We start from the raw sequence: 576,716 nt of genomic DNA, 5'->3' as shown, positions 1-576,716 counted from the left end.
TAGAGTTTTCAGCATATACTTACAGCTAATCCAATGTCACTTTCAAATAACACTGTAACACTTCACAGATAGAGTGAGTACCTTATAATAACAAAATAATGCTAATTACTTCCTCTCATGTTTTGTATCATTGCTGTCATTCATCTCACTTATATATAAGCATATATATAAGTATATATATATACAAGCATAAGGATAGCTAGAGTGGGCTGGAGTTGGGTATTTCCCACCCCCTAGGTCATTTAGGCTCTGATAATACACTAGCAGGTTAGGTTCTTTTTAACTAGCTTCCCCTGAGAGCAGGCCTTGTTAAGAACAGAGTGCCCTGGAATATTTAAAAATATTTCCTTTTCCACTTCCCTCTCACCTCCCAGGGGAAGTATGAGGAGATTTTTCTCCAATATTTACTGTGGGAAACTAGTTGAGCTCCTGGAGGTGAATCTCACAATATTTTGGTGAGTTCCTTTATGTCTGGGTCCCCTGCAGTTTTCAACTCTCAGAGTGTCCACACTGAGACTCCAGCAATTCAGCAATTATTGTTCAAGTTTTCCTACCCAGACACTGGTTCCTATGGCTGTTTCTGCTAGTGAGTCTGTGCTGTGATAGGCTATGATTCCCTATATTTGCCTGTTTGTCTCTTGAATCTTGGAGCCAATATTTTGCTCTGTGTCATCCCTTCTCTTACAGATTAAAAAGGAGTTGTTAATTTTTCAGTTTGTTCATCTTTTAACTTGTTAAGATGAAATGGCAACTTCCAAGCTCCTTACATGTGGAACTAGAAACAGGAAGTTCATTATAAATTTTTAGAAATATTTGATGGGATTTGAATAACTAGTGCTGGATAATAATGAACTCCTATTTTTAGATTCTCTTCCTCTTCTCCTCCGTCCACTATAGTTTATCTTCCATCTTTCTGCTCAGTGGGATGGTAGTAAACATTGACGTATGTAATAATTATAAGGCATAATTGTAATAATGGTAACTAACTTTTTGAATACCTTACTATGTGCTTTATGTTATCATTTTGCTTACATTTTTAGGGTTTAGTCTTTACAGCAACTGTATGAGATGAGTCTTTTAATTCTCATTTTAGAGATGTGAAAACTGAGGCTTAGATAGTTAATTATTTTGCCTAAATATACACTGCTAGTAAATGGTCAACCTCCTAACCTAACTCTCCTACATTTTTCTTGCCTCTCCCATTACATCTCTCAGTTTCACCAAATAATTTTCTCCTTTGCTTAATAAGTTTACTTCTTCAAATTCTCATCTTAATAGGCCATGTTGGAATAGAACATTTCCCAGACTCTAAGAGACTCTAGATTTTTCAAGTGGTTTTAATTTTTCACCAGTTACATTTCACTCTTCTCCAACACCAAAATAATTTCCTCAAAATTATTTGAAATTTAGATTTTGCTTGAAATATTCTAACTCTATTTTAACAGTGGTAACTCTATTTTAAATCACACAATTTTATTATCATAGCAAGAATTCAAATTGGATTTAATTGTTATGGATGTGCTATTAAAAAGAGTATTGAAAATCTTCATAGACAAATGATAACATTTCAGGAGACATACCTACACCCTTCTTCTTAATGTCTCACTGTTTACTTGTCTTCCTATTTATTCTCAGTTTTGGCAGGTATTGTTCCCTTGTTATTTATTCTCTCCTTCTTCCATAGGAATAGAGTCCTTCAATTTTTATCTTGAAGATCACATTCCCCCAACTCCCTTGTAGCTAGACATGCCATGTACTATGGTCTGGACAATGAGTCATAAAGAAAGCAAAATGTTATGCAATGACATCCAGAAAGCATTCTCAAGAGACAGCAAGTGCACACTCATATTCTTGCCTTATCTGTTTCTTCTACTCTGCTGCTGAAAATGCAGCTGCTATTGTCTTTGATCTGAGGTTAAGGTCATACAATGGAACAATAAGGATGCCGGAGTCCTGACGCTGTAGTGCAACCGGCAAGCCCTAAGTGTGCTTATTTGACTTTTAATGGAGAGGAAAAGAATGTCTTTGTTTATGTTTCTCTTATGTTAGATTTTTAAAATTTATTTTATTTTGTCACATAAGGTGTAGCTTAAAATAAAAGTAATTTAAAACAAAAAAACAAAAACGCTTCCTCTGCTCTCACCATTTCCCTCACCCTTATTAACACTATTGTTTCTAATTAAGGACCCTATGTATTCTCTCATTACACTGTGGAAGAACTCTAGAAAAGGTACCATCAAACTACATTTTTATTTTTAAGTAGAGTGACCCTAGGGAAGTTCATTCCTTTATAAATTTTAATTTTTGTGTACTCATGAGGTAGATGATACCTGTCCTTTTCTTGCCTGCTGGCTTTCTTCCTGAGGCATCTAACATTTACCACTCTTGATAAAGAACTTTCCAAACACCGTCAGGAAACTCTGAGACAAATGTCAAATAACTGTGGAATCACTCATGTTGTAGGACACTCTCCCTCAAGCCAAAACTACTTTAGATTTTAAGGGCTTGCTGTAAAATGATGACCAAGTGACCTCTGGACAGGTAGATTGTTGGATTTTTATGGGGCTGTTTTAAAGAGTTGAATGAGTCTCTATCTGCTTTGGGCTAGAGTACACTAGGTTCCTTTAGAATCCACAGGGTATTAATTAGGCTCTGAGACTTTCTACATTAAAAAAATATAATAAAGTGCTAAAAAAATGATATCTTGATTATTAGCTTGGAGATATTATATAGAAGGTGAAAATTAAATTTAAAATCAACTCTTCCTTATATGTATGCAATGCTAACTGGCAAGTGTAGAAGCAAGTGCCTTCACTGCAAGGAGACTGTTTCGTGTGCCTTTAAATTCAAAACTCCCTGTGAATCAAAGGGAAATGTCAGGAGAATGCATCTGTTTAGCAACTTGCAGTTTGGGGAGTATTCTTTCGCAATACTTCATTAGCATCAAAATGGCAATGCACAGATTGAAAGGATATTACAATGGTGTGCAAAGTCTCACCCTTCTTCACTTAAGAACACGAAGGCAGCACCAGAAGCCATCTGGGTTGGGAGCTGTTGGTTGTCTATGTTCTTACGTCACTGCTGCTGGTTGCAAAGTTGAAAAAAGAAAAAGAAAAAAAAAAGAGGTTCCCTGTATAGGTCCTCCAGCTGAAGGAAACACCAAACTTGACAAGTCAAAAGAGATAACATTGAATTATAAGCATTCAAAGCCCACTTAATAAGTAACTGGGATTAGTCTTGTCTCTTAAAAGTGCTGCCTTGAGTTCAGGGCTCTATTTGTGGAAGAGAAGCGAAGAATAACAGAAGCTGTTCAGTAAATGATAAAGAAATAGAAAATAAGAAAAGAGCCAGAGCCCAAGGCAGGGAAATTGGCTTAAGGCTAAAGCATAACTTCCCTTTTATAACCAATGAAATGTGTAAAAGCCATTTCTCAATGTCTCTATGTATAAAATGTACCAATGTTATGCCAAGCTATACATTTATAATCAAAGGTAAATGCAATGATATCATGATGGTCTTGAAGTCAATTGCATTTTGCACAGCAGAAAAAACACCTTTCATTTGGCGCACTGTTTAATGAATTAGATTTGTCTGAAATATTAGGCATCCACAAATGCACTGTTCTCTCTCCAAGTCCTTCATTTACTCAGTTGGGAGCAAAGACTCTTTGTCTTGCTACTTATACCGTGAAAATAATGGAATCTTGGGAACGCCTTCCTAAAAATCTGACTTTTCCTTAACCTTTTTGTTTTTCTAGCTTTATTGAGATATAATTGACATACATCACAGCATAATGGTTTGATTTACACATATTGTGAAATGATCACCACAATAAGTTTAGTTAGCACCCATCACTGTTAACCTTTTGACCCAGCTGCCAGTATGCCTGGTTTTAACCATAATATACTTCAAGCCAGATAATTCTGGGTCACTCCCAACAGAATAGATAGAAAGCACTGTCTTGCCACTTGGGGGTCAGCCTGCAAAATAGTATAAATAATAATTTATATTATTTGAAATAATCATAACTTACATTGTAATAGAGATTTACAGTTTACACCGTGCTATCATTTGCATCATCGCATTTGATTAGAGGCTGGTTTGCCGCTGTGTATCTTGCATTTAATAAGAACTCAGGAAGTATTTGTGGATTGATTAACTATATGATCTTCTTGCTAACGCAAGCAGTGAGATGTTCAGTAACCCTGGTTACATCATTACCTCAGCTGTCTGGCCCATCGTGATAATTTCCACAGGGAAACTGCCTCTGAATACAAACACTGCAGCTTTACAGGAAAGCGGGGAAGATTTAGCCCAGCAATGAGACAAGGGTGTGGCTTTCTGTGCTGCACAAAGGCAAAAGCTGCTGTTTTGTTTACCTGGTGTACCAATTTCTACCCCAGCAGCCACTTTGAAGCCATGCGGTATGTCCCATTAATATCCTAGTCACAGTGATTTGTTCTTACAACATTTTTCATCATGCTAAGCAATACTTAAGTGTGCTTTGGCATCAGATTGCTTTTGGGTTTTGTTCCATAATGTTTTCATTAAATGTGTATGCGAAAAGAGGAACGAGTCAGGGAATAGAAATTACCATTGGAAAATTGTAGCCAGACAGACTTCATAAATAATGCTTTGTTTTTGCTACTGATGTCAATCCAGCCAAGCCTTTCAATGCCTATCTTTGTTATTCTGAATGCTGCAGTTGCTAGCACTCGAGCTTGCTCTCTCTCACTCTCTCTTTTTGTAAGAAAACACAGATAGAAGGATTGTAGATGAAACCATTACTGAAGATCAGAAATATGTTTTGCTACAAAAAGAAGACTTCTGGATATGAATAAATGCAAAAATGGCACAAATTATAAGTTTATTTACTGTTCTCATTATAATAAAAAAAGAGGAAAAGAAAAAATAGAATCGTAAGCTAAGTGGAATGTTATTTTTACAAAATACGGTAAATGAGGTAGTAGTACTTGTATTCAAATAGTTAAAAAATATTATGGAGAACAAAAGCCCTTTAATCTGTCTTGAACCATTTGGGGATGCATACTTTCACACAAAAGAAGAGAAAAATCTCACAAGCAATGTGGGGAAATACATTATAAGTAGTGAGTGCTTAGTTTTCAGGCGCTTGCACTGTGTCATTTAATCATGAGGTCTGGAAGATGTTCATTAGGCCTGTATGACAGACACACCTAAAGTGACACTCACCCCACCCCCCATGAGTCATACGCTTGTATGATCCCTTCAACTAGAGTGCAGGCTTCTAGACAATAGGATGGCAAAATGGCAAAAATGATATATATTTTTTATGTAAGACATCGTCTTAGCAGAGTGGAGCCAGAGGTTCTCCTACCACCCTTGAAGAAGCAAACAGCCATGTGGAGAGCTGCTTTGAAAAAAACTCCCTGACAGGGGACTGTGGACAGCCTCTAGGACCTGAGGGGGCCAAAGCCAGCAGCCAGCAAGAAACGGGAGCCCTCAGTCATATAGCTGCAAGGAATTTAATTCTGCAGCAACCTGGAAGAGCTTGAAAACAGATTATCCTTAGTTTATCCTCTAGATGAGAATACAGTCTGGTCAAAATCTTGACTGTAGCCATCTGAGACAGAGCAGAGGACCCAGAGAACCCATGTCTGATTCAATCACAGAAACTGGGAGATAATAAATGTGTGCATTTTAAAGCCCCTGTGTGGCCATCTGCTAAGTGGCACTAGAAAATTAATACACCCAGTGTCACCGAATTTAACAGAATTATAATATTTTTTAAATCTTTTTTTCTTTTTCTTTTTTTTTGGCAAGAACATTTAAGTTCTAATCTCTTAGCAAATTTCAATTATATAATATAATGTTATCAACTGTAGTCACCAAAGTTGACTATATGTCATACAAAACTATAGTCATATAGTTTTACATTAGATCCTCAGAACTTATTCATCTTATAGCTGAAAGTTTATACCCTTTTACCAACCTTTTTCTATTTCCCCCACCTCTCAGCCCCTTGCAACCACTTTTCTACTCTGTTTCTATGAGTTTGGCTTTTTATTATACTCCACATATAAGCGATACGATGCAGTATTTGTCTTTCTCTGTCTAGCTCAATTAACTTAGCATAATGCCTTCAAGGTTCATCTATCTTGGCTCAAATGGCAGGACTTCCTTCTTTCTCATGGCTGAATAATATCCCATTTTATAAATACACTATATCTTCTTTACCCAATTATCCTTCAGTGGACACTTAGGTTGTTTCCATATCTTGGCTCTTGTAAATAATGCTGCAATGAACATGGGAGTGCAGATATCTCTTCAATATCCTGTTTTTATTTCCTTTGGATATGTACCCAGAAGTAGAATTGCTGAATCATATCATAGTTTTATTTTTAATTTTTTATGGAACCTCCATACTGTTTTCCATAGTGGTTGTACCAAATTACATTCCCACCAATAAGACACAAGGGTTCCCTTTTCTCCATATCATCACCAATACTTTCATCTCTTGTTTTTTGATAGCCATTCTAACAAGTGTGAGGTGATATCTCATTGTGGTTGTGATTTGCATTTCCCTGATGATTAGTGATGTTGAGCCCCTCTTCATGTACCTGTTGTCCATTTGTATGTCTTCTTTGGAAAAATGTGTTTCAGTTCCTCTGTCCATTTTTTAATTGGATTGTTTATTTTTCTTTGCTATTGACTTGTATGAGTTCTTCATATATTTTGGTTATTAACTTGTTATCAGATATATGATTTGCAAATATTTTCTTCCATTCCGTAGGTTGCCTTTTCATTTTGTTGATGGTTTCCTCTGCTGTGCAGAAGCTTTTTAGTTTGATATAGTCCCACTTGTTTATTTTTGCTTTTGTTGCCTTTGTTTTTGGCGTCAAATCTAAAAATCCATTGCCAAGACCAATGTCAAGGGGCTTACTACCTATGTTTCCTTCTAGGGGTTTTATGGTTTCAGGTCTTACATTCAAGTCTTTAATCCATTTTCAGTTGATTTTTATGTATGGCATAAGATAGGGGTCCAGCTTCACTCCCTTGCATGTGGCTGTCTAGTTTTCTGAACATCATTTATTGAAGAGACTGTCCTTTCCCCATTATATATCCTTGGGTCCTTTGTTGTAAATTAATTGATCATATATGCGTGTGATCTATGTGTCTGTTTTTATGCCGATACCATACTGTTTTGATTGCTGTAGCTTTGTAATATAGTTTGAAATCAAGAAGTTTGATGCCTCCAGCTTTGTTATTCCTTCTCAAGATTGCTTTGACTATTCGGGGTCTTGCATGGTTCCACAAAGTTCAACATTTATAGCACCTTTGTAGCCCTCCTAATGCAGAACAGTAGAATTTGGTGAATCATTTTTCCAGAGCAGGTTATCTTTCTGTAGAGTAAAATAAATGGTAGTACTCTTTGGGAATTAAAGACGATAAATTTAAAGAAGTGGAATTACTTATTAGTTTCCAGCAAAACGAGACTAAAGTATTGGGTGTTATAAATTATGTATTAAATGATAATAATATATTACCATTTGAAAGCTAAATCAATATATTTTCTATCTATATTATCAGAAAGAAGAAAATAATGTGAACTCCTGGATGTTTGAAAACCTTAATTGACTAAAATTAAAAGCTACAGAATCTTAAGACTAAACACAGATACATAACAACAAAGAAAAAACTGAATTTTCTTCAGTATGCATTGTATATGAAAGGACTGAAAAACTCACTTAGCAAATACTCTCAGTTTTTATAAAAGATAGATATTAAGGATTTTGCTTTAAATTTTCATAAAATAGAATTTGGTTGGATATGGGAGGAAAGCCTACTGACAGCAATATTTGCTAAAAATTGTAGAGCTGCTGAAGAGAGTGAAGAATTGCTGTCTGTTGAATGAAGAAAGGAATCAGCTACCGTATGTCTTAGGTGATAATAAATCCCTTTCAACTGCTCCAGAGACCTGGAAGCCTGTGGCTGTTCCACTGGAAGTGCTGCTGACAGAAGCGGGAGCAGCAGTGGAGGCTGGTTAAGTAGCATGTGTTCCGGTGTTCAGGTCTTGGTTGTCTGGAGGTCTTTGTTGCTCCCACCAATGCAGTGCTCATGCAGTGCTCACAGCCACCCCTGCTGAACTACGAAAGGCTGGAGTTGGACAGGTTCTCTTATGGTTGGAGACCAGCCCCAGCTGGGAGCTTAAAGAGAGCAGATGGGAGTGAGATGCTTACCCTGGAAACAGGATTCTCCTTGGTGGCATCTACCTTAGATGACCTGGTACAGTAGGACATGGGCTATGGTGCCACTGCCTCAGGACATTGGCCTCCTGCGTACCTTGTGTCTGCTGGAGATAATATACATGGGCTGATGTCTTACTGCTATTGCCTCTTGCAATGAAAAAAAAATCCAATTTTTACCTTCAAAACTTTTTGGTGACAAATTTCAAAACATGCTTAGAGAAAATGGTCTACCTTAAAGACGAAATTTTCAATTGCCTTTTTAATAAAAATGTTTCTTTTGTGGAAGTTTTGTGGTTATCTGTTGAGAATATTCATGGCTTTGAACGACCTTGATGAGCTTCTCTTTCATAGCCTCCTTCTCCTCCTCTCTGTCTTGATTTCAGACTCTGTTCTATGTTTTCTTAGATCTGTTATCTTGGATAAATTACCTACCCCATTTCTCTTTCCTCAAGTACCTCGTCTGAAAATGGGGATAACACCCTACAGAAATGTCAGGATAAAACAAGATCATAAATATATAGTACTCAACTTTTTCATCCTTTTTTCTCCCATAAATGTATAGTTTTAAATTATGGTTATGTTCTCCTCAAAAGCTCCAAATTTTAATTCCTAAAACTTATTGTGAGAAGGACACCAACTTTCTTTCAGGGATCTCCAGGAATAAAAGTTCTACTGCATCACAATAAATTCAATAAAATAGGAACTCTCACATATTTTCTACACTGACATCTTTTGAACTTTTCAAGAATTACCTGTAAGCCTAAAGAAACTGGATGACCTTTGCTTGTACCTCAAATTTACAGTGAAATGTTTGTAAGGTCAATGGTCTTTTATTTTTCTACTTTTTACATGTAGAGGCCTAAAAGTGGTAAAATAACAGAGCATGTTCAAGTGTCTGATATTGCTGTGATGTGCTGGCTTTCGCAAAGTCAACATGTGAAGGACCGTGTTTAGTTGAAAGGCCAACTACATCCTGTCTTCAAAGCACCCACTGTCCTCCCCACCACCTTGAATTTTCTTAAACAGGTGTTTACATAAGTGTATCATTTAGTAATATTTGAGTTTATTATATTTTATGTTTTAATCTTCTCCACTTTAATCGTAATGCTGGGAATGAGATGTTTAGACAATAAAAAGTTTTTCTCCAAAATGTATAAAGATAAGTAGACTGTCATCAACCAACTAAGTTATAATGAACACAGAATAAGTTAACATCCTCTATCAGTGTTAAGCTTTATATTATGGCTTCAGATGATGAAGATTAGCAAAGTACTTTTCTAAGATGTAATTCTGATTAAATAAGATGAGTAAAAATTAGTGTCCTAAGCTCACTGGAGTTTCCTGAGAACAGTCGTCCCAAAATTCTAATAAAATTCAGCTAGCACGGTTGTTCTGGAACTTTTCCATGACCTCACCCCATGAAGTTTGATTGACTTCCTGTGGCTTTTATCTGGCTGGGAAGATATGCCAACATAACTTCTGTAATATAGTAGAAAGATGCAATTTGGAAACATCTTTTCATCACATAATTTGGAAATAATTTGTTTGTTTCTTACTCATAAATATAGTCTGTCTAATGTTGAAGCTAGCCATGGACCAGCAGCACAGACAGAGAATGACAGACTGAGAAGAAATTGCTCTCCACACTGGACGTGGCTATGATTTGGATAAAGAGGAAATGAAACACCATGGAAGTAGTTTAAGACTGGAATGACTGGGCCGGCCCATGGCTTAGCGGTTAAGTGCGCGTGCTCTGCTGCTGGTGGCCCAGGTTCGGATCCCGGGCGCGCACTGACGCACCGCTTGTCTGGCCATGCTGAGGCGGCATCCCACATACAGCAACTAGAAGGATGTGCAGCTATGACATACAGCTATCTACTGGGGCTTTGGGGGAAAAAAATAAATAAATAAAATTTAAAAAAAAAAAAAAAAAAAGACTGGAATGACAAAGGTTAAAATGACAAGGAAAATTCTGATTGGTGATACCATGTCCCCCAAATCAAAGCTTTCTTCATTATCAGAACCTTCAATCCAGGAATTCATTTTTTATGTTTAGCCCATCTGTTTTCTTGGCATTGGTTTGGCCATTTTTTCCTGCAATATAAGCATGTTAAATTTGAAGACAGTTCTCAAGCTCCTTAAATCTTTCGTTCAATAAATCTTTCAATCCTTTATTCATTTTCTGATATGATTGTATATTCTTTGCTATCTTCATTAGTTTTAAATCTGTCCCTTCATATATTGATCTTGTTTCCTAATTAAAGGGAGTGTAAAAGAGGAAGGAGGAGGGGAAGAGAGAGAAAGAGAGACAGACAGAGACCTTGTGATTAGGTAGATGGGCAAATTAATAGAAGATTAGGTCTCTTTTTTAGTTTTGTATCTTATTTGTAGTAAATATTTAACTTCAAATTCTATTTGGAGGGGGGTGGCAATGAATAACAGGATCGCTACCAAACCCAAGGAAGTAGAAAGAAAACATGAAAAAAGTAAGAATAAAAGAAAATAAAAAGCAGAATTGACAAAGTAGAAGGGAGGAGAAAAAAGTCGAAAGCTAGGCAGTCAAGTAATAACAGCATCCAGCATTCAGTGAGAGTTGTTTATATTGTGATCACCTAATGTTAACAATAGTCCTGCAGGCGCCGCGTCTTTAATTTTGCAGATCAAGATACTGTGTCTCAGAGGGCTTATTAACCTAACTACTATGTGGTGAAACCAATTTCTGCAAATACGGCTCTCTGATCCCGATGTGCCAGAATGCCATCATCCATTACAATATATTGGCTCTTCTTGGTCTATTACAGTTTCTGATTTTTCTCAAGAATCTTTTCTTGGCTTTCCTGATAAGTGCAATTCATGATAAATAAAAGTTCCTCAGGGGTAAGGAATTGCATAGCTTCCAAGATTACCTGCCAGGACATAGTTGACCTTTCGTGTAACTCTGGCTACAAATTTACATAGAGTAACAGCCTAGTTTTAAACTCTCAGACTTTTAATTTGATAAACACGATTATCCTTTCACACCTGAGCATATGTCAGTCATTTCAGGGAAGAGAATTAAACTGTAATCAGCTGATAGACCTTAAAATTATATTATCTAAAATTTAAAGATTTTTATTATAATTAATATTAAGACAATTTAAGTGTGATGAACATTTTCTAGGCATTCTGAAAATGTATTTGTTAGTTCTTTAAGTAAACAACAGGGCAAAATTAAAGCATGCAATTGGAAATAGGCATTCCAGGAGTGCGTAATAAATTCAGCTTTTGAGATTTACACAACTATCTCTATGGATATTCAGCAATGAAGACCAGATTGGGCAAGATTTTAGATTTATCAATTAGGAGATAAGTGAATCTCTACAGATTTCATGGAGTTTTGATAAGCATCCAGGGTTTCTGGAAGTTATTAGAATTTTATCTCAAACCAAATAAATTCTTAGTCAAAAAATAAATCAGACAGAATGCCTTACGAGACTAAGCTCTTACATATAAATTGGGGTAAGTCTTACTCATAGTTGGGACTACAAATGCTTTTTTATGTCAGTAATCATTCATTTATTCATTAACTACTAAGTACCTATAATGTGACCAGGATAAGGCTCAGTCAATGAGGACAGACATATAGATAAGAAAGGGCTATTTCCTCTCAAATACAACATAATCTTGTAAAAGATATAGCCATGTAAAACCTAATTACACTTCTGAGAAGTGAGTGCTAATAGAAGATATGAAGAAGATTGAATTTAGAGGATGAAAGATTCTGCCAGGAGTTGTGGTTGAGGAAAGAGCATTAGCCAGGAGAGATCCTTCAGAAGGAATGGCATTTTAGCAGAGTTTTGAGTATATTAATTAGATAATATAAGTTTTATCCGAATTCCTCACTTAAAAACCCTTGATTGTTTGGTGACATTCTCAAAATAGACGCTTACAAGTCCTGGATCCTATTTCCCCCAAGTACTGCAGCTTGGCAATCTGGGAAATGTTTTAAAAGCTGTTTTATTTTTTGTTTGCCTTTTTTTTTTTTAAAGATGATCTCAAGCTTATATTACTTTCCATGGAGAAGTCATTGTTTTCCTCAAATATGAAAATTTCTTTTTGTTAATAATCAAAAAGCTTAACTGATGGGATTATTCATCCAGTATAAATTGAACTTCTGGAACAAGAGACACTCAAAAGCCTTCAGAAGAACGCTCAAGAGATTTCTGACCCTAGATTTGCCTCCTAAGGCGCCTATAAGCAGTTTCTCACCTTCCCCTGAAAGAAGCAGCGTGACCTGTCCTGGTATCTGTTCAGCCTTACTTAGCTTATGGAATATCCCTAAACCACTCTTTCCACTGAAAACTCATCTTCACTCCCTCAATCTCAATGCCTCCCTGGTCCACACCAGGGAGCTTGAAGCTTGTTTCAGCTGAAAGACTAACAGAATTTCCTCTGTAATGGCTCTCATAACTTTATGCAGTTTCTGCTTCAAATATATTCAGCCATATTGTCTGAGCTTGTAGGTGTGATTCTGGAGCCTTGAACTTCCAGAGATTTGTTTCGGTTTTATTGGTTGTAAGTACATTCAAAACAGTCTCTAGCACAGCTACAAACGCATTCTAGATTTTATTCTTCTGCAGAAGTATGTCTTTTAGCTTCATTTTTGTTTATTTTTAATTCATTTTTATTATTACAGGGACACTATAACAAAGACAAATTAAAGAATTTCTTCAAGCTGTAACGAATGAGTTAAAGGGGGCTGGCCTGGTGGCATAGCAGTTAAGTTCGCACGCTCCACTTCAGCAACCGGGGGGTTCACAGGTTCGGAGCCCGACCTGGACCAATGCACCACTTGTCAAGCCATGCTATGGCAGCGTCCCACATAGAGTAGAGGAAGATGGGCACGGATGTTAGCCCACGGCCAGTCTTCCTCAGCAACAAGAGGAGGATTGGCATCGGATGTTAGCTCAGGGCTAATCTTCCTTACGGAAAAAAAAAAAAGAATGAGTTAAAGAAGTTCACTTTTTCAGCATATTAAATGGACAGAAGAATAAACTGATTACCACAGTCATGGAATTTCGGAATGTGACAAAACAATATCATACTTTCCAACCCCCTTTATTTTACAAATAGAGAAACTGAGGCTCAAAGAGTCTCACTACTCAAATTTTTATTCAGTAACTTCTTTTTTTTAACTTGGTAATTCTGTTTATAGCATGATTTTCACACTTTCTTTGAATGTGTTTAATTTTTATAATCCAAATTTTTATAATGGAGTTGGTATTGTTTCCCTCTAAAATCTTTTAAGGTTTTTCAGTTGTTGGCCAGAAACAAAAGCAAAAACACAGAAAAAGTACCCCCCAAACACCTGATTGATTTTAAAGAGCAAATAGAATTTTTTCCCTTTTATAATAGCTTGAGTATTTTTAATCTATCTTACAGATGAATAGCTCACCAACAGCAACCCCATGGAGAAAAAAATACACCAGCTAAATGTTTAAAATTTGTAAATATGTCTAGCCCGGTAATGAAGGGGTCTCCTCATTCATTTCCCTTGCTTGCCCAGGAAGGGTTAAGACTGTGTTGTTTCCTTTCCTATTCCAAAAGCATCTGAGGTCGTTTACTAAAACATATGGAGAAAGAACAGGTAAGAAGAGAGAAAAGCAGGATTCCAGGGAAAACGAAGGAGGGAAAAATACAGTGAAGTCAGGAATAAAGCATATCTTAACATTACTTATTGTTCTAGTTGAGAGCAAGGCCTCTCATGTTTTTTTCCGCTCTTTGTAACATTTACCCCCCCACACACGGGTAAAATCACATCAGCTTATAGTGAATCGAGCACACAATATTCTTTGAATTGAGCCTTCTGCTGCTTTTATTTTTAATCAACACTCAGGAAAAAAAATTGCTGGCTCCTTCTAGTTGCACGTTCTGCAGTTTTACTACTTTTTTAATGTGAAAAAGGAGAAATTTTTCCACCCAGGAATAATAGTTATCCGGAGAAAAACATTTACATTGTTCTCACAGGCAGTCAACCAAGAGAACTACAGACTACAGACAACGGTTTATCAGAAATATTAACTGAATAAAAGAGTAGTATCAATTTATTTAAGAAACACAATCCACACTGCCTCTGTCTCAGCATGGCATCCCTAGCATGAATCTTTTTATTCTTTAAATTACTAGTATCATTATATTTTTTTCTGCAAACAAATGACAGCCAGAGGAACAACTGAACAAGTGACAATATATTTTTCACTCTCTGGAAGATGATGAAAAGAAATTCAGTTACCTCCTCTCACATTTTATCTTGGCTTTTTCATATCATGTGAACATTTAAGTCTATTCTCTAATTGATCTTTATATTTAGCTGTTAACATGAAACATTTCTAAGATGGGATAATAAGCTGAAAGTTACTTGTAGATTTTGTGAAAATTGAAAAAATTATCAAAGAATGATGGCTTTCAAATCAAATTAACATCAAACAGTAAGATATCACTTAGTCCTTATGACAAGATATGCAGATGGGAAGAAGACCTAATTTATTTTTCAACAGAAAAGGAAAAAGCTTGTGTCAGAAAGTGTGATTAAAATGTAACACTTGCCTGTTAGTGAGACTCTGCAGAATAGATAGGAATTTGGGAAGTAGGTGCTAGGTGAAAACCTATTATGCATATGCTCTCTAATTTGCCATACTCAATCATTTTCAAATTGTGATCAGCTAAACTAAAAATGGAACAGCTGTCATTAGTATCCAGTGGTGTGAAGAAAAAAAAAAAGAATATATTCGACCTTAGAATCGTGAAAAAGGCTAAAATCTAAGCCCATTTTTGTAAGTTAAGTTTCAAGACTCAAATACATGATTGACTAACAAAAACTTTGATGAAACTGTAAACATCATTTAATTCTAAGAAACAAGAAATATAGAATTGAATGGATCTCTAATATTATCAAATAATTATTTTTTAATGCTGTGAAATTGAAAAATAATACTACACATTTGATCAGAAACAAAAAAAACATGCTTCAGGAAATAGAGAAATTATCTTTTATTTAATATAAAATCAGCATTCATGATACAATAAAAGTATCAATTATTTTGGAAGGATTGTAGTGATAAAATATAATGTTATTAATTCGACACATATTTATTGAGTGCTGTATTCGTTTTCTGTGGCTATTCAACAAACGACCACAGACATAGTGGCTTAAAATAACACACATTTATTAGTTCGCAGTTCTCCAAGTCAGAAATTCAGGCATGATGTGCCTGGGTTCTCTGCTTAGGGTCTTGAAAGGCTGAAATTAAGATGTGAATTAGGCAGAGTTCTCCAGAGGAACAGAACCAATACGATGGATAGATGCATAGATATATAGATAGGGGTGGGGGAGAGAAACATCTCTCTATATATCTATTCTACTATACACACACACACACACACACACACACACGTACATGTGAGAAGATTTACTACAAGACTTGGCTCACACAATAAAAGAGGCCAAGAAGTCCCACACTCTGTCCTTTGGAAGCTGGAAAACCAGGAAAGCCAGTGGCATAACTTAGTCCAAACCTTGAGAATCCGGGGAGCCAATGTATAAGTTCAGTCTGAATCTGAAGGCCAAAGAAGCAGAAACACTGATGTCTCAGGGCAGGAAAAGATGGATGTTCTAGCTCAAATAGAGAGAGTGAATTTGCCTTTCCTCTGCCTTTTGTTCTATTTGGACCCTCAATGGATTGAATGATTCTTGCCCACATTGGGGGGGGCCATCTGCTTTACTCAGTTCACCAACTTTACCAGTTATCCAGTTCTAATGCTAATCTCTTTCAGAAACACCCACACAGGCACACCCAGAAATGTTTACCAGCTATCTAGTCATCCCTTAGCCCAATGAAGTTGACACGTAAAATTAGCCATCACAAGGTATCAACTTAGCTGAAGTCTCGAATTTGCTTGCAAGCTTGTTAAGATCATTGGCAGAACTTGGTTTCTTGATATTGTAGGATTGAAATCCTCGTTTCCTTGCTGGCTGTCAGTCAGGGACCATTCTCAGCTCCTAGAGGCTGCTCTTGTTCCTTGACATGTGGCCCCCTCGACCTCCAGGCCCTGGAACACCAATAATCAGAGTTTAGAAATATAAGCAGAAGACAGCAAAGGATTCTGAGAAGCAGTGGCCAAAGAGGTAGGAAGAAAACCGTGAGAATATGATGTCATAGGTGCAAGTGAAACAGGAGTTTCAAAGAAGAGCAAGTATTATACTCTGTCGCATACTGTTGATAGGTCAGGTAAGATAAGAACTGAAAACTGGCCGTTGGAGTTCACGATGTGGAGCACAATGTTTACCTTAGCAATAGTTTCAGCTTGGTTGGAGTAAATTTTAAAGAGCAAACAAGAGAAATTGAAGCCAAAGTAGAGTGTAGAGACAACTCTTTTTAGGAAATTTTTCTGCAAAGGGAATCAGAGAGATAGAATATTAGGGGGCAGGGAAAGTGGGGTCAAAATCAGTTGTTTGTTCTCACATGAGAAAAATAACAGCACATTTGTATGCTAAAAGGAATGATCCTCCACAATGTGAAAAATTGATGATGCTTTTGAAGAGAGGAGAAAAACTGAAATGATGTCCTTGAGCAGGCCAGAGGGGATGGGATCTTGTGCACAAGTGGAGGAGCTGACCTTAGCAGAGCAGGGAGAGTCCATCCATAGTAATAGGATGAAGGCAGGACACGGATTAGCCAGGTACAGATGCTGGCAGCTGCGTGGATGGGGTAGGTTCTTGTGGATGCTTATTTCCAGATGCTTCTATTTTCTTGGTGAAATCCTATCATCAATTAGCATTCTGAAGATAGAAAAGCCTATTGTAGTAGAAAGAGCACCCCTGAGAGAATTAGGAGGACTGAATTCTCATACTTTGCTGCCCTGAAATAAGCCCTTGGTTACTTTGGACAGCCGTGGACAGCCTCTGAGCCTCTGCTCTTGTATCTGTGAAAGGCAAGGATTTAAGTAATTACCTTTATGTCTCTCCCAGTGCTGAAACATTAATATTTTATAATAATAATATTTTCCTGGCATATTTAGTTTTAATTCATAACTACAAAAAGAATCCTGTACGTTTGTTGAACAGACAAAAGAAAAATGTGCAAAACTCCATCATTCCAGATGAAAAATTCTTCTCTAATTAGGACACTTAGAGTATTTCTATAACAAATTATCAGGGCCAGGTTTATCTTTAGCACAGGAGCTATATAGGTCAATTGTCCTCACTTATATCTACATGAAAAATGCCATGGAATCTTAGATTACCTAGATGAGATTGCTTGTCTAAAATTTAAAGAATTTAGACATAGAAGAGACTTTAGAGATGATAATCTAAGACCTTCACTTCTCAAAGGAAGAAACAGACCTAGAGAAAACGAGATAATTGGTCCCAAGGGCATAGCTATGTAGCCACTCATAGAGATAGGAGCCAGGTCCCCTGGATGCCAAACAGGTGTTTTCACATTATGTCGGGTAATAGATATCTAGTCCCCAAGACAGCTATGTGTCTTTCTTTCTGCTTTTGGATTACACTTGCTTACTGTTTAGAGCCAGAGTGAAATTTTCTGATAAATACCTTTCCATTTTTGTTAATTTAAATGAAGCAGTTCTTTTACCCATTCAACAATCAACTAGTATTCATTGAGCATTCACTATATGTCAACCTCTATTGTAAAATTGGGGAGGCAGTGATAAACTCAATAGATGATGTCAGTACTGTCATGGAGCTTAATTCTAGTAACATACGTTTATCCTCATTCCAGGGATAAATAGCTACTATCAAGAAACATTCTTTCATCTTTTCACTTATTCCAAGAACACGGAGCACTGGGCTAGGCGCTGGTGATAGACAAAAGCATAAGATATGGTCCCTGCTCTCTAAGAGCTGATAGCATATTGAAATAGACAGGAATGGAGAATGACAACGGCAGCTGATGTTGATAAATGCTGGGACAGGAGTGTGCACAGAGGAGAAATTCTAATTAAGATTAAAAAGTCAAACTTAACTTCCCTGTATGGCTGATACCTGTCTCCAATAGGATTAAAGATGTGTGAAGAAATTAACCCACAAAAGGCGGGGAGTTAAACAGTTTTTTAAGTCAAGTACAAAAGCCAGGAAGGAAGAGAGTAGATAGTATGATGTAGGAAATCAAGACATTCTGCTGAAGAAGAACATCAGTGGAGAAAGACAAGATTGCCACCAGATAAGGTTGGAGAAGTACCTGGAGAGGTAGCAGATGGGAATTCTGTATATTAGGCTTTCGCTATGTGCCTGGAATTGCGCTGAGCCATGATTCTTTGTAACAATCCTATAATTCTACTTAGCCAATTATTTTAGCCCCATTTAACAAGTGAGAAAAATGAGATTCAGAGAGTAAGTAACCAGTTATACTGCAGAGTGCTTAAGAAGTGATGTTGAATGAAGGTCTTTCTAAATTCAAAGGCTGAATTTAATTGTTGTCCTAAAACATACTTAAAATACTATTTTTTACTTTCTGTTTTTTGTTTTATTTGCTTTTGCTTTATTATGTTTCTTACAGATGGTAAAGGGAAGCCTCGAATGTTTTTTAGTTGGAGATTGATGTGATTCAAGTAAAGTGGATTTTTTTTTTTTTAATAGTCTGGCTGTAGAATGGATGTAGAAAGAATGGATGGATGGGAAAGGACAATATTGGAGGCAGAGAGACATTTTGGAAGGCCCTATTAGAAGGTTCTAAAAATAATGAGGATCTACATTAAAGTAATATAACAAGGTATGGACAGAATTGAATACATTCAGGAAATGCTAAAGATGCTCAGTTGGCCATACTCGGCAACTGAATGTGGAGAATGATGGACTAGCATAGGAGTTCCGTCACTATCATTGGGAATACAGGATGGCAAATGTGGTGGGTTGAATTGTGTTGCCCAAAAAGATATGTTCAAGTCCTAACCACAGGAATCTGTGAAGGTGACCTTATTTTTGAAACAAAGTCTTTGCAGGTGTAATCAAGTTAAGATGAGGTCAGACTGCATTAGAGTGGGCCCTAAATCCAGTGACTGGTGTCCTTAAACAAAAGGACAGGACAGGTAAGAAAGACGGCCATGCAAAGATGGGGGCAGAGACTGGGGTGATGTAGCTACAAGCCAAGGAATACCAAGATTTGCTGGCAAGCACCAGAAACAGAGAATGGAACACATTCTCTCTCAGAGCCTCCAGAAGGAACCAACTCTGACAACAACTTGACTTCTGACTTCTAGCCTCCATAACTATGACAGAATAAATTTATGTTGTTTTAAGCCACCTAGTTAGTGGTAGTTTGCCATGGCAGACCTAGGAAACTAATATAGCAAGCAAGATTATGGATAGGGAGAGGAGGTGTTATTGATTCAGATTTTCATTGGTTATATTTGAGGTCATTGTGGAGAAATCCAGAAGGAATTGGAAATATGAAATTTGAAGATTAAGAAAGAAATATGAGCTGAATATATAGATTAAGAAATTTCTTCTTCTTAAAACTCTTTCTACTATTAACTTTGAATGATTGCTTCCTTTACTTCATTAAGTTCTCAGATTAAATGCCATTTCATCAGAAAGACCTTACCTGATCATCCAATCTAAAGTAGCTATTCTTTACATCTGTAAGTTACATATATCTATTCACTTTATAGTTCTTATTACTCTGTATTTTTCTCCTTCCTTTCTTACATCCTTTTTTCCTTCCTCATCAGAAGGCTCTGGGATGTGGAAATGTTAGAATGAAATTGTATATGGCCTGAGAAACCATTGCTTCACTATGTTCCTTAGGAGTTGCTAGAGGACACCATCTTCACTAAGGAAGTGAGAAATGCACTAGTGATAGGGTACCAGCATTGTAAGATGCTCAGTAGAAGCTGTCCTCTGGAGGATGGCAGTGATGGCAGGGCTGCTGCTACCAAATTTCAGAATGTAATGGTAAAGCAGAATGGGAGAGGCTAGGTGGGAAGTTATAACTTGAAGCCACAAGGTAGACGTAATTCCATAAACAAGCAGCAAGATTAAAGTGACAATTAGTTTGTATTAACCCACAAGCATCTACTGCAACGGGGCAAGTTGTTTCTAAGGGTAAAATAGATGGATAGCCACTCCGTGTGTTACTGTATTTATATAATCAGAAGAAATCATGAGTAAGCAAACAGAAGGCTGATGCCAGCCACTGCAGTAGACTACTGCAGCCTCTCACCCAGTTGCTGTATCTAAACCATTTCTCAATCTCGAATGGGTTCCCCTCACCAGGACACACACACATTGAGGACGTGGGTGGTCTGGAATAAAACTGGGAAAAGAATTCAGAAAATGGATGTAGTGTGGAGCATTCAAAAACTAAGAAAAAAGAAAAAGGAAAAGGTTAATGGAAGAGTATGGACACGAACTATGTCCTATGATTTAGATGGGAATTTGGCAGAAGTGAAGGACTGAAGACTATGTTTTAAGCTTGGGAGGAGCATTTTAGCACAGTGCTTGTGTGGGAAAAATCAAGGAGCCACATTCCTGGAACAGGTTGTATGGTGTAGAATATTATAAAAGAAAATTTGCTAGATTCAAATGTTGGGAATTACTCTGTATTGTTTAAAAAATTAGGAAGTGTAACCTGGTGTGGTGGATTAAAGCTGGCCACAAACACTGTGTTTCTTCTCCATGGAGAGGTGGAGACTAATTCACTTATCTTTGATTTGGGACTGCTATTCATTTTCCTGGCCAATAGAATACAAGAGAAATGATGTCTGGGACTACTGAGGCTAGCTCATAGGGAGCATCGCAGCTTCAGCTCAGGCCTCTCAGAAGGCTCACTCTTGGGATGCTCTTGGGACACTCCGTCCTGGAATTCAGCTGCCATGCTGTGAGAAACCCAAACCCACGGAGAGGCTCCAGCCAGTATCGCTAGATGAGCTCCCAGCGCAGAGCCAGCATCAATGACCAGCCATGTTAGGGAGCCATCCTGGAGTCCAGCCCAGTCAAACGTTAGTTCAGTACAGCGCCAGCCAATCTGACTGTAAACTCATGAAAGACCCCAAGCAAGAATTGCCAAACTGAGCCCATTCAATCCATGGACTCATGAAAGAATATTTTTTAAGGCGTTGTATCAGTTTCCTGGGGCTGCTGTAACAAATTAACGCAAACTGAGTGGCTTTTTTGACTTTCATAGTTACTTTTTGTAACACGTAGCAGAGACACATGTAGCACTTGCTGGGTGACTAACTGGGGAGATTCTGGCCTCTGATGACGTGAGTGCTCTCCTGCCGCTTCTAGGAGAAGAACAGGTGTAGCTTGTATGGACCAGAAAATGCGCTTCATCCACATGAAGGCTAGACAGGGTAGCCATGAGAGTGGCCATGTAGCTGAATTATATGGCCACTGTAGTGCTAATTTCATTCCTGTTCCACTGCTGAGCCTTCAAACAATGCTCCTCATGGTCATCTTTTGAAGATTCACCACTAGGCGTTTGTTTACAAAGGGACACTCTTTCTCTCTCTCTTTTCCCAATGGAATATTTGTCTGTTGTTCTTTCAAAATAGATTTTGATGGCTCTTGGTTCCACAGCCTAAACCAAACCAAAAATTTGCTACCATCTTTTTTAAGGGCAGGCAGTATTTAATGTTACATTTTTCTAATGCATCTAAGATAGGAAAAAAATGAGTTTCTACATTAAAATATTCTAAGCATTTATATCCTACTACAAAAATCTTAAGATAAGTGATCATAAATAACTTATTTTTGTATTCTTTGTTATAAAGAAATGAGATAGATAAAACTGCCTAGCAACATTATAGGACCATGAAATCCACACACGTCTTACTCTGTGAAGTAAACAGAGAAATTAGCCGACACTTAAATCAATAGCCTATCTCCTTAGCCTATAAAATCCTCAAATAAATGGAAGACAACTAGAAAGAAAAGTGTAAAAATTAGAGTTTTCCAGTTCTAGGTGCTTAGGTGAAGTTAGAAAAGCCAAGAGTTTTTAGGTAGAAATAGGTTTGCCTTCTCATTTATAATGAAAAAGGACCAGCCCCGTGGCTTAGCGGTTAGGTGCTCGCACTCCGCTGCTGGTGTCCTGGGTTCGGATCCCGGGCGCGCACCGACACACCGCTTCTCTGGCCATGCCGAGGCCACGTCCCACATACAGCAACTAGAAGGATGTGCAGCTATGACATACAACTATCTACTGGGGCTTTGGGGGGAAAATAAATAAAGAGAGAAAGAAAAGGAGAACTTTAACCTGGGAAAGCAAGAAAAATGGCTGGTGTCTGCCTGTCCCATTACGGGCCAAGCTCAATTTCCTTCCTCTTTGTTTGTCTGATCTTTCTGAGTTTAATTCATGGATAAAACGTGCTGTTGTATTTTTTTGAGAGGGATAGTTCCGTAACTAAAAAATAAATATTTCTTTCATCGCTTTTTGTTGATATCTTGAATGGTTTTGTTGTCTGGTAAAATACTTAGTGAATGAAAAAGGGCTCAATTGAGAGCATCTGAACTTTTCTTTCGGGCATGAGAAAAGCAACCTTCTAACCACTTATGCCAGTAAACAGCACTAGAATAACATACTCAAAAGTCAAGTGCATTACATAGTGGAGTATGGTTTAAATTTGTGCAATACTTTGCTGAAAGATCAAGGTAACCAAGCCAGTCTTACATAGGAATTTGTCTACTCGCTATTTGTTAAGTACATTCAGGTCCAGGTCAAATGATGGCAAAATTGACTGCAAGCTAGAATGGAATCAATTTCAATATAACTTTCTGTAAGAATAAAATCTTTTCAATCTTCAAGATAATTTGATGTTAAGTGGAGGAAACTTTAGATGAAGACTATAAATTAATTCCGGGAAGAATGATTGTCAGAAACTAAAGGTAAGGACAGACAGCCATATAACTACTTATTAGAATTCACTGCCACAACAACTTTAAACCTTACATTTATGCTCTTGTTAAATATACGACATGATAAAAGTTTGTAAGAACAACTTACCTTTAGATATTATGGTGGAAGATTGAGTAAGTGTCAGGTTAAATCATAAGACACTCTGGCATTTTCCTCTGTTGAAAATTGAAGGCACAGTTAAAGCTGTCTTTCCTTCTGCATTAATCTGGACTAGAAATGTATTGGTTTCACAATTTGGATATGATTTTTAGAGGAAAAAAATGGAATATAGCAAAAATATTATAAATGCAGTGTTAGCCGTTTTCTCCAGCATGATGTCCTGGAGGTGCCTTGCATTTAGGGCTGGGTATTTCTAACTGGCTATCAAATCCTATATGTATAGGGTCCCTGCAAGAAACCCTACAAGGCAGTAGAAATTAATAGTATTCTAGCAACAAAACCCTACCCCACATTCCTAGCATACAGGCACCTAAATTATACCACCGTTTTGGAATCAATGAACATTTCGTGAAGGCGAGAGGCGTTACTGCATCTGGGGTTTCTTCATTTACATGTCTCCTACTGCCAAAAGACTGGAACATAGTTGTTGGTATAAACACACATCCCTAACAAAATGTTTTAAACCTGAATCTACTACTAATTAGTTATGTGATTTTAGTCCAGTTACTTATGCCCACTATGCTCCAACTTCCTCATCTGTAACATGAGAGAGGGATTTTAGATATCATCAAAAAAATTATCAGTAAGTGTTCGCTGTTCAGCAACATCATGAAAGCACTGTATAAAAAATACTGTATTAATGCTCTTTAGCGTGGGCTTGTTTCAACAACATATTCATCGCCCAAAATTTCCTTGTACCTAGTTGTAATCTCTCCCTCCTATCCTCTTCCTTCACTTCCAGGAAACTACTGGTCTGCTTCATGTCACTAAGGACTAGTTTGCATTTTCTAGAAGTTTATACAAAGTGTTACTCTTTTTTTGGTCTGGCTTCTTTCATTCACTCAGCAAGATATTTTGACTTTATTCATATTTTTGCATGCACAGTCTATTTATAAGTGATTTCTTACTTGTGAATTGTCAAGTTGGCTCCGTGTATCTGATCACCCTGGATGAGTGACCCAGCATAAAAGCTCTGAGAATGGTGACTAATCTATCTGAACACTCATCTTTGGGGCATTTGAATTTGAGATACAGAAAGAGATGCACAATTAATAGCAGGAGCAGAATCTACAAAATACACAAGAAAGGAGACAGGTTTTCCCTGTTTCTTCATAGTGGCAGACAGATAAGACAAGACCAATGATCTTGCCCATAACTCAAAACCTTGGCATTTAAGTCCTCATAGATTCCCAGGGATGATGCATAGAACACATTTTGAAAACTGGTCTTTTAGCTGAAAGTAAATGTATGTGTGTGTATACAAATTTAAATACAAAGGTACAGATTTAATTCTTTTCTAGGGTGCATATGAAACCAAAGACTTTTTTATCAATCAAATTAGTAACCAAATGAGGTCATCTACACATTTGTCTCTTTACCCATTTGGCTTTTTAGGCAAAGAATCAAGCCTTTATTTATTCTACCTTCCTAGAAGTACTTTATTTCAAATTAATAAATTAGCTTACAAAGTAAAGTATAAGAATTATACAGAAGAACTCCAGGTACTAAAGACAAAAGGAATGAAAAAATTAGAAAAATCTCCATTTTTAACCCTTACTGAAATTATCAGTCTATACAATGATTATTAGTGAAAACTAAACCCAATAAGTAAAAGGTTGATGGGGGAACTTCATAATGGATGAGTAAGGCTGTCACTGTCTGAATCCACTGATTAGCATTTGCATCCCTAAAAGTGGGGCAACTACATGATGTACCTCATGATATGATGCAAGAGATAATACATAGATTCACCTATAAATATTCATCCTTAAAAACTAGCCTTGAATGAAATCAAGCTTCAAGATCATACAAGCGCAACAGCATAAAGGACATAGAATGAAAAGTTAACACCAGGAGGGCATAAAAAAAACAAATCCAGAATGTGGGACATTCTCTAGAATTGCACAAAAAATGGTTGAGTTTCTTTAATGAATCAATGGCATTGAAGAGGCTGGGGGAGAATATTCTAGAATAGAGAGATGAGCCATAACAATCAAATGAGCAGAACTTTTTGAATCTTGGTTTCAACAAACCAACAGTAAAAAGACAACTTGATGAAATTTGAATATGGATTGGGTATGAGAACAAAGAGGTCAATAAACTGTTGTTAATTGTGTTCGTTGTAACAATGGCATGGTGGTACGTACATAGGGTTTTTTTCCTTCATCAGTTAGAGATGCACACTGAAACAGTTGAGAGAAATGATGCCATGTCTGACTTTGCTTCTAAATTCCCCTGAAACAAACAAACAAGCCCTTAAAATAAAGATTAGCAAAATGGTAATAAATATTGAAGTTGGGTGGTAGGAATATATGTCTTTATTATATTCACTATGTTCTCACTTATTCTGTGTATGTTTGAAATTTTCTATAAGAAAAAGTAAAAACAAAAGACTGTGTTCTTTTTCTGTTTCTGTCTTTCTTTTAACCCCTGGACTGAGCCAGGTACTCAGTGAACGCTCCTGATCCCCTGAGGAGTCCAGCATTCGCCTTCTTTCCTCTGTCTTTCTCCTATTGGGATATATGATTCCTTGACTACCTAAGCTACAGTTTTTCTCTGATGCCTATTTCTAATAAATTCAAGAATGCCCATTTATTTTCTTCCTTGGTCATAGATTCTACTATACATGTGATCCACCGTTTTCTGTGACTCCAAGTCTATCTTTTTTCTTAGTGGAACAAAAGCAACAGCTCCTATTTATAAGTTAATAGTAATTAACTTTACATTTACCTTAGTTTTTTGATTTGTGTTGCATGTATTAAGACTTTAATGAAATATGTATAGGTTAATTTATTATGGATTATTGGCATATTACACGTCAGAATGAATAAATTGATTAATGATGAAATAATTAACGAAAAATGATTAAATGTCAGAAAGAATACAGAATACAACTATAGAATGCAATAAACATCTTACTTTAAGTGAACATAAAAGTCAAACACCAGATTCTATTTTGTGATGCCACAAGAAGAAATTGCTGACAAACATCTGGTCATCCAAGTCATCCAACAGAAATGTGTGACTATCATTATCCAAATAGGATACAATATACTAACTGTAAAGTATATGAATTCTTATACCTCTCTGTGCCCACCTAATTGAAGTTTTCTACTTAAATTTTCATAAGCCAAGGTGTTTAAAGATCCTTTGAAATATTGTTTCAAATTGGGTTGAAGAACAGTTATGCAACTGAATCGCTTATTATTTTGTTTTAGGTATAGTCATTTTCATCCAGAACAGCTTCGTCTATTTGGATTGTCCATAAGATATATACCTTTGTCCAGTGTAGAAAGTCAGGATGGATATTTGTGTATTCCTTGATTAAAAATGATGTTAAATCTTTAGAAGACGCCTTGCTAAATCAGTAGCTATTTTGTTACTCTAAATCACAGTGTATGTGAATACATCTCTCTAATGTATTTGAAAATCGTTCTTAAAATGACTTTCATTTGCACAAAGCTGCTTATTTCATTAGCAAAAGTAAAGGCAAATCAAATGAATTAAAGAAATATCAAGTTCTTGATGTCAGTACACTGACGATATTGAATAACATTCAAAGGCTCTTGTTTAGTGACAAGGGAAATATCCTTTTCAAGGTTATAAATAACCTTGGAAAGTACAATAATGTTTTTCTTCTCTCTATTAAGAAGAAGTATACTGGATAAGGCTTTTGAGAGGAATAAATATTTCAATAAATAGAATAAAACAGAGAGTATTGTCAGGAGTACTTCAGGAGTTACAACAAACCTGGTTGTGTTAGGGAAGTCCAATGATGTTTGTTCTATAGGCATAAAATATTATAACTTGTCCAAGTACCAACACATAACCAATTCATAATAAATTCAAATCATGGAGGAACTTTAAGTAGTCTTCCAGGAAGAGCTATTAGAAATAACTCTGCTTTGAAAACTTAATGATTCCATGAGAAGTCAAAAATATTGATATAATAGTAGGTTTAAATCATATACTGCATTAGTATTCAGGCATGTTCAAATCATCAAATATTTTAAAACAAAATTTTATTCACAGGTGTCCAAAATCCATGCCTTAGCTTTGTTGTGATATTTGTAGTTTGCCAAAAAAGAATATGTTGGATTTACTATAAAAAATTCAAACCACATACAATTAGTCTAGTCTGGCAAAATCTATCTGAAACATAATTTTAGTTAGTTCAATATCAAATATGTTTCCATTAATTTATAGTCTTTCCTGAGCTTTTAGAGAAATCATAAATTGTGTATTTCCAAGCACACTGCTTTATTGAAAATCACTTTTGATATGATTAGTAGTCTCTAAAATGTATTTTTATTTTCTCCAAAAATTTATGATTACACATACACACAATGTTCCAACTTTGCATATATTTATTATTAGAAATAATTGAAATAAAAAACAAACAAGAAAAAGTTTTCCTGAAGTATACAAAATAATTCTAAAAGCAAATCGGCAATAAAGTTAGTAAATAACTTTAGTTAGTCAGTTAACATAAAGGTTAATCTAACAAACTATTTCTAAGATTATAGCCTAAAGATAATAAAAATTCAATGAAGTTGTAAATAATAGAGAAGTACAGCTATGGTCTGAGTACCAATGTCTTAATTCATACCAATTTAAAAGACATATTAGAGAAGCAAAAATAGTAACATACAGACATTTCAAAAAACTCCAAGAGAGAACGCAGTACATAGAAAATGAAGAAATGACCCTTGAAACAATTTTCTCCACTATGTCTTATTTCTTATTATTTATCTCCCCTTCATACATTCATATGAATCTTCATATAAGCCTTTTTCCCTCCAATCTCAATCTTACATAAGTGGAAACTAAAATTTAGAAAAATTAAATAATTTACCCAAGATCTCAAAATCTGTATGTGATGTATACCACATACCAATACCAATGATTTTAATTACTCTATAGGCGTACCGTTGTCTACGGACAGGAGATTTACTCTCTCATTCTAACTACATAATAATCCTTAGCAAGTTGTTGCTTCATATATCTTAGCCTTGGTTTCCTTATCTGTTAAATGAGAGAATTGGATTGGATAAGCTTTAAAATTTCTTAGTGTTAAAAATATGGTAATATTGTGACTCTTTCTCCATTAATAGTGTATAAGATGATTTAAATAATTGCATAGCCTCGGTAGTGATTAAAACTATGTATTCAATAGTTTGTAGATAATCTGATCATTGTTCATAACAGACTATAAGTGTTGGAAAGGACGTTCAATGACATTACAACTTTTTCCTATGTCTACTCTCTTTTCCCTCACAAATCTGGTGATTGAATTCTCAAAGAGACTCATTTCATCTTTAGATAAACTGGACAACTCTGATTTCTAAGAATATATTTTCTTATGTGAAATTGATTCTGTTTCTAAGTGGTATGCATTGATTTATTCTATATTTTATTTAATGGCACCATAAGGAAGGGATATAATTCCTGTTCTATACAGTAGCCCTTAACATTTCTTTTCCATGCTAAGCAGTCCTGTTTATGATTCTTAGTATAACTAGATTCTAGACTTTCATCCTCCCAATTTTTTTCCCATGTTGAGGTGTTTTAGATTACCTAGAATCCTTTTGATGTATGGCTTTAAACACAGTATACTTAGCCACAGTCAATAGTCTGTTTTCGTTAAGTAATATAAATGGAATTTGACAGAGTGCATTACATTAAAGGAAAAAACATCAGACATTACTTTGAGGAGTTTAATATAATGGCACTCACCTGCATTACAATTTAAAAATTAGAACATGGTCTAAAGTACAATATGCACAATAAATGAGTCATAACCTCAATATTAGGATGTTAAGATATTCAAAGATTTATGTTCCGCTTCATAAAAGAAAAAGTTTAGTATTAGCATGCTCTCATTTATCCTCTTAATTATTAAAATGCTGATGGTAGGTAGCATAGACTTTCTAATGAGAAATTAAAACATTTAGACAAGATAATTAATTTGCCTATCACTGTCTCATATTTTTGCTTGAAAAATATTTTTGAAAGAAATTGCAGTCATTAAACATATTGAATTTCACTTTGTTCAATGTCAGAAATGCTTAAAAGATATACTTAGGAAACAGAATCAAGGGGAGTTTAGACAAATCTGTATAAATTGAATTTATTAATATAATTTGCCAATGGCAAATTGTGAACCAAGTGAGGGTTTAAAGTAAGATTTATATACAAACAATTAAATTCTTTCTGTATCATCTCAAGCATATATTTGAGGCTTCAAGTATATGCTTGCTTATAACTCAATAAATTTTCTGGTGCTGCTCCATTTGTCAGCATTTTTACTCACTGAAGAATATATTAAATACTATTATTTTAGTTGACTCTTATAACTGAACCACTACCTAAGAAATAAAAACATTAAGTCAAAAGATTATTAATCTAGTTTTTTCAATCGTCTTCATACTGTAACTCAATTTACTATAAAACGGATTACATCACGTTTAAATATCAGCTTTTAAAATTGACAAAACTATCTGAAAAGAATCTGAAAACTATCTGAGGAAAACATTCTATATAATATGCCCAATTAAGAAATAACATGATATGATCAAGAATATTCATGTATTATTTTAGCTACTTTGTTTTTCTGTAATACTGAAAAGTGTTATTATAAATTTTAAAAACTGAAGGAAATGTAATAATTGAGACCCTAAACTGCATACATGTAAATAATCCTGGGAAATTCTATCAGAAAGAATGTCACTTCTCTAGTTTTTCTTTTTCTAATGCTCAATATTATCATAAAACCAATTCTTTTCTTACCTGTATCTCCCTGCAATCATCCATTCAATTTTCAAACATGTTGAACATTCAGTAACTTTTCCATTCCTTTGATATATGATACAACCGTGCTTCACGGTTATACATTATTAATAATTATTAATTGTATTATTGTATTGTAATATTGTATTATTAATAATACAATATTAATAATACATTATTGCTCTTGATTATTTTTCAAGATAATTTCCTGCAAAGCCTTTAGAGTTTTGCACTTAGAGCCTGTATTTTCAAAAGTAAATTAATATCTATTGTCTACTGAGCCTGCTTGAATGACCCACAGAGGCAGAGATTTCCAGGTGGCACTCTTATCCTTTTCATACCTGGGGGAACTTAATTGTCAGGAAATAGATACAGATTAGGAAAGGACAATATGCCAGACACCAGATCAGGTTACATCCCTCCATAAACAGACACAGAAGCTGTGCCCTCACATACAGCTTTGAAGGGTGCATGCGAGAGTGGCATTGGGATAAATAATTAGAAAAGGAATAAATAATTATAACCATTGAACAGTGAATGGCAGTTTATTAGATATAAATCATAAAGTTCAATGAGATAATTTGTAAAAGGAAGTTGAGGCCATGGATGAAATTGGATGAAAACATGATTTTTTTCACTTTTAGCTATGGCGAATTAGCTTAAATCAGACTAATCCTTCTGCAGAAAAGATTTCAAGAAGCTATGAAAAATAGAAGAAACATCTATGGAAAACACTGGAGGAATAGTGGCAAACAAATTTGAGGGGTCAAGATCCAAGAGAAAACTACAGTGATGTAAACCCAACATTCATTCCAAGTACTTGTCTCTTACTCCACCATGGCTGCCGTGGCCCCCCTGCTATGTTTGCCAATTTGCCGTCTCTAGCAAAGAAGTAAAGATGTTGAGCATAGTTTTTGAGAGTTGAATGGGCCCAGGGGACAAAAATTAGAATTCAGGACCTGACCAGGTGGAAGGGCTTTGGAAAGTACTACAGATTCTTTGTCAGGAACCCCAAAGATCTATATCCTAGAAATAAGAGAATACTATAGAAAACAGTCAGCCCTAGGTATCCACAGGTTCCATGCCAAGGACCAACTAAGGAACTTAAGCACATGCAGATTTTGGTATCCACAATGAGGGTTCTGGAAATAATCCCCTGTAGATACTGCAGCATGGCTGTACATCAGTCCACACAAAAACTGAAACTTCTCAATCGGAATAAGAACTAGGAATAGGAAAAATTGGATTATAGATCTGTCTTCACAAAGACTTTAACCCTGCCCTAAATTAGCTCAAACACTATTTAGGTTAGGATGATCTTCCTTCAGTGTAACTGCCTGCAAGAAACAAAAGAATTCCCCTCTGGGGGAAGTAACCACCACCAGAGTCTCAAATTATCTCTACAGATTTTCAGACGCTGCATTCAAACAAATATGACCAGACATACTACAGATGAGACTAAATGACAAGACCAAGAGAACAAAAATAGACAATAGAAACAAGCCCATTGAAGATATCAGACAGGAAGTTTAAAATAACTGTGATTAATATATTTAAGATAAAAGAGATAATTGCAGCAGAGAACTAGAATCTAGATTTTAAAAAACCAATTGAGAATTTTAGAACTGAAAACCACAATTGAGAACTAGATAAATGAGCTTAATAGCAGTTTACATGGAGCAAAAGATATTAGTAAGCATAAAATATGTTAGCAGAAAATATCCAAAATGAAACCTGGAGAGGAAATATGATGGTAAAGAAAACTAGAAAAATAGAATAAGAGATATATGGGACACATTGACAAAGTCTAACATATGTTAGAAGAAAACAAAGGAAAAAAGTAGGTAAAAGCAATATTTAAAGAGATAATGGCAAAAATGTCTCCAAAACCTGTCAAAAGATAAAAGATTTTGTTACAAGTCAAAGACTAAAGAATCTCTACAAGCAGAATTTTTTTAAAAAGCAAAACAAATAAAACCTAAGTGCATCATAGTAAAACTGGAAGAAAAGAAAAAAAACCAAAGACAAAGAGAATATCTTAAAAGCAGCCAGACACTGATTTCAAAAAAATTAACTTGAAAACAATAAGACTGGCTGTAAACTTCTCAAAAGGAATGAAAGAAATCAGAACACAATGGAATGACACCTTTGAAGTTGTACAAATTGTAACTTAAACTTGAATTTAACACTCAGTAAAAATATTCTTCAAAAATGAAGGAAAAATAAATATATTTCGTCAAAGCAAAAACAGAGAATTACTAAAGAAATTTCTTAAAGCAGAAAGAAAAGGCCAGATACAAACAATGAAATAAAGGTAAGAACAAAGAACAATGAAAAGTGTTAATGTGTGGATAAATATAAATGAATATTGACTGTATAAAACAAAAACAAGGCTATTATGCAGTTTTTAACATACATGTTTAATCAAAACAAAAATATATTTCCAAAGGATTAAGGGGTAGGGCTCTTGCCATATTTGGGAAGTAGAAAGCAATAATTTGTATATGCACATTGTAGTTTCTGGGGTAATCACTAAAAGATTAGTAATAGGATAAATAATTTACGAGCTAATAGAAAAAAAATTATTGAATAATACAGAGGAAGACAAGAAAATAAAGAAAAGTAATATACTACAGGTGGGACAAAAAAAGTAAAAAAGCAAATTTTAACACAAATGTATTAGTAAATGAATTAAATGTAAGTAGAATAAATATTCTAAAAATGTATGTTATTGTTAGGATTACAAAAGAAAAACAAGTATATGCTGCTTGCAAGAGTCATACATAAACAGAAGGATACAGAGAACATGAAACTAAAAGAATGGACAATGATTGCCCAAGATAACAAAAACCAAAAGGGAGCAGATATACTAAAATCAGACAAAATGGACTTTAAAAGAAAAAGCATTCCTAGAGTTAAAGAAGGATATTTCAGAATGATAAAATGTTCAATCCCTGGGAAGATATTATAATTCTAAATGTGTTAGCACCAAATATATATATTCAAAATATATAAAGCAAAACTGACATTAATAAAAGGAAAACTAGGCAAATACACAAGTATAGTGGGAATTTTTTTTTTTTTTTTTTTGGTGAGGAAGATTAGCCCTGAGCTAACAACCATGCCAATCCTCCTTCACTTTGTAGATGGGACGCCGCCACAGCATGTCCCGATGAGTGGTACATAGGTCCACGCCCAGGATCCAAACCCGAAAACCCCGGGCCACCTAAGCAGAGTGTGCGAACCCAACCACTCCATTACTGGGCTGGCCTCTATAGTGGGAAATTTTAACAACATCTCTGTCTGACAAAAAAACAGACAAATCAGTAAAAATTCAGAGTATTTAAATAACACAATTAAGAAACATACTCTAATTTACATATGCTTATATATAAATTTCCACCCATTTAATTGTAGAGTGACTGTCCAGTTGTCTAATTTTTTTTTTTTTTGTGAGGGAGATCAGCCCTGAGCTAACATCCATGCTAATCCTTCTCTTTTCGCTGAGGAAGATTGGCTCTGAGCTAACATCTATTGTCAATCCTCCTCCCTTTTTTCTTCCCCAACGCCCCAGTAGATAGTTGTATGTCATAGCTGCACATCCTTCTAGTTGCTGTATGTGGGACGCGGCCTCAGCATGGCCGGAGAAGCGGTGCGGCGGTGCGCTCCCGGGATCTGAACCCAGGCCGCCAGTAGCAGAGCGTGCGCACTTAATGGCTAAGCCACCCGACCGGCCCCAGTTGTCTAATTTTTAAAACTTTATAATTAAGAAGCAGAAGTGGGAAAGAAAATTTCTTTTTTCTATTTTCTACTGGACCACAATTTGTGTTTTCAGTCTGGTTCTCTTGGCCTCATAGTCAGTCACCTCCTTAGATCTGGTCAAGAGAAAGTCTTGTCCTGAGCTCTATGATTTAGAATTTTCTTCTTATGAGATAGAGGGTCTGCAAGGGCAAAGTGCAATGCCCATCTGGAGCTGTGTTGTCCCCCCCTCTAGATCATGCTTAGGGTACCCAAGCCGCTTGTAGAGCCTGTAAGACCTCTTCCCTGAGTCTCTCCTTCCAATGATTGACCACATCTGCATGTGCATACTCCTGCAGAGCAGGGCCCTGGTTATACATAAGGGTGGGAGCTTGCATTTGTGAGCTGAAGTATCCACATATGTGTGCAGTAGATTGCTCATGAAGAAAAAGAGCTGAATGTAGTAAGAGAAGGTGGGGGCAGGCCACTAGTTGGGGAGAGGGCCGGGAGGCAGTCTCTCCCATTGCCTCTAAATTATGCCCAGGAACAACAAAAAGTTTGAGAATTCTAAACTTGTTAAATCTGGCCCTCCAAAAAATTATTATTATAATGGTAAGAAGATAAAACATTAACAGCTAGCTTGATTTATGATTTTTAAGTATTTAGATATGGTTTATATATTAGTTGCTTGTCAGTGTAACAAATTTCCCCAAACTTAGTGGCTTAAATAATGACATTTTATTACTTCTCCAAAGTCTATTGGGTTCATTAGGCAATTCTTTTGACATGAGCCAGGTTTGGCTGATGTGTAGGCGGTCAGCTAGCTGATTGGCTGAGAACTGGCTAGCTTAGAACAGTCTCCACTGACATGATTCAACTCTATTCCGTGAGGCTAACTCCTGCCGGCTTCAGTTTGAGGAGAAAAAGCAGTTGTATGCAAGGTCTCCTGCAGCATAACCTCAGAACTATCTCTATATTATTTCCACTCTGTCTATTGGCAAAAACAAGTCACACGTTTCGCCCAAGGGCAAGTGGTAGGGAAAGAGACTCTCCTTCTTGATGAGAGGAGCTACGAGTTCAGATTGCAGGCGTGAGGACATAGGGAGGAGTGGGAAATTGGGACCATTTTTGCAATCCATCTACTGCAGTCTGTGAATCTCCACTTACACTCTTGCCCCAGGCCCAAATGTTAGAGTCAGCCTGCTTGGAATTACTGGAAAATCCTCCAGAATCTGCCAATAGGTTGACTGTCAGTTCTAGCTTTTGCTTTTTCTACTAGGATTCCTCTGTTTTGTGTCTTTATGGTTATTTTAATAAAACTCAAGTGTCTTTATCTCAGGTAACTAGTAAGAGCTTATTTAAATAGATAGCTTCATCTATTTGATTAATATGAAAATGCAAGTTCAATAAATAGAAGAGCAACTTATTTTACTTTATGGTAATAATTTTTAACATCTCCCCATTACTACAGTGATCCAGTGACTGCTATTTTATAGTTTAAATGTATTTTTACTTTAGGGCATGCATAAATTTACCTTGGAATGTTTGCCATTCTTCCTGTGTTCTTACTGAACAAGTCTTTGATGTTGTGCTTTGAGCAACTGTTTTTTGTATTATCCATAAAGCATATAATAAAGGTCAACACAGATGCTTTGCTCAAAGGGGATGTAGCCCAGGGGATGAGAGAGATAATTGAGTCTGAGAGCTCAAATCAGTGTCACAGCAGAAATGATTCCGAAGTCGTTGGGGTTGTTACAAAGGCACGACCATTTAATAATCCTTTATTTTCTAATGTCAGTCAAGTCTGAAAGTTGATAAATAATAAAAAAGGATACAATAAATACTGTGAGCTGCAATGAGGAAACAACAGTTCCTGCAACCCAGGAAAATAAATCTTCAGGAAATACTTAGAGTTCATTTAAACAATTCCACTTTTAAAAAAAAATCTTGCAAGCTATTATTTGAAAGTATTTTATTTACATCAAAAAGTTATTATCTGTTAACTGTGAAAAAGTCTCCTAAATAATGTAGATAATTTCCTTTTCGAATAATAGTTTTATTTGATTGTCAATTCTGGAGAGAAATTTCTCCAAAAGTAGACTTGTAGTTACAGTTTTTTCCTTCAATTTGCCTAACTATGAAATTAATCTTACTTTTCTCTTCTTCATTAGACTATTTTGCCAGATATATATTTTTCATGGTAAGTTGTTTTGGTGTTCAGGTACAATAAAAAGACCATTGTGTTTAGTTTTAAAAGTCCATACTAGATTTACTATCATTGGGAATTCATAAATCTGGTTTATGAATCTAGTCACTTTTAATTTTAAATCTGATATTTTAATCTATAATTCTAATAAACTTTATTATATTTAAGGTAGCCTTAAATATAGCATGGTTAATTGTATTTCTCTAATTTTTTCGCTGCATTTCTAAAGGAAATATATACAAATTTCTCTTTAAGTAATTTTATATTCTAGATAAAAAACAAAATCGTCTCAAGTTTTCCAAAAATTTTTAGGTATCTAATAAATACTTATATATTGTACATTTCAAGATTCCTAAATGTTTCTGTACTAGCAACAAAATTTTCTTTAATTTTTCAAAAAAAATAACAAATCTCTATTAATTACTCAATTATACATTTTAAATTAAGATTAAAAGAGTAAGTTGTTAAATACTTGAATATGCCAAATTCTCTCAAGCACTGCAAAGATACTCCAATTTAGTTATTTCTGTGCTTAATTCTAAACCTTTTTGTTTTAAAAGACTCACTAAGAAATAGTAAGACCATCCCGAGTAAACTGGACTCTCAGTCACAGCTGTCTGGGGTTATGCAGCAAGGAGCTCCTGGCAGGAAATCAGTATCTGCTGTATCCTCCATTCCCCCCACCCCCCAGCTCACCCCCACCCCCCGCCCTGCCTCAGGCTAAGTCCTGTGTATTTTTACTGTAACAAGGATTCCATATGATACCAAAGGGTTGATCTCTCATCTCTTGTCCCTTAGAGTTAATTTACATATAACCTCATTTTCATTTGAATCTTCAACCTCATTTCTAGATTATAGCTATCATTTTTTGCTGACTGTTTAGACATCGTTTTTCATTTAATTGGCTTTGCAACTTTTTAATACCTTCTCTCCATTTAAAGACTCCTTACTATTGTACACTTCACATGCTTATATCATTCTTTCATGTCATTTTGAACTCTGCCTCATTTGGCTAGTGAGAACTTTGTATTCCTTTCCAAATATATTTTCCTGTCTTGCACGTCCACAATTTTTACACTTATTAAGATGACCTTCCATTGGATTTCACATACATCTTGTGATTTCTTCTGACTCTGTAGTCGAACTGTAAAGCTATAATGATAACAGTAATAAATATTTAGTCAGGGTTGAGACTGAGCCCCAACTGGCATTCAGAGCATACTTGTGTAACAGGTACCCTAGCAGAGAGGACCCTGCCAGATTAAAGTTGTTTTTTTTCCTCTTTTCTAGTGAAAGAATTGCCAGAAAACTATTTTGGAATTATTAAAGCTAGCCTCTCTTAGACAGTTTAAGAAAGGGACATAATTAAACCCTGCGCATTTTGAGAGTTGAGCATGAAAATCTTCAAAGCCACTAGGTTGGCGGGGAATGGAGGGCCAAAGGAAGGGTAAGAAGGCAGGGAAGAGGTGGAGTAACATAGGCAGTAAATTCACGTTCTGGATCTTTTTGTAGAGGATGCTTCTAGAACCAGTTGATGACCTTATAGGTGACTGTGGAAACTCAAAAATTCTGAGTACTGAGAACTACAATTTTGGTTGGGGTGGAGGAGGCCCCTAGGCCAGTGGAGAATCACAATATGGTGTTTAAGGACCTCATTATGCTCGACCCCAAGCTCAACAGCAACACATTTTGGCATTGAAATAATAGCAAGGGTGGACTGATGGGACTTCAAGTCTTTGTTTATCTGTAGAAGTTGGAATGACCTCTTTTGAATTGTTTAAGTGATTAGGATTCTTGGGCCATTCAAGGGGTTCTTAAGCAATGAATTGGAAAAATAAAAGGGAGGCAATCCTCTCTGCCTCAAATTTAACAACCCATTAATAGGCATTAGAATTTAATCTGAGAAACTGCTATGTTCTAAACATCTATATCTATTCTCTTGGGATGACATGGATGTTGAGAATAAATCTTCCAAAATTTTGCGATGTGGATAACATGTCACAGGAGAAGGAAAATAGTAAATAACAAAATGCCTTCCCTCAGCCAGACCCCAGAGACTAGGCTTGGCCCACCACAGGGAGAAAGAACCAAGGCAGAAGGTTAAGAAACTTTTCAGAAGGGATATTTTGAAATTTTGACATAAGCAGTGCTGATTCAGAGCCCTTGTGCTGACATACAATCCAGAGTTGGAAAGTGACCCTTTTCCCCCTGTATTGTATATATTTTTTATTTTCTGTATATTATGATGTTTTAATGTCTTTACAAAACCTTTCCGGCTGAGGAGAGACTATTCTTTCCAGGCACAGCCAATGCTTAGAATAGCAAAGGGCCCAGCCCAGGAGCATGACTTTGACAATGCAAACTAACCATATCTCCTCTATCTGGCTCAATATACACCCCAGGAGACAATATTTCTCTGCCTAAATCATTCCAGGGCCAAGTGCTAGGCAACTAGAGCCCATCCCTACAGCCCAAGCCTGCTGAAATTATTCTAGCTAGCCAATCCTAAACTGTTTAACCTACCTTGCCTTGTGTTTCCCGTGGAAACCCCAATAAAGGCCGTGGCCTAAGCTTTCCTTCTGCTCCTACCCTTTCTGCTTCCTGAGCTTTGCTAGTGTCATCCCCCAAGGCCCTGAGTAGTATATGCTGACCTCCTTCTCTGGAGTGTATAATAAACTTTTTCCTTCCAAGCCTCATTCTCATTTCTTCCTGCGGCTGTACCCACTTTAGCATACCGTATCCAACTGTATATGTTTAAAATAACCCCATTCTCTGCCCCAGACATGTGCACAGCTGTGGCAACTCAGGGGTCAGCGTTGAGAGAAGAGGAGTTGCCACTGGAGGAAGGACAGTGACCTACACCAGTCACTGATGTGCCCAGCAGAACCGTTCTGCAAAGGAATGCAGAACCAGAGCAGACTTCTTTCTGATTTCCCTCAGACACATTCTAGAGACTCGCAGAAACAACTGGGAGAGATTTTGAAGTAGACATTGATTTCCTCAAATTATGGAAAAAACAAGCCAGCAATATTTGGGAATTTATATTGGTGTGACCTGATTGGACCTATCGGCTGGGGAGACGTAAGGACATTCTGGTTTCAAATCAATTATTGAATATGTATGTGCGGTTCAAAGTGTACTTGGTTCCCGCACTTTTCAAGGGTGAATAAATGTTTTGTTTTGTTTTGACTTTTGAAACATAATTATTAAAAATTTATTTAAGGGAGGTCATGTGAGTGTGAACAGTTCCCTGTCTGCTCTACTCAGTGTCATCAACTCTATAACTGAGTATTCCCAATGCTGTTCAATAAATGTTTATTAAATTGAGTTGGAATAAATAGGAAAATCTGAGATACCATAGGGAAAGTGCCCGTGGAAGGACTTAGGGAACTTAGCAGAGTTTTTCAAAAACAACGATTATGGGAAAAGAAGGGAGTTTTCCTTTTTGTTTTGATAGGAAGAGATTGTTGTCAATTACATAGCCCTAATTATATTAAAGCATTATTGGTCCATGATGTATAAGTGCTAGGTAATACTAGCTAATCTTTATTGTTACTGTACGGTAGGCACTAGATCAGGTCATTTAAATTTATCATCTCATTTAATTCTCTCAACAATCTTAAGTGGGAGTATTTCTACATTCCTTTTGATTTTACAAATTAAGATATTGAGGAATAGAGTGGTTTAATCATTTTGGTGAGGAACCTGTGAATAAGTGTGAGGGATCTGAGATTTTACCCTGCTTGCAAGCTCACAAGTTAGCCTGCCACAGTTTCACGGATGCTGGCAGAAGACAGGAGACTCCTGGGTCAGAGACAAAGGACTTTATTATTTATCGCACAGTAAGCAGCATGAGCAGCATGTTTGTGTCAGTTCCTTTGCCCTCAAGTTCCACACAGGCAATACAGAGGGATCCAGTTGGATGCTGTGCACACAGTGGTCTGTGTTACCACTAAGGAAACTCTAACCTGGAGAACCTGATGTTTTATAAGGGACAATAAGGTAACCTGCCTGACCTTTGCTCTGGAGAGGGAATTTGTTTTTATTTTACTTTACTCCAGAGGGAGACTCTCTCTAGGTATTCCAAGGCTGTTCACTACACAAGCATCATTGAGAAGATACTCTGGAATATAAAGGCAATTAGTCTCTGGTTGCAAGATGTGCAGAAATGGGAAAGAGCCATTGAAATTTGTCTCCCAAAAATATCTACTTCTCATATATATATCATCTTGCCTTCAAGTGAATTTTTCCATGAGTATGCCACTCTGTCACCAGTCTGATTAATACCCAGTTGTCAACAGTGGAGCTAGGATTTAAACTCCGGCATTCTGGTCTGATGTCTCTAAAAGGATATCTAAAGGTACTGAGTGAGTAAGGATCTAGGATAGTTTGTGTGCTTGGCACTAACTAACCAATAGAGAAAGAACCCAGACTTGTAGGTTAAAGGGTTGAGATGAATTAATTAAGTAGAAAAAGAGAACTGAATGAGCAAGAGGTAAGAAAGTTAGAGCTGCATTTTTTACTATCTTAATTTTGCTAAAAGTTCTTCAGTAGCTGTGTAAAAAATCAAAACTATATCTTAGTGTTAAAGATAAGTTTGCTTGACAGCTATAAATTGTGGTATATTTCTTTTTAAAAGAAATTATTCATGTAACAAATATGTATTTATTACTAATATGTGCCAGGAATTCCTCTAGATGCTATTGTTCAGCCATATTATACTATCTGTTCAAATATGCACTGAAGGGATTAAAAATACTGATTAGTTGGTGTCAATCCCACTAATTATTCTAGATTTTCACTCAGTATTTTCACACACCGTTTTAGAGAGACATCAGAGCACAGTTGATTATGAATGTGGATTATGGAGTGGGACTGCCTTGGTTTAAATCTCAGGTCTACCACTTAGTAACTGGAGTGAGTGCTGTAATAGCCCATACTGTGCTATAAAAGATCGAGGAGACTCAGGAAGATTGCTTCAGGAGAACCAGAGAAATAGAGGATAGAGTTGACTATGCCTGTGATGGTGCTTCATTCTCCAGGCTCTGCGTACCTCCACAAGTCTCAATTCTCACCCTTCCCTGACTCCTATGCTATCACAGGGCAACCTCCTATTCATCTGAGCAGATCTATTCAGATAGTTCTCTGTACCCTGATCCCCCATCCCAGCTCACTCCTCACTGCCTGCCTCCCCATCACCAATATAATGCTTATCACACTGCATTGGAATTACCTGTTCATTACCTAGCCCCCTACCAAAATGCGTACCCAAGGGAGCAGCTTCCTTTCCTGGCTAGTCCATCATATCAAACACAGCACTAGGTTGGCATCATCTTCCCTTGGCAGGGGTATCACTTGTGTGTTGGTCTGCACTTTCCTCTTTAGTGACTCTCCTGACAATAGCTCTGATTTTCCTTCCTCTCACTCGTTTTAGACTTGTTGCATTTGACTTAAGATAAATATAGAACAAACAAGCAAAACTTATCAGTCCCAGGAGTTAAATCTAAATATATAATAATATATTTTTAAAAATATCTTCTCTACATCTCTTGCTGCATTTGCTTTGGCATTCTTAATTTTATGTTACTGTTTTTGGTTTCTTAATGTATTTTCAAGTAATTTGACCATTTTATAAGTTTTCCTAGAAGAACCAACTCATGACTTTTCAGTTCTGGTTTTCTTTTCTTTTTTTTTTTTTTTCCTGAACCATAGGAATTTTTTTTTGCATTTTTTTCACCGAATTGCTTTATTTTTAATCTAACCATTCTAGAGAAGACTTCTGGTAGTTGTTCCAAGATGTAGCATGTTTCTCAGGACATGTCAAAAGACAACAACTTAAATATATACAGTTTCTAAGCACTACTAAAGAGAAAGATTTTAATGCCCCTAATGTGTTAATCCTATCATTCCTTTGAGGGCTAGGGCAAGTAGTTGCACATGAGCAAACATCTTCTTAAAGTAGCTAAGGGCGCCAAAATTATGGAAGTTGAAGGAAAAAAATGAGAACAAAAGTTGAGAAGGTGAGTCAGAAGAGAAGCATTTCCTCTACTTCAAGGAGACTGTTACCACCTTCAGAAGCCTTGCCTCTCTGGAGTCGACTCGCAGGAGCTCTCTTCCGGGACAGATGTCTGGGGCTTTGGGTGTAGAGAAGACTTTGCTCCCCACAGAACAACCATTTCAATAGGATCAAACAATTTTCATCTTTGTTTCTTGGCCTTTTATAAATCCTTTTATTAAGAGAGGAAAAGTACTCTGAACACAGCAGTTGTTCCTTAATTCTATGGGGGTTAAAATAAGAAGAGAAACACTATGGTTTTTTCATCTTTTGGGGTATCTTGACTTGTTCTGAAGTTTGGATTTAGATGTGTTTTGTGGTTTGATATATGTTTTAAATCAGTGAATACATGCATTGTATTTGTATTTTCTGAAATTTTTCTTATCATTATACATAGATACATACTCATATGTATGTATATGCATATGTACATGTATGTATGTATGTGTATATGTATGTATATAGAAAGCATGTGGGGTATGTAATCTTATGTATTAAGATACAGGTGAGAATAAAATCTAAAACATAGGATTGTAACATAGGAGGGGATGAGATCAGTATTTCAGTATTTCAAAACACAAACAGAAGGAGCAGATCAGTCTCTGACATGATGTTCATCCGGTGATATAGATCAATATATTTTACAACACGGCTCCATATGGCAGGGATGAAGTCTGAATACCATCATTTAAGTTTAGTAAAGTAGTTCTAACTGAAACAAACTCTCCTTCAACATACAATATATAACAACTTCCTATCAGTCCAGAAGGACAATTTGCTAAGATCCCAAGCAAGAAACACACGGAAATGACTTACAACTATGAAGCTTATCGTCAGCACACAGAAACATTACAGGGAAGAGGAACATATCTCATCAGCCTCACAGAAAAGAAACCCATCTTTCCTAAACATTGTGCAAAATGGGCTTAATTAAAGCAACTGAAAATTTTGCTCAGCAGTCCTCAAGACAGCAACCTTAGTGGTGTAACCTCTACAAATATTTTGAGTGCTCTGATTTGATGCTGAATAAGCTCTTTGCTTAGAAAGAATTCAAGTCACCTTCAGTTTAATGCAGCACTCTCTAGCCTACTTTCCCTGGACTAGGGAAGAGGGCTGTGCTTCCTTAAAGGGAACACCACAAGAGCAGTTTAAAGGGGGAGCGGGGGGTAGTGTGATGGATGGTGAAGTGGGATATAGAACTCCTTTCCTCAAAAAATTAGCTATAAAGGTGGCAGACGTCAATAATTCCTGGACTTGTCTTTCAAACCATTCTGTACAGACATATTGGGAGAGAGTGGGAGACCTCTACTTCTCTCTTTCTATACCTGTATTTCTATCCATTTTTTCCTCCTGGAGCCTTGGAAAACCAGACTATTCAAAAGCAATGTGGTATACATAGCTTCCCAAAAGTTTTAAGAAAATATTTTAACGTATTCAGAGTTTTGTAAGCTTCTGAAAGACTACTTCTGGTAAATTTGGATTTCCAAACCCGAAGTTTGAATCTACTCAGTCATATATACTCTTTGCAAGAGAACTTCATGACCTAAAGGAGTATTATTAACATTAATGTGACAGTTAACCAAGTTCTCAAGACTTTAACAAAACAGGGAAAATAGTTTACAATCTCTGATAGATACAGAATCCTAGAGTATACAAGGTATCCCGAAATTTTAAGAAATCTAATTTGCAATGTTTAAAAGCATATGAGAAATACTTCTTTCTGACTTAGAAAAGGAAAATAGATTTTATTTATAAGGAATGAACTCTTCTTTAGGGAAATCTTTCATGTTTCAGCAAGGCAGGAGCTTGAATTTTCACACTCCTTTCAGTCATTAGGGAATACATGATCTCTCAGGTAAGAATAGCAGCTTCCGTTATGACATTTTTAATGAGTGAAGATATCACATTTTTAGAAAAATATTCCAATTATCTTTCATTCTTTTGTTTTATTTTTTTCCTACAGTTGTTTCTTGTCAACTACATCTCAGATATCGTCCAACATGCTACTCCCCCTTGTAATTTGCATAGTTGAACTCAAGGTCCCTTCTAGTTGATTAGAATCTGTCAAATGATACTGACATTTAAACTTGTGTGTCTGTAATCTATTTGCTCCTACTAAGTCTTACCTCTATATGCAACCCACGCTCCATAATTCCTAGTGAGAAAACAGAGCAGATTTAATGACATCATGGACCCCTAGGGATGGCACCTCTGTGGGTATCACGACCCTTTATTGCACACTGTCATAAAAATTGCTACCTCTGTAGTTATTCAACGTATGTTTTTGAGTGCCTGGTGTATTGCAAACACTGTACTAATGTTACATGAGTTCAAAAATGACCACAATAGAACCTTTACTCTCTCGTGACAGAGAGTGTCTTGAGAAGGAGACTGGAGTCAGCCTCATGTATTTCCATACCTCCGTGCTACAACCACCCCACCAATGCCCCAACGTGTACACATCCTAAGAAAGCCTCATGTATTTCCATACCTCCACACTGCAACCAGCCCACCAATGACCCCAAAGTGTACACATCCTAGGAAATTCAGAATTCCAAAGAATGAAAAGAAATAGCAAAATATTTGCAAATCAGGTGGATGAGAAACGAGTCCTACGTGTAGTTTCTCTTGGATGAGGTTGAGCATCTATAACACACTTTAGAGCTCTTGGGGTTTCTTTGCCAGTGAATTCTCAGCTTATATCTTTTGCCCAATTTTATTGAATAGTCTGTCTCTTTCTTATTAATTTGTAAATTTATATTGAGAAATCCAAACTTACCTAAATACATATTAGAGAAATTAGCCCTTCTTATATAATATGAATTGCAAATTTTTACCAGTTTGTTTTTGTTTTTGACTTTGCTTATGGTATGATCTTTGACATTTGTATGTTTGGTATATGTGTCTGCTAAAATGCAAATTTATTAATCACTTGGTAAAATGCTCATCTTGGATTCTTCACGTAATGTCATTTTTAGAAAGGCCTTCCATATTCTGGGTTTATAAAGTACTTATCAGTGCTTTCTTTACATTTAAATTACGTTTAAGTCATTGAAATGTATCCATAAGATGGGAGATACATTTGTATCCACCGTCATTGTTTCCAGATGGCTACTCGGTTCCATGACAGTGATGGGAAAAGCCATGTTTCCAAACTCAGTTCTTGTCTGTATTTGTGTCCGTTGTGTCCACTTCTGGATTTAACAATAGGTGAAAATTGTAGTGAGTGGTTACAACCAAAGGTGTCTCTGATTCAGAATAATTGAGGGACTGTTCAATCAGCATTAATAATATATTAGAATAATCAAATATGTATTATGTGAAAGTATGTATTATTATAATAATGGACATAATGATATATTTGGAGCATATAGAGATATACTATCAGTAACTGCTATGTGTAGATGTGTAGGGTTTTCTAAAATTGTATTTACAACCTGTATATAGGTAAAAATAAATGTATTAATTATTTTATATATATATACCGCTAAATGGCTCTTAAAATAAATTTTGAATATAGTTTTTAAGGACATATAGTTTTAAAACATGAGTTTATAATGTTTTAAGACAGGGAACATTTATTTTGTTTCCCAATTTCCTTCAGAATTTCTGTAAACAGAGTAGGCTCTCACTGAAAACATTTGACTGACTACATGAATCAGTCAGCTTATTCTCCTAGTGCTATCTCAATAACATATTCGTTTCTTTGGGTGAGACACAGGCAGTCTCAAGGCATGAAGAAACGGTATTTAAAAAAAATTGTTTCACTGAGTAAACATAGAATAGTTCGCCATGGTGGTGACCAGAACCCAGTATATTGATTTCAGAAGCTCTAGTTGTGAGTGTTTTTGCATAAAGGAAATCTTGGCACAGAATTGACAGTGATCATTGACTTCTGTGTGAACGTCAAGTGGTTGGCAGAAGACATGCAAAGCGGGAGCGGCACTTAATGCAGAAGGTCGGGCAGACATCTGTCTTTGCTAAAGATATACCATGTTTTGATGAACTGTAGCAGACTGAGAACGTTAACAGCATCCCCCGGAGTTAAAAATCTGGCAAAACTTAGATACTCTCTGTCCTGGATAGAGGGATTGTTTTTTTTTAATTTGAAGTGATGATTTCTAAATTGTCTCAAATCCTCGACTACATGTACCATTTTTTTTTTCAAGCTTAAGAGAAAAATACAAATACTACCAAAATAAAATGATCACAAATTGGGAGTGGGTCATGTTGATATAATGTAATTTTCCTTCCAGCTCTTAACATGAAGCATTGAAATGATGCCCAGTTTCTCAAATCACAGAAACAATGTAGAATATCATCACTATGAGACTGATACGCAGATAGTCAAACGAGCAGGGACCTTTCATTTGTTTAACCAATAGCATATTATGCAAGAACATGAGCTCTTGTGCTGTTTTGCTTCAACTGTTGTTACATTCTCTTCCAATGCTTCATAAAGCAAAAGCAAAATTGGAGCGAAAAAGTCACTTTTGATTCTCAGAAAATAGAGGAGGCCTGTATTCTAACAACAATATTGACTATTGTTCAGATCATAATTTGTGTCAGACATCACATTAATCATTTTTCATTTATCATTTCTGTATTATCTGACTTTAGAGATGAAGAAATTGGCCTTCTGAGGGGCTGGCCCCGTGGCATAGTGGTTGAGTTCTGCACATTCTGCTTTGGTGGCCCAGGTTTGCAGGTTCGGAGCCCCAGCACGGACCTACCACACTTCAGCCATGCTGAGGCAGTGACCCACAAAAGTAGAGGAAGTACAAAGTAAAGGAAGACTGGCACAGATGTTAGCTCAGGACTAATCTTCCTCAAGCAAAAAAAAAAAAAAACAGAGGAAGGTTGGCAATGGATGTTAGCTCAGGGCGAATCTTCCTCAGCAAAAAAAGAAAAAGAAATTGGCCTTCAGAGAGATTAAATAACAGGCCGAGATCACTGGCTGAGAAGTGCCTGAGCCACAATGATCAGCTTTAAATTCTGTCTGACTTCAATGCCTGTGCTCAGACAAGTGTCATGGTCTTCAATAAATTCATATGCATTTCAATAAATACTATCACTAAGGGGTCATGGGCCTGTGGAGGACCTGGCAAAATAGTACTCACTGATCTGGTACAGCACAAAAAGAGCTTCTTACTGCCAGGCTTTCTGCGTTCAACTCCACAGGGGATGTTAGGAGTCAGTCCTAAAACATAAATAAGTTAATGTAAAAGTAAATGAATAGAATAGATGCCGGGAATATCTTTCTTCTAAAATTACTATTAGTATACTTAAGACTAAATTTGTTTTTATACTTTGCTTATTATTCGATCTTTAAGAAATAAGCAGCTAGGAAGTTGTATGCTATGTATAATATTGTTTATAATTTTATTCCAAAAATGTAAAATGCACAAAGTTTCAATGTGTTTTGAACCATTTTTAATTAAATAAAGATGGGTTAATTTAATTTATATTTCTATAGTTATAATGTTTCCTAAATATTTTATCTCTTTTTCTATTAATTTTTTGGAGACATGCCATTTGCTGTGTAATTGATATGAAACTGTATCCTTCTCTCCTGGTGGTATTCTTTCTATATGTTATAAGCTGAAAATGATCCAGGTTGCACTAGTCCTAAGGAAGCCTCTTGTCGGCAGAATCTCTACCAGCCTCCCGACTGGGCTCTCTGCTGTCCATGCCCTGTGCAATCCACTCCCCTTAAGTGTGGGTGGGCCCAGTGATATCCCAATGGATGGGATGTCAGTTCCCTGAAAGGTTATATGGAGAAGGTGAAGGGATTTTGCGGATATAATTAAGGTTCTTAAACAGCTGACTTTAAGTTAACCAAAAGGGAGATTATCCTGGTGGTCCTCGCCTAATCAGAGAGTCCACTACAAGAGGCTCTAGAGGTCAGAGACAAAAGATTCCAAACAGCAGAGTTCTTTTCCTGCTGATCTTGAAGAAGTAAACTGCCAAGTTGTGGAGAGGGCACAAGATCAGGAACAGTGGGCGGCCTCTAGGAGCTGAGGGCCTCAGTCCTACAGCTTCAAGGATCTCAATTATGGCAGCAGCCAGTGAGCTTGAAAGAGAATCTAAAGCTTTAGACGAAATCACAGCCCCAGCTGACAGCTAGATTTCAGCCTGGGGAGACTGTAAGCAGAGAACTCAGCCAGCTTGTGCCCAGACTCCTAAACCATCGAAACTGTAAGATGATACATTTGTGTCTATTTTAACCTGTAGGTTCCTGGTGATTTGTTACACAGGAATAGAAAACTAATAGACCTAGCTACAACTATTTTCTCCAGTACTAAACCATAAAAATTCATTTGTTTGCAAAAATCACAGGTGAACTTGCATACTCCTTGTATTGTCATTGAATAGCCATCCTTTTCACCTTCAACATTATTTACTCTTCCCTAGTTTAAACAGTAAAATTAAATAATTGAAATTTTGTTAATTCCCAATAAAGCTTCAATGCAAAAAACAGAAATACTTTAAAAATTAAAAAAAAAAAATGACCATAAAACCGGTGGTAGGAAGACAATAGAATATCTTAGTTCTCTCTCCAGTAGGTTCAAGTCACATCCCAATTTTCTCCTAAGAGATAGAACTTGAGTTTTCTTTCATTTCTAAATTCCTCAAACTATAAAATGTCTTCAAATACATTCATTTCAAACAAGTCCATTTCAACTGGACAACCAAATCAAATGCCCCATGGGATTGATTACATAGAGATGATATCTAAGTATTCGATGAAAATATGACTTACTTGCTGTGCTGAGAAAATTCCCTTGTCCTTCAGTTTTTCCAATCATGATAATATCTATGAATCACTCAATAACATAATGAGGATTATTTTATGTATAATGGTTTTGATGTTCCAAGCCAACTTCTAAAGTATTTTTGAATTATGCAACAGGGTATATTTCAAAAGAGATTCCTTTTGTAAAAGCTTGATTTTGTAAATCAAGTATCATTTTCTCATCGATATTTTAAGTGCATTTCTGGAGGGGAAAAATGAATATAAAATAATCATACTTTCTGAAAAGTACAGTTAGTGTTGTTTTTAAAAAAAATCTTAATTTTCATATAAATCAGTAATTTGAATATATATCTTAAAATAACCCTATGTAAGTCTAAAGTTCTGCAGAAATGACTATTTCAAAGTTATATTAAATTATCTAATATGAAAATTTAATCTCAGGCAGAATCAATAAAATTAATTTAGCTGCATATGATTATATCTCTATGTGTTAAATCACTTTGACCTGAGGAAAAGATTTTTCTGAACATTGGTCTAGGTCAGGTCCTCTGTTAGAAATTCCTAAACACCTTCCTCTATTTTAATAATTGGCCAAGTGTATTTTAATTACTTTCTAATGCTTACCTTTATTCCCCACCACAAGCCTGTGAGCTCCATGAGGATAGGGACTATATCTGTCTTGCTCACATAGGATCTTCATGGCCAAAAACAGTGTGTAGCACCAACGAAACACTTAATGGGAAGACTGTCTCACTAGGGAAGGGATAGGAGAGAGAGGGAGAAAAGGAGGGAGCAAAAGAGGAGAAAGGGATGGACAGAGAGAGGAAGGAAGGGAGAGAGGGATGGGAAGATGGAGGGAGGAAGGAAAGAAGAAAGACTGAGAAGGAAAGGAGAGAAGAAAAGAAGGAAGGAAGGCAAACTATTATCACGAATTTAAAGAATAACCCATTTATCAACAGTAATAAAAATCATAACCTTTATTAAATTACTAATAGATTTGTTAGCTTTGTTATCTCTTCAAGATAAGTATTATCTCCATTTTACGTATTTATGTATTTTGTAATTCAAAAGTGTATTCATGAAATTCTAATATACAGCATAGAACTCAGGCCAATTTTCAGAAGGTTTCCCCTTCTCCACATCTTTGCCAACACTTACTTCTTGTCTTTTTGATAATAGTCACCCTAACAGGTGTGAAGTGACATCTTGTTCTGGTTTTGACTTGCATTTCCCTGATGATAGTGATGTTGAGCATCTTTTCAGGTACCTGTTGGCCATTTGTATACCTTCTTTGGAAAAATGTCCGTTCAGTTCCTCTGCCCATTTTTAATCAGATTGTTTGGTTCTTATCTATTGAGTTGTAAGAGTTTTTTATGTATTTTGGATATTAACCCTTTATCAGATGATTTGCAAATATTTTCTCCCATTCCATTGGTTCCCTTTTCATTTTGTTGATGGTTTCCTTTGCCGCGCCGAAGCTTTTTACTTTGATGTAGTCCCACTTGTTTATTTTGCTTTTGTTGCCATTGCTTTTGGTGTCAAATCCAAAAAATCATTGCCAAGACCAATGTCAAGGAGGTTACCCCACTATGTTTTCTTCTAGGAAGTTTATGGTTTCAGCTCTTATGTTAAAGTCTTTAACCCATTTTCATCTGATTTCTGTGAATGGTGTAAGATAGTGGTCCAGTTTTATTGTTTTCCGTGTGGCTGTGCAGTTTTACCAACACCATTTATTAAAGAAACTATCCTTTCCCTCATTATATATCCTTGGATGTTTTATCATAAATTAATTGGTCATATATACATGGGTTTGTTTCTGGTCTCTCTTTTCTGTTACTTTGATCTATATGTTTGTTTTTATGCCAATACTATACTATTTTGATTACTATAGCTTTGTAATATAGTTTGAAATCAAGAAGTGTGATGCCTCCAGCTTTGTTCTTCTTTCTCAAGATTGCTTTGGCTGTTCAAGGTCTTTTGTGGTTCTATACAAATTTTAGGGTTGTTTGTTCTATTTCTGCGAAAAACGCCACTGGAATTTTGATAAGGATTGCATTGAATCTGTAGATTGCTTTGAGTAATATGGACATTTTAATGATATTAATTCTTTCAGTACATGAACGTGGAATATCTTTTCATTTACTTGTGTCTTTTTCAATTTCTTTCATCAATATCTATAGTTTTCAATGTACAGATCTTTTATCTCCTTGGTTATATTTATTCCTAGGTATTTTATTCTTTTTGATGCAATTGTAAATGAGATTGTTTTCTTAGTTTTTCTTTCTAATAGTTTATTATTAGTATACAGAAAAGGAATTGATTTTTTTATACTGATTTTGTATCCTGCAATTTTACTGAGCTCGTGTATTAGTTCCAACAATTTTTTGGTGGAGTCTCTAAGGTTTTCTATATATAATATCGTGTCATCTGCAAATAGGGACTATATTACTTCTTCCTTTCTGATCTGGATGGCTTTTATTTCTTTTTCTTGCCTAACTGCACTGGCCAGGACTTCCAGTACTATGCTGAATAAAAGTGGCAAGAGTTGCCATTCTTGTCTTGTTCCTGATCCTAGAGGAAAAGCTTTCAGCTTTTCACCATCGAGTATGAAGTTAACTATGGGCTTGTCCTATATGGTCTTTATTCTGTTGAGGTACTTTTGAGGTATGTTCACTCTATACCCAGTTTATTGAGAGATTTTATCATGAGTGGATGTTAAATTTTGTCAAATGCTTTTTCTTCATTTATTGAGATTATTGTACGATTTTTATCCTTCACTTTGTTAATGTGGTGTATCATATTGATTGATTTTCGTATGTTGAACCATCCTTGCATCCCTGGGATAAATCCCACTTGATCATGGTGTATGACCCTTTTAACGTATTGTTGAATTCAGTTTGTTAATAGTTCGTTGAGTATTTTTGCATATACGTTCATTAGGGATATTGGCCTGTAATTTTCTTTTCTTCTAGCGTCCTTGTCTTATCTTGGTATCAGGGTAATGCTGGTCTCATAAAATGAGTTTGTAACTGGTCCCTTCTCTTCTATTTCTTGGAAAGGTATGACAAGAATTGTTCTTAATTCTTCTTTAAATGTTTGGTAGAATTCATCAGTGAAGCCATCTGGTCCTGGACTTTGTTGGGAGGTTTTTGATTACTGATTCAATCTCCTTACTAGTAATTGGTTGGTTCAGATTTTCTATTGCTTCATGATGCAATCTTGGTAGGTTGTGTGCTTTTAGGAATTTACCCATGTTTCCTAGGTTTTCCAATTTGTTGGGGTATAACTGTTCATAGTTTTCTCTTACGATCCTTTGTATTTCTGTGCTATCAGTTGCAATGTCTCCTCTTTCATTTCTAATTTTATTTGTGTCTCTATTTTTGTCTTAGCTTTTCTCTTTTGTAAAATGAAGACAAAAATGGTACTTATCCCCTTGAGTTTTTTTCAGAATTAAATAAATACACGAAAAGAACTGCCTAACTCCGAGTGCCAGCACTTGGGTTTGAAAAGAGGCAGATCTGCTCCAAAGCCCACATTCTTTCTATTACAATAAAATGTGTTCCCTCCAACACTGGAATGCTTCAAATTATGATATGCTCTGTCCTTAATATGATTACTATAATTCAAATGTATATTCAAGACATTCAACTCTCAAATTTATACTGTTGGGAGACTGTCTCTGCTCCTGGCCATTCTGCGGATATTGTCATTTCTTAAAGGTGAGGAAGCCAAATGACTTGCAGTCGAGATACGACTATAAAGGGAAAATGACAAGTCCTGTTACCAACTTCTTCATATTGAAATATCTCTTATGTTTTTATCTGCATAAATATTTCAAAAGCAGCAAAGGAATTGGAGAGGAAATTCCTTCTTGCTGAAGATCTATTTGTTCAAAATTTAGAAGGGCAGAGAGAATCTAAGCTTTTTCCTTTTTCATAACTTTTTCCAAATCGATCAGAACTTAAAGCCGTATAGCTATTTTCCCCAGTGACTGTTGACTAGAGCTAATATTATTTGCAATTTTGCATGTTAGCTTTTTCTGCTTCAGCCCTTAGATCTGATTCCGATGCCCTAGTTTGGTTTTGCATTATCCAAAGTTAGTCTGCCCTAAGGTAATGCTGACCGCTTCTCTAACATCATTGAATTAAAGGTCCTCCCAGAGAGGTCATAAGCTTCTCCAGGATTCTGATGCCCACAATTGCTGAAAGTTCCACATGTAGTCAGAGAGCCTGCTTTATGAAAGTGAAAAAAAATAAGTTCTCACTTCAGCACTGAGACTAAAAGGTTTAGGTACTTACCACAACCCATTGTTTTTATTTCATTTCTTTGTTTCTTGGATAATACTTGGAATCCAATGTCCTGTTATAAACAGCATTTGTACCCTATTAGACCATGCCTAGAACTGCTCCTGACACTAAGTATTTTATATATCTACATCTGTATCTATGTATCTATCAAATGAATGAATGGAACTTTTTTATATACACAAAGGTAGGTATACCTGTTTTTTGCTTAATATCTTTAATTTGTTCCTGAAAACCATGCCTCTGTAGTAGAAAAAGCCCTTAAGTTAGGAAAAAAATATTAATTTTAGTGAGAAATATTATGATGTTCTCCGACCCAATTTAAAACACCCCAATATCTTCACAACATCAATTAAACAATGAAGATGCATTTCTATATACAATTAACAATAATTTAAACATAAAAAATGTGTACCGAAAAAATAGCATAAATAAAGTTTTTATTTTAAAATAAGGCCTTGTCATTATTCAGGTATAGTGGCACCAACAGAACAGGAGGCAACCACCACTGAGAAAATAGTGTGTTAATGAGTTCCCAAGAGGAGGGACACCCCACACCTTGGGGGCCACACAGGGAAGCACCAGGGTCAATCGGGAGGTAGAGGAAGCAAGGGGAGAATGTGAGCAAGAGCCTTTACTGTGGTTTCCATGGGTGAGAAGGAGCAAGGCAGGGTAAGTACTTTTAGGATTAGCTAGTTTGAATAATATTGGTGGGCTCTGGGGCAAAGGCATCCCTAGTTGTCTGGTACCCAGCCCTGGGGTGATTTGGGTGGAGGGGTAGTGGTCTTGAGTGTGAGAGCCCCATAAAGGAGGTGGTTGGGGGCTTGGGCTCTGAGTTGGTGTGCATGTGAAAGGTGTGCTTTACCGTCTCTAGCAGTTGACTAACCTTGGGAAGAGCAGTCTCTTCATGGTCAACAAAGTCCCAAGAGGTCCAAGCAGCAAATACGAAAACTAGAAAATGTGGTTATGATGTGTACTCAGTCCAAGAGAAAGATAAGATGCGACCCTAGGTGATAAAGGAGAAGCACAGAATCATTCCTTAAGAGCTGCAGTCCTCTTTCTGTACACTTTTTAAACCAGTTGGGGCTCCTGGTTACTATACTTTCAAACTACATTTAAAACAAAATCGTCGCACAGAAAAAAAAAAAACCTGTATGGCAAAAGAGCACTTCAAAACATGGGGAAGTAATAGAAGTTACTACCTCCTAGTTACTGTGCTTATTGTAAGTGAGCAAAGTAAGCCATTTTGGGTTCATCCAAACATGGGGCACAACTTAAGTTTTGTTCCTCATGATATATTCTGATTAGAAAAGTAGTATAAAGTTAATTGCCACATACTGTTTGTGCCTAAAAGCATAATGTTGAATTATTAATTTTTATAGCATATTTATTTGATATGTTTTGGGGTGAAAACAAGTTACACTAAAAAAATGAGTTATTGTCCAAAAAATAGTATAACTTTTTAAGAATTGTTATAGCAAATCATAATTAACTGAACCCTGGTTTGAGACAAGTTTACTTAAGCTACAATAATAGCAAAATCTACAACATTAATAATATTTTAATGAAGTCTGCCTAGAAAGTAAAGATTATCAATATTTACCTTACTCTGGCTTTTCTCACCTCATATGACAGTACTTCCTTACGACTCAGGCGTGGATTGGCGTCCTTCTAGCTCCTTCTTCTCAGTGCCTGAAAGCTTTCTCACAGTTCTCTAAGATGCCAGTTTCTAAATGCTGATTCTTTTCTGAGACAGAGGGTGTCAAAATGTGGTGTGAAGTAGGCTGTTTTGGTGTCAAAACCTTTTTATCACTCTAATTGCTGCACTTAATACCTTCTCAACGTTTCAAAAACTTCTCCTCCAGCCCCTGAGAGCCTGCACAGCACTGCACACCGTGCGCTCACGAGGAGCCACATGTCAGGATTCTCTCCAGAAGTCCCCACTCCGCCGCTGCTTCATCTCCATGTGGCTCGGGGTCACTCTCTGCCATCTAGTACTTTCCCTTGAATAGTAACGTTTATATTTTTTTACCTTATTTACTGGCATTCTATCAAACATCTGAAATTTTCAGTTTCATTCTTTTTTTTTCCTTCATACCTTTCCTTAGAGTGCTCAAACCCTTTTTCTTTAATTTTCTGAACGCATAAACGGTTCCAAAATGAGTCAACTATCTTCAGATAATCACAATAGGCCAATGATTTCTTGACACTGTCACTGATATTTCCCAGAATTCTGCAGTGGACCTTCTATCCTGCTCGCATTTTCTCTTTTAAGCCTTCCATCTATTTAGCAATAACGTAGTTTGGTTGCCAAGGCTATCAGATCATATTCACCTTATTAGTTCTTCTTCACTTCTTAGTGTTTCCATAAAAATCTTGAAGAAACATATGCGTGTATCCACAGTCACGCATCCACAGACGTGAAAGCTGTAATTCATTGGAGTTTTTTCCTATCTGCTCAGCAAAATGATCAACCATATTTTATCAAATATAAACTTAAGAGCTTTTTTAAAAATGTTTTTAATGGTTATAATTATCAGCTCCTGTCAACCCCCTCCACCCTCCCTAACCCTGAGCCTGGTTCGGTCCTCTTGGGGACGGATAAGGGTGCTGGTTCCAGGTGAGTGTGGATGATTTGTTTAGGTTAACACGTGTGCTTATGAGTTATCTCCCTGGTAAGCTGTTTGGAGATAATGAACACATTGTTTTGGGCTCATTTATTCTGTGCAAGGCACTGTGAGGAGGGGATATACTCTTGGTTGACTTAGTGTTCCATGTAGCTGCCCCAGGTTTGCTATAGTGGACAGAAGAGTGGGGTTTGGGAGAGCAGCTTTAGGATCAGCGCGGTTCTGAAACCTTCTACTTATGAAAAAAAAGACATTTAATTCATACATTACCGTGTATACAATGTCTTAACTGGATCATGTACTCTTGTCTGACCTCATGATTAAATCCCGTTTTACTTCCTCTGATTCTGCTTTGTGCATCTGGGAAAGATAAACAACAGAGAAGGAAAACAATCCTTAAAGCTCGGCTTTGCATTCATTTCTCCATCAGCACAGACTCTTACAGAGAGGCAATCGTTCCCTCAGCAACCTGCACTGTCACACAGGAAAGGCATTCTTCAAACTACTTCTCGGAGATGCAGACAGCAGCCTCACTGGATCTCCACCGCATGTTAACGCACTATCTGGGTATTACACTCTTACTCTACTCCTGATAGGAAGCGCACAGTTCTGGCCTTCCACATAAAACACAAAATTCATTAATTCATTCATTAATTAACTCATTTACGAATTCATTCAAAAATTACAATTTGAATGCCCTGGGATCACCAAGCAAGCAAGACAAGCAAGGTTACAATTTTTATTAAATTTTTGTTCTTGAGAGTGAGGAGCAATGATTTTTTAAAAAATGAATGAATGTTGGGGGGTGGACACAAAGGGTGAAGGGGCGCACTTATATGGTGACTGACAAATAATAATGTACAACTGGAATCTCACAATGTTATAAATTATTATGACATCAATAAAAAAATATTAACATACATCCATGTTTGACATTAAAATGATTTTAAACTGGTGGAAAAAAATAAATGAATGAATGGACAAATAAAAAATTTGCAAATAAATATATCAGATGAGGGTGAATGATTTGTAGAGAATTTAAACAAAGTGATGTGAGGGTGTGACAGGTTGGTTACTTCCAGTTGGGTGGGAAGAGAAACCTTTCTGAGGGAGTGACATTTTATCTGGGATCTGAATGACGAGAAGTAGCAAGACTTTAAATTTCTGTGAAATACCATTCTAAGCAGAAGGTAGGGCTAGTGCAAAGGTCCTGAGGTAGTGAGCATATTATTTCCTAAGAGTGGAAGTAAAGCCAATGTGTCTGGAACCTGATGGTGGAGAAGCTTAAATGTACAATACGAGTTTGGAGAGTGTAGTGAGTTGAATGCTGGCCCCCCAAAAGATATGTCCATGTCCAAAGCCTATAACCTGTGAATGTTAACTTATTTGAAAAAAATGTCTTTGCAGATACAAAGAATGAATTTTGAGATGAGATCATCATGTATTACCTGGGTAGACTCTGAATCCAATGAGAAGTGTCCTTATAAAAGACAAGAGACAGAGGCAGAGGCTCCAACGGGAGTGCAGACATGCTGACATCTTGATTTGGGTCTTCAGGTCTCTAAATCTGCTAGAGAATAAATTCTGTTGTTTTAAGTTATCCAGTTTGGGGTAATTTGTTATGGTAGCCTTAGGAAATTAATACAGAGAAATAAGCAGTGGGCAGATCATTTAGAACAATGAAAGCAAATATAAGGAGTTCAGAATTCTATCTAACTTTAAAAGAAAAAATTGAGGACTTGAGTGAAGGATGGATGATGAGGGGCTGGCTTTTAGAGGCCTGAGATGGTCTGATTTTCATGACGGCAGATAAATATTGGTTATCAGCTCATGCTCAGGTGCTAGATGTCTTTGGGTTGAATCGTAGCCTCTATCAGCTATGTATTAGCCATCTCTTAGCCATGTGATGTGGGGCAATGTATTTTAAACATCAGGGTCTTAAGTTTCCTCATCTAGTTGATGGTAATAATGATACCTTAACTCAAAAGTTCGCTGTGAGATTCAATAAGTTTAAATTTTAAAGTACTTTGGAACAGTATCTGGCACCTAATAAGTACTTAATAAACATATATTGTTGCATTTTTTAAATTTTGGAAAATAGATTTTAGAAGGACAAGAGATGAGGCAGGGAGAAAAGAGAGATGCATAAGTCCCAAGCAAGAGATTGGATAAAGGTGGTAATATGAGGAAAAAGGAATGGAGTTCGGGAACGTTATGAAAATAGAATCTACTCTGCTTAGATCTGGGAGGTGAGGGAAAGTGAAATGAAGGAAGATGCCTAGATTTTCAGTTTGAGCAACTCAGAACATTGTAATAACACGAATTAAGAAGGGTAAGATATAGGGCCCTTAAAGGAGCAGAATTTTTTATAGGACAATAAGAGTTTTGTCTTGAAAATATGAAGTTTCAGATGCCTAGTTAAACCTACAAGTCAAGAAGACAGCTGTGCACATGATTGTGGAGTGTGAAGAGATTTTGAGTTTGAAAATTAAGGCTAGCGATACAGATTTGAGACTCAGAAATCTACAGATGGTCTTTAAACTGTGGACCTCAGTGAAGCAACCTATGGAGAATGTATAGTTATCTCAATGAAGCCATTATTAAAAAAGAAGGAAAAAAAAGGTAATAAACTTCATCACTTCCTAATAATGTATAATAGTTTACTATTATCTATTCTGTCTTAATCAGCTTGGGCTGCTATAACAAAACACCAGGAGGCTTGAACAATAGACATTTAATAATGCTGTATTGTATATTTGAAAGTTGCTGAGAGAGTAGATCTTAAAAGTTCTCATCACAAGAAAAAAAATTATAACTATTTGTGGTGATAGATGTTACCTAGACTTATTTTGCTGCTTATTTCACAATATATACATATACCAAATCATCATGTTGTACATCTGAAACTAATATAATGTTATATGTGAATTATATCTCAATGAAAAAAAGAAAGAAAAAAAAATAGATGACAACAGCAGAATATACGTTTCTCAAGTACACACGGAACATTCTCCAGGATAAACCATACGTTAGTCCATAAAATGAATCTTAATAAATTTAAAAAGACTGAAATCATACAAAGTATCTTTTCCAATCATAATCAGGTGAAACAAACAAACAAAATAGACGTTTACTTTTCACAGTTCTGGAGGCTGGGAAGTCCAAAATTGAGGTGCTAGCAAATTTGGTTCCTAGTGTGACCCCTCTTCTTAGCTTGCCTTCTTACGTGTCCTCACATGGCCGAGAGAGCTCTGATCTTTCTTCTTCTCCCTATAAGAACACTAATCCCATCACGCAGGTCCCACCCTCATGATCTCATCTAAACCTAATTACCTCCCAAAGGTAATGCCATCACATTGAGAGTTAAGATTTCAATTTATAAATTTGGGGTGGGAGTGGGGGGGACACAACTATTCATTCCACAACATATGCCCATATTTACATCTACTATGTCTGTATGCTGGAAAGACTACTTATAATGGTGTGCTACTGTGCATTTCTTTGCAACTCCAAGTTCAATGACATTACAGCCATGCATTGCTTAATAATGGGGATACATTCTGATAAATGGATTGCTAGGCAATTTTATCATTGTGCGAACATCATAGAGTGTACTTACACAAACACAGGTGGTATAGCCTACTACACCCCTAGGCTGTATAGTACTAATCTTATGGGACCATCGTCATACATGTGGTCCGCCCTTGACCGAAATGTCATAATGTGGCACTTGACTGTCACTGGTAATTTGAAATCAGCCAGGGTGAGAGTATTTATACCATAGACTTTGGAAAATGCTACAAGACAGCCTCCTCCCCTTGCCCGCCCCCAGTCCCCTGGGAAACTGTTTGCTCAACATTTGCTAGCATGTATTGTATATACTAGGCCAAGAGAGGTTTTATTTGTTTGTTTTTAGAATGGAAGATACTGCTGGTTATTTATATGCTGATACTTGTAAGATAAGTCTTTGTACATCTGTAGAATAATTCCAAGTCTTACTGGTTTAATTCTGTTAAGATAAAACTTAATTCTCTGAAGATAGGGTTTTTGAGAGGAGAAATTCATAGAGGAGAATATTATTGCAAAAGCAATGTTTTTAAGAAGGCAAGAGTGGATTGGATCCAAAACCCACGTGAAAAAATTGACCTGAGATAGGTAAGAGGTATCTATAGGACATCAGAGAAGACCAATGCAAGTAGTTTGTTGTACTCGTACAAGAGATGATGAGGACATGGCTTCTTTTCCTGCCAGAAGGAGAAGATATCCCTACCAAGCCCATATTTAAGAAAGAAGTCTCATTTCACCCTGTTACAGCTGCCATATCTGCCCCTAACTGGAATCAACATGTCTAACAACTTGCCTACCACTTACTTCGCCGTTACACCAGGTCTCCAGAGATAAAACTGTTCAATCAAAAGCATTCTTTTCAATTATTTATAAAACATTTATAAGTCTTAGAAATGAAAATACTAACCCAACTTTATTTACATACACTACCTGTTTATAAAAATTAATCTCTGAAATTATATGCAAGTCACAGGTCTCATACATCTGCCAAACGTCCATAAGAAATAATCTCACGGCAAATTTCCCTAAAGTTTATATGAATCCAAAAATACCTTCAGTGTTTACGAGTGGAATGTTGAGCCCTCAGTATAGTCGATGCTAAGAAGTTCCATTAGAATGTAGAGCACGTGAAAAGATACTCTGTTTCTAGTACCTAAATATAAAAATTAGAGCCTGTTATCTCTAAAATGGAGTAATTTTCACTTGCTGTGTGGACACTGAGAAGGTAAGTAATCTCTAAAAAAATAAACCTCAAAATTCCTTAGAGTTTAAGCCTCGTAACTGGAACTTGCTGTCAGATTAGAATAACTCAGATGAGCTCAAGGTAACCAAAAACTTTTCATATTTCATTAAATTGCTTCCTCTTCTGATGACTGGGACCCAACTTGGATATTGTGCTTTTATGAGTGTGATATAAACTATATAAACTGCCATCGGGAAATATTCTGATGTCTCCAGATCACACTCAAGATAATCAACATAGTCTGAATTGACTTTGAACTACTAGACTAGAGTAAGCCTTTTCACATAACTAGAATAGTTTCATTTCTTACTAGCTTCATATTGTTAAGAAAAATATGTCCATTCTCTGAGGAGAGGATTTTTAAAGTTATCCTATATCACAGATTCTGTGACGCAAGTACCTCAGGGAACAACTCATGAACCAAATAAGGTATTTCCAGTAGCTTGGTTACATTATTTGACCCAGAGAGAGACTCATCCGGGTTAGCTAAAGAGATAAAGATTATTATAGAGATACTTATGGAGCAAGAAAGGAGGCAGAATCTTACAGAAATTAAGTATAGGATAAATAATAGGTTACATTTTATGCAGAAACAGTGTTCTGGGTTCAAAATATTTTTCTGTTAAGGGCAAGAGATTATAATCTCCCTTTCAAATTCATTAGCCTTAACCTGACTCACATGTTCTCTGTACGCCAGCTAAGTTGTCCTCTCCGTACCTACAGGCTTCTTCATCCTCTATTTTGTATGTCTCTTAAACGTTTCATAGCTTGCTTCGTTCATTGTTTACTGAGATTCTTTAATATGCCAGGAACTGTGCTTGGCAACAGTGAACAAGACAGATAAGGACCGTGCCTTTGAGAGTTTGCCTTCTCTTGGGGAAGATGGAGATGAACCAGAAATTTGAGACAAAATAAGTACAGATTGTGAAAAATTCTAGGAAGGAAACAAACAAGGGCTTGCAATTAAAAAGGCACCTGTGTGGGGCAAGGCAGGGATAAGTGGTGGGGATGAGCAGCACTACTTTATTTTTTTTTTAATTTTATTGAGGTCACATTGGTTTATAGCATCATATAAATTTCAGGTGTATATCATTATATTTCAACTTCTGTATGGACATCATCGTGTTCACCACCAAAAGTCTAGTTTCCATCCGTCACCACACACATGTGCCCCTTTACTCCTTTCACCCTCCCCCCACTCCCTTCTCCTCTGGTAACCGTCAATCTCTCCTCTGTGTCTATGTGTTTGTTTATCTTCTACATATGAATAAAGTCATAGAGTAATTGTCTTTCTCTGTCTCACTTATTTTGCTTAGCATAATACCCTCATGATCCATCCATGTTGTAGCAAATGGCATGATTTTGTCTTTTTTGTGGCTGAGTAGTGTCCCACTGTATAGACATACCACATCTTCTTTATCCTTTCATTTGTTGATGAGCACTTAGGTTGCTTCTAAGACTTGGCTATTGTGAATAATGTTGTAATGAATATTGGGGTGTAGATATCTTTTTGAATTAGTGTTTTCATGTTGTTTGGATAAAACCCAGAAGTGGGCTAGCTGGATCGTATGGTATTCCTATTTTTAATTTTTTGAGAAATCTCCATACTGTTTTCCATAGTGGCTGTACCAATTTACATTCCCACCAGCAGCATAAGAGGGTTCCTTTTTCTCCACACTCTCTCAAACACTTGTTATTTCTTGTCTTTTTAATAATAGCCCCTTCTGATGGATGGATTTCTCTTTCCCTAGAAGAAAGAGAAATCAAGAATACAATCCCTTTTACAATTGCAACAAAAAGAATAAAATATCTAGAAATTAATTTAACCAAGGGAGTGAAAGACATATACACTGAAAATTATAAGACATTATTGAAAGAAATTGAAGAATACATAAAGAAATGGAAAGATATTCCATGCTCTTGGATTAGAAGAATAAACATAGTTAAAATGTTCATACTACCTAAAGCAATTTACAGATTCAATGTAATCCCAATCAGAATCCCACTGACATTTTTCACAAAAATAGAACAAAGAATCCTAAAATTTATATGGAATAACAAAAGACCCCAAATAGCCAAAGGAATCCTGAGAAAGAAGAACAAAGCTAGAGGTATCACAGTCCCTCATTTCAAAATATACTACAAAGGTATAGTAATCAAAACGGCATGGTACTGGCAGAAAAACAGACACATGGATCAACAGAACAGAATTGAGAGCCCAGAAATAAACTCATACATCTATGGACAGCTAATTTTCACAAGGGAGCCAAGAACATACAGTGGAGAAAGGAAAGTCTCTTCAATAAATAGTGTTGGGAAAACTAGATGGCCATGTGTAAAAGAAGGAGAGTAGACCGTTACTTACACCATACACAAAAGTTAACTCAAAATGGATTAAAGACTTGAATGTAAGATCTGAAACCATAAAAATCCTAGAAGAAAACATAGGCAGTACACTCTTTGACATCAGTGTTAGCAGTATCTTTTTGAATATCATATTTCTCAGGCAAGGGAAACAAAAGAAAAAATAAACATATGGGACTACATCAGACTAAAAAGCTTCTGCCTGGCAAAGGAAACCAAACAAAATGAAAAAGCAACCCACCAACTGGGAGAAAATATTTGCAAATCATATATGCAATAAGGGGTTAATATCCAAAATATATAAAGAACTCATACAACTTTACAACAAAAAAAAATGAACAACTCAATCAAAAACTGGGCAGAGTACATAACCAGACATTTTTCCAAAGAAGATATACAGATGACCAACATGCACAAGAAAAGATGTTCAAGATGTTCAAAAGATGTTCACTAATTATGAGGGAAGTACTGCTTTAGATACAGTAATTGAAAGGAGTCAGCCATTTAGAGAGTTGGAGAACGAGTGATGCAGTAAGTGTGTGAATTGGGAAGTGTTTTGGTTTAATAATCAGAGGAATGGCTTAATCAGAACCACTTGCTTACTGATAGCCCATATTGGCAAAGCACATTGGCCATTCGTTCATCCTCCCCTTAGTGCTGGGTAATGTGCAAGCTGACTCAGCTGGGGAATCTTGACTGATTCTGTGCTTTGCGGCTCCGTAGCAGACTAGATTACATGAAGATGGCGACTTGTGTCTGTTTTGTTCACTTCTATATCTCCAATGCCTAGAACAGTTCTTAGAGCACAATAGAGACTCAAGAAATGTGTATTGAATAAAAGATTTAATGAAAGAGCTTCTGGAAAATGGTGCATTAGGGAGTAGATTAGAATTTTATCAATTGAGGTAAGAATAATGCACTAGTGTGTCACTCAAGAGCTTTTCCCCCAAGTGAGGTTTGCCTGAACTATCTTGGATATGCACTTCAGATTTGCATGATTTAAAAAAAAGGTTTAAACTATTGCTTCTATTCATTTAGATACATATACATGAAGCCATCAGGACTCAAGAAAAATTAATGTATAATCCATATTTTAAAATCCCAAGCACTGAATACGGTACCTGTGCTTAAGTGAAAGTAGCTGTTGAATAAATGAAAGAATGTGCATATATGTTTCTGTTTCTTCTATTTTAAGTTTGGCTTGAGAAAATTTATAATATGGATTTCTTCTCTACTAAAATATATAGAAAACCTGAGATGGTTTAAGATCAAATATACGAAATTTTTTCAACCGTAGAGTTAATGATATTGTTCAATTTTGGGTTATTTCCTCCTCAAATCATAACTTTTGAATGTAACTTTCAGAACTTTGTGCAAAGTTATGTGTCCTAGGAAATGAAAAACTAATTATCATCACAAATGTCACCCACAGAAAAGCAGTCACAGAGCCGATGAACATTTAATTAGTTTGTTTGATATATTTCTTGAAATATATTTTTTATTCATTAACCAGTTAAAAATAGTTTTTAATGTAACTCACACCTCCACACGTCAAACTATGGTACAGATATATTTCCTCGGATTGAACAGAAACAGACATCTATTATAAATATCTAAAGCAACGATTTCCAACTCTAACAAACAAATCAGATTTTCTTTTGACAAATTGGTGTAGGTTTTCTCTACAGAATTTGAAAATTTCAGGTTGTAAATTGTAACAATATGAAACAACTTGTCCTTCATTCTCTGGAGATAAGGATGCTAATTGGACCAATAATGTCTAGCATCTAATCACAAATAAGTTCCGGGACTAAATACGTACTGCTGCCGCCACTGAGGGAGAGGAGACAGACATACAAATACCAGCTTCTGTCTGAATGAGAAGCTTACTTTCCACACTCTTCAAACAGGGTAAGCACTTGGATGCATGCCGAAGCTCTAACCAGAGCACAATTGCATATTAACAGCTTAACCGGCGTTAAACTCTGCCTAAAATGTCAGACTCCTGGCAAATTGTTCCAACAATGACTGAGACAATTTCCATTCAGTCATTGCCTCTACAAACCTCTGTTTGGTATCCAGTTGATGTCAGGCACTGTTCTGGGTGCTGTCTGGTTTACCTAATAGCAAAATGAAACAAAAAGTTGCGTTACATGGAACTGAAAACTGCAGTTGTCATGTTTTAATATAAATTACAATAAACATGAATTGTAAGTGTTATGAGACAAAATGTTTTTGAACCTCAGATGAGTAAATCGAGGCCCATACAGTGGCCATGTCATTTGACTAAAGTTAAGTGATACGACAATCTGCAGAGCAGTACTCAGGTGACAATTTTCCAGGACAGTCACAGTTTTTATATATGATATATAGTCATTTCATAAGTGATATATAATTTTATCATTTTTAGTGAAAGTTGTTTATTTTTGTATCTTATTAACTTCTGACTTAGTAACGTAGACATACGGTACAAAAACAATAGTAGGAAAAGGTTTATACTGAAAAGTGTGCTGCTTTCATCTTCAGTCCACATGTGACCATTTTTTCCCTCAGAGGTAACCAATCTTACCAGTTTTTTAAAAATTATTTTGAAGATCTCATACAAATAAGAAACACATGCACGTGAATATGTGTATGTGCAATATATGTATATGTGCATATATGTATGCATATTTGTCTTGCATACCTGTATATGTGCATGTGAAAGTGTATTTTTCTTAACAAAATAGTGGCTAACTCTGCATAATGTTCTGCACCTTGCTCTTCTCTCTTAAAAATATTTCTTGAAAACTATTCTATATCAAGATATAATTAACTTCTTCAGTCATTTTTATCTTAGAAAATATATTTGTTCTATCTTTTTTTGAGTAGGAAATAGATGCATGTGGTACAAAATTCAAAGAAACAGATAAGTAAACAGTAATTAAGTTTCTGTCTAATATCCAACTACGCAGGCTCCCTATCCAGAGGCAAGCAGTCCTCTCTGCTTCCCAAGTATCCTTCCAGGGACAAGTTTATGCATATACACGCATGCATGAATATATAGGGTAATTCCTTTTATTTGGCAAATTTGTGTTCTCTTATGCACTGTAGCCTAGAGGCCAAAGAAGCCTCTTGCACGTATATTAATTAATAGGAAGACACTAAGACTTCATGTAACCATCAGGTTAGGAACATGCCTGTTTACTGTCTTGTAGTTCATTTAACATATACATCATTATTCATAAGAGCGATAATTCCATTGACTTTCATTAGGTTGATGGTTAATGAGTCCTTCACTTTATTTGTCTACAAATTATTTAACCCGCTCCTAACTGAACTAGTTTACCTCTACACATCTGGTGCGCAGCAGTGATCCTGGAATGCCCCTTCTCCATCATCCTTCTGGGGTTTCCTCCACCTCTCTTCAGTGCGAGATCTTCTTTTCCAGTGTATAATGCCTGCCTGCCTTTTGTCTTCCTTCCTTCCTTCTTTCCATCCCTCCTTCCTTCCTTCTCTCCTTCCTTCTTTCCTTCCTTCTGTCTCTCTACCTGTCTTTCTTCCTCTCTCTCTCTCTCTTTCTTTCTTTCATCTTTTCTTTCCTTTGGTGGATCATGTCCTTGGATAATTTCCTAAGAAAGTACATGTGAGAAGCAAATCTTTAAAGTTCCTGCTTTAAAGAACTTCAACCCTCTTATTTGATTGGTAGTTTTGAGTGTAGATTTCTAGGTTGTGAATATTTCCCTTCAAAATTTTGAAGACATTGCTTTAATATCTTCTAGTTTCCACTGTGGTGATTGAAAAATCTTATGTTATGCAGATTATAATCTTTCTTTGGAGCCCTGTTTATTTTTCCTCTCTGAAAACTTCTTCGACTCCAGCAATCCACATGTGATTAACGTCTGGTGAGGGTCTATTATTAACTATTATGCTGTGCATGATGTTTTGCATTTGCCATTTCTAATGCCCAGGATATAAATTATGCCCTGTGTTCCTTGCCCCAAGGAAATGATGCTGGTTTTTAGACTAACCAAGATAATGGAGAGATATCTTAACAGGTAGTAGGAAAGAGACTTTGCTTCATCCAACTGTTACCAAACCAAGTGGGCTTGCCTCCTGGTGAGTTAAATGAGACTCTACACCAGTGGAAGTTGTCTCACAAAGTAAAGTGTATTTGCAGCATATAGGAGGCCACGAGGAATCATTTCCAAAATCATGGTGTCCCCAAACAAAGGGAAGGAGGAACTTTTATTTGGTTGGGGAAGGAATATTCAAAAGGGAGAGGCAGGTACACTGCAGATTATGGTAATGAGGTTTAATCTCCTCTTGAAGAGATCTTGGCATTAAAAATAAGGCAAGGTCATGGGCGCGACTTTTGTAGGGAGGCTTGGTTAGCTTCAGGGTGGTTGCTGGTTGTGTCTCCTTAACGTAAAAAAAAAAACTTGGAAAAACAGTTAAATGCTTCCAAACCCACCATTAAGTTCCTTGGGGCACTGGTTGGTGACACAACCACGGTTTATTTCTACTTCTCATGGCTTATGGGATCTTCACAGAGAACACAAAATTGTAGCAGTCAATCCCAGGTTGCATGATGCTACATAAAGTCCATCCAACAGTTCATGTTATCATTCTTACGGCAGATTACAAAAATGTCCCCCATTCTTTACTCCTTCCATAAAGAGGCAGAGTCTGTTTCCCCGTGCATCTGAGCTGGCCATCAAAATGTGGTGGAAGTGACCATGCACCAGTTCTGAAGCCTGGCTCCTTTCCATTCCCTTTTAGAACAATGACATTGACGTGTGAACAAGACTAGGGTTGGCCTGCTAGAGAATGAGATCCTCATGGCCCATTGCCCCTTTTGCTCCAGTCAACAGCTAGCCAAACCCCAGAAACAGTGCTGCCTAACTTGCCAGAAGCTGAGTTGGAAAATAAAACTGTTTTTCATATCTAGTTTCTCCAACTGATTCTCAAAATAAACAAGATCTGGGACAATGACTAGATCAAGGATGTGGCTGTAAAACATCTGAAAGAATTCAGATAGTGTCTAGCAGACCCTCTGAACTAGAAAAAAGGGTTTCTAAGAGTCTTAAGTGTCTTCCACAGTAACTTAACAGGCTTAATCAAAGTGGAGAGAATTGTGGGTGTGGCTTTGCTTAATAGAATTCATACAACAAAATTCATTGTAAATCACAGGTTTTAAATTAGAGAGAATTATACTAACAAAAGCACTGCCTTCATGGATGAAAGGAGACGGAGACAGTTGAAAAACTAAAAGACCTCCGGATCCCTGTCTTTCTTTGAGCAGGAACTAGACTAGGAAAAATCCTCAAAAGATATGTTTTCCGTACCATCTTCAGAAGTGGCCAAGGAGACTACAAGTGAGAGACATCAAAAGTTTGCGCTGAAAGCCATGGAAAACAATGGAATGGGGGAGTGATTTCCAGGGAGCAGAATCAGGCCCTAATCAAAAACATTCCCTGTTCCTAGAATAGGTAGGCCTGGTAACATTTGTCTCACTGAATTTCTGAATTAGCATGGACCAGTGACTGCAATATTCTTCTCCACCCACCACCGAAATGGGAGTGCTCACGTAGGTTTTCTGTTCTTTTCTCTCAGTTATCTTTTGGGGTCTAGGAGAAAGATAGTTCATCTTTCATAGGTCTCTGGAGCAAAAGGAGGTATATCCAAATAGCTGCATCTAGAACCGGTATAGATTGCAAATTCCAGGGCTTTGAGCCTGGTGCTATAATTGGATAAGATTTTCTGGGATTCTGGAGAGGCAGTAGCACATATTTCTCTTGGAAAGTATGTGATTAAGTGCAGACTAACTGTAAGTGAGCACAAGTGAGGCCATCTTGTTACACTAAATGGCCCCAGCCCCTCCTCCATGTGACTACTTGCTACTCTGCACATACTCCAAAAAATTCACATGCTCTCCTGATTTATAGACTCTGCTTACGTATGTACTCCCCAATAGCTTGATAAATTAGAACTTTGTTCAATGAGTTTCTCTCCAGGAACAGGTTGATCACAGGCAGGAAACACACCTACATGGTATCCATCACAGCTGACAGAAGAATAGAAAAATGTACTGCATGGAGCCCGTCATGCCTGGAGACCAACAGCCCTGGACCCCCTCCTTACTGCCCATTTTCCCTATTTAACTGCCTCAAGATTCTGTAACCTTGGAAGATGGGTCTTTGAGACATTAGACACCTGTCTTCCTATTTGCTGGCTAACCTAATTAAACTTCCTTTCTCGATCTCTAACTCGTTGTGATTAATTGGCTCAGATCGCTACGAGCAGAGCGAGCCCATTGCTTGGTATCATAACCTTTTTGGAGATGAGAAGTACACGACTCAGTTGCTCCTGTCACCCCAGAAGAAGAGTCTCCTTGCTGACCTGTAGAGCATGGGTGCACGAGGGAGTCAAGCTGTACCCAGAACTTCCCAGCAAAGCGCAGCCTAGATTGCTGACCCACAGCTTCATCCATTATGCTAGGCACAATCTTTTGCATTGCCTAGTGTAATGCCCAGGTTGACACATAAAACCTTCCCTGTGCTTTAATATGTGGGCCTTTTAACCCTGGAAATCATTCTGGTTATTAGTCTTATAAGATAAAAACGAGGAATCTTTTCAGATAACAGGGAACAGGGACTTATCATTTATCCCAAACCAATGTTCCTTTTTTGCTCTTATGACACTTGGGATACCCCCTAAGATTGGAAAACCACAGCAAACGATCCTGGACTTTCTGATGCTTCATAAAGTCCGGTCAATAGCAAATGTCACCCCTCCCTTAGTACTTAGGAGTTGGAGTTAAAATATTCCCCACCATTATCAGCCACTATGTGTGAGGCGGGAGTCATTTTGAGTGTTAGCTCCTAATTGTATTGTAACTCTAGAGCTGCTTTAATGTATGGGACCCTGTAATCAGGAAATGACCCTGATTCTGTGTCTCAATGAGACAGTAGGGAAGAATCTAGCATACAATAAGGAATTGCTTATCATTTATCTAAACACCGTTTTCTGGATCATAGATTGAAACCTCAATTTAAGGTGGGAATGAGGAGGAGACAGTATTTGAAATTCATCTTCTAACACATTAACGGTGCCCAGAAGGGAAGAGGGGTAAAGCTAAGAGGGCAGGACTTCAGTTACTCCAACCTCCCCTTCACCTGAGCTACTCATCGATTTCATCTGTAATTATTGCTGTTCCTTTCTGAGTGGTAAAGGCTGTGCTTACAGCTACAGAAGCATTGCCTCATTTCATCTTCACGGCTACTCCGTGACCTAAGCTATTGTTTGCATCATTTTACAAAGAAGAATCTGAGTCTTGGGAACTGAATTGCCCAGTCTTGCATTTAGTAACTGGCAGGGCCTTTTCTCAAACACATACACATATAATGGAATAAAAGACAATTTAGAAAAAACATTAGAAGTAATTATTTACCCACCTGTTATATTCTAACTTAACATTTTTACTTTACTAGTATGGCAGATTTTAACATGTAGCACATACCACTAGATACTAACTTATAGCAGGGTAAATATACGTATTTCCTGCCTCCATTATGATAAATTAAGCTAAAAATTAAGTTTGATAGGTATGTTATAAAGACATAAATGTGTCAAAAGGAAATTTCCCCAAATAAAATTTTAAAGCACAGATCCCTCAAGCTTTCTTTTACTGAAATACCTTGAAACAACAATTCTTCAGAACACCCTAATGTGCTGATAAGGGAGAAATAAATAGTGATACTGATTGTATGCCAGTGTAATACAGTGCTAGGTTAACAGACAAAGTTACTGGATATGGAAAGACATTTTATTCTTGACTTAAATCTGGCGTTTCTGAAGGATAATATTACCTAGCTAGGTTTAACATTAATGGAAATTTCATTTTCTGAAAATGTTTTAGGAAAAACCCTTAATGGTTGGTGAAATAAATGAAAAAGCATATATTCTCACTTGGCGGCTGTCCATCTCAGTTATATCATATTACTCAATCAAGGCTTTGCAACTACGTTCTTAAACAATCTGGAATTAATCACTCACATTTTGTCATAGTTTTCAAATCTTTGCAATGTAATTTACAAGTTAAATTATAATTACAAACGTGTTACATTAAAATGTAAATAATGAATTATTAAATTTATAAAGAAAAAGTCTAATATATAGTAAAAACATTATGTTGCTGTGGGAAATATATTCTCATATACTTTTCATTCACTGTAGTCTGTTTTTTTTTTTTTTTTTTTCCTGTGTCATGCCTCAGTGAGAAAAAAATTTATCACAATCAAAAATCATCATCCATATAGTCCCTGGATTTCTTCCTAGCCTTCTGATAGAACAGTCCTAGGGCCTTTAAATTCTTAAAGCTTTTAGTAAAAAATAATAATAATGATAATGGAAATAGTGGTAATGGTAATAATAATAAAAGCATTATATGTAAGAGATATTTAGAGTATAAATAGACATTAAAAGTATCTTTTCTAACTCTTTCTTGGCAAGTATTGAAACAGACTAAGGAGATTAATTTACTCTCATGTTGACATAGAGTTTGAGGTTGACACTTTATTTCTAAATTCCATGTTACTGTTACTTACAGTTATGTTAAAGATTGTGTAATCTATTGTCCTCACCTTGAGTGGCTACATTTCAATATGTTAGTTACAATGACCATGTTTTATGAGAAACAAAACCCCATGGGGAATTTAATAGTAATGAGATGGTCAAAACACTAAATGTAATATACTCTCTTACTAAAATGCTGATAAACATAAATCAAGCGTGATGATACTTCAGTTTATATCACGCATGATTTTTAATGAATTTCACTTTATATTTGTTTTGAGGATTTCTTATCATGAGGAATGAGTTGTAGAAACCCTAAATCCATCTAAGAGTATATTTTTCATTACTATGTTACCAAAAGAGCACCTAGCCTATTTAGGGATTATTGTGGTTGATAGAAAATAATGCCCATCTTTGGGAAAATGAGTCATTAACATAAATTAATATCTCCTGATGTATATGTGGGGAACACAACATGGCTGTCAAAACCTCTGGTTAGCTGTACTTGGCAGGGATACAGCATGTCATTATGCTTTGTAAAATTTTATGTTATCTAAATTATAAATCCAAAAAAATGACCAAATGTATTATGTAAAAGAACTTTCAAATTTTGGGTTTTTATCAAATGCATAATGTGCCAAAGCACTTTGCACAGCTAATGAGATAATGTACACAAGTTATAAATTGTGACTTCTTCAGGACACTTGTAAGTGAATTCATCCATTCATTTGGTAAGCTTTATTTTTTTTTTGCTGAAGAAGATTCACCCTGAACTAACATCTGTTGCCAATTTTCCTCTTTTTTCGCTGGAGGAAGATTAGCCCTGAGCTAACATCTGTGCCAGTCTTCCACCATTTTGTATGTGGGTCACTGCCACAGCATGGCTGATGAGTGATGTATGTCTGCACCTGGGATCCAAACCTACGAACCCAGGACACCGAAGTGGATCACACTAATCTTAACCACTACTCCATGGAGCCAGCCCTGGTAAGTGTTTATAGGGATCCTACTATGTGACAGACACAAGAGATGAGGGGATAGTCCTCTGAGGCATTAACAATCCTATTTAACATAAGACATTCATTTCAATTTATGGATACCTGAATAGCCAATTGAATAGCCACATACAGGGTTTTTAAGCATTTTATTTGGTGTGAACTTCCAGACGCCATCTGAGACTATTTGTGTCTCTAGTAAAATCAAGCTTGTGGCCATAGGATGCATATGACAAAAAATACCTAATGGTATTTTTTTCTAATTATATAGCTATATTAAAAATTCAGTTTGATGAGATATGTTTTCATATTTTATTTCTGTCCTAATAATAAATTATAACAAGTTATATTTCTATCACAAGGAGCTTGTCCTTTCACTGTCTATTTGTATATTCTAAGCAAGTTTTGAAGACTCATATATAAAACCCTAGATTATGAGCCATAATACATTTTTGGCTTTAAAGGTGTTAAAATTCCAAGACTCAATTGCATTGATTATTAAAGTGGAGATATACTTCTAAAAAGAAATAATAAACTGGAATTCCACAACCCACTATATTTCAAATCCAGTAATTTAGTTTCTAGTAAAATCAAACATTAGTCATAAAGCAAAAAATGTTTTTGATCCAAATTTATTCCACTCTAATTTTTAAAACAACCACATTCAATGATTTAAACACATAAAAAGCAATAAGCATTCACTCTAATCATAAGAGTTTCACATTTTCTGAATTCTTACTGTAAACAAGACCAAATAAGTCCGTATACTTATTTCACCATTTCCTGGCACTGTTTATGACTGCATGCCCATAAAGGTAAAAACAGTATACAGCAAAATGCCTAGAGCAGCAGAAACTAACCACAGTACAGTGTCAAGGACATCCAGGTACTTTCCAGGGACCCACTACTGAATGTAAAAATGAAAGTTACTGAAATTTTTTTCAGTCTTGCGCATCTCATGGTTTGATGTTTGATGAGCGATATCATAACCTTGAAAAATCCCTCAACTATAGCAAATCTTTTTAATGTGGCCCTTTGGTGACTGGAAATTAACAAGTGTATGTTATTTCTCATGCTAAAAATGCTTTAGAGTGATTCTTCCAGATTTTCCCATAAGATACTCATTCAAATGAACTCTCTTGTGGAAGGTTTACAGGGATGCTGAACTTGCTGGTTAGTGCCCTGAATCATTATTTCTTCTCATGGTAGTTTTAAAATGATTAAAATGATTATTTCCCATTCCCTGGGGAAAATGTCTTAGTTCAATTGCTCTCAAACAGTTGTGGAGTAACGTGTTAAAACCAGCTCAGAAAAAAAATAATGTTGAGGATAATTATTACAAAGACAATTGTTACAAAATAAAGTCTGGCAAAAAAAAATAATGATTATGACCTGCCTTACAAAGAAAGGTGGAAATAATTACAACTGTGTCTAGACCAAAATTCAAATATCAATCTGATATTTGCGACCCATCTGCCTAACCTGAAGAATACCAAGAAGTTAAACGAACCAGTCTTGCCTTTCACTGAACTCTCTTGATGAGGTGCAGTTGTATATAAGTAGACCATGTCTCTAATTACTCATTGGCTAAGTTATTTTAGATTAAGTAGTGTAATGATTTCCATTGGATGGCATTCATTCCTTTGAGATCTAAGTATTATTCTAAGAATATTTAACAAAATAAGCAACAAATACATGGACCACTCTGTTGTAATTGATTAAACATAAAATGTCGGATTTTCTCCAGTGCCAAAGTGTAGTATTCTTATGTGCTTAGGGAAGAACATCACCTCTTCTAAGTCACTTGGGTATCATCTAGTGCATTGTAGCCATAATAATTTAGGAAAAATTAAAAGCCATAACCTGGAAGTTTAAAAGGCCTTTGTTCCTATGGACCACTTTTGTGCCAGCCCTATAGATAACTCCCTTTAGTTAAAATAAACTATATCATAACAAAGATAAATCATTGGCATCATATACATAACAAATCACGGCATAAATGACTTCCTGATATTTGCACTGCAGTATAATTCTACAGGGTATACTATCATAAAGGCATATGAAGAAATTTTTAGTGTTTGGAGGCACAAAAATGTGAGAAATTTAAAAGTACTTTATTTTAGTGTTGTTGGAAATTTTGAGTCATCGGATCTTTCTAGCATGGTGTGATATAATATGTCTAGCTTTTTAAATTTTATTTTTTATTTATTTATTTTTTTTTTGTGAGGAGATCAGCCCTGAGCTAACATCCGCCAACCCTCCTCTTCTTTTGCTGAGGAAGACGGCCCTGGGCTAACATCTGTGCCCATCCTCCTCCACTTTATATGGGACGCCGCCACAGCATGGCTTACCAAGCAGTGCGTCGGTGCGCGCCCGGGATCCGAACCAGCGAACCCCGGGCCGCCGCAGCGGAGCGCGCGCACTCAACCGCTTGCGCCACCGGGCCGGCCCCTTTTTAAATTTTATTTTAACCAAGGAAAAATGCACAACAGTGTATGTATTTCCAGGGTCAGTTAATAGAACACAGATCTGTCTTATTTCCATATAGTCAGGTTTTGAAATTCTTTTCATAGTCTAACACACCATAAAGTTATTGCTACTTGGAGATGAAATGGAGGTCATTATCTTATGAAGTAACATTTTTGGTTAGACGATTCTTTTTGTTTGGTTTTATTTGGTTTGGGTTTTACCAACTGACCTTAGTGATGAGGTAATGACCAAATCTGAGAAGCATAAACATGAATCTCAGATGGATTGTTTGAGCTATCTATTTATTTTAGCCATAATTCCATGGATTAAATGAATTAATCCTGATAAATGATGAGTTAAGGCTGATAAATCCTTAACTCATTAATAAATCTAGAGATGCTTGATGAATTTCCTTAAACTTTTTAAATTAAATCTTAAAGGGTAACCCTGGGACAGAAGGATGGAGCACCTTAAAAATCAATGTGATGCACTATCACTTTTCTCTATAAATGACAAAGCTCAACCTATTTTCATAATACAAAGAATATTTGAAAAATAGAAAGAATTCTAATAAAATGCTGTAGTATTTCAAAGTGAAAATCAGAATAATAAATATACTAATGTAGCTGAGAATACACCTTCTATCTTAAAGGTCTTCAAAGATAATGAACACCTTCTGATGTCACTATTATCATTCAGCATCCTCTAGAGTAAAACGAGCCAGTCTGCCCGCAAATGTAATGAAGAGTACAATTCCCCTCCTCCCTGCCCTCGTCTCTCTCATCCTCCTCCTCTTCCATGTCATTGTTCTTACTCTCTCATCAAGCTGATGCCACACCACCTATCCAGTCACTCAAATGAAAAACCCAGGAAGAATCATCCTTGATTCCTGTGTCTCTCTCGTCCCAAAGCCAGTCAGTGTCAGCAATTGCCCCCATCTTGGCAATTTTGTCTCCTAAATATTCCTTTAATCTTTTCCCACCTCTTTGTCACCACTATCACTGTCCTCGTTTAGGTTCAAAACATCCCTCTCCTGGGCAACAACATTCTCTTAACGACCAGCTCTCCTTCTTCTCATCTTATGCTCTCAGATCTTTTTCTCCACACCACTGTTAGCGTGTCCTATTTAAAACAGGAAACATCTCTTAAAACTATTCAGTGGCTCCCTATTTTCTATAGAATGAAGTTTAAACTAGTATGCTACAACTATCTTACCTTGACCTGGACCCTTTCTGTCTCTGCAGATGTATCGTCACTCTTCTCCAGTGGGACTTTATCATCTAGCTACACTGAGCTACCCATTCTTCACCTGGGTAATTCCTATAAGGTTTTTGTTTTTAAGACTCAGGTTATATATGTCTATCACTAAGTTTTCCATTATTTAATAATTACTGGTGTATATGTTTTCTACCCCATAACATCTTGGCTATTTTTAGCTTTCTGGAACTTAGCATGGTGACTAGAATAAAGATAGTCAATACGTTGTTATGAATGAATGGTAGAGTTCAAATGAGTATATCAATTTCAAAATGTTTATCCATGTTAACAGAACATGTGAATAACTCAACTTAATCTTCATAATTTGACCAGACCTTAGCCATCTGTTGAAATGCCAAAGTGGAGCAAAGTGGAATTATCATAACTCATTTAAAGCAGTTTAAAATGTGGTCAGTCTATGATGGATGAACGAAATGTACTCCAAGAATGTGTTGCAAGTTTATCTACTTACATGTAGGAGCATGCTATTCTGTGCACTAAAATGCAGCCCTTAAAAACTACTATGGGTCCCTTCAAGGTGAAAGCAAAGACCCTCACCTCTTCTCACTGGACAAATGGTACATTGATAGGGTCCTTCCAAACTCAATAGCAGGTTATACATGAGTTTCATGTTTAAAAAGTGCGGCAACTTGAATCATCCTTATGAGCAAAGAAAATTATCATATTCATTGAATTGTAGCTAAAATATTGGCCATTTTCTTTCAATCTTATATTCATTTTTTAAATTATTGAAGTCATATTGGCTTAAAACATTGTATAAATTTCAGGTATATATTATTATATTTCAGTTTCTGTATAGACTGCATCATATTCACCACAATAGTCTTGTTTCCATCCATCATCATACATATCTGTCCCTTTATCCCTTTTGCCCTCCCCCCACCCCCTCCTCTTCTGGTAACCATTAATCTGTTCTCTTTATCCATTTGTTTATCTTCCACATATGAGTGAAATCATACGGTACTTGTCTCTCTCTGTCTGACTTATTTTGCAATCTTATATTCTTTATTGAAATTTAAACTCTTTCCAAGATAAGCTTTAACATGTAAAAGTATTTACATATATTTTAAGTCTAATTATACGTTCATTTAATAGTAATATTATTTTCAACTTATATAGTCCATCAATTCTCTGATCATCACTGCTCCTCTCCTGTGGCCTTGTGATGTGTAAAAGCCAATGCAATATTTGTTAACTGCTTGTGAATATGTCTTCCGGATAACTGTGAATTTTTTTTAATGGCAGAGGTCTTGCCTTTTCAGTAGTAGAGCTTTTATTAATAAAAATCTTCCTACCATTGTAACTGCTCAGGTTCTATTCAAGTTAGAGAGCTCTCCAAGAAGAAGTTAATATGCCAGCTGAAGTGTTAACATGACACAGCTTCAGCATAGAGCCTTTCTTTTCAGTTCACAGAACATCCTGTGGTGAAGGTGTTGATGTTGGAAAGAAAAACTTATTTCGATTCAAAGAAGAATGTTTAATTCATATGGGGTTTCTTTCCTTGTTGTTGAGTTATGCTTTGTAGGAAATATGAATCGAAAGTTGAAGAACTAAACTCTATTATCAGCTATGTCACTATCTTGTTGCTTTAGGTTGTGCGAAGTCACCAAAGCAATTATCTCTCTGTTTTTCCACCTGTGCACGTAGAGACATTAATTTTTCCCACAAATAACTGCAGAGGATCAGATTCAGTGGGTTGAAGAAAGAAATTGTTAGTAATGAGAAGTAATATAAATAGAGTTTGATGACTGACTGGATGATGGTTTAGGAGGACCTTCTGAAAGTAGGTAAATTTTCTGAAAGATGTAGCTTAATAGATGGCCTGAAATTGAGTCTTGAGAAATACCTATATTTAGGAGGTACAGTAGAAGCATGTGAGCATAGTTAAAATGATAGAGAAAATTCAGAAGGCTAGAAGGAGAGCCAGAATGGCAAATGTGGCATAGACCAAGGAAACTGTCTTCTGGACAACTCTCTCATTCCCTGATAAGCTTCTCTCCATCTATACAACCATTTCAAGAATCATTTCCTTTGAGCCAGAATAATATACCACTCAAAGATTTTCCTCCTGAGCCCCAGAACCTGTAAATATGTTTGGTTGTGTAACAAAGGGGAATTAATTTTGCAGATGGAATCAAGGTTACTAATCAGCTGACCTTAAAATACAGAGATTTCCCTGGATTATCTGGGTGGGCTCAATGTAATCACAACAGGCTTTAAAAGTGGAAGAGGATGAGAGGGAGATGTGAGGATAGAAGCAGAGAACGGACTGTTTTAATATGGAAGGACTCGATCCACCATTGCTGGCTTTGAAGATAGAAGGGGCCATTAGACAGTTTGTGGGCAGTCTTTAGAAACTGGAAAAGGCAAGGAAATGGATTCTCCTCTAGTGCCTCCATAAAGGATCACAACCTTGCCAACATCTTAATTTTAGCCCAGTGAGACCCACATCAGACTTCTGACCCACAAAACTGTAAGATAAATTTGTTTTGAGCCACAACATTTGTTGTAATTTGTTATAGTAGTAATAGAAAACTAATACAGACACTTCCAATACAATAAAATTATAATTTTCTTGGTACACTGGCCAAATTGAATTGCTGAAAAGGAAACATTTCAATACAGTAGAAATAGTACTGAACTTGGAGTTAATAAAACTGAACTCTAGCCTTGACCTTTACAAAATAACTAACACGTGGACTTGGGTAATCCCTTAAATCTCTGCAACTTCCTTCCTTCCCCTATAAAAGAAAAAGGGAGACTAGATGATGTCGAAGATTCTGTGCAGTTATAATTTATTATAAGCAGATGACCGAGTTCATTTAAACTAACATGTATTTTTCAGTTCTGTCTTATCATATGTAATCTTCACCTAAGGTTTTTGAATTTCTGAGAAATGTGCTTTTCCCAGAAAAGGAATTAATTTCTGAATAGGAATTCTTGGGAGTTCTACAGGCAACTGTGGAGGGGTACATGGGATAAGGGACTTTTTAGAACTTTCCAAAATAGCAAATAGATGGGAATTTTAACCAACCAGCTCTATCACTGGCAGTGGGCCATTCTGAGAGAGTGTGCTCCTAGAGTGACCTCCCTAAGTTGCCCCTTGTCTGTTCACCACTCTCCGTGTCACAGTTCACTGGTTCTGGGGTGCTCACCTGATGCAAGTTGCTGAGTTTGCTACTCAAAGTATCAAAGTTTGACTTTGTTGGGACCTTGAACAAGAGGCTGTGTAAAAGCCTCCGCTAGGGCAGCCATATGTGGGCCATTTGTAAGTAAAGCTAAACAGGTTGGTCTAGGAAGAGAAGAAGCAGATGTATAATGGTGAGCAGGGATGAGAGACCATTTAGCCTGAGATAGGGCTGCAGAGGTGTGCATAACAGAGAGAGAGGATGCGAATGAATGGCAATGACTGGCAACCCTAGGCCCCAGGGAGACTCAGCTTCCTCCTGCGCATATGGGTACTACAGTATGCACCTGCCAAGTATCTTCCCTTTTTGGTTTGAGCTCCCTTGTGTTGCTTTTTTTTTCTTTCCATCAAATAATCTCTGCCTACAGCAATAGACCCTCATCTATTCAGCACTGATTTTCCAGGCAAAACCCAAACCCTTTAAAAGATCAATTTAAAATGATCTCATGTCATTCAATGATCAGAACACCTAATTTATGAACTAATAGCTATTCAAGTATATAAATTAATAAAAATTTCAATTCACAGCGTTGGAGTTAAAAATTGAAATATGTGCTTCAAGATTTTCTTTCTCCTCTCTGCTTATTTCCTGTTTATCATTTCTCATTGAGAAACCTAAGTAGATATGGGAGAAATATATTAGTATTATTTACTAGAGATTTAACCTTGTTCAGAAAAAAAAATAATGCCTTGCCAACTGAAATCCTCTTGGCTTTGCAAGTACTTTTTATTAAAAAAACTTCGTTATAGACCTCTGAAGGTTATTTTGTTTATACCCAAAAAATGATAAATGAGGATTTTTACCCTAAGATACAGTTAAATGTTCTTTATTTAACAGAAGTATACAGTCCTGCATTTTGCATTATGTTCAAATACATGAATGTTTTAAGCATTAATATTCTCTCTTGATTCTCTAAGAGATTGTGTCAATTTCTATTCTACCCAAGGACTTTTTCTATTGCTTTAGGTATAAATATACAAAAACCCAGAAAAGGTGGAATTTATTGATGTATTACTAGAGTTATGGCAGTGACAGCCTGTCATATGCTTTGCAAAGAAAGTCATTAGCCAAATGGAAATTTAGGTCAGCTAACATTTCTGAATGATATTTAAGAGATCACTGAAATTATTGAAAATGTGCTTCATATTTCATCATGCAAATGTCTCACTCGATTCCTTATTCATTTATTTACAGTCATGTTCCCAAACCTACCTGAACATGTAACCAGTGAAGATCTATCATTTAATAAAGCTTTCCTTCCCACAGTTCTGATTCTCAACAATTGAGGTAAATCACTACATCTCATGTCTTTGAATAAACTCTTTCTCACTCTTTGACACATACACATAATTATTTATGCATACTATGTATACATAAACCCATGAGACAGGGACTAAATATATGAAAGTATAAGTACTTATAACTGTTTTCCTCTCATGCTTTTTAAACAAAATGTATGATCTGCACTGTATAATGGGGGAAGATCAAATGGCAGAAATACCAGGGGCACCACATTGCCTGACAGCTTCCTCAGGGTGACCAGACAGCAAATGGTGTGAGGCAATAAAAAAGGAGAAGTGAACTAGCATAGAAGGGAAAAGAAGTTAGGAAAAATTGAATGGACCAAAAGCAATTAAGAGAAGTTTTAAGAAATTTTGATGAGGGATGTGTGCTCTACTTTCTTCTATATAATATTCTTCAAGAAAATCTGGATGAAAGAGTTACTATTATCTTCAAGGTTTTCAGAGTCAGAATTATTTTTCCTTTGCATGTGTTTCCATGCTGATATTGGCTCAAGAAAAAGACCTCCTAGTATTATTTGGGATACACACATATATATGCACACATTAATACATTTGAATGCCTAGTATGTTAGAATGGTTTTATGGGCTTTAATTTTAAGGAGAAGAATAATGAGTAAAATTATGTGAATATTAAAATTTACATTTTATCAATTCTCTCAAAGTATGGCTTAGGATCAGTGCAAATGCTTTCTGATTATTTCAATCTCTCTGTAACTGATCTTTGCAAAATCCTGCATTTGGGTTACTTTGCTTCCTCATTTCCGGTGATCATGTTCTCCTTTCCTCAATCAACTTATTCCCATCATCAGGCTCTAGACTTTTTACTAATAATTGCACCCCCTCTATGCTCTCAATTTTAAGCATCCAATTCATTTATAACCTTTTTTCTTTCAGCCCCCTCTCTCTAGTATCTTGATTCCAATAATTCTTTGACTCCATCGAAACGTCCAATTTATTCATCCTACCATCTTTTCATTCTCCTTCAACCCCATCTTTTCCTCAACCCCCTCTTTCTCTGACTTAGATTCCGTACCAATCATTATTGTTACTTCTGTGCAGACTCTCCCCATCTTTCTTTTTCTCCCTCCATTATATTTGCTGAGGAAAATCCCAACTATGGTTTAATCTAACTTTGTATTCCACATCTGCTTGGAGAAATACATACAAGCACACTCAAAGGCAATTTATGATCACAAACCTTAAATAGGTCTTGAGTGCTTCCAGTCAATCCTACTGCCCCCTCCTAGATGAGTACTTCACCCTTTCCTCTCTGTCCTCAGACTACCAACAGTCTTCTACCAAACTCTTGACTGCTTATCTTCATTCCTATTCCACTGAGAAAATGGAAGGGGCTAGAAGAGACATTTTTTATCTTCTCACTATCAAATTAAGTTCTTTACATGTAATGCCCTCTGACTCTTCTCTCAGCAATAAGTTTTATGAAGGTAGTTTGTTCTGTTTCTTTTATGCATATTGTTTTTTACTGTGGCCCCAGCAGCCAGAATGAATGAGGGGTATACAGCAGCCCATAATAATTATTGAATGAATTCAGTCTAATCTCTGATGCCCTCTACAACTATAGTACTAGCCTTCAATATCTGCTATTCTATTCTTTGTCTCATATTTTTAGTACCTAGAACAGTACCAATATATGGTATCTCTTTGCCAAAATTTTATGGAATAAAAACATGTTTGAATATTAAGGATATTTAATCATAGTTACTCCAATAACATCAACTAACAGCAAATATAATTATGCTTTTCCCATTTTACTAGGGTATTTTTTAATCATAGTTTAAGAGATTTACCAAACATAAAAGTTGATTTTCAATTAATCAGAAAATTCAAAGCACTGCATTCTATTAGAATTCCCACATATTCAAGTTCAATAATTATGTTTATTTATAATTGATTTTGAAGGAAGCACTCCCTTCTCAAAGAGCTATATTATTTCATTTTACATTTCCTACACTATGGACTGTTAAGTCTTTGTGGCAATAGACAAATAAATAAAAACGCATACTGAGTAAGTTCCGTTTAAATTAAGCACGTTGTTCCTAAGGGGTCAGCTTCCTCTTTGTGGATTCTTCTTACTTCCATGGAGACTCTGTTTTTTTCAGATTTAATATGCACAAATGGAAGCCCACAAATCACAAAAATTACCCAGATTCCTGAATTCAAGCTTCAGTCCATAACTCAGGCCTTAAAGATATTTAATAGTCTTTCAACTTTTATCTATTTGTGAACATCATAATACAAGATTAAACTTTTGTAGTTAATTTCTCACTGTAGTAAACTTTCTCGTCTCTACACTTGACAGTTTCTGACTCTGATTTCATTCTCTGTTAAGTTCATGGATGAAAAGAGCAGGAAAAGAACGATCTGTGGGACTACCTTTACATTTATTGACATAAATTGTTCAGTAGATTTTACTCAATAACAATTTCCAATTTTCTTGTTTTCCTCATCCATTTACAGTCCATAACGTTACAGACAATTGACAGCATGTTGCTTTGCACATAAAACTAAGAGCAAAGATGCACATTCTTAATAAACATTTTAAACCGAAGTGGCTTAGTTTAATTTATACGTATATGTAAAAGCATCCTCTATTTTGAAGGCAAAATGAATTCCTGGAAACCATGTCAAAAAGTGATATTCATAAATTGGCTCATATTTTCTTCATTAACAATATTGTATTCAAAAGTTTTGTATCTTAGCAAGACATTGATATAAGTCACAGACATAACCAACATGGATGATAAAAACAAAGATATACCTTAGTCTTGCTGGCTAAAGGAACATAGAATGCATCTATATCCTCTTCCACGTAATGGTCATTTTCCTATTTGAAAGGCACTAAAATGTACTGTCATCTGAATATTCTTTTCTCCAAATTAAAGATCCTCACAACCTTTCTATGCTATTTTCTTCTTTTATATGCTAAGATTTTACTCATCCTTAAAGATTCCAAACAATATAGCTATCTTGTTAAAATCCTCAACTCCAAAAAGTAATAATAGCCTCTTCTGTGCTTTAATTGGTACACCCCTAGAGTGGACTTCATTCCCCTCTGACTTTGTACTGCAATTCGTGATATCTTTGTGGCTGCCTTCAAGGTAGAGATTGTGTCTCCTCATCCTTGTTCAGGGCTTAGCAGGGGACGTAGGGCACATGATAGATACTCAGCAGTGTGTTCTAAACTGAATCAAGTTCAAGTATATTCTAAAATCAATGAAACAGAAATGTTGACTTTAATAGGAAGAGACAGCTCAGGTCTAGTTTTGACTTGTTTGCATATATATACAATTGTGATAAGATTTTCTTTCTTGTTTTTTTTTTGTGTGAGGAAGACCAGCCCTGAGCTAACATTCAATGCCAATCCTCTTCATTTTGCTGAGGAAGATTGGCCCTGGGCTAACATCCGTGCCCATCTTCCTCTACTTTATATGGGATGCTGCCACAGCATGGCTTGACAAGCAGTGTGTTGGTGCACGCCCGAGATCTGAACCTGCGAACCCCTGGCCACCACAGAGGAGTGCGCCCACTTAACCACTGCTGCCACTGGGCCGCCCCGATGAGATATTCTTAAAAGTAGCATTTTCGGTTTTGGATTATTTCTTTTTTTAATTTACAAGGAACATATATTCATTGTAGATAAAAATTAGAAATACAAATGATCAAAAGGGAAAATAATACAACCATCTGGAATCCTACTGCCCAAGAGTAACTGCTATTAACATTCAGTGTGAATCTTTCCAGGTATTGTTCCTAAGCTACTTTCCTCATGGGGTTCTCAAAGGAGAGAACAAGAGAAATGAGACCAGGTCAAAATAGTTAAAGGCAAACTTGTCAATTAGTCTCAAACTATTACCTTGGTGATACTGACAAGAAGACTTTAAAAATTTAATTAGTCTATTTTATCTTATCTCCTACCAACATTTTCAATTGACCATATATATGCAGTAAAAACAGAGTCAGCTCAAGATTCTAATTTACTTTTATATTATTTTCGCTGTTATTCCAAATGCCCAATTAGAAATGAAGAATAATTTGGCTAAATGTCTTTAAATTTAAGTTATGTAATTAGTTTAGTCATAATATACAATACCATCAAATAATATGTCATAAAATTAATCACAAGCAGATGTTTTATATTTTTCATTTTGGTAATTAGTGTGTTATATTATTTAATAAGAAAATTCAATAGAATTTAAAAATGAAATAGAATTAAAACCAATGAAACTCATTTATGTAGTGTTATCTAGAATATTTAACTATTTTACATTTTTCAGGTACTGTATGTATATAATTTACCTACAATTTTAAATCTTGTCAGGGCTCTAGGTAAATATTACTTCATAGTAATAAGATTGAACGATATATTTTTTAATAATGTCACTAATTTCTCCATTGATTCATCTAGGTAATCTATGGTATAGCAATGTGCTAATTCTTAAAAAATATGCTCTCATAGAATATATGAAAATGGCATCCGATTCAAGTCTGTTAGTGTGAAAACTTTAAATTGTTTCAAATCACTTGACCATGTTGCCTTGCTTTCCTGTGATAAATAATAAATAGTCTTAATCTTCCACTGAACTTGTACCATAAACGTAAGACCTGGTCCAAGGCTTTCATCCACATCCTCTCTCACAGATGTTCTCCTAATGAGCACCATTTCTCTAAAGGGAAGAGTGCTTGGATTGGATGATCTTTAGAAATCTATCTGTCTTCATTGTGAAGTAGTAATAAATGACTTTCCCAAAAAGGAGAGAAAAGAAGGTAATCCAGATTGCAAAGAGTTAAGGAAGGAATATATGGTAAGAATATGGGTGGAGTAGGTTCCCATCAGGATTTAGAACAGTTTATTTATAAAAGGAATAATTACAATGGTGGACACAGGTTTGGGGTGCCACAGCTCAGCTGTCACCACTTGTAGGCCCTAAGGAGTAGGAGGGTAGAATAGTCACAGGAGCACAGATGTCTTGAAAGGAGCAGGGACTTTCAGCCCAGGGACGTCAGCACAAACTGACCTCTCAGGGAGGGAGTTGGAAGAATGAATACTCCACTTTCGTTCTCACTTTTCCCTCTAGTTTCCTCTTGGTCAGACCTAAGGGACACCTGAAGCCTTGGGAACCCACTGATGTAATACATTCATAGTGGAGAAGGATGAAGACTAGATCTGGAAGGCAAACAAAAAATAATAGAAGAGTTAGTAAACATAAGATAAAAAAAAACACGTGGCTAAAGAGCAAATCAAGATCAAGAGAAAAGGATTTCTTATTTTACTATAAGAGAGCATAGTACATATTTATCAACAAAGGAGAGGTTGTAAATTGAAGCAGATTGAAGAAAATGTGGAGAAAGAGAATAGTTAAGGAAACAGATTTAAAGTCAGGAACTGCCCTATCAATGACAAATGTAAGTCCAAAATGATTAAGGAATTAGGGAATATACATATTTAGTGTCAACTTTTAATAAAAGCCACGGAAATAACTTCCACTGCACTTTATATGGACCTCTGTCAGGCCATTCCCAATTTCTTCCTTTTATTATGTTATTTGTGAAGGCAGGTGGTCTCCCTTACTAAACTCTAGCCTTATTTAAAGTGAGATCTATATGTTTAATTCATCAAATATATTGATTAACTATTATATACGAGGCACTGATATGTGACACAAAAAAATAGAACAGATCCTTGATCTCTAAGAGTTAAAAATATCCTGAGGGGATACAATATGTAAAACTATTATAATTCGAATTACTCTGCATAAGCACAGTATGGGAAGAAGAAAATCTTTAAGAGACTAGAAGAGAGAATAGTGAATTTTGAAGAAGAAGATGAAAAAGATTTCATAGAAAGGAGCTATCTTAGATGTGCTTTTAATAACAGTGAGGATTTCAACTAGTAGTGAACAGGGTAGGCACATTTCAGTCAGAGAGAGTGGCAGAGGACAATGAAAAGTATGAACACAGATGATTAGTGTGGGAATGGTGACAAAGTCCAGTGCAATGAATGTGGGGCGCACGTGCAGAGGATGTGGTAAGGACATCGTTGTTATCTAATATCCATTCTTGTTTGCTTCCTTACTAACAGGACTCTGATTTGTTTGGGCGGAAAATATTTTCAAGTTAGTAATGATATTTCCCAGCCACCTTGCAGTGGTATGGGTGGCCACGTGATTAAGTTCTGGCCAAATTTGTTGGGTAGGCTATAGGCAAAGATTCTTTAAAAGAAGGCTGACGTTGGGGCTGGCCCCGTGGCGTAGAGGTTAAGTGCGCACGCTCCACTGCTGGTGGCCCGGGTTCGGATCCCGCGCATGCACTGATGCACCGCTTGTCAGGCCATGCTGTGGCAGTGTCCCACATTAAGTGGAGGAAGATGGGCATGGATGTTAGCCCAGGACCAGTCTTCCTCAGCAAAAAGAGGAGGATTGGCATGGATGTTAGCTCAGGGCTGATCTTCCTGACAAAAAAAAAAAAAAAAGACTGACGTCTGGCAGACAGTTTTTGCCCTTTGCCTTTTCCCTTTCTCCTTCCTGGAACACAGATGTGAAGGGTGGAGCTCAGCTGCTCTCTTATGACCATGAGACAGTAAATACATCCTACAGAAAGCTAAGTGGAAGAATGGAAGAGTCCTGAGTCCTAATGATACCATGGACCTGCTGTGCCAGTCTAGAGTGTCCATTCCCAGACTTCACTGTATATTTTTGTATATTCTGTTTTTTGGAACTATACCATCTGTTTATGCCCTCAGAATTATTTTTTTTATTGCAGTAACATTGGTTTATAACATTATATAAATTTTAGGTGTACGTCATTGTATTTCATTTTCTGTATAGGTTACATCATGTGCACCACCCAAAGACTAATTGCAACCCATCACCACACACATGTGCCTAATCATCTCTTTTGCCCTCCTCCCTCCCCCCTTCCCCTCTGGTAACCACCAATCCAATCTCTGTCTCTATGTGTTTGTTTGTTGTTGTTTTTATCTTCTACTTATGAGTGAGATCATACAGTATTTGACCTTCTCCCTCTGACTTACTTCACTTTGCATAATACCCTCAAGGTCCATCCGTGTTGTCACAAACGGCTGGATTTCATCGTTTCTTATTTTCTTTTGAAAAAACAAATTCTTGTCTTGTTAAGCTACTGGTCTGTGAGTCTCTGTTCTCACAACTGAATACAATTCCTAACTGATAAATACGGAGATCAGACTGACAAGGTGCCATTTGTATTGAGTTCATACAGTGCCTAACTCAGTTTCTTCCATGTTGTAAACTCTAAGTAACGATATTTTAACTTATATTTATCAGATGAATGAATGAATGCATTAATTAATTAATGGTGGACCTTCCCACAAAGCCTGAACAGCATACGTAGAAAAAAGCGTGAGGAAAATTCTTCTCTGATATTCCAAAAGAGGTTGTACTGGATAAAGAGATGAGTATGTTTAAGGTAGACTAAATTCACTCCTAAAACTGAAACTGAGAATACTTGAGTTACATTTCTTAAGGTGAATATTGGGGAGGGAAACTACGACATTCTAGGTATTTATATAGTAGCAGCTGGATAGATACTGGTCTGATCGTGAATGACATTTCTTATGAGCTTTTATGCTATGTTATTAAGATGATGATTCATCTCATTTTGAAGTCCTCTAACCTTCCCTCGTTATAACTTATTCCGACATTGAACAGATCACACTGTCAGGAACATTTTCTTCATATCTAACTCACAGCCTTTGTACTGGTCTTGGAGGACATAGAGAAAAATATGTACCTATTTTCTGAACACAAATCCTAACAGAGGCCAAAGTTCTATTTCTTAGAAAAACAGCCAAAAATTATGGTGGAACATTCAGCTTGATATGACTAAGAAAAATCATTTCTTCTAAATACTTTAAAAGAACATAGAAAATGATTGGAAGCAAAGCATCAATCACCTTAATGATCACTTGATACAGTGTCACTCTACCCTCTTTTGTCACTGTCATTATTGAATTCTTCTTATGTGAAAAGTACTGTTACATACTAATATAATGCAATTAAGCATCTATTAACTGTCTAAAAGAAATATGTAGACTATTTCATAAAAATTGGCTGATCTTTACTAACTCAATATTGTGGCTTTCTACTGTTGACACCTTTTAAAAATTTAATACATTGAAATAGATATATTTCTTCATTCTGTTTATATACCTGTATATGCATACATATAAATATATACATACATAATGTAAACTAAATGATTTATGCAGGAAACATATATTAAATGCCTTCAAATATAGGGCATTTTAGCGGGGAATATGGTTGATATAAAACAAACAGGCATAATTTAGTATAGTTATCAGTACAGTTGGAGTAATTTCATAAAACACTAAAATATATTTGAGAAATCAAGAGACCATATCTACAAATCTAGTATGTTATGAAATGAGTCCTAATTTTACTTGTAAGAGTGGGAGGCTAATGTGTTTTGCACAAAACATATCACTCTATTGCACTACTACTTTTTGTTAAATTAAATAAAATATGTAAAGCACTCAGGACAGAGGCTGGCATGAAGTAGCTACTAAAAATTATTTATTAATTGTACTTTCCATTAGTACCCCACACATCTCAAGTTACAAATTGCAAGTGATGTTAATGCTTAATGTTTCTAAAACATGTCTTTTATCACTCCACTTCACCGATGGAGGGCTTATTTGCCATTTGTTTTTTGTTCTAAAATCACGGTGTTTTGGTCAGACCCCATAGCTCTCCATATTCTACTCCTCCCCAGCTAGCTAACACTGTCTCTACTTTGTCTAACATTTGCCCCCTAGTCCTGTCTCCTTGCTGCCTTCATGAATGCCACGCTCATTTCCACTTCTCCACATTTCTCCACTTCTCCATATTTACTTATGCTGTTTCTGATACCTGAAGTGCTGTCCCTCTGCAGAACCCACTCATCAGTCTTACTCTTCATCCTGCCAATCACAGTTTCCACCACTGTGGGAGAACCTTTATCGACTATCACATTCTAAACAAACCCTTCCCTCTTGGACTCAATGTTTTACTTATAATCACCATAGTAAGAATTTAATATTTTATTGATATTTAAATATATTAAAAAGATTTGAGAAGAGAAAGATTAAATAGTAGCATATGATCAAGCATGATTTTAAAAGTTTTCATAAATAGCAGGAAACAGATGAGCTACTGGGCCAGCCACTCACTCATCAAATATTAATTGAGTAGCAATTTGTGCCAGTCACTATTCTAGATACTTGGGATTAAAATACCTGCTGGGGGGTGTGGGGGGAGGGCGAGGAGAAGATCCCTGTCTGTGTAAAACTTACATCTAATCAGAGGAGACTGATACTAAGTAATAAATATGAAAATGAGTGGATTATCTAGTAGATTGCAATTGAGGAGTATTATGGGGAATAGGATAGAGTAAAGTAGGGTATTGGGAATGTGGAGTCATATCCTGACTGGGAAGTATCCGCAGTGAATGGGAGTTATTTAAAAAGTGGAGCTAGAATAAACAACTCTTTTAAGGAGTTGGACTGTAAAAGCAAAGAGAGAAATAGGACACCAATCAGACAGGAGAGCAAACCCAGAAAGAATCTATTAATTAATTAGCTGGGTTGTTAAAGTTGGGAAATAACTGAAAAAATGGACTACTCTTAATTGTCAATTGGAAGTAGAGACAGAAAAATATGCTGATTAGTTGGACAATGGAAGCAGAGACCATAATGGGAGCTGACCACACTGGAGCAGAGGACTATTTGAGACTGCTTTGAAATAAGCAAAGCATGAGCTTCCCACCTTGATTTGATCTTGTCAATGTGTATTTGTCCATGCATCTGGAAATCCTAGTTTTTCCTTCTTTGTTATGTTATAAAAGGTTAATACAAGATAAATGAAGGAAATGAGTCTATACACCATTAATGTGGTCTGTTGGCTTCAAAGAAGTTGTTACAGGTAATGGGGAGCTACGAGGACACATGAATATTTCTCTCAAAGAAGGGATTTTGAACACTTAAAAACCTAGAAAGTGTGAGATGAATTGGGAGGCAAAACCATCTCCACTGATTGTGCTGAACAATGTGAACAAAAGTTTGCCTAGAATGAAAGTGAGATGCTCGCATCGCTGTGGCAATTGGGAATCATGACTACTGGGAGGGTCCCAGACTAATAGCTGGATGCGTTAGCAGGTTAGCAAAAAGGCTCTTATGACCCTAAGTCCCAGTGTTAAAAATCTAAGTATAAAAATATTTCTTCAAAAATATTTTAATAAATTCTTCAACTGTGGCTGAAAAGCTGAGGCCCACTGAAACCTTAATGAGGGACTAGATGAGCAATTACATATACTGTTAAAAGTTCAATCAGCAATGAATATTTCTGCAATTTGGTAAAAAAAAATTCAAATTGAATTTAATGAACATGTTCTTTTCTTTCTGAAAGCTGAAAGGAGGCTTACATCTGTATAATTTTAAGAAAGCCTACATGGGGGAAAATGGAGAATACACTGTTCTTGAAAGATTCAGAACTAGTATGAAAAAGACTACAGTGTGTTATATTTGTTGCAATCAGGCAGACTTAACCATTTCTGACTCTGCCACTTTGCTAACTCTAAAACATTGAGTGAGTTACTTGGCTTCTCTGAGGCTCAGTTTCCTCATCTTAAAATACGGATACTAATAATAATTGCAATGTATATTTGTTGTGAGAATTTAATGCAGATAGAACACATTAGCATTGCCCTTGACATGAAATAAACTAGAGACATTGGTATTATAACTGTATTGATACTCTTGTTGGCGTTGGTATTCATGTTTATAGTGGTGTTAGTGCTTATATTGGAGTTGGTGTTGTGTTGGTATTGCTGTTGGCATTGCTGCTGGTGTTGATGTTGATATTAGTATTGATGTTGGCATTGGTGCCAGTGTTGGTGTTGGTTTGTGTACTCACGTTGGTGTTGATGCTGGTGTTGTACAGGTGTTGGTATTGGCATTGATGTTGACATTGATATCACTACAAGATGCAGTCTGAAGGCAACTATTAGGGTAACAGGGAAAGAATTAGGCCCAAATTTTAGTCATCTATTAAGAAACAATATAAGAACAATCCATCTTCAATAACCTAGATGATGAAGACCTTTGCATTGAAAGACAAATGGAAGCTCCCAAAGTCTGATAATAAAACTATGTCAGGTTCTTATGTGGATAAAACGTTGCCTTCACTGAGAGCTGAGAAATAAATGCATCTGTTAATTTTAAAGTACCTAAAACAAATTTGAAAGATTTGGGGGAAAAATGCAGCTGCTCAAAGATAATTTCTAATTTTTATAACAACATGGACTAAATGTTTGATATTTTTAGAAATTGGGAAAACAAGCTCATGGATTAGAAATTTAATGGATGTGTTAATTTCCTCCTTAAAGCTGAAAAAAGGATTATGACTGTGCAGTCTTCACAAGAGAGCCAAAAAAAAAAAAAGACTGAGGTCATCTATTTGGCTAATATAGAATGACTGACAATTTTAGCAGCAGTACTGCATAATTGATGTAAAAATTCTGGCTACCCAGGTCATCAGGATTATTCTTCATTGTCTGATTTCATTGTACCCCTTTATCTTTATGCTTTTAATAGTTTACAACTGTTAATATGTTTTTATTTTTGTATACATATATTCTATAATATGTTTACATCTATATTGTCATCCAGATAACAAGCTTGCGCAGGGACCACATATTCATCTTTTATTCTCTCAAGTGCTTATAAAATAGCTGTTATCAGTATATATTTTTAAATGAACCGAATTGTGCAGATTCACTATGAAATAGGCTTGGGTGAATCAACGTTTTCATTTATTGTAATTTAAGCATAAAGCCTATAACTTCTATTTTAAGTTTTCATTGATTGTTTTAAAAAATATCATATAATAAGAAACGTACCTTTTTTCCTTCCGTCACGAACTAGGGAAAAAATGGGTAACTTGTGGAGTGAGTTTTGTGCAAGATTTTAAAGAAAAACAGATCAATTTTTTTAGAGGAAAAGAAGCAGGTTTTTATTTGTTTTGTTTTGCTTTCATAAGTGGTAGGGTGGAATAATGTTTGGAAATACAACAAAGATAATAAGAAATAGAGGCTGTAGAGAATGTCTGTGTTAATAAAAAGGAAGATATGTCTCAGGAAACGATTGAATGGTTTCATTAGGGAATGTGGGGCTAGCTCAGAATATCAGGACAACGAAACAAATGTTCTATGATTGCTATAGACTGCCCTCGCTCCTGAGAAGAGTACGAGATTAAAAGGTGTGTGGGAATGTGAACAGATCATGTTAACAGGACCCTTATATCTGCACAACTTAGTCAGTTGTAGAGATGTAGTCATAAAGGATAAAGAGATTTTGAAGCACACTGTGAAATCTTGAGTTCATGAACTACTTTCCTTGGTGCTAAGAGTAAGTGAGTATCATTGATATTCAGACACTGAAGTTTGGAAAAACTTTGTTAATAAGCTTCATGAGATTTATGGGGAATGTCATAGGTAAGTTGATTTTCAAGGAAAACAATTGTGAAATATTATTCATAATTAATAGTTAAAACTCTCTCTCTCTATATATATATATATATATGTTCTGTTTCTCAGGAAACCCTAATACAGGTCCGGCGATACATTTTTTTAAAGGATAATATATAGAGGGCCAGTTTATTTCAGAAAAGCAAGGTTTGTTTAAAATTCAAAACTTAAAAAGTATGAAATTTTAACTATAATTCACAATATTATATTAATAAAATAAAATAGAAAATCATATATTAATCTTGATAGATGCAGAAAAAGCATTTGAAAAAATTCAGCAACTATTCCTGATTATATGTTTTTTAAAGCAAATTAGGAATAGGTATAAAATTGAAAGCTTTCTCCCTGAGACTGGGAATGAAAAAGGATTACTATTATTCTTACTTTTATTTAACATTTTACCACAAGAAAAAAATTATTAGTATTGAAAGAATGAATAAATTTAGATTTATTTGCAGATTGTATGCATAGAAAATCTAATAAATTCCAGATAGATTTTAACTCTAAATGTGAATGGTAAAAATTAAACTTCTAGAAGAAAAATATTGAGTGTCTTAAGGATGTTGGGGTAAGTAACCATATTTTAAATAGGACACAATAAGTACTAAACATAACAGATTGAGAAATTGGACTTCATTAAAATTAATAACTTTCTGCTCACCAAAAGACGTCAATAAGAGAATGAAAATGCAACCATACATTGGGAAAAGATATTCATATTACAAATACCCAATGAAGGACTCATATACAGAGTACATATACAGAATACATTTTTTAAAAACTCCTATAAATCAATGACAAAAAGACATACAATAGGAAATAAAAATAGTCAGTAGAAAATGGGCAATCTAAAAGCAAAATATGACTTAAAGATATGCTTCAAAAAAGAAGATATCCAGGGCCAACCCCGGTCGCCTAGTGGTTAAGCTCGGTGCACTCAGCAGCATTCGACGGCTGGCATTCGGTTCGGAGGCACAGACCTACACCACTCGTCTCTCAGTGGCCATGCTGTGGTGGCAACTCACACACAAAAAAAGAGGAAGATTGGCAACAGATGTTAGTTCAGGGTGAATCTTCTTCAGCAAAAAGATAAAAAAAAAGAAAGACATCCAAAAGTCCAACAAACAAATTAAAGGTATTTCATCTGTTTATTTGACAGGGAATTGCAAAGTAAAACCACAATTACATTCAACTACCTGTGTATCAGAATGGGTAAAATTAATTAATGGCTAACATAAAAGCTGACAGTATCAGTGTTTGAGAGTATCTGGAGCAACAAGAATCTCATAATTGCTGGGGGAAGTGAAAATAAGTACAAACCCTCTGAAAAACTATTTGATGTTATCTACTAAAGGTGAACATAATATTCTTGTACTTTCCTAGTACCCCTACATGTGTATCCTAGGTATATCTCCCAAGTCTCTTAGGTATGTACTGGTAGGCATAAACCCAGTACTCCTAAGTATATAGTTATAGGTATATAACCATTTGAAATGTGCACATTGATGTACTAAAAGGTAGGTCAAGGGGCTGGCCCGGTGGTGCAGCAGTTAAGTGTGCGCACTCCACTTCGGCAGTGTGGGGTTTGCAGGTTTGGATCCCCGGTGCAGACTGATGCACCACTTGTCAAGCCATGCTGTGGCGGCATTCCATATAAAGTAGAGGAAGATGGGCACGGATGTTAGCTCAGAGCCAGTCTTCCTCAGCAAAAAGAGGAGGATTGGCACGGATGTTAGCTCAGGGCTGATCTTCCTCACAAAAAAAAAAAGGAAAAGGAAAAGAAAAGGTATGTCAAGATTACCAGTTAAGCACTATTTTATCGTAGCCACAAAACTAGAAATAACCAATGTTCATCAATAATGGAATATGTAAATTGTAGGGCATTCATGTGTAGGATTCTATCTAGCAATTCAAATCAACATAATACTGCTACATGCAACATGAATTAAGCTCACAAACACAAAGTTGACCAAGATAAATCAGACTATATAATTTTACTTACATAAAGTTCAAAAAGCAAAAGTCATTAATGGCGACTGAAATCAGAATACAGGTTGTGGTTGGGGAGGGAGAGGTAGCATTGGGAAGAGAATGGTGAGTGGTGTCCGAAGTGCTGGTTGTTTTCTGTTTCTTGATCTAGGTGTTCCTACACAGTTATGTCAGTTTGTGAAGTAAACTGTCTACATGTGTTTTGTGCACTTTTCTGCATCTATATCATCCTTTAAAAATTTCCTAAATCAGACTAAAGTAAACATTGTAAAGGTTAAGAATCAAAAGAAATATTAAATTGGGATAACACAGGCTTTAGGAAAATTAAAAGAAGAATAAGCCATGTCAAAGTCGTATTTTACCTTAAACACAAAAATGTAAAACAGATACAATTGAATTCTCTTAAACAAAAATGCAAATCAACTTTTGCACTGAAGTGAATAGGGAAATTATTTTCCACTTAAAAAAATCAAAGAATCAGGAAGAAAAGTATATTTAAATATATGTTAAATTGTAGAATTATAGTGGCTTTAAGTATTAGAATAATTTTTGTTTCATTAAAAGTATTACTTAAATTTCAGTGTTGCTTTTGGAAAATTACATCCCAAAGGAACTAATTTTGGTTTCTCTGTAAATTTGTCACTTAATTATTCCTAAAGGAAAGTTTATCGTTCATTTTGTACATTTACTTATTCAGAAAAAACAATCTTATTGAATTCAGAAGTCAGGCCGTCCACAGGGTCAGGTTCTCCTGCTCCTGCTGCCGCCTGGGGCCTCGGATCTCTGCACCCCAGCAACACTCACCCTCGGGTTTCTCTGTCAGGCTCTGAAGTCTCCAAACGCAGAGCGTTCCTATTCTGCTGATACCACACTTGTGTTCCAGAGGATTGCTTGAATCAACGGCCCCAATTTTTCATCCGTCTCTTCACCCATGCCTTTGTTAGTGCCCTTCCACACTGACTCTGGTCCTGGCCATATAACTTGCTTTGGCCAATGGGAAAGCAAATTTGCAGAAAGTGGAGGCTTGAAAAAGCACCTGTGCATTGTCACTTCCTCTCTTGCTCTTCTGCCAACTCTGCTGGAAGATAAGGCAACTGGTGCAGAGCTGAGTCCCCCCCCGTGGTCCCAGCGGACACTACTCCACACCAGCCAATAGACATGGAAAAGAGCCCAGTCAAGATCATAAGAGGTTTCTAGCAGATAGAGGGCTCACCAAGAACCCACCAGGAAGCCCAGCTGAGGCCAGAAGAAGCACCTGGCCTACCTGCATGTTTGTGAGCTGAATGTGTGTGGCTATTCTAAGCCATTAAATATTGGGGATAGTTTATTATGCAGCATTGGTTTCACAATAAACATCACCATACATCACCATATACTTCAAGGATTCTCTTTGCCATACACAGCCAGAATCAGAGAAATGCCTCGGAGAAACGAACCAAGCAGTCTTGTGACTTGAGGTAATAGCCGTGCTGTGTAATTCTGACTTTGTAGAAAGATATCAGCTGTAGCTCACAACTCTAGTGTAGCAACAAATTATAACCTGAAATTATCACCAAAATGAGTGCCCGTTTTTATGGTTGAAAATGTTATTCTCATTGGCTCTACACACATGCACACAAAAGTAGTAGCTACTCATCCCTTCCACAATGTACATCCCAGCCATTTCTTCTGCCTAGGAGCACTTCACATAGGTTTCCTATGCTCATAGTACATCCTCTCCTCTTGTGACTTATTAACACCTACTTTTTCCTTAGACCTCAGCTCACTTATCACCTGGTAGAAGGCTTCCTTGACTTTCCTAATTAAGTCAAGGGGTTCTCATTTCATCATGTACTTCTCCTTTGTGACACTCAGCTCAAGGCACAATTTTTCATTCATTTGTGTAATTTTTAGGGTAATTATTTGTCCTTACCTAGATTTTAAGTTCTGTGAAAGCAAAAATGTTACATATTTTTGCTCACTGTTGTGTTCTACTGCCTAATACAATGCCTAAGTCATCAAAGGCTGTCAATAACTATTTGGTGAATGAGTAAATAAATTTAAATTACAGCTATCACAAAATCAATAAAAAATTACAATTGAATAATATATTTGTGCATTTAATTTAATTAAGATAATTTTAGTTGTTAATCTGTCAGTCTTCTACAGAAAGAAAATTGAATGTATTTGAAATTTTACCAAAAAAGCAAAATGAATGATAAACAGAAAAATCTTAAAAAGTTAGAGAAAAGCCTGCAAATGAAGTAAAGACATGAAAATTTGAGGACTCGAACTGCACTATGATTATTTAAGTTTGTTGAAATGTAAGATACACACCTCAATAAGTGTTGAAAATAAAAAGATTGCAAAGAATCCCTATATATCAAACAAATAAATCCCATCCAGGATCATTTAAGTGATAATTTCATAATGGAATAATGCAATATTTTTATTAAATTTTAATATCATACATAATCATTTGAGTTCTTAAGATGATATCAAAACAGAATTTTCAAAGCAGATTTTTACCATTTAGTATCAATATGTATCCTCTTCCATTTGCAGTTTAATCAAATTTTTAATAGAAAATTGAAGTGGAAAGTTAAAATAATTATGTGGATTATGTGAACAACTAAGTCAGCATCAACATTGTTAAGACTCACGGGTAGATATGTAGAGGAATGAAAAGATATAAGTTTCAATATAATTTTTTATACTTTGATGTTATAAGGTATTAGAATATATAATATAATAGATTTAGATATAGTTTTAGATTATGTGACAGTTTTAGATTATGTGATAACGTTTTTCCACAACTGCTTGGAATTCAACTACTTACTAGATGATATCATAATATGTATTCTGATATATCAATATGAACTTTTCTGAGCCCATAATATCAAGTTGCAAAAAGCATTTAGCACAGTGACATCAGCAAGCTGGACAAATAAGACATGCCTTGCGTGTATCCTCTCCTCAACAGCAATAATTTGGCATTCGTACGTGGACAAAAGCCCAATTTTTTGCCTACTGAGTTCTTAGAAATAGGTATAACTTTCACAAAGTGAAGTAGTCTGGTATGAGTGTTTAAAACAAACAAAATGAAAATTTTAATGAGATTTTCACTTTTATTATAATAATGTATGTGTTTACTGGTTTTTACTCAAATAAATGCTGAGATAGAAGTACAGTGCTTGTATCTCCATGATACCTCAAAGTCAAGACAAGATTATCCATGCTAAATGCTTATTTCTGAAGTAGTTCATTTCATTGAAGACCATCAACTCATACTACAATGGTCTAGTTTAACCCATTTCTTAAGTCCTTTATCATTCTCACAGTCTTACTTCTACATACAAAATACAAAGTAACAGAGAAAATTAGACTGTCTAAAAGGAATAGATTTCTAAGCCTAGCATTGTGATTAGATTTTTTTCCAAAAGATTGTGCCATAACTGGATTTCTGAGTCGTGTTACTTGATTTCATTACATATTGAAAGTTAATAGTTTATGATTTTCAGTCAGTCAGTATTCATTGAGTTGTTTACCTATCTTATTGCTCAACGATACATAAAAATCCAGGATAAATAATGGTTTCTGCCATTTTCAAAGAATCTAAACAAGTATTTGAAAACATAGTAAGGCTTCTTTGGGAAAAAAAAGAAACCACTTTGATTAGAAGTTTTATTGGGGATATCCAATCTACAGTTTAGATAATTATTGGAAACTTTTAAATCTGATGGATTTTTATCTGATTGCCATTAAGCGAGCACAAATTGTTGTAATTATATTTCTTAGCATTATTTTCTTTTAAATAATCTCAAACTTACAGAAGAGTTGCAAGTACAGTGCGAAGAACGTTTCCTCTTTTTGAAACATGTCAGTGTCAGCATGCAGTCCCCAAGCAAGACACTCTTTATACCTGGGTTCACTCTGACTCCCCGTGCCATCCTTCCCCTCCACATGAAAGCCGACCTTACTTTATCCACCCAATTGCTTTAGAAGGGAATTACTCAAAAAATGAAGGGGAAGGAATAGATGTAATTATACTTCCGGGTTTCTTTTTATCATTTTGGTTAAGGAGTACATACAGTGTGATCAGTTAGAGCGTCATACTGAGGAACGTTGGAAAGTATTACTCCAGAAAATGGCAATTCAAAATACATTTGCTTGTTGTATGTATTTGAATACCCAACTCGCAGATTTCTTCTTCTTCTTTTTTTTTTTTTGTGAGGAAGATCAGCCCTGAGCTAACATCCACACCGATCCTCCTCTTTTTGCTGAGGAAGACCATCCCTGAGCTAACATCTATTGCCAATCCTCCTCCTTTTTTTTCCCTTTTTCTGCCCAAAGCCCCGGTAGATAGTTGTATGTCATAGCTGCACATCATTCTAGTTGCTGTATGTGGGACACTGCCTCAGCATGGCTGGACAAGTGGTGCATCAGTGTGCACCCCGGATCCGAACCCGGGCCACCAGTAGCAGAGTGCGTGCACTTAACTGCTAAGCCACGGGGCCGGCCCCGAAGATTTCTTATATAAAAATGCTACATCTCGGGCTGGCCCCATGGCTTAGCGGTTAAGTGTGTGTGCTCTGCTGCTGGCAGCCCCGGTTCGGATCCCAGGCGGGCACCGACGCACTGCTTCTCCAGCCATGCTGAGGCCGCGTCCCACATACAGCAACTAGAAGGATGTGCAGCTGTGACATATAACCATCTACTGGGGCTTTGGGGGAAAAAAAATAAATAAAAATCAAAAAAAAAAAATGCTACATCTCATAAATAGCAAAATTTATCTTATAACAGCATAACTCATTCATATCTAACGTTTGACTGCTATATATTTTTATATTTTTATATTATTATATTTAGCAGTACTCTAAAGTGATAAAGTTTGTACAACATTGAGGACATTTTGAATGCATATTTAATCAGCCTATGTCCAAACATCTGAAGATAGTTTTCATATATTTTGTTACAACTGTGATTTATACTTAGTCATGTTCATTGGTATGACCATTGTTCTTTTTGTTTATTTATTTTTAGTTGTTAATTTTGCAGAGTACTTTATTTTAAATAACAAATCTTAAAAGATGTTAAGTAGGTCTCAAACCAAATATAAATACACAGGAGCAAAAAATCTATTCCAAAAAGGAAATATTTCTGTCTTTATTTCTGGAAAAACAATCTATTTCTGTAACGGGCAAGGAATAAGCATGCTGTTAGTACTAAGTGCATTTCCTACAAATAAATCACAAAGTGCTTTTGTGAATCAATATGTCCTGAAAAAAAAATTTTTTAAACCTATCCAGAGGGGAAATCATTTTCAAAGTCAAAGGACATGGAAGATAATGGGCTCTGGAAGGTTTCTGTCTCTCTATTCGGGATTCTGCTCCTGGAGAAAAAGGAGTTAGATACACGAACCATACAATGGAGGAATAACAGCGCAGTAATCCTGAGACAGAGAGATGGCCTTGGAAACTGCTACAGGGGTGGAGTAATATTTGGTTCTCCTTTAATCTGTTCCAGGCTTTTTGCAGAGATTTTCCCACTCTGGTGTAAGTGTTATAATTTAGAAGTACTTTTCTCCCATTTTCTACTCTGATTCTCCAATAACATATTCGTATGTCACAATTTTGATAAACAAAATCAGCACATATGTTTTGAAAATAATTTTTCCCTCACTGGCTTTTATTCAAAGGCAATCATATAATATATTTCACTTCGCCTGGGCAAACTGTGCATGTCAGTACTTTTCTTGTGATGTTATGGGAAAGACATAAGGAGGAGGCAGGTCACTTTAGTTCAGAATCATACAGCTAGCAAGAAATCTGGATTACAGGTATTTGGATTTAACCATTATCCTCTGATCATTCATTCAACAGGCCAACATTCATTAAATAACCGCCTTCTGCCACAGAACTGCAAAATGTTAGCCCCAGGAACACAGTGAGAAATGAGATTGCATGGAGGCCTTAGAGATAGTCAGAATCTAAATGGTGCCTCCATGGAACAGCCTTCAAAATGTTTGGAAAATTAAAGGTGAAAGTCATTCTATCATGTTCTGTTAATATCCATAAGAAGAGAACATTCACTTTAGAAGGAAGTAAACTGTGAGAGTAAATGTACCTAGAAAACACTGATTAAATATTAATAGGTTTGTATGATACATTGAAAACAACTATAAGTAGGAATCAACATTTGCTGGATTAAATCGTAAAGGATCTAGAATCTTCAAAAAGGGGGATTATAGGGGCCGGCCCCGTGGCTTAGCAGCTAAGTGCATGCACTCCGCTGCTGGTGGCCTGGGTTCATATCCCGGGCACGCACCGACACACCGCTTGTTGGGCCATGCTGAGACAGCGTCCCACATACAGCAACTAGAAAGATGTGCAACTATGACATACAACTATCTACTGGGGCTTTGGGGAGAAAGAGGGAAAAAAAAAAGGAGGGGGGATTATAAATTCTATCAATATAGGCTCCTCTGCCTTCACATAAGTAGTTATATTCCAGCTGTCAAAGAATCAGACAATTAATGCAATATATGATGATTGAAATCTTAACTCATTCTAAGTCTATTCTGTTTCCTAAATTGAGGAAGTTTTGAAATATCTGCTTTAACAGGATAATTGCCTTCACCTTTCACTTTACTTTTCCTTTGTAGACATTCTACATAATTGTCTGAGATAATGGTATACCTCATTATATATGTTTTGTTCATTCAAAAATACTGACTAAATATATATCTTCTACAAGTAATAAAACTGCTCGTATTCCATTTGGCTGATGGATAGCTTCTCTTTCACTTTTGTTATTGTGCATCTCAGTAGAGTTACATGTTTAAAGTGTCATTGTAAAAATCAATAAATTTTGGATTGTTTTTCAGCTACTATAACTTCTTGTGTCCTATTATATGATATAGTAAGACTAAGGAAATGTATCAGTTATCTATTGCTGTGTAACAAACCACCCCACATCTTAGCAGCTTGAAACAAGAACAATTTACTATTTCTCACAATTCTGTGAGTTGATTGGGCAGTTCTTCTGCTGGATTTGCCTAGGCTTACTCATGTGGCTGCATTCAGCTGAAGGGTGGCTGGGCTGAATGGTCCAAATGGCTTCAACAACATGTCTGAACATCAGAATGGTCCAAATGGCTTCAACAACATGTCTGAACATCGGGGCCACCTCTCAGCTGTGGTGCTTAGGTTTTCCTCCAATTGGCCTCTCATCCTCAAGTAGGTTTGACTACACTTCTTCCCAATATAGTGATCTCAGGGTTTCAGATGGGGAGAGCAAATTCTCCAAGGCATCTTATGGCCTAGACTCCAGAACTCACACAGCATTACATCTGGCACATTTTATTGACCAAAGAAAGAATCAAAACCATCTCAGGTACAACAAGGTAAAGAAATGGACTCCACTTCATGATTGGTGTACCAGCAATGTCACATTACAAAGAAACATCAACCCAGGAAAGTGTTATTCATTGGAAAATATCATTAAAACTTTCTATTACAACATGGAATAATCCAGTAATTACAGGTGTGAGAATGACTTTTGTAAAAATTAAAAGCCATAATTTCATATAATTTGAATACACATTTGGAACAAGCTATCCTACAGATTTAATGTGCATGTTTCAAACTAGGTTTATTTGTCAGTGACAGAGATGGTATGTATCAGTTAAAACGCTGGTACACAGCAAATGATCTTTCTGAAAAAGTCAACATAAAATAAAGTCAAAGGAGTGATGTCAGCAAGATGGCCAAATAAGACATCCTTCACTCATATTCCCCCTCAACAACAGCAATTTTACATGCATCCATGGACAAAAGTGCCTTTGTCTAAGGTTTGAGATCCAGGTAGGAGATTATAAAATCCCAGTACAGTCAAAGAAGACAAGCCCATGCCCAAGTGGTTGACTCACCAACTATGGTTCTGGCTGTAGACCTGGAAACAGTTCCATTGCCCTGAAGACTTGGCTACAGTCTCCTTTGACTTCAGTTCTGTCACCAGCACCATACACCAAGTGACCAAGGAGGAGTCTTGCCCATCTATTCATTGCATAGTAGGCATACAGACCTCTGTCCCAGCGCTGGACTAAAGTGGTGCATGAAATGGCTCCAACCCCTCTTGGTCATGGTTTGGGAGCCCCTGGAGAACAATGATTTAGACAGTCACCCACAAATGAGAAAGCCTTTTGTTGAAGTCCAGGAGTACAGCAGAGAAGTTCCAGCACACCATTGGAACAAAAAAATCTGAGATTGGACACACCAGAGAGGGTAAGAGGAATAGATTGACTTTACCCACATCCCTCCTCCCTTAAAGCAGCACAGCTCCGTTCGAAGAGAGCCCTTCTCAGCCCATAATTTCTATCATGGGGGAAAGTGAGAGCATGTGAGTGAGCACCAGGGCTTTCTCAGCTGTGCAGGATGCTACCAAAGAGGCCCACTTCTCTTTTTCCGCATCCAGAGTACTGAGTCCTGTGCTGCATGACCAGACATGCTCACTGGGCGGCAGTGAGCAGCTGGGAGAACAGCAGCCAGGGCTAGGAACAGAATGTTTCAAAGGGACATGGATCCTACTAAATGAGGTCACAGACTCCATTGGGAGACCTGCCCATGAGCCACTGGGGACGCCTGGCCTGTGGATCCCCACAACTGGCCCATAAGCACCCCCAGCACTCCACTCACCTGACCCACATACTCCACCGCCCTGTGGCTGGCTCCCTGTGGGTGTCCCTGAGGCAGGGAGGGTGAGCTTTCTCAGATGGGTAGTGAGCATGTGCAGAAAGCCAGCCTAAATCTGTGTGCTTGGGAGAGACCACAAACTGAGCTTTAGCACTGTCCTTGAGAAAGCAAAAGGGAAGCTGTCAGCATCTGGGTTGGCTTGATAGAATTGAAGCAAGGCATACATGCTTATGAATTCTGCCACGAGGGAGCAAGAAGTGTGGAGTAGGCATATCTAGAGGTCTGAGAAAGCCTCAGAATCTCTAGCAGGGCTGATGGAGGGTATTCGTCTCCTGAAGTCAGTAAAAACTGGAGGAGGTGACTACTACAGGCATACCTTGGAGATGTTGTGGGTTCAGTTCCAGACCACTGCAATAAAGTGAATATCACAATGAAACTAGTTACACGAATTTTTTGGTTTCCCAGTGCATATAAAAGTTATGTTTACACTATACTGCAGTCTGTTATGTGTGCAATAGCATTATGTCTTGAAGAACAATGTACATACCTTAATTAAAAAATCCTTTTTTGCTAAAAAGTGCTAACCATCATCTGAGCCTTCAGCCAGTTGTCATCTTTTTGCTGATGGAGAGTCTTGTAAAAAACACAATATCTGTGAAGTGCAATAAAGCCAAGCACAATAAAATGAGGTATGCTGGTACTTCAAATGCAGAGACAGAAATATAGGATTTCAAGGAACATGAAAAATTAAGGAAATGTGACATCACCAAGGGCACACAATAAGTTTTCAACCACAGAACATGGAGATCTGCAATTTACCTGATAAAAAATTCAAAATAGCTGTTTCAAGGAAGGTCAATGAGCAAACAAAAAGGAAAATTCAATGAAATTAGGAAAAAAAATACACAAACAAAAAGAGAAATTTAACAGAGATAGAAATTATAAAAAAGAACTAAACAGAAATTCTGGAGCTGAGGAATACAACGAATGAAATAAAAAAATGAAATAGAGAGCATCAACATCAGAATGGATCAAGCAGAAGAAAGAATTTGTGCTTTAGAAGACAAGATCTTTGAAATTATCTAGTCACAGGAGAACAAAGAAGAAAGAATGAAAAAGAGTGAAGAAAGCCTATGTGAACTATGGGTACCATAAAAAGAAACAAGATTTCTATGTGAACTATGGGTACCATAAAAAGAAACAATCTGCAAATTATTGCAGTCTCAGAAGTTGAAGAGAGAGAGAACAGGGTAGAATGCTTATTTAAAGAAATTACGACTGAAAACTTCTCAAATCTGGGGAGATATTTGGACATCCAAACTCATGAAGCTCATAGGTCCCCAAACAAATCCAACCCAAAAGGATTTTCTTCAAGATACCTTATAACAAAACTGCCAAAAATCAAAGACAAACAGAGAATTTTAACAGCAGCAAGAGAAAAGAAGCTTGTCACACACAAGAGAACCCCCATCAGAATATCAGAAGATTTCTCAGCGGAACCATACATATGAGAAAAGAGTGGGTTGATGTATTCAAATGCTCAAAGGAAAAACCTTTGAGCATACCTTATCTGGCAAAATTGTCCTTCAGAAATTAAGGAGAGATAAGGACTTTCCCAAACAAAAGCTGAGGGAGTTCATCACCGTTAGACTTGTCTTACAAGAAACACTGAAAGGAGTTCTTCAAGCTAAAATGAAAGAAAGCTAATTAGTAACATGAAAATATACAACACACTGGTAAATGTAGGTATATAGTCACATTCAGACTACTCTAATACTGTAATATGGTGGTGTGTTAACCACTTAACTCTAGTATAAGATTAAAGGACAGTAGTATTAAAAATATTTATAGCTATAATAATTTATTAATGAATGCACAATATAAAAAGAGGTAAATTGTGACACCAAAAACATAAAAGTGAGGGAGTAAAATTGTATGCAATTGAAGTTGTTATCAGCACAATATAGACTGTTATATCTATGAGATGTGTTATGTAAGCCTCATGGTAATCACAAAGCAAAAACATATAGTAGATACACAAAAAGATAAAGAGAAGGAAATAAAAACATACCATGTCCGAAAATCATCAATTCACAAAGGGCATCAAGAGCGGAAGAAAGGAACAGAGGAACTGAAGTAAACAATAAACAAGATGGCAATAGAAAGTCCTTAACTATCAATAATTACTCTAAATGTAAGAGGACTAAATTCTCCAATCAAAAGTCATGGAATGGTTGAATGGATAAAAAAAGAAGACCCAACCATATGCTTCCAACAAGAGACTCACTTCAGCTTTAAGCATACATATAGGCTCAAAAAGAAGGAATGGAAAAAGATATTCCATGAAAACGGAAAAGAAAAGAGAATAGAGGTAGCTATTTTTATATTTAAAAAAATAGACATTAGCTCAACAGCTGTAACAAGAGACAAAGAAGGTCGTTATATAATAATAAAGATGTCAATTCATAAAGAGGGTCTAGTAGTAAATATACATGCAACCAACATCAGAGCACCCAAATATACTAAGCAAATACTAACAGACATGAAGGGAGAATAGACAACAATACAATAACAGTAGGAGACTTCAATACTCTAGTTTCAACAATGGATAGATCATCCAGACAGAAAATCAATAAGGAGAAGTTGGACTTTAACTATACTTAAGACCAAATGGACCTAACAGACATGAACAGAGCATTCCATCCAATGGCACCAGTCTACACATTCTTCTCAAGCACCCACGGAACATTCCTCAGGAGAGATCATATGCTAGGTCACAAAACATTCTTAGCAAATTTAAGAAGATTGAGATCATACCAAGTATCATTTCTGACCACAGTGGTATGAAAGTAGAAATCAATAACAAGGGGAAAACTGAAAAATTCACAAACATGTGGAAATTAAATACCACACTCCTGAACAACCAGTGGGGCAAAGAACAAATCAAAAGGGAAACCAAAAAATATCTTGAAACAGATAAAAAGGAGACACAACGTATCAAAACTTATGGGAGGGCCGACCCCGTGGCTTAGTGGTTAAGTGCGCGCGCTCCGCTGCCGGCGGCCCGGGTTCGGATCCCGGGCGCGCACCGACACACCGCTTCTCTGGCGATGCTGAGGCCGCGTCCCACATACAGCAACTAGAAGGATGTGCAACTATGACATACAACTATCTACTGGGGCTTTGGGGGAAAAAAATAAATAAATAAAAATTATAAAAAAAAAATTATGGGATACACAAAAACAGTTCTGAGAGGGAAGTTTATAGCAAAAAAAAAAAAAAATGTTTACATTAAGGAAAAAAAAAAGAACCGAAATAAACAACCTAACTTTGAGCCTCAAGGAACTAGAAAAAGAACAGCAAACTAAGCCCAAAGTTAGCAGAAGGAAACAAATAACAAGGATCAGAGCAGAAAGAAATGAAAGAGACCAGCAAACAATAGAAAACATCGATGAAACTGGGTTAGTTTTTGTTTTGTTTTGTTTTGTTTTGGAGGAAGATCAGTTCTGAGCTAACATCTAATGCCTATCCTCGTTTTTTTTTGCTCAGGAAGATTGGCCCTGGGCTAACATTCATGCCCATTTCCTCTACTTCATATGGGACGCCGCCACTGCATGGCTTGACAAGCAGTGCGTTGGTGCACGCCCGGGATCCAAACCTGCAGACCCTGGGCCGCCGAAGTGCAGCGTGTGCACTTAACTGCTGTTCCACCAGGCCATCCCCCTGAGTTAGTTTTTTGAAAATATAAACAAAATTAATAAATCTTCAGCTAGACAACTAAGAAAACAAAGAGGACTCAAAATCAGAAATGGAAGAGGAGACATTACAACTGATACCACAGAAATGCAAAGGATTATGAGAGACCAGTATGAACAATTATACACCAACAAATAGGATAATCTAGAAGAAATGGATAAATTCCTAGAAACATACATCTTACCAAGACTGAATCATAGAAAAATAGAAAATCTGAACAGACCAATGTTGAGTAAGGAGTTTTAAGCAGTAATCAAAATTTCTCAAGAAAGAAAAACCCAGAAACAGGTGGTTACCCTGGTGAATTCTACTAAATATTAAAAAAATTAACAGCAATCTTCAAGCCCTTCAAAAAAAAATAAAGAGGAGGGAACACTTTCAAACGTATTTCTTTTCTTTTATTGGTGAGGAAGATTGGCCCTGACCTAAAATCTATTGCCAATCTTCTTCTTTTTGCTTGAGGAAGATCGTCCCTGAGCTAATATCTGTGCCAATTTTCTTCTTCTTTGTACGTGGGATGCCACCACAGTATGGCTTGATGAGCAGTGTGTAGGTCTGTGACTAGGATCCAAACCCGTGAACCCTGGGCTGCCGAAGCAGAGTGCGTGGACTTAACCACTACACCACTGGACCGGCCCCTCAAACTCATTTTACAAGGCAAGCATCACCTTGATACCAAAGCAAGATAAAGACACTAAAGAAAAGAAAACTATAGGCCAATATCCCTGATGTTTATAAATTTAGAAATTCTAACAAAATATTAACAAACCAAATTCAACAGCATATTAAAAGGATCATACACCATGATCAGATGGCATTTATCTCTAGGTTGTAAGGTTTGTTCAACTTATGAAAATCAATAAAAGCGATACACCACGTTAATAGAATGAAAGATAAAATTATATGATTCTTTCAACAGATGCAGAAAAAGCATTTGATAAAAATACAGTATCCTTTCATGAGAAAAACTCTCAACAAATTGGGTATAGAAGAAATATACCTCAACATAACAAAGGCCATATATGACAAGCCCACAGCTAACATCATACTTAATGAGGAAACGTTGAAAATTTTTCCTCTTAAGATTTTATGCCAGTAACATACTGTTTAGACTATGATAGCTTTGTAATATATTTGAAATCCAGAATTGTGATGCCTCCAGCTTTGTTCTTCTTTCTCAGGATTTCTTTGGCTGTTCAGGATCTTTTGTGGTTCCATATGAATTTTAGCACTGTTTTATCTATTTCTGTGAAAAAAATGCCATTGAAATTTCGATAGGGATTACACTAAATCTATACATGGCTTTACAGTATGAACATTTTAATAATATTAATTATTCTAATCCATGAACATAGGCTTTCTTTCCATTTTTTTGTGTCTCCTTCAATTTCTTTCATCAATGTCTTATAGTTCTCAGTGTAGAGATCTTTCACCTCCTTGACTAAAATTATTTCTAAGTATTTTAACATTTTTGATGCTATTGTAAATGAGATTGTTTTCTTTATTTCTTGTTCAATATTTCACTGTTAGTGTACAGAAACACACCCGATTTCTGTATCCTGCAACTTTACTGAATTGGTTTATTAGTTCTAACAGTTTTTAGGTGGGATCTCCAGGATTTTCTATATGAAAGATCGTGTCATCTGCAAATAGAGACAATTTTACCTCCTCCTTTCTGATCTGGATGTCTTTCATTTCTTTTTGTTTGCCTTATTTCTCTGGCTAAGACTTCCAGTACTATGTTGAACAGAAGCAGTGAGAGATATCTCTCATAAGAAATATATGCAAAGATTTTAACAAAGGGCATATATGAAATATCAATTTACTTATTCTCATATTTACTATTGTTACTGTTTTAAACTACTATTTTTATGGACAGATATACTTTCCCTAGAAAGAATACAATTAATTAAATAAGCATGCATTGCAATTCTGATTCATTATATATCTCTTCTCTAAATCCAGTTACATCTATGTAGAATTTCTCATAATTATTCAATAACTCAACTTCAAAATGCATCTGTGTGCGTGTATATACGTGCTCAACTCAGGCACATATACATAAAGACTTGCATTTGGTTTAATATTGGCATTGCCACTGCAGTAGAATGACCTAAGAAACTAATTAAAATCTTGTAATTGCTTTAATTGATTCAATTTTAGGACATAAATGTTATTTTAATTTTAATGCAATATCTGGATAAATGTCTACAAGGATCATAATTTTAAAGATCATTGCACAGGTAAACATAAAGCTATTTAATTACTTTCAAATTCTAAATCAATAGTTGATTTTTAAAATACAAGTTAAGCAGCTTTATATTTTAATGTTGGAAATTACTTTTAATCTCATAGTAAAAATGATTTCAAACTTCTCATCTAAGTATCATTTTCAAAAACTTTGTCATGTTTGCCTTGGTATAATCTGAGTAAGGGGATTTTTCATATTTTAGGGAACTAATGGGTCATGTTTAAATATGTCAATCCTTTCATGAAGAGCAGTGTGACAGAGAACTCACCATCTCGTTGGCAGCTTTGGGCAGCTCCAAATGTTGAAATATTCTTCCTCTTACAGGGCTGAAATCTGTTTCCTGGTGACTTCTTTTCAGTATTTCCCTTCTAAGCACTTCCTGGAATAATTTATCCACAGTAGAGCCCCGGCACCCTCCATCCAATCAGGAGCTTCTTTCCTTTTCACAGGGAAAGGGAAGTCTTAGTACCAGTGATTGTTCTGATGATTTTGCAAACCCTGATGACGGAAGCTTATTGCTGTTTGCCAAACTGCTGGATCTGCCCTTTGCTTTGGGCATCATGCTTTTAAGATCGCTCTGAAGTTTTGGCCTATTTCCTTGATTCTAATGGGATATATACACTCCTGAGGTGATGGTTAGGGCCTGAGAGAGATTATCACAGTTATTTGCTAACCTTTTACTGCTCAAGTGGTCATCTTAAAATAGCTTCTTCTCAAGGAATAGTCTATCAGTAGGTAATATGAGATATTAATTAATAAAAATATCTCCTCTGAAGGTAAAGTGTTATTATTTGATGTGTATTTTTAAATGATAGTGAAATATACATTTTAGGTAAACCATCTGGAATTAATTAAAAGTAAGAAATTAAGCTTCTTTAAATGATTATGAAACCTAATGAAATAAATGCTCACCTAAGCACACCTTCTAGAGTGAAAAAGATCAGACATTCACTCTGGAAATTCATTCAAAAACATGGTTGACAGAAGTCCTTTGTCATATCATTTCTTATATCGTCCAATAAAATTTCCCTTCCCATTGTAATAAAAAATCAGATTCTCTTACTTAAAATAAAGGAGATGACTAGATACAGTAAATGGAGAAATAAGAATCAGCATCCTGCATCCTGGACTAAATTTCTTAAAAGTTTATCTAAATTAGAATACTGAAGGCAACCACTTTTGTCAGTATTCCTCAGAATGTGAGAGATTGATCGGTTTTAATCCTGAGCAAGATAGCATGATAAGATTGGAAGACAATCAATAGGACAGTTTGATCAAAGCCTAGAATATACTAGGCTTTTCAATTACCTCCAAAACTTATAAACCTCACAATACTTTCATGTAGGTATTATTCATCCCATTCAACAGATGAGGAAGGAGAGGGTCAGAGAACCTAACTAACATGCCCAAGGTTACAGAGTTAATAAACTGAGAAAGAGCAGCTTGTTTGACTCAAAGTCTACACCCTTTCCTTGACACCACAAGCCAAGTCACTGTTTTTCCAGACCCACACTGAGGTAAATCCATTGAGTACTGGGCTCATTTTCCGTTGCTTTAGCAATGTAACATAATAGCAAAAGCAAACGACTGTGAGTCAGGTGACCTGGTGTTGAATTTTCCCTCAATGAGCTGTAGCACTTCAATGAGTCATTCTGCATCATGGTATCTAGTTTTTCACATTTATAAAATGCAAATTTTAAACTGGATGTTCTCTAAGACATATTCCAGATTTCAAGTTCTATAATTCTCTTATACACCTCTTTAAATTATATTTTCCTTTTAAAACAAGAGTTATCCTGATTGAGATAGTTGTATTTATTTTTTATGTCAGTTATTAACAAATATTTGCAAACATGATAGGTTTTACTCTGCAAGACATTGGCACCGCCCTGCAATAAACCTTTCAAAGTCTTTTTAAGCTGATATCAAGCGACAGATTTCAAAATGAGCGATGTGTGACTGACGGTCTTTTGATGCCAGTAATTTTCTTCTTGTTTTGAAATTACAAGGTCTTTTGGTTCAGATATACAGTTAAATTTCTGAAGCACAATGGCAGTGCCCATCCTATACATTTTCTGTAATTCAGTAATTTGGTTATTGGGGAAAAAAGGCTGACATTTAGTCAAAGCACACAATATAACATAAAAGCTGAAAATAAAAAAAATGGGGGGGTTGTCCACATATATGTGTAAACACGTACACACACAAGTACACACACATAGGACAAATCATTTTTCTTTTTGAGACTGAAATACCATATTTCTCATATATTTTTAAATAAACAAAGCGAAATTACTCAAACCATTCTAACACCAATTTTTTCGTCATTGAAATTGTCTTTTACTTTGTAAATAAAAAGTGAGGAAATTTCCCAGTCCCTCTTCCTATCATTACTTATCTTAAAATTATAAATTTTTTACTTTACAAAATAGAAAACACAGCAAAGCAAAAAGAAAAATTGCCCTCAACCCAGTAATATAGATATAACCAATTTTTTAATATTTTGGCACATATACTTCCAATACTAAGCATTTACATATGTAAATATAACGATACTACAGATGCTTTTTTTAACTTGATTTATTTTGTGTGACATTTCATATAAACAAATACAAATTATAGTAGTCAATACCTACAAAGTATTTGACTATATGGATCTGAGAAAATTTACTTAATTCTTTATTATTAATCATTTAATGGTTTCTCATTTTTTTATATTATTAACAATGTGAAATAAACATGTATATATCCATCTGTGCTTGACCAATTTTTCTCTTAAGATAAATTTCAAGACATGAATTTTTTAGATGAAATGGTGAAGCAGTTTTTAAAGTTTTGATATTTACCATTAAATTTCCCTACAGATTTTTTTAATCATTTTACATTTGTGCTGATTTCCCAACACTCTTCCTAACACTGAAATCTTCTTCTTTAAATGACATTTAAATACTTTGACCACCTTGTTAACTTTTTTCCATGTGTTCACACAAAACACACAGCTATGTGAATTAGAAAAGTATTAACGACAAAGTTTCACAATGCCCCAACTGATATATATCTTGCTCCATGAAATGGAAGCCTACTGTTTTTTAATCCTCTAAAAACCATTTCTCCTTTGATTTTCCTTTTGGGCAGCGGCTCACTCCCACTTTCAGTCCATGTGTCTTGGTGGAGCTCATTCCATCCCCTATTTCAAGGGTGTGTATGTGACTCAGGCCTCAGCCACATGGTGCGTTTCATTTTCCCTTCAATAGAAATTGGTTCAGGCATGGACATGCTCCTTGATTTGGGCATTGACCATGAGGATTGGAATTTTGTTCAAATTGATGAGAGAAGAGATGTTGTTTGCATATACTGCAACCCGGGAAGACATGAGGCTGAAACTTCTGTAGCCACCTTTCCACCATGGGGGACATGCCTGTCCAACTGGAGCCAACACAGTGGCAGGCAGAACCAAGAGGTGGGGAAAAGTCAATGCTTGTAACAATCTTTGATCCCCTGAATCCAGCCATGCCTGGGTTGTGCAAGATCCCTGGATTTTAATCACATAAAAAAGAAATTCCTATTTGGGTTGAGTTTTTGGTGATCTGCAAATCAAAGATACCACTGCTAACTGATACACATTCAAATAAATTTTTGAAGCTTCAATAGCTCAGTCTTCACCAAACATTTTCAGTAACTGATTCATTTCTGAGTCTTCCAGAATTTGGTGACTCCTTGTTTCTTTCTGTATACAGTCTATACCTCCAACCATATTGTAGACACATATGTAATGTTACTTACTGCCTGATTTCCTTTCTCATCTCTGGACACTAAAGCAGTTATATTTTACTCTTAGTAAAAACACATAAACAGGGCCGGCCGGGTGGCGCAAGCAGTTGGGTGCCCGTGCTTCGCTGCGGCAGCCCAGGGATCACCGGTTCAGATCCCGGGCACGCATCGACACATGACTTGTCAAGGCACGCTGTGGCGGCTTCCTATATAAAGTGGAGGAAGATGGGCACGGATGTTAGCCCAGGGCCAGTCTTCCTCAGCAAAAGAAAAAAAAAAGAGGAGGAGGATTGGCAGATGTTAGCACAGGGCTGATCTTCCTCACAAAAAAAAAACACATAAACAAACAAACAACAAAATGACAGCAACAAAATCCTCACTATTGATTGTTGACTATGTGTTGGTAAATTCTCCTAATTATCTTCAAATGTTATAACTCTTCCACTCGCGCGCAGACCATCAGTTTTTAAAGGGCAGGTTGTCTGCTGGTGGGAGTGCAAACTGGTGCAGTCACTATGGAAAACAGTATGGAGATTCCTCAAAAAATCAAGGCTAGAACTACCATATGATCCAGCTATTCCACTGCTGGGTATTTATCCAAAGAACTTGAAAACACCAATGCGTAAAGATACATGCACCCCTGTGTTCATTGCAGCGTTATTCACAATAGCCAAGACTTGGAAGCAATCTAAGTGCCCGTCAAGGGACGAATGGATAAAGAAGATGTGGTATATATACACAATGGAATACAACTCAGCCATAAGAAACGATGAAATCGAGCCATTTGTGACAACATGGATGGACATTGAGGGTATTATGCAAAGTGAAATAAGTCAGAGGGAGAAGGTCAAATACCATATGATTTCCCTCATTAAGTAGTAGATAATAACAACAATAAACAAACACATAGAGACAGAGATTGGATTGGTGGTTACCAGAGGGGAAGGGGGGAGGGAGGAGGGTGAAAGGGATAATTAGGCACATGTGTGTGGTGATGGGTTGTAACTAGTATTTGGGTGGTGAACATGATGTATCTATGCAGAAATACAAGTATAATGATGTACACCTGAAATTTATACAATGTTATAAACCAATGTTACTGCAATAAACAAAAAATTAAATAAATAAATAAATAAAGGGCAGGTTGTGATTTTTATATTTCTTTGCCTTTTCCTCAGAGTCTTGCGTTTAACAAAATAGGAACTCAATAAGAATGTGCTGATGGATTGGAAACGAGAATTTAGTGATACAGGGAAGTAGCAAAAGGGGGCCTTTTCATAGGATAGCTGATAGCACTAAGAGCCCACAAATCCATATTAAAGATAAGATCAATTGAACTGCCAAACTCTGCAGGCCACCCTGGCTACAATACCTCAAAGATTAGAAAGATCTTGTTCCTAAACAATCACACATAACGCATACTGTTACATAATCAGAGAATGATACTAGCCCAATTCTATTTGGGATAGGTTATTTTATTCACTTGTCTTTTAATTTCAAAGTCTATTACTTTTCATTATCTTTTAAAATAGAGCAAATTTTACCAGCAGCCTTGGTGTATTCTTCACATTAAAATAAGTGAGTAATTGATATGAATAGTCATGTTATCATGTAACACATTACTTGTAATCATATATATAATTAGTAATTCATATAAGTAATTAGTTAATAAATACTTTATTCTGTGCTTAAACAGAGTTTCATTTATCCACTCGACACGTACTTTGGGTCGAGTAGAGAAGAAGCCTTTATTACAAGCACAGAGGGATTTTCACAGTACAGCAGGCAAGCCTCAGATTATCATCTGCTTCAAGATTTAGCTCAAAAAAAGTAGGAAACCCATGGGCTTATCAAGACATACAGAAATGCTGTCTAACTGATGCTAGAGTCAAACAACCAGTATAAAAATAAGCTCTGAACAACAGGAGGTTTATATGAACCAAAATGGATTCCTATTATATGAAACTTTCGTATTATTGTGCAGCTTACATACGGAGAATCATATATTTTATTGCTTTTTAAATAAAAATAGTTTTATGATTTTACAACACATTTCAAAAAGCAATATGTGTAATGTTTAAAATTTTGAAATTAAAATATTTTTAAATTAGATTTCAAAATATCCATAATGACTTGCCTTAGAGAAAACCTTTGCTAACACTTTAATGGAAACATTCCAAAGTGTTTTCTAGGCAACTACAAACATATTTTTATAAAAATTGCATAGTTCTGTATATAATTTTGAAAACTGCTTTTTTAGTCACTGAATCATGATTATTTTGCTATATTAATGAATATTTTTCTATAATACAATATTAAGGGTCACATATATCCCACTTTTGGAAGTACCATTATTTAATCAATCAAATATTTACACGTAATTAGCCTGTTAACATTCATTAACTGTTAGAAACAAAACTTTGATAAATAAAAGGATTAATTTTCCATCTCTCTTGAGCAGACTTGCATTTGTTTACCTCTGTTAAGTAGTTTGGTTGGTTTATATGATACCCCTGTGAACCAGAATTTCTAGAATCAGTTTGTCACTTATTCTACCTTTCCTTTCCAAAATGATAATAGAAAATGCAGGTTATTCCACAAATCACTGAGCAATTGACTGAATTATTCTGGTGAAGGACAGAGCAATTTCACAGGTCGATCACAGTTCTCACTAGAGACAGATTTACCTTGATACTAGTGGAGCTTAAGTTTCAGCAACTCTGCTTCCCTGGGAGGCACCTGGCACTATGTTCATCTGGTCATTTGCTTGTGAAACATTAGAAAAAGGAAGGTTTTACACCGCTGTCTCTCTCCAGTCCAACTCTCCCTTTGTTAGCACCTTCCTTTACGAGAGTAGCCTTGGAGGGGCCATGAGAATTTGGAGGATGTGATTATGAAAAGGTTGAATTGAGGATCATTTATTTCAGGTTTAGTCGCACATATTTGTATGGTTTGCAGTCACTTTTACCTGTAGTAAGTAACTTCTCGCTGTTGTAGTGTAGCAACGACTCTACGAATATTACCACTACTTACTAGCCTAACTACTCCAAGGCTGTGACAGCAAGATATAGAGCTAGATCATATGGAGGTAACCAACACCAAGTGTATGTGGGTACTGTAAGAGAAACAGGATTTGACAAATACAGATCCAGAGATCCAGTCTGTGGAACATTCCTTGAAATCTTCACCTTGTCTGTAAAAGAAACTTGACAGAGTTTTATGAACTTTAATAACAATTCCAAAAGTTTATGACATTACTGCCTAGGAGTGGTGACATATAGAGAAACTTAACTAAATTATTAATTTAAATTTTTTGATTAATCATGCTAAAGAAAAGATCAAATTATTTTTCTATTCTCTCTGTAGAAATTCATAATTAAAATTTCTTCTTAAATAAAAAAGTGATCAAAAAGTTTACATCCAAAAAAGTGACAGAATATAAAACATGTGCCAGGCTATTAATAAACTAAAATATTTTATTTTGTGATGTTTGAACCCTTGAGGCATATCTCAGCTTTTTAAGATTTAAAAATAATCTTGGTCGCTCTAAATGCATATTCATTTATACATCTAATTTTTCATTTATAGCTTTGTATTATGTTTTGTAAAGCTACATCATATGAGCCTCAAATTCTGCAAAATCTGGATCTACTCCTGGCACTCATGATCAATGCAAGCAAAAGAAAAAAGTGACTGAAAATAATAGCATAGTTCTCTTGCCCTTCTTCATTCCTTGCTTATTTCATGTATGAAGGAAGTATTATTAAGCGCTAAAATGCACAGCCAGAGAGCGTAGCTAAGAATTACAGTATTTTTCAGATAAACAGGCATTGTCGGTCTCCTACGGAAGGTAAGAGGCTTTCAGAAGATTTGTTAGGCTTGGAAAGGTGTAAGGGCATATATGACAAAAAGATAAAGTCTGGACAACTGTCAATTTACTTCTATCTAAAGATTAAAATATTTTTCAGTGTTTCTTCTAAATATAAAAATAATATAGGCTCTTTTCAATGGTTTTAAATACTGAATGTGTGCTATACATTCTCTGTTTTACTTTTAATACTTTTTTACTCTGTTTCCTTTTAATATATACATATTTGATAATCTAAATTTATATACATAGGATAATATAATATATAAAAATATAGATATAATATATATAATACATACACGAAGATCAGGATTAAAATTCGATAGTCTGAATTTTTTCACTTAATTATATGTCCATAATGGTATAATATTAACATAAATGAAAAGGCTGATAAACTACATAAAATAATTAAAACTTATGTCCAACAAAGTTAAAAGAAAAAAACTTAGAGAATGTTGAGAAATACTTAAGAAAACATTGTATCTCCATTATATTAAATTAAAATTTCTATGAAGTTATGTGAAAAAAATAAATCTCACAATAAGAAATGGGCATAGAATATAAATAGCTAATTCGTATAAGATGAAAGTTATGGGTAAAAAACAAATGGAGATGTTTAACCTCACTTGTAGTCAGGGTGAAACAAATTAAAATAATGAGGTTTTTTTGACTATCAGATTTGCTTAACTTAAAAAGTCTGCTAATATCTAGTATTGTTGAGGAAAATGGGTACTCTGGTACACAACTGGTGTAAGATTAACTGGGTACAAACTTTCCAGAAAATATAAGGAGTACCTATTAGAATTTAAAACATGCATGCTTTTCACCTAGAAACCTCTCAACTAAGAATCTTTTCTAAAGAAATGATTGCTGGAGTTTATAAAGATATACTCACCAGCCTGATACAGCATTGTCTATAATAGCAAGATAATCCACAACAACAAAAACTGTAGACAATCTAAAACCCAATCAATAAGAGATTGGATGATGGTGTTGTATTTGTCATACAACAAATGTTACATAACCATTTAAAAGTTACATTTAAATATGTAATGAACCATAAATCTATCTATGATACATTATTTAATGTATAATGAGAGAGAAAGAGAAGAGGATGAAGATCCAAAGGAGGGTAGGAGGGAAAGAAATGTAATATATACATATTCATACACTCTGTTCGTATGCATTTGGGACCAATTCTACAAAGGCATATTCTAAAATGTTATCAGTCATTATGAAGTAGTGGTGGATTATGGGTGAATTTTTTTCTAGCATTTAAAAAATATCTAGACTAAACATCAGCATTTACCTTAATGTCTTGAAAATTAATTAAAAACTATTGTGCTATGAAGAGCATAAACCTATTTTTATTGCATTGGTTAAGATTACTTAACCTTGGGGCCAGCCCAGTGGTGTAGGGGTTAAGTGCGTGCACTCCACTGCTGGCGGCCCGGTTTGGATCCTGGCGCACCCACGCATCGTTTGTCAGGCCATGCTACGGCGCTACGGCGACGTCCCATATAAAGTGGAGGAAGATGGGCACGCATGTTGGCCCAGGGTCAGTATTCCTCAGCAAAGAGAGGAGGATTGGCACAGATGTTAGCTCAGGGCTGATCTTCCTCATAAAAATAAAAAAAAAAAAAAGATTACTTAACCTTTAGTTAATACTGGACATTTAAGTTGTTTTGAATATTTGACATGATAAATAATGTGATACATATTATACTTGATATAATAATTTTAAAATAACCATTCTTGTAACTAAATTATAATTACATATAAAACTATATTAAATGAACTTCTTAGGACAAATTCTTAGAAATTATTTTACTAGATCAAAGCCTATATTTATTCTTGAGGTCCCTCATCTATATGGCTGAATTATTTCTTAGAAGGTGGAAGCAATTAACATTCTCATTAGTGGTATAGGAGAGTTAGTCATCACTGGCAAGTACTCTTCCTGCTTTGATATTTACCTTTTAATTATTTTTATGATTGTTTTTGATGTACAGAATTTTTTTTAAATTTTTATGTAGGTAAGGAGATTTGTCTCTAACTTCTTTCATTATTTTTATTTAAATTTTTTTTTACTTATCAAAAATTAGGTTAAAATATTGACAAAGTTTTCCATTTTATGTGGTTTGATAGTAAATCTAACTAGTTGGTTAATCAATTTTTAATTTATTTTAGTCAACTATTCAAATGGAAGATTTTCTTTATTTTTGAAAAATATCCAGTCACTAGAAGTATGCTACTTTATTTGATTTGCAGAAATGTTGAGTTATACCTGTATGTTAAAAATTGGGAAATTTCACGTTAAATTTCAGGGTTTTTTTTTTTTTTTTTGGTGAGGAAGATCAGCTCTGAGCTAACATCCATGCCAATCCTCCTCTTTTTCCTGAGGAAGACTGGCCCTGGTCTAACATCTGTGCCCATCCTCCTCCACTTTATATGGGACGCTGCCACAGCATGGCCTGACAAGTGGTGCATGAGTGCGCGCCCGGGATCCGAACCCGAGCAACCAGCATGGGAGCGCGTGCACTTAACCGCTATGCCGTGGGGCCGGCCCCTTAAATTTCAGGTTTTAAAAAACTGGGGTCTGGCCATGCTGGGGCCATAATCCCACGAGGCAACAATTGACTGTAGTTGGGTAGCTGCTGTATCCTTATTGGGCATGCATTTTCCAATTTGCCACCACCCCTTAATGTATTCTGTTAGGTCCACTTACTCCTGTCTATGCCTTGCCTCAGCACAGTAGGCATTTACTATGAATATTCATCCTAAATAATAGGTTAGATAGATGTTCACAGAGAATATGTAGCAGGATTGACCTGGGCTCTGGTTTCCTTATGAAATTGTATCGTCCACGGTGTCTGAAGCTAAATGGGTTCCAATATCTGTTGCGTTCAAGTGGATGTGTAGTCTTGGCAGACCAGTGTTATGGGTGTATATGTGGAGAATGGGGGGTGTATGCTGGTGAATTTAGTTAAGACTTAGAAGATACGGGACTTTTGGGGCTGCACAATAACACTAGTAAAGAAAAGTATATCTTAGCATTTCACAGGCCTTAAATTCAGTGGTTTAAAGGGAAGTGCTTAGTATAATATCTGAGACATAGCATATGATAAATTAATATTTTTTGGAATGCGTGAAAGAGTAAATGAATGATTGAATGTCCCATGATTAGATTTCATTACTGCTGAGAGGGAGATTAACGGAGGATGCGAATCAATGCAAATTGCCTGAGAAAACTTAAACAGAGCTCAGAGTAAGTGAGGAGGAAATTAGTAGAAAGTGACAGAGGAGTCGGTGACTCTTATTGTGAATTTAACTCTGCAGAGTGACTAAAGAAACAAACTGATCAGAAAATTTAATTGATAAAAATGTTATTAGTTGATATTCCCAAGAAGGAGAATAGGATATAATATTTAGACTCCTTATGTTAGTCTGATTTTGTGAGGTGGCTTGTCAATGCAAAAACAGCTCCCCATTGGTGCCGAGAGATATATCCATAGTACATTTGACCATTGTTTTTTCAAGAGAATAAAACTTCCCTTGATATAGTGACAATAATGAAGTAAAGTTGAGGAAAACAAATTATACTAGACAACCAACACTCCTGCTTGCAAAAATTCCCAATAGAGATTTATTCTATAGAATAAAGTTTAATAAACAAAATAATTCATAAAATCTTAAATTTTCAGAATGTAAGTGAAAAGCAGACAACACTCACTTCTGATTGTTAAAGTTCTCCCATGGTTTTCAGAAGTGCCGTGGAGACTGAGGCCTCTGCTTCCTGTAACATGCTATCCAGGTGTTTGGCTTCCCAACTTCCACTGAGTGTTCCACTTCCAGCCCGTCTAAGACCATGCCATCCCTCCTCCCCAGCTCGCCAACCTCTCCCATTCCAGTGTGTACCCTGAGCTCCAGTTGTCTGGGTATCAGCAGCTATCCATCAGGACATCCTTAACTTTGGAAAGGAATACTTCTCACTGTCTTTGCGGGGAGGACATTGATTCATTCTCCCCTCTCCCCCACCAACCCCACCTTCTTTTTCCACTTTACCTACTCTTAAAGAAGAGACAAAAATCAACCTAGAAATTACCTTCCATTGTTAGACTTCTTCACTGCAAAATTGTTTAAGTAGATTTAGGGACAGATTCACTATTATTTTTAAAGATTTATACAAAGAGGTATAACATATCTTCCCTCTCAGCTTCAGGTACCTGGGAGATTCCTGCAGGAGACAGAGATAGGCAACTTACATTTAGGTTGCTCACATCTGCACACCTCTGGCTTTGTGCTGGGGCTAGAATGCCACCAGAAGTTCATACAACTGAGAGTTACGTAGATTTGTTTTGGAAGTGCTAAACAGTGCAACTAGGAAAGTAAATACAATAAAAGAAATTACGGTGATTTCCAATTTCCTTTTCACCCCATAGTATGGGCTGAATAAAAGGCTTGGTCACTTATCAGAAAGTTATCTTTAATTCATGGATTCATTTACTAAGGACTGAATGATCTTGGAAATTAGAAAGCAACAATACTCAAGTCATTACCCTGAGCTGTCTATGAGTTGGTGCTTATTACTCCCTTGGGAAGAAATCCTCAGCCAGCAGTCCCAGAGACTACGAGGAGCAGTGATTTAAGCTCCATGCTATCCACTTCCTCCTCAAGACTGCCTTTTAGGGCAAAGGTGCCATCTGGGCCTAAAAAAGGAGATCTGTTTTATAGCATTAAAAGGGATTTTATGGAAGGAGTAGAAGTAAAAAGCCTGTCTCTCTCCCTTGTTAGGAATGAAAGCTATTCAGAGAATTCATAAGATGATTCTTCTGCATTTGAAAAAAGTAAAAATTAAAAATTAAAAAAGTGGGGCCAGCCCGGTGGCGCAAGCGGTTAAGTGCGCGCGCTCCGCTGCGGCGGCCCGGGGTTCGCTGGTTCGGATCCCGGGCGCGCACCGACGCACTGCTTGGTAAGCCATGCTGTGGCGGCGTCCCATATAAAGTGGAGGAAGATAGGCACAGATGTTAGCCCAGGGCCGTCTTCCTCAGCAAAAAAAGAGGAGGATTGGCGGATGTTAGCTCAGGGCTGATCTCCTCACACACAAAAAAAAAAACAAAAAAAAAAAAATTAAAAAAGCTAAAAGAAATACAATAATAATAAAAATATAAGTACGGTAGAATACAAAGCAGATAGCACAATAAAAGATTTTGCTGTGGTTAAAAAATATAAAAGGTAAAGGGCTTAGCAACTCCCATTATTTAAAGTAAACTGGCTACAAGTTGTGGATGGGTTGTCTATACACTTAAGTTGTCAAAACCAAGGCTCTTCTAAGGGAAAGACTTCCTGGTATTTTCAGTCATTGCTCAAGGGCCCCAGGCAGAGTCTTGGACCGAACTGAGTCACCAGCTTGAGCTATAGCTCAGAGTGACACATTATTTAATAGAGGAAAGGAAAATGTTAAAATAATAGCAGGGTGTTTTCAGCTGATGCTGAGTCAGATCATCGTAGGCAACACTAGAAACATTTCCACCCCTCACCCCACACACTATTATGATGTCTCCTACTCATAAACAGGAAGGCTAGAAAATAGTTTACATATCCATATTACTGTTAATTTTATTTTAAAAAGTAGACAAATGTGATTTTAAAAATTTTTGGCAAGAGAACCTATCTTCCATTTGGATGCACTTTTAATTTACTCATCTCCAATTTGACAGTCTCAGGGAGCCTCTAAATTCACCATTTACAAAAAAACCTGATTTTAGACTGATTTATAATCTCTGCTTTCAAATTCTTGTAAATTTTTTCTATTACATTATTTTATAGAAAACTTTTAGGAATATATTCTTTATAATAAAATTGTAAATAATAATTTAGCTGAATAAAAAATTAATTCTTTTGAATTTTATTTGTTGATGATTGAATGAGTGAAGGCCTACATTGCAATGGGCTTTTACTATATAAGCTGCAACTTTTCAAAGTTCAAAATGTCCATTTCATTATATTTCGGATCAGTAATTGCATTACAAATCAATTGCATCCTTATATATGCTTAAGAAAAAAAATAATTATTGGAATAGAACTAGAAATCTCTGAATTCTCTAAGGATTTAATGAGAAAATGGTGTAACTTTGCTTCACACTTTCTTTTATATATGCTTTATAATTTTGTTCCTGAAAATGAAAACTTTCCTATGAATTCAAGTCCCTAGGATCATCAAATAAAGAAAGAAAGGCATGCTGTCATTGTGTTTTCAGAATCTTATTAAAAATCTTCTGGTATAAATTCTTATTTTTGCTTTGGTCGCTCTCAAAAGCATAAGATCAAGATATTATAATTTTCTTCAGAGAACCATGATCTTTCTTTCATCCTCCTAAGTTTAATATAGGCATTGTGGCTTGGTATCAGTTGGGATGGGAAATGTATGGGTTTAAAACATTTAATAAAATATTTTATATTATGCTAATACAGTAATAATTTAAGACAAATTACAACTGTGATATGAGACGCATGAAATTTTAGTTTATTTTAGTAAAATATTTAAAATTACTATGCATGTTAGGGAAAATATGCTAGGAGTATTTTATCTACAGACAGGAATAATAGAATCAATTTCAATATTAAATGTATGAAATTAAATGTTATTTTCCACATGGCTCCAGAAACAAACCATATTTTAAATTGTATTTGCCAAAATACCGTATATTAAAATATATTCTATTTGCATTTTCAAGGTTTTTTAATGCCACAGTGATTGTGAAAACAAACAATTTTTTATTGACAGAGTTTTCTCTTTAAGGTGCAGCCCATTTTGGAATGAGGAAAATCAAAGAGGATTTTATGTATTCATAATCTTTTCCATTTGTTCATGGAGAGCAGAAACACTTTCCTCTAAGTTTCATTTAGCTTTGGTCCAATAACTATGCTTGATGTGTGTAACCAGGTCTTGCATATTTTGAATAAATAAATTTCTGACTCAATATTCAGCAATACTATAAATAGAGAAAAAAGAGAGAGAAATGCCAATGAAAACTAGATAAAAGGGGAAATAGTCCAAGATTGTCCTTTGGACTTACTATAGTGTCATTTTTTCACCCAGTTAACCAAACATTTAAATAGCTAGGGCTATGGTGGGCATGAAAGAAGTGTTTATCATTTTGTTTTCAATCAGAAGACACCGAGTTCCACTTTTCTGTCAAATGCAACCTCAAAGTTTATGGCATCCTATCCTACCGAAACTTCACAAGCCTCTCTTTCTGTCCTGCCTAAGAAAACATTATTTTTTATTTTATCCTTTCCTGTACATTCATGAACACTTATTTCCTTTCTACATTGACAGTAATGTCTTAACCCCTTAAAGTTATTTTTCAAGCAAAGGCAGGTATACAGAAAATTACTGTAACGCCTCCACTGGACCCAGGAGAGCAGAGGACGTGTTATTGCACCCACAAAAGGTCACTGGAATGGTCTCATTAGAGTCAGGAACAATACAAGCGTCTCCATTTATATAGCATTTATTTGGCAACAGTTATAAAAATGTGATGGGGAAAAGAAGTAGGTATGAAAATCTGAAAAGAAGAAGTAAAACTAATATTATTTTCAGATGACATAATTGTATATTTAGAAAACCCAAAAGAATCAACTGAAAAACTAATATAAACAGTAAAAGACTTTGATAAAGTGACTGAGTATAACATTAGTACACACACATAGATGCACACACACACAAATAGCCGTGTTATAAACATAAAACAGCCAGTCACAAAATATAATGGGAAAAAATTGCATTTAGATAGGCACATAAAAAGACAAAATACTCAAGTAGAAACCTAACAAGAAGAACATAAAAGAAAACTTGGATATATAGATAGGAATACTAATATTATAAATATGTTTATTCTACCATTTCAACTAGACAAGCTCATTGCAAAGCTCACGTCGCGAAAAATAAAGGTACAACATTAGGGAATATTTTTTAAAAAGAAGTAGATGAGGGTGTTTTACCCAGTAGTTATTAAAAACATTTTTAAACAACAATAATTAAGAGTGTGGTGCTGGTACATGAATAGATAATCCAATGGAACAGTCTATGAAAGCAATCAGTAGAGCCAAATCTATAGTGATCCAGTGCCTGAGTTGGCATGCCAGATCAGTAAAAGATATGGGTTTATTCAACAAATGATTTTTATATAACTGGTAGTTTTCTAGAAAACAAGTAAGATCTATATTACCCCCTCACACGAAAATAAATTTCAGTTGGATAAGAATTGTAAATATACACATGAAAACATAATACTCATAAAAGTACTATATGAAAATATAAGATAATATGTTTATAAACTCAGAATAGTAAGAGCCTATCTTAGCAAAAAATAAAACCTAGAAATCATAAAGCAAAGATGGATAAATTTCATCACTTCAAATATAAAACATTTTAGCACAGTAAAATCAAACAAAACAGCTGTAAACTAGCTAGATAAACTTTTTGACATAAATATGACACACAATGGGCTAATTTCTTTAATATATACAGAGCTCCTACCAATCAAGAAAAAGGTCAGCAATCCAGTAGAAGAAAGAGCAAAAGATATGAAATGTCAGGTAACATAAAGAAAATATAAAGTGTTTTTTAAATACGTGAAAAGTTGCAAAAGATATTCAAAACCATGTGATACCGTTTTTCATCTACAAGATTGACAAGACCAAAAATTGCAAACACATTGTATTGGCCAGGATGTAGGGAGACGAGCTCTTTGATGCATTATAAGTGGAAGGATGAATTCATATATCTTTTATGAATGGCAATACGGCAATATCTACCACAATTTTAAATGCACATTCCCTCAACCAACAATGCTACTTCAAGCAATCTATTCTAATTTGTTTATCTTGCACACGTGTGCAAAATGTGTGTTCATTGCAGCATTGCCTGCAATAGCAAAAGGTTGGAAGCAACTTAGATGACTAAGGGATTTACTGAGCCAGCCCTGAGGTTCTCGTGGTTAAAGTTCGGCGCTCTCATTGCTTTGGCGGCCCGGGGTTTGGTTCCCAGTCGTGGAACCACACCACTCATCTGTCAGTAGCTATGCTGTGGTGACAGCTCACATAGAAGAGCTAGAAGGACATACAACTAAAATACACAACTATGTACTGGGGGGCTTTGGGGAGGAAAAAAAAATTTAAAAAAGAGGAAGATTGGCAATAGATGTTAGCTCAGGGCGAATCTTTCCCAGCAAAAAAAATGGGGGGATTTATGTTACACAAATACTATACAGTCCGTATGCAATTTCAGAAATATACAATTTTTTGTGAAAAAGAAAGATGCATGATGTTTATATAATTTAGTAATTTTTGTGAAAAACATGTGTTTGTGTATGTCTATATACACACGTCTTTAGAAGGATACACAGCAATAGCTACTAGCTACCAGCAATTGGCCCTGGGGAGGCGACCCTGTGTGAGGAGCGAATGTCGTTAAGATGGAAACTTTTATTTCCCTATACATCCACTTGTACCTTTGAACTTTTATTATGTGCATGTATTAACTATTGAAAAATATTTTAGGGAGCTAAAAACTAGTCACTGAGATGGGTTGAGCAGGAAACTGGAGGGAAGGAATTAGAGGCACCAGAAATTTCTCTTACCAGGGTCAGACACTGAAGACAAAGGCTCACTCTTGCCTAATGACCCTGCATATTTTCTGGAAGCAGCATCCACCAGGGAATCAAGTAGGGAAATACTGGGAACTAGGAATTTGGTATAAAATGCATGGTCTTAAAAATTAATTTCCCTTAGTGTTCACAGTGGGAAGACTGAAGAAATTTAAAACACAACACTCAGCTACGTCTAAGACATGTAGGTATCTTTATGGCAAAAACCATTTATAACTATTTGGAAAGATAAGGCTAACACCAATAAAACAACTAGAGAAAAATAAAAAGTGTTAATTCTAAGATATCATGTTCTATGGTGGTGGAGTTACTTGGGGAGGTCTTACAGAGAGAGGCATTCAGCTAGTAGAATTTGTAAGAGGTCATTTCAGATGGGGAAACAGCATGAGCGGAGAGTGGGAGGAAAGAATTAGCTTCGTGTTTTTGGAGAGCAATGAAAAACAAGTGTTATGAGTTATGTAAATATTTTAGAGAATTTTAAAATGTGCTTGGAACTCTACATTCAAGCAAAGAACACTCTAAAATGATAAATCAAGAGGGTCAGAGAGAATGCAGACTGTACTAAAAAATGACAATTACAGTTATAGCTACTTAAATTGAAAATATAAACAAATAAAATAAGTTAGACCACTGTCTAAATGGATGCTACAACATAATGGTTATGAAAATCGCTCCTGGAATCAAACCAGGGCTCAGATCCTGGCTCCTGGCTCCATCCCTCACTGCTGACTTAATCTTGGGCAAATTACTTAAATGTCTTGATCCTCGGTTTCCTCAACTGTTAAATGGAAAATAATAATAATAATAATAATAACAACCTCATGAAGTTTGTTGGGATGCTTTAGTGAAGCAATATATGTAAACATGCACCAGTGCCTAGGACACAGCGGACCCTCCACAATTGTTGCCGGCAGAGTGCAGTGGGCTCTGGAATCAGGCTGTGTAGGTTCAATTACTGGCTCCAACACTTACTAACTTGAGACCATCGGCAATTTACCTAACCAATCTGAGCCTTCTTCCTTCTCTCTATTAGTTTCTCTTGCTGCTTAACAAGTTACCACAAATTTAGCAGTTCAAAACCTCAATTTATCAGCTTACAGTTTTGTGGGTCAGAAGTCCAGGTGGGCTTGGCTGAGTTTTCTGCTTTGGATCTCACAAAGCTGAAATCCAAATTTTAATCCAGGGGCATTTTGGATATTAAAGAAAATAAAGTTTTTGAAATACAAAACAAAGTTTTTAGATGCAAAATGATAAAAAAAATTAATAGTAGTACTGATTATAATTTGATCAAATAACCTAAGACTCTTCCTGTATCTAGTTTATTTATAAATATCACTCATTAACTATAGAAATAATAAGAAATACTGCATTTAGTGTTATTTGTTTCTTGACAAATTAAAGGATGAGTTAAAAAATTTCCAGATAATTTAATGGGGATGGGTAGTGGGGAATGGAGGTAATCAGCTATTAAGGAAAATTCTTTTGGAATTCCATATGTGATGACTGTCTTCTTATTCATCATCATCATCATCACCGTGTACCCACTGATGGGCTAGGTCCTTTTGTGCACCATGATAATCTACCCCTATGAATATGGCACTCTTTCTAACTCCATTTTACAGCTGAGAATACTGAGACTTGTCCATTAACTGACTTGCCTAGGTAAAAAGAGTTACAGTAGTAGAGACAGTATTCCAGACAGTATTTCAATTCAGATATGTCCTGGTCCAGAAGCCAAACTCTGAGCCAATGAGAATAATTCTTGAAAACCAGTGCACTTTCCACAGTCCCATTTTTGTTTGTTTGTTTTGATGATTGTTTGTTCTGCTTAATTTTTAAGCAATGTTTCCCAAGTTGTTTTCCTTGTAGCAATAATCTACAATATGTTAACAGGTGTTCTGAGAAAAAGCTTGTCACAGTGAAAAAAGAAAAGTGCAAAATGCTGGATTAAACACTTTTGGAAAAGTTTCTTAACCACAGGACCTTTCAAAGTTTTAGTCTGCTAATGTTCACCATGAATCTTTAAGAGGCTGCTTTGATATGTGATGTTTCCCAAAATTATTTGACCATGGAACTTTTTTTTTTTCCAGAAACCTATTAACATCTTGCGGAAAGTAAGCCTGCAGAAAATATTTTGGGAAGTGCTGTCTTCAAGTGATGTACAGATTCATTTTCGGCACTTTAGGCACATATTTGGAGGAGCTATAAAACTGTAGGCTGGATCATATGTGATTAGTAAAGGTCCCTTAGCACTTTATGTGAGGGAAAAGATTCATAACAGAATTTTGTCCTTTTACTTTTTTAAATAAATCTATTTCTTGTGGTCTTTAATACTTCTTATATTCCACATCTGAAGAGGCTATATATGAATTTAGTAAGAGTGAAATGAGTCCTATAGATGTAAATTAGGTAAAGTGCTTGGAATTTTCAAAATGAAAGGCTTATTGGTACATGATCATTAATCAATAAGTAGGAAAAAAAGAAAGGGTAATTATGCACAGGGAGCTATGGATCTAAGACTATGTATCAAATTTAGATTTGAAATGGAACTTAAGGAAGTAGAGGTATTAAACTGGTAACATATTTTACAAGTGGTCTACCAGGTAATACAGAATGGCCTTTATAGTCACAATTCCAGGTATTTGGTCATAGAATATGCATTTTAATGTAGTTTTATGCTCTCCTGGAGTTTTCTTTTTTTAAAAAAAGAATTTAAACTAAAAGAAAGATAAAATTTTAGTAACATACACTGTTGCCAAAAAAATTATTTAACTTTCTAAAATGCTTATTAAGGTCATATATTATCAGAAAAATGGAAATAAACAGGGAATAAAATAGGAAAATAAACAAAATTATTGCACACTCTTTTTTCTTTAATATCACACAGACACTGGTTTCTGATTTTACATTTTCGAGATTTAGTACTATCCTTTAGAAATAATACTGTAAAACTCATATTAAACATCTCATTTCAAAAAGTTAAAGAGATGCTTTATGATGGACACACCACAGCATGACCCAAAGCATGCTTTCAAAATTAAGTAATAATGATGTGCCAAAAAGCTGGAATTTGATTGTTTAAAACTTCTTTCCTGCAGCTCTGGACAGCAGTGTCTTGTTCTAACATCTGTGGCTTTAAGCATGAAACTAGACAGTAAATAAATGACTCTCCTTCTTTCCCTAGCAAAGTCATTTAAACAAATGTTCTTTTGCCCTCCCACCAAACATGAGATCTGAACAAACCTTGTTCTGAAATAATTTTTGCTGTTGCTGTTGTTTTCTGTCTGTCTCCCTGTTGTACAATACCTTAACTCCTTGATAGCAGTATGCAGGATGACTTTTCCATCAGCCTTGCATCCTTGATCTCACTTTAAATTCCAAAAGAAGGTAAAAACTGAAGTTTAAAGGACTCAAGAGGCAAAAGGAGATGAAGTTGCATAGCCAATTGTCCTCTGTCACCCCTTTCTTAGTACGTTCTCCTTTCAAATCCCTGCCTTCAAGAATGTTTCCTTAAAATTTTCTATGTCTGTGTTTCTGTCTCTCTCCCTACCTCTCTAGAACAAGGAAAAAGAAAAAAAGAAAAAAAAATCTGTGTTTCATTTTGGTACCTGCAACTGCCGGAATTGAATCCATGTACACTAAAGCAACCATTCTGACTGGAAAAACAGAAGAGAAAGCACTATTGTTAGCCATGGGCTGTATTTTGGTTTAGCCACTTTCACTGCAAAAACCAGTCCATTGATACTGTTTTCGGTGGATAGCAGGGAAATTTGATCCTCCTTAGTGATGCTTCAAGAATCTGCCCTTGTCTTTTACTTTCTTGCAAGTTTCCCAAACTCGTCCCATTATTTCTCATCTGACACAGATGTCCTGCTTAAGGAGACACGTCTCCTACTAGTTTGCCCTACGTCTTCACGTTTTTGTCCCTCTGAACAGGTGAGCCTCAACCCTCTCTCCCCAGCCCTAGAGCTATAACTAAAGTGCAGACAGAACAGCAGAGCAGCCCTGTCTGAGCTGATTAGAGTCTGGTTGCTGACTAAGTCGCATTTCCTGAGAATCCGGGACAATTCACTTTGCAGGGTTCTGTCTCTCACGCAGATTCGTGTCCCAAGAGCCACTTTTCAAAATCTCTTAACTTCTTCTCCTGGCTATCCTGAAAACGGGATTACAGGGGAATCCTTAACGTGCTTCATTATAAAGTCAGTGCTGGACACCAAAAGCATCTCAGACACCAAGGGTACTTTCCTTAACCCCCGAGTGTCTGGCGTGGGTGGAGACGGTACAGGCAATGTAGGAACTTCAGAGGCGGTGGCAGGTGCCAGGGTGTGGCTGCAGTTGTCTCCCTTTTCTCTTCCAGCAGAAGGAGCCACCTCTGAGAGAGAGAGCGAGCGCGAGAGGGAGAGCGAGCGAGAAAGGAGGGGGAGACAGAGGGGGAGACTGGGGGAGGGAATAGCAGGGAGAGTGCGGGGCGGGCGGGCGCCGGGGGAGCGCGCCTGCGAGACTCGGGCTCGCACGCACGCCGCCTCTGTTTGTACACAGTGCGCTCCCGGCCGCCGCTCGCTCCCCGCCGCCTCACGCTTCATTGTTCTCCAAGTCGGAAGCCCCGCAGCCGCGGCGGCGAGAGCGGCGCGAGCCCAGCGCACCGTCTGCCGGGCCGCCCGCGCGGGGGACCCGGAGCCGCCGCGGGAGCCCGCGCCCCGCCCAGCCCGCCGCGCCTCTGCCGGGACCCACCCGCCGCCGAGGCTGAGCCCGCCCGCGGCTCCCGGGGCTCGCCCGCCTCCCGGCGCCGGAGAGCAGGCAAAGGGGGAAGAAGGATCCCTCTCCTTGGTCACCACTCTTCTCGCCCTCTCCAAGAATTTGTTCAAGGAAGCGCTGCGGGAAGAAGACATCTTCCTGAATTCTCCGTCAGGGGCGGGGTCTGCCCCTGCCCTGCGGTGCCATCTCAGCGACACTGCCCTCCGCTACGACCCGGGACCAGCGGGGTCACGTCCGGGAGACGGGATCATGAAGCGCTCGGTGGCCGCTTGGCTCTTGGTCGGGCTCAGTCTCAGTGTCCCCCAGTTCTGCAAAGGTGAGGCAGCGGGACCCGGGCCGCTGGGTGCGGGACAGGCGGGGAGTCCCGTGGGAAGCGACGCGCAGGGGGCTGGAGGCGGTCCCCCGGGCGCACCAGGGGCGGCGGGCGCCGTGGGCGGCGCGGAGGAGGCGGCGCGCCTTGGGTTCCCTGGAAAAGTGCTCGCAAAGTCAGAGCGGAGTGCGCGGGGCTGAGCGGGGAGGAGGGTGCGGGGTACCGGGTGGGATCGAGGAGAGACGGGGCCCGAGGGGAGGCAGGAGGGAACGGAGCTCTTGGGAACCCGCGATTCCGTGGCTCACTCGGTCACCGGGTCGCCGCGCGAACCATCCCTGGGCAGTGCCGGCGTTGCGGGCTACTGGCGCCAGGCGGGGCTTTCGTGGGGACTCGAGAGGGGGAAGCGAGTGTGCCCAGGGCGTCATCTAGTTGAAACGGGAAGAGGCTAGAGAGCCACCAGGCTGTCCTTCCCCGGGGTGCGGTGCTCTGGCGCGGGGCCCGGGCTGAGCGGTTTGCAAATCCGAACCCGGCGTTGGGAGTTCTGGCCGAGGTGGAAACGGCTCTAAGTCTGTTTGGCTTTTTCCTGCCTCCCCATCCGGGGCGCGCAGCATCGATTACAGAAAAACCCCAGAACCGCCTCTCCTCTGACCGCAGGGGTCTCGAGCTTTGCTCAGCACTCCCCCCGGTTACGAGCGTAACACTTGGTAATAGAGAATCGGTGCGGGGCAGCCCTAGCGCCCCCACCCAAGAGCGGAAAAGTTGTAGGACCTGGTCTGGTCGTGCTTTCCATGACTTGCATGAAATAAACCAGTCTGTAAAAAAATAAAAAATAATAAAATAATACAGGACTTCGACGAGTTTCCTGCTGACTTGTATAGACGACTTGCAGGTCCTTTGCAGGGATGGCTGGTCAATACAAGCCCTGTCCTGGCCGCGTCTCTGCGTGGGTCAGGGCCGAAGTTGGCGCCGGGAAAGGGCAAGAGGAGCGGCGGGGACTCTGGGGAGGCCGCGCGAGGGGGACTTGCGCCCCTTCTGCGCTAACCGATGCAGGCGGCCCCTTCTAAGGGGCCCGCGGGTAATAAAACCCTCCACAGGCTGCTTCAAGTGGAGAGCTGAGTGCACTACAGGGTTTAAAATTCTGTGCCTCTGAAAAAGGGTAGTTGGGTTTTAAAAATGCGTTGACTCGAATCCATTTGAGATTAGACACTGCATGAGTATTCGACACCATCCATCCATGCACCCATCCGTCTATTTGTTTCACAGGCTAACTGTGGATGACTCTTGGGCTACTGTTTGCCCAAGAAGCTGGGTATTCCTGGCCAGATGCCCTCGCTGCCCTGCCAGTAGCGAGCCACAGCCGCGCCTTTCCTCGGTCTCCCTCCCTCCCTCCCCCAGAATGAGATTTTTTTCCCCCAGCGTGTAGGCATGTGTGTAGGTGTGCGCCTCGCCAGCGTTTACAAAGTGCCCTTCCAGTTATCAGGCAGAGACACCACTCCACTGAAGGTTAAGGAATGATAATGGCTCTGTAGTTGCTCGGTCGAGGCCCCCAGCGACATGAAAAAACGTTCCCACCATCGATATTTTTCCTTTTTCTTATTTCCCGTCTGGATTTCGTCTGCACTTTGATCCCTTAGCAGAAAGGGGAAGCGGAGAATTGCAGGCACTCCCCTCTCCTCCTCCCTTCCCCGCCTCTGTTCCCACCCCAAACGCGAAAACACACACACTCACCCACTCACACGCACCTACGCCGTGCCACCGCCGCCACCCTGTGTCCCCGCGGAGGTGGAGGGCGGCGGCGCTGGAGGAGGAGATCGGGAGTCTAGCATGTGTGGTCGCGCTAGCCTCGCTCGGTCTGGGTGCAGGAGTCCTGGGGCGCGGTGAGTCCCTGCTCGCTGCAGCCGGGAGCTCTGCCTCCTGGATACCCACATCTAGGACGTAGCTCACTCGGCCAGACAAACCAACCGTGGTGATGTCGCCTGGGCTCTCCATTCCGGCTCCTAGACAATGCTATGGCACCAGTGTACTCCAGATTCTTAGTAGATTTCTCCTTTTTTTCACCCAGGCTGTGGGGAGAGGGAAAGAGGGCTTCGGAAAGAAACGGACCGTTTTCCATGAGCTCTTTTTGTTCAACCTGAGCCTTTCCAATTTATTGTCCTTCAGCCCTGCGGAAGCTGGAGTGCAGCGTGCATGACAGCTCCAAACAATTAAACTTTGAGCAAACTTATTGAAGCCAGTGTTTACGCTGAGAATTTCCCTTGCAACCCCCCTCCCCAGATATCATTTATCTAATGTATGCCTTTTAGAAATTGGTGTTTCCCCTGTGTGGGTTGCAATTTACGTGCATTAGTGCCTGGGATTTGATGACACGTAATTCCTTTCATTAGTCGTTTTTATTTTAAAATTAAACCAATGGATCAGTCAGATTGAATATTTTATTAACTCTTAAATTATTCATCGTTATGTGTTGCTGTAAAATCCAATAACATGCGTACAGTTGCAGTAAACACGTGACATCTTATGCAGTCTGTCCCTGTGCCTGCAGTTTGTGTCTGAAGTCTTTAAGCAAATGGCACTGTCTAAAAATGTCTAGACGTGTCCTAAATACTATGACTCATTGGTATTTGCATTTTTTTAAATCCATGGCGATTCTTAGTTAACTCTATGTGAGAATAAATTTGTACCTGAACATCTCACTCGAGATAAAAATACTAAGCTTCTGTGATTAGTAGAGCAATATTTATGCTGAAATAGCAGGTTTTTGTATTTTTTAAAAAAATATTACACATTAGTGTCTTCATTACCTAATTTACATGACCATTAATTTTATACTTTAAAAATAAGTGCTAACTTCAGATTCCAGGTGAAATATTTAAAAAATAATTTTGAAATATTGAATTAAAATAATAATTAAGTGAAAATAAAGTATCTTGCTGTGACAGTTTGACACTAATGTAAAATCTTGGCGGTGCCATACACTGTCGTGATACAACACACTCTCTTTTCTTCTGGTCCTAAAAAAGTTTTTCTGATTATTCTTGACATGTTTCCTTAGAGTTGGAATGTATTTTGTTTTAAATTTATATGGTTTTGGGAAAACATTTATAATAAAAATTAATGGTTAAAAAAATTAAAATGGTCTATTCTTCCTTCTATGGTCTTGAAGTTACAAACCCAGGCAAATGGACTTCATTTCTGATCTCTTCCTACATTAAAACTTTCTTGTATTTTTCTCAAATATCGTAAGATCATTGTTCGTATAAAACATGTATTCAGGATCTAGGATATTTTTAATAAATATTTTAATGAAGTTTGCTTTTATTGCTAGATACATATGATTTTTCCTTCTCACAAAATTATAGCAATATAAAGTAAAAGGATAAAATATACATGACTAAAATAAAATAGCTTGATTACTTAAAATCATTACAAAATATGTTTGACAGTTTTTAATGTCCAAATTAGTAATCAAAACTCTTAATTTCACTGATATTAATTAAGATAATATTTTAATTAGATTATTTTCTAAACTTCTCTTCTTTTGAAGAGTTCTGAATAATGGGATGGACTGTATATGTTATCGTTTGTGTACAATTTTAAAAACCTGCCTGATTCGAGAGATTCCTAAAGCCTAAGAAAGTAATTCTGATATTTGTTGTTTACTGAACACACTTGCAGGTGCAATAGTTTCAAGTGTGATTTATGATGTATTAGATTCATTATATCCTTGCCAAAACAAACAAACAAAAAAATGGTGCAGGCTTCAGAACTCAGTTCAAGCCAAAGTAAAGCTGAACGAGTAGGTAGTGAGAAACAAATAGCCAATTTTGCAAATATGTGATCAACGGTATGGCTTCTACCATGGCTAATCAAATTATTCTTCATACGGTTGAGTTTATTTCCTATGTAGTTTGCAAACTGACATTATTATGAAAAAAAAAAAAATAGAAAACCAAAGCCCCGCCATTCCTATTATTCAATTCTTGTCTTTCTTTTTAAGGCAGATGCCTAGCATGTTCTTGTTTTTGTTTTTTAAATCATAGACCATGTAATGATTGTAATATCTTTTGGTTAATAAAAGTAAACATGTATTTGTATACAAAGAGTCAAATGGTTGCCCAAGTGAAGTTCAGTAAGTATTGAAATTTTTCTCATGGTTATGTGATAATGCTAGAAATTAAGTAACATGAGTACTTACATTGAGTGAATTATCACTTAATTGTCACTGAGAATACCTCTAAAAAGTCTTTGATGTGAGGGAGTTGTTGAGGGGAAAAGTAGACTGAAATCAACTGTGCCCTTGCCGGTAGATCTCAGGATAATCAGTGGAGATCTTTTAAAGGAAAGATGGAAAAGGTAAAAAAAGTCCACTGGTAAATGCTAATCTGCAAATCCACACAAGGTGACTTTCTACTCTGTTTGAAACTGATGTTATCAGTTCCTTTTCCATGCTCCCCTGAGAAGGAGAGGCAGGGTGAGTTGTAAGGACCTACTGCTTGTACCACAGGATTTTGACTTGGAAAGAGAGTTGCTCTAACTACCACAGACAAACAAATGCACGTCTAAGTTGAACCATCATTTTTCAGGGGTCTCCTGAGTACCTTCCAAGGAAATGCACAGAGCTATGAGGTGCTTGCAATAAAACAATTATTACCGAGATGTTTGGCCTACTTTTAAGCTTACTCTCTATACCAATTGTAAGTTTGATAAATAGAAAGTCCATTATGTTGATTTACATGGATATACATTCAACTGCATATTTATACACATTTACAGTACTGGTGAGAGGTGAGTGCTTATGTTTCCTGGAGCTTGCAAGTTTCTAAGTAACATAAGTCATGTGGCCAAAAGATACTAAATGTTATGCTACATAAAGTTTTGTCATTACCCAATTCAGCCAGTTATTAATCTCTATATATGTGCCTATTGTGTATTAATAGCTGTCAGTGACTTAACATTGTTTATTTGTTTCTAATTGATCCTTAACCCATAACCTTTCCTTGCAAATTGGTTCTAGCATCTGCTGATATAGCCCTTCAAACTGTGCTCCAGATTCACCGTTACGCCATTTCTGCAAGTTCTCTCAGTTCTTTATACAGCCGCTGACATCATGCCAAACTGTCTGTCTCCAGCGGCATCCTTTCTGTGTCAGAGTCCTCCTAAGATAAAAATTCTCTCTCTTTCTCTCCCTCGCCATCTTTCTCCCCTTCTCCCTCGCCCCCAACATTTCCTTGCTGGATGGCTAGTAGGGCACAGCATCCGCTATAAAATTCTGTTGTCTTTATTAAAAGGTTGCAAATCTCCAAAACACTGTGGAATTTACAATTTATTTTCTTGTGAGAAAAAAAAAAGATGATGATAATGTGAAGACTCTACTACTAAATCCTGAGATTTAAAAGATAAACTGGGATAAAATAGGATGTGAGGTATGGAGCAACTCAGGATTTTACACCTTGCTTTGATCACAGTGTCCTGCCTGAAACTATCACCTGGGCAATAATTTATATCCACCCTACTTGTAGAGAAGTTTCTTGCTTCGCCTGTAGCACATAGCTGAGAATCTAGGAGAAAACAACAAAAGTCCTGACCACCTAAAATAGATATTATATTTAGGCCTTAGGTCATATAGAAAAGTCTATTTCTCTTGGTTTTTAAGTTCCTGGGCTCTCTATAAACTGGAAGATGAAAGAAAATGAAAGACATGTGAGGTAATAGGCCAGGCTTAATCAGAGCAATAAAATATGGCAGCAATTAGGCAAAGAGGAGACTGAAAAAGTATATGCAAAAGTAGTGATACTTCTCAGTGTGAAAAACTGGGGACATTGGGGGAGCTAAGTTTAAAGGTCAATAGGCATTACTGTGTGAGAGAATATTGTAATAATTGATGCCAGTATTGGTCTTGCATCCTCCACAAAGACATCTCTGTGATATGTTCAACATTTGGGGTTACAAAGGCAGTGAAATGTATGCATCATTGAAGAGATTTTGTCAAGAATGTTTAAGCTTGAAAACCTCCTTAATGGTGAAGGAGACAGATATCTGAAGAATTGGCTTGTTTGGGAACTTTATTTTCCCACCGTTCCAGAGAAAATGTTATCATATATTTTTAATTGATTTTTTTTCCTCCTGAAGTAGTGAATGAAGGTATTAAAAAACACAGGACTCGATTTGGTAGACAAGAAGTAGACTTCAGAATGCAGATAAAATGTCCTGTGATTGTTTGATGATACTTTAGAAGAAAATGTACTGCTATTTTGTCTTAAAATATGCATTATTATAGCGATAGTAACTGTGTAGGATTTGTTCAACAGAAGATTTAATAGAGTATAAAGTAGAATGGAGGATTTAAGTACAAGAATTTAAGCGAAGACTTTTTGAGTACTAAAGCACTTTTGAATGTGATTGTTGCTATGGAGAAAGAAGATTGACTCTGTATCTTTACTTTTTCTATTTTCTAAAACAAGTCTGTATCAAACTGATTGATCTCTTTTAAAAGTAATCTAGTATAACTCATAAATGCGAAGGCCGAGGTTTTCATGTCTTGTTAGATGATATTGTGCTTGATTTGAAGGTAATCTCTAAATGGAGTTAGGCCACCGGGCATTCTTTAAGGTTTATGCTTGGTATTTGATGAAGTTGTTTGTTTTGGGAATGCAAAAATAATCCTCTTCAGTTTCTTCCTGTACTGAGGTCAGGATGACCATTTTCGTTTTACTGATACTGGAGATTATATGAAGACAGCCAAGGTAAAATGGGCTCATGACTCTTGAGCAGAAAAGACTAGAACAGTTAAGTGGGAACATTGGAGAATATTTTTATTTGAATAAGTTGATGATTCCCTCCTGGTAATGTAGAGCAGTCTCCCAGCTACAGGCATGAGTCCTCTCTCTGTGCTCTGTCTTTGATGCCCTTCTCTGCTCACATTTTTCTCTCCAAATGCTAATTGAACTCTAATTTTATCCACATTATTTTTCCTGTTTATTCTATAGTTTAACTTTTATGTTGTAAACACTAACTTTTCGGAAATGTTTATAGACAAACAAAAAGCAAATTGCCATTCAAAATGCTTTAATACTTATATGCCAAGTTCTTGTTTCATAGTTTGTGCTTTCTACAGAACCAGGGCTTAGAACAGTGCTAAGCAAAACAAACCACACAACTAGACAACAACAAAACCCGAAACAGACACTCATTATTTATTGAAATGAATGGAGCTACCCACACCGTCCCCAAAACCCCACCCCGCCACCCCACATCCATGTTCCTTAAGAAATACCCACATACTTTAGCAGCAGTATGTCTTTTATTTAAAAAAAACAAGTCAAAAGTAGTTTCAGGAAGTTTAAAAGCTTTGTTTCTCCCTTTCTTATATAACCTGTTTTTTACAATCTGTGTTGTAGAATGAGCCTACTTTGAAAATACTTCTCAATGCTCCCATAAGAGCATTGTTAAAAGTATAATGTTAGTGTACAGGAATGATAAAAAGTGCTTTCTCTGTTTGTTATGCATCTTCAGTGAAAAGGATAGCTACCTCTAAGTGATAGGTTCCTTTGTTAGATACAAGGTTCTGACATTTCCAGCTAACTTTAATTTTGACCTAGAAATAATAATTTTTCAGGCATCAGTTTGTTTTCTCCTTTCTTCTCTTTACTTGGAGACTGCCACCATGTCAGTTTAAGCATCTTGCTAGACAAGTTAACAAGGGGCATTCATTCTGATATCTTTCTTTTTTTTGAAGAGAAATTATATATTTGAGATATCCTTTGCAAGTAAATTTGATAGGATTGATATCTTTCTTAAATACTGTTAATAAATCTAGTATTTATTGAGTGGATGCTATGTGTTTCATTGTTCTAAAGGTCATCTTTGATTCTCACAACAATTCTATGAGGCAGGTACCATTATTATTTACAAAGGAATGAGAAAACAGAGATACAGAGGTTAAATAATAAAAATAATAATAAAAGCTTGTTAGAATTAGAATCCAGTTTAAGTCTAAAGGCTGCTCTCTTAACTACTAAACCTTGCTGTGTTTCACTGAGTGACATGTCCTGTATGTTGTGGAGATACTTTGTTAAGTGATTTTCTTATTTGGAAAACACACACACATTGTTATCTAATTACTATTTAACTGGTAGATATTTTGGAAGGGATAAATTATGTTTATTCTCTTGAGATAATATTTTTTTAAGTTTTCAAATTTCAGTTGGTAAAGTGTCATACCTCATTTCTTTTCACATTCAGAAATCAAGGATGGAGTATGCTCTCTTTGGTTGGATAGAGTTAATGTGTCTTTCAGAGTAAAGCATCGCTAGTAAGAATAGTGAAGATGGGAAAAAGAAGAAGAGCACTTGAGAAGTGATTCGAAGTACATTTTCTTCAAAACTTTGCCATTTGATTTTATTTCAATATGATGTTTATAATTTCTTTTGGTTTTCTAGGATTCCACTACTCTCTACATTGTTCCCTTATTATTCAATACAGTGTATAAGCGCATTCTTTCTCTGTAATTTTCAGATACATAATGTAGAACAAAGTGATTTTAAAGGTTAACAAGGTTTTTCTTTCTGCTAGTTTAATGAAGATATTTAATTTGCCTTACATCCCATCCTCATTTAATTTTATTTCTATGTAACCCCAATAAGAAATTTTAGCCAAACAAAAGCACCAAATGGTCTCAAAGCACATCAGCTAGAAAATTATATTTTCTGATTTACAAATTATTTAACCAAAATATGGCTTATTTTTTTAAAACTAGAATGGGATTAACTTTAAGTATTTTACAAAATAATGAAAATTATACCATCTAGTATGAGATTACCTTATTAATACCTTCTATACATCTGTATAGTATTTAACAGTTGAAATGGACCTCCACATGCTTTATTATATTTATTCCCCTAAAATAATAATAATAAAACAATAGGTAAAATTTCATAAGCGTTTCCCCTCTCTATTCTAGGGAACATAAGCAGAGAAGGCATTCTTAATCTCATTTAACAGATAAGGAACCTGAGGTTCAGAAAAGTCGCGTGACCTGTAATTCAAGCAACCAATGAGAGGGTTTGGACTTGACTCTACATGTTCTGCTTCCAACTTACTTTTTACTCTTTTCTGCTATACCACTTTGCTTGAGGTAATTATAGCTGTGCTTTTTTCTCAGTTCTTGGACTCATGAGATGAGAAGGAGGAGTTTGTGTACTACTTGCTTTTTTGAAAACTATTCCACACTGCTTCTCAGTCCAGCGTTAACACTTTCTTGCCATCAGCTTATAACACCTCCTTTCCTCTTTGGTGCCCATTACTAAACCAAGAGGACACTGAACTTCCTCAGTGGCTTCAGAACTTTGTTTCTTCTCTAACATTTGTCCCCTTAAAAACTTGAACGCATGAGCTTGTAACCCTTTTAACGTTTAGGTATTAAACTTCCCGGAAGTTCCCAACACAAATGATTCCCATCTCCATTTTTAGGTACCTGCTGGCAATGCTGCTCTTTAGACTTTCTCATCTTGTGATTTGCTCAGCAACCAGGACTTTAAATTTCTCAGACTTTCCATCTCTTACAGAATTTTCTGAATTTCTACCTCACCTCACCCTTCATTCCCACTGAATCCACTCTTGTCACTGCTGTAATATTTAGTCCTTCTTATCACTCTTCTTTCCCAACCTGGTCTCTGTGATTACCCACTTCAAGAGGTATTCAACCATTTATGAATTTCTCAGCTCAGATGCCTTCACCAGTTTGCTTCATTAAATCCCAAACTAAGCTAGTTTCCAAAGTCCCTTTCCTATCCTGGCACTAAGAAAACTGGAGTGCTGTCAAATGGCAATAGAATCCATTGGAAATCCTGGTGGAGCTGAAAGGTTGAGGGGGTTCCTAAAGGGAATGAGCAAGAAAGATAGAAAGTGATGTTGTGAGGAGTAAGGTTATGGGGACATTGCACTGATTATACTGTAATTACAGTTATTGATAATTACAAATTTAGGAGTATGACCATAAGAGTTATGGTTGAGGGAGGGTAGAAGACAAGATAATTGGAAGTAAAGAGTCAAGGCATGAATGGCCAGGTCTTGGAAAAATCATCTGTGGGGGTATTGAAATTCCAAAAAATTGTACCAGGAGAAATGTTAGAGAGAATGACGGTGATCCAGGAACAGAAATCTTCAAGGAATGAGGGGATGTGGTACAGAGATCAGGAGATAATTACAATAAGGGAGTAATATTGGGAAATAGAGATCTGTGAAGTCGCATGGAGGAGTAAGAGAGACTCGTGCCACATCTCAGGTCTAGAAGCTATGGGAGAGAAAACAGTATCTAATTAAGAGGGCTGCAGGGTAAACAGTGACTCAGAGGAGAACTGATTTCCTCTAGAGCAGGAAGACAATATAATAACCTGCTCCCAGGAATAATTCTCTTTGACAGTCCTCATCCTACAGCTTTTGACACATTAAGCTCATTATAATAATTGATATACTTCACTAAGAGCAATGCTTTTAAGCACAATAAAATACGTTGTCATGTGCAACAGCTCTTTTAAACCTCTTAACAACCCAGGGGGTTATTATTATCCCCATTGACAGAAGAGGATATAGACTGAGAATAGAATAAGTGATCAGCACTCAAAACTAGGTCTTATAGACCCAAGTCCAGTACTCTTTTCACTATAGCAAACTACAGAGAAAAGGCCCAAATCTGAGGAAGAATCTCTTTAAATTTGAAACACAGCTGGGGGATCGGAAGATTTCTGCATCTGTGCCTTGACCTAGTTTGCCCTACTCAGATGGCCCTCTATGTATTTTGAGGTCTGCATAGTTTAGGTTACTGGGAATGTCTAATATGTCTGCTTGGTGCCCTTAATCCTTGCCCATCTTTGGATCATTTGTCCTAATGGTTCTTACTGGAAAATAACATTATTACTAGGAAAACATTGCTTTTTCCTTTTCAACATACTCATAATTGTGCAACCTTCAACACAACGAATTCTTTTTCCTCAAAGTTACGTGTTTCAAATATTTGTAAACCATAATGTTTCTTCTTTAGTTTCTGACATAGTAATGTCGTACATATTTTCTCCTTTAATCTGTCCTTGTAAGTCATTCCTTTCATCATTTTAGTTGTTTCATTTGGAATCTGTCCAAGTAGCCTACATATTTATTCAACAGTCTTGCCAAAAACTCAGCAGAAAATTCCAGGGATGTGCTTCCCTAAAATAATGCCACACATATTAGTCTGTACTTTTTAAGTTTGCAAAGACATTCTTAATTTTTAATCTATTGTTTTGCTAGTGCTTTTTCTCTATCAGACCACCTTTTTCCAAATAATATTTATCTATATCATTTTTTTTTCATAATTTTGTTTTGCATTTGCCTTCACTGGAATTTTACTTTATTTTTTTCATTCTGTATTTAGCATGATGATTGTTACTACTATATGGTATATTCTTTGTCCACAGAGTCTCAGAATAGCCTAACTTCATTTCCCACAAATTATATTTTTAGGCTACTTATTGCTGTTTTAATATCATGTACATATCTGCTAAATAATAATGCTATGTACAAATTCCTATCCTTAGCTTTTTTTTTGCATATTTATTTCTTTTTGGGGCTTTAAAGTATTCATTATCTTCTTGAAACTATCATCTATTTCTATTCATGTATTTTTTTCTATTTCTATATTTATTTCTAGCTATCTCCTTCTTTTATATGTTGTCATTTTCTGCTCCCAGCTCATTCTTCAGCTTAAATTGCACAACCTTAGAGAATCTCTGATCACCTTCTTCAAGTAACTGACGCTCCAACACACACGCATACACACACCATATACCCCTGTCATTATTCACTATCACAACATCCTTTTTTAAAATTATGGCATTTTTCAAAAATCATAGTTATATAATCACTTGTTTATTAGCTTATTTTCTATCTTGTTTCCAATGTAATGTAAGCTCCATGTGGGTAGGAGGAACATCTGTTTTGTTCCCTGATATGTATATCCAGCTGCAAACATGGTGCCTTACACACAGTAGGCACTCAGTTAGTATACGTTGGCTGAATTTATGAATGGGATGAATGAGTGAAAAACATGAATGAAAAACAAGTCTGCTGGTGTATAAATCTTTCTCTGGTTAAAAAAAAATGTGTTCCTTTGATAGACCGATTAACTCATTTAATAAATTCTTATCTACTTGAAGCACTGCTGCATTGACGTGTGATTTATGGCGCAAGAGATACACTTTTAGAAAGCAATAAATACTTTAGTAGTGGCAAATTCTAAGAGCTGACTAAATAAATGACGTACTTGTTTCCATGGCTGTCTAGTTTATAAACAATTCGAAAGCAAGATTCGGGTTTTACCTTAAATTATCAAATCACAATAAGATAGTTGTAATTGTATATAGATAGTAAGCGTTAGACTGTCATTTTATTATCGGGTTGACAATAAAAGTATGCGCAACAAAATCAAAGCACTTGGTGGTGTTTTTCACTGTCAGGTGAAGGAGCTGCAGGTAACCCTTTGATTTGCTAATTGCCCCAGTGCCCTGGCGATCACTCCCATAAGCGCCACCAGCAATAACTTTCCTCCAACCTTGACGTCTTTCCCTCCTCGCAGCACGCAGGCACGCCTGCTGAACCCAGGTGGATTTGGCAGAGGGGAGAAGACAGCACCTGGGAGCTGTGTCTGCTCAGGAGCCAAGAGCCTCCGAAACAGCTCTGTTTAGGGTTGTTTGTGTAATAGCAATCTTTATGTCACTACAAACTGTTGTTTACTCCCCTGTGGGCAGCTAAACTTCTACCTTTCTCAAATGCCTCAGTGGTTCTAAAACAAGTTGTGGGCTTGTGACCCCAGTAATTGTGCGATTTCCACTCCTAATCTGAAAGCTCTGAAAACAACGTGTCTTTCTAACAAAGGTACACAACATGCACAGGATTGTGTAGAGGAAAATTGTAAAATCTAATGCTTTGCTCCTTTCTGTGTGATGAGAAAAAAACTGTGCAAGTTTTTTTAAGGGGCAGTTAGTTCCTCATCCTTGTTTTAAAGTTTTAATTATTTTTGAACCTGTTAAGTATGCACTTATGAAAGAAAAATTACAATGGTGACATTTTGGTGTCTATATTTAGAGACTTGTTTCAGTAAATAGATATTTTGAAGTAATATTTTTAACCATAAAATGGATTATACCACATGGTTTTATAATTTATTTATTCAACAACTTTTTATTGGGCAGAAATAGATGCCAAGAACTATTCTGTGTTGGAATTACAATAATGAATAAAACTGACAAAAATCCTTGCTCACCTAGAGCTTACGTTCTAATGAAGGGAACGGAGAACAAGAAAAGGAAATTGTCTAGTAGGTTAAAAGGAGGGGGGAGGCATTTCAGGAGTGGATTTCATTTTTGTTTAGGATGCTCACATCAAGCCTCACCATTCAAAAACGTTAAAGTAGTGGGGTATACGTTTCAAGTACGTTGCCTCAATTTCATTTGTCTTTATATTGTATTTATTATGTTTGTTATGCAAAAATTGAAACAAATTTAGTTTGTAAAATATATCCATATTTTTCTTTATGATTTCTGCTTTTGGCATCATATTGAAGTGCATGAGAATTGCTCTTTTTTTCCCCACCAAATGGTTAGCTCTATGTCTCAACACAACTTACAACAACTGTTAGAAAGTGAAACATGTCGTTTACTGAATTCTGTATATTTGCCTCAGTTCAGAGACTGACTTACTGGGCTGCTTCTCTATTAGTGTGATGGTAAAACATGGTTTTAATTAATCTAACTTTGTCATATATTTGTGCCATTGTGTGTAATTACTTAAAAATATATCTGAAAATGATTTGCTAATATTTTAGTTGGGATGTTTGCATCTATTTTCATGAATGATATTTTTAGCTATCTTTCTCAAGCTTGGTATTGGGGAAATGCTACATTAGTAGAATTAATTGGGAAGCTTCTCTTCCCTGGAGCACTTTAAATACTTTAAGAGTTTTCTGTTTCCTGAAGTTGTGAAATAACTCACCTACTGAGCAGTCTGATCTGTTTGTTGGGTACTCTTGTGAATACTATTTCTAGAGTCTTCCATAATCAATAGAGGACTTGCTTGTTATTCCTTTTCCATTTCTGATAATTTATTATTCTGATACATTTTAAGAATATTTTATAATTTACTAGCATACATTATATATAGCAAACCCTCAATAAACATTAGGCATTATTATTTTCTTAATTGTGGTTGTGGCTATAACTGTAAAGGGCACAGTTATCCTGGGGCACGTTCTAGAGGACAGGAACCTGGATCCATCTGACAAACTGACCGATCACCAAAGCTTAGCAATCCTTGGATTTATGTTAAATATATTTTAGTTACGTTTCTAGCTTTAAATTATTGTATTTTGGGGGATATTTGACAGTCTTAGTTTGTTAGGGCTGCTATAACAAAAATACCATAGACTGGGTGGATTATAAAAAACAGAAATTTGTTTATCGCAGTACTGGAGGCTGGGAAGTCAGAGATCAGTGCGCTGGCAGATTCAGTGTCTGGTGAGAGCCTACCTCCTGGGTCACAGATGGCCATCTTTTCGCTGTGTCCTCACATAGTTGACGGGGTGAGGGAGCTCTCTGAAACTTCTTTCATAAGGGCGCTAATCTCATTTATGAGGCCTCCACCCTCATGACCTAATCACCTTCCAAAGGCCTCACCTCCAAACACCATCACATTGGGGATTAGGTTTCAACGTATGGATTTTTCGGGGACTCAAATAGTCTGTAGTATTGTCTGTAATAGAATACCCTTCAATGACACCTAGCTCACCAGGAGGTCTTTGCTTCCTTTATATTCTTCCCACTTATTTGCACTTACCCTCTCTGAATATAAACTGTAAGTTGTGTCCTGATTTATAACCTGTAATAGAAACTTTTAAAATATTTTAGGTTATCTTTATTTCACATTTTGCATTAGAGATCTCAATTGTAAATATGGTATATAAGGAAGTTGATGGCATGAAAGTTTTTGTAATCTACCTATTCATGACTGGTGGTCTCTGTAGTCAGTACTTTGTATTCAGAAAACTCTTTACTATTTCTTGCCTTCCGGCAGTTCAAATTTATTTAAATATTTTATCTCAAAAAATGGATAAAAGTTATGTTGGGCTAAAAGTTTTAAAATAAAAGAATTCTGTTTACATTTTAAAGAATCAACTTTTATTACTGTCTCCTGCTTCAGGAAAAAAAAAAAACTTTCATGAAGAGAAGACCATTTAGGTTAAGTACAAGGTACAGATATACATACATGTTTTAAGGATTAGTGTAGAACTATATTGTTTCCTACCGAGTGAATCAAATGGTTCAGATGAGTTAAGAAATAAACAGTAGTGATTCAGAGGAGAAGACTGCTAGGTCACTTTGTACCTATTTCCAAAGTAACAACATTTATGACTAAAATCAGCAGATTGCCAACGCAAGCAGGATTCCACATGAGATTTACATGGTTAAAACTGTTGAGATTTATCAAGCAAATACATTATGTACAGATTATTTCCAAATCAAGTCACAATTTAAAACGTTCTTTTGAGTATTATATGAGTGTCTCCAGAAAGGAACAATTATAATGTGCAGACTCCAGGATTATCTCTCTATTTTAAGGTGAGCTGATTAGCAATCTTAATTATATCTACCAAATCCCTTTTGCCGTATAACACAACATATTTAATGGGCATAACACCTATGGGTGAAGATCATGGGACCAGAATCCTACCATTGTTTATATATACAATCTCATGTAGATATAGGTTTGTATAACTCTCCATCTGTAGTGGCAATGTGGACTAGTTTAGGTATCAAAAAACTTAATCCTGGTGCTACCAAGTACTTGCCTGGTGACTTTGAGCAAACTCCAGGCTCTGAGCCTTAGTTTCCTTATTTGTCTTTTTGGCTTATTGAAATGATCAAAATGAAAATGAAGCAATATACAGGGAATCATTCTGGAACCAGAAAACTGGCATATAAATTGTCTGTTTTGGTGGTAGCTTCAACTTCTTTTGTTTTCTCTACCTTTATAGAATCAGCTACTATTGGAAGTCATGATGATTCTCAATTTTTTATATGATATTTCCTTTGTTTGTCTTTTTATGTTTTACTGAACATATCCGGATGCCATGACAACTCTTGATTACAATTGTTTGGAAAAGGAACATAGACACACTAAGAAATGATGACAAATCTGTTATGTAGGTAGTGACTACATTGTGAGAACTTAACTGGTGATGATCAGACTATGGACAGCTCTTACATGTGAAAATGGACATATTCATATCTGATCTCCCCAAATGTCCATGATTTCACCTGCCCTTTTCAACCCTAAGTTGAGATCTAAAGTGGCTGGCTTAGAAAATTCTTTTTTGTTCGTGCAAATGTGGAAAGTTAAGAAGTTAAATCATTCTCTCACCCTGCTGACAAAATTGCCACCTCTAAAGGAATCAGGGTCTTCTCTCCTGCAACCTAAAACTTCAACTTCTGGTCCCCATGCCAGTCCACAAAAATGAGATTAATTCAAATTTCCTTAAGTATAGTAGCAGTGACCATATTTAAAGTATTTTAACTAATATTATAGAATTGTTTCTAGAGAAACATGCTTTATTTTGTTTCTAAAAAGCTCAATGTCAAAATTATATATAGACAGTAACTTATTTTTGCATTAGCAGTTTCTTGATGATACCGCTCAAGACAAGAATTAGCTTAGATTCCAACACCAAAATGCACTTACACTATTGAGATTTTCCCCTTGGTAACTGTAAACGCATATGTGTATGTAAATTTCTAATACTTTGTTATAAAGGAAAGTATTTAAATAAATTAGAGGAATAAATACCTTAATTAAATGACCTTGTTACTTAGGAATAGAATTCATATGGTGATTGCCTTAAAAATCAAATGTATTTGGAAGTCAATTTTACAAATAAGAAAACAAAAATATAAGCAAAATTGTTGCTAAAAATAATTTCTGTATGTTCTTTGGGAAGTGGCATAGATCAATTTGAAGTAACATTTCTTGATTATTTCTAAAGGGGTTATTTATTTTGCTTTGTGTTCCCCATAATTCAAGAGTACCTTGAAATATTTAAAATATTATTACTGGTAACAGCTGCATGGTAAACCAAACTAGGGTTAAGGGTTTCAGGTTGCTGATTTAACTTTAATTGGGAATATATTATAAATTAAGTCAATTGACTTTGGGATAACACGAGGCATGAAGAACTCTTCCACATTTAATTGTTCGTGAAAGCAATTACTATGAGCAAAGCCTACGATCTGAGCCCAGGCAACTGGAGCGTGCAAACCTCAATGATGACTTCTTGGGCTTATTTACGTTGGTATATCAATCTGAAAGTATGCATTTTAATATGTAACCACATTATAAAAAACTTAATATTTAGGTCATTTGGCAATGTATACCATCAAGAATGTAAGCTATCACTTCATAACATTTAATAGAACGAAATCATACTTAGGCAGTATAGCTTGGATCAACCATTTATTTTCGATTTAAGAAATCATGAGAAGACACTGACAATGAGGAAGATACAATTTAGCAATTTAGAGCTTATTCAGATGGTTCAATGGTTTCCTGACTCCTGCAAAAGGAAATTAAAGCAAAATGAATTGATGAAAAATTTGGTTGCACTCCAGGAACTTAAACACTGTTGTTTCTTTTGTTGGAGTAATAGCAAAGGTGTGTAATAAAGCAAAAAGATATTATTGTTATGTGCTTTTAAAGCTGATAATCCAGAAATTAAAGTGGAAACCACTTCTAGAGACCTATTAATACATGTTTATAATTAAAACTTGGTTCCTTTGGCGTTACTGCTCATTTGGGAAGTTAGTTTATGTGTGTTCTACATTAAGTTCATTTTGTTATGTATCTATACAAGTTTGATATTGTAGGTGTTGTTAGTCAGACTGCAGCTGTGAAACAACATACGGAAAACTTTTGTGTAACCAGAATATTTATGACTTCCAATTTAGGTTATTAGACTGTTATGTTGGGATGGTCAACGTTGGTTCTTTGGTTTGTGAAAATCACTGAAACAAGATATAGAACATTTCTGTAATCCTAGAAAATTCTTCCATGCTATTTCCAGTCAAATCCCATCCTCACCCCTCCTCTCTCCAACATCTGCTTTTTTTTTTTAAATGATTTTTTTTTTTTTTGTGAGGGAGATCAGCCCTGAGCTAACATCCATGCCAATCCTCCTCTTTTTTTGCTGAGGAAGACTGGCTCTGAGCTAACATCTATTGACAATCCTCCTCCTTTTTTTCTTTTCCAAAGCCCCAGTAGAGAGTTGTATGTCATAGTTGCCCATCCTTCTAGTTGCTGTATCCAACATCTGTTTTTTGATTTCTATCACTGTAGATTAATTTTGTCTATTTTTGAACTTCATACCATTGTTATGATAGTATGTGTGTATGAGTGTGTATGTGTGTGTGTATTTTGGTCTGGCCTCATTCACTCAACATAACAGGTTTGGTATTTATCCTTGTTATTGCACAAATCGTGAGTGTATTCCTTTTTATTCCTGAATAGTATCTCATATAAATATACCACAGTTTATCTGTTCTCTAGTTGATGGACAATTGGGTTATTTCCAGTATTTAGCTATTATAAATAAGGATAATTTGAAAAATCTTATAGAAGTTTTTTTTTTTTCTAAATAGGCATATGATTTCAATTCTCTTGGGTAAATATCTAGGAATGGGATTGCTGAGTCATAGGTAGATATATGTTAACTTGATGAAAAACCACTCAACAGATCTCCAAAGTGATAATTTTGTGCATCCAATAGCTATGTATGAGGGGTCCAGTTGTTCTGTATCTTCACTAAAATTTGTCACTATTAGTCTTTTGATTGTAGCTATTCTAGTTGATATGAAATAGTATCTCACTGTATTTTTAATTCATCTTTCCTAATGACTGAGGATCTTCAGGACATTATCATGAGTTTATTGATCATTCATATATCTTCTTTTGTGAAGTGTCCAGTCTTTTGCAAATATTACTTTTTTGTGTTGTTTGGGTATTTTAGAGTTGATTTGTATGGGTTCTGTATATATCCTGGATATAAGTACTTTACCGGATATATATTGCAAATATTTTTCCTAATCTGTGGCTTGATGTTAAGTCTCTTCATGGTGTCTTTTAATGTAGAATTTTGATAAAGTGCATTTATAGATATTTTTCTTTCAGAGTACGTGCTTTTGATGTCTGAAAAGTATTTTCCTAGCCCAGCATCACCAATATATTGTCTTATTTTTTCTTTTAGAAATCTTTTATTTATAGTTTTTACATTTAGGTTTATGATCTTCCTTGAATTAACTTTTGTATGTCTCATGAGGTACTGGTTGAGGTTTGTTTTTTCCATGTGGAGATTCAGTTATTTCAGCACCGTTTGTTGGAAAGATTCTCTCCATTGAATTGATGTGGTGCCTTGGTTGTATTTATTCTGTCTTTAATCTGTTTCTCTATCATTACACCAATTTTAGGATGTCTTGATTACTTTAGCTTTATAGGAAAAGTAATGTAGTTCTTCTAAATTTATTCTATTCTATATATTTTGTATTTTCATATAAATTTTAGAATTAACTTGTCAATTTCTTCAAAAAAGCCTGCTGAGATTTTGATTAAAATGGTCTTAAATTTATAAATCACTTTGAAGGGAATGGCCACTTCACAATATTATATCTCCCAATCGATTAAGATCTTATATCTGTTAATTTATATATCTGTATAGATCCATATTTAGCAATAAGTACCAATTCCTTTTACTTTTGTAAAGTTTTGTGAAATATAAAGCATTTCACATTTGATTATCTCATTACTCATACTTTACCTTATTTTAAATCAGGAATTAAGTAGAAAGAGTGGAGATTGTTTCACATTTTGGTATGCTTCCCAGTGCTCACAAAAGCACTTCGCACATGGGATGTACTTGATAGACAAATTGAATTCCTAGAAAGCCATTTTATTAATGTTTTTTATAACATGACAGTGGCGTGCGAAAAAAAAAATCAACATTTCAAATAATGAAGTTTTTTAAACTAAAATAAATACACAAATATGCAAGTTTCCAGAAAAATAAATTGAGGTTCATAGTATCAGGGCCTATTAAAAGCTGAAATAACAAAACTTTTAAAACATTGGGAAGTAGTTAATGGAATCAGAGAAGTTTAGAATACCTATGATCACTTTATTCTGCTAGAAATAAACATTGTACTTCAGCCACCTTGGATAGGTAAGTGCCTCTTCTATTTATGAAGATATTTGTAGGTATAGTTGTTCTTAGCTTTTTACAGAATAGTCAGGCTCCAAGGCAGGAAGATATTATGCACAGGCTTCACCGTTCTTTAGAAGCTTAAAGAATGTGTGTGTGTGTGTGTGTGGGGGGGGTGATGACCTTATCCCAGAAGGGTGTTATCACCAGAAAGCTTTGTTTTGACTGAATGTCTTTTCGTTCATACCTGAACCAAGTCCAAACTAATGAGATTTTCTTTTAAACCGGTTAAGCAAAAACCATTGATTGCCTATCTTTCTATTACTACTTGTTTTGCAAAACTGACTTAGGAAAGTAGACCAAAGGCATATTGAGAGGCAGGATATATGCTTTTGAGTTACTCATTGCTGGCAGCTTTCCGGCACATTCAAACATATTTAATATGTTAACACAGCACCTAGAATATTTTAGGAAAAAAATATTTCTAGAAGAATGTTGCTATATAACTGTAAGCCACTCCCCAAGTAAATTATTTTTGCTGTTTTATAAGGTAATTAAACACTAGATTGGGTTATTGGAAAAAAGATTGCATTCTTCTTGCTCGAGACACCATTATTAGCAGTATATTTATATTCACTGTCTCCTCCCATGATTTAGATATACCTCATGTAGTTATGTGAAATGAAATAAAAATCTTTCAAAGAACCACTTTTTGCCATGCCAATGTGTGATAAAATTTCTCAGATCCGTACCATGTTCTACTCTGAAATTTGCCTAAGTCTCTTTTCCTTTCAGTGCTTACTGAGGTTTTTGTTTAGATAATTACCATTCTGGAGGTTGTAACCTACACAAGTGATGGCATTACTTATTCCTTCTTTACTAATCTAATAGGAAATGACTGATAAAAGGCATTCAATTCATCTACTCACTTTATATTAAGAGATGTTTTTGGGGCAGTGAATTTATTGCCAGGCTTCAAGCACCTTGGCCTTTAATTTGCCAAACTTCAGTCTTTAAGTAAATTAGGTGGGTTCTGACTGAATTAATTGAATTCAGGGAGGGTTGTACAAAGAGCTGTTCCTATATTTTGTCACACATTTCTGTAAGGTCCAAACTGTTGGAAAGCAATTAGATTCTGAATTACTCAGTTACCCTTGCAACACCTGTTCTTTGACCTCATGGCATCTTGCCTTTTCCCTCTATTAACTGTCCTCTTCCTTTCCCTTACTTTTCTCTTCAGTTTGCCCCTTATACTAACTGCTGTCTTGGGAATCTTCAACTCCCCCGATCGATTGGCCTCGAGCTGCTCCCTCTTGGTAGCCGTTCAGGCTCAGATGGTAGTAGTAGTTTAGTCCTTCAGTCCTAGAAGCCATTCAGTGCACTGAGAACAGATTCATCTCCTAGGTATGAACTCCCAGAGATGTATAATTTAGAAAAGTGTTATATCAGAATATGAATTTTTAATTCCATAATGGTAATTATAGTCACTGAGGATATAAAAAGACACATGAGACTTCTGGTCAGTTCATTCCTTCCTTATTGATCATGGACTTAGAAGAGAGGAGTTAGTTGAACCACTTGAATGTTTAATGGTCAGAGGCCAAAATGATCTGATCACAACAGGGACCCCCCTGTCCCACAGTCTGTGGTGTAGCCCCTGTTTTCCCGGCCAGTGGTCAGTGCTTGGTGGGCAATGCCAAGGTGAGCTACCTCTCAGGTTTGGGTGCTCAACGTGCTAAATAACCTCTCTTCCCCTATCCTGTTCATCCACCAGAGCACTTCTGACTGACATATTCTTTCTTTGGATATAATAATACATTCCCTTAGTTCCAAGTTAACTCTTGCTGTCTTGAAAAGTAAATCTTTTCTGTTTGTTGGGATTTTATAATTTAACCATCAGCTGGCAATTTTATTTTTCAGATTTCCAAGTTCTTAAGGGATTCCTAACCTGTTTAAAATTGCAACCTCAGTATGCATGAGCCATATAACTAGAGGGCCATAATGTTGGAATTTAAGTCTTGGGTTTGTTATTTATTTCAGAAATAAAATTGCATATTTTAGAAATGCAATTTGTGCTTTTACGTTTAATGATTAGCAATGTATTATAATAAATCATTTATCTAATTAAATGCTTATCTGACAAATTTGGGGCAAAAATTGGGCACTAGAGAGGACATTTATTCAAATTCTTGCTGTGTTGGGTGTAGCTGCCTTGCACATTTTATAGTAATGCTATAAAGGCACACATGCCTGGTAATGTTTTAATCAGTCAAATGGTTGATTTAAAAATTTTTAATTTTCATATTTAAGTCATCTTAGACTGAAACCACAAGCTATAAAATGTAAATGTTAATTTGTATGGGGCAGGACAGCAATAACATTAAAATGGCTGTTTTTAATAAACAAACTCAAATCCCCATAGCTACATGAGTGTTCTCCTTCAAAGTAATTACCCAGGGAGGTTTATTCCTTTTTTCCAAATGATACCACGATTGTTCAAATGGTATCTTAAGCTCCTTTTGGAACTGCCTTTAAAGCCATAGAGAAAAAATGAGTACCATCTTTTTCACAGCACAGTTAACTTCTATCCCAAAACTGTTTACTCAGCTTCAACTTTAACTAGTCTACTAGGCTTGATCCTGAGAGATATTTTTCTTCTTCTAAAAGTCATATGTAACCTCAAATGACCAAAAATGCCACCATTTAGGTTCTTTAATATAGCACAATATGTGAAAGCAATTTCACAACAGAACTTTTTGCTCTTTCAGAGCAACTTCTGTGTCACCTACTCATATCACACTGCTGTAGATAATTCGCAATTATGAACAACACTTTTCTGTGGACTTATGGCTTACATATGATTAGAGAAAACTGCCTCTTTTAGGGTCTAAGGAGGTGAGAAGATGCATAAAATAGAGCAGACGAGGTGTATTTCCAGAGCGCAATATCCATTTGTAGTGCATTCACTGGAACTAGCCTCTAAACCCCAAATTATGAGGTTCCAGGGTATTCCAGAGCTAATTATTGCTTGTGCAGAGTGTTCCTTGGCTGCGTGGAGGATTCTTGTGGTTAGGCTTGCTTTTCTGTGTCAGTCCTGCTTCCTTGTGGCTACCACCACTGATTCAGCAGCCCTGGAGAGAAATAAATGGGTGAACACCCTGCCAGTGTTCCTAGTGATTCTATACTTCCATTTTATTCACAGAAAGATAAGAACCTCATGGGAGTCCTGGTGTGGGGGGGCTACAACTAAAAGTGGGAACAGACATCAGAAAGCTTGTTCTCTGAAGGCCCCAAAAAGCCAAATAAATGATATTTGAAGAATCAATCCCTAAATCATTGATACAATGAGCATTAGAAGAAAATGCATATGATTATTAGATCTAAGATTATAGGGGAGAGGAGATAGCATCACTGTATTTATCTGATGTAGTAGGCAGAATAATGGTCCCCCAAAGATATTCAAGTCCTAATCCTTTGATGCTGTGAAAAAGAAATTTTGCAGATGTGAGTAAATTAAGGATCTTGAGATGGAGAGATCACCCTGGATTATCCAGTGGGCCCAATATGATTCCAAGGGTCCTTAAAGCGAAAGAAAGTGGCAGGCGATTCAGAGAAGGAGATGTGATGACTGAGGCAGAGTCAGAGTGATAACTGTGAAAAAAACTCAACTGGCCATTGCTGTCTTTGAAGATGGCGTGGGGTCACGCAAGTAAAGGAATGCAGGTAGCCTCTAGCAGCTGGAAAAGGCAAAATAACAGATTCTCTCCCAGAACCTCCAGAAAGGAGTGCAGTCCTGCTGACACTTTGATTTTTAGTCCAGGGAGGCCCATTTGTATTTCTGTTTTCCAGACTGTAAGATAATAAATTTATGTTGTCTTAAGCCATTAAATTTGTGGTAATTTGTTATAGCAGCAATAGGAAACTGGTACACTGATGTATGAGCCTCCCTCCTGTGGACACAATCCTAGCCATGCCCTCCTTATCACCATTCTTGCTTTGGCATCCTGAATCCTGGGAATAAGGTTATTTTCCCATGACTTTTTATGTATTGGCTTAGGATTTTTAAAACATTCATAGAGTGAATTCATCTGAATTAAAACTAATTTAGAGAACAGTGTGTTTAAAAATATGTGTATCAATTCATTTAAAAGATTTAATTGTGGTGGTGGACTGGATTACAATTTTATCCCAAGAGTTTGATCCTTTTTGTAATTTTGATGTGAAATTATACTTTCTAACACTTGTGTAACTTTGTTAAAAATTATCCTTAAAAGTTGTCTATATAATTTCACAGTACTAAAACAGTGTTACGTTTAATATTACCAGATATAAATGGGCCATCTGCTCAGATTTGGAAGCATTTTTTTTTTTCATACAGAGATCTATATATCTAGAGTATCATTTTAACAGAATTTGATGGGTGATTTTTAATGAGGTACTTAAAAAATATGAGGCAAATATGAAGCTAGAGGTAGTAAGTACAATGATATAAAAATTCTCATAAAGAAATGAAGAAAATTGTTAAGATATAAAAATTATATAAGATATAAAATGAAATTCTACACTAAATTATGTCTTGAATGCATTTCAGTTACACATATTTGGGGAATTGTAACACACGTAAGCCTCAGAAAATATAAAATTAGTTTCATTTTTAAAAATTCCTTTCTATATGAGTTAGCGATCATTGATGGGCTGGACATTTTAAAATAATTTTTAGCTAAGTCACTGGCAATTAGAGACATACTTCGCTCCTTTCTTGGTCTCCAAGCATTGTCACCATGGAAGGGGCAATAAGAGGCCCCAAATGGCTTGCTCCCTGGTGTCACTGGGCACTATTCCTGTTCAAAGATTGCCACCTGCCCTTCCTGCCCAGTGAGGTCACATGGAAGACTAGGCGAGGCTTTGGCTTTTTATTATGCACCTACTATGTTCTAGTAGTAGATATTATTTCATTTGGCCCTCGCTAGAGCCACAAGTGATTCATCTACAAAGTCCTTATTACACAAGTATTTATTATGCACAAGCCCAGAGTTATAAAGTTTTGCAGGGAAGCAAACATTTTTAAGAGAAGAAAATAGTGACTAGCAAAGAGATGACTAATAAAACTACTAATTCATTTTAACAACACTCTCTGATTACTACATCAGCCTGAACTTGTATGTTGTTGATTGTTTACTAACCAGTTATCAGATATAGGAAATATTGAAAAATACAAAATAAATACGATACTAACCCACAGCAACAGGGCTTCAGATGAAAATGATACGAATGGAAAGAATTAACAGAAATCCTTGGGATAACTGATGATTACCTAAAAAGTTGTTTTTCAAAATGACCCTCTTTATACTTGTGCTGTCAGAGTCATCACTGAAGTGAAAAATATATTATCATACAATTTGGGGGGAAAAATAAACCAAAATCTCCTCCACTCCCATCAATTCTTGGTTAATTCTTTTTTCTGAGCACTAGAGCGATTCTAACTTAGTTTTGCTAAGTATAAGATGAAATAAACTTACTTTCATAGTCTTTAGTTCAAGATAAGTCTCAGTCAAACCTATTTTTTACTATAATATTAAGATATTATTGGTACTATTTAAGTAGATTTATTTACAACTCCTTTATCCTCGAATTAATTATCCTTGGATAAGAGGCCTCTTGTAAACACACCTCATTTTACAGATGAAAAAGCTGCAGCTTGATGAGTTTAAGTTACTTACCCAAGATCATACATTAAATGAGTCTTAAAGGCTCAAGCTCTTCCCTGCAACCTGCCTCCCTCCAGGGCCCATTCCATCTGGGAGACACCAGTGCGGCTGTGCAGTTGGTTTATATGGAACTGCCCTTCCTTTTGATTAGTTGCAACGACTGTCCTTATTGGTTGGTGGCCATGATGTACCAGTTGTTAAACATGTTGACTACCGCCCCTGACTCTACTGCCTCTGGGAAGTACTCTACCCAAGCAGGCCTGATGCAAACACTCCTGGTCCTGCCGTCTACCCAAGCTGTCTTTGTATAGCCATGAGGGAAACAAAACTAACCTACCCTCCCCTGTGGTGGGCGGTGAGGGGGTGAATTCTCTTTAGATTTACCTCTATCATCCACATATTATGGTTTTATAAATTTCATTGAATTATTGAATATTTTAATTGGAAGGAATCTTGGAGAGTATTCTAGTTCAAACCAATCCTCCTTTTATAGATCGGGAAATTTACATTTAATAATTGTTAAATGTAACTGAGTGTTCAATATAGAGTGAATAGTGTATTCTTTACTCCTAACCACACCTCTGTTAGGTGAGTATTATCTCCATTTGATAGATGGGGAAAATGAGAGCTCCAGTGACTTTTCTAGGATCACTCAGCTCAGGATCAGCAAAACAGGATGTGACCCTGACAGGGTTTTAGGACTGAAAGCCTAGTTCATTGAGGCCTGCACTATATATTTCCTACAGAGATGAACACAGGCAGCTTGGGTTGCTCCCATTCACATGCTGATTAGCAACCTATGTAGGGCCAGAACACAGTGTTACTCATGAAGAGGTCTTAAAATACTAATGCCAAAGACTGTAGATAGATTTGAGATCAGATAATATTGCAAAACAAGAATGATGCTGCATATTTATTGTCTCAACAATCCTGAGAGGAGTCAAAATGGATAAAAATGTGCAAATAGCACTAATAAGGTCATACAGTTTCGCAGAATGACCTGTCCTTGCTGACCTATGAACATCTTTTTAATACCCCAAAGAGCTAGTAAAAAGGGTAAAAGTGGAGAGAATGCTCTTGTTGTGCTGTCCAGTACGGTATTACGGTATTGTTTGGTCACACTGACTATTGATTATTTGAAATGTGCCTAGTCTGAACTGATATGTGCTGTGAGTGTAAAACACGTTGGATTTCAAGGACTTGGTACAAAAAACCCAGTAAAATATCTCATTAATTTTTATATTGATTACTTGTTTAAATGATGACTAAATGATAGTTTAATGATATTTAAATGATAATTAAAGAAATAGTTTCATTAAAATTAATTTTACCTCTGTCTTTCCTCTTTTCAACATGACTATCAGAAAATTTAAAATTGCATATGTAGCTCGCTTTATATTTCTGTTGAACAGTGCTGGACTGCAATAACAGGTCCAGTCAGAAGCGGAACATCTGCCCATGGAGTACTTTTGTTTGTGAGTTTAAAGGATACATTGTATGGTTGCCCTTTAAAGACAATTCTGGTTCACTATTATTTTAAAAGCTTTTTAATAACATACTATTATTTTAGTAATATTATTTCAAGACTAAGTCTTGTTAATCTCTTGTGGATTGTCAGATAAATGGTTGGCTTGTGGTTTAAGGATATACCAGTCTGAGAACTTTAAATGTACATATGATTGTCTTAAATCTTTTAAGTGGATGCAAATCCAAACTATAGGTGCTCATTTACCTCAATAGGGCATCCATCTAACGTGACTAATAGATATATCAAAGAATACTCAACTTCATTAATAAGTAAATAAGTAGAAATTAAAATATGTGATATAGCCTTTGCTACTTTTGTCAGAAAGGCAAAATTAAAAGTTTAATGTTTAATGTTATTCTGGTCATGGATTGCTGGAGAGAGTGTAAATAGGTTCAAATTTTCTGTTCGGAAAGTTGACAGTAGACCTAAGAGTTTAAGGAATTTAACGTAATAACTAAAGATGAGGCATACTATTGAGAGAGAAATAACCACTAATCACTAATCATATAATATTGAGAGATAAATACACTATGATAACTTACTACAGTGGGTAATCCTTACTACAGTAAGATTTGAACACAAATCCTAGAGCTAGCCTGCCTGGGTTAGACACCAGGATCTTCTACTTATTACCTGTGTGACATTAAATGAGGTACATAGCCTCTCTGTGCCTCAGTTCCCTCACCTGTAAAATTGAAGCAAGAATAATAGCTACCTCATAGAGCTGTCATGAGGATTGGATAAGTTAATATTGCTAGGGTTTTTGGAACAGTGCCTGGCACACAGTAAATTACATGTGTATTTTTTAAGTTAATCAAAGTATTTGCTAAGATATATGTACACAGAAAAATGTGTAATATTGCATGTAATATAAAAATTGAAAATGAGAATTTAAATGAATGGTATATCCATACTATAAAATAATATGCAGTCATTAAAATGATGTGAGCTGTATTCATTGACATGGCAGAGTGTTGGTGGTGTATAAGAGACAAACGGAGGTCGTTTAACGTAATGTGTCGTGTTACTCTGTTTTATGTATATTCATAGAAAATGACTGGAAACATGTGAACATGATTTCCGTAACATTTCATTTTGCTTTATAAAATTTTGCTTGTTTTTCATTTTCAAAAGGATCCTGAATTATGCTTATTACCAAAAATATATTTTAAAATGTAAATCGTAAAACATTAATTCTTTTCTTCTCTTTACCACTTTTTGAGTCAGCTGATGGTTAAGTGCATTACTACCTTTTAGGGTAACAGAGTTGGCTGCTTAATCTATTAACTAGATCTCTTGATGACAGTCTTCCCTCACCTGTACCTCTAGGAAGAAGAACAAGTGGCTGCAGGTCGAGCAGGGTGGGGGAACACAGGTGGAAGGGCTGTTGCTAATTAGACTCCTCTGGACCAAGAATTTTCCAAAACACAAGGTTGCAGAAATGTCTGGTGCACTGTTGCCTCGAGACCCATTCTTGGGAAAGTAGGCTGTCATTCTTTATAAATAACAATAGTAGAACATGTCTCTAAACTTGGCCGTGGAAGTTAACAAGAATATTATTCAGCTCCTAAAAAGGCTGGTATATTACGTAGTACAGAGAAGAGAAAAAGGAGGTATATTTTGATGAAATTTTGAGGTATAATGTGCAAGCGTCATTAGGATTATGGACAGGGCTGTGACATATAAGTAGGAATCATTTTATTTTTATTTGTTAAAATAATGATTGAATAAAATGTTTTAATTTCCATAATCTAAGAGGTAATGAAATGATTTTTATTTAATGAAATATGAAAGATGTTTCAAGTGTAACGTTGCTAAACAAGCACTAGCTAGAAATATGAATTTTGTAAGAGTTCAGGTGGTACTTTAAATATTTTAAAAACATTAGAATATTTATACCTTTAGTAGATATTGAGGACCTTCTGTGTGTTGAATGAGTTTTCCGGGTACCAGGGCCAAAGGGAAAACTTAACACATTGGAAAATCATTAACATGTTTCAATTTATGCATCTTTAATCCAACTAGCCATGCGTCTCAAATTCACAATTATATTTTGTGTGGATAGCTTTTGTTTTCTTTTGTTTTGCTTTTTGGTTTTGTTTTGTTTTGCCACAGAGGCACGTAACAAAAACTGAGAAGGAAAATCAGGTGAGAGATTTTAGATTTGGTAAAACCAAAGAAAGAGAATCATTGAAGGTTTTTTGAATAAGGAAGTTTGATAAAATAGGTATTTTTTAGAATATTGCACAGGAAAAGTGGAAAGGAGATAGACAAGAAGGGTACAGCAGACACTATCGGTTCCCCAACTACTTCCCTCAGGCCCTGCATTTTGGGATGCTCGGGATGATGTCCAGCTGCCATACCATTTCTATTCCTAAAGGCTTTTTCTGGAACAGGTAGGGTGGAGAAGACAGGAATTAACACCCTTGTGGATCAACCCTCAAGCAATGACTGCAGGAAGTTGGTGTGTAAATACTCCAGCTCCCATGCTCCCAGTGCTATAAATCTCTGAAGTGTGTTTTCCACCTTTTGTAGAGTTTTCCGCTATGGAATTAAGCCCAAGTAACCCTCTGCAGTAGCTTAGTAATCACTCTTTACTGGCTGCCTTTCCTTCCATGAATCATCTCCCCCCTCCTTCTCCGTTGCTTCCTGTACCTGGGCTTGAACCCATTATCAGGGTCTATCTCTGGGGAGCCCGAAGGGGACAACATCATACTGGCAGGAGATGAGGAGAGTCTTTATCTCATTCATTCAAAATGGTAGTGCCTGCCTTCCAAGTCTTTATAATAGAGATGTGGGCAAACAATCTGAATGTATCTTATAAAGAAAAGTAATTCAATTAAGTAGATATTGACCATTTTCTACATGGAAGAAGCTATGGGAGCCCTGCAAGGGCTAAAACTAGTGAGACACATATCGAACTTCAAGAAAACTGCAGTTTAATATTGGGAGAAAAGCTGAATATAAAGATGATTGTAAGATAGACTAGTACAATGTGTGAAATCAAATTAAATAATTACTCCTGTTAGGTTGTAGACCTTAATGTGACTAAAATTTTTCTCCAGAATTAATCTTTATCCAACCTTGTCTTAGAAGCTAATAGATTGTATCTGAGATTATAGGGGAAAAGCCAAAATATAGTTATGTATATTTAGGTAAAGAAGATCAATAGAAAAGTCACCTGCATTTAATTTCAGTTACTATAATTAATGATGTAGGCACAATGCATTGTAATAAAGCTAAAAGCAATTATTACTGGAAATGTCAATTAGCTATTCCCAAATGGAGTATAACATTTCTTTCCTCTTATATATATTCAGTTTTTGTCCACTGCTTTATGATACAAGATTTGTAAATTATTTAGAGGAGTGCGAGATGAGTAATTAATAACAGATGAAAATAGAGCTTTGTATTTGATGATATCTGAATGGATTCACAGTTTTACTATTTTCCTTCCTTTCAGATAAGTAATGCTGCCTAGGACACAACATGTGGACTAAGGGACACTATGTTACAATCCCTGGCCTCCTAGATATGTATAGATGAAGAAGCCAAGGCTCATCTGTGCAGCTTAAGTCTCAGGCTAGGACTTAGAAGCCTTAAGATATTATAGTAATTTCTCAATGTATTTTTGTTAGTACTTTTTGCATGCAAAAGACAGAAAACAAACTAGTTCAAACAAAGAAGGAAATGCATTATATTATGTAATAGAAATGTTTCTGGCTTCAGACATAGCTGGATCCAGGATTAAATAACATCCTCAGGTCGCAGTCTCGCTTCATCCCTTGGTTCTGTGTTGGTTTCATTCTCAGGCAGGCTTTCTCCATAAAGAAGCATGATGGTTATGAGTGGCTCATAGATACAAATCTTATTAGTTTCCAGCCAAGTAGAAAGGGAATGAGCTTTGCCTCTGAAGAGTTTCACAAAGTCCTATAAAAAGTATCAATGGCTGTGATGTCCTGGTTGCTTCATCTCATCATCCTTGAGTTAGCTGAATAGCCACATAAAACATGGAGACCAGTGGAGAGGGGATTTCCCAAGGAACATCAGGGAGCTGTTAAGACAAGGATTGAAAATCAAGCAGGCAAAACCAAAAATGTACACCACACTCATCTACTTAAGGAGAATACTCACAAAAATACCATGATAAGCAAAATTCAATTGTCGAGATCAGTAGGTCAAAGACATAGAGCAGGGATCAGTCAACTGTTTTTGTAAATAAAGTTTTATTGGAACACAGCCAAGCCCATTGGTTTATGTGGTGTCTCTGGCTGCTTTTGCCCTATGACAGCAGGGTTGAGTACTATCGACAGAGACCCTCAAGCCTAAAATATTCATTATCTGCCCTTTTAAACAAAAAGTTTTATGACCCTGAAATAAAGATTTAAGAGAAAAATAATAGAATTAAGTGGGTGCACTTAATAGAGTAAATAAAATTTGTAAAGCATCAGTTTTTAAGACAACAACAAAATAGACATTATGCTTTTTGAACTTATTCCAGTACGTGATTTTCTTGAATCATCTGCTTCAGTACGTAGTTTAGAAAACATTGCTGTGGTTGCATAGGGATCTGCTGAGTGAGATTCTCCCATACATTTTAGGTTACTGAGTCTGTACCCATTTATAGAGGTTTTGAACCAGCCTTTACTGGCTTGAAATTTATCTTTTTCTTTGTACTTGCGTTTGACTACATTTCATCTTTTGAAAGTTTTGCAAAATGCTTGGTTAATTACATATATAAATTATCACTAAGCATAAAGATACATTTTTTTCTGGCCTCTATTCATCTATCCACATAAATTAAAAATGGAACATGAACACATTATCTCTTTCTGTACCACCCTGAGTTCCACCTAATTAGGGAGCAATTTATAATGTTATGATGGTTTTTTAAAGTGGACCATCTGTATGAGATGCTCAGACTGTAAATATTTGGTTACACAATAACTCAAAGTCAGCATTTGGCAACATTGTAATCGGAGAGCCATAGCTCTACTTTCATTCAGTTCCTAAACTCAACTTAGGTGACAGCTTTTAGATTGGAAGAGTATCTGGCTTTACCTTATTTTTTGTTATTGCTGTTTATCTTTTCCCACTAAAAATTACTCCAAGAATAATACATATTTTGAAAAGAATATTTGAGTAATTCTTCTTTCTTTTTTGAAGTAGGTAAACTCAGACGACATTTCCTTGGCCAAATATGTGTTTCAGATGTCTCTAATCAGTAGGGTTCTAACTTTCTATAGCAAGAGAATTAGTGGCATGTGTTACCGAATAATATAATTACAGAAGGATTGAAGTGATTAGGTATTTCCTCTGTGGTGAAATGGGAGATGTTACAAAATAGATTTATACTGCAGAGCCTGTAGAATTTTATCTGTGTGGACCAAGAAAATGAGTCACAGGAAAAGATGAGAGAATAACAACTTGGTCATTCAAATGTTTATGTGAAAATACATGATCTTCTTAAAATGCTTTGTAAGGAATTACAAAAGTTTTATTTTTAATTTTTATTTTATTTTTTTAACAAGAGTTTTTAGAATGGCACCACCAGTCTGCTTTAAGTGTAAATGATATGACTAATTGGATGAAAATGATATTATAATTTTGAAGCAACATAAAATGTTTAAATCAAGAGCCCTACCATTTGACACAGTAAGTGATTTATTATTGTCTACAGCTCTATTTAATAGCAATGTAATGCGAACCACATGTAATTCCAAAATTTCTAGTAGCTATGTTAAAAAACATAAAAAGAAGTAGATTAAATTAATTTTAGTAACATATTTCAAGGATGACTATAGTTGATAACACTGTATTGTATAATTGAAATTTGCTAGCAGAGTAGAACTGAAATGTTCTCACCAAAACAAAACAAAATGTAAATATATGAGGTGATAGATGTGTTAATTAACTTGAATGGGGGGGTCCTTTCAAATGTATCAAATCACCGTGTTCTACACTTAAAATATTTTACAATTTTTATCAATCATACCTCAATAAAGCTGAGAAAACGATATATTTTAACACAATATGTCAAAAATATTCTCATTTAAAAATTTAACAGTGTAAAATTATTAATGATATATATTACATTCTGTTTTCTTCTAAGTATTTGTAATCTGGTGTATTTTACATTAATAGTACTTCTCAATCTAGATGCTAAATTTTCATCAGAGATACTCTATCTGTATTTAGATTTCATAAAATTTACATTTGAAAAAGGAGAATCACATACCCAAGTTTTATCTAACATATTTAAATTTTCTCTAATAGCTACATTAAATATTAGATTTTTATTTAAATTAAAATTCGTAAAATTATCAAAAAGTAAAGATCTAGTTCTTCAGTCACACTAGCCACATTTCAGGTGCTCAGTAGCCACATGCAGCTGGTGGCTGCCATTGGACAGGGCAGGGGTAGGACATTACTCAGTCATACAGGTCAAGGTTTTCAAATACTTCCAATTTATTTGGTTATAATAACAAAACATATGAACAGGAATATCTACAGTGTACCAATTGTAACAAAATATGTAAAAATGAATCTCCATACTAAGAATTACCTTGCACATGTTCTGTAGGCATTTTGGATTTTTCCTAACTCTCGATCTGCACTAGGTCACCTTTTTCACAAATGGTAGCTCCTCATCCACAGTTAGAGAGCCTCAGCCACCACAAGTAGCAGCTCTCAGAGACAGACGGGTTACCATTTTCTTTAATAGAATTATTTTATTGGAGGAGCATTTCTCTGAAGTGTATTGTTCTCTTTTTCCAAATATAAAGATATAACAGTTTCATGTCAGAATCCTGTGGGGTCTCAGTCTGAAACTCTTCCTGAGCCTTGGCTGCAGAGTGACTCTTCAGTCGTGAGGCCCTGGGCCTTTAGGACCAACTCTAGAGGATTTCTCACATGTTTTGTTTTAGGAGAGCAAAATTATGCTCAGAGACTGAGACTGTCTTTGCCAGTAGTTTATTTAACACCGGTTCACTGCGGGAATTTCATAAGCCAGTAGCATACAGGATAACGTCTCTTAATAAGCTAATAAAGAAATAACATACTCTAAATCTATGATAGATTAATCACACTATTGTTCCAGGCAAGGGGAGATAAAAGAAAGAAAGAAACTAATGATGAAAGAAAGAAAGAAACTAAAGATCAAATTTAGTTTGAAGTGTACGTTTTGTAGGAGTTTGTTCTCAGGAGAGATGGTTTGGCCAACTGAGAGCTGATGTCCAGCTCTCAGCCCAAAATAAGAGTCCCCTGTTGCTAGAGCACATTGCTAGGGATCTATGGCCCTGGTGTTGATGGGCAGGCTGATCTCTTTCTCAGGTCCACTGCAAGGTTTTCACCACTTCCGCCCAGGAGTGCCTGGCCGTGGCGGAAGCTAGTGCCCCAAGGGTCTTCAGAGGGTTATTTAGGTCAGCAAAGAGTTGCCTCGCCCAGACCACAACTCTTGAACAATTCTCACAAACTCTCAGTATTTGTGGTCTAAATGTCCCCTTGCCATAGTTGCTTCTCCATACGTTCTTGTCCATAAGCCTCCAGCAGCCTCCTCAGCAGCTGAGCTTCTGAGTGCTTATCAAGGACAACAGATGAGATGATGACACAGCTTACTTCATTCTTATATCCAAACAACTTTACTTCTGAAAACAACCCTTTTTTGTCTTTGCCATAAACAAGTGGATTCAAACAACTTCACTTAAGTCATAAACAAGTGTATTTGAAATCATATCAAAGCACTATACAACACTGTAGGAGAGAAGACGCCCCTCTTTCTTTCCGAGGTTCTATTCTGAACCAAAAGATCCTTCTAGAGAATATGAGTTAGAGTGAAACTAGAGTCCACAGAGAGCAGTCTTGATTCTCCATCTCCCATGGACATATAAGTATATGTAAATTCATAGCTACTCATGCAGTGTGTGTGAAATATACCTTAATGGTTATTTGGTTTGGGTTGGCTTTCTGAAGTCCTAAAGTAGGAAGAAGTTCCTATGGAAATATTACATCACTTGTTAATTCTCACGGTTTTCTAAAAACTAAAGTAAATCCAAGTATACTTGCTGCCCCAGTACAGATGAGCTTGCCCATCTTAAAGGAGATAAACTAGACAATTTTATTTCTCTTCTTAAAAAAAGAAAAGCATTGCATTAACAACATAACAGGAATGTCAAGAAACTATTTTTCCTTCAGATTAAAAGGACTAAAGACCTGACCCATTGTTAAGTAGGTCAGGAACAAGGCCAAGATAGAAGTTATGCCAAGCACATATATATATATATTTTTAACTTGAAATGTACTGAAAACTCAGCTAGTGTTAAATAAAAGAAAAACAAGTAATTTCCAAGTGCTGAATGTCATCAGATGAAAGTGTCCTACTTAAAAAGAAAGTATTAGCAGGCAAAGACAATGCACATCTCAAATTGTAACTGGGCAAAATGTAAAGAAGTTCTCAGTACCTCTTTCAATTTCTATCTAAAGAAAAGAGAGGACAGGCAAATATTTGGTTCTTCCTAGCGTTTTAGCCATTGAAAGTTTCAAGATATACGTTTACCATGAGTTCAAGTCTTGAAAATGCGGAAAAATATGATGAGGTGTCATGAAGATTTTAAGTGACTTATGAGAAAGTAGAAAGGAATTTGGACAGGCAATTAGGAGAAGGATTGCAGTCCTGACTTGACGGGCGTTATCAACACCTTGGTTTAGAACAGTGAGGTTCTTTGAATAGGTAAGGTGTGTTAAAAAGAACCCATGGCTACTTAACAGCTGAGACATTCAAAGAAAATACTCTTTTTTTATAAAAAGTACTATCAAAATTTGAAAGTTAAATTGATTACATGAATGGATAGATGATTTCTAAGTTTGCTTTCAGCTCTAGAAGTTTGAAAGCCTCTGAAATAAGGGGGAAACATTGAAAAATGAGGAATAACATTCAGGCAAACAGTATGGTTCTAAGTCAGTATTCAAAGGTAAAACTGAAATATAATACTAATGGACAATCATGAAAGATGCATAATTCATCCTACAAAGATTGACTTGCTATTTGGTGTTCAAAGAATAAATGAAAAAAAAATGCTTATTTAGTTCCATGAAACTGAGTAATGGTGGTATATAAATTTTATTGATAAAATTTCTTTCAAAGGAAAGAGATCAATTCACCCCTCAGGGCCAAAAGAGTTCACATAGTGATCCTCTCTCATTTAAAAATGGGGAGTAAGGCTGTTATTTTTATTAAATACTCAAGGATGGTGTAAAGAAAAAAAGTATGCATTGATAATGCATTTAATGCATTTTGGGCTTCTAGGTAAAAAAGCTGTATTAAAATAAGCAATAATATTTGAATTAAACTTCTCATTCCGACAAAGGGTCATTTGGATACACAGAAGGGATGTTACACTTAGATGCTCAGTTGGGTTTTTCATCGGAAATGTGCCTGTTTGCCAGTGGCAAAAAGAAGGACACTTTCAAAAGTCCTTCATCCATTAGAAAGTTAAAAGGGTTTTAAAAAATAATTAATTGAAACAAGATGAAATTTTCTGGTTGACTCCATTTCAGGTTATATTAGTTTGCTCTAATCATCAGATTTTTTTTTTAGGGTCTAGTCTCAAAAGGATTTGAGGTGATCATGTAAGACTTCTACCTTGTACAATAACATGACAATAGAAGCAGTTCAACCTTATTTTGTAAAACCATACAGACATTCAACAAAACCTTATAGGAATATTAGGAACACTTGTCTTTTCTGTTAATCTAAAAAAATTTTTGTCTTTTCCTTGATTTCTATGAGGCTTAGCTCTATTTTGATTATTGTAAATCCTTTTTTTATAGTCAGACACAGTTGTCAAACAGCTGTTCATTCAACTAGAATATAAAGCCCATCAATGCAAGAATTTTTGTATCCTTTCTTGACTGCTCTATCCCCAGCCTAGAATATTGTGCACAGTAGGAGCTCATTCAATGATTGTTGAAATAGGTTGAGCACATGCTATGTGTAAAATATTGAGCTACATGGAAAATAAAAGATCAACGTGTATATTCCATAAATATTTGTGAGAATCTATTTTAGCAAAAAAGATGTGATCTGCTGCCAAGCCTGATAGATCTGTCAGACAATGAAAGTAAACTGAAAAGGAAATGTAATGGGTGCTGTAGGGGAGGAGGAATTAATTTTTCCTTTACCTTTCTAGGATCTTGGCTGAGAATACCCTGCTGTAATAAAAGACAAATTAACAGGAGAAAAACAAACATAAGTTTAATAACATGTATACCTCCTGTATACATGGGAGATACCCCAGAAAACTGAGTTACTCTCTGAAATGGCCCAAGCCACTACCTTACATACCATCTTCAGCTAAAGACAAAAGATGTTGGTAGGGAGGGGAAGGCCAGTTAGGGGAGGTTAGCAGGAAAAGCACAGTAGACAAGGTTATGGTTGTGATGCAGATTTAAGTCCCTGCCTTCTCCATTGATAAGAGTTTCTGATTTAGTCATCCTTCTTTTCCTGGTACAGAGAGAGAGACACCCTTACAAATGGAGATTTCTTTTCTGTAAATATGAATTTCGCTCACAAAAGAGTAACTTATATTTGGTTTTCAGAGCTTCTCCTGTATCTGCCACTTCTCAAACATAATCAGCCTCAAATAATCCTTATGCCAAAAAGGCCTATTTTGGGATGGCAAATTCTGCTCCCCTTCAGTCCTTTGAGGAGAGTACTGTGTGGGGGTGATACAGAACCTCTTAATCTGAAGTTCGTGTACCTGATGCACAGTAAACCAATCATTGAGACACTAGTGCTTGGAGGTAGAGAAAGGTTTATTTGACCAAGATGAGAAAGCAGAAGTATAGGTTCTCTCAAATCCACTGTACGGAAAGAAGAAAGCAGGGCCTCTTCCTAGAGCTAAGGGGCTTGGCAGGAGGAGTTTTGGAGAAACAGAGGGGAAATCTGTGTTCCTTTCACTCCAGATAAGCCTCTGGTCCTCAATGGCAGCAGGGGGCTGGTTATCTGGTGGTCATAACTTCCTTAAAGGCATTCTTTTTCTTCTGCAAAACAGGCTCATAAATCCTTGTCACCCTTGAGTCAGCCTTCAGGTTAAACAAGAAAACAGAAAATTAACAAGCTTATAATGATGCATGGATTAACTTCCTTTCATCTGTGTCTGCGTTGGGAACAAGGTTGAAGGGTAACCATGTTCTTATTGAATATTTACAGTAACCCTCAGGTACCTGGCTTCAGGGGCAGGGATGAGGACAGCTTTCAAGTAGTGTTCCTTGAGTTGACTTTTGAGCTGAGCCATGACGAATGGAGGAGTTCACTTAACTGGGGTGATACAGTGGTGGCAGGGGAAGGGTTTGAATGGTGAATTGAGGAGCACATCAGGCAAAGCTCTATGGCAGGAAGAAATAAGGTGCCTTTGAGAAGCTGAAAGAAAATTTGTGAGGTTGAGGAACAGACCTGAATAGTAAAGAGAACTTTGAAAGTTGATGGAGAATAGCACAGGGTCCAAATCATCCCCTCTAGGCTATTTGATCTATAGCTTAATGGCAATGAAAGACTAGAATGGTTTCTATATTTAGGTAACAATTAGAAGGCATGTGCAGATGTGGGGGACCAAGCATAGGTCTTCCTAATGTTAGATTCACAATGGGCATACCATTAAAATTGAAATACTGTAGGGATTCTCATTCTAGATGAATCTGAAAACCAGAGACATGCATTTTATTTGGAGTAATAGAGTTCCATTATATAAATATAAATAATAATGTTCCCTTTGTGAAATTCCATATGAGTAATAATACTTTCTATTAATTCAAATTGCCAGACTTTGTTCTAATTACTTTACACGCATCAACTCACTTAAGCCTCACATGATTCAAATAAGAAAAGGACTATCATTATCCCCATTTTAGAGATAAGGGAACTGAGCTACTGCAAGTCTAAGTAATTTTCCTTGGGTGCAGAGCTTATAAGTGGCAGAGCTGCCTAATTCCTGAGCCAGTGCTATGAACCACTGATTTTATTTTTATTGATAATGTAAAAGTTTAATTTACATTTATGGAGACCATGAAATTATAAGTTTAGCAAAATGTATTGTTCATAATTTACTTGGGATCGGGACTAGGTTTTCTTTCTTCATAGGCAGTAACAGACCCTATGATGTGATATTTGAACAACAAATAAAAGGAAATAACAGCAAAGCAACAAAAAAATCCTTCAATAGTCTAGAATGTTATGAAATGTTATATTTATATCCTTCAGAAAATTAGTAAAGATGTGTTTATTCTTCTATACTAAAATATGTTTTTTGTTTTAATGTATTTTAAAATTTTCTTCTATACTTACAGAAATTGAAATCACTGTGATTATTTTTTTTGCTAAGGAAGATTGCCCTGAGCTAACATCTGTACCAGTCTTCCTCTATTTTATATGTGGGTCACTGCCATAGCATGGCTGATGAGTGGTATAGGTCTGCACCCGGGATCCGAATGCATGAACCTGGGCCACTGCAGCAGAGTGCACCAAACTTAACCATTATGCCACGGGGCTGGCCCCGAAATCATTATTTTAAACAATTAGAACAAAAGTGGAATTCAACCATTACATATATTTTAACAGATTAAAACTTAAAAAAAATTCTAGGCTAGCCTGCCCCTCATTCCTTATCTTTCCTAGATCTTTAATTTTACCTTCTAGCATCAGAGTTAGAATTCACTCCAACTGCAAGTGTCTTTAAAATGTACTTTATTGAGCATTCTAAGTTCATGCTAGAGTTAAGATTAAATAACATGTATATCAGACATTAATATGTAGGATCAGCCTATAGGCAGAGGGGAGGCACCCAGTTAAGAGGAAGATTAAATATAAAAAATACAGGATGACAATAGAGTGCCTGAGAAGAAGTTAAAGGAGACAAAAGTTAGTGTATTCCCTGAAGACATAAAATAATTACAATGATGCTAATACCAATATAATCTATATGATGCTTACTGTGTATCAAGCTCTGTTCTATATGTATTAACTCATTTAACACTCACAGCAACCCTATGAAGTAGAGGCTATCATTACATTATCCCTATTATACAAAGAGTGAATTGGAACACAGAGCAGTTAAGTACATGTCCCAATATCACTCAGGTAAAGAGTGGCAGAGTGAGATTTAATCCCAGACAGCATAGCTCGAGAGTTTTTGCATTTAACCATGATGATACATTGATAAATGGTCTCTTGTACAGTATGGATCTTTGTCAGTCATTTTTACTGTCTCCCCAGCACCTACTCCAGTTCCTAGCACATAGGAGAGCGAGGGAGAAAAGGGAGGGGAAGGCAGAAGAGGAGAGCTGCAGGTCCAGCTACGTAATTGCGGGGCCATGTGCAAAATGAAAATGTGGGACTCCTTGTTAAAAATGATTAAGACTTTTAAGACAGCAATAGAACTACATTAGACCAAGTGAGGGACACTTCAAAGTGTGGGGCCTTGTGTGACTTCATAGGTCACGTGGCCATGTAGGCAGACCTGGGCAGCTGCCTTAACCTTGGAAAAGACCCAATAATCTCTTTTCCTAGAGAAAGCTTTTGGGGGATTGGATTATTGTTCTCAATTCTTCACTCCCTCGTGTCACGTGACCTTACAGTGCATGAAAGTGAGAGGCGTTTTTACTTCCCCACTCCAATGATGCTGGATTTTGTCATGAGACTTATTTAAGCAAAGGGATAAAATTAGTGTTTAATAGTGTCAACACGGAGCAGAGCCAGAGCCAACCTGCCTGTTAAACTGCTCACGTGGGAAGAAAAATAGTAAGAAAATAAGATAGTAAGAGACTTAAGGCACTATGCTAGTGATTTTACATATTTTATCTCATTTGATTTTCACAACAACATCGAAATTAGATATTATCATGTGGCAACCATTTTTCTTTCGTACAAATGAGGAAAGTGAGATCCAGAGAAATTAAATATGTTTTTCAAGGTCATCTGGCTGCTGTATCAGTCAGTTATCGCCAAACTCATGCTGCATAACAAACACTGACAAGTTCAGCAGCTTAAAACAAGAAGTGTTAGTATTTTGCTCACATGTCTGCAGGTCGACTGGTGTCTAGATCTAGACTGGGCCCAGCTGAGTGGCTTCTCTTTCTGCTGTAGGGTGTCTAGGCTTGACCACAGGCTACAACTCCAATTCATATTTACTTCATGTGTTCTTATCATTTGTGAAATGGTCTCACAGCAAATGACGGGAGTGCGAGAAGCCAACTGAACCACACAAGCACAGTTCAAAATTTCAGCTTACATCGTACTTGCTTGTATTCTGTTGGCCAAAGCTCAGCCATATTCAGTCAGAAATAGGTTTCTTAAGGAATAGTCTCCTTAGTCCTTCTCATCCTCCCCAGAATTGGTATAACTTCCAGCGGTGGTTGGTTATGGAGATTTTAGCCTGAATAGTATGATTAGGAAGGAAAATAAGAAGAATCTTAATTAACATAAATCTAGAGTTAGCTTTCTAAATATGTTTCTGTATCCAGTTATTTGACCCTTATATGTATATATCCAAGTATGTAGATCAGTATTTAATAGTTATGAAACTTCAGAGAGGCATAGAAGCATGTCGCAAACAGAAAAGAAAATGCACATTCTTGTCAAGTTGATGACTAATAGCCTCATATTTTATTATGGTTCAAAAAAGGACACGCTCATAGCTTTTGCATAGTGTTGCATATGATTATGATTTCTCATTCAGCATGGAATTGAAGATTATCCTTCTATAGTAAAAATGAAATATTTGCATCATTATAGAAGAAATCACTTTTCTGATTATGATTCATCATTTACCATGACCAAAAATAGTCATGGAAAATATTGAAGGTCAGCCTGAATATAGTGATGTAGTCATAAATTTGTAGGTAATGTAAAATAAAACCTATGTGGTGCCAGAAAAAAGGTTTTTATTCTTTGTTATATCTGAATCATATCCTATGTATATGCTCTAGAGCCATGCCCTCGGTGTGGGCTTTTTTGCTCTAGTTTCAAAACAGTTGTGCCCTGAAGGAGCTATGCATGTATACATATGATATATATATCTTATATACATTTGTAGTTTATATTTGTAATTAATTTTATATTTATATTTAATTTAATTTATTTTTGTAATCAATTTTAGTCACACTAGAATACTTATTATTAATTGCTTATGTTCTCTAATTTGGGAGTGTAGCTGCCATTTGGAATTGAGTGCAGGAAATGTCCAACTCTTACATATGAAGCGGGAGTTACTCCCACCCCTTCCCTTCTTGCTTCCAGCTTTGGGATAGTTTCCCTTTACCCGTCACCAAAGCAGGTCAACACATACCTAGATGGAGAAAGTTCTTAAAATACAGCGGATAAAGAGGGCCACCTCAAGACCATAGGAGGCTTTGGTACCTTTGTGAAAATTGGAACAATTCAGCCCTCTAAGCAGACAAAGCTCTGAGGGTGCACAGCTTGGTTATGAGAAGCACCTTCCTATGCGTTAGGAAAAGGCATCTCTTCCAAGTTTTATATGCAGGTTTGGGTCAGTGTGCCGGGCTAAGCTGATGGGACATAGGCTGGAATTCAGCCCCCACTTAGTCACTTGTTCTGACATCCTTGTGCAGTGACCAACCTGTGCAACTGTATGGAGTCTCTGTGATTAAAAGAACTATGCCAGCCTAGGCAAGAACTGGGTTGGATTTCCAGCTCTGCTACTTACTAGGTAAATGACACTGAGCAAGTCTCTTAAACTTCAAAGACTTTTTTTTGGTAATTTGTCTTAGGGTTGTGAGATAAGATCTCATTTCAAGGGAGGACAGGGAAGATATGTCCTTGGCATCTTGTTTTGGAACTATATTTGCATTATATAAGAGAAATAAAGTTACAGAACGTTGTTATTTTTATAGTGATATTTAGCATTCTCTCAACCAGATTATGGATTAAATATATCTAAATTAAAGATACCACCATCCAGCCTGTGGACCAAGCCTGAAGCCAAGGCTTCTCTATGAACCACCTTACTCACCCTCTCTCCCCTCCCAGTCATAGTTACTGAGCCTTATTTATGCCCTTTCTTTAAAAACTGTTTATATTTTACCTTTTTTCTATCACCACTCTCACTGCCTTGGTCCAGACTCTCATTATTTCTTCCCTGGATTATTGTAATTACTGTGCATTAATTCTGAATCATATTTCAACCTCCTCTAATCCATTCTTCCTACTGTCCCAGTAATTACCTTTGTGCTGCAGACGTCCCCTCTGCCTGAAATCCTTCAGTGACAGACTTTGTGCCCAGGAAGAAATCGCAGTCAGAAGCATCACATGTGAGGCTTTTCATGGGCTGCTCCCCCTTTACTTTTCTAGTCTCATCTTCCACCCTCCTGTTCTTCAGCTACATGTAGACCTGAACACATGGAGCTTTTTCACACTTCTGTACCTTTGAACATTCTAGTCCCACTGTCTCAAATGCTGCACTCCTAGTTCCTATGATTTCTTACCCATTCATTAAGTTTTTATTTGTATGTCAAGAGTCAATTCAAATATTCCCTAGCCCCTCCCCCTTTTCTGCACTTCCTTCCCAAGGCACACACCCGTTTCTTGTTTATAACAATTAATGCCACTTGTATTGTAATTATTTATTCACAAGTTGTGGGCTCCATTTGATTGGGCATACTTTGAGTTAGAGGATGGGGCCATTGTTTTTTTTGGCTTTTTTTTTAAATATATCTTCAGATTCTTATTTAAGGCATGACTCAACATAGTTGTTCTACAAATGTTTTCCAATGACTGGCACTACTTAACACGTTCAGTGCCAAGGTTAGGGCTTGCCTTCCTGGACAAACAAATAACGTGCAATAAAAGGAGAAATAACCAGAGTAAAATCGAGGATGTAATAATGCTGGTCAAAGCAGAATGAAAAGAAGAAAGGAGATTCCAGTGGCAAGAGGTCAGGAAGAGGAATGAAGAGAAGGTCTGGAGAGCAGGGACGAATTGAGCAGATAGTATGGCTGCAAAGCCCTTACCAGAGAAAGAGAAGGGGCAAACTTGTGACTTTTGAAAAATTTTTGATGCAGCCAAAGAGATGTAGAATGGACAGCAAATTCAGACTAAACACTTTGAGTATATGATGGCTATACCAGAGAAAGGTATAAACAAAATCACTAACCAAGAGCATAAGATTACAAGTGACTTAAGAAGTGATGAGGAGAGGTCACTGTGGAAACCAAGAGCTGTAATGGAAACCACTGTAAAGGGCTTAGTGAAATACTCTTATTAAATTTGGAATTATAAAGAAAATGGGATTCCTTTTTTATGTAATATCTGGCTTTTGATTAGAATCGCATAATTACTAACAAAATGGAATAAGAAAACTGTAAATTGTACACTTGGTTTGCTCTCAAATACGCTGTTCTTGTCAGTCTTAAGGACAAAAGATCGAGTTCATGCATCCTGGGCATGGATGATAACATGAAAGAAGATAGTGAGGGGGAATATGTGAAAGGTGAACTGGTGCAAGGAAGCACACCGTGAGGACGCCCTTCACTGTAGCAGCGCTTTAAAGATGCCAGACTTTAGCCAGTACTTGTGAGGAGGGAAGACGTGAGGCAGGCAGCCTGTCTGAAAGGAACAGCACCCCTGAGCCCAGGGTTAGGATTCCTCACAGAACTCAGCCGGATTAATCTGGAAGGAGCCCAGGGCCCAGATGGCTGGGCTGAGTGGATGGTTCACTTAGGCATAAATAGGTTCAGGTCCTACGAGGCAGATAAGACCAGTGTGATTCCTCCACTTTCACCTACTATGACTTTTTGTAAAACATAGCTTGATTCCCTACCCTCACTCCTGTTCTGTTTTCTCCCACTCAGGAGAATTTTTCTCATGGGTTCGACTTTTTAATTTATTAACCCATAACCCAGGTAATTTACTTTTTAAATTGACCTATTTTGCTCATAAAGTGTGAATCATTTTCTAGTACTGTTTAAATATAAATCTTACTGTGGGTCAACCAGTTAGGACTGGCAGGCAATTCAACATCCGAGTGCCAGTTACCGTTACTATTCTTGCGATGAAGTAAGTTTGCACATGCTAGATAGTTTGTATACTGCAAAATAGTTACTATTTGTTATATAAATGTATCTGAAAATGTCCATTGTAACAGATTCTGGAGGAAAAATGTCCCCAAACAAGTCATCTCCCGATAAAGTCACTGGAAGTGACTCATGTCACAATGATAAGAGGCTGACTTACCAGTTAGGTATTTATGTGCATCTTCTCATTAATCCACACAGCATCTCTCCAGGGTAGATAGCATTATTATTCCCATGTGTCGGAAGAAGAAGGTGAAGCTTAGAGAAGATAAACCATTTTGTTCCCAACCATATAGTAAATGGAAAAACAAGATTCAAACCTTCATGGTGAGCCCAAACCACGAACCCACATGCTGTACTGGAAAACCACATGTGAGTGAATGAAATGATTACTTGATTTTACGTTAGGCCAGAAAGATGCTTATTGTGTGGAAAGCCCTTTTACACTGAGGCTCTGAGTGGTGGACGGCTTTGTGCTTGTAGAGTCAGTAACTGCTAAAGGCCAGGCTGTGATTATAAAATGGACTTTTCCTCAAGGCACTCTTCACCTACAGGGCCTCACTCAGTCACAGCTCCTTACCCAGCCACCTCAGGACTTGTATCCTGCTGGTGTTCACAGTTAGGAAGGACCAGGTGTGGACTCCATTTACTAGGAAATTGTAAGACCTGTCCTCAATTTTGGTATAACTGAGAGAAACATGAGTGAGAATTACAATGAAAAGTAATGAGAATTACTTTGTATAAAATTCTTATTTATCTTATCTCCCAGTTATTTTATGTTCTCTGACCTGGAGAATAGAGCTGGAAAGGATTTAAGCATCTTCTGATCCAAATTTAGTTTAAAATTTTATTGCACAAAAAGGCATATGAACCAAATGTTCATCAGTGGTTAGAGTGTTTTTTTAAAAAAAGAGTATCTATTGAGGGAAGATTTAAAAGAAGAGATGATTTTAGAAAGATGTATAGAAGATGATACTTGAGGCAAAAGAAAAATTTTAAAAATATATAAAATAAAATAAATTTTAAAAAAAATTGTTTTTTTTTTTTTATGAGGAAGATCAGCACTGAGCTAACATCCATGCCAATCCTCCTCTTTTTGCTGAGGAAGATTGGCCCTGGGCTAACATTCGTGCCCATCTTCCTCTACTTTGTATGGGACGCCGCCACAGCAGGGCTTGACAAGTAGTGCGTCGGTGAAGACCGGGGATCCGAACCAGTGAACCCTGGGCCGAGGAAGCGGAGCGCGTGCACTTAACTGCTATACCACTGGGCCGGCCCCTAAAAAAACTTTTAAAGGTGTCATTAAAAAATAATGGGATTTTGTGATGAAGAGACTTTAAGCTCAATGAATGCAGGAACCAGGTTTGTTTTCACCATTTTTGCCCAGCACAGAAAATGCATTCAATACGTACCTGCCAAATTGATCGATAGGTATGTACCTCTGAAAAGGCAGGGAGGAAATTGAAAACCAAGACTGAAAAGGCACTACGAATTGGGACACACTGGCCCCAAATTCTGAATGGGCATGCTCAGATTAAGTTTAAAATGAAGAAGGTAGTAGAACTTGTTTTCTCGTACTGTAAGAAAAATCTTTCCTCTTTTTTTTTGTTGCAGTATTTGAAGGATAAAATATTTCATTCATCTCACATAGGTCTTGTGCAAGGGCATCACTCTTACATGAAAAGATTCAGGATGAAAGAAATTCAGTGTCTAGCGATACCTACTTCCGTTCTTCTGGGCGGGAAGAAACGTATTGTACAATTATTGCACTTTTCAAGTCGTGGTTCTTGCCCCATTTCCCCAAGCACTCAAATGGTTACATCCTTGGTATCTTTGGTTTCTTTATCTTCCATCAGGCAGCATTCGGAAATTCTTCCAAATGTGAACTCTGAATCTAATGTTACTGATTTTTATATATTTCTGTTTTATTTTTATTTATTTATTTTTTCCCCCAAAGCCCCAGTAGATAGTTGTATGTCATAGCTGCACATCTTTCCAGTTGCTGTATGTGGGACGTGGCCTCAGCATGGCCGGAGAAGCAGCGCGTCGGTGCACGACCGGGATCCGAACCCGGGCCGCCAGCAGCGGAGAGCGCGCACTTAACCACCAAGCCACAGGGCCGGCCCATAAGTTACTAATTTTTGCTGATTATTTTTTGAGAGAGAAATTTGTGTCAATATCTTTTCCTATTGAGTATGTTCTAGTATGAAATAGAATATATTGGTATAATATTTATGGATATTAATATTGTTCTTGATTATTCATTTAACTTAAGGCCTTGTGGTCCTATTGATTGATGAAGAATGTATGCTTCAAAGATTAAAAAACAAAAAAGTGAAAAACAAAATTTTAGCATGAGAGAATTTTATGCTCTAAAAAAATCTAGTCTCCAATTATTTATTTTTTGATGCAGAAATTTATCTTTCAATATGAAGTAATTCTTCCATTAAGTTTGTGCTTTTTATCTTTGTTAGTTTGTTGTTTGTTAAGAAAATTATAACTAATCACTTTATTGTGAACATTTCAGTTTCTCAGGACTGTTTTTCTAAAATATTTCTCAGTGAAATGTTAATTTTATACCCATAAAAACCTTCCTTTTGTTCTTCCTGAGGAAGCTATGCATTTTCTTTTTATTATCTAATTTATTATACATAAATTTCAATTTGCATACACAAGTAATATTATTTAGTGATATTCTAGTGTTTACAATTATTTCACTATTGAATTTTAATGGTTTCTGAATGCGTATAATAATTTATCTTCAAAAATCCCAATAGAAATAGTAGTTAGTGGTCTGACTAAAAAATATATTTATCTCATGATTGCTTTATAAAAAGATGAGGATGTAAGAGTATGGCACAGATTTTCTCTTATTGTATCTACTTAGTTACGTTATTAGCTTGTTCCTTTGAAATTAAACAAATAGAATATGCATTAATGCATGTATATGTTATTTGAGATCTTGATTAATTTTTTCACTCAAATCAGTTTTTATTCTTAATTTTCTCCTCTACCAAAAACTGAACTCCTCTCAACCCCAATTTCAAAAGGCAAATTATGTTAATTTTCAAGAGGGGATAAATTACGGTGTTGAAGCAAGTGAAATGCATAGCATTAGTTGCTGTTAAGCTCTTATTATAGCTTCAGCTCTTGGTGATCAGCCATATTGTTTGCAACTTAACTATAAGAAATCGATTATAATTTACTAATTCACAACCTGAAGTAAGGATAAGCACCAAACTACATGATCATATGTCAGCGGGAGGTTCATCCTGAGCTGTAGTACAATTTTATGTCCTCCCTTCATAAGTGTATATATATATATATATTTTTTTTTTAATTTAAGCACATTGTCTGTTTTCTTTTTGGCCACCCTCCTTTCTCTCTGTACTTCTCAACTCTTTTTATTGTCATTCACCTATATCTATGCTTAGGTCTAGGTCTAGATCTATGTCCATGTCTGTCTGTCTGTCTGTCTGTCTATCTGTCTATCACCTACCTACCTGTACCATCTATCTTTGAATATGTAAACATATTTAAAATAGCTTGACTATCTCTCTCCTCAGTGCAACAAGAAAGATGTAGACTCTCAGGTTCTGCCCCCGTTGTGCAACAGGCTGATGGGATTTTCAAGGTGATCTTTACTATAAGACGCTCTTTGTGTTCATCATAGCCTTTTGAGGAACTGTGGAGTTACTTATTGAGTCTATACTTCTGCCATTAAATTTTTGACTGAATCAGCGACGAACACCAGTAATGGTAAGACAACCACACTTGCCCTGGGCCCTCCTTTCTCAGGACCTCATGTCTCTGCTATTGAGATCCTGGCATGTCTTATGTGTGTGGAAGGAGAGGGGTCCTCTTAAGTTCAGGAAGGAAAACAGCCGCTTGAGCTCATTGCAGTCTTGCACTGAAAGCTAAAATTCTAGAATCAGAGCTTTCCCTCGAAGCCTCTGTAATGGCTTTCAGCTTTAAGCTGAGTTAGGAAGTCAACCATTGCAGGACTCTCTTCGCTATTTTCCTGGAATGAGTCTGATTCGAGATTTCCTCTTCTATCCATCAGACAGTATCCCTCCCCAGACTGGCTGGAGAGGCTTTCAGTGAGTTTTCTAATGGGCGGATGTATTGAGCCTCATAACATATTTGCCAATTTGCCCCTCACTCTAGAGGTGAATAATTCAATAATTCTTTGGGCTTATAATAAAGTTTACTTCTTTTTTCATCAAGTATTGACTGAGAATCCATTGTTCCAGTTCTGAATATGTGTGGGAGGAGTTAAAAAAGTATACATGAATAGCCCCTGTACCCAAGTGGGTCCTCCTGTTAAAGAAAAAAATACTTTACAAAGAAACATTTATGTAACTGTTCTTATAAAAAATTTTTGAACCCAAATATCAGTGAGGGAACAAAATGAAATAAAACAACAGAGACGTTGCTGTAAGAGTTGGAATGCCAACCCCTTCCTCATCCATTTTTCATGGCCTCACAATATTCTAGGAACGTGGAACCAACCGTGCTCTTGACTGCTTTTAGCTGAAGGCAGCTCTGCTACTCAGGGAGGGCGAGCTTGACCGCAGGCGTGTATGCAGCCCTGCGGGAGCCTCCTTACTGGCCCGAACTGAGAGGCTGGGTCATAAATTAAACAAAAATAACCGGGGAATTTTATTGATAATTGATCTCTCTGTTGTAAATGTTGACCTCATTTTTTATAAGTCTGGACTTTCATCTACATGATATTTTTATTGACTCTGCTTATTAAAGACAGATAAAGGAAGATAGCTGAATGTGAGGAATCATTCTAAAAGGATAATATTTTAAATATTTGTTCTTTTCAGTTTGTCCTGCTGGGAATGGACACAACTATATATAAAATGCATGTTATTAATTTATTTTTAAAAATAAGATGCTGAGTATAAATTGGAGAGCTATACTTATACTATTTCTATCATAACAATTGCATGTATGAACTTAATTCCATCTGTGTTTTCACAAAGAATTTTCTGACTTTAAGGAAACGAAAATGTGCACATATAGAAAATATAGATTCTACTAGTTTAAATGTTGAGATTAACCATCCTAAGACTTTATTGTGTAAATTATTTGAGTACTTTAACATAAGTGAGACAGGTTACAGCTCTCAGGAAGCGTGTTTGGCAGTTCAGTGTGGTGTGCAGCCTCCTGTACCTGTCTGTCTACCTCACTCTTGCTCGTTTACTGTCATCTGAACAGAAGCAGGATGTGCTCTTCTGCATTCTGAGTCCCGAGTATTACAGATCGGCTTTAGAACTAAACCTTTTCTTCTCGCACTGAAAACAAAAAGCAACTAGTTGCTCCACAAGGAACTGGTAGTTTTTCTGGACCTCTAAGTCTCTTGGCTTATTGTACTGGTATTTCACATTTATTTGGGATGAATTAGTTATTTGCAGGTTAATATTGGAACTTAATAATTGTCTTTAATATATGTCTCTGGAAAATTATTTACTCACTTTAACAACTTTAGGTAAGTAGATATTTAGATATTTTAATTTCATATTTGGAAATCAATCTAATGCTAATATGGCACTCTCTGAAATGGAATTTCTTCTAAAAATCTATAAGTAAAGTGTATAAAACATTACAAATTGTGTAATTTTGGACAGGTCATCTGATAATTCCAAGTCTCTGTTTTTTCTTTTGTGCAAAGGAGATAATATGACCTGTCTTCTTATTTGACAATATTGTTGTGAATAGTATATGTGAAAATGCTTTGAAAAATGCTAATTGTTATGTTTATCATTGTATTTATTATTTTAAAAGTTGTTTTTACCATTATTATAAAAATGGTGATAAGTGGTGATTATTAAGAGTAATTGCAAAATAATTTATACAGTAGAATGAAGAAGCAAAATTATACCAATCATAATTTAGTAATTTTGAGGTAGCAACAGAATATCAAATGCAGAAACAGAGACAAGAAGTATACATGATAGGTGGTATAATCAGAGTGCTAACCTCCAAGAAAATTACATAAATGACTACTGTGGTGCAATGTCACAGAATGCTCTACAACTCCGGGAGCCTTTCAGAGCAAGCACAGGAGCAGGTGTGTTCGTCATAGTCCGGTATCTAAAGAGCATATATCCTACAATGACACAATTAGAAAATAGAGTTCAAGTGTTTATCTTGAATATTCAGGAGAAACCTTAGTATTACAGAAAAACATCAGTACACATTTAATGGAAATTGCCCAACTTTTACTTCACTTTTCCTGTCTTCCTTGTGGTATGGGATGTTGATAACATTCAGCTAGTAGATATGGCATTTAAGCTTTCCAACAAAGTAGTTGCCATGGGAGAGAAAAACAATGGTCATTTTCATTTTCATGCCTTTCTTTCTCTTGTTATTGAGAAAAAAAGAAAATAAGAAGAAATTGAATCACAATTTTCCTGTTCTTGAAACAGATATACACTTGCATTTACTATAAGAAGGAAATGTGCAGAACAGGGATACTTAGCATAAAGTCATTTAGTGTGCAGATAGTGAAGTTTCATCAGCGGTGAGAGAGGTTCGTGCTGACTGCTTTTCGGCACTGGTACGGCTAAAGGTTCTGTGACAAAGGACTGTGGTTCTTTTAGAAGACGGTCTCTCTCTGAAGGGTCAAACAGATAGCAAGGTTGAAAGTTCCCTGAGGAAAATTTCAAGTATTTGTAAGAAACTTTACAAGTATCTGCCTCTTCTCCTTTTCCCAACTGCAATAATCTTACAGATGCAGTGGAAGACAATATGAACCACTGACAATTCATTGAATTTTACTTCGTTCAGGATACTGCACTTTTTTCACTGATGGAATGATATGAGGCATTTTGCCTCAGCTAAATTCTAGTGTTCTTTGAGCTGAAGAAATTTTCCATTGTCTGCACTGAAGCAGAGGCATGGTAAGGAGATAGCAGGGTGAACTTTGTATTTCTGTAGGGCCATTTATAATATACATGAAGAGACCTTAGGCATATAGGAATCATCTCTCCATTTTAGAAATATTTGGTTCAAGTTTCAGAGATCAAAAGTTACCTGAAGCATTTATTAGATGAATTACCTCAGTCAGTGTGGATACGAAAAGGTTTATTCCCTTGAGGGTATTAAAGCTCATTCTGTTATGGTAATAACCACATCTTTCTAGAGAGCATCGCAGCATTGAGATGGAGGGGAGGTGGTTAGTAGTTGGGGGAAGAATTTTCTGTGTGGCCAATGTCACCGTGGCATAAATGTTCACAAAGTCTTCTATGCTTGGATTGATGCCATCTGAAGACACAGCTTTAAGCAACAAGTTCTATATGTAGAACTTCTAGTTCTAAAGAAGAGGATTACTGCAAAAGGCTGAAATGTTTAATTGCACATGACATGTTTTTACAGTTATGTTTCAGAAGATTTTCCATGTTCTCCCTCCTTTTTAAAAAATTTTGTCCATTGTTAGCTCCTTTCTCACTCTAATGAAGCAAAAGGAAGTGGTACTTGTAACATTAATAAATGTTGTTGTGTGGTAAATTTAATATGGAAATAAACTCTGTTTCAGCAGCATTCATTCATTCATTTAGCAAATAGATACAACTACCTTCAAGTATTCTCAGAGTGCTCCTGTCCTGGCAAGACTGCCACACAGTATCCCGGTATAAAACTGAGACGAGTTAGGGCTATACCCTCAATAGGAAAAGTAGAAAGAAACCCAGCTTTCTTAATCTTGCAAGTCAGTGGAAAGAGGTAACATAATAAAAATAAAGTGTCTCCCTGTGAATTCCTAATCAGGAGCCCTCCTTCATAGGGCATTGGGTGCGACTGCCGTTCCCAGTAACCATATGGCCCCCCAAAATCCAAACCTAAAGTCTTGGGAAATCGGTGTCTGAAGCATGTAACTGAAGTAAATGCAAAACCTCTCTGTAGGAAAAAGAATATGAAATACACAACTCTAAGTGTTCTCACAGAAAAAGCTCCAAAGAACATGAATTAAAAAAGAAACAAACAAAATAACACTAAATATATAGAGAAATAAGCTACTATGAAGAAAGTTTAAAACATGCAGAATCAAGTTTGCACAGACTGTACATATTAAAATTATTATATACGGAATATAAAACAAATATATTTACTTTAATCTCTTTAAACAAACAAACAAACCAAAAAAGGTGGAGCTGGAAGAATGACAAAGGCACAAGTGACTATAAAAATTGGCCAGTTATGGGGCCGGCCCGGTGGCGCAAGCGGTTAAGTGCGCGCGCTCCGCTGCGGCGGCCCGAGGTTCGCTGGTTCGGATCCCGGGCGCACACCGACGCACTGCTTGGTAAGCCATGCTGTGGCGGCGTCCCATATAAAGTGGAGGAAGATGGGCACCGATGTTAGCCCAGGGCCGTCTTCCTCAGCAAAAAAGGAGGAGGATTGGCGGATGTTAGCTCAGGGCTGATCTCCTCACAAAAAAAAAAAAAAAAAAAAAAATTGGCCAGTTATATTTGAAACAGAACTAAATTGAACTTACGGAAATGAAAACCACAATAATTGAAATTTTTTAAATAAATGGATTCATTAAACTGAAAAACTGAAGAGTAGACACATTAAAAAAACATTTGGGGTACAGGAAGATATATCTAAAGAAATTATCTAGATTGCAGAACAGAGAGAAAATGAGATGAAAAAAATTAAAAGAGAAGTCAAGAATGAAGGATAAATAAGTTCCAACATATGTCTAATTGAACTTTCAGAAGGAGAAAATACAGAAAATGACGAAGAAACAATATTGAAGGTAAAAGTAGCTGGAATGCTTTCTAGAAATTATGAAAGATTTGAGATGCACAGGAAACAAAAGCAAAAAGAAGAATAAGAAGAATTCGCATTTAAATACAGCATAGTGAAGCTACAAAATGCTCGAGACAGAGATCTTACAGGTAGCCAGAGAGAAAATACAGATGACCAAGAGAAGAATAAAGATTAGATTTACTTCTAACTTTTTAATGGCAACAATTGAAGACAGAAGATATTGAATCATATTTTCTCAAAGCTAAGAGTACTTGCAACCTAGGAGTATATCCTGTGAACTTAACATTCAAAAATGAGGGAAAAATAAAGATATTTTCAGAAAAACAGAAACTGAGAGAATTCAACACCAACAGATAGACCCCAGAGGAACTTCTAAACTACGCACTTCCAGAAGAAGGAACATAATCATGTTAGGAAAGTCTGCACAAAGGAGCAGTGAGCAAATAAAAAGGTAAACATGGAGGAAATCCAATCAAATGTTGATTGTAGAAAATCATGACAAAAATATACAGTCTCCATCAGGTTAGAGAAATCAAGTTACAAGCAGAGCCCTGGAAAGCGATTGTCCTTAAGTCTAGAGGTAGATGATCATGAGTGAAGATTTAAAGATCACTGTATTATTCTGGAAAAGGACAAAGATATTGAGTAACCCAACACTTTGAGTAAAATATGGATTTTCAAATTTCTAGTCAAGTAAACTAGAGCAACAACTAAAGAGTAACACCTAAAAGGAAAGAAATAGAAAGAAATCTATATCCCAAACAGGGCAATGACTAGAATGAAGGTGAGGGTGAGGAGAATCTTGGTTAGCAAGAGAGAGAGGAAAAAACGCTCCTCAGCAAAAGCATGACAAATTTAAAACACAAGGTAAGGTGGTGGAACTGAGTCCGAACATGTGGGTGATCTCAATCAGTAAGAATGGACTGTCTAGATCAAAGACAAACAGTCAGATGTAATAAAGCAAAACTTTGGGGATCCCTCCAAAATATAAGGATACAGAAATGTTAAAAGTAGAAGAATGGAAAAAATATATTGTAGGCAAATACCAAAATGAAGCAATTTATTAATTACACAAAATAAACTTAAAGGAAACAAGCATTATTAGAGATTAAGAGGGTTATCACACATTGATAAATGTTAAATCTCCAGTAACATATATCAGTTTTGATCTTGTCTCAACTAATAATTCTTCAAAATAGGTAAAGCCAAGGGGCCGGCCCCGTGGCGTAGCGATTAAGTGCGCGCACTCTGCTGCTGGCGACCCAGGTTCGGATCCCAGGTGCGCACCGACGCACCGCTTGTCAGGCCATGCTGAGGCCGCGTCCCATATAAAGTGGAGGAAGATGGGCACAGATGTTAGCCCAGGGTCAGTCTTCCTCAGCAAAAAGAGGAGGATTGGCATGGATGTTAGCTCAGGGCTGATCTTCCTACACAAAAAAAACCAAAAAATAGGTAAAGCCAAAATTAAACAAGGACAAATGGACAAATTAACCAATTATATAAAAAAATTAACTATTAACAAATTAGCTATATATTAACAAAAATTAACTATATAACAAATTAACTATTATATATAAATGGACAAATTAAAAAATTAAATCAAGGCAAATTTTAAACTTCATATTCTAGTAATTGATAGAACAAGTAGATAAAAAAGAGTAAGTATATAGCAAATATATAAACATAAACTTCATCTAAGGACACATATAGAGCCCTGCCACCAACAAATGGAGAATACATATAATTTTCAAGAATACACGAAAACATTATCCAAAATTGTCAGCATAAGCAAGTTTCAGCATATTTCAGAGAATCAGTATTATGAGATTGTAGTCTCAGAATATAACTAGCTAAAAATCAATAGTATGAGATAGCTACAAAACTCCATATGTTTGGGAATTTTTTAAAACATAAGAAAAAACCTCACAAGTCAAAGAATTAATAGTGGAAATTATAAAATACTTTGAAATGAATAATCAAAATATTACGTATCCACTTGGGGGATGCATTAAAGAAAGAATCAGAGGGAAATAGGTAGCCATTAGAGTTATTAAGAAAGAAGAAACTAGAAATATTAGGAAAGAAGAAAAAGGTGAAAGTGTTGTAGACATTATAGTTAAGAAATTAAGTTTAAACAAAGAATAAATCCAAGGAAATTAGAATTAAGGAGATAATAACAATAAGAGCACAAATTAATAAAATAAAAAAAAATATATGTAATAGGATCAAAAAGGTCAATAGTTGGTCTTTGAAATTCCTAAGATGAGATGTTAAAACCTCTTTCAAGGTTCATTGAGATAAAAGAGGCAAGGCCCTAATAAACAATATTAGGAGGAGAAATATGGACATAATTGCAGAATCCACAGAGAATAAAAAGATAATTAGAGAAATAAAATGAACTTGTATTTTTCTGGGAATTTGTCCATGTAAAACATTTTGGCACCTGTAAAAATACAGGTGCCAAAATCCACTGAAAGAGAAATAGAAAATCTGAATAGTTCTTAAACTGTTAAAAATAATGAAAAGAAAATGTATAGCTTTTAGAGAAATCATCCTAAAAGAGAAATAGAGAGAAAATGCTTCATCTTATTTTGTGAGGCTTTATAGTTTTCATCCCCAAACCTGACAAGAACAATTGGAGGAGAAAAAATTACAGGTCAGTCTCACTCATTAAAATAAATGCAAAAATCCTGAACAAAATTTTAGCAAAAATTAAAGCAATGTGAGAAAAAAGATAATACATAATAACCAAACTGAGTTCATCCCATGAATATAATCTGGCTCAAACTTTTAAAATCTGTTCACCATATTAACATGTTAAAAAAAATCATCTAAATAGTTTCAGAAAATAATTTAGTAACATTCAATAATCATTGGTGACAAAAATTCTCAGCAAAGTAGAATAGAAGGGAATTCCTGTCTTAACTTGGTAAGGATTCTCCACCAAAACTTCTGCAAACCTCACACGCATGAGAAATGGTGCAAGTTGGGTGTATATACACCTGGTCTGAGATGGTTCCAAATCAGAGCATTTGCAGCAGTCTGCAGCTTACATTGCTTTCCCTGCTTCTGCCATCAGTAAGGAGGGCTGTGTCTGCTCAGAGGTGGGCGGTATTGCATAGGACGTATACAATGATATTGTCGCAAGAGACCTGGAATACCTTGATTCTAATTCAGCCTCAAATTAGCTATGAGAGCTTCATAAAGTCTACAGGTCTCAACTTCCATCTCTGATTCCTCAAAATTCCTGATGTTGACTAGAATGTATTTATTGTCTCTTTTCCTGGATTGGGTCAGAACTGGCTGATTTCCCTTTCAGTGGATATCTAAGTTCCCAGGGCTCTGGTAAAATGCAGATACTGAGTAATTGGGTTGGGGGTGGGGCCTGAGTTTCTGCCTTCCTAACAAGCCTTTGCTGCTACTCCACATTTTTTTTGTGAGGAAGATCAGCCCTGAGCTAACATCCATGCCAATCCTTCTGTCTTTTTTGCTGAGGAAGATTGGTCCTGGGCTAACATCTGTGCCCATCTTCCTCCACTTTATATGGGACGCCGCCACAGCGTGGCCTGACAAGTGGTGTACATCGGTGTGAGCCTGGGATCCAAACCCGGGCCGCCAGCAGCGGAGCATGCGCACTTAACCGCTGCACCAGGGGGCCGGCCCCTGCTCCACATTTTTAAGTAATGCATTTCAGGTAGCAAGGTATTTTTTTTAAAAGAGAATTCTTAGAACAATTCAATCAGCATACTTTATTTACTAAACTTTAACAGAGATTTGATTACAAGAAAAAAGATGTACAAGCAACTGTTTCAGAAGTATTAGTTACATTAAATTTCTTTAATTAGCTGCTTGATATAGTTCGTTTCACGGATACACTGAAATCAGTGAAGTGTTTTATATTTTTTTTAAAATTCTAGCATGAAAGGAGATATCATGGTATAACAGAAAATAAACCAATGGAAAACTCTGGATTTGGTAATCATGAGAGCTAGGTGCCAATCTCAGCTCTACAACGAATCGGTTATGATTTAAGTTATCTAAATCTCAGTTTCTTAATCTGAAGAACTGGAGTTGAATGAGCTGCATGATTTCTCTGGATTGCTGCAACTCTAAACCAATATAATTATAAGACCTTCATAACCACAGGAGTTTTGAGGTAGCTCACATAGGAAATTTCAAATCATTTATACAGAAGCTAAGCAGCAAAGTGCAGAGTTGAGTCCAGGCACTTATCTCAATCATTGAGAAACAGAATGAGTATTTTCAGTTGGGTCATTGGTATTAGATGATCAAATTCGCTGGAAATAGATCTGTTCACCTTTTATCTTTGTAGTCATAGCCATAAATTCTGTTAAACCAGAGGTAAATAAAATGAAAAATTGCAATAGAAAAACATTCATGTATTGTGAACATTTAGTAACATCATATCATGTTCTTCATTATCCGGTTTCTACAACTACCGTAAAAAGAATAAAATTCAAAAGATATTTACATTTTAAATCAAGTTATTTGAACTACTTGAAATAATGAGGTTAACATAATAATTTTCTTGAGATTCTTTGATTCCTGAGACTTATTCATTCAGAAAATTGTATAAGCATGCATATTCGTTAAATTAGCAATAAATTTTAAAGTTTATTGTCTTGAAGACTTTTCAAAAATTTATATTCTATAATGTCTTATTTGGGACATTATAGAAAAATTATATTTTGTATATTTTAAATATTTCACCTTATAGAACAGGAGAGATACAGTGGAAAAGATTAAATGTTGACATTTTATCTTCAAAGTGTTTTGGAAAGAAGATTGATGTTCTTTCCTGCAAAAGTAAATTGGTCTAATAATTTTAGCATGGTAAAATTTATGAAATCTGAGAAATGACTTTTAACATATTTCTGCACATCTGTATTAGTAAAAGAGTATCCATAGCCTAAAATAGACTTTCCTTGGCATGCATCTATTATATGAAAGTCACACGCTAAATTAAAAAGGAAAAGGAGAAAAGCAAATTGGGCATGAAGATAAAGCAGATGTTTCTGACACTGTAAAGACCTAGCAGAGTGAGTCAGTTATGATGGCAGAGATTTGTCATTGGAGTCACTGTCCTCCCCCGTTCCCCATAATCTCTGTATCACAAATTGCTTTGTCCTGATGCGGACTCCCTTCTGGTTCCTGTTCGTGGTCTTCCATTCCTTTCTCAACTACCAGCCCCACTAAGTGTTCTGTCTTTAGTATATGGATCTTTTCTAAGTATCTACAATTTGGTTACAACTTTGGAATCACCTGGGAGCTTAAAAAATACTGGTGCTTAGGTCCCACCCCCAGAGATTCTGATTTAGTTGGTCTGAAGTGTGGCCTGGGCATTGGGATTTTTAAAAGCTTTCTAAGTGACTAATGTGTAATTTGAGAACCACTGAAATGTAGCAGGAAGTCTACTTGTCTGTTTGGAATCACCATCTCCTTAATGCTCAAAATACCCTTCTAGAAAATTCTATACATTGTAGAAAAAAGGAAATGGAATATCAGAAAGGTGAAATGACTAGTGTAGGGGAGGAAAAATAATTTTCCATCTATTCTTAGTTCTTAGCTGAGACCCCGGTAATAAAAAACAGATTAGCAAGAGAAAAACAGAAGTTTACTAATATGTATACCTCATGTATACATGAGAGATACTCAGAGGAAAAAGAGTAACTCAAAGAAGTGGCTTCCAATTCAGGCTTAAATACCATTTTAATAGGAAAAGGGGAAGAGGGACATAGGCCTCTTAGGGGCGAGTAAGTGGTGTTTAGGAAAGATGAATGGGCCCTCAGAAGAATAGATGGGAGGTGTGACAGTTTGTGAGTTTGTGGTGTGGACCTCTAGCCTCCTCTCCTGTGATAAGGGTCAATTCTCCCTGGTTGATGAAACTCCCAGGGAAAGGATCTACTACAATTGAGTTCCTTTTGGAGGATCTGTCTTTAGGCAGATAATGGGAGTTCAGAGAAAGCCTCTTTCTGCGTTTGCTGTTTTTCAAGTGCCTACAGCTCAAAATAACCAGTATACCGAAGGACCATATTTTGGGGTGGCATGTCCTGAACTCCTATGGTCATATTTTGTGGAGCATATTTTGCTACACCTCACTTGCCTAAGGTTAATGTCAGTAGTACATGGTAGCCTGGGGTTCTATCCATGTTTTCCTTGATTGCAGGCTTGCTCCTTCCCTTTACTCTACAAGGAAGCCTAATTTTGTGGTGTGTGACCCAGATTCTTAGCAAAGCCGTGGTCTCCTTTCTTTCTGTTTTGAAATATTGTTAAATGAGTAGTCTTCATAAAAAGTTAAAGAAACAGTATTTACTTATATATTAAACTAACTCTCTGCATCTATAATAGTAGAATGGTTTAAGTTCTTTTTTTTTTGCGTTGATATAATGTGGAGCTGCAATGTCCATTTGAATTTAAATTGGCTATTGTGTCTTTTAACCGTGTCTTTACTGGCAGTGCCAAGATAGCTATTTGATATTTGCTATATTTCATTTAGTGACAAGAAATTCTGATCTTCTCTTATTTAATTTTAGTTGTGCTTTTAAATATATGCATGTATTTTCAATCTTGTGGGCCCTGTCATAAAAACCAGAGCTTTACTATCAGTTAATTGACATAATTTTATGGCAGGAGCAGAATGCCACTCAAAACATTTCTGAGACTTGTTAAAATTATAATTTTCTATCAAAATACATTTATTCAAGGGGCCGGCCCGGTGGCGCAAGCGGTTAAGTACACGTTCTCCACTGCGGCGGCCCAGGGTTCGCCAGTTCGGATCCCGGGCGCGCACCAATGCACCACTTGGCAAGCCGTGCTGTGGCGGCGTCCCCTATAAAGTGGAGGAAGATGGGCACGGATGTTAGCCCAGAGCCAGTCTTCCTCAGCAAAAAAAAGAGGAGGATTAGCAGATGTTAGCACAGCGCTAATCTTCTTCACAAAACAAACAAACAAAATATTTATTCAAGATAGTCTAATGTTATATTTGATAATTACTTCAAGTTATGGATTTCCTTCTCCTCATCTTATGTGCTAAAATTGCTTTTTATATTTAAATCATCCATTTGTTGAGGAAAGAGGCACCTTAACTTAAAAGAAGAGCACTTTGATAGGTTATCTTGTACAGGTGACAAAAAGTGTAACCTAGTGACAAAAAAAGATCCATCCTATCAAGAGGGTTAAAATGTTCAATAGAAAGGATTATACATTGAATAGTGGGAGGGCACATTGGTACCATCTCTTGGAAGCTGTTTGTCATTATCTACTGAAGCTAATATATGTTTAACTAACTAAATAATTGACTAAACATAACCTAAGACCAAGAAATTAAAAAATATGGCTTGTAAAAGAATGTTTATAGTGGCATTATTTATGAATTAAGAAAACTAGAAAAAAACCCAAATGTCCACAACAGTGGAAAGGATAAATAAATTGGTATATTCATCCGGGGAATACTCTACAGCAATGAAGAAAAACTGCAACAATGCAAAAAACTGCATGAACAAAAACTGCTCATGCAACAATATGGATGAATCTCACAGGTATAATGTTGCATGAAAGAAACCAGACTCAAAAGAATGCATTCCATTGATATGAAGTCCAGGGGCAGGTGGAACTTATCTATGATGATGGTGGTCAAAGGACTGGTTGCTTTTGGGAGATGGTTGTTGCCTGAGTAAGAGCACAAGGGAGCAGCTGGAGAGTGGAAAAGGTCTTATATTTTTGGGTGGGAGGCATAAGGGAGCATACCTGCGTAATCACGGTGCTGCCGCTCACGACTGGTGCACTTTGCAGGGTGCAAGTTATAACCCCAAAGTACATTCAGTATACGTATGCACGTATGTGTGTGTGTGTGCATCTGTTTTTTTTTACGTTTTGATCTAAAAGGACAGAGGCCCTGAGTGAGCAAAACCTTAGGACACAGCAAATATTTGTATAAGCATAAAGAAAAATTGATTGTGGTCTGAAGGTTTAGAATTAGCACCTTAGATGGCTGTGTCATTCGCCTTAGTGCTTAGATAACTAATCTATTTTCAGCATTTGCCTGTCTTCTGGGGTGCAATAGAATTAATTTTTTCTGTAAATTCTTCAAATAATTTAAAATTGCAGTCTTAACATGAAGGAAGATGAGCTCACTATTCTTAGAATACACGGTTTTTAGATAATGACAGCAGGGCCTGAAACTTCACATTGCCCTAATGTAATCTCCGCCACATTGAATAATATATTTGTTTTCTCTCAGACTTACTTTGGGTAAATTTCTCAGCACCATTAATTTGAAGATTTCTAACATGACCTCATCATCATCGTTAGAATCCTGTGCAGCAGTAACTATTAAGTGCTAATTTGAGTTAAGAAGTTGTTTTCTGAAAGAATGTCTAGATTCTGAGGTTCAGCTATTTCTCAAGAGAATGATTTTAGGGTATTGCTTTAAAGCGTGTGGTCTCAGTGTCAGAATTCAGCTATTTGTTTTTCATGAAAATCTTTCTCTCTTAACGGAGGTTTCCTATTTCACATTTGTAAGACGTCTCTGGAATTGAGGAGGATCAATGCCAGCATGGAGTGACAGTGTGGGCTTGAAGGACTGAGGAAAAGCATTGATCATTATGACATAAGTACCAAATTGTTGGCTTGAGAAACAAACAAATGAGCAACAATTAAAAAAAAAATAAAAGTTTCATATAAATGGACAGGAGAGAGTAAATGGGGAAAATCTGTTACATACTCATCTTCAACATGTGCATTTGAGCTGAGGTAGAAATTGTGTTCTCGATATGTATCACCAGCTGCATAGCTCAGGAAAGGAAATATAGAGATGTTATATTAAGTCCTATATCTTTATATAAACTATGAAAAGAAAATGTGAATATAATATCTCCTTTTGTATGTCCTATGAAAATCACTCACCCTACATAAATGACTGTTAACTAATTCTCAGGGTCCAAAATGAAGCAACTGAATGATTGATGGTAGAATTTTGCCCACTTGCTTGATCAAAAGGTTGTATTGAATCTCCTGAGGAATCTTTATTTGAAAAATATGATCTACTACCAGAAAAAGGACTATCAATTTAATTTTTAAAAATGACTATCAAATATACATCAGACCAATAGATTGATCTCTTTATACAAACGATAGTATTTTTAAATTTTTTTTATTTTTTATTTTTTTTATTTATTTATTTTTCCCCTAAAGCCCCAGGCGATGGTTGTATGTCATAGTTGCACATTCTTCTAGCTGCTGTATGTGGGACGCGGCCTCAGCATGGCCGGAGAAGCAGTGCGTCTGTGCGCGCCCGGGATCCGAACCCAGGCAGCCTGCATCGGAGCACACGCACTTAACCGCCAAGCCACGGGGCCGGCCCAAACGATAGTATTTTTAAAAGATGTTTTTAGTCTTGCATCTAATACTCAGAATGTTATTTTGATAGAGTATCAAATATTTCTGTTTTATGAAATTTGAACCCTAAATTAATAATTTACTTTTCATCTTTTTTCAATATTTCTAAAAATTGCCAGCTGGAAATGAGTACTAAATTTATCTTTATACACGGCCAAGGAAATAATTTTTCTCAGTGAAATTGAATTAACTTAAAATACAGTAGAGGGCATGTACCAGTCATATAAAAACCAATCGCAGTCAAGGTGTCACTAGTTTAGACTGCTCTGCAGATGATTAGAAGACTTCATTTGGGGAGCTAGTGCCAGAAACATGAGGAATGTTCATATGTACGAGTCATCCTAAGCTTTACAGTCCTGTATACAGCCACTGCTGCTATCTTCCAAATTCCAGATACATGATCATTCCTGCCTACCGGACATCCTTCAGGCCCTTCACACTCAGCATTTCCCAAACATACTTTGTAATCTCTCCTGTCTGCCCAAATTGGATCATTTATTGTAAATACAGGCCAGAAAGCTACGAGGCCGCTAGGTCGTATTGATTCTGCATCCCAATTTTCTCTTAAATTCCTCTCCGCTTCATTCCTCTGTCCACTCCTCTCACGTTTGAGTATTCTAGGTGACCCTTAAATTGTCTCCCTGCCTGCAACTTCCTCTGCCCTCTAGTATTTCCTTTACACTGTCGGCCAGAATTATTATTCTAAAATATAGATCTAATCATGATTGTTTCAAATCTTTTGGTGGGGAAAAGGATAATGCAAGAATCCCGCAAAATTCTGGCCTCAAACTGCCTTTCAGTTTTCACTTTCTACCCTAGCCACTCCTTCCAAACCCAAGTTTGTCTCTTTTTCTCCCCGTCCTAATTCATATTCTCCTCCGCGTCCTCACTGCATTGTGACTAGAGACCAAACTTTTTCATATACTTCACCTTCTCATTTCTCCTCCTATATTTTTTATCTCTCTCTCTGTACAGGCTCCAGCTAATTGTGGACTTTCTCAAGTTCGGCCTCGCCCTCTGCTTTTTTCCCTCTAATAACTCCCTCAGAGAGAGTTCATTTGCTCTCAAAGCTTCAACTGCTACTTCGACGCTTCCAGTATTGCCTCAGCCCAGAGCATGCATCCTACAGCTGCTGGCATAACCTTTCTAACGTATAATTTTTGACAAGTTATTTTCCTCTTCAAGAACCTATAGTGATTTTTTTTTTTGTTGCTCATGTGTATAAATGGATAAAGCTAGTCTAAACACCTTTTTTATAACTGTAGCTTTATATAACCTTCCTAAAATGACCCTTCTGTTTTTTGAGGGGCATCTTTATTTTTCCTTATCCGGATCACTTCAGCACCGACCTTACCCATATCATGTTTTGCATTTTCCTTCCTGTGACTTTTCTTATTGGTCGCTCTGCCTAGAACATCCTTCCCAATTTTCCATTAATCCACAGACATCATTTAACTCAAGACACCAAGTGGATTCACTTATTCCATGAAAGCTTTGACTAACCCTCCTTCTCTCCCATCACTCACTTTGGAATGATTTGTTATCTTTTGTTTTTCAAATGTGTTGTATTTCTTTTTGTTTTTTAATCGTATCTCCCTAACTAAAGTATATATCTGTTATGATCATGTCATTTATGTCTTTTCTGCCTCTACCACCTAATACACAAGAGATGGATATTTATTTGGTGCTTACTGGAAGAATATATGAATAATAGTTAACTCTTGTTGAGTCCTCACTATGTGCCAAGAGTTGTATAAAGCATTGTACATGAATTGTCTCATATATTTTTCATAAAGCTCCTCTGAACTGCTACTATTTTAATACTCTCATTTTGCAGATAGGGGAACTAAGGCACATGGAGGTAAAATGGACTAAGGTCCTATGGCTGGTGAATAGTGATGCTGTGGTTTGGAGCCTGTGAACACACACACATAATCACTAACTTAGTTTGGAAAATATGACATGAAAAGTCTACATGAAATGCTACTGCTGATGAAATTTTCTCAGGAAAATAACTTATTTAGGGAGCATAACTTACAACCATAAAATTTTGCCATCAACATTGAAGCCAGAAAATAATAAAACAGAAGCACTGGGAAAGCATTTCTTTCACTAGAAATTGATTTGTGTTTGACATTTGACTCATGATTTAAGACTAACTTACTCACTAAGCTCTAGAATTTTTCTGATACCATCTGAACAGTATTGGTCAAGATGGAGTTGTAGATAATTTGACTGTAGAATAGAATTTACCCATTTGCCATAATGCCAGATCTCAAGGAAGATTCTATTTAGTTCACAGAAGGTGAGAGACAAGAAGAGTAAAGTTATTATTATTTATAACAATAATATTTACCAGTATGGTGTTATCAGTAAACTGTGCCCTGATTTTAGAAATATATTATGAGCATTAGACCTCAATTATTTCATATGTTACTGTTTCTAAAATTAACCACACTTTATGACTTTAAAGGAATGCAATCCTGAATGCATCATCAGTCTGGTTGCTGTCATGATTGGGCTTCCTCATGTATCTTGAGCCAGTGCTCAACCTTAGCCAATGACATTTTTACATAGCAGTTGATTCTAATACTTCTCTGCCAACAGTGAAAGAAATGCAAGGAGAAAAGGGCTCACTTGTGCCTGGTGACTGTTCCTGGGATAATTTCTTGAGTTTGCTTTGATGCTTTTGTCTAAAAAAAGTAGAAAGTTAGTAAATGACAGCCCTCATCACAAGAAAGAAGGCAATTCTCTTTCTTAAATACATTTGAAGAGGAATGTGCTCAAATTCACAGGTCAGAATTTGGGGGAGATGAGATGAAAGTAAAGAAAACACATACACAGTGTATCTTGAAGTTATTTTTTAACTAATGAGTAGTAGAATTCACAGCTTGGAATTGTACAACATAGCACCAAATCAGACTCCACTGAGAGCTTTAGAGACCGTGCTTCATTTAGCTAGTGGATTAGAGCCTATATCTAAAAAGGCTCCTGGGACCAAAGGCAACAGAGCTAATACGAGCCTTTGGGAGTGATTACACAACAACTGGTAAGAGCTAAATTTTGTAGAACAGATTATCTACAAGGTAGGCACAGAAAATAGTTGCAAGGTGGTCCAAAGAAACAATTTTACTATATGAGAGGGAGGAGATGGTTAATATAATTGTTCACATGTGTACCCATGGGGAAATTACTGGAATTAAAAAAAAAATGTTAATAGCATTTAAATGCAACTCTTTTATTCTTAAAGAATGATGAAGTCATGATTATTTAATTACCGCTTAAGCCCTGGATTTGTTAATTCTAGATTTATTTTGTGTATAACTGCTTAATTTTATTCACCTTCTTAAGTACTGAGAGTTGTTTTATTTTGTTAGTTTATCCTAATTGTTCCAAGCCACTATGTAATGCAGTAGTTTGCCCTCCTAAGAGCCTTACATTTATTTTTAGCTCAATAAATTACATTAAAAAAATTTCCATCTCTGGAATTATATTGATGAAGACTATTTTTATTTGTTGTTTTCAGTGAGAGAGATCTTTGCTTCTGACGCATTTCTAAAAGGTGTCACTACATGCAAAGTGAGGGCTTTAGTTTTGTCTTTTAAAAAGTGATAGTTTCCATCATCCCTAGGATTCCTTAGCCTGCATCTATTGGTTGTATTTTTTGGCTACTTAGATTTGTTTATATTGAAATAGCTTTTTCAAGGTTTAGTCGTAAAGATATAAAACTAATTAATGGATTTCAATGAGGCTTATCTCAAGACAATATGTATCATTCATCAGATCCTCAATATGAGATTCAAAACATAATTTCACCTTGCACACTTAAATGATCTTTATAACAATGTTCTAAGGTTTAGCTTCAAATTCTCATTTAGGATACATAAAATAATAACTTTTATGTCTGGCATTCTTGTGTCAATCCCACTAAAGCAAGAAGAATGGAATACAGGCTGCCTGTTCAAAACTACAAAATGCAAGCTGGCATTCAGCGTTTTGTGGTCTGTCATGCATGTCAGTTAAATGACAGAAATGCCCTAGATGTTCTGTAACACATTGAGAAAGCTCTATACTCCAACTAACACAATTCTGGTGCACTCTAGGTGACTTTGAGTTGAAAACTCTAAGTTTGACATTCTTGTCAGTCCATTGACATATTCCAAAAAATATAGTCAAGATTGTTGCATTATGTTCAAACCAGATACTCTGTTACCAATTCAGTTTTTAGAAAACATTCCTGCTACTTAATGGTGAAAACATTAAGGATGAGCTATATTGTTTCCTGGAATATCTACTTCTGTGAATCTTCATATATTTACTAGTACAGTAGATTTTTCTAAAAACATTTAGAGTCACAGATTATTTAAATAAATTACGGTTTGTCCACACCGGTGAATACATTATTGTGCACCCATTAAAAATAAAGTGATAGATTTATAGGGGTTGCCATGGAAAGATGCCGAAGATATATTGTTGAGTGGAAAAGCTAGTTGCAAAACAGTATATATGGCGTGATTCACATTATCCCACACAGACACACATAGACACACACACACACACACACACACACACACGTGTACACAAACACATACCTGTTCAAGTGGTGGCCACAGGGAAGTGGGATTTAAGAGTTGGTAGAATAAAAGAGAGAATTTAAAATTGTCATTATATACTTTTCTGTAATGTTAAAAATTTAACTGAACTGTTAAAAATTTAACTGAACTGTTAAAAATTTAACTGTAACTATTAACTTTAGGAATCAAAATATATTCAATAAAATGTAAAAAATAATTAAAATATTGACTTTTTACTATGTGCCCACATTGATGTTAATCACTAAATTAGTTGGGGAGAGCAGACTAGCACTAATGAAATCAGAATGCAATAAATCACTAACCCATGAATGGAGTTCAGAATGTTAGCAGATTAGCAGTTCAGAAAATGGAGGAAACAGAGAAGTCTGGAGTACTTCAGAAGTTGTGATCACTATGTGGACCGCTATAGGCAGGTTCGGACAGCAAGGCTAGGGTGCGTAGTGTGGTTAGCTTGAAGGTAGGGTGGTACTTCTTGGTTTTCTAGTTCTTTTAGTGTTTTAGAGGCAAGTGGGGTGTGATGACTGTGAAATCAGGACAGAAGTGACAGAAAGCATATTCCAAATGTACTGCAGCCACTCCTTAGATATCATACCTAATGAAGAGAAATAGGGATGGGGAGGGTTCTGGCCAAACAGCTAAGAAACAGAGCCAAGAACGGATACCAGAAAGAAAATGGAAAATGGCAACTTGGACAGAGCACAAGTGCACAGATTCCCCCTGATGTTACACAAAGGTTATACCAGTGACTCAAAGATGAGTGCTAGAGGGCATGTTTTGTTATTCAGCTGGGTGTACGAGAATGGAATTGTGTGGATAGCGAGGGAGAGACGGCTTATATAATGCAGATAAGTCCAGGAAGGACTCATGAAAGAGAGAGGGAGAGTTTATATAACAGGCAGAACACTAAAGAGACCAGGGTCGCCACATTGTACAACTGCGTTAGGCATCATTGCATCCTTCTCTATGGCATCCGTGGAGCTGTGCAGTGTACAACCTGTCCAGCAGTGCATGCTGTCCTGAAAGAGATCTTCATGATTTGATCAGAGAATTGCTTTGAAGAAAAGTATCCATATTTTTTACTTGTTTTTAGAGACATTGTGGCTCATACCACAAACTATGATGGAGACAGCTCTAATAAGCACAGTGTCTAGTTTATTCGCTGAATACAGTAAATTAATGGATGATTAAATGATTTTACTTCACTCAAAGGGCCTGAGATGGGGCATTGAAGTGGAGACTATAGAGACTTCTGTGTTGAAGATATTAACAGAGAAACTGGATGAGCTATGAGGCTTAAGAAAAGCACTTCATTTTTAAGGTTAAGAAAGACATGGGCACAAATGAAAGCTCAAAAGAAAAAGTTTATCTTAAGACAATAATTAAAGGTGCTGGAGGTGATGACTGCAGAAATCAGTTTGGCAGGTTTGGCAAGAGATGAGACCCAGAACACAGGCAGAGGGATTCTCCATAGAGAAGAAATCTCCTCTCTCTCTGAGATGGCTCAGTTAGGAGCTTCTTAACTATATTGTGAGCATCATGATGGCACAGTGCAAAGCACAGAGGAGGCATGGAAGGAAATATTTTTACCCTGAGTGAAAATAAATGATGCTGGCTGGGTTTCTACTAGACAATCTCAATCTCCTCCATAAATTTTGGGGATTGCCCACCTTCTCCTTTGATTGAACTGGTTTTTCCTATTGTCCTCATGAGCTCAATATCACCAGCAGATAAGATGATGATATTGCCTGGAATAGACGATGTGTAATAGAGATAGATAAGAGCAAAGACTTTGGAAAATGACATTTCATAGACATTTTTGAGAAATGAAGGGGATAAATCCATACTGAATCCTCTACAGGATACAAAAGTTCCTTTTAAAATAAAGTACATGAGGGCCGGCCCCTGGCTTAGCGGTTAAGTGCGCGGGCTCCGCTGCTGGCGGCCCGGGTTTGGATCCCGGGCGCGCACTGATGCACCGCTTCTCCGGCCATGCTGAGGCCACGTCCCACATACAGCAACTAGAAGGGTGTGCAACTATGACATACAACTATCTACTGGGGCTTTGGGGGAAAAATAAATAAATAAAATTATAAAAGAAAATAAAGTACTTGAGATTTCAAGTAGTCTTTCAAATCTTGTACAGTTATTAATATGCTAATGTAAGCTACAGACAAAAGCTAGTAAAACATTAAAATGGAACTGATAAAAGGATAAAATGAAGACTCTATGATTAAGACTACATCTCTCAAGAAGTTACCAATCAGACTTAATTGCACTAAAAGACTGATTTTTTAGAAAGATATTGTAAAAGTATATTCTCAATATAGTCAATAGTCTTTATAGAAATATTTGTACTAATTTAAAACATTATTTTAATGTTGGCCTCTGCAACTATTTCAAGTCACATAGAATGGATCTTAATTTTCTGTCTTTCACACTACGCTGATAATATGATGAAGTCTCTAGTCAGGAAAAAAAGAATCACATAAAAACACACACACATCTGGACCCCAGGAGAGGAAGCACTTAGAATTCCTGTTTCTTTTTCATCTTCTTCTCCATATTCTCTTTGTCTGCTGTGGACGGGTCAGTGCTCAAGAATTACTGAGACACTGCTTCAAAGGATCAGCAAAGATTCTCACAAAAGGAAGAGTTTGGTCTTGTTGATTTTGTTAAATGTAGAATTTATTTGATTAACGATTGCTTCAGAGAGGCAAAGGTCACAGTGGCTTACAACTTCATGATTTATAGTCGTTTCATTCTTTACTGCAAGTGTGACAGGCTTTTGTTAAAATAATGATAATTGTGATTTACATGACAAGATGGGGGCTGACATATTTTAGCAGAGAAGAATCTGACCATTCTATTTCTGCATTTGGCCCACTACAGCAAGCAAATACTAAGGCTTACAAGAATAAGGGTATACTATATGACATATGACTTGATTTAACAGGATTATTTTGAGATTGGCAAGTCTAAAATTTGCCCTGTCATAATAACTACCTTTTATAGTTCATGCTGTTGGATTCATTTTACTTCATGAGTTTGCATTTGACTTTTTTTTTTTACTTCTGATTCCGTAGGATTCTGTAAAATTTCTGAAATATTTTATGAGATGCATGCGTGTGTATATCTGTGTGTGCATGCACGCCTGCAGGCCTGTATGCTTGGCCTGGAGTCAGCATACTGGGTCCGGGTCCTGGTTTTAGTCTGGGTTCTACCACTTCCCAATGGTACAGAAATATTGCAACCTAATAACTGTTTGATTATAAGTATCTTACATAACCTTTGCCTGTTTCCTTGTCTAGGAATGGATATACAACAATTTACCTGAGAATGTGGTTTTGAGGTTACACATAAAATTACTTTGTAAATAGATGCATTATGGAATTGAGTTATCATTTACACTCATTCATAATTAACAATATTTTTTAAGGATGGATTTCTCTCTATGCTGTTTGTTAGAATGTACATTTTATTTTCCATATAATCATAGTTAATTACATATTCTAGATGTTTAGCTCAAGATATAATAATTTCCTTAGATCATATAACATATCCATTGTTGTTAAGAGTTTTATTGATAAGATTGCATCAGTGATACTGGATGTGGTAGGCAGAATAATGGCTTCCCAAGGATGTCTACATCTACATCCTTCCTAATCCACAGGACGTGTGAATATGTTACTCTCCTTGGCACTTTGCAGATATGATTAAGGTTAAGGATCTTGCAATGAGGGGACTATCTTGGAATATCCGGGGAGACCCAACCTAATCACGTGGGCCCTTCAAATCAGAGAGCATCTCCTAGTTGTGTTCAGAAGAGAGGAACGAGTGATTACAGGACAGTCAGAGAGGTGCAGTGTTGCTGAATTTAAAGATAGAGGAGAGGGGTCAAAAGCCAAAAAATGCAGACATCAAAACAGATTCTTCCCTTTAGCCTCCAGAAGGGAATGCAAGCCTGCTGACACCTTGATTTTAATCCAGTGAGAACTATGTCGAACTTCTAACCTATAGAACTGTAAGATAATAAATTTGTGTTGTTTTGAGCCCCTAAGTTTGTGGTAACTTGTTATGGCAACAATAGAAAACTAATACACTGGGAAATGTTGGTAAATTTAGAACAAAAAGGGTGGTAACGTAAATTTCCAATATGTTATGATATACAGAATGTTTCAAATTCATTGGCTAATAATGAGTGCTCTATAGACAAACAAAAATATAGGTGCTTTGGGGTCAAGGTGGTTAACTAATCATACATGTTCCTCTCCTATCCATTCTGAGGTGTAACTGAAATAGAGGTATACATACAACAATCAGTAGGCACATGAAAACAAAAACGGCAATTATTAACTCTAAGAAAAACCAAACTTTGTACATAAAGAGAAATATAATCAATTGAGACTACTTAAAACAGCAGAAAACAATAATTATAGTCATAGAAAAGGAACAATTACATATAAATTTCGTTAAATTTATTTTGGAAGAATGGAGGATAGATTCAAAAGATAGAAAAAAGATTTTCTGCTGTAGAAAAAAAATCAATTTAAGGAGTTAGAATAATTGGGCCAGCCTTACTAATAATATAAATTTTTATAGGAATATATAGGGAATGGGGATTTCAAGGAGACAGCATCTTCAAAGAGTATTATACTAGCATTAACTGGTTTTCCATATATATATGAGAAAATAAACATATGTATTCAATTAATAATGCATATTGTTTTTAACATATATCAAATAATGCCAAAAGTCCTAGTAGAGGAAACAGCAGTCCTCTGCCACTCAGCCCCATCCTGCTGCTCTCGGTGTTGACACTTTCACCTGCTGTAGCAACTTCTTCTGGTATTAGCCTACATGCTTTTTAAAAATGTGCATCTACCACCATCTCTTAGTTCAACAACTTTGGACAATGGAGCCCTACGATGTGTGACGAGGATTGTACCTGTCTTTCTATCCACTACTTGCCTCTGGATTCCAGAGGCACATCTTCTTTACCTCCACTGTAACTTGTTAACAGAATATTCTGAACTAAGTTTTCCTTCTCAGTATTTAATTTCTCAGCACAAGCTCGCAGGTTTCCCAGACGTTTATCTGCTGGTTGTGGCTCCCTTCTTTGCTGCAGATTTAGATGTAATAGTGATCCGTAGGCAGCCTGCAAATGAGGCTATCTAGGTGGCCTAGAGAGAATGTAGTTCATGGGTGAAGAAGCAGTCACAGGCCTGAACCCTGCAGTGCCCCAACCAAAAAGACTGAGAATCAATATTCAATGGGACAAGAGAGGAATCAGTGGACCGTGGCAGCCATGAGAGAAGAGTGGTTTCAGGAAGGATGGAGAGGTCAGTTATGTTCGATTTGAGTGGAGGACCAGGATGTGACCATTGCTTTCACAATACAGAGATTACATATGAACTCAGCAAGAACAGTTTCTGTGGAGTCACGTAGCTGGTTGCCCCATTTGAGTGAGTTAGAGAGGACAGGCATCACATGGTGGTGACAAGCTTCCTTTAGGCGCCTTGAAGTAAAACATCAACCTAAACTTCATTTTCCTTTCAAATTTAGATGACATAAAAAATTAACTTGCATTATTAGTTTTATCAGTTTAAAATCACATTAAGTTTCTCAAAATGAGACATAAATATCTTGTGCTCTTTAGATACAGATATAGTTTCATTTTAATTTCAAAATATATATTTAACATTCATTGAGTATGTGTCATTCTCCTAGCTCCTTCAGGAAATACAGAATAGAACAAACTTATTTTGGAATATAAATTTTATCCACAAAAATCACTAAAATACCTAACTAAAAGGGAACATTGATACAACAGTAATAAGGTGTCTACTAAGCTAGTCTGAACTTTGCTGCCTGGAGCTCCAGTATGTAGAGAGCCGGAAAGGACAATGAATGCCCTTGGGCGAGGAAGGAGAGAAGGAGTTTAGTATCTTTTCTGTAACTAACTAATGCTTGTTGGAGTTAGAAAAAAGAAAGTAACTGGCAGATATAAATTGCCTACTATGTGCAGATACAAAGTTTGTTGCTTTTTATGTAATATACATTTATCCTTATAACAAGTTGAGATAGTAACTCTGATTATCCTCACTTTACAGTTGAGGGAACTAAGACTAGAAGAGGTAAAGTAAATATAAATGTGGCCCAGGCAGAAAGTGGTAAAACCCAACTCTGAAGTAAAGGTACATTAATAACAAGTGTTCCCTCCCTATCTGATTGCTGGCAACCTGTGTCAGTGTTCATTGCATGGAGATGTAGTGTTTGGGCATTCAGAATGTTTCTATTACAGTATGGTTGTGTTTGTATAGTGGTTAAGAAATGCAGAGGAATAATTCAGCCCAAGTTTTTGTGTAATAAACAATGACAATGAGTATCAGTCTGCGTTATCGTGCTGTAATTTAGGAAAATTTTGTAATTGTGTTTTTTAAGAGTAATATATTTAAATCACAGAGCCATATCCTTAATTATTACTCTTATTGCTATTTATAAAATGAAGCAGTGCACTCTGATTATAGCTTTCAGAAGTTAGTCATTAAATTTAGGATAAGTTAGTAGGTCTGCCTTTTTCCTACTTTACACATGAAGTCTTTGTTGAATATTCAAAGTCTTAACAATTTAATTTAGTGAATCTTTATGACAGGTATGCTTTAATACTCCACTGTTATAACAGACTTTCCTGTTGCTTTAATAATAATAGCTAAATTTGTTATTATGCATAAATACCATTATCTGAATTACTTTAGGTGATTTCCTTTGGTGGTTCCTATTCTTAGAGCATGAATGAGATCTAATATTATTTTAGTGTGGGGTGACATCCTTCCTTCAAATGACATACGAATCAAATAGCCAGGTTAAAACAGACACACCTACCTATTCACACCTACGGAGTTATTATTTTTAAAAGGTATATATAAATGATATTTTCCTTTGATTTCCTCTCTGTTATTGTGTGTGGCATAGGAAGAAAAAAAAGTACTAAAATTTTCCGTTTTCTCATGACTATTGAGACTTTTGCCCTTTTCTTTTCTGGCCAATATTCTTGTATTGAATTCCCTGTACAACATCTATCAGAACTAGATAAATGCTCCAGATGAACTTACACTTTATTGAAATGTACGATTATTAAAATACATTACACTGTAATGGACATTGCGTTCAATTTACTGGTACACTACAATTTGCCACTGCGTCTGTGTAGTGAGGGGATGCTTTGGAAGTAGGACTTCTTTGGTCTAGATCCTAGAGTCAACATGTACCAGCAGTGTAACTTGGGCAGGTTATTAACCTCTGGTTTCTGTAAAATGAGTATGATAATGGTGCTTAATTCATTGTTGGGGTTTAAGGAGTTAATGTACGTAATGTATCCACCAGAGCCCCTGACACCCAGAAGCACTCAATAAAGATTAGCTAGTAAATGATGGCTAATATATTTCCTAACTGGAAAATCCACATGGCTCTTTAAAATGCTTTCAGATAGTATGAATGGGTTCTGGTTTGCAGGGTTTTTTTTAAATTTTAGAGATCCATTTAACTGGTATAGTACTTGAATGAGATATACACGTATGCATATATGTATGTTTGTACATTGTATGTATGGGTACATCTGCCAAAAGACTAAACTCTGATGACAAATTAGTTTCAAAACATTTTATTTCTCATAAATGCTTGTGGAGTATATTTGGCTAGTTGAAATTTCCATCTGGATAATGACTTACTTTGTGGTCATTATGGTATATACAATTTTTAAAGGACTCTGTGATTTTGCAGTATGTAATTTTGACTTACATTTGGGATGCTGCCATACTTCTGTAAACACCTGCATATGGGAAATACAACATTGTTCTGTTTCCAGCAAATCCAAAAGAAAATGTATTTGTATGTCATCTATATAAGTACACTAAGATTTTGTTGTGAAAATTACGTACAAACAGAAAAGTGAATTAAAAAAATATACATCAGAATGCATTATTTAAAAGAGAAAATTCATGTAACCATCACCTGGTCTAGAAAACTCTAAAGCCCCAGATGCATTATCCCTGGGGCTCCTTTCTAACCACAGCCCTCCCCTCCCACCTCCTTCTCAGGACAGGCAAAGGCAACATTATATTCATTTGTGTGCTAATCATTTCCTTGACTACTTTACCACATTACAACCTGAAAATGTATCCCTACAGACTATTAGATTTGCCAGTTTTAAAATTTTACCATTATGTAGAGATTTAACTGGGGCACATGTGGATTGAACTTGACAAGTTTCATTTTTCCCTATACATGGGTAAATCTGTGCTTGAAAATGAGTGTCAGCAGAGCCACTTGCAAATGAAAGTGTAGCACAGGGGTTAGAACACAGACTCTAAAGCCAGAGAACCTGGGTTCAATCACTTGCTCTGCTTCAGCAACCTTGAGAAAGTTATTCAACCTCTCCATACCTCAGGTTCCTCAACTGTAAAATTGGGTAATAATAATGTTAGCTCATATGGTTAGTAGGAAAATTAGAAATTAAGTTAATTGACTTTATAAAGTGCTATTGTGTGTTAAGTCAATATGACAACAGTTGTAATTGTGTTGTTAGCAGTAACCCTTGGTTTACTCCATGTACCCATAAGTTTCTAGTATCTGATATATTCATCAGTCTGAAATCAATAAGAGTGTATAGTATGAGACCCAAATATTTTAATGGTAGGATATTTTCAAAAATATTTAAAAATAGTGAGGATGCAATTGTAGCATCATTCTTTATCTTTGTATCAACCATTAGCGATAAACAGATAGGCTCTCTTCTGCCGTGGAGAGTCTGTGTCCTTGCTGTGGCGTGACAATATGTTGTGCAAATCCGTGCCATGCTCTTGTCTTGTTTCTGTGGCTCACAGCTGAGAGCTCCAAACAAAAAAGCATTAATAAAGAGTGAATGCTTCCCTGGCTCCAGAACATTGCATCCTATTCAGCAGGAGATAGAGTGAAATTCTATTAGATTTAGAATTCTAATTCTATTAGATTCAGACTCTAATTGAGATTCTGAAATTCTGAATGCCTTTTAATATATTATTCTAAAAACAAGCTCTAAATTTTGAATGTGATAATTTTGAGAGGTTTTTTTTTTTTTCCTTCTTAAATAACATGATCAGCACGTTGATATTGTTGGCAGACAGGTATGAGAGAGAGCGTGGTATAGCAGAAAGATGTCAAGCCCGATGTATGAGTGTGTTAGGGCTGCCAGAACAAAGTACCACAGATTGGGTGGTTTAAACAACAGAAATTTATTTTCTCGCAGTTCTGGAGGCTAGAAATCCAAAATCAAGGTATCAGTAGGGTTGGTTTCTTCTAAGGCCTGTGTCTTCACAGGGCCTTCCCTCTACAGTTCTGTGTCCATATTTCCTCTTCTTATAAGGACACCAGTCATATTGTATTAGGACCCACTCTGATGACTCAATTTAACTTATTTTCTTTTTTAAAGACTATCTCCAAATACAGTCACATTCTTAGGTACTAGGGGTTAGGACTTCAACATTTGAATTTTGAGGGATACAGTTCAGCCCAAAATACCACATGCATTATCAGGATACAAAGCTTTTGGCTCTGTTTTTATGACCATGAGATTTTAGTAAGAAACGTCACTGGTCTTGTCTGCCTAAGTTTTCTTCCAGCTGTGACATATCATAATGTAGGTCAAAACTTATGTAAATATAAATATCCCAGAAATTAACATGTGCAGAATTACTTATTAAAGTTATCTGTTCCGTGAGGATTGTTCATTCTTTTTTAAAAGCAATTTTTAACTTCACAACTGACCCATGAATACAGTTCTTTTTTTGAAAAAATTTCACGTTAACAGTGAAAAGCAACTCTGTCTTTAATGACTACTTGCAATGTGTGTTCCTTCTCTGTTAAAAGTTTGATTTTTACTCTAGAGAAGCACTGTCCAATAGAACTTTCTGTGATGATGGAAATGTTCTATAGCCAATGTATATAATATAGTAGCCACTCAATAACCCCATGACTAATTGAGCATTTAAAATTTGGCTAGTGTGACTGAGAAACTGAATTTGTAATTATAATTTTATTTTTAACTTTAATTAAAATTTTAATTTATATAATCACTGTGGCTAGAGCTACTGCATTGGACAATAAAGTTCTAGTACTTTTTCTGAGGTTTTTTTTTAAACTGAATCTGGGTGTATCAATGGTATGTGTGTTTATGAAAGGTGGGCTGTTTAATTAGTTATAATTAAACTTCTCTACATTTTGTGCTGTATAGTTTTTTAGTTATTGTTTTCTATATGTCCATTCTTTGTGTTTGTGTATATATATGAGAACAAATGTTCCAACTTTTTGGTTGATTGTCATTTATAATCTTTGTATAGAGTTTTGTTTAAAATTCAATTTGGTTTAATATTTATATTGCTTTTCTTTAAGTAGAATGTCTTTGGTATATAAATTCCATCATATTATTTTCTATCTTTCAGGGCTGTTTTGCTTTAAATGTACCTTTTGAAAAGGGCATATAGCTATATTTTCAAAAATTTCCATCTGTCTAACCTCGGTCTTTTAAAAAGTGAGATTATTCTCTTGTTCAAGTATTCTTGAACTATGTTTGAGCAAACCAGTTGTATGTACCTCTCTGTGTGTGTGTGTGAATATAGCTAAAATATAATTAAATGTCTCAATATCATTTGGCTAACATTCTTGTGCAGATAATGAAAATCAATTTAGTAAGGAGAAACAGTGACTCTTAATTGATCTAGCTGAATGGAAAACTATGAGCTCTTTTATCTCTTTAGTTTTGTTCAATTCTACGAGCAGCTACCGAGTAACTTGTTATGATTCTAAGTGTCGCACATCCTCACTGTTGGGCAGACGTTACTTTGCATTTTTTTATTTTTGGTACCACATATTGAAATTTGAAATTAGGTCATCAGGCAGATTATAATATGAGCAAGCTCTCCTGGTTATAATGTTCCATTGTGGAGAATATTTTAGTTTAAGTATTGCAGTCAGAGTAAAGCCAAAATAGCAAGTGTTCAGTGAGCAGTCTGTTCAGGATTGAGGCTGAGCTACTTGAATTAGCATAGATATTCAATATCTTATGTATTAGAGATGACGTGTGCCTAGATGGGACACCCCAGACACCATACTCTGAAATGGAGAATTGCGTGTAGGAAGGACACGTGCAGGGAGTAAGGGAGGCAGGAAGGGGCAGAAGGAGAGGTTGACCTTGATGAGGTTGTAAAAGAGGTCTCAGATGATATCCTGGGCAGCTCTGAAGCTGGGATGGCTCTTCCAAGTTGTCTGGCATTGAAGGCAGGGTCTGTGGTTTTGTACCCCAGCATCAGCCAGTCACTGGATGTGGGCTGTCCCTAGGGAGGGGGTGCAACCTCCAATGTGACAGCTCCCTCAGCCAGGAGCTTTACTGGAGAGGAACTAACTTTTGTGAGGTTTCAGGAGCCAACATTCCCAGCTAGGGAAAAACAAATGCTTTGTTCCTGAAGGAGGATCTGAGAGGCCCACTAATATATATCTTTCATGATATATTACTTAGACGGCGGGAATAGTTTGTTTTTAATTCTTCTTAGGCACTGGGGAATTAAAATGACATTACAATGGACAGTCAGGATGTTTCTGTGGAAGAAAATACAATTCATGTATTAAGGTTCTCATTTCCTCAATACATTTTAGTGCTTAAGCAGTTTCTTAACTTAAAAGTTAGGGGTGTGTGAAATCATCATTAATAACTTCAGCAAGGCTGTTTGTTGCTGGTAAAGAAATAAAGTCAGAAAGAATACCAGGGGAGCTTAGTCAGAGGGATGGAAGGATAAAGGGAGTGAAAGCTATATCCAGAGGAAAGTGTTCTAAGAACCAGAGAGTGGTCAACCATGTCAGCTGCTGACAGAAAGTCAGGTAAGATAAGGACTGAGGAATACCCACTAGATTCACAACCAAGTGGCCTTTGGTTCATGGGGGACAGACAGCAGCTTGGAAGGAGAGAAGATGTGAGTGAATGAGTCATAAGGAAGGGACTGTATTTGACAATTTGAGCATGTGTCAATGCTGACCAGAAGGAGCTTATGAAGAGAAAATTGAAAAAACAAGGAACTAGGGGGTAACATCTCCCACCATGGAGGAGGTGGGAAAGGGCATGCTCCAGAAAGAAGACATGGTGTAGAAAACTCAAGCAACAATTTGTTTACCTAATTAAGCTCCTCTGTTACTTTAAAGGAAGAAAAATTTAAAGAAACACTCTATTATTCTATTATAATTCTACTCTATTATTCTTAATGGCTAAGTTTAAGTCAATTTATTTAGATAAAGTAGCAGAATGTTAAATGTGTAACATTAAAACCCAAAGCCAAGCTTACATTATGGAACATATTCTATTTATTTATTTGTTTGCTTGTTTTTGTATGCCCTGCTCCACGTAAAAATCTAGAGAATGTAATCTGTTGAATTTAGCAGTTTGCCTGGAAAAATCAAAAACGTAAGTAAAATGTGGCATTCCAGGATAAGGCAAGGATGCTTTAGTTACACTCTCAAAGCCTTGATCTGCATGTCTTGGCTCTACATTGTACATTTCATTCATTCATTCATTCACTCAACTTGAATTTAAAAATTTAATAATATTCTAGAGCACCTATTATATGTAGGCTCTGTTCTAAGTAATGGGTATCACAGTAAAACAAAACAAAAAAATCCTCCCTTTGTGAGGATTTATTCTAGTGAAAATGAGTAATAAACAAAATATTTAAGTAAAATTTGTAGTATGGTAGTTGGTAATAAGTAATATGAATGAAGTGCCAGGATTTGGGGGCAAGAAGACTTACAATCTAAGTTGAATAGTCAGATGAGACCTCTCTGAGAAAGTAATATCTGAGTAAAGACCTACACAAGGGGGAGGTTACAAGGCCTTCCCGTAGTTGAAGCAAGAGCGTTCCAGAGGGAAGTGTTTTAGATGCAAAGATCCTGGGGTAAATGCATGGCTGAAATATTTGAGAAAAAACAAGGGGGCCTATGGGTTATAACAAACTGAGCAATGGAGAGAAGATTGGGAGATGAGGTCAGAGAGATAACAGGAAGCTGGGAAGCCATTGGAGTATGGGTGATATTTAGTTGGTAGGTGTGATATTGTTACCGCACAAAATTTGAATTCTCTTGCCCAATGTGCATAAAAAGCCAATTAATTACGGCATTGGCTTTTGCGGGATAAATCAGCTTTATTCTGCATGATCAATCTGCAGGGAGACAGGCTGTGTGTGCCCTCAGATCTGTCTCCCTGATTCAGGATTTAGGGCGAAATTTAAGACGTTGGGGAGAACACGCAGGCATGCAGAAACACTGGTGGGACAGGTTTTGATTGGTGGGCTTCAAGCATTTATGGTAAGGTTTTAAATATTTGTGACAGGGTTCTAAACATTTTTGATGAGGTGGGAAAGGAATTTTAACACCAGATCTTCCTGAATGAAGGACCCCTCACTTCTGATAACAGTCCGACTTTTAAGTTCTGATCATGTCCCGGGTCCCTTGGTTCCGTGGGGAGGAGGATCTTTGGTTCCACGGTCATTTCAGGTCAAGATTTCTTCTTCTGCGCATGCTCTGGCTACGTGACTTTCTGAAAGACAATCCTTAATCACGTTGTTGATAAGAGATGGGATCTGTTCAAACTGGCTCTAAATGGGCCTATGGTTAAAATATTGTGAGTTATAATAACAAATATGTATTTGGTCTCTGTCCTGTTTCTGGTCCAGAGCTCCCAAAACTTTTGGAATTTCCTGTGATAAGAGCAATAAAGATGTCTTTTGTTATGTTAATGAGGTGACTTTTGGAAAACTCTTAGGTAGCCTAAGGATGGGTTGGTTGCCGGTTGCCGGGAAAACAACCAGGTAATTAGAGGTTGGAACTTTCAGTTCCTCCCAACACACATACAGTTCCAGGGAGGGAAGAGGGGCTGGAGGTTGAATCAATTACCAGGGGCCAATGATTTAATTAATCATGTCTACGCAATGAAGCCTCCTTAAAAACCCAAAAGCATGGGGTTCCGAGAGCTTCCAGTTGGTGAACATGTGGAGATTTGGGGGAAAGTAGCATGCTCTGAGAGGGCATGGAAGCTCCTCTCTTCTTTCACCAGACCTTGCTGTTTTGTTTCTGGAGGTGGCAAATTAATGCTCAGAGACTGAGACTGTCTTTGCCGATAGTTTCTTTAACCCTGGTTCACTGCCAGAATTATAATAATTTCACAAGCCAATAGCATACAGGATAATGTCACTTAATAAGCCAGTAAAGAAATAACATACTCCAAACCACTGACAGATTAATCACACTATTGTTCCAGGCAAGGGGAGATGAAAGAAAGACAGTCCAAATTTAGTTGAGGTGTACCTTTTCTATCAGTTGGTTCAGGGGAGAGATGGCTTGGCCCATCAAGAGGTGACATCTAGTTTCCAGCACAAAATGAAAGTTCCCTGTTGCTAGAGCACTTGCCTAAGGAATGACAGCACTGGTGTTGACAAGCAGGCTGATCTTCTTCGAGGGGCCTATCTCCATGCAGATAGTGTCACAATTGAGTTGAATTATTGGACACCCAGGTGGTGTCTGAGAATTGCTTGTTGGCGTGAGGAAACCTGTTCCCCCCACCATGTTGGAATTGAGTATTAGATTTATTTTAGTAGGTACTGGTCCAGTCTTGCCAGGTTGATGCTGGCATCCGTTTCACTCAGTCAGGGCTGCGTTATACATCCTGTTAAAGTTTTCAATATCATCCTTACACTGAGAATTTTGAGCAGAGGGGTAACGTGATCTGACATGTTTTAACAAAATCACTCTTGCTGACGTGAGAAAATACTGAAAGGGGCAGGGGTGAAAGTAAAGAAACCAGTTAGGAGGTTCTTGAAATAATCCAGGCGAAAGATGATTGTGTATTGAACTCAAGTTTAGCAGTGGAGGGGTGAGACGTGGTCAAATTCTGGATGAAATTTGAAGATAGAGCCAACAGGAACTGCTGACTGGGAGGATGTGGGTACGAGAGAAAGTGATGAATCACGAATGCCTCTGAGGCTTTTGGCCTGAGCCAGTGGAAGCATGAAGTTGACATTAACTGAGAGGAGAAAGACAGCAGGAAAAGTAGGTTTGAGGGAGATGATCAGAAACTTGGACAGATTATATTTGAGATGGCCGTTAGTCATCCAAGTGAGTTTGTAATTATAAATCTTGGGTTTAAGAGGGTATATCAGGCTGGAGGTACAAATGTTAAGAGTCATCATTCTATAGTTGGTATTTAAAGCCAGGAGAATGGATGAAATGACAAAGGGTGAGTATAGATAGAAAAGACAAGAAGTCCAAGGACTGTGCCCTGGAGCACTCTAAAACCAAGAGTTGGAGAGGAAGTGGGGAGTTGGCAAAGAAGAAATGGCCAGAGAAGTAGGAGGGAAAGCAGGGGAAAGAGGTGTATTGGAAGCTAAGTGAAGAAAATAGTTTACAGAGGAGCCAACTGTGTCAAATGCTGCTGACTGGTCAAGTAAGATGAGGACTAAGGATTGACAGTTGCATTAAGCAGTGTTTTCAGTTTCAAAGGGTTCCCATCGTTTTCCTGCATGACCATGTAAAAAGCAGGCCTGTGTGCGTCCTTCTAGGACACAGAAAATCTTGCATTTTAATGTCTACTGTTTATTAAGCTTGTGTAATTTTATTGATTAATTTAAAAACTCAACCTGAGTTCCAAATAGCATTGGAAACTACTTTGACAGATATTTAAATGATGATCTGAACTCCAAAATTAAAATCCGAAATATTCAGAATCTGAAAAGAAGTTTATTTTCTTCATTTTTGTTCAACTCAGTTCTGCAAACGATACTCTAAAGAGATGCCACAGAGAAGAAACACCTTTGGAAGTCAAACACCAACATCTTACATTCTTAATAAAAAATTTTCCTTTTAAAATAATCTCACATATATTACATCCAAAACCAAACTCTCATTATTGTATAAAGGATTAAAATAGCATGTTTTTCTTTGGAAAGTAGATTACTGTGTATACCTTACAGAAATAAGGCAAATTGATAAACACAGACTTAAATCAGTAGAACTCTAAAATTTATAAAACATGTACATATCACACATCATTCAACAATATTATGTAAATTATCACCAACCAAAAGCCTGTGTCTCCTATTTTGTGGCTGCCTTCCTCTCTCATTACCAGGGTTATTCGTTGCTCACAGACATTTTAGGTAGGGGCTTGTTTTCAGAAAAGCACAAGTAAAATGTTATCTAAGCCATGAAGTAGGACTCTTACAGTCCTCTCTAGCCTTCTGCACTAGCATGGCTGAGACACTGTGCGTGGGCTAAAGGGTGGGCAGAGTTCCTGAAGTTCAGCCTAAAACCCCAGTGGGCAGAGCAGGCACGTACAGGCTACCCCGTGGGGAACACTGAACACTGAACAGCTGAGGATCAGCCTAATTGATTCTAACCTCAAGTGCAGGGCTCTGTTTTCTGAGGGCAGGAGAAAGAACATGAATAGAGGAAGCATTGTTATCTGAAATCTTCAGAAAGAACAAATAGATTCTACGTTGTTCTGTGTATTCTGTTGCCCTATTTAACCTAATAGGTTATAAACTACACAAAAAGGGTATTCAAGAGTCCCTTATATAAAGAATCTGACTAAATGTATAATGTTGTAGACTTCTGGCTTAAAACTATCAAAATAAAACAAACAAGCACATCAAAAGTAGATTCTAAATAAAATTATTGTCTGGATCCATAGTGAGGCTGTCTGCTGAATTCCTTCATTATCGGCTTGATAAGGCCTTAAGCATAGCATATCAGCCTGTACTGCAAGATTAATTGCTAAATTGTCTTTTTTATCCTTTAAAGAATATTTTATTTATTCAGTTTCCCATGAATAAATCTTCTGTTCTTTCCTGTGGATATCTAGGTCTTTTTCTTTTAATCAGGAACAGACTATTAATCCTTACTATCCTTTCCCTCTAAAAGTATAGAATGGAAGGAATGCAGCAAGCTAAAATACATGATATCACAGAATTAAAAATATTTTTTAATAGCCTGAACTGCAATCTACTGCTTATGCTATTCTCCGGAGAGCTTGGTGCACAAAGCAAAGCTCGAGCTTATATATGCAGTCTGACTGTAGAGTTCACAGGAAGCCTAAAGCTAAAGCAAGAATTTAAAGATACAGGACAAGAATATCATCCTAGGTAAAAAATTCCCATGGAATTATATAGGTTGAGATTCTGGCTGCCAGCAATTATGTTCAAACAAGTAAAAAGAACTCCAGGTATGTTTTCAATTTTGTTCTCTGTGTGTCTCCCCATTTCCACTGAAATTAATCAGTGCCACTGGACCCCTCATGCCACTGACAGAACAGTCACCCTGACACTTTCTCTGTAAAGGCTTTCTATCTGAGGCCTTCCACAGTCCGTCACTTCCCTTCATTAAATCCACGGCGAAAGTGGCGGCTACCATTGAAAGTGCAGCATTGCATACCAAGTGGGCCCAAGCATCTTAGTAGCTACATGTGGGATTTATTTTCAGCAACCTGGAAGCCTCAATCTAACATAAGATTATCTTTTCATTATGGCTTCCTTTTATGAGTGTATCTTGTCTCAGGTCATATGAACAACACTAATATTTTAATATTGTAAAGACAAGTGTTTTGGTTCATTCAACTCGCCATTTCTTGTATACTTATTATTGTATACTTGTATACTATATTCTTGTATATTGTATTCTTGTATACTTATTATTGTATACTTGTATACTATATTTCTTGTATACTCATGCCAGACATGAGGGAGGCAAAGCCCCCAAGACATGACCCCTGGTTTCTAACCAGTAATGCTTTTTATATATGAGATATCAGTAGCTCTCAATAAGCCTCAGATTAGCAAATATAGAGGTAGGCAAAGTAGCATTTGAAGGCTAACTAAATGTTAGTTCTCACGCACACACACACACTATTATTTTTGAAAGATATGTGGGCACTTATTGGGATTAGGACTTTTAAATTTAGGTTACTTAATCAATGGTAGCATTTTCTCATTACGCCTTTTCTTAATCAATGAACCTTAAAAGTGCAACTCAGATTATGTGAGAATTCATGATTTTTTGACGTTTAAAAGGAGCCTGCTTATTCAGAAATGTTCAAATTCCCTGTTATGCAGATGTAAGTATATAGTTTAAATATTCTCTCATCACAGTGCTGTTTAGCACACATTCACTCACGCATGCCTTTCAGAACATTCCTGTAGATATCGACTTCTTGTGACAGTTGTTTGGTTTGTTTGTTAAACTAAATTTCAACCCATCACAGAGCTTTTTCTGGTACACAGAATGTCACTGAAAGTAATAGTTTTTATAGATTTTTTTCCCGTTGTCTTCTGGATGGTAACTGACACTTAGCCACAAATCAAAAAATATATCTTTCAGGAAGGAATGGGACAGCATTTTCTTTGTTGTATGGAAACAAAGGTAGCGTTACAGCAGTAAGCTGTGGTATCTATCTCCAATTATGCTCTTTGGTCTGAATCCTCAAGACTTTTGCTTTTATTGCATCGCTCTTAATTATGATGTTGGGACAAAACTATTTAAAGACTTTTAGAAGTTAAAATTATTGTTGCATCAGGCAGAAATATTTCTTAATCAAAAGCAACAAAAGAATAACATCAACCATGTCACCCTAAGACCAGTTCCTTAGTAATGTCAGTTCGTTACTTTTATGATAAGCAATTCTTACAGCAGATAGTTTCTGAACATGATGATGGCACTGTGTTCCATTCTAGATGCTGGTGATTAAAGTGATGAAGGATAGGCCTTTGTCCTCAAAGATTTCATGGCCCGGGGGGGAAGGACTAGTAAACAGCAGGTGCCTGAGTATGGTAGCAATGCCCTAGGAGACAAGCCATGGGGTTTCTGGGAGGAGTTACTTCCCTGAAAAGGATGTGGAAGGAGGGCAGGGAAGGTGGCGTGGCCTTGGGAAGGTCAGTTCATAGTTAAGAGATGAAGACTGAAAAAGGTGGGCTGGGGATTCTTGGCAAAGGGGGTGTCAAAAGTACAGAAGTGTGATGATGGTGTTGCGAGTTGAGGTGGAGGAAAGGGAGTAGATTCCAGGGTGATTTAGGAGGGAGAATATGGAAAGGATTTGGTGATCATAGATTGAATTCTGGGGATGAGGGAGGAAAGAGCTCCTGTACTTGGTCCTGTCTTGTGCAGCGAGATGAGTGGTGTGCTCTTCACCAAAGAACCAGGTTTTAGGGGGTCGTTAGAGGGAGCATATGCTCAATTTTGAATATAATAAACTTTGGTGCCATGGAGATATATAAATTGAGGTAACCAGTTGCCAAAAAAGACAAAGAAAAAATGACCAGAGAAGTAGGAAGAAAATTAGGAATATATGTAAAAGATGTTTCCTCAAGAGAGAAGGCTCCATGTTGCTGCATGATGATGAGAGATTGAGAAAGATTTGAGAACTGCAGGTAGTAGTTCAATATGGCCAGAAATGTGGGCCGGAATCTGTGTGTAATTCTAAAGAATTGAGATTTTTCTTTTAAAGTAAGTGGTGCACTCCCGAAGGATTTTAAGCTGTAACCTGGTTTAGTTTAAGATGGGCTTTGAAGGAAAACCTGAGGTCATGCTTAGCTTTAAAAATAGGAGTCCTTAAAGATACCTCAGCAAAACCTGAGTTATCTTACCTCGTTCTTATGGAATAAAAGTGGACTTAGAGTGAAGAAAATTGTTTATTTAAAAAGAGAACAGTCAACCATAATCACAGCAGTTTCTAACTCTTAGAACGTAAACATGTATAGTTAACGGATCTTATAATTATTATAATGATTATCACCATGATGTTATGATTATTGTATCCTCAGCAGCCATTTATGAGACGGCATAATTGGGAAGGAACTGTAGCCTCGCTTAGTGGACCTTTATAGTTAATTCTTTAATATGTTTCTTATACTCCATATTTGCTCATATAAATGCATACTGAACATACCAGCCTAATACAGAATTTTACCAGCTTATCTTCTTTCACAGTGGCATGTTGGTTAAAAAAAAAAAGAGAAAGAAATTGACACAGTTTATTTGTACCCTTTTATCGTCCCTACATGACATTTGATTAGGTATTCCCAAAAACAAATTCCTTGATAAAATATAATCAATATGTACTAGTTTTTCAAGAATTATATGAAGCAGACTGAAAAATACATAATGGAGAGTCAGTCATTGAATATCAATATTGGATACTTAACTTCAGATGCCAATTTCTTCAATTTAAATAGAAGAAAACTAAAGAGTAATCAGAGAAATGAAAACTAAAACAGTAAAGTGGTATGATATTGTACCCATCAATTTGCAGAGAGTAAAATGTCTGACAGCACTAAGTGTTGGCCAGAACGTGGAGTAATGGAGATGCATGCTGATTGATGGTGCAAATATAAGTAGGTGCCACTGCTTTGAAGAGCGACTTAAAAATAGTTGAGTAAATGCATATCATTTGACCCAGCAACTCTACCTCCAGGTATATATCCTAAAGACGTTTAAGCACAGTATATGCGGAGAGAAACACTAAAATGTAATAGCAAAAAAAAAAACAAAAACAAAAAACAAAACAGGACAAACTTAAATCCTAAGTATCTATCAACAGGAGAACAGGTATATAAATTATGGTATATCTATACAATAGAATTCTGTAAAGCAATTAAAATGTATGAATTGGTGTTTTGTGGGTAAACATGGATACATTTCAAAAACAGTGTTAAGAAAAAATGTGGAAGGATACATTGAGTATAATACTATATGTAAAATTTAGAGAGTAAAATAAAACTCTAGGTTTGTATGGATCCATACTTATTTAGTAAAGAATAAATCATGTATTAAAGTGATAAATATAAAAATCATATTGGTGGTTTCCTCTGCAGAATGAGCAAGGGAGAGGAATGGAATTAAGGAGGGGTGAACACAGACTTACCACTATCTTTAATGCTTTGCTTCTTAAAAAAAGTGAAACAGAAGAAAATACTAAAATTTGGCAAAGTTAGGTGGTAGATACATGGGTGTTCATTATATTGATCTCCATACTTCTCTGTTTTCTTGAAACATTTCATAATTTGAAAAAAGTACTTGAACTGCCTGAGCTTACAGTTTATTATTAGCAGATCCAGAATTGGAGCGTGTCTGGTTGTCATAATCAGAAGAGAACAAGCTGGAGTTGAGTGTGTACACATAACTGCTCGCGCAGAGAAAGACCAAGTGTGCATTTGCCATTTCCACACTGTGATCACAGATGTTGCCCAGAAATCATAATAACAGCTAATATTTTTAAGCACTGATTAGATACTTTGCTGAGTGTGTTATATGTGGGATTATGGCATTAGGATAAGATGAAAACAAGAGTCATGTTTAAATGAGACCTAAAATACTTTATAGTGGACTGCCCATTACTAAAAGGAACTGTGGGTTGCAAAGAACTTTCAAAAGCAAATGAATAATGTGTTTGAGGATGAAGTGATGTCAGACAAGATAGATCCCATCCTCCTCTATTTGCAGTTAACTTGTTTTTCCACTTTAAACTGATTGACATGGTGGCCGGTGCATAAAATACCAGAACTCTTGCAAGTCAGATTTGCTTTCTGTTGATCACAGTAAAGGTAAGAAATAGAACTGAATGAGAATAAACTGATAAGAAAAAAGTAACATGTTATACTTTAGAAAGTATACTAAATCCCTTAAATAGATCATGGAAAGTTAGTAGTTAAAGATGATAGCGGTCATTTATTGAACACTTACTCTGTACCAGCCCCTGTTCTAAGGGCTTAGCAAATGTCAGTTCATTTATCTCTCACAATGACCCTGTGAGTTAGGTCCTTAGATTCTTTTCCTTTGCAGAAGTGATCACCAAAGCACAAATTTTAAGTGACTTTTCCAAGTTCATAGAACTAGTCGTTACTGAGGACAGAATTCCAGGGATCACATTCTTAACCACAATGCAATGCTGACAGTCATGGTGTGAAAAACTGATAGAAAAAATATACTTGCAGATAATAGCTCACAAGTGATGAAAAAACAACATTATCATTTAATAGCTGTAAAAATACAGTCTACGAGGAAAAACTTATGCGGACAAGTAGTAAGGAAAACTTACACAGGCAGTGAACAGAAAACACTGCAGAGAAGCTGGGCCTTTAGAACGTACTAGTAAAATGGCAGCCACCATTGAATGAATGCCTGCTGGGGGATCGTTATCTTATTTAGTGATATCAGTTTCAAGGAGACGAAGCTGAACGCTAGAGAAATGAATGAACCGTTACAAGGTTATGCATCTGATACTCGGTGTGGCTGGCATTTGAACGTAGGTCTGTGGACCCCAAATCCATGTCTTTGTACGCCACACCACACCACATACTCTTTGAGCATTCGTGTTCTCATTTTGTCTAGTAGGATTATGGTGAGTTGTTATTGTTATTCCTTATTACATTTCTAAATTGCACGCCTTACTACTCAGTAAAGGTGAGGGAAAGGGAAGAGCAAAGAGGGACACGAGTCCTGGACACCATAAGGAAACAGTTCTTTGCTAGGCATTTTGTAGAGAGTGAAGATACAAAAACACTGCACTTTGCCTCCCCCTCACTCAGCCATTGCCCTTCAATGATACAAGTCACGTGGGAAGAATGAAAAGCAATGTGGCCAAAGCGTCAAGCACTGTAAAGCAATGGAAATGTGCAGCTTTCAGTCTTCTGTAAAAACTGGACAGCATCAATTCTTGAGCGGTGGGACATTACAGAGCAGGAAAGAGAACCCAGAGATTAGGTACTGCTGTGTATCAGTCCACTGGCAATAAAAGAATGCTTATTTTATTGCAGAATTCCTGAGTGTCTGGAAAGAATGTGCAGCAGGAGAGTATTCAAACAATTTTGGAATGGGAGCTGGAAAAGAGAAGGTGTCAGCAGAGAGGGCAGGAGACAGATCTGAAAGAAGCTTTGGCCCTGTGATTTCACTGTAGGCAGCGGGTCACAAGAGTAACAAGAAGAACAAAATAGAGCAACAGGAAAGGGCAAAGCTCTTTTCACACCAAAAATCCATCCAAATTAGAACCAGAGAGGCAGTGTTACAAATAGCAGAGTGCTCTGCACATAGTAGCTTTGACTACAAATAAAAAAAGGAACAGTTTTAAGATATGCACGGTATAGCATCATCTGTTCAAAAAGCATCAGCCTTTGTAGGTTTAGCAGAACACAGTGATAGTAATCTCTGTAAATATCATGGCATACAAATAAAGAATGCAGAATGCATATTACAGTCTTTATGTTAATCTATGTGGCAGGCTTCCTAAAGAAAATATAAGAAAACAATTTTTAGCATGTCAGTGGGATGCTGAGGGAACTTCTCTAAGGAGAGCATAGGTTTTTTTTTATTGATAGAGTTTTGATGTGATTACTCCACATATATTTAAATTATTCCTTCTCACTGGAGGGAGTTGGACTTAATAACCTATATTCTAGTGCAAGATTTGAGTACTTTTTCTTTCACAACGAGGAGAAGGGAAGAAGGGAATTTATAGCTGTTGAATACCTATTATGCACCAGGAGTTGTGCTAGTTGCTTTACATCCCTTATTCTGTTATCCTGTTTAAGCCTCTCAATTTAAGAATGAAAAAGAAACTGAGGCAGAGAGGGTTTCTTAAGGTGACAAGGCTAAAAGCAATAAAGCTAGGATGTGAAAAGAGATTGATCTGGCTCCTACAGCCTGTAGCCCTTGAATTAGCAATACCAACCTTGGCATGCTCTTCAGAACAGCAGGAAACCTGAGTAGAAACAATCATTAGCCACTCCCTGTTAGAGATGTCAAGGAGAACACTAGAAGGATGGGGAATCCCTGCTCTCCAGGAGAGGAGCTAGCAGATCTGCATTTACTTATGCAAAGGCACTTGAGCAAGGCAAATACCTTATGCACTGACAGCCTGCGCTGTCCATTTTCAATCCATGAAGAATTAATGCTCTTTGGGATAAAGTTAGAATCTGGGAAGTAACAGATAGGTTAGTGTTTCCTTTCCTCAATGCCAGGGATGTCAGACAGTTTTTTTTTTGTCCCCTATACCTGACAGAATGTTGGGCACATGGTAGACCCTCAATATGCTGATTTGTGTTGAAAAAATGAAAATGAAGAAAATCAGATCTTTCAGCCGTAACTGCTTAAGTGTGTGACTGAGGAAGCAGTCTTACCCATCTGATTCTGTAGAAGTCCAGATAATTTTGAGTCCCTGTTTTGTGCCAAGGTTGTTGCTAGAAACACAAGTAGACTCAATCCATATGCTTGGGCACATCTACTCTATTTAGTAACAGAGGCAGTAATTTAAATGAATGAACAGGTGAAATAACGCTGTGAAATGCACGAGAGGGACACACACCCCATTGTATTTTGCCTCTGTTCTTTTGCACTTGTTGCTGGAAATCCGCTCTCCTTCCAAGGACTCTTGTTTCATAAACTCTTATTCATCCTTAAGGCATTCTCAGACATTCCCTTTTATGTTTATTTGCATACATTTTTTCTATCTATAAAATCAAGACAACAACCTAGACTGTGTGATTGATACGGGCTATCAGAGAAAAAAAGACAATTGTATAACTGGTTTAAGTTATTTGGGGAAAATATGCTACACACAAACAGGTATTATTAGAATTGTAGTCTCACTGATGGAGACATTAGAAGGCTGAGTCTTCAGGCATAGTACTTCAAGGATATCATACTAGTAGAAGGGCATACACTGTGTCCAATAACTACGTTATGATGTGAATTAACTTTCAAAGTAAGGTGTTCAATTTTGAGCATTGAAACTGTTTTCTACATTAAAAGAATCAATTTTAATTTCATTTTTATTAGTCCAATGTTTTCTGGGGAAAAAAGGAAAATATATCACAAGGCTCCTGTGTAAATGGTAGAAACTACACCCGTGATGTTATAAATAGCTGTTTTACTATATGAGGCACAGGTAGTTGCTTAAGAATAGATGTGTTGTTGGGGCCGGCCTGGTGGCATAGCAGTTAAGTGCGCGTGCTCCGCTACTGGCGGCCCAGATTCGATCCCGGGCGCGCTGATGCGCCGCTTCTCCGGCCATGCTGAGGCCGCGTCCCACATACAGCAACTAGAAGGATGTGCACCTATGACATACAACTATCTACTGGGGCTTTGGGGGGAAAAAAAGGAGGAGGATTGGCAATAGATGTTAGCTCAGAGACGGTCTTCCTCAGCCAAAAAAGAGGAGGATTAGCATGGATGTTAGCTCAGGGCTGATCTTTCTCACACAAAAAAAATAAATAAAAAATAAAAAAAGATAAATAAATAAAAAGGACAATAGTGGATGACTTGTGGCTGGCTTTATAAGATTCAGGGCAGTAAGAGAGAGAGATCCCACCAAAACAAGGGGAATGCTTACCGAATATTCATGCCTGAAAAATGCAAACTGGGAAACTTCCCTGCAGCAAATAGATAAATCCAATGAATAAAAAGTAGTTCAGTCTTGCTATAATGAAGCCCTGGGCTGGTATTAATAGTTCTGTTTGACAAGAAAAATGTTGATGCTTAAGATTTACTTTTGCATTTTACCTATCAGATCTTTGGTTTTGAGCATGCATTTGTCAAAATCATTCACTACTCCCTCTAGGGACTCAGTTAATATATTTGCCTAGTTCTTGCAATTCTCTCATATCCAGTGTCTGCGAATAATGATGCTTCTTTAATCACTTATTAGTGCTACAAGTATTCTAGATTGTCACCTCTGCGATTCCTTAGATTGCCTTAGGAATAAAAATAAAGAACTTCCAGAGTGTTCTTTTAGTATCTAACAGATATCAGATACTAAAACCAATTCAGTTGGGAATAGAGAAAAAGACGTTCAATGAGAATTCAATTTGTAAATGAAACCAACAAATTATAAGTTACACATAATTGAGAGTGATTGCTAAGAATATGTTAATCCATTTTATGTAGATCCTCCTGATTTCCTTCTTGTGCTGCTAAATGACTAGACTATATTTTAAATGAGTGGTTGAGGTAGGAAATCAAAAACTAGTGCAAGACTTTTGTGATAATCAATTATTTTGCACATTTCACCAAAAGAAAGCTCTACTGAATGTCAACAGGAAAGTGGCTTTGTTATATTCCCATCCTTGTGGTTTAGCAGAGAGTAGAAACAGCATGGGGCTTGACTCATTGAAACTGGGTTCTAGTCACTCATTGGCACTGGAGCCTCTGCTTTCCCACTCCTAAGATAAGAATACCCATGGAGCAGATGGTGTGGTGCAGTAAAAGAGTAAACAAACACTGGTTAGGGGACCAGGAGATTAAGATTCCGATACAAAATGTGCCACTGCTTAGCTGAGTGGAGTGTCACTGTGTTTCTAGACTTCTCTTCACTCATTTAAAGAACAAAGGAGATGGATTATCCAGTCTCTGCGGTCCTCCTTGTCTCTGAAATTTTCTGGATATATTCTACAGTAAGTCAAAGGGTTATTTTGTGAGGTTGAAAATACACATTTGTGAGCATCTGCTGAAAGAATTAAATTGCTATAAAATACAAGGAGTTCTTTATTGTGCTCTGAAGGTCTTCCTCTTTGTGTGTGTATAGTTGTTCCTGTTGTTGTTGATTTCCTTGGTGTATAATGTTTCCAAAATCCAGTCATAGCCAGGATTTTTACTATATCTATTTACCAACATGTTTATATAAAAATTGTTGAATATTTTCTTTAACTCATCTCACATTTTACTTAAAGTTAGCAATAATATCCATAAAGTGGATTTCATATGCTGGCTTTGCTTTTTCTAATGCATATTAAAATAAATAGATAAGATATTCTTTCATGCACTAAAGTCATCTCTCAATATTTGTGAAAAGTGGGCTAGAATATTATTGGAAAATGATGAATGTAGAGAGGTTAAATGTTGAGGAAGTGAAAATGATACTAAAATATTTTAGGACGTTCACTTTTTAAATCAGAAATATAGCATTCTGAGGAAAAGCAGATGTGCATCAAAAACAAAAGGCACGGTATAAAGACAATGGAAAAATAGGTCCGTTCATCTCTGCTTGTGGTTGAGCTCTTGGCCTTAGTTTGACCATGAAGCATAGGTGTACACACTGGGAAGAATATTAACTAGTACTAGGGTTATAATCAAGGGATACTTTTACAGATATGAAACATGGTGGCCTAACCTCTTTCCGTATTATAAAGACCTGGAACTATAAGGAGATGGGTGTCTAAAACTATTTAGAGGCATGAAACTTCTTTCAGTACCACGGGAAGCCACTGTGTGTGAAGATTGTGGTAGAAACCTTGAAGTAAAAATAGAAATTAAAGAAAGGCGAGGCTTGGGGTTGGAATGAATAGGTAACTGTAAAACAAGAAATGTGTGGTTGAGCACTTGCAGGGCGCTGTGGCAATATTGTCTCTCTCACTATTCAAATAGATTTGATGGGCCTATTTATTTAACACTTAAGTACTACTTATTATGTGCTAGATATTTTGCTTAGCATTTTATGACTATCAACTCATTTAATTCTCACCACCACCTTATCAGGTAGGTACCATTGTTAGTTAGCCCCATTTTATAGGCAATGAAACAGAAGCACAGAGAGGTTGAGCGACTTGCCCTAGTGTGCAGGAAAGCTAGATTTGAACCCAGGAGTCTTGCTGGGTTCATCATTAGCAGATTCATGTTGTTCTGCCTGTCCCACAAGAGGGCCTCATTGTTCTAAAAGAAGACCCCTCCTCTTTGAGTGATTGATTCAGGAACTCAGGCTTAAGACCATCAGCACAAGGCATTCCCCTAAAGGCACGCATTGGATCAGAAATGCTTACTTGCACATGTCCATTTAGGACCAATAAGTAGTGGGGAAAATTCCCAAATAAAGAAATTCCCTTGTTCTTAGTGAAGAGTGCTTATCAGAGACTCTCTCTTCTTTTGGGTATCATAGTGCATGGTTTCAAATCTTATTACAGCTTTGGTCTTTTCGGCGCTATATGAGAAACCCTTCTCATGCCTAACCAGATATTCGAGACCAGCAAAGACAAGAGAACTGTAGAGAAACAGAGGGAGAGCCAGTGGCCACTCTGAAGCCACCCCGTGAAGTGTTTTCGTTGCCACAGGCTTGGATGCTTCTTAAGCTTTTAATTCCATGCCCTTGCACAGTATGAAATGCAGGTAGTTCCAGATTTTCTTTCTTTATCTTTTTTTTTGTTAAAGAGTAAAACTAAATTTTAAACATTTAAATTAAGAAGAAGAAAAGCTCCAAGAAAATCTTCTGAGAAAATTGTGGTAGCAGAGTGTCCGAGTCGGAATCATTCCTCAGTTGAGGGTATGGTGTGTAATTCCTTTGACTTTTGTGAATTATATCATTCTGCCTGAAGGATTTCTGTTGACCCTGGAAATGCTTCTAGATTTTTATCATGCCAATAAAGTTGCTAAAATTGAATTCTATTCCCCATAGTATTAGGATGTAGCTGATTTAGTAGTTAAGTAATTACTTTAAAAAGCATGAGACCTAATTTTATTAATCAAAGTGAAAAACCTGATAAGGGATTCAAAATGAACATAGAGTAGATTCTCTTTCCTGAGGTAAACTAAATCTCAGTAGCTTACAAGCTTACAACGTGTCAGTGACTAGTGGCTTCCTGGGGAAAATCAAAGGGACATAAATCATTCATGAGGGATCCTCTGAACATCAACATTAGTTTTCCTTCTGTAATAAACTAAATCTCTTTTGTAATTTTAAGTGACAGTTAAAGGGACATTATAATTCCACATTAAAGTGTATATTAATAATGTGATATTTTCAAATAGAGTCAATTTTGTCTATTTCTTTTCTTTTAGAAAGACCCAGAAAAGGTGAATTTTGTCTAGATAAAATTTGAAGAATAAATTAGATAAACCAGGACTGTGTCATAAGTTTGTAGTTTAACTCTCACACTAATTAACCCTGTGTCTTGAATCTATAGAAGTATAATAATTTTTTTTTTAATGAATCAAGGGATGGATGAATGACTACGACTTTTTTTTTCAGGATTGGGCTGTATAAGGGATCCAGACCATTGCTTATGTTTCTATAATATTTTCATTTCTGCCTACTCTGTGGATATACTTCATTCCTCTGTCAGGTTCTAGGTCAGAGAATAAGAAATCAGGTTGCATGGTGTTGAATATAGATGACATTACTTATTAGATGTGGAATCTTGAGTGAGCTATTTAACCTCACTTTTTATGAACTGTTTTTTTATTACCAAAATACTGATAATAGTAGTATCCGTGTCATATGGTTATTGTGAAGTTTAAATGAGATAATATCTATAAAATGCTTAGAACAATGCTTGGTATATAATTAGTGCTTAATAGTTAGCTTTTATAGTTATTGGTATTAGTATTGTTATTAATTTTAAAAGTTAAATACAATTAAATAAAACAAATAAAAAGGTTAACCTCTCAGGATACATATCAATCAAAATAAAAAATGAATTAGAATTGAATGATGCATTAATTCTATCAAGGAGATGTAAGTTGACAAAGAATACCACATAAGGTAAGCAAACAAAATCAGCATATTTACTGAAAAATATCTATATATCCTCAGGCTTAAGAGTTTCACAGTTATGATAAGCCTTGAGAGTTTACACTTGCAATGTGTCTGTGATGAGAACAGGCTGGGTTCCTAAAGATTACATTTTTAGTATTCCCTGCATTAAGTAAACATTAAACATTCATGGCCCATCATTATGCTCACTAACCTCTGTTTCTTTCAATTCAACCTTGGTAGTTATCGTTTCTGATTCTACCTAGCTGCTAATTGGATTTTTAAATGTTGTGAGTTTTTTAATTAAGTTTTTTCTTATTACAAAAAAGCAGTGCATATAATTCTAGAAAACATTACAAAATAAAGATAAACATGAAGAATATTTAAATACTCCCATAACCTCCCTATCTAGAGATAGCCACTGTTGATCTCTTTGCATATATCTTTCTAGATCTTTCTCCCCCTTTCCCTAACTCTAGAGAGAGATCATAGAGTATGTCCTGTTTTTTCATTTAACGAAAGATTTAGACAAGATCCAGCAGCATTCGTGTATTGACCCCATGCTTACAAATTCTAATGATTTCCTATAAAGGATAATTCCAAGCTCAGGTCGGGGAGAAGGGAAAGGATGGTGGGCAGGTCCTTGGGAGACTGTTGAGTGTCTACTGGTATGTCTCCTGAGTTTCCTAACCCTAGGTCTGGGAAAATTGCCAATAACAATCATACTGACTTTGCGGCCCACATTCAGAATAGAGTTAAAGCTTTGAGAGCCTCCAAATTTGTATAGCTTTTGGTTAGTTATGCAGTTAAGTAGATCATCCTTTATTCTTTCTTCCCAGGTGACAAGAACTCCAAGTTTTGCTTGTTGGAACCAACATTGTAAACTGCTCCTGTTAAGGAGGAACAGAAATCATATGTACATATTGCTTACAATAATGTAAATTAATTTGGAAACAGTGCTAGCCCAATGCCACCAACCATAAAGAAAAGTGATATTCTAAATTGGGATCATATTTTTGGAACGATATTAGGCAACATTAATAAAATTTTTTGAGGCATATGCCCACTTCTAAGGTTATATTCCTAGTACAAGTTCACAAAGATGTTTGTACAAGAGTGATTGATTCATAATTGTCTGTAATAAGAAAAAATTGGAAACCTCCTAAGTGTCTAATAGGAAGGAACTGCATATAAATTACGCCATACTCATCTGTTTGGATGCTGTGTATTTCCTAATCAGAATGAAGTGTCTTTGTGCTGACAATCTCTGAAACATATTGTAAAGCAAAACAAACGAGGTATGGAACAACATGCCATTTCTATCAATTTGTTGTAAAACAAACATAAAAGAGAGTATTTATTTATAAATTTCAGAAAGGGTACAAAAAACGAGCTAACAGTGGCTACTTCTAGGGTTCAAAAATGAAAGCAGGGAATGGGGATATTTAAAATCTATATAATAACTTTTAAAAAAAAATGTACTTTCATTTCTTTTATGGTTAAAAAAATATTTGCTTGGACCCGGCCCCGTGGCATGGCGGTTAAGTGCGCATGCTCCTCTGCTGGCGGCCCAGGTTCGAACCCCAGGCGTGCACCCATGCACCGCTTGTCAGGCCATGCTGTGGTGGCATCCCATATAAAGTGGAGGAAGATGGGCACAGATGTTAGCCCAGGGTCAGTCTTCCTCAGCAAAAAGAGGAGGATTGGCATGGATGTTAGCTCAGGGTTGATCTTCCTCACAAAAAAAAAAAACAACGATTAAAATGAGTAGAGCTAAACAGAGAAAAGTTTTGTGGGAGGTAATTCAAATTAGTAATGATTATAGCTTAGGGGTGGGATTATAGAGAACTTGTGCTTTCTGCTTTCTCTATTATCTGAATTGTTTGCAATGAACATACACTATTTTTATTTTTTGTTTTTATTTGTTTCCAGCATCATTGAGACATAATTGACACATAACATTGTGTAAGTTTAAGGTGTACGACATGTTGATTTGATACCCTTGTATATTGCAAAATGATTACTACCATAGCTTTAGCTAACACCTGCATCATGTCACAGGTGGTGAGAACATTTTGTGGTGAGAACATTTAAGACCTACCGTCTTAGCAACTTTCAGGTGTATAATACAGTATTATTAACCATAATCACTATGCTATACATTAGCTCCCCAGAACTTACTTGTCTTATAGCTGAAAGTTTGTACTCTTTCACCATCATCTTCCTATTTCCCCCATCCCCCAGCTCCTGGTAACCACCATTCTACTCTCCGTTTCTATGCATTTGGCTTTTTTAGATTCCACATATAAGCAATATCATACAGTATTTGTCTATCTCTGTCTGACTTATTACACTTACCATAATGCCTTCAAGCTACATCCATGTTGTCACAAATGGCAGGATATTCTTTTTTCTCATGACGGAATAATATTCTTATATATATGTATATGTATGTATGTATGTGTGTGTGTGTGTGTGTGTGTGTGTGTATATATATATATATGTCACATCTTTTTTATTCATTTATCCACTGACAGACACTTAGGTTGTTTCCATATCTTGGCTAGTGTGAATAATGCTGCAGTGAATATGGGTGTGCAGATATCTCTTTGAGATCCTGTTTTCATTTCCTTTGGCTATATACCCAAAAGTGGGATTGCGGGATCACATGGTAGTTCTATTTTTAATTTTTTCAGGAATCTCCATATTGTTTTTCATAGTACATACACCAATTTACTTTCCCACCAACGGTGCATAAGGGTTCCCTTTTCACCACATCCTTGCCAACACTTATCTCTTGTCTTTGAGGATAACCATTCTAAAGAGTGTGAGGTGATATCTCCTTGTGGTTTTGATTTGCATGTCCCTGATGATTAGTGATGTTGAGCGCCTTTTCCTGTACCTGTTGGCCATTTGCATGTCTTCTTTGGAAAAATGTCTGTTCAGATCCTTTGCCTATTTTTTAATTAGATTGTTTGTTTGTTTGCTATTGAGTTATATGATTTTTAAAATATATTTAGGGGATTAACCCCTTATCAAATATATGGTTTGCAAACATTTCTCCCATTCCATAGGTTGCCTTTTCATTTTGTTGATGGGTCCCTTTGCTGCACAGAAGATTTTCAGTTTGATGTGGTCCCACATGTTTGTTTTTGTTTTGTTGCTTTTGCTTTTGGTGTCAAATCCAAAAAATCATTGCCAAGATTGATATCAAGGAGCTTACCACCTACGTTTTCTTCTAGGAGTTTTATGGTTTAGATCTTAAGTTCAAATCTTTAATCCATCTTGAGTTGATTTTTGTGTATTAGGTGTAAGATAGGGGTCCAATTTCATTCTTTTGCATGTGGCTATCCAGTTTTCCCAAAGCATACCCTATTTTTAGAATTAGAAAAAATGTTGAATTTTAAAATGGAACAGTTTAAAGTCGTGGTTAATAGCTCAGGCTCCTGAATTATACTGCCAGGGTTCAAATGCTGTGAATATAGGCAATTGTCTTAATTTTTTCTAACAATAAAAGTACTTGGATCATAGTAGATGTGCAATAAAGCAGAGACATTATCATTATTCTTATCTTAAAACCCGAGGGAAAACTTTATGTTGAGAGCCTCTTTGAGTATACAGACTGCATCATTAGAATGAGAGTGATATGGATGTCTGAAATGTTAACTGCATTATTTTAAATCTGTATGCTCTTATACTTAAATTTTCAATTATGAACCATTTTACTCTCATATGTAAGTTGGCTATAGTGTTATCTTTGTAAACATAACCTGGATTCATAGAGGATTTGTGTTTACACGGAGGAAATGCACAATTGACTCTATTGCTTAAAGCATCCTTCACAACTGTAAAAAAACAGTCATAAGCCACACAGTCCAGAGGTCATTCATTGCTCCTGCTAATAGCTCTGTTTTAGTGATTCATTAATCTACATCTGCCATTCAATAGGAGGGACAATGAACTTTTTCTAGTTAAATTATTACTGAGATATGTTACCTCAAGCTTCTACAAGCCGTATTTCTATTGCAGGTGTTTCATTATTTTCATCTGATTGTTTGTCATCATTGTATTTCTTTTGCTAGGAGAACATATACGTAAGTTCCTTCAATTATATATATGAGATCCTTTGCCCAGATATGTATCAAACCTACTATGAACCAGATCTTAGTCTAGGACTTGTTATCTTTGACTCAAACAATGATTCATATGCTGTTGATCCACATAATTTTCCAAGTAAGATTGGTAGTAATCAATGCATTTCCTTTATAATACTCACGCCCTACAGACTTATTAATAATTTATATAATAGGGAATAAATATATCATTAAGGAATTAATATATCAACATAACATATTTTTGCAAAGTGGTCTATTCCAGTATCTGACCTGATATCACATGCTTGCCATTGCTTTGCAGTGATAGTAAGCATTGCCTACAGTAGGAGGAGAAAGTTCATACTAAGGGACATAGCCATATTGACTGCAGACTGGAACCCAGAATTGTTCCCTTTAAAGCAAAAGGAGGATCAGATGTGCAAGTGGTAGTCCAAGAGGCCCAAGTTATCCAAAGGGTAAGAAAGTGGGCAATACACAACATTACTAAATAATTGGCCACTTGTCAGAGAATGAAATGAACTTGAAGAAGGTGAACAACTTTAAAAGGTGAAGAGAGAAGGTGAAGGAGAATAGGGCCAAGGGAAACCATCCCAACATGCACAATTTCTTATTTCTAAGCCATGCCACCTATGTGGTAATCAGTTCGCCATTGTTACTGTATGCCTTTAGGTAAATTCTGCAACTTTAGTAAAGTTCAGATTTTTCATATGTAAACTGAGGCTTATTAATAGTATCAGCAAAGTTTCTCATAGGAACATTATGAAAATTAAGTAAGATAATATTGATAAAGCACTTAGTTTAATGTTTGCCATGTAGTTAAGAGCACAAAATATATTAACTAATATTACTGTAAAACAATGAAATGTTCTAACAGATCAGCTAAGTGATGGAATCAAAGAATACAAGGGCATATGAAATTTGGAAATTTGGGCAAGCAGGTAATTTGTATTATAAAATTTTTTTCAGTTTGCATGATATCAGGCCTATGGATAGTTATGTCATCAAGACAATACATCCAAAGGAAGCTACACGGGATTTGAGACAGGGAGTTTCGCAAGGGTTTATATAGTTTGAAGCCCTATAGCCCAGATTATTCTAAACTGCACTCAAACCACCTTATTTGAGAGTCACTAATAAAATTGCATAGACAGTAATTCAACCAATGAGAAAAGGGAAAGACAAATAAGATCGGAGCCTCACTAATAGCAGAGAAGCTGATGCTGGGTTCTGAGCATTGGGCTAGAGCTGCATAAAACTCTTCCCTTTCAGATCAGGGCTGGTTCAGGGACTGGGAAGGAGCTGGTGGGTATCACATGATCACAAGATGAGGACAGGAGGGATACAGACATTGAATACCAGGTAAGGCCTCACAGTGTGTGACCCAGAGCAAAATCGAGACTATTGATAGAACAGAGGCAATGGGTTTTTTAATGCGTTCAAGTTATCAAAGTGTTGTCCATTTCTGTGCTTAATGGCTTCCTTTTAGCAAGTGACATTTCTATTTGGTAGGCCAGAGGGGCAACATAGTCCCACTTCCTAAGTATTTTCCTGGTCTTTTAGGAGTAAAAGCACTAATATTCTAAATGGATTTCCATTAAGGCATCTAGAACTCCCGAAGGATGTGCACTTTGCTTCACTCCTTACAGTCAGGTTGTTCTGTATAATGATGCAAATTGGAGTGCGAACAGCAATATCCTGATACCTGTTGAAAACCCAGAAGATGGCAAGGACACCCATAATTTCTGACTTCCGCTGAGTTAATTGCTCAGCTGTCTTTCCTTGTCAGGAACTTGCTTGCATTAGGAAAACACATTGGCCATATAGCCCTTAAATCTGAATATCAGATTCCATGTTTGTTAAAAGAATTAGAGAGCTAATATGTTCTCATGTTTATCAATAAGCATGTCTACAGAGCGCGGCCTATCCAAGTGGTTTCTGTTTCTGCTCTCTAAGACTGTTTTGGCTGTGGATAAAAAGATTTAAATTTTGAAATTTTAAAGATTATCTGGAATTAGAGTATTCAGCAGCTATTTTATAAAGTGTTGCTTTCATGTGAAAATGTTACTGTAAAAGGTGAATATGAAACCATTACTTTTTACAAAATTTAATCAAGATCTAAATCTGACTTTTAAAATATGACTTCCATTTGATAAATTAGATAGGTTCTATTGGTTCTTTTTTGTTGGAAGAGGACTAGTTTTCATTTTCGTGATTTTTTTTTCTTCAAACACCAAGTGGATAAATATATACAGTCAGGTTCAGTGGCGCAGTTTATAAACATGTTTTGTAATGAGATGATTGATACTTTAAACATCTGGCAATAAATAGTTGAGGCTGCACTTAAAACAGTAAAAGATATTCCTTCAGCTTTTACATACTGTCATTTGAAACTGTCATTTTACTGCTGTCTTAAATTATGACTTTTTAAAAATAAGATTCTAAATAAAACACAATATTAGACTTTGCAATTTTTTTCTGTAATTTTAACATGACATATCCTTTCTGCCTGAAAAATTGATAAAATGGGTTATCCAGTGATTAACAAAATGTCCTGTCTTTCTTTGAGTCACTGTGCTTAATAAGTGAGCAAGTTAGCAAACTTGTTTTCGACATGTTTTTCCTTGGAGGTTATTTTTATATTGTGGCCAAGCAGTTTTACGTTTAGAAAAGGCAGAAGAACTGCAATATTCTCTGAAAGAACACTTCACTGGGTTTATAATTTTTGCATAATTATAAAATATGTAATCTTCGGGCCGGCCCGTGGCTCAGCAGTTAAGTGTGCGCGCTCCGCTACTGGCGGCCCGGGTTTGGATCCCAGGCGCGCACTGACACACTGCTTCTCTGTCCATGCTGAGGCCGCGTCCCACATACAGCAACTAGAAGGATGTGCAACTATGACATACAACTATGTACTGGGGCTTTGGGGGAAAAAAAGGACGAGTATCCGCAATAGATGTTAGCTCAGAGCCGGTCTTCCTCAGCAAAAAGAGGAGGATTAGCATGGATGTTAGCTCAGAGCTGATTTTCCTCACACACACACACAAAAAAACCACCATTAAAAAAATAAAATAAAATATGTAATCTTAGAACATGAAATTCAATAAGCTATCATGCATTTTTCAAAAAATCAGAAGCAGTCAGGTATTTCCTGCTTCGCTCTGTTGACCCTCACCACGTCCATCTGGCAAAAAAAGAGACGTGGTTGTCTACTTCCAACTTGCGCGCCCGCTGTTGACCTCTCACCAGATACATGGTTGGGTACATATTGCCACTATCAATTCTTGTCTCCAAATTCAACTGAGCCCTCAGTGCTTCCCTTTGATCTTTTTCTGTTTTTCCAGGCAGTAAGTTTCTATTTACTGCAGGTGCATGTTATCTTCCACTCTTCTCAACCCTCTGTTCCCATCACATTTTCAGCAGCCTACTACACAGAGAAAACGCCAGATAGGATCTCCTGCAATTTGTGTAACAGCATCTATAAACACACAGGCATCCAGGCCCAAACTTCCTATTATGTCGGTCTCCCTTTTTACGCCAAAGGTGAATTCTTCCACGGGTACTCTGAGGCCCATCCATCGTATTTTTTCATGCTCCCTACCCTTCTGAGTATTCCCTCTCCACTGTATCTCTAACCTCTTCTTTTTAGTAGCTGCTTCCCATCAGTACTAAAACACTGTCAAGTTTCTGCCATTTTAAATACATTTCCAACCCCTATTTCCCCCCGATTTTTATTTGGATAATATTTTATTTGGATCAAACTGACTATAAGCCAGGCACTGATCTTTGGCACAAGGGAGAATTTGGTGAGTAAGCTGAAATGATTCCAAACTTTAGAGAGTTTACAATGTAGGAACATATGTCTGCTCTAGACCACGTTTCCAAATGCTCTTTTCAGAATTTTCCTGTACGTTCCCAGGATTTAAAAAATCAACTCTGTGCTCATTTCTCTATCTCCAACCCTAATCTTTCTCCCCGTGTTCAAATCCATAAAACAGACTTCTCACTGAATATCTCCACATGGTTGTCTATAGGCACTTCAGTCCAAGCATTTCCAAAATAAATTCATTCCCCACCATCCCCAGACTAGCTCCTTAGACCATGTGTTCTATCAAAATGAAAGCAGAGCTTTTTGTTGAAATTTGATATGTGGGTTTCATTCTTAGTTCTTCTCTTTCCTTTCAACTATCACATTAGACCTGTAAATTGTCTCTCTCTTTTTTAGAAGCAACTTCTCTCCATTTCTGTTAGTATTCTAAGCCAAGCCAGCAATTCCTTGTGACAGAATAACTTTTGCTGCTTCCTAACTAGTCTGTCACCCTTAGATTTTGCCTCCTTGTAATCCATTCTCCACACTACAGCCACAGTGAATTAACTGAAGTCCGAATCATGTCACCCTCCTGCTTAGCACCCTCAAATGGCTGTCCTTTATGCTCAGGACTCCTGATGAGTGTCTTAAAGACACTGCATATCCTGGCCACTGCCTACTTTTCAGTCTCACTTCTTGCCATTTCTGTTTGCTGTCCTCTCTAGCTAAAGTGGTTTTCGTCCTGTTTCTTAAGCACATGCTCTGACTCTGCTCCCTGCATTTGACGTGCTTTCCCCTCTGCCTCAGATCCCTTGTCCCGCGTCCTTGCCTGGCTGGTTTCCACGAATCCTCTGGGCTTGAACTGGAGATCACTGGCTTTGGGAAGGCTTCCTAACTCACAGTTCTGAATTTGGTGTCCCCTCTTGTGCGCCCTTGGCTCCAGGCGTTTCCTTTCTCATAGACCTAACATGCAGTGGTAACTACCTGTCCGCTTATTTGTATCTTTCGTTAGAGCCTAGAGAACAGGTAATTGTCTGTCAGGGGCCCAATAGAATGTACAGCAATTATCACTTTTAATGGTGCATAGATGGGCTTCAGTAAATATTAACTGAATGACTAGACGGGTATGCTTCATAGGTAGGAATAATATAGTCAAAAAGTACTTGGGAATTCTACTATATGGTTGAATTTTCTGGTAATTTATAAAATTTGAACTAATTATTTGATAGGAATTCAATATATGTTAGTATTAAGTAGTATCTATTCTATTCTCCCTAACATACTGTGTGCCTTTATTTTCAGTTTGCCAGTTCTAAGTTCCTGCAAATGATTTTTTCATAACCCGTAGTGTACTAACAAAAAAAGCTAGTCAAATAAATGTTTTCCCTCATTTGCCTTCCTCTCAGTTGAAGGCAGGAAAATGCAACCTTCCTTCCTTCCGCCTTTCCTTCCTCCTTCCTTTCTTTCTTTCCTTCTTCACTTTCTCCTGTTCTTTTTCCTTCTTCTTTAATAAATTGAAATCTTTGGATGAGCTTTAAAAAAATGTGGTGGGCTGGGTCCCATCCCCAGTGATTCTGATTTAATTGGACTGGGCATCAGGAATTTGAAAATCTCCCTTGTGATTCCAATATACAGCAAAGTTTGAGAACCACTGGGTTAGATCATCTCTAATGTCCCTTTCAATTCTAAAAACTCTAGATTTTGTTATTTTAAGGGACTCTCTAGAGTGTTTTAAAATACAAAATATGCCAAAAGATTCTTTCAAAATGTAGATCCCAAAATATTTTTGTCTTTTCATGCATTTAGCCTTGATTGAAGCTGTGTGTTAAATGATGTAAACTTCGGATAGTCAACACTCAGCAATTGTTGCTGATTTTCTTCTAATTCTTTTCAGCCCGGCATTCCCATAGCATTTAAAAAGTTATCTAAGAAGAAAAATGTCTTCAGAAATAGTGGGATAAACCACCAGTTAGCAACTGAGAGATATCCTGCTTTAAATTACCTTTAGCGTGGCTCTGAGTAAGTCTAGGAAGTTTCTTTGTTCATTTATTAGATTTGTGTCTTCCATGGCTGAATATGGTTTTTTTTGGGGGCCCTGTGGACACCAAGGTGTAGATTTGGATTGTCTTTTATTACATTGGAAGGTCCAATGATTTTCCAGTAAAAATGGCAGATCCTATCAATGCAGAGAAACTTATTGGCATTTTTCTTATTTCCTTGTCTTCTAATTGCAGGATGGTCTGAAATATCAACTTGAATTTATTTTTAAAGCACATATGAAGCTAACAATCAGATCAAGCCGTTTTAACTATTTTTTTTAATTTAAACTGGCCACACTCATAAGCTTTAGTTTGTGAAACAAGGCTATAAAATCAAAATCTATGCATCAAACTCGTTAGAACATACCACAAATGAAATTTGAATATTCAACAGAAATGGTCTCTCAAGAGGCACCAAAGTAAATTGCGAGGCCTATTGTTGATTCAAAAGGTGACATTTATTTTGTTCTGCACAATTTCACTGGCAGTAAGTCATAAGGTGCTAACATTTTCTGTGAGTGTTACCAGGTTGAGTATGCAAATTCTCATGAACTTTATCTCATTTTAACTAGAGTTATTGCTCACTTGTGTACTGGAATTGGCTCATTTTGCCAAGTACTCTGTTTACAGGTTGGTTCAAATTCTAACTTGTGCAATTGAAGGCAAAGCTTTTATTTTCTTTCAGTGTTACTGAAACAATAGGAGTATAGCTACCAAGTTCAATGAGAGAGCAATAAACTGAAGATGAGTTTGTAATGCACAGACCTGCATTGTCATGATTATGGAATAGGAATTTAAATGGTCTCTGTGTTTTATTTTCCCGCATATAAATATGTGTTATAATATCCTCACATTTAGTTTGCAGAGGTATTGAAGAAATTAAATAATATCTTGTGTTAGTGAAGTAGCATGCTGGAGCGCTATGTTACCACAGTGTGGTTTGTAATTTTATATCTGTACACAAGTGTTTTTGCAGAAATGGAGAGAGGGCAAGGATGAGGGCACAGACGTGGTCTAAGTGGCTTCTAGCACTGCTAAGGAGACAGAAAATGGAGAGGGATGCATTCACCCAAGTCAATTATTAATATATTTACATTATTATGTAAAGAAATGAATACATTAGCAGTACTATGTAAATATATTAATATGTAAAAAGATATCAATATATAAATACATAAGTACATTAACATGTAAAATTAACATGTAAATACAATGATATATTTTCAGCAGATGTTTGATACATATTAAGAACAGGCTGAGCAGAAATGCCCTTGATTAACATGAAGATAAATGATCAAATGGGGGCCTTTCAACTATAAATTGATTCCTACTAAAATTGTGTTGCTGCAAAAACCATTTAGTGATGTTTTGTAACTATGTGCCAGATACACTGGCCTCCTTTCCGTTCCTTGAATTCATCACTCTCTTGCCTGTCACTAGGGCCACACACTTGCTGTTCCTCTGCCTAGAATGCTCTTCCTGAGGTTTTAACGTGACTGGCTCACGCTTATCCTGCAGGTTTCAGCTCAAGGGGCACCTCCTCAGAGAAGCCTTTCTTGACTGTCTTAAGTAACCAGTTCTATTTACTGCCTTTCTCATCAGCCTGTTTTCCTTTTCTCTCCCCACCTCCATGGCTTTGATTACAGTGGGCAATACCTTGCTTATATATTTGTAAGTTTTCACTCTGCATCCCCTCCACTATAATGTGAACTCTAAGAGTGTGCGAACCTTATGTGCCTTCGTCTAGGCTGTATTCCCAGTGTCTCATATGGTTCCTGGACTATCAATACATGAAGAATGGATCAGTGATTCTCTGATCTGTGAACTGCAGATAGGCACTAACGTATAAAGAGAACTGAACACATAAACCATCCAAGAGTTTAAATATTGTTGAGAGAAGTTAGCTGTTCTGTCCACCTGATTCCCAGATTAGTGCCAACATAGAATTTTCTCCTTTACCTGGCATTAGAAGTTGCATAGTTATATACTGAGCTCATAGAAAAAACACCACCACAATCATAAAAGTACAGATTTTAGATTTTGGATTTTTTTTTGCCTTATCTTCTGCAGTGCTATGTGATATTTTATAGATACCTACACACTCTGCTATCTAGGTTAAAAAATCATGGTTTGCAAATTGATAATGGAGTGAAATAAGACAGTCCCTGAATCACCTTGAACAGCAGGTGACCAGCAACAGGTGGTGGGTGGGTGAGAGGAATGAAGACAATGAACACAGGATGGTCCCAGTCCAAGCAGAACCCTGGAGAGTGTGAGGAAAGAGCAGACAAACAGGAAGTTAGATTTACCCTGTAATGATTTCTTGCCCCTGGGAAAAATAATTGCTTCGCTCTATTGCCAAAAGGCAAATCGGCATCAGCTTAATTTGCCTGAGTCTGCCATAAACTGCAGATGGAATCGTAAAACATAGTTAGATTCAAATTAAACACATCTGTCCTAATCTAAAGCAGGTGAGGCCAGCCAGCAAGAAGCATCAAGGTATAACGCTGCACACAGAATACTATATGCAGAGGTATATTTTGGGAGCCTGCTGACAGGGGAATAAAGAACCATGAAATCGTGCATTGTCCTATTTTCCTTTGTTGAGGCTGCCTTCTTGTACTGGTTGCCATCTACCAACACATCCACTGGGAACCAAATAAACAGACAAAAAATAATGACTTGAAGTCGAGGAGTCTATTGCATTTTAATCAGGATTCTTACCTGAGTTGATGCTTTCTCAGATTAATTGAAATGACAGGGAATCAGAAGTCCCTACAGTGCATTTTAATTGGACTTGAAGTTCCACCAGAGAAAGTTTGTTCCTACTTGAGGAGTCAGCCCACATCTGTACCACCCACTGAGTTAGTGGATGTGTAGAGAAAATAGCAGGCTGACATATGATGGTTTTGGCCAAGGTAACTACATAATTTATCTAAATCAGGACAGTTTTGAGAGTGTGATAGGGGATTGAGGCACCCATGGAGGTGCACGGACCCAATCTCCCTTCAAGAAAGAACAAGCTGTCCAGCTGCAAGGAAGGCAGTGAGCTTCCAGTGTCCTTCTGCAGCTACAGCACATTAATATCCCCCTTAAGCTTTAGAGCCTCACTCTGCCTGGGCCACCTGCAGCCAATGATTGAACACCGTAAGGGCACCCATGTCTGGTCATTTCTGCCCTTGGGGGAATTCCTCTAAAGAGTAATCTTCACTTTGTAGCTCTCCGGTGGATTGGCTAACCCTTTGTCAAGTCTGCATTGTAGACTCTCCTACTCAATCCTGCTTCTCCCCACCCCTCCACCCGCCTACTCACGGATTTCTTTTCACCGGTGTCAGATCTGCATCACAAGATGAAGGCTTTTCCTGCCCATTTCTGCTTCCTCCTCACTTTATCTTTCACAGGCATTACTTCGCAATAAATGTATTGCATTCTTAACTTTGTCGTGGCATCTACTTCATGGAAAGCCCATCAGACACAGGGATGCCATTAATAATTAGATGTGGGGAAGCAGATTTAAAGCACAGCCTATAATAACCCTAATTATGTTTGATGCGCTTCTGTTGTCCCATCTACTTTATCCAAGGCTGAGACTGTTTTCTGCTGACATTGTCCATCTAACACAGGTACATGTGGGAACCTTTGTTAATCTCTGGCAGACCTCGACATATTAGCCTCTAATTGAATAAACTGAATATTTATACTGGAGTGGAAAGGGCCTAGCACTAATTTCCTTCTTTTTCTCTTTTGAAGAATCTTCTTTCTTTTTCTCTACTTGTTTGTTGGTATGTCTAAGAACCTCTCCTCTCCCCTTATTTCCTATCTGCTTCCCTCCCCTCAGCTACTCTCCTCTGCCCTGTCTTTAAAGACTCTCACTGGAATATAGTTTCTCATTCACGCTTAACAATGTATGTTGTAGCAAAACCTCTCCAATTCCATATCTGCTGATTCAATAGTGTTATGAGTTGTTTTCATTTTGGATGTCCCACAGACTTTTCAAACACATAATTCCTTTAAAACTAAATCATTATATTCCTTATGAAAGATGGCCATTCAACATACAGGCAGGAGCTCTAGAAATCAACCCAGATTTCTTGCTCTCCCTCGACCTCTACATCAGTTTGGTCACAATGTCTTCTTGATTCTACCTTGTACATTTTGGTCAAATCTCTTACTTCTTTTCTACCTTTCAGAAAGATACTGAGTAAATATCAATAATGGGGATAAAATAAAAGATGAATTTTCACAAGTATATAATGTATTAGAAATAAGTAGACATAAACAAAAAAGAAGAACAAAAAGTACAAGGACAGGAGAGAAAAAACAGGTCAGCTAAACAGCAGCTGGCACCTACAAGACATAATGAGAGGTGAACAGATCGTCCTGTCTCATTTGGACCACAGAAGCATCACATGACCTGGTAGAAAATCGATGGGTTAAGTATTATCACCTAGAAAGGGCAGCACAAGTACCAAGACAGATTTCTTAGGACACCGAAAACTCCCCATAATGATGGGATAATCAAAGGGACCAGACATTCGAGCCTCATGTGGCCCTGGGTATGTCAGGACTGTAAGCTCCCATCTCTTAATAAACTACACAGCAACTTGGCTGTAGGAGTGAGAGGGATCAAAATGAGAGGTTCTTGACTTTGGATAAATATATAAATATAGTCTGCATGCTTGAGAACCTCTAGGATACTGCTTGTGCCTTGCCTTTCTCCTGTAGACATTGCTTCTCTCAGTGCAAATACGTCAATGTAAGCATCTACGACGTGCCTTGTTCTGTTGACATTGCTCCAAAACAGATCCTGGTCTGGGGAATGTAGACCTCCTCTTTTTGTAGAATTTGACAATACACAGAATTATGACTGGCATCTCATCAAAAAAAATGTTTGGGTGTTAATACTCATCTTCATGCAACGTACGGAGTTAGGAGATAACAACGTTGTTAGTCTGACAGTACACAGCTGTGCTGCTTTGCTCACGCCAAAGGCAGAGAGGCATGATCTCACTTTTAAACTGGTGATTGACTCTTTCTAGAAATTCTCAACAATAATGCCTTTGCTTCTAGATTAAGAATCAGAGGGAGGAGTGGCAGTGATTTGGGGGGATTTTCATTTCCTGTTTCATTATCTAGTATTTGTTAAGTGGGGTGAAATGGTGCCTCCGTTGCTTTCCCTGTCCACAGCTACCTCTAAGGAGGGTTAAGAAAATCCTCATCATTTTTTGCTAAGACTACTTCAAAAGATTAATGCTTAGTCCTTTTGCCCTCAGCCTTGACTCCCCCATTTGCTGCAACACAACGCTGCCTAAGTCATCATTCCTAAACACAAATGTGGTCATATACTTTCCCTTGCGTAAAGTCCTTTTATGATTTTCCAGTGCTTAAAGATAAACTTCAAAATGTTTGGCCCAGCATACAAGGCCTTTATTTATATGACTATGCTACCTTTCTGAACTCATTTCCCTCTATTCTTCGTACACATCTATGCTCTAATTATAGTGGCCTACTTGAAGTTCCAGGAATGAGCCATGATCGTTTTCCTTTGTATATGTTATTCCCTTTGCCTGGAATGTTGAGCAGGTACCCCCTCCTCTTCTGCATCACCTGACAGCACTGAATCCTTTTAGAAGTCGCTGTTGATCCTGCAATTTGGATCATGTATACTAATCAGAGCTCTTATTACCATGTGGTGTAATTGTTCCTGCCTTTTTATCTCCCGTAGTGGGGTTCTGTACTTCTTGATGGTAAAGACTGTCTTTGGTTCTGTATATCCAGCACTTACCTCAGTGTCTCCTATAAAATAGATACTCAAGGAATAGAAGAATGGATGGCTAAATGGATGGGCAAATGGAGAGATGGCTGAGTGGCTAGCTAGCTAGATATATAAAGGGATAGACAGAAAGTCTATTGAAATATCTCTACCAGCCATCCTCATTCAACCTCCCCATTCAAATGCACCTTATAGAATGCTGCCAGGATAGTCTCCTTAAAATATACGTGTGACCACGTCAAAACTTTAAAATACATCTTGAGGGGCCGGCCCCGCGGCTTAGCAGTTGAGTGTGCACGCTCCACTGCTGGCGGCCCGGGTTCGGGTCCCTGGTGCGCACTGACGCACTGTTTGTCTGGCCATGCTGTGGCAGCGCCCCACATACAGCGGCTAGAAGGATGTGCAACTATGACATACAACTATCTACTGGGCTTTGGGGAGAAAATAAAAAAAGGAGGAGGGTTGGCAATAGATGTTAGCTCAGGGCCAGTCTTCCTCAGCAAAATGAAGGGGATTGGCATGGATGTTAGCTCAGGGCTGGTCTTCCTCACACACTCAAAAAAAATACATCTTGGGGCCGGCCCGGTGGCGCAAGCGGTTAGGTGCGCGCGCTCCGCTGCGGCGGCCCGGGGTTCGCTGGTTCGGATCCCGGGCGCGCACCGACGCACTGCTTGGCAGCCATGCTGTGGCGGTGTCCCATATAAAGTGGAGGAAGATGGGCACAGATGTTAGCCCAGGGCCGTCTTCCTCAGCAAAAAGAGAGGAGGATTGGCGGATGTTAGCACAGGGCTGATCTCCTCACAAAAAAAAAAAAAAAAAAAAAAAATGAAAAAAAAAAAAAAAAAAAAAAAAAATACATCTTAAAAACATTCATTGGCTCCTTGTCTCATAAATTACAATGTAAGTTTTTAATCTTCCCTGATCTGATATATCTACACTTTCTCAGCCATTCCCAACCAAATACTCCACTGTCCAGCCATACTAAATTTTATGGTATTCCCAAAACATATTCATTCATTCATTTATTCACTATTTCATGACTCTCTCTTCTAATGTCTGCTCCAGTGCTAATGTAGTACTTTTACTTATCATCCTAGTGTATCTAATGATTTGCTTTATAAATTTGACAAAAATCTTAACCTCCATTTTTACTTTACTTTTCTAAAATTTTAAAGTGGTTAATCTAGAAAAGAGATGAAATAATTCCTATATAATAATGATTATTTCTATATAATATTATTCCTATAAAGAAATAAAGTTCCTAAGAAATGCAACGTAGTAGGAAGTTGGGGCCCAAATGCTGTTTTAAATTTTGAAAACCTCGTTCTCTTTTAATCCAGGAGGTGGCGCTATCACCTGTAAAGCTCCCTTAAAACCTGCATGGGCTTTATGAATCTGATTCACATCCTCTCTGCAATAAAGCCACACCTGAGATACTGTCTGAAGCCTGTTTTCACTCCAGACTTAATCAGTGCTACTTTGGGTATGTCAGGCTGCTCACGAATAATACCCTTAAGATTTCTAGAACCCCTTTATTTAGCTGTCAGGCTGCACCTGAATTATTTGAGATGTTTTCACAAAGGGTCTTATAGCCACATCCTTGATTTGATATTCATGTTGAGGCCATGTCTTTCTGACAAAGCTCTGTATTTGATCTTTCACTGGCTTGAGAGGCTGGAGTTGAGAAACAGTGCTGATCCCTCTATGTTCTTTTTCTTTACTTTCAAACTGATTGGCTCTTTATTTAGCACATCTCTTTGTTATAGTACCTTATCAAATGCAGCTATTAACAGCCAACTGACACTAACACTCTGCCTGGAAATCTCATTACTTATTCACGAAAGTTCACTAGGTACATTTCCTATCATCCAAGTTACCTCCAGTGACAGCCAGCTTTACCAATTGCTTCTCTCTACATAACATGGTAGTCGTCTTTCCAGATTCCATCTGCCACTCAGTACCAAAACCAAGGCCACAGATTTTAGGTCTTTGTCATGGCACAACTTATTTCTCTGTAGCAGTTTCTCTCTTATCCTTCCATTTTTCTCTCACCTCTCTCAAACAAGCTAGCCTGAATTTTTTCTCATGGCCGTGGCAGGGTTCCAAAAGAGGAAGTAGAAATATTCAGGCTCTTTTTCAAACCTCTGCTGGCTTCAAGTCTGCTAACATCCTATTGGTCAAAGCAAGTCACATACATGAGCACAGACTCCAGGGGTCCAGAAATAAACCCCATTTCTTTAGTGAGAAGAATTGCAAAGTTACAGAGCAAAGTATGTGGATATAGAGGGTTATTTATTGGAATAATTAATAAACCATTTACCACAGATATTTAGGCTAATCTTCTTTAACAAATTAGACAATATTTCATTTACATGTAATGAAGGAACCCCAAACTGAGTTAATAGCTTTCAATATGCAATTCAGTATGCAATGTTTGAATTATAAAGTTTAATTTTACCATGTTACATACCATCTCTCTCTCTCGCTCTTTTTTTTTTGTGAGGAAGATTGTCCCTGAGCTAACATCTGTGCCAATCTTCCTCTATTTTTTTTGTATGTGGGACACTGCCACAGCATGGCTTGATGAGCCATGTGTAGGTCTAGCCCGGGATCCAGACCTGCAAACCTGGGGCCGCTGAAGAGGAGCGCGCTCACTTAACCACTATGTCACCAGGCCGGCCCCATAGCATCTCTCTTAAAAGCACACGGTTTCAAATGGATCTTGTGCACCTTATCTAGAAATAGAAATAGCATGGTGACTTTGCCAAAGGAAGATCAGCGGAGTATGTGAAAGAGTACATATCCGTGCCTGAGACCAAAATAAAAAAAATGTCAATATCTGTTTCTTTATTCCTCAGGTGATATTTGTGATCCTAATCCATGTGAAAACGGAGGTATCTGTTTGTCTGGTTTGGCTGAAGATTCCTTTTCCTGTGAGTGCCCAGATGGCTTCACAGGTCCCAACTGCTCTAGTGTTGTGGAGGTTGGTAAGTGCAAGATTTAAGCCTTTCAGTACTTCTCTCTGTTTTCATGAGTGACTGACAAATTTGGTGTGGTGCATTATAGGTATTCTGTATAAGATTGCTGTATGTTGCTAATTCATTTATTCCTCTGTAGGAATCTCAATCTTATCATTTTTAGTTTATAGTTAAATTATATTTTTGTCAGTGGTGTTCTCAAATAAATAATTTAAAAATATGTTTTGGTGATTAACACCATACTTTAAAGGCACTACAAATACTACTTGAATATAATAAATTTCTTATCTCTCTAAAATTAGTATACATTTAAAATTTTATTCCCACTGGAAAATAATTTCCAAGTTAATTTATTCAAATTAAATAGTCACTCTAAATAAAATAGAATTTATTTTAGCCACTGATAATATCCATCAGTATTTTGTAGCTATTCTGTTACTTTTCTAAGAATATAAATATATGAAAGAAGACACTATTTCAGCTGCATTGTTCTTCGAAGTCTTTACAAAAACTTTGCTTTGCAAATTTTGATTAGTCAGTGATCACATTTCAAAATGTTTTTTCACCTGTGAAATACTTCATTGACATATACTGTTATGGATTCAGAGTAACTTCCATAATCTCCAAATAGGTCCTCATTAAAGAAATAGCTGTCCTTTAAATAATTCAGCACTGTGTAAGCTTATATAGAGATTTTCTTTTTAATTAAAAATGATACACTGATTAAGTTTTTAAAAAATCCATATTTTTTATATCAGTACCAAGAAGAGTATAAAGTGCACTGCATCTACAAAACGTTTTGGATTAAAGTTCTGTCAACCAGCATAAACCTTGGAAAACTTGGAGATTTCTCTGGCTTTTGAAAATAGTTTTGAAGAAGAAAGTAATAGCATCTATAGTAGGGAATCAGTTTGAGTTACTCATCATTGTATCCAGTGCACCTAATCTGGTACCTTATGCAGAGCAGGAGCCCAATAACTGTTGAACGAATGAAAGAATAATTAAATAAAATCAAATTTAAATAAAACTAATGCTATTTTTGACCACTAGTTATTGGATTTTAGTATGCTTGATTTTTTAAATGTGTTTTTCTTGTATTTTATATATTCCATTAGTATAAATGTATTATATCTGAAAAAGTTATATTATTGCTGAAAGGTACTTTGTTCATTTAATTCATTTCAAAGATAATTTTCCTTTAAGGCTTTTATTAACTCACTGCTATTTCAGGGGGTTTGATGTGGTGCCACAGAAATAAAACTGTTGTAACCATTTTGACCTGGGCTCCAAATCTGTACAATGAGTTTCAGAGTTTAATATGAGAATCATATCCTCAGGAAAGTCTATCTATCTGAAGAAAATTATAGTCATAAATACTCCTAACAGGAATGTATGAATAGAATAAAAATTTAGTGTTATATTTTAAGCCCACTAACCCCAAATTGGCAGTGCCTTAGATTTGTAGTATGTAATGTTTTTGTTACTGCTTTGTAAGAGCCCAATCTGGAATCAAAGAGGCAAATATATTTAAATAATGAAGAAACCAGTATCTTCATAGAATTTTTAAGTAAATACTTCAATACTTTGGGCCATATTTTTAAACATTAATTCAACATTCATCATTTTATCAGAAGAGTGATATTATGGGCAGCAACACTTTAAAAGCTAGACATCCTGCCATATTCCACGTAGTTCAAGGAGACTGGGGAATCAAATGCTTATAGGATTAAGTTTTATTCAGATTCATTATTAAATATTATTGAAACACCTCTGATATTCAGAAATGGGATAGTTATACTATATTACCTTAAGCTCTATGTTTTTATATGTTTCAAGCAACCTTGTTCTTCTATAAGGCATATTTAGGCGTTCTTGGAAGAAATATGTTCAGTTTATATTGGCTTTATCATTTAGCATTGAATATGAATTATGCTAATTCTAATTTAATGTATTGATTTTATAACAGTAAAATAATAGGAAACAAGTTCCCTAAAAGTTTAAAATGTCTACAGTTTCTTAAATACATCTTTGCTATATTGTGAAATAATTTTTTTAAAAGGTGAGAAAATAAGAGGAAATCAAATACAATTTTCAGATTAGATAATTCTTTAGGACAGACACGTGACCATACTTGCCTTTCTCCTACCTCTTTCTAAACTCCATATTTTCTTGCATGTAAGGGAATACTGAATATTTATTGAATGCTTAGTAGCAATGCCTTTAAGATCTAGCCTACCCTAGGTTTTTTCATATTTTTAAAACTAATTATTGGGACAAAATATGTGAAACATTAGGTCATCAAAGACCATCCTGCCTTGTTGGTTTTGCTGGGACATTTTGTTGTTGTTTCCCTGCTGTTAGGTAGCACCAGTGCATACAGAATGTACTAGAATTTTATATACTCACATACACACAAAAGGAAAACATCAAAAAACTCTAGGTATTTTAATATAATTTCTTAAAAGACAAAATATTTGAGCTGTCACCACTGCAGTATTTTTGCTTACACATTAATCCTCCCAGAGATGGAGATGTGTCTAACATATCCTCTAACCTTTCAAACCGGATAGATTGTGTGATTATGTGGAAGTTCTAAATCTCCTTATTTTTAATTTCCAAAGGAAAGAAAATAATCTTGTCTATATTTACTTAGAAGAAGTTGTGTTTTGATCTCAATTTTTAAAATTATTTTTATTCTGTTCAATCTACAATCAAACATATACTCTCTTCATTGTAGTACATCTAGAAAGGAGAATTTCAGATACATGATATTCCTAGAGGTAAACATTGCTCAATGATTTTACCTCAAACCTCATTACTTTGTAGTAGCCTTGTTTCAAGTTCTTGATGCTACCTATTTCAGGAGATCCTCATCCCATTTTATACTTTTATCCTTCCCTTCCAAAGCATTTAGTTTCAGATAAGGACCAAACACTTTGTCACATTTGCAATCAATCCCTGTATCACTTACATGCCTATATTGTGTGTGGAAGCTTGGAGAAATTGACTTGCTCAGATTTGTGAACTTCATTCACTAGACAACATTGCTTTTCTTTGTACTTAATTTTTGATCTGTCCGTGTACCCCAGTATCCATCTTTTACCTCTCTCTGTCTCTCTGTCTCACTCTCCCACACACATTCCCCTTATGCAGACATACCTACACACCTCAATGTTCTCAGCCTCTTAGAGTTATTAAGACTCACTTCTGATATCCGCAAAAGGTAACAGGAAAACATCTCTCTGAGCAAAGGAAAGAAACAAAAAACCTACTTCACATCCTCAGACTTGAGGACATCAGCCAGATTAACTGGTGTTTGCGCAAATGTGCACTAGATGCTGCCTCTCTCTCCAGGGGGTTTATAGACACACCACCGTGTACTTAAGCCCCAAATTACTTCCTCATTACCTGCTCACATTCCTGGATGGCACTGTATAATTTGGATCCCAATGTTGACACATTTATTTCATGTAGAAATTTCTATTGCCAACGAATATTATAGAGTTCATATAGAGAAATTTGGGGAATTAGTAAATTGTTCAAGTTTCATGGCATAATTCTCCTCTGTATGCTATTAGAGTAATTCAGTAAAGTAATGACAAATATAAACTTTTACAACTTAAAGAGAACAAAATAAATGATTGACTTTTTAAAAAAATCTTAACTTTCATTTATTCCTAAACAAATATTTATTGAGTATTTACTAAGTAAGGAAAGCAGATAAATAAATAAATAGATAACTATGATGAGTGTCATGATAGGAGAAGTATATGGAGTCATAAGAATATAAAGCAGGTGTCCTATCTTAAACTAGGAATCAGGGAACGCATGCTTACCTGAAAAAATAACATCTTGGCATAATTCTAAAAAATAATTTCAATCTAGCAGGCAGAAAGCTAAAAGTATTCCAGACAGAAGAAGTAACTTTTTAAAAAGCCAGGAGATAAGAAAAGTCATTATTCCATGAGCTGAAAGAAACTCATTGTGACCAGAACTTACAAGGGAAAGACATGGTGGCCAGCAGTGAGTCCGAAGATGTGATGGTGGCTGATTCTGCAGTCTTCTCTGATGTTTTAAGGAATTTAGACTTTATACTAAGAGCAATGGAGAGGATTTGTACTTTGTAAAGATCATTGTCATTGCAATATGGAAAAAAAATTAGAACAGAGTAAGGCAGGGGGACAATTTGAACGTTACTGCAGAAGACCAGGTGAGACATGGTGATCCTGGCCTGGGTCCATGTAGTAACAACGGGAATGGAGAGGACAGAGTCAGTAAGTATTTAAAGGATATGATAGATAATTATTGGTGACTTATGGGGTTATGGAGTAAAAGGGGCTTGGAGAAAGGGAGGAATAAAGGAGAAGAAGATGATCTTGCCAGGATCAGTTTTGCTGGAGTTGTGGAGAAAGAGGTTGTGGGACATGGAACAATTAGAGTAAGATTTTAAAAAGTGGCTAGGAATACCAGGGAACTTTCTTTTTGTAGATAAAGAATATCTACAAAAAAACCTACAGCTAAAATCATATTTAATGGTGAGAAACTTGAAGCTCCCACTTAGATCAGAAATAAGACAAGAGTGTTCCCTCTCACTACTCCTTTTCAATATTGTACTGGAAGTACTAGCTAATGCAATAAGACAAGAAAAGGAAATAAAAGGTTTATAGATTGTGAAGGAAGAAATATAGCTCTCTTTTCACAGATGACGTTACAGCGGAGTTGTAGAATGCAAAGTTAACATACAAAAGTCAATCGTTTTCCTATATACCAGTAATGAACAAGTGAAATTTGAAATTAAAAACATAATTGACAGAGCACAGAGGACACTGTATTTTAGGGCACTGAAAATACTCTGTACGATATTATAATGATGGATACATGCCATTATACATTTGTCTAAACTGATAAAATGTACACCAAGAATGAACCATAATGCAAACTATGGACTTGAGATGATTATGATGTGCCAGTGTAGGCTCATCAATTGTAACAAGTGTACCACTTTGGTGGGGGAGGTTGATAATGGGGGAGGCTATGCATGTGTGGGGTCAGGACTATGTGGGAAATATCTATACCTTTTTCTGTTTTTCTGTGAACCTGAAATTGCTCTAAAAAAAAAACTAAAGTCTTTAGAGGCTGGCCCTGTGGTGTAACGGTTAAGTTCACCACACTCCACTTTGGCAGCCCAGATTTGTGGGTTCAGATCTCTGGCATGGACCTATACCACTCGTCAGCCATGCTGAGGCAGTGACCCACAAACAAAGTAGAGGAAGATTGGCAGCAGATGTTAGCTCAGGGTTAATCTTCCTCAAGCAAAAGAAGAGAAAGATTGTCAACAGTTGTTAGCTCAGGGCGAATCTTCCTCACACACACAAAAAAAAAGTCTTTAAAAAATGGCTATAACAAACATTCATCAATTTATTCATTTATTTATTTACTCATCCACTCATCAAATATTTATTGAGTATATACTATTTGCCAGGCGCTTCCTGGCACTGAGGATATAACCGTTAAAAAAACAGGCTTTGCCTTCATGGATCATCTGGTTAAATGGGGAATTAGGCAATAAACCATCATGCTTATCATGATAAGTTCTATAAAGAAGACTAAAGTTCAGTGTGAGGTAGAATAGGAGGAGGTATATTTTTGGATAAGATTGTTAGGAAAGACTGAGAAGTTGGTGTTTGAACAGAGAGTAGAACTGAAATAACTTCATTGTATACGGATAGGGAGAGAAGAAAGTAACTGAAAGGGGAATTCAGGCTAAGAGAGGTTTTTAAGATGGAATTGTAACGTTATTATGATTCAGAAATATGACGTAAAATCTAAGCTTGTGTTTTACTAAGATTAAATTATGTTAGATGACTCAGAGAAATTTCAATAATACTTAGCATACATTTAATCTATTAAAACTATAAGTCTGAAAACACAGGACATAAACTTTGGAATTTGGTAATAATATAAAATCCATCATCACTTTTATTAAAAAATTCTAATTTCCTGTATTATTGAAAGTGGCTCAGCACAGGATAACAAAGTCAGTATATCATTTCATTTACAATTCTTCCTCCTTGTCCTCTCTGTAGTTGCATTGGCTTCTGACCAGGTTTTCTCATTTAGAAAACAGTAATAAATATTTACCTTTTATCTTTTCCTATCCTCTTCATTGTATTCCATCCAAACCTATTTCTTTTTGGTAATTGGTATCCCTTTTCTAACATGAATTTGAATTCTTTTAAATTTGTGGCCCTCAAATCTCATCCTGCTTCCATTTCATTATGAGAAATTGGTTACATTTACCTCAGAAACATAAAGACTTTTGTACAAATTAAAAAGAAAAATTTCTCTGTACATCTCACCTTGTGAATAGCCATATTCATGTTTATCTTTTAGAAGGTGAGAATTCAGTGTCAAAATATCAAGTAGTGTAATAGAGACTGACTCTATCTAATAGACTTGTTGTGGGTGGTCATGAAATATCAGAACGTTAACAACTTTAAGTAGATCTGTTGGGTAGAGGGAGGCTATTTTTAGATTTCTGAACTTTGGTTACCAAATGAGAGCTTTGGTAAATTTCAGTTAAATTATTCATATAGTAGATGAAATTGTGAGTTGTTGTCAGGTTGTTTTTTCCCTCCTTGAGATATCTTCTTGGTCTGAGGAAGGATAGCTCATGATTGAATCCATATTTCTGGAAATTATCATAATGAGAGCTATTCTGCATGGACTAAAATAGTTTCTCAAAAGCTGCTAGCTGTGGATGATTGCTAAGAAATTTCCCAGTCATCTAGAGTCAAAGTGATTTATTTTGAGAATTATGTTTACTTACTTTTCTGATGATAAGAAAGATCATTATGTATTCATACAAACAATAGAATTGTACAGTTAAGATGACAAAATTAATAATTTAAGGGAAAATTTTTGCCATTTATTTTGTATGTATCACAGAAAAGTAATTTTGTTTTATATATGTAAATACTTCTATAACATAGTTTATAAACTATTAGCTTATTAATTTAAAAATGTTTCTACTTGATTGTTAATTGCAATAATTAGAATTTGTTAGCTTGCAATTCCAAGCCCTAACAATTACATATTAACTTCAGAAAAGAATATAGATTATCAAAGAACCTTAGAAAATATTGAGTACAGAAATTCTTTCTTGCCCAGATGAAAAATAGGAGACAAGTTGTGGTAATGCTTTTATTTGTAAGAAAAGACAATGTAACACATTTTAAAAAATAATCTATGTATACCATTTTAACCATTGTCTTTTTTCCTAAGAGTATACACCTCCCAGTGATTGGGGATAAATACTTTTGTGAATGAAGTGGTAGTGGATGTGTATCATTAAGCTTTTTCTGCTTAAGAAATCATCACAGATTTAGTGAATTTAAACAGCAATAATTTATCTCACAATTCTGTGAGCGAGTTAAGTAGATGTTCTGGTTGACCGGTACTGGATAGTGGAAGATGGCTTAGTTGAGATGGCTTGTCTCTGCTGTATCAGGTTTCCTTACATAGTGGTGGTGGAAAGGTCCCAAGAGCAGTAAGAAAGATCAAGCCCCAGTTACAAGCACTTTTCTAATCTCAGCTGTGTCACATTAGCTAACACCACTTTTGATGGGAGGATCTGCCACTACATATTGCAAAGGTGAGGATGCAAGAAGGAAAAGAATTGGTGGCTAGTTTTACAGTCTACCATGAGATGTTAGTTGGTTGTTTCTCTTTTTCATTTGATTTTTTTGAACAGTTTTTGTTGGCAATGCAAAAAGTTGATAAACGTGTAGTTATATTTGTAGATATTTATTTTTATGTTACTAGCTATGAATACAAAAATTCTATAAACATTGATTTTTATCAAATTTATTTTTTATAAAGGAGGGAAAAAGTGAAAATTGTCTTAGAAAAGGAAAAACAATTATTTTCTGCTCATTTTAGGAAAATATATTGCAAAATTCGAAAAGTAAAAATGGAAAATGACATTGAATTGTCCTTTTACTCAGATTCCAATTGGAGTGGCATGAGGTCAGTTGTGGCATTGCTAAAATGTAGAATTCTACACATTTATGAAATTGAAAATTGCTATTTTAAAGTGATAGGCTAAGGGGCAAATTTAGCGTCAATCTCTGGAAAAATTTTCTCTTGCAGGTTGAGCACTTACGTGGAAAAGAGATCTACAAGAGACTCACAAATGACTTACAAAATAGTTAAAACATGTCCAACAGTCTTTGAAACCTTCCACACTGTTACTTGGTTTTATCTTCTTCATTGATTTTCCACGTGAATCTATTTCTTGATTCTAACAATTATACCTATTGTTTGTTTCCTTTTAATTGAATTAACTACACATCAATCCTTATATCCCAAACAGAGCAATTCATTAAAAAATAACATTATTTTTAAGCAATTGTGACAAAGTATTAAAATTTTATCATTTTAGGGAAATTGATATGTTGCTGGAGAAAGAGCAAAATGTTTGTCCTGTGATTAAAATAGAAACAAGAAAATGAAAAAATAATTATCTTTAGGTTGAATTGCTGAATGCCATAGTAGGAAGAAAAGTAAACAGTGTGTACACTTCTTTTGTCTTGGATATAGCCAGCTATATGTAAGAATTTAAATTTTACATAGAATTTATTGATTTTCTTCATTACAAAAGTAATAAAGAAGAAAATTTAGGAAATATAAAGTAAAAAAAGTAAATAAAAATTATCATAATCTTAGGTTATATATAATTTCATTATTTTTTCTATCATTTACCTATACCTATAGATCGATCTATGTATGTATCCATAGCCATATACAGTCATATAAAGAGTGATAGCAATTTAAGTTGATACCTTTATATAAAATTGTGCACATGTGTGTTGGTGTGTATACGTACGTGTCCATAAAATTTCTATGGTACATAGTTCATATTTTTTGATATCACTTTTGTTTTTTTCACTTAGGATATAAAATTAATATTTCCATTTCATTAAAAATTCTTTGCTGACATTATTTAAAATATCAGGCTAACATTCCATCATTCACTACCATTTTATTCAACCAGTCTCTATTTTTGGATATTTAAGTTGCATGCAAATTTCCTCATTATAAGCATTTTGATAAACATTCTTGTAACTAAATTTTGTGTACATTCACCATTGTCTCCTTAGACTAAATTTTTAAAAGTAAGTGGTTGTGTTAAGAGTTATTTGAGAACCTTTAATATCAGAAGGATTGTATAGAAATGGCTAAACAGTTTTTCATGATAGATTTATAATGAAAAGAAAGCTTAGTGGGCTTAGATCTACTTAATCACAGTAATATAGATTTGGGGTTATTTGATTTGTATAATAGGAGGAGAAAAATATACTTGGAGAACAGAAGAAGAGATTGTTATCCCATCAAATGTATTTTTTAAATAACATGTGAAAACTACATCCTCTTTTATTTTCACTTAATCGTTATATAAGGACATAAATTATTTTTAAAAGGCCCAACTATAAACAGGCATGTATAAAGCCCAGTTTGGTTGACAAAAACTATGAGGAAAAGGCTGTTCTCTAAAATTCAGACCAATGAGAGAAGGAGTAGGCATTTTATCAAAAAAATCTTAAATAATGGCACTAGAACATCTAGAGCATGAAGCTGACCTAGAATAACTGGATAAAGAAAACCTAGGAAGGTTAGATAAAGGTAGGAAATAGGAAAATGATTAATATCACTCTAACGGAAAGTGCAAGGCCGTTGGATGAATGATGGAGCATTTGCTCTCAGCTTTCCTCTTACCATTAGTTATACAGAAGATAGAACGAAGAGAAAGAGATGAAGCATTAAGAATTCATTGAAAATAAGTATTTTGATAGGTTGAAATTTATTTCTTAGAACTATTAGAAACTCTTGTAGTATTTAATATTAGTAAATTAGATAAACTAATCAACAAATCTTATTGGCACCTACAATGTGCTAGCATCATGCTGTTTGCTATGAGAAATTATTAGAGTGAAGCATAAGGGTTACTAAAATGCAGTAGAAAGCATGACTCTTTTCTCAAGGAGTTTCAAGTAGATGTCATTGTGTGTGAAGATTTATTTGGCCACAGTCCCTGAAGCCATAGGAAAACTAGGTGACACCTCAATGTAACTTTGTGCTTGAGGACAATTTATTGTTCAACATATATCAAAGTATTTATGTGAAGGAAAATTCTATAATCCATAGTACTTAAAGTACAGTGGCAACATAATTTTCAAGTGAGTCATAGAAGGAGAGAGCATTTGGGCAGAATTCTTTTCAGAATATATTTAATTTTTCCCTTTGAAAGTAGAAAATTCACCAAACTATGACTTAAAATGGACAACAATCAATGTTTATTGTTATCTTCCTTTTATTTTAATCAAAACTTGGAAAATAAGATAGAAAGGACACAATTTCAATTCCTCAGCAAAAGACAGAACCAAGATAAGGATGTTTTCTTAAGTACTAATCCTTAGAAAATATAGCCAATTTCAAATAAGAATTAGTACCTTCTTTGCATAGCTTGTTGGTAAATCCCCACAATGTCTTTATCTGGTAAGATTTTAACTGAGAAATCAGACCCCAAGTGCGTCATCTAAATCATTGAGAGCAATTGGACACAGAACTCATCTATATAGTAACTACTGAACATTTTCAACAAGACAGATGTGTGTCAGCTCTACTCTCTCTCAATCAATGGCTTTGGCTCCTCAGGCAATGGATAAATCGGAGTGCATCACAGAACAGCCTCTGGCCTCTAAGGTCAGCTTTTATTAATTATTCAACTATGGAGGTCGAGCTATATTATTCTCCACAATGATTTCCTTACCCAAAATATCTGTGGTTAGGCCCAACTTACAACCAGGCATGCTCATTATCAGGCCATCATGTAATGAACATTGAAGGGCGTGGGCAGATGGTTTTTTTATGCAACTTACCAATCACCATAATGCAAAGGACATTTTTTTTCCTCACCCCTTTCTCTTTAATAGTGTCTGGTATTTTTAGAGTACTCTGTTCATTAAAATGCTAATATATATATTATTCTGGCAATAACCTTGAAACAAACAGTTGAGCTAACACCAGTCTCAAAATTAAATGGGAAAGTGATTCTGTGATAAATGTAATGACTTGACCAAGGTCATAGATTCCTGTTCAATGGCAGAACAGATGAACCGGAAATTTTGTCCCATGCTTTTTCCACAGTCCACTGTTTGTGTTCAAATTAAACCGTGCCTGTTAGACTTATGGGGATGGATACTTTGAAACAATGAGAGAACCTGGAGATGTCATAATAATAATAATATCTTTAACTCCAGTGCTTGTCACATGGTGAGCATGCTCTTTTGGAATTCTGTAGGAACACATTCTCTAAAGGATTGCATCATGATGTTGTGCTTAAGAACTTAGCCAGCCTGAATTCAAATCCTGGCTCTTCTATTTACTGTCTCTGTTACTTTGGCCATGTTGCTTAACTTCTCAATGCCTTAGTTCCTCATCTGTAAAATCAGGGTAATAATAGTGCCAACTTCAAAGGGGTTTTGTTCAAATTAAGTGAATTAATATATGTAAGACTCTTAGAACAGTGCCTGGCTTATAATAAGAGCTATATAGGAGTTATAAAATAAGTAAATCTAAACTGTTAAACCTTATAGACAATTAAAAAGCTACATGCAGAAATCAAGCTTCTAAGTCCTTGAATATTCTTCCATCATTTCAGTCATTAATAACATTATTGAAAGGTCCAATAAATCCTGACCTATTATTTTTATGTCAGAATTTTTTCTGCTTGTGCTTGAATATGCAAATTTAGCTGTCAGTTTTTAATTTTTCAAAAATTTCTTTCCACCAATGTATAATTTGAAAAATCACCTCACTTGGTATTGAAAAAAAGAAGCCTATGTTTTATTATTTGAAAATTATGTAAGTAATGCTTGCATAGTTAGGGATCGACCTTTCTGGAATATAGCTTTTCTTATGCTTACAGCAAATAACTTATGAATTGATTTTTCTTTATAAGATTGCCAAATGGGAATCTTGTAAGGCATAATAAATAACCAAGTTGGAATTTATGACAACATATTAATATTAGGTTCTTAGATGTGATAGATCAACAATAAGCTTGCTGTGGCTTTGCATAAAGATAGAATCACAGAGTAGAAAAGAACACTAGGGTCTTCCGTTTAAAGAATATTGTGGAGCATCTCTGGAAAGCTATTCCTGACCCCCAGAGGCTATTCTCCCCTTTGTCTATGACTCCAAGATAAAGGACCTACCCTTGAGATTGTTACATTTGGGAAAGGATTATAAGACACACACATCAATAGTCATTACACAGGAAACAACATCATAAGAGAAGAACAAAGTGCTATCTATAGGTATCAAGAGGAGGAAAAGCCACTTCCAGTCCTAGGGATGAGATCTGATGGCTGAGGTGGCTTTTGAGATGAGCTGAGATGGAAGTGTAGCTCGTCAGTAAAGTTATTGGATGGAAACATTTTAAGCAAAATACCAGATGATAAAAAGCACAAAGACGAGATACTTGAGAACCTTCTGAAAGAATTAACATTAGTGATTGCCTAGATTATTTGATGTTTTTAAGGATGATTGGGAACCAGGCCAAGAAGGTGGTTTGGACCTATATTGTATAGGGCCTCTACTCATCCCCTTGAACTATTCCCATAATATCGTTTTCAATGTTATTAACAAAATTACCCCAGGAACATGATTTTATAACCTCTTTTGATGATACATTATTGAGGCATACAAACATTATAAAAACAAAACACCAAACTCTTAACTGAACTGAATATTTGAGTGAATTTGTAAGTACTACCTCAGGCTTTTCTTTTGAGGATTACGTTGTACTATTTTTTTTCTATTACATTTTTATTCTGCCTCCAAGATTGTTTTCAATAAGACTTTATCTAATAGGTAGTTGATTTGGAAAAGGCTAACTGTGGCTTGTTGACTGAAATTAGTGCTAATTTCTAACCTAGAATTTCTAATCAGAAATTAATTGCTAGAAAAAACAGGTATAAAGGTTGAAAGACAGTTTCCAGGAGACCCTTCTATGACTAGAAATGTCAGTTGATGTGTGGAATATTCCATGAGAAGCCACAAAATATCTATATTCATCTGCATAGATGCCTAGTCCTGGACAGTAAGGCAGCTATTTCAATGAAGACAAATGTTTGATTTTCTTGTCTGTGGACTTTAATCAACCATATATGAAATACATGCAAATTAGATTCTTTACTAGGAGAAGGTGAAAGATTGGAAGAATATATTTAATCCTTTGCTTGGTTTCAAAATTTTGCAATTTTTCCCATTTTTACTTTTAACATTGCTTACAAGCTAGTTATATTCTCCCTTGACCCCTACCCCAAGCAAGACCTCCTCATGTCACGTTTCCCCCCACTTTTTTTCCTGCCCAATCTTGCCCTGGGACCAAAGGAGATAAAATAAACAGTCCCTAGTGCTCTAGGAATTGGTCCATGGGTAGGGCTGGAGAAGGGAGGGAAAGAAAATTAATTCTTTACTCTTTTAGTTGCTAATACAATGTTGGATTGTTGTAATACAGCAGCCTAAAAAAAGGCAGGTAATATGTACTTTGTGCTGGTTAGATCTCATCTGGAGATCTAATTCTTGTTTCTGTAAGATCTCATTCTTGTTGCTATATTTTAAAAGACCTTGACCAATTCAAATTTATAAAGAGGAGGTTAGCAAAAATGATGACCAAGGTGTATACCATGATATATGAAATTAAGGAGAGATGTTTATGTCAGTTAAGAAGAGACTTATGGGGCTATGATAGCTGTCTTCAAATAGTTGAATGGCTGGTATGTCGAAGAAAGAGCCCCATTATTCCATTGTTTTCCAGAGGCTAGCTCTGGGAGAGAGATGTGACATGTTCCTTTGTGAGATTATGAGTGCCCTCCCACTAGAAATTTTGAAGCATTATTTAGATTTTTGATTGGCAACTTGGACTAAGTGACCTTTAAGTTTGTTTTGGATTTAAATTTTTATTTTCAAGAGTTGCTTACATCCTGTTGTCTGAACAGGCTGTTTCCTAGACTGTTTCTTAAGGGTTGGAAGAGTAGAAGTTAAACAGTGTGCATTCACAACTTGAAAATAACCTCAAAGATAAGAAGAAGGAGGCTTGGGCCTCCCTGAATAGCCCTGCACCTTTATTCAATTTCGTCGCCTTAAAGTTAGACCTGTCCATTTTTTTATCAGTTGAGTTCTTTAAAGACATTCCAATTAAGGAAAAATTTAGCCCAGGGAGGCAAGTTTTGCAGATAGGGAAATTACATTGTCAATGTCATTTGATTAACACCTGAATGTGGATACACTGACTATTTTCTTTTAAAGAAGGTCCTAATGGTTCTGAAAAAAAAGCATTTAATTTTAGCTTCTATTTTAACAGACAGGAAAAAAAATCCTCTATAGCAGTCATTAACTCACTGCTGACTAAGTCAGTGGCACATGAGATTAGCCGAGTTCTATACAGGCAGGCAGAGGCTGTGCTTTCTCTGTTATGGTTAGTGTCCTTGGGACGAGTTCAAACTGCACAAAAAAATCATTCCCCTTCACAAAAAAGAAAAAGACAGATCCACCAGAAATATCTCAGCTCTCTTCACATTAGACATGCCCACTGGTTTTTTCCCTTCATCTTTTGAGCTTCAAAAGATATTTTAATTAAGCCAAATGTGTGGATCTATATTTTGGGAATCCATCATTTCAAAGCTATCATAAAATTTCTAAATTCCTCTTTGGAATATGAGAAATGAAAAAAGAAAGATATTTTACTAAAAGCCTTCACAAATTTTAAAAGTGGTAAAAATGTCTTGTTGGAACTAACTATAACGTATTAAATACTGGCTTGTATACACACACACGGACTATAATTATAAGCCAAGATTTTGTAATAAAGTAAATTTCTGTCTTCAATTAGTAACTATTTAGTTTTAAAAAACATTGAAATTTTATATTATTTATGTCCCAGGAGGTACAGAATATTCAGTATTGAACCCTGAACATCTCCAGTGGGGTGGGGGGTGATGGGCAGGGAAACCCATTAGTCACCCTAAGGCTGCGTCTGTCCAAGCACAGGGCTCAGCCATTTCTTTGTCTCTGAGTCTTGTGCTCCGTGGACATGGGACATTGGAAATTTTACTTGATCTCCGCTAACGGTAACTATTGCAAGAGAGTAACTTTCACAGGAAGCACAAACATAAATTGTCCAATGTAGTTAAGAAGCTTATTACTAAAGATAGGCTGTTGGCATAGAAAAGAAGATCATTTAAAAGCTTTATTTGTAAAAAGTGAATGTTTTATATTGTGTTTAGGATTATGGGCTCCTATTTATTTAATGAAATGAATTGGTCATTTATTTTTGTTTCATGTTTTTACCACTATTCAAATGGAGTCTGATTATTCATTGAAATATTTTGAGAAAGAACCCCTGAGTCCATCCAAATATCATTCGATAGAGACTTAGTTAAATACATTATGATATGGCAATAAAATATTATTCAATACTGTCCATATTTACTGATTATATTGACATGGAAAAATATGTGCAATATATTAATGAAAAAGCAAGTTATAGAACAGCATGTATTGTATAATCCTCATTTTTATTATATTATAAATGAATATTTAATTATTAATATATTATATATGTATATTTAGTCTGATGTTTAAATAGTTTTACTTTAAAATTGATCGAGGTGAGTTTTTAGTTGGTAATTTAGATGATTTAATAAATATACTTTTATTTTCTAATGCAAACCTTAAGCCATTTTAACAATGGATATTTTGCCAACACCCTTAATCACAAGATCGCTTCTGGCATTAACATTTTATGTGCAATGATTCTGTGGTTTCCTTAAGTGGATGCTGTCACTGAGAATTGTGCCAATATTGCTGATCTATCCATTACTTTTTCAGTTTTTTGTTCTTTTGGTTTTAACAGATTTGCTTTTTAGATTAGCTCATTTGTCCAGACTTACAGAAATGAATTGAGGTTGAAGTGTACAGTCTCCCACTTATAAATAAAGCAGAAATCCGTAGAACATAAGCCTGATGCTGTCAGCATCCTTCTGTCAGTTGCTGTCAAACAGAATAATACGGGTGCTATGACCATCTGAAATTCACATATGGTGAACAGGTAACCTCAGCTTTATTGCTTCCCCATTCAAATTAAGCAGCATTCTCGTTGTAGAATTATTCTCCCTCTGCTATATTAAATTTTCAAAAAGATTATGAATTAATTTTGTTGGAAATTGACAAATCTGAGCAATCATTTCTATTAACTTCTGATCTGCTTTATCCCTTACAAGTTTCTTCCTTCTATTTGCCCATGAATTTTCTTAGGCTATCTTAGGTTTAATTGCCAATCCTTGCTTTACATGGCTCACAATAATGTAAACACAACTGTTAAATTCACTTACTGGACTTCATTTTTTCATCTGTAAAATTGGATCACTTTCTAAAAATATTTACTCAGCACCAATTCTGTGCATTATACAAAAGTAAAACATAAGTATTGCCCTCAAAAGAATAGTGGATAATGTCCAGCTTGGGAACAAAACTGGAAAATATTATTGCCATTTCTTTTTTAGAACTGGCTTTAAGTTATAGTTTAAAAGCCAGTGGGAGTTGGAAGGGAATAAATACGTAAATCGGGAAACTGAAATAAATACTAAAGAATTGAGGGCGGTGAGACCTGAATTCAGTCTGCAAAGAATGGGATGAATTTGGATAGGGAGGGAGGGCACATTGAATAAACAAAAGATATTTGAAGATAATTGAGTAGATGCATGATATATTGAATTACAAGGCCTTTGTAATGTCAAATCGCCTAGCTTAAAAATCTTTAGTGCTTCCTTTAAGTAGAAAAATGTGTCCCAATTATGTCCCCAAAGTCTCTTGAATACTAGCTTGGATATGAATGTAGGCTAATTGAGTCATATTACTTCCTAGCTTCCCAACATTCTGGCTTAGTTTTATAAAATATGTGTGTTTTTTTTTTCACTCAGTGGCAAAAAATGAAACCAAAACTTCCATTCATTCTTTATTGTTTTCTCCATTTGTGCCTCTTTCTAAAATGAGAAAATCACAAATGCACTGCTAATTGCTATTAACATGATTCAGTGTATAAGTAGCTTGTAAAACCCGTGTGAGTTATATCACTACTAGACGTAGAAAGTGCATTTGGTGGTTCTATTTTAGTGAATCTTTTTAATTAACAAACTATAGTTTGATGATTTTTGAGTTAGTTTAACATCAGATTTATTTTTTCATGATATAATCAAATGGTTATTAGAACAACCATTTTCTTTTCAACCATAATTCTTTTCCTCTCCTGCCCCAAGAAACAAAATCTGATTTTTATGCCTACATATAATTATACAAATTATAATATATTTAATTATATATAGATTTATTTAACTGAAACATAGATGACGATGTAGGCTTTCTCTTCGGTAAGTCTAGTAATATAGCATAATGAAGCAGCTGAATTTCATCGAGTAACACAGAGGAATGTATTAAATATCTATCCATATTATTTTCTTTCTTTTGACAAATATTTATTGAGCCCTACAGTACTGTAGGGACAATTCTAAAAACTGTAGATATAATGGTGAGCAAAAAAGGCACAACCCTGCCCTCATGAAACTCCTAGTTTAATAGGAGAGACTAATCAACATACAGATAAATATATACTTATATACTAACTACATGTGTACATAATTATATTTTATGTATTATATATTATTAACTATATTCAAATAGATGTCATCCTCCAAATCTAGCACAGGAATCAAAATGCATGTAAAAGACAGATAGAATAGAGAAGACTTTGTAATTCCATGAATATTTTCTGTGCAAATACAATTCTGCTGCTCCTCACTGTGACCCAAATACTCCACAGTTCTGAGAGTGTGGAATTGACCCCATCGTAAGCTGTCTGAGGTCTTTGGCCAGGAGAGACTAATACTCCTCTTCATGCTCTTGCAAGGAAGAAGATGGTAATTGCAACTTTTGAGTCTGAGGCACGTCCACATTGAACCATTGGACCATTGGCCAACTGAACAAACAAACAATAAAACAGAGACCATATAAACCAAAATCTCTCTCTAAATACTTCTCTGAATACTTCCAGAGGCAACTCCACAACCTACTTAAATGGTTGAGTTCACGAATTTGAAATGATAATTTACTCTTCTTTGCCTTAGTAATCACACACATACACACACTTATAGCATTAAACATCTGGGCAGGCATGAATAATCATTCATAAATAGCATCATTGTTATTTTTGCATCATGACAGTTCAAGAAAATATTCTAAAATATTTTCAGAGTTTAAGAATATATATTTCTTGTTTCTTTGCTTATGGAAATAATGAATTACATACAGAACTGTGTACTTGCAAAGCATATTTAGTGCATAATTAACTAGATTTATAAGATAGCAAACAAAATGATCCATAAGTCATTATGAATTGAGTAACATCCATATGTAAAATAGATTATAATATGCTGAGGAATGTATTTTATATATTTCATAATGAGCTTTTCCTAATTGATGGTGAGCCACATTGGGTATAGAATTGTTTTGAATGAATGGACTTTCCAAGTTCTAAAAGTTTACTGAAAACACCTGAGGATAAGACAAACAAAAACAGGAGATATAAGTATTGTTGAGACCACATAGAGAGATTAGAGCCTGTCCAATGAAGAAGTATGTGTGTTTTAATATCATATGTATTTCAGGTAATACACGGCCTACTGGGTTTGGGTAGTTATTGTATTTGACAGTAGATCCTGTGGAACAAAGGAGGAAAGGAGGGAGGGAGAAAAGAAGGAAGGGAAGGAAGTCTGCAGGATGCTTACTGTCCTCCAGAGCATCAACCCAGTTCATGACCACATGCACTGCCAGACTGTCCTGAAAAGCAGTGACCAACTTGAAAACAGAGGAATAGGTTTATTGTAGCAAAGTGTGGTGGTACGCTCCATGGAAAACTTAAGCTCTGACAGTCCAGCTGTTCTCCGAGAGCACAGCCCTAGCTGGTGTGTACTTCTGGTCTCACCTGCTTCAGAAAGAGTTAATTCCTTATGCATTCTAATACATGTTAAACGGGAACAACAAAACTGGTTAGGGTTGTAGCAGAATGCCATTTAGTTGCAAATAAGAGAAAACTCCACTCAAACTAGAGAAACAATAAAGTGGAAGTATTTTTCCTCAGAACTAGAAGTCCAGAGTTAGGTCAGGATATGATTCAGTGGCTCAACAATATCACCACTACTCTAATTTTTTTCTGTTTCTCCACTCTGCCTCTGCGCAGGATTGGCTTCTTTCTAAAGTTGGCTCCTATCACGTTGCAAGATGTCTGCCTACTTACTGCTGGGGCCGCAGACTTCCTCGTTCTCATCCAAAGGAGAGAGAGAAAGGGTTAGTTCCAGACACTTTATCAGGAAGAATGAGGAAGTTTCCTTTCCCAGAGCCTCTCTTCACCCAAACACGCACAAACCTGTCCTTGCACATCGTTGTCCCAGATGGGTCATATACCCACCTAGACCGATAACTGTGGCCGGGAAAAGGGAAAAGATTTACTTAGTTCTGAGATACAGACTTCTCTAAATCTCAAGGATTTTGAGGATTTGTTGATATAGATATCCAAATAAACCTGAAGATGTTACAAGAGAAAGAGCATTGAAAGCTGGGGAAGCACGCACAGTATACATGGCAGGGTTTCCTGTAAGCCTGCTCCTTTTCTGCTGCAGTCCCAGCAGCTGGACCCATGGCTCTTTCTCACGGTAACAAACTTTGATGAGTAGAGTCCTAATTCGCAGCATTATAGTCAACCGCCGAGGTTTTTAAAAATGCAGAAACCAGAGCTAACACCTAAAATTCGAATTCAGTCGATCTGGAGCATTTTAACAAACATCCAGAGTGATTCTATTACAGGCAATGAGAGGACCACACTTAGCTCAATGCTGTACATCAGACACGTATTTTTATTGTCTGTTTTCCTACCATTGCCACAATTCTAGTACATCTTTCTACATTTTGACCAGGCAGAGCAATACAGAGTTACTTGTTAGTTTATTTTTGTTTTGCTTGGTGCATGTGTTTTAATTAGAGGGACTTGCATGTAACACAGACTTTTATATATATGTTTTGATTTGCTGATTTCATGAATTCTAAGAAGCAAATAGGAAGAGTGAAGAATGATTTGGGTAGCGTGACATTATCTTCTGTGATACTTATTTCACTTAAATGTCACTAAGTAGGCCACTAATGCTCACTTTGAAGCTTCTTTGTACTTCTGGGGCTCTAGCTGCCACCTGTTAATAGTTCACGATGCTTTGTTTGGTAATGCAGTTAGCCTGCAAAGCCGTCTTTGCCAGAGATAACTGAAACAGTGAATTAACACCAATACTAACCCTCATGTAGGTGCTTTTGTGAATGTGTGTGTGTCTATTTTAGTGGTACGAATATTGGTTAGTGATATCTACATATTACAAGGAAACACCACTTCTGTGCAAACTTGTCTACCTGCTGACTCTAATATTATTAATTTGTTACAAAGATGCTTTCAGGTGTTACAGGCTCAGGTGTAGATCAGCACACTGCTTGCATCAGGGGCTTTGGTTTTATGACACTCTAATTTCTATGATTCCTGTAAATTTGGAATTGTCTTTACTTCTGTGCTTGCTAGTTTTTTCCTAAAATTTCTTGCTTATCCATATATAACGGAGAAATAAAATCTTAGCACTTCTAATCTTTCTTCCTTAGGCTTCGCATGCTTAGGATGTTTTATTTAACCACATAGTCAGGATGTCACCTACCTTGTCTGTCCTGGATTGTAAGAGACTGGAAAAAGTTTCCAAGGGAGAATTTCATTCTTAAAGGGATTTCTCTCCCAGCCCCCAAATCCAGTGTTTTCCCCCTTTGTGCTTAAGTCCGACTAACATTATCAGGGATCTAGGCAGTCCTCATTTCATGACCGTTTCTTCCTTTTCCCCCTTCTTGCTATGTGGGTACTGAATTAGCACTGTGTGAGACCGTAAGGCATAATGGAAAGAGGTTGGTTTTAAAGTCACATTGACATGACCTCAAATTCAAATTGACCTTAAACAAATTGCTCAGTCACTCTGAACCTCTGCATCTTCATCTATCAAATGAAAGTAATTTTCATCTCATTGGTTGCTTTGTAAATTGAGTTCACACACATAAAGTGAGCAGCCATAAGTGTAAGGTTTTTTTTCCTTTTTGAACCTCCAGACTTTCACTAACAACAACCCATCTAAGTGAGCACTTCTGCAAGCCCCTGCGGTATTTTCCTAAAAGAGAATTCCTGGAAGCTACCGACAGTTTTCCTCTTTGAACATGTTATGATATATTTTGGACATGATAAAGCACAAACAGCTTTTTAAATATTTATGTTCTCCATGCCACGCATGCCAACTGTTTGCTCTCTCCGTTTCTTTTTATGTGCCAAGGAGACAAGCCAAACAGTGTGAGAGGAAAATATTGTCAGGACACCGAGTGAGCTTGTCTAACGTGTACTCTAGGCAGATGTAACCTTAACGGAAAAGAGTGGGGACTGCTCCCTGGGTACACAGTGATACCTTGATTAACGAATCACCTGGGAACAAAGCTCCTTTATAAGTAATTCAGCTGAGTAAATTTTTATTTTAAAACTTCATGAATCAAATGAAATAGTACTGGCTCGTGTCATATAATTCAGTGGTAATATTCTGGGTGAGCTGCGCTTGTGCACAGAGCAGAAATACCTCCTCACAGACTGTGTCTGTTAGGAGATAGGTGAGGAGCTGGATTCTAGGCAAAGCTGTGAAGCTGCTTCAGAGAAACTCTTTTTTTCGCTCCTGTAACCCACCATGCTCTCTCCCACACGTACACACAGGACTCTTCCTGCTCTCAAAAATCTCTCCCTCTTAAAATGACTCACACCTTAATGAGTTACAGTTCTTATTACCTTATATTGATATTACCTAGTAAAGTCCCGATTCTGGCTACAAGTCAATACCGTTGAAAGAGATTCTGACTTACTTGGTTTGAGGTGGGGTCCAGAGTTTGTCGTTCTAATATGGATTCAGGGTTGTGAACCACTGCTTTAGCATGAAGTTGTGTTTTCATGTTGTGGCCTTTCCTTTTATAAAAATATATAAAGTAATAATAATTTTATTATAATAATAATATGTAATAATAATCACTACTACCGAATCCTGAAGTGTGTGGTACACTTGAGTGAGTGTGTTTGTGTGTGACGGAGAGGGGGGCAGCTAGAATCTTCATGTTTAACCAACACTGAAAGTGATTCTGAGTCTCTCTAAGGTTTAATAACCCCTATCATATTCATAACTTCTACCTCATGGAACAAAATTTTTGACTGTCAACAATGCCTTTTAATTCCTCTTTGCTAATAGAAAATTCCCACAAAGTAGTGATGGTGGGGTATTTATAGGTTATATACAACTTATATTTTTAAACAATATTATTTATAATAATTATAATTTACATTCAAACTATATAAGGTCAATCTTGTTTGCAAAAGGAAAAGAAAATCAAATTCAGACAACTGAATGGTTTTTTCTAATACATATTTTAAAGTATAAGAGTAAATTTTAGTTTAATGTAAATAGCCATTAATCTATCATTATCTACTTATCTAATGACAGCTTTCTAAGGTAAAAATAAAATTACAAGTCAGGGACTTGTAGTCACTGTTTGGAAATGTGAAATATATTTATGTTCAATCTCAATATCTTTTTCTCTTTCTCTCCCTCTCTCCCTCTCTCCCCTTCCCCCCCATCCCCGCATTGCCTCTTTTCCTCTTAACACAGCATCAGATGAAGAAGAGCCGACTTCAGCAGGTAAAGTTCCTATGCTGTAAAGATTATTCCTATTTAATTTAATGCCCTTAATAATGGAGACTCAACCCTTTGAAGTGTATTTTTTCAAGTTTCAACCAGAAAAATGGCACAATTTTATTTAATTACTTCTTGGTTTCTTGAGCCCATTATGCTGTCCCAAACTCAATAGTTTGTTAAGAGTTTTGAATAAAAAGAGAAAAGAATTGAAAATGAACTATCACAGAGGAAAATATAATAAAATATCACTTCAACATTAAAGAATAAGGAAAATTGGAAAATTGAAACATTGAGAAAAATTCTGAAAAATAATAAAATGAGAATGAAAGAGGAAAATGATAAAATGTACTTTCAGAAGTATGACCTTCCATGATAGAACACTGCATAATCAAATATATAATCAACATTGAACATGATATTCATTTAAGTTTAAGGATAAAAATTATGTTATTGCCTCACTCACTTTATTTTAAAAAATAATTTTCACACTCATAGCTTAATGATACTGAAACCTTGCATCATGGCTCTGTTCCTCATCCAGCTAATGGGCATTTATCAAGCACAGGCTCAGGCCTGAACTAAGTACGTGAAGAATGCAAATGGTAGAGAAGAAGTGGTGTTTTCAATGTGGTTCTAGGACAGTGGAGTGGGTCAAAGAGAAATGCCAGAAGTCTAACAACCAGACACATTTATAACGGTAATGGGCAGCACAGCTGATCAGATTAGCAATTAATAAAAGGCCTAGGCTAGCAGACCAGCAACATCAGGAAAAAGGGGTCAAGCCCTGAGATGTAGCAGGTAGAGGCTGGTCTGAAGGGAAAAGACCAGACCTCAATATTAGATAGATTCTTTCCTAGGCTAGTAATTGAAGAAAGGAGTTAGGCCCGAGAGACAAGAGCAGGAAATGGTTATTGAAACTAATGGACAAGACAAGGCTTGATTTTATAGGAAGGGGGGAATCTAGCACGGTCATTGGAACGCAGGTATAAGGTAGAGTCAGTTCAATTCATAGACCTAACTTAGTTCAACTGGCGTAAGACTTCTTGATTTCTACCTCGCTCCAAAACCGGGCAGGGATTTTTATCTGTAAGAGTTAAGTTCAAAAGATCAAAAATTCATTGGATGAAAATGAAACAGACACCTTCCAAATATCTTTGATAAACTCCAAGGGTGCCATATTGTATGGTATTTATTATAATTATAATTGCCTTGGTAATGGAATCACAGAATTAGATGAACTCTCAATTAATGTTTCCCTTTCATAATATCGTTAGTTTATAACCTGATTGGATGATAAGAACTCCCAATCATTTCTCCCACCCTAGTCAGTATTGTGTAGCCTATTTTTAGGAGCAACCTCATCACGTGACTCAGCAGCAAACTCATCTGTTGTTCAGTCTCCTCTGCTTAGTTTCCGACGTCCTTTTGCCCTGACTTCAGGCTTTAGTGTTTACAGGGTTGTCGCAAGACCCTATATGTAGCTCTCAACCTTAACTGAATTTTCTCTTTGTGTGAGTATAAATTCTTGGGAGCCCCTCTGCTTTTCTAGCCTAGTCTCATTCTTCTTATGCTCTTACACCCTCCACTTTGCTATATTGCCTGCCAAGGAATTTTGGTGCCATTGCAAAAGACTTATTATTTTTTGCATGATAAAGATTAATTTTAACCTAATGTAAACTATATTTAAGTACAACATAACTATTTATTGGTGTAATTTTCTTATTCTAAAGTTATTTTAATAATGCCTCTGCTTACTAAGAAGGTCTTTTGGTAAATGAAACTGAACATTTTTTCTCCAAATATTTATTTTACACTAGAGTGATCTGAACATCATAGAATTTAAATTATGTTTTAAAAATATTTTTGCTTTCAGATATGATCAGATGTTTTTGTTGTGATTTTAGCACAGACTTTTAGAATAGAACAAATCTATTCTTAAGGAATATTTTAACTAGATAATTTCAAATACAGATTATATTAAAATTGAGAAAATTTGTCATTTGGTAAAGCAGACGCTCCTTTTATATAAAAACTGCTAGTGGGTGCCAAATGTTTTCCTTTTAATCTTATCAAAGTTTATACTAAAAAGAGTAATATCGTGTAGTTGTATTAAAAGCTTTGACAAAGTATTATGAGATTTGTAAAGACTTAGTTGTGGAAAATGGATTATGATTTTTTTATTCCTTTTTGGTACCTCTTGCCCCCAAGTTTTTCAACAATTATTTTTCTTAATTGAATATTTATTATTCTGTTTATGTATCTTTTTCAGTAATATTTATTAAAATATATCTTTTCTTTAAAACTGTTATCCATAACGTATTTATTTAACATAAGATTAATATTCTCTGTTTTTTACTCTCATCTCCTTCCATCAACAGAATTTATCTAGAATGATCTTTTCTAAGCTTAGACTCATTTTGTGGTCCTCCTTTAATTTATCTCTTTTTCCTGTTATTTCTCCGTTCCGTTTAAATTATTAGTGAAATGCAATCTTTTTTTTGCCCCCGAAATTGTATCTGAATTAAACTTTCAGATGTCCCTACCTGATATCTTTATCAGATGCATATTATTCCTTCAGATTCACAGCATAACTGGGCAAGAACCTCTTCAGATACATACTTTAATTTCTTTAAATTAAATAATTTTAATTTTTCTAATAGAAGATCTCCTACTCCTCAAACTTCACTGGTAGAAGAAATAATAAAGTAAATGAGGGTGTTTTTTGCTGCCAAGTAGTCACAGGCTCCTTACTGCTAGTTGTTAATGTATGTATTATAAATTAAAAATTATTATTCTTTAAAACAACTCTATACATGATTTATCTAAACATGTAGGTCCTTAATGGATACTACTACTGAATGATACTATTTATTAAATGCTTGCAAGTATAGATATTATATAACAAATCTAGGTTGTTTTTACCCCATAGGTACACAGAATAAGATTAATTATAATTCAATAATCATGACAAATTCTCATTGTTTGGAACTATTTTTAAAGAAAATAATAGGTTTATATCTCAAATAAAATCTAGTATGAACAAATCAGGAATACAGAAAATATAACTCTGAGAAAATTAATGAGATATTAGATAGTGTTTTACCTGTGTTATAATGCTGCAAAATGATATAGGCTTTTCTCTTTACAAGAGAGCATATTTGATTTGCCTTGTATGTAGAATTATAATGACTGCCATCATTAAAACAGATAAGTGATCCCTCCACTCTGTTCACATATAATTCTGTTTAGAATATTTTTATGCTTCATTCTATCTTCAGTTATTTTTTCAAATATGCCTAATTTTTCTTATTTGAACCTCTAAATTGCCACGCAAAAAGCAAGTGCTTAATAAGTGCTTTTTTTGTGTTGATTTGCAGAGGGGCTGCATAACACATCACATCTGCATTTCTCCTCGTGGGGATATATCCCCTTATTGAATATGGAGCATCCGCTTGGTAATCATTTCCAGCTCTGAATGTTCTGATGGGATGCATTAGCCTAAAGGAACATGTTTTGTAGCATCTGAATTACTAGGGCAGTTTCACCTAACACCTGTTTCTGTAACTGCCAGAAGCTTCTTTTTATTTATCTTACATGAGTTTTATGTTCAGGTATTTAAACATCTTATTTCATTGAGTATAAAAACACATCCATGAACTATACAAGAAATTCCTTCAAGCTAGCTGATATCCCAAGATCTTACAAACTAATGAGATTCATAATTTTTCAAGTGGCCATAACAGATACTGTACCTACAAATGAGTTACCTTTAGAAGTGATATGTGTAATCCAATTATGTTGCTATTGCTCAAATAATTTTTGGAAACTCTTTTGAAATTTCCTTCAGAATCTGTTTATGAGATTGCAACATCAATTACTCCCTTATAGTCTCAGAGCTGTGCTATTATGTTCATCAGACTTTGGTCTAATAAATATGCCTTGAAAACCAAAGATTTGCAAATATTAAGACTGTGTGTGTGTGTGTGTGTATCTGTAGCTGTGAAATACAGTCAGGTTACAACTTTGAAATCAGATCAGTTCACGACTTTTGAGAGGTGATCATATTATATTAAGACTAAATTTTATAAAATAACACTCTTTAACAAAGTTAAGTCAGTGGTTGCTTCTCCCATGCTGCACAAATCCAATTTTCATTTAGTTTTTATTTAGATTTCATCATAGGGAGAGGCTACATAAACTGATTATAATGATACTGTTGTCTATGTGCTTTACAAAACAGTTATTATGTATTGTGACATGATTCTTTCAGTTGTAACAGAAAAGTCAACTTAATGTTGCTTAAATAATAAAGGATTATATTGGCTCACAGAATTGACAAGGAGGAGCTCAATGATGTCCCTCCAAATCTGGTTTTTGTTTTTCTTACCCCGATCTTTCCTCTCTGTCTTCTGTGGTGTAAAATTTATCTTCATCTTCAAACTGGTTTCCCTTGTGGTGGTGATATGTCTGCCAACAGCTACTGTGGCTGTATGCCTCTTTATCCATGTCCAGAGGACAAGGAAATGACTTTTGCTCCCCAGCTTTCAAGGCAAGGGTCCCAAGATCCACTCTAATTGGACGAGCTTAGATCCCTTCTGCCAACGCTAAAACAACCAGCCAGTCGAGATCCTCCCCTGGAGATGAGGCTGAGTTTCACTTTGTCTCCAGACCATGAGCTGTGTGGCTGAGGGACAGATACATGAACAAGAATCAGGGTGCTCCACAGGAAGAGGAAGGGGGAAGTGCACACTAGGTCAATGATCAGTAAAGCCAGCAGGAAGCAACCATCACAACACTTCTTTGTCACTTTCAAGTATCTTCTTAGCTTTTCTCCTACACTTTGGTATGTTTTTCATGTTATTTTGTAAAAATTCCTGGAGATCTGACTGTGAAGAAATAAACTTGGTGCACATCTCAGTAATACTAAAGTCCATTTTTGTATTTGCAGTGTTATACACTGTGACTTTTAGAATCTCAGCTTCACTATATACTTTGTTTTCTTCTCATGTGCGTAAACATATTTTTTTTTTTTTTTTTTTGTGAGGAGATCAGCCCTGAGCTAACATCCGCCAATCCTCCTCTTTTTTTTTGCCGAGGAAGACGGCCCTGGGCTAACATCTGTGCCCATCTTCCTCCACTTTATATGGGACGCCTCCACAGCATGGCTTACCAAGCAGTGCGTCGGTGCGCGCCCGGGATCCGAACCAGCGAACCCTGGGCCGCCGCAGCGGAGCGCGCGCACTTAACCACTTGCGCCACCGGGCCGGCCCCCGTAAACATATTTTTCACGCTTGCCAAAACTGTCTGTGCATCATCTGCATTGAACTGATCTTTCCCTTGTGCTTCAATGATCTGTTTCTACAGAAACTACTAAATTTACTCAGCCCTGTTTTTTAGGTGCTGCTGACTATAATAGTCCTCTTTCACATTTCAAAAAGTGACAGTCATGTTAAATTGCATTAGCCAGAAAATTCCTAAGAGCATTAAATAACGTCATTAGTTGTTACCTCAGGCTATTATCTTATTAAAGAAAAAATTTTTTATCATGAACTTATAGCCAAAACACAATAATTTTATGTTTAAAATATTAGAGAATGGCCTTCAAATGTAGTTAGATTTTTTAAGCTTGGAAAAAATAAGTGACTTAATCTTTGTATATGTTGCTATAACATTAAAAATTTAACTTTTTGAAACTCACCTCCATCATAGTATTGAAAAATAACTCCAGAGGTGTAAATCAAATTTTGATTTAATGTTTGTAGAAATTTCATATTATTTCCATTAATAATAGTTAGATTTTGTGCTGTTGACCTTTAGAATGGTGGGAGGAAAACCAAAAATGAAACCCAAATTAATGTTAAGATCAAGTACTGGAAAAACATCAAAATTTTTAAAAAATATTAAAGATATATAAATGGAAAAGGAGAGTGTATTAGTCAAAGTTCTCCAGAAAAGCAGAACCAAAAGGATATATGTATATATTGAAATATATCAAATAGAGATTTATTTTCAACAATTGGCTTACACAATTGTGGAGGCTGGCAAGTCCGAAATTTGTAGGGCAGGCCGGCCGGCTGTACATACAGGCAGGATTTCTATGTTACCATCTGAGGCAAAGTTCTTTCTTCTCAGGGAAACCTCAATTTTTGCTCTTAAAGCCTTCAACTGATTGGATGAGGCCCACCCGCACTATGGAGGGTAATCCACTTTACTTAAAGTCAACTAATTGTAGATGTTAATCACACTGACAAAATACCTTTACAGCAACATCTAGACTAGTATTCTGACCAAGCACTGGGCACCATAGCCTAGCCAATTGGACACATAAAGTTTGACCATCACAGAGAGCCTGTGGGTATCTGCATGACTACTCCATCACGTCCTCATGTCTTGACCCAAAGATGCCTTTGCAGAAAGGCCTCTCTTTGTCTCTAATAGGGTCACACCTTCTCTACCTTGTCACGATCTCTGCTCTGCTTTATTTTTAATGTTAGCGCCTGTCTGCACACTCTATGAACATAGCTTGTTTATTGTCTATCCCGGCTGAGTGTAAACAACCTGAGGTTGTTTTTTTGGTCTATTTTATTCACTACTGACTCCCCAGCTGCTGGAACAATTGTTTGGTACAAGGGAGATGCTTAGTAAATATTTGTTGTATGATTGAATTAATGAATAAATTAAGCCATCCTGATTTGATACTGATTTTAACGCATCGTTAACCCAAGAACATACACAATTCTTCCTTGGATGATGATATAAAGAGAGGGGTAATGACAGATATATTTCCCAATTTAAGAAATAAATAAATAAAAGGATAACACTAATTTGATAGGAATCTGAAAGATGCTTTATAATTACTTAAATCCCTTGGCAGAGAAAAAGGCCATCACATTGATTTTTGTTTTTCTGCTTTTATTGCAGTAGAATAAAATAAGTTTTGCTTAGTAATTCTTTTAGTGTGGTGTCCTAATGGTGTCAATAATCTAGCCATTGTTAGTAATTACTGGGTGGAAACTGCAGGAGTGATTTTAAGAAGCACCAAACCTGGCAAGAACCACAGTCTAGAGCTGGGCGGGGGTGGAGTGGGTGGGCTCAGTGGAGGGAGGCAGCGCGGAGGGCAGGGCCTACACTCAGGGCCTGCCAGGCCTGCAGGGCCACTGGGCTTCCTGAGTTTGGACTCCAAGAGGAATAAGAAAGGGGCCTCAATTTTTTTGTATAATACCTTCCTCATTATTGCCTTGTTATCAATTCATGTCTCATTAATCTCACAAACATTTTGGAGTGATTTTATTTTCAAAGCTGCATAGATGGTAGATTTTTATGAGTAATTCATTTAAAAATAAAATAAAATGTACCTGGGTATAGTATTCTTGGGATACACCTTTTGTTTTAAAGATATTTATCCAAATCAAATAATATATTACGACGTTGTTGTTTTGAAAGCTTAGTAGAGGCTCTTGAAAAAGAGTGAAAAATCTAGTTCTTAAAAATAAAAACAAAGTAAAAACCGCTGTACATATCAGCCAAAGGTTTGTGCCAAGGCTTTAGATGTTTTTCAAAAGACTAATGATACCTGTCTGAGACTGAGGCCCTCTGAAACTGTTTCATCCCATAACTTACTGTTTAAAACTCTATTGAGAGGAATTGTGCAAGTGCTAAGGTACTAATATAAACAAAGCTAAAGTAAGAATGATTAGAAAGTAAAGAGAGTCTTTTTTTCCCCAGAATTTTAATATGCTGTATCTTTACCTATCTAAACACATTGTTTTATTTACAAGATCACAAAGAAACCACTGAAAATTCTAATCCCTGTTGAGTTCCTACGATACGCCAATCCTTAATCTGATATTCTTTAGGCAGAATGCTCAAGCAAGTTGTCTAACTTTCAAGATTTCTGAGACTTCATAGAGCTATAGAAGAGGGAGATGATTAACATATTTTTAAGTAACTTGAGTCTTCAGACTGATTTTTTTCAGTATCCTTTGTTTATATCATCCAATTACTCTGTGCTCCTTGACATTTGGGTGGGTGGTGGGAGGTTGAGAGATAAAACTATTAATTCACACTAATTTTGTTCTTATACTGGAAATGAGGGAGCCAATAAAAACTGATCCCTTAGGGCATTCTTTCATACCACTCCGTGAAACCTGTGCCTGGTTTATATGACCCATCACACTCATGTTTCTTCTCCCTAGGAGGCAGAACAGTCTCCTCTATTCCAACTCATATATGCTGTGCTCATTCTTACTTCAAAGCTTTAATTCACATTTATCTGTGTAGATCATGCTTTTCTTTCTCTTTTGTATCTCCAAAACCTATCTTTTCACACTCATCTCAGGTCCTACATCTCCCATCTGCTGTAACTCACGTTGATTTCTCTTTTCCCAAATCCCAACTTGTGTATTTTTTAGGAATATTCTCTGTGGTAGGAAACTGAGTTAGCATGATTGAGAAAGAGGTCCATTCTCTGTGAGACTGCAGGATCTTCACTGCTGCCTTTCAAATAAGTCATGTTTCTGTGAGTATGAAAGAAGGGATAGAAGAGAGGTTGGGAAGACAATAGTTTTATCCTTAAAGGGGATTTGAATTCCTTTATTATGTACTGGATGTGCATTGCAGTTGTTTCCCCACCTGGACCAGGGACCCACTCTTGACTGTGACTGATACTTTTATTGCATTCCCAGCAATGCTGAGGACAGAGTTAGGGACTAATACCTGTTACATGATCAATAGACAAATATCTTGAAAAGTATTATCACCCCTTGGGATCATAAAGCAAAAAAAAAAAAAAGAGAGAGAGAAATCAGATGAACACAGTGCTTTTCAAATATACGAAATACGTACACTATACTATAGTACCCTATGCAGGTACTATATCCTCTTGGATTTGTGCTAATTGCAGTTATGTCCATCATATTTCTCGATTTATATCATCCCCTAATCAGTTTTATGATCTACAGCTATATTAGTTTCCCAAAGTTCCCATAACAAATTACTATAACCTTGGTGGCTTAAAAAAACACATGGTTCTGTTATTCTCTCACAGTTCTGGAGGCCAGAAGTCTGAAATCAAGGTGTCATTAGGGCTGTGCTCCGGCTGAGTGCTCTGGGGGAGAATCGTCCCTTGCCTCTTCCAGTTCATGGTAGCCATCAGCATTTCTTGGCTTCCTTGGCTGTGGCCACATTTCACATAAATAAGCTAGGCCAATCTCTGCCTCTGTATTTATATAACTTTTTTCTCTTCTGTTAATGGCTTCTATTCCTCCGTCTCTTAAAAGGATACTTGTCATTGGATTTAAGACCCAACTGAGTAATCTAGGATGATCTCATCTCATGATCCTTAACTTAATTATGTCTACAAAGACCCTTTTTTCAAATAAGGTAACATTAGAGGTCTCAGGGGTTTGGTTGTGGACATATCTTTTGAAGGGACACCATTCAACCTACTACAACAGCTAAAGTAGATGTGGTAAATAAATGTACAATGAATTAGGTTGTCATTTTCTAGACCTGGAATTTTTAAGTAAGTGGAAATGTTAATGTATAATGAAAGATTAACCAGGACAAGTAGAGTATTATTCTTGCATCTCTGATATTTTGCATTTTCTGGTTTAAAAAATGATTGTGAAAATATAATGATGAAATCATAGTTTACTCAATAAAGCCACACAGGTAGCATTCATAAAACCTACAAATATTGTCAAAGCCTCAGCCAATATAATTCCATAAAGATGGAGCTAACTTAGATTTCACTGGAAAGTGTATGTTCTAAGAAATGAGTTCTGGGTAAAAAATTAGAGCACAACTATAATAATATATGTGTTATTTTAAACTTATGTATGTTTTAGAAACATCTGGAGAGAGGGGAAAAAACAGAGATAAGCAACATTTTAACCACATTATAAGGTGGCTCCTTTTCATTTCAAAGAAGAAAAGTGATATTCACAAATTTCTTCTTAAATATTTTGACATAATTTTATAACTACTTGCTGTTTTACAGGTTCTCTAACTTTAATGCTAGACTCATTAATTTATAAAAACAAGGAAGAGAAAAGCAGAGCCCCAGATTATAGAAACCTAGAAAGAATATATTTTATCCAGTTGACTTAGAGTAATATAAAATGAGAAAACATAAAATTAAACCTTACTTTATTTCCATTTCAATTTTATCATTTATTGGCAGAAAAATCAGATCAATATGAGTGATGTGTTTTGAATAGAAAATGAATATTTACTATGGTACATGAGAATAGTCTTTTGTCCAAATTCACTTTAGCAATTTGGGAGCCAAAGCTTAACCTTACTGTAATTAATACAAGACCTTTTAAACTATTACTATTTTAAATTTTATTTTCATGGTATTTTGACATACAAATCTTGTTGGTAAGACAATATATTTTTTACACCTAGAAAATATCCTTTGAAGGGGCCGACGATAAAGGGTGAATTAGAATGTGCTTAGACACAACTCTACGCTCTTTCTAGATTCAGGTAACAAGAGCCAAGTGTCTCACTGTGATGTGGAAATGACCCCTGGGAAATCATCGTGTTGAGCAACTTGAGGGATAGAGCAGAAAATGCCAGTAGAGTGCTGTGAAAAATGTGTCAAGAAAACATTTTAACAGAATTTCTTCCACTTTATTTACCAGTGAACTAGATACTCAATAAATACGTGTATTTCTGTTGCTGAGTGTTAGAACACTGCCAACTTCTCTACCCCATGATTGATGGAACTTGAGAATAGCCTTACTGTTCACCATCTGTCATTAAAGAGTCTAGTTCTTCAAGTGGACACAGCTTCTTTATAAGATTTTGAATATTATGGCTATTACAGATTTCACTTTGCCTCTGTGAAAGAGATGCGGTCTTTTGCAATGACACATAGACTTTATTGTTTTTCTTGCTCCTTGTCAGATTACCACTTGTGCTTATTTTTGTTGGTTATTTGAATATTCCTAGCCTATTTCACATATTTTGGGGGCTATCTAAAATCCTTCCTGGAAAAAAGTGGGACACAGGTACAAACCTGTATACATGACTATGTAGAAAAGGTACTATTTTAATTATCAAGGCTACTTATAAGACACATTGCATTTAAAAATTATGCAAAAGTAACATTTCTCTTTCAGGTCATGCAGCTGTTTTTTGATAGTCGCCCTTGGGCCAATTAACTTATGCTTATAAATGGTCACAATAGAAAAGAGAGAATTGTAAGAACTATTTTGAGATCACTAATATGTTATTTCAAAGAAGAGCAGAAGACTCTTTGAAGGATACTGACATCGCAGTCATACGGGGCCAGCTGAATTTCCAAGTTAATTGGAACTCAAGCAGACAAGGAAAGGATAGGTTGTGTGTAGACCTAGAGATGGAAAATAATTGGATAATAACTAAAATTAGGCGTTTAATAGAGATGCATGCAAATTTTAAAATAGAATTGAAGAAAAGGGAAGAATTTTTTGGTAAGAATAGGCTGAACATCAAAAACATGGAACTTGGTTACAAAAATATGTTAATTGTCTTGATTGCAAAAATTCAGTTTTATTTTTACCTACATTTTAATGAAAATAAAGGAGTAATTTGTGCACCAAATATACTGAGGCTAGACGATGTTCAAAATATTTTAATTTTAAAATTGGTCATGTTCTGTATTGTTAGTTTCAAGGGATATACAGTGGACATTACTCCCTGAAGTATATGAAAGTGAATTTGACTAACAGGGTTATTTAGATGTGTGGTTTTTGCTTGGACAAGTAATAACTTTCTAATGAAGTATTTTAAATAAATTTTGTAGTATTCATTATTAGGTTTATTCACTGTATCCAATAAATGCTGTAAACAGTCTTCACTAAGGTAAAATTGAGTTTGATGTTTTGCTGTCACTAGCTATTTCAGAATAAAAGTAACAAAAGTACAAAGCAACAAAAGTGGAAATCTCTGTGTAGGAAGCAGGTAAATCAAAGCTGTGGAGCCCTTCAACAATGCGAAAAAATCAGATGCCATGAGACCTTGACCCAAAGATCTTAACTGCGGTCACTTGTGAGAGGACAACGCTTCCATTGTGTTATAGATTTTATAATAGTCACTCATCTGTGTGACCTTTCAGTTAAATTATTGGAGTGCATTCTAGTTCAGGATTTCCCTAAAGATCACTCTGAATATTCATCCAAGTCAGAGGTTCCCATGTATCTCATTAAGCATCATGACCCACCAGGAACATGTGCTGTTGGCACACCAAAATCAGCCCTGAGATTCAAATTCCTTTTGAGAGCCATTTGTGGAATTAATTTACCTATATGATTTAGGCCTGTTAAGGGGTTCATTCAACATCTGTTGGGTCATCTTTGCTAGAGATTTTTTATCTGAAGAAATGAAAAATATTCCTAGTGGTAGTATTTGCTTAGTTCCCTAGGTTTTAATTTAGGCAAACATGAGATGTAATGCTCATAAAACACCCCATCTTTGAGATTTGTTTCACTTAATGTTCTGCAGAATATTAATATATTAAAAGCTGAGTAGTTTTCAGCCTTTGCCTCTCACAAGTTAACCATTTAGAGGCAAAATTCAGTAGTTTGAAGATGAGGAATGTAGTTAGTTTTCTCTGCAGCATTCAACATGAACAACAGTCCATTACTCCTTGACATTTCTCCCTTGACCTCATTGTATTCTCGATTGGCTCTAAAAATGTCTATTCCTATTTAGTGTCCTGCTTCCCTTGCCTGCCTCTTGAATATAACCTTTACTATCTCTTTCTTTTCTGTAATCTCTCCCAGGCTTCTATTAGTTCATTTGTGGATAGTACTCCCAAATCTGGGAAGGTAAACCTCATAGCAACTCAGTTCTCTCAGTGAAATGGTGAAATTGTAATTATTATTGGAGATATTACACGTAAAAGATCTAAGGGAGTAACCAGCTTAATGTATATGTGAGGCTGCTTTCCCTGCTCCCTCTTCTCTATAACCCTGGCCCCTCTCCTGAATTTTAGATTTCCATTTTCAGACATCAGCTAGACACATCTAATGGCCTATGTGCAAAAATGAATATTTTTAACGTTTTTCCCCCTGCCCTCATGTGTTCCCTTTCTCAGTGGCATTACCAGTTTCTCTCTCAGGTATAAAACATCTAAGTCACCTTTAATTCCACTCTCTTCTTCAACATTAGCTCCTACAGTCATTTGGTTCTTAGTTGGCAATACTGTTAAGTCCTCCACCAACTATGTACTCCCACCTGACATCCTGCAGGACTAAAAAATCTGTGTTTGCACAAACTTTGCTTAGCTGTTAGTAGTTTACAAAATGTTACTGTGTGAAGGCATCAGACTCCCATTACCCTTTCCTTGCTCAATCAGTCAGGGTCAACTTGGCTATGCCTCAGGAAAAAGCCACTTCCAGCTCTCAGTGGCTTAACACACAAGTCCAGTGCAGGTCAGTGTGGGATCTCTGCCCACTGTAGACACTCAGGGACCGAGGCTAACAAGGCTACATCTCAGCAGTTGCTTCTACAGTCACCAAAGCAGTGTGAAGTTAACATGGTGAATCACTCATTAGTTCTTAAAACTTCTGTCGGAAATGATGCACATTACTTCTTCTCCCATTATTGGCCAAAGAAATTCACATGGCCACTACTAAGTCGAAAAGGGATGGAAAAGTGCAATCCTCCCATGTGTCTATAAGGAGAACTGGAGTATCTATGAAGTCTGAATGACCATAATCTGGTAATTACAAGGAGTTGCACAGTGGTTTCCATGCCTACGTTGACACTGGTTTCCATGCCTACATTGACCTTCCTCTTCCTTAAACCCTTTACAACAAAATTCTCCATCATACCCTTGCTATTTAAAAAAGAATCTATTTACTTTCAGAGCCTATCATTGTGTGTATACAACATTTTACTTAATTGTAACATAAACTGTGCTCTTTTTGTGTTTAATAGAATTCTATTTAGATTTTTAGCATATAGCTAAATTTTCATAGTTTTAATTTAATTGGCAATATTCTGTTCTACTTCATAGTTAAGTTATATTGAAAGTTGCTTAACCATTCCTCAAATCGTAGGCATTTGGATTATTTCAGGTGTTTCATTTTTAGTCTATACAGCATTTTTAGAAAGGTTGACTAAGTAGAGTCGAGCTAATTCAAAAGATTGGATTGTCAAATCAGCCTTAGGTAAATCAGAGATCCTATCTAATATCAAAGCTTACTAATGATTTCAAGGATACAAGCAGTCAAGAGTCCTAGATGAAGCAAGGAGAGTTTTAGGACATTGAGGACAGCTCCCCAGGCCCTTCTTTCCTTCATTGGACACATGCTCTCTGACCCAGAAAAACGGATGAGGTCTCTAAGTATGGTACATGTGTTACCACGTCTATGGGGGGGCGGGGTGCTGTTCAGATAATAAGCGATCTTCATGTAGTTGTAGAGCTTATATGACATTTGCCATGGAGCTATGCCTTATAAATCCATAGATTATAGATTTGTTTACCATAAACAATCTTAAACTGCAGACATCCTGCTAAAAACATTCATAGATAAGTTTCAACTTATCTATGTTTCATTGTTTAACTGTTTCAACAACTGCCAGTTGTTAACAGTTTTCTCAGCAAGACTCAAGTGGTATATACTTGAGAATTGGTATTCATATCCCAGATTATTTCTTTGAAATTTAAGATATAAGAAATTAAATTTTTTCATTACCCAAACAAATATATCCTATGAAAATGCTGTAGAACATCCAACTTTACCTTGCTCCATGCCTGAGTGCCCTTTTCTTTTTTTTTTTTTTAAAGATTTTATTTATTTATTTTCCCCCCAAAGCCCCGGTAGATAGTTGTATGTCATAGCTGCACATCCTTCTAGTTGCTGTATGTGGGACAGGGCCTCAGCATGGCCGGGGAAGCGGCGTGTCAGTGCGCGCCCGGGATCCGAAACCGGGCCGCCAGCAGCGGAGCGCACGCACTTAACTGCTAAGCCACTGGGCCGGCCCTGCCCTTTTCTTGATAAATAATTTTCTTAGGCTTTCCTGTGAGGGTGAATTTTAGTGGAAATCATATGCACTTGAAGATTTGTCATTCTGGTTTTCTCTATATAAGACAGTTTTTCTAGTTTCTTTCCCATTGTGACAATACTTTCCAAGGAAGTTGTTTTCTTACTATCCATGTCTACGTAGTTGGTAATGCCTGTCTGCCACTAACATTAGCCTAATTTGGACTTAAGAATTTTTTGTCTCTTTTAAAATGAGGTTCAGTTCCATGAGAATAATTATATAACTAATCACTTCAGTTTTAAGACAGGATAATATATCACAAAACTGTGTAACAAGTTTAATAATTTGGCTGTTGTATAAAAATATACTCCTAAATTTGAAATCTCATCAAATATCATCAATTAAAATATGTAATAATTTAAGATGACATAGCAATTCTTCTTTATGTATGTTATGATTCCTGTTTTGAAACTTGTGATTTTTTTTTAGAACTAGGGAGAAAGCATGCTATATTTACTTCAGTTACTCATAAATATTAATTTTTATGTCCAGTTTGGTTTATTGAAAACAAATATGCTTCATTGCTTATGTGTGCTGAAGATCTTTACACAGCATCGTGATTAATCCCTGAGAAAATTTGAACTCATTAGATAGATTGGTTAATTAATACTCTGCCTTTTTTCAGAATGATTTCACAGAGGCATCTTTAAATTCACATATAAATCCTACAACATTTATAATTCATATTCTAAGTAAACTCATTCAAGAAAATTAATCCCTAAATGTAATCCTGATTGCAATCAGCTGGGTTTGCCTAATCTTCCAGGCTTCTGGGGGAATTGTAAGATATACTATCAGGAATCCCTGAATCTGTAGATCTGGGAAGGGCTTGTTTTCCTCAGTCATGAGACACTATTTGCTTTAGTTGCTCTCAGCTCCACTACCGGCCCCTGTTCACTTTGCAGCTGATCACAGGATACATTTCCAGGGCCCCTGCTTTCCTCCATGTGCTGCAGTTAATGGAGCTCTCCACTGAGCTGAGGGTGATGGGAGGAACACTCTGGACCATCTCATCGTTACCACCAGAACAAAGACTCTTTCAGAATATTCCTTCAGAATCAATTGAAGTTGTAATTTGCTCTTTACACCGAGGGTCTGAGTCTCCCCATCAAGCAAGATACTGTTGAAAATTAATTATTCTGGAGGTCATATAGCCAGGCAATCCCATTCCATCTTAGAAATCGTCACATCTTTGGTGACTACCAAAACTGGAAGGCTTTCTGGCTTGTGATCTCCACTAGTCCATCCTCTCACACAGCTCTGCTTGCTCTGGTCAGAGCGAAATTTTTGCTGCTCACTTTTTTTTCTTGAAATCAAAGCCTCCCATTCCATGGCACACAAATTCCATGACATGCTCAACGTCTTCACAGACATTTCCTTTGTCTTAACACAGTATTTCCAAAAATATGATACTCAATGCTGGATGTCATCAGATGGTTTTAGGTGGTGGGCAAATAAGACATAGGTAGCGTTGAATGACAGTGTTATATAGCGTGTTACTTTCTTGCTAATTCTTTACTCATTCTGATCATGTCAAGAAGAATGGCTCAGTATATTGTTAATCTTGAACACTTCTCTACCATTTTATAACTATATATCCAAAATGTATATATGCATTTATTATATGACTTCACTACAGTGCTACTTATGTTTTAGATCCAGCTCTCATTTAGTTTCTTAAACTACAACTGTTCTTTGGTCTCAGACCTCCAATCCCTGTGTCCCTCCACCCTTCTCTTTTAGCTCCTTAAAGTCTAATCTCCCTTCCTTTACTAATCAAGACCACAAAGTCTATCATCAAAATCACTCTCTTGCAGACATTTTCATTTTCTACCCCTTGTCATTCCTGAGCTGCATACAAGTAGAAAACTTCTAACCTTGGTTAATGGTATCATCATCCTTCTCTACTAAGCGCAGTAGAAGAAATGCCTCACCGTGCACAGACTGGTGCCATGACAGTTTCCTAGTCTCCAACACCTGAACATCACACTACCTACAAATCCTCTGATTGCCTCCTCAGATGCCTCCTATGCTCCACGGGTTGCTATTCCAAATGCTTCTGCTTCCTTTCCTATCATACTGCCTCCCACCATCCTTCTCCTACTGAGACAGACATAGACTTTGCAGATGAAATAGAAACCTTCCCCCAGTAACTCCATTAAGTAGCTAATCCTGCACATCCAGTTTATGTGCATCTGATCAGTCATTCTTTGCTTAAAACAATTAAGTAATTTCCCATTACCCTCGGGATAAACTCTAAATCCCTAATCTGTTTTGTGAGGCTTGTCATAATCGGGCTCTGCTAATCTCTGACTTTCTCCCTTATCAATTCCCCTCTTGCACTTCTCTTTGCAATTATATTGCATTTGTTTCAGTTCTACAAATTAGCCATGCTTTACTTTATTTTGAGTGTTCGTACACGATATAGCCCTCCTGTGCCTGGAGGGCTAGAACCTACCTTACTGCTCAGCCAACTTCTGTCCATACTGTAGACCTCAGCTTTGGGTGTTAATTATTCCTGGATGTCATACCTGAGTCCCTAGTATTGGATTAGGTATTCCTCCTGCATTTTCCCAGAACTCTCTGTACTTGCCGTGCATTAGCACTTATTTCATTATATTGAAGTTATCTATTTACTGGTCTGTAATCTTCATAGGCGTATGAGATTCTGGAGGCCATTGGCTATATTTTGGTATTGTTCACTATACCCAGTGCCTGGCACATAGCAGCTGCTTAATGAGTTTCTGAAGACTGAATGATGTTATCAGTTCAAATTGTCCATAAGAATAAACTAGATTTGTTGCTCATGAGAAACACAACTATTCAAGTTCAGAGATATTTCTCCCTGAGTCCTGGATAACATAACTTCTTACGGTAAATAAAGCACAGTGGTTTTTCTAGAGTCTTTTTATGTAGGTCAGTGGGATAACAGCAAAGTATAATCCTATAAAAGCACTTGTGTATTTTTCAGAATGATCCTACGTACATTGCTAACTGCTGTTCTGACATAATGCAGGGTGAAATCCAGCTTTTGATCAGTATTTAGTAACTTTAATGTTCTATTCTTCTACAAGACTTGGAAAACTTAGCCATTTAAAAACAGAGTCGTAGTTTGTCAACACAGACATATTGAGTACATCATCGCCAGGCACTTGGGATGTATCAGTGAACAAAAGAAAGTTTCATGTCCTCATGGAGCTTACATTCTAGCAAGGGCTCTCCCGGACAACAAATAGAACTAATAAATGAATAAATTATTATGTTATACGAGAAAGTGATAAATACTATTGAGAAAATAGATCACAGTAAGGGAGTAATAGGAATATTGGGGTTGAGGGTATGGTTTGCAATTTTGAGTAAGAAACAGGAACCATCATTTTGAGTAAAGGCGTGATAAGATGATTTTGAGCACAGGTTTGACAGAGGTGGAGGAGCTAGCAGAAAAGTTTCTTAGGTAGAGGGAACAGCCAGTGCAAAGTTCCAGACGTGGAAGCCTGGCTGGCATGTTCCGTACAGCAACAGGGGTCTTGTAGACCCAAATTATTTTATTATTTTGCCAGGTAATATCAATAAGTCATTTACTGTGAGTATTCATTCATATTTCTTGGCTTTATAGCCATTCAGCATTTTGAAAGTGGAGCCAATAGCATTTCCTAATGAGTTAGATGCAGGGTTAAGAGCATATATACCCTTATACTTCAAGGGGCAGCATAGGCAGAGGTAAGAATAACATCTTAAGAAAATTGAAAGCCCTGATGAGTACAACGGTCTGAACCAAAGACTGCCCGTTTTAGCCCAGAAGTAGACTAAGGTAGCTCCTGTGGAAAGATTCTCCTTAAGATTTCAGGTTCCCTTCTAGCACATAGATCAAAGAAAACTGGGAGCCCTCAAGTTCTGTGACATAAAGCGTGGTCAAAATTATTTTATCCAGAAAAATATTAAAGCAAGTACAATAAAATTCCTACTATGGTTATGGGGCGAGCCTCAATCTATGTCCAGAAGATATTTAATCTTGAACAATATGGTTATCCTTGAATACTCAAATTAGAGACATTTTTGCTGCTTGACAATCTTCCATTAGAATTCAACCTATCTTGTCTATCAAAGTACCATAGTGTCTTGTACAATGATGTAAGGCATCATTTAGCTGCTTCTTTGGAAATTACTAAGTCTATACATTTACAAGTGAGTTTTTTTTAGCACCAAATAAACAATCATAAATCTCTTTACTTCATTGTTTGTGACCTACTTCAATTAGACCCATACATTATTTTAAAAGGCTTTTTGCAGGAAAAATCACAGTAAAAGCTGCATTATGTTGACCAAGTGGCAGCCACACATTCTGTCACTTCTAGTAAATTATTGGTTACTCTGAAAATCTTTCATACTTGATACCTGATCTTAAAGAATGACCTACTATATTTAAATTTTAGACCTACTATATTTAAATAACATGTTGGTAATAACTTCTCTGATTAATTACTTAAGGTATTCATTTATTGACCAAAGACTTCTCTACTACATATAATTTCTGGGTACTATAATATTTCATCTAACCAGAAATTGTGTTGGAAATAAGAAAGGCTAACAGGCAGAAATAACCTGAGGCATTTTGTACTGAAGATGTGAACCTCAGCTTTTTTGTCCCTCCAGATGGTGACATCCTGATCATTTTAATCAGGATACTTTATTTGGATCATGAAAACACTATAAATTTTAAATCACAGTGCAGTCAAACCTGGATTATTGCCACTTCTTTTAATGACTATATGACCATATTCTGTGTCATTTTAAGTACAGTGTCAGAGTCCAGAGACAGTGATGTTAAAGTGTAATATTTAATTTTTTATTATTTTGATCAAGCAGAGGAGGGCTTAAATGTCTAATAAGTTTTGTGAAGGAAGCCTTGCCGTTTTATGAACTATAGTCAGTTTTAAACAAAATTTGCCACAAAATTGTCAGCAGGAATGATTTCTTTTACAAGGAATACAGTTATTACTGTAGCTCTGTCTAAAAATTGCCCATCTATATTCATGTGATTAATGTAACATGGAATTTACAAATTTAAATGCATAATGCTGGAAAAGTAGAAATAAAGATTTTTATAGTAATGCAAATCTGTGCTGCATACATTTAATACTTTCTCTCATGAGTTAGAATGTGAATTGTGTTTAATAGCGCAACATTTTTAATTGGGTTTGCAATGATAATAAATTGTTGTACACATTTTTAAGTGGGTTTCCAGAATTCTCAAATATTTAACTGCCTGCTACATTTTCATGTCCACTAGGAAGCATACAGACAAGTACTTTACATAAAGTGTGATGTCATTATTTTTAAATGGCTTTTCGGGTTTTTTTTCACCCATGCTTTGCTTCTCTCTGTGGGCAGATCTTGGTAGAGGTTTTTTCCTCCTAATGGTAAAGCAGTTCTCTAGTCAAAATGATCTTACCAGTTTTAGATGTGTAGTCAAACAAGAGGACTTCTAAGGTTAATAAAATGACGGTACAACATTGAGAGTAGCACCGGAGAGACAGATCATGGAAAAACGTCAGCCAAAAGACTTTAGGCAAATCTGAAAACGTATATTTTCTCAACATGTACTTTTCCTGTCTTTCTTTCTTCGTTTTCATATCACCCTTTTCATTCTCCATGTTTTTCATTTTCCTCTCGTCGATTATAAAGGAATTGAGATTGCTGAAAAATTTGTTACTCTTGCAGGCCAAACAAGCCTCCTTTTGGAAGCAAAAGGTATTGGCTGTTTCTCCAACTTGGCTTTTCCTTTAGTTGTATGAAAGTAATACCCTAGACAAGCAAAAAAAATCAACCAGAATGTCATTTTGGTATAAAGTAATGTCACTTAAAGGAGAACATTTCCCTAACATACATTGCCAGTATATTCAGTCCATGAAGTTGTGAACATTTTTCATCCATCTGGCAAGTATTTGTTGTGTGCTAGGCAGGCATATAAAACACAGAGTGGGTTATAAAAGAAATATAAAACAGAAATCCCATGTTTCTGGGACCTTAAAATCTATTCAGAATGATGAAATACATACCTGTTAAACAGTTCATTAATAATGCAAAACAATATAAGTGCCACAATCATTGAACTCTCCTGCTAATTTTTTTCCTATCTCTCTGGCTGCTGCTTTCTCTGGATCATTGTATTTCCTATCCGCTCATTAAATGATGGCATTTCTTGAGTCTTGGTCCTGGATTCTCCAATTTCAGTAGGTGACTACATCCATACCCCTAAATTTCCATCTATAACCAGGAAGACCAACATTTATATCTCCAGGTCACACTGTTTTCTCCCTTCGTGATACCTCTTCTTGAATAACAGATCCAAAAGCTGACTCATGATCTTCCCTTCCAGTCTGGACCCTCTTCCAGTATTTCTGTCTTAGGGAGTGGCACCAACGTTCATTCATTGAGATGTGAAATCTAGAAACACAGGAGTCGTCCTTGACTCTTCTCTCTCAAAGCTGTCTATTTGTCTCCATATCTACCAGCCCACCACTTTCATCCAGGCTTCCTATCATGCTTTACCTGCAATAGAGTGATGACTCTACCTTCATCTATGCTGATCCTTTCCAAAGTGTTGTCCATAGAGTACACAGAATTATCTTTAAAATTGAAATACCAGTCCTATTATCCTATGGCTTAAATGTGTCAATATATCCCATAAACCCTTTTTTTTTTGGACGTGACCTTTGACAGCCTGCCTGATCTGGTCCCTGTCTGTCTCTCTGTCTTTGCTTGTCTGCTCCAGCTACCCTGGCCTTCTCGAAGACCCTTGTTCTTGACCTGCTTCTCCTTCCACAGACCCATGAATGGAAAACTCCTCTCCTTCTTTACTTTAGCTCTTACTTGGTTTTTAGCTCCTAGCTTATGTGTCACTTCCTCAGGGAACTTTCTATTAATGGATTCTCAGGATACAGTATATCTTTCCTTCTTAACTCATTAAATAATTACCTTTTTGTCTCGTGGTGAGTGAGATTGGCCCTGAGTCTATTGCCAATCTTTCCTCTATTTTGTACGTGGGACACCACCACTGCATGGCTTGATTTGCGGTGCGTTTCTCAAACTTGAAAACTCTAGGCCGCCAAAGCAGAGTGCACGCACTCAACCACTACACCACCAGGCCGGCCCCAATAATTACCTTTTTTATGTGATTATTTGGTTGGTGTCAGTCCTTCCACTTGACTGAAGTTACATGAGAGCAGAGAGAGTATCTGTTTTGCTCTCCATTATAACCCTAGTACTTAACACTGTGTCTGGAACACAATAGGAGCTTTAAATACAAACCAAATGATTATGTGAATGAATGGATAAATGAATGAATAAATGAAACAGTGACTGTAATAGACAGTAATAAAAGAGAATAAGAATAAATGATAGGGAAGAGTTAATGGAGGATATGAAACTTGGGATAGTCTTGGAAAGAAAGGGAGATTTGGAAGAGACAATAGGGTGAAGAAAGGCTTTCTGAGCTGGGAAACCATATGAGCAGAGTTCTAGGAATAGAAATTATTTTCTTTAGGTGATAGGATGCTAACTAACCAGGTGAAGCATTTTGGTTCATTCTTGTGAACAGTGGAGATAACATTGACTGTACAAGATTAGTCCAAACTTATGGACTTCAGAATTACAGGCAGTAGGACACTGTCCCGATAATACAGTTTATCAGGTACATCATTACATATCCATTCGGAGGATTAAAAAGTTTAATGATTTTGCCCTTATTAATTGTTTATAAGGGAAAAACTGCTTTCTTGGAATAGGACACTTCAACTGATCTTTAAAAGAAACAGCACAAAGTATTTTGACCAATCAGTGACTGGTTAGTGTTATTCTGGGGAATTATTTGGAAAAACTTAATGTTAATGGCTATAACCGTTAAGTATTTTCAATTCAGCTCAGGATGATAAAGCCCCTCACAGTTTTTAGGCTGTTTTCTCAGTTTTAAAATTCTTCCTTAGTTTTCCAATATAAATTGATACATGCATAATGGGATAGTAGAAACTGTGATGATATTACCTAGCTTCCTTATCAGACCTCCATCTTCTGTTTGACATAGATTCAATATGATTGAAAATAAAAATGGAAAAGAAGTTAATTGTTGCTGTTTGCATCTATTTCATTTTTTTAAATTCTTCTTTGTGTTGGTGACCTTTGCTGTGTTTGGACGAGCATCCCCTATGCTTTCATCCAGTGATTAGGAAGCATTCATTATGTACTCTGCTTGACATGGTCATTACTTAATGCTCACTTAACAAAATTCTACAAGACCAAATTATCACAGTGGGTGAGGGAACACATGGCCAGCTGGCTAGAATCCATGCCTGCTCCATTTTATGCCTTCGCAAGTCTGCCACAAAGAAGCCACATGCGAGACCTGAGGAGGCAATCCAAACAGTGACCCGCCTGTCTCGCTGGGCTTCCAGTGTTCTCAGCTGTGAAGTCTGGGTAGGCACCCTTCCCATCTGAGTGCAGCTGGAACATCTCCTACAGGGATCTTGCTGCCTCGTGATTAAGATGGCAGTCACAGAGGGCAGATACCAAAAGTCAAAATAGAAATCCTTTCCTCTACCTCCTGTCACTGCCTTCAAAATCAAAACCACTATTGTAGATTTCAAGAGAACGAGCTGTAGGTTCACGGAAATAGTGCACCTATTTTTAATACCTATTTGTAATTATAAGATTATTCACAATCTGATGTCTTACAGATTGCCACAGCATTCAAGAAAGAAAATTGGACTTGGCCCCAGCTTACAATTGGGTTGTCAAAACCTGCTAAGGATGGATGAGAAAGGGCTACAGATGAAAATGCATCTGATCTCTAAACTTTAGGTGTTTGTTATAGACTATGATTAGTTGCTTGAATTATATGCTAGTATTCTTAAAATTAATAACAATTTTCAATCATGATAGATTTATGTGTTCTTAATAACTTTACAACATGCAGTACAGAGTGGGTATTGTCACAGTATCCAGCACTTTATCAGGGTCTATGGGGTACAAAAAATATAAAGCGTAGGGGTTCCTGTGCACAAGTAGTTTATAATATCATCAGGGAGACAAAAGAGACCCATGAAATAATTAGAAAAGGAAGCAGGGTACAGTGAGATGCTAATCACACAGTACAGGCGGCAAGTTCAGTAGGAGCCTGAAAAAGGTGAAGAGCTGTCAGAGAAAGATTGATGAAGAACATGGAGATTTTGTAGCTGCTTAGAGACACAATGCGAAATAGTGAGATTGCTTGATGCTCCTAAAACTTGAGCTCAGCTCTTTGCTTATAATGATATACATAGAGAACGCTGGTCTCTGCTCTATCTTTAATCCATACCCTGTCCTACTGACTGCGTGGAAGAGGAAACAACCCCTGGTAGCTAATGGCAAGCTTGAATGATGGCTTACCACTTTGCACCACCTGCTGATGCGTATTCTTGAACTTGAATTGTATTTTGCAATGCGTGGGATGTGAGTCCTGACAGATGCACTTCTCAAACAAGTGATTTGCAGAGTTCTGTTTGGAAACAGCTCCCTGATTAAAGAGAGCTTTTTTAGGAATTACAGAGAAATTGTTATAATTTCATAGAGGTAACTAGAGCTGGTTTTCTACAATTACTAGAAGCAGAAAGAGATTTTTTTTCTTAGGTTGATCAAAAAATTATTGAATGTCAGTTTTATCAGTTAGGCTGGATTTCATTTATGGTTTCTGAAGTTTCACAGGAATTTTCATAGGGAAATCATTATTCTTATTCTAGTGACCATCTGAAAAAATAAAAATGCAATATTGAGGGCTGGGCCAGTGACGTAGTTGTTAAGTTTGGCATGCTCCACTTTGGTGGCCCAGATTCACGGGTTCAGTTCCTGGGTGTGGATCTACACCACTCATCAAGCCATGCTGTGGCTGTGACCCACATACAAAATAGGGGAAGACTGGCACAAATGTTAGCTCAGGGCCAATCTTCCTCACCAAAAAATAAATAAATAAATGAAAACGACATTGATTATTATGAGGATTTATACTTTTGATACTCATGTTTCTCTTAGATTTTTGGGAGTGTTTATCACATTGACCCAAGATTTCAAGGTGCACTTGGGCCTTATATTACTAACTTGAACAATAATAATTACTTAATTTTATATGGCATTCATTAATTTATAAAAGGCTTCTATACAGTGTCTTTAATGTTCATAGGCATATTATGTCAGATTTAGTTTCCTTTATCTTAGAAAGCAAACCAAGGGGCAACATTGTCTTTTGTCTTGAGTTCACTATATATTGTTCTGTTAGCAAAAAAATCACACAGTCAACACGTCAGCAAATATTATTGGTTAGCTAAAAGATGCCCCAAAAGAAACAGCATGTTTTGGAGGATTAAAAAAAAGTGAATGTTGACTACGGAGTAATGAGACAGAGTTCTGTTTGGTAATAAAACATTCTGAGCTGAGAATTTCCACTATGCAAGTGGTGGTTTAGGAGGCTTGTTCTGGCAGCAGTGTGCAAGATGAATGGACAGGGGAGAGAATGGGAGCCTGTGCTCCATAGTAAGATGTAGCTCAAGCAATAGTAATCACCTTGTAAAACAATAGTTCCTTTTGCTACACTTTGTTATTAATTTTTTAAAAAGTATTAATAATGTTTAATAGGATATTTATTTATTGGGAAAAGAGGACATTCAACTACTGTGACACAAATGATTACATAAGAGATACACAAAATTAAAAGAGGTAAAGTATGATGTCAAAAACATAAAACATTGGGGGTACGTAAAAATGTAGGGCTTTTAGAATGTGTTTGAACTTAATAGACCATCAACTTAATATAGACTGCTATATACATAGGTTGTTGTATATGAACCTCACGGTAACCACAAACCAAAAACTGATAATAAATACACAAAAAATAAAGAGAAAGGAATCCAGACATAGCACTAAAGAAATTCATCAAAGCACGAGGGAATAGAGCAAGAGGAGAAACGACAAAAACATCCACAAAACAATGAAATGGCAATAAGTACCTACTAACAATAATTACTTTAAATGTAATTGGACTAAATGCTCCAATCAAAAGACATAGGGTGGCTGAATGTTTATAGAAATAAAACATGTAACAATATTCCCAGAACGTTGGCTGACTACCTGAAAAACATGCTGCCTTTGTCAAGACCAGCTCTAAACAAAAATTTTAAGTGGATAAAGGTCAACCCCAAGAAATCTTCATTCTTTCTTCAATACTTTCTTCTATCTTGCAGTGCCAGAACCTCCTTGATGCCACCTAAGTATTCATTTCTGTACTCTTCCTAGGTACTGCTCCAAATTTAAACTGCTCTCTTGATCTCGAAAACCCTCAAAATTTGTCTACTACTCTTTGTGATGAGAGCCGAAATTACTTTTAACTAAGGTGTTAATTGTTGCTAAATATCAGTGTTTCGTCAGCCAACTCTAACAATAAATGAGGGCTCTGGTTTCCTTAATCAACTCCGTTGCTCTACAAAAACAACTCCTTGGGGACTATAGTGGTTTGAATAGTGCCTCTCCAAAATTCTCGTCTACCAGGAACTTCAGACGTGACTTTATTTGGAAATAGGGCCAAATTGGTTTGCTAGGGCTGCCATAATAAAATACCACAGCCTCAGTGCCTTAAATAACAGAAATTTATTTCCTCACAGTTCTGGAGGCTCAAAGAGCAAGATCAAGGTGTCAGCAAGTTTGGTTTCTCCTGACGCCTCTCTCCTTGGGTTGTAGATGGCCATCTTCTTGCTGTGTCCTCACATGGCCTTTCTTCTGTGTGTGCACATCACTGGTGTCTCTCTTATGTGTTCAAATTTCCTCTTCTTATAAGGCAAATTGTACTAGACTAGAACCCAGCTATATGGCCTCATTTAACCTTATTTACCTCTTTAAAAGCCCTATCTCAAAATACAGTTGCATTCTAAGATACTGGAGATTAGGGCCTTAACGTACGAACTTTGAGGGAACACAGTTCAGCCCATCACAGGGGCTTTGCAGATGTAAGTAGTTAAGGATTTTGAGATGAAATCATCATGGATTTAGGGTGGACCCTAAAGCCAATGACTGGTGTCCTTATAAGAAGAGGAGAGAACTCAGAGAAACACAGGGAAGAAAATATGTGAAGATGGAGGCAGGGATTGGAGTTACACTGCTACAAGCTAAGGAACACCAGGAACCATCAGAAGCTGCAAGAGACAAGGAAGGATTTTCCCTAGAGCCTTTGGAGGGAGTGTGGTTCTGCTGATACCTTGATTTCAGAGTTCTAGCCTATGGAACTGTGAAAGAAAAAATTTCTGTTGTTCAAAGCCACCAAGTTTGTGTTAATTTGTTATAGCAACCCTGGCAAACTAATACAGGGACTCTAAAACACCTTTCTAGCCACTGATCATCCCAGTGCCTTCCTACAGACAGTTGTATATAGAGTCCAGTATTAATTCTTGAGGAGACAGTTTATCACTAGGTATTAAAAACAAAATCTCTGTTTAGCCCCAGATTTCAATTTTCATAATTTATTCAAATATTTTTTCATTTAAAGAACAATTTGTTAAACTTGCTGATTCTCCCCTAAAATGGAATGTTTTAGATTTATTTTTAGTTTACCTCTCTATATGCATACAGAATACCCATAGACAATTTTTCTCCTCAACTGGCTGAATTTGCACTTTACATTTAAGAGAAAGAAGAAAGGGTAGAAATAAAGAGTCAAAGGAGGAGGAGGAGAAACAACTAGTGTAAAATGTTTTGAAATCTTCAGTCACGTGAACATTCCCAGAATAATTCCTTCTTTTTCAACTAGTTTTAAAATAGAGTGGCAGTGGCTCAAAATGGCAACTGCCAAAATGTTCAAACCGTATTAAATGTAAAAGCCACACTATACTAACAGAATTTTTAATGTGTTTTTAATTTGGAGTGAACTTTTGGGTCGTAACTGTTCCTATTTCATTGTGCTGCTAGAACAACTTGTAAAACTATGCTCTTGCAGTTGCGTTATTGACATTTCCTTATTACATAATCTAAAATGTATATTCATTTTTAATATCTAACTGCCAGTGTTTTGGGGGCATAATTTGTAAAATTGACAGAGTATACATACACATTTTCACAGGAGAATGTTAACCTATTTACTTCCCAATAATCTTCTTAGACACTACAAGGAATTCATGATTTGGGGCATAGTCTCTAAATGTGTGAAAAGCTAACCATGTTACACATATGGAAATAACTTCAACTCTCTACTGTTGGAATCGTGAGGAAGTAGATGCAGAAAAGAAGCAAACTGTATGAATCTAATGCTTTTGTGAGCAATTAGTCTTGTTGACATACTTATATAAGCTTGCATACAAATGCCTGGAAAACATGCTGTTGAATGCAGTTGTTCATTCACATTGATCACATGCTGTCCCCATTGTGTTAGGAGCTACTTAAAGACTACCTACAAAGTATTACAGCATTATTGATTTTAAAACTCCCTCAAGCCTCTTGTATCTTGAAAGTCCGCTTATACATTCATTGTTAAGAGTGATATTATCAAGTGTTGCTGTCTAATCAGATAATTTGGACCTTTATGAATCCTAATCAGAACTGAAGCTCATAATCACCACTCTGTGCACTTTTGTGTACCTATAATATTAAAGGTGCAAACTTTTGAAGTGGAAAGGAATTGAGATCGCCCTTGTCTGTCTTATCTTTATTTTTACAAGCTCTAAGTGGTGGAGTAATACTCATTGTTTTCAAATTTTGCTCTGCTATTAAATTGTGTTCAAAGCTATGTATAAGTTATATATAAATATTAGTGCTGACATGTTACAGAAAAGATGTGACATAGCCTAAATATACCAAAGCTTTGGCAGCAAAAGTTAAGAACATGGCCATATGATAAACATTTGTTAATATGATGTTACTAAGGAACTTCTAGAATGAAATTTCCGGAAACCATTACATAAACAATAAAGTATATTAATACTGAGCATAGTACATTTTCAGTAAAGGATAGCCATTAAAATTACCTTGAAAAATGAGGTGCATAAATTGGATAACTAAGTATTTTCTTATGTTGTGTGCTTACTCTTTCAGCTGCTGACAATTTTAATTCCATTCGAAGCATTTGTCACAAATTACTAGCAGAGTGCTCAGCACATAATAGGTGCCTAATGAATAAGTGTTATTTAACCTGAAATTAGAAAAAACAAAACAAAAAAAAACCCTCTATGTCCGGCAAGATCAGGGTCAGTTTCTTTCTTTTCCTCACAGTATAAGCACAGTATGTGCTATAGGTGATGCTTACTATTTATCAGTGTGCCAAGACCTTAAAATAATACTTACTTTCAGTATCAAAATAAAGAAGATTATTGGATGGGGGAAAACACAAAAACAAACAGGAGTTTCCTAGGATCTCTAATTATAATATGATTAGCTCACTTATCACTTGGAGAAAGAAACCTGGCAACTGTTGATAAATATTTTAATTGTCGCTATTTAACATCAAACACAAAAATTTTTGGCTACCAAGCGAATTTTGTGAGTTGAGACCTTAGGCTACATTTATTATGTTTTCTTTATGTACTAACTTGTATTCTGATTATTTTATCTTGCTAGTGCTTTAAGTGAATGTCTTTATTTACACAGGAATTGTTAAATTAGGAGACCAAAACACTATTAATTGGATTATACAATATTACTTTTTTTGGTTATGTATTTGCCAAAGAATTAAGATACACGTAATCATTATGCCAAAATGTACATTCTAATGATCTGTTATTTACAATTGTAACACTATTACAGATGTAGTACTCTTGAAGCTTAAACCATATTAGAGACAAAAAGTATTAGAAACTAATTATAAATTTAAAGAATTTGAACTGGGAAAGGTATAGAAAAGCTTCAGAAAGTATCCTAATTAATTACTGAGTGAAAAGCCAAAAGATATTGCTATCTTATAAGCCTAAACTTGAATGGGGTTTAGGCAAAAGATATAATGGCTATCACTCATTATCGCCAGACCCTTGTTTATGCAAAATGTGTCAAACACCTATTATGTGCTGACCATGACTCTTCCCACATTACGGTCTAATGGGGAAAAGTGACATGTGACCATTCATTTCAACATTCTGTCATGGGTACTCTGAAAGAGTATATACAAAGCATATAACATCAGTCTCACAGTATAATTATTAGGGACAAAAGAAAAAACAACCCGTATATTGGACAGGGTCAATTTCTTTCTTATCCTCACAGTACAAGCAACAGTGTATGCAAACAAAATATCTTATTACACAATAATATTGGGGAAATACTCGTGTTTGACAGTGGGTTTGAAACATAGCTGAAACGGAGTACTTATAGCATAGCAGAGCTTATTGATGTTCATAATGTCTAATACCCCCTGACCCATTTGCTGAAAATACTCCGAAATATTTCCATTTGGGAAGGCTGTGGAGTCCTCTGTTATTTATAGGAATGCGCTTAGTGCATTCATGCTGATTCTGTTTGCATCTGTCAAGACTCACGTATTAATGTACAGATCTTCAACATGGCAAGAAGTGTGGTGTAATGGAAAGGCGTAGATTTGTAGTCAGGCAGAGTGTGTTAAAATCTTGGCTTTTCCAGTTAGACTTGACTTAACTTCTCTGAGGAGGCTTGTTTTCTTGCCTCTGAAAAAAAGATATATTCTTACAGACTGTTGTAAGGAATATTATGTATATACTTCATGTCAGTATATAAGGCTCTTTAGAAAGATTGAAATCCTCATCCCATTTGCTTTACCTCAACTTCACCCTTTAAATGAATTTCTTGGAGGAGGAAAAATAATAGCAGCCACAACCTCTGTAACAGGTAGTCTTTTTGTGAAACCCAGGTGTCTGCTGAGGTCATGATGTCCATCAAGGTATAAATAAGATTAACTCCACTCTCTAACTCACGTCTTTTGGGAATCCCAGAGGCTGCAACAAGATCACTGGACGGGCTTCACCTATGCCCTCAGGAAATCTCTGGAGTGTCTAGGACTTTTGATACTCCTCTCAGCTCTGTCTTCAGGTTTCTGTACCCCCTGGATTCTTGAATCGCTTGGGCATCATCTGCTGCAACACTTCTTGCCTTCTGCGGAGATGAGCCCGATGAACAGCACAGCCCTTTCCCTGGGTTTCCCCAAACACCACACACAAAGTGTGTGTCCAGCAAACCAGAGTGCAGATGTGGATGCTCCAGCAGAGTTCTCATTGCAGCTGTGCAAACAAACCTGAATTTCAGACATCACGATTTCTTACTAGCTACTTTTCTTCACATATTACAGCCTCACAGCACACTGCTTGACCCCCTTCTCTCCCTGAAGACTACTTCCAGCTCTACTTTTGGGGTCTCCTGTCCTGGGTTTCCCCCATCCATTCCTAAGCTCTTCCCTTTATTATGCAGTCGCTAGCATCCTCAGCTTCTAGCCAAGTTCTACTTTTCCAAAGATGCAGTAGGGACGAGTAGAAACGGTCATCTATTCCAGGCTCATATTCCCCCTTTGTTCTTCAAAGTGACTTCCATCCACCACCCTCCTCGGAATCACGGCTTTAACTGCTCCCAAGAACTGGCAAAGGCCTTACTACTTCGGTCATTTTTTTTTTTTTAATCCCTCCCTTACCCAACTCCGTAAGGGGAAGGGAGCATGGAAACGATTTATGTTCTTTCTGATATAAATTATATCACTCTCTTGAGGGGTCAGGAATAGCTTAATCATTTTTGGTTTTAATAACTTTTTTCCTCCTAGATACAATTCCTTAAACCCAATTTTCCTCATATTAGATGTGGTTTTTTTGGAGAAATCACTGAATTCTTATTAAGCACTGTTTCCTCATCTGCAAAATTGAAAGATTGGATTAGGTCATTTCCAAGGCTCCTTATTTGTTTAACATTATTTAGTTCTTTGACTCTAATTATTTGTTTTTTCCTTTGCAGTTATATGCATGGCTATCAGTTAATAAAATCTAAGTCATGTTTTTTATTATTTTGAAGTGAACTGATGAGTCAAAACTCTAATATTACTTTTATTTCATTCTCCCCTCCCCAATCAGTTGATTCTCTAAGGAGTGTATGATTTAAAAATCACAGGTTCTTAGTTTGGGACCTAAATGCATCACTCATAGATGTTCCTTTGAGAAATATTATCTAATCTTTCTGACTTTCAGTTTTTAAAAAAATCTAAAAGAGAATGGTAATGACAGCTACCTCATCCAGTTGCTGTGAGGAATAAATGAGATTATTTCTGTGAAAATAATTTGTAAATTATAAGGCACTATCAAATGCTAATTAGTTTGAGAGGAAGGAAGTAGTAGAAGCTGAGAAAGAAGAGAAGGAAAGGTAGGTTCTAGAGCATGATTTGCATCTCTTAGTGATGGGAGAAAATGATTCAAATTGCCACCAAACTGATCATTGGTGTTGCACCTTCTTCCTGTCTCAAGCTCTGGCAGCGTTCCACCTCAAGGGCAGGTGTTGGTTCATGCAATTGACATCTACTGCACAGCACAGAGAAATAAATATACCGTTTTTAATTGGTATGGAACTATCTGGAGGAAAATCACAGATACATTGATTTCGTTTTACTTTCTGAAAGTCAGCCCTATCAAGAAGTGAAGATCCAGGCACTAAGAGTTGCGACACTGTTTCCTTTTTCATGCATATCTTTATTAGATTCTGCAACAGTTGAATTTCACAAATTTTAAGCTGGAAGAAACTGAGTGTCAAAGACAGCTGCTGGAGGAAGGAGTAGAATGATAAAGTCTTGCCTAAATGCAAAATGACGTTGCCTACCCCCTAAGTGCTTCCTGCTGTTGGCGTCCTATGGCACTGCTTAAAGTGATGAGGGTAAATTTCCTTCTCTCTCCATATGTCTTTGTATGGCTTTGACCACACTTGAGTAGCCATTCACTATTGCACCCTTCTAGTAGCCTCGCCTGTTGGAGCTCCATCCAGTTGCATCAAGTTATCACTATTCTGTGGCCAAGCCTTTGCCTTCCCTCTAGTCTCTGCTGAAACCACTTGCTCTTTTTCTTGGCTAATCTTCCTCCAGGACTCTGGCATTCACCTCTTCACACATAGTCAGGTACTTAGTTTAATAACTCTTGCTTTCCTTTTCTCATATTTACATCTTAACTGTATCTTCAGTGACTTTTCTTTCACTTATAAATATGTTCTAGTCTCTCCAATTAAAAAAAAAAGACAAAATTAGAGACTGCTATATTTTTTCCTTGGTCTTTCTTCATCTCCCAGGAAGAGCTTTTTCTTCCTTCAACTTGTCTCTTCCTTTCTTCACAATCTCCAGTCTGGATTCTGCCCTGAGTCAATTAGCATCCTCCAAGAAGCCAACTATAGACAGAATGAGAGGTGCAATAGGTTTACTGGGGGGATGACAAAGGGGAGAGGGAGCAAGAGTAGGTAGGATGAGCTTTCAGACTGTGACACAAGCCTGTCACCTCTGAAGGGAGAAAAGGAAGGAAGGAAGATTGCGTAGAAAGAGCCTCAGACTGCCGTGCCATTTGAGAAAATCTCAGTCACAGCAAAGGGGCACCGCAGAGTAAAGAATATGCACTAGAGAAGTCCCGGGTCAAGCAGGACTGGCCCAGCTCTACACCCCCACGGTGCTGGCAGCTGGTTGTCTCCAAGGGACGTCGAGCACCAGGCTTCTATTGGCGGTCACAGGTCCCAGTCACTCTGGTGAAGTTACTTTCTCAAAGCTTAAAAATGACCATCAGCCCTTCTTCTCTATATTTGCAACTTTTGATGAGCTATTTCTTGTAGATGGGCAAAAATTGTGGTTCTCCAGAAATATGCCCCACCACAAACTCATAAATCGTCTACAAGTATTGCAACCAGCTATCCACTTCATTTGGCCTATGTGGTTACAGTCACTGGCAAGTTTATGCTACTTTCACCAGCGGGGAGCAAAAGCTCTTCAGTGTTCGTAACTCCAGAAATTGCCGTTCACTATTACTTTTTAAACATGCAGAAGGTATTTAACAATTTGGAGACCAAATAATATTTTACTTAGTGCTAATATTTTTGAGTGCTTAATATATGTCAGACACTGTTCTGGGTATTTTATATGTATGAATTCTTTTCATCTGTATCATCACCCTTTGAGGTAGATTCTCTTAGTATCGACATTTAACAGAAGGTGAGACTGAGGCACAGAGAGGTTAAATAAATCCTCCAAGACCACATGGCTAGAAAGTGGTGAAACCAGGATTCAAATCCAGCCTTTGGTCTCCAGAGTCCATACAGCTACTACATTTCCTGTGCCACTAATATCCAGAACACTTTTTTCTATAAAAATTAATGGCAAATATTGACCCAATGTCTACTTTAAAGCGCATGCATCATGTGCATCATGCAGCAATATTTTTTCTGTCTTTCAGGTCCCTGCATTCCTAATCCGTGCCATAATGGAGGAACCTGTGAAATAAGTGAAGCGTACAGAGGGGACACATTCATAGGCTATGTGTGTAAATGTCCCCAAGGATTTAATGGGATTCACTGTCAGCACAGTAAGTTATCCACAGACATTGTGCTTTTATTATTATTGATTGCAAAGTATACAGGTCATTATCATTCTTGTTTGTAGTAGAATGATAGAATTTTCCAGGAGCAAAGAGCCCTGACAGTTGGCTAATGCTGCTTCTCTCCCACTAAATCACCGCATCCCCCATTGAGGATTCCCAGACTGTGTTTCGGTCCTCCACGTGGTGTGGGGAGCTAGTCATTTTCTGTTGGCCCTTTTCATGATTGTTCTGCCATGCTTGCAAAGTGTTGCTTTTTATAATAAACTGATGTCTGCTCTTTCTTTCATGCTTGTCCTGAAGCTACATTCTTCAAGCTTCCCAGACATTATTATGTTGATTAGTTCAGACATGATACCCAGAAAAGTAGAGGAAACTGCCCACCCTGCCGTGTTTATAAGTTAATTGCCTCCTTCTTACATGTTGGCATTTTTAGTGTGAAAATCTTTGAAAGTTCAATAAGTGTGTTATCTGCACTTCTCTTTTTCATTCCCATTCTTATTTATCCTGAGAAGTTAAACAAAATATGTCCACTTGTGATGATTTTTTCTTAGATGTGTGGCTCAACATAAATGCCAAATGGGTGGTGTGGGCCCTTAACCAGCAAGGGTTCAGCAAGATCGGAGGCCAAGGTGGACTATAAGCTGTCAGGGAAGGCTCTTAGAGAGGCTGCCATGTGTGAGCTGAGTCTTGAAGGAGGGTTAGGATATTGGTCAGAGGGAGAGGAACAGGGGAACAGCACGTGGTAGGAAGAGTGGGGGAGGAATATACGAGCTATGAGTACTGGAGTGATGGTCAAGACCACTGTGTTAGCAATGAGTAAGGCAAGGTTGGTTATGTCAGCTAGAACCAGATTTCCAACTAGCAGCAAAAAATATACAGTGCCTCCTGGCTCTGAGACTTTTGGGGCATTTTCTACCCTTCTGGAGACTTGCCATGGCCAGGAGTTTGTGGAATTTCTGTAGAAGACTGTTATAGTACAGGGCGCCTAAACTGCTTGCAGTTGTCTCTAAGAGCTCAGATCACCAGCAAGGAACTGAGAGGCTACTGATTTTTCTCTGGCTGGGTCCAGAGCTGACAAGGCTGATTCTCCTTTATTGTAGCATCACTGCTCAGCCTCCCCACGTGAACACCTCAAAACATACCTGGAAAGACAGAGATGGGAGCCCAGAATCTTGGCTACCTTGACAGTCACTTAATCCTGTGAAGATAATGTCACTAACCCTACTTATTTACTAAACTGTGTGATGTGGTGTCAGAGCAGTGCCCAGAGGGAGACAGTTTGGCCACCCCACTTGAGCCCCTCAATTGAGAGCTGCTTGCATGCAGCACACACCCTTACAGAGGAATCCCCCCTTGAAATGAGGACAGAATTTTCATAATGGGATGTTGTCCAATGTTCAGAGGCAGGAATTGCACCCAAGGTCACGTGATCCTAACTGTCTCTTTCCTATGCTGCAGGGCTCCAGGAGGGAGAGGACGAGAGTGTCCAAAGGCAGATTCTTACTGTCAGAAATCCTTAGAAGCACAGTATTTGGAAGCCATGTATAGACCCTAATGTCACTTAAATATTTCATATTTGTTAACCCTCCCACCCTAACCTACTGCTGATGTCAGTGTAAAGTTGGGGCTGGTCCTTAAACCAGAGGTTGAGAAACTCCAAATCTAAGTTCCAACTAATAATATCTGTACAATGGCACAAAATTCTCTTCACATCTCTGGGCCTTGTTTTCTTCATATTGTGAAGAAGAGTTTAGTTTCAGTTATCTTTAACAGCCTAGAAGTCCCATTGAAGACATCAAGTCATCATTTGTCCCAATAGAAGCAAGGTTGCTGTGGACAGGTGGTACTGGAGAAGGATCCACCTGCCTCTGACTCCCACACATTCTGTGAATGTGACTTCTTTCAAGAGAACCATCAAGTTTGGAGAAATAGAACAAATCATTTTTGTTCCCATTCTCCATGGGGAAACATCCAAGTCTTTTTTCTGAAACCTTACACCATACTCCAATAAGCTCATTAAACCACACCAAGGTGTTGAATTTCAAGGCTTATTTTGAAGTACAAAGAAACCTTCCCCCTTATGGCACCTGATCCCCCACAAGACCTTAAATCTGTGTTAGGAATTGCAATGGGAAGCCCAAGGCTGAGAGATTCACTTCAGAGCTGGGATTTTGTGGTCTGAACAAACTGGTCCCTATTCCCTGAAGTGCATCATTATTAGAAGCAACAGAGAATGGAGGCAAAAGGACTGGATTTGCAATCAGAGACCTGGATTTGAGACCTGACCTTTACAGTTATTGGATAAATGACCTTGAGCCTGTCGCTTGACCTTTCTGTGATTGAAGACATATAAATCGAGGAATTGAATTAGAAATAGATGATCTTTGGTTCATGCAAGGTAGGAGAGTATTAAATGGTAGCTTGCTTCCTGTCCAAAGGTTATCAAGCCTTCCTCTTTACAGATGAATTTGAAAAGGATTATATTTGGGAAAGTAGATTTAGAAGTGCTGGGAGCCCTGAGAGCTTTTCCAGGTAGGAGAAACAAAAAAGCAGCTCTTTAAGCCCTTGCAAGAACTGCTAGGTATTTGGTTTTTTTTTTTTTTTTTTTTTTTCCCAGTGGTAATAGTTTTATGGCCCAGATATACTCTAGAACCTTGCTCCTCAAGTGTAGTCATGAGTCATGGTCATCTGGAAGCACGTTAGAAATGCAGATGGTGAGGCTACACCTCAAACCAACTAAATCAGAATCTGTATCTCAAAATGATCCCCGTTGACTCCCACACATATTGAAGTTTGATAATTGCTGCACAAGGCTTTCAGTAGCTAAAAGTAATCATCTCATAGATTAAGGTAGCACCTTCTGCATTCAGTTACATAACAACACATGATAGACAAAATATTCGTTATAGTTTTTACAGATTACAACTATATTGAAAATAAATGAAAATGAGAGATATACCAATACAATATGAACATTTCACTTGGGAAAGGAATTGAAAAAAATTCTTCAGATATTCATATATGGGAGCTTATTAATTTAGTTCTGTAAGACAGAATGTGAATTAAATATCTTTTGGAATATAGCTAAATAGTTAAAGAATTTTGAGTTACATGATACAGAGTGACAAATACATAGTTAATAGGTTTAGTTTAACAACTATTTTGTCAATATGTTACAAATTAGAAAAAAAATGTTTCCAGTGCTAGCATTAAATATTACCTACATATGCTTTTTTTCAATTCATAGGTTTTAGTTTTTAGAACAGTTTTAAGTTTACGGAAAAATTGAGCATAGAGTACAGAGAGTTCCCATATATTCCCCCTCCTGCATAATTTACCCTATTATTAACATCTTGCATTAATATTGTATATTTGTTATAATTGATGAACCAATATTAATACATTATTATTAACTAAAGGTCATAGTTTATATTAGTGTTCAGTGTTTGTATTGTACAGTTCTATGGATTTTGAAAAATGCATAATACCATGTTTCCATCATAGCCTCACATCAAATAGTTTCACTGACCTAAAAATCTTCTGTGCTCTGCCTATTCATCCCTTCCTCCCTCCCTCAACCCCTGGCAACCACTGATTTTTTTTTTACTGTCTCTATAATTTTGCCTTTTCCAGAACATCATGTAGTCAGAATTCTATAGTATGTAGCTGGAATCATATAGTATGAAAACTTTTCAGACTAATTTCTTTCACTTAGCAATATGCATTTAAGGTTCCTCCATGTCTTTTTGTGACTTGATAGCTCTTTTTTTTAACCACTGAATAATATTCCATTTTATGAATGCCCCACAGTTTGTTTATTCATTCATCTATTGAAAAACATCTTTGTTGCTTCCATTTTTGGCCACTGTGAATAAAACTGCTGTAAACATTCATGTGCAGGTTTTTGTGTGAATATAAGTTTTCAACTTATTTGAACAAATACCTAAGAGTGCAATTGCTAGATCTTGGGAATTCATTCAGTACATTCAGTTTTGTAAGAAACTGCCAAACTCCCTTCCATGGTGGCTGTACCATTTTGCATACTTACCAGCAATGAATGAGAGTTCCTGCTGTTACATATCCTCACAAGCATTGGTTATTGTTAGTGTTTTTGGATTTTAGCCAGTACCTATGCTTTTTTGGTAATGAAAATAACATGAGGTTATAACTTTATAAGACTAATAATGATTAGTACTGTTTTTTGTGTAGAATAACCAAATTATACATGTTCTTAAAATGCCATAAAATAATGTGAAATATATATGCACACACATATATACATATATATACACATATGTGTATATGTGTGTGTACATTTGTGTAAATTATAAGATGTAAATTATGAGATGAATTGAACACCAAAATTGTCTAGAGCTTAGACTTTTGAAACGCATTTTTAAGCAAGCAGTTTTCTGCTGGGAGCTGCATTTGGGGCTAGCTAGAAGTAATCATATTTTATTTGTTGCCTAGTAACAAATCTAATGCCTTAGGGAAGGACTGTTTCTTCACTCCCAGAACTCTTTGCTCATCTTACCACTGGAGGCATTCTGTGCATTCTTCCCTACCTGTGCACAGCTCCACAACCTTCCAGTCCTTTTCAGAACAAATTGTCTTGGTTCCTGCCTTCTTTGCAGAAGGGGAGCTGATCTAGGTGCCCACCAAGCCCTGAAAGAAAAAGGACTGGTTTAAAGAAGTGATCCACGCTATCAGATTAGCTCAAGATAATGTGCTCTCTAGTCCCTTTTCCCACCGAGAAAAGGGTGGGATTCTTTGTGTATTATGCTAACTATTGTAAACCAGTTTGGTCTTAATTTTATACTATTGATTAATGGATTCATACATTCAACAAATATTTATTGGGGCTATGAGTCATGTTACTTTTATAACTTGCATATTGCACTTGTCTCACTTTTAACTTCATTAGAGTTAGCTAATGATATCTGCTGTTGTGACCACCACTGTTAATTGGATTAATTACATATTTGGCAATTACACATTTTCTCTGGTATGTGGTGCTTGTTAAACATGCAGAATCTGGTCCCACCTCAGTCCTGTTGAATTAGAATCCTTGGTCAGTACCCTGGATATAATTAAAAGCATTCATATGGTCTTTAGGGGCACCAAGCTTGAGGACTACTGGCTTAAAGAATGACCTTTAATTTCCGAATTATGCTGGAGGAAGCATGCTGTTAGGGGAAGAATTGTGGATCAGACCTGGGTTTTTGATGCAGTTCTCTCTTGATCAGTTGATGAAGGGTCAGTTAGCATGTAATGGTTCTGTGCTTAGCTTTCTCACCTGATAATTCAATTCAATTCAGTTCACTTCCAATTCAACAAACACTTAGAACTTCACGCTGTCTTATGTGCTAGAAATAACATGTCTATAAAAATTGGGACTAATAATCCTTTGTCCTGCTTCCCTAAATAGGATATTTGTTAGGATCAGGTGAAAGGTTGCAAAACATACTTTACATATTTTAAAGGATTAGATATGCCTAATGAACAAATATTTTTAAATATAATGGGGATTGGCTTCCTATTGGTCTTTAATTTTTCCCTTTCTTCAAAAATATTTTAATTATAATTTTTTAGAAAAAGAAGTTTGAGTGGTGGGGCAGGGAGAAGCCCAGTTTGGAGCGTTATGCTTTTCTATAAGAATTCCTCTCTTAGCATCCTTAGTTCTAATAGGTAATTATTATTTTTTTAAATTACTTATTCTAATTTTAGCTAGATGGCCTCTTTATTTTAGCTTTTCCACTAGAGGATCAATTTGTCCTAATAAAGTATTCACTTCAAAAATTTGTGGAAACTTTACCTGGAGTTATTACTGACACCTGCAAACTGTATAACTACACTGGCTAAAGAAAGACCTCTAAGGAGACTTCCAAAATACACTTGTCTCCAACCTCAAAAGGTTTTCCGACTGTGGATTGAGCTTTCAAATTTTCCTGTTCGCTGATGACATTCTAGGTCGATGTTAGCCACCTTAATGCTATAAGCCAACGGTTCTCAAACCTGGTGTACATATGAATTATCTGGGAATACAGATAAATATTCAGATTCCTCCTGCTCATCCATAAGAATTCCAATTTAATAGATTTAATTGTGGACCCAGGTCTGACTATCAACAAGTACCCTAGTGAAACTGAGGCAAATGATTCTAGAACATTGGTTCTCAGCTTGGCTGCACATTAGAATCACCTGGGGACCTATCAAAAATACGATGCCTGGCTTCTACCCCAGAGATTCTGATTTAATTGGTCTGGGGTATGGTCTAGGCATTAAGAGTTTTAAAATCTCCCCAGCTGATTCTAATGTGCAGCCAAGGCTGAGAATCAGTGTTCTAGAACCATACTGTGAGGAATTAGTATGCTTTAAAGAAACTAAGCAAAGAAATACTCAAAAGGAAACCAAGCTTAGGATACACAAATATAATTCCACACTAAATGTGTAATCATGCAACCTTATTGGATTTTGTCATTCAACCTTTGCTTAATATGATGGAAATCATCTTACAGCAAGAACCCTTACGAATTGAAAGAATCAGGCCAGAGGAAGATATTGGCGTACTATTCTTAAAATATGTTATCCCTTAATCTATCTGCAGTAGTCAGAGTTCCAAGGCATTTTTATTTGCTTGCTTTCATCCTTTGCAGGAGCCTCGCAAAGAGCCCTGTTCTGGCAGATGTACGTAATGGATGTTTACACAGAGACACTATTCGAATATAGACACAGTTTGTGACTTTTGCAATGAAATACTCAGATATTCACAAACTCAAAATGTTTGAAAATTGCTACTTTAAATAACACTTAAACATTCCTTTTTTCCTGTTATTTATTAAAAGAAATTTGGTTGTCAGGAACACATAAACTGTGAACAAAAATATATTAAACAAATTTTGCCAGAAGTTTATACTCATGAAGGTAGTGTATTTATACTAATAGGCTTGACCTTCTAGAACTGATTCATTCACGATTTTATAAAAGATCTCTCCAGGAATAGAGATGGTACCACAAATACAGTTAAAAAGCAATAACTTTGTTGCCTGTAATCCAAATTCCCCAGGCCTCCCACTTGTGATAATGTTTACATTGATTTCCAAATTCCTGTTACTCTTAGCTACCATTTTCCATATCAGTTGTCCACGTAGGGCCTCATTCTTCCATGAAGTCTTCTCCACTAATGTCAGGAAATTATTTACTTATCTACACATTTGACAAATATTTTTTGAGAGCTTGCTTACTGTTTCACCAAGTTGCCACATGTGCTTAGGAACAAGCAGGAGCTCCCTGGCTCTGCTGCTGGTCCCACCTTGAAAATACTGCTAAGGGGCTGGCTACGATTTCCTCGGCTGGTGGCCACCCAGGCAACTGAAACCACACGTGGTCTGAGGAAACATAAGGGCAAGTTGAGCCATTTTAATGACATTGGGTCCTCCTGTGTTCCTTGGGGCTGGAAGGTCGTGTGGCGTTTCCCAGAGCCTCACACATACCTTTATGGACACAGTTGCTCAGCCTTCCTGCCCTAACTGCTCTTTCTTTGTTTTTTTTATTTATTGAGATATAATTGACATATAACATTATACAGTTTCAGGTATACAACATAAATCTTCTTTTCTTGTGATGAGAACTTCTAAGATCTGCTCTCTTTGCAACTTGTAAATATACAGTACAATACTGTTAACTGTAGTCACCATACAGTTCATTATATCCCCAGCACTTATTTATTTGATAACTGAAAGTTTATACCTTTTGACCCCCCTCATCCATTTCACCCACCTCCCACCCCCTACCTCTGGCAACCACCAATTTGTTCTCTGTATCTATGTTTGTTTTTGTTGTTGTTGTTTTAGATTTCACACATAAGTGAGATTGTATGGTATTTATTTTTCTCTGTCTGACTTATTTCACTTAGCGTAATGTCCTAAAGGTCCATCCATGTTGTTACAAATGGTAGTGTATTAAAAAAACCTACAGTTTTTCTCTCCTGTGAATGTCCTTTACTACTCATACATCACTTCTGACATTTCTGGTCACCAAATGAGTGGAGGTTTTCGCCACACCAGGCGATTCTCCGAGACACCAGCTGGATGTCCTATAATTTAATTCAAGTCTGACACTGTCTACCTGGAGATAATGTCAGATCCCACAGGTTAAGGGCTCAGTCCCAAAAGATTGTGCCCACCTCACTTCAGATGCCAATCAAAAGTAGTCAGTCCTTGGGTTACCCACAACTTCTGTTTGATTTCGCTACAAGTAGGAGATTCCCACCAACCCCTCCTCAGGTTCAATTGTTTTGCTAGAGTGACTCACAGAACTCAGGACAACATTTATGTTTACCAGTTTATTAAAGGATATGATAAAGGATACAAATGAACGGCCCAATGAAGAGATACACATGGTGAGGTATGGGAAGGTCCTGAGCTCCTGAGCACAGGAACTTCTGTTCCGTGGAGTTGAAGTGCATCACCCTCCTGGTGTGGATGTGTTCACCAACCCGGAAGCTCTCTGACCCCAATACTATTGAGATTTTTATGGAGGCTTCATCATGTAGGCATGAGCCATCATGAACTCCATTTTCAGGCTTTCCCCTTCCTCAAGAGATTGGGAGGCGGGGCTGAAAATTCCAAGCTTCTAGTCATGGCTTGGTCTTTCTGGTGACCACCCCTCATCCAAGAGCTATCCAGGAGCTCACCCAAAGTTGCCTTATTAGAACAAAAGACACTCCTGTCCCCCAGGAAATAACAAGGGTGTCAGGAACTGGGGTCAAAGACCAAATATTAGAACAAAAGATGCTCCTACTGCTCTTATCACTTAGGAAATTACAATGGTTTCAGGAGTTCTGTGCCAGGAACCAGGGGCAGAGACCAATATATATTTCCTTTTATCTCACAGGCAGGGTTTCCTTCTTTTTTATGGCCCAGTAATATTCCATTGTACATATTACCACATTTTCTTTATCCATTCATCCATTGATGGACACTTAGTTTGTTTCCATGCTTAACTGCTCTTTCATTCAGGGCTCAAACTGACCCTTCAGGCAGGTTGGAGGACAGGTGCCATGGCCTCACCTCTCTTTTTCTCATCTCAACCATCTTTCCCAGGGAGCCTTTTTGCAGACTCATTTTGCCTCAGTCAGTTATGAAAGCAATAGCATCTGTGCACATGGAATACATCTCCATAAGGCTCTGAAGCCTACTCACTCAACAGATGTGTTTACTCCCTACTCCATGCTAAGCACTCTTCTGGACATTGGGATACAGCACTGGACCAAAATATCCAAGTTCCTGGTGTCATAAGACTTCCATTCTAAGGGAGAAAAGGATAATAAAAAATATGACCAGCACGTTTACCATAGGACTCAGCAATTGCACTCTTGGGCATTTATCCCAGAGAAATGAAAACTTAAGTTTACAGAAAAATCTGTATGTGGATGTTTATAGAAGCTTTATTATTAATAGGCAAAAACTAGAATTGGCCCAGATGTCCTTCAACAGGTGAGTGGTTAAACAAATAGTGGTACATCCATTCCACAGAATACTTACTACTCAGCAATGAAAAAGAAGGAAATGTTGATAAATACAACTTAGATAAATCTCCAGGAAATTAAGCTGAGTGAAAATAAGCCAATGCCAAGAGGATACACACAGGATGATTCCAATTATATAACATTTTTTTGTGTGTGTGTGTGTGAGGACGATCAGCCCTGAACTAACATCCAATGCCAATCCTCCTCTTTTTTGCAGAGGAAGATTGGCCCTGAGCTAATATCTGTGCCAATCTTCCTCTACTCTATATGGGACACCGCCGCAGCATGGCGTGACAAGCGGTTCATCAGTGTGCACCCGGGATCCGGGCCGGCAAACCCCGGGCCACCGAAGCGTAGTGCATGCACCTAACTGCTTGTGCCACCAGGCTGGCCTCTATATAACATTTTTGGAAAGACAAAATTTTAGAAATGGAGGACAGACTTCCAAGCATTAGGGAGGGGGTAGAGGGAAGTGAGCGTGGTTATAAAAGGACAACATGAGATACCCTTGTGGTGTTTGAATTGTTCAGCATATTGACCGGGATGATAGATACACAAACCTACATATGTGATAAAATTGTATAGAATTACTTACATACACATAAATGAGTATAAGTAAAACTGGAGAAATCTGAGTAAGATTGATGTATTATAATGATGTCAATATTTTAGTTGTGTTTTTATATTACAGTTTTGCAAAATGTTAACCATTGAAGGGAACTGGGTAAAGTGTACATGGGATTTCTTTGTGTTATTTTTTACAAATACATGTGAATCTACACTTATCTCAATAAAAATTTCAATTAAAAAAGATAACATAGTAATATATATATAATATACAGTAACATAGTAGTAATATATAATATCAACTTATAATGTGTGTTATAAGGATAGGGACTAAGGAGCAGAGATGTTTGAGTGGTGTTTTAGAGCATGGCCAAAGAAGTTTTCTCCCACCAATGACATTTGAGCAGATCCATGAATGAAGTCAGGAGCCAGCCCAGAACACGAGAGGGAGTAGCCAGTGCTAGAGCCTCAAGAAGGGTGTGTGCTTGGAGCATGGTGAATGATGAGGAGGGGATGCAGAGAAGAGGCCTGAGTGGTACCAGGGCTGGACCATGCAGAGGCTTATAAGCTATAAAGAGGACTGTTTATTGTATTTAATTGTGGAAGGGCACCTTTGTGGGGTGAGAGCAAAGGAGTACATTAACTAATTTCTTTTTGGAGAATGACTCTGGCCACTGGTGAAGAACAGGCTCTGTTGGGAGCAAGAGTGGACCCCTAGAACCAGCTAGGAGATGATGGCGGCTTGGACTAAGATGGTCATGAGGACTTGAGAGGAGCTGAACAATGTTCAGATTTGGAAAATCGTTTTGAGTGGATTATTCTGGAGTCATAAATACTTGTTTTTGCTAATGAATTTCAGTAGCACTATAATTATTATTCTTTTTACTTAACTTCTTGCCAGAGACTTGGGCAGTATGATATATTGTTATAATTTCCAGTGTGCTTCGTTATTGACATTTGTTTCTAGCTTTTAACAGTATCATTAGGATAGAATCTAGAATTTTAAAGATAAAAATATATATATACACACATATGTATATATATATATGTATATAATCAACACCTTAAATATATATGACGTTACTTAAGATATTGAATTTTGAAATTTTGATATTTTTAAAGGACTCATAAAATTTGTTGCCTTTAGATATATTGTGTCACTTTATCTTTCACATTAGCTGAGTCACAATGTATACTACAGTATATTTTAAAGAAAACATTATAACAGCAGTGATATGTAAATCAAGACTAATATAATTACATACTAAAATACAATAATGATTTTGAAAAAGAGGACATCATTTACATTTTAATGGGAAATCTGGAAATCACGAGTGCTTTGAGTGGATATTTTCTAACAGCAGCCTTTAGAATGTAACTTGATTGATTTTGCTCTCATGATTCCTAATTGATTTTGCAATCATACCATAGCCTGTAAGTTTGGAGAAATTTAAGGCAATGTATCCTTGGAAATAAATTATCCTTAGATATTCAGGGGGTTTTAATCTTTTCATAAGATACATCTTAAACTAGAACATTGTTAAATGAGCATTCTTCCCCCAACCATATGAAGAAGGTTCTTTTGGTGATAAGTAAAGGAAGTACTTCTGACTCTTGCTAAATAAAATGAGTCTAGTTTATTTGAATAATGAAAACATGGTTGTTAAGAAGGTTGAGAACTTAAATGTAGAAGAGACTCAAACTTAAATTCTTTCTTTGTTATTAACAAGTCATATCAATTTGAACTAACGATTATGCTAAGCCTTGCTGTCCTCATGTGTAAAGTAGAAGTAACTGGGCCCTTTGCCTACTTTTAGGTCCAGGTTGACGATACCCAGGCAGTTTAATACATGAGAGGGGGTTATGTACAATGAGAAGTTCTGGACATTCATAAACTATCACTATTATTTCTGTGTTTGGTTTTCATAATACTTTTTCTTTAACCATGGTAGAAGAAATTGGTACTAAAATAAATACTGATTTTTCCTGAGCTAATTTTGCAGCAGAGAGAATGGGGATACTAGATGACTCGATTTAAAAGACAAAGTCTTATAATTGAGAGTGTACACCTTCTTAATAGCTGGGGTGAGATGGAGGGAGAGAGGAAGGAGAAGAGAGAGAGACAGAGAGAGAGAGAACAAAAACACATTAATGCTGTTGTTCCAGTTGTCTGCTTTCCAATAAAACTCTGTAGAAGAGTTATCTATACTCAGTGTCTTCTGTTTGCTCTGTGATTACTTACAGACGATATCCAGATTCTGATCACCTCTTACCACCTCCACTTCGTCCCGAAGGCACCATTTTTCCACTGTGACATACTCTCAATGATGGTGCTGTCTCTACGCTTGTCCCTAGTCTATTTTCAAAACAACAGCCAGAGTCATCATCTTAAAACACAACTCATATTAGGTCATTTCTGCGTGAAGAATCCTCCCTGGTTTCCTAGTTCACTTGGAGTAGAATCCAAAGTTCTAGAGCGGCCAAAAGCGCGTGCGCTCTGTTCCCGCCCATCTCGGATCTTATCCCCCATCTCACTCCCTGGTGCTGATTCAGCTTTGGACACACTGCTCTCATTGCCGCTTCAGACACGCCAAGCCCACTCCCAGTGTGGGGCCTTTGCACCTGTGCTCACTTACTGGGTCTTCTTTCCTGGATAACCGCGAGGCTTGCTCCCTTTCTTTTTCGTATTAGGTCTTTGCACAAGTGGCAGTTCTCCAGAGTGCCCTTCTCCAGCTACCCCGAGTAAAATGTCATTCTGTAAAACCTTCCTCCACCACCTCTTCCTTCTCTGCCCCTCTTACTCTCCTTTATTATTTCTTAGCCCTCCTCACCACCTGACATATTATATATCTATGTCTATTATTTCTCTGTCCTCTAAAAAGTAAGCTTCCTAAAAGCAAGGACTTGTTTACTTTTTGCTCTATTCCCTGTGCCTACAAAGTTCATAGTATGTGCTCAATAAATATTTGTTAAATAAACAAGTGAATAATGGAACCATTAGTCTTTTAAGCACTCAACCCATTAATGTATCATCTACTAATACCCTGTCTTCCATGATGTTGGGCTCTGTGGAAGACAAAGAACGCTCTAAGAAACAGCATATGCCTTCAATAGCTTATGAAATTAGTGTGGAGAAAAATACCGCTTCATCTAACAAGAGTCCTATGGCCAAATAAGTTTGGGAACACTACATTTTCTCCTCTTTTTGGAGATTGCCAATAGATTGCTGATGTGTTGATTGTCAATAGGATCGATAAATGTTTGTTAGATAGTTTTAAAAACTTGTTTAATGTTGTTTAATTCAATTGACTGGAAGAGATGGCAATGGGATTGACATCGAAAACTCTGATGGAGAGTTTAATCTTTAGGCAAAGGAGGGAGGACAGATGGAAAACAAAGTGAGGCAGAGACATGGGAAGGTGGAGTTATCGTCAAATAAATGGAAAATAAGTAGGAGGCAAGGATGGGATGAGGCTGAAGATTAATTTAGGGATCCTTTGCATCTACACATATATGCGTTTTAATGCAAATACGTACAAGGAGGAACTTCCACCCGCACATACCTGTTTACAAGCATTGATTCAGCACCTTACAGTTCTCCCTGGAAATGGTGATTTTGTTCACGTTGCCCTGCCTGTGGTGACTTCCTTTGTCTGAGAGATGAAAGAATGATGAGCAATGCTTTCCATCAAGGTTTTCTAGAGAGCCATTTGCCACTTTTGCTACTAGACTCTGTGCCATTATTTGTGGTTTACAACCAGCACACTGTTTTTCTCGGAGTTACTTTTCTTTGTGTACCTTCTTAGCAGCTCAGTCCATTGTCTGCTGCCTTTTCCCATGTGTGTATGCTTTAATGCTACATCTCTTCAAACTGCACTGAAGTCGTTTGTGAGCTACATTCTCTCAGCCTAGGCAGTGAATCCTTCAAGAGTAATACTGTAAGGCAGGAGCCAGCAGCACTCAGAGAGGGATGCAGCATGGGAGTCCCCCTTGTGGGAGAAGTGGGTCCTGAGAACCCCTAGTGACAGGTGAAAGGTAAGCATGGTAGAAGGTGGTTCTGCCACAGGTCAGATGGCTCTGAAGATGTGCCCTTCCCAGAACCGTGGCAGTTGTCTAGTTGCTTTCCTTACAGAACTCAATACATCATCTGATAGAAGAAATGTACATGAGCATAATTAAATACAAGGGTCTGGCATTTGCCTTGCCATGCACATGTTAGGGTATCAAGTCCTTGAGGGCGAGAGTCTAGCTGTGTTTCCTTTGCTAGCCCTTGCGTGGCGAGAGGCACAGTCAGGGGCACCAGCTCCAAAGCTGAGCCTCATCTCTTGCCCAAATCTGGCCCTGACCTAACTTCCCTACTTTATTTCCATAGTCCCCTTTACAGACCAGATGCTTTGCCCAAGTTGGCCACTTGCCATTCCTCCCTCTTGTCCCTGGACTGCTTGCTGTGCTGCCTTTGCTGATGGGCTTTCCCTGACCCCTCATCTGTGATGCCAGGCCCAGACCTTCCCGGAGCGCTTCCACGATTCCCACTCCCTCCTTAAGCAAAAAAGGCCCCCTACTTTCTGCTTTGCATGCAACTTATTTCTTCTTTCTTTCTACTTTGCTTTGTATTTATCTCTGTATTTCTCATCACCTCAGGTAGGTTAAAGACAATTTCCACTTGAGTCATCCTCGATCCCTGATCATAATGTAGAATTGTGCACGTAGTGTGTACTCAAAATATGTTTGATGAATGATTGAATAATGAATGACTAGTAAGGGCTCAGTAAACACTTGCTTATTGTTTGACTACCAAAATAGAAATCTAGAGAAAACCATGGTGAATTACGATGGAGATAATTGCAATTGTCTTGCTTCTTGCACTAGACCTGTTGGGGTCACTTGCCCTTATTTGGCACAGTTGTGTCTGTTTTACATACCAATTTATTCCTTATATCTAGCAAGGTGCCTGTCACGTAGTAGGTGTACAACAAATATTTGTTGAATGAATGAATTCAAGGACCTATTATTAATGTATTATTTATACATTTTATATAAATTCAGGAAGCACATTTTTCTCTTTCCTGAGCACAAAGATGTTCCATGTTGTCAGATACTGAGAACTTTAAAAGCTACTTTGCTTGGCTGGCATCAGCAAACTTAATGTACAAATCCACTAAGTATTCTTTCCTAGGTTCCTATTGCTCTCACTCCACTAAATGGCTTTGGATATCTATTTTTATTTTTAGCTATCTTAATGTGTACAGATTTTACTGTAAGCTGTTTCCACTGCTTTGTGGAAAAAGCAAGGTATATATTAAAACTAAATAATTATTCCAAATTCTTCCCTGTTGGCTCTGCACATATAATGAGAACAGCACAGCACAGCGTGTACAGCAGTAAAGATAAATCCACTATGGCCAGCTCCAGAGGTCCCTGTCAGCCTTTTCAGAGTCAAGGCAATTACTCCAAATTTCTAAGGAGCTCTGTATAAATGATTCACCGTATTTGAATAGAGTAAACAATGGAATCCGCTCAGAAGTTCATAAGGTATTTTGGTGATGATATGGCTAGCATTTTCCAGAATCATTTTCTGTGTTTTCATTTAGGATCGAGTTCATTTAGGATCTGCAAGTCTACACATGTGGATTTTTGTTTTGTTTTGTTTTTTGCTAAAATTTGCCAGGTGCATTGTTCTGTCTGTAATAGATGACACAATGTCCATGTTAATACATTACTACCAACATTACCCTAACTTGTGTAGATGAATTGACTCAGGATGGCTGATTGTTATCTCTAAATACACTGGTTAATCTTTTAAGTCTGCTTAGGTGAGTTCCTGGACTATCAATTACTTTTTAACTTATAAAGTCATGTATTTAGTATATTTCTGAGTTGATTATCTTATATATTAAAAACTAAACAGATGTGAAATTGTCATTTCTTTGGAGTAGTTTAACTCTTAATGGGCTCTATTTTTTTAATTGATATTTTAAACTCATAGGAAATATAACTTATCTCAATTTCTCTTTGAGTGTAGTCTTATAAGAGTGCAAATGACATTTTTATCTGAGAACATAGTCTTTTTTCTTTCCTCCTCAGAGCAATTGAATTGAAAAAAATATTTATTGCCAGCTATCTTTCTGCTGTAGATTTATGACCTGCCGTTCTCAAATGGTTCTGAGAGTATATTTAAAATGAAACTTCTGGTCATTTTCTGCTTTTCAGGGACTTTGGACATGATTTGGTTTTGTCATTTGAAAGTGGGCTCACTCTTTGAGGTTCAAATTTCTTGCTCAACTTTTATTTTTAAAGCTTTCTCAAGTACAAAATTCAAAAGCCTTGGTGGATTTTAAAAGCAGAGTATCTTTGTTCCCCCAAATATTTCCTTTTAAAAAGGTGATTGGTGTTACGTACATTATTACTGATAATGGAAAAAGAGACCATGAGAGATCAGAAAGAAAGAAAACACTGTTTTTCCTTTTATTATTTGTAATGACTTCTTATATTCAATTACATACCAACTGGTGATTTAATGCCTGCCTGGGAGGTCCACAGACAAGAGGCTGTGACTGACGCTGTCCCTACCTGATATGGAGCAACGGCAAGAAATTGTTTGAGGAATAGACTGCACTTCTAGAATACGGCAGGAAAAGAATGTGTGTGGATTCCCTGTGAGTCAGAGGTGGCCCAAAACCAAGCAGCTATGTTGTCTTAGGAGAGCTGGAGCCCAAGAGGAAAGCCCAGAGAAGCTCCTTGCCCCCCCAGTATGGTGGTTCACGAGGAACCAGGGTGCAGAGCATTGTGACTCATCAGAGAAGGCAACCAGAGGCAAGGAATTCCCAGTGATGAAGTAGCTTCAAAGAACCCACAAAATCACCCTACAAGAGAATGAGCCCCCAATTGTACATCTGCCATATCTAGGGGTCACCAAAGCCTTATTTCAACCCGACCATCAAAGATGACTTTCATCTCATCTACTCTGATATTGGAGAGGTCAAAATACAAGTAGAAAGTAGAGGATGAGTTGGAATGAGAGAGAAGAACATGACCCCAAATCCCTTCCCAGTTCTTTCCTTGGACACTGCCAGGAGGGTCCCCTGCCCTGTTTCTCTTATATTGGAGACCTTGCTCTGGCCTTTCTCTGGCATCAACCCTCTCCATGGGGTAAGGAGTCACTGGGCACAAAAGAGCATGCCCACCTGCAGACAGATCCACCCTTCTTGGTCATGCTCAAGGTACTCAGGACCCCAGAATACCCTGTCCAAATGGTACCCAACATACTTCCAGGGCTTATGTTGGCCTCTTCTCCATATCTGCCCTGCCATGGATGGACTGTGTCACTAGTGTACACACCCCTCAGCTCAGCGACAGGCCATGGGGTAGCTGTTTGCTGGATGGGGGGCAGAGCATGGGTGTTTGGACTGGGGTATCCATTGAGAAGGGTGTGTTAAAATCCCCTCCCTCCGGGTCCTCACTTTGTTTTATGGAACTCTGAGGTCTCTGGGAGTTCTCAATTCAAATATAGTTTTACACATTGTCAGAAACATAGGAGAATACATATATATTTCTTTCACAATTTATTAACCTTATTTATAGCTTTTAAATATTTAGACATGTAAGAGAGCTGCCCTTTTGCCGAGGCCCAGCAAATGTTAAGAGAGGGCCTGCTCCTTCCCCACTGCAATTTTCCCGGCCTAAGGTAGGCCTTAGCTGGGGAAGAAATTTCCAAATTGGATATGGTTACGGATTTTTAGATGCTACAAGACTGGACTTATTTTAGTATGTAAAATATAAGTGACTAATTGTTTACTAACTGAAAGTAAGCTGGGGATATTTTTATTACTTAAAAGTAACCAGAAATACTATGGAAGATTTGATTCAATAATAGGTAGAAATAAATATCTAATATTAGATAAAGGATGTTTTTGTTTTGTTTTAAATCTGATATACTGGGAAACTGGTTAATGAAGAACCCAGCGTTCATTTTTTGCTTTGGGTGAATCGTTCTCTTACAGTCACCCTGTGGTCCTAGCATCTGTCCAAGACATATATGCTTTAGTGCAAGATTAGTCATACCAAACACAGTTTTTAAAAAGGCAATTGTCCTGAAGCCAGCCTAAGAAATGTTTTTTTTTTCTTCCTTAAGTTGGGAATACTTCAGTAGATTTGAAAGGATCGAAATAAGTAAAATTTAATTCTGTTAACAATTAGTTATTCTCTAGGAGTCATAAACAGTTGAACATGGTTTTATGCTTAAAAACAAATAAGACATATATTAAATCCCCAGATCCATCTTCTTAGATGCTTTGTTTATAGTGTAGCTGTTTCCACATCAAGGTGTAGATCCCCTAGAAAAGTGTAAGAGACAATCCTCAGACAAGTATGAAGAAAATAAGAGAAGTAAATTTTGTTACATTTACATTTAACAATTACATATATTAGTTGTACTACTATTTGCCATGTGGATTGACAGAGGCACCTCACTGGGTTTGTCTGTCAGAAGGATACCGGTGCAGAGGTTCTGAGAGAAGAGTAGGAGTTCTACAAAACAGCACAGTTTCAGCACAGTGTGGCTGCTTATCTTATCTATTTTTAATTTAATTAACCCTCACCAAATCGACAACTGGCATAAGAAGAAATCTGCAGAGAAAAGTCAGATTGGAGAAATTACCAATAATGCAAGAGGAGAAGAAAAATGCACCTAACATTTCTTCTTCTGTTATGAGCTAAGCACAAAACATTATGAGATAAAGCAGTGTCAAACTAATCACATCCAACGGGAGATTGGCTCCCCAAATTGAAATTATCAACATGATGTATAATACAGTTTTACTTCTACCATTATTATTGATGAACTCACAGGAAGCCATCACAATTAGGAAGATGCTTTAAAAATGGTTATTGCAACTTTTTCTCATTCTTTTTAAAATTTATATTTCCCTATACATTTTATAATGTACATAATATATTCACGTAGAAATACTTGTGCGTAACTTACAAACACTCAACTATATATTTATTGGAAGTGCATACCACAATTAAAACTTTACTGATAGAGATATATGATCAAGCATTTTGAGACCATGGTTAGAAAGGACTAGAGAGTATTTAAATTTTTGAAAGAAAAAAATTTACATACATCGTAGAAGCTCCTGTAAGCTTGGACTTGTAAGAGTAACCAATAAATGAATGTCTTATTATATTTATGTTAACCCAATTCCTCTGCTTCTAGCTAACCCAAAAGACACCATTTTCTACCTACAAATTTGTAGTCTACTTATGATTATTGAAACAATATAAAACCTCAATCAGAGGGATTTATGCAGCCCTCGGAGAAATTTATAACGGATAGCTAGTTGGCTTTTAACTTCTTCTGTTCATGGAAGTTGCTGCCCGTTCGTTTGTGTGGCAGAGTGGCGGAAAGCGGATCCCTGGAGAGGCCTGTGGCTCAGGTGTTTCCACTCGGTTGTGCATGTACAGGCAACGGGGATATCATTAAAATATAATAAAAATGTACATTGTTTCTTTTTATTGTTCTGTTTATTCCTTTGTTATAGGCATCACAGGGGATAGTTTTATGGGTTTTGTAATAAATGAGTTTGGGGGACATAAAATGGCTATAGCTATTTGAGGGAGTGGAGTATAATTATTAGATCAATACACTCTATACTGAAAATGAAACTGGAATGCAAAAACATGGAATGACAGAACTGAATTCCTGGACCTGAATGTTTTGAAAAGTAAGATAAACACCCTGTTGCGGCAATGGAGAATATCACAAATACTTTTTTTTTTTTTTTTTTCAAAGTAATAGTTTTTCTACACATCTTAGGATAAAGGGTTTTAGGATATAAAACTAAAGATTTTTATATTTATGTGTTCTTCTATTTTTAACTATCCAATTTTACCATGTAATTGAGGAATAAATAGCAAATAGATGCAAAGCTTACTTTATAACAAGGTACTATGCACATCATAACTATGAAATATAAATGTATCTTATATATGCTGGAAGCACTTTAAAATTATGTTTTAGTAATCGAAGTATTTCTTTGTTGCTGTTCTGAATGGTCTTTCATCTCCCAGCCATTCTATTTTGTAGCATAATTCAGAGCATGTCTCTGAGAAAAAGCTGACATATTTAGATATGTATGAATGCAGCTGAATTTTTGTGTGTTTTGCTAATGGGAATTGGATAAATTATTTTCCCAGTATTCACTTTAATTTTCTTCAGTACAGATACTATTTTTTAAAATATTAGAGCAGTGTTCACTCTCAGAGTTAAGAAATAAATTGGTAAAACCCTCAAGGTTACCTACTTTTGTGAATTACTGGACAAAAGTAGACAAATGAGAATGCCAAAATGTTACCTGACTCTGCCCAACATAATTGATAGATTTATAAACCAGTCATATTTCAATTTTTACTTTTACTTACTAGAACATCTGGTTTTATAAATGTGTTCTTTTTTAATTTTCCTCGCATGTAATGAAGCTTGTTGTGCCTAACAGTTTTGTCTGTATACTATTTTAATACTTTAATTATATGCAATATGCTGCTTCATTATAGCAACACTTCTTTGTTCAGTAATATATTCTAGTGATGATGGTCTAGAAAATTTCAGAAACATCCACTTTTATTTGTCAACAAAATATGCAATATTCTAAGGCTGAAGTATTGTTTTATTTTAATTACCTCTTCCGAATATTTATGCATTTAGTAACTTATGCATTTAGCTTTCTATCTGCTACTGTTTTTAATTCATAACACATCTCTATAAGAAGTAATTTCAAGGGAAGAGCAAATTTGCCAACAAGTATTCAGAAGAATTAAAAAATAGTTGTCACCTTCTTCTATATCATTCTCTCCGTGGGCTTCCTTACAAAGATCACACAGATTGGCAGCTCTGCCACTGTCAGGAACACTGAGTTATATTATGTGAGCAGAATGGAAAGGGTCCAAGAAATTCATTTTGGGAAAACATAGAACCAGACTTTGTAAATTTTAAAATTATTTTGAATGTGCAGATTGTAAACATTCAAGAAAATAGAGTTTGAGTAAATAATACCAGAAACTGTGTGTGTGTGTTTAATTGAAAAGGTTTGGGCATCTCATCCCCCACAACTCCCAACCCCTTTCTTTGCCTTGATTTCTCATAGTAGTTTGAATGTAATTTATGGGGCACCTTGTTTCACCTCTGGATCATATGTAAAACTGTTTTAGAATCAATGTTGTGAGTAAATCCCCCACTTCATTTTAAAGAAAGAACCAAAGGATTATATAGAAATTCTTGTCAAATACTCTTTAGCTTTTTGTTAGAATCAAATGGTAAAAAATATATTTACAGCTTTGTTAAGAATCCTCTATTCTTTCTTCTTGTAAGGAGACTTATAGAAAAAATTCTGGGTAGTGATTAATTTCTGGCATAAAAAGTTTGATAAGGATGACACTGGAGAAAGAGGAAGCCCAACCGTGTTTAACTTCTGTCTCTGTGAGATGTGCTGATGGTGCTCTGGTCTGGTGTCTCAAATGAATGTATGTTGGAGAAAGATTTTATCTAGTGGATACTAGATTTAAAAAAGAAGAACATCTCCTGAAGCCTTCCTAAATAATCGCTGGGACTGAGCTTATTGCTCTCTCAGGGAATATGCTCTCCTGTAATTCTACTGAGCAATCAGAAGAAATGATGTTATGCGTGGGGCTGCCACCGTCCCCAGAGGGCCATCTCTAAGTCAAGGGACTGTGGTAGGAGGTTGGTTTCCGAGTGCTTAACAGGCTTTTCATTAACAACCTTGGGATAAATAGTGAACATTTTAGTTAAATTGTTTAGAAAAAGGATGCCCTAATGGTTGTCTCCTTCTTGTTGCCATGTTTGCACCTAATTTATATATTTTAATATATAGTATTTGATCTAAATATATATATATATACAAACACATATATATGTGTCTAAATTTAGCCTTTCAAGATGGCAAACTGAGCATACGTTTGCCATATCTTTATTCTCCAATCCTCAAATCTTATTGAAGTGACAGTGAAGATTAAGTAAAATAAAGAAAAAAAGAATAATTTTTTAATGGTATAAAAATAGTGAGTAGGGACTATCAGCACTCCAGTGATTTTTGACATTTCTACATGAAGAAATATGGGAAGGAATAATGTTGACAGAGAAAGGAACCAAGAGCCTACATTCTTGACCTGGAAAAGTCTGAAATGGAGCTAGAGCTGTTCTTCTCCTAGTGAAAGACTCCAGCTAGGAGCCAGCTGGTACAGAGAAACGAGTGGACAGAAATCAGGTTGGTTCATTAAGAACTCTCTTTGAAACAGCGACCACAGTTACCTAGCTCGTCCCTTCCCTATCCCCTACATACAAAGCCTGATTTCTGAGGCTAAAAGTAGAAGACTGCTGTCTAAGAACTTTAAGAGTTTCCTTGGAGAGAGCTTGAGTCCTAACGTGGAAGTAGACATCACTGAATAAGAGCCTTCTCATTTTGCAAGATGGAGATGGCCTTGCTGCCTGCTCCCTGTGCTCCGCGGACTTAGAATCTGCAGTCAGTTCTTCTACGCAGCAGAGAATACTGTTGGTGAAAATAAACTTATAAAGGGACTGAAGAAACTACACCGGTTAGGCATATTAATCAATCTAGTTTTTCATTCATATAAATACACAATCTAAGACCATTAGTCATTTGAAGTCAACGACACAAAACAGAAGATCCAAAATAAACACATTCAGATACAGGAGGAAGCAAGTATGATTCTTGGAACAGAGAGACCTTTTATAACATCTTAATTAGAAACATAAAGAAAATATGATATTCATAAAACTAGAATATGCCACTGAGAAAGTTCATGGCTGTGAATAATATGATTGGAAGAATTTTTTTAATGCAATAGAAGGATGACATCAGAGAAATCTTCCAAAACTTAGATCAAAATATAAAGAAATGAAAAACATGAGATATATGTTTAGCAAACATGGAGAATCAATTTAAGAAATTCAACAGAGGACTACTTTTGTATTTCCAGGGAAAATAGAGAAATTGGAGGCAATAACAAATAAGTCTTCAAATTAAAATAAATTAATAAGTAACAACACAATGAATAAAAAGCAAGATATATCCAGACAAATTCTAATGAAATCTAGATATAGAAAAAAATCCCAAAACTCCCAAGAGAGGTAACATGTTAACCTTAAAGAAGCAAAAATTATATTGGCTCCAAATTTCTTAGACAGGAGCCGTATATATTAGAAGTCAATGAAGAAATGAATGTACTTTACATTTCTGGAGATACATGAATTTGAACTTAGACTTCTATTAGCAGCCAAATTTTATTCAAGTATAGGGACAATTTTTAAGACAAAGGCTCAAAGTAATGATTTTCTTACTCCTTTCATGAAAATAACCTGAAGATTTTCTATAGCAGATGAAAAGATGATATGAAAAAGAAACTTAGGCTCCAGGAAACAATAGAATAAGCCAGAGAGGCAAGGAAAAAAAAATCCCAGGATGTAGCTTGCAGCAGGCCTGGAAAGCAATCAGCCCAACCTAGAAGAAGAAATCAGAGGACTCCAGAAGAATGTCTTCAAGAAGCATGGGAATAAATTTTAATCAAAATATGGAAAGGTTATGATCATATGATGAATAAGTTATACGTCTCTCAACAAGAAAAATATTCTGGGGAAAATAAGAGAGAAAGAGGGAAAAAGAAAAACCTCTGTAAATATGAAGCATCTAAATGTGACATGATTTTAAACAATTGATAGAATATATCAAAAGGAAGTCCATTTGACTGTGATGTTAGAACAGCCTAGAGTGGCACATTTTTGGTGAAGCACTATAACATTTTTCTGCTTTATTCTGCAGTGAATAACATTTATACACTCGTGGTATTGTAAATACTGTTCATTTTCCAATTTTTGCAATCCACAAGTCATTGAAGAATTAATATACAGATGGCATTATTGCCCCAACTCTTTATCCCTCCTCACCCATTGTCATATGTGACTTTGGATATTTCTCTTGCTCCTCGACTTTGAGTTGGGGGATGTGACTTGGTTTGGCCAACTGAAGGAAGTGAAATGACAGTGAGCCGCTCCTGAACCCAGGCCTTCAGAGGTCTTGCGTGTTTCACTTTCTCTTTTGAATGTCTGTTGCCACACAGCAGACCTGCAAAAGATAGCTGCTGCACCCTCGGCTTGGATCCCAGAAGGATCACACAGGGAGCAGACTTGAGCCCAAACCTCAGTAAGGAGCCAAGCTCAGCAGGATCTTTAGCTCAAAGCAGACCTCCTCAGTGGAGCCCGCCCAAGAGCTCCTGACGCCACCCTCCCCTTACTGACACTCAGATGCTGCAGAAATAAATACATGTGTATTGCCACTGAGGGTTGTGATTGTTGCACAGACTAACTGTGGCTTTCATTGACTGACACTTACCACAATAACACAGGATGTGTTGAAAAAACATAAATAAAACTTTGAGGGGCTGGTCCAGTGGCGCAGGCGGTTAAGTGCACGCACTCCGCTGCCACGGCCTGGGGTTCACCGGTTCGGATCACGGGCGCACACCGCCACACTGCTTAGCAAGCCATGCCGTGGCGGCGTGCCATATAAAGTGGAGGGAGATGGGCATGGATGTTAACCCAGGGCCAGTCTTCCTCAGCAAAAAAAAAAAAAAAAAAAAAGAGGAGGATTGGCAGATGTTAGCACAGGGCTGATCTCCTCACCAAAAAAAAAAAAAAAATTTTGATACTGAAAAAAAATGGTGGGACTGTAGAGGCAGGAAAGAGACCTGAATGGTAATGTACAGCTTTAATGTCTAAAGCTATGAACAAACAGGTTTAAATAGATTGGTTAAGTTTGTAAAGGTAATCAATAGAAGAATGAAAATAATTGTATAACTAACAAAATTCAGAGGGGCGTATATAGTAAGAGGAGGTAGTTTTTGGAGATCATTTTCTTATTTGTATAATGAGTTGTTGTATGATAATGAATAGAATAAAATAAAAGTCATGGACTAAATAATTACATACCCACAAAATTATATATGTATATCATATATATATATGGCAGGTAGATAAAAATAAGGAGTCTCTCATATTTAACTATGCACAATTACAATAACCTCTATATTTCTTTAACATATGAATTTAGTATAGTTTATTGGTAGTACCTATAAAGAAGTGTACAGATTTCAAAAATATATTTGCATATTCAGTAAAATAGATTCATCAATAGGTCTTGGTCGTTCTCTACCTCTGCATAACTTAACCAAAATATTTCAAATATTGCAGTACCTTGTGAATGGATTCTACTTTGGGAAAATGTTAATATGACTTCTGAAGGCAACTCTTGTCCATTTAATTGAGACTACATAAGCCTTCCTTTATCCTCCGAAACACAGGAAGAGATTTAGTGAGTGTAGGGAAGTAAGTTGCTGCATAAACTCAAATTATTATACTCAGGGCCAAGTTAAACAACTAAATTAAGTAGATGGGGTTGCACTTATACTACTATTTACTGATATTTACTCCCTTTCACGTCATTGGATTTTATTAAAAAGAATTAAACTTTTTTCTGCATTAATCTTAACATAACATAGCAATGCAGTTTCTAATCAGACCCATTCCTCTCTGACAGAATAAGACCATTTGTTAAAGTGCTTGTTATGGAAATAGCCAATTATTTTAATCAGGTTCATTGGAGATGATGGAAATTGTTGCCCTGAGGCTTACTTTTACAATGTGAAATTACATGGTGAGTAATTAATGGAATTGAGATTTCCATCTTAGTATATATTAAAAGAAATTAATAATAGAACTCTACTTTTAAGTATATGTGTGTGTGTATTTAAAGTCATACCTCTCATATCAGAGCAAAGAGAACCAGAGAAGATTATTTCATGGTTTCTATATGAAAATTACAATCTCTTAAGTAGATCCCAAGAGTACAGGAAACATACACATCAATATACTTTATGAATTTAACTCAGAAAAATTTCTGGGAAATAAGAATGATTAGGAAAGGTATGGGTAATCCCAATTATAGTTTAATAATCTTTAGATTTCTTATAGTTAACCATATCAGAAACAAACCCAATCTGAAACTAAAAATATATGAGCAATAAAAAATCTTGCAGTTATGTTACTTTTTTTTCCATTCATCTTCATTAAAGGCTTCCTGCAAAGCCTTTCCTCAGTGATGAAAATAACCTGTGAAGCAGGAGGTGAACTACCATGAAAAAATTAGTATTTTTGTCATTTTTAAGAATACAGCTCCTCCTATTAGTATTTTTGTCATTTTTAAGAATACAGCTCCTCCTATTAGTATGTTTTATTAAACTACTCAGTCTTTCCAATAAAGCCTGCTCATTTCCTTTGGGCTACATAGTTCTCACTTTGAGGTATAAGTATATTTAAAAAACCCCTCTCTGATGTGAATTTGAGAAGGCTGATGTCCCTCATTAATTTTCTGGACTTGTTATTGTGATGCGATGTGTGCGCATAGATGTGTGTGCATATGTGCGTATATGTGTGCGTGCAGAGCTAAATTCACAGCTGATAAATAAGTGGGCTATAAAAAGAACCTTGACCTGATCACTTTCTTCAACATCTTTATTGAGGTATAATTACAATACAATAAAATACACACATTTAAAATGTACAATGTGATACACTTTGACGTATGCATGCACCTATGAAACCATCATCTTAATCAAGATACTGAACATTTCTATTACCCTCAGCAGTTTCTTCCTACCTTGTGATAATGCTTTCCATCTGTTCCTCCAACTTCATCCCAGACAACCACTAGTCTGCTTTCTGTCTCTATACATTTGTCTGCCTTTCTAGAAATTTGTATAAACAGAATCAGAAAATGTATACTCTTTTTGTCTGTTTTCTTTCATCCAGCATAATTACTTTGAGATCTCTTCAGCTTGTTGCTTGTATCAATAGTTCATTCTTTTTTATTGTTAAGTAGTACTCAATTGTACAGATATACCATAATTGGCATAGCCATTCATTGATTGATGGGCATTTGGGTTGTCTCTAGTTTTTGGCTATTACAAATAAAGCTGCTATGAAGATTTGTACACATCTTTGTATGGAAATAAGCTTTGATTTTTCTTGGGTAAATGTGTAGAAGTGGAATGGCTGGATGATATGGTAGATAAATGTTTAAGTATTTGAGAAACCATCAAACTATTTTCCAAACTGATTGTATTGTTTTACACTCTGACCAGCAGTGTATGAGAGTTCAATTCCTCCACTTCCTCACCAACACTTGGTATGGTCAGTCTTTTTAATTTTAGCCATTATAATAGTTGTATAATAGTATCTTTTTATTTGTTTTAATTTGCATTTCTCTATTGACAAATGGTGTCAAACATCTTTTCATATGTTTATTTACCATTCATATATATATATATATTCCTTTCTGAAGTGTCTATTAAAATCTTTTGCCAATTTTTTTGTCATTTGTTTTCTTATTGAATTTTGAGAATTCTTTATATATTCTGGATATAAATGCTTTATCAGATATTTGATTTGAAAATGTATCCTCCCAATCTATGGCTTGATTTTTCATTCTCTTAAAACTGATTTTGAGGAACAGAAGTTTATAATTTTGATAAAGTACAGTTTATCAATTTTAGCCACTCATGCTTTTAATGTCATATCTAAGAAATCTTTGCCTAAATCGAACCCAAAAAGATTTTCTCCTATAATTTTTTATAGGTTTAGGTTTTACTTTAAGGTCTACAATCCATTTTGAGTTAATTTTTGTATATGGTATGAGATAAGGACTTGAGTTCTCTTTTTTTGCATATAGATATTCAGTTGTCCCAGCATCATTTATTAAAAAGACTACGTTTATCTACAGAATTGCTTTGACATCTTTTGTAATCACGATGTGCCTTTGTGTAGTGCTCTTCATGTTTCTGGTGCTTGGGCTCTGTTGAGTTGCCTAGATCTGTGGGTATAGTTTTCGTCATATTTGGAAAATTTTTGTCCACTATGTATTCAGATTTTCTTCTGCCATCTCCTTTTCAGGGACTCTAATCACATCTATTTTAGGCTATCTATATGTGTGTCCCATAACTCACTGATGTCCAGGGTTTTTTTCTGTCTGTGTTTTGTTCTGTATAGTTTCTATTATATCTTAAAGATTCACTAATCTTTTCTTTTGCAGTGTCTAGTCTGCTTTATTTCCTTCTCGTATATTTTTCATCTCACACATTGTAATTTTCGTCTTTAGAAGTTCAATTTGGGTCTCTTTTTATAATTTCCTTGTCTCTACTTAACATTTTCAATGTATGGAATACAGTCATAATAACCATTCTATGGTAACCATATCCTTGTCTACTATTTCTAAAATCTGGTTTGTTTCTTGCTTTTTCACATGTCTATTAATCTTGACTGGATTCCAGGCCTGAAATTTGCCTTGTTGAGTGCTAGATACTCTGTAGTCCTACATATCTTCTTGAGCTTAGTTCTCTTGCACAGTTAAGTTACTTGGGAATAGTTTGATCCTTCTGGGTCTTGCTTCTAACATTTGTTAGGTGGGACCAATGAGGTATTTAGTCCAGGACTAATTTATTCCTCACTACTGAGGCAAGGCCCTTCTGAGCCTCTGCCCAATGCCCCATGAGTTAGTTTTTTTCCCAGTCTAACTGCAGGGAACTGGCAGTTTTCCTGGCTAGTGTCATCTCCAGTATGGCTCCTTGTAGTCCATTCAGATGGTTCTTTCCTCAGTAGTTTCCTCACTTGCATGAGCTGATCCAGGCTCCACTGAATACTTGAGGGGACGCTCCGGTGTTCAGGACGTGCTCTGCATCTCCCTGTGGGCTGCCTCTCTGTAGCCCTCTGCTCTCGGGCACTTTGTCCTGCAGACTCCATCCTCCTGGGCTCTCCAGACACTCAGCTTCTTCTGTTTAACTCAGGGAGTTGGCCAGGCTCCAACAGGATTCTTTTCTGTGCCATGGCCTGGAATCCCTCTTAAGGCAGTAAACCTGAGCGACTGTAGAACCCACCTGGTTTATTATTATTCTTTCTTTCCTTATGTCCAGTGTCTGGAAAACTGTTGTCTCATATGTTTTCTTTGTTTTGCTTTTTTGGTTGTTTTAGGCAGGAGGGCAAATCTGGTCCCTGTCACTATGTCTTGGGCAGAAGCAGAAGTTCTCTTGAATCCCAAGGTTATCACTTTTAATGAAAAAATATGCCAATTTTGCCTACTCAAAAATGGGAGAAAAAATAAAATATAAAAAGCAATGGCTTGTAGACAGCACTTTGTTGGCAAGGGCAGTGAGTTGGTTGCTTGAAGTTGATTCTTCCATGGTGGCCTTGAGTGGGGCAGATGTTCTGTTGCCTCCAGCTCTGCCAAGAATACAGGAAGCCTCCTGTAATTATGTAGATGAGATTCTGGAATTGAGGGAAATTTAGCCACCCACCTCTTTCACCTTGATGGGAACTGAGATGCCTAAGAATTTAAAAAGGAGTCTTCCCTACATTTACCAGCCATAATGTGTGTCCATCAGCTATCGAGCTCAGTGATCTCTCAGGCAAAATGAATGGAGAGTTATACTAGTTTAAAAAAATAGTAAATGTTACCATTTTAGAAAGAAATGTATTAAGAGTGTCTGTTGAATTATCCCATTCAGTGGATCAAAATTTCCATGGGCTTTGCAATTATGGGGATAAATACTGTCTTTCATGCCTATCCAAGGCAGAGCTGCTCTTCTGTAGAATATTTATGAAAATCCTACCCATTTATTTACTCTGACGATAACCCCCAAAGTAGAAGTATCTGTGTACTGAAAGTCTCATGAAAAATTTACCTACATTTTCATCCAGCGACATAACCAAGAAACGTTCTATGGAACAAAATGAATATATATGAATACAACCTATCTTATAATAATGTAAATAGTTCTTTTTACAGTCCTTAAAGTTTACAAGATATTTTTTCCCATAAATTACCTCATTTAATCCTCAGAGTCACTTTAGAAGTATAATAGAATTCATCATTTTTAGACACCATTTTTAATTATGCCTTCCAAAGATATTGAAATGTAGGAGGAGGAGGTATTCTTATTTTATTATCTGAGTCTATATGTGTCTATAGGTGAGAGTTGATTTATAGAGTTATTTTTAAGAAATTAATTCTAGAGTTAAGTGAAATTATTTTTCTGTATGTACAAAATTTAACTGTGTATCAGTGCCTGTTATTTAAATGTGGCATTGCTTACATGCTTTCACTGCTTTATCATTTTTAGTATAAGTTACTGTCTGTGTTTTTTAAGGAAAAGTCAGCGTCATTGAAGAGAAAAATAATTCAACCTGGTGAACTGAAAGTTTTACTTTATTCCCTTGAAAAACCTCTCTTGGTAAAAATATATTTTAAAAAGCCACATTGGTGTTAAGCCCTTCTACTTTAACTTGTGTATGAAGTGAAATAAATGATTATCTGCAAGTGTCTTGCAGTTTGTATCTTCAAAAATATTATGAATTAAATTGCTGATAAGAGTACAACTTGGTGCTGGGGCCGGCCCTGTGGCTTAGCGGTTAAGTGCGCGCGCTCTGCTGCTGGCGGCCCGGGTTTGGATCCCGGGCGCACACCAACGCACCGCTTCTCTGGCCATGCTGAGGCCGCGTCCCACATACAGCAACTAGAAGCATGTGCAGCTATGACATACAACTATCTACTGGGGCTTTGGGGGAAAAATAAATAAATAACATTATAAAAAAAAAAAAAGAGTACAACTTGGTGCAACCACTTTAAAAACCAGTTTGGCTTTATCTACTGAAGTGTATAAATTACTCGACCATTTCACTCTTAGATATACCCAGAAAAAATTCAATATACTTATGCATGAGGAAAGATACACAAGTATGCTCACTGATGCTTTTATTTCCAGCAGCAACACAAATTATCCATTAACAATACAAAGGGAAAATGCCTGTGGTACAATGTACAGTAAAATAGAAGTATCATAAAGCAATGAAAATGAACTCACTGCAGCCACCTGCAACAACATTATGAATGAAACCACAAACAACAGAGCACGTACTGAAAGATTGCATTTTTTTTCTTACTATAAAGTTCAAATATAGGCAAGAATAAATGATACGGCTTAGGAATGCATATTTAAGTAACAACCCTGTAAACCACACAAAGAGCAAGGCTGTGATTGCCATAGCAAGCAGGGGATCAGCTTCCTTGGTGAGGGTGGAGGGGATGTTGTGAATGGAAGAGGCACGTGAAGACTTTCGGAGTGCTGGCAGTGTTCTTGTGCCTGACCTTGGTGGTTGTTACACAAGTTGTCTCTTAACAATAATTCATTTAACTTTATTGTTTTGTGTACTTTTCTGTGTGTATGCTATCTTTCAAATGAAGATTTTAAAATAGTGTGAATCTGAAAAATAAAAATTTCAATTGTACAAGTACAGAATATATCCATACCCTCTATAAAGAAAGAGACAAAAACAAATGTATTCCTTTCATCTGAATGCAAAGTTAAAAGATATATGAGAGAATTTAAGAGCCAAAGTAATCCATTTCTAAATGAAAAGCAGTTGTGGATTTCAGGAATAAAATTAGAACAGATGCCCATTACACTCAAACCACTCAAGATTTTGAGAAAAATTATTAAGAGGAATAAAAGGATTGGGGAAAAAATTATCCCAAACTAAGATTTTAGGACTGGAGTCTTTGACCTAGATCAGCACTGCTAATATTACTAGAACGTTATAAACATTTTGAGATCAAGGACCGTGTATTATCACCTATTCGTCTTCAGCACGTAGAGTGGTACCTTGAAGACAAGGATGAAGTGATGGTGAAGAGAGAGAACTAATATTTTCTAGTGGTGGCACAGTGTACTGGTGAATAGCATAGATTCTCGAGACAAAATATATGGGTTTTAATCTCAGTTTTACCACCTGTGTGACTCTGGGCAAGTTACTTACATTTTCAATGTCTCAATTCCCTCATCTGCAAAACAGTTATGGTAATAGTAACTAGGTCAGAGGGTGTGATGTCATATATAAAATGCTTAGAACCATGTTTGGCATGTAGTAAGTAACCTACAGGTGGCTGGAAGTGCTAATTATTGTCCATCAGTTGTCATCTTGAAGTGCTGTTTGTCCATATGTGCATTATTGAAGCTTCCACAGAGGTAAAATCTAAAGATTATAAACTGTTTTGCAGAATGCAAGCAACAAATTTTGTTTGAGCAAAAGCCTTGAGAAGACTCATTTATCAATAATGATTTTCTACTGTAGGTCGTTTTCCTTGGGGTATACTGAAAATACAAAATGGAGAGCATGACCATATGCTGAAAATTAAATTGCTTATATAAAAGAAAAGGAAGAAAATAGGGAGAAATTACATTCTAGTTGACACTTCAAGTAAGATTCCCAGATAAAATAGAGGATGCCAAGGCAAATTTGAATTTCAGATAAATTATTTTTTTTGTACAAGTATGAGCCAAATATTGCATGGGCATCTTGTATTTTTATTTGCTAAATTTGGCAACCCTAAATATTGGGAAGTCTGCATGCGTTTCAAACCAAGCTAAATGTTAAAAGATACGTGGCTCTAGTCATCATGTCATGTGGTCTGAGTGATATGGACTCAACATAAATTTCCCTTCTGATTTTTTGAATTATTTTTCCAGAATGTTACCTTTAATGAAACTCTAGAGTGTGCGAATGAGCTTTCTAAAACACAGACCTATTCAATTCCGTGCCCCTTCCACACTTCTCGAATTCTCTGTTAACTCCCCAGTATTCAAGGACTAAAGTTCAAACTCCTTGACTTGACTTGTAAGGCCATAAAAATCTGGTCCCAGACTACCTAGTAACCACCATCCCTAGGAGTTCCACACACATAGTCCCTGTGCATATCTAGATACTTACAAGTGCTCAGTTCTCTCTGAAAACTTTTTGTTCGTTTATGTTCCTTCCCATTTTAACATATCTAAAAAATTCTTGCTAATCCTTTAAGCACCAACCAAATATTACTTTGTTTAGATAATCTTCCACATCTCCTCTAGGCAAAGCCACTGCCTCTTCTATGATCACAGTACATTTTGTACATAATGGTATATAGCACACATTTCACTATATTTTATTATGATTATCTTTCTCCTGAGCAGAATTATAGACGATGAGATCTTTTAGAACAGGAGCTATCTCTATTCACTGATGTATCCAATTGTGTATTTTAGAGCCTGCTTCATGGAAGGTGCCATCAAAGTTTTAATGAATGAATGAGTGGGTGAAGGTGACCATATGAATCATAGCTATTCTTCCCATATGAATCCCATCTCATTTAGCCAGTTATGGGTTTCTGATGACTCACTATAGAAAAAATCCAAATTAGTTGATCACCAGTATTGACCACTAGAACTAGAGAAAGCTGCAAGTGAAATAATTTAACATGCAGCTGACAGAATAGGGGGGTTAATTTTAGATAAAGCATTATGAATATGCAAAAATATATATGCTAACATACCATAGTAAAAGTAAGAACCAGGAAATATATGACTTTCGTATTTGGAACAAAGAACTATGGGACAATGAGGAGTCACTTGTAGATCTGTAGAATAATTAGATGCATATTAATTTGGAAAAATAACTTTACAGAGTAATTAGTTATAACTCCAGATAACTCAGAAGCATTTTGCCCAGTCAGCTAGACTCCTCCTCTAAAACTCAACATTCTCTAGTCTGCTAGACTGATTTAGTTATTGATATTTGAAGTTTCTTTGAGAAACTGCATTTATTCTCCTGTTAGAGCACTTGTTGCTTTGCAAGGTAACTGATTATTTATTTCTTTGTCTATCTACTGTACTGTAGCCTTGAGAAAAGTAAGGGACCATGACATATTAATCTTTGCATTCTTAGCACCTAGCATAGAAGTAAGTAAGATGGATGGTTGGATGGATGGGTAGGCTTCATATGCAGAGGTTCAACACAGTGTTTGTCAACCCTGGTCACCCTTTGACTCACCTGGACTCCTATATAAATAATATTACTGCCTTCGTTCCACCGAATTCCATTTAAATCAGAATCTATGGTGTGGGGCCTTTGCATCTGTATGTTCTAAAAATTCTAACTTTTAAAAGGAGCATTGTTGTAACTCCATTTTCCTTAATAGAACCCCTTTAGAAGTAGGCTGGTACACCTGCCCCAATGAAGGGACTCACTGTTACAGTACAGTTGATGACTCCCCAGTGGTCTGATATTCCCAGTTCCTTCTTGCCAATCAACAAATGTTTATTGCAGGGCAAGTTATGATGTTGCATGTCTCTGAGGTCGTGTCCTTTGAGATGGTTTGCTCTTTGGTGAAAATTTTCCACAGAGATATCGATTCGTTTTGACTTCTACTGTATGTTTTTCATGTAGCTTTTTTTTTTTGAGGAAGATTAGCCCTGAGCTAACATCTATTGCCAATCTTACTCCTTTTTTCCTTTTTTCTCCACAAAGCCCCAGTAGGTAGTTGCATGTCATAGTTGTACATCCTTCTAGCTGCTCCATGTGGGACGCTGCCCCAGGACGGCCTGATAAGCAGTGCACAGGTCTGTGCTCAGGTTCCCAACTGGTGAACCCTGGGCTGGCGAAGTGGGGCGCGAACCCCACCGCTACACCACTGGCCACTGAGCTGGCCCCTCAAGTAGCTTTTATTTATGAATTTTTTCAGTGCCTCAGATATTTGAGTTATAGCACCCTGGTGATTACTCCTCCCCCAACACTTCTTCTATCTCCCCTGGTTTTGGTTTTATAAGTCCCCTGGAATAGCTTTCTTATCTTCCTGCCCAAATATCTGATTAAGGCGAATAAAGCCTTATTGGAATAAGTTTATATGGAAACATCCTGGAGAATTGGGCTCTACCTGGATTCTAGTACCAAAAGTTTTTGCATCTAAATTGAGATCTCAAAATGAATGTTAGGAGGCCAGGATACAGATGGGCAAAGAGTATGATCTTTGTTAGTAAGTGGTGATGGATAAATATCTCTTGAATTTGGGTTTCTTTTTTTTACACAATTGTTCTTGATAACTGAAAGTTATCAATAAATTACTATGAAATGTTTGTGTGTAATATGTTCTGATTGAAGAATGCTTATTTTAATTCGGTTTTAAAATGAATTATTAATGATATAGCAGAAGACCAGATCAAGGGAGTTTAAGCACCCAAAATTAAAAATATACTAAACCGGTCCCAGAAATGACTGAGAAGTCCTGTAGATAATTCTGATTACGACACAATTAAATTCGGTATCTGAGTGGGAGAACAGAAATCCTAGAAATTCTTCGTAATTTATTCAGCCTTAAAAGAGAAATTTAAAAACCATAGACTTTAGATAAGAAAAAAAATAAAAGGTCAAATTTTAAAAGGCAATCACTCACAGGAGGTTGGAGAATATTTAATAGCTAATGGGGAGCCCCGGGAAGATGTGTTGTTAAGGATCAAAAATAGCAGGCTCTTGAAAATAAGCTTTTACCGGCTAATTAACAGTCAATAACAATATTGCAAGAGGAAAGACAGCCCAAGAGAAAGGAAGAAGGAAATCAAGAAATTATGTCTTTACAAAGAAAAAAAAAACTTTACCATGGTGTCCTTTTAATATATGAAAATGCAGATGCTCAGCCTGAGAATCAGTTGTTTCTTCTTGATGCTCACGGGGCCCAGATGTGCTTGGGGATGAAAAGAAGATAGTTTCATGATTGAATTAAGGTGTCTATGTCTCCACTCAAGAGGAGGTTAAATGGATTTCTGTCCCAAGAACGATTGGATGTCCTGGACTAAATGGTGGTCAGTATTCAAAATATTCTAAGCCAGTTTGGCAAGTAAATGTAGCTAAACTACTGAGGCCAGATGGCATCCCCTGAGGAGTTCTGGGGAAACTCAAAGATGAATTGGGACACTGATGGCCCAAGAGTGCAACTTGCTATCATTCCTACCCTGCAGAGTGCAAATGTGAGCCAGTTTGAAAACTAATTAATTAATTAATTATTTAGTTAATTGATTAATTTTAAATTTCCAGAGGAGGCCCCACGGCATCAGACTCCAGAAATCTCCATTTCATCTCTGGCCAGCTGGTGGAGTCTATAATGAAGAATGGGATTTCTGAACATTTAAATATAATTATCTAAAAAGAGCAATATGATTTCTGTGGCAAGAAGTTATGCCCAGAGAAGCCATTGTTTTTTGAAGGCACAAATAAGGAACTAGCAAATATAATTTCAATTTTCAAAAACTCTTTGTTCAACCTACCACTCCAAAGTCAATTTCACAGGTTTTGGAACTATAATTTGCACAATGATAGGTCTGACAAATGTCCAGAAAAAAAGAAGACTAGGAGTAACTGAGCACTTCTCAGGATGCAGGTGTATATAAGGTCATGAGTCCTCAGAGTGATCTTAATGAATATATGTGTTTGTCAGTTACTGGAGGAGGGTTCTCCCAGTGAAATCTCCACTGTGCATGGGTTGACATTATTTCTGTTAGCAAAAAACCAAGCCAAAGAGGGTTGGCTACCAACATGCCTTTATAAATCTGCATAAAATGGGCTAAGTGCAACATAATGGTAAAGATAAAGAATCGAGGTTATGCATACAATGAGAATGAATCTGTGTAGTTAGTTACAACAGAGCAGAGGACCTGGAAATCCTTGTAGAGTACTTCTTTGGTTCAAAGAAATGCATGTTGCTGTGACCAACTGTCTTTTCTCTCATCTCTTCCTCTCCTTTCTTCCTTTACCATGTTTTTGTCTTCTTTCACACACAAAAAAATGTGCCTCGTAAGTTTATATCTGGAAATCCACGTTCAGCTCTTGTTACTGTGCCTCAGTCAGACAAGATGGTGGGTTTTCAAAGTTTCGTGTTTTCAGAGTGAAGAATCAGGACTCAAGCTGGTTGTCTTGATTATAAAATCCAATTTTGTATGAGGATATTTTTTAAACAGTTTTCATGAAGCAGTCATAGAAGTAAAAATCGCAAAAAATGATAGCTATTATTGTTATATGTGAACTATTAATATGACCAAATATGGAAATTCCTATTTTATATGGGAACTGCTATGTCAAATTTTTCTTAGTTATAAAATAATCTAGTATATTCCAGTATATTTGGAATAGATGAGGACTTTTATTCTGCAAATGATAATGTCTTGATCTATGACAAAAAGACGTGTATCTGATTTATTACAAAGATGTTTAATTTTCATTTCATTACATTATATTCTGTGAACATTTATATCTAGTCTTTAATTAAACATGATTTACTCAAATTGAGGTCTGTTTCCATTTAAATTGCTTGCAGTGTTAATCACAGTGCAAATAGCCTTCTCCGCTGAAAGACCTCCTGCGTTATACTAATATCTAAATGCTTCTGTCTAATTGACATCTGTTGTCTGAGCCTACATGTTAACTACATATGTACATATGCAGAAATGTTTTACTTATTTTGCTAGTATGTTAAAGTACATAACTTATTTAATATAACCTTTGTATTTTTATGAATTTAGATTTAAGGTAGTTTTTTGAGTTAAATCAAAAAATGCACAAACAATAAAAGGTCATTATTTATTATAAATTGAGTATGGATATAAAGCATTTTCACCAACTTGGAAAGAGAGGGTAACCAATTCTGCTTCCGGAGGAGATAGTGTTTCAAAGAAAGACGTTAAAAGAAGGAGCAAAAACAGAGGTTTCCTAGCATTTTGCCCTCGTTTGGTCTTGAGTGGGTAATTTAATGATCATATTGCTTTAAGCGCTGTGAAAACCCAGGACTTCACGATACCTTTTGATACGTTGTAGTGTATCAGAAGGCACATTAATTACACATCTGAACTAATTTTTTTTTTAGATTGTCTGCACCACTATTTGTAATCTTTTGTTAGAAATTTTGTCAAGAAACATTTATCGGGCGCTAGTGGTCTTCCAGGGAGAGTGTGGCATTTGCAGAGGGACAAAGAATAGTGCAGGATGTGTGCTGTGGTAAAGCTCACAGTTTGACTAGGTAAAGGGGTGAAAGGCACGTAAATAGACAGTTCCTGAATAACACCATTTAGGTCTGTACGAAGGGGTTGTAGGAGTAAGAGCAGAGAGGGAGTTCAGTTGGAGCAGATGATGGGAAGAGGAGGCAATGGGGACTGGTGTGTGTCCTCCAGCCACTCCCCCAGCTCCCACGGAACCAAGCACGGTGTGCTTAGAGGGAGTGATGTGTTATCAGTGATTTCAAAATCATAGTCATTGTGTCTGTTGTCCAAAATTAGCATGGAAATTAGTATAATTTGCTGAGTGTTTTGTATTTCATATGATTTTGCATCAGGCGTAATAATGGTATATCAAAGGTAAGTCCCTTTAGTCATCCCAACTTTAGAAACCCTTGAATGAGATTAGGAAGTGATCATCATTTACATTTATTATACTTTGCATGTAACGAGCTTTAGCTATTAACTCTAATTTGCTTCTCATCGCATTCATCAAAGGCGAACTATTTAGAAACTAAAACACCTCTGTCAGTTAGAATTTTAATGAATTAAGATGAAATGAGACAGTGTAATTGGCAGTTGTTGCTGCAGGGGAGGTTTCTAGATCTTGTAAGTGATACCAATTCATCTCTCTATCAAGGTTAATTTGTTTGATTTAATTCTAAGGATACATGGAATATTTCCCCAAACTACTCCTATTTATTTTCAGGATTGGAGAGTGGTTTAGTTCTGTTGCTCTTTCTTTTGGATTCTCAATTCCATTTGAACTTGATTTAATTTGTTAATAAATTGTTGATTTTAAGCAGTATTTGTATTATTGACTAGAGACACACACAGGCACACAAACGTAATAGCATTACTTAGACTTTGTTTTATTTGAAACGCCTAAAACCTTCCAGTAACTAATTATTTTTTTCCACCAATAATGCTCTTCCTCTGTTCCTTCTGTTCTCCTCAGACATAAATGAATGTGAAGCTGAGCCTTGCAAAAATGGTGGAATATGTACAGACCTTGTTGCTAACTATTCCTGTGAGTGCCCAGGCGAATTCATGGGAAGAAATTGTCAATACAGTAAGTATTCACATATATACATTAACTTTTATTTGCATAGTTTCCATTTATTATGGAATCTGGATCAAAAAATATATAATTTGCTTCCAGAGTTCATAATTTATTGAAATGGCACATTTCATATTTATTGTTGTTAATCTTGTTAATATGCGTATATTCTCCAGGATTGGTCTCACTTAGCGCATGATGGGCATAGAGAGGTCACCTTATGGTCTGAAAGGAGAACAACAGTTCCTCAGAGACCCAAGTGCATCTCTCCCGTGAATCCCTTTCTGGCTCTTGAGTATGTAACCACTGTATGAACCAGTGGTTACTCTGATTCAGACAATAAATTCAGGACACTCTACCCAGATATCTCTCACAATGTGATATCACAAATGTGGGATGATTAGGCACATGTGTGTGGTGATGGTTTGTAATTAGTATTTGGGTGGTGAATATGATGTAATCTATGCAGAAATAGAAGTATAATGATGTACGCCTGAAATTTATACAGTGTTATAAACCAGTGTTCCTACAATTAAAAAAAAGATGAATTGCACATAATCAAATAAAAAATGTTTCTTACTCAAAAAAAAAAAAAACAGATGTGATATCCTCTATCACAAATGCAAAGTAGAGATAAAGGAGGACTCATGTGGAGCTGGACTACACATTAGTAAGAGTGTTACACACTATTTGTTTATCTTCTTGGAAGCCTAAAACAGTAGGATCTTGAGCTGATGGATCAAATGATAGGACAATAATTTGCCCGAAGTGTTTACAAAGAAGCACAAAACACCCCTCCTTCCCCCAAACAAACAAACAAAAAAACTAGGAAAGGTAATAACAGGATTACAGTGAGTGGGATGAGACCAGAATTGGGCACAAATACATGCTAGTGAGTGCAATAATGATATAGCTTACTAATTGCTGGGCACTTACAGAAACTTCCTAGTGCTACTGCTCTCATGTATATTACACTATTAGAGCATCACAACATTATGCAAATCCAGAAGGCAGATACAGATGAGAATTCAGATGCAGAAACTGAGACGCATAGGCTGTGTGGTTTCCCCAGGCTCTCAGAGTCAGTGACAGAAGCAGGACTAGAGAGAATCTAGAATCAAGTCTTGTGATTCCCAGTTCAGTGTATTTTCCTCTATCCAGAGAGATCTCTCGAGTTAGAGTTGAACAAGATAAACAGGAAAGCACACTACACCTCCTCTGTCTCTTATGCACACATACACGCGCGCACGCGCGCACACACACACACACACACTCCTTCCTCTTTAGCAAGAGTAACCATTTTATTTCTCACTTTCCCTCTCTTCCCTCCTCTTGACAATGGTAATTTATAAAATGAAACAGGAAAAATTATTGAAGAATTTATTTGGGTTGTGTATATAAACAGAATGATGATCTAGGGATGCTCATTACCTTAGTCCTGAAAAGCTTCATTACAATAATGAAATTCTGAATATCAAAGAAATACCTTGGATTGGGGAAAAACTTTCTAAGCTTAAAAATAATTGGAGAAGGACATCAAGCGTGAGTTGATGAAGGAAGCTTCAGACATGGATGAGTGGAAGGAAAGGACAGTCTGAGTAAGCAGGTCGAGCATATAACTTAATAGACCAATAGTCACCCAGTCAAGGAACCTAGCCACCTTCCTAGAAAGCATTGAACTGACCACCCACTAAGTTAACTCAAATTCAGATTCAACTGGTCCTTGGCCCACCCAGGCACAGCTCTTGCATCCTTCTTTTCTTTGGGTCATGGGACTTGAAGATAGCTACCTAGTCAGCACTGGAAGTTGTGCTGAAAAGCACCTCCAAGGTATCTGTAAATGAACACTTAATTAATATGATGCAGAACAAAAAGCTGATGCCAGTGACTATTTGATTTTCATGCAGCAAAAACAGAGACCTGGTGCCAGAATAAAGTACTGGAACTTTGTCAGAGCTTAAAACAATAGCTGAATAAGAGCGTGGTGGTAAGGCCACTTCTGACCCATAGGAGGCCTGGCCAGAGCAGCAATAGGAGGATGAGACCCTCTCATTTTCCTAAAAGGAGAACCGTACAGGGGATATGTCATGAGAACCCTGCCTAGCGTTGAGTGTCACTCTGAGGGGGTCAAGTGCTAACTCTCTGAGTGAACTTAAGAAGAAGTGGGGTCTGAGGTTGTAGACATCCTGGGAGAAGAGACCTAGGGCTTGGAGTTATAAATATTCCCTTGCCCCCCTCGACAAGGAGCAACTCGACAGCCAGTTGGTTGCCTACATGTTGAAAATGAAAGGAGACCTGGTTGTGAGCTAGATGTTGAGACCAATGACTAAAGCCTGTTCATCCCTCCATCAGAGATTTTGCTGAAGTCACCACATCCAAAAATACCCTTGAACAGAAGAAAACCTGATTGGTTATGGAAGGACATATTGAAATAGACTTTGAACTTAATTGCCACCGGTTTGTATCTGTCTTCCAATTAGATTTTGCTATTGTGTTTAACGAAATTCTTTGTTTTTCTTTGATGTGGTTTTATATTTATATAATATTTATATTTAAACTCAGACTTGTCTTTGAACATGAATGTGGTAATGAGTTGCTTCCCTTAAACCATCATACGTTCTGACATTCTACCATTTTCTCTGTTCCTCTCTGTGCCCCGAAGAAAAGATCAGAGTCACTGAGGGTACGCTCTAAAATATGTATTGGAGTATTTGTTTTTATTGTATTGATTTGTAAGAGTTTGTAATAAGTTAAGGATGCTTATTCTCCCTATTGTCTAGGTTTCTGGGGATATGGTTCTGCTTTTTTCTTTGGCTTCTCATAATTTTTAGAAAATCCAGAGTAAGAAAGTGCATTCTGCCACAGTGGTGACTTAGTACTACACATTGAGACCTTGGGGCATTCACTCAGTACAGGAGACGGAGGAGCACCTGCAGGACACAGGTGGTGCCAGCTCTAAACTGATCAACGTTAGGATCTTGGGAGCTGCCATTACCTAGATTATAACCAGTGTGCTGGCTTCCACTCTGAAGTAAGATTGATAAACTCTCCTCTGGGCTTTGTATTATGTCCCATAGAGGACACAGGGTTGGCTTATACCTGAAATAATGGCAGAGAAGCTATTTGTTTTGGCAGATATTTCAGGAGGGATAGGGAAGGGAAATGATGGAGACTAGCTGCTCAGTGGGTCAGAGGACACCCGCACTGAAGTCCTATTATCCTTGTGTTCAAGTCCAAACCGTCTTCAGTCTAATCTTGGGCTCTTGCACTCGTATTTGCTTTGCTTGTTCCACTTCTTGCTTGTATCTACTGCTGGGTTAATTAAGTTCTGGTATATTTTAAAATGAAAGCATTGTCAATGACCCGCAAATTAAATAATAATAAAAGATATTGCAAAGGTATAGAATTGATTAAAACAATCTGTACAAAAATAATAAACTATAAACACAAACAATAAACTAGGGAAATATTTACAATAAACATGAAAGGCAAATATTTCTTATCCTTAGTTTATTATATCTTTCAATTCAATGAGGTTAAACACAACAACAGAAAAAAGTATAGCAAGAACATGAACAGAACCTTCCCACGAAGGAAGGAAGTAGTTTAATATTTAACATATTGTAGTTGAGTTGTGTCTTCACCTTTATCCTGTATATTTTGACTTCATAAAGATAGGCATAACGTACCTTTATGATATGAAAAGAATAATTGTATTTTAAATGACTTTAATGAGAGAGCACTCGATATGTGAAGGAAAAAAACTGGGCTGACCATGCGTCTCCTTCTGCTTCTTCCTCTGTCTTTATATCTCTACCCTCTTTCATTTTACAAGTGAAAATTGAAAAAGGAGTGGTAGAAACAAATGGAAGTATAGAAAAACAGAAACAGATGAAATGCTAAAGAGGAGCAGAAGCTTTAGAAAGAATATGGAAAAGAAAAAGAAGAAGGGAAGGGGTGAGAGCTGTTAATCCAGGCTCGATGCCAACCAGGAGGCCCCCGCCCAACACACACACGCACACTCTCCAGGAGGACTTTGTCCTTATTACGGGGAGAAAATTGTAAAGCAAAGGACATGATGAAAAGAGTTTTTCGAAGACACGAAAGTTCCCACTAGACAATTTTACTTAAGAGAATCCCTTCCTCCTTCTACATGTGCTCTGGCCACAGTCTGTTCTTAACTCAGCTGCCAGAGGGAGGCTGTGAAAACAAAAGCCAGAATGCATCACCTCGAGCAGCTCAGAATCTTCCACTGGCTTCCGATCTCAGCCAGAGTGAAAATTACAGTCCTCCTCTTTCCTGAGGCCACAGGACCTGCCTGTACCCCTGCCCTGCTCACTCACCTCTCCAACCTCATCTTCCAGGACTCTCACTCCCTTATGCACTGCTCCAGCCACATTGGTCCTGGCAGGAAAGGCGTCTTCTCAGTGAGGCTTTCCTGGCCTCTCTACCTCCCTCCATCAACGCCTAAAACACACACTCACCCCCTTCTCTGCTATAGTTTTTCTCCTTAGTGTTAATCACTAACATATCTTATTTTTACTTGTATGTATCATTTATTGACTATTCTCCCTGTGGAGTGTATACTCCATGAGGAAGAGATTTTACTGTTATAGTCACAATTGCCAGAACAGGGCTGCAAACAATAAGTGCTCAATCAATATTTGCTGAATGAACGAATGAACCTAGCACTCTGAGTTCCTTAAGTATACGGATGATATCTGATTTCTCAGTGTCCTCAACTACCATCAAGTTGTTTTTTACTCAACTTTGCATTTTTAAGCAGTGTTCTAAAGCTACTTTTGCCAGTATAATAAAATGTAATCTGGTATATTAGTTGGTACTCAATAAATGATATTGCAAGTGGAATTGCTTTCCCTTGATTTGATAAAACCTTTTATAACTCTGTTTTGCAATGGGGTCATGCAAATGGTTTTAAAATAAGAAGGTAAACAGGGACCCTGTTTCTCATTTTAGGCCACTTCTGCATGTGGACATCTTGATAATTTATCTTAGATCACTTATTTATTTTTCATCCATTTTAAATAATTGATAGACACATATGAATGCTGTGATCTGACAACTACAATCACTAATGAGCCTTGAAAATATAAAAGTGGTAACTTTAGAGATAACTCCTGTCATAGTATAGACAGATGTAGATATGTGTTCATCATCAAAAGATTTATACTTCTCAGATCTTAACCTTTCTCTACCTTTCCCTCATTTTTACCATACCTTCAATTTTAAGCAATTTATTAAGATTACCTTTGTCAGTACAATTAAATGAAATGTTTTAAATATTAATGATATACGATATTTTTAAAAACTAAATATATTTATTCATTTTCAAACATTTAAAAGCAAGAAGTTTATGTTGAGATGCTACTTTAATATTATTTTTAAATTTATGTGAATTCTTTATTATAATATATGTCTTTAATTAATATAGCTTTAAGCACTTTTACTTTATAAGGAATGAATTTATATCTAACCCTATCTATTATGACATGATGCTCAATTATGTGGTAATAATAATTATTATGCAAATCAATCATCTATTAAACATTTTCAATAACAATGTAATTATTTCAAATGTTTAATTCTTTGCAAAAATTCTGCATGTAATTTTTCCATTAATTATTTACTAATTTTATTTATAGGTTTTAAGGCAATAGTAGTTCTGATTTAAATAATTTCAGTTTAGGTTTCCAAATATAATTCACACAACTTATTTACTTTGCAGATCTCAGTTATTTCTTAGTTTTATTTACCAGTGATTTATTACAGGGGATTTGATTTTGATTGTGTTAAATTTTAATTTGTTACATTTGATTGATATGTGAAAATCATTTAGGTGTTCCCATACTATTTATTACAGTGTTACAGGAATTCTTGTAATTAAAGTCCTAATTTATATTCCCTTGTTTCTTTTAAATGATAGAAGCTCAAGTGTTCAGTCATTTTCACACACAGCTTGAAAGGAAAATGATGACGAACTGGAATGAGAAACCTATTCTCATAAGAACAGATATGCTTTGCCGTGTATGTTTAACAGAACATGATGTTTAAAGCAGATGCAATGGAAATTGAGAGTGTTTTAGTTAACTAATCTAAAAATAACTAGGATAGTTTTCATTCATTGGATTATGTGGCCCACAATAGCCATACACATTTCCCTCCTGGGTGTTTAAATGTGACATGATTAAATTTCAGAAATGGCACTAAATTCATTTCCATTACTGACACTATTTCTGGAAATTAAAATAGTTACCAAGGGAGATCTTATAAAGCAACATCCTCAAACTATTATGCCAAAAAGTATTGACTTGGATGATTTCAGAGGATTTTATTAAAAATGGAAACTAAAATCTTCAACTGAAGATAAAGTGACATTTCTAAACATCAAAATGATCCAGTTTCTTACAATTTAATAAAATAATCTAGATAATTCTATAGCCCTATACTTTAAGAATTCTATAAAGTAATAAGGACAAAAGGTAATGATACACGTAAATATATTTTGAAAACTGTAAATTAATATTTCCTTATCTTCATTTCTTGAGCAGCTGTGACTATTTAAGCCTTCATTACAAATGAGCTAGTACTTATAAATACACAAACATATACAATATGTGCTATATATATGTACATATGAATTCTTTCTTTTGACATCAGTGTGTGCTGCCAGGTACATTTGTATAAGTGCAGGCTTATGCAGTGAAAATTGCTAAAACATTTTATAGATAATTAAGTGATGTGATATGTATTTTTATGTGCTCAACACTTAATTACTGCTTTTGTAAAGACAAAATTATAAATAACTGCAATCACTCAACTAATCTTAATATTTTGTCACCAACTGATTGTCATATGATAATGTTGATTTTAGTTTAGAGTTTTAACTTACCATGTGCCAAGCACTGTCCTAAGTACTTAAATATTAATTTATTTAATCCTCTTAACACTCCTTGTAGTGGTTCCATTTATCACCAGCTCCATTTTACAGAGAAAGCTGAGCTACCAAGCGATTAAAGAGTTTGCGTGGGTTCCCATGGCTAGTGAACTGCAGAGCCTCGCCTGAACCCTGGGCACTGCAACTGCAGAGCCTGCACTCCTCAGCATGACTGATCCTGCGCCTTGTCGGATGAAAGAAACCCTGTTCATTACACCGTACACTTTAAGAACACTTGCACTTGAGGGGTGGCCTTGGCCAGTGGTGGCAGAGTAAAAGGGTAGAGCACAGGCTCTGCATTCAAATAGAACTGGGGCTTCAGCTCTGGCTTTTTCTCTTTGTAACTACATATCTGAGCAAATTAGTTGCCCTTTCTGAGCCTCAGACTCCTCATCTGTGAATGGAATTAATAATACCATTTGGTTTATACTGATGGGCAGATTAAAACTAATAGCATACATAAAGTACCTTTAAAAAAGCTAGGTCAATAAATGTAAATAAACAAATAATAGCATAAATAAATAAATAGACACCAGGGTCGTTGAGTTATTTGAAAAGTCAACGCCAGTGTATTCCACCTTTTCTTTTGTTATAATTTTGTGCATCTTTAAATCATATTATATACTGAAACAACTTGCCTATCTTTAGCAACTGACTGTATGCACTTGAGAACAACTTGTGAGGAAGTCAGCTGTAATGCTTTGCATATCATGTTTTACAAGTACATAAATTTAGAAAATCCTGTGGCATTAATATAATTTTTAATAAACATTATTAATCCAACCAACATCATTATAGGAGATAGGAGTTGCCTTGCTTTTTGAAAAACATGAATCACAACGTACTTTTGAACCACAGATACCTAATTTTATTTTTTTACCTGTGTTTTTATGATTACAATTTTTGTAAGCTGTCACTGTTATTTGATCAAGAATTTTAGTGAATGGTGAACAGAAACTAACAGTGGAACAAATAATTCCAGTATTTTCTTACCCTATATAGATGGTCAAAAATTATAGTTTTATATTATATAACATTCAATTTCTACTTTACCTTATCCATGTATGACATAGATTCAAAAGCAAAATATAAATAGATTCTAATATAAAATAAAGAGTTTTAAAAATAAGAGGTATTTATAATGAGAATGCACAAGTAAGTTTAATAAGAAAATTGCGTAAGTCCAGTATTATAAATTAGTGAATGTATTTAGTTATGTGATCAAATAAACTAGCCACAAATATTTATTGAATTTTTCTTAACATAACTGTGTACAGGGTTTTTAGAACATATATGAGTGAATTAATTTATTCACCAAATTGCGTCAAACAGTAGCCACTCTCTAGAGCTGGGGCAAAAATGGTAATTAAAATAAATGCGGTTCCTACTCTCATGGAGTAAACAGACTAGTGGAAGAGAAAAACAAGAATTATATGTCAAATTATAAAATATAATGAATGCCGTGAATGAGAAGAAGAGGGAGCCATGAAAGTGATACTTGTTCTGTTTTGGGAGTTTAAGGAAGTGACATTTGAACTGAGACCAGAAGAATGTGTAGTAGGTACCAAACCGGGGGAGGGTGGTGGAGGTGAGAGTTTTACAAGAAGGATGGTATTCTTCAGGACAAGCAGACCCTTTGTTCCTAAGAATCTTCATATTTAGTGGATAAGTTCTGATTTCTGTGTAATTATTATGCGATGAGGTTTTTAGGATGATCGCTTACCTGTTAGGCCATAATGTGAGGTCAAGACCAGATGATGGCAAACAGTATTTATATATCAAAAATCTGTCTTATAAACTATCTTTTTGTGCAACCATAAGGGATTTTTAAAACACCAAAATAGACTTTAACTTTTGTAAATGTAGCAAGAAATTAAAGAGAAGCAAAGAAAAATAATCTCTAACTTGAATCCTAGTTTTATTCCAGATAAAAAATATCTGCTGTGCTTTAGAAATTTGAAATGGCATGCTTTAGCGATGATTTTTGTCTTTGAAACCATTGCCTAATATAAATTTAAGATTACTTTACTTTCCTTTAGATATATAAAATAGGGATTAATCCAGAACTCCATTGGGACAGGAGAAAGACAGTTTACCTCAGGCTGTCACCTTTTGTGAATATAGAAAAAATAAAGAAATCTACTATGGCTTATGAAAGCTTAATATTCCAGATTAATTGTATAATGTTAAATCCAAGATATATAATATTCAAAATCTACCCATAAATTTATAGAGATATAAGTGGAATTAAACATGACTATAAATACTTGAGTATAGATAGTTATTTTAACTTAATTTCTCACATTCTTTTTAAAAGCATGTCAATAATTTTAAAAAAACAGAATACTGTGCAAGTATATCAATAGCTCTCAAGGAAAGAAATGATTCCCACATCACTGTAGGATGAAGTCTTTGCAACAATAACCACAGAAAATTTACTCAATGACAAAACCGAATTAGATTTTCTGCGTCTGACACGGAAGTTCCATCTTCAGTCAGATGCCTCTGGGTATATTTTTCCAAATGTTGCCCAATAGTTTTGTACAGACATATCACACTTTAAAAGTTCACCTGCTGTACTTTAAAGTGATAATCTAATAAAGCAAAGACAGAAGGAAATATCTGCAAAATGCTCAAATAGACCCCTGGGGCTTGCTAAATACCTGTAACAAATTGAATCAGATTCTCATTACCTGATAGTTTTGTATTTGATAGCAAATAATTACTAAAACATCCAGGAAGACTTTCTTGATTTTCAAATTATGTCAACATTCTCATTATGTGCTAAACTGCGTATGTCCAGGGATTAAAATTTAGTGTTGCATTTATTCTCCAGCCTAAAATTCACTCTAATATTTCCTATTTCAAAGACAAAGAAAGATGAAGTACACAGAGATCAGGAGAGTTTGGGAACAGGATAACTTGATTTCGTCCTCATAAAATTTAGAACTGTAGTGCGTGATTGAAAAATATTGTATTTTTCTCAGGCTGAAAATATCAATCTTTTCAATCATCACCCTATCCCACTCTAGTAAAAAAAAAAACAAAGGAAGAACCCAAATAAAGTATGTACAATATAGAAAAACAAAAATCTCTCTATAAGGAAACTTCTAGAAAAAAAGTAATCCTAGGACTTGAGAGTTGGATGTGGTTAAAATGTAATTCGTGGCTCAGTTATTATCCTCTACACATGTTAACATGGCATTTTTGAGTGCTTAAGTGAAATTTTGAGTCCGAATATCAAAGTGAGACTGAAATGGTTATTTCATAATGGAGAAATTACAGGCAAAAATCACAGTGGTTTCTGCTTTTATCACATCCACTGAACAGCAGAGATAAATGCCTTTCTCAAATAAGAGAAAGGAAAGAATATAGATGGTTTCTGATCTTTTACCAAACGTGCACAATTTTCCTTGATTTCCTGAAATCCCGAGGGTTTCAAATAGTTGCAATAAAATTTTACCAGCAGCCATGGAGCTCAGTTGGGCAATGACACTGACAATTGGCAGGCCCCTCACTTCAGTTTTCAACCAAAGCAGCAGACTTGGAAGTGACAGTTTCCAGCAGCATGTAAGACAAAGAGCCATGTGCATGTTTTGAATTTCACCTGCAAAGCAATCTTCTTCCACTGAAGGATAGGAGCACAACAGACTTCTTTCCTGCACGCGCATATTGCAGGTGCAACTGGCATATCTCGGTAAGGCAGTACATCTTGTTGTTAAAATACAGATGGTAGCTCGGGGAAACATTGTAATAAAGACTGAGGTTCGAGGGTCAGATAAGAGTGGTGAAGTGGTAAGATTGAATGTTAGTGCGAGAGAGAGTAAAAAGAGTAAAGAGTAGAAGATTGAAAGATTGCTACAGATAGAATATAAGGCAGGTAAAGAAATTCAATCTGCAAAGGTACAAAAAAGTAAAATAAAAGAGTAATCAGAGAAACAGAAGGAGAATAAAGACTTAGAGAGGGCAAGGAAAAGAATGTTTCCAAAACAGGAGCTGGTCAAGGAAACGGATACCTAAGAAAAGATGTTTTAATTTGCATCCTCAAAGCACTAATGGCCCTTAAATAATTGTAGTGCGTGGTGGAAGACAATGCTAGATTGTGGCTATTCCCGATGGAGCAGGTGCTAAGTAAGAAAATAATAGCCACAGCCGCTCTTCCCAGGGTAAGGGCTCCCTACTTTGAGCATGATCTTAAACTCCAAAGAACCATTAAGGTGGCCAAGGATCTAAAAATAAATTTCATAATAGTTACCTTAATAGCTTTATCTGGTCAATAATACACATTCTTTTTAGAGCTCTAAAGGGAATGGACACATCAAGTCTCCAATTTAAAAATAAATTGAACTTGAGGAATATGGTTCTGTAAAAAGAAGTAGAGCCAGAGCAAAGTCAGTAAATCCAATACGAAAATTCAAGGAAAACAGGAGCAGGGACGGAAAATAAACTATTCTGACAAGAAAAATACATAGAACTATGGTTATATAAGGAAGCCTATAAGTACTCAGCACTCTTATCTAACTAGAAAACACCAAGTATTGAAAATGCAGCTCTTAGCTCCAAGAAATCCAAGGATATTTGCGGTGGTTTGTTCAAAATAAAATTTACTTTATATTTTCTCTGATACACTCAGGCAGACACAATTATATAAACATTTATAAAATGACTATTTGGTATATAAATATTGCCTCATATCTGCTTGGAAGTAACTTAATGAGTTACCATTTTCTTTCCTATTCAAATTATTCATGGATTCTACCATTGCTAATAGTTTTCAGTTTAACAGAAAGTGAGCCCTTTCCAACAGGGATTAATATAAGCACATTCTCAGTCCTGCCCTTTAAGTACTTCACACAAAGATTTTAACTTAGGATACAGGACCCTCAAAGGATGGATGGATAGGACTCAGGGTGTCTGTGGCCTTTGATGAGAAAACAAAAATCATATGTTTATTTTTACTAATGGCTACCTGAAATTTAGAACGCCCATCAATTACAAATGTAGGCAAGGGTACATTTATGATTCATTGGCAGTACCAATGACTTTGTTACTAATTGAAATCCCAGATATTTTCGTACATTATACTTGTTGCACATATCTGAAAATATTTACATTTTTCACTAATATGAAACCACAGTAGACCTGCCACTACCTCTGTTATTTAATGTGTTCATAGATAAACACATATATTACTGTATCTTACATTTTAAAACATTTTGATAATTATGTTCTTTCTATGTATTTTATTTTATGCAATAAAAAGCATTATTCTGGGAACGGCCTTCAGCAGACTGATAAAAGCATCCAGAGCACAGAAAATGTTTAGAAGCCCAAGTTACTGGGTTATCGGTTTCAAAAGATGTCCTTTCCCTCCGTATACTACAGACGAAGCTTTTGGAAATAAAAGTTACTAATGAGCCATCTTCATTGGACGCCCACTCCTGGCCTTTCTGCGGAGTTTGGTTCCCTAGCTCCACGTATAAAAGCATTTAAGTGAAATAGGAGATGATACTGTTAAGCCACATTTTTGTCATTGTGTTTACAGAGATTTTACTAGCAGGTTGAGTTTTTATTGAACCCCTTCCTGCTTGTCAGCAACAGCGCAGGTTTAGGAAGTTTGCAACCCTGTGAGGTGATGTGTTCTACGTCACCTACCCCGCAGACGCCAACCAGTGTTTGAAAGACAAGGAAAAAGAGGTAAAGAGCGTCCCACTGCCCAGGGGCTGCTGTCCAAAGTTGAGCACATTCAGTCTGCCTTTTCCCAGAACCTTTTCAATTTCCTTAAAACCCATTATCTATGTAAACGTTTATAATGAATTTAGTTCTTTGGGTCACCAACGCCGTATACACAGTTGCTTTAGAAGAATACAGCTAGTGTATGAGTTGACCGAAAAGCACCAGTTGTCCCGAATCAGAGCATCATGTACAAAGTAAATGGGGATTACTCATTACCTGGGGGGGGAAAAAGACAGAATGCCAGTCTGTTAACTTAGTGATATTTTCTGTTGTTGTGCACATCATTTTCAAAGCGTCAAGGTACTGTCACTAAACACGTAATTAAGCCTATTTTTGAATTTAGTTCTTTTCTCATGTCAGAATATACTTGTACCTGGAGTTATTTTAAACGGCATACACCTCCCAGACTCATACGATCCTATCATTTACTTGGCCTTCTTTCTTTAAGGAGAAGTTTGCACAGATCTCTGGGTGGCAGACTGGAATAAAGAAAACAAAATGACTGGTCATCTAACAGCCTCGAGTTTTTGCAGTGTGACTGGGACAGTAGCAGTATGCTAGATGTTGAGACAGCTATCGAAATATATAACACATGGTCGTTAACATTAAGACATTTGAAACACTGCTCTCATGTACTTTTTTCTGGCTTTTTTGATTATAGGAAAAACAGACTCCCTCAGTGTACCTCATTAAGAGGGCTGTTTTCAGGGTTACATGTGAACCAAACTGTAGAGAAGGTGTGTGTGCTACTTGGACTTCTGACTTGCCTTCTCATTCTCTCTTTATTCCTATCTTCAGGTCACAGGGTGTGTCATAGAATTTTTGCTTTTCCTTCTGTTTTTACTCTATTTCCTTCTTTGCATGAATGATGAATTTTAATTTACCTAATATTCCTCAATTATAACAATGTTTTTACTTGCGGTGGCTTCTTTTAATGAATAACAAGTAGTGCAATGGATTGTACATGAAAAGGTTACTTATAACACAAAAAAAGTAATCAGCTTATAATTGTACCTGAGAAGAAAAAACAATCCATTTAGTGTAGCTCAACTCTTCTTCCTTGCATAGAAAAATACCAGCTTTTTATACACATTTAACCTTTTGAGTAGTCAGGTGGATTTTATCATAGGAGCTTAGGTGAGTGTATTCATTACGCAGAACACGACAGAAGTCCCCACAGAGTTATTAACTGCATTCTTCTGGGTTCTCTTCATAAAGAGTAAAACAATTCTTTTATGTAGGGGGGTAATGGCATTGCCAGCATGAAATTATTACAAAGTAATATATAAAATTCTGTCTAATAAAATGGACAGTATAACAAATAAACAGCCAATATAACAGAAAAAAATATTTCACTTTTTCAGTCTTGTAGTAAGCCCTCAGATTTTTGTTTCTAATGTGGCCTAGAAGAAGGAATTTTGTAGTTCTGGTTTAACCAAACCAATTGTAGGGTTGCCTAATCATGATGCATTTGGTAATACCAGGGATACAGGAATAAGGAGTTGTTAAACGACAAAAAAGATCACCCTTAAGAGAAAAATAATAGAAATATATGCATTGCCTCAATTCTGAAATATAGGCCTTTTTATTTAAACATATTAACATCTCTGAAATTGGGCTGCGTCTTAAAATCATTGGTATGTTAGTGGTACATAAGATAATGGTACACAATGGTACACAATGATGAGATCTTTGTCTCACTGAATTCTATTAAATTAACAATAGCACAGAAATTAGGGTGACATGAACATTAAAAAAAGTGTACTAGGGCTGGCCCGGTGGCGTAGTGGTTTAGTTTCCATGCTCCGCTTTGGCAGCCCGAGGTTTGCGGGTTCGGATCTTGGGTGCAGACCAGCACACCATTCATCAAGCCATGCTGTTGCAGCGTCCCATGTACAAAGTAGAGGAAGATTGGCACAGATGTTAGCTAAGGGACAATCTTCCTCAAGCAAAAAGAGGAATATTGGCAACAGATGTTAGCTCAGGGCCAATCTTCCTCACCAAAAAAAAAAAAAAAGTACTGCCAGCAGGCATTTATATCTAAGCTAAACCATCCAAGTCATGATTTTTAAATCCATAGCCTAAAAATCTGGATTTATACTAAAGCAAATGATGCATAAATTCAGGGTGTCCATTTGCATTTACCGTGGGGAATATGAACACTTTACCATTATTTATGTCAGGCCACATCTGTAGAAGCCAGTGTATTTGCCCACAGATTACCCTACCCAAATGTGGAAATGTGTTTAGAATAATTCAAAACCAGTAAGATCATTATACAGCATCTCTCTCTCTCTCTTTCTCTCTCTCACACACACACCTTAATTAGAAAATAGTTCAATTATCTTTTTCTAGGCACAGTTATCTATCAAGCAGTTTCTAGAGAATATCTACATGCCACTTAGCAACAGGTGATAGCATCTCTGATAGTCCACTTGGAAAAATGTTGACATTTCACTTGTTTTGAATGACCCTTTAATGTTTTCTTAAACATTTTTTCTGGTTACAATAGTAACACATATCTGAAAAAGAACACTTGGAATACACAAAATTAGTGTTTTAGTTTCTTTTCCTTCTGAAATGGAGTCTGTTTAAATCCACCACATGTATAACGTACTACCAAAGGCTATGCTTAGAACATTTATTTATTGTTGCTTTATTCTTTCTAGAGTGTGTCTTCTGTGTGTCTGGCTGGCCAAATCCAATTTCAGATCTAAAGTTTTTCTGAATAGACATTCTTTCTTCAGTGTATTTCCTTGCCTCATCTCTGTAACACCTAAAATATCTGGGTGGCTAAATTGAACATTTGACAAGCCCCGGGCAGTTGAGTGGCTACAATTTCTTTGAGTTTAGTCAGAATTCTCGAGAGAGAGACAGAGAGATGCCTTCTTCTATTTTGATTAACATAAAACTAGAAAGCAGATTATCAGTTATTTAAACATAATGAACAGACCACTAAATACATTTAATCCAAATTGAAACTTAATTTTAAATAAAGAAAAATAGAACATTTTACAAGGTTAGTTGGTCTTACACTTTCTAACAGCATATAAGTAAAAAGGAGTGACTGTTTTACATTCTAGTCACAGCATCTCTACTCCCAAGAATACAATAGTACATACAGTTTTTGAAATTCCAGGAGCTGGCGAGCCAGGTAAATTGTCTGCAAGGCTGCTTTTATTACTGATTAAAATGAGTTTTTTGTGTGTGTGTGAGGAAGATTAGCCCTGAGCTAACGTCTGTCGCCAATCCTCCTCTTTTTGCTGAGGAAGACTGGCCCTAGGCTAACATCCATGCCCATCTTCCTCTACTTTGTATGGGCCCCACCACAGCGTGACTTGAAAGCAATGTGTAGGTACGCGACTGGGATCCGAACCCCGGGCTGCCTCAGCATGCGCGCTTAACCGCTATGCCACCGGGCGGCCCCATGAGTTTATTTTTAGTATTCTGTCTTTACCAGAGAGTATTGATAGAAGTTAAAACTTGCAAAAATCATGTTTCAGTTAATAATTCATGTTGTTAATTAGTCATAGTCATGCTTACGAGAAATGGGAGTTAAAATTGAGTTTTAAAGTGATTGCAAGGTGTGTGGAATAAATGTAATCAATTGATTTATTTTCCTCATGTTTATTTTTTAATCTGTTAGCACAGATAATGAATCTTGGATCTAAATTTAAGTGAATATGATAGAAAAGAGAAATATACTGGGGAATCCGAGTTTGTGTGCACGTGAATGTTTAACTGGTGTTTGCTTATTTGTTCTAAGGATTATTGTGCACCTAAAATACGAAGCTATTGGAAACAAAAATTAACAGCAACTACAGAAACAATCCTGGGTTAGGACCCAAAGTTCTTGATAAAGTAATGATACGAATTTTGGAAATTATACATAAACTTTTGTCTTTGTATCCTAAATTAGACTAATGTGATACTTACCCAGATGCTAATTTCATGTTTGAAGATGTTGACATTGAAAACAATTGCTTCCACAATTTATCCTGAGGAATTTTGCTAAACATAGAAGAATGCCCTGTGCCATAATTGGCTTTCCTATAAGTGAAAATATGAAAGCAGCTCTTATGCTGTAAAGAGAAAATAAACAGCGAAAGAGAAAGGAATTAGTAAGTCTGTAGAAGTCCTTAAGGTAGACAGTTCACTGTAGTCTTTCTCTATGGATCTTTAGTTATAAAATGATGCTAACTTTAAACTAATTTCTGCTAAGCTACTCCCAGCTGTATAATCACTTTGAACCTTAGAAGACTAAGGTATGAAATGTTATGCCTCTGCCTTGCACAGAGAACAAGTTCAACAAATATTTGTTAAATGTCAAATGAATAACTGTTTGTGTTGAACCTTCAGTCCACATGCCATGGCAGAAACAACGATGATGAACACAAGTGAGTTAGGTCACTATATTTTTATAAACATGATAGACAAGTACCCTGCTCTATCACAATGTTTATCATGACCTTTTGGTAACAGATATACCTGGGGCCAAATCCTGCCTCTGTGACTTTAGGGGAGTTACTTAACCTCTCTGAGCCTCAGTCGCCTCAATTAAAATTGAGAATGAGGTTATTTTGAGGCTGAAATGCCTGACATATTTTTCTCTGCAATAAATATGTGCAGGCTTCATTATGCTTCTTCAGGAATGTTTGTGAGAGAAAAGATCCATACCTTTCGAACTGGAGCAGAGAAGAGGTATGGAATGTTCACCTAAAAGGAATCAGAATGTTTAAATATTACTTCTTGTAGTTCCTGGAAAGAAGGATATTAGAAGCAATAAACAGGTGAAGTAAGTGTGAGGTAGTAATGGGTGAAAGGCCACGACTGTTTGCGTTGCAGGTCAGGAGCCGGTCTAGAGAGGGGTATTCTCAGTTCTCGTGAACTTCCTGAGTTAATCAAATATGTTTTTGAGCACCTGTTGTGACCAGGAACTATGGAAGGTGCAGAGAATACACCAGACAGGACCCAGATACAACCCTTATCCTGCAAGAATCTCCAACCTAATGTGGAAGACAGGTTTGTAAATCATAAACGGACAAAAAAGTGTACTTAGATGCCACGTGCTATCTATGATACAAGTATGCTAAGAGTCTTTTTGGACCCCAGATTCGGCACAGTTAATTCAGCGTGGTGGAAGAATAGGACAGGGAATAAAATGAGAGGGACACGAGCTGCAAAAATATTTCATACACTGCCATCTAAGTAAAATTCAGTCTGAGATAAATTTCAAGCAGCAAAGAGGGTGACCTTTATTTTCAGAGTGGATCCATTGAAAGCAAGTATAATCAGAAGAGTGAAATGGTCAGATTTTCAGAAAGTTTATTCTGAATTCAATGTGTAGGATCAAGGAGGGGGATTCAGCCAAGAAGGAGGCAGCACAAGCAATGAGATCCTGAGCTGTGCCAGTGCGGCGGGTTTAGAGAAGAAAGGAGGAATGCGGAAATTATTTAAGCAATGAAATTAGCTTCGGGATTTAATAGCTAACATAACTAATAATTTGCAACTTGACTTCAGAATATTAATCTGTGTTGTTTTGAAGTGTTTTCCAGACAGAAACGTCTGAAACACTTATCGGTATTTTAAGTTTTCACTTTCTGCGGCCATATAGACACTAATGAAATGAGGAAGTTGGAGGAGGGAGAGCCAGATTCATAAGGATTTCTCAGCACACACATGGAGTGTAATAATGGATTAACTGCACCTCTTTAATATAATGTGTACTATAGATTCTAGCACAATCTAAGTTATTAAGACAGCTTGATTTACTCATGAGATTGTAGGAGCGCCTTCTCCACTATCTCTGTCACTTGTTGGTACATACGGAGTGAGAACTCAGTGGCCATCTTTCTACTAAAATTACAAACATTTTAGGAACACAGTTGTTTACTGTTATCATTATTCTTCTACTGATATATTCTTTCGTATTTTTTAACTTAGTGTTTAATATATTTAACCCTTTAACAGCTTTCAGAGACTGCAGTCAAACTTTAAAAAGTCACATTCATGACGTTTCTTGATGATACAGAGCCATATGTAAAGAAATTTTCCTCTCTTTTCATGTGATTAAATTATCTTTGTTTTCTAATGCTACTGATCTATTTTCAGCAGGAAAAAAAATGTCTGTCTTCCAGTCAGATGCATTTGGGTGTATCCAAGAACAAAACCAATAGAGAGAAGAGTCAAGAATTTCTGTTATTATTTATCAATAAAAGTGGAATTTTTAGTCATAGAGATGTAATTAGCAATGACAAAGAAAAAAATAGCTTTCTTAGATGATTCTCATGCAGTGACATCTATGTGGTCTGGGTAAAACACCAGAACCTTAGACTCCAGGTGTTACATTAACAACCATTATAATAACGATAAAGTATTTAAAGCAGTAATGTTTTATCAAGCTTCCTTCCCTCCTCTCTTCAACCAGTAGTGAGCCAAACAATAGGAAAAGGAAGATACAAAACAGAGATAATCACTCAGCTTTTTAGAGATTCTAAGTGTGTATTTGTTGCCCCGTTGACTTCTATACCAAAATATAAGGCATACTTCTTTATATGAAACAAATAAACCAGAATGTTTCATTGCACTCTCTGAAGTTTTTTATCCTGTGCTTTTGACAACCCTGTGCAAAGGTGCACATTTCCTGAATTTATAATACATTTCTCTTGTTCTGAAACTGTCTCTTTGTTTTACTTTCTTTATATGACACTTCATAAGAAACCAGTATTCATGCATGGTTTTCTTATATCTCAAAATCCGATCATGAAAAGAGTCAGCTGGATGCTAAGGGGCATTTCATGATTTTTCTTCCAATACATCCCCTTTATGTCCTTGGAAATCTGAAACGATGAATATTAACATTCTTCTCACATTGATTGGAAAAATAAGTCATGATGAAACAGACACAGTTATGTTGAAGATACAGGGACCAGGTATCATTCAATTTGGGGGGAATGGGTTGTTACCTCACTCTCAGTTATCGACTTGAGGACATGAGATTTCTTTGATTATTGCAACAAAATTGCCGCCAGCTCAAACTTCATCTCCATCTAGCCTAAAGATAGGATTACTCGGATATTAAATTGGGAAAAAAACTTGATTATAAAGACGCTTTCAGAGTTGTAATCTGGTTTATCGAAGTGTTAATATGAGACTTTTCCATGGGAGATCCCCATTCTATACCACAATGAAGAAAAGTGCCTGCCAGACACAGACATTGTTTAAAAAGAGATTATTTAATTAGTTATTTTTATTTCTAGTGAGTCTGGGAATATACTGTGGGGAATCATTTAGTTTCCCTTCACTATGAGAAGCTATAGCTTTTATTTCCCCCAGGCAGAAATTTATCTGACAATTTGAGTGCTTTGGTGACAGAAATATCTGATGATGAATACGATATTAAGGAGTTGCCAAGTGACGTGACATTTTGAATCATTTTCAGTAACCGTTCATGACTAATAATTGTGCTTATGTATGTATTTTCATTTTTATTGAATAGCATGTTACATGGGAAATAGGAGTAGATGTTCTATTCCTCTTTTATTTCCTGAAAAAGGAGTGAATGCATGTAAAACCCAGCTGGACCAGCAGCATATGTTTAAACCTTGGGTCTCCAGCTGGTCGCAGTGGAAGTCAATCTCCCCCATCCATGACTTTTAACTTTAACTTTTGCTTTATAACAATAAAACAGTGACAACAACAACCTAAGAGCTACCATTCACTAAGGGCATGTTAATTGTCATATGGTTTCCCGTGTGCTTACCATATATTGTTTCTACTCTGGGGAACAAACCTAAGGTGGGTGTTACTCTCCCTGTAATATGGATGATTAACTCACAGTTTCCATACTTTGCTATATATTAGAATCACCACTATCTGTATTTATCACCAAATCACCAAATATCTGTATATTGGTGATTTACAGATTTGAGAAAAATACAAATATCTGGAGCTGCATTTTCTTTCATGCCCTTAACCAAAATTGCAGTGAAAACAGTCTTGATGAACTGTTATAACAGAAAATTTTCCAAGACTCAATAAGTCACTTTACATACGTCACAAGTCATCAATATTTTACACTTAATCATTGCCTTAATTATTTCCCAAATAAATTACTTATAGTTGTAAATTGTATGATCTTATGAAATTGTGGACTTTTAAATCTATTAATATAAAACGAGTGTTTTTATTTTCTTTTTATCTTTACGGTTTTGGTTTAGCTGAGTATCGCTTCTCGGCCTTTTGGCTAAGATCAAGCGTGGTTTAGCTGAGTAGGTAACTTTTGAAAATACTAAGACACCAAAGATATATTGTCATAACCTCCTGCCTGAGCAATTTATACTTCATACAGTCATTGTCTTTTTCTGTAGTTAAAGAGGATGTGGGTAATTGAGGAAAAATGTCTGACTAATGAAATATTTTTTTACTAATGCAAGGTAAAATTTGTATCCTTAGTTTGCTCAGTTTATTTTTGTGCAACTTATTATTCCTATATATTAAAAATAGTAACTATATCCTGCTGTATCTTGATGACTGTTACGTTACAAAATAACTGCTTTTACTTTTTTTTGAAGCATTTGACTGAAGTGAAGGATTCCTAAGAAAAGCAAGTCACTGTCCTCATTTATACAAGAATTTTTAGAAATGATAGTAATTCTTACCTCTCCATTTTGGTTAATGACTATGCATTATTTTGTGTTTGTCATTCGATGACCCTTACCTGATTCTTGGTTAATCCTATAAACGTACGACTAAGGTGGTGAGCTGTCCAACATGAGTAAGATGGTAAGATGGAAGCTTCTGGAGAACCTAGTCTTTTACATAATTCCAATATGAGAGAAACACTAAGTTCTCTTTTAATTAAAGCTTCAGGAAAAGCATGGAATTCTCATTTTGACTACTTTTTCAAAAGTTACAACTTCCTGATTGGCAATCGTATGATTGTTTATAGTTTAAACGTTTATATTTGTCATATGTATATACATATATTTTATTGAGGTCATATTGGCTTTTAACATTGCATAAATTTCAGGTGTACATTATTATATTTCAGTTTCTGTATAGATTGCATCGTGTCTACCACCATTAGTCTAGTTTTTATCTGTCATCATACACATGTGCCCCTTCAGCCGTTTCGCCCTCCACCCACCCCCTTTTCCTCTGGTAATCACTAATCTGTTCTCCTTATCTATGTGTTTGTTTATCTTTCACATGAGTGAAATCACACGGTATTTGTCTTTCTCTGACTTATTATACTTAGCATAATAACTTCAAGGTCCATCCATGTTATTGCAAATGGCGTGATTTTGTCTTTTTTTGTGGCCGAGTAGTATTCCATTGTCTATATATACACACATCTTCTTTATCCATATCCATCTGTTGATGGGTGGCTTCTACATCTTGGCTGTTGTGAATAATGCTGCAATGATCATAGGGGTGCATAAATCTTTTTGAATTGTTGATTTCATATTCTTTGGATAAATACCCAGTAGTGGAATAGCTGGATCATATGGTATTTCTATTTTTAGTTTTTTGAGAAATCCCCATACTGTTTTCCATAGTATATTTGTCATATATTTTTAACATAATTTTATAAGAATCATATTTATTACTTGATTATTAAGCTGAACTACATAAAAATCTGTTCAAACATACCAGAAAATAGAAATTTACCCCATTCTTGGTATTTTGTTGAACATAGCTAATATTCTATACTCTTTCAGCAGCTGAAGATTTAAATCCAGATTTAAGATTTTTAAATACCTTTACTTCTCTGAAGTATATGTATGCATTATTAGATAACTCTGCTACAAACTTTAGAAGTCATTTTTCTACAAATATTGTTCAATAAAAATGAACATTTAACCTGGATACCACATAATTTTGGACCTACTTTATTAATACATATAATAAATTTGAAAAAAAGCAGAAGTTAAATTTTCTGTTTTAATAGGCTGACCTATATTCATTACATTATAAAACAGATTTAGTATGAATCTCCTTGAATAAGATATAATGTATGAAAAGCTGGGTTAGCTTTTAGAGGTTTGTAATAAAATTGTTACTCTGCTAAATTCTCCTATGTTCTTTCTATAAAATTCATAAAGCATCCTTTGTTTTAGCAGCTTTACATTTGCTTTGTTTAAAATTCTGTGTTGAATTTTCCCTGTCAGAACTACCAAAGCCATAGCAAACACTATATGCAAAGCCTTTGTGATACTTTCTTCTCTAGAAATGTTTGAACAGTAAATGTGTTATTATGAAGAATTCATCTTCTGTCTCAGCTGTATACTGAAGATATTGGCAAAAGATTTTTTTTAAGTTGGAAGGAAGAAAAACGACAGAGCTGAGGTTCTGACTTAGAGGGCAGACTTAAAAAAATTATTTGCAAGAATTTTGTATCCCTTCTCCAATACCTCTCTCACTCTATGGGCGTTACCTGTTTATTTTCCATATGACAAACATTTCTTTATATTTTTAGGAGTGAATGCATAATGTAGATGTCTCTAGAATTCAAATAAACAAATCATCTATCTACTACACACTTCCAGTTTCCACTTTGCTCTCCATCGTCTGTTCCACCGACTTTCCAAAATATTTCAATGTTAGAGAGGGCTCATTGTGCCATACCTTGCCATCTGCAATGGCTTCCTGTTTAATCTCTTGGATTTCTTTTGACCTCTGGGACACTGAGATTTCCTACTTGACCTGAGATAACATCCAGTGTGAAGAAAAGCATAACCGCCTTGTACAAAAAGAAAAAAAAAATGGCTAGAAAGCTGGTAATTGGATTTGGGGCTATGATTTATCTTTCAAATAAAAATCAGGGTTTGACATGCCAATAATCTTGCTTTATAACAAAACATCAGAGGCAGTGCCTTGTGATACTTACCGTGATAGGCGTTTACCAAAAAATCTTAAAAGATGTAAATAACTTACTTATAAGTGTGGACATGTGTCTTCTGCATAGCAGTGTTTGAATATTTACATTTGGTATTAGACTCATGTTTCTTGAAGCAACTGAATCCCACCGTTAGCATTTACCTTGGCATTATACCCCTTTTTCGCTTTTTCCTGTGCAGATATGTTTTATCAGAAGGCAAGAATAGGTATACATCTGCAGGTTTTGAATTGCAGGCTTTTGATTCTATAGACAAATGTTTCATTAAACCATGTTGTTATCTTCATAGTTGGTAGAAGATGAATTGTGTGGTTGAAGTGGAAGCCTGAGTACAAGTAACGGAAATCTTGCCTGGCTGCAAAAGCGCATTCAGCACTTGAAAAGCCCATATGCTTTTCTGTTTTGAAAGAATGCATCTTGAGCAAACTAAAATGCACTCCTCTGTTGTCCTGTAGCAATACCATTTACTATGATAGGATGATAATCTTATTAGATTTTGTTGATTTTTGTGAATAATCTCGATAAGAATTTTGGCCTTTGACTACTAGAGTCCATAGGCACGACTATTGAAATAACACAGTCATTCTGCATCAATATACTCAAAAATTGGCTTTGGGAAATATTGGACAATTTCCTATTACAATTTAGCTTATTCATGAGTTTTTCTTTCTGAATTCAAAAAATTTAATTTAAACTGATAATACATTATAATTGACTTGAGATAACACAGTGTAAAGAAAAGTATAACCACATTTTACAAGAAAACAGCTGGATGTCTGATAATTGAATTTGTAACTTTGTGAATGCTGGTTTTCATTCCAAACATGATATTTCCGCTACCTCCAATAGCTAATTCTTATGTATTTCAATCATTCCAGCATACCAAGAAAGTGTTTCTGATTTTAACACCCACCCAGCATGTGCAATCCTTAGAGTGATAATATCTATATTCAGAACATTAATTTAATTGCAAGAAAGGAAGAGAAGTAACTCCAAAAAAGTGATGATTTGTTTTAATTTACTTTAACACACAATATTGAAAACTGCCAATTTGCAAGGCACTGTGCTAAGTGGTTTAAACACATAAATAATGCAAAAGGCATGGTTTCTACTTTTAAAAAGTTTATTATCTAAGAGAAAAAAATACACACAAATAGTTGTTCCTCATCACCGCCTCTGAGCTTTCCAATAAGGAAAATAATAGAATATAGTTCTTAAGAGTGGGAAAAATTCTTTGGTGGCCACATATCACAGAATCAGTCTTCAAGACTGTGAAGAAATTTACCTGGTATTTACCTAGGCTAAGCAGACTATGTGATGCAAAGAAATAGCCTTTTCTCTAAGGTACACATGCATTTTATGTGCAATCCAAATAAGCTTAACTAATTTGTAAAACTTATTTTGGTGATTTTGCAATTACTGGTTTCCCTAAGCAGGATTACTGTGGCCATCTGTGAAGTTTATGCTCTGATACAGAGAAGCAGTCTCTAGGTGTGGAGACGCAAACCTCACCAAGTGGGATTTTCTCTCTACGTCCTTTTCAGGTGATCCCTCCCAGTGCCTGACGGGAGGCTGACACCTGGGGTGCCCCTCGGGAATTGGTGAATGAGTCAGCGGATGGAAGGCTGGGTTGTGCATGCCCACCTTCACGTTCTCACACTGTCCAGGGAGCTCCTTCGCCATCTCCCATCTGCTACAGTCAGACCAGTACACCCAAGCCATGGCTCTGACATCAGCCTTTCTTATGCTTCCTGTCTTCATTCCATCCCTTGTCCTCTTTCCTCTGACACCACTCCCCAACACCAGAAAAATGAGAACCTGAGAGAAATCGGCAAATGTAGGAGGGCTTAGGTGACAAGACTCAAAACAAAAAAATTTCCGGGGCTCCTTTTCACCCCTGGGCCAGAGTGTGAGGAAGAATGGCCTTGATCTCTCCATCACCAACTTAGAGCCTGGTCTCAAGACAACTCTGAAATAAAACAAATGCTAAGAATAGAGGAAAGGCCCGGTCCAAGTAGCACAGAGGGAAGTTTATGCTTGAATCAGCATTAATTTCTGCAGTATTGGAGGTCATCAGTAATCCATTTGCCAGCGCTTGTGTTCAGCACAATTATCGTGCTATGCTAAGCACAGCAGAGGACTCACACTCCTGTAAGGAGATGAGACGCTCGGAGAAAGAGAGGACCGGAGATGTTTAAAGTAGATTTATCTCTTACATGGCTTTAATTTGAAATCCTTTCATTCTGAAGATGTCTGGATATTGAAATAGAGCGAGTGAAAGCAATACATTCCTGTTATGGATTCTGCCGTGCATCTCACTTGTTTGAAAGGCTTAATCAGCACACCCAGGAACAAGATGCGAGACATCTTGAGGCACTGCCTACTTGTCAGCAGCGAGATCAATAAAATGCAGATGCCGTTCTTGCCACACTCCAGAGAATGAGTTTGTGGAGTGAGAAGGACTTCACTTTGAAGCTATTTTAGTCACGTGGACTTGGCAAAGGTGGAGAAGTTCCTCTGGGGAGGGCACAGGAGGCTTGGCCTCAGCTGGCCCAGCTGCTCTCACTCAACCTGCCGGGTGACATCACTCAGCTGCTCAGTAGTTGGAATAGCAGGGCCCCAGGTTAGAGGCCTTTCCAGGCCACTCAGACAATTCAGGCAAAGCAGTTATTTTGACTGACTATGTAAATGATGCATAAAAGCCTCTGGTAACCGAGTTGATTGGCCTCCTTAATTTAGGATCATTGTAAAACCTGACAAAAGCAGGCACAATACCAAAGATGCGTACACACAGATGTAATGGTCAGGAAACGCAGACTACCACATTTTCCTGCCATATTTGGCATTGATCAAATTGCCACTGGGCCCACTCTAGGGGAAACGGTGGACAATTTCAGAAATTCCTGGTTGCTGTGTGGAGACTAGTTAAAGGAGCAGTAACCCGCTCGACTGTCAGTCCGTTTTTTCATTACTCAAGTGTTCTTCCTCTTGACTCGGCACATAAACAATTTCTAAAAGCCTCTAGATCTGTGTACTCTTGCGAGAGTAGGTGAAATCATTTTTTAATTTAAAAACGAATTACACAAAATGCTACAATGTTAGCTGTAATTTTTCCTGTTTATTTACCTTTCATATTTATTTTAAAAAATTAATTCCCTCTGCAAGTATGTATTAAGTGTCTGCTAAGACTGAGGCTTGCTGCTCAATACTCTGAGGAATATAATTCCCGCCTACAAAGGGGCTCCCTGCTTCGTGGGACAGCAGATGTACACACACAGTACACCTGGATGAGCTGTGGGGCAGGGAAGTTCTGGGTATGGCTTGAGCATAGAAGCAGGTTTTCGCTTTTCAATCCTGCCCCAGTAGCCTGGTTGATGTGAATGTGGCCCACTGGGTTCTGCGTGGCAATAGCACGTGGGACAGAAACAAGTCCTTCCAGGTTCAATCCAGCAGCAAGAATAATTTTTGATAAAATTTTAAGGAGGAATTAGATTCAACAGTGTGATTTGTGAGACATGTCCAGTCTCAATTAAAGGCAGCACTATCTAAACTGTCTGTCGCCTTTGAAGATACTCCATTTTTCTCCTCCACCCTACATCTAATTATTACTGGCTTTGCCCAGTTTTACCTTCTAAATATGCTTTGAACTCTTTGTCTTTTCCATCCCTCTTTCAGACCTGCATCATTTGCACCTGGACAATTGTAATAGCTTGCTATTTGGCCATAGTTTTGCCTCCTCTTAAATCTACCCTCCACGGTGTAGCAGGTATGATCTATTAAATGAAAATGTGAGCATAGCTAGAATTCTTCAAAAATTCCCCATCACTGATAGAATCAAGTCTTCTCAGCAAGCTCTTCAGCAAAATAATCTAGGATCTCTCTACTTGTTCGCTCTGCCCTTGACCATCCCCCCATCAACCCACCTTGGTCTAGTAATACTGAACTGCCTCTACTTACACCATCATACCAGGCTGTTTCCCGTCTCAGTGTCTGCCCTCCCTTCCTTCTTCACTATGCTGGCTCCCACTCTTTTCCAGGAAATCCTTCCCTGAACCCCAGACTGGGTTATGATTCTCTCTTCCATTCTCCCATTGAATCCTGTGCATCCACCATCACAGCAACTGCCATATTATACTGAAGTGTTTTTATTTCTGTGTGTGTCTCTCCCACTGGACCGAAAGCTCCTTGGGGAAACCAGTACAGTCAACCTAGCACAGTAGCCAATTCCTGCTTCTCATTCAGACATCAGGTTTAGCGTCACCTCTCAGGACATCTCTGGTCACCTGACACGCCCTCACCTGGTTCACTCTTCTTTTTTTCTTTTCACTTACCACTGTGTGGTATTTGCTTGTTTATTTATGTGTTTATACAGACACATAATGTATATTGTCTTCCCACTAGAATATGAACTCTGAGAGCTGAGACATTTTCTGCTTTGTTCATCCCTGTATCTCCACTGTCTAGAAAAGTACCTGATATATAGTATTTAATAAAATCGTATTTTCAAAACTGAATTAAATGAATGAAGGATGGATGGATGGGTGGTTGGATTGACGGATAGGTGGGCACATAGTAAGAGTTCAGTAAATTAGGACCGAGTTAGCCTATCCATATTAGATAAGCAGCATATAGTCCAATAATGGTAGCAGGTTAATTTTTCAACGCCTTTAAAGGGACATAGACCAGCATAATACTTCAGTATTTACTTCTGTGACTCACTGCCATAGACTGTCACCTACTGTTTTAAGGTGTCCTATTTTGTGAAAGCTCTGTCGTATCCTGAATGGCACTAGTGATATTCTTCATGTTTCCTTCATGTTAATTCTCCTATCCCCTTTCCTAGTACGTCTAAGTACACATCCGCCATATAAAATAACAGCAGAAGAAAAAGATCCACAATGAACCTTTGAAGAATTACTGAACTCTTCACTCTATCAATTGACATTATTTCCTGTTTCTGAAGCAGAGCATTTGACTTAAATTCCAGACTCATCTTTTATGAGTTTAACTTCCCTCCTCAAAGTTTCCTCATTTGTGAAATAGGCATGATAACCTTTTTTCGTTGAAATATTATTTTGATTATGTGAAGAAACATATATGGATGCACTTTTTAAACTCCAGAGTGCTCATCTAATATTAAGTTTTTTGTCAAGTATTATTTCATAGCCTTCCCTCATTTATTGATAGTGATAGCAACATATATTTTTATATTATCTTTCTTTTTAGTATCATTGTTTGCTGCTTAAGGTCACTTAATCTTAGGTGTATAATCATTTGCATTCTGAATTGCACCTCCTTCATTAGTTGTTATAGCTGTTGAATTTAATGGGACATTGGGGAAGTGGACAGCACAGGCAAAGGAGATTGGATTTGGACCCTTGATTATGATGACATCCATTTGATTGTGGTCCAAATGACTGGTAAAGAAAAGCGGTTCTTGTGACAACTTTCCAGTGTGAAATAAAGTCTAAGACTTGGATTTGCTTATTAGTTTACTGTTTAGAAAAAAAAACCCAATATCAATATTCAGCACATATTTATTAAGCTCTTTGTGTGTATAAGCCACCGTGAACATCTAAGGATGCAACAGTGTGAAAGACTCAGGATCGCCTCAACTCTAAAGAGAAACATCCAAGTGACCTTACAGAACCAAGATTATTATTTTTTAACAATTTATAGTTATAAAAGCAAAGAACTTTTTACCTTTTATTACCTCACAGCTGGTGAGTTAGGTGTCATCATAACCCCAATTTTTAAAACAAGAAAAATTGAGGGCCACTAACCATGAGGAAGTAAGTTGATACCACACAGACACGCTTCATTCAAGGACCCTTCCCCGCCATAGTTGTGTTTTCCTCTGATGGACTTTACTGATTGGCAATGTACAGTATGTAAGTGAATGTTGTAAAAGTTTATTTAAAAAGTGTGGAATTGAGGACTGAGAAAAGACACGTTCATACGCTTGACATCACAACAATGCGATAGCTCATAAGAAAATACTTTGTAAACTGTAAAGCCATGTGTAAATATAACATGTCAAGATATATGGTTTGAATGATACTTTGTTTGTTTGAACGAATGACTAGTGAGGGCATGACAAAGATTAGGAGCATTATGGCAGAGTGAAAAAGATTACACAAATATATTTTAAAAATTGCTCATTGATATCTAGCTGTACAATAATGTAGCAACTCACCGCCAATGTGTTTGCTGATATGTTAGCTAATAAGAGGAGGGTAGTAGGTTAAGAGTACTGATGAAGTAGACATACTGAATAGTGTGGTTTGAGGTCTAATCTCTTTTAAAATGATTACAAATTCGGTGATCATGTCCAATCGGCATAAGGTCTTTAGAAATACACGACTAAATGGCACAGAGTTCTTTCTAAGGCTGTTGTGCAATTTAATTAGTCAAAGCTGGCTCTTCAGCTCTGCCATTCTACTGGCTGGGCTACAATACATAGCCTCCCTGCCTGCTGCATTTTCCCGTCCAAACACTGCACAGATCAAGGACAAGGATCCTTGAGACTCTTTTAATGACAATATTCTTAAACAGCCAGCCTCCTGCAGTTGCTTAAAATCAAAGTGTCATCATGAAAGTCTGTTAGTGCTTTTATGAAGTCTTTACAGATCTTCAAGTTTAAAATGCAAAGCAAAGCAAGAACCCAAAGACTCAACATTTGAATTTTCAATGTTAATTTTTTTGGAATATGAAAAATCAGATTATTATCTGGGTCTCCAAACGCTGCAGTTCTAAAAATGAATGGCTTCTGAATTTAATGACTTCAGAGTGATATAGTGCATCTTCATGAAGTGCTAAACAGCTCTAATTACATGTTTTGGAAAAGACCATACTGTCTAAATTTAACTTATCAAGTGAATGATTTATCGTCAACCACAAAAATGCAATTTTTGCTGTATTAATGGCATTTTTACTAATAAAATCTCATTAAGATGATTATTTATCCATATATTTTCATCCTTTTTACAAAAAGTGTTTAAAGATGTTAAAGTCATTGGAGAAGTGTTAGTAAGTAATGTGCTTAGAGCTTCTTATTATCTGAGCAAGGAATAGGACAAAGAAACGTTTATGCTTAATGAAGAATGGTTGCCACTGAGAAACATCTTTGTAACTTTTTAAAGTATTATAATCCAGCTGCAGAATTCTTTCTTATTTTCAACCTCAGTCTGAGTGTGAACATTTAATTACTGACAAATGTTGGACTTCAATAGTAATTAAAATCTAAAATATGCTTGGCGGCAATCGCTGATCAAATTGACTTATACACACTGGCTTTTAATAATAGCAGTGTTTTCCTTTCATATTTTCAGAAATTCTGGTGAATTATTATAGTATATTTTATAATAGGATTTTCATATTCATTATACAAGTCTAATTTCGCAAAAAAGTTGAGTACGGAGTATGAAATGTTAATGAAATTAAGACAACTAGGTATTACTTTTCATTATATCATAATAGTAAGTATTCTGAATTTTTAAAACTGAATATAAAATTAATGTACTTTCTGGTGAAATTTTATGAAATAATTAAGAGATTCAAATATATATTATATATAATATAAATATATACAATTAAGAAACTCACATATATAGCATATATAATATAAATATATATAATATTTAGATAGATTTACCTCTATTTCTAATTTTCAAATCTAAACACATTTGGTATCTGAGAACATATCACTTGAGTATATTATGCTTTAATCTTAGTGTTTAAAATTTTTATTAGGATATTTTTCTTAAATTCCCAAGTTGCAAATTTAAAGAAAAATGAAAGAAGAAAGTTAAAATGTAAGTGCAGAATCCCTATATGTAGAATTGTGAATTTTGAATTAAAAATATTAGAAATATAAATGTTTTAATATGTTGCTTTACTGAAAGGTATACGTACTGTTGTGTATGATGGTACAGAGTTTACCTGCTTACTTTATAAAAATAATTTCTCTACATATTTTCTATTACTTATAACATATCACACGTTGTTATTATAATATTTTAAATTGTTGACAGATTTACACATTGCCCTTTTTGTGAAAGCATAACTGGCAGTGGTTATGAAAATTTAAGTTAAAAAATTTATAGTAGTGAGAAATGCTAATTCAGTATGAAAATGATTTTGATACAAAATTCAGATGTAGGCTAATCAAAAAATAATGTATTCACAGATCTTTATTGAGGACTTATGATTTATGAGACATGCTAATATCTGCGAGTATAAAATACAAGATAGGCCTTTTAAGGGCATTACACTTTTGTTGACGTGATCAACAGCCAAAGGATAACAGTATATAATGCAGAATGGTAATGCGAGTGAGAAGTGTCTGTTCAGGTGTCATACTCAAAGTGAAGAAGAAGGTGGCATGAGGAGCAAGAATTATCTCCCTCATGTAATGATCAGTAACAAATCTATAAAGTAGATGGGGCTTAAATGGCAGGATGGTGCAAATTAAAATCATTTAAAAAATATCTCCTATCAAATCTAACAGCCACATTTGGATATGGCTTATTTCTGATACATTCACATTTTTTTCCTGATTTGTTCCCAGAATGCTCGGGCCCATTGGGGATTGAAGGTGGAATCATATCAAATCAGCAAATCACAGCTTCGTCTACCCACCGAGCTCTTTTCGGACTCCAGAAATGGTATCCCTACTATGCACGGCTTAATAAGAAGGGGCTTATAAATGCCTGGACAGCTGCAGAAAATGACAGATGGCCATGGATTCAGGTAACAGATGGGATGGGGCAAGGTTACTGTGGAGATATGACCAGAGTCATTTCAGAAAGAAGACTGAGAATCCAATGTGACTTTTCATCATAGTCACAGAGGAAAGGAGCATTTAGTTGAGTCCAAATTGACTATAAACTCTGAAACTGTGGGAAATGTGCATATTCCATTGGAAAGTGTATTAAAAGGGTTAAAAATGTTAAAATTCTTGGGTTATGAATATTACTATTTGTTTGTTTGTTTGTGAGATCAGGCCTGTGCTAACATCTGCCAATCCTCCTCTTTTTTTTGCTGAGGAAGACTGGCCCTGGGCTAACATCTGTGCCCGTCTTCCTCTACTTTATATAGGACGCTGCCACAACATGGCTTGCCAAGCAGTGCATCTGTGCGTGCCGGGATCCAAACCGGCGAACCCTGGGCCACCGCAGCGGAGCGCGCGCTCTTAACTGCTTGCATGCCCGGGCCGGTGCCCATAAATATCACTATTTTAAGGTGCATATCGGAGAGGGAGGTTTTTATGTCTGCCACATGTTCATTAGCACTGTGTTAATGTTTGGCAGCAACTTTTGATACTTCAAAAAAATAAAAATTGCATCTTCTCCTTCTCTGTCTCAGAGGTGGTTCCACATGTGCAAATACAAAATATACAATGGATTATGATAATACCTCAGATGTCTTCAGTACCCTCTTTCAATAGCTGAGGGTGTTTCCATTCATACTCTCTTATTTATCATCAGCCAACTATTTTTTAAAACAAGAGAAAGTTAATGTATAAAAAGATATAAAGTGATTTCCCAAAAATGGGATGGATGGTAGTAATGCCAGCACCTTGTATTTTATCCAGTTAAATAATTTTTGAGCACTTTGGTGAAATGAGACAGTAAACTACATATTAAGAGGACAGAAAATGTGATCAAACCATGGTTTCTGTGGAAAATTATACCTCTGTTGTAGGGTAGGGGATCGTTAATAACATCTAACAAGTCATTGATGTGTGCTGAAGAGAAGGAAAATCCAGTATACAATGAGTCAGAGGAAGAAGTAATTAATTATCATGAAAAAGCCTCATGGGGAAGATCAGTTTTGACATGGACCTGGGAAGATGATTTTCAATAGAGACTAGATGCTAAGGGAACAGCATGATCAAAGATGCTAGGTGAGAATCTGGGGAACACCATAAAGAAAATCTTGACTCATGGATAGGTTGCAGGAGGAATGTGCTCAAATTCAGTGTGTGAGTTTAGTGTTCCTTCGGATTCATACATACTAAAAGGTTTTAGCCTTATTCCTTAGAAATAGGGAGCTATTTACAGAATTTGGATTTGTTTAGTTAGCTGATTTGTTTTATTTGCTTACTACATATTTTGAGTCAGAGGTCATTTTTAAGATGGGAATCCATGATATGATATTATTAGGTGAAATGAACAGGGGCTGCTTTATAGGCAGTTAATAGAAAGGGAAATTGATTTATAGTCAAGTAGTATGACTTTCATACTTTAGAAACAGGGCCAAAATCTCCTTCAGATATTTTCTGTGTTCAAGTTTCATATGAATTTTTACATATCCTATATACATTTCTTTTATCTGTATGGCCCCATGTGGTTACCTGATATTCTTGTTTTGTTTTACGAATTTACACTTGCATGTATTTGCAGAAATTACTTTTAAGTTACACATGATTACACATGATTTTTCTAATCTGTAGCCACATGTGCAAAGAGAATTCCAGATAGTGGAATTGGTACATCTGTACAGTTTTGGTCATAGACTAATGACATTCCAATTAAGGTTTAAAATAGACACAGAACAACAAAAAACGCTTGTATTCTGTTTGCTAAAAGTCATTCCAGAGGCCATTTTTTAGTTGACTATTATGAAATGCATTTGTGGGATTGAGGTCATAAAAAACTTTAGAAATTAAGATTCATAGCAGAAATTGCAGAACAATTGAGAGGTGATGTCACAAGTTTGCATCAGGATTTCTGTTTGGCAAATTAATTTTGTGAGCTTCAGTGATTGCCATGTTGCAATAAACCGTAAATAACATACTTCTGCAATGTTGTCTCTGAGAAATGCTTTATTAATATTTCACGTCCTGATTTTTCACTTTTCTTTGTCCCAGTTTATTGCCTACTTTACATTATGCATCATCCTGCCTTTCAAAGTATGAATGAACTTTAAGTTTTCTTTATTCCAGTGACTATAAGTGGAAATACCCTCAATGGAACGGGACAGTGGTTGACTCTCAGAGGAGTGTAGATTAAATATAACTTTATCCACTTAAGTAGAATAATTAAATACTTCTTTTACTTTTAGGGACAGTCTATTACCATTATTATTAATATTATTATTATTGCTATTTTGTTTTTAGTGTGAAGATGATAAAGAACTCTTAAAGAAAAACAGTAAAAGTAAAAAGAATTTTGTATTAGAGGAAGAAATCTTGCATATAATGGGAGGAAAACTGAAAACTCATTGTTATTCAATAAATACTTTCTGATTGTGTTCAGAACATATATTATGTTATTGTATTCTTCAATAACATTGTTATTTTTCTGAAAAGAAAATGTTTATCCCTTTCTTACAGGAAACTCATATCTGAGAGGCTCTGGCGAGTCTAATCATGTACCAAATTTTCTGTGTTTGAGCATTAGTAATTTCCCTTCTCACTTAATTCTTTTATTTATATTCAGTCCTTCAGATGAAATTTTGAGTACTTTGCTTAAACTCACTTATAATGAGCACAGAATTCCCCTAATCTTTCAGGTGTCTGACACACATGCACTAATTAGTATTCAATTTCATTTTCTTCCTCGTCTTGATGAAATGAAAATTGAAATTGTCATTTTAAATTTACGCACCCAGCATGCAATTATCGATAGCACCATAATGCTCATAATTGGTTTTGTATTTAAAGGGTTAGTGCAGTAAATACAGTTAAACAAAAACCTTTTTTTTTTTTTCCTTTTCCAAGGTTTTCTGACCTTTATTTTCTCATTTTTCCAACTAATAGGTAACCACCACCTTAAACACTGACTAGTTCATTGGCATCCTGGAATATCAATTTCTCTTTCTGACTGATGTGTTAGAAAAAACGACTTTGCACAATTATGGAAATATGTCTTGGGTTATCTTATATAAAAATGTATAAAAGCTTATTTAAACCCTCTGGGAACTTTGCTCACTGACTAAGGTCAGTGAGGATGATTATTTTTTATTTATTTTAGAAGATAATATTTTCTCTTTCTGTTATTTTTCTTTTCTTTTATAGCTACATGTAGTAAAATTTTCATTTTATTGTTTGTTTTTAATTCCTGAGGTGATTTTGTTTCCATGTTTTCTTTCTGGAATGCATGTACACTGGATTTCCAGTCATTCATTTATTCATCTACTCAACAAACATTTACTAAATGAATGTCTACTCTGTAGTCTGCACTCTATTAGGCACTAAAAAGAGATAGCACTTGCCTTCAGGATGCTCTGAATCTAGGATATAGAAAAATAAATAGGATAAACATAATAAAACATGTGTTGCCTTGTCTTACACCATCTGCTAACCATTTCATTTGAACCATATTTTATTACATGCAAACAGCCTATTTTTAGTAGAACTTTTGTTAAGCCAAAAACTAGTTTAGCATAATATTCATAGAATATGAGAGGAGAGAAAGTCTCATTACACTATGTATGACATAGCTATATTATTACATGCTGATCTATTTGATGGGTATACTAAGGCAAAGCCATAATTTTCCTCTGAAAGTTAATTTACCAATAGTTGTTTCAGTACTAGTATTTTGTCACTGAGAAAAATAGATTTTGATCTTTTTCTTTTCAGTAATTCATTACCCTTTTAGAAATTGTGAATATGATCTTAATATGTTCCTTTTGTATATGCCGCAGAGTTTGTGGAGGGGAAGAGATAGTTATTTCTCAAACTTTAATGTGCACAGGAATTGTATGGGTCACCGGATAAACACAGAAACTTCTGGAATGCCCCACAGACCTAGGGCAGGTCGTCCTCAGACTGTGCCGCAGAAGCACATCTCGTCAGCTCACGAAGCCTGGATTTGTACTACTCGAGATATGTTAAAAAAATAGATAAATAAAATTTAAAAGCACTTTTGCTCGATGATCTGGGCACTTTGTTGTTGGAACTGTAAGTAGTGATCACTGCACGAGTGGAAGGAGAGGAAAGAACAGGAAATAAAATGAGGAAGGATAGTGGGAAATATGTGACCCAGAAAAAGTCTCTAGAAGGAGGCAGAACCACGTTTTGTGTCCTTGTCAGAAGCGCACCCCAGCTTTAGCCGCAATTCGTAAGTAAGCATTAGTTGTTAGTCATACAGTTTTAAGTATTTCAACAGTTAATGTTCCTAAATGGCTGTTAGATTCCGCTTTGTTACAAAATTTAAAATATCCAAAGGCAAGACCATCTGACTTTTGCATTTTAAACAAAATATTAGTTGGTGTAGAATACACTGGCCCAAAAGAGATTTATGTGAGCACAAGTTATGTTACAAATTCATATTTCTGGAGTACAAATTCTGTAAGTGGTAGGTTTTTTTTTTAAACTTTGTGAACAGTGGGATTGAAAATGCTGCAAAAAATAGAGTAATCATCTATTTCATTTCAAAAGTCTGTATATAATGTGTGTAAAAACTTTTTTGGTGCTTACAGGTACCTGGAGCTCCTTGAGACGCAAAAACCATTTTTATAAACACGGAATTTAAGAAGTAAATTTTTTTTTTTCATTTTCAGGTTGTTTTCTAGTTATAGAACCTGAATTGCATAGAATCTAATCCATCTTTACTACTTCTTCATTCAAGCAGAAAATGTTTTAGCCTGTTTTTTCCTTAAAAAAAATACTTTCCCAGATATACTACCATCCATACTAAACACTTCTCTAAGGTTATTTACATCTGGACATTGATAGAATACTTCTGATGATCTTTTTATTTTTTTAAACAGTAATCCTGGGTGGAAAACTACGGTTTTCCTTTAAGTTGTTTACTAGAAGTGAGGTTTTATAGCTAGTTGTTATCTGTTAAAAAATATGTTACTTTTTTATTTTTAAAAACAAAAATGCATTTAGCATTAAGTAATAATGACTTGATGCATCTGTACTGAAAATTAATGTATTTAGTCTCTAATTAGTTGGTCATTTACCACATTTATACTAATACTAGCGCAGATTGCTTGCTTATGAGCTTTGAAGGATGTGTTTGGGATCTTAACTCCAGATTCCATGAGCCATGGAATATATGCTTAACGGTAGAGAACTTGTTTGCTAATGTAAAAGAAGTCGCATCTGGAATCTCTTCTCCTTCCTCTAAGCTGCTTCCTCTCCGACTTGCAGCACCCGAGGCCTCATTGACCTGGATTTCTTGCTGCTCCTCAGCTGCATCTGACTGTTTGCTGCTGCTGTCATTAGGCACATATACTTCACGTTTCATCTACGCGCCGTCTACCAATCTTCTTTGGATGCAGCTCCTTTATTCCCTCTTCTACAAAGTGATTCTTGGAACTCCTGCTTTTCATCTCCAAAGCTAGAAGTGACTACACTGTCTTGCTCCCACTCCGCCAACTCTGTATTTCAATCATAGCAGCTAACATACTTTTATAGTCCTTGTTTACCTTTCTCCTCTACTGTGAGCCACTTGAGAGTAGGAATTACAGCTGAAAGTTGTCTATCTCCATAGCACATGGAATTAAAAAACTATGTTGGATAGATCAGGTAATTGATTGATAGAAGAATATAAAATGTTGAACAAAATAGATGGGAGAGAGATAGTGTTTATTTTCACGTGGTAATTGTGCTGCACTGAGTGGTACGGAGAATGCCCAAACAACTCGGTTCACTCTCTATGTTCAGCTGTTAGATACTTATGTTTGAATTGTGCCATCTAAGCATGATCCATTGGTGCTATATACGATGTAGAGAATGCCTCACTCATCTGGGCAGCAGAAGAATCAAACTTGTAAATCCCAGTGGCCCATACCTTCTTCATAATCACTGCAAACCACTTTTGTAAGCAAGATCGGATGGGCATGGGTGATATTTGTAAGGTGTTTGCCAGGAAGTCTGCTAATTAAATCCTAAGTACCAAGCACCAAAATTTTCATCTTCTCCTATCCCATTTATGTTTTGTTCCTGAAATATTGAAAATTAAATGTTTGTTTTAGCTTCTTGCACATTTTCATAAATTTGTCATCATAATCACGCCACCAGAGTTTGAAGCCTTAGACAGTACTGTTGTTAAAGTAACCATATCTTCCCTCTCTAAGATTAATTTACCCTAGAAATAAAGTTTTAAAATATTAGTATCTCTCTAGCTTATGCAATCTGTAGTTTTTATCCTTATAGAAATGTCAAAAACATACAAACTACACCTTATTACTATTATTCATAAAATATAGACTGTAGAGAGTTATAAGGAACCACTTTAACACAATTTTTAGCATCTGTTAAACTCTTAGTAGATAATTCAGTAAACCACCCTCATATAAAAGACTTGGTCATTATACTTGCTATACATTTTTGCCATGAGGAAAACATTTCCAACTTAACTTCTGTATTTACAAAGGTTGAGATTTTAAACTTTTTGTCATTCATTTAGTTCCCATTGTCTCATAAATATATTTTTTAGTTTATGGTATTGGTAGAGTGAAATAGAGATCATGTGAGTTGATTGAAAATAGCAACTTGCTATTGTCATAGAAAAAATAAAATATTCCAAGTTTAAAACCTCTGATTTTACAATCTACCTTGATCACATTCCTAGCAAACTTGCTCTGGTTTCCTCTTCATGTCTCTTCACCTGACCATCTAGGCAGCTTCTGGGCCGTGTATCCCAACATCTGACACTTATCCTCCAGAATTTCTCATTGTCACTTTTCTCCGATATTGCCAAATGCACTCCTCAGCATTCCCCCGTGAATGTGAATCCAGCTACAACCAGAGGTGTTAAACCTGCTATGAGACCCGCCTATGGGAAATGCTGCTTATGAATTAGAGTCAGCTGCCGCCTCCAACCAACAGTTGGTCCTAAAAGGAGTGCAGCGGCATCTCCTGCAAGTGCAGGGAGGACCTACTGGCAGCCTGTCCTGAGTCCCTAGAGGTGAGAAACTCAGAGAAGCAGGGAGAAAAGTGAGCATCTGAGTTAAAAGTTTGATTGTCTCTTCATGCTTATCTTCTGGAAAGTACTGGGATTACTCTTTGAATTGGGCTGAAGGAATCCCTTATTTCCACTGTAGACACTGAACGAACTTATTCTGCCCCAACACCTCACTGAAAACCTTGTGTTGAAAATGTGACCGAACACCAAGCCGCCTGGCCTGATTCTGAAAGCTTTATCTTCTTGAGACAGTAACTAATTTGAAACCATTTCAGTTTGGGGGAATTTGTTGTTGTTTAAAACTAACTGAATGTGGTTAGACTTAAGTTCAGAAAAAAGTTAGTATATTCACCTATACTTAGGTTACAAGTGAGTCTTGTTATCCATAGTGTTATGTATTAGCTTTTTGTTTTTGTTTTTGTGAGGGAGATCAGCCCTGAGCTAACATCCATGCTAATCTTCCTCCTTTTGCTGAGGAAGACCGGCTCTGAGCTAACATCTATTGCCAATCCTCCTCCTTTTTTTTCTTCCCCAAAGCCCCAATAGAGAGTTGTATGTCATAGTTGCACATCCTTCCAGTTGCTGTATGTGGGACGCAGCCTCAGCATGGCCGGAGAAGTAGTGTGTAGGTGCGCGCCCGGGATCCGAACCCGGGCCGCCAGTAGCGGAGCGCGCGCACTTAACCGCTAAGCCACGGGCCGGCCCTGTATTAGCTTTAAAATAACCTAACAGCTGGCACTATATCTGGTTCAACTGCTTTACCTGTATTGACCCCATAGTTCCACATAATTGATATTGTTCTCATCCCCACTATTCAGATGGGGAGTCTAGGCACAGAAAGATAAGTTGTCCAAATTCAATAAACTAGCAAGTTCTGCAGTCGGAATTTGAACGCGGGCAGTTTGTGTGAGAGGCCAGTGCTAAACCATTTGTAACCTCTCTACTATCCTTTCTTTGGTAGCTCTAGGAAGTTCTCTTTTACCTTTTTTTTGGAGGGTAGGATGGACACTGGTGGTGAGTATAGAGGAGTGTTGGATTTTCTTAAGACCCGGTGAGGTAACTATTGTATTCTATAAAATTTATATTTGCCCGTAAGCAAGAGGTTCACCTCTAGCCTGGGGCAGTGGTTCTCAAACTTCAACTGCATAAAAATTACTTGGAGAGCTTTTTAAATATGATCCTTATCCTTAGGGTTTCTGAACTAATAGGTCAGAGTTGGGACCCAGAGTTGATATTGATGATCCTGAGAAAAAAGTAGACATTGCTACCCTGATGGAGCTCACAGTCTAGGGAGAGACACATACTTCATCTTAGATGTGCCCCTTTCACTGTTAGAAGCAATTTAATTAAATAAATTAAGGTGTTAAGAACAGTATATTGAGACGGTAAAATGAGACATCAAAGGGAAACATTTTAAAGTAACGGATGGCATCAAGACATCACAATTCCAAGACCTAACAACTTAGGCTGCTTTGGTGATATTTTATTAAAGTGTTCGTGTCAGTGTCTGCCTTAAGTGGAATTGTCATTCTTCCAAGCACTGGAAATCGTAATGCTTAATTGTTTTCAAAGGATTTTTTCCTGTAACAAGAGGTCTTCAATAATTAAGTTGTAATTAAATGGTAAAAGGATTGTAAAACTATCCACATCCCCCTAAGACCAGGCTTTAAATGTTTTATTGTTCAATCCTCAGCTGGGTCTTAGGAGTCTTTAAGGGAAAAAATACTTATTTTCTGTGCAATCAGAATATGATGAAAACATCAAAAAGCCATTTACATTTTAGTTATTAAGGGGGAATTTAGCATATTAACCATTTTTGAAGATGACATTAAGGAAGTTATTCCAGACAGAGAGAAGAGAATGCACAGGAGAGATAGAAGGAGCTCAAGGAACATGGGGGACTGGTCTTATAATACTGAAAAGTTGGGTATATGCAGGGGGGATAGGAGGATAAAAATCTGCAAAGGTAAGGAGAGACCATAATGTGAAAATACATGAATGTCAAATGAAGGTGGCAGCTGATGGTTATTGAAGGGTTTTCAGCAGGGTATTGACACTGTCAGAACTAGAGTTCAGGAAGATGACCTGTCAGTGGTGTGTATTATAAGTACCCAACACAATGCTGAGAACTTAGGAGGCATTCAGTGAAGTTTCGTTGAATAAACGTCGCGCTCCACGCAGAGACAGGCTGAGGAGCAGGCGTGCCAGCGAGGAGGCTTTTATAGCGAACTGCCGAGGGGGACCTGAATTAGACAGGCAGCTGTTGAAATCAAAATAAAAGATAAAATTGTAAGAGGGCTTGAGGGTACAGCATTGACAATGGATTGAATTGTGTGTTATGGGAGGGGAGGGAGGAAAAAATAAGGAAAATTAAATCCAATTAAATCCATGGTTCGGAGTTTGAGCGTGATTTTGGTACCATTAATAGAAATATAGAAATCAGGAAAAGCAGTTGGTCTGCTTGGAAAATGGTGAATATATTTTGAGTCTTAATGTTTGATTTCCTTGGAGAAAATCCTGATGACAGTGTCTGCCGTCAAGTTGGAAGACAGAGTTTGCTGCTCTGTACAGAGAGTGGAAATGGATTAAGTAGGCACCACCACTGTGTGACACTTTTCCTTATTGCCGTTGGTCATTTGTGAGTCACGTGGCCACACCTAGGAATGGGAGGTTAGGTGGTGGCCACTTAGTATTGAAATAGATATTAGAGGGGACAAATGGGAACTCTAAAACAGAGTATCTTCTCATAGTGGTGAAAGTTTCTTTTTCTTCCATTTCCATTTCCATCAAAACAGTTTATAAGACAATAGCTTACCGGAGAGCATCATTGTGCAGGACCTTTAGAAGGAAAAGAAGTGAACTTTGAGCTTCTGAATAAGTGTATCCATTCTACATTAATGCCTTTTCCAGGACATTTCATTTTTGTACCATAGGTTGGTTATATTTTCTCCTTGTATTTGTTTTTAATGTTGTTGTTGCTGCGGCTGCTGCTGTTTTCCCCAGAATTGATATATTTAATTAAAATAGTAGCTGTTTCAGCCTAACGTTGGTGTACTTAGTATAGATCGTTTTATTTTGTTGTGATTTTGGTTCTTGAAAAAATAATAATGGTCTCCTTTTTCCCACAAATGGGTTCTCAAATTTCTTGCATCTATTATATATTTAATGCTTCAATAGCTTTCAAGTATTTTTTCTCTGAGTTCATAATACATAGGCTGTATTTTCATTTCTCAGATTAAAAAAAAAAACTGTGTTAAACTCAGGTGTCCTTGGTTTATTACTATCATTAGGGCTACTAAGACAGAGAGTGCTGAATTTCAGAAGTAGGTGTGAATTTTTCTGTCTTAGTTTTCCTGGCAGGAGCCCAACCTAATCCAGTGTTTTCACATAATGGCAGCTTTCAAGAAGCTCTTACCCTGAAATGTGATTATCTTGCAGAACAAAAAAATAAGTAAGGCATTTTAATATTGCCAATGGATCTTAGCTTTTCTTTTCTTAGGAGTATTAACCCAGATTTGCAAATATGTACATAAATGTTGAGAGAAGAGTATATTATCTAATATTTTTTAGAATAAACATTCTTAGTTTCAAATCTGCCATAGAAGAACTAGTATTTATTGAGCAACTACTGTTTACAAAGACCTATTTGGGCAATAGACAAGTTTTCTGTGCCTATTTCTGTGGAGCTTATTAAAGTAGATAAAACATTTTAAATTATCTTATGTGGACATTTCTAATTCATTTGTGTCTTCATTTGAGAGGGAAAAAAGCTGTTTGGTTTAATTCAATGAGCTATTGAACTCTTAACCATGTGCTGTGGAAAGAGTGGAGAATTTAGTCTGTGAGTTCCAGCCACGTGGGACTTTTGAAGGGTACTTCCTTCTGCTTCCCCAGGCTTGTAAAAAACATCTTTCAAAGTGACCTCTAGCTCCATTTAAATTAACAAATTCATTCATTCAATCAATATATTCATTGAGCATTTGCCATATGCCAGCTGCTGCTCTTGAGGCCACCTTCTCAAGGAAGCCTCCCCTAACATCACCCCTCACCCCACAGCAGATGTAGTTCTTCTAATACGTGTTCTTATAGCTTTTTGTTCTTTCCTTGCCTAGTACTTGTCACAGCTTATAATTAAAGACTATATAGGAGATTATTTTCTTAGGTAAGCTGCATGAGGGTAGGGCACTGGTCTGTTGGCTCACTTTGTATTCTCACCAATCCTAGTGACTAAACCTTTAAGAAATAAGAACAGATGGGCTATCATAATTCTTTTGGTATCCCCAAGGCCTAGAACACTTTTTATTTGCTCAATAAATATTTATTAAATGAATTAATAAATAGCAAGAATATAAATAAGCCACATTACCTATAAATCTAATACAAGTAAAACAGATTTGCATAAGCAGTTATATTCTACGGTGAAGCAATATTGTGTTCAAGATCAATGGTTCTGGATTCAACTGGCTACTGTCACTTTGAACAAAGTTACTTAACCACCCAAAGCACAACTGCTTTATGTATAAAGTGGCAACAAAAATAGGGCGGCATCTTAGGATTGTCGTGGGGGTTATATGATGGATGTTTAGTCACAGCAAGTGATTAATAAATGTACATTCTCACTCATTCAACAAATATTTATTGAGAGTTGTAGTTAAAACTTTTAACTGCCCCCCAACATCCTTTCACCTGTTTCCATAGCAAGAGGATTATTAGTTAAGCATGTTTTACCTCAGATATAGACTTATTCTGTACAAGATTATGTATATTCTATATAAAAACAGAGTCTTTTAGGCTATATTTCCCAAGCTCTCATTCCACGAGGTGTGGCCACGTGACTTACAAATGCCAAAGGTATATAAGCAAAAGTGTCACATGGTGATTTCGGGGAATCTTCCTTAAGAGAGAACACCCACATGCCCTCTTCTCCCCTCTTTATCCTTTCCTCCATCCTGCTGCCAGGAACTCGGACGCTGCCATCTTGGGCCGTGAGATCAGGGTTACATACAGTGGCAACAAGACAGAAGAGCCTGGGACCCTGAGATATCAACCCCTTCTGCCTAGTCACACATTTACACAGGGAGAAGCCAAGTTCTTTCTTTTTTAAGCCACTGTTTATTTGGGTTTTTGTCACTCACAGCTGAACCAAATTGTACTAATATGAGTCTGCAAATAGCATGTTCAGTATTAGATCCAAGGCAGAATGTATTATTGCCATAATAATAATTTTTAAGTGTTACATATAAATGCAAAAGAAGCCATTTAAAATGAGTCACAAAGGGCAGATAAGTTTCAAATTGCCTCAATGTGGGAAAGGGGCCTGTCTTGCGGACGGACATACCAAGGGAAGAATTACCTTTCTGTCCAGCCTCGTCAGACCCCTCATAATGCCCAAGCCTAGTGGGTGCTCCCCCTACTGGGCTAACTCTCTTGCTCTCTTCTGGGTCTGGGATGACCATTCAATCCTGGCATGTGACCTTTGGCAGGCCACTTGACCTTTCTCAGCCTTGCTTTCCTGTTTCCAGTCAGTATTAGTAGATGTTTTCTCTTCATGTCCATGACAAACACTTGTCCCTTTATTTATCATTTATAAAATCTGCTTTGTATTGTATTTAGTTGTTTATATGTCTTGTCCTCTTTAGATTACATGTGACAAGTGCAAAAATCTTTTCTGTCTTTACATTTCCCAGTGTATCTATCATCATGTTGTAGATTATAGACATGCAAGAAATATTGGATGAATTAAATGCATTTAATGACTATATAGAGGCATAAATGCACGTGTGATAACAATCGGAAATACAGCTGGAAAAGTAAGTTGCAATGACCTTGTAGAAATTTGCACATGCCAGTGTGAAAATGTACATATTTTAATTTGGTGGGAGGGGGAAACTGCTGAAGGTTGGAAAATGGAGAAGTGATCTAAGAATGGAGAAAATCTACAGTTCAAGCTACCAAAAAAAAAAAAATCAAGTGTAATTTAGTTTGCCTAATTTTGAATGTCCTAATAATGTGATTATAGTATTTTCTTATCAGGATTTTACATCACTTTTAAAAATTATATTAACTTTAGAATTTTTAGTATGTAATTTTTAAATGTAAATATATAAAACATAAATAGTTCAATTCAATTTTCATAAAATTAACCACAAAACTGGAGTTATGGAGGTAATTTTTATATGAATAAATCTGGTTAGTTAGTGGTAAGTATGCAGTAGCTTTTGATCATTAAAAATAACTTGTTTTCCGGGGGTCAGCCCAGTGGCGCAAGTGGTTAAGTGTGCGTGCTCCGCTGTGGCGGCCTGGGGTTCGCAGGTGCGGATCCCGGGCGTGCACCAATGCACCACTTGCTGTGGCGGCGTCCCATATAAAGTGGAGGAAGATAGGCATGGATGTTAGCCCAGGGCCAGTCTTCCTCAGCAGAAAGAGAGGAGGATTGGCAGATGTTAGCACAGAGCTGATCTTCCTCACACACACATACAAAAATAACTTGTTTTCTAAATTCGGATCATACTAATGAAATTACAAAAATAAAGGAATGATATTCTTCCATTTAAAAATAATTTATTCTGCAAGGTTTAGAAAATAGATAAATTGTATTGTAGTATTTAGTTAAGGGAAGTGGAAATAAAACTTTACAAACGGTACAATCAGTATATTTTTTAAAGATTTCCTAATTGCCAACATCTGTTCAGCAAAATCGTTGTTCTAAAATAATGAGATATAGTCTATTTTCTTCCTCATGAATTTCAAATAGTTTAACTTTTTGTTGTACAGAATTGTTTGGTAGTGGTGAAACTGTGTTTCTTCGAAAACATGTAAAAATATTAACTTTCTGGGGTTGGCCCAGTGGCATGGTGGTTAAGTTTCCATGCTCCACTTTGGCTGCCTGGAGTTCGCTTGTTCAGAACCCCAGGCACAGACCTACACACCACTCTTTAAGCCAAGCTGTGGTGGCATTCCATATGCAGAATAGAGGAGGATGGACACAGATGTTAGCTCAGGGCTAATCTTCCTCAGCAAAAAGAGGAAGATTGGCAACGGATGTTAGCTTAGGGCCAATCTTCCTCACAAAACAAACCAAAACAAAAATATTAACTTTCTGCTTTATTAAGGAGTTGATGTTGGACGAGAGTGCTGTATAGGGAGTAGAAATTTTTCTGTGGTTGGTTTTGTTCTTTGCATCTTCTCCTTACTTCTAAGGGAGCAGAGATGACCAAAATTCCCCCATCATCTTCCCCTGTTGGCCCATACAGAAGACCAGAATTGTCCAATTTATTTCTTAGGAGCAAATGAAATAGTGTATCATGTGTATGAAAGCCCTTTGAAAAGTAAAAGTTAATTAAAGAAATAGAGTCTAACATGCTTGATCAGTGTGAATTAAAGAAGCATTTTGTTCTTTATGTTGTTTTTTTACATTTGTAAATGAGAAATTCAGTTTTCCTCTTCCTGGAAAGAATGTTCATGAGAGCAAACAATCACTGGATGCTTAAAGATGCTGGGCAACTAAGAGACAGCATCATCTTTGATATTCAGACAGCCCTGTGCGATCCCATTACCAATGTGTGGGTGGAGAAATTCTGGTTTGCCAAGTTAAGAAACTTGCCCAAGGCCATGTTAGGAATTACATGGCACAACCAGGCGACCAGTCTGGGTTTTCAGAAGACAAACACCTTGCTCTTACTTGAGTATAGTGATCTACTCCCGCTCGGAAGTAACAGAACTTCTCCTATGCTTTGGCGGAGGCGGGTGATTTGGGGTCTTAGTGGTCCTCATTGCTGATCGGCACCAAGAAAGGAGGGGCCTGTCTGCACACGGTAAAGACCCGCAGTACAGGCCTCCCAGTTCTAGGCTTTGCCTCTCTCAGTCTCTCATCTTCCCAGCGTTCTCGTAGCGCCACCATTCTCCCCGACACCTGATAATGAGAGGTCCCAAACTCAACAAGTCCAAACCTGGATGTTGGTTTGTTGTACAAAACCCTAACTTCTAATTTCAGGATTTATTTGCTTATAAAGGTATTCAAAATACCTAAAAACAGCTTAGGGTATTTTATTTTCCTTATTTTATTCAAAAATAATTAGATATTTAAGTGAAGTACCCTTAATTCCCATAGAAATACAATGCAAATTACACATTAATCCTTACTATAGAAATGTAGGAGCAGATGGAAGCATTAAAAGCTATAACTTGCTTCTTCTAGAGAAACTTCATTATAGACTGCAACGAATCTTTTGTATCAGGTGGCATTTGAGGAGACTATTCAATATTGCCAGTGTGTGTCCAATTTTGGAGTCACATTAAAAACTTAGTTTCAGTATGTCTGAAATTAGATGATCTGACTAGCCCAGTTAATAACATTCCTAGCAGATACCTTTAGGTCTAGAGTAACAATTTTAATAACAAAGAGAAATAACCAAGCACTATTTCGTTTGCCTATTTATATAAAATTTTTGAATCATGAAATTAAGTTCTCAAAAAAAAACCATGAAATGTAAGTCTGTTTTATTATTTTTCAGAGCATATGCTAATATATCCCAGTGTGACAATGCAATTTAATTTCTAAAATATATTTATTTAATTTTATTTTTGAAACACAGATGTAAGATTGTACCTATATAGATTAAAATAAAGCCATAAGAACACAAAGAATTTAGAAAGCTGAGTTATTACTTGGTAACAGCTACTGCATCTGTGTTCCAGAGATTTCCACTCCTTCTTTTTAGCGTTCTTATTTCTCTTTTTGGTTCATTCCTTCATATTGCACAATACTAGAAAATAACATCCTAGAAAACTTGCCACCTTTTGCGCTAGAACATCTGTTTGCTTTGCAGACTTCTTTTTTCTTCAGTACATAAAAATGAAGAGTATCACGGTATTCTGCTTCCCAGAAGTACCTTTTACATTTTTATTGTGTGATATTTGTTTCCATCTTTATGTTTAATTGATCCCATGTGAGCATTTAAAATTTCAGGGCGCTTACTGCCACTACCAATAGTGTCTTCACAAATGGAAAGGTCTGGATGTTCTCATAGCAAAACTTGGAAACTCTTCTGTTGACATTGTTGTTATTTGCATGCTACAAATGACACGCTGAATGAAGAAAAATTGCAGAGTACAGGGGGATGATGCATTCTTCTACCTGCTAACCCTTCACCGTCCTGGATGGGGATATGAGCATCAAGGCATTCTCAGTTTTAGCTAAGACTATCCTTACAGTAATAGGATATCCTGTTATTTTTCTTTTCTGATGCACTCAGCACTGTCCTCAGTCACATTCACTTTGAAGTCCGCTCAGTGAGGTGGTTGAAGAGAGGAGAGCATTCATGCCGAGCCTAGAGTGAAATTCCTCCCCCTCATTCCTGGTCCAGGGCCAGCTATGAGAAGTAAGGTTCCTCTCCTAACATCTGTCTTTAAAAAATTTTTAATTGATAAACTCTTTAAAAGTTTTCAACAGTGCTTATTTCTCTCTCTCTCTTTTTTTCCTTTTTTGGTAGAACAGGTTTGATTCTTTTGATATTTGCCTTTCTGTTGCCCACTTCACTCTGCATAAGAGCTATCGCTTGTCGACTTAGGAAATTAGAAAACCTATAGGAATGGAAGAACGCCGAGTCTCTCGCCCACAGCCTCCCTCTTCCCTCTGCCCTTCATTGCACACCCACTGCCTCTGTGCTTGTGCATCAAGGATTTTCTTTTTGGTAGCACCTCAGACTTCTTTGAAAAATATTAGCAAAGTGAACTTATTTTCCTTATTTCTAATGTATTTTTATTAGGGTTAGTGTTTCTACTCATGTACTGACATCATTTTCTGTTTTATTCTTGTTTCTTCTCTAACTTCTCCTATCTGTTCTTCATGGTTTCTCTCTTTTTCTTCCTTCCTCCCTCCCTCCCTCCCTCCCTCCCTCCCTCCCTTCCTTCCTTCCTTCCTTCCTTCCTTCCATGTTCTTATTGAATCTATTCAGATTGCTGGACTTTTTACAAATAATGACTTCTTTAATTCTTGCCCTGGCCATATGAAGTAACCAGGAAAAAGACAAGAAAAACCTAAAATTCAGAGCATATGAATTAAAATCTATACCTCAGACCATAAAGTCTCGCTTATGAAGGTTCTAGATTACCTTAATATATACTATTCCATCTAACTTAATATTCAGGCTGCAGTCTTTCAATAAAACATCCACAGTGCAGTTCACTCCTGAATATGAAGCTGTGAATGTCGGAGCATGTGAAGAAAGTCTAACCACGGCAAGTAGTAAGAAAGGGGAGATGAGTAGAGTATAGTGAAAGCCCTTCAGAAACAGGTGGAAATTCAGGGGAAATGGTTGTGCCAGGCCAGGACTCTTCGAATAGCTACCAGATTACACCCAGGATGCTGTATTGCTTCTGTTGCCTGCTGTTTGGTGAATGAAGTCTTTCACTTTGATTGAAAAGTTTTACCAGGTGCAAAGAGTCATAAAGAGATTATAGTTTTTATGTTTATTCACATGTGTTCTTTTCTCATCTTTTTTCAAAGAAGACAGTTAATTGAACACATGTCAGAGGCTGGCCAGCGTTCAGTGTAGTGGAGGACAGTTAGAAGCCCTCTTTTCTGGAGCTTCAGAACTAAGTAGTTGATTAGTTAGTAAAAACTGATTAAAAGAAAAAAACATTTAAATCCTGTTTCATATCTCTTGGATGAACTGCACCCATAAAGCTTTATTGATTTTTTATATCTTTGCTTAAACATATTGGTGAAGTTATCTAAGCATAGAATCCTAGATATTAATCATTTTCCCAAAATTATCAATTGTTTTCAGTAATTTGCCTTTTCAAAGTTTTTCAAAGCTTTTTCATGTTTTCGTGGGCCAAAAACTCTCTCCTTTTCCAGTCACATTTTAGCAATTATGTTTGATTAAATTACATAATTAAAGTAACAAGCACAGCTTGAAAAAACAGGTTGAGGATCAAACACAACTGACTCATGGTTAGTGTGCAGCTTAGCTGGCAAGAACGAGGAGAGTGGGCCTGACAGAATGGCCCAAAGTGCCAGGATGTGTGGAGCAGCGAGTGTGTTACACAGTGGAAATGAAGAGTGTCAGTGGATCGGGTTGTTGATGATCTGAGATTGTTTAAGAGGAATTCTATTACAGCACTGAGGACCAGTCATACCAGAACTATGAGCTAAGCACTGTTGGTCTGAGTTACTCCTTTCATCCTGAAACACCTCAAATGCCTTCCTCCTTAGGCACATTCATGATTCTTCCCACCACCCAGGTCTCCACAGAAGGTGATAAAGATGCGTTTCATAAAATACCTTATATTAATGAGATAATGTGAAAGAACAGTGGAGTTCCAACTCCCTGTAATTTTTAACTAGAAGCTTCTGGTGATAATCTTCCTGTTTTTTTTTTTTTTTTTTTACCCCTTATGTGACATCTTTACAATCCAAATTCTTAGGACTGCCTGGGAGGCTCAAGTTATTTCTCATATCACACAAAACAGATAATTACCTATTATTTTTGCCTGCATCTGACTTGTGTTGCCAGCTCCCAAAAGAAAGCCCTCCTAGGAGGGTTGTCTTCACTGAGACCTGGGAAAGCAAACTTAAGTGAGGTCCATTATGAACCATATTGTGGATAGAAAAGAAATCTCATTTGCAAATTTAAAAGTTTAAATTCTATCAGTGCAAAATCATTGTCTGGAAATTTCAAATAAATGTCTGTACTCACATACTTCCAGACCCTTCATGTTAGGAAAAAGAGCTAATTGAATGCATGTTTTTTTGCCTCACCACCAGAGGTAGAATGTTAGTACATAAAATGTAATCTCTGTTAAGATGAAATTATCATGAATAATGACAATTTACAATTTTGAGGTTGCTCTAATTTTCTCCAATTACACATTTTCTTTATAATGATCATACAAAAATAATATTTTTAATTCAATAGAAGGACAGCTCTGATATTCAAGTGAAATACTTATTTCCTGAAATTGAAAGGTGGTTACACTTTGGTCATTCTTTCCTTAAGAAATGTGCTTTTCTTTTAATTTAAGCGTGAATGTGTGCATATCTAATATATAGAAACAGCAAATTCCTCATGTTATATTTTTAGCAATTCAAATGATGGAATATGTATCAGTCTCATCCCGTCTAGCAGATTCTTTTATTACTTAATCTTTTACCTGGTACTTTTATTATTTATATGATAATCCATACCCTCATCATTAAAAAAGAAAGAGTATTACTTTTAAAATCTCTGTACACTAGCACTTAGTAGTCAGTTTAAACAAATTGCCTGTGTTTTGTGCAAATTATGAAAACATTAGTATGCATAATGATTGCTATAAAGTCTCATTATTAAGTACTGTATATTTATATAGTACTTTAATGTAATATGCTATCTAATCTTCAAATCTGCATTTTGTGTGTGTGTGTGAGGAAGATTAGCCCTGAGCTAACATCTGTTGCCAATCCTCCTCTTTTGGCTGAGGAAGATTGGCCCTGGGCTAACATCTGTGCCCATCTTGCTCTACTTCATATGTGGGACGCCATCCACAGCATGGCGTGACAAGTGTTGTATCAGTCCGCACCTGGAACACGAACCTGCTAACCCCAGGCCACTGAAGCGAACTTAACCACTATGCCACCACAAATCTGCATTTTTTTATATAGCAACTCACAAACTACTGCTTGTATGTATGCTTCAATAATCATGAGGTAAATGACCACGAAGTGTTTGATTTTAACATGATTTTCCTAAGAATGAGTTATGAATCAGGCATTTATTTTTTTGCTAGTTGATATTGTTAAATTAATTAAACAAGGAGACCATTAGACTGAAGTGGCTTTAATGCCTTAGCAACCTACATAAGCAAACCAAAACCTAAGCCAGTAAATACCTCAAGGTTAAGAAATTGAAACCTAAGCACAACCAACTACAAACAGGGAACTAGGCTTTCCCAAACAATGCAACCACTTAAGCTACAGCCAATCACATATTTCCCTTGCTTTGCTTCTACCTCCTTTCTATAAAAGTCTCTCCCCTGGCTCCTGTTGGTGGAACACTCCTAACCACTTCTGATTTGGCACTGCCCCATTCAAATCAATTTTTACTCAAATAAGCTCTTAAAATGTTTAATATGCCTCAGTTTATCTTTAAACAATATTCATTTGGCAAATGCTTCCTAGAATTTCCTCAAAAAGAAATTCTTTCTCTTCTACTCCCTAAGTATTACAACATTTAAAAAACTGAATGCTTCTTTTTCAATTAAATAAGAAAGTGATCTCTTGTCGCAAACTGTGTTTGTTTGCATTTTATGTTTGGATTATTTTTATGTAGGGATACCAGCTACCAGTCAGACCCACACTTGAGTGCTGAAGAAGCGTATCACAACTTCTGATAACAAGCTTGAGGCAGAGAAAAACGATTAGCTGTTCGTAAAACTACTCTTAAAGCTAATTGCTTATTTAATACTAGCTTTTGCCTAAATTACAACCATAAATAATTTTAAGTGTATTATTAGATAATAAGTATGTTTGAAATGCTTATGCACTGTATTTTATACTAGGGAATGAGTCTCAGGAAATGCTTTTGTATGTAACAGTAATATTACATCAGATGGCCATACTTAAGTCATTTTTCCTCAGGATAGAGGAGTAAATGGGAGAAGCCAATGATCCCTTCCCCTACTTGGGATATCATTTGCCAGCACTGATTTGAGGATAAACTTCTTTATTTTGTGACATTGTTAGTCGTTTCCCACCTTCCTTCCTCTTCCTTTTTCTTATAGAAACCCAACCTAGAAGAGTTGATGTGTAACCTTTCATTTCACTTTCCCTGTGTCGATTTAGGCAAGTGAATTATTGGAAAGTGCATGATGTTGTGTTGTATATGTGTTTTTAAATTTCCATAAATGGTATTGTGTATTGTGTATATTTCATTTGGTGCTTCCTTTTTCACACATTCTTACGTTTTTTACATAGCCATATATCAATCCAGTTCATCACTTCTGACTCTTGGAAAGTATGCATGCACACACACATGCATGCACACACAGATACATTTTATGTTTTAAACCTCTGTTCCTCTGGGAACATTCACTTAAGGTGTTCTTTGCTAAGGTAAAAAAATTCTACAATAAGTATATGTGTGCATTTCTCATTGAGCACTTATGCAAAATTTGGGGAGGGAAAATACTCAAGAATATGTTGCTTAATTTTTACTACCAACTAACAGATTGAAGTAACTATGCCAGTTTATACTCCCACCATCAGCAGAGGAATACTTGACCAATACTTGATATTATCTTACATTTTTCTTTTGCCATTCTGTTGGCTGTAAATTGCTATTCTTTTATTTATTGGCATTTATTAATTAATAGTGAAAGTTTAGCTGTGGGTGTTTCCTTTTGTCTGAATTGCCTTCTAATATCCTTTGCTCCATTTTCTATTGGTTTCTCCATCTCTTTGGTGTGTATGTGTGTATGTGTGTGTGTGTTTGTAAAAACCCTTCGTGTATTCAAGATGAGTAGTTCTCAACTGAACATGTGGTTCACGTATCCCTTGTGGAAGCAGGGGGTCCCAAAGTAGGTTCATAGGTCAACGCTATTTCCACAATCATTCTAAGACTTTCTTTGCCATTTTTGCTGTATTAACATTTACACTGATGCCACAAAACAGTGGTAAGTAAAACTGTTGGTGCCTTAGGACAAATCAAGAGAGTGGCACCGAACTGTACTAGTAGTCATTGTATCCATCTCCATCATGCACTTGTTGAAGCAAAAAAATAAAAGAATATCCAGCTCGCTTAAGGATGTCCTTGAAGAAGCTATAATGATCATTAATTTTATTAAATGCCAATCCTTGCTATGTCTTTAATATTCTGCATGATGAAATGGAAATTACGTATAAAGCACTTCTGCTAAGTACTGAATTTTGACAATTATCTCAAGGAAGAGCACTTGGGAGGCTGTGTGAGTTGCAAGCTGACCTACCACTCCTTTGCTGAACATCATGTTTGCTTTGAAGAAAAACTGACACATCATGACTATTCATCCCTGGATACTTGCCGGATATTTTCTTGAAAATGAACAAAGTAATACTGCTACATAAAACAGCTGGCAGTATTTGTTGTGATAAAATTAGAAATTTTGAGTGAAAATTAGAATTTTGGAAAAAAATGTAACTGCCCAAGTTAGCTTGATAGCTTCCGATACTGATAAAGATGTTTCTGGTGAAACTGGTGGTGATATTAATGAAGGTGACTTTATGACATTATATAACAAAGTATGTCATCATTTAAGGAATCTGCATAGCTCGGTGAGCCTATATTCTCCAAATGACCGGTGTATGATGTTACAAAACATATGTAGAAGATCCATTCAAAGTGCAAGATAAACAAATGGATTTTAACATAACGAATGTTAAAAGTTCACTGGTAGATTTCAGATTGCACGCTGCAACTAAAATTTAAGAAACTATTGCTTGTCAAGTTTTGACGTGGCAGCAAAGAAGAATATGCACACTTATCTGGAAAGCTTATTAAAATACTCCTTCCTTTTCCAATGACATGTCTGTATGAAGCTGGATTGTCTTCATATGCTTCAGCCAAACAATATTTTGCAGTAGATTGAATGTAGAAGCAAATATGAGAACCTACTTGTCTTCTCTTAAGCCAGATATTAAAGAGATTTGCAAAAATGTAAAATAACCTCTTCTTAGTAAATTTTTGGTTTTGGACAATATAATTATTTTTATAAAAATATGGTTATGTTAAAATGTAATTGGTTTATTATTGTATTTTTAAATGAATTAACAAATGTTTCTAAAACTTGTCAGTTTTAATTTCTAATACAGTGAGCACTGATGTACATATATAACCCACAATGCCGCACGTGAGTGTATGGTTCTTGGGGCCTTCAATAATTTTTAAAAGTAAAGGAGTCTTGAGACCTAAAAGTTTGAGAACTAGTGTACTAAGTAAGCCGCTGTCAGTCTTTGACGTTACAAATGTCTTCTGTCAGGCTGTCACCTTTCTAATAACCTTACCTGTGATGTACTCGGTTGAATGGAAACCTTTAATTTTTTTTGGAGCCAATTCCATTTTTCCCTTCACATTTTGTACTTTTCTGGTCTTAAAAGAACAGCTTCTTCAACTCTGAGGTCACAAAAATATGTTTCTACGTTTTCTTCTATTAGATGAATAGTGTTACTTTTCACATTTGGTCTTTAGTATATTCCAATCCAACTTCATTTTTCTCTATATAGAGAATCAGCTTTCCCAGCACCATTTACTAAATAATCTGTCCTTTCCCCACTGACGTGCAGTGCTGCCCCAAGTGTAAACATATATTTGGGCCTCCCCCTGGATACCCCTTCCAATTCCACATGGATATTTATCTGTCTCTGTGCTAGTATCATATTATTTTTAATTAAAATGATCTTGTAATGTCTTAATATATGGCAAATTTCCCCCATTTCTTACATTTTTTCCAAGATTCCTTTAGCTGTTTATTAATAAAAGTTTATTTTTCAATGTATAATTTAAAATAAAAAATATAGATTTTTTAGAATAAATTTATGGCACAGAATAGTGTCCTTCTGGAATTTGATGAAAACTGCACAGATTTTAAAAACAAAATTGAGGGAACAAATTTATCATGTAGTCTCATCCATTAAAATTTGTACTGATCTTGTATTGTCTTTTAGTTAAAAAATACTCTCCATAAGTTCATATTAATTATTAGGTTAATTTCTAGTTTTTTTATAATTGCTTTTGCTATTATAAATAACATATTATCAATCATATTTTTTGATTTAATTGTATTTATATTTTGAATAGGTAAGACATCCACATATTTCAAGTTTTGAAAGACACAAAAGAGTATACAGTCCGTCCTCCATATCCGCTGGTTCTGTATCAGCGGATATGGAGAGCTGACTAGGGGACTTGAGCGTCCGTGGATTTTGGTATCCTCCGGGGCCCTGGAACCATCCCTCTCGGATATGGAAGAACAACTGTACTCTCAAAATTCTTCTTTCTTCTCTCCCCAAGCTATCTGTTCACCTCCTGTTGAAGAAACCACTGTTAACCAGTTTTTTGATTTTGGCTTCAGTGGCATTATAATCATGTACAAGAAAATATGTATGTGTATTATTTGCCCTTTACGGTAGTATAAACAGGAGTGTGCAATACATACTGTTCTGGTGCTGAAGTCTTAATGCTGTTTCCACATAATTTCCAGATAATTGTAGGTATTCTTCTTTGATACCACACCAAAGCTTCGCAAGCAGTAATTTCTTAAATCTTATGCTAAGATCTCTCTCTCCCTCTCTCACCCTCTCTCTCCCTCCCTCCCTCCTTCATTCTTGTTCTTGTGTTTTACAACTGAATAGTATTCCATTTTCTGGACTTTTCCGTAATGAAATGACTTAGACCCCTATTGATAGACATCTTCAATAGTTTGCAATTGTGTTCTACTGTGTACAGCACTGCAGGGAACCACTTTCTACCTACATCAGTTGCCTATGTGTGATTATGCTTGTAGGCTACATTTCTAGAATGAAATTGCTGAGTTTAAGAAAATGTGCATTTGTCATTTTATTTCACGTCACTAAATTGTCCTTCATAAAAGATTGTGTCATTTATACTCCTACCAGGAGTATACAAGCTTGCCTATTTCTTTACACTTTTGCTAATATGTAATCAGTTTTTTTACTTTTTGCTAATATGAAGGTAAATTATAGTATCTTGAGGTAGATTTAATTTGTATGATGAGGAAAACTGAGTATCTTTTCATATGTTTAAGAGCCATATGTATTTCCTTTGATGTCAACTAACAAAATCCTTTGCCCATTTTTTTTTTCTATTGGGTTGTTTGGGTTTTACCTATTAATATGTAAAGTTTTCTAATTTTTTTGATTAATCAATTCTTTTCTATGATATAATTTGGAAAATATTAATCTCAGTTTGTCATTTGCATTTTGATTTCATTTTGCTTTTTATCTTAAAGAAATTTTTAGTTTAATGTAATAACGTTTTTAAAACTAGTACCGTGATTAGATAATCATTTTCATTTCTGAGATTATTTTTAATTCTATATGTTCCTCTTTTCCTTTTGTGGTTTCTTTTTGCCTTTTCATTTAAGTGTTTAATTTACCTGGAATTTACTCTGGGATAAGATGACAGATATTGATCTAAATGTATTTATTTGATATGTCTACCAATTTTCCCAATCCAGTTATTGAATATTCTATCTTTTCTCCACTGATTTAAATATCACTTATTTCATATCCAAAATTTCCTTACATAGGGGGATCTACTTATTGATTTTTCTATTCTGTTTTATTGATCTATCTGCCTTTACATGTGCCCAGTGTCACACTGTTTTAATTATTTATATTACATTTTCAATTGATAAGTGCTGAAATAGATTAATTATATGTTGTTCTTATATTAAGCAAACTTGCAGAACTTTTTAACTGGTTTTTATTATTTATTGCTTCTCTTAATTTTTCAAAGTAAATTGTCACATCATCTGACAATATGGGCAATTGTTTCCGATCCCATTGCCTTCTGGAAAAGGTCTATAACCTGTCTTGCTGCTCACTAGTTTATTCTTCAGCTGTGTCTCTTTGCTTGAAATCGCCCCACTGGGAAATTTATTTAGCTTAATTTTAAACTTTATTTAACTTTAATTATATTTTTCATTCTCAACATTTCCAACTGGTTCTTATTTATATATTTGTTCCTGTCTTATGTTTCAAAAACCTCTTTATCTTTTGGGGTTTTTTTTTTTTTTTTTAATTTTCAAGTCTTAACCTGTCAGTTCTATTAGATTAGTCTTTCCTAGTATCAGTTGTGTTTCATTTTTCTTCTTTTGATTATGGTGCTTGCATTCCTCAGAGAGTTTGTTGTTAATATCTTGGCTAGTGATGCCCCTGGAGGGAGAGGTGAGACGCATGCCCCAGCTTCAGCTGCTCCAGGTGGATTGAGTTGGTGCAAAGAGGGGACCTCATGACAGAGTTATAAAGTCTATTCAACTCGGATCTCTCTTCTCCCGCAAAAGACCTCATCAGCCCCAGACGCTGCTTTTACCAGGACCTCCGTCGCTCTGTTTTACATCCTTAGTCCACAGATGAGAGATGTAGGGTGCAGAGGGGGAAACACTCAGGCCTGTTAGTGACTGCAGGCTCCCCATTCCAGCCTGGCCCACGTTTCACCACTGCCTCCCACTGGCAGTGGGCTGGAACTGGGTAAATCAGGAAGGAACCAGACAGGCAAAATGGGAATGACAAATGGCACATCTAGAAAGCTCTTCCCAAGCCTGTCTCCCATCATCAGCCCTTGGAGTTCCCCTCCACACATCCCAGACACACACCATTGGGATCTCAAAAGCTCCTGTGACACTAAGGGTTTCCGTGGTTTTTTGTGTTCGAGTTTGATAAACTCAGTGCCTGCTCAGCAACTGTCTGATCTGGAACATCTCCAGGGCTGCATTCGGGGGAGAGGGCCAGTTGCCCATGCTAGTTGCTGTCTTGTCAGGAACTCATTAATTTTCCCTTTTCTCTCATGTTTAAGATAATAGTTAGATTTACACACACACATATTAGCCCTAAATATCTTATTAGTACATAGCTTTGGAAGTTGTTTTCAAATTTATTTTTGTATAGTTATTATAATTATCAGCTCTTAAAACTACAGTACATCTCTACAAATCCAAATTCCCTAACATTAGGTGGTTAAGGGTAGAAAAAAGGAATGCTCCTTTTCATTAAAAACAACAACAATAAAAACCAAAAATCAACCCAAAAACAAATGCTCTAAGAGCTTTCTAGAGAGCAAGTATTATCAAATTTTTACATGCATTATGTTGTATAATCTTCACATGTAATCGGTCTATTAAAATCCCTTTTACAAAGGAGGGAATTAGACTTCAGAAAGTTTAGACAAATTGTCCAAGATTATGTTGGTGGGAAATGACAAGAGCCAGGGTTGAACCGGTCAGTACTTCTCTGCCTTCTGCCTGGCCTTTGCACGGGTTCTAGGCATTCCAGATACAGATTATGTTTCTTAATATTTATATTCATGCAGGGGACACAGTTCACTCAAAAGACTTTAGAATACACTTTTGTCTTTTAAGGCTGTACAGTGTACCTACCATCCAATGGAACAATAATTTCTCTGAAACCAGATAAATAAATGAAAATATTTTATTGCATATCCAAATATCCATCAAGCTCAGGGAGTAATTTTGGAATTTCCGATGCAATCCCCAGTAGACCTTTAACATAGTGTCTGGAGTGGTCCAAACAGGCAGAATAAACAGAATAAAAGGCAGATCACCTGTTAGCCAATGTTATTTTACAAAGAGATCATAAATAATGTTAGAATGAGATGAAAGAGGATTACTTGCAGCAAGTTTTGTGGTGGAGATGTTTCTAAAATCATGCTGTAGCCTTCTTCCAAGACTTAGTTTATTTCTCACAGCAATATAGATTCTTGGTATTAACTTTGAGTATGACCAAGATGGTGAAATCTTAGCTGTTTTATATTGAATTCCTTATTATCCAAGCTTAATAATGCTAGATACATGAGAACTCAGAAATCTAAAACCTAGTAACTGTTAATAATCCCAGAACCTGTATTCTATAAATCACCTTTTGGTTTTTATTTTTTATTTAATGAAAACAGCACTGATCTTTAATTACAAATACTTACTAAAAGTAGACACAGCCCAAGCTGGGTGTTGCTTTACTATCTGGAGTTCCAGCTTCTGAAGATATATATTCTGAACTTGTAAATATTAGAACATAGAGGAATCTTAAAACATCATTTGTAATGATTTAGAGAAAAACATACTCGAATTTTTATTTTTCGATTGTTATACTTCTACAATTTAAACTTTAGAAAATTAGTCTACAGCTCCTCAGCCAAAACTCTAACAGAGATCTTTTGGCCTTTACAAGAGGTGTAAACAAGATAATTGAAACAAGATAAAAGAGAATTGAAAAGGAATGTTCAGCAATATCGAGTGTGGAATTTGGTTTCCAAAAGGGGAGGAAACATGATTCAAAGTGTCTGCTGTTTATGTTGTATGTATTAGAAAGGTTTATACTATGAGGAGTTTCAGATGAAATAGAGAAAAAGAATGCCGTACATAAGACACTGGAAGAATATTGCTCTCCCATAGCAATGTACTAATTTACCTAACGTACTGAAATAAGGGATTTTTCAGAGGTTACCCATTGCAAATCCCACAGTTAAAATTCCAAAATCAGTCTTTAAAGAACTAATTGAGATAAATATTAAGAGTAATAAATAAAATGTATCTTCATGGGGGATGTTTGAGCCTCTAAACAAGAATGGGACATAAAATGGATTCATGACGGTAATTTTGATGTTTGAATATTGAAATGAGAAAAGCAAACTTGGATATCTAAGTCAACTCATTCGACATTGTAGGAGAGAAAAGGGACCAGAGACACAGAATTTAAAAACAAAACTGTTGTTTACAGGGTCTGCAGTGCAAGAGTGAAACAGGGGCACGCTCACCAGTCAGAGGCTGGGGACTAGCCACCCCAGTTCTTTTTTTGTGTGTGTGAGGAAGATCAGCCCTGAGCTAGTATCCATGCCAATCCTCCTCTTTTTGCTGAGGAAGACCGGCCCTGAGCTAACATCTATTGCCAATCCTCTTCCTTTTTTTCCCTTTTTTTCCCCAAAGCCCCAGTAGATAGTTGTATGTTGTAGTTGCACATCCTTCTAGTTGCTGTATGTGGGACGCGGCCTCAGCATGGCCAGAGAAGAGATGTGTCAGTGCGCACCTGGGATCCGAACCCGGGTTGCCAGCAGCGGAGTGTGTGCACTTAACGGCTAAGCCATGGGGCCAGCCCCCACCCCAGTTCTTTAACTCACCAAAAGTCCAGGTTTTCTTTACACATGTGTAAAACCAAGAATTACCTCATGAGCACCAGTTGAGGAGGAACTTCATGACATTCAGAGGGGGAAGATGAGACTTTGGGAAACTTAGAATGAAGAGGAAGGGGGACCTTACCGTGTTGGTGAACTTCCAAAAGCCTAAAAGGGCTCTGACTCCATGCAGGATTCAGGATTGCCCATGACCCATTAACACATTTAAAATCTATAAATCCAGGGAAATAAAATACTGTAGGCCTTTTAATAAGTCACGGTGTTTGTCTGGCATGGGAAAACTTTAAGGATTGCTTTCTTGGTTTGGATTTTTAACTCTCTAACTATAAGAGATGAATATATATATATGAAACTCATTATAGAGGGGCTGGTTTCTTCATGCACCTCCTCCACCATTTCAAATGTTAACTCTCAGAGTCTCAGTGTAGAGTAAAAAACCCTAATCACTTACATGATTCTGAAGATTTTCTGGTTTTCTGTGGAAAATGGTCTCTGAATCATTAACTTAATATTACAGTATAAGACATTTAAATTTTCCTGATTTGTAATTGGTGGAGAGGGGACTTTATAGCAATTTGTCAGGAACATTGAAATAATACATTTCTATTAAGTTTAAGATTTTGTAGACATCATAAAGGTATTTTAAAGCAAATGGGACAATTTTTAATGTTTGCTATATATGAATAAAATGTTTTTCTTGCATCGTAGCATTTAATTATTATATGTTGTGTCGAAAGGAGCTCCCTATTTAAATATGAGAATAATATTAAAATTTTTATTAGATAACTATTACTTCTGCAGCAAACTATTGCAGGGTGATTTGGAATGAGGAGAAAATATGGGGAAAATACCAGTTAGAAAGTCTCCATATGCTGAAATGAACAGAAAAGCAACTATTTGGTGAAAAATCCCATGTTACCCATAGCAGAGACTACAGTATAAAGATCCAGAAACTGAAGATATTTCTGTTTGTTTTTGTTTTTTGTCATCATTGTTGCCTTTACCTTTTCTTACTCTTTCTAGTATTCCGAGACCTCAGGGGGATTTTCATTTTAAATGGAAATTTGTTGATGCCTAAAGCAATTGAAACCCACTAACAGTTATGTTGACATTGGAGTTTAATAGTAATGTCACTGAGGTTATTTTGGCAAGATAATAGTCCCATTTTTCAGTTTACTAGGTCACACCTCCATATCATAACCAACCAAATGTTTTCTATTCTTATATTTTTGGGCACATTGCCATTTTCAAATTTTGTTCACAAGTACTGCTTTACTTAAAAAAGTATTCCATTAGAGGAAGATTTTGAAGCTAATCTTAATATATATTTAATATTCATCTGAAAAAAGTACAAAAAATCACTAGCTTTTTATATTATTTTAAATCTATACTAATAAATAAAAATGTTCCATTCCCAAAGTTCATATTGTCTATCTTGTCATCTTGAAAGCAAGAGATTACAGTTGATTATGCCTTGTCTCCTCAGATAAATTTACAAAGAAAAATGAGAGTCACTGGCGTGATTACCCAAGGAGCCAAGAGGATTGGAAGCCCAGAGTATATAAAATCCTACAAAATTGCCTATAGTAATGACGGAAAGACCTGGGCAATGTACAAAGTGAAAGGCACCAACGAAGACATGGTGAGACTGACAACACACTTAATTTAAAAGTAAAATCCCATTAATAATCATTGATTACCAGATGCCTAATGAGTCTTCAGCAGAAGCCTTATGTTGTTGAATATAGATTTATGATTTTTTTTTAACTGGACTAGTTGGGCGAAGGGAGTAAGGAGTTTTTCCAAGTTATAGATATACAATGATCACCATTTAAGGCTTCCTCATATTTTAATTGGTGGTCCTATAAACACTTCATCACAAGGTTAGTGTAGTCCTGTGTATGACAATTAAGTTTTATTTTAACAATAGTCAGCTTTCGATTTCATTTTATTGCTTTGACAGTGTAGCTCTCTCCTTAATCAAATACCTAGGGATCAAGACTGTTTTTACAGGAAAAATTATTATTTTTAAAGAAAAGCACCAAATGGTAGAAAAGATGCATATCTTTTTATACTTCATACTAGAAGAAAATTTTGTTATTTAACAAAATAAAATATTTTAGAGGAAATGGATATAATATTCAGTGTCTCCTTTGCTTTTTCATATGATATTCCCAGTTTTTTATTAATTTCCTCCCAAATTTTTAATTTTAAAAATATCAGGCTCCAGCTCATCCCATTTAAAACCAAGTCATTAGACTAGACTCTCATAAATTTTATTAAAGATTTTTAAAATTACCTTCTGAAATGAATGTCAATAAAGTTTTCTGATTACCAGATTATATAAGAGGTAAAATAAGAATGAGATGTAAAGGAATTACAAATACATTTTAGCACTTAAGTTTTGGAAAGAAACAGTTTTTCACTGGAGATATATATAAAAAATTATGGGTCTCTTATCCAATGATGTGGGACTGACTAACAAGGAATAATCTTGAGGAATCAGACCCTGAAGCCTCATAAGTCTGATCACAGCATTAGAGATCCTGAGTGATCAGGAGGCACTGGTGAAGACTGGTTCCTTGGGGGAAAAAAACCAAACACTGTGAATACTAAGTAGCAAAATGGACAGACCCAGATTAAGTTCAAAGGTTTAAGGTGCCCATTTCTCAAAGAAAGAGAGAAGCACTCCCCTAGCTCTGAAGGATTGGCCTTAAAATTGACAAGACCATCATAGTAGAGTATAGGTTATACCATAGGCCACAGTGGTTTATAGCTTTAATTAGGATTTTATCTATAGGTTTTCTATTCCCTGCTGATGGCAAGGCACTTCCTAAATGCTCCAGACCCCCAAATAATTTAATCCAATCTTTGAAAGATTATATTGGGTAAGATATAGGGTTAATATATGAAAATAGGTAAAGAAGCTATTGCAATTAATTATCTTAAACTCTGTATGATCTCTTCCCTCAGGTGTTCCATGGAAATGTTGATAACAACACACCCTATGCCAACTCTTTCACACCACCCATAAAAGCTCAGTATGTAAGACTCTATCCCCAAGTTTGTCGAAGACACTGCACCTTGAGAATGGAGCTTCTTGGATGTGAACTATCGGGTGAGTCTCATATTATCTATCTCTGTATTTTCTTTAAAGAAAAAAAAATCACGTTTGTATGTAGTCTGCTACTAACTTGCAATTTTTTAACACCCATAGATACTCATTTCTGCTACAAAATGTCTAGGGCATTGTTCAGTGAGAAACTGTGTGTGTGTGTGTGTGTGTGTGTGTGTGTGTGTAGGATAAACTCTAAAACATGCTACAGAATAGAATTAATGTAGAAGGAGCAATGTATTTCTTTGGTCAAAGAAAGTACAACACATGCTCACTAGAAATTTTTGTCAAATTTAAACGTGTCGCGATGTTTTTGGTAGTAACTATGATTTATGTTTTGTGAGAAAAATTCAATAAAAACTCGAATCTGCCTGACCTCATAAATTGCAGTTCCATTTAGGCTATAGGGTATAGAAAAGTAAGAACTTGGTTTTGGTTTTTGGGTTTTCTTAGGTTTTATGAAACATGTAAATTTATCAGTCCTCCCAAGGAGACAATATTTCATTCAATACCAAGATTGCTACTATAAATTCATTCTTGGATCATTCTTATCTAGCAACTTGCTGATTGTACAAACAGTGGTTATCCAGCTCAAAGATAATCTGTCAAAGGACTCAGAGTTAAATAATTCTTGTCTTCCAGGAGCATCAGTACTAGATATAAAGATGAAGACTTAATGTGTGGATCTCACAGTGGTCTGGTTTCAATATAGCTAGATTCTGAACTAACCAGAAAATCTTGTCTAGGCATTTCACTGTTATATGTTTGATGGTTTTTCTTATATTTCTAGCATCAACATTTACAGACTACCATTGCCTCTCTAGCCTGAAGTTATGTTGTTCAAACAATTATGTTTTGAAGAAAACTAAAAATTCATGTGTGCCCTATTTTTTAACATAACCTCCAAGTATAAAAGATTTTTATCAAACTTACAATAATACCGTTTAGTTAAAAATAGGAGGACACATCCCTGCAAAGGGACAACTGAGAACTTTTTATTCTTTCAAGAGGTTGTATATAGGTTAAAATGCATACTTGATATCTGTTTCCCTTCTTAGGTTTATTTATGATGCCGAGAAAAGGAATGATTTTTAAGCAAATACTAGTTACTATTAAAAAACAACCAAACTTTAGATGAACCCATTACATTTAAAGGAATTGGAGACATTTGGCCACACACATGAATCTATTTTAAGAATCACGTTTTCATGCTATATATGAGTATATTTTATGAAGCAACCAACATACAATTTTAGTAGCATTAATTATCCTAACAGGGATGTTTTCCTTATTTTGGTAATTCAAACAGGCTTATTGACTACCAGTAAATCTCAGCAGAGTTATTGCTGTACGATGTTTATATTGCATGTCACTATATCACCACAGGCCAGTGTCATCCCTAAGTCATTCATCACAAAGCAATCAAGAGGAAGCCACAATATGATGAGGTTTGCTGCAAGCCCCGTGGTTTTTAGTTGCTTAACATCACCTTCCTCAGGTTTTCAGTCTTTTGATTCATGAGGGTCAGTCTCTCGTACAGTTACACTCCTAGGGTGTGACTATATTTTACTTTCAAGTTTGACAAGAGGTTACACCTGACACTTTACAGATTTTATGTTCTCGAAAAGGAGCTGTATCTCATCTCCCAACCCAACAAATTGATTTTGAACTTGCATGCAGAGAATACTATCTCTCACTGGATGCTTTTAAAAGCTAAGGCACTTCACTAGAGAAATAAACAATTTCTTGTTAATACTTCATTTTATTCAAGGGCTGTCCACACTGGTAAAAGAGTTAATTAATTTATACGTATGAGATCGTATGGATGAGAAGGGAAATTTGTGGGGTGAGGCAAATGCAGAGGTTAGCTGTAACACTTGGAAATAAACAGTAATATAATGTGCCAAACTATTTCCCACAATCCAGTGCAACACTGTAAAGCCCAAGGCTGCCTTATTGTAGTCAATAAACTGTTACAGAATCTCACAGCCTGCCTAGAAGATCAGCAGTTAATCTTTTCCCAGACGGTTTAAAAGAAAAGCCCCTAAATTCTCTGAAAGAGATATGATTTAAGATGTTTAGAATGACATGGATCATGACCATATTTAGTGGAGGAATAGTCATTCATTCATTCTTTGAACAAATTATACAACACTTCCTCTGGGCTAAGTACTGGACAACCGAGTGAGTATGGAATGAATTCTATGACTAAGTAGAAATGGTCAAAGTAAAGACATTCCATTTCTATTCAATATTTCAATACTATGTTACATCACAAAAGGGAAAAAACAACTACTTTTCTTTTTCCCTTGCATCTCTTCCGCAAGCCAAGGGAAATTTTACAAAGACTCCTGTAGCAGGGTGGCGTGGTGGGTGGTGGTTGTAGTAATAGAAGAACAAGTCAGAAATCTATAATGCAGACAACACATGTTACCTTAGAACTGCCTGGAGAAAAATGGTATGCCCTTAAGACTGTAGAACTTTCTAGAAACTTGGAGATTTGTCACGAAATTTTTCTTCTTCAGAATTTACATTTAAGATTTAGAGCTATTTTTATCATAGGACGTAGGGTATAGGTCTCCTACCCCAAAACCCAACAAGACTTGTGCTAAGACACACAATTGGCTAACCCTCCATGTCAGTTTTTGTCATGTTTGCATAGGATAGGCATTTCTTAGAAGGTGGAGATGAAGGCAGACATGGAGGAGCCTCAAGAAGGGAGAAGTAATGTAGATGGACTAGGACAGAAGGCAATTAATTATAGTTTCTATTATTATCACTATTTTACAGATGAGAAAACTGAGGCACAAAGTGGCTAAATAATGGGTACAAGGCCACACCGTAAGTGGGGGACCAGTAGAGTGTGAGGAGATGGCATTGATTGACGAAGTCTCCTCTTTTATCTTGGCTTTCTTGATGATTTAACTTACCTTGTGTGTTCCTTGGCCAAAATGTAACAGTTTTACATATGGAAAACTCAACCACTGGCTAATATGATAATAGAATTACGCCTCCTATTACAAGCTTTGTGAATGGAATTTTGTCACAGTTGCAACTCAAGATTGGAAAATTGTGTGTATGTACACACGTGCACACAGTCTTTCAATGACAGACAAACCCAAATTTTACACTATGTGAAACCTGGAAAAATATGTGGCCGATTTGAGAATCTTCCAAAAATATCCAATACTAGAGGCTATTGAGTATGATCAAAATATAAAAATTTATTAAAAAAAGCTTGTCCAGTAATGGTTTTTGCTAGAATTATCTTATTTTCTTCTGTTATCTATTAGTTTAAATTCTACATTTGCACAATGCCTGGAACATGGTGTACATCGAATAAATATTAGCTTCCTACCTTCCAGAAGAAGCCTAGTTGATGCTATAAGAATCAGGGATAAAGATTGACAGACGTTTCTTGGAAAAGAAAATGGTGTCCAGTTTTGAATATACCATTGGAGCAGTTTGTGAAAATGACTTTGTACTGAGAAAATTTACATTTGCAGTATTATGGAAGCAAATAAAAGAAAAACAAATATACTTTGTGAGAAAATGCTCCATTTTTAAAGACACAATGAAACTGTTGAAAACCAGAGAACAGTCATGAGGCGATCAGTAATGAGACAGGAGAGAGCATTTCAGCATTGTTTTCATTTTGCAAAATCATCTGTCACTGAAAAGTAGTTTGAATTGTCTGTCTTGTTTTCAATTTTTCCAAAATATATTCAGACAAAATAGCCTGTATTGGCTATCTTGTTTTTTGATTTTGTTTCAGATTTATTTCTGATTATAGCCTTTTTTTGAATTTAGATGCTCTCTCTTTGGGGGAATGAATAGCATTATGCTTAATCTTCTCTTGCCTATCCAAAATGAACAGAGAAAACTTTCAGGGTGATGAATTATTTTTCTCATGGAGCTCTTCTCATTTTCTTTCAGGCTGTTCTGAGCCTCTGGGGATGAAATCAGGACATATACAAGACTATCAGATCACCGCCTCCAGCGTCTTCAGAACTCTCAATATGGACATGTTCACTTGGGAGCCGCGGAAAGCTCGGCTGGACAAGCAGGGCAAAGTGAATGCCTGGACCTCCGGCCACAACGACCAGTCACAGTGGTTACAGGTAATATTTTCAAAAACTGTTTCAGCACCAGCTGCTGCTCTTCCTTAGAAGATTTCCTGGTGGTTAGGTGGAAATCAGAGGCATTACCTTCACACTAATTTAAATGTGCCTTCCTCTTTGGCTTAACTAAATTGGTAAAACAAAAATTCCTTATGAAACCATGTCCCCGTGCTATTTTTCCCCTGATATTGATTTATAGATGTGACTGTCAGATTGGTGCAGTAGATTGTAGCAGATCACACTATGTTTAGGTCAATTCGATCGATTATGAGAACATTTGCATTTTAACTGTCCTCTATTCTAATGCCTTGTGTCAATATTGGTTTGCAAGTGTAACAGCAGGGCTTGAAACCACCTTGAAATCATGCCACTGACCTGCAGACTGTTCCCATAGAATCATGACTCCTGACTTATTAGCTCTTTACCTGTGGTTGCTAAGCAATGGAGAATTTGATTGCATTCTCATGTGAGAGCTTGCTTATAGAAGGAAAGCATAGATACTGCAGAGTTATTTATCATTTGCAAATGAAGTAAGGTTACAGTCAGTGCTTGTTAAAACAATCTTCTTTTTAAAACAGTGGAGTACTGTTAAGTAGGCACAAATTTGTTAATCTTCTGTGGCAAAGAAAAGTAAGACAGCTTGATTCCATAATGAGGTCATTTTATTTGAAAGATATGAGTTCTACTCTTATTGATTTTTATGCTGTATCCAAGAGTTTCAAAACTGTGGTAATTCATTGTATTTCTGGGAATCATGAAAACAATTAAAATAGCAAATGTCACTGCTCTTCAAACCATATTGCCCCATCTGAAACTGTTCTCACCAAGTCACCTGAAATTTCCATTAGTCTCTTAGTTTTTTCTTCGCTTGGCGTTAATTTTCCCTGTTCTCGAAGTTAGAAATATTCACTTTTTTCTTTACTTTCCCCTGAAATTCTATCTGGATCCTTACTGATCTAGCACTTTATTGAGCTCTTTCATTGGCTACCACACATTATGAATAATTTGTATGTCTTTCTCCTTTTACTATTCTATGAACTTTTTGAAGGTAGGTTTTATATATATATATATATATAAAATATAAAATATATTTATCATCCCAGAACCCAGCCTGATGTCCTCATCTTATATGTAGCAGGACTTACTAAATTAAATCATTCATTTAACATACCTTGATTTGTGATGCATCTATGAAGCATCACATAGCATGATAAATAGTGATGATTCATGAGTGAACAACACACTGTTCACGCTCTTAAGACATTATCACTTCCATAAACCATTCCCTTTATTTGGTTTGCATGACACCATACTTTCTTTGTTTTCATCTATCCCCCTAGCTCGTGCTTCCCAATGTCCTCCAGGCTACCCTTCCTCTGCCCGTCATCTTCCTGCCAACCTCACTTCCACCAACTCCACACACTCACATTAACTGATTGAGCAAGTACTGGTTATCTCAACTACTGAAGAAAGCTGCTCTAAAATCATTTCACTTCTCACCGTCTCCACCACCAGTTCCATGATCTAGGCTACCTCCGTCTTCCACATGGGTTTTTGCAGAAGCCCCCTAACCAGCATTCCTGTTTCTGGTCTCACTCCCTAGAAGTCTTTTGCCCAAATTGTAACCTGTGTGATTTTTTTTTTCTAAAATGCAAATATGATATTCTTACTCCCTTCTTTAAACCCTTCAATTGCTCCCTACCAGCCTCGGAATAAAGTGCAGATTCCTTAATATAGCCTAAAAGTCTTTTCGTGATTTGGCGCCATTTCATCTCTTACCATACTCTTCTAAATTTGCTTCATTTTCTCAAATCAAACACTCTCTCTCTTCCCATTCCTTTATAAATGTCCTCTTCCTAGAGGAAAAGAATGGGAAGAGCACCTCTGCCCACGGCATGACCAGTCTTCTTTTGGTTAAATCCTTCAGCTACGGTTTGGATCACTGTCCTCTGGGAAGGCTTTGCCACCAGCCCCATCTCACGCCACATCTGGCTCCTGTATACAACTGTGTCATCTGTAATTCTGTCATGGTAGCATTAGCACCCCATATTGGAAATTGTGTTTTCATGCTAGATTGTTTGCTTCAGGAGGGCTGGGACCCTGTCTTTTTGACTTTCTCAACTTGTCCAGTACCCAACTAAATACCTGTCACCACACCTGACACATGGTAGGCGTTCAATATTTGTTGAATGAATGGATGAATGAATAGTTCAAAATATAATTCAAGTTACTGATTTGGGCCTATAGAGTATATAATTTTGATCCTCAATTTAAGAGACCAACTGCTAATCTCCTCAAATTTTAAAATAGTATTTGAAAAAAAATCTAAAATCTCATATTAAAGATCTGGCCTTTATAATATAGAAACTAAATTTTTATAATATAGAGCCTTTACAAAGTTTTCAAGTTCTTAATTTGAAGAAATCGTGGAAAAATTTTTCATTTGTTAGACTTGAATGGTAAAATTAAACTTGCCCTTGTTGCTGTATAATAATTTTTAAATTGGAAATATTCCAGTCATATGTCAGATGAACTGGGTTTAGCTAATATTGTTTGTGAGTCATAATGCCATGTGGAAAAAGACAAAATATTTTACACCCGTAGGTAACTCAGACAGACTAGTAGACTCTAGAAACATCCACACAAAGGGATTGGCAATGGCAAATTTCTTTAGAAAGATAAAAATAAAGCAAATATTTTTTACATGAATCAGCATATAAATTTCAGTGCAAACCTCCATCCATCACTTTTTTTAAAATGGCTTTTCAATTGTCTTGTTAAAGTCACTTGCATGCTGAAATTGATTCATTCTGCTGGTGACAGATTTTCTGTCAATTCAAGACCAGTTCTTCCAGTATATGTCTATTTTTTGTTGTGTCAAAACATATTTAGAATCTCCAAGGCAAGGTAAATTGACACATTTACTTATATTTATTTTTTCTTTTTGACATCATGCAAGAAAATGCTCCAGAATTGTGACTATTTTTAGTGTTTTCTCCTCAAGAGAATATAATCTGTTCAACTGCATGTTGTTATTCTTGTTAGTGTTTTTGTTGAAGATAAGATTAATATTTTTATAGATAATGTATAGGGTGATTTTGTTTTTGAATTGTTGATATAGGGTCAATTTTTATCCCAATTTGAGGCTTCTGAATTGTAAATTATAGTTGTGTTTTTAACTAAGATGCATCAATTCTGAGAAATAGCTCTTCAGAAGAGAAACTATGTCTATTTAAATTCCCTCCTTCATTGTCAATCTCCTGATAACTGATTTTTTAAGAAATTTCTCTTATGCTATGCAAGTAACCCTCTAATAACGAGAGTTATATTTCAGTTTAATAGATTTTTCTAAAACCTAACCAGATAATATCTGGAAATAAAATTGTTGTAAATGAAAGCCAGAAAAGCCCTTTTACCTAATTGTGATATATTTTAAAGAGTTCTTATGTATTCTTTTAAGAAATTCTTTTGTATTCAAATATCACTTTAAAATTTTATTCTTATTATTACTCTAATATGTCTTCCAATCTCTTCTCCAAGGTCAAAATCTCAGAAGCTTCCCAGGCAAATTTTCTTGTGTTGTTATTCAGATGTGATATTACCCAACTGATTAGCTTCCTTGAGCTACTATTCATCATGAAATCATTATGTTATTCCCATACAAACATGGTGAAAATATGTTAAGTCCACTGGCAGTCTTAAATGAGAGGCATTTCTCAGACCTCTGAAAAAGTGTCATTCCATCACTTTGATGGGCTTGACGTTTTCTAGAACTTTGAGCAAGAAGCCCTACCAATGCGTTTACCAAGCCTCCTAAGGTTAAATTTCAGTTTCTGCCTTTCAGAAAAATCTTACCCACACCTAAGTTGAAAGATCATAAGCCAATAATTCCTGACTCCTAGTTGTACATTCCTAACACATGGATGGACTAGATTTTAATCCCTGTTATAAAAATAAAGTGACATTTAACTTACTGAGATCTTTTAGGATTAGACTATTATCTTCTGTGGTTAGTGTCTAAACAAAGGACTCAGAAATTTATTGGATTTTAAGGTGGATTAAATAAGCCAAATGACAGGACAGGGGAAGCACATAGTAGGTCCCAGCAAGGGGTAGCTCCCTTCTTTCTCCTTCTAGTGGCTTGTGTAACTCAGGAGAGCATAATCTGACACCACCAATTATAACCAAGGATGAAGATATGCATCCATATTCTCTGCTTCTTCCAAAAGGGAATTTCCAATAAAACTGTGAAATGTAGTCATTTATTATTAGATGGGTTGCAGACTATGAGCAGTGTTGATAAATTATGTGAATTGACATTGGCAACCAAAAACTACTAAATTTTTTACCTAGGTAGCATCATATTTTTCAGATTCTTTACCTGGGAGTAGTAATAATATTATTAGTAACTTAAAATGAACATTATATAATTTGGCAGTGTTCTCTACTGAAATCATATTCTTACTAGACTGCTTATATGCTTTTATGTCCATTTTCAGTGGCTTTTCAACAGATTGAGTAAATTCTGTTTTTATTTATGCTCAGATTATACAAACTGATTAAAACTCAGCATGAAATTGAGATGTTTAATGACATTCTATCAGAGGTAAGAGCATTACTGATGATAATCTTATAAATTGTGAATAAATATTTTGGTATAGTAGATGCAACGAAACAAGGAGCACTCTGAGAATTAACTTGGATTGATTAAAAACTTTTTTAAACAAGACATCATGAATTCTCTTACAGTGAATACATTGTGTATGTATTCATTGCCTTATTGGTGGTGACCACCTTATTGGTGGTAAATATGGATAATTCACCATCCATAATCGAATTTACTAAAAAGTTTTCAGATTTCATAAAGGGTAGCATAGTATAAATGACTAATAGGAAGGAAAATGTCATAGTGTCACCTAGGAAATGACCTTTGGTCTATTTCATGAGACATTTGCTAATTTAAGGTAGTCTGCATAGTATTTCAACCAAATTAATAGAATTAATAGAATTGTTAGACTGCACATTTTAGTATTGACCTTCGTCAAAATTGCAGCTGACCCTACATAGCTTCATTTCAATACTAATTTTATAGAAATATGTAAGAAAGAAATTGAATTCAAGTTTTCAAATTAAATAAACCTTATTTAATTTATTCCATTTTAGATTTTTAAAAGGGAGTATTCTAGCTATAAAATTCAAAACTTCTTTAAAGCCATTAACTTCTCTTATCCTCTGGACAATTTATTTACAGAAAAGCTAAAGGAAGGATTTTCAAGGATCAACGGACCTCTAGGCCACTGGAAAACATTTGACAATATGGAGAAATATTATGATTTCCAATTTACTATTCCAAAATTTCATTTTTAGTAAACAGTATGCCTGCATGAAGGTTTCGGTTATAAGGCAGATCTAAAACAGATCAAGTAGTGAAATTTAATTTATGTATAATTGTGAAACAGCTTCCATCTTTCATAATTTTCATATATTTTTTGAGTGTATGAAATGAATCAAAGGATGTCCATACTTTACTTGGACTATAAATCATCTTTAAATTTTTTTTTTTTTTTTTTTTGGTAAGGAAGATTGTCCCTGAGCTAACATCTGTACCAATCTTCCTCTATTTTGTATGTGGGATGCTGCCACAGCATGGCTTGATGAGCAGTGTGTAAGTCCGAGCCCAGGATCTGAACCTGTGAACCCTGGGCCGCCATTGCGGAACGTGCGAACTTAACCGCTATGCCACTGGACTGGCCCCATCTTTGAATTTTTTATAATTTTACCCTATCAAAGGGAATCTTCACTATCCAATTAGAAAAAACTTTTAAGGAGCAAAACAAAACTGAGTAGGATATTTATACAGAAAGTACTTAGAGGGCAAAGGAAAGTGCAGTTAGTATTGTACTGAGCACATAAATTGAAGTCCAAAAATCTGGTTTTCAGGGCTGACAAATCACACCAATGTTCTAGGACTCAATTTTTTCTCTTTTTCATCTAAAATGTGGATATTACAAAAAAGATAACCTTCCAGGCAACCTTCGCCTTGTAAAAACTCTCACACCACTAAGATTCTAGTATCTAAATGATGACTGGCCAAATCCAAAGTAATTAGAAAATTATCAGGACCACAAGCTAATTTCTGGTGAAGTTAACAAAAAGACATCATGTAATTTAATTAGTGTTACAGATATAGCCATCTAAACTTAAAATTAACCTTTAAAAAAGGTAACTTTTACGTTATGCACAGGAAATCTACTTAATACCCAAAATATTGCCCCTACCTTTCCACTCGTTTTAATTTTGAGTCATTTCTTTAGGTTAGTGTATTATATCTCTCTATAGACAGCTTTAAAAAAAAGAATTCCCTAAGACAAAGCAATGAGACATATTAAGCCGTTATAAAGCACTGTTACACTAGCATTTATGTATACGAAATCATGAAAAATACGCAAAGCAGTAGCTTCTGGTGGCTGTAGGTAGGAGTAGATTAGATTAAGTGCAGGGTGCAGTTTTGGAAAGGCAGGCCTCAACGGTACATGAGAATTTGATGGAGACTTTGTGATTTGGAGGTTATTTTAAACGGCTTCATGATTTTTAAAATTCAAATAAATATTTTGAGACACCTGTTATAATAAAACACAATGCCGGGTGCAAGGAACTGAAAGATGTATTCAGCAGCGTGTCTGCCTGGGTGTGTGATTACTGCTGCCCTCATTGTCATGATTCAACATTCCAAAAGCAATAAACAGAAATGTGGGAAGTTGGATGCTTTTGTGTAGAAACAGTATTTGAAACCATTCAAAACTGAACAGCAGCACTTATGAGAATTGTATGTGCACAGCAGGCCCTTTCATGTTTTTATGATAATGAGGATTAAATAACTTCTGATTCTTTGTGTACAAATGAATTTTAATTTGTGACATATTAGTTATCTTTGTATTAATGAAATACATATCAGAATGGCAACGGTTCTTCTCTAAAAATAGGAGCTGAAAATATGCCAATGAGTAAGATTTAGAATTTGAGAATACTATTTCAAATAAGATGAGCATTTGTAAAAGCTTTCCAGGAAAGTGGGAATCAACTTTAATGGGTGGTGTCGTTTTGTCTTTAAAGCAGCGCTCTCAGTGTCTAAGTTATGTCTGTTTTATAATGAGGCCACGATGAGGCTGGAGTCAGCGGTGGAAGGGGACTTCCTCGCCACACGCCAGGAAGCTCATGTGACAAATTTCACCACAATATTTTACAGACCATTTAGCGAGTGAGGTGCCTCCCTTTCTCGGGATATTCGTTGGATTAGAAAGCCCCAGTGCTGACCAGCATTGCTCTGGCCACTCACCTTGTCTCGAAGGAGAGCTCCTAGTACTTTGGTGGATTTGCTCGCCCTTTAAATTTGTGGTTCCACATTGCAAAAATTGTCTACCCCTCACAGTGCCGCTGAACATTGAATACACACACACACATTAAATATTTAGAAAATGTAATTTCTGTTTTTTGGTTTAAGATAAAACAAATAGGAAATAGGATGGAAATTCTAATTTTTTCTTCCTACAACTCGATGGCGTATCTATTGTGCACACACCACAGTTTAGAGACTGATAGTCTGTCCAACACTCTTGGTCGTAGTTCAGTTCACTTGGTCTAGTTGCTTTGGTTGATCCTAGAGACCTTTGCATTTTTCTTCAAAGCCAATGATGCTATGATGAGTAGGTCATTTGATTTTCATTTACATTCATGATTAATATCCCTCATTTGTGAAGTATTTATTTGCTAGCTAATGTCAATATAAAAGTTTATTTATAGCAAATATCACATTCATTTTCTCTGTCACTATTCAATTAGAATTTCTGTGGGGAAAACCTGCCTCAGTGAAGTGACTTTTAAATCTCCAGTGTCTTTGTTTTATGCTGCAATTGTAGTTCACTGGCGTAGTGTGTCTGCTGGAAAGTGTAGGTCCATCTTCCATGCCCGTTTCTGTATTCACCTTTGGTTAAAATCTTCTCTGAGATCCTTTAGGATGTGCCTAAGGACATGTCTGCCTATAGTTTACCATTAATCACGTCTGGACTTAGTGTATATCTCAGAGAAAAATAGATATCAGTTTCCTTGTTTAGGACAGGGTGTGACGTCAGCATCAAGGCCCACCAGAGTTTTGACTCCTTACCTCATCCCTTAGCCTCCTTGCCCAGGGTCTGTCAAACTCTCCAGATGCTGCTCCCTCCCTTTGACCTGCCCTCTACTTCCTTCGACTCCTGGTGTGTCTGACTGCCCTCCTCTCACTCCTTCTTGTCACCTGAGCTTTCCTGGGTCCTTGTCATTTGGTGTATCTACTCTTTGGCTTTGCGTTCCAGCTCCAGCCCGCCCTCTAACGGTTAATTGCCTATATATCGTCAGCCCACTTTCCTCTCTGTGGAGGTTTCAGCCTGGCCCCGGCTCTCGAAGGGCCACGAGCTGCCCCCTTGACTGCTGGCTTCTCAGTACACCTGGGTCCAGCTTGCTGCCGTAGCTGACTTCAATCTTAGCTCTCTCGGTTCCTGGTCCTGGCACTCACAATTTCCATTTTTCCAGATGCTCTTTTTCTTCAGATAGTTCTACGACCAGAGTTCAGTCCTCCTGAATACAGACTCAGAGTTTCCAAAAGGCCCTCTCTTCCTCAGTCTGATTGTGAACTGATAAAATTAGGATAACATTATCACCCTTTCATCCTAAAAATGCAGCACTCTAAAGCAAATTAGGTTCCACTTCCTACCAAATGACACATTGTATCAGCATTTTCCAAAATGTACCCTGAAAAACACTGCTTCCATAAGGTTCTCAACAACAACAAAAAATGATTCTGTGCTGAAATATATCTAGTAAAGTCTATATCCTCTTCTCTGTTTTTACTGATTCAGATGCATATTAACATAGGATTCTTAAGAATCCTATAGGAAAGAGATTAGTTTTATTTGGTGATTTTCAAACTTATTTGATCACAGAGTGCTTTTTAAAAATAACTGCCTTAACATCCCCAGGAACTACTTTAGAATATTCTGTACTATGTGTACTAATTAAATTGCATTTCTGTAGCACTTTGTTGTTTTCAAAGGGCTTTTCTAATAATTTTCACTGTATCTTTATAATAATATGGGTACATATAATTATTTGTATATTCTGTCTCAAGACATGAAAAAATGATTTACAGAGGTTATATGACTTAATCCTATAAGTGACATAACTTGACCCAAAAATCCAGTTTCTCTATTTTCCATTGAGCGCCATTTTTTCATGGCTGTTTACATTTGACATTATGTAGAATGAAGTCTAACCTTACCAGCCTTTTTTTCCAATCAATTTTTTTCATGATTTTTTTTCAGTACAGCAAAATATATGCAAAATACATGTATTTGGAAATATGTTTTTCCAATTCACTGCATTCTTCCACTTCTGTGATAGACATACTCAGTATCACAAACAATTTCATCAATTCTGTGTCCATATCTGTACAAGCCAAGCATTTAAAATTGCCTAAATGGATTCAAGCATTATTTTCATTTCATCTCCAGAATGTTGCACGTAAGCTAAAGTTAGTCCAGATGTACCTGAAGAATAGTCAGGCCATGTCATGAATAAAATGGGCTCTATACATTCACCACTCTAAGTAAGGAAAGTAACATATGAACAGTTTTGCCTGTCAGGAAACAGTTCCTATGAGCTAAAGGGCTGAGCTAGAGAAGTTTACAACAGTACACGCATATTTATTTGTTATTCAAGTGGTAAAAAATTTCTCTGCCATTTGTTGAAAAATGCATTTGATAATTTTCTTTAAAACTCTGTTTCCCTGCTGCTTAAAATGATAGAGGATCATCCTTGAAACTTATCTTTAAATATATAAAATGTAAAGTTCATCCACCTGCAAATGTTTATACACTTCGTCTTTGCCTTCTCTCTGTTCACAGTGTGAAGTTCTCTCTCTTCATTCTAATGAGAGAGGTTTTTGTAACTGACATGCATTAAATTTTAATGTAGGATTCATATTAGGATATTCACTGTTTTACAGTAAAGTGGGACACTAAACATAAGCAATAGACATTTTGTAGCATTCACCTCTGTTGAGCAACGGAAACTCGTAACGATGAAAGCATCATTATTTTACAAATACGTTCCTTGCAGGTTTTCCTCATTTAAGAAGTCAGACTACAGTCTCTTTGAATAATATGGTTTCTCTTGTCCTATACATTTTCTCTTCTATGTGCTCGGGAGCTTTTAACAGAGAAAACTTTAAAGGAGGCAGGGGTATGTGTGTGCATATATATTCAATGGAATAGATTCATGTGCCCATTTGCACTATTTTCTTGATGCTGCTAAAAATGGATAAAAAGTATTTTGTTCAATTTACCCAATAGAAGAAAGAGAAAAACCGAGAGATGTTTACCTATAGTCATTATTAAATAGTATCTATTTATATAATGTCTTGTTCTGTGGTTTTAAAATTTAAAAATAGAATAAAAATTTATAGATTGCATTCAAAATTGTATTATTGCAGAATTGTATATGGTTATTATTACCATTTTAGATGCAACATAATTAGCAAAACCAAATATGGTTAAGAGGCTTAAAGTAAGTGAATGAAATAAAAGCAAGGGTAATTGAATAACTATTATTCCAGTTCAGCTCTGAGTTGCCTTTCTCCCCTCTCCATCCTACCAACCATTTGAGGCTCAGCCTTTTTTTCTTTCATGAGAAGCACTGTGGAATTTTAATCCCCAAAGCTGTAGGATTTGATGGCCCTTCATGAGTACCACAGGACCCATCTGTCCTGTTAGGCATATGCCTCATGACGTGGGAGGAGCTGTATCTGCAAGATAATGGATCTAAGAATGTAACACTATATATATATGTATGTTTCTACAGCTGCCTCAAAGCTCTGAAATGGGAAATAGGGAAAATTCTAAAAATAAAGCGGCTTTAAAGCCCTCAGTGGGAAAAAGCACACCACCTGCTGCTCGTCCCTTCTTGCATGTTGGTGTCAAAGTCGTTTTCTACAAGTGTAGTTTGGGGACCTTTTGCATCAGGATCGGCTGGCTGGCATGGGCTAGCTGAAAATGCAGATCCTAAATCCCATCCCCAGAGATTCTGATGTTATTAGGTCTGGATTGGGCATGGAAATGTGCGTTTTGGGATATACATCCTGGGATTCTTGCACAAGGTAAAGTATGAGAGAAAAGGAATTAGTAATTTATGGCTTGACTGAGAAACATATTCATTTAGAGGCAATGATTTTAGTGAGACTTGTTTAGAAAAATTGAACTGAAAGTGATCTGAGTATGAATCCAATTGCAGTTTAGAAGTAGAGTATCAGGATACTTCAAATTAAGCAAAAGTCATGGTACCAGTATGCAGAATTCAAAACTTCAGGCTTATATTGATCTGACTTTTATTAAATGAGTGAATACAACAATCCTGACTCTGTAGGAAATAAGGTGTATCAAAGATACACACATAAAACTAGGTTTAAAATCTGAGAGAGAGGATCTGGATTGGGTTCTGCCTCTCCAGTATTCTCTAGCTATGAACCGTATATGTATGTATATGTAGCATAAAGCTCTAGTATATGGAATTATGGAATTTAAATAGTCAAGGATTTTTGTTAATTAGTCCTTTGATATGTGTAGCACAATAACAGGTATTCTTAACAATGAATATGAGACACTACCAATTTCTGAAGTACCGTTTGAAGAGAGCAAATATGTTCAGTAAAGATGGAGTATTAAGTTTACTGTTGAAGAGGACTTATTTAAAGCAGGTGCTTGATGCATGTTGAAAGTCTGTTGAACAATATTTTTAAAAATTGTCAATATATCTGCAGTTTATAGAGTAGTTTTAAATTTAAATGATATATTTGATAAGAAACAGTATTTCATAACTGTAAGGATCGTAGACTGTATAGCAAAACTGTCTGGGTTCAAACTCCTTCTCTGCCACTCACCAGCTGTGTGACTATGGACAAGCAAATCCACCTGCTAGTGTCTCAATATTCTCATTTTCTAAGTAGGAATAACAGTATCTATCTTATAGGGTTGTGTGAAGGACTAAATGAATTAACATAAGTAAAGGGCTTAAAAATTAACTACTATAAAAACGTTAGCTACTATTGTTGTATTAATCAGAATAACCCAGTAACCAGTGAAACTATATACAGCATTTTCTTTCATTTGAGTTTGCAGATAAAAATACAGAATGCTTAGTTAAGAATTTTGGATAAATGGTGAATAAGTTTTTAGTATAAGGGTGTCCCAAATATTGTGGGGGACATACTTACACACACAAAAATAATGTTGTTTGTTTGAAAATTCAAATTTAACTGGGTATCCCATATTTTATTTTGCTGAATCCAGCAACCCTATTTTCTCTCCATCTCATTTGCTTTCTTTCCCCTGGTATCTCTAATTGAACTACGTTATGATGCTGATATAGTGGTGATTTAGTCAATAGATCGTGGTTTTAGTAGATTGCTCATCTGTAATTGTTTTGCAGTTTGCCTATATTCCAGATGAATAGGCATTGGAAAGACAACAGTTTATTAACTCCCACGCAAACATGCTTAAATTGACCTCCACTTCAATATTATTAATCTCTATTTTGTTCTGGGAAAAAGAAGCTGTTCTTCATTCTGGCTCTTCTGTGCTTAGTGGATTTCTGGGGATAAGGTGAATCCTTTGGGATCCACACATAGAACCAGGTGATACACTCTGGAAGTCAGTCTCTCTGAATATATAGGAATTCAGTATAATATTTTCCATCATGAGAATTGATTGAAGTTGCCAGGAATGCCCCTGAGTGACTCAGGATATTGTGCCTACAGTTTGCAGAGCTTGCCACTAGATGGCATTTAAGATCCTTAAAGTTTTGTGGCTCAGTGAATTCGTATTATAAGAAGACATACATACAGTGTTTAGGACCTGAACTCTAGTCTTGATCCCCTTACCTACTAACTGTGACATTGGGAATGGTATTTTCCTCTTGAGCATCCGTTTCTTCATCTGGGAAATGTAGTTAATGCCCGCTCCACAGGGCTACTGGAAGATTGAATTCGATCACGTATATAAAAGATTCTGCAAGGTGCCTGGAATGGCGGGGTAAGTGCCCCATGTGAGCTCTCTCCCCTGCCTCTTCCTCAACGTTGAGACAGAAACTCTAGAGATTAGTGGTACTGGAGCTAATTTTGACCCCAAATCTTATGGCTGTAGTACATTTAATCAAAAGACAAAGGTAAAGGAGGAAACACAGGCTACTTTGTGTCCCTATCTTCAAATCAGGTTATTTCATATATTCCAAAAGCTGCCTGGACGCCTGGATTTCTCCTCAATAGTTCTACTTAACTATCTGAAAAATGCTGGAGAACCCCCCCAGTGCCGCGTCCCCCCCCCTCCACCCCTCCCCTCAGACTGCTGCACCTTGTGAGATTGTTCATTGTTTTATTAGTCCAACTTTCCTTCTTCTGGAAAGTCATTCCCTTTGGGGAGCTACCCCAGTCTAACTAGGTGTTTGTAATAGGAGCCGCCAACATGTCACCCATTCCCTCACCATGGCTGAGTTCTTCAAGGAAGAGCCTAGAACTTCCTTGTAGAGTGGGTTTAAGGGAGGGATCTTATTGGAATTGTCACATGAAAGGTAGAAGCAGAGGTAGGAGACATTCCTTTAAGCTATACTTGTAGAGCAAGCACACCATCATTTACGACAAAGTGACTATTTAGAGAGACTTTGTGGAGAGCTGAAGGAGAAACCAAAAACTCCCAGCCACCTTCTCGCAGCCACCACTCTGCCCTCAGGTATGAAATTGGGAGACAAGCTGGCCCCGACCTGCCTCAGGAAGAGAGCTACTCCAAGAGCATGAGGTGGAGAAGGGAATCCCAACACGCTTTGCTGTTTCTTGAGCTCACTATTCATATTAATGGACACCTTTTTTCCATCTCCTGGGCCATAGTAACCAACAAGAAGCAGAGGATGCCAAATATTTAAGCAAAATTCATGGTGTAAAAGACCTTAGGTTTTAGAAAAGTCTATCCGCTGATAGACTTATGGGGTTGTTTTTGTTTGTTTGGTCCTGGAGGTCTTTGAGAACATAGTGATAGAATAACATTATTCTGCCTATAGTTCAGGTTTTGGGGAAAAAATGCTACTGGAAAATACAACACTTAAAAAAGTCTATCTATAAATAATATCATGAATTAAAATGCTAATCAGGTTTAAATATAGAAAGTATAGAATCTCTTTAGGAAGTTTTATTCTTCCAGTATTTTTTTTAATATACTAAAATCTGTTTATATAGAGCATAAATATATTCATTTCCGAGGTGGGTTTTTTAATGGATCAAATAATTGCAAAACATATTAGACAAATATATCTTATTTCTTACTATTTCCTTTATAATTTTGAAAAGTTTACCTACTTTTTAATATGTCCAAAATAGATTAGAAGCAACAGTTATTTTCTAGTAAAAGTCAAATAAATCAGATTTATTATTTTTCTACCACTTTACACAATGCATGTAGAATTACAAAGAACATGGGGAAATGAGCAATAGCATTAAACTGGCCAATCAATGCTAATTAGGAGACACCTCTATCCAAGACCTTCAAGTTTCAATCATTGAAGCCTCATACCTGTTATGATATTAGAATATTAATGAGGCAAGGATGTAACACATCCATACCTCAGTATGTTGAGTTACAGAGTTTGGTTTTTACAGGGGGATTTAATTACAGAATTTTAGACTACCAAGTACTGAATCTAGCCCATAATCATATGACACATGACACCTATTGAAGAGATCAAACATAGAAGATTAGATTATTGTCCACGACATTCGCTGCTGCTACGCCCTGCAGTTCTCCTTTCTGGAAGCGGATAAACCTTCTCACCAACTGACTTCACTCTGCCTTAGGACTTACCTTGGCCAAAGAGTGGGAGCAAAAGTGAGGCTTCTCTTTTGAGTGGAAGGTTTTGGAAATGGAAAAAACAGGTAGTGGGTCCTAATTTACATTACAAAACGAGGCACAGGAGCATGATGTCACTGTCATGTAGATTCATCTGACAGATACAGCAGTCTCTTGAGGCCAAAAGGAGGTCATCCAGCAAGTTCTTTAAATGCCTTGAAGCCAGAGAGTACAGAATGTACAAAATAGGAATAATAATACTTACTAATTTGTAGGGTTTTTCTAAGCTTTAAATTATGTAATGCGGGTGTAACATTCAGCAAAATGCCTTGTTCATAGTAAACCCTCATTACATAGGTAAGACAATAAGAATGGTGATGGTGATAATTACAGCAGTGCTCCTCTGGACCTCACTCAAAAGGAGATATTTGCCAATGAAGTGCAATTGACAGGAACTGGGTGAGAAAGCCAACACTTAATGACAACGATTGAACAAAATTAGCTAGTTTTGCAAAGAATGTTTCAACAGAAGTTGCAGACCAATAGCAATGGGCTGGATTCAGACGGCCCAGTTTTTATAATATGGCACTGGTGCTGTTTCAGTTTTAATTTGAATGGCCTAAGTGGGGCGTATGCCCTCTCATTCACCACAGTCTCCCACTTCCTCTTACCTTTCTGATCTAAAACTGTCACTTGATACGTTACCCGCAGGCCCGTGAGGATATTTAGTTTGCTCACGGCAACCAAAAGCATTTTTATTTTAGTTGATTTTGAAATAAGAACCTCAAGGAAGAGATAGTCTCCCAGCTTTAGACCAGTCTTGAGACATGACTTAGAGAAAACAAAGCCCTTTGATTTGTAATGTGCTTCTGTCATCAGTGCTATTTCAAAACATAGGGCAGAGAGAGAGGTGCCAAATGGCTGAAAGGCTGAGGCTGGGGGCTTGGGACTGGGGATTGTTGCAGAGCCTTGCTCAGCTCTAGAAAGTGACTAAGTTCAGGTGAGCAGGAAAGTAAAGAATGATAACAGAACTTAAAGATCAGGCAAATAATTATGAACAACGATAAATACGTACACACACACACACATACACTAACCCGGGTATTAACAAAGAATGGGCGCAATGACTAGAACACCATTGGTGACAATTTTGTCTGAGTCTAATAAGAGAGAAATATTCATCAGGAGGGATGTATCCTGAGCAACACCTCAGCTGCAGAACCATTTCTAGGAGCAGAACTGGTTCCAGGCTCAAGAGTGCTACAGAAGCTTAGTAGAGCTGTCCTGGCCCTGGGAGCTGGCATGTGGGGACAGAGCAGGAGCCCAGTGGGGAGAAACAGGGAACATCACAGCCCCAGAACAAGAGTGAGCTTGGGCCACTGCATGCCCACAAGGTGCATGTGTGCATAGGTGTCCCTTCCTCTGAGTGGACCAGTGAAGCTAGGGCACTTGGTGAGCACAGCCCAGGAAGCTTTTCAGCCCCGCCTTGTCCTCTCAGCTGGGTACCCTGTGCGGGACACAAGCTATGCAGCGATACACTGCAAACCTGAGGTGGCCTGATGGACGGAAAGAGAAGCAGCATAGATACCTCCTTTATCAAGCCAGGTTTGGTCTATTTTTGAATGAGAGGGGGTTCAGCTAGGGGAGCCAGGGAAAGAAGCGTCTTATAAGTTTGACTAAGCCAGTCACCTTCTCTGTCAAAGCCATGGGTCTTTTACTGACAAGCAGAAACTAAGTATCAGAAAGAGAAAGATGCAGTTTAATAGAAGTGAAGACACTGTTAGCTCTCGAGAAGCTCTAAATCAGAAAAGTTCTCTCACAGAACTAAGGTTTTACAATTTTGTAATTGCATTGTGCTAGAATCCTTCAAGTCTTTAGTGGCTTTTAGAATCACTCCAGATCAATGCTGAATGCAGAACTCCTTAAAATCCCTCCCTGTTTAAGATTTGTTGGCCTAGGTGATAATGTGTATTGGACTCTAAAGAAATGTCTTAAAATTAAGTGTCTGGAAAGGTTAGCACTAAAAAGTACAAAGAAGGAGAGTTTTTGTTTGGCTGCGCCACTAACATAGTAAGCTCCTGGGCAGATGACCCGCCTTTTCTGGAACCCAGTTTCCTAATTTTTAAAGTAGATGGAATATCACCCCACAAGTGGAAATAAAAATGCCTGTTCTTCTTGTGGATACCCACACTGGTATCCAGAGAGGGAAAGTGTGGCGCCTATGGCTGTGCCTTAAGATCCCAGCTGATCCAGACAGAACCCAGAGGGATCCTCCACAGTGAGAAGCGCAGGTTCGATTGTGCTGAATGTCCACACACCTACCCCAAGAGCCACATGTTGTGTTCCCAGTTGCCATCCCCAGGAGAGACAAGTCTCCTGGGTACGTGACATCATCATCCAGAACTTTCAGCTCAGGTTATTTAGGAGGGAATGGCACAAAGAGTGATCACTGGTTCTCATTTCAGTAATTTTTATCATGCTATCCTATGAGACTTTTAAACAAAATTTGCACATTTTTACAATATTACTCAGTATCACCCACTCACTCAGCAGATATTTCTTGAATGAATTCGAGGTCCAGACTCTGGGGATGCAGAGGTGAAGGAGAAAGACAAGATTCCTGGCCTTAAGAAGTTTATAGCTCATAAAGACAGAGCTATAAACAGGAAATGATGAATATACTAGGAACATAGAAAACTCTATTAGAACATAAAGTAGGGATCTGATCTGATCTGAGGATCAGGGAAGACATCCTGGGAAAGTGATATTTGAGCAGAAAACTAGAGTATAAGAGGAGTTAGTTGTGCCTGCAACTAGGAGTAGGGAGGTGGAGTAAAAAGAATGTTCCAGAAGGAACAATATATGTAGTTCTGGAGATAAAAGAAAGCATGGCACATCTGAGAAACTGAAAGAAGTTCAGGTCCTAAGAGTCTGAATGAAACTTTAGGTACATTGCCCAATTTACTCTCTGCATATAATTTTAAATGAAATGATAGCATATAGTAAAATGAAATATAGGATGTTTAATGGAATAGTTGCACCAGTGAATGACCCCATTTCAAGAAGTATTCGCATAAATATTTATTATGAATTAAATGAATCTAATTTTAAGGAATCATCATCATTTAAAAAATGTAACTGGTTTTATTTCTTAATCCTCTGGCTAAGAAAAGTTAAAAACATACCATTTAATATTAAAACTGAAAAGTTTCTATAACAAGAGCTGGCAAGAAGGGAAATGCGATTGTGATCCTAGCATGAGAAAGCTGAATGAATCAGCAGGATCTGTGCTGAGATTTAGTTGTCATATCAACATGAGGGTGAACTTTGCTCCCTCATGCACCTGAGGTTGCATCGAGTCCAGAATAAAAAGCTTTACTTACACAGCTGCTCAAACGAATTATTTTACTTAGAGCTAATATTAGTGAGAATTCTGATGTGGGATTCAGTTTAATCATTCCTAAAGTCATATTGGTTTGAGAAATCCATTCTAATTTCATAAGCCCAATTTAAGAAACATTAGTATGGTCTTAAAGTCTATGATAAAAATCAATGTCACAGAAAAGTAAAAAATAAATCACCATAATGTCTGTCTTCCAAAAACTCGAGTACTTAGAGGAGTCACTCACTTAGGCCTACAGGACTTAACAGTGGGATTTGATTATCCAGTCTGGCTGAGGCTAGGGAAGGCTTTGTTTTCTGAGGATTTATTGACTGGTGAGGAGATGAAATACCAGAATAGATTCCAATACTGTGGTTTGAATTCTAGCTCTGCTTCTTAGTATCTTTAATAGCAGAGCAAATGAATTCACCTCCCCAGGGCTCCTCATCTTCAAAATGAGGCCAACTTTACCTCAAGGGATTAGTGTGGAGCTGACATGAGAGGACGTCCATGAAAGTTGTCACCACACTGCCCCGCACATACGTAATGATTGGGCACCCCCCTTGCCGCTTTCCCCACGTGGATACAGTAGACAGAATCATGGCAAGGGCCATTCTAGATGGGCTGAAGGCACGTTTGCTCTTTGCAATGTCTGCCATGTAGAGTTGATTATGACGTGGTGATGATTATTATGACTATATAAAAGAGGCCCAGCCTATGGTCTGATGAAGTTTCTTTTCATTACCTGATCACTAAGTCCCACTAAAACATGGAAAATTTTTTACAAACTGCCAACAACATAACCCTTAGTCTTTCAGAAAAACCAAAGCTTAGTTTAATTATTTTGGAATCAGAAATGAGAAATGAGAAACAAGTGCCATTCTTTTCTAAATGAAATGATTGCACCTGATTTTGTTGCGTGCATCTGTGTTTGTATTTAATGGCAAGTGTAATTATGCACCTGCGATGTGCGGCTCTTCTAATTTTAGTAAAATTGATTAAACTATTTAGAAAATACATAACAAATTACTCTTTAAAAATGAGTAAATTTAAATACTGAAGCCTTTTTAATTATCTATCAAATTTCCGGTCTTCTAGTTTCATGCAGTAGCTTCACACAGCTTTTGTGTGCAACAGCACAGCCCGGGGTCTTTCCAGTGGGTTCAGAATTCTGCCCTGCATTCTGCTGAGTTGAGATTGGCTACAAGTCAGCCAGTGCCCCCTCTTCCCTCCCTGAAGAGCTTCCCCTCTATAGAGGACCATGCAGGGAGAAAGGGAGCCTTTGTTCTTGTGTCAGAAAGATGGTTGTGGGGGTTAAGAGAACAGACACCTTTTGTCTGACTACCATGTTAAAATATATTCTCAGTACAATTCAGAGTCCAGATCACTAAGTTAGTCTGCCCCTCAGAGAGCACAACTGTCTTTAGTTAACTGGTGACTCATAGGAGGTGTACCAGAATTCGCACTAGAGTCTTTGAATTTTTTCCCAAACTTTATTTTCCTAGGTGTTACATGTTAATATTTTAATATTTTTGAATTATATGTACCTTATAGGTTGCTTTAGTTCAATTTTTAAATAAGACAGAAGAGAAAAATTTTTTAAGAAAGTATGGAAAAGATACAGAAAACAAGTTACTAACTCTTATTGATCAAGTGAGTGGATTTTTCATATGCAAAGTTTTTTTTTTGGTCAGGAAATAATCAACTTGAAATTAATCACCAAAATAGGAAGGGAAAAAGCAGTGCACATGCAGATAGTAAAGAAAATATAGGAGTTATGTCTCCAGAGAAGCCTTCTACACTGGAATAGTGGATCAGAGAAGCAAATCATGTCCAAGAACCTGAGGGCAAACTCCTGGCAACTCCTTGATAGGTACACCTGCTGAGGCTGATGTGCTACAAGACATGAAAATATGACCTTTGGACTGAGGAGCAGTTCAAACCCGAGGGTCCTGAAGCTCTACCATGTCTGGTGGCCTGGCTTTCCCCAATGAGCATGCCCAAGGCCAGACCCCTCTGGAGGGTGGCTTAGCCCACCTGAGCATAGTTGACTCAAGCATCTTCTCAACCACTCACCCAGCTGTCTTAGGGCGCATTTCAAAATATTTTGCTTTTGTTGGGAGAAACATAACTGTGTATATTTGGCAGCAAACAGTATCATTTACATTTCTTAAACTGTAGAGCATACTTTAAAAATCCCATTAATAATCTCTATATCACAAAGCAGCAGTGATCAAAGGCCACTTCAATATATTTTTTTCTGTTTCTTGAAATTTTCTTGGCTATTTCATATGAAATTACAAGCTTTCTTTTCAAACTATTATTGACATTAATAAAATTTTGCTGTCTACATAAGCTGTGGGACAGAATTTTAAAGCAAATATTTCAAAAACTCTGACAAACTCTTCAGTTTTTAAGAAGGAATGTGTGGACAAATTCATCTTACATTTGCTCAACATTCCATTTCCTTAATCTCGGGTTTAATTCTCCTTTTTTCACCCATGGAACATAATTTTGATGCAGAATTCTCAAGTTATTCAGAAGTACCAGTTGTCAAGATTTATTTGTTCCATTTTCTGAATAATTTTAGTTTTAAAATGAGTACTAACATTAAATTTAGTATATAATTTTTCTGTTTACCTATTTGAATTTTTAAGGAAATGTCATATAAATATGTAGTAAAGGCCAAGTGTATTTTAAAGGTTATGCCAGTGGATTACAAGAATTGCCTTTCTAACTATGTTCAATATGGAACAGAATGTTAATTGATCTTATTGGATTGATCCTCTTAAAGGTTTTTGGTTTAATTAAACAGTCGTTTTTAATCCATTTCAGATAAAACTTTATTTCTAATTAAGTAGGAAAGGCATTTAGCAATCTTACATGAATTCCTTTCTGAGAAGTTCTTTCATAAGAAAAAGAAAACACTGATTTCTCCATATGTAAAGAACAAGTTTGCTTCTCAAATACTACTTTGCGCTTCTCTCTATTATGGTTCATGAGGCATTTAACAAACTTCTATGAGGTTTGGTGCTAGTAAAACCAGCAAATCTGTAATTATAACTGAAATTCCTCTGTAATATTCTAAGTTCTTAAAAAGGCTTTGTACTGTCTTTAGTTAGAGCGTGTCTGATAATAAATAGTGAATGGGTAGAATTATCAACTAAATCACAACTCCAAAATAGTATCCAGACTTTTGTTTGAAAATGCAGTTTTCTAAAGTAAAAATTATTATCCAAATTATCTTCTTTAATTTAGCAAAATTCCTTAATGCAAAAAGATCCAATCAAATCTTGAAAAATTTGTTAAACAAGTATTTCATATTAAAGAAATCAGCTTAGTGTATTTACTACTTTTTTAAACTACTGTTATGGGCAGAATTGTGTCCTCCCAAAATTCATATGTTGAAGTCCTAATCTCCAGTACCTCAGAATGTGACTGTACTTGGAGATAACATTTTTAAAGAGGTAATTAACGTGAAATGAGGTCATATGGGCAAGCAAATATGACTTGTGTCCTTATAAGAAGAGGAGATTAGGACACATACACAGAGGGAAGACCTTGTGAAGACACACGGAAAAGTCAGCCATCAGCTGACACCTTGATCTCAGACTTCTAGATTCCAGAACTGGGAGAAAATAAATTTCTGTTTTTTAAGCCACCTAGTCTGGGGTACTTTGTTATGGCAGTGCTAGCAAACTAATACAATTACTGCATCTAGTCAATCTGCAACAGAAGTTTATTGAAGTGACGAGACCTAGGAGAATGGGAGCGATGGTTGGGTTTGTGTAGAAGCTCAAGGAAGGCACAGTCAGGAGGTGCAGGCTGCCACAGCTTCTAGGCCCTGGCTGCTCGCCAGAGGTTAGGTCCCCTGTGGTTCTGCTACTAAAGAAATCAGAATCGATATCCTCGTGTTCTTTTATGGATATAACCGGAAGAGGACAGAAAATGCTGCCTAGTTCATGGTGAGACCAAATCCCAGAATCTGCAAGTCCACAGCATTGCAACATAATCTGTCAGGTGCTTCAAGATATATGTTCAAATTAGTATCTTTTAGACCCTTCTATATTATGAATTTATAAATGCATACCTAAGAATAAACAGAAATCCAATATACATGCTCTTGTGCTATTTATCATATCCCAGCTATATCTCGAAAAATTGCTTTACTTAGTAGATAAGATATTTTTAGAACAACTCCTGATGCATCTGTTCCTTAAGAAAAGCCATTTAACCTCATTTTTAATGCTTATGAAGTAGAGGTTACAAGATTAAAAGTAAAAAATAATATAATTGTAGATAAATGGTTTGAACTTTCTGAGATATGTAATTAATTTTTTAAAAAATATTACTTACATTTAGGTGTGCAAATATTTGTGTAAAGTATGTCACATATAAGATTTAAAAGATACTTAAACAAACAAAAAATAAAAATACTAACACCTTTATACCATTAACTTGTTGCCCTCTGCATGCATCTCTCTCTCTAATAATTGCCTCATAGCTTTAGAAAGGGACCTAATGTCATCCAAATCAACAATCAGACGTGCTGAATCAGACCTGATGTTAGAATCCTTTCAACGTAGCCATTGCAGATGCGTGATCGTTGAGCCTGTACCTAGTAATTCCAGTTATGGGGAACTCCATCCATTGCTGGATTAGTCAATTTATTAAATTGCCCTTTCTTAAAAAAGCTTCCCTAAGTTTCTAGCCACTTTCTAACCTTTACATTGAAAATAGAGTACGGTACCTCTAGCAAACTCATTTGTCTTTCTCTCGGTACAGTTTTTTTTAATAGCTCTTTTAAAATGTGGTCCCCAGAACTGGACACAATGCTCCATACATATTCTCATCAGTATGGAGTGAGATGGGTACAGTGTCCTGTGAGGATGTCCCTGCTTCGGAGTTTGTAGACTATAACGAATGCATCCCAGCACTAGGGAGGTTTTCTTATGGTTGCTTTTTCAGCATCATCACCCTGTTGGAGTATGTTACATTTCTTACAGGAAGGAGATGAAAGAAGTTATTGCATGTTGTTAGTAGACTCCAGCAGAAAATTTTAAGATTTTTTTTCCCCATTTCAACTAACTGCAAGATACCCAAGCAGTTATCAAAGAAATTCCTGTGATAAAGATCACCTTAGTCTTAGGAAAGTTGAATACTCTCTTTTGGTAAAGCATTAAAGTAGCTTTTTATTTCTATTATTTTTCATGAAATATAAATATATAAATCTATGTTTATAACTTCAATACAGATGGATGTTATTTACTCAAATTTAAAATTATACATAAGCAATATTATATGTATATATGTTTGTATATATGTATGTATAGAATTACTGGTAACCTTTGGAAATATTTTTTGAAGTTAAAAAATTTTCCAACAAATTGTCCATTGATTTTATATATTTTCATGTATCTTGTTTACCTAATTGCATTCTTCTATATTAGATGTTTTATGTAGCAGAATTACAAGTTGTTGAATAAAATAAAATTTGAATAAATTTATAATACATACCAAAAGTATAATCTACACACATGTACTTTCTTTACAGTGCCCTTGCTTTGTTTTGATGTTTATTCTTTTCTCTTGTTTTTTCCTGTGAAGTGGATGGGAAAAATATGCCACTAAGCCACACTATATTCCTTGTGCCATCTCTTCTTTTCTGCTTCCACTAAACATTACCTTGGGAATTTGACAAAGATAGATGGCTCCATGAAGCTCCTCTTCCTTGTAGAGTGTGTTCTTGATGTCTTTAATTATTGCTTACCACATACTGATGTAGACAGAAGCGGTATGATAAGAAATGGAAGCCTTTTACACAACCTTCAGCAATTTCCCTGCCCCCATCCCATAAACACTTCTCTCATCTTGCAAAAGACTATACTTTCTTCATAGCTACTGAAATCAAGATGCTCTCTCCTAGTGTTGTTTCTCTTCCATTTTATTTCCCCTACCTCAAAGCAACTCTGTGGACTTCAGCCCTGGCTACATATTAAAATTACCCGGCGGGGCTGGCCCGGTGGCGCAGCAGTTAAATGCGCGTGCTCCGCTGCAGTGGTCTGGGATTCGCGGGTTTGGGTCCCGGGCACACACCAATGCACCGCTTGTCAAGCCATGCTGTGGCGGCATCCCATATAAAATAGAGGAAGATGGGCATGGATGTTAGTGCAGGGCCGGTCTTCCTCAGCAAAAAAAAGAGGAGGCTTGGCATGGATGTTAGCTCAGGGCTGATCTTCCTCACACACACCCACAAAAAATTACCTAGGGGCTTTAAAAAATCCCCATGTCCAATCCCTGTCCAGATGTATTAGATCAGAATCTTAGGGTAGTGTCCTGTATTGGTCATTTTATAGAAGCTAATGTGCAGACAAGGTTGGAAATCATTCATGGCTGTAAATTTATCTCAATTATAAGAATCCTCTCCTTTCTTCCTATTTCAACAGAAGAGGACTCCTTTTTTATTCAGACTTAACTTCTCAAATCTTATGTTTATCAAGCATTCTTTTTTAATCAAAGATACTTTATGACATATTACTATATAATCCTCTAATTACATGCCCCCCTGCCTCATCTGATGCTTCACTTACAGGTTGAGTCACTTCTTCCTACTCATTGTCTACCAAAAAAGGCTAGGTCTTTCCTAGAAAAAATAATTCAAATCATAATCCTATATTGCTTTTCCTCCCACCATCAAAAGATAAATCTCATTCTATTCACTTCCTTAACTTCTCCATCACTCCTTATTCTCTTTTCTTCCAATGTCGGTCACAATATCTTGCCACTTCTCTCCCCATCAGTTATCATGTGGCATGCTCAGATAGAAATGGTACTTATTTGGGCACTAATCCAAAAGCGGTAAACCAACCTAATTGCTTACGTGAGGCACCAGTATTTTTTCAGCAGATATTATCTGGGTTTACTTAGTTCAGAGACCAATAACCAACATACCTAAGAGGGTTTCTTTATGTATGACTTTACTATGACATGAGCCAAGATTCATTGAAAATAGTTAATTCTACAGTTAAATTGAACTGTGTTTTCCTAAACAATTAACATGGATCCTAAAACTAACTTCACTGCCTCCTCATTAAGAAAGTGATGGTATTTAACCATATTAGGCTAAGGAAATAGCCAATCTTGGTCTTTCCCAGAATATTTTTAAAATTTTATTGTCTCTTTTTCAATGGTAATTTTCTTATGTACTATGTATTTATTCAATGCTTATTATGTACTGTGCTAAATACTTTATATGTGCTATTCCATTTAATTTTCAGAAGTTTTTTTAAACTGAGGGCCAGATAAATTAAATAGCTTTAATTAAATATCAAGGCCACATGACTAATATATAAGTAAAATCAAAATTCAGATCTACATGTCTGATTCTAAATCATATTGCCCTTTTCGTTATATCTCACTATGTTTCCCAAAGACAAGATTTAGGAACCATTGATAGATTTTAAGTTGAGGAATGACATAGTTGGATTTGCACGTGCAAATGATTACTCTGGTAGCTGTGTGAAGGATGGACTTGTAGGATGAAGACACTGGATATGAAGACCAGTTAGGAAAACACAGTGAAGGTAGGTGGAAGATAATAACCCCCTGATTGTAGCAGAGGCAGTAGGAATGGGCAGGGAGAAAAATGGATGAGCGAATTAAGAGATAAAATTATAGTCCCGCATGACCAGTAGTGTGTAAGGCTGATTTTTTACATTTCACAACATAGTCACCAAGAAAGGAAATCTTAATTTGGGAAAAACATGGAGGATTATTCTTGGGACACTGAGGTGCGTATAAAACATGGTAGAAGAAATGCCCAGGAGTTAGTCTAAAGTGATTAAAGTCTGCAGTTCAGGAGAGAGAAAACTAGAATTTGAAAGTTAATAGCAAATAACTTCAGAGAAGGTGCATTCTCTTCAAGGAGAATGTACAGTGTGAAAAGAGAAAAGGGTCAGGGGCAGGAGATGCCTTTGCTACAAAGCCTCTTCAGGATCTATCCCTTTTATTCCACTTTAGTTCCTGTTTTCCATGTTCCAGCTCTTAGTACCTCTACAACATCCTATGCGCTAATTTCACTATTGCCAGTTTTTTCCGCTTCCTCTCCTCATCCCATTGCCCACTCTCTATCCCATGTAATATGCACTTGACTACCAGATGAATTATCTCACTGATCAGAACGCTGACTCCCCTTCAAAGTCTTCCTACCTTTCCAAATTTACATTCCAGTGCTAGCTTGTAAGCATTTTACACTTAATCAAAAGGGACAGTGTCCCAGAGAAAGGTCTGGGCATTTCCATCTCTATATTTGGATTATGAGGCATGCTTGGTAGGGATTACCAACTACTGCATGAAAACTTCCCTTATAACCCAGATAGGAGCAAGTTTCCCTACTCTGAATTCTTATAGCATGTGTTTGAGGATCAGTATGTTTGTTATTTCCCTCTCTAATTCAACAAATGTTTTGAACACTTGTGATGTACCACAGATTCTTCCAGGGAAATAAACATGAATGAGGCATAGACCTTATTTTTTAGATCATATTCCAGTAGAATCTTTATTTGCAGATACTCTTATAGTAACCAACACATACTCCTCTCTGAGAACATCTTTATATTGTACGAACATAAACTAATCTGGCTGGAGCTCAGAGGGTACCAGAGCTAAAGTAAGATGTTCTTACATGAGCCATTTTGAACTTATATGTTAAAACAGTTTTTTTTTTTTTTGCATTTAAGACCTAAGTAGACAACACATCAGGATAGCTGTAGCTATTTAATTGGTTTGAAGATAAGTATTTGGAGCAGATTTTTCTAATTCATAATGAAAATTACAGTTAGAAATAATCAAATAAAAATAAATTTGGCTATGACTAAAACGAAAGATAGTAAAATTTGTATTGACTAAATATTAATGGAATAATCAAAGATTTTTGACAAAAGTTAGAACTGATAAATGTAAGCCAGGAAAATTGGACTTAGTAGAAATGTTCCCCCACCCCCCAACAAAGGCATAGTGGCAGCAGGTTAAATACTATAATTTTATATGAAAAAGAAAAGATGATGAGTGACTTGAATCTTTGTTGTAAAATTTACTTAGAGAAGAATTGACCCAATAAAATAATTTGAAGACAATAAAAAATAAAGAAGGAAACAGATTTTCTCTGAAAAGAAAATTGATTAAAGAATTAAATTGGTTCAGTGCAATTTGCCTCAGAAAATGCTTTCTTATGATAGCATAAATGTTAGCATAATTCTGATGAAATATTTGGATTGAAAACATCTGTGGGGTCAAAACAGAAACTTTATATACTACAAGAGTAATATCTTGCAAAATTTAGTATGCAGCACCAGGGCATCTTGTTAAAAAGGCAGATTCTGAGTCAGTACATCTTGGAATGAGGCCAGATATTCTGCATTTCTAACCGGCTCTCAGGTGATGCCAGTGTTACTGGTTCAGGGACCACACTTTGAGTAACAAGATACTAGGAGTTCTCATGGAACCCAATTTATGCCATCATCAGGCAACTAGTAGAAATTAATGAGCCATTGCTCAGTCTTAATTCCTTTGAGAAAATCTGAGTAACTCTGTGTGAAGTGCAAAGAGTGCAAGGGACATATAGTAAACTCACAGTGGCAAAAGCCCAGTCTTTTGTGTATAGTTACAAAGGAAGGGACAACTCTTTAGTTAAATGTGGTTTTGCTGAATACTGAATGTTGAATGTTGTTGCGTTGGCATGTAATGTGGCATATAATTGTGGTCGCCATCTTGGGATATTGCAGGAAGCTAGTTGGAGGGATAAAATCAATATTCTGAATATGGAGTGAAAAAATGGGAAGAGTATGTGCCTTTGGGGATACTAATGAGTGCCTTAATTAACCAACCCTGGTGCTACTCTATTTTAAGACTTCGTGTTATGTGAAACAATAAATTTCACTAAATATTTAAGCCATTATGGGTTGAGTTTTTCTACTACTTAGAACTCAAACATCATACAACTAGAAAGTAGCAGGTTCATGATCAAAACCCAGAGATTCTGACTCCCTGTTCAGTCTCCTTTCCTCCTACTCCAGGTTTTACCATGCTGCCTTATATCATGTCACCCTCGCAATGGAGTAAACTACAAGGGGACCAGGTTCTGAACTTAAACATGTATATCCTGAAAAGTTCCTGGCCCAGGATCTTATATACAGTACGTGCTCAGCACACAGTCCTTAAATGAATGAATAAATGATTGAAAACTTGAGGTATTACAGGACAGAAGGAAAAAGCAAAAGAAACACTGATGCTAAGGAAAGTTTATTAAACCATTTTTCTTGACTATGCTAAATAATGTTTGATTTTAAGTAGCCTATTAGGAGTAATGTCAAAGGACTCTATTGTACTTAAAACATGATTGAAAATTAATTAACAAAGGATATTTTCCAGAAAATAGCTACAGTATCTTTGAAAACAGTGTACCATGAAGGGTCTGCTTAGTTATAGCATGCCTTAGTCGGGCCAATTAGGAGTGAAGTGTAGTTACAAATTTTGCATTTCCTCTGAGAAGGTTTGCCTGGTATAAACACTGAGGCTAATATGTGCAGAAATAATCTCTAAATCCTGGAAATTGGGTTATAGTCCATCATTAATGGCTCAGGGCAAGTAAAATTTTAATGCACCACATATAAATGAAAACATTAAAATTAATTATTCAAATTTAATCTGATTTTCAGCTTTACAGAAAGATGTAAGTTTAAATTGAGCAGTGCTATTGTGTCATTTGAACTGTAATCTTGCAAGTGATTTAAATATTGAAATAACTTTTTAGGCTTTTTTTTTTTTTGGTTGATAATGGGATAATTTGTCATTTTGGTCTGTCAGTTAGTAATTGGGCCCACACTATAGAACAAGGAAGAAAGTCCTAATGAGACAGGTTAATAGGAACCTTGACACCCAACTGTTTCTTGTAAAGAGCACATCTCTTCAGCTTCAAATTTGAATACAATCTGAGAAGCCAAATACATTTTTTGCATTTACGTTAAGCGTGTGTTGGGCAGTAGGCAGGCAAATAGCCTATACTTAAACTTTTTGTGCAATTTTGAAATTGTTAAATCAGTAGAAATATTTATGTCAAAATATTCCTTCATAGCTATACTATTCCAAAGAACAAGATTTTGTGATATATTGCCAGTGTTTAGACTAAATTTGTGCTAATATCCATTTATTCTTAAATTCATATAAAATTAAAATAAATATTTGCAAAAAGTAGTGTTCTACTCCATACATTGCTGCATGATATAAAGAGCATAAATAATTTCCACAATTTACTAGGTCTTAGAATATAAATAATTTGTCAGTCATTTCTTAAGCTCATTTTAAAAATCCTCTTATTTTCTAATTTTATTACTTTTATCAATAGTTTTAATGCATTTCTTTTCTATTTGACATTTTTTCTCCTTGACTTACTTTCAATTCTTTTTAAAAATGTAAGTAATTTTTTTCTTTATTCTAAAAGTAGAAACTGTTGGCATTTATATGTCTGTGTATGTGAGATTGTTTAGTGGTAGCCTTTTCTTTTAGTAAGGAAATGTAAAAGAGAATTAGAAAGATATTTCTCTAATATAACTATGTTCTGGAGGGGAAAATGATTTATGTATACATTTAGACCTTTCTCATCAAATATTACTGTTCTTGCTGAGAGAAGCAGCTAGTTATATAAATATATCAATCACTGGGACAGACATTATTACATACGGGGTGTGTGGTGTGTATGTGTTTGTGTAACCAACTTGTTACATCCCATTGCAAAGTTAGCCATATTCAGGGTCAAAATTTCTTTAAAAGGGAATGACCACTTTAACCCAGTAAAAATTATGTCTCTAAAAGTTGAAGAGATGTGAAGAAGGATTGATTTTAAGTAGTCAATAAACCTGTTCCCTTGTAAAAGTAACCCCCTCTGGACTTTTCTCAACAGCTGCCATTTAGATTGCTAGATTGTAATAAGAAATGAGTTTGACCTGACATTTTATACCTTAATTCAGGCAACTATCTCTGGGGAAATGGCCCATAAGAAAGCAATCTTCTTAATCCATATTTCCTTTGGGTGAATATAAATTTGAGTCATTCCTAATCCATCCAAGTTCCCTAAATTATTAAAACAGTTAATAGCTGAGTATAAGGCTCAGATGAGGGTAAAATCTGTTCTAAGCATCTAAGAAATGCCTCTCTATATGCATCACAGTAAAAGGTATATTTTATGTACTAAAATAGCATTTTGCAAAGCGTTATCTTTAGAAGGCTAATACTGGAGAAAATACATGAGATTGTAAAAGGAAAGCATTTTTTTTTGCACAAAGTTAAATCTACATTTTAATGCACTGTTACTCATTATGAATCTTCAGGAAGGGCCATTAAGTGCAGCGTTCCCCACACTGATTTGGCCAAGGAGCACTTTGGTTGCAGAGCATTTTTGCAAGACCAGTACTCCGTGGGGCAGCCCTAGGACCACCCAGGACAGTCTTACCAGAAACCTAGAACTAAATTAGAACACAAGTTCCAAGGACTCAGGAGAGGAACCAAGGGTTTGGCTAGAACCAGCATGATTAGCCCAGTTTGGGCTTCTTGTTTGAATTTATGCTGCTAGGAAATAGGATGAAAATAGGTCTTGCATATCCAGTCCTTCACATGTAATTACTTAAGAGCCCAAGACAGGTATGTTAGGGTCCCTGTGTTATTTCCCTCTTTTACATTTCAAGAGAGGAATGAGAGACTTTGCAGTGGATATTACAACCAGTGCTGGGGTGAGGGTTTCCCTTTGCCTTTTGGGGATTTGAAGTTTTGTGATTCCAGAGTTAATGACTTTCTAACACCTCTAGAGAAAGGCTAGCCTCAGAAGATCTCACCATTTCTTTGAATAAGGAAATTTATGAGCTTCCGGGTTACTCCAACTGAAGACTTAGGACATCACCAGGAGTGAGGGGAGCCGGGGGCTGACGGCACTTTATGATTCTTGAGAGTAGGACAAGATTGAGGATGAGAGCAAATGTGAGAGTCAGGACAGCTGTAGAGAGATTTATTGAGCATTTTCTTCATGCCCCTCTGGCCTATCAGTATGTTAAACGGAGAGATTAGAGGAACCAAACATCTCTCCTGTCTTGAAGAGAATTAGTCTGCTTGGGGAAACAGGAATTAAAATACCAGGAAGGTTTCTTAACCATCAGTTTTTCATGAATCTCATCAAGGATTTGTATGGTTGCCTAATAAAGCAGATGCTGTGTTGAGGCAAAGGTTACAGAGAACTATCAGATGTAAGAGTCTCACATCTAGACGTAGAGTCAGAACTTAGAAAGATGCAAAACAATGCAAGTTACTATATGCTGATTGCCTCCTGCCTACTTTAGGCAACCAAGCCACAAGAACTCCCAAAAGAAAGAGAAGACTATAGACTTGGGTAGCCAGACTTCAGAGAGGAGGAGGGATTTAGTTGGACAAGGATGAGTAGGACCAATGTGCACAAGTAAGTCAACGATTTTTCCTCCCATGGACAACTTTTCATATGATGGTCAAAGAAAAGTTCTGCACTGCATTCTGCACTCAGAATGCAATAAAACAAGGCTTCTTTGGGAATGTGTTTTTCGTTCCTCTGGATTTATATAGAACCTTTTTGGGAAGTGACACAATTTTTGATCAATACTAACAGATGACAGAATAAGTAACCACTGAAAAGAAAAAATAAAATGAATTCACTTTGTACTATTTATAATTCATGTCATGTTACCCAATGAGTGCACGCTTACATTTTTTCCAAGTCATGAGTCAGTATAGGTTTCCTGTCTAATGAATGCATACCCCACATGTGTTACACATTTATTTTTACAAAAACTTAAAATTTGTACTGGTATGCCACAACGCGTTTCTATTCCTAAACTGTTAAGATAAACTCTGAATATAAAAATGATTTTGATCCTCACACAATTTCACTAGAATAAATATAGGTGCCTATGAAAGATGCTTCGAAATTCATAAAAGAATTCAGGATATTGTGATCCTCATAAAGTCACAGAGAATTGTTTACACATTTATAAAGTGAAACTGTCTTAAAGTGAATAAAGATGATAATAACTCTCACTGAACGTTTCTATGGACCATACTGAACAACAAATGGAAAGACAGGTTCAGCGGTAGCAGAGCCCTACATAGCAGCTTGGCACATAATATAATACCTTATATTTGTACAGCAATGTAGATTTACAAAAAGAATACTGTCAATCTGGACACTAGAACTGGGTTGAGTGTGAAGGCAAATATGAGAGTAAGAAGGTCAACAGAGAGGAGATTTATTGAGCACTTTCTGCGCTGATCCTCGTAAAAACTCTGTGAAAGATGCTGGACAGATATTGTTGTCCTCACTTGTCCTCGCCGTTTTGTACCTGAGAAAACTGAGACTCACGATGGTTAAGGACCAGGTCCAAGGTCACAGAGCTACTAAGTAGCAAAGGAAAGATTCAAGCCTGGGTCTTCCAATGCCCACATCCGGTGCCCTTCCCGGGTCCCTCCCACACTGCCTGCAGATAACCAACCTATGCGGAAGCTGAATTTCTGCAGGGCTTACACACAGCTTGTTTCCACATCAAGAAAGCTTTTGAATAACTTTAACTAGGCTTGAAGGACAACATGACGTTGTGAAAAGGACAGAGACTTTTGAACAGAAAGGTCTTGGTATAAATTCACATTCTTCCACGAAAGTTTGGCTCTAGGTAGCCAAATTAATCTCATTGAGGTAAAAGTTCCTCATCTGTTAATTTATAATTTTTTTAAAGAAGATATCTGTTAGCTTCTCCGCAGGATCTTTGAGAAGCTTAAGTTTTGCTTTTGATAGATGAGAATTGTTTAACATAGTATCAAGACTCCTGTTGTGGTTTGTCTCTATAGCCACACCCATCTTGACTCACACTTAGTTTCTCTAGGAGCCCTGGGGTAGCCTGCAGCAAGAAGTATACCATCCAGGTGGAACAGATAACTTTACAGCAGATGGATCACACGTGTCCAGATAGCAGAGACTTCAGGCACCACACCTGTACCATCATAACGTCCACAATGCTCTTCTTGATTGTTTTGTTTGTTCCCAGCATAGTATTTTAAGCCCTCGTAGCATTTTATATTTCTACCTTTCTTTAAACCAAGTATAAAAAGGTCTATTTATCCTCCTTACAAAATAGTAAGCTTCAGAAGTTCAGGGATTCTGGCCTACCGAGGTGTACTGTAAAGCAAAGTAGATCAGAATTCAAGGGACCTCCGTTTTAGTCATAGCCCTACCAAGTATAAAAATCTTAGGTAGGTTCTTAGTTTCTTTATTTTTTTAAATAAGAAGATTAGACAAATAATCTAAAACATTTTCAGCTCTAACAATCTTATGATTTTTAAATCATCTGTGATGTCTTATATCTCTTAATACAAAGCCTTTACACTCACTTAATATTTGTTGAACTAGGTGAATTACAGCACCCATTAAAAGTGGAATACAATAGGGAATATAAATTCAGAACATTAATTTCCACACATTTCACAATACTGGGATCAGAATAGGCTTCAGAAGAAGAGAAAGAAATGAGATGAGCTTTCTTAGAGCTAACCAGGGTGTTGATATGCATGAAGATAAACTAGACTTATGCTGAGCTTTGGCTTAAACATTCTCCTTTGGCTAGGAATCTCATCACACACCATTAAGAGCAAATTTACTCTACAAACTGTAACACACACAGTAATAAACAGATTTACGAGATGACAAAGGTATAGAAGAAATGCGGTTCTCTAGAAAAGCTGTAATTCTAAATGAAAACTCTCAAGGCTATTGCCACAGTTTTAACATCTACTTCTCAAGGGAGCTGCTGTTCATATGAATCTTTTCACTTCTTAGAGGCTTCTCAGCCTGGTTCATTTTTCAGTAGAATTTCTGTGAGTTTTTAGTGCTGATGAAAACCTTATTTTTCTCATTCTATTTCAATACCAGACAGCCATGTTCCTACCCATGTACTCTTGTGATATTTGTCACTATAAATTGATAATATACATTCTTATTTGCTTCATCCCAGCCAAGTAGTTTTCTTCATACATAACTGAGAGTTTTGTTGGGAAAATGTGTATTTTTTTGCATAAAAATGGTCTTATTCTTTTTCTTTTTTTCAATTTCCATTTTAGGAATCAAATATTTTTCTTTAATTGATACCGAGTTCTTATTTGCAGTCTGTGAAAAAATGATAGAGTTATACCTAGAAAAGAAAGTTATGAATTAATTCTAGAATGAAGGTATGGGTCTGTGCCTAAAATATTGGCTTGAGAACTAGAATCTAGCATTTTCATCTGAGCTATGCCACCTATTAGTAATAATTTTTCTCATCCCTCAATTGGAGTAGATGGCTTGTGCCATTTATCCAGCTCTAACGTGCCATTGTATTATTGTGATATAGCTGCCTTTTTCTTCAACTTAGATATTGCCCTTCAGAGCCCATGTTGCTTCCCTCACAAATAGTGTTTTCCACTGAAGCCATGTTTATGAAGCAGTCACTAACTAAACCCTATTAGGTCTCGAGTGTACACATACTAAAATCACTCCTTAGCTTGAAGTGTTCTGGTTTATTCATCTATGAGAGAAGAACAGTATATTTTGTAATCACCAAGAGAAGCAAGTCTACAAAACTGCTCTATAACAGAGATTGCTATGCGCTCTGTCTAAGCTCCTTCTGTTTTTAGCTGCAAATCTTATTGCAGCCAAAATGCAGGAGACATCAATTTCTGGTATTATTTGGTTATCCAGAGCTCCTCATCTATTCTTTAGTTAGCCAGGACCCACAGCCCACTGACCCACAGACACAGAGAAGTAATTTCCTAGTTAGTTTTTCTTTCATTTCCTTTTCTCCTGAATTCCTGTTAAAGGAGCATTTCATTTCACATTACACTTCATTAGAGAGTCTGTAATTTTTAGTCACAATTGTGATCAAAGACTTTTTTAAAGTGACTTAGTTTTAGACAACTGATGTGGCAATTCGTGCTCTCGGAAGAGTAGTGAAAATAGCACGTTGAAAATCCAGTTGAGCATAATGGAGTCAAGATTATTTTGAACCAAATAAAATACTATCATACATAGTAGGTTAATAGAGTTGGTCCAATTATTGGGGTTCCAGATTTTGAAGATTGGAAAGTCAAACACAATATAAGTAGGTGTGGCTAATTCTAAGGTACACATTGTCCCATTAAAAACAAAACAGAGGAAAAAATAGCTTTTGATTTATCTACAATTTAATCTATGTGATGTTAATATAATTCAATTGGCCAATTTTTCAACTAAATTAGTTGGTTGACTGAGTACTTCGGATGTTAATTCCACTTAAAGAGTTATTCCCCAGAAAACAGCTTAGAGATGCAAAATGTTGTGTGTTCTGAGAGATATATTAGTATATCTTGCATCATTCAACTTGGGTTGAACACATACTTTAACCTTGAGGAGGAACATCGACTTAACACGTCCGCATTCTTCTTTCTTCGCTGCTGTATCCCAGTCTTCAGAACCATGCTGACCACATGGCTGACACTCAGTACATATGTGTTAAATGAATGAGAGAATGAATGAATGAATAAGTGAATGAGGCATTTATCTCATATTCCTCAACATTTCTTCATTTAATGTATTGACCATCTCCACCCACAAAGAAAGAATCTCTGTGCTTGGCAGCATAATATTTCTAAAGCCTTTTGGTAAATTTTAAATGGTTTCAGTCTTCGTGATTAACGAATTCTTTAAAAAAACTAAACTATCAGCCATTCCAGCTCTTAATCACCCTGCTCTAAATCATAAACCATACTTTTTACTTCAACTGAGATTTCTTAATAGAATGGTAGTTTTGTAATGAAAAATATCCTTATTTTTTTTAGATTAAAGGTTTGAAATTTAATTTTGAATTTGCCTTAATGTATATTATACTTGTATATGAGATTATTTGAAAATGGAAGATGCACTTTTTAAGCTCCTGTTCCTAGAAATAAAGTAAGCATAATACGTTAAAAATTCTTCCCTGAAAGCATGGAAAGATTTTCTTATTATTTAAAAATTATCTTTGTAAAGCAATTTGAAGCATTTTTTTAATTCTTTAAATCTGTTAGCCATATGTTCTTTAATTAGGAGGAAAATCTAGTAAAATTGAAAGTGCACATTTTATCTAAACACAGTAAAATCTTCATATAAATGGAAATGCACCTAATAGATTTTATATATTCGGTTAGAGTTATGTAGATTGAAAGCTATTTGTAGGGTAATAAGTTTGGCTTCTTCAGTCAGGAAAAAAAAAGATTAAATCACACCTGGAAGGATTTGGAATTTCTTTGATTACTTTATCATCCTTTTCAATAGCTTAGGATAAAGTAACTATAATTTAAAAATATGCCTTAAACCATGGAGAATAGCAAATTGAGAAACCGTGCTTACAGTTACAATGGAATGTTTTCAATCCAATGGGAAACTGGTTCACCCTGCTTAAAATCTGTGTAATTTTTTTAAATACAGGGTTTAACAAAGCCTTGGTACACTGACTATTAAGCAGACATTATTCCAAATACCATTTGTTTAAACTCAAACAGTTTGTTTTATTGAAAAGATGTTTGTCACTTGAACTCAGAATGAGGTCAGTGTCCTGACCCTCGGACTATACCCCAACTGCTGACAGTCCTATAGGAATTAACCAATTGCAGTTGTAGGCAGAGTGCTATGATTTCCATAGAAGTCATCTTTGATCTTTACAAAAACTATGAAAAATAGGTATCACCACTGCTGTTTACAAGTCAAAAAAGAAGAAACAACAACACAGATTTATAGGGGTAGTAACTTGCCTAAGATCATCCAGTTAGCTAGTTAAGGGCAGATTTGCTATTCCGGCCAGTCCTAGTCCAAGTCTGTCTAACTCCAAACCACATCCTCTTTCCTCCATCAATCATGCTGACTCTCAGGGAACCCTCCCTGTCAGGCCTTCCTATTTCAAATCCTTCCTGAAAAGATGGATATGAATGATAACAGTTTATTCAGCCAACATTGACTGAGCGCATTCCATGTGCTAGGCAGTGTACTAAGCACTGGGAATCGAGAAAAGGCTAAGAAGGACCACACCCTCACCCTCATGGAACTTAATCTCTAATGGAGAGAAAGCCAATCAACAAAAAATTTAAATTAATGATAGTGCCTGGTAGTGAAAAATGCCATAAAGTAAACCTCAAACAGGGCAAAATTGATAAAATTGAGTGAATATGTGTGTGTTCATGTGTGTGTGCATGAAAATGGGGTTGCTATTTTAGATAAGGTAGTCAAAGGGGCCGCTTCTCTAAAGACCAGAGGTTAGAATAGATATTTAAATGAAGTGAGCAAGCAAGTCACGCAAAGTAAGCTCTTGGGGAGAAAGGCAAAGCCAAGACTCTAAGGCAGGAATAAATTGGTATATTAGAGAAAAAAGAAGAAGACCACTGCGGCCAGAGCAGCGTGAGCACGTCAGAGACGCACTGTAGTTGAGGTTGGAGAGGTGGGCAGGACCAGACCATAAAAGGCCACCCGTGAGAAGTCATTGGAGATTTTAAACAAGGAGGAGGTTATCTGAAATGTCTGTGTTTTTGAAAGATTACGTTGAAAATTATGAAGATAATTGACTATAGAAGAACGAGAGTGGAAGCTGTGAGACCAGTTAGGATCACCTAAGAGAACAGTGTGATATTCAGGTGAGAAATGAGAGAGGATTTTAATTTGGGTGATAACAATGGAGAGAAGGAGGAGTAGACAGAGTCAGTTTAAATTCTGAAAGTGGACTTACAACATTTGCTAGAATGAATGTAGGGTTTGAGGGCAAAGAGAAACCAAGTATGATTTCTAGGTTTTTGCCTGATCTCTGAGATAGGGAAGATTAGGGAAGAGCAGGTTTAAGATTTTGTGGGTTTGTAGTGGACAGTGATGTGGCTGACTGAAGAAGTGTAAAGACACAAATGATATGAAATGTCATTAGTGACAAAGGATATGAAACTAAAGAACGTATTACACAAAGCAGGAGGTAACACAGCATGCTGTAGTCAGAGGTTTGACTCTTCCAGGGCCCCAAAGTTCTCACTGGGCTGTAGATGATACCTCCCATACAGACATATAATATGGAGCCATTTTTATGGGGGCTTGCTGTATCCATCACACATACGACCCGCTATCCCGTTCTGGACACTCTGGCTATATGCTGCCTGCTCACTGGGGCGCATTTACTTTTGACTGGATGAAGTCCAGGTCTGTTGCCCAGAAGCACCCCTCAGCTGCCCCAGGCTTCACATCGATCTGAAATTCCCTCCTGGAGGGGAGAATGTGATTGAATATAAGCATGAACTGCCAATTAGACAGCCATTTATAAAACCCCCAATGCTAGCAGATCCCAGATTTGTTCAATTCATGAAGAACATGATAGAATTGGCAATACAACGAGGGATATTGTATGTATGAAAAATAATTAATTGAGATAATGCTTGTGCTCTGTAAACTGAGAGGCACAAAACAGTTCACAGCATTATTAACATTAAACACCTGTGAAACTAGACAAGCATATAAAAGAGACTGTACCTTACATTTGTAAAATCGTCCACAACTAAATATTAAAAATTTGGGAGAAATAGGACCTGTACTGAAAAGGTAATATGGAAGAATTAATAATAGTTTTGAAGGAGGGGGAATGCACAGCAGCAAAGAAGACAAAGCTGGGGAAAATTAGCAAGCTGACATAATATGAGTGGAAAGTATGAACAAACTGTTACAAAGTATGAGATTATATGAATAGAAAAATGATTGTTATAAAGTCTCCAGACTGCTGATTAAGAATTTTGTGTGAGATAATTGTAGGAAAAGATTACCTTGATACACACGTTACTCAGCAAGACATACTCTAATACTAAGAAAGAGGAGGAAACGGGAAGCTTGGATGTTAAACATTAAATTTCAAACAAAACCCCAATGACGAATCTGAAAAATGAGTACTTAATGAGTTCCTGGGAGGCGGTGCCTCTCTGTTGTAAGTGCAGCCTCAGCATCTGCATGACACCACAATAGGTTCCAGCTGGGCCACCCGCTAGCTGTGTGGCTTCACGAGTTACTTACCCTCACTAAACTCAGTTTCCAGCTTTGTTGAGCAGGGATAGTTGTGCCTGTCCTAACGAACTGTTGCCGTGAAATAAAGAACTTAGCAAAGAACTTGGGCCTGTGCCTGAACCGGTGGTAATGGTCTGCCATCTGGGCCAGGGGCAGGGACAAGGTGGTGAAGGGAAACGACTGCATGTGGTATCTGATGACCACCCTGCCTAGCCAGTGGAAAGTTCTTCCTTCCCAACACCTACAATACTTCAAATGTCTGATTACAGTCACAGTTTTCAGCAGTTCCTGGAGACCTTCCGGTTCACCATCTAATTCTCCTTCATAAAGGCTTGCACTTTTATAAAGCTCACTCTGATGTTTGTGCAGCAGCCGATTCATGACAGTGTTCTTGACATTTTTCAATATCATTAAGCTCACAAGTTCTTAATTCAGATGTTAGCCTTATTAAATTAAACATCAGTCTACCTAGAATTTTGCTTCATTGTCTGACAATAATGTTAGCATGCTCAAATTATTTCTATAAATGGTCATATCACTGATAGACGGTGACTTCAATGTGTTAAAGATATTTGTCATTCAAAACAAAGGCTTAATCAGTTTCAGGGAGTGAAAATGCTGTCTCATCATGTTGCAGTCTGGATCTTTCAGCTTTGGAAAGAATGTCAGGAGATCCCATTGGCTCCATCTCTTCTCAGCCCTATAGCAAAATGGTCATTAGGTTAATGATTATCACTTCCATAATTTCTCAGTTATGATATTTGTATAATATAAACAAACTCAAAGAGAAATAAGCCTCGTTAAACAGAATTTTATAAAATGGCTGTCTTTGTTTTTCCCATTTTGGGAAAAAATTTTAAGTGAAAACAAAACAAATAACAGCCTGGGTGGGCCCATCAAGTTCAGATATCTCTATTTAACTACCCCTGGAGCAGCTGCTAAATGTGGGCCTCCATTAAGATATCCTTTCTCTCCCCTTCCCTTAATAGTCAACTATCTATTATCTTCACTTTTTCACATCCGTCTCACCTCCTACTCAGTCTTCTGCCCCATCACTTCTTTGAGACTACTTCCACCAAGGTCACATCTGCAATAACAATTTTACATTTCACACTCTTAGAAAGTTCCTTCTTGTTGTGGAAATAATATGTTATTTTTCTTCTAATCTTTTCGTTAATTTTTTCTCATGTCTTTAGGGCTATTCTTCCTGTTGCCCAATACTCCTTCTTCTGCCTGCTTTTCCATTCAAATTACATGCTCTCCCTCAGTGGTATAATCCCCTCTTAATCCTTTGTTAACTACTCTATGTTGACAGCTCCAAGATTTACAGCTCTAGACCTGTATATCCAACTACCATTAGATACCATCACTTGTGTCCTACAGATATTTCAAACTCAACATGTTCAACAAGTTGCTTACCTTTTCTTTCAAAATTCAGTCCTTGTCTTCAGGGATTGGTTGTAAGCCCAAGCCAAATGCCCAAGCCAGAAATCTGGGACCATCTGTGATTTCTCCTTCTTCCTTACCCACACCCTCTCAGTCTCCTGTATTCAATTAATCACCAAGTCTGTTCACATTTTTCGCATTACTATTCCTTCTATTTGTGCACTTATTTCCACCCTCATAGCCACTGTCTAGTTTAAGTCATCATCCTTTTTCCCCTTACCTACTGCAATAGGCTCCTGAGTAGTCTCCCTGCTTCAATATTTGTTCTCCTCCAATAATTTCCCCTTATAGCAGCTAAGGGGATCTTATTAGAATACAAAACTGATCCTCTTGATCGTTATCTTGTAGAAAATCCAACTCCTTTGTATAGTGTTATCTATCAATCATTATCCAACCTCTGCATAGTTCTCCTGCCTCATTTCCAGTGACCTCTCCCATTAAGCTGCCTTCTGGCCATACTGTCCTGTGTGTACCTACAGTTTCCAGTACAGAACAAGTTCTTTCTACCTTTAGCTCTTTGCCAATGTTGTTGCCTCTGCCTAGAAGGCTGTCTTCCTGCCTGTCCACTTGGTTACTTACAAGTTGTCTCCAGAACAGTGCTTGGAACATAAAGTTTAATGTGTATGTGAATTGCCTGGTGATCTGGTTAAAATATAGATTTTTTTCAGTGGGTACAGGGTGGGGCACAAGATTATGTATTTCTAACAATTGCTTCTAGATGATGTCAATGTTCTGATTTGTGGTCGACACTCTGACTAGGAAGGTTCTAGAACTCACTTCAGATAATCACCCTTCTGAGAAGACTTGCCTGACCTTTCAAGGTTGGAAAGCTGCTTTTATTGTACCATGTGGAGCATGCCCCCACATCATGACACTCATGACCCTGCATTGTTGTTGCCTATTTATTGTAACGTTACCTTGGTCTCATGGACTGGCAGCATCATCATACATCACAGTATAACCAGAACACTCTGGATCCTCTGCAATGTGTCCCATACTGATATTGCTCTTTGCTATCACTGCCGCTAAGTCTGTTTCTTGCTCAAAGAACAAATAAGCCTTCACCAGTTGCAATGCCAGCTCTCAGTTGGAGAACACTCACATTTTCTGCGGTGAGTGCATTTCCTGGCACCATCAGTGTTTTCTGCTGCTTTGGCAGCCACGTTCTCTCTAATGTTCTATATTCTTCCACACACTGGAATGAGAGGAGAGGTACTTAAATTTCTTTTTAGTCAGAGTAGAGTCTTTCTGCTTGAATACCAAAGTGGAAAACATAGCTATAATTACCTAGAAATAAATGCATCATGAAAATTCTTGTTCAATACTGTAGTGTGAGATTTTACTATTGCATCACTCTGTGTCCAATACTGTTAGGAGGGTTTTGCACTTGTCCAGTGACACTTACATAATATGTTGGCTGACATGCTTATAGGAACAACTAAAGTTAATCAGAAACACCTTGCTCTCTTTTCATCTAGATTATTTGTCTCAAAATATCTTCAAATTTACCAGGGATCATTAAATTTGACTACTGAAATGAAAGAAACTTAAGATTACTCATAAACAGATCAGGGGAAAATATGAGCATAGTGGCTATACTTTATGCTTCCTAATTGATCAATTATGGAAGCCAAGTAAATTTAAGGTACACATTGTCTTAGCTCATTATGGATAAAAATATGTCTGTCAAGAACATAATCAGACTCATAGCCTTGCTTACTGGGTAGGAGGGAGAATGAGCCTTCATAAAAGGTAAAACATTTTCTGTTCTCAGTTGGAAATTTTGAGCAGGAGAGAAATAGACAGATGAATAAAACATGGTAATGGAATGTAATAAAGCAGAAATTGAGACATATCCACTAAGTAAGATCACAGATAGCATACAAATTTCACTGACCATTAAAATGACTCATCAGGCAAGATTGTGATATTTTTAATCCCCACAGTGATTATATGATAAGTCTTACAGAGTTTGGATTTTATTAAAAATTTTAAGAGTATACGAAAATGGATTAAAGTTTCAACTTCCTAGATTCGACGTTCATTTTTAGCATGTAACGGCTCAGCAGGTTTAATCATTATTGACAGATAATTCTACTCTTTAGACTGATGTAGAAATAACTTTGGTTATTTCTGTAAATGGTTCATGAGTTCTATGCCAGATGCTGGTGTGGGGACATTATAGAAAGTGACATTCGTGGAATAAACCACTTTCCTTAGCTCCTCATCCCTCCCCCCTGAAACATGTGTTTATGTACAAATGTAGTTACTCCCAACCAAAGTCCTTCAACCTCCGTGATATTAGGGAGCAGGGGAGCAGAGAGGAGGGCTGAGCATTTACTGGGGTACTATGGATTCCCAACATACTAAGTGTTGTCTCCAGGATAAAAAAAAATGTGTACAGGTACTGCTGTTAGAAATAAAATAAAAATGCATTTTAAAGTGTCACTGAATTCTTAAACACTTATTTTGTCATTGTGTCTTTTATCAATAAACAGGTATTATAAGTAAACCTACTACTATAAAGAAAGAGAAAAGGCAAACCAAACTCTGTGTGTGTGTGTGTGTGTGTGTGTGTGTGTGCATTTAATACCAATTACTCCTGCAATGAAAGACACAGTATCTGTCACCTACTAACAGTCTAGAGAAATACGTGTAAAGTATAAAGAAATAAAGAAAGGACATAAATCAGGAGTTAGGAATTATAGAATAAAGAGTTTCGCACGTAATTATATTTTCTAATGTGGCCAAATTTTAAGTAATTCCAATGGAAAACAAGTATCCTTGAAAAACAAAATGCGAAACGTTTTTCACTACACATAATTTAGGTGGAAATCCTAGTAGATCCAGGTTTTCCAGTAGATCCAGGTTTTTTCTCCAGGCAAGAAGTAATTTGGAAAGAACTAAGCAATATGGTGTTGGTAAATAGTGTTTCTTTCTCATAAAATGCCAGCCAAAAAGAGAATCTATAACAATTACCAAACTCCAAATTTAAGATTTTTTATTTAGATCTTTCTTTCCGTCAGCGAGTGTAGGAGAAAAAAGTTATTAAATGGGTACTTTTAATGCAACTTACATTTGTTGCCTGGGTATAAAGAAAAAAATGGAACTTTTTAAGTAAGCTATTTTTTTGCTAAATAAAAGCCTTTACACAATATCCTGAAATGGTAGAATAATTGAAATGGAAAAAGGCCTTGTGAAATTGTTCCCAGTGGCTTTCTGTAAGTTTAGTTTCAAATACTCTTCCAAAAAGTAACTTGATATAGTAATCAAAATCTCTTCTATTTAACTTAGTCTACTGATGATATAAGGATAGCAGGTATATAATTATTTAAAAAGAATATGGTTATCTGAAAGTGTCTTATAAATTAAGTTTAATACCCTTAGCTCTGTAGGATGATCTCAGAACTGTTTGCACCATAAAGGAAGCATAAAATACTTAAATACAAAAACGATGGAGATATAAAAATAATTTACAAGGTTTCCAACTATGTCCTAATTTAAAGTAACCATGTTATAATACACTATTCCCGCATTCCCCTTAAGGGAACTGCACATAGTTATGGACGGCTTTAGGGAGTAGAGTGGCGAAGAATTCAATCAGAAGAGGAACGGGTACAGTATGATCAATAATGGAATGTGTCAGAAATACTTTAAACTGGCGGTTTTCTAATTATATTTCTCAGAACCCCAGGATTGCCTTGGAGGTCTTGGATGCAAAGTGGGTGCTGGAGGAGAAAGGGGACGACTCAACAAATGAGTTTGGGGCAGCCTTGCCTCCTCCCCAGTCAGTCCAAGTAGCCCAACTTGCACCATTTTACGCACTCAGGTTCCGTGGAAGATTGTTTGTTAAAATAGGGTGTAACCTAAATTGTGTGCAAAGAAATCATTCCTCATTTTGTTTTTCAAGGAAACTTGTTTCCCATTGGAATTACTTAAAATTTGGCTGCTTGAATACCACTGGCTTAGAACTTAAGAAGAAGGACTTGTGGCAGTTAGATTAGGAGATTCAATAGCTATTTTCTGAAGACTCTCTCCAATCTTCCCTTCCTGTGATTAAAGGATGTCATTTACAGAATGAAAGGGTAAGAATGCAGATAGGAGAAAGCAGTGCACCCCTAGGGTTTCTTATTTTAACGGAGGACAGAGGAGAATATGTGTGTGGTTTATAAATAAAACATCATTTTATCACATTACTTTGATGTTATCTTATTCATGAAATTTATTTAAAATTCCAAATAATATTAAGAAGGGTGTGAAATCTTTATGTTCAACAAAGGGAGGCGTGCCTATTATAAAGTCAAGGAATATTGCCCTGCAATAGTTAAGGTGTTGCTTAAAGTGCAGTTTATTACCACTTGGGCTCTTTAGTCCTTCCTCACTGAAATTATTCATTCTAACGTTTCATATTAGTGACTATTTTAAAATTTTCTCTTATTTAGGTAAATTGAATCTTCCAAAACAACAACTGGTGCTTCCACAGATTCTTCAGCAGTAGTGGATTTGGATAGGCACCTAATCTGGGCCAAATTTAAAAACTATATGTTTGTACGTTACCAATCCAAAAGAGAAAACTAAAGTAAATAATCATTAACTAATTAATCAAAAGATCTCATTTTAACAATAGTTCTATGGTCATGACTTTCAGAATGTAGTATATGATAATAATATATTAGTCAATAATAATATTTCTGTAACATTAACGATGAATAGACTCATGTAAAACATCTTTCATTTCTCCAGGCTATCCTTTGTTTAAAATAAATAGTGAAAAAACTGAAATACATGCAGATGTTGCGGTGTCTTCATTGATAAAGTAAACTTAAAACTGGAATTGGCTATGAACTCAACTCATTTGAATATAAGCATACTTTAAGTCTTAGGTGCTTTTAAAATTTCCTTTTCAGCTATTTATTTACTTGCTTCCATCTCTTCCTTGCTACTTTTTAAACCACTGTCTACATGGCAATGTCTTGAAGCTTTCATTGAAATGCTGACTGTAAGACCATGTATTATGAAGATACTTTTGAAAATTGAGTGCATTTAGTCTTAATTATGAAGGTTCATGGAGCATATTGTCTAAATCAACTTGATAATGGCCAAATCAGTATTTTGCTTTACCCATGTCTATGGAATAACTGTAGATTTTTAATCTAAAGAATTCATAAAGTGGACTTTTGGCCACAGTTATCATATCTTTTCAATTCTCTGCTGTTATGAACTCGCTTGGAGTTACCCAAAGTCCACCTTTAGGTGCTTTTATAGGTCCACGCTGGAAATTGCCATCTAGAAGCGTAGCACTGTGCTAGTAGCTCTTGTTATCTCCCATCATTCTTGCATCATTGCATCCCTGTGTGTTGCACCTGCCAAGCTTTATGGAACATCCAAAGGCTGACTAATAGATTGCAGAGCATAAAATGGAAATTATCTGAATCCCCACATTTGCCAAACGTGGATGAGAAATAGGTTCACTGAAGCAGAGGATGTGCATACACTCCCGTTCTGACATTTGGGAACTTTGGGGAGACAGGCGTCTTTCACCAAGACAGCAGGGGCAAAGAGAGCGGTGAGGAAAACCCATGTTCTGCTGTGATAAGGGTGGCAGATAGTCCAAGTGTCTGTCAGCATCCTGCCAAAACCGCAGAGATGCTGTTTTTAACTGTGGGTGCAGTTATATCCAACCCTGTTTCCCCTCACCCACTAGTTCCATAAACATCAAGTTATCCAGATACCATATTCCCTGTGCTGCTTTACTCACGGCAAGTTTAGTCGGCAATCAATGGCCTAGAGACTATGATTGTGCGTGCGGTGTTGAGAGCAAGAACGTGTTAACTTTCATAAGGTTCATGTGAATTTAAATAAAAGTCAGAAAATAAGAGGTGTGATCAAAGAAGAAAAACATGTTGTTGGATGAAATTTGGAAGCAGATGGTGAATTGATGAGGCAGATACAGAGCGATAGAGTGAATGGTTACCAGAAAGTACATCTAGCTTTTTCTGATTAAAAAAAGATTTAACTACTTGATTGTATTCTTACCTTTAATAAAAGGGACACTTACAATGTCAAACCTCACTGTTTATGTTTTTATAAAAAATAGAGTTTCTTTCAGTTCAACTAGGTAGAGAAAGGAAGTAGGAGTAGGCCAGTTGCTATAGGGATCCTAAAGAAAGCTGTGAAAATGAAATATGCAATACAGGGATAACACTTAAAAAGCAAGTGACATAAATGTTTAATAGGAAGGAAAGCTGCGGAATCTGAAAAATACAGGATAAGTTGAAATGACTTTGCATTCTGAAGGTATGCTGTATGGCAGTGCTTTACATTCCATTCACAAATACAGGCCTTTACTATTTGTAAATAATACAGAGCACTCATGCTATCCATTCCCCATGCTGCCCTTTGCCCTTCACCTAACCTATTTCCGCCATCCTTTTCTCCATTGCTTGACTTCTAATCATTTCACCAAGTTATATTTCTGACTTCCTCCTGTTATCTGGTATATTTGTTTTCTATTGCTGCATAGTAAATTCCTGCCAACTAAACCAATGCATATTTATTATATCACAGATTCTGTGGGCCAGGAGCCCAGGTATGGCTTATCTGCTCCTCTGCTCAGGGTCTCAGAAGGATGCAATCAAGGTCTCAGCTGGACTGTATTCTCATCTGGAAGCTTGACTGGGGAAAAATCTGCTCCCAAGCCAGTTCAGATTGTTGTTAGAATTCATTTCCTTATTGCTGTATGAGGGCCTGGCCATTTTGCTGACGGTCAACTGGAGGCTGCCCTCATGTCCTAGAGAACACTTCAGCTGCTAGAGGCCATGTTCTCTAGAAGAGAGGCCACCCACAGTTTCCTGCCATGTGGGCTTCTCAAAAGGTGGTCCCAGAATTTATCAAGCCAGCTGGAAGAAACTCTAGCTGCAATCTGCTAAGACAGAGTCTTATATAATGAAATGTGATCAAAGAACTGACATCTCAATATCTTTGCCATATTCCATTGATTAGAAGCGTCACAGGTCCTGCCTGCACCCAGTGGAGGGGGCTATACAACAGTGTGGGTATCAGACAGGTTGAAATCCTGGGGCCACCTAAAGTCCATCTGCCACACCTAAGGTCCATACGTTAGCCAAATACCTCTTACAAACTCTGTTTATCTGTGTTGCCATCCTATCTCCTCCTGTGTCCTTTGTCCCCTTTCACTCAAAAGACTGATCTTAAAGCACATTTTATAAAGACCCAAAAGGACCATCAGGGACACTCCATCTCCCTTTCCCCAAAGATAAGGAGCAATACATATTTCAAGACAGCATCAGCAGGGAGAAAAATCAGGACATTCTTCTGGCCAGTATATCTCCTCTATCTGAGCGCCATCTCCATTCTGCAGAGCTGTTAGCAGAGCCTCACATTTGGACAGTGGGAACAGAGGCAACCCTAGCACATGGGGAGGGGGAGATGGGGAGCAAAAAGGAAGTCAGTGAGATTCCAGATCTTTACCTAAAGGGACTGATCTTTTCTTGTATCTGAAAGAGCAGATGGGGAGGAGCTGCTGCTTCTTTCTACTTAGCACTTGTTAAAATATAAAAGGAATTATGTTTCCCCACAAGCTCAGTGCCTAGAGTTTAAGTACCTAAGGAGGAACCGTTACGCCACCGCAAGGGGTTTATTCAATTATCCTGATCCACATGGAAGCGAAAGTAAGCAATCTGAAGTTTACTTTGCAACCGTAAATCAATTGGTGAGCAAAAGCCTTAACATTTGATTTTGTTTTTCTTTAAAATCATTCACCTTCCAATGACTTAAAAATGCTCCCTCTCAGAGGATTCTCAACCCGAAAAGCTGACCAATTCTACAAGTAGTGATACCTGCTCTTGGTCTAGGATTGAGAAATGTCATCCCTGGTGGTCATTATGCAGCTGCCATTGCTCTTTATGACATCTTTATGTTGGATTTTAAATTGGTGTCATTTATTTCTAGGAAATTTAGCTTATATTACTCTTTAGGAACAAACATGTTTTTGTCTAAATATAAAAGAAGATTATTTTAAAATATACCTTGCTATAGCATTTGACCTTTGCAGAGATGTTTTCATATCTCATTTGACCCTGAGAACAATAATATAAGGAGGTCGGGGACAGTTGCTATGAATTTCACTTTATAGGAGAGGAAACAGTCTCGGAAAGGATACCCGATTTTCCAGGGGTGTACAGACAAAAAACGACTGAGGTCCTGCTGACTCCAGGCTGCCAGCTGTACAGAGAGGGCTCTTCCACACACTCTCCGGCTAGAACAGACGAGCTCTGTACAAAATGGGACAAACACCAAATCCAGAGGGAAACGTTAAAGAAGGGCTGTTTTCCTCTTGCTTTGATGGGAGCACAGTTGAAATTGATCATTTTTTAAAATTTCAAAGGAAAATATATTTAAATTTAATAAATACAAAACTGACTGAATTTCATTCTCCTTTAAAAAAGAAGTTACCTGAGTTAGAAAAATATGATTAGCTCTTTGGTAATTATGCGTTATTTAATGGAGCAGTCTGATAAGCTCATAAGTCACTTGAAATGTCAACACACAAATGTGTTGATTTTGGCTGCCTTAATGCTGCCGAGTTACTTTTCTCCTCAAATATGGGAAAGAGCTTACAAAGATACCTTTCTGATCAGTTTTCATGTGGATTTGAAATGGTAATATAAAACAAGGAGGGTCATTTTCAGTGGGAAAAAGCAAGTTGCAGAAAAGTGTATCCTGTGTAGTCAGTAGACCATATTGTATCTAAGAGAGTTCTGGACATGTTCACTGTGTTCCAGTTTGATTTCTAGTAGACATTGATTTATATTATGACAAATGTTATTTGAGATTTTTCTTAATAAACTATATGTATAAGATATATAGTTACTAAATATATTATATATAATAAACCCTATGATATATAAATATCAGGGAATATATATGTTCATCTGTAAAACAAATTTTTTTCACAGATGTAAAACAAATTTTTTTAACCAAAAGAAATATGAAATAGACTTTGTTACAGTACCCTTTTCAGACTCTTTGTTGAATTTGTAATTATTCCTCCTCAGAGACTCTAACAAAAATGCGGAGTTTAGACACAGCGATGAGTTTGCATAGACTGGATATATATATGGATAATGAGGCAGAGTCGCAGTGACCATTGAAAAGATTAAGCTGTGAGAAGCAAACACTTTGAAATATAAGTCGCAGATACACAGAGGATCTGCACTTTTCAGAAATGGAAAATTGATTTTTAGCTACTGCTTTTTCCTAGCACCCCTAAAAGGAGATGTAGGAAATTTCTCCCTTGGCGAAAAATTGGCTACCTATTTTGACAAACAGTATACATTAAAAAGTCAGCATAGTAATATCACCAGAAATTAAAGATAGAATACTATTTGGTAGTCTAAGTCAAAAGATTTAAATTTACATCATAGTGTATGAATACATGCTACTTTTTAAAAAGGCATAAAATGTTACTGAAATGCACACTGGACTCACAAATTATATATTGCTAATTTTATGTTATTTGAGAATGAAACAAGAAGAAACCAAGCCATTTGCAAATGGGATGGTCTATACAAAAATTGATAGCTAGGGACTGCCCAAATTTAGAGATAAACATAAGAAGATTGGAAAACAGTAACATAGTGTTGAAGGGTGGGCCTAGGCAAGCCTAATGATTGCATTTTACAAAGAACCCAAAATCCAGAAAGGTTAAAGGATTTGTTCAAGTGGAGTACATGGTGAAAACCTGATTACCTTTACTTTTAAAATAACACATTTAAGTTAACATCTAAATTCGTTAGACTGTAAATTTCTTCGTTTACTGATTATGGGTAGTGACTAAGCAAGGCCCTTCACAAGTTACTTCAAACCTTTCATTCCAGTCTCCTTCTCCTCCAATTCTTTGGCCCTATATTCTAGCCATGAGGAAATTCCTCTCCTTCTCCCAACTCAGAAAGCTCTTTCAAGATCCTGTACATTTGCAGGTGCGCTTCTCCTGGTCTGGAATGCCCTTCCTTTCTTTCTTCACTCCCCAACTCCTACCAGTTCTTCAACATTCCGGCTCCCCTGGGCTCTGCTGGCTCTCCACACCCTGCAGGACTTTGTTTCTGGGCCTCAAGGGGCCCACACCTCTGTGCTGTCATCTGTGTACCTGGGTCTGCTTTTCCCACGACACCAGAGCCCTACAAGAGGATTTCAGCAACCTGGGGGCCTAGCATGTAGCAGGCACTCAATAAATATTGGATTGATGCTTGGATAAATAGAGTATAAAAGGAAATTTAACAGAGGCAGTTACTATTGATTGACATGTAGCATAGGGAATCAGGGATTTTCAGATGGAAAGGAACCTCAAAAATCTAAACTCTGCCTCTCGTTTTACAAGTGAGGTTCAGGGAGGTTAATTAACTTAAGGTCACCAGGTTAATGTACAGCAGATTCAAGATTTAAATCCATATCGTCTAGTTTTAGTTCTGCATCATAAAGCATCTGATGGAAGAAACCTTGTCATAGAAACCATGCCTTGGTTATTTGGAATTTTACCAATACATAAAAATATAAAAATCTTTGCAAGTATTGGGGAGTACTTGACGACTGAACTCTTTTATACAACTGCTTGTTTTATTTTTTATTGTTGAAGAAGTTTTCTAATTATATCCTTTTTATTTGTTAGATCAAAGGAAGTGATGCTGAACATTTGCATGCTCATTTGTAAATCAGAGTACTTAGCCTTTCCTTCATTTTTCTCAGTAAGCGTTAATCTTGTTTCCAGGTTTTATTTTCATGTTCTGCATTGCAACCCTCCACTTTTTTAATATGAAATTTTATGTTTCACTGTAAACCTTAGTTGACCCTAAAAATCAAAAAATGCATCAATTCCAACATCAAGGTGACCCAAAACAAGTCACATCTTAGTACTTAAAATAACAATACAAACCTATTCATACAGCTATGAAAAGCAGATTCAAAATTGTATGAATTAATTTACTGAATTTTAAAGTAAGAAATTTAAAAATAATTTTACCTAGCACTAGACAGGTAAAATCCATAGAACAACGGAGAGAGTTCAGGCACACGTAAAATCAAGGCCAATTTACCTACTTTAAAAAGGTAGGGTTTTTTCCCTCTTGTAACCAAAAATTTATTTCAGGAACAAGAATAAGCAAGAAATTTTAGAGCAGAAGGTGTATGGCCCTTATTTATTACTTTGGTATACAAAAATCATCCATTTCCCAAAGCTTTCTGGGCACTGTACCAATATGCAGACACTACAATTAAATCCAATTAAATCCTGTCACTAAAAACCCACACTTCATATTCACAACCAGCAGTGAATAAAAAAATGAGAGTCTTTAAAGAATATTTTGTTCAACCAAAAAAATACCTTACATTTTTACCAGCAGGTATGCCATACCAAGACTTGTTAAACTATAAAAATCATTATGCCAGAACAAGAACTAGTGCAACGTGCTCTATTGATTATGAGAGATTTTAATTATATTTATTTCTGATTATTTTTCCCTGGAGTAATCAGCATGCAAGGGGATATAGCACACAATTACCAGGAAAAAGAATCTACAGACATCAAGCAGAAAGAGCCTCCTCCAATCCCCTATGTTCTTCCCTTTACTTAGTCTGGAGTAGAAGAGGAGAGAATCAAGGGAATGCTTGAGGAGCAAATCAAGGGAATTTTAAAATTGTGGAAACCATACTATGCTTGTTGAGTGTGTGTGTGTATGTGAGAGACAGAGGGATCCTTGCTTAGTGCTGTGATGTATTACCCATGCAGTAAGCCCTACTTCACCCTCTCTTTCATCGTGGCCTGTCTGTTGTAGGCAGACACCGTCTGGCTGTGAACGGTTGCATTTTATCCCAGGGACAGGTGGAGGAGCGGATGACATCCAGTGCAGCACTTTTCAGGACCTCAGCTCTTCAGTGATCTGGCTGGAATTCATCAGCGTAATGACCTCTCTGGCTTCTTACTTCTGTGTACCGCCAGCCCCCACGATTGAGAGCACCTCGTCTGTACTTGGCAGATTCATCTCCAAGAGTCTCAAACTTTGGAGTTAATCTTGTTCCAAGACAGTGAACATGTCAAGCCCTGTCATAGGGACTCAGGGTCAGGCATTGTTAGAATGGCTTCTGTTCCTGTCTGTTGCCATATGCAGCTTTGGACCACAGCCTGTTTAGTCTCCCAGTCAATTCCCTGCACGATATCCCATCCCTTCCCAAATTTGGCCTCACTCGTCTTCCCTGAGAAGAGAATCCAACCACTGAGGGGACATGCCCATATCTCTGCTCCATGGTACAGAGTGTCTATGTGCTTGGAACTTCACCTGTTGTGTTCTGCCAGACATCTCCAAAACCCCTTGCAGTCCCCATTTGACACGCTCTTTTTCACTCAACTTTCTATGCAGGGTTTTTTGCTGGACTTCTCTGAGATCTGCCACTTTCTGCAGTAGCTCTCCTGTCTTTTGTCACTCTTGGCTCTCTTAAGTTGCACCAGCCAACCTTAACATCTTGTCTTCCAAGACCAACTGACCTGACGTAGCCTCTTTTCCTTGCTCCTATGCCTGCCATTCCTCTGGTCTGGCCTCTTCAGCCAATGTTGAGTTTAGATTTGCATAGTCTACCTTTCTCGCCTTAGCAAGAGCGTCCAAGCCATGCTGCTTCCCGTACTCTCCTGATTCTGGAACTTACAATCTTCTATTAGCTTTCTCTGCTTGTCCCCAGCTTCTTCTCTACCCATTTCTGACCAAGACGTGTTAACCCACTCTTATTCTTGAGGGCTATCCTTGCTGTTAGTTCAGCGCTCTTTATCTTGATTTAAGCTCCCATTCAATTGAATGAACAGTGTAAAAAAGAAAGGCCCTGTCCTTTCACCTGTCAGATTGTGCCTGGGTTTTCCGTCCTCATTACCGCTCTTTGAATCACGGGACCTTTACCTCATTCTGCCTTACTACTGACAAAGCATTCAAGTCATTCTCACTAACTTTAATCTCCGCGTGCCAAAGTTTACACTGCACAATGCTGCGAAATTCACAGTGCTATGCAGTATGTAAACACGAAATTCTTAAAACTCCACCTTAAAACTTCCCTCTCAGGAAAATCTTTTTCTTCACTCAAACATCTCTTTAGATGTTTACACATCATTTTCCCTTGCTGTTTACCCATGAAAAAGAGATGGCCCTGCTGTATTTTGAAAACAAACCATAATCTACATTCCTGACCAAATCTCTTTCCATCTAATCTGTCCACCTGTCTGATAAGCATGTTTCTGGATGCCTAACATATGCAGACCTTGTGATGAACTTGGAAAATACAAAGATGGCCAAAACATGATTGGAGACTCAAGAAGCTCAAAGTCTAACAGAGGACAGACATTCATAAACGGATTCCTGCAAACACATGGTGATACGTACTGTAATGGAGAGAGATGCTAGAGAGAGCATAGAATGAGAGTTGGAAAAAAAGGCATAGAGCCCTTTACATTTGAGTTTTGGATGAATATCAAATGTGGATATATTAATTTTGATGTATTAGTTGGCATATTAATTTTCGTCCCATTCAGAAATGAGAAAACAAAAACAGAGTACAATTTGTTGAGCATCTAGATCTGTATCAGGCATCAAGCGATACGCGAGAAGGTCAGAGGGGGTGGCAGAACGTGTTGGGAAGGCAGTAAATATGTTTTAACTACTTTCATTAAATTTTGCTACTGTTGTGCATGGCTTTCAAAAAAATCTTTAGAGTGTGTGAGTTAGATTTTTGTTTTTGTAAAACTTGTAATAAGAAAATGATAAAACTTATGGAAGATAACTTAGTTTCTGTACCTATCTGTCTATTATGGAAAACCTAATTTTGTAATATAATTTATGAAATATTGCAGATTTCATTGTTATTTCTTGTTTACATGATTTTGACATAGTTATTTTATGCCAAAGGCAGCAAAAATGCAGGAATATAAAAATAGGTTACACAAAACAAATTCAGCTAACAGATGAAAGTCTTTCTTTAGCTCAATGTTAGTAATATGGCTGCAGTAATAAAAAGAAGTCTGTGAAATGCCGAAAAATAAAGTAAAAAGCTTTGATTGTAAACACTTAAGTACACTAGCTTTTGTTAGGCCTAGAGTTATAATATTGTGGGCAAGCAGAACTTTAAAAACATTCAGATGTGGCCTAATTATGTTACTTTTCATTCTAAGATTGAATGAGTTTTGGGGTTATATTGCAAAACTAAATACATAGTATCAGTATGATTAGAAAAAATTAGACAGATATCGTAAAAGATGCTACCTTCTCCCTCACCCCCACATACTTCTTAAGAAACAAAACCAAATACAGAGATTATTTAAGTCCTTCCCCAGGGGTTCATAATATACTGCACTTTTTTCAATTATAGAATATTTTAGTCATGTGCAGAGGACAATGTAATACCCAAATTTAACAAAAGTTAATGTCATCCTATATTTACTTCATATATGTATGTTATGTATGTTTATATATATATATTTATTTGTGTTTATAGGAAAAGATACATTACCAAAATGTATTTACTCAAAGAAAAATAGAAATCTGTATGGTCAGGAAACATCACATAAAAAAAGAGAGAGAGAAAGAAAAGAAAAAAACCCTGAATAGACCTACCATCGTTAAACTCTTCAAGTCAGACTTTACAGCTTTTAAAAAAACCTGTACTCTCTGTGTTACACTGTTCCACAGAAGACTAAGAGAAGAAGACTTCCGAAATTCTTTTATGAAACCATGGTTTCCTGGTACCCAAACTGGGCAAAAGTATAAGAAAAGAAGATGATTTAGAATCTCACTTGTGAACAGAGATGCAAGAGTCTTAAATGGAATATTAGTAAATGGAATCCATCAACATTTAAATAGACTTACTAATAAAGAAGAATTTATCCCAGGAATGCATAAGATATTCAAACTTAAAAAAACAACACTTAAAAAAATCTACTAATGTTAATCACCAAGATAGGAAATTAAAGATGAAGAATGTATATATCTTGCTGATAGGAATGTAAATTGGTAAAATCAGTTTGGAAATTGTTTGGCCTTATCTTATAAAATTGCACATTCCCGTACTCTACAACCAAAAAATTCCGCTCTTGGGTACATAATCACACAAAAAAATTTTGAGCGTGTATACCAGGAGATAAGTACAAGAAGGTTCATAGCATTGATTTTAAAAACCAAAAACTGGAAATCATCAAATACTCATGACAGTAGAATAGGTAAATGTATTGTCTTATATGCACACATGGAATATTACACAGCAGTCAAAATAAATATACTTTATAACTATAAACATACATATAGATAAATCTCAGTAATATATTGAGTGAAAAAAGCAAGTCCCAGAAGATTACTATCTAACACTTTTTATAAATTTTAAAAACAACTTAAAACTAAATATTATCCAGAGTCCATTCATATGTAATAAAACTAAGCAAGGAAATAATGAAAAATGTACCATTGGGTAACCTTGGTTGGGAGAAGCAGGAAGACAGTGGAAGATGTGCACATAGGTATTGTCGATGTTACGGTTCTCAGGTTGGTTAGGTGTTGGTTTTGTGGCTATTTGTTATGCTCGTTGTGCACGATCATCTCAATATAAACAGACGTAAAATTTGATAAAATTCACATTCATGATTTTAAAATTCTGCAGCAAATTAATAATAGAAGAGAAAGTCTTAATCTAATAAAATATATGTACAAAAAAGCTGTATTAAAAAGCATTCTCAGTGCAGAAATGTTAGACATATTCTTTTAATGTCTGGGTTTTCGTTGTTGGATTATTTTTAATTATTGTTTCCATCTTGAAAATACAGCCACATTAGTAGTTGTGACCCGAAAGTTTTCAAAAAGAATATGTTATTTCAGAATTATTCTTCACAGTTTATCTTTCAATCTCCCCAGCAACAGTGATATTTCTGGTTCCTAAAGCATAATCTCTACATGACAGTTTATGTCATTGCTGTTACTTTTTAAAGAAAGCGCTACTCTACAAAAGAGTAGGAGGCAATGCATTACAAAAGCACGTTTTTGCAGAAAACAGGATGCTAAAAAGGTAGTAAATTGTAGGTGTGACCTCTGACCTGAGTGCCCCTCTCCCTGGAGGGAGACTGAAAAGTCGTTGTGTTGAGCCAATAGTGATTCTGTTTAACATAGAGATGTCAAAGCTTATATTCTGATTCTTAAACTAATAGATATTTCAGCATTTCTTGAAATACATCAAATTTCTCTGTGATAGGAAAGACATGTCAAAATAACCACTTTAGGCACAACAAGTCACAAGATCAAGAGACAAATCTTGTGAATTGTTTATAAAGATGAATATTTTTTTAAATTTTTGTTTGTGTTTTTATATTTCCTTGCTGACTGGTTCCATTGTAAGTAATTTTGTGAAATTTTACTTTTAGTGTTATTCTATACAATAGTTTCTACATGATTCTTCTTTCCTTTAAATCATTGTTTGAATTTCAGTAAAATACTTTTGGATTTCAGGGTCTTTAAGTGCTTATAATATCAAATAAAAAGGAATTATACCTCTATTTTCTATTTGTTTCACTTCTGATTTTTTTTGCAAATTATATTTAAATGTCAGCAGCTTTGTGCCTGAAGTCTCAGGTGGAATATCAAAGACAGTTATTGCAAAGGTGTTCAACCATTAAGGGTATCTCGTGAAATTCTTCATTTAAATCTATAAGTGAGCCTTCAGTGAAGCGAGCTATAGCTTGGGGAGTTTTTAAAATACTGAAAACATGTGCAAAAAAATTAAATAAGTTTAATATAATGAGTTTGTTCCAAGTGATTTATTAATTCCATACCTAATTTAAGACTATGGTTTATGAGCTATTTTACAGTAATAGAAAATATAGTGCATGAATAGTTTTAGAATTAAAGAATGTGATTTTAAAAATATGAGATTGTTTGGAGCTGATTGCACAAAGAAATGAGCCCTTGTTATGAGTCAAACATACATACAAGAGTCCCTCAAATATAGTGCCACTTCTCAAAAGAAGGAAAGTATGAGCATCTTATTGTTTACAAGCAGTCAAAAAGAACATATTTTATGAAAGTGATATACCCTATATTCAAGCCGTAATATTGTAACTGTTAGGCATATACCTATTTGGGGCTTCCTTAGAGATATATGCAGGCCATATTGTTCTATGGAACTTAATTAAAATATATTCATTAGGTAGCAGATTTTTTTATCCACCACCCAGTTTTATATTATGCAGCTTAATAAGCTCAAAAGACCTTGGACATTATATTAAAGAGAATAAATGGGAAGTAAATATCGGGACCTAAAGGAAAAGCTTGATGAGACTGGAGTTTCAAGCACACAACAGCTGCTCCTTACTTCCACTTGAGAGCAAAACAAATGGAAATTAGCATCAATAACAGCGGAAGAAATATAGATAAGATATTTATACCATAAATAAATTCATATAAATAAATAAAACATGTTGATTTTATGGGTATTCAATGAGGAAATCTATAACCATGGTTTTTAATGAGATTCTCTATGATGACAATCATAATTTGTGGTGACTGGACAAGTGATGAACTCAACAGCCCTGCCAGAGCCCACTGGAGCCTGGCTTGTCCTTCTTACACAAATAAAATGCTGACAGTGTTACTGACCATGCGTTGGAATGGAAATAATTTGTATCCTTTTTATCCATACTATATGTATACTCTGTCCTCTGGACAAGATTTTTTTTAAAAAGTCGCCCTTTAGGGCAGTCCACTTTCTGTGTCAGTGGTTCTTAACCCTGTAACCCACAGGCATTTCTCTTCCTGCTGAGCCATCTCCCTTTCTTTCCCCTTCCAGTCACTTCAGAGCAAGGTACAGACCTGGGCTGTTTTTCAACTGTTGACATTGATGGTACGTTTCCCAAAGCAATTTGAAGCATTTACCTCATGCCTGATTCCCAAGAGAGCCTGCCCCTTTCCACTTCCTTTTGTAAGGACAAGGAGGAAGAAGTTACATCTAGGTTTCTTTGCATTGTCGTTGTTTTAGCCCAAAAATCTGTCTCCATATAATGCGCACAGATCCAGTTAAGACTGAAAAATCTAGAATTAAGGCTTGCATGGTCTCATGAAACAAAATGATGTACAGGACTCTATGGATGACTTACGAATTGTGAGAATGACAGTTTTATATCAACATAAAATGCATAGCTCCTCCAGCAAGCACGGTGTATAAAAATATGTTGTGTGTTCTGTCACCTTTTCTACCTTTTGAGGGCCTCCTAATATTTAAGCCATGCAATGTGATTTGCCATTGCAGTAACTTTACTCTGTGGGTGTTTTATTTTCAGAGTTCTCATTTTTATTTATTTGTCACAGAACAAGAAGATTTATGTAAATACACATTTTAACACATACTTATATATAGAAGTTTTGTGTTTGTAAATGTCAATCTCTAAAATATATAATGGTTATACAGAATACAAATGCCTTTGATAAAATTACATTCAGTAAAGTAGTTGTCAAACATATATATTCAAATAGCTTTTTCAAGTGAACCATCAACCAAATTCTGGCTACTGAAGTGCATACAAGTTTGATCACCTGTTCAATGAATCTTTAGCTTTATAGAAAATAGTGGCACAATTTTTACCTATGCTCTCCTGTCACTGTGCTACCAAAAACCTCTAAATAACAAACAATTTCAATTCCTACTTAAAAACTCTGTTATTGTTTTCTAAATTACATGCAAATCATTTACCGGTAGTTTTCTTTGTTTTCTACTTCATTTGGGCTTTGGCATTGCTGTAATTAAAGTATCTGAATAATATTTATTGGATATCATCATGCTCTTTGATCTAAGACTTGGATTAAGTTTCTGTTAACCAATTAATAATGACCCTATCAATTACAGACTAATTCAATTGGCACCGCCCTGAATTTTTATTTATGGAATAAATCAAAGTTCTCAGCCTAATCAAAATCAGGCTTGAAAGGTAAATAAAAGGGATATGTTAATTCTACGCTCCCAAGGTGATCTTATTTTTGATAAGACCGATAACCCAACGAGAAAAATAAGATTCTTCTCCCTAAGATTCTAAGTTTTATATTTTTCTTCAAACACATTTTATTCTTTCTGGCATAGAATTTGGAGAAATTGGGTAAGAGCTTACCTGTTAACTTGATGTCAGTTTTAGTTACTTGTAACTATACTGTTTGAGAATAACTTTTCAAAACAATTCAAAAAATTAAAATTTATATAGAATGTTACCAAGATCTGCTCATTAAAAAAGAAAATAAAATCAAGTTTTCTCTTTATATATCATGATTGAAGTAAATTAACACAAGGGCACTAGATTCAATCTTTATGATAGTATTTTATTAACTCCTAATGTGTTCATAATTTTGGTTGTTTTCATCTTTTCACTTCTTTGAGATTTAATGAGAAAATTTTGATAGGTGGACTTCGATTTAGAACTACTTTTACACATAGAGTTTTAGTGAAGCCTGGCTGAATTTTCCCAAACGTTTTCCAGAGCTACATCTGGAGGGCTTCTCTGGAGCTCAGAAAGCAGACCTTTTTTTAAGTGTTCCTATGTTGAGCTTGTGAGGAAATCACTGACATTTTAACTCATTCAACTTCCAAATTGTGACTCTGCAGCTTTTGATCCTCTTCCCATCATCCATGAAGTGTGCATGTAAATACGTGCCAGTCGGGGACTTGCCAGGCTCTGGACAGAGTCCCCAGTATCTATAGTGAGGGGATTCCAACATCTGAAGCAGAACAGCAGTGGCCAGCACCCAGAGACTGCCCTGTGGACTAGAGGGCCCGCGATCACTTGAATACCACCAGAAACCGCATGCTGTGGCCAGTGCTCCGCCTCCCAATGTCCCATCACACCCACTTGTCCCGTAATACAAACCTGGCAACGTGGAATAGAATACCAATATTTGACCAAATAACCTTAGTTCTATGAATTTGTCCTAAGTAAATGAGATATGTGGCCAAATGTAAGGACTAGGATTTTACGAGAATATTAATTTAATTTTTAATTGAGGTGTAATTGGTGTATAACATTATATAAGTTTCAGGTGTACAACATTATAATTCAACATATGTATACACTACAAAGTGAAAGTATTAATTTTAATAGAAAAAATTAAGGGTACAGGGAGGAGTAAATGTTTTATAGTCAATAAACGATTATGGTAAATCCTTAAAATGGCATGTTAGGACAAAAAAATTCTTAAAAATAGTTTATTGACATAGAGAATTACTAGTGAAATATTAAGAAAAAGAAGACTAAACTAATTGACCTGCAAGTATGGACTACAGTTGCAGCTAACACCTGGTAACCAATAATATTGTTCAAATGCCAAGTACAACAAACTTGTCTGAAAAATCCACGTTTGGGGGGATAAAAAGCATTGATTATATCTCATGGTGAGACAGACTTGTTTTTTAATCTTTCTTTATATTTCTCAATTTTTCTTCAAAGCATGGATTACTTTTGTAATGAGAAAGATTATTAAAATAAAAATATTAGGTAAAATATGTTCATAGTTACCACGCTTTCTCCCACGCTCAGTTAAAACATGCAGTTGAATTACTTACACGATTCTAAATAAACTCTTTTAAGAAGTTAATAGTCATGAACTGACCTCAATCATGGGGTGCAGTTCAGGTGGACATATAGTATTATTCAGGTTATAATTGCAGGTAATTGTTAAGTACGAAATTATCTCAATTTTGAATCCAAGGCGGATGATGCTTGGATATTTGGAATATCTACGATACGCCAGGTGTCCACAAAACACACTCCGGAATGATCACCTGAGCTTAGAAAGCTCGTTTATGGCGCCATACATGTGATATATGTGGTTTTACCTGTGAAAGGCACACTATAAAACGCCAATAAAACAGAAACTTCCCTCTATCCTTTGAAAAGTTATTTTATGGTATTTTTTTCTTGTATTAGTGTTCATAGTTTTAAAATTCGAACTGGAAAAAGCAGTTACTATATTAAATGGTTTAAAATATTATTGGAAATTAAAACTTTTTTAGTAAAGGGAGGAATGCAGTAATGATGCTCAATAAAGAGTATATTATCAGGCCTCCATAGTATTTTAAGGATTGTGAACCTGTAACTTTAGAGCTACTAGATCATATCAGATACAGAAGCTGGATAATATTTCGTAATAAGTTGATCACATTAACTAGTTGGCCTGCAAATATGAACTAAAAGTATAACCAACATCTGATAACCAACAATATTGTTCAAATGCCAAGTACAATGAATTATGTGCCTTAAATGTAGCCAGGATTATATATAATTGTTTCATGTAATGTTAAGGTAAAAAATTCTTTATTGAAACCAAAATGTTGTCTAAATATTTTGTCTATAATTTAATTTTTAAATACTAGATTGTTATATTAGCTTCAATGTTATTTTTGTTTAATGAATTAATTTTTCAAAGCTGCATGAAGTTATATAATAGGTTGTCGAAAATAACTGATATAACATTAAGGCAAAAACTAGAGTATTTTAGATGCAGCTGAGTGGCATATTTCTGTGATAAATCTCTTTGGTCTTTTTGTTCGCTTTGCTGGCATACTTATTTATCTGTATCACTTTCTCCCTTTCTCACCGCTTTATGAACATCTCCATGAGAATCAGCTGACTTTCCTAGTCTGCCCTGTCTCCTTCCAGGGAGCCATCTGTCAGGGTGCTGTGCAGATGTCTGAAATGCAGCTCCTCTTGACTTCTCTCAAACAAACGCTTAGTTTTTCTACACTGTTATTTCTAAGTTAGACACTTTAAAAATGTCTATGCTTCACTAAAACGTTACAGGATATTTTACATTAAAAAAGCTATATTCCTACATAACCCTCATGCAATACGTTTTCCTATATTTCTTTCAAGCCTCTGTCTATATATCCCTCTTTCTTCACTTTTATGATTAAAAGGAAATAAATCACTCACTATAATTTGGAATCTAATTTTCTCTTTTAGTATTATTTTAGAACCATTTCCCTATTGTAATATAATCTTAATATTTACTTGGGGATGTGCAACATTTCACAAAATTAATCATATTATTTTTAGTTAACTGTTTCACCCATAAATGGAAATTTCAGTTGCTTCAAATTTTCTCTCCTTTAAGTAAAGATGAAATGACTATCTTTGTACACATCCTGAGAAGGTGACCAAAATATACTAAGACCTAGAATTTCCTTCTAGGACAATCTTGCCACCCCGTTTCCCTACTTCTATATTTATGCTTCTAATAAAGTGTTCTGAGACTGATATTAGATTCTTCCCCCATATTTATTTATTGTTTTATTGTCATCAAAGTCTTTTATAGCCCTTACTATATTCTACATATTGTTTCACACACTCATCTAATCTTCATAAAATCCTAAGAGGACTATTATCCTCATTTTTCATATGAGGAAATTGAGATGTAGAGGGATAAAGCAGCTTGCCCAAGGCATATAGCCAGTAAAAGCAGAGTCAGTTTGGGAACCCAGACCATCCAGCTCCACTAGCATAGGCTGTCTCTCACAGTCACGTTCCTCAAGATCAGAGAGGATTTTTAACTAGTTGCCTTTCCCAGTAAAAATTGGTTGGTACCTCTGTGACACCATGTTTCATTGACCAGTAATGTTATCCCACGTAGAGAAATGAGAAGGGCAGCTAGCATTTTCTGCTATGATACATTGCAGCATCCTTAGCCATCGGTTGGTTCTTGTCCATACAACATGCTTAGGACGTAGTTCCAGTTCAATCCAGCAAAACCTTTATTGAGGGGCCATTACAAGTAAGGCACATTTAATACAGATCCAGACATGAAGCGCAGTGTACTAAGCCAAATCTCTACCCGTGGACCAGCTCAGTGTCCTAAATAACCTGTTCTATTTGGGCCAAACCTTGGGAGGCAAGGGTCTAAAACAGCCGACGGCATTTTGTCCAGCGTGTTTGCAGTACAGCTTTACCTCAGAAGATCTACAAGGGGGCAGAGTGGTCCTGGGCCAGGGGTCAGCATAGGTTCAGAGGAAGCTCCAAGATCTCTGAGATCATCTTGCCTGCTGAACACGAGGGTTGCGTGTCTGTGAGTGTGTCTCAGAGTGAGCTCTGTACGTGCCCTGTTGCAGCAATCTCGTGTTAAGGGGAGGATGCTGATTATTTTTACACTGAAAGGAGGTTTGCTTAGGCCTGGTATTCTAAGTTTAATGTAGCAAATTTTAGGACAAAATCCAGCTTGAAACAGATTGCTGACTATTTAAGTCGAGAAATTGACTTTACTGGAACAAAAAAGAAAAACATTTCTAGATCAAAAAAAAAAAAGCTGGAGAAGGGGAGCAGTTAGAGTGGGAGAAAAACATATCTGTTAGAAAGAGCCAAGACACACAACTTACGGAGAAAACATCTCCACCCAGCAGGAAACCCAACTGACTTTAAGAAATGGCACAGAAAAAGAGCTGCTATAAGACTCCTCACTGCGTCATCTTAGCTAAGGACTTATAGAAACTTAGGGATTGAAGAATCCAGCCCTGGAGGTGTTCATATGCTTGGTGACAGTTTGAGTCCCTGTGTGCTTACAGCCTTTACGGCAATGCAGTGACTCAGAGTACTGTAAGATTTTTTTCTTTTCTTCTATTTATTAAGTGTTAGCAACATTCAGAGCACTTTGAAAACCAGCGCCTATGCCTGGATGTCTCTACGCAATTAGATTTGGATTTAGGACAGCAAAAGCAATCCATATTTTTCAGCTCAGCCAGCTGAAGAACAGAGAGGAAATTCATGTTAGAAGACAGGGGTCTCCTGGTATTATAAAGCTAGGAGTGTTTTTTGTTTGGGGCTTTGAGTTGCTGTAAGTTTGATGAGTGTGGTAAGAAAGCTTTGAGATTCTTTAGAAGTTTCTGAAATTGTCACAGGGAATGGGAAGAGATCACTGAGTGAGAATCCATGTACATGGTGAGACTGTGAATCAGAAAGACATGGATTTGAGTCTGGGGTCCTCCTTTTACTCACCATTTATCTTTGGACCACACATCATGTTATGTTAGGCATCTGTTCCCTCATCTCTAAAGTGGAGACAACACGCTACCGTACAGTGTTGTTGAGAGGATTCAGTGAGGACATGCAAGACAGCACTTAGCATAGGGTGAGTTATGCAACGGTTTCCTTCCCAGGATGTCATAATTTTTGTCATCCTCTGTTGCTGCTAGACACACAAGATATTTTAGATAATATAATACCCATTTGGAAAATAGCAAAAACAAAAGTATTTTATAGTTTTTGATAAACTTTCAAAAATGTTTTAATAAAACAGTAAAAGTAGTTTTCTGTCTTAATCCATTGTCCAGTTTGAGCCTAATGTCTTTAATTAAAGAATGTTTCAAAAAGTGGGCAAAAAGCCCATGTGAATTTTTTAAGAAATATTCCTAGTCTGTGAAACATTGGGAACTATTTTCATGTCTTTGTTGATGAGCATCTACGTCACTAAATGTTGTCTATTCAATGCATTCTCCCTAGCTCTCTCTTCTCATTCATGACCTGTATCTGACCCACAGCTGTCTATTTGTGGCTATGTACATGTCACAGGATGGAGAACCTGAAATAGAAACAAAAGGACAGAGTGGTTGAAAGCCACCAAGTTCACACATGGGATCATGACAGTTAAAGATGATAAGATCAAGGATGTAACAGGGCACTTAGTCATAGGAAGTGGGAGGAAGTAGGTGGTTATTGTAGGAGGAGAGAGGAAGCTGTAGATCAAGGAACATTAATAAGACAAAAGGTAAAAGTCTTATAAGAATTGTCCACAAGGAAAACAAAGTTTCCTATATATTTTTTAAATTAGCAACATAAGATGTTAGAAAAGATGCGTGAATTAAAGAACAAAGAGAAAGAATACTAAACTATTCAATGTTGTATATTCTTTGATGAAAATCATCCCTATCTTTTGTGTTTCAATTACATTTTGATGAATTTAATGCTTACTAAATCACCACAGGTCTCATGCCCTTTAAGTATGTATTTTGCAGAAAGAAATACATCATGAGCACAGATCCCACAAGTCACAAACGCATATTTTAATCCTCTGTCATTTTTGAATATTTGACTTCTCCCTCAACATTTTTAGGATTGTAGTTTTCTGAAAGAGGATTTTCATTGGACAATGATTACTATTATGCAATTACATATTACTGAACTGATTAAAATTCATGGAAACAGGGTTGATTTTTTTCTTTAATGTTGAATTATGAAAAGTCTGATACTATTTTTATTCCTGATATGTACACAGCTACAATTTTATTTTTATATTATTGAATCAACCAATAAAGTCAGCAAATTGAATTCTGAGCACAAGCTCTTGGGAGAACAATGATCGGTCTCAAGGAGGTCAACATAGCCGGTTCCGCACTATCTGTGACACAGAACTGCACAGCTGGATGAACCAGTGGAGTATAAAATTGCTTGGTCCACTGAAACGATCACTGTTTCATTTTAAAATGGTCAAAAAGGTTGTTCAAGTTTGAAACTAAGTTTACCCAATGGCAAATCCAAATTACAAGCCAATAATAGACTCAGTCGTCAGTTTCAAAATACGAATAATCAACAGATTTTTGGCTTTAGCATACATATTTCTTAGTCTCCTAAATTCAAGAGACTTGCAAATTTGTAATGGACTCTATCGTGGCATTTAAATTATGTCTTTTCCATTTTTTTAGGTGGATCTTCTGGTCCCTACCAAAGTGACCGGCATCATTACCCAAGGAGCTAAAGATTTTGGTCATGTACAGTTCGTGGGCTCCTACAAACTAGCTTACAGCAATGATGGAGAACACTGGACTGTATACCAGGATGAAAAACAAAGAAAAGACAAGGTAAGTCACCCAGTGGTTTATAACACGCCGAAGTGGTGGATCAAATTGTATCCAAGCGTGATTGAATGAACTGCTTATACATCTCTACTGAAAATAATGGCTACATACACTGGAAAATATATGTGAAATAAAAAGCTTTAAAGACTAGCCCTGTAAAGGAGCTTATAGTCAGATAAGGTAATAGTGCAACCCATAGAAAAACAAACTGCTTTACTGATAACATTTTCCATAGTATCAATTATCTAAGATCTGACTAAGTAAAATTCGTCTTGTATTTTATAAACCTAATAGAAGCTTGAATAGTTTATCATAAAGTTCACATAAGCAGTTATTGTTTGAACACATGCTACTATTATTTTTATTATTAAAATGCATTACTGGTATTAGAAAAAAATGTTTTTTGGAGAAAAGTATTTCAAAGGTTAACTAAAATATTTTTAAACATTTTATAGTTCCTAGATTATTTTGACAATTAGGAATTTTAGAAATGAACAAATTTTGACTATTATACTAGATTGTCAAAATTAAAATATAGGACGTTTCTCTGCTTAGTTTCCTTGATTGTGTTTTAATTCATAGATTTGTTTAATTTTTTTTGACCTGTATAATCTGTTTTAGTATTACAATAATAGATATATTAATGCACCATACAATTCTATACCATATAATTTATAATTGTTTTTCTAAAAGTTCTTACCATTTTGAACATCTTTTCATAGTATCTACTGGTCTGCATTTCTGTGGGATCCTGGAGAAGGGAAATGTTCAGGGACAATATCAATCACTAATTGGATCAGTTGTTAAAATATGACCTCAGTTGGACTAATGAAATTGAAGTTAATTCATTGCTTAGAGTCTTTGTGGAAAGACCTCTAGCTTTCTGACTACAACAGCAGAAACAACATCTCTTAGTTCAAGAGTTTGGGGGAAAATATAACACGCTTTCATACATGTTAAGTATTTCTGAGTTAATAATGTGTTTTTCTATTTTATGTAACCCTTTGATTCCCTTACTGTTATTGTATTATTAACCAAACGAGAGTTGGGAATGTCTCTCTTTCTTCAAGTATTCAAAGCAGAGAATTTATAAATTTTCCCAGAAATACTAAGCCTGGAATGGCTATTTCAGTGAATCAACAGGGTCTCAATTCAGTTCACACAAAATTCATTTTAGCGGAGACATGTTTCTAGGTTTAGTTTATAAAAACCATACCTATTGACCTTTAACATCTCAGGACACATACATATTTTACATTTTAACATCTCAGAAATCAGTGTGTCTTACAATGTCACAATTTAATTGGGAGCACATTATTTTCTAGAAGAACATAAAATAATAGCATGTTTTATAATCAATGGCATCTTAGATTGAATGAATATTGGGTATTTTGTAAAACTGTCTTTAAATTTTTTTTTGAGCTTTGGACAAATATCTGCCATAATTTATTGCAAATAACTATTTCAGTTTCTTTTACCTTTTATGATAGGCATTCTGCTGCATAGATAATGTAAATATGTCCATAAGATGTTTTTTGAACTTCATAAATTATACAGCTTTGAAATTAATTTTAAGGTAAAGGAGTATTTTCTTCCATTATCCAGTACATCTATAATAGTGAAAGTCTTATATAGATTAATTTAGGGAAACAGTGTAAAGAAAAATTTGGTTAAACTGTTGTGCTGGTGAAATACTTCTTTGTCTCCATTTACATTAAGCATGTGATTTAATGATTATAGATGAATAATTTTAAAAATTGTTTCCCTTAATTAATAGACCATACATTTGCATATTAATGCATTTTATTTCATTATCTCAGTCTGAAATGTATGTATAATTTTTGTGTCTAGTTGGCCAAGTTACTTGATAGTATTGTTCAGGTTTTCTGTCTACTGATTTTCTATTTACTGATTTTCTATCTACTTGTACTATCAATTACAGAAAGAGCAATGTGGAAATCTCCAAGTATAATTGTGGATTTCTCTATTTCTCCTTGCAGTTATATAGGTATTTACTTGATGTATTTTGAAACTCTGTTAAAACATGCATAAACAATTAGGATTGTAATGTCCTCTTGATCGAATAACTACTTTATCATTAGAAAATGACCTCTTTATCCCCGGTAATATTTTTTGCTGTGGAATCTGCTTTGCCATATTAATAGAGGTACTCCAGCTTTCTTTTTATTAGTGCTATGTTGGTATATGTTTTTTCCATCCTTTTACTTTAAACCTATTTGTACTTTATATTTGAAATGCATTTCTTCCATGCAGCATAGGGTTGGGGCTTCTTTTTACCAATCTGACTATCTCTGCTTTCTAACTAGAGCATTTAGACCATTTATATTTGATATGCATATTGATGTAATTGGGTTTAAATCTATCATCTTGCTCTTTATTTCCTATTTGTCATATCTTTTCTTTCATTTTTTTCTGTTTTTCTGCCTTCTGTTGGATTAATTGAATTTTTTAATGATTTCATTTGTTTCCTTTGTTGACTTTTTTGCTATAACATTTTATTTTTATTTTAGTGATTGCTTTAGGATTTGTAATATACATTTTAAACTTATCGAGTCTACTTTCAAATGTTGTAGAGCCCCAGATACTTACCTCGTAAGCACAAGCAAAATAGATTATAGCTATAAATCCACATACTTAGGAGCCACATTTATTATAACACGTTTCTGACATTCCCAAAATAAGCCTTACTGTAAAGACATAGGCTTCCACTAGGCAAGATGGAAAATTATGAGAGTAAATTTACACATTCAGCGAAAAGGATGAAAGCCAGAATTCTCATGTGAGACAGTAAGTCACAGTGTCATCTATGCAATGTAAAAATTTCTGAAAAATTAAACCATTTTAATATTATAAACAGGACAATTGGCTAAACTCAGCCAGTAAAACTGGTAGTTTTAAAATTAAATTTAGCCAGTTTGTTTCTAATATTATAACTAATTCAGTATAATGAAGAAAAGCCTTAGATAAGTTTACTATTTATTACTGAAGGAAATAACAAACACCAATAAACTGTACATGAGAATGCAGCAATTACGATTATAATAAAGCAATACTTTATATATAAGAAGGAACTGCAGAGCGTAAACATCTCCAATCCTACAAAGAAGGGAATTTTATAAAATAAATGAGAAAATATCTTGCATAATTTCTTTGAACACTTGGAAATATAGGCATTTTTTACATATATATCAAAATATATACCAACATACCGATCAAAATATATGTTTATATATATATATATATACACACATATACACACAAATAACTATTGTGCTTTATTGTTATTGTGACTATTATGACTAGGTGTTTTACCTATAATTTCAAATATCCTTTATAGATGTGCTCTTCTTCTTTAAAGAGGCCCTGAACAACTTAGCAATTAATTTTTCTGAAGTTAAATAAGCCATCTCCTATTGATTCTTATTATTATTTGCATCATGTTTTCCATGGTCACTTTCCATAAGAGAAAAAGTCTTCAATATTTACAAGTACAAATTCAACTACAAGCTTACATCCAAATACGTATAATAAATGAATTGAATGTTTCAGGGGAAAATGTGCCTGTGAAATGTCTTATATAGGCACAGTTCAAAAGGAAATATTTACAAACAAAGTTTTCTAATTCTTTTTTTGTGTCCTTCTGTTTTTATTGACTGCTTGCTCTAATAGATTTTGGAAGTGTGGGTGTGGAATTCAGATGTACATCTATAAACAAGATTGCTTCAGAAAAACAATCTCAAAATAATAGCAATTTTCTAGGTTTACTGTAAGTGGTGTAAATGCAATTCTAAAAATGTATGAATACCCGTTCTGTTTTTTATTAGTCGTCACTGACTAAGCCTCAGGAAAGCAATGCCAAGGAAAAATTATATATGTACATAGGAGTGTCTAAATATATGTATGAATGTGTATGTATAGGTATATGTATGCGTGTGTCCATGCTCACCAACAGTCAATTGAAGAAAAATAGATGCCTTGTTCTCTTCATTGAGATGTCAGTTTCTCACTGCCCTCCCAGAGCTCTCATAAGAATTGTAATTTACGTTAGTATTTTATTTTTTGACAAAATTGCACATTAAATCTTTCGTAATTGATCATGTGATGATATTGTCTCATTACAATCCCTATATTCTTATTTTTCTCTTTCTAGTCTACAGTATTTTCTAACATTTCACTAACTTTTATGTTCTCTACAACACAGATGCAGATACTTTTTTTATTTGAAAGTCAAATGTTCCTTTGCTCTCATGAAAGTGACATTTGTTTTATACTCTTGGAGCTGTTTTTTACTGCAGTTAGCAGGAAAATTGCAACATTTGACAGACACTCTCAGTATTTAATTTTTAAGGTTATAAGCCAAAGTAAAACAATAATAAATTTCAGGAAGAATACTTATATGGAAAAATTAGAAATGAAAATGGATTTTCCCATCCAATATATTAGTCATAATTGTCATGGTGTTTAAATAAACCTGAATTCACACCAGGGGACCTTTCTTCTTTGGGGAAAAAACAAGATGGTAATATTCTATTTTGTTTTCCTCCCTGAAATACCCAGGTTTTTTGAAAGCGTAAGTCAAAAAAAGTGCAGCTTTACTCTGGATTTTCTGTAAAAGAAAATCCAAAATCCTGTTTCCAATAAGATTTTGCTGGTCCTTAAAGGTGAATGCCACGTATTTGTCAAGAACTATCCTGTAACATCTTAGTGAACTCTAATTCAGTGGTTACCAAAATTGTCTGATCATAACACCCATGGGGAGCTTGTTAAGAAATACAGATTTCTGGGCCCTACCTGAGACCCTCTGGAGATGAGCTGGAAATCTAAATGTTTACAGAGGCCCCGGATAATTTGACTAATAAGTAAGTGTGGAAAAGATGACTCTAATTGACACCAAAACCAAAATTAAGTTTTTGAAACTAAGCATAGTTTTGTATTTTTTCTAGTTAGAATGGAACTACTTATAATCCCTTAGGAAAAATTAGGTTGGCCTTTAATTTGTTAGTGGAAGTCAGTATGAATCAATGTCTCCAAAAGTAAGTTTAGATTTTAGTAAGTTACCAGTTCTCTTATGAACACCAGAAAGTAAACACGTATTAACTTTAAACAAATTTTAGATTTAAATAATACATGTAAATAGTTAGGAACACAGATTAGGTGGGAAAGTGTGAAGAAGAATGTGACATTTATACTCATTCACTCGTACGTTCAGCAAGCCCTATTGTCTACTCTGTGTCAGATGTATGGGGAAAAAAATCTGCATATGACATAGTGGCTCAAAAATCTCCCAGTCTAATGAGGGACTCAGGAAAAGTGGAAGAACTTTGATTTAGTCAGCTTCTTTTGAAGAGTCAAAATATAACCCACCCAGTGTATTATCTAATAAAACAATTCTACGAAAGAAGTAGCACACAGATTATGTCCTTTTCATACAAGTCCGTTACTCCCCAATAGAAAAAAGTTTCTGATCCTTCTCTCTTTTTTTTGTTTTCTCAACATCGATGTGAAAGAGAAGCAGCAACATAACAATCCTCATAATAAAGCCTCCATAATCTGTGTTGGAGGATACATTCAAATTCAACGGTAATTATGGATGCCACGGGGCATCCTGTCACTCCTGCTGACGCTGGCACTCTCAAGTAGCTGAAATTAAATTTGAATATTTAAAGCCTGGGAAGTCCAGCTCATCTGTGAGACAGACTGAATGAGATGTCAGTCCAGTAGTCAATAGCCACGTGCTTCTTTTGAAATTTGGTCTGGGTCAGAAACTTAGAGCCTGATGAATCCCTTAGGAGGTAAATAAATAGACTCCTCAGTGGCAATCAGCAGGAGGATGCTAGCAGGGGGGAAGCGAAAGGGGGTCAATTAGTCTTTCAAGGTGGAGCAGCCACATGTTTCTGAGCAGCAGGATCAAGGACAGATTCTCTGGATCTTGCATGGAGACCAATAGTCTCATCCACTCAGAGTCCCGGAGTCCTGTTACTGGTTTCAAATAAGACAGGGAAGGAAAGAAAAGAAGCTGCTTTTCTGAAAGCAATTTCCAAGAATGAACTGACTTTACACAGAACACTCCAATTCAAACATAACAAGTGAGTTGTGCCCCCACACGCTAGAGCTTCATATGTAGTCGCAGTAGTGTATATACTTACGTATTTGGTGAGTGACTTAATTGGAACTAAGTTAAGGAGACAACGATATAGTTTCAGCGTTGTCTAAAAATAAGGACAGTGTTATTTAAATAAACACCATCTGGTATCAACTGTTATTTAGAATTTTCTCTGCTTTCTTCCTTGTCGTAATTCAACATTATGGGACCTGACTAGGATATGGTTGGTGGGAAGAATACAAAATTGCCTATATTCACATAAATGTGGATGTCATTGGATTTTCAAACTTAGGACACCACCTGAGAATGTTTCTATTGTGGCAGAATGTAAAGTTCAATGATGAGCACGCTCTTTGTAATTTTAAATTATATTATATAGCACTGCTCAGGAGTGGATAGAGGGAGATAATGTTATGATTCCACTTTTAATGCAATAAAAACAGCATGGATTAGGGATTCAAAGAAAAAATGGTACAATCTTAGGGGCTAATGTGTTCCTCAAGACTGAATGAAGGTTGATAACGTGCAGAGACAAAATATTTAGTGAAAACATGTAAATAAAGAAGTTCAGTTATTTCCATAATCTATATATACCAACTATAAAATTCAAGGAAATTCTGTAATTCCTTATGTAGCTTTTACAATTCGTGCTCTTGCCAAAAACAGAATGGGACCCCCATAAATTTTGCTAATGTTACCGAGCAATGGGCTTGCTCTGCTCACCTCAATCTGAGCCAATTAATCATGAGTTAGACATTGAGAAAGGAAGTTTTAATTTAATTAGCCAGCATAACCAGGAAGACAGCAGACTAACGTCTCAAAAAACCATCTTCAAAAATTACAGAATCTTGAGGTGTTGTATAGGGAAAATGGGCAGTGAGAAGAGGGTCCAGGGATATTGGTATCCAGGCTTGACAGGCTCCAGGCGTCACGTTGTTCCATTCTTCTGTCAGTTGTGATGGAAAATTTCTAGGTGTGTTTCCTGCCTGTGGTCAGCCTGTTCCTGGAGAGAAACTCATAGAACAATGTTTTAATTCATCAAGTTATAGGGGAGTACGTGCATAAGTGGAGGCCATAAATCAGGAAAGCATGTGAAGTTTTTAGAGTACATGCAGAGCAGCGAGTGGTCACACAGAGGAGGGGCTGGGGCCATTTAGCATAACAAGATGGCCTCACTTATGCTCACTGGCCTCTGACCAGTAGGGCCACATCTCAGAAAATATTCCAGTATAGAAGAATTGATGTACCAAAGTGAAAGTTGTTTGCAGACCTACATCTGCCTACTGGATTGGGAAAGGACAACCACTTCTAACAAATTTAAATTCGAAAAGCAGCAGATTGTCACCAGTGAGTAGTGTGATCGCAGTTGTTAAGGTGCACAGAGAACAGCATGACTCACTTGTCAGAACCGGTTGAGAAGTCAGGGCTTGGGGTCAGAAACAAGGTGGAGACTGGATGCGAGTCCAGAGGCAAATAAACAGGACTGGATCAGCTACAAGGAGGACTGTATTTCCATTTCCATGTTTAACATGAGCTTCAAGTGTTCTGCCTACCATGTTTGCTCCTGATCCTAGGGTAAAGAAGGGTCTATGGGGCCAGCCCCATGGCTTAGCGGTTAAGTGCTCGAGCTCCGCTGCTGGTGGCCCGGGTTCGGATCCCGGGCATGCACCAACGCACCGCTTCTCTGGCCATGCTGAGGCCGCGTCCCACGTACAGCAACTAGAAGGATGTGCATCTATGACATACAACTATCTACTGGGGCTGTGGGGGAAAAAATAAAAAAAAAAAAAAGAGGGTCTATGAGCAGAAAAGGAAGAGAGGAATGGGAAATGGGGCTTATGGGATGGAGGTGAACAGGGAGAGGGCTAGTAACTTAATTATGATTGTAGAATGGAGTAACTAGCTACATGCTAGAGAGACAGACCAGCCACAGGAACAATCAGAAGCTCAACCTTAAGGAGCTCTTTAATTGTAAGAAGTCATTCAGTTTATTTGGAGACAGCAATAGAAAGCTAGTTGTCTTTCTTCAAGGTTCGATTTTGAAGTTGCAAAGAAAATTCTTTGTATGTTATTTCACATTCTATAATATTAAAGAAGAACAATGTAAAATATACCGTTAATTTTGGCCAATGAAGACTTTACATTTCTTAGATGGCATTTAGATTTTTTTATCTTCTTCCTTTAAAGCAAAAAACAGAGCAGAGGGCTTGTCTAAGGACACATCATCAGGTAGTAGAAAAAAACAAGTAAACATCAGGCACAAAATCCATAAAACTCATCAGTTTGGGGATGGGCTGGGGGCAAGGAGGAGGAAAAACATCCCTGCTGCCATGACTCATCTTTGGTGACAGATAACATCTCAGCACAAATGCTCTGAAACATCATTCTCAATAAGGTAGAAGTTTATGGAGAAAGGAGACAACAATGCAGAGAAATGCAATAACAAGGAACAAATATATGTTTGTTCTTTGTGTTAATTATTTATGTCCCCCAAACTCAGAGCTTCTTTATTTTCAGAAAATTTGATAAACTACCTTAAAATGTGAAACCATATAGTTTTTCTAGTTAACAGATGTTTCTGGATGAATGAAAAAATATGTGTGAAAAATGCAAGGAATGTGTTACATAATAGTGTTATTCAACTAAAATGTTCATAAATAAAAAATAATTTTTTTTATTATTACATGCTTTATGGTCTTAATTTTCCCAATGTTCAAATGTCAAAAAACTTAAAATTTGTAATTTTTTGTCTTCCTAATCCACTATCACTCATCAGAAATTAATAAAAATTTCCACACTGAAAATTCTGAATATCATGTTTATGTTTGACTTCCATATTATTAGACAAAATTGTATAATGACAGTATTACTCAATGGAAAAGAGTTACTCATTCTTTTATTTAGGTCATGTTTGTATTACTACTGTGAGGGACCATCAAGTGTTAGCTCAACTATGACCCTACACATTGATTAAAAATGTTACACATAAAAAATATTGATCTGGGGCCGGCCCAGTGGTGTAGTGGTTAAGTTCACGTGCTCTGCTTCAGTGGCCCGGGATTCACAGATTCAGATCCCAGGCACCGACCTATGCACTGCCTGTCAAGCCATGCTGTGGCGGTGTCCCATGTGTAAAGTAGAGGAAGATGGACATGGATGTTAGCCCAGGCCCAATCTTCCTCAGCAAAAAGAGGAGGATTGGCAACAGATGTTAGCTCAGGGCTAATCTTCCTCACTGGAAAAAAATATATATAGATATAGATCGAGGATGGGAGGCAAACTGTCAAATGCTGCCAATTTACTAAAGTTTTGATGAAAGTTAAAAAAATGTATTGAGTGGTGATAGGTCCCCAATGGAATGGTCAAGACTATCAAACTTTAACAAAATGTTAAAAATTCAAGTATGTTATTATTCATTAAAAGGCAATGATGAACCTGATAAAAGCTGGAGAGCTTAGCTGAGAAAAATTTTTAGTATTTTTGTTAGAAAAATTACAGAGTCCTATTTAATGTGAATCTAGTGATTATCATTCCTAGTCTGAAAATGAGTATTTGTTCAGTCTGCGTATGACAGAAACTATGTCATTCTTTTGGTTGTTGGAACTATGCATTGACCATTGGCTAGAATACAGAAAAATTTGAACCCATTTCATTTCTAAATAATTACCAAATAACTAATATTTTGACTGTTTAATATAGTATACTTTGAAGGTAAGAAAAATCCTCAGGGACATCGGTTCTACATGGTACCCCTGTCATTTTTACTAAGCACCATCACACCTTCAGCTGCAATGTGTTGAACAATTAAAAGTCTCTATTACTTTCAAAATGAATTAACATTCCAGTCTTTTTCTACTTCTTCATAGTTTAAATCTGAAAAAGAATAAAAGATACTGTTATAGTTCCATGTTTATGGGAAGCTATAAATGGACTTCTGAATCTGCCACACCCTATAGAATGACCCATTTGACAGTGATTGTTATGTGCTTCCTTTTGTTGGATCTTGAAGGGGAAACGCATTAATACGTATGGAGTGCCCTTGAGACTCACATCTTGTACTAAGCCCCTTCAGGCCCTTATTAAAGAGGCAACACATTTCTCCTCATCATAAAGCTTCTGGTGTAATTTGAGACACAAAACTGATTAAAAGATAACTTTATTAAATAAAAGATGAATCCAGTGATATACCTGCATGAAGGGGCATTCCTCCCAGATTTTTGAAATTGTGGACTGATGACCAAACCCCAGAAGACCAAACACAGGAATTTAAGTTCCTGCTTTCCAATAAAGCTAGAAACAAAATTAATTTTGTACAGGTAAATGAAATTTTAAATAGTTAATAATAATTAAAGGGAGGCATTCCTCGTGAATGAAAAGTATATTATTCTTACATAGCAAAATTGCACTTTTATTTCTTTTTTTCTTTTTGGTAGTTCAGCAATATCTGTAAGTAATAGCAAAGTTAACTTTTTTTTCCCTCTTGATATCAAATATATTTTAATAATCAGTATACTGTTAACTCATTGAGACAAAAAGACCCAGGATTCAGCTCAGACCAAAGCAGAGTTTGCACCTGTCCACCTCAAGGCCAGGATTCCCTGTGCTCTTCTTTTAGGGTTGCCAGACTTAGCAAATAAAAATACAGGACATTCTGTTAAATTTGAATTTTGGATAAACAATGAATGATTTTTTAGTATAAGTGTATCTCAAATGTTATATCTTGCAACTCTATCTCTATTAAAGATCTCCCAGATCTTCCAGCTGGTCCAGATGGTCTCCTGAGAATACCCAGAAGGAGAGACCTTAAAGGAGAATGCCTTCCTTCTATGCCTAAGCAAACACATACTTACGCACACACCCACACACCCTGTTTCAGCTTGGAGATTCCACTTTGCCACCTCATCATCCAGCTCCAGGATCATCTTCTGCCACTCCCTGACACTCTTTTCTCCTCAGCACCAGTCTGGCTTAGAAGACACATTTCTGAATGCTTAAATCACTGCTGTGCTCATACATATAGCTCTGTACTTAGCCGTTTCTGACCAAGATAGGATGAAATTCTTCAAAGAGACATGGAGTGAGGAAAAGGTTCCTAATGTAAGGCAGGAATTATCAGACACCAATTTCTCTACTGCCTCGTCATTTAGATATCATTTATGAAGGGGTAGAATCAGACTACAGATTGTTCTGATAAAATGCAAAATGGCTGGTGTGATTTAGGAAATTCTGAGAAATGAGCATTGGGCTTCAATAGAGAGGCAGACTGCTCTGTACTTTCATAGAAAAGAGGAAAGGCATTTCTACATTTCTGATGTTAGTTTAAAAAGAAAAATTAGATAGTCTTACTCTCTAGCTACTCCTGGTAATATCTCCTGGAGATATCTTCGAAAAGCAGATGATTTTCCAGTTCTGTTTTTTCTGTAGGAATATTTCTTATGGCAGTCAAAATCTGAGTGCTAGAAAGCAGATAGTTTAAAAATATAGCCACAGTTTAGAATGGCATATTTTATGTTTCATAAATCTTTACAGGCAATCACCCTATGTGATATATTTCCAAGGGTATTCTTGTTACTTAAAGAGACTTTCATCATAAGAGAAGTTAAACATGGCGGTGTGTCCTACCTACTGACTTTTAGACTGGGCATCCTAAATGCTGGCGAGTTTGGGAGAAGGAAGATAACAGTCGACAGAGTTAGAATATTTTGCTTTGATTTTTTTCCTTGGGTCTTTTTCCAAGGCCAAGACTTAATAACAAAATTATATGAATTTCTCAGGGAGGCTCTTTTGGCTCTTTCTAAGAAGCTGCCAGATCTTCAGCTACTTGGTGCCAAGGTTATACAAGAAAACCACAGAAAGAACAGAGATAGCTCCTCTGTCCCCAGTGTCTTTCTCCTCTCATCTCGCTAAATTGGATCTTAGCAATTCCTTAGCTCAACTTGTCACTTTCACAGTGGACTAGGGCATCACAGATATAACCTATGCCAGCTTTCCAGTAATAGAGAGGTTGATATTACTGGAGAGAGTTGGATTCCTTAATTTCATACCTCTTCGGGTCAGTTGAGCCCTTTTATGAGAGGCCAGAAGTTAAAAGTTCTTAAAAATACTCCCAAAGATGTGCCATTTCCTCTTTTATCCCAACTCTCCCGACCCACTGAGTACCAGGAAAGAGTGAATTTTAGAAAGACATCACAGCTCTCTTTCCCAATCAAGAATTAAATATCAGCGAACCAGCATCCACATCAATTACAGGAAAATGAAGGAGAATGTGTGACAAGTTGAAGAGCAATAAATGGCCCTTTATTGCCAGAGTAGAAAAAAAGACAACATATTTTCATTTTTTGGCCAATTATTTTTAGAATCTCCTATTCGTGCATTTTGAAAAATAATGTCTAAAAGAAAGAACAGTAGACTGCAAATGGTGCTGCATGAATTCTAAGTAAGCACCAAATTTGTGGTTTAGTAAAAAATTTCTTGGGATATAATCAGAAATTATATACACTACGAGCATGAAGCAAAGCCAGATCAGTTCAGTGAAATGTAGCATTCCCTGAAGCCAAAGACCTAGTTTTTTACATAATTACAAACGAGAGCAAACTTCAGAGCCACAAGAAATCTCCTGAGAGCAACAATGGGAGTGGAAATTATTTTCTCACAGAATCCATATATTCAGTTTAATGGCTTAAAATGATTCATGCACTGGTGGAAGAAAGACATGGAACTTGTCCTCATGTTTTTCTTTTCACGTCCCCCATCAAACAAAAATGTCCTATAATTGCACCTTTGAAGTTGAATCTTTGGCTAGTCAGTTTGAAAGCCTCATACAATGTCACTGAGGGAGCTTGGGAAGCAAAGAAATCTCTGAAGCAACCAAGGTCCAGATTTTTAAAAGGGCTTATGGAACAAAACAACATTTTGAAAGGAACATAGAGAAAAATTGGTATCCAATATGAAATATGGTGCAGAATTATTTATATATGTCACCATGCTCTACAGCTTCCGGGAAACCTGACTGCAGTTTCTCAAGGGATTTCTAATTAGTCCCCCATAGATGGCCAAAGTAATATTCCCCAAAGAATGTATAAGCCTTTGCAGAAATGATATTAAAGAAATACAGAAGAATAAGGATGTCGAATTGTTTTATTACTGAAATATCAAACAGAACAAGTAACACTAGTTGTTTAATATATTTATTAAGTTTGTGTCCATGAAAATAAATATCATACAGAAAATAAAAATAAGAAGAGCAAGTAAAATAGAGAGAGTAGAACCTGAGAGTCGAGGATTTAGAAAGTGTACTCTAGGGCCACAATAAATAAGTTTCAGTAGGTTGTGACGTCAGGATTTATTCGAAGAATCAGAAAAGAATAAGTTCACAATTAATTTTGAAGCCTGAATATCTGTCACAGGCCCAGCCCGTGATGTTGAGAAAGTTTTTGACACAATCTTTTCAGACAATTGAGGTCCCTTTTCAGACTAATCAATTTTACAAATATCAAAAAGTCCTCTGTGAAACCTATAACTCTTCAACATCTATTACTCACTGCAAAGTTTGGGAGTTCCCAAATCCACCCTCACTGCTGACACCAATTGCAAATTCGGAGGTTCCCAAGACCACCGCAGGTGTGACAATTCACTGTAAGGACTCACAGAACTCATTTAAAACCGTTATACTCACAGTTACAGTTTATGACAGTGAAAGGATTTAGATAAAAATCAGCCAAGAGACCAGGCGTATGGGGCAGAGTCCAGGAGAGTTCCAGGCCTGAGCTTTCAGTGGTTCTTTCTCAGTGGAGTCGTGGACAGTGCTAAGCTCTCACAGCAATGATGTGTGACGACATGCACAAAGCATTGCCAATGAGGGAAGCTCCCCTCAGCCTTGATGTTCCGAGTTTTGATTGAAGCTGGGTCATGCAGACATAGTTGATCGCCTGCATGTCTGACCTTAGTCTCCAGCCCTTCCAGTGGTCAAGCTGGCTCAAAGCCCCCACACTAAATCATATTGTTAGTGTAGACTATCTGTTGTGGCCCAAGGCCCCCACATAAACAAAGACACTCTTATCATGCAGGACTTTTCCAAAAAATTGATATTATCTCCCAAAAGCTGAGGGCAAAGGTCAGGCCTCCCTCTGGGGAAGGTTAACCTTTTACTGCATGCTCATATTACACAAAGTTGTACAGAACTGTACATTTTTCACTGGAATGACATGTGTCTGCAAATGCTATGATTATACTAGAATGGACACGTCCTGAACGATACAGAAATGTTCACCTGCTGACACGTTGTTTTGGTTGCCTATGGCCTTGCTTCATCTGCACCTTTGGAGGGCAATAGTTCTTTTCAAGATACTTTGGGTTGGAAGACACTGTGGCAATTCCCTCTGCTGATGAGGATTTTGCTGCAGCATCTATTGGGATGTCCTATAGGAGGGCTCATCCCTCAGCTCGTTGTTCTGCAGACTGATGCTCAATGCAGACTCTGGTCAACACAATCTACTATCTCCAACAAAAGCCTTGTTGTTGTTGTTTTGGTGTACCTCTTAGAATATGATTCTTGGTATGCACTATTTTCCAAGGAACATTCTCTAGAATATTGAAATTTAGCTGGAAACTGGTTTCTTGTTTCCTTATTACATCTGAAAGAGTGTACTTATATTTAGACTAATTTTGTTACAGAGTTTCATTGGTTTCGTGGAATTGGTTGTAGAGAAAACCATCAAGAATGATATACCAGCCATTCAATCATGAAATGGTTTCAGGATGCTGGTAAATTTTCCTAGAAAATTGAATTCTCTGAATAATAGCTAGAGTCTATGTCGGCTAAAAGAATCAAACTTGGGTTTCAAACTTTTTATATCCAATCAGCAATAAAAGTTTCACACGTGTAAAACATCCAATAAGATTTTTTTAAAATGGATGTAGATTTAAAAAATCTACTAACTGACTGAGACTTTTTAAGGAAACAATTTTCTATACATTTAACACAATCATTTTTATTTTACTTTTTTAATGGAAAGTTTTGGTTTTTGGAATGCAGTGATATAGGGCAAAGTAGGACATAAATTAAATTACAGATTAGCCTAATCTAGTCAGAGAATCAGTTTGCAGATTAGCCTAATCTAATCATAGAATCAGAAACAGCTGAAGTCTTTTTTATAAATACTATTCAGATGAATAAATATTATGTTTAAAGTCATTTGTGCATACTAATTCTGTGAAAATTTTCATATGACTTTAAATCACTTAAAGCGTTGATTCAAGTTGTAACTCTGAGATTTTTGACAGTCTAAAAGAATTCAAGTAATGTTGATACTAAGTATATAAAAATGAGTTTTATGAAGCTGAACCACAAACTAAGTATAAGTCCCTATGTCACCTACAAAAATCAGATTTTACACTGACATAATATAGAAATGATAACTTCATGAAATAGATAAATAAATCCTAATGTCCGCTAAATTTCCACTATTTTTTAAATAGATCATAATTTTAACTAAGAATTGCTATTTTTAAAATGTAATTAATTCAATAAAATGAAATGAAATTGGGATAAATGTAAATTTCTACATCCACTATAAATCCATTTTATAAGTAAAAAACTGGAAAAATATGGCTTAAGAGAAATTTTATGAAAAAGTTCAGAGTTTATTTGATCATAAATCAATCAACCATGACCCCAAATGTAATATAATAGTTTTAAATCTTAGACTGCATTGATAGGAGTATCGTATCCACACAACACAGGTGCACTCTTTTGAGCCATTTGGGTGTTAAATACATACTATGTCCAAACAAATATCACACTTGAATAGAGTCACAGTTAAACCAGAGGGTATCCAATGGAATGCAATCAAGACGGTAAATTTGAAAATCATCTTACATGAAGAATTTTTTAAGGAACCATGAATGTTTAGCCTAAAGCACTGAATTTGAGTTTGAAAGGTTTGTGTTAGTTATTGGTAAATATGTCAAAAAGTGTTTTTCCTTTGATAGCTAGACTTCTATGCTTGTTGAGAATCAAGCACTAGGATCAATAGATGGAAGTTAGAAAAAGGCATATTTCAGCCTAATAAGAAGGCAGAGACATTCAAGGTGTCTAAATACAGACCTCAGACCCACCCTATCATATTGAGGCTTGCCATGGTTAGGCTGAAAGTTCCATATCGGAAATGTTAGAGAGGGAAGATGGTGCCAGCAGATCTATGCCTTCTCTTCCAAGTCTCAGATTCTTCCATTGTTTGGATAGAATTAGATAAAAACAGGGCTTCTCAGGCAACAGAGGTAGAAAAGACCGTTCTTTTCTAACTTCTTTACAAGCACTCTTACAAAGAATTCTTAACTCTTGTACTCCACACCCCACATACACATGCTGCCCTAAGGAAATGGATTTTTATTTTTATCCTTTATCTCTTAAGGATATCAGATCAGTATACAGGTGTAGTCAATAAAGCCAGTGGTGTATTTCTTGGACACCATTACCAAGGCAAATGCAAACTATAGGGGAAACTTGAGAAAGCTTTATTCAACCCTCTTATTTCCATAATATCTGGAATCCCACGTACCGGTTCGAGTCTCCACATGCTAGAAAAGAAACAATGAAATGTAGAAGGGGATGACCAAAAGGCCACAAGGGTGAAGTGATGGTCACGTCAGACCTTGCTAAAATCCTGACTCCTTCGCCTTGAAGAGCTCAGGGAGGCTATATAAAAATGTTGAAACCCGCCTGCTATTTGGATGATGTGAACATAAACTCCCAAAGGTTAGAACAATGGGAATCCCTTTAGAACTTTTCACGTGTTAAGTTAGGGACAAATAAAAAGAAGTACATCTTCACAAACCAGATGACTTGCTAAATAAATAGTATGTGCAAGAAATCCCCATAGGATTTCCGGATATTTTTGAAAGGCAGAGCCTTCGTATATGACTGCTAGGAGAAGCTGCGATTTGCTCCAGCTCTCTGACTGCATCTTGGAGGACAGTCTTGCCTTCCTCCATGCTCCTTGGCAACTTCCCATTGAAGACGTCTACTCTGGCCCGAATAGACCATTGTGTGTAACGAAGAATGCTGGAAGCAACATTTAATTGTTTTCTTTTATCTGATAGTCTTTCAGTGTTGAGATCTGAATCTTCAATAGAATCTCATTTGAATTTTAATAATTTTATTTATTTATTTTTCCCCCAAAGCCCCAGTAGATAGTTGTACGTCATAGTTGCACAGCCTTCTAGTTGCTGTATGCGGGACGCGGCCTCAGCATGGCTGGAGAAGCGGTGCATCGGTGCGCACCCGGGATCCAAACCCGGGCCACCAGCAGCGGAGAGTGCGCACTTAACCGCTAAGCCACGGGGCCAGCCCCTCATTTGAATTTTAAATAGTATCACTGGAAAGTTGACCTTAGAAAACAAAATCCAAGATCTCAGTGGTGTTGAGGCAGCTGCATTTTTCCGTCTGTCTTCTCCTAGGTTGTAATTGTGGAAGCCTCTCCAAAGTACCTTGAGTGCCTTTTTCTCAAGGCCCCATATGTTGGGAAAAGCTTGAGAGATCCCTAAGCATCATCGTGTTTGAGTACATCAGCAAGCTTGCCAGCAGCTGATTAGCTAAGCCTCCACCTGAAACTGAAATATGTGCATACTCTTTCTAAAAACTTCTAAATCAAGCTTTCTTTCTCATATGCAGTGTTTTCTCTTTTATACGGAGCAAATGTTCTCTATCAGTCTTTTCAGACTTTGATTTCAGTTGAGGTGCTTATATCTCTAAAGTGTGTGTGTTGAAAGCACTTTTCTAGAATTTTTACACATCTTGTAAAGTTGAGGAAAAATACTGAGTTTGCATTCCTTTGCCAGGTAAAACATTGAAATAGCATTATTAAGCAAGATCTTCCTAGTGCTGGAGACGAGAAAACACATGGGCCACATGTTTGCACAGCAAGTACAAGATGTCGTGCTAGAATTTGCAAGTGTATGCTTTGTATTCTCTGCTGTGTCATTACTGAGAGATCTCCAAAAATAAAAGTATATTTTCAGTACCTTTAGATCATGGTTTGGGTGATTCCAATGTAGATTGTGGCTGTTTTTCTGTGGAAATTTTTGTTTATTAAATTATGCTCTTTTACGAAACTTGAATTCTTTTAATGAGCATTCGAATATCTATGACTGTCACATGTTTAATCAGAAATGTCACGGTTGTATCCAATTTCAGAGCTGATGTAATTTCTCTAACTGTAATCTCCAAAATAAAAAGGTGAGTATAACTATTCATTCAACTACTGCTTCCTAGGTTGATAGTTTCTTATTGAAACTTGTGCTGAAGACCAGTGACTTAAAAGAAAATTGTTTCTTCCTATGTTTCCTTGCGAAGAAGTAGTATAACAGTATATTTTGGATTGTTATAGATTTTTGGACTGTTATAGATCTAGATGAAAGTTAATGCATTTAAACTATTATTTCAAAGATATACATTAAGTTCTCTAGCAGGGCTATGAAATTGGATTTCCGATTCTATATTAAATTGTGACACCATAGCGTTTGAATCCAACATTACGTGAGAGAGAATGTCAGGAAACCATGGAATGTACACTCTTATTTTCTGCTGTTGCAAAGACAACCTCTCTCAAGACTTTTGTTGAGTCTTTGCATGGTATGTCTTATACATACCATGAGTTTTTGCTAACAGAGACACTGTTATTTAGTAACACATTTCAATCTAGAATTAGTTCCTGCTTGGTTAATGCAAGCCAGAGCATTGCTGAGGAAAAACTTATTAAATGAACATGGATTCAGATATGCCAGAATGATGACTTCTAGACTTGGTACACAGTTCAGTATTCTCTTCTTCAGCAAATATTTATTCAAAATAGGCTTTGAGATATATTTTGTGTCAAGCTGAAAAATTATTTCCCCACCAGATGGGGACGGCACTTTGCATTTGCCCTCAACAGCACATAATCTTTCCATAGAACCAGCAGAAAGATTATCTCATCTTGTCTGTTGTTTCAGTTAATCATTGCCACGCTGTCCACTACTGTAGAGAAGAACATCTTTATTTTTCTCTTTCCACAGGACCTTTTGCAATCATGTGAGACTGAACCAACTTATTCTAGAAGGCCATTTTTAAAATTTTGCTTTTAATTTCAGAATGTTCGAAGATGTGGGTTAAATATTCTGTCATGTGAATGATGGAGTTTCTTTTTTCTTTCCCCTTGGGGGAATTTTATTTTCAGGTCTCCCTTTGGCCATATAGTCATGTTTTGATCTCAAGCAAGAAAGAAAATTATCTTCCAATTATAAGATATCTCATAAAGTTAAAAAGGAAAACGTTTAAGAGGTTTTCACTAGAGCTAAAACAAAAATACAAATATAAAATAATTAGAAATAACTTGAATAATAAATGCACAGAATTTGTAAATTAAAATAATGATAAAATCTTCAAGTAAGACTAAATATTATAAATACATGAATTTCTCCCAAAGTAATTTATAATTTAATGTCATTTCTACCAGGATCTCAGTATTTTGATATTGTTTTGATTTTTCTGAAACAGGCATTTCTCAAAGTTATTATAAAAATCTCTTGAGAGAAACATGGGCATAAAAAGCTCAAAAAGCTTTGAAACAAAAGAATACAATGCCACCATGCCAGGGCATTGTCAGTCACAATGATCACAAGAGTATTGTATGGATCCAAGAAATAATAGACAGAGAAGCCAGAAAAAAAACCCAAAAAACTATAGTTCATAAACGGTATTGATTGGGTTGTCTCTCTCGGGGATGGGTTAATTTTGTTCTCTGTGTGAAAAGTGAGCAAAAGACACTGGCGGAGGCTGTTATGCTCATCAAATGTTCATGTGCTCCTCTCCATTTCCCAACCTCCTTTGCAGTTGGGCCAGGGTCATATAATTAGTTAAGGTCAATGAGATATATCCAGAAATGATGTAGGTTGTTTCCATACCTTGTTCTTTAGAACATCCTGCACAATCTAACAGCTCTCTTTCCCCTTGCCCCTTGTGAATGTGGAGGCCACATGTTTCAGATGATGGCTGTAATTTACAAGTTGCCTGGATCTCTGAGTCGCTCCTTGGAAGAGTGTTCCTTCAGCAGGCCACCTAACCAACATTAGCCTATGACAGAAGCAAAAAATAAATATCTGTTGCATTAAAAAAACCTGATGACAGGCAGATAAAAATGAGAGATCTACGTATTCCTGACTTAGACAACCAATTTTCATCTTATTCAATTCTTTAAATTAAACACTAATTGACAATTTAATTTTAAAATGATCATTAAAAAGAAGCTGCAATGTATTTTGAAAAAGATGAAATGAATAGTTATCAAATCTCATGTTTGGGGAAAATGCTCCAAACAAGAAAATAATTCCCAAGATAAAGAAGGCTGTATGATTGATGTTCTTCGCCTTTCTTCACTAGGTTTTCCAGGGAAATTTTGACAATGATACCCACAGAAAAAACGTCATCGACCCTCCCATCTACGCACGGCACATAAGAATCCTTCCTTGGTCCTGGTATGGGAGGATCACGCTGCGGTCGGAGCTGCTGGGCTGCAAAGAGGAGGAATGAGGAGACCCCACACCCCACAACCTTCCTCTATATTTTCCTAAAAGTATCTCCATGGAATGAACTGTTCAGAATCTGTAGGAAACTGAATAGAGTTTTTCATGAAAAAGTGCTCGAATTATGGTAGGCCACTGTCTTTCTAAGGAGGTCTAAGCCTGCCTTTTCAATGGTTTAATTTGATTTTTATTGTTTAAATTTCTTAAGCAACATCACATTAGCTGTGAATTACTTTTATCATTGTTTTCTGAATTATTCACACTGATTGAAATGTATTAGGGAAAGAAAGTAGCATTCTTTTGATAGCAAGGGTAAAAAAATCTCATAGTTATCAAATAAGAGCAAGAGTTGATAGAGCCTTTACAATCAATACTCAGCTAATTCTTATAAAAGAATACTGCAATGTTAGCAATAAGGGTTTTTTTTCCTTCTGTAATGACTCTGCATTATCCTCATTGTTTCCCTGTGTCTACCAGACCTGTCAGTGTTTATAACAGAATTTTGAAGAAGAATCTGTAACATGCAGTACTAATTGATATTATAATTTTCGTTTTAGTTTCATTATTTCTAATCAGAGATTATGTGATTTCTTTTTCGTTTCGGTTCTATTCTATATTCTTTATAGTGTTTATTGCCCAAATAAGTCTATATTTTTTCCAATAGAGTTTTCTCCTATTATTTGGCTAAAAGAAGTATCATGTTGTTCATATATATGGAACATGATTGAATACCAGTAGATTGATCATAATTAATATCAGTAGAGTTAATCTGCAATTCTATTTTTTAACGACGCCATAATTTCCAAATTCTTCCTTTATAAAGAACCCATTACTACCATTTTGCAAAATAAACAACAACAAAATTGTATTATGTCCCTTTAAACCAAAATTTACATCTTTATTTTGTTGGTATTTACATAGCTTTATCTTACTTTAAAATAATAGAATGAAGAATTCTTTGTTTGTCTACTTAAAACACTTTGTAGCAAACAAATATGAACATAGTGCTGCATAGCTTGGCCAAGCATACTTATCATTTCTTTGTTCCTCTCTGCATTTCCTGTGAAACTAGAATTTTATTGAGATTTGAGACTGGTGGTGGTTTCCCAGGAAAGCACAATGTGTAGTTATTTATGACAAGAAAAGTACTTACTAATGACAAAGTAGTAAACCATTTTCAAGATGAAAATTGATTTCTATTTATTTTGTTTCAAAGGTCCTGAAAAACTAAGCAATTATCATAACAATTTCTTATTGATCATGGAGGTTTCGTTGACATGTCTCTCAAATGAAAGCTCACACTGCCTCCATAAAAGTCCTCAACATCTAATTTATCAGCTTTACAAGTATTTATTTCATAAGGCTTAGACGCAGAATTATTGGAGTTTTACATTACGGGTCCTGGAAAAGACAGTATGGGTGCACGAAACGTTGAGCTCCTGTGCCACACCGCGAAGTTTTTCCTTTATTATTTGTGCTGCATAACAAAAACCACTTGACTGTTGCTGTCTTGTCTGTCCATGTGTTAACAGCATTTCTTAATGATGTATATATGGAGTGGTCTTCAATCATAGTGAAGAATTTAAAGAGAAAGTCAACCATAATGGCATTTTTAATAAAAGCAAAATTAGAACTGGCTGGCCATATATTTGTCCTATGCCTACTTGCTTTCTACTTCTTGTTATGAAATTGTTGATTTGGAGCATCTGAAATGGTCATCATTTTTTAGCATCTTTCACAAACACGATTGTTGTGTCCTCAGTATTGCCTTTTTTAGATAACTTTAAAATTAGGAATTTAAATATTTTTAATTTGCTAAATTTTAAAGTCATGTTACAAATAATTACTTAGGTCCAAAAAATATACACACACTTACTATCTAGCAAATGGCCCTTATTTCTTTAAAGATTTACTGTCCCACCAAATTTCTAGCTATTTTCCTTTGCAAATTATGCATGGTTCTTCATTCTTAATGGAGTATGTTTTAAAAATTATGACTAATGCTTTGTAATGATTTACTTTCTCAAAATTATTGATAGCTTCTTATTATATTTTGAATTTTATTCTATTGATAGTTTTTTAAGCAAATATTTTCAAAGGGAGTTTGTTAAAATTATATTTGTTACTTTGTAGAGATACATTCAAATGGCTTTCTCTTGCTTGTGAATTTTCTCTCTGCTCTATATGTTCTTCACCAACATGGCATGACCAATGGGATATCTGTTTGTCCCATGATGCCCAGAATTCATGACAATAAAGAGATTCCCACATGTGGAAATGTTAATAATTATTGTGAAGTAGTATGTAGCTTTTGTGTCACGTGTATCAATGATATCAAAGTGAAGCAAATTCATTTTATTTCAATTCACACTAAAACAAGTAAAATCTCATAAGCAGAATACACAGAATAATCACTTATTCTTCACCATATTGAGAAACTATAATATACTAATTTTATAATCTATGAAATTAAAATTTTAAACATTTCCATTTTATCTATATCCAATTAAAAGCATTTATCCTAATCACTGATTCTAATTTTAATGTTAACTTTCTCTTTCTGAATGGCTTCATAAAGATTGGTGTGAATTGTGAAGACTTAGGGTACCAATGATTGTATCTTTGCTAGAACACAAATTATGAAATATAATCCTCACTGCTGGCTTCTGACGTGTCAGTAAGTACAGGAATAACTAAAACACAAATAACCGTTGCAAACTTTCAAGCTGTGTAATATGTAATATTCCAATGTTGGGGTGTGTTTTTTTTTTTTTTTGTATATATACTTAAATCATGTAGGCTGTTGTAAAATCAGTATGACCTTGTCTAATCTTCAAACTTAAAATAAAACTTTTGAAAATCCAAGATACTATTGAGGCAGCTGTATTTAAACACATTTGTAAGAATACACAACTTGTCTAAATGTGAATGCCCACTACTCTTAACTACATGCTTGGTTTACGTTTTCTTTGTACATAGCAATTAAACAAATACAGAAAAAAATAGAAGTTGCAGTAACTTCCAAATATACATTGATATCGGCTAAATTGACCTTTCCAAAGTTATTAAAATGTGTGCGTTTCTCCTGTTCCTTTTAGCTGTGGAAATTTTATTGGAATACTAATAATCCAAAGTCATTCTTTTGCATCATGCATATTTGCAGTCTTGTGTTCAAGTATTGATCTGCCCATTATTAATCAGATGCTATAGCTATGATTTCTATTGTTTTCTAAGTACATGATTCTCAGGAGTATAATGAAGAGATCCAGTCAGTGGTAACTAATAACACAGACACTGATAACATATTTATCCATGTAACTTCAGCTATTGCTTCAAGAAAATCATAACACTTGGCTTCTTCATAAACTCTGTTTCTGGCCCTCTGGAAGTCACTGGTAAAATATTGTCTGTCTACTTCCCACTTCTTAGATGTTTTCTTAGACTCAAAAAATTTAGGGAAAAAACTTAAGATATTAAATGTTGATGCCTTAGTTGAGTGTCAATGAATCTCTGGTAGTTCTTAGAACTAACTTATTATATATGTTTATGTATTCATACATGTTCCTATTTAATTGCATTTTAATGTGAATTGTTCAATGGGGTTCCATTGCTTACCTAATTTTTGCACATACCCAAACATACACAAATGTGCTTTTTTAAAATAAAAGCAATTATACCCATATATTTTTAATAAAGCCAATAAAGAATCATGATAACATCTATACAGGATAAAAATTCATTGTGATAGCAGAATAATTATTCAACAGAAAATTTTCAACTATGAGGCTTTGAAAATTACTGATGTAAGATGTAAAAATAACAGAAACGTTTAGAATTCTAAGGAGGAAAGTCTGGCCATGTTGAAATTTGTTTTAAAAAACCTATTAAAAATAACTTCATGAATGGAAAGGATTCTCTCTGTGTAACCTAAAATTTCAAAACATCTAGCACTTCAGCTTTGAATACATGACTTTAAGTAAAGATTTTGGTAAAGAAATATTTATTTTTACTGTCAGAAATGCAATGCTCTCTCTCTTCCCAAAAGCTAGTTTAACACAATATTCACAATCAAGTTAGTGTGCTATTTGTTTGTGAAAAATATTGCCTCTATCCTTTGAGATGCAAAAAGACCCTTTTACCTGAGCAGGTAAAATGGAGAATTAAACCACTTTGCCAGCTGAGAAATATCTGAACTACCCTGAAACAGAATGCATTGTCATTTGTCTTGACAAAGAAAGAATGTCTGGTATAAGTAGCAATTTTTCTATTGATTTTGAAGGGGGAAATAAGATTCCTTGATTCTGTTGCAGGAAGTGGCTATAATTCACATTGGATGTTTCAACATTGCCACCAAGTAAAGTGTTTTCCACAGTAGGCAAGTGGCGCTTGCTCAAAGAGTTATTTTTATTAGATGAATTTGGTAGCAGAAATAGTAAAACACTTTTGGGAAAGGCTCCTCATTTAGTTGTTTTTGCATATCTTGGCAGGAGTTGATTGAGTCATTTCAAAACAGTAATGCTGTAGAAATATGGTATAGTGGCATCAGCAAATGGTCACCACATTACATGATTAAGCGTTGCATACGGTGACTGCCTCTGATTTAATTTTATTTTAACGTCCTCAAAGGCATAAACCATACCCTTCCATTTTTATATAAAATCCCCTTAGTGCCATTCATGTGCCCACATATAAGTATGTTAATAATGATGATGAATTGCAACATAAGCTCAACCTGCTGGCACCTGGAAAAGAAATGGCAGCGAGACTGATGGTGCGTTCAAACAATGCATCCCCCGGCCAGCGTGGAAACAGCTTTGTGATGACGTCTATAACATCAGGCCAAAACACTGCGGAGCACGAACGGAAGAGAACTGGGAGTAGACTACAGGCGTATGACAGGGAAGGAATGTTTTCAGTGAGAAATGACTTACCTGACAAATTAAATGTGGATTTACACACGTTTTCCAGTTTTTCCACTTTTTTAGTGGTTATATGGCAGAAATTTAAAGAAAGAAATAAGAAGGCGGCCTTGCCTTTCAGGAAGAGAACTATAACAGGCCAGTGACTCTGGCAGACATGATCAGCACAGTACTTCTTAAGGCTAATGCCATTTTCCTGGAGCCGGGAAAGAGGAATTGAACAGAGAGGTTAAACATGGCGCATCACAAAGGAAGCACTAAATAATCAACTCCGACAGTTTAACTTCCTCACTTCTCAGTTTCTTAGGTTATAATATGGAGAAGAGTTTGTGTGTGTGTGGGTGTGTGTGTGTGTGCGTGTGTTTTCCCAGCAGGAGCATTCTGCTGTGGTCTGGATGTTTGTGTCCCCTTGAAGTTTGTATGTTGAAATCCTAACCTCTAAAGGTGATGGTATTAGTAGGCGAGGCCTTTGGAAGGTGATTAGGTCATGAGGCTGGAGCCCTCATGAGTGGGATTAGTGCTTTTAGAAAAGAGACCCTGCAGAGCTCCCTGGCCTCTTCCACCGCAGCGAGGACACAGCGAGACGGCACTAGCTATGAACCAAAAAGTGGGCCCTCATGAGAAGGTGACCAGGCTGGTAACTTGATCTTGGATTTCCTGGCCTCCAGAAAGGTGAACAATAAATTTCTGTTGTTTATAAGTTACCGAGTCTGTAACTTTTTATAACAGCCTGAATGGACTAAGACACATCCCTAAAAGGAATCTGTTCTTAGTGGTATAAATACCTTGATAAGCTGCCTGGGATGTGGACTGAGACTCCAAGAGCCACGTTTAAACAGTAGTAAAATGTTTTTCAAGCTTCCAGTGGAGAGAATTTGGTGGGTTAGGACTAGTATTTTTTATTATTATTATCATTTGTTAAATATACTAGAAGAGGAGAGAAGGGGAGGGGAGGAAAGAGTCTATGGTAAAATTCTTTCATAAACCATTTTATTTCAATTATATTCCTGTATATATATGTGTTCTCCATCACAGTGTGTTATTTTTCTTACTCTGAGACACAACCATAAAAGTTTGAAAACCACTGCAACGTGGTCACTGAGCTGCTGTCTAGGGTGGTGTCTGCTGGCTGCCTGGTCCGCTGGGTGGCCAGTGCGAGTTGAGAGCCAGAGCTGGATGGATCCTGTCAATAGGAGGCTTTTACAGTCTTGGTGGGGGCGGAGAAGAGGCATAGTACTGGAAGCCCGAGAGGCTTTTTAAGAAAACAAGTAAAGATACTACACAGAGAATTGTGTGAATTTTTTCTACATGGTGGAAAAGCCCTTTGCCCTTCTCCCCATAAAATAGTCTAATAAAATAAATTTTTCCCGATTCTATTTCATTGTTTATTCTGCTAGGGAAGATGTCCCCAAGTACAGCCTGAAGGTGGGTTTGTAGCAGGAGCAGAGGCTGCCTGGGGGGGATCTGCCACTTGGGGTGAAACTTAATGCAGATCCTTGCGTTGTTTTGTTTGTCTGTTTCTTTGTTTTAATAGACTTTGATGCTTGTTTTTTTTTTTTAATGGATTTTTCTACAGTCACTTCTGGTTTAAAATTCCATGCTCTGATTCCTCCCACACCCTCATTCTAACCTTTTAAGCCCTTCAGAAACTCGTACTACAAATTCCTTGCTTGAGAGTTTTCCCACCTAAACTTAATATCACAAACACTTATGCCTTCGAATTGTAGCATTAGACTGTAATTCAGGTCCTGTAAAATATTGAAATGTTTTCACTTTCATAGGAGATATAAACAAAAGCTAAATTCTTTTATAAATAACACTGCAAAAACTGTATTAATATTAAGAAAATATTAAGCTTAACCAACTTGTTAAAAATCATTCTTTGAGCAAAATAGAAGCACTATGCAAGGTTCTAGAAATACAGATAGGAAAAGACTGACTTTCAGGAGCTCACAGTCTAGAGGGTGGGAGTGTAAAGTAAAGAATTAGAAGGTGTAAGTGAAGAACTATGATGGGTGCTACGAGATGTGCAAAGAGAACATAGAACAGAAGCACTTACATCAGCACATGAAGTAGGACAGGGAAAGCATCTTGAGGGAGGGGACATCTGAAATGACACCCCAACTGTCCAATTTAATATTCACGACACCTGAAACACCCAATTTACTATTCACGACAACCCTAGGAAGAAAAGATTAACATGTCCTCTTTGTAAGAGGAGAAAAAGAAGCTTAAAGAGGTAAGGAGATTTGTCCAGGTTGCAGGGCTTGGATTTGTACCTAGATCTTTTTCTTTTTTTTTCCTTCTGAGGAAGATTCTCCCTGAGCTCACATCCACTGCCAATCCTCCTCCTTTTTTAGCTTGAGGAAGATTAGTCCTGAGCTAACATTTGTGCCAATGTTCCTCCACTTTGTACACTGGACACCGCCGCAGTGTGGCTGGTGAGTGGAGTAGGTCCGCACCAGGGATCTGAACCCGCAAACCCGGGCTACTGAAGAAGAGCATGCAGAACTTGAAGCACTCGGCCATGGAGCCAGGCCCTTGTACCTCAATCTTATGACACCTCGCACCCAGTTCAATACTCTTTTTCTTCTTTAGGTCAAAGGGTGCTGAAAACGTGTTTCATGACATACTACTACATTAACAACAGGAATGATTTGCCTCCAGCCAAGCAGTCCTTGTTTATTCTGTAATTTCTCAGATTGCCCTAAATAATTTAATACACCAGTATTACCTAATAACATATATTTGAACTAATTGATCAATGGGTGAAGTGTTCATCATCACATGACTATATGAGAGAAGATCTACAAATGATGAACAACTAATGACTACTGTGAGATACTAATGGCATTAATTTTCAAAAAGTGAGTGGTAAGCCCAAAATGTCAACAAATCTGCTATCCCAAGAAACAGTAAATGGCCTATCCCCATGTGTAGAGCATGAGATCCTTAATGTAATATTCAAAAATATTTGTATTTAAGAAAAATTTGGCTTAAATAGATGAGAGGCTCAATAGATAAGAGAAACCACAGATATTTCCAATTTTTAAAAAGAATTCCAAAACACAAACACACACACACACACACACAAAACCACCCCTTCTTGAGTTCTAGTTCCCAATATTTGAGAGTTAACATAGTCTTGACTAGAAGAGAAGCTGAGTGAATAATATCTTAGACAATAAAATGTGGGTGCTAACACAGTTTAAGGAACCAACTTCTTAACAATAAATAGATGGCATTATCTTTTTCATTCCCTGGTGACTTTTCAATTAGTGGAATTAGGAGCTTAACCGGTGACAAATAACCTTGTGCAACCTCACATAATCAGTAAATTAAATTTCTATAACTTGATTTAAATAGTCAATTCTCTGCGAATTATTCATCAGTGAACCAGAATAAGCTGAAAGAATCTTAGACAATTAAAATGAAGGGACCACAACTCTGGGATGCATTTGTTTAAATGTTTAATTCCCTGGGTTGTATTTATCCGATATATAAATACGTTCAAAGGATAGTAAAATCTAAGTAAGTCTTTAACAATTCTCATGGCCACTGACTCTTACCCCTAATATTTCAATTGTATCCTTGCAAGAGCTGAATCCATATATTTCACTAAAATCAGAAAACTGGTAGTTATGGTCTTTTCACCATTACTCAGTTCTTGTCCTTTTCAAGAAAAGGAAAATATCCTTGCTCTTTTGTCCCTCTTTAATTTTTTTTAACCTACTCAATATTTTAAAAATCTTCTGAAAATATAAGGCATCAAACTGGATAAGTCACATTGAATGTAGTGAAAAAATCATTTATGATCCTTATCTTGTTGACCCTTTAGTAGGCTCATTTGACAGCAGCTACTATAAGCTCGAACGGTGTTCAATCTGCAGTTAACGTGAGTACCTGATTTTCTCTAACGTATTTCTGCACATTAAGTTATGCCAGGTCTTGCTTCGAGACAATCCTTTTCTTTCTTATGCTCGTTGGCATATATGTATTCCTATTTCTTTTTTTGAAAGCATTTTCACAGTAAATAATGATTTGAAACCTGTGCTGCAGGCACTCTCTCATCTAAGAAATTTGTTTAGTGTCTACTAAAGGCGAAACAAAAGGGCTCGTGAAAATATTGAGGATAAAATTTACGGGCAGGGCATCTGTGCATGGTCAAGCAGACTGTGCCGTGGGCAAAGCAGACAGGCCGAGGGATTTGAGTCCCGTTGAAATCCAGCCTCTTTTCCATGTGGCAAGCTAAAAGCTTGAGAAAGAACCGTCCACAGGAAGTGGCTTTGTGTATATCCTATTCCCAGAAGAGACCTCTTTTACTAATTATAGTTAGCATCTTATGTGCTGGGGATAGAGACATGGTTAGTTTCCAATGCCTGTCTACCATTTGTATTAAAGGTAATCTTCCAGTGCAGGAGACTATCAATATTTTTGTTTATTTATTTATTTTTTAATTAAGGTAACATTTGTTTATAACATCACATAAATTTCAGGTGTACGTCATTATCTTTCGATTTCTGTGTAGACTACATCATGTTCACTATCCAAAGACTAATTACCATCTGTCACCGTACACATGTGCCCTATTATGAATAGTTTTGTAGTTTTGCAATGCATTTAGCATATTCTGAAAATTTCCTACCCTAAGCATAAAAGTGAAAATTCCAGACTTTGCTTCCATCTCCCCTCCACTGACTGTGCTGTGGATCACAATTTGTACCAAAATAAATATGGAGGTCTTCAACATCCCTTGTTCCTGCCTTTAAAAATGGCTGGAATAGGCAGCTGGCCCAGTGGCAGAGTGGTTAAGTTCACGCACTCCACTTTGGTGGCCCAGGGTTCACTGGTTCAGATCCCAGGTGTGGACCTACGCACTACTTATCAAGCCATGCTGTGGCAGCATCCCATATAAAGTAGCGGAAGATGGGCATAGATGCTAGCCCAGGGCCAATCTTCCTCAACAAAAAAAGAAAAAGAAAAAGAGGAAGATTGGCAACAGATGTTAGCTTAAGGCTAATCTTCCTCAAAAAAATGGCTAGAATAGTTATAGTAAGTATGTTTCAGGTGAGTGATATATTGGATAGAAAAAGAGAAACAAAAATTCTAGAATCTTCATTATTCATTTAATAAATTTCTATTAAGCAACTCCTCACTGTGGTTTGGACTTGGGGACACCTATAACCAAGTTGACATTCAACCTGAAGTCAGAGGGCTTGCTAATAATATGGTGGAATTGGGGTAGTAAAAGCAGAATAAGGAGCTGATGCAAATTGCCCCCCACCATATGAGAAAGCCCTTTTCTTGCATTGACACCTTTGCATAAGTGCCTAAGACCTTCATTACGAACACTTCCTGAAGAAAATGTTTGTAGCTGGTGAAATATTAAATCTTCTGAGATTTACATTTTCATGTGATCTATAAAATATTTGAGCTACTTTTTCTTTCAAAGCATGTTTATTGGAATATTTTAATCAAAAATTTATTCAAGAGTGTAAATAAAACCAAATATTTGTACATTATTTTATAGTTTATGGTCTATGTTGCATATTACCAAAAGAACATGGATTGAAATGCAGTGTTGTGTTTTTGCAAATTTGAATTGATAAGTGATTCCACCAAAACTTTCATTAGAACACTCCCATAAATTAATAAGGGATGAGAGTCACTGACTTATATTCTAAAGAGATTCTTAAAATATTAAAAACATATGTCTCCTAAGCTGCTTCTAGTTTGAGTAAATTTACTCCTCACAGGCACATGAAAATAAAAGCGATGGTTTCCCTATAGAAGTTATATTTCTTTCTATTGACATATCCTTTGGTGTTTTCAGAATTTATGTAATGCCGCCTAAATAAAAATGTAATTGGTCCCTATCACAAAATCAAGCCCTGAAACAATAACTGTGGCTCAGCTGAAATTTACTTTAGTTTAGAGAACATTTATTCAAATGGATTCATTCCAATGGAGAAGTTTCAGTATTATGAGTTAACTTTTAATAAAAATAGTAATCCATTTGAGAGTCGTATTCTTACCTCTGCTACCTATTTCATTCCCAAAGAAAGAGTTAGTTATTCACACACTCAAACACTGACATTATTCAAAGAGCAGAAATATATGACCTTTAATATTATTAGCATGTTCGAAGTTTGGTGTTTCAAAACTGTAAATTCGATTTGCAAACCTCCCAAACTATCCCTAGGGCCTGTATCAGATGTCCTACAGGATTCTGCAGCATGTTAACAAGTGCCAAATTCTTCCATTTGGTGGATTTACCTTCTTTAGATTGATATACTCAAGTCACCCTTATGCGCAAATAGTTAGTATCATTAGTATCATCAGTTAATGAACCCAGGGTTCCCCCACCCCCTAAAAAAGAAATCTCAGGTTTGGGACTCAGACAGCCCTGAGTTCAAATTCCAGATCCTTTCTGGGCAGTTGACGAGGAGCTTCTCCTTTGGAAAGTTTTTCGTCTGATAACATGTATATATACTATAGGTGCACAGTAAGTTTCAGTTTTTTGATGTTAGTTTTGTGTTTGTCACTGTGGCAGGCATACTTTTCACAGAGGACATACTTACGTGTACAAACATGTTACTTTCTTTATATTTCACCTAATGCTCCCCTCCAAAAAAAGGTAATTTAGTCATTTCCAAGAAAACCGAGTTACTTCAGTGATTTCTTTTTTTTTTTAATTTTTTTAATTAATTAATTAATTTTATTGTATTGTGGTAACGTTAGTTTATAACATTGTATAAATTTCAGGTGTACATCATTATACTCCTATTTCTGCATAGATTACATCGTGTTCACCACCCAAATACTAATTACAATCCGTTACCACACACATGTACCTAATCATCCTTTCACCCTCCTCTCTCCCCCATTCCCCTCTGGTAACCACCAATCCAATCTCTGTCTCTATGTGTTTGTTTGTTGTTGTTGTTACCTTCTATTTGTGAGTGAGATCATATGGTATTTGACCTTCTCCCTCTGACTAATTTCACTTTGCATAATACCCTCAATGTCCATCCATGTTGTCACAAATGCCTGGATTTCATCGTTTCTTATGGCTGAGTAGTATTCCATTGTGTATATATACCACATCTTCTTCATCCATTCATCCCTTGATGGGCACTTAGGTTGCTTCCAAGTCTTGGCTATTGTGAATAATGCTGCAGTGAACACAGGGGTGCATGTATCTTTACACATTGGTGTTTTCATGTTCTTTGGATAAATACCCAGCAGTGGAATAGCTGGATCATATGGTAGTTCTATCCTTAATTTTTTGAGGAATCTCCATACTGTTTTCCATAGTGGCTGCACCAGTTTGCACTCCCACCAACAGTGTATGAGAGTTCCCTTCTCTCCGCATCCTCTCCGGCACTTATTGTTTCCTCTCTTCTTAGTTATAGCCATTGTGACAGATGTGAGGTGATATCTCATTGTAGTTTTGATTTGCATTTCCCTAATAGTTAATAATGTTGAACATCTTTTCATGTGCCTGTTGGCCATCCATATATCTTCTTGGAGAAATGTGTGTTCAGATCTTTTGCCCATTTTTTAATTGAGTTGTCAGTTTTTTGGTTGTTGAGATGTATGATTACATATTTTGGAGATTAATTCCTTATCAGGTATATGGTTTGCAAATATCTTCTCCCAATTGTTAGGCTGTCTTTTTGTTTTGTTGGTGGTTTCCTTTGTTGTGCAGAAGGTTTTTAGTTTCACGTAGTCTCATTTGTTTATTTTTTTTTATTGTTTCTCTTGCCTGATCAGACATGGCACTTGAAAATATGTTGCTAAGACCAATGTCAAGGAGCGTACTTCCTATGTTCTCTTCTAAAAGTTTCATGGTTTCAAGTCTTACATTCAAATCTTTAATCCATTTTGAGTTAATTTTCGTGTATGGTGTGAGATAATGGTCTACTTTCATTTTTTTGCATGTGGCTGTACAGTTTTCCCAGCACCATTTGTTGAAGAGACTTTCCTTTGTCCATTGTATATTCTTGGTTCCTTTGTTGAAAATTAGCTGTCCATAGATGTGTGGGTTCATTTCTGGACTCTCAATTCTATTTCATTGATTGTGTGTCTGTTTTTGTGCCAGTACTATGCTGTTTTGGTTACTATAGCTTTGTAGTATATTTCGAAATCAGGGAGTGTGATACCCCTAGCTTTGTTCTTTTTTCTCAGGATTGCTTTGGCTATTTGGGGTCTTTTGTTGTTCCATATAAATTTTAGGATTCTTTGTTCTATTTCTGTGAAAAATGTCATTGGAACTTTGATAGGGATTGCATGAATCTATAGATTGCTTTAGGAAGCATAGACATCTTAAGTTATCTTATGAGTTTACTAATTTCTCCTCAAATTCACTAATTTTCCCTTGCCTGTCTTTCAGCCTAAGCTTCAGGGCATATAGAAGGCCATGTGAGTTAGTGGGACAGGGGACACACACGTCTCCATTTTATTTGGCATCTGGTGGGATACATAGAATCATCCTATCCTGTCGGTGGCATCTCTGCTGCCATCCACGGCAGTGGCCCTTCTCCATTAGGCCACTTGCTTTACCTTTATCGTGACCCTTCAAGCCACTGACTTCTGCCCGAGCTGACCCTGGGCCCTTTTTTGGGTAGCTGGGAAGATTCTCTAGAATACAAGTTCCATGAGGACTTTTGTGTATTGCTGAATCTCAGTCCTACACAGACATTTATTCTCTGTAGAAATTTGTTGAATGAATGAATGAATGAATGGACAAACAAATGAATACAGCTCCTCCTGAAATTCTCCTCAGGGAGGAAGACCTGGAGCTGTACTCAGAACCCCTCTGCACCCTGACTCAGCCACCTCCACTCTAGGCACCCAAGACAGTTGACATAAGCACATCTGCGAGGTGCCAACTCCCAGGATCCTGGAATGACAGTGGGTCACAGGTCCCTTCTTCTCTTGATGGCAGCCCTCTGCAGCACCCAGGGGAAGACGGGGGCTGTGCAGACTCTGCACAAATGCAGAAGGGCCATTCTTCCCTGTCCCACTCCTTCCCTCTCCAGCTCTGAGGGTCCTGGCAATGTCAGGTGTAGGGAAAGTAACTCATTCAACAGGGGTTCTCCCCAAAACGTTTCTGTGTGACACCTAGCCTCTGGCTTTTCTGCTTTAACTTGAAATTAAAGAATCGGGAGAAGACCACGGTTGAAGGTATGAAGGTCGGTGGGGAAGGGAGACATCCATTAGTAATTCCTGTGTCACTTAGCCACACGCATAAACAAATGCATATTACACCTCTCTGAGCTTCAGTTTCCAGACAGGAAAATGAAGAGGCTGACAAAATGGCAGACAGATAAAGCCCACACATTCAGGAAATTTTATTAAATTAAAGCACGATGAATTATGACACAATATAGGTTTTTGTTTCTTAATTTGAAGATTTTAAATGAAATCTGCAGTAATTCTGCTTTTAGTAACTACATGTGAGATTAAGTGGTTCAAAATATATATGAGAATTCTTAGTAATTATGTTCTGCAGGAAAAAGATATGAGAAGTTATTTGTATTTACTGAAACAAATGATTGTCATTTTTATAGTTATAATTTACTGCAGTTGGGAATTGATAAATAAATGAAGATAAACTAAAAGAAGAAAAAACATTTCGACCTTTAAAGTGGTTCCATAAATTTTTTTTATTGTGCTGTTTCTTTCCCTGTTGTCTATCTCTCTCTTTCCTGCTCTCTCTCTGTCTCTTTCTCTGTCTCCTATATATCTCACCTTCTCCTTCTTCCGGGACTCATTTTTGATCCTGAACTTTTTTCATTTGTAAATTCAGAAAGAGCTGGTTAGGCTGAAAAATCAAATAACACTTGTAAAGTTTTAGTTCGTCTAAAACCATAAGTCTCCGAATTCACTATCTTTTTTAGTTTAGAAAAACTTGTTTTGAGAGGAGTCATTAGTGCGCCCCAACAGTCTTATGGTTCCCAATAAGAGTGTCAAAATACAAATGTAAAGTTTAACATATCAAAAAAAAAAAAAGTTGCATGTGGCTTTTACTTCAGGTCACAGGTCTGGAAAAGCCTGTTGCACACAGAACTCTGTTAATCCAGCTTGTTCCAGGGCCAACAGCCACACTTTCAAGGAGCCATTCATGGAGCCTCAGGAGGGTGCGTTGTGGCGGCATCTGCCTAACGTTCGCAGCGCCAGAGCTGTGCCAACCAGAACTCTGGGTCAGAGCCATCACTGATGTGCCTGTCAGTCACCCCACCAAGCAGAAGGCTGCCACTTAGCCTCACAGCAAGGTTCTCCAGAAACCGCCTTTGTGGGAGACTGTAGACAGTGTTACTATAGTGCAGCTACAAGTAAATGTGGCATTTATGGTGGAAGTGTCTCCCAGGAATCTGAGAGAAAAAAGCTACACCTTGTATTTTTCTCTTGCTCTTTCACACTCTTGTTTCACCAAAGGAAACATGCTTTAGGTAGGGAAAAAATCATGATTTGGAGGTATTGGAAATGGAAAATTATTATACTGGATGCTCTAACTATCTTGTCTTTATGACAGGATATATAGATACTATTTGATACGTATGTGTGTAATAAATAAAATATTTAACACACTCTTTCCCAAGTCATCCTAGATGATAGGATTTTAATATGACATCAGAACAGCAAATCCGACTCACCCACCATGACCAAAATCCCTGGAACCTCTGGTCTCTTCAAATCCCTCCTTCCTAGTTCAAAGCTGTCTGTGGAAGCGTTCATATATGCTTTTTTCCTTTTCTTCCATCTTGTGGCATCTGCCATTTCCTCCATCATTGTGAAAACTAATAATGTGGTCTGCTATGCTAGCTGCTCCTAGACTCTGCCCCAACAAACCCTGTGTGAGGCCAACAAAAATATCCTTTGTGTCTTGCTCACCTCCCTTGCTTACTCCCTCAGTGGACCACCACTTGGTGCTGACTCCACCCCTGAGGCTATAGTCTTGTCCTGGGGCCCCTCTCATCTGTGCTTCCAGGTCTACATTCCTAAAAACTATGCCTGGAGGTAACAGGAGTGCCCACTCTGCTGTAATCAAAAATCACCTCCCCATCCAACCATCAGGCATTGCCCCATGCTCATCTCCTTTTAAACTTTGACCATTTCCTTATTTCTACTCTGCCGCTTCTGTGCCTACCCAGCAAGCTTGGAGGGAAGGTGGCCTTTGTGCCTGCATGCAGGCAATATTAGTCTTGCAAATCCGCTACCCTCTACGTTTCTCGCCTAATCTTCCTCCTAGACCCCACAGAAGCTCACTCAAAGAGCTCCCCCTGGTGGCCTTGCTCATTAAGATAGATCTGAATTGGCAATGGGTAAACAAAGTAGGCTTGCCCTGGTGGTCTAGTGGTTAAGATTCGGTGCTCTCACCACTGCAGCCCAGGTTCATTTCCCAGTCAGGGAACTTCACCACCCATCTGTCGGTTGTAATACTGTGGTGGCTACATGTTGCTGTGATGCTGAAAGCTATGCCACTGGGATTTCAAATATCAGCAGGGTCACCCATGGTGGACAGGTTTCAGCAGAGCTTCCAGACTACAACAGACTAGGAAGAAGGACCTGGTCACCCACTTCCAAAAATTGGCCATGAAAACCCTTTGAATAGCAGCAGAGCATTATCTGATAGAGCACTGGAAGGTGAGAGGATGGTGCAAAAAGATCAGGCGGGGCTCCACTCTGCTGGACACAGAGTCACTAAGAGTCAGCATGGACTCCACAACACTAACAACAACAACTAAATACAGCCTCCTGTTCAGGAATTCTTGTTACACGATGGATTGTTGCTGGGAGGAATGGAAAAAAATGTGGAGGTTGAAGTGGCATCTGAAAGAAACTAGCAAGAGAGAGAAGGTCTATTTGTTCTTTAAAAGATGGAAGTAATAAGTACCTTCCTGTAACACCCCCTTCTTACGGCACAGGTTTTGGTCAGGTCTCTTTCAGTCAAGGCTAATCATTTCACTAGTTTTCTTTTTCTTGGCAAATTGTGTCAAGAAGAGTATAAGAAAAAATAAAAATACGTGGAGGTGAGGAGAGGTGTTAGGGTGGTAACTTCATTAGTGAGGTATAAGGGAGTGTTCCTTAGTATGAGAAGAGTTTGGTCACAGTGATAACATAATTTTGTATTTTGCAGGTAGGAGAAGCTAACTTTGGAGGAAATAGAAACTATAGAAAATAAAGGCCCATAAAATCTTCACTGTGGAGTCCCCACTGGGGTGGAGCGGAGGGAACCGTGAAGGAAGGGAAATACCCCCAAGTGAAGAGGGGAGGGTGTACCTAGGGAGTGCATGTGTATCAAAACCAGATAAGAGTTTTAAAATGTTTGCGAGATGCCGCCTGCAGTGTTGAGTGAGTGCGGTGGTCCACGGCCCGTTCCATCCAGCTGTGGATTCCCGGAGCTCCCTGCCTGACTCAGCATCACCACCAGCACCAGCACGGGTACACCGCCTGCATCTGGAGCGATAAAGCAATGACATCCTGTGTCCTGCCTCTTCTGATCCCCTGCTATGATATCCTCTCTTAAAGTGTTCCACTGGGGAAAGAGTCAACCACCTACAGCTAGTGAAACCAGTTCCTTGGGAGTGTGTGTGCGTGTGCGTGTGTGTGTGTGTTCTACACTCGTGCCACTTAGCGGAGTATACTTCTTACATCCCCTCAAAAAAACCAGAACAGACTGTCATTTTGTTCAGAGAAAGGCTTGAGGTGCAATGTTAAAAACTCCTATTGGGGATCTTGCGGTTTGTAATGTATTTTGACCCCGTGAGCTTTTGATCTCTGCCTCAGTAACCTCGGCCTTATCACTCAGCAGGAGCCAGCTGCTTCCTTCAGGTGCCCTTCTGACAGATACAACAGACAGCCCTCTCGCTTCCTAGCACACTCTTATCTAGACTTCCTTGGAGTGAGGAAGCTCTCTCAGGCTATTTACTCTGAGAGGCAAAGTCTTTGCTTCAAAGATTGAGCTGCTGTTTCCTGCAGCCGGACCCACACAGGCTGGAAGAACGCATTGATTCCTTCACACTCCACAGTAAATAGTGACATACACGGAGTCCTTCAAAAGGTGCACAATGCAGTATATTTCATTTCAATATCTACTCTTTAATGTAGTTGCAAATGGATTTAGAAGTGAGCAACAGATTTAAAGCACGGCCTTGTGACTGCGTGAATTTGACTGGTTTCGGCCAGTTTGCTCTAGTTGTGCAAACCACAGCAATAAACAGACCATTCATAAAACATAGGGTGTGTGTTCATTGTGGCAGCATATTTTGCTTAAAATCTTTTAAATTACGCCACGAAGAATTTGGGCATAAATCCACTTCAAACCCTTGCACTGACTCAGGGGTGGCCAACATAACGATATGTTCCCAAAACACTGTGTGGGTTAATTTTAAGAGCCCCTCTCCTCCACCACATTTATGATTTTATCCACTGTCACCTACAAAAACCTACCTACAAAATACTACCACCTGCCAGTCTGATCCACACTTCCACAAGAACCAACATAATAGAACCTCTTTCTTCTTCTAAATCCAATCTGCAGTCATTAGACATCAGCTTATATTCCCCCAATTCATATCCTGGCATGCCACAAAAGAAAATAGTGAATTCTTGACATTATCTTTTTAGAAGGTCACCAATCTGGCAGTATGATATGGTTTTTGAAACAGTCTATTGTCTTGGGCTGTGTAAGAGGTCAAGGAAAAGGAGTGTTAATTGACAAATGAATGTTACATAAAATAATAATGGAGAACCCTAATATTTATTGCTCTTACAGTGTGCCAGCACTAAAGAAAGACCTCATATATTTGTCTCATTTAATTCTGTGAGCAGTCTATGAGGTGATGGTAATGCTATCTGCATGTCACGTACGGAGAAACTAAAGCACAGTCCGTTTAAGCATCCTGCTATTGCCAAATGGAACCAGCCATACGCTCTGACCACAGCTGCTATGTTTATGTGGTAAATGAATCTCCCGTTCATTCTTTAAACATTCTGCTTTCTCTACTCTACTAAGCTTATTCAGACATTGGAAAAAAAGAAAAGACAAGAACAAAAATTGTATCCTTGGTCTTCATGTCAAAGTTTATTTTCAAAATCAGTTTGTAACTTTGGATATGCACATTGTTATCCCGATATCTCCTGCTTTCATATTGCTAGAATTCATCAAAGTCTAGTCCAAAGACCCTTCTCATACAGCTTGGATGTTTGGGGTATACCTTGGAGCAGAGGAGTTTTTTTTTAATGGAAATTTAAAATGCTAAGACATATAGATTTTTCATTTGAAAATGCTGAAGATTGAGGAGATTAAACCATTCTTTGTTTAAGGCTGGGCACGGGATAAAGCAGATTAATCCAAAGGCACTGGCTATGACTTCGTGCAGTCGGCAGTGAGTGAGCCTGCCGTAGTCAGATATGTCAGGAACAACAGGGTCAAAGGGCAGCTGTCAATGTCAGATGCACAGGAGGACTTCCCACATCCAGTGAAACAAGACACGCCTGTGCTCAGGGGCCACACTGGCCCAATTCCTTCCTCTCCCCATGGGGCTGCTCTGCAGATTTCCTCCTTATCTTTCAAAGTTCTAGAAATACACAATAACGACTGTAGTCTGTCAGGGACTGTTTTTCCAGCTTGAATCCAGTCGCCAAAGGCATCTGCCCTGTGCTGTCTGATTTCCTGGTCTCCCGCCATCATAAAGACATTTTAGTTGAAAAGAACATAACACACCTCCAAGTCTTCATTCCACTCCTCTCTGCTAACAGAACCTCCATTTCATTCAGGGTTCCACTCCTAAAGAAAACCAGATTCCTCAGTTTTGTGTCCATCCTGATTATCCACTGTTCACTTTGCCTGTGACAAGACCAAGGGTGGAGGGCTGCAGTGCAGTCTATCTCTGGCCAACGAGATAAAATGGAGTAATCCCTAGGGAGAGAGACAAACACAGATTATAACGTAAGAAGTGATAAGGAAATGTGACACACACACACACACACACACACACACACACACACACACAGTACCCTGGAAGCCCTGAGGAAGAAGAAATAGTCTTTTGAAGAAAATTGTTGCAAGAAGTCCAGAAACGCAGTACAGAGAAGGTGACATTACAGCGAGACCTTTAGACTGTGAAGGATGAGTGGGAAGCTTTTTGTTGAATGGGGAGAAAAGGGGACAGCATATGTAAAGGCACCAAATGAAGATATGTTTGGAGCAAAGGGATGACTAATGTGGCTCACGAAGTGTATCCATAGGGCAAGTGACAGGGAATGAAGCTGCAAAGGTGGACTGAACCTAGATTTGGAAGAATGTTAAATGCCCTCGTTAAGGATATGGACTTGTCTTTGAGCAATGGGGAGCCAATGGAGACTGTTAATTAGAATATAGCTTTTATTGCCACAATAAAGACCAAAATAATAGTGTCTTAAGAAATATGAAAGTCTATTCCTCTCACATACAGATCTGAGAATAAGGAACCCAGTGCTGATAGGGCAACATCATGCTGTTGCAGTCCCAGACCTGTTCTATCTTGTTGCGCTGCCATCTTAAACAGGTAGCCTAAAATGGTTGCTCCAGCCCCTACCGTCACATCTGTATTCCAGTCAGCAGGGAAAGGGTCAGAAGAGGACATCGTTCTTTCCTTTTCAAGTCCATAAACCAGAACTTGCATCCGTCAATTCTTTGCATATCCCTTTGGACAAAATCCAGTCACATGGCCATATCTAGCTACAAGGGAAGCAATGTGTTCTTCAGCTAGATAGCAATCTCCACCTTACAAAGGAATGAAATTATCATGTGTTTGAGAAACATACTCTAAAAAAGGAGTAGAGTATCTGGAGGGAAGAAAGTAATCGATTAGGAGAATATTAAGCAGCCTGGCTGTGGGCTGATGAGCTGAATTAAAGCAGTAACTGGAGAAATAGGGAAGAGGAAGAATGTCTTAGGCGGCACACCAGAAAGACTCGGCAGCTGCAGATCCAGTGTCGAGGCAAGTATCGCCCGGAGCATGGCTTTTGCCTACTTGACTAAAGTGCTCCGTGGAGCAGCAGCCTGGGAACGGCCACTACGGGCAACTCTCTTTTGTGATCTGATGCTAACGTCTGCTCTCTTTCGGTCCCTGTGAACCCAGTGGCTGTCCCTCTTTGCTCAGTAGCACGGTGCCCTCCTGAGCCCAAAGCAGCTCCTGGGGCTCAGGCTTGCTTGAGGAGTGTGTGGACAGAGGTGGTAATTAGCAGCAGGAGCCTCACGCGCCACTGCCTTTGGGGCACTGCTCTCTACAGAGTGAGTGATTCCAGCTGAACTATTGCCAACATTTTTATTTTTCAGACTGACTGATACGACATTCTGTGAATTATGAACCCATAAAGTCATTTGTTCGTGTTCTTTCGTGTACAGAGGGAAAAGCATAACTTTTGTCCAGCTGTCTGATGATTCGCGAGATCTAAATTAAGCACGTGCGTTCATGTTTCACTGCTGATATTATTTGGCTACACGTCAAGAGTTCTTTCCTTCTCCATGTGTGCATGAAAATAAGAATTCAGAACATAGTTATAATAAAATTGGTATATGGTTTCACCTAACTTTTCAAACTTGTAGTGTATATTTTTATAACCCATGTGCTTACATTCACAATTAAGTGAATTATTTTGATGTTCCAAACGGACATTGATTGATCTCATTAAAACATCTAATATTACTAAAAATATTGAGAAACTGCCAGTCAGAGAGGACTTCTACCGTGGATAGAGTTTAACCTCTCTTACCTCTGTGAACAGTTCTTGTCGCCACTATTTCTAAGGCAACAGCTGGGCTCGTCTGGCTCAAAGGGTTTTCATATCTCTGATCCGCTACGGAAGCTATTCCCTGTGACTATAATACCCTTCCTCACTCATCCTTACTCATGATGTCCTACTCATCCTTAAAGGCCTACCTGAAAAGTCACTGTCTTACTCAGCTGAGGCTGCTATAAGAAATATACCATAGACTGGGTACCTGACGAAACAAACATTTATTTCTCACAGTTCTAGAGGCTGGTAAGGCTAAGATGAAGGTGCTGGCAGATGTGGTGTCTGGTGACTCTTCCTCGCCAGACATTGTAGATGGATGTCTCTTGTTGCATCCTCACATGGCAGAGAACAGAGAGGGGAAGCAATCTCCCTTGGGTCTCTTCTTAGAAGGGCATGAATCCCATTCATGAGGGCTCTGCACTCACGACCTAATTATCTCCCAAAGGCCCCACCTCCTAATCCCATCACATTAGGGGTTAGGATTTCAACATATGAATTTTGAGGGGACACAAATACTCACTCCATAGCAATCACCTTATCTTTATGTCAGGCAAATTGAAGTCCAGGAGGATTTGGCAAATATGATGTCTAGCCTGTCCCTTCCTGGAATTCCTTATGTCTACCATTTCCTTCATTCCATTAGAGATAGCTACTCCATTTTCAAGACCCTGTCACTAGCAAGATATGTTACTTCTTTGATATTGTAACCTTTAAGATCCCACTCTCTCACCACGATCTCCCCTCTGTCAGGATCTCTCACTTCCTTACTCTCACACAATTGCTCTCTGTTCTCATTCAGACCTTCATTCCCTAGACTGACAGCGTTCATCTTCACTAATCTAGACCTCACTTCACCGGCATCCTTGACTCCCCAAATAAACATTTACTGAGTGCCTGAAACAGAGTAGAGAGAAATAATGTTTGCTGTATTATTAAGTGAATTATCCTTTCCCTCTATTTCACCACATGCTTCCAACACACCGATCCTGTAAATATCTAACCTTCAGCCAATCCCCAAAGTTGCTTCTTCAAGGCCTGTCTCTAGGTTGACGTCACCCCAGGGGAAAGTCACAGTGCTATGCAGATTGCTGCCATGACAAACTCTTCATCTCCAGCTCCTTCCGGACTCCTACTGCAGTGTTGTTCAGGAAGCTTTTTGCCTCTCCTTGGCCAGCTGCCCTGCCTACGCCCCACAGTGGTGGTCTAAATCTAACCATTACCACTTTCCTCAGGCCCTCAGCCCCATCAAGGGCTCCATCAAAGGCCCCTCCCTCAGAACAGAGGAAAGTGAGGTTATTCCAGCTCCCTGCCACCTTCACCCAGCTCCATCTGAGCCCCGTTGTGACAGCTTCTCTTCCCTTCACTCTCAGAAACAGTACTGCTCTTGGCCAAAAACCAGCCCCTCCTCCTCTGTTCTAAATCTCTAGAGCCCACACCTACCCACATCCCTCCCTGTCCATCCATCACTCCTTTGCTCTATTTGTCCTCTCCTGGTCTTAAACTTCTTGGTATTGTAAAGTGAAAAGACATGAGTCTCAATAATAAGTCTACATTTATTAATTCTATGATGTCAGAAAGAGAATTCTTATCATATTTGTGCCTTGATTTCCCTATGTGATAAATGGGAATAATGATAACACATTGATTATAGGTTTGTTGTGAGGATAACATGTGATTGCTGGTATAAATGTACTTATTACCCTACTGGATGTATTAGCAACCCCCTACACTCCTGCTTCCTGTTGTTACTAATGCTGCCTAACAAACCACCCCAAACCTAGTGCTGTAAAATAATAACAATTTTATCACGATCACATATTTAGTGGATAAGTAATTTGAATAAAGCACAGCAAGTGAGAACTGTCTCTGCTTCATGATGTAGGGGTCGTAGTTGGGAAGACTGAAATGGTTGGAGGGCTTTAAAAAGCTGGAGCTGGAGAATTTCCTTCCAAGACAGCTTCCTCACTCGCATGCTGGGGCCTTGGCTGGAACGGCTAGAAGGCTGGGCTCAGCTAGTGCTGTTGCTGGAGTACCTATGCATGGCCTTCTCCAGCCTGGTCGGTGGCTTCAGGGTAGCTGGATTTCTCACATGATGGTTCAGTGTTCCAACAGCACAAGGCAGAAGCTGCAAGGCATTATCTGACCTAGTGTCAAAAGTCACATATCATCAGATTTGACAAACTCTGTTGCTCAAAGCAGTTATAATAACTCCAGATTCAAGTGGGTAGAACGTCTCAAGAAGTATCAGAGAATCTGTGGCCAAGTTTTAAAACTGCTACACACACCAGTTACTGAAAAATATTCTGAGAACTCCTCTATATTTTTAACTCAAACTACAACCCTGTGAGGTAGACATCATTGTATCTATTCTATGAGTGAATAAACAGAGATTAAGCAAGGTAAAAGAATTTGCCGAAGGTCAAACAACTAGCTGGTAAGTAAATTTGAATTTTAAAGCCCTTCCTATTAAATATTATTCCCAACAAATGTAAATCATGCTTGTTCCCCACAGTCTTTTCTCTCTTTCCTGAATTCCCTTAAATCTTAAGAAAATTTGCTATGCCCCACCTGTTACTTTGTGTTTGTGTACATATGTGTATATGTGTGTGTGTCAAACAGAGAGAGACATAGAGAACTTTTATTACTAAATTCTTTGAAAGGTTATTTATATATACTTATATAATATATTATATACCTAATATATATACCTAATATATTATATACATAATATATATAATATATATGTGTATAATAAATACATACATAATACACTTATATATACTTCTCAACTGAGTCCTAAATCAATGTTAAACTGGCTTCTGTCTCTATGACTCCTCCATGACCATTTCTCTATCAATGACCAATAATGGTCATCAAACCCAGCCTTTAAGTATTTAACAGGTTTGATTAATTCCTTCATAAACTTCGTACATACTTTTTCATTTATGAAATGATTATCTCTGCAGGATTCTCATTCATTAATTAAGTATTTTGACTGCCTGCTCTTGCTGGGCAATGTTTTAAGTGATGGAGAGAGCAGGGATCAAAAGAGTCCTGTCATCATTGAGCTTAATTCCGGTGGAATTCCATTATATTACATGGGACAGCATATTGTTACTATTGGTTTTTAAATTGTTTCAGAAACTTGTCTATATTAGTGAGGGTTCTCCAGAGAAACAGAACCAATAAGATATGTATACATATATATATATAGAGAGAGAGAGAGAGAGAGAGACAGAGAGAGAGAGAGAGAGAGAGACAGAGACAGAGAGAGATTTATTTTAAGGAATTGGCTCATATAATTGTGGGGACTTGGCAAGTCTAAAATCTACAGGTTAGGCAGGCGGGGCTAGAGGCCCAGGGAAGAGTTGATGTTGCAGTTCAAGTTCAGTCTTCTGGAAGAATTCTCTCTTCTTCCAGGGAAGTCAGTTTTTTATATTAAGACCTTCAACTGATTGAATGAGGGCAACCCACATTATGAAGGGTTATATGCTTTACTCAAAATCTCCTGATTTATGTATTAATCTTACCTAAAAAATACCTTCACAGAAATGTCTAGAATATTGTTTGACCAAATATATGGGTACTATGGCCCAGCCAGGTTGACACATAAAGTTAACCATCACAGGTCCTCCGCTTGTCAACTTGGCACCTAAACATATCTCCTTAAACCACACAATCTCCAAATAAAGACAATAATATGGTCATACTTCCACCTAACATGATACAAGTATCCTGCGTACAACCAGAAAGGCAACAAACCTTTCCTCAGAAGAGGAGGTCAAGTCCTTGGGTAATGTTTACTCTTCTCCTTGACATCCCATAACTTAAATATTATGATGTAAAGTTAACAATACTTAAATACTGTGATATAAAGCAAATATATCTTGTTACGTGATAAGGAAACAAGAAAAGGAAGAAGATAAATACATTTGCTTAATGTGTGTGTGTGTGTGTGTGTGAATACACACACACATATATATTCACAACAAATTAAGAAAGAAATCCTCATGACAATGACAGTCCTCATTTCCGTAACTGGTCATGTGATCATAACTAGTATTTTTAACTACCTTCTTCCACTGCCCAATCTGTATTCCTTTTGCCTCAGGAAGCAGCTCAGCTGGTTGCTATTCTCTACCTGGTGAGCTAACTCAAACCTTTATTCCTCAAGGGTCTGGGCCATTAGTAACCCTGCTTGAATTGGGTTGTCGTAGTGTTTCATTGACTTTAATCAAAGGACATGGTAATTCTAAGACACACCCTGAGGGATCTCCTGTATTCCAGATATATTCTTTCTTACCTCCATTGTGGAGTAGTAGTCTACTTTCCCCGTGGTAGTCAGGATCAGTCACCCCAGCCAGCATAATAATTCCTTTCTTTGTCTGTTGATTCAAAGAAATGAGGATCCCAAAGTGCCAGGTGGCAGTCATAAACTCCAATTCAATGGGATCATTGTTTTGTCTCCTAGTGGAGGCATTCCTTCCTTGGAGCTAAGACCTGTAGGCCAGCAGAACATAAAGTTACAGGAACAAGAAGCAAAAAGGGGGTACCACTGCCATTTCCACCCCTTGATTCCAAGACCCATGAATCCTGGCTATGGGAGAAACAGCACCAGGTACTGGACACTGACTCAGAGCATATACAGCCTTCTGGAGAACCTTGACTCAGCCCTGCAAGCTATTGCCACCTAGCTGGGGTTGTAACTGAGTCTCCAAGAGTCCATTTCACCATTCTACCAAACCAGCTGCTTCAGGATGGCGGGGAACGTGGTAAGACCAGTGAATTCTGTGAGCATTGGCCATTGCTGAATCCTTGCTTTTGATAATAGATTCCATTTTTTCACAGTAGTTTGGTTTTACTCCAACTTTTTTTTTTCAACTTGCAAGTTATGTAGTTTGATAGGGATACTTACTATCTCAACATTGCACGAAGCTTTGTGAATCTCAAGTAAATGGAATAAGGTCAGTTACACATAAGAGCATTTGGAATAGTAAAGCCCACTGAGCTCTTTTAACTAGAAACAGCACAATCTAGTCAGGAGACTTGGCTTCAAATCTAATAACCAGGTAGCTTAAAGACCCTCCATATTTACCTTCTGTAAAAATATGGATTCTGAGGAGTTTCGCCAACTCACCACACCATTTTGAATGCAAATTGAGTTTAATAAATAAAATAAATATGAGCCAGCCCTGATGGCCTCGTGGTTCAAGTTCAGTGTTCTCACTGCTTCGGTGGCCCAGGTTCATTTCCTGGTCATGGAACCACACCACCCATCTGTCGTTTGCCATGCTGTGGCGGCGGCTCACATAGAAGAACTAAAAGGACTTACAACTAGGATATACAACCATGCGCTGGGGCTTTGGGGAGGGGAAAAAAAAAAGAAGATTGGCAACAGATGTTAGCTCAGCGAGAGTCTTTCCCTGCAAAATCAAAAAAAAAAAAAAAAAGAAAGAAAGAAAGCATAACAATTTAAAAAACAAACAAATAAATAAAACATAAAATAAATAAAAACCATGGAGAATCCAGGTTCTTTCACGCACTGCCTTACCATGAACAGAAATGGAATGTATATAGTTTAAAATCATTAAATCATTTGCATTAAATAGTCTAGTTTTCTCATAAAAGAAAATTATTGTGTAACCACAGGAAGAGGATCTATTGACACACTACCTTCCCTTCACAGTAAATTTAATTCTGAAGGTCACATTTTTAAAATATTTCCTACAAACTAAATGCAGACTTTCATGAACCAAAGCAAACTAACGGACCCTCTGATGTGAGCAAAAATTATCTGTAAACCAAGATTTAACCAAAGACTGTCTGCAGTTATAAATAAATATATATTTATTATATATATAATATAAAAATATATAGAAATATAAATAAATATATATACCTATAAATACAGAGTAGGGAATATGAACTGCAAAATTAAATAAACTCACTGTGATTTAAAAAAATTTGCATGAAGACTCACACAAAGACATTTTAGATGTTCTTAAACACTGAGGTACCTTTGCCTAGAGGGTTAGCCACAAATATTTTCCATTTAGCCACAAAAATGTGTGTGTGTGTGTGTGTGTGTGTATACACATGTCTTGTGACAGACAGTGAGTCCATTAGAAGAAAAAGACAAGAAATTATCTAATAAAAGTGGTGGATCTGTTTTCCTTTCAATGTAATAACTAAAACAAAAATTACAAAATCTCTAGAAGACACCTTATTACTTTCCCTATTTCATAAGTGGCAATGAAGCATGACAGAGGAAATGCTCAATGAAGATCACGTAGCCTGTTAGTGCAGGAAAGGGAATTGAATTCAGGTCACCTAACTGCAAGCCCGAGACATTATCCTTACACTAACACTTGTACATTATGAAAAATGCAATAAGGGAAAGCCCCAAAGCCCATTGAACTAAAGTCAACAGCTGTTCTCCAGTCATTAGTTTAATGAGAAAATGTTACATTTCATGAGAAGTCTGTTTTCAAATTTCAAATAACATTTCCAAAAATCTGGCCTTCAGGTTTCATCCTTTCTTGCTCTGCAGGGTGGAACAGCTCGTCTCTGAGCCTGCCCAACGGAGAACTCTGCCCCAGCGCCTGCATGGGCCGGGACTCTGGCCTCCACTGCTGCCTTAGCATCCGTCAACTTTCCTTGAGAATCAGCAAGATTCCCACACCAGCGCGCAAGTAGCCAACCTACTACCTCTGAGCCTAACTTTATGTGTGACTTCTGAAAATTAAATGTAGATATTACAGACACAATTTGAAATGAAGCATTCTGTGGACTTCCAAGAAAAATATTGAGAGGATTTAAATTGCAGATGTATGACAATGGGAAAGCATGCTTGACATACAGCATAGGTGTGGTCCAGAAGATTAACTACTCTCTCAGTTTCCCAGCACGGGGGAATTTGTCTGAAGGTTCTCAAAAAAGAAAAAAAAAAAAGACTTAGTGAAAAGCAACAAAGTTTCATTTAATGTGTTTCGTATAATAATATGTCCGTAGAAGTCCAAAATGAACATTTCAACAGTTCTGTTAGCATCTTTTTCACACATTGCCAAGGGTTTTGCTTTTTCTCTTTATTGATTCAGGCAGTTAATTCACCAGGTTATCGTGGTTTTCATCACATCTGGAATAATTTAACAATTCCTTTCACAAATATATGTTTAGCAAATAGCTGCAGAAAAGTATACAGACGTTACTCTTGCCCACTAGGAATTACAGTCTATCAGAGAAATTGATGTATGTACGACTCATAATTATTTAAACCAGAATGTGATATTTCTTCAGGAAGATTTAAAGTAGCTTATTTCTAAAGTTACTATTTTTCAATACATTTTAGACATTTCCACATGATAAATCTCTCATGTTTAAACCAAAAATTAGCTTATAATTTTTCCCTTACTTTTAAAAATTCAGAGTGCTGCCTCTTTCAATTCACTTAAAAACAGGAACAACGCATCCAATCTAACTCTTGAAAATCTCACATTTTTCAGTGCCAAATAAATGGTTTCTTTTTAGGCAAAGTACATGTCTAGGTAGAAATCACTGCATTGTTTACTGTTGAATACATACCCTACAATATTTCTCAGCATGGAACTTCAATAGATAAAAGTGACAGAGGGAGAATTTGGCCCCCTATTTGGTAACCTGGGTTTTGAATAGAAAACTGCCTGCTCACTCAGAAAGGGTAAGTTTCCCACATTAGAGTAATCGGTGCTAATGCAATGCCTTATTTGTCCCTACACTGTTTGCTATTATGTATAGATAGCTTCAGTCTTCAAAATATAATACAGCGCTGTTTCCTTCAACAACGTGATTTCAGGGCAGGCTAAATTAAATCAGTAGAGGTCAAAGATCTTAGTTTATTCATTCTCTAAACATAAAAGACCATTATTACCCACATTAAGAAGTGAATACACTATTACAACAATATTACTACATGATTAAGTATTTCCTTCCATTCAATTACACAACTCTCAATTATAAAAATGAGATGTTTTATTAATATGTATGTGGCACAAATAAAACTGCTTAGACCAGACCCCAGTGTTTGAGGTAGAACCTTAAACAGCCATGAGCATTTCTCTTCTCCATCATGCACGTTCAACACTTCTACATACAAATATTAAAATACAATGATCAAAACCTCCAATTATATGAGTTTGTCTAGCTTTTAAATGGCTGGTGGATCTTTCGTTGATTTTTCAAGGATACAGACCTAAGATCACTCTTTTGCTCGTTATTTTACTTTTTCAGTGTTGTTGATTTACCTAATGAAGGAAAATAACATAACACAATAATGAACTGATGAAAGTTTCTCACCGAGCAGCGCCAGCTCATTTTGGGTCTCTGGTAAAAATCTTTTTCTCTTCCTTTTTTTTTTTTTCAATTTTCATGAAACATTGAGGAATGGTTTAGGCTTCGCTAATTGATAATTCAAAACCTGCATTTGCCAACTGGAGTTTTTAATACCTTCAGACTTAAGTGAAAATGAGATAAGAAATCTCAGTTGGATTTTTCCTGATGTTGTTATTGTATTTTTAACGTAAACTATTATTACCAACATTATGCACAAAGCCTAAAACATTAATTTTTAGTGTTATAAAATATTGTCTTTAATGTTAGTTACCTCGTAAAATAATGTAATATGTCTATTTACTCAAAAAGTCTCCTTTTCTACGGCTAACATCAACCGTTTATTATAAAACAAAAGCCATTACCACTGTGAAAATATTCTACATTCAAAGAAATTGTACACACTCCTAGACTCTTGTCTTTGTTGGTGGGATCAGCGATGATTTGCAGGGAGTCTTTTCCAAATAATCAGAAAATGTTTAATGAGTACTAATTATGTGCTAGGCAATGGATTATTATAAGGAAAGGAAAGATATAGTCAATGTCCTCAAGTGATCAACAGCTGGATGCAGGACTGGCTACATAATTTATAGGCCCATTGCCAAATAAAATTCAAGGCCCTTTGTTTAAAAACTATCAAGAATTTCAAGACACAAGAGCAGAGTGTTAAACCAAGTGCGAGGTCGTCCTGAGCATGGAGTCCTGCGTAACGGCACAGGTCACACACCCTCAGAGGCAGCTCTGGCTCAGTGACTACACAGTTACAAGGAGGAGGCTTTTTGAGAGGATAACACCAAAGAGGTGTTGGAAAGAAGATTTAAAATCTCTCCAAACCATAAGATACTAGGGGATTCGAGATCCTAAGAAGTCTGTATAAGAGCAATAAAAAAACATGATAAGATGAATATCAAATCCAGAGATTCATAGCAAAACAGGAGCTTTGTTAAACCTGAAAACCAACCTTGCAAATACACATCTTCTGGTGTTGTGGTAAGAGCCAGATGAATAGTTTGGGGGGGAGAGTAGCAATAAATGAGAGGGAGGATGGATCATTCGTAACTAGAGTAGGAAGGAAAGCTTATTTTGGAGTAAGTGAGAAATGGCCTGGCCTTTGACTGAGGAGCTAGATTTAGCTAAATTCACGCTGATTTCACAAGTAACGTGGCTTTTATGATTGGTAGGTATTTTTTTTTCCAAATAGAAACCCTTTCTAAAACCCTTAAAATATTTGATTATGTCATAAAGTCTCCAAGATAGAAATTTAGAAATATGAAACTATAATGAAATAAATATGAGGCAGATTTCTATCACGGGTTGCAGTGGAACTTCTATTCATGTAAGCACTTCATAAAAAATAAATGCCTTACAATACATTAGTACCTAGAGGCTCAGGTTGAGCCTGTAGGCCTTCCATAGAATTTTTCAGATCGATTTTACCTAGTACCTCATTTTAGATGTGTGAGATGTAAAATACATACAGACATCACTTCCTTTTTTTCCGTTATGTTCACTATCACTTAAAATGTATCAGGAAGAAGTAGCATAGCACTCCATCTTTCAACCTTTGAGCATATATCTCCTAATTTGAATATGTATATATTTTTTTGGTGAGGAAGATTGGCCTTGAGCTAACATCTATTGTCAATCTTCCTTTTTTGCTTGAGGAAGATTGTCCCTAAGTTAACATCTATGCCAGTCTTCCTCTATTTTGTATGTGGGACGGTGCCATAGCATGGCCTGATGAGCAGTGTGTAAGTCTGCACCTGGGATCTGACCCTGCGAACCCCAGGCCGCCCAAGCGGAGCGTGCAAGAACTTAACCACTACACCACTGGCCGGCCCCAAATATTTTTTTAAGTGAGAATCTTACCAAAACAAAAAGGTCTGCAAAAAGTTGAAAAATATCTCAAGTGAAATTTTGACTTTTCTGGTCAGAAATGTTAACACGCTGGGTAAGCAGTTTTCGGTGCTTGGGCAGTGGTGTGCTGCTAAATGTTTAAAAACGGGCTGAAGGGTGGGGAGTCGGGGGAGGAAGAGAGTCCTGATTTCAGCATCTGCTGATTTCTGTGGTGTAAAAACTCCCACCCAGGGGTATACAAGAAATCCCTGTTTTATCTTTGCAACTTTTCTGTACATCTAAAATAAAAGTTTATTTAAAAGTTTTTAAAAACTCACGATCGCCAATTTCAAGCTACCAACTTGATATCACCAAACACAGAGGAGAGCTGGGCAGATTGGGTTGATTGTCAACCCAACTCCTGAGAGGAGAGGAAGGGGCTTAAATGATGGAGCAGGTCCAGCAACATGTAAAAGGCATCGGCCCCAACACTGCCAGGATGGATACACTAAGAGCCGCCTCCAAACACTGGCGATGGAATAACATGCAGAGCCTATGACTTAGAAGCATAGAGTGCAAAGTTCGTCTCTGTCGTCTGTTTTAATTAGGTTTCAGAACCATTGTTCCTCTGGCTTCTCCTTATTAGGATTTGGAGAACGGATCACAGTGCTTCCCCAGCCTCCCTAAAATAAGAATCAACCAAAGAATTTGCTAACAACAACAACAAAATTATTAGACCCTCAACCCAGAACTGCTGAATCAGTTTCTGGAAAAGAGGCTTGGAAACCCCAGAAAATTCTCATCTTTAAAAAAGGTTGGAGAACACTGGCCAGTTCATCTCCTGCCTAGTGAGGAAACTTCCTCACAACACACTTAACGTGTAATCAGCCATTTGTTCTACCGTGGCCTCAAAACTTCTGCCAGTGAGGGTGGTCGACAGTACGGGACAGTGGACAGACCTGGTTCAAATCCTTTCTCTACCAGTCACCAGCCATGTGACTGAGAAATTCACCTAGCCTGTCTGAGTTTAGTGTCCTCATCTGTAAAATGAAAGTACTAATTGCGATTTCAAAGAGTTGTTTTGCTGGGCAAAAAAGATGCCATATGAAATGCATTCAGCGCAGGGCCAGAATGAAATAAGCCCTCAGTCTATGCCAGCTAATACAATCTAGACAATAATTTTCGATCTTGGCTGCCTGTACGTAGCACCTGGGAGGTTTTAAAAATCCCAAGGCCCAGGCTCCACACTAGCTCATGATGTTAGACTCTCTGATGATGGCATCCAGGCATCACTGTTTTAAATCTCCCCAGGTTCTTCCATGTGCAGCTAATGTTAAGGAAAACTAAATAACCAGCTAAGAAATTTGCAAGGCCACCAATTCAGCTCGATAGCTATAATTATTACACCGTATTTCCTTTCAAAGAGGCATAGCTATGACAATCATCATTAGTATTATCAAGAAGCATAGTTTAAGCACCCACTGTGTGGAAGATAATAAAAGCCCCTTTTCTGGAAGATCTTTGAAGCACCAGGAAAGATGTTTACATAGATAACCTCTTTGCTTAAGCTGCTTGGGTAGATTTTTTTTCTTGTTTATAGTTTCAAATTCTTAGATGACTTCTTGTCACATCTGTGTTGTCTATGGTGTGTTGCCAGCTGAGCTTCATCTCTGGAGAAATCGCCGCACACAGCTTTGCTCCGATGCAGGTAGCTAAGGGAAGGAGAGAAACATCCTGAATAACTAGAATGGAAGAGGGGAGAGTGGGACTCCCTTAGGAAAGTGCTCCTGTCAGAGCCAATGGAAGCAGATGCTCCAACAAAACAGGGCTTAAGAGGATCAAGCAGGAACCTTCTTCCGTGTGGCAAGGGACAGTCCAAGAGGATCAATTCCATTTACAACAATTAACACACAATTTTTGATCAAAACATTATTCTAATTTCATCTGTCCCTAAATCTTAAGATACTTACAACATGTCCTATGATTAATCCGCATGACAGTCATAATTAGGGGAAAATGGAAATTAAGATATATTATTTCTATCAGTTTTCCTCAAAGTTTGCCCCTTCTTCTGCCCAAGTGACTGTCAATTCAACTCTCTGGGAACACTGGATTGAAAGCTTGTTTCAATTTTTAAATCCCTTTAGACCATCAGACTCGGAATCAAAAGGCAACCTGCCATTATGTTTAAGTTAGAGTGATAGTAACCCAGAATTCCCTACAAACTGTTTCATCTTAAGAAACACACGTTTAGACGTTTGCTGTCTGCCTAGCTGTCAGTCTATATACAGAAGACATTAAAAGGATAAATTAACTTGGTGACTCCTTCAAAATGGTATCTATACAAAGATATATAGGTTGACAACCCAAACTCAGAGGACAACGGACCTGCTGCCATTCTCGGAGTAGATAAATACCTTATAGGTCAGTAACACTGATGTTTCCGGGGGCCTCTAAGAACTCAGCTTTTTACAAAGCTGTTGCCATGTTTAATGCCCTGTTATTATGAAGTGATTATTTTCATTTATTTTGTTTCATGAATTACTTGTTTTTGCTGTAAGCAATAGGTTTTTCTTCTGCTCTGGAAGAAAATATTTTATAGCATGAGAAAAACAGTCATATGAAATAAAATAGCTTTTGATTTGGGCTGTATTTCCAAGGGCAAATCAAAGCATAACAATATGAATTGTGAAATGTAGAAATAATTTAAATCACTAATGAAAAGCAGTAGATGGATTGGTGGAAAGAAGGTGGGAGAAAGCTTTGTGCCTTGATCGGCCCGCATTGTATAGCAAGGGATCCATAAGGATTACCTAAACTGATAAATCAGGTAACTGCAGTTCAAGTGCATTATTTAAAGACATAAATGCATGCTTTGCTTTCTTTAAGTTTTTAAAAATAGCTTCCACTCATATAAAGCTTAATGACTCCACTGATTATCTTCCTGGAAAGATAAGTATATATAAAGTAATATATATATAAGTATATATAAAAGTACTTTATATAAGTATATATACTTTATATAAGTATACATAAGTATATATATACACACTTATGTATATTTTACTTTATATAAGTATATATAAAATAATAAAAAAGTTTTATTTTATGCTTATATTATATATATACACATACAATATATAAAAATATATGTAATATACTGATAATATTAATCCATATTATTTATTATACAAAATAGATCATCTATGTATGGTATATATTATATATAAACAATATATTTATGTATAATATGTATCAATATTATTTATACATGTAAAATTATATACATAATCACACATATACATATGCACATATATGTACCTATTCCTATATACATATCCTTATATTTGTTATTGTTACATGCCGTCAAGCCAGCTCTGACACCTTATGACCCCGTGAATGAGTGATGTCCACAATGTCCCATCCTCAACAGCTCTGCTCAGCTCCTGTAGACTCATGTGTATGGCTTCCATTATGGAGACAATCCATCTCATATTTGGTCTTGCTCTTTTCCTGCTGCCTTCTACTTTTCCCAGCATTATTGTCTTTTCCAAAGAATCCTGCCTTCTTCTGATGTGCCCAAAGTAGGACAGCCTCGGTTTTATCATTTTTGCCTCCAGCGATAGCTCAGACTTAATTTGCTTTAGGACCCACTTGTTGTTCTCTCTGGCAGTCCAGGGTATCCGTAGAGCTCTCCTCTAATACCATATTCTTCTAACCAATTTTTTTCCCAGCAGCCTTCTTCACTGTCTAGCTTTCTCACCCGTACATGGTAACCGGGGTTACGAGGGTGTGGATAATCTTGGCCTTGGTCTCTAGTGACACTTCCTTACACTCGATGAACTCCCCTAATTCTTTTATCGTTGCCCTTCCAAGTCTCAGTCTTCTCTTGATTTCTTGGCTGCAGTCTTCCTTCAAACTGATGACTGAACCAAGGTAAAATCTTTAACAATTTCAATGTCTTCATTATCTATGTGCAAGTTGTGTAGTTCTTCTGTAGTCATGATTTTTGTCTTCTTGATGTTCAAATGCAGTCCTGCTTTGACACTTTCTTCTTTCACTTTCATCAGAAGTCATTTCAAGTCATTGCTGCTTTCTGCCAGTAGGAAGGTGTCATCTGCATATCTTACATTGTTGATATCTTTTCTACCAATTTTCACTCCTCCTTCATCTGAGTCTAGCCCAGTTTTTCATATGGTGTGTTCTGCATACAGATGAAATAGGGGGATAAAATGCACCCTTGTCTGACACTTTGCTCATAGGAAACCATTCTATCTCTCCATATTCTGTACTGACAGTGGCTTCTCGTCCACAATACGGGTCACACATCAGGACAGTCAAGTGCTGAGGTACATCTATTTCTTTCAGAGCAGCCCATAGCTTTTCATGGTCCGCACACTCAAAGGCTTTACTGTAGTCTATAAAACATAGACTGATTTCTTCTAAAATTCTTTGGAGCACTCCAGTAACCAATGAATAATTGCAATTAGACCTCACGCCTCTCCCTTGTTGAAATCCAGCTTGGACACAGGCATTTCTTGCTCCATGTAAGGTAAAAGCCTTTGTGGCAGCGCCTTGAGCATCACTTTACTCGCATGGGAAATTAGAGCAATGGTCCTATAGTTACTGTACTCCTTGGCATCTCCCTTCTTGGGGATTAGGATATATATTGAGTGTTTCCAGTCTATAGGCCGTATGTTTTCCATATTTGTTAACACATTCTTGTTAGAATTTTGACAGATTCAGTCTCTGTGGATTGAAATCATTCTATCGGTAACCCTTCTACCCCTGGTGACTTATTTATTCCCAGTACTTTTAGGGCAGCTTTCATTTCTCTTTCTAGAATTATGAATTCTTCGTCATAGGAATCTTCCTCAAAGGAATTTGTCTCCCTTTTGTCTTTTCTGTAGATATCTTCAGGATACTGTTTCCACCTTCCCTTTCTTTTCTCCTGATCAGATAGCCTGCTTCCCTGCTAGTTGTTCAGCAATCCTAATCTTGGTTTCTTTTGTTTTTCCTTTGATTTCTTGAATCTTCTAGAAGAGACCTCTTGTTCTTCCTTTTTTCTGGTTCTCTTCCATCTCTGCATTGGCCATTCTAGTGGTTCTCTTTATCTCTATGTGACAGTCTCTGATAAACTGTGTTTAGGATTCTAACCCTACTTTTGTCATCTTTTATTTTTGCTTCTCACCTGTCCTTAACAATTTTTAGTGTTTCTTCTGTCATCCATCTTGATTTTTCTTTTCTTTTTACTTTAGGCATTGTCTTTTCACATTCTTCCTTAATAATATTTCTGCTTTTAGTCCATAGGCTTCTGTTCTCAGTCAATTAAGTTTAACAATGCAAATTTGTTTTTTATGTGGACTTTAAATTTGTCGGGAATGTTGTTTACATTGTATTTTGGCCCTATGATCTTTTAATATATGTGTAAATCATCTAAGCAACCATATATGTGAAGAAAACTCAGCTATCCATTTTGATGCCCCATTCCAAAGATTAACCTGCTCTCCTAGCAGGTAAAATTTACACAGTCTTGTTCTTCCACTTTCCCCATATTTATTCCATAATCATATTTTATTTGTTGTTACTAACCTTATTTCCAAACTAAAAACACCGGGTATATCCAACTCAAATCTTAGAGAGCGTCAATTATATTTCTATATTTAGTGATATATTCAGGCAGTTGTTGAATCAAATAATTAACACATATACTGAAAAAATGTAACAAGATTGACATTAAAAACAAAATAGAAACTAACACATCAGCATAACATTTCTTCTTCTGCTTGGGTTGTTTTCTGATTTGTACTTAAAAATTTAATAAACTGGTATATTGTTATCCTTAAAATAACAATGCATAAACAAAAATATCCCAAGGAAACATGAAGAGGTCAAAATAAAGGTGCAATTAACTACCAAATAAAATGGTATATATCATATAATTATAAAGATATTTACTCAGTAATATCAAGAATGATATTTTTATGAGTGGAAAGTTTTTTTGAAGTAATTGCTACATTTCAAAGAAAAAACAAATACCTCTTGAAATAAATGATACAGGATGAATAAATAAATAAGAAATACTTGGAAAACAAAGGGTAGCCTTTAAAATTAGAATAATGCTCATCTAATTCTATATGTAGTTAGTTATTAATCTGAGGAACTGAATTACAAAATTCCTCAAAGTTTAGTTTGAAATATTTGCCAGCTCCAGTAGGTCAAGCCTGCCGTTCTTTGAGATAAAATTCACCACATTTATTTCCCAACTTCCTGCACTTTAAATTGATCTTGGGAGTTTGGGGCCAGTCTCCAGGTGATATTTAGAAATATTTGTCAATGTATTGCACCAAGGTGTTCATCTGTATGTTATATGTTTTTCCTCCTCTTTCAGCCCATAATTTAGGGCTGGTTCGACCTTTACTTATATCCCTGATCTTCTCTTCTAAGGAGTCATTTTATAACATTGGCTTTTGGATGATTTTAAAAGACTACTGCTCTATTACTACTTTAATGCCCTAATAGACAGCTAATTAAAATACTACTAATCCTTTTTTAGGCAGATAAAATAGTTATTATTAAAAATAAGATGGATTTTTTTAAAGTTCCAAAAGAAGGACTTTGCACTTCTCAATTCGGCTAACTTGCATACTGTGCTGGCTATGGTGCTGGGCTATAAAGACAGAAAAATTTCTACTCACAAGAAACCCTGTACCTAGTTGGTGATTTGAATAAGTAAACAATAAGATTTAAATATGATATGATAAAAGCATCAATAGAATTCTGTTCAAGATATCATGAATCAGAGGGAACGTAATTAGTGCTCTCTGGGAGGGTTTTCTATGGGAATTGACCTCTGCAATGAATTTTATAGAATGAGAAATAGTTCACAAGAGAGTAAGAGATAGAAGATTCCAAGCAAAAGGGAAAAAAATGGAAATATAAACCATGATGGTGCGTTCAGGCTCTGCCATAATGGAGTGTAACAATTGAGCATCTGATAAGGATGTAAGAGATTAAACTGGGGGACACGAGGCCGGAAAGATATCCAGGGGCAAGATGGTTAAGGTATTTGACATCATGATGCAGGGCTTGAATGTATAGGTTTGATGAGCCAATGAAGGTCTTCAATCATAAGATGTATGTTTTGGATCATTCACTCTGGCAGCCAGTGTGGCAGAGGTGTGGGAGATGCAGGAATAGTGACAGATTAAACAGCCAAGAGGCTATTCAGATAGTGAAGGTAAGCCTTGACTAGACTACACGAAGACATTGGCATTGGAAATGTAGGAGTTGAGTTGATTTTTTTAAGACCAAACCCAAATGCTTTAGGAAACTCAGAAATATTTAGCAAGTTAGCAAATAAGTGTTCCTTGTATTCCGACAGCAATCATGTGCCATGTGGATTCTTGTTGAAAGAAGCACTAGCAGGAAAGTCCAAGACAAAGAAAGGGTCTAAAACAATGGATGAAGACTCCACTTCTAAGTTTTAATAAAACCCCTAAAACTATGTGTGTGTGCAATTTTTCTAAGAGGATTCATCCTTTCATCAAATTCTCAAGGGTTCTATGATATAACAAGAGTGAGAATCACTACTCTATATACAATTCTCAAGTCTGGTCCAGTCTCGTTCAAAATGCCTCAAAATATTCTTGAAATTTCTACTGCCATTCATCACCTAGTGACCAGACTACAATTTTTAATGGATTCCAAATGTTATGTTTTGAATCATTAATTGTTCTTGCTTGCACAGATAAGTACTTTGAGATTAAATCTCAAAATTTATGAAGTGTTAATAAATAGAAGAAAAAATTAACTATCCATTATAACACTACAAAGAATTTACTTGCTATATAAGTCAATTAGTAGAAGTGGGAAATCTGACTTTGAAAGCCACTTTGTCTGGAAGGACTCATTTTCCTTCTTGTTCAGATATCCTTTTACTGGATTGGGGTTTTCTAGACTTTGGAGATATAATCTAACGGAACATACTTCCCTGGGCGGTTAGGTGTTCTATTTCCTAATGTGAGAAGCTGTTTTAAAATGCCAGCATGGTAATGGTGTGCCAAACTCATACATTTCTTCTTTATTTAGTGATACGTTTTGATATGCTCCACTCTGTGTGGGCATAATTCTACCACGACAATCCTCATACATATTCTCATGTCTCATGTTTATCTTTTCCAAGACTGAGTTCCTTAAGGTTTCTGTGGATCTTTCCTCATCTCTGGATCCTTACTGTGTTATCTTGAATATTATTAGGGATGATGAAAAAGTATGTTGAAATGTGTAAAAAATAAAATATTTCACCAAAAGGTAGCAAAGAGATCTGAATGAGGAAGAAGGCACTTCTGAGAAATGGAGGTACAGTTGCGCTTGATATTAGAGAGACTCAATGAATGTTTACAAATTTGTGAGTTTCCAGGTTCTTAATAGGAATCCTTTGCAGAGCTGGGTCCTTTGCTTCATTTCTCCTGTTCGCTATTAGAGGTTTTCAAAACTCTAAGCCTCAATATCATAGCTTTAATTCACAATACGCTTTGGAGAGCTCTCATTATGAGCCACCTGTATTTCTTTCCAAAACTCACTATTGGGCCATTTTATTAAAAATAAAACAACTGCCTGAGAGTGAGAATTGCTAAAAACTGGAATGGGTAACTTGGAAAATTGTTCTGATGTACAACACAAAATGCTGTTTTTAATCTATCTTGATTAATTACAGGATAATCGTGCCCAATGCCTCTGGTTCCTCCCAGGTTCATCCAAGGCCTCTGACTCGCTTAATGCAGAGGGATTCTTTCCATTCTTACGCTGTTAGTTCCTCACGTGAATAGCGCAATTCTTACCTTAAATGCTTTTCTTTAAGAAAAAGAAAATATATGCCACACACATAACACGATACCATTCCACACAAATCACTACATTAACAAAATCAAAATAGCCCCTCTGCAGGAATGGGTTCTCAGAAATGAAATATAGTGACACTTGATAGGAATTATCAGTGCTTTATCTATCAGCACCTCTGTTTCACCAACTCACATGTGAGAAGACACAGAACAATTGCCATTATATCCAAAATGAATATGAAAGGAAATGTGTGCACCACAGGGAGAATGTTAGAAAAAAACAACACCAGGAAATGATGTGCTTTGATAGTCTTTATATCTAGTAATGAGACAACATTTCAAGATCATTGGCGATGTTCAAAGATTTTTGTCCTTCATCAGTCTTAGCCAAGGGACATAGCTATAAACATTTAATTATAAAGCTTCATGGAGCAGAGAAAGACAGCCTCTGGAATCTGCATACTGGTAGTAGGAAGTGGCATATCCACTAAAAATAGAGAATGTTAGAGAGTGTTAGAGAATATTAGAAATGTGCCACTGTGGTTTTGAGAAAGAAAAATGCTGAGAGACGTTTGAGAAAGCAGAGATTTTTCTCCATTATTTTGTAAAATATCAGATAAAAGTTGGAATTCCAAGGAATAAGAATATCTGTTTACTAATTCTGTACAGTCTATTAAAAACCTGCCCACAATCCCTGAAGGGCAGGGAGTAACTCTTCTACACCTCTCATCATCTGCACGGCTTAGCACACTATGTCGTATAGGTGACATTTATTGGTTAACTTCATGAATAAATTAAGATAAAATGGTTCAAAACAAATTAGCAGCTGATAAAGATAATATTTGAAATAGATAAAGGCCTTATTCAGGGATATGGACCATATGACTCTTTCACATTAAATGCTACCATTTTGTAATACTATTGCAAGGATAACACCCACTCAATAATTATTCTGGTCTATAAGGGAAGACCTACGCTAAGCGCAAAGGCAACTTTACCATGAAATAATGAAGCACAATCTTAGGCCTTTCTTATTTGCAAAGGCCCCTTCCACAGTTCTTGGAGGAGTTCTAGCTATGTGTTCACATGGTCATTTATTGTTTTTTAATATTTAAAAGCATAAGATGCATTACACATAATTGGTTATCTCTTTCTACTCTTACTCCCACTTTGCTTCACTTCTCTTCACATGGGAGAGGTCATGGGAATTTGGGGGTACAGTTAAGGGGAGGTTGAGTTGAAGATATGTTTAGTTCGGGTTTAACGAGATATATTATGTAGTTCCAGTCATTTCCATGTACCGTTAAGCTATTGCTGGCCCTGCAGAGTAGGAATGGATTTTACAAACAGCTTTATCCCTAGTTATGCTAATTTATCCAGCTCCATGACACACAGGTGCAGGGCCAGAGGTTGAATTAGGATGTGAAATTTTATTCTAATGCCCGAAAGTTACTAGCAATAGAAGAGAAAGGAGGTTTGAAATGGACAGGACCAGAAGAAATTCTTCCAAAGTATATCATTCACATATCAAAGGCACTTGATAGATGGTTTCTCAAATTTGACAGAAATTCTAGAAATATACATGACATTATCAACAGAGAGCTATGAAGTTGGAAGAAACATTTCTAAATTAATAAAAGCAGTTTTCAATTAACCATGTTTGACAAAAGACTGAACTCTATTGTCTCTATAGAAAGTGATATTAGAAAATCATTGTCATATGGAAAGGTGATCAAGGGGTAGGCAGCTGAAATTGTAGGGAAAAAACTCTTAGTCTTAGAGGAAATTAATTAATAAGGTGTTATTTTTTAATTTTGTGATGTTTGTGGTGTCTGATGGCTTTTTTAATATTTGTAATTTGATTTATTTCATTCTAAATCTACATTCCATTTGAACCTAATTTTGTATTTTTGATAACAGATTCATTTTCTTAAAGATACCTTGAAATTTGTATATGTTTTAGGCACTGCAAAAGCTGAATCAGGCTATAGCTAGCAAAACTCGTGAGTTTCTTTGTTGGAAATTAGTTATTAGTGAGATGAGAGGCTTTGCTTATGTCATGTGACAGAGTTGGGATTAGAAAGATATTATTATCATAGTTATTTGTGATAGAGTCTCTGAAAAGTAGAGATTCTCTTTGAGAGAATGCACTGTCTAAACTGATTTAATATTGAAAAATTGCTATTTAAGGTATTTCTAAAACTAAGACTAGAGCATTGAATATTTTATCTCAATGATAAAACAGATAATTATTCCATCTTTACATTTTTTAAAAGTAACGACAAGTGTTTGTTTCACATCCTCCATATTTCCAAATTGCTTTTTCGTTTTCCAGATTACAGCTTCATAATGGTGGTAATGAGTCTTGTTTCCAAATAGTCCTTAGTGCCTGGCACAGAGTAGGTGCCCAATAAATTGTTATTGAGGACATCATTGACTGTATTTAATCCCCCAATAAATTTCTAATTTCAGAATAATTATCCTCAGATTACCTATGAGAAAACAGATACAGAATGTTTACTCAAATTTTTCCAAAAAACAAATGAACAGGATTCAAAATGTCAAAATCTGCAGGTTTTCTACTACATTGATGGCATCCTACCACAGCAAAGAAAACCTCCAACCCTTCTCCACAAAGGCTATTTCAAAGAAAATTCATTTAACACTAATAGACAAAAAAATTATTGTTGCAAAACATTTTAATTAATGCATATTTGTTACAAACGCCATTAGAGTTGATAGTAGTCAAGTGTTAGCAAACAGTTTCAGCGTTACATTCATGTGGAAATGTATTTATTGAATTTACATTTTATTAACTTAAGGACTATGAGTCTGAAAAAGAAAACATTTCTAACCATCTGAAATTTGCTTTCACTTGGAAAAGTATTTATCCAATTGACATACAGTTGATACTTCCAACAATTAAATCCAACATTTAATATTGCCAGTCTCTATTAGAAGATAACTATTGTCCTTTACTAGACTCAAATGATCATTTACTTTCTACCAAATAGCAAACATTAATAGGATTCACTCACCCAGCCAACCGTGTCGAATCGTTCGAAAGGACAAAGGTACCCGTGTGGGTGAGCGAGCAGTCTACTTTGATAATGCCTGGTATCTTATTAAAAATCACAGAAGAGTTAGGAAGTTTTGAAATAACAATTGACATAGGTTTCCTGTTTGTTTGTTGCTTTTTAAGAGAAACAAAAAAGCACGAAAGTACCTCTACTAGATAATTCTTTGAAAATACTTGTTCCCACACTCCGAAGAAGCCTAAAAGATCTGTCTGCCAATAATTGCGCGTGTTGGGAGAAGGAAGTGGGTGGCTTTTCCAATCTTACTCATAATATCTCAGTTTCTCATACTTAAAGATAATCAGAATCCAAAGAGCATCCAAAGGAAGTTCTAAAAGAACTCAGTCCTACCCTTTGAGGCGCCCCCCCCGCCCCCCCAAAAAAGAACTCAGTCCTTTCAAAATGCAGCCCTGCCTGCAGAGACCCAGCCTTAGGAAGCCACAGACAACGGACCCTGCGTGGATCGTGACTAGGAAAGAGGTTACAATACCGCTCAGAAAAGGGGTCCTAACACTCGGATTTGCCTCTCAAACACACAGCTTGCTTATTGGCCCAGCTAGGCACTAGGTTTTAGGTCTGAGTTTTAGGGAGAAACTGAAAATTCAAGGATGGGAACAGATGCTCCTCATCTTGAAGACTATCCAGATGCTGCCACTTGAGGAGAGAAAAGCAGCAGCTAATTCAACAGGCTTGGGGAATTGAGACTTTGATGCAGGGCCATACGATGCTTGCTAAAATCTCAGACTCCCATCCCTGTAGTTGTACAGATGCCAAGTCCCACCACTCTTTGAGCTCTCTCCAAACACACATTGCTGGCAGTAGGACCAAGCTCCACAAAGGAAGCTTCAGATGCATGGAGTGCACACCTCTGGGAAGGAAGAAGTTTAAACCCCCTCTTAGGTAGTGGTAGTGGTGGAAGGAAGTCAGCTATTTAACGGCGCATTTGATGTTAGTCATACAGAAAACAAAAGGGCCACAGAGGAAACCGTTTATTCCTCGCTCATGGACAAAAGCTTTCCAGGAAGATAAGTGGGAGATAAGTGGTTGTCCAGGGAGATAAGTGGTTTCTGTCCTCTGCTAAGAGGTTGAATGAGCAAGATAAAGAGGCAAGGCAAGGAGACATTTTATGTAAGCGACCGCCCATGAAGAAAGCACGACAGGAGCGTAACGAGACTGAAGAATCTAAAGATCTCACCATCATGAATCTGTCTGTCTAGGACCCTGGCTACTGTTATCCCCTCCTGTTCTTTCCCATCACTCTCCCTTCCCTCTATGCAGCCCTGCCAAATCATCAGATATTTACAATCCAAATATTTCAGGAATTTAATCTGAATTGTCTGCTCCTCGGGATGTGACACATGAGATTCTTTTGTGTGTGTGTGTGTGTGAGGAAGATCAGCCCTGAGCTAATATCTGTTGCCAATCCTCCTCTTTTTGCTGAGGAAGATTGGCCCCAGGCTAACATCCGTGCCCATCTTCCTCTACTTTATATGGGACTCTGCCACAGCATGGCTTGACAAGCGGTGCGTGAGTGTGCGACTGGGGTCTGAACCTGGGAACCCCCGGCCACTGAGGCGGAGTGTGCGCACTTACCCGCTATGCCGCCAGGCTGGCCCCACACATCAGATTCTTAAATTATTAAAACACGTGCCCCTCCAGACCCCATGTGGCAGATACTGTGGCTGGCTCACTCAGTGATCACACCAACTCTCTTCTAGCCTGCCTTCCTGTCTGCAGTGGCTTGGAGGCTAAAGGCTAGATTTCCCAGATTCCTTTGCAGCCAAGATTCCAGACAATTTAGGTTCTGTCAATCAGAGGTAATCCTGTGAGACTCTGAATCTAAGCTGAGCTCCGTAGGAGGAGAGGAATAGGTTGTACAGCATGGAATTTTCTGGTGCAGATAGGGGCCGGGGTTACATGAGGCTGGTGTTGACAGTTGTGACAGTAGCTTCTTGACTCAACAGGCTCTTGAAGAGTCTTCTGCTCCCTTTGTAGTCCAGCTCTGCTGTACAGTTTGGGAAATTGTTACTAAAAACCCCTAGTTTCTGTTTTATCAGGTCTACCGGTGATTATGTGAGCCATAATAATCCCTTGAGTTCAAACCAGCTACAATGGATTTTATTTTCTGCAGCTAAGAACCTGACTGACAAACTTGCTCCATTTTATAGTAGGACCTAGAAACAAGGAAAAAGAAATAAGTCGATGCTGTGGGAAGAAATCAGACTATTTAAGTACTTTCCTCTCTCAGACACTCCATTCATGCTAATGAGAAATATACTAGAGGAAAAATCCATACAACTATGGGTGTCACCATCTTAATTCCCAAACTAGATTGCACTTAAGCTCATAAAAATCTATCTTTCAAGCTGTGGGGTCACATTGATTCAGAGAAATTTTCTATCCTAAGAAATTATATTTTTATGCAGCATTGACAAAAACATTTAACGGACCTTTACCCAAGTGGCCCACTCAGGACACTGGCTGTTAGAAGTCCTGCCAGGTCCATTGGTTTTTCCATGCTCTAAAAAATATCCTTATATTCTAAGTCAGTTGTAGGCTTTTACTTAGGCTCCCAGGAGCTCAGACCCTAAAGTACAATAGAAGCTGTTCTGTTTGAAGAACTATAAATAATATTATTTTCTTCAAAATGATTCTACATTATTAGAGTTTTGCTGGAGTGTTAAAAAGCACCAGTCATAGACAAGATTTTTATTATATAGAACAAAAGAAAAGTAATTGGAAAATCTTGCCTTAGAATTACCTTATGTACACAGTTTCTCATTAATCATCCAGTAAGGAGACTACAAGGCAAGTCCCAGGTTACCATAGTTATTACATTCTTACCGCCTGGGTTATCCCATTTTCCTCAGCATGTGATCCATTCTTAAAAGTGTGCTTCTGGTACATGCTAACACAAAGTGATGAGAGATAGTTAACACATAATCAGAGAATTCCAACCCCCTGAACAGTGTAATTGTCAAAAATGAGGATAAACTTTAAATATAATACATATATATATATATAATTGTCCTATCAGTGCAAAGAGAGTTTTACCCTTGTGAAGAAGATAATATAATTGGCAACACACGAAAGGGCTAGTTTTCTACCTGTTCTAACATATATTTCAGAAGCATAAAATGGTATTTATTAGGCTAAAATATGATTGGGATCTCTGAAAATGAAGCTTGTGAGAAGCATCTTTAGAGACTGTATAAGAACAAATTAGAAATAAAAATAAATGGATCAGACACAGGTTCTCTGAGCGTGTTTTATTAGCAGGCAGGCTGTCCAATAAATAGCTTAGCCAGGCAGAAGGAAATCAGGGATGGAAATAAAATCTCAAAAGGGTCTTTTGAGAACAATGTGAAGAAATGAGAGCCTAAAAAATCATTGCCTAAATCAAGGTTATGAAATTGAAAAACAACCAGAATGAGCTTTTGAAAATAAAAGCTTTAAAGGAGAGAATAAGGTCAAATTCTTCTGATCCCAAATTAAAACAATCTATTTTAACCTATAATTTAGTTAGCAATGACTCTATGCTGGGCCTGTGCTAAGCAATTGTTAACACAACATAATATTAATCACCATGACACACCTCTGAGTGTTTACCTTGTGCTGGGCTCTGGTAGGTGCTAGAGGCATAGAATCTCACTTAATCCTCACAATGATCCCACGAGACAAATGTAACTATTATCTACATTTTGTGTCTGAAAGAGCTGGAAAAAAGAGAGCTTTAGGAAATTCCTGATGGTCCTAGAATTAGAAAGGGGACTGGAGCTCCTGGTTTTCTACTCCCAACTTGGTGCTGTTGACCTCTATACTATACTGATTTTTTTCATGGCCTTAACGCTTAGAACTAAAATTAGTTCTACCAAATTGTAGCAAACAGACACATTCACCTATGTGACTGTCCTTATGCCAGGGCACAAGAAACACATCTAAACACCAGACAGGTAAGAACTGAGCTGGAAATCCACCAGTGTATCAGTAGGACATTTGCATTGCAAAAGCAAACAAACCCAACCTTCAGTCCAAGCATGTATAAGCAAAAACAAACAAACAAAAAGAATGAAAGAAAGAACAAAACCCAGCTCAATGGCTCAGGAAACTGAGAAGCCCAGGAGGCACTGTTGCGTTCCAGGCACTGCTTGATGCAGAGGTTCCAACGATGACACCAGGCCCTGAGTCTTCCCTCCCCTGGGCTTCAAGTGCTCTGCCATGGCTCCAGTCAGGCAGGCTCTAACTAGGGGTAGCAAGATGGTTGAAGCAGCTTCAGTCTCCCATCCTTTCAAGTTCAAGTGAAGCTAAAAATAGAGAACACCTCTTCCTGGGACTAGGAAAAGAGTGGGAGTAGCAATGTGTCATTCGGGTCATATAACTTGAGTCATGCTGAGACCACCAATGTGTTCAGGGAAATGGCTTGTTCTGGTTGAGTTAGGTTGAGGTCTCATACTCCACCCCTGGAGTCTGAGCATGGGGCTCACTATGCCACAAGAGCTAGAGCTAAGAGGAAGGCAGATCCCTAAACCAAACTCAGGGCTTGCCACCAAACGAAAAAAAATGGATGTTGAATGGTCATAAAACCAGTCATCAAATACTCAATAGTTTCAGTAACAGACCATAGGCAAGTCACCAAACATTTCTCTAGGCCTCATTTTCCTCATCTCTCAGATGAGGGGTTGACCTAGATGACTTCTAATATCTGAATCTAACTTAAATTTCCATGGAAAGTTCCAAATCATAAATATTATTCTTTGGCAAACCTCCACTTCTGTATCTGATTTTATTTTCCCTTTAATCTCTGCCTGCTAGGTGCCCTGGACTCTCATGTTCTTCCCTGCTTACCCTACGTCCTCCTCTTTGGTGAGATGGAGGCTCCTGACAAAACCCTATGCTCCATCTAGACTTCTTTCAGTCCTTATCCTCTGCCTTCCGCAAATCTGATCTCCTCCTGTGCCTCTTCTAGGTTCTTTGTGAATATAGTTGATAGATACGGAAATAGATGTAGATATAGACATAGACAGATATAGACATATATAGACATAGATATATAGATATAGATATAGATATAGATAGCTATACCTAGCACATAGTAGGTTCAATCTATATTTTTAACGAAAACAGGTTATTATAAGTGCTTTTGCATTAATAAATTACCACCTCCTCCTAACACGTTTGCATTAATTAATGGCTGATACAAACAATGACTTCAACTCATAAGAATACCTCTATCCTGAGATCACAGTGTGTCTTTCATGACATTCAGATTCAGCCTCTTACTCTGTAGGTAAAAGAAACCCTTCTAATTATGCAGTCTTAAAACCCATCCCCAGAAAATCAGATTAATATAATGTTCTATGAGCTGGTAAATTCTATGTGCGCAGGGCTTCTATCTTACTCACCTTCACATATCCTAAGGCCTAGCACATAGTCAGAATTTAATTATGTGCAATAAATGCTGTAATCTACTGCCCCGGAATTGTCAACTCGTAAGGTGAATATACATAAGTAGCTTCAAAGTTCTTGTAATCCTGTCTTTCATTCATCCAATAAAAATGTACCAGACAGTGTTCTACTACTAAAGATACAAAGGTGAATAAAATAGACAAAACCCTATTCTCATAGAGCTTACATTCCACTGGAGAGACAGGGAGTGAATGAATAGTTAAGCATTATAATGTCGGGGAGTGATGTGTGCTAGAAAGAACGTAATGCAGAAAAAGGTAATAGAGAAATATGGGAATAGTGTTGGTTTAGAAAGGGTGTCCAAAGGTTGCCTCTAATGAGGGGTTGTTTTAAGCACATATCTTTCTCTGGTCCTTACTTCACAAAGCAGGGAAGTTTGCTTGTCGGATTTCATATTGGAAGCTCTACAAAAGCAAGAGTCACAGTTGAGTTAGACAATATCTGAATTGCTCCAAATTCCAGTCTACTGATTCTTTTGTAATTACTGATAAAAAACTGTCAAAACTAGATGTATTGTAGTTATAGAATGAATAAAATTCATTCTCAGAGAAATTTTAGGATGAAAGAAGCAATGAAAGTGGTGTCAAAAGGTAATGATCCTTGCAGCCACATGCTGATTGCAGCTTTGCTCTGCTGGGGGTGGGTAGTCTAGGATGTCACTCAGACAGTGGAAGGGACACCGAGGGTTCTCAAGGCCTTGCTGCCCTGGGGCATTCACTACAGATGGAAATATATGTTCTTTCCTCATTATTATTCATAACAGCCCCCAACAGACTCTTACAAAGCAAAACATCATTCACTAGGCTCAGTATCCATGAACTTAAAAATATGGTTCTTCACTCATGTGTCACTAATTACCACTGAACTAACCAAAATGTATTTATAAACCATTATGCCCTAGAGGTTACCTCAGACCATTTTAGGAGATGCTTCCCCAGGAAGTGATGCTGTTATAAAATTTTATAGAGGAACTTGAAAACCAAATAATGGATAATTTTTCCTAGCTCATTAAAATGTCACAGAAAATTCTGAAAGTTAAAAAAAATTCCAACACTTTGGTGTCAAGGATTTTGTTTTAATTTTTTTATTTATAAAAAAATATATATACACACAAACCTCTTTTTAAAATATTATATAAAATGAAGAATCTGGACTTAATGACCGATAGGATTCTCTGGAACTCTAGAGTTCAGTGATTCTGCTTGACTGGGCCTTTGTTATGCATAAAAACTGGAGATAATGATAAAGTTAAACCCAAATGCTCAATATAAGTAATGAAGAAATATACATGATATTGAGGGACATGAATCCATTTTTCAGGTTCTTGCTTTCAAAATGAGAGAGAACTACTCGGCATCATAATGAACATTCAAAATATGTTCTGTTGCATTGATATAATTGAAAAGATGGTATAGCAATGCTCTTTGTAATAAGGTTTTATTGCATTAAATAAATTGACTCCACAGATGCACACATACAGAAATACACAGAGGGAAATGGAAAACTAGGGCTGTTAGCTACATAATTGAAGCCAAATAAAAATATAGTTAATTATCTAGTTCTTTTAAATAAAAGAAACTATTCAATTGAATTATGTATAACATAAATTCTATCATATATACTATACATAGTAATATATTATAATTCTTCTAGAATTTATGTGATTGTGTGTATATATACATATATATGCACATGATATATAAATAATGTATGTGTAGGTATATGCACAAATATGTATATAACACATATATATATATATTTTCACATATATATAAATTTTATCCAATTCTGATTCTTAGGCGTGTGTGTGTTTTAATGAATGAACTTTTGATGTGCAGTAGGCACTGCCAGAATAATGTCATTACAGAGATTAAACAAATGGTCTTTTGATCCTTCTTCTCAGCCCTCTATTCTAAAAAACATTCAAGATATGATAATTTAAGAAGTACCAGAACTAGCAACAACTATTCATTTCACTCATAAGAATGAGCAGGACTATCCCTGGGACAGAATTGCCTTCGTTCTCTTGAAAACACCAAGTACACCTCCAGTTTACAAAACCTCATCATGATTCTGTAGCTGTGTACAATACTCTGGGCATTTATAAAGAAAAAATGACCATGAGACAACAAAGGACTAAGCTCACCTTGAAACAAAATTGCTACAAATATCCAAATAAAGATCAAGAATATGCAGGAAATGTTGTCTATGAACTATCTGTGCTCTAAAATTCTCCCCCTGGGAATGTTATTGAGGCTTTTAGCAACATGTGGCAACAGAAGCGAATAGTAAAGTATTATGTACAATGACATAAAAATTATATTATGTATGTTCTGTACTATAAGAGTTTTATGGGGGAAAAGAGTATGGAATCAATGAAAAAGGAAGCAGCAGAAGTGTAGAGTTGTAAATTGGGGTTTGGGGAATAATTCAAATGAATGAAAGGTTTCGTGAAAGAGGCACAAGAAGCCTAAGGACATCTTATGGGCATGGAACAGAAAATGACCCACATATGCCTAAAACAGAAATATCGTTGGTTCTGTACACTGTATTAGCATCTGACTATTGAAAGATTATAAATTGTCAAAAGTATTTATAGTTCCAGAGCATTTGACAGTGAAAGGAAGTATTGGGCTTAAAGTCAGAATTCAAGCACAGAAAAACACGTGCCACCAAAGATACTTAATGTAACAACAAACTAAGCCAATGGTAGGTCTAGAATTTCAACTACCAAGATGAGTAAAATCTCATTAATTCCAGTATTAATTTTGAATTCTGATCAATTGGATATCTTTTATTTAATACAAAAGTACTGATGATATTTAATTATAGAAATCAATCATTGAGCTCCTACCAAATTCCAGGCAAAATTCTACATCCTTTAAAAACATTACCTATAGTTAGAAACAATACAGTGTAGTGGCTAAGCTTTTTTTCTTTTTCTTTTTTTGTGAGTCAGACTGCCAAAATTCCAATCCTGTTTCTGCAATTCGATAGGTGTGTGATCTTGAATATTACATAGCTTCTCTTAACTTTAGTTTTTCATCTATATAAATAACAATCTTACTACCTATCTTAAAGGTTTGTGATAAGGATAAAATGGAACAGTATGATCCTTAACACAATGCAGGAAGAATGAACACAGTAAAATGATCACTAAATGGTCACTTTTATTAGCAGGAATTTTCTCAACAATTTTTAAGGTAGTAATTATTATCCTAATTTCACAATTCAGAGAGTAAGAGGTAAATCTGGGAATTGAAACTAAATCTGTTTGGCAAAAAAAGCACCCAAGTTTAAAAAAGAAAAATGCATGATGCTATAAAAGTAAGGAATTTTGGGCTTGTGAAACTATTGTCAATTGCATTATTAACCTTATTAATAGAAGTACATTTTAGTATAAGCAAATCAGCACTGAAAAGTGAATTTATGTGCAAAAATACGGGCATTTAAAGGCAGATTTTCTACTGGAGTAGGCAAAAGAGTTAAATTATTTGCCTTTTTTGCAGTGCATGGGAACATATAATCAGCTTTTTTTTTTATTTTGTCAATTTTTTCATGTCAGTAAAGATACACCATTAAAATTTCTTTATGGAATTAAAAAAGTGTGTTGTCCTATGTACAGCGGTAAAATAATTTTTAAAAATAAAAACTATTGGGGCCTGCCTGGTGGTGCAGCAGTTAAGTGCATGCACTCCGCTTCGGCGGCCCAGGGTTCTCAGGTTCGGATCCCGGGCACGCACTGATGCACTGCTTGTCAAGCCATGCTGTGGCAGAGTCCCAGATAAAGTAGAGGAAGACGGGCACGGATGTTAGCCCAGGGACAATCTTCCTCAGCAAAAAGAGGAGGATCAGCATTGGATGTTAGCTCAGGGCTGATCTTCCTCACAAAAAAAAATAAAATAAATAAAACCTATTTATTTCACTGTGGCAAAACATTTTAAGATGGAGGTCCAAATTCTTTCAGACTTAAATTCAGGCTATATATTTTTCCCAGAGGTTTAATCTATTGTACTACATTGGGTGATTCCAGGTATGAGATTTTCTGGTAAACATGATTTTCCTCTTTGATCAGCTCTGGGAAAACATGACACAAGAGCACAGAGCAATATGTGAATCAAATTCTTTTTTTTTTTTTTTTAATTTAGTCAAGTAGACATTTTCCTCAAGCACAAATTAATGTAAATCAAGCATTGCTAGAACTCTGACCTTTGAAATTATACTTACATAGTCAGATTTCCCTAACAAAATGCATGTTTACAGTATCTTTTATTTAAATCAATATCCTTTATGCATGAGCAGAGAAAGGAAAAGAGAAAGGCCAACAGCAAATAAAGAGAACCCAAATGATTTAGCTCAGCAGAGTGGAATAATGAGCCAAGCTTTCCCCAACGTCCAAGTCACTCTGTGATATTTAGCTATGCACTTACAGAAGTCTATTAGCTCTTTCAGGTCATTAAGATGCCATTTTGTGCACTTCCATAGTCAACTTACTCTCCAAGGCATCCAAGTTGCTACTGGGGAATGAAGGCAGCAGCGGGGTGAATAAACTGCATGATTAATTTATGGCTTGCTCGCAATGTTAGTTAATGGGTAGACTTAATTTTCAGGGAGGGAGCAGTTACCAGATGTGTGTTGGATTGAAATGAACTGAAGCATTGAGTTGATAGTATGGAATTAAAAAATCTTTGTTAGTATTCCTCAAACATAATAGCAAATGTGGAAAGATCTCTGAATTGTATCAACTTATATGTACAGCAATTCTTTGGATATCACTAATAAGGATGCTATTGAAATACTAAATCTTTGTCAGCTGTAGCTGCAAATCAAAAAAAATTACACATGTGCCACCTATAGTCATAAAAAGAATCTTATAATCATCACATTTTGCCCATTTTTAGGTATAAAACTTTATAGTTTGAGTCAGTTGAATCACAGATTCAGATCCATTTGGGACCTCCACCTTGTATTAATCTTTTGAAGATGAGTCCTACAAAAAGTTGGTTGGGATTGGAGAATGGTTAGATGAGAAAAAAAATGGATGCCAGGGGCATGTCCTGAGTTTCGAAGTAGAACCAATGTCTATTCTCAGTTCCACCTATTAGATAAGTTCTGGAATCCACTTCCAAGTTCTTTTCCCAAGCAGATGCCCTGGTCCATCAACCTGACACCCCTTATAGGAATGAGGGGGCTTCCAGTGTCCTATTTGCTCCCTGAATTTTTCCCAGTGAAACACTCTGGTAAGCTGACTTATCTGGCTAACCAACTAGTGCAATTCACCAGTTTCTTTTTTTCTCCCTAACATTTACCTAGTTATTAAGCCATTAAGTCTGGTCTAAGAAAAAAATTATTTTAACTTTTATAAAATTCATCCAGAATAAGAAATATCTGCTTGCACAGAGATGTCAATGAGACAATGACACTTTTAAGGAAAGTCCTTAGTGCGATAGATTTTACATGAATAACTAGAACATATTGTACTTGCCTATAATGTACTAGAGATGAATGAATCTTAACGATAGCATGCTAAGCGCTAGAGGTGAATTTTTTAATCATTTATGTGATAAATGAACTTATTCCTCACCAAGAAAATAAATCATAATAGTAAACACCTTTCATCCCCTTTACTGTGTATCAGGCATGTTCTAAGCATTCTGGCTATGTTAATTTATCTTCTCAATCCTATGGGCTAGGTTCTATTATTATCTCCACTTTGCAGATAAGAAACGTGAAGTTAAATAATTTGTCTAATGCTGCAGAACTACTAAAGAACAGACTAGGGATTCACACTCATGTAGCACGTCAAGCCTAGGCTCCTGGCCACTATACTATGACCCTCTCAATGTCCTTGTGGTTCTCTGGCAGCTACACCTCAGGGGTTTTTATACCAACTTGCTACAATTTGGTGCTTCCAGAATTTATTCACATCATGACACATACAAAAAAATGAACACATTTGACCAGCAGACTGGAATGAGAATATGAGGCTGCTTGTGGCCAGAGGTACCACACTGGGGCTTGCTTCTGACCACTCTGGGCATTGAAGGAATCGGTATTCCAGCGCAATACTATGCCATTCTAGCCACACAAATGTGCCTCAGCACAATGGTTGAGAAGCTCTGATATAATTCTCTAGAACCAGCTACTATAGATACAGTTTTCCAAGGCAGAGGCAGATTCTGAAATATTCCATTTAAATTGCTACCAAATTTAGAAATAGGAGCTGGCGTACAAAGAAGGAGGGGCGAAAAGCAGGAAGAAGATGAGTTCAAATGCAGAAAAGATCAATTAGGTCACAAGTTAACCATGTTATTTTAACTCAGAGTATCATCTTCATCAACCCACAGACATGTCTGTGAAGACCCTAAAAGCAGACACTTATTTACAGATACACATTAAGTGCATATTCAGTTCATTTCCATTAATACTAAACTGGGGACCTGACGAATTTTTCTAGGAAATCAAAGACATTCCCCATTGTATAGACAATCTTTGATAAGTGCAGTGCTGATGAGAGTGATCAGTGCAACGCAGTATAAATCATTTACGCATCATAGGTGGATCACAGATGGCAGGCCAAGGTCGTACATGTACACCTGCTATGAATTCTTCATTTATGGAGCACTTGTAAGTGGTAAGAAAGAAGCAAAACGTGTTATGCTTCTTTTACAGCACCCTTTTACACCCAGTCTTTCTTCACTTTCTTCATAGTTTCTCCAGAAACTATCACACCATTGATTTATATACTTCTTCTGAAGGGACTATTTACCAATATCCTTGTTCCTGATACAAATTTAGCATAAAGAGGAACTTTCTCACCTACAACGTGATCGCATTGTCAAGTGCTCAGGTGCCCTTAAACAATATCAGTATCTCTAATTTTCCAATGTTCTAGAAAGCCCATCTCCTAAAGGAAGTATAACTCGCTTAAAGTTTCTTTATTTCTGATTTAAATAAATGCAGTTATATGTGCATCTTTCTCAAACAAGTTAATTTAAGTCTATGTTATGGAGGTAAATCTAACATTATAGGATTGTTTTCTTCATTCCTTCATTCATTTAACATAATTGAGCTCCTACTAAAGAGCAGGCACTATTTAAGATACTGGAAATGCAAAGAGGAACAGGACATGATTCAGGTCTCAAGGAGCTTGCAGTCCAGTGGGGAGAGACAGGAAGAAGACAAACATTACCAAGAACATGGTGGGTGCTGGTGGAAAACAAAATGCTGGGCTTGGTGAAGGTGATGGGTGTTATGGGCACAGGGACTGTAGCAACGTCCACTGTTTGCTTATAATTGGTGAGAAAATTTCACAGAAGAGGAAACATGTGAAAGGAGCCCTGATGCATGGGAAAAGTTTTTTTAGGCAAGCAAGAATGGGAAAGGCATACAAGCAGAGGGATTAGCATTTACAAAGGAACAGTGCTTTGAAAAGAAAAGCGTGTTCAGGAAATGATCCGTTGTTCACCAGAGATAGATCATAGGATATGTACATGAGTGGTGGAGTGGGGATGAGACTTACTCTCAGAAGGTGAACCAGAGAGACTACAGAGAGAGCCAGAATTTGAAATGTCTTCTTTTCCCCACCCACACAAATGATTTGTTTTTGTCCCCCAGACTACTATTCTCATTGAAAACTTTGCCATTATGAAATAGCCTTCCTTCTCCCTTCTTTATGGATTTACCTCTTAAACATCATAAACATTAATCTTCAAGTAAATCAACTATTAATCTTGTCAAATTATACTATCTCAGTAACAGGATTCTTCCTATTAATCTCAGGCTCCCAGCTCAGTGCTGAATTCTTTAAATCCTTGTGATGTTTTCCAGTTTTGCATCCTCGCTGCACTTGCAGCCAATATTACAAGCTTGCTAGTACTCCCTCATAAGCCAGTCACATTCTGTAGAATCAGTTTTATCAAAAGTACATTACATTGGATAAATCTGAGTAGAAAAACATTAGCTGTGAAATATATAAGATAGAAATAAAGAGTTTTAAAGTCCTAGGTATACTACAATTCCCTAAACTGATTCTGAACTTTTGGCTTCGAAACAATAATTCTTAACTTGTTCTACTACCTCTAGAAGCTACTGTGGTTCTTCTCTTTGGGATCATAAAAGCTATATTTCCTGATCTGGTCAAAGTGTTTTTCTAGGTCTCCTCTTTTACGAATGCAAGCATGTATAAACTTTAAAAATTCTAAGGCAAAAATTTGTCATAATAGTACCCTTATTCAGACTCTTACATGAATTCCTTTAAAAGAAATAAAAATAAAACTGCATGAATTCATTAAAGCTATTCAGTACACTGTAATTATAGGATTACCCAGGAGCTTCCTCTGACAGCTGCAAGTCTTTAAAATTAATCCACACACACGTAAATGCACATCATTGCACACACTTGCACACACACACGTATTCTTTGTTTATTAACACCTCTTCCAGAAATGCATTTAATGAGTAAGAGTTTGGGGAATTTAACTCAATAAGAAGCAGAAAATTTGGGGAAAGATAATGACATGAGCATAGATGCCTCTCCATCACCCTCATGGATGTCTATCGAAATAAAAAAATAGAATAGAGGAAAACTTCTATCCATCTGGAAACTAGAAAGCGTGTCATCAAAAATTGGAAGCTTTGGGGTCAGCCCAGTGGCATAGTAGTTAAGTTTTCACACTTCGCTTCAGCGGTCCGGGGTTCGTGGGTTTGGATCCCGGGCGTGGACCTATACAACACTCATCAAGCCATGCTGTGGCGGCATCCCACATACAAAATAGAGGAAGATTGGCACAGATGTTAGCTCAGTGACAATCTTCCTCAAGCAAAAAGAGGAAGATTGGCAACAGATGTTAGCTCAATCTTCCTCACCAAAAACAAAAAAAAAATCAGAAGCTTTGATGGATTTCTTCAAAATGGAGCACAGACAGGACTGGACTAAAAGAAGCATAGAGACCTGCAAAAATTCAGTTTGTCTAGGAAATGAGAGTGGGAGAACTTTAAAATATTCCACATAGTTCTATTTACACAGGATTAGGGATGAAAGAGAGAAAGGAGGTCAGGGTAGACCAGAAGGCCACACCAAGCAGAATGACAATGTTAACGTGGTTTTCATTGCAGAGTGGGCAGCCAGAAGGAAGAAATATTGGTAAATAAGGACTTTCTAGAAGAACAGATTGCTGTCTCAAACATAAAACCTAATTGATCAAACTTCCTCATGGAGTGAGCTGCTACAAAAAGATATCATCATGGTTGACAGGGACATGACTAGCATATTTGACAACCACAGCAGATCACTTTTTAAATCTCCATCCTATAGATGACAAAAATAACAATCATGTAGTAATCAGTAATAATCATTATTATACTGACTTATTTTTTAGTTTTAAAACAATTATCATTTAAAAGAATAGACTTTATTTTTAAAATAATATTTAAATGCAACAAAATATTTTATGTATGAACTAAAATTTGCACTCACCAATCAAAAATGTTGCACCTTCAGTTTACACTCTGTTTCACTGCTTTGAATTTTAAACACAAATAAAAACTCCAGTGGCCACATAGAAAGACATAACTGCAGGTTATGAAATAACCACAGATCTGTTTGTTAATTTTTATAATCACTGTTTTGATGCAGAAATATGTAGTCCTACCGGGACTAGAGACATAATCTGTACCCTAAACCAGCTTTATTTTATTTGTTAGAATATTTGGTGATAATAAAAAGCAGGCTGACTTTTAGTTGGTTTTATTGTTGTTTTTAAAGTCTCTCCAGATAATGCACCTCCTAATTACCTGCTCTCTGAGCCCTGATAATAAGAATGAACAGTAGACTGGATTCTGCATAGTTATTGTAGTATAGTAGAAGATAAACTCAAGAAATCAATCCAGAATTCAGGAAAAAAAAAATGAAAATAATGTAATGAAATATGTTAGATGTGGAGGAAAGAGTCAGAGAATCCAACCTATAATAGACATCCCAGGAAAAAGAAAAACCATTTTGAAGAAATCACAAAATCAATAATAAATAAAATTCTTTAAAAATGTTTAAGTTGAAGAAAGACCTGAATCTTTATCAAAGGGATTTGGCAAATGTAAGACATAAATAATGAAAAGAGACAATATTGTAATATATCCTAGTTACGACTCTTACATTTCACAAAATAAAGGGTAGGAGACATTTAACTACCATGTAGGAAAGCAAATAAGCTACAGAAAAACAAACCTCAACTTGGATTTTGATATCTCCTTCCCAACACTAATGCCAGAAGACAATCAAGCAATATTTATGGAGTTTTAGAAAGTAAACAACAACAACAAAAAATTTGACCCAAGATTTATTTATCCATCCTTGATTTTGTTCGTGTGAAAAAGCTATGGAAAAACATTTTCAGTCATTCAAGTGGTCAGAAAAAACATATCCACATGCATAACCCTTCTGAAAGCGATTGGATGTTGTGCTCCAACTCACACAGGGATGCATAGGAATCAAAACAGAGCACGAATGGAAACTAATTGTTAATAATAACAAACTGAGAAGTGGCAGGAAAGAGGAGATGGAACAGAAAGGCTAAACTTTCAACTAACATACTTCTAACTAATGCCTCACTCTTCACTTGAATATTAAAGAAAAATAATATGTTGAAATTTTTCTAAAGTCTCAAGTACAACAACTAGTAAAAAAAAAAAAAAGTCGCATATAACTTTCCAAATCATGGAAGCAAGAAAATACACTTCATACTCAAGAAAATAGGTCCAATAAGTATGAATGGAAGGGTAGGATGGAATAACGAATAAGGATTAAAAGGGCATAAAATGAGGTGATGGTAATAAGCCCAAATAAATCAGATATGATAATTAACATAAGTAAATTATGCTCCTTATTAAAAGGCAAAGATTGCCAAGCTAGGTTAAACAAAAATTCCAAATATATATATTCCAGATGCCAGGTGAGATCATATTCTCCTACTAGATTAAAACAAACAAACGCTCATGGTATTATCTCACATTTTACAGAAGAATCAATGCTCTGGGGTGGTATATTCCTAAGTTATTACTGGACTTGGGTCTTTTCATTTCTGAACTCTAAAGCTCCCTTCATCTGACCTCCTACCTCTCCAGCTCTTCTCCGGCCCTTTCCTGGGTTTCCCTAACCCCAATGCCCTAGACACGCAATGATGTGGGTTGCAGACATTGCTCGAGCTGTGGGACCGTGGAAAGAGGCGACATCACCCTACTCTGTGCCCTCCTTTTGTCCTCAAGACTCCTTGTGTATCTCCAGGCCTCTCAGATTTCCAAGAAACTCTTACCATTGTGCTTCCAGAAACCTCAATAGCCCCTCCTTTATTAAACAGAGAGTTTATCTAGCTTTTGAACCACAAGTAGTCTTCTATCCTGCCTTTGCTTTTCCAAAGACTTATTAATATCACTATTCAAAACCTTCTACTCTGGATCTTACCTTTTAGCAACCCAGAGAAATGGGCTTTGAAATGTCGCTATTCGTTCTCCCTCCTCTATAAGCCTATGTAAATGCAAGGGAGCCAGAGATTTTACTTTCCCGTGAATATCAATTAAGCCATCACCTACCTGTTCCCATACCATCCCTCAGTTCCTCAAAACAGAGGCTGTTTCAGTCCCTTTGGGTTTTAAATTAAACTATTTTTATCTATTATAAAAATGTTATTTAAGTAAGAAGTATCCAATATAAAATTAGGTAAAAGATTAAAAATAAAAGAGTGAGCAAAGACATCAATAAAACGCAAACAAAAAGAAAGCAGTGAGAGTAAATAGCCTACAAAAGAAACAAATTCAAGGAAAAATATTAAATGAGAAATACAGAAATTCTCAATAAATATACAACAATCATTGACCTTTATATGTCACTTAATAAAAATCAACATAAATGGAGTTAAACTGTCAGAAATGCAAGAAATTTACAAAACACAATTATGGGGAAGACCAATATATCTCTCATAGATCTCTCTGGCCTTTTTGAAAATAGAAAAATTATTTGATAATGTATTGCAACTCACAAAGAGATGAAGAGGAATCAAAACAGCAAACATGGAAGGAATTGTTGATAATAAATTAAGAAGTGGTGGAGAGAACAGAGGGAAAATACAGAAATTTGGAAAAAAGAATTAACAATAATAATTCTACAAAAAGAAAACCATATTCTTTTAAGTATTCATGAAGTACTTATAGGGAAAACCCCACTAAATTAAAAATATAGAAGTCATTCAATGTCGTAAAATTATAACGGACTAAAGTTAAAAACTAGTAAAATTCCAATACAAATCCTAACAGAAAATCTTTTTTAATTTGTAGATGTGATTTTCCAGCATATCTTGAAGGATAAATGATAAAAAAATTTTTTTAAGAATATTATTAAGGGGAATATACTATACTTGATCTAGAAATATATTATTGAGGAACAATAATTAAAAGAAAGTGTAGAATATATAGAATATAAAAAAAGTCCCCAGATCCAACTGTGTAATAAATTTTATATATATGATGTCATTTCATATTGGAGGCGAGAGGATGGAATGATTATTCAAGAAAGCATCTTACCTAATTCACTATTTTATACTCCAAAATATATTCCAAAGGGAGTATAACATTAAATTTAATGAAGAAAATTTAAAGAGGGAATATGATCCCATCGTTGATTTTGGAAAATATTAAAGATGAGATAGAATAGTATTAAATTTAAAAATTTCTGATTAAGCCAAAGTTTCAGAAGCAAAATCAATAGGCAAATGATAAACTTCATAGAAATATCTGCAACGTATATAACAAAGAGAAGGTAACACTCTTAACATAACAAAGATTTTTATGAATGTATATATATACACACACACTTTTCAGTTAAAAAGGAGAGACATCTGGGGCTAGCCCCATGGTGTAGTGGTTAAAGTTCCACACTTCACTTTGTCGGCCCGGGTTTTCGGGTTTGGATCCTGGGGGCAGACCCACACCACTCCTCAACCATGCTGTGGCAGCAACCCACATATAAAGGGGAGGAAGATTGGCACAGATGTTAGCTCAGGGCTAGTCTTCTTCAGCAAAAAAAAAAGGGGGGAGGAGGGAGATCATTAAAGGATATTAAGAGGCTGACTATAAAAGCAGAATTAAAAATAGTAAACACACCAAAATGATCAGCCCCACAACTAGTCAAAGTAATGTAAATTACAACAACAATCAAATACAAGAACCAGTCTATTAAATTGACCAAGTTGTTTTTTATGTTTTGTGTTGTTTTGTTTTAAGATAAATTCCAGTGTTGGCACAGCTGTTGGGAAATGGCTGCTCTCTTACTGCTGCTGGGATTGTCAATAATAATAACTGTCTACTGTGAAATTTTCTAAGTATTAAAAGTCTTAAATTTTTTCCATACAGTTTGACTCAATAGTTCCACTTTTAAAATGCAAGTAATTAAATACAAAAGAAAAATTAGAGAGTCTAAATTATCCAAAAACAAGGAATTGTGTAAATAAATGTGACATGATAGGCAAATATAAAATTTATAGTATAGAAGGATATTGATTAGTGATAAAAGAAAATGTTCAGGATTCGTTCTACATTGAGAAAATATTTACAGAATGACCCAATTTTGTCAAAGCAAAGATAGAGCTGTGCACCAAGGGCAAGTGGTGGTCTAGTGGTTACGATTCGGTGCTCTCACCACTGTAGCCCTGGGGTCCATTTCCCAGTCGGGGAACCACACCACCCATCTGTCGGTTGTCATACTGTGGCAGCTGCTGTTACTGTGATGCTGAAAGCTCTGCCACCAAATTTCAAATACCAGCAGGGTCACCCATGGTGGACAGGTTTCAGTGGAGCTTCCAGACTAAGACAGACTAGGAAGAAGGACCTGGCCATGGAAACCCTATGACTAGCAGTGTGGCATCGTCAGATAAAGCACCTGAAGGGGAGAGGATGGCGCAAAAAGACGGGGTAGGGCTCCGCTCCTCTGAACACGGGGTGGCTAGGAGTCACAGTCGACTCCACGGCACTAACAACAAACCAAGGACAAGACAATGGGAGTGGGCCTCTTTGGAGAGGAGGAATATTTTATTACTGACATTGTTTAGAATTGTGAGCAAATGGTGCTAAGAAGAAGCAGATCCACTAAAGGTTTTATTATTGCTCTTAAATTCTCCACAACCAATGGATCCCTGATCGCCTGAACCCTGGATGGCCTCTGCCATCAGTCCCCACTTAGGCGTGGCTCTTAAAATGTATTCGTGTGGCTAATAGACAGGAAAAAAGACTTTAAACTGTAACACTGTTTTACAATGAACATGTATTTATTTTTAAACAAAAGAAATATCTGCTTTGATTTTTTTAATACATCAGAAGTTATTACTACTAAAGTTTTGATCATGGAGGTGCATAAAAAAATGAGAATTCATTAAGACACTCTTTTCTCCCCACATTGAGAGTTTGGCACGAGACCTGCTTGCTGAGTTGAGTGGTGCTTTCTGAGAGTCAGCCCTGGCCCAGCCTGCTCACTTCTCTTTCTTCCTGATTGTACATTCCAGCTCTACTCCAGCCCACTCCAGATCGATGGTGCTTCCTTCTAAAACTACCTAACATTCTTGTTTCTTGGCTCCAACCTTTACCACCGGCAATGCCCTCCTAAAATCTCAAAAAGCCTATCATTGCAAAGCAAATGTGGCTGACAGCAAAGGAGAAGGAGGTTAAAGAAAAGGTGGAAGGAAATGATGCTGAATTGCCAGTGACAACCATTCGGCCCCTCAGCCCTCTATCGAGTGCCCTTGCCTTTCTGTTGATGAGAATAGGGGCTGATTTGTGTGTGCTGTATGGTTCATGCTGGCTTTCTTTTGAGGCACTGGTAAACCTGGGTTCAAGATACAGTAATTTCTCAAATTATAAAGATTACATTCTTGAAGAAAAATTATAATTACTGACAAGGTAAAAGTTATAGAAACTTCCAAGACAAGCCACGTTTATGAACATTAAAACTCTGCTCCATGGCATCAAAAATCTCTTCAGGAAAAGCTACCTGCTGCATTAGAATCTGCAAAGGCAGAATCTCTTCACGCTTTTCTGTTAGGCACACTGTGCCTCTTTTTAAAGTTTGTTAACATCTCTATGTTTACGGCCATCTTGCGATGTAATTTTGGGGGCTGGCTTTCTCCCAGGAAAGGTCTTTGTAAGTCTTAGCAAAATGCATGTGCCTCAGTGGAGGCTTTCCCAGTTTGTTTAAAGGATGGAGACTCAACCCTATCTCTAGCACTTGCGGATATGGCTTAGAGGATTTAAGAGCTCCTTTGTCATGTTTAGGGAGCTAAGGGAAGCACAGACATGCAGAAAGGAAAGAGGCTTTTAATCATAAAGTCTTTTTCCCTTCTCAATCCCCAACCAAATTCACCTTCCCACAACTCGCCTAACCATGACATAAAATTCAGAATGTAACTACTGTATTCTAAATTTCTTTTAAAATTCTTCCTGAAGTATTGTTACTTCTCCTTTATACCTACAAGATAGATATGCATTTGCCTTAATTATTCTCTCTCCCTTTTTTTTAATGTACGTTGCAAATAATTAAGACTTGACTATTCCCAACAATAGTGCAAAGCAAGCGAATGTTCTGTGGGGAAGTCCTTTATCTTTCATTACAGAATGTTTTTGGTTCTTATATTTGAATATGAATGATCTGGAAATTCACTTCAAACCAAAGCCCTGTAGTTGAGAACTGAAACTCTCGGGAACTGTCTTGGCTCTACTATGAGTAACCTCTGCAAGTTATTGCCCCTCTCCCGCCTGGCTTCCTGTTAGGGAAAACAAAGAGTAGGATCAGAAACTGAATCCAGGGCCCCTTATAGCACAACAAATCAAAGCATCTTCAAGTTTGTCTTTAAATAATAAAGTCTGGCTGTGAAGAATTGCTGTCTACATCCCACAGCACAGCTTCGTCTTATAACTCACTCCCAACTGGGAATAGCTCTTCTCCAGGGCTCACGAGGAACTCAGCTGAAAGCCGACTTGCGCTGTTTCATTGACATTCGTTACATGCGGAGTCCTCAACGTTATCTCCTGTAGATATGAAAGCTACGTATGATGTTTAAAAAAAAAAAACCCAGAGATAAACGAAACCAAGTAATAAAGACTCCTCTGAAAGAGATGGGATATTCCACCACTTCACCCCCAGCCCTATCTCTCCAGCCACTTAAAATCTGGTCGCCACTTTCTTTCTGGCAAATTCAGTAAGAGATAGCTGAGTGTGTCAAGACCTCAGGCTCTAGCTGTAGACAGGATTTGGGGAGCTGGCTCTTGCTAGTCTGAGGGGACTCACAACGAGAGAGGCCCAGGGCCAACTGGAAGAATTGCAGGCACATTTCCAGGCAATTAGTGATTGCGCCTAAGGACCGAAACATCCGAGTGACTTGATTGGAGCCTTTTTCTGTGTGTGTGATCCCTCTTGGTTGATTAATGAGTGAATATGCCCTCATTTATTCTCTTTGAGGACGCAGCTGTGGAGTGTAAGCACATAGGCACATCCTGTATGAGCAAAGTGCTTTTCTTTCCTTTCAGCTGCCTCTCTGTCCCCGTCCTAAAATGGTACCTCCGGCAGAGATCCTGGCTCAACTTCCAAACTCTTTAGAGACCAAGTTTGAAGGACTCCATTTTAACTCTCATTTTGCTTAGTGTCACCTCAAAGTTGGAAACATTCCAAATGTACACTTCTCAAAAGGGCAACTTTGTTTCTAAATAACATGCCCATTTAACAAGATACAGTTTTCTTTGGCTGCAGTTTCAAAACCCTTTCTCAGGCTTCATGCCTGTGGTCACTTGTCTTTGGATGTGTTACAAATGGCCTCCTGATTGAGGTATGTGAGAGAGTATCTCCTGAGTCACTATGTATTTAAGTTGGGTTAAATATAATAAATTACATATTTCAAATTAAAATGAGTGTTTTTGAAATGCATATACCCAACAAGGTTAAGTGTTTCCAACACAAGGTCAAATTTAGTTACAGGTGTGATGAAAACTGTCCCTAATCTTATTGGAAAGATTTATAATGTTAAATGAGTAAATTCATCGTAGGGCTTGTAAGGGCTTTGTTTGTAGTTTGTGTTAATGGCCACTTCTTGAAAGACTGCAAGATAGCGAATTACTTGTAAGAAGAGATGGCCTGTAGATATTGCCTATGATTAGCTGAATAGACCCTTCTCTCACCCATCAATTGCTCATTTCAAGTGGCCCAAAGTTATTGAATTTTTGCAATTGGAGGGTTTTTTTAATTTTCAAAAAATAAGAATGTCATGACTTATCTTGAGATTGTAATATTCAGCCTAAGTACTCATTCAGTGCTGAATTTAAAAAAAAAAGTGCTCTTAGAGCTGAGATGTTGCCATTCCTCTTAATAATGTTCTTATATGCCAAAGTAGCTTAGAAAATAGCTATTAAAAACAGAATTGCCATTCACATATTGAGTGTAATATGTGCTATATCACATTGTATTCCAAATCTGACTTGTTAGGCAATGTGTGATTCTCAAATTCTACAAAAACAATAGAAAGGAAATTCATAAAGCAAAAAGTTCCTTAACCTTTTTAAAAGGAAATACTCAGAGTGAATCGTTTTTACCCCTAACGCTTTGTACTGCTCCACAGGGCTAGAAGTGGTGGCCGCATAACCCACAAGATGGGTGTAAGAGGAAATCTCGGTAAGATTTTCAAAGCAGCTATAAAATGGAAAGTAAATTTAACATGGTTTTTAAAATGCCATATTGAAAGTGTAAAGAATGCCATATTGTCTAAGTTTCAGTTGTCTTTTGTAGTCTTCTAACTGTCGTTGGTTCCCTTTCAATGCTTTTTCCTAGGACCTAGCCTTCACCAGTTTCTGATCTGAAACCGAGAGCTCTAGATGTAAACAGGTAAAGAAAAACACACAGGCTGGGAGGAAATGCAAAAGGAATTGTAAGGCACCTAAGCAAATGCCTCATTCCATTTTGGTCCCAATGTGTGGTCCAGGCACCGGCAGTATTAGCATCACCTGGGAACTTGTTGGGAAGGCAGATTCTTGGGCGTTACCCTAGACCAATGAATCACAAACTTTGGGGATAAGGCCCAACAATCAGTGTTTAACAAGTATTCCTGGTGATCATGATGCATGCTGAAGTTTGAGAACCACTTGTCTATAGGAAATATCTGGAGTTCTTCCAATGAAGTATGCCCTAGATCCTAGATGAGCTCATTAAAATGTGACAGTAGTGACCAAAGATAAAGTTAGGGAACGGGATTTGGGTAGAGTAGAAGAGACATTATTTTATCTCCAAAAAATTGCTCACTTGCAGCTTTTGGCCAATCTCAGTGTCATTACGGTGTGACACTGCATTATAGAGCAAGCTCATTGGACACAAAATCACAACACCCTAGGGCCAGCCCCATGGCTTAGCGGTTAAGTGTGCGCGCTCCGCTGCTGGCAGCCCGGGTTCGGATCCCGGGCGCGCACCAACGCACCGCTTCTCCGGCGATGTTGAGGCCGCGTCCCACATACAGCAACTAGAAGGATGTGCAACTATGACATACAACTATCTACTGGGGCTTTGGGGGAAAAATAAATAAATAAATAAAATTTAAAAAAAAAAAAATCACAATCACCCCAACAGTAAAATGGCTAATGCTCATGGAACACACACTATAAGGCAGGCATAGTTCTAGGTGTTTTACATTTATGAAATCATTCAATCTTCACTATCACCTTAACATTTTCTGTTTTACAGATGAGGAAACTGAGACCCAGAGAGAGTAATTTGAACACACTTCCACAGCTAGTAAAGTGCACGGTCATTTTCCCTGGAATATATTTTCATGTCTCCAAGCGATGATAAAATTATGATGAGAAGACAAAATATACATGTAAGGTTCATAATTGCTACTCTCTGGTTTTTAATATGGGAAACAAAGTCCTTTATACAATTGCTCAAGTGTAATTAGGTAACACTAATGATAATAACTACAGAATGAACCAGATAAACAAAATGAAAGCTGTCATACATAAGAGAGAGATATATATATATAATCTTTCTCGACATGCTAAACTAATTCTGAGCCCACAGACCTAACCTCAGCCTGCATATATCACCCTCAAGGTTCACTTTCAGGCGGAGCAGACAGAACTTGGCTGGAGAGCTTGCTCCTCAGAAAGTCACAAGCCATTTCTACCACCAAAGGGTGAGTAGAGGGGAGAGACCTGCAAGTGGGTACGGAACATTCACATCTACAAATTCCCCAGACCGAATGGAGGCTCATTTCTGTCTTCTTACCCTTTCCTTCGAGATTATAGCCATTTAAATTTTGCAATTCTCCACCCACACATTTACACCTTAGATATTTAGTAACTTGTTTTGTGTTTGGTGTTACACCATTGAATCAGTAACAGAAGCTTCCTTTTGCTTTTTCAGTGATCAACCAAAAATTCTTAATAATAACAAAATATAGTAACAAATTTACCTGGTTTCTTCAAAAGTTCCCTTACCACTAGTCTCTGTAGCCACTTTAATAATTAATTATTAGAGACCTATAACATGTATTTCTGGAGTAACTGGTCTAAGCATCACTAACATTCTCCTTATTCACTTCCCCTGCTGTCAAAGAAGTCTTCTACTCCACCTGTGTACATTCATCTTTTCTAGTAGTGTATTTGTGTTTTTAGAGCTCTGTACAGTGTGTATACACATCACCTGTATTCTGAGCAAAAGGCATTCAGTAATATATTTAAGATAAAAATTAATGTTTTTAGGACAGAAAAATATATTCTGAAAGAATACAATTAAGAGAGTGAATATTTTTGTAAGTCGTGTTACATAATTTACACTAAAAAATATTGAGCAAATAAGAAAGCATGAAACAGCAACCTGGCTATAGATTTAATTCTTGCATGGTAATAGCAGCGGAGTGGGGGGAAAGCCAGCTCCCACAAATGCTGGCTGCAGCTGATACTGCATCAGAATTAATTATTTGTTTTAAGACCTGGTAAATACAACACTGCTTCTTGGAGTGAAAACTGGTCATGAGTGATCTAAATCTCTTGATGAAAAACTCTTATGATTTGGAAGCCCAAATAAAAATTTCACAACTGCGAAGATAAGTTCTACCTTCTTTCAAGCTTCCAGACTCAGGAAAACAAAACAAAACAAACACACCTGAATGTCAAATAAATAACCTTTTCTACACTTTCTAGCTGCAGACTGCTATGGGAGGGAAGGCATTAAATAATAAACACCTTCATAAGGGATTCCTGAAATGATTCCGAGATAAGCAGTGAAAATCCATAGTTCTATTGAGTAGAAAGACTTGTTCACACAGGAAATCATCTTTCCTAGTCACTTTTAAAGATAAAAACTGATTACGTAACCTGTTAATTCAATTCACCTACTGCAAGGTATTTGTTTAAGCTGAATTAGTATTTACTGAATCTCTCCTATAAATGAAACTATGGAGGGACTCAGCTATAGGGAGGAAGACCATTTCTTTTTTCTTTCAACAATATTTATTGAGCACCTACTAGATACCAGGGCTGTCCTAGGTTCTCAGGATTTTGGTGGTGAATGAAAGAAACACAGTACCCCATAAGGTATATCCTAGTAGCAGGTGTAGACAATAAACAAGATGCACAGCAATAATAAGTGATATAAAGAAAAATAAAACAAGAAAATGGGCTAAGGAGTGATGTCAGGAGGAGTATAACAATTGTAGGTGACTGGGGCAAGTGGTTCTTCACTGAAAAGATGGTGAAGGAGGTAAAGGAGGAATTCAGGAGGACGCCTGAGGGAAGATCATTCCAGGGAAAGGGAGAGAGTGTAAAGGCTCAAAGGCAGGAGACTGAAGGCTCCTGAGGGTAGGAACAACATGGAAGCCTGTGTGGCTGGAGTAGAGAAGGGAGAGAAAAAATAGTAGGAGGTCAGGACAGAGAGGTAAAAGGAGACAGATTACCTACATCCTTTTTATAGGTCATTGTAATGACTTGAACTTTTGCTCTGAGTGAGAGGGGAGCCACTGTAGGAATTTGAGCAGAGGTGAGAAATGCTCTAAGTTAGGTTTTAAAGTGTTCATTCACCGATTCATGTAGAAAACTGATATATAACAAGTAACTACACTATCAAAGGATGAATGCAATCATGAATATATTATTAGCTAATAAACTCTGAGTGCCTACTATGTGCCAGGGTATTTCACAAATGTGCACAGTCAATGTGTTCCATAATTTAGGTGAGAAAATTGAAGCTTGGAGAGTTTATGCAACTAGTCCAATATCACATTAGATGTAGAAGAGCTGCCTTCAAACCCAAGTATTCTGAATTCTGACTCCTTGGAAAGGAAGCGTGTGCTTTCTGGCTTCCTTAGTGCTCAGGGGAACACAACAGAGGGATTGATTTGCTCTGTCTGGGAAGTTGAAGAAGGCTCCACAAAGAAGGTTATGGTTAAACTGGGAGTGGAAGAATGAGTGGTTTTCCTGGAAAAGAATGGGGGCAAAATCATTCCAAGCAAAGGAAAGCATGGAATGTTCAGGAAGAGGTCTGTGTGGCTGCAGCTTGGTAGCCCACAGCAGAGGCCTGGGATGAGACCAGACAGGTGGTTTTAACAGGTCCTGACCCAAAAGGAAGATTTTCCTCTTCGCTGAGATAATTTTTTCCTTTAGCCAAGCAAAGGTAAGAAGAACCCCACCAAAATGTTTGCTTGTAGACAAAAACCATGACTATAATTATATATTTACTATTTGACTTCTCCCATAGACAGCAAGGTTTCCAAGGGCAGGAACCTAACTTCCTGTTTACTGTTGTTTCCCAACGCCTAACACTGTGCCTGCAATAAACCTGGGAACTGTTTTTTGAATGAAAATATGAATGCTTATAACATGTAAGAGGCTTGGGTTACATGTGTTATCAGTAGCAAGATATACTCCTCTTTTGCAAGTTCCAGTCCAGGAGTGGGTGTGAATGGTAGCCATGCAAAGCCAGACATCAGGCCCTTCTGCCCTCCGAGGAAAGTGCAGCATTCACACAGCTAGAATATGCTACATCTAGCGGCCAGCCAAACTCCCTCAGCCCAGATGTCAGTGATTTTCTAGACTCCTGGTTACCACTACTGGAGCAGAGTTCCCACAGATTCCAAGACCTTGTTATCTGAGAGGGAAGAATCAACTCAACTAGGGAATGAATAGACTTTGTTAGGTTATCAATCCCTGGCAGGGGACAGCCCCTCATCACCATGTCTTGCTTATCAGGAGTAAAACCAATGACATCACACAGGAGACAATATGGGGATGAAACAAGTTCCTGTTCCCATAGGCTTAGCATCTGAAAGAAAATAACATGCTTCTGGAAAAGGAAGTTATGCCTGATTAATCTAGTGTGATATAAGGGTCTCAAGTGAGCATGTTTATAAAATGGAACCACTGAAATTCCATCAGTTTCAAAATAATATCTAGACTTCAAAAAGGACATTGTCAATGTTCTCCTCTGACATTTTAAAAGAAATCCCCCATTGGATGGAAGACTAAATTTTCAGAGTGGAAAGTGATGTGGAAATAGGAATCAATGAATAAGGTAAAAATTGGAGTTTTTTATAGGAAAAAGTGTAAATGAGGTTACTCCGTGGAACTCATTCTAGGAAGTCTTCCTTTAGATATTTATAAGTGATTTTGATTCCAGAACAATAATTCTTTACATAAATTGACTCTTCAGGGTCACTGAATCATCTTAAATTTATTTTCAAATATATATTTCTATTGAAAAATGAATTAACCTTGTGATTAAGAGTAGTTACGATTTTATATCAGAAATGCCAGTGTTCTATCCTCAGCTCCACAAATTACAAGTTAGATGATCTTGGAAAACCACTTAACCTTTCAGGTTCATCAATTTCCTCGTTTATAAAATGGGTACAATAGTACATCTCTCACTGTTTTCCAGCACAGGTTGTATAACATAATTTGTCTAAGATATATAGCATATACTTGCCACATTAGATGCTCTAAATAGATGGTAGTTATTATTATTGTCACTATAGTCTTTTTTTTTGTCCACATTCTGAAAGAAATCCATTACTCTAAAAACAAAAAAAAAAAAGGTAAGAGCTATTGATCTAGAAGAGTAGTTCTCAAACTGTGGTCTGTGGAGCCCTCAGTTCCCAAGACCATTTCAGAGTATCTGAGAGGTAAAAGCTATTTCTTTAACAATGCTACAATGTTTTGTTTTGTTTTTTCATTTTGTTGACATTTGCACTGATATTGAGAAAACAATTGTAGATAAACCTGCTGATGTCTTGGCACTAGTCAGGGCAGTGGTACCAAACTGCACTAGCAGTCACTGTGTTCTGCTCCTCGTTTACCAAAAAAAGCCAGTTTTACTTAAGGTCCTTGATGAATAAAATGAACTTTACTTACTAAGGCTCTACCCTTGAGTACACATCTTTTTAACAGTCTGTGGAACTGAATAGGAAGTACTCGTAAGGCATTCCTACTGAACATAGAAGCGTGATGGTGGTCTCCAGGAAAAGCACGTGTGAAACACCATTTTTGTTTGAAAGAATGACTGAAGACAAATTATGGTTACACACACGTAAGTGTTTGCTATATGTTTTTTCAAAAATGAAGGAAGTGAACCTGTCAGTTCAGGAAAACAACTCCCAATATTTGTTGCAAGTGATAAAATACGATTTCCAAGTAAAAATTAGATTTGAAAAACTGCATCCACCACTGTGAACTTGAGAGTATCCTCATATCTAAAGACATTTCTGATGGGATTTGTGGGCATATTAATGAATGGGTTTTTTTGACATTGTAAAGTGAAATATGTTAGCATTTGAAAAATCTTCATAACTCAGAGAACAAATATTTTACAAGTAATGTATAATGTTACAAAATCAATCATACGAGTGTAATAGATCTAGTCAAAGTACAAGATAGAAAAGAATATCCACAATTATCTGGAAAGGCTACTAAAATCCTCCTTCTTTTTCCAACTACGTATTTGTGTGAAGCCGGATTTCTTTTATATACTTCAACCAAAGCAACATGTGACATTAGGTGGAATGCAAAAGCAATATGAGTATCCAGTTATCTTCTAACGTCAGACATTAAAGAGATGTGCACATATTTAAAATAACATCACTCTTCTCATTAATTTTTTGTTTATAAAATATATTTTATTTAAATATTATTTTAAAATATGTAATGGCAATGTTTTTAATAAATAATTTGAAATTCCCCAGTTTTTGTTTTTAATATGATAAAACTGATGGATATCACCCACATAAACAAAAGCTGTTTAGTCATCTCAATAACTTTTGAGATTGCTAAGGGACTTTATGACAAAAATTTGAGAACTGCAGTTCTAGAACATGGAGTTTCCATGGCATATATCTCCAATTTCATGAGGCTCTGCTGACAAAATTTCATCCCTGGGTATAAAAAGTGTAAGAAAATATTGCTCGTTGGGCTAGGAAACAAAATTGCAAATAAGCAAATAAAAGAACAAAATCTAAGCTACATTAATAAGTGGAAGGTCTATGACTATCAGCATTGACACCAGAAAGGAATCACAGTAGAGTATTTTTTAAGAGGTCAATTAAATTATTTTAATAATAAAAAGATTTACAGACTATATTGCCTCATAATCAGTACTTTAGATGCACATTGTCTCAGTTAATCTTCACAAGTGTCTCTGAATTATTTTTACTTATTATATTTTCATTATTATTCTAATTATCTGTATTTCATTGAGGCGGAAAATGAAGAGCAGACAAGGAAGTCAGAAAGCTAATAACAGGTGCAGTCAGGATGCAAACCCAGGCTTAAGAGCTTTCAAATTCCACACTCCATGTTTGCGAATAAAACCATAGTTAGCCCACACCTGTAATTCTCAGTGATTTGTTGCAACTACATCCTGTCGGAATAACCTAGATGATGTTATCGTAACTAGTGTCCCCAATATCTCAGTGGCTTAAAACAAGAATGGTTTATTTCTCAACCACACTATATGTCTCCTATCAGTTGAATGCAGTTCTGCTCCACATTTTCTTTAATTCTGGACCCAAGCTATTGGGAATCCCCCACTTTGAACATTATCAGTCATACGGTAGAGAGAAAAAAAAATAATCAACTGCATACTGCTTCTTAAAGCTTCTGCTCAGAAGTGCTGTACCCCATTTCCACTCACATTTCGTTGGCCAAAGGAAGTCATGTATCCAAGCCTGAGTTCACTATTGTGGGTGTATTAATAAAATATGTGGCACACTGTAAAAGTGACACAAAAGAAATGGGAAAAGTCAAGACAAAAGCCACTAAAATCATTCCCAGTAGAAGGCATTACAATTAGCACTCATTTATTTTGCATTAAAGTAGATCTCAGGACATATGGTTAACGACAGTAATATCCTAATGGATAACAAGTTGGACAGATACTAGTTCATCAGATTTTAAAATTCTTTGATGTTAAACTGTATAATGTTATATGTGTATTCCTTGGGGTAGGTTATAACCTTAGTGCTAATTGGTCCATGGTATTCTATTCCTGAAGCCCACTCCAGGTACAGTTCAAAGTGCTTTTGTTACCCATTTCTCCATAGGCAACCAAGTATTTGCTAATTAGTATATTTGCAATGTAGAAGTGGATTTTAATAGGTAAAAGTAGTGGCTTTTCAATT

The 576,716-nt window shown here is 36.5% G+C and overlaps 1 protein-coding gene across 2 annotated transcripts; it reads left to right on the top strand.

Annotated features, from left to right (window-relative positions):
• Positions 1-131,858: 131,858 nt before the first annotated feature.
• On the top strand, positions 131,859-504,607 carry EDIL3 (EGF like repeats and discoidin domains 3). Of its 2 annotated transcripts, XM_058526363.1 has the most exons (11): positions 131,862-132,370; positions 248,900-249,028; positions 271,906-271,935; positions 306,396-306,524; positions 345,578-345,691; positions 377,840-378,021; positions 408,528-408,683; positions 410,015-410,159; positions 414,093-414,277; positions 480,903-481,058; positions 501,596-504,607. In XM_058526363.1, exons 1-11 carry the CDS (start codon positions 132,304-132,306, stop codon positions 501,743-501,745), a joined length of 1,443 nt encoding a protein of 480 aa, XP_058382346.1. In that variant the 5' UTR covers positions 131,862-132,303; the 3' UTR covers positions 501,746-504,607. The 2 variants fall into 2 exon arrangements, with proteins under 2 accessions (XP_058382433.1, XP_058382346.1); XM_058526450.1 differs by lacking the exon at positions 271,906-271,935 and having other exon boundaries at positions 131,859-132,370.
• The last annotated feature ends 72,109 nt before the right edge of the window (positions 504,608-576,716 follow it).

Source organism: Diceros bicornis, chromosome 1 (assembly GCF_020826845.1).
Source record: "Diceros bicornis minor isolate mBicDic1 chromosome 1, mDicBic1.mat.cur, whole genome shotgun sequence".
In the NCBI taxonomy this organism is placed as follows: Eukaryota; Metazoa; Chordata; class Mammalia; order Perissodactyla; family Rhinocerotidae; genus Diceros; species Diceros bicornis.
The sequence above is the reverse complement of the archived record's forward strand: the minus strand, read 5'-3'. Positions and strand labels throughout refer to the sequence as shown.

Coding starts and splice junctions, on each gene's coding strand:
- EDIL3 (XM_058526363.1), top strand. CDS start 132,304: ATGAAGCGCTCGGTGGCCGCTTGGCTCTTGGTCGGGCTCAGTCTCAGT. Junction 249,029..271,905: donor CTCTAGTGTTGTGGAGGTTG/GTAAGTGCAAGA, acceptor CTCTTAACACAG/CATCAGATGAAGAAGAGCCG. Junction 378,022..408,527: donor ACAGATGGCCATGGATTCAG/GTAACAGATGGG, acceptor TTGTCTCCTCAG/ATAAATTTACAAAGAAAAAT.